The sequence below is a fragment of the Phaenicophaeus curvirostris genome, chromosome 9, assembly GCF_032191515.1.
Source record: "Phaenicophaeus curvirostris isolate KB17595 chromosome 9, BPBGC_Pcur_1.0, whole genome shotgun sequence".
Classification (NCBI taxonomy): Eukaryota; Metazoa; Chordata; class Aves; order Cuculiformes; family Cuculidae; genus Phaenicophaeus; species Phaenicophaeus curvirostris.
Genome location: NC_091400.1, coordinates 14,206,978 through 14,694,779, shown reverse-complemented (window position 1 = coordinate 14,694,779; position 487,802 = coordinate 14,206,978). Strand labels below are relative to the sequence as shown.

General features: G+C 37.8%; 7 protein-coding genes and 1 long non-coding RNA gene across 22 annotated transcripts; 3 read left to right on the top strand and 5 right to left on the bottom strand.

Annotated features, from left to right (window-relative positions):
* Positions 1–4,641: 4,641 nt before the first annotated feature.
* CPEB3 (cytoplasmic polyadenylation element binding protein 3) lies at positions 4,642–82,448 on the top strand. 6 transcript variants are annotated; one of them, XM_069863858.1, is made up of 11 exons: positions 4,642–4,760; positions 7,168–8,066; positions 29,554–29,713; positions 41,573–41,629; positions 49,375–49,398; positions 54,174–54,341; positions 56,165–56,254; positions 72,084–72,202; positions 73,503–73,617; positions 76,451–76,632; positions 79,567–82,448. In XM_069863858.1, exons 2-11 carry the CDS (start codon positions 7,179–7,181, stop codon positions 79,792–79,794), a joined length of 2,031 nt encoding a protein of 676 aa, XP_069719959.1. In that variant the 5' UTR covers positions 4,642–4,760; positions 7,168–7,178; the 3' UTR covers positions 79,795–82,448. The 6 variants fall into 6 exon arrangements, with proteins under 6 accessions (XP_069719959.1, XP_069719957.1, XP_069719961.1 ...); XM_069863856.1 differs by lacking the exon at positions 4,642–4,760 and adding an exon at positions 6,736–6,817; XM_069863860.1 differs by lacking the exon at positions 4,642–4,760 and adding an exon at positions 6,799–6,932 and having other exon boundaries at positions 29,554–29,644.
* Positions 54,092–55,783, bottom strand: LOC138724107 (uncharacterized). Its single transcript, XR_011337978.1, has 2 exons — positions 55,592–55,783; positions 54,092–54,344 (listed from the first exon to the last, which is right to left on the bottom strand). It is a non-coding gene; the product is annotated as an uncharacterized lncRNA (long non-coding RNA).
* A 24,184-nt stretch (positions 82,449–106,632) lies between the features above and the next one.
* BTAF1 (B-TFIID TATA-box binding protein associated factor 1) lies at positions 106,633–150,435 on the bottom strand. Its single transcript, XM_069864310.1, has 38 exons — positions 150,181–150,435; positions 140,447–140,570; positions 139,302–139,416; positions 136,103–136,249; positions 133,424–133,587; positions 132,997–133,133; positions 132,262–132,373; positions 130,923–130,991; positions 128,061–128,150; positions 126,571–126,666; positions 126,151–126,327; positions 125,452–125,592; positions 125,186–125,310; positions 124,137–124,257; positions 123,959–124,063; positions 123,597–123,746; positions 122,856–122,998; positions 122,523–122,697; positions 121,853–122,056; positions 120,177–120,603; positions 118,993–119,183; positions 118,037–118,190; positions 117,837–117,946; positions 115,822–116,023; positions 115,461–115,609; positions 114,001–114,153; positions 113,412–113,533; positions 113,080–113,247; positions 112,819–112,896; positions 112,609–112,738; positions 112,095–112,236; positions 111,797–111,927; positions 111,242–111,367; positions 110,316–110,468; positions 109,534–109,745; positions 109,220–109,379; positions 108,455–108,625; positions 106,633–108,219 (listed from the first exon to the last, which is right to left on the bottom strand). Exons 1-38 carry the CDS (start codon positions 150,192–150,194, stop codon positions 108,073–108,075), a joined length of 5,535 nt encoding a protein of 1,844 aa, XP_069720411.1. The 5' UTR covers positions 150,195–150,435; the 3' UTR covers positions 106,633–108,072.
* Positions 150,436–158,540: 8,105 nt separating this feature from the next.
* On the bottom strand, positions 158,541–181,939 carry LOC138724101 (uncharacterized). Of its 3 annotated transcripts, XM_069863863.1 has the most exons (12): positions 181,866–181,939; positions 181,039–181,116; positions 174,069–174,144; positions 170,424–170,555; positions 169,447–169,570; positions 167,006–167,066; positions 166,856–166,902; positions 166,317–166,392; positions 165,201–165,302; positions 163,739–164,662; positions 162,789–162,899; positions 158,541–161,725 (listed from the first exon to the last, which is right to left on the bottom strand). In XM_069863863.1, exons 2-12 carry the CDS (start codon positions 181,065–181,067, stop codon positions 161,413–161,415), a joined length of 1,995 nt encoding a protein of 664 aa, XP_069719964.1. In that variant the 5' UTR covers positions 181,068–181,116; positions 181,866–181,939; the 3' UTR covers positions 158,541–161,412. The 3 variants fall into 3 exon arrangements, with proteins under 3 accessions (XP_069719964.1, XP_069719965.1, XP_069719966.1); XM_069863864.1 differs by lacking the exons at positions 181,039–181,116; positions 181,866–181,939 and adding an exon at positions 178,111–178,179; XM_069863865.1 differs by lacking the exons at positions 174,069–174,144; positions 181,039–181,116; positions 181,866–181,939 and adding an exon at positions 171,420–171,660.
* Positions 181,940–198,206: 16,267 nt separating this feature from the next.
* CCNJ (cyclin J) lies at positions 198,207–208,308 on the bottom strand. Its single transcript, XM_069864166.1, has 5 exons — positions 207,906–208,308; positions 205,984–206,194; positions 203,280–203,579; positions 203,032–203,191; positions 198,207–201,369 (listed from the first exon to the last, which is right to left on the bottom strand). The coding sequence occupies exons 1-5, from the start codon at positions 207,972–207,974 to the stop codon at positions 200,955–200,957; spliced, it is 1,155 nt and encodes a 384-aa protein (XP_069720267.1). The 5' UTR covers positions 207,975–208,308; the 3' UTR covers positions 198,207–200,954.
* A 12,329-nt stretch (positions 208,309–220,637) lies between these two features.
* Positions 220,638–251,686, top strand: ZNF518A (zinc finger protein 518A). Of its 4 annotated transcripts, XM_069864164.1 has the most exons (4): positions 220,638–220,754; positions 223,101–223,281; positions 244,080–244,202; positions 246,621–251,686. In XM_069864164.1, exon 4 carries the CDS (start codon positions 246,739–246,741, stop codon positions 251,356–251,358), a length of 4,620 nt encoding a protein of 1,539 aa, XP_069720265.1. In that variant the 5' UTR covers positions 220,638–220,754; positions 223,101–223,281; positions 244,080–244,202; positions 246,621–246,738; the 3' UTR covers positions 251,359–251,686. The 4 variants fall into 4 exon arrangements, with proteins under 4 accessions (XP_069720265.1, XP_069720264.1, XP_069720263.1 ...); XM_069864163.1 differs by lacking the exons at positions 220,638–220,754; positions 223,101–223,281 and adding an exon at positions 242,517–242,630; XM_069864162.1 differs by lacking the exons at positions 220,638–220,754; positions 223,101–223,281 and adding an exon at positions 242,517–242,647.
* Positions 251,687–256,135: 4,449 nt separating this feature from the next.
* On the bottom strand, positions 256,136–355,423 carry BLNK (B cell linker). Its single transcript, XM_069863874.1, has 26 exons — positions 355,323–355,423; position 354,372; positions 346,217–346,279; positions 321,289–321,335; positions 285,980–286,045; positions 280,251–280,307; positions 278,191–278,240; positions 277,216–277,256; positions 276,207–276,363; positions 274,834–275,003; positions 274,277–274,358; positions 273,676–273,756; positions 272,219–272,244; positions 271,652–271,680; positions 271,251–271,346; positions 270,420–270,462; positions 268,086–268,113; positions 267,717–267,789; positions 267,106–267,136; positions 266,050–266,092; positions 265,191–265,269; positions 264,719–264,750; positions 262,482–262,558; positions 259,314–259,397; positions 258,210–258,365; positions 256,136–256,936 (listed from the first exon to the last, which is right to left on the bottom strand). Exons 1-26 carry the CDS (start codon positions 355,394–355,396, stop codon positions 256,817–256,819), a joined length of 1,806 nt encoding a protein of 601 aa, XP_069719975.1. The 5' UTR covers positions 355,397–355,423; the 3' UTR covers positions 256,136–256,816.
* On the top strand, positions 312,103–466,980 carry DNTT (DNA nucleotidylexotransferase). Of its 5 annotated transcripts, none has more exons than XM_069863868.1 (13): positions 312,103–312,223; positions 370,204–370,396; positions 387,293–387,372; positions 390,844–391,018; positions 397,124–397,249; positions 407,772–407,942; positions 409,114–409,185; positions 412,099–412,222; positions 413,573–413,705; positions 436,291–436,393; positions 443,290–443,553; positions 444,988–445,071; positions 466,803–466,980. In XM_069863868.1, the coding sequence occupies exons 2-13, from the start codon at positions 370,394–370,396 to the stop codon at positions 466,887–466,889; spliced, it is 1,422 nt and encodes a 473-aa protein (XP_069719969.1). In that variant the 5' UTR covers positions 312,103–312,223; positions 370,204–370,393; the 3' UTR covers positions 466,890–466,980. The 5 variants fall into 5 exon arrangements, with proteins under 5 accessions (XP_069719969.1, XP_069719968.1, XP_069719970.1 ...); XM_069863869.1 differs by lacking the exon at positions 312,103–312,223 and adding an exon at positions 361,648–361,699; XM_069863867.1 differs by lacking the exons at positions 370,204–370,396; positions 387,293–387,372.
* Positions 466,981–487,802: the final 20,822 nt, after the last annotated feature.

The window sequence follows — 487,802 nt, the reverse complement described above, 5'->3', positions numbered from 1 at the left end:
TTTGTTATGTGCAACTTCTCTTTGATACCTTGTGTAAATTATAGGTTTGTTAGGCTGCAGTTGCTGTACAAGGAAGCTCTGTCTGTGCTCTCCCCACCCTGAGTAGCTGCATCAACCTATTTCTGGTCTTGGCTGAGACGAGTAGCAATTGCATAGTTATGTACCGAAGTACACGTATATAGAGATCAGGTAAAACAGGAAGGAAACCACTGAATATACTGGATTCTTTGACCATGCTGCCTTAGCGAGGGAAAAATCAGTCTGGTTTTCAGAGTCTCTGTTGAGAGAAAAGTGTCATCAAGATGTATGCAAAATACCTGGACTTGGACCTTTACCATATGTATGGAGTAGGGGGGTGTTTTTTCTTTTCTGATTGCTACAAGTATCATAAACAGGAATGGTAAAGTAATTACAGTGATGTAAATGTTCATTACAGAAGTATGTGTAGAAGCAGGTATGAAGATGGCATCATGCTGACACCCTATCCCAGAAAATTCGTGTTGTATTTATTCTTAGGACAGTGAAAATTGAGTTTGCTTGCACTGTTGAGAAGTCTTGGAGGTACAGTGGCCTGAGTAAACCATATGGGCAGAGCTGCCTGGAAGAGAACCTAATACACGCTGTCCTAATTACAGCTGTTTGTCAAACGTAAGAGCAATATTAGACATCAGAGTTTCTGGTCCCTAACCTTGTTCTGGAATAAACACATTGTCTGTTGCCAAGAGCATTGATCAGCTAGACTAGCCAAATACTTAGGATTAATATATTTAATCTGAAACTTTACAAATGGAGATAGGGAAGCTGCATTTATTCCTAAAGTAATGTGAGTTGTGCAATTTCTGTATTTTTGCTTTGGAGTGGGAAGGATATGCTAGTTGTCTGCCATTTAGGTTAAAGCTATGTGGGAATTAGTTGATAAGTTTTGCTGCAGCTGGTGTGCATGTTTAATTATCTTGCCATATAAATCTGTCATGTATCGAGAAATAATATGTAGACGATATCCAGACATGATGCTTAGCTGTCTAACAAGATACAGTTGGCAACAATAACCTGACGGGAGTCTCCAGACATGGTTGAATACGCCAAAAATATAATGAGCAACCTTGAAGAGATTTATATTCTTTGTTTAAAACTAGTATATATACTGGCTGTTTTTCGTAGGATCTTATGCCTTTTTTAGAAGGGCATCCAATTCAGCACTGAATTGTAAAATAAAAACATTATTATCTTTGCTTCGAAGTCTTTGTCCTTTTTAATATTTTACCAGTGAATGAGTGTTTCTCACAGCTATGAGGACATGATGACTAATAATGGCTGTGAGCAACACTTACCTGAAGAAATGTAACCAGGACTCAGGATCGCTTGGCTACCAGTTGAGGCTGAAGAACAGTCTGTGACAAAGTCAGCCACTTTTCTCTACCACTGGCACAGGAAGGGATGACACGACTGGAGAAAACTTGAATATCGGGTCAAATAGCGAATATTTGGTGGGTTTGGATGTTTTTTTTCCCCCTTGCTTTTTTTCCAAACATGAAATATAAAAAAATAATAGGATACATAATATGATAAGGGGTAATAGTTTTAAACTGAAAGAGGGTAGATTAAGATTGGACATAAGGAAGAATTTTTTTATGATGAGGGTGGTGAAACACTGGAACAGGTTGCCCAGAGAGGTGGTAGATGACCCATCCCTGGAAATATTCAAGGCTAGGTTGGATGGGTCTGTGAGCAACCTGATCCAGTTGAAGATGTCCCTGTTTATTGCAGAGAGGTTGCACTAGATGACCTTTAAAGGTTCCCTCCAACCCAAACTATCCCATACATATCTTAAAGATCCTGAAATTTAAAAACAAATTTGTGCCTTTTTATTGTTCAGGAGTTTGTTGGACAGCTTGGGGGACGTATACTCCATTTGTGTGCTGTTCTCAGAACTGAAGTGTGATCCTAAAATATGTATATATAACTAACTCATTCTAAATTAGAGAAAAAAATCCTTATTCCCTGACAGAGCAAGAGTTGTCATTCCATCCTCATCTCTTCCCCTTAACAAGACCGGATATACAGCTGCTCTATTCAAATGCTTGCTTTATTCTCCTTAACAATCTCCTCCTTCAGTTCACTCTCCCTCATGCCCTTTTTCTCTTAGTTTTCTTTCTGCTTTTTATTCTTTTTGCTTCCTTCTTTGCGATGGCAGTTTCCACTGTAAATCTCAGGTTGCCTCTTGCAGTTTTTTTCATTTTTTAAATTATTGCTTCCCGATCATCACTAAACAGAGTCTTCTTTGTTCCTTTCTTCTGTCTCCATGATGCTCATTGCACTGTCTCCCTCTGTCCTCTCTTACCTTCACCTGGTAGTAGCTGCATTTGAGCACAGAGAGAACTCTCCTGGGAGCAGATTCCCTTTCGCCAATGCAAAATAAGGGAAAATGATTGCTACTAATTGCGATTTGACTGAGCTCAGCGCCACTGATATTAACGGAGGTGCAGCCATTTTGAATTAAATAAAACTGCACATTTGAAGGCAAGTACAGACCTTAATGAAAATCATCAAAAAGAAGAAAAGCTATCCAGAGCTTAAAAATGACCCCTGAATTTAGCTTCAGATTTATGTCAAAAGATCACATTTTAAAATACAAAATTGTTCGATAACAAATCCATACAGTTTATCCTTATTAAAGAAGTTGACAAGTGATTACTGTAAAACTAATACAGAGGTGTATTAAATATTTATCTGACCATTTCAGTGAGGCCTGAAAAAGAGGCCGAATAATGAAAGAGCTGTATTTTAATACAGTTGTTTTGATCTGACAGCATTAGGGGTGTTGGAATTATTCAGTGTGTTCAGCAAAGCTAAGTAACTTGGCAATATGGGAGTATTCTAGTTTGGCAAAACTGCATTTTAACTGCTAAGATAGTAATATTGAAAATCAAACTACAAGATTGATTAGATTTTTTTTAATTTACACGATTCTATCTTTAAAAAGACAAGGAACATAACAAATCTAAACTGAGAAAAATATTTCTACAATAAAACTTGTTTTGTTTGGTAGCATAATACTTCATTTTAACCTTCAAGCTAGGTGGAATATTCACTGGCAAAAAGACTAGCATGGTGTGTTAGTCATAGTAGGCTTGAATTGCTTCATAATGAATTTCATAAAATAAAAATACACTCAGTTCAATGTTAATTGAATTAGCTAGGCTTATGTGGGCCTTTCTTACATTTATTTCTTTGGAATGGGCCCAGGTCAAGTAATTCAGATACCAGATTGAATTAAGCTCTTGTGTTCTGATATAGCTGTTGTTATTATCTTTTAACTTACAGTTAGGAAAGAGTTGGCTGGTAGAAATAAAAAATGTTTTTCTTCTAGTGCCTAGTTGACAAAAAACTGTCTTTATGTTTTCATTTTCTTTCTGGAATGCTTCTCCATTTGTGAATATCATAATGAGCACTTTCCTTATCTTAATAATTGATCTGCAAAGTGAAGCTGTCCCCTGGGAAGTACTGTCAGCAATGGTGTGGCCCCTTCCACACCAATCCTCAAATGATCTGAAAAGCAATAACCCAGAAGCAAATACGAATATAAAGGAAGGGTATAGAAAGACTAGAGCCAGCCCTGTGCTAGCTGGGATGTTGCAACAAATGAAATATTTTCAGCTGCTGTTTTTCAAGGGCATTTTTCCTGCCCTTAATGATTCACAGTAGCACAAACAGGTCAGAGCAAGTGTTGAGAAACTCTTAATTACAGCATTGATTTAAGGCAGGTAGACCATATTGTCCAACATAAACAGACTGTAGAAAGCAGAGACATAAGTATTTTAATAACACACTTTCAACTGCCCTAATTTATCTGTCTCAGCTCTCTTTCACCCATAAAGCTATGCATATTTCATCCTTTGAAAAATCAGCCTGCAATTTTATTAAATGCTGATATTTTCATACTTCTGTTTTTAGCTATGTAATTTCCATGCAAACATTAGTATTTGGACCTAGCTAATTAATAATATGAATAATTACCCAGAATAAATATCCAGAATAATTCATGGACCAGTACAAGAAAACACAAGTGCCAATAAACAATATTCTGAAAACTTTAGCTAGCCTACATTAATCATCACAATATTAATATGAGGGGAACTCCTGTCAGGCTGTATATTGATGTGGAGGTTGGAAATATGCGGATAATGGGTAGAAGAAAGGAAGTAGCTGAAATGTGTAACTGCAGCATACAAAGTAGATTTTCTTCAGTTTAACAACGTGACACAATCTCCTTTGTACTAGTTGAATACTTTGAAGCTGGTATGAGCTTAAAATTAATTTCTTATACTAGAAGTTTGGAAGGAAGTTTGAAAATGCTAGAACTATTTCTTTGTCTGGCAATTGTTCAGAACAGGTAGCTATTTTGACCCAGGCTCGTAAGTTGAACTGCATATTTAATTATTCACTTTCAGCTCAGTCTGACAGATATTTATTTTCCTAGAGCTGGTGATTCAGATCGCAGCAATTTTCTTTGGAAGGCGGGAGGGTGTACTTATTATTTTTCTTTCCGAGCCCTCTTCCTTTGAGGATAGGCAGCAGGGAAATGCCATCCATAGCTCAGACTTCAAACCCCATGATTCCTGGGGAGAGCATGCGCTGAGAGCTCCCAATTGTCAAAGTGCTCTTGCCAGAGTGGTGGACTATTTGTCAAATACCAAACCCGAAAGAAGAAAATAAATATACTGTCATTTTGTTGATCTTTAAATACAGAACATTCAAAGGTAACTGTTCCTTAAAAATTTCTGTGTTGACTGTGTGGCTTACTGCATGCAAATGGTGCTGGTATTGCTGTGGGGATATAGATTTCCTGTACTGGATTGTAAATTTGTACAAATACTTATACCAGCAAACAATCAAGAGCTACTGCATATTAGCCCAACAATAGACACTGGCTGGCCTGTCTTTCAAAGTCATTTATGATCCAGTGTTTTTCCATTCGGGCTGGCTTCATTCATCAAAGGTAGGTCTTGACCTTGACAAGAGGGTTGAATTGTGCAGTGAGTTTTACCTTTAAGAAGCAATATGAAAACAAATGTGGATTACAGTCCTTAGGCTAACGTTCAAAACCAGCTAGCTACATCATATTTGAAGCAACTGCTGTGCTAGTCACTATAGACAATCTAGAAGCTAGCTGGTTTAAACACACTTTATTGACAACAGAATTTTAACATTTCAGCTGCTATGTTTTTCTCTCTAAATATATTTTTATACTGCTAGCTCAGAACCAGGAGAGGGATACATATAATCATTTTCTCTCTCTGATGTGGGATAATCAGTAATTTTATCTAGCCCTAGGAATAATATTATTTTGATAGAAATGAAGCTAATGGAACACTACAGAGAGTTTGGTATATTATGTTTTACTGCAGTACTGCTTTAAACTGCCTCACAAGGTATTCTGCACCCCCACCAGCAGCAGCAGAGCGGCCTGTTAGAGCTGCAATAGTTTACTCCATTTTTACATAGTCTGTTCATGACCCCTTGCTGTTCGATTTACATATTAAACAGGTAAATAATAGGGAGCATGAACAGTAACTTACCGGGTAAGAGAAAACTGTCCTGATGTTCATTTTAACTAAGAAGTGTGTGTATGGCTCAGAAGAGATTTAAAAGAAAAAAACAAAGAAAAAAAATGTTAAAGGCATACATGAACCATCTAAAAATTCTTGATGTCTTTTAATGTTACATGAAAACAACAATCCTAAAAAATGGAATCCTAGGGAAGTACATGTCATACGATTAACTCAATAGAAGTGCAATTAGGTATTCAGTGATGGTAATCTTTGACATCGTTAATTAAGTGATTTTTGGCTCATTTAATATAGTTTTGAGATTTAGAACAATCTTTTTAATTGACTAAAAGTGTGCAATATGTGTAGGTTCCTGTTCTAGTTTCATGCAATTGCTCTTCATCGATGACTGTATAAGCAGTGGTCATAATTGTCTTGCAAAATAATAATCAAATCATAACATGTCCTGTTTTATATGAAGCATTTCTTGTAGGTATGACTCAACTATTTTACATATGTTTACTTTTTAAAGCGTCAACTTATGCATTGATTTAGCAAACAATTTGCATCACTAGTCTTAGTCTTATACACATAAGATGACTTTTAGTGTGGCATGTCTATATTTTAGATATTTCAATTCTCCTCATTTTTGTTTTTCATTGTGAAAGCATCAGAAGCATCATAGTGTAATAATACCTCCCAGATCTTCTAATTTTGACCTTATTTTTTTTTCCCGATGAATGAATGACTGATTATTTCGTATATATAGAAATACAGTGAGTAGAAATACCCTCAAGCAAAGGACTGCCTTGATGCAAAATAGCATTTTACGCGGAAAGATCGGAAGGTTACTGAAGGTAAATGTAACGCGCAACGGTTGCTTTGTGTGCGTGCCTGTCTGTCTGTCTGTCCCTCGTCCCGTCCTTGCCATCCTTTCTGGTGCCCTGAGCAAAGCAGAAAAAGGCTAGAAAAGGATCTTGCAGCTCCGAGCCGCTCCCGTGTCGGTGCGAGGCTCCCTGTGTGCTCTCTCTGTGATACATGGAAATAATTGAAAGCTTGTTTGTTAATTAAGGAAAATCAGTACCCGGCTCCTTTAAAGGTCCCCTAATAGAAAAAGGGGGTGGAGAAGAGCGAAGCCCGATGTCTTTTTAACCTTGCTGAAGGACGCGGCAGTATTTATTGACGTATGCAAATAACCAGGGGGAGGAGGTGGAGGAGGAGGAGGGTGCTTGGAAAAACAGGAACCAGAATCAGTTTCTCATTGCAGGGTGAGAGCTCTGAGTTCCGGTGTAAGAGAAAAGAGACGTGGCGAAATTGCTGTGTATCTCTGCCCTATAAGCACATCTCTCATTTAGACTGAAGGGAAACAAGGCATCAAAAAGGGTGAAGCATCTTAAAAAATATTTTAAAGGCAACCTAGCACGATCAAAGGTTGCATGTTCCTAAATGGGGTGGGGGGTGGGGAGGAGGATTACGGGTTTGCCTTGCCAATTGCTCCAGCGTAGCACCAGCAATAGGACGAGATTTTTGGCCGGCAAACGATTAGAAGAGCCTGCTTTGTGGTATGAATGACAGTGTTAATAATCTGTCTTTGTGGTTCTTTCCCCTACCGTTCCAGCTGCGCAAACCATGCAGGATGATTTACTGATGGACAAAAGCAAAGCCCAGCCCCAGCAGCAGCAGCGGCAGCAGCAAGATCCAAACTCAGCAGAAGCCCCCTCTACACCCATCTCGTCGGAGACGCCCAAACCAGAAGACAACGGTTCAGTGACTAGTATCGGCACATCGGCTCCTTCCCAAAATAGCAAGGAGAAAATGCAGATGGAGTCTCCCATTTTGCCTGGCTTGAGCTTTCACCAGCCTCAACAAGAACCTGCAGCCGGCACCTCCTTGTCTCCCTCCTTCGGCAGCACCTGGTCTACAGGGACTACAAACACGGTGGATGATAGCTTTTTCCAAGGAATTACTCCGGTCAATGGGACAATGCTTTTCCAGAATTTTCCACACCATGTCAACCCTGTATTTGGTGGCACTTTCTCTCCTCAAATTGGCCTAGCTCAGACTCAACACCACCAACAGCAGCAGCAGCAGCAAGCTCAGCAGCAGCAGCAGCGGAGGTCACCTGTGAGCCCTAATCAGGCCCCCTTTGCCCAGAGAAATGCTGCTTATAGCCATCAGCCCATCATGACCAGCAAACCATCTTCGTCCTCTGCCTCCTCTTCTTCCTCCTCCAGCTGGAATAACCATCAAAACGCGGCTTGGAGTACACCTTCCAACCCTTGGGGTGGGCTGCAGGCTGGTAGGGACCCTCGAAGGGCAGTTGGAGTGGGGGTCGGCGTGGGAGTGGGGGTCGGTGTACCCTCCCCCCTTAATCCCATTTCACCCCTTAAAAAACCGTTCTCCAGCAATGTAATTGCCCCTCCGAAGTTCCCACGAGCGGCACCCTTAACCCCCAAATCCTGGATGGAAGACAATGCATTCAGGACGGACAATGGCAACAATCTGTTGCCTTTTCAGGTAAATGTCTACGTGCACCTTCTCCCTGGTGACAGCTATCACAAACTTGTATTTCTTGCAAGGGTGTATTTCACGTTACTGTTGTATCCAAGAGGCATCTCCATAGTTCTCATTTGCATCGAATCGTCGCCTTATATGAAAGAAATGGGGTTGATCCTAGGGAGTGCATACACAAAGATTCAAAATTCTGGCTTAAGGTTTATAGTCTTACTTTTCTTGTAACTTATTCTTAAATATAACAAGGCTTTTTGATTATTTTTCTTTTTTTTTCTTTCTTTTTTTTTTCACATCTGAAAGGTAATAGCCTTCCTTCATGAAAAACGGGTTTGGCAAGCTGTGCTCTGTTGGTGCTGTGTGTGATCACTTTTTTTCGTATTCTCCATATGTGAGAAGCAGGAGACATTTAAATTGCTGGCTTCAGTTTTCTAACTGGCATGTTAATTTTAATCGAAGATGCTTCTTGATCTAAAATCTGGTTAATTATTTTATCACAATTGAAGTAACTAATTGGCCTTATGTCATGGTGGGATTTAAGAGGGAGTCTGCTCGCATAAGATGTATTTATGAAAAGCTGTATATGTCTGATATATAAACCCTGCTGTGATTCACAGTGGACGCCTAGAATACATCTAGAAGCAGCATGGGTGTGTATGGAAAGAGTGGCGTATCTGGCCTTTCCAGCAAGGAAAAGCCTAATAAAATTGATATGATTTAGAAATGGCAGGGAGGTATTGTATGAAATAAACCATTTTATGCTGTTCAAAATATTTGCAGAGAAAAGAGACAATAGGACACGACCTTCAGAGCCATATTGCAATGGAGTCTATTTACTAGCTACATAGCTCTGAAATATTTAAAGCTGCAGTGCCCTTTGCTTTTTTTTTTTGTCTATGATGACAAAGCAGATCGATTGCAGCTGAAACTGGGCCACATAGAAGATTTGCAATTTTAATGCAGAATGGAACCTGTCATGGTGTGAAATCCATTTTAAGTTAAAGAAGCAGAGCGTACACTTGCAGTTTTATTGATACAAGGTGAAATGAATGTCAAATTTCTTATAGGTTAGCTTTTTTGGTCTCAGACAAATTGAAATTTTCTGTTTTGAAATGCAGTTAAATCGTTCATATATGCTTTCTCTTTAGGTCTTCTCAACAGCATGAGCTCTCAAATGTTTTCAGATTACCAGTATGGTAAGAATATAATCTAGATTGACAGTAATACAAAAAAGTAAAAAGTAAAAAAATAAATAAAAATCACCCCCCCATTACTTTAAGACGTGGTTCAAGTAAAACATATGCGTTCCTGTGCACTTTCCAGTCCCATTCAAAGAGGGCACCTTATAGTCAGCCCTGACATTTCATTTTGCTGCTTCATTCTGTTTAAAGGGAGAGTTGCTAATTTTTATTGGCTACCCTAAACGAAGGTAGAGTGGGTGAACTGCTGGTCAATATCTCTGTAGCACTCAAGCCTGAAGGAAGGTTATACTTCACACACAATATGCCTGGTGAAACTACTGTGTTGCACGAAGCGCAGCAACAAAAAAAAAATAATGAATATAGCTCCTAGTACTTTCTTAGGAATAGGGAATGTGTTTCAATTTCCAATTATTTTTTTTTTAATTGTCCACATGTAAGACACTACAAAATCTGTTGGATTTGAATTATTAGGGTAAACAACAGTAAATGGTCTTATTTCTGTGGTTTGGTCAGTGAGATACCTCTTTAATGAATCCACAGTGTTATTATTGTGGCTGTAAATTGTCATAAATTAAACTAACAGGTACTTAGTCATTACTGGGAAAAAATAGATAAATATTTTTAAAAAATAGCTCATTTGATTTTAAAATTAAAGTTGTGCTATTTGGAAACTGATTTTCTTCTCTGTAACTTTAACCTGATATTTTCCTATGCAGCTGTAAGCAAGTACTTAGAATACTCTCAGCACCTGTTAGAATAACAGTCTGATTTCAGAGACTCAGAAATTTTGTGTATTTTTTCCAGTTAGGCTCCTTTTAATACAAACCACTCAATTTTGCTTACAAGACTTTCATCTGAGTTAATGTTGATCTCTCCCGTATTTAACAAATTGCCAAACAAGTCTTGAAACCATCCTATCAATAGGAGTTAACTGTTTAGTTGCATTGATATAAGTGGAATTAAAATTCATATAAAAATGAAATATTTGCTGCTTGGGTTCTGGTTGGCTTTTTTGAATTTTTTTTTTTCCCCTTCCTCCTTCTCCCTGCCCCACTCCCTGCCCTCAGAAATTGGGCAATATGTTGACACAGTAAGTTCTGCTGGTCAGCACTATCAAGTAATTCTGGGAGGTTTATCCATGTACATTTGCCAGCCTTCATATGCAACTGTTCGACCTGCTTCAGAAATACCTTTCAGTAAGCTTGGTAGCAACATGTTAATGCACACTACCAAGTTTTGCGCTAACCTGTTCTTTTCTGTTATGCTGAGGTTTTAAGAGCTCTTCAAATTTGTGGTTTATATTTCATTAATTCCTTAAGATAGAAATTTCAAGATGTTCTAAGTAAAACAAAAAATATTAATGTGTTCACCAGTTGAATTAACATCAATTATACCTATTTTTTAATTTGGGTCTTTGCAGTGATCAAAAATTTTAAGCATATAACTTCTACAATTGAGGTTTGTATTCAGAGGCTGAAGACAGCTGATACTCAACTACTGATATATCTAGTTCTAGGAAAAAAATGCTGAATTTGAAAGCATTTTTTTTAAGAACCAGTATATAAAGCAATATGCTAGACATCTTCATCCCTGAATTTGAGTAATACTTAAGTGCACCTCATGTCACAACCAGTTGTCATCTGTCCCAAGGACTTGTGCTGCAGAATGTATCAGAACATTTAAAATATAAATGGTTAGTGATTTTGTTGGCGTCTGCCTTGTGATTTGTGTTGAAAGGCAACTAAAAGTGCTTTGGAGGAGGCTTTATGTACTTCCCGAGGCAAAGTGATTGCAAGATGTCAGAAAAAAAACCCATTGAAGATAGGAAGCTGATAGTTAGAAGGGAAAAGAAAAAGAAGCAATTGGTCTGGAATGATATGTGTGGCAAATATGATTTGGAGATAAGGTCATAGATGTGGAACAAGGCCAGAAATGAAATAAAGAAATGTGGCCAGATTGCTATTCTGAATTTTTGTCGGCATCTGAGTGGTCCAGGCAAAGGTGTGATTGTCATCTGACAGGCAGTAGTGTGGTGCCACTAGATGATCCTTATTTCTGGCTCTTGAGGCTGGCATTAACCGATTGTCCCTGGGACGTGGGCAATGGTTCAGTTCCTTTTTACAACCGTGGTGGGCCTCGAAAAGAGCCATTGTTGTCTTGTTCTTCTGAGCTGCTCCCAGAATTCTCTTTTCCTTCCTCTCTCAGGTAAATAGTGTGTTGCTTTTGGCCATATGAAGGTATTGGGACACAGCTTGTGAGGTTAGGAGGATTGATAGTGCCTGAAATAGACCCTTGGAAGCATGGATAAGAAATTCTCTTTACAGTAGAGAAGACAGAAAAGGAAACGAGTGTGCTAGTTAAGGAAATTTATCTTATGGATTTTTAATAATAACAATGTTACAACAATTTCCTAGAAATTGTTCAAGTTTTGCTGTTTTCTGAGTAATGTACGTTAGAAACAATAAATCACAATTCCAAGTTTTAGATTTAAAAAATGCATGGCAATGTAGTGCTCTGAAGATTCTGGCATTTATCAAGTCGTTCTTGGCAGCTTTACTGATAAATACTTCTCTAGCAGAAATTAATAAGGTGATATTTATTGCGGATAAAGATGATTTTATAATGCTATCTTTTGCAGAGAGGCTGAGAGAGGTTTTTTTGGGGAATGTGTTTGCTTTTTGTTTTTTTCCTAATTGATTTCAATAGGAATTTGTCTGGACTCAGATAAAATTATAAGCTAAATTTTGAAATTACAGAATCACAGAATAACCAGGCTGGAAGAGACCCACCGGATCACCGAGTCCAAAAAATTAGATAGAACTTTAGTATTTCATACTTAAACAAAATACAAATAGAAACATGCAGTGAGTTTGTGTATAAATAGAAATATATATGTTTGTATGAATATACAGATATGCTAATTAGTAATACATTAGCAGGCACAAGTACTTTGTCATGTGTTGTACTGAACACAGTGTAGCTGTTTGTTCAGTAAAATGAAGGACGAGGGAATGGCCACTGCATAATGTTTGTAATTCCAGTGTGACTTTGGGTTGATGGTTAATAGACAGCTTCTTAAGAAGCTGCTTTCTTAAAACACTTGAAGTTCTTCAGGCCTGTCACATCAGCCCAAACTTAGCTTTTTCCATGCAGTATGTATTGATATTCAAAATAAATTGTGTGCATACGTACACATGCATATAAATTTACATGCATATGCAGTAAACTAATACAGAGTAATATTTGCCTTCAAGTCCTAGGGAAAATACTATTAAATTCACTGTTAAGTTCAATTTTTATAATGTTTGTGTTAACTTCTTCACAGGCAATGAACTGGCTGTAGCTTTTTTGTCATAGTTGTGTTTAATAACACTACAATAGTAGTAGTAGTAATAGTTTAATAACTACTACCTGAAATGCATATTAGGATATCTCATATGTATATATGTTTGTGTCTGTATTAAAAATGATGACTGAATTAAAATTAGTTCCAAGTATTGCAACATTCACTAGTGTAACAAGCACAGAATTATATTTATGAGTAAATGAGTTTTACTGGCCAATACACTCTGGCAACTGTAATTTAAAAATCTTTGTTTAAATCTAGGTAACTTGTTTTGGCAACCAGAAATATTTGTATGCAATAAGTCTATTTGAAGATTAATTTTTAAAATGTGATATCTATTCTAAATTTGACATTCTGGGCTCTTGACAATATAGTAGGTAACCATACTTAGTAGCATTATTGGTATCTTGAAAACTATTTCTTAACACATAGGAAAAAGAAAAACATCTAACCTTAATTTTTCTTACGTGATGACAGACAAGTACTGGCAGCCTGTAACTTCATAAACAACAGAGTTAAAAAAAAAAAAAAAAAGGACCTAGTTCTTATGAAAGCAACTTAGTCCACTTCACTTCATACCCCGCACCCTGTTGTTACTATTAATGAACACGATATGTAGCTGGAATCTGAATATTAAAACATAAGGGCAATTCATGGTATCTCTAGTGCTCCACTGTGGCAGGTGCAAACAATACATGACATTCCAGCTGCAGTAGCTGTCAAGTATTTTGCAATTTTTGTGAGATTTTAAGTTTGAGTTCTACATGTTGATATTTTCAGACTAATAAAAATGCAATAACAGTGCAGAAGAAAAAGGTGATGACTGTTTCATACTTAAAGTATAGTGATTTGAGCGCTAGTTACTTGTTGATTGTTGTTTTAGTTTTAAGTAACCAGTTGAATCATAGATAAGCCCTCAAAGTTAGCGAAGGTAGAGCAAAGGTGTCATTTCAGTGTGTAGTTGATATTCTGAGCAACTCCATATATAGGCAGGACATACTTAAAAAAAAATTAAGGTATTAATATAGAACAACAAATCAATAACTTTTCCTAAAGATTTGATAAACTATTTATCTGCCTTTCCTTTGGGAGGTAAGATAGAAGAGAAGGTGAAGGGCATGGCAGTTTATTTTACTATTTCCCTTCTTGGATCATCCCCAGTTCTTTTTTTTTTTTTTTTTTACTGGAGGCTGCTCTCTGTTCCAGGTGATTTTTGTGAAGAAAATATGAGTTTACTAAGTGGATGATTATGAAGGTTTCCATTTCTTAGCAGTTGATGAAATAGCTCTCCTTTCTTTAAGGTTACTGATGAATGATTCCTGACTGAAACATACCAAAGGGGAGGTAAAACATAGCACTGCTTGGTTTGAAGTTATACAGTGATCTTTAACTGTACATATCTGAATTTTGCTTGGAGTGGGTAGACTATTGTGCTTTCAAAAAATTTTAAATTAGGCTGAAGAGAAAAACATCATACCAAGGCTATCCAGTGCTGACCTTTGAGAGAGGCTCTACAGCTCTCTGGCATCTGTTTGTTTTCTGCCATCTGTTTGTTTTTCTTTTTCCTACTGATCACTTGATTGTGTTACAAGTTTGAAAAATAAATAAATAAATGAAAGATGCTAGTTTTAAAAATATAATCAAAACTTTATTTCAAATTGTGGCAAAAACTCCCACAGGAAATAAAGGCCTTTACAAACTTCACTGTTTTTCCCCAAATAAGCACACTGCTTTGACTTTACTTTTGCTTTTATCATAGTAACATGTAAATTGTCGTTTAAGGAAAAGGATCTATTCAAGACCTTTAGCATAATGTCAGTTAGCAGACTTTAGATAGAAGTGTCTCTTTTCTCTTTCTTTTTGCTATTTCTTCCCACTCTGTCTTCTGAACTCCTAGAAATCAATAGGGAAAGCTTTTACTGTATAATCATTGGCTGCAATTAAATGCTGAAAATGGAGCCCTGTATTATTTAGGAGTGAAAGGCGACTTTTTGCTCATATCCCATGTCTTCAAAAGGATACTGTTTTTATTGACAGAAGATATCAAAAGCTAGGGAAGGAAATACTGTATGATCATTACATGGGAGAAACAATAGAAATAGGTGAAAGTTAGTGCCTTCTTTCAGAGGTAGGTAATCAGACTGTTGTGGCTTTGTAGTTTATTGCAAGCCCGGTTAAGTGCTTAGTTTTGCAAGATACTGCCTGAAGTAGTTCTTACTGTTTCTCGTCTGAACCTACTTGTTCAATAGGGTCGGGTAGAAATAAAACTTCAGATAGGGCAGGAAATGGAGATTTCTAATTCCTGTTTACTCAGCATGAGGTCAGCCGAATTTCCCTTTGGACTGTTTCTGGTGGTATGTGGGCTAACAAGCTTCCTCCTATAGGAAGACTCCCTAAAAGTCTGTGTGTGTTTAGAGATTTTCTTTTTCTCTCTAGTCAGCAAAAAGTGTAAGTGGAATGTGTAGTATGAAAGAAATAAACCATGCGTACTTTGAAGCTTTAGGCAGATTTTCCATTCCTAGTAGTATTAGCATTTTGCGTACAAATATATGCAAAACATAGATGTATAAAAATTTATAATCTGTATCTGGGTATGTATAAGCAGGTTCATTTTCTCCAGAAAACGGTTGTAATTAATTTTCAGTAACACCTCCTTTGGAACTACATTGACAAAGTATAGGTTTTGCTGTTATTGAGATAATTTGCCTCTTTTTCAAACTTAAGCTAAACCTGTTTTTTTTTTATTCGGCTACTTTGCAAGTTGAAATGTTATAGTTTTCCATTTTCTTTTTCTGACAAGTGTGTCAGAGCAATGTTTAGACTTTTCAGGTTTTAGGCTATTGTGACATTTTATACTCTCTAATTAAATTACTATGTTTTGTTTCATTATTTCTTCTTTATTTAATTTTCCCACTTCGTTTAGTGGGAATTTACAAATAGTGCAAAGGCATTGCTTTTGAGCAGTTACTAGAATATTATACATACCGATAATAAGCAGCTGCCTCAAGATAGATGAGTGTACTGGTTTTGTATATAGAAATGGATCTTCATTCTAATATTTTTACTGTGGTAAATTTTGGAGTTTTTAAAAGGCAAATTATGAAATGCCACAAGTCCTTTGCTTGTGCATCTTAAAACTTGGTCAAGATTTCCATAAGCTTCAATTATATGTTTCTCTCTTCCTATAAGTTCCCAGTAGCATTTGTAAAACACAGCTGCTGTGCATACTTAATAACATGAGAGGTTTTAAGTAGATTTAAATAAATTCAGGGACAATGGAGTTTTCATGAATACTGGCCAGAAGTTATAAATTGAGAAATTTTAACCAAGTGATTACTTAGAAGATGCTGAACAGATTTTCTTTCCCCGCCCTCACACTCATCTTCCAGAATGTGTGTCTTAGGATGGATTTGCATACAGATTGACAGAAAAACACTTCTGACATAAAATAAGAAAGCTTTATCTTTAACATGTTTTTTTATATATATAATTTTCTTTTATGTTGTAATTGTGTGTGGATGTTCCAGTGGAATCAGTCTTTCCTACATGGAAGAATGCTTGTAAAGGCGCTCATCTTAAAAAGATTCATCCTATAAAGTTATTTTTGGCAACTCTGCAGGTAACTTAAAGCTGACCTTTTAATGGGAAATGTCAGGCAGCTTTAGGAACTGATGCTATATACAATGTATTATGTTTCTGAATTAATATGTTCTATATATAAAAATGGCTTTTGAAAACAAAGAAAATCACCCACTGAAGCTTTCTGGTATTTTTTTTTTCTCAAGTGGTAGAGTAAGCTTTATTTCCTAAAGGAAGTCTTTCAATTATGGCTTCTTATGAAAGTTGTTAAAAATAAAACATAACTTTAAAACATTTGCATAGTAAAATATTCTTTTGATTTAAATGAAAATTCATAATTCCTCGTTGGAAGTTACTGCTTCACTCTGCTTGAAGCAGTGGAAATGTTTTAGTTTCTTACTGCTGGTTTTTAGTTATCAGCAAGGGAAAAAAATAAAAGGAAGGAATTGGTGTATTGTCTTGAATGATTATGTAATTCCTACCTGACAAGAATTAAAAAGGCCAACCCAGTGATTTTGACTGGATTTTGAAAGATCAAGTTTTAATCATCTCTATACCATCAGTACTACTGCATTATCACTATTGCCTAGTTTATTTAAAATGTTTGAGTAGATTAGATAAACTAAACTTAGCAACAGGAAATAGAACCACCAAACTCATATTTTTCTTCAGGTTTTTGTTATTTTTTCAAATTTAGGCTTTTTTCAGTTATTCTGTAATTTTCCAAGTTTTTAGTGGTTATGCTTAGTCTTTTATATGGTCATAATGGAGGGGGAAAAAGCAAATTTTATGTATCTATGTGTATTTTCTAAATGCTTGCTACAGTGTGTGTGTTGAAATGTGAACTGCAGGGTTTTCACTTTTTACAAGGCCTTAACATCCTAAAAAGTCTCTTGGATGTTTCTTCAATCTTAAACTTACTGTGCTATCTCTTCCACTAATCTCAGATTTCTTCTGCCTCTATCCTTATTAAAAAAACCCAAAATTATATTTCAAATCAAAACCGAATTAACATTTTTTTTTTTCTTTCCAAGTTTTACTTTCATGGTAAAATCAGCAATCATGACAGTTTACTAAAACTTTGACAGGCATCTGTCTGTGAAATGCAATTTCATTTTAGTTACATGCCATACAATGTTTGTAACAAACAATTCTTACCCTGAAAGAATTTAGACTGTTAAACAAAAAAAGGCATGGCATAGGTTAATAGCTTTGGAGCTTGTGCCAGGTATTGTTGGACCATCTCCTCAGCTTAGCCATGCTCAGTCTTAGCCTTTATACATTTATTTTTACTTTCACCTGGGATGATTTTCTTTTACAGAATTTTAGACGTTTTTTTTTAGGACCTATTAGTACAACTGCTTTTTCTGATGCAATTTAAAATAGTATTTTTTAAAGTATTTGTTTAACTTGACTTACAGAGTTGCTTGATAGAGTTGTATCTGCTTGGTTTATCACCTAGAAAGTAAAAGACACAAATCTAAACTTCTTTTTATGGTCTATCATGCTTTATGCGTCCAGAAATAAGGTGGAGAATGAGCAGCATGTGATAGAAAATCATGAAATGTTATATGACCTTATGGGGTCAACAGATCATACTTCAGAAACTTTAAGTCTAATATACAAAACTCCCAGGTTCCTTGTGGTCTTGCAGGGAAATGTTTTCCAGGGTGCTATTTGGCGATTTTTTAGGGAGATCCTTTAATGTAGTATTCTACTTTATGAAGGAGATTTGTTAAAAGCAATTATGAATGCTTTCAGCTTCATTAATATAGCTAGTGGTTGGTGTTATTGCCATTCACTACGTGACCTTTACAGTAACTGTACATTTGTGAAGGGTTAATAGATTATTAATGTATTAGCTGATTGTTAAGTTCCAGCATATTAACAGATGGCTAGTAACCAAATCTAATGCTATCTATTTGTGTGCTTAGTAACCATTAAGATGTATAATAACCAAGTCTGTCAAATGTTTATAACATACTTCATGGTTTTGTAATTTTCTTTAAACTAGTTATAAAGATACCTTTTAAATTATGGCTACCATAACAGTCAGACCTAATACTTCATCTTGTTAAATAATTCTCTTATTTAGTCTTTCTAGGGTCATATTGTTTCTTCCTGCATAATTTAAAAAAAAAAAAAAAAAAGAGAAAAAAAAAGTTGAAAACGGTGAAACATCTTAGAGTGGCCGAAAGAGCTTTTCTTAAATGTCACAAAGCCCGAAGCAGCAGCTGACTGTGCAGTAAGAAGACTAAGGCAGAGCAAGAGGGAGGAGGATGCAGTAGTCAGGAATAAGGAAAAGCAGAATTTTAATAATAAAAAATGGAAGTGAAGTTGTGGTATTTTCATGTATTGTAATCCAAGATAACAATATACCTGTTCATTTTCGGTGGATGATTTCTGCAAATAAAATCTTGCAGACATTAGGCTGGATTCAGGATTGTAGTGCTAAGGGTCTTCCGCTTGGTGGCTGCTGCTACAGTTGGCTGCTAATAAATGAAGCTGCACTTGTGACTTCTGAATAATAAAACCAACCATAATTGTCAGCAGTTATAATTAACGTTTTGATACAAGCTTCTTCAGACAGTCTTGCCTCCCTTGTCTAAACAGGAACACACTCTGCTGATGTGGTTTTGCAGAGTAGAAATAGTAGATTAGTTATATAACAATATTTTCTTGTTTGGCTAGGGAGAAGTAACCATGCCCCATTTAGAACTACTTGAAAATGGATTACAGTAGATGTTGCCATTTGTTTGGAAGGCTTCACTTTCTAGAGAAAATGTAAAGTTTTCTTGCTATTTCCTTTACATAGTAGCTTGTTTGAATATAGATTTGAACTGGTCAGTGTTTCAAAATGTAGCTCGGTCCTTGGCTACTTTGGGTGTGTCGGAAGGAGAATAAATTAAAAGGAAAAAATACAATGGAAATTGTTTTTTAAATGAATGTGGATAGATGCAAAAGGCAACCCTACTAGAAATATAAATTTTCATACAGTCTGCAGGTTTTTTTTCTTTTCTACACTTAACATTTATACTAATGCTTATAATTGGCCAGAAGTTAACTAATAAACTCATGTCTTTATCCTTTCTTTACCCTTCTTTCTGGTTGATGGAGTCCTAGTTGATAATGAATATTGATTCCTTGAGGTCATGACCTTGTAGTTACTGCTATTAAATATCATCCTGCTTTGCTGCAGTTCTTCAAATTAATTCTTCTTGTATGATGAGCTGATCTCTCTGTATTGATGACATCTTGTAAATATTAGTACATTCCTACTTTGAAAAACAATATTATTGATAAAATTGATCTCAAGATTTGTCTTTAAGAAGCTCCATTAGTCACCTTTATTTAGCAGATTTCTCTGTCACTATCGTGTCTTTCCCATTTTGTCATTTTCTTTCTTACCTCAGTTGCCCTTATTCCCATTTTTATCCCACTTATGTAGTTACTTTGCTTGTAGCGCTATAGGAAATGCTACACTGACATCCTTGTTAGATCAGTCATATCATTTTCTGATATGAACCAGAAATCATACTTTACAGGATGTGTGGCACCATTAACTCATGATACTGCCTTGTATCTGCTTTTTATTTCTTAAAGAGAAGACATCCTTGAATTTCAGCCATAAAAACTACAGTTTCTATAGTTTCATGTCCTGCTTCAGTTATTGCAGTTCGTGTTATTATTTTGCTGGTCAGATATGCACAGTGCTCACATTCTTACTTGGACTGCCTTTAGTTTTTCCACTAACTGGGACTTGCTGACTGATTACAGTGTTTACATGCAACTGATGTCTGTTATTGAATTGGGTAGCTGACATTGCTTTGCCTCTTACTGTTTTCCCATCTTCAGCATTTGCCCTCGTTTATCTATTTTCTCCTCTGTATGTGAAGACTGATTATGAAGGCTATCTCATTTTCTCCTGACTTGTGATATGTTTTTGTTTAATTCTATCATCAGTCGTGATAGACTTTTTCCTGGACTTTTGTTGTCCAAAGTGTTTGTGTTGAACTTGCTATGGTTTCACTGGGCGTACCTGAGTGGCTGAACATCCTGGTTCTTTCCTTATGGCAGTATTTCTTAAGGTGCTTGTCAAAGTTTGTTTACTTGTACAAAAAAGAAAAATTATCTTGCAAATCAGGTAGGCTTTTATCTCCATACATTTTTTTCTGTGTAGGGCAATCTTTACTGAATTTGTTGTGTGCTATATCAGTTTAACTCTTATAATGTAGAAGGAAAGCATTCTTCTTGCTCTTATGCGTATTCTTTCTAATTTCTGTGAGGGGTTTATATAAAAATTCCCTTTTGGTTAACTGCGTGTTCATACAAATACTTGTATGTCTTGTATGTTATTTCAGAATTATTTTAAATCCTTCTGTTCAGATATGCACTAGTAATTTGGATGCATAACCCCTAACTGACAACACAAAAATTCTTGTGGCCTCTTCAAAGAGGAAGAAATACCTATTCCAGTTCTTTTCATAGTTCTAACATAAGCATTTAGGTACCTTGTGCGTGACACAGTTGTTCTTTTCATCATATCCTGTATGTCTTTAAGTCCTTTTGGTAAGAAAAGATGGAAGTATGTATAGTGTAATTCAGTTGTTATTTTAATATATTAATATTGAATTTGTTATTAAACTGATTTTTTTCATCTACGGGATGATTCAGCACTTAAAACTGGAAACATTTCTTCTTTGTTTACGAAATGTGATCTGAAATCAAGTTGCACATAATTGATTTGAAGAACTGCTTTTATTAAAACATGATTTTGAGATGGTAATTTTTTTCCTCCACTTCTGCCCTTCCTTCCCTTAAGTGGAGCTTAATGCTATGAGTGATCTTTATATCTCTGCTCTCTGCTGTTTTGCACCTGTTGCAAATGTGTAGCCTTTGGTAACTTTGAAGTTGATCAAATAGTTCACATTAGGAAAAGGATTGCCTCGTATCCCAGTGGCTATACAGGAGTCCTCAACTCATGAGTGGCTGCACAGCTTGAGAGATCCCGTAGTCCTCTCTCTGTTATGAGAAGGTGGCTGTGAAAGCTTGGGATTCTATGATACTTTGTCCTCCATAAAATCCCAGAATGGAGAACATTTGCAAACTAACTATTCTCAATCCCCATTAGGAAGAAGGTGGCAGAGTAGAGTTTTGTGTGCACCTCTTTAAAGAAGGTTTAAATTCTTTTTTTTGTCAATTTGACAAATTGCCATGCATGTTAGTTGTGCTGTAGTATTATAAAGTTAAGGTTTGGGCAACTTACACAAGCAATTTTACTAGTTAAAAGTATATGGCAGCTAATAGTTAATAATTTTCTTTAAATCCTGTTGGATGCAAGGTGACATCACATGGGAAAGATTACCTCCTTGTCTTCTCTGGGAGATGTTTTCCTTGAGAGTATTTATTGCCTGGTTTATACCTGTGGGTAAATATTAGTGAATAACTCCATTCCCCTCCTTTACTGAATGACTGTTCCCAATATATTTAACATCTTCTTGGTTTCCCTTTAGAAGAAAAGGGCTATATTGACATTGAAATGACAAAATTACTGTCCTCTCTAAGGGCAGTTCTTGAAACCAATAGGTGAAGATATTTTTCTGTAAAGGCGAGTGAAATGTCTTACCCCTTACCATACACAAAAGCGCTATTCCTGTTTCAGAGAAACCCTTGATATTCCTTAGTGGTGGCTATAGAAAATGAGGCTACTGAACAATGGTATTCTGACATCTGCTAGAAAAGAATACAAGTAGTAACTGTCAATCTCCTGTTTTGTCTCGTTATCCTGTATTATCATGAGAGAGGCTGCTTCTATTGCTAATCTTTCTGATTTCTGAATCTTTTCCTGATAGAGTACATTATGTGGTCCAGACAGCAAAATGTGATCATTCAAATCCTTTCACGCTGTAGCATCCTCAATACTCCCTTCTCTTCTGTTTGCAGTCTTTGTAGCACTTTCGTCTTGCGATTTGAGGTTTGCACTCAAGTTGTGCTGTTTTAGCTGGCAAGCTGTACTTAGCTCAGTGTTAGTTTTCCTTGGTCTGGAACACAGGCATCATTCTGTTGAATAGAGTGGTAGAGCCCCAAAAGGTAACTTATCAGTGTTGAGCTCTTGCAGAGCAAGCCAATGAACCAGTTAAATGATGTCATTTTAATAGCTCAAGGGTATAATGAATGGCCTTGTAAATTCTACTGCTGACATCTCTCTTTTTTTTTTTCCACTTGCTTGTTTTTGTGAATTGATGATCATCTTGAGTGTAACTACTTTAGTCCTATTTTTTACAAGTGTTAGAACCATGTGTTACTGGAATCAGTAATTATAATGAAAAGTGGGTACATCAGCTTTTTAAGATGCATTCAGCAGCAGCACTGATGAGCAGATTTTTATCTAAAGCATCATGTTGAACAAAATATGACTAAACATAAATCCTGTCAGTGAGTGCTCAGTTAGTTGGAATGTCTGCAAATCATTCCCTACAGTAGTGTAATGGCTGTAAGAAAAATAGCTGTAGTTTGTAGTTTCTTTTGATTTTTTTTTAAGTTGTTGTGGGGTCTTTGTTTGGTTTTTTTAAACACATTGTCTAATTGTTTTGATGGCAAAAGGAAGTTGTTTGAAATATTAATTGTATTACATTTCTCTTTGTTGGTAATAAACAGCATTCGCTATTGGAGCATTAGTTTAGGTGATTTCAGCATTTGACAAAGGGCTTTACTGTCTTTGAATATGAGGTGGGGAAATAACACTTGTGAATTGTGTCAATAGGACACTTGGCATATTATAGAAGGCTGTGTTGGAAGACTAGTTAAGGGTACTTCAAAGAACACAATAAGTAGGCTATTAATTTTCTGATGAAAGAAATGAACAACATAATGTAGGACAATATATATATGTATTTATTTATTTTTATATGTATAGTTTGTATCCAGTAGAGCCTTACTGTGTTTGTTTTCCTGCAACTCCAAAACGTGAATAGGTTAAACCAAGGAAACACTTGCACTAAGTCTGTGCTGTAGCTACCACGTCTGTTCAGGAAAAGGCAGGGTAAATTCTATTATTTTCTTCCTTGCAGTTTGCAAGCAAATATTGAATATTCAGTAACTTGTCGGGATATTCTATTTAAGTGATTATGATGCCAATTCTTATGGCTATAATGCCCGGACATTTTTTGATATATTTTGCGCATTTATTAAGTGTGTGCAAGGAGGGAATCTCATCTTAACTGCGAAGTAAAATGACCTTTAAACCAAATAATATAATAGAATTACAAATACTAGTATATATGTAGTGCCTGTTGTATCTTTTCATATTTCTGTGCTTTTTGGTTCATTTGGAACTAAAAATAGCAAAAGATTTTAGTTTTCTTTTAACATTCTAAAACTTAGAATTTACAAGGGGGTCAAGTTTGAATACAATCTTTACCTTAAGTAGGTTGTTTTCAAGGCTTTTGGATTCAATCTGAGTTCTTGCATGTTAGCTATAAAACTTTATATAACACAGCCATGATGATTAAATGTCACAAACCAGAGTTCTGAAGTGTTGTTATTCAAATTATATGGAAAAGTTTCCATAATCTATATAAAATTAGATTATTTTTTAATATTTATATTAAACGTCCTTATTTTTCTTAGGAGCTTTTTGAACAAGCCTTAAAAAAATTCACATTTTGCCCAGTGAACCTCTGAACATCTTTAAAGGTGACATGTGCTGCAGTTGGTAGTGACAAGAGACAAATGTGTGAAAAATCAAGGTGTTTTGTCTGTGGGTGTTCCAAGAGCAATAATAACATAAGAAAACATTCCCCTTTTTGTTCCGATAGAAGAATGTAATAAATCCAGTTTAGTTTGATACTATCTAAAATTAACGGGAAAGATTAAAAAAGATTGTAAAATAAAATTCTATGAAGACTTAGCACTGGTAGCTCTGCTGTAATGTTCTTATAATGGGCATAGACAGATTTCCATATTTTTCCCTCCTAACTACATTTTATGCCTTTTTATTTGTTTTGTTTCATTTTGTGTTTTTATGAAATCCAGTATAAGGAAAAAGATTACTGAGGTTTCTGGTTATTCTAGTTCTGCATGCATTTGTGTTGTAAGTCACATTGTTACTGGCAGCATTCCAGTACCAAGCTGCAAAGGAAGTAACACTCGCTATTTACAGTTGTTTGATTCTTTTGCTAAGTGATCATTTTCCTTCATCATGTGACTGTGTTCCTCAGATTTCCTCTCTTTTGAAAGATTTTTTTTTTTTTAACTTTACTGAGAACGCAAGCAGGATTGCATCACAGTGAAGCTGCTAGGAGCTAAAGACAGCTCAGTGAATACCCAGAGCTTGCTGTGTGTGATCATTCATGTGCACCATCATGACAGATTGAGCATGTCCCAAGCTAAACTGCTGTAATACTATTTTTGCAGTTGCTTGTCTTGCTGCTTTGGATTAGGATACTGGAGGAAGACAAACTTGTTTTCCTTGCGTTCTTAGTAATAACCCCTGCTGCAGGTGCTAGAACAGAGTGAATGAGCTCAGTTTAAAGGAGTGCTAGCATTTTACCCTGTATTAATTGAAAGCTCTGCTTCCATTGACTTCAGCTTTAGCTGGCAATTCCTAACAGTCCTGTGCAGCCAAATCCAGGCTTATGTTGGGCACAGAAGAATGGAACGCAGCAGAGACCACAGTGACAAAGTTTGCATTGGTAGATAAGTTGATGAAGCCAGAAGGTAGATAAGTTGATGAAGCCATTCCTCAGGATCTCAACTCCTCCTTCTGATCGAAGTACTACATGTCATGTCTGAGAAAGTAAAAAGTGCTGGGACTTTTGTGAGCCTAACTGGAATTTTGGTATTCTCCTGGAAACAGTTAATAGTTCAGTGAGCAGAGCCTGTCTTGTTGCTCTGCAGAGTTGGGCTGCGTGGTGCCATTTACTGGTGCAGGAAGCTAAAAAAATCTAGGGCAGCATGAAAATGTAGAATGCAGATAAATTACTGACACTGGCATGTTGTTCAGAATGTAGGAAGCTTGGAAGCTTAATAGGAAGTCAGTTAGCAGGTGGACTGAAATATATAGACACAGGTGTGGGTACCTGGGGTTTTGTTGCCTGTGTAGTACAGATAATAGGCAGGTCAGATTTATCTGTCAGCTCAGTGTGTATTTTATGCTGCAGATGCAGATGACCATGCTAATGAGGATTCAACACATATATAAATATATGGTTAAGGATTTTGAATACGGACAATAGCTAGGCTTGGGCATCGTGTTAGGTTCCTGATAGGCTTTCTTAGGGTAAAACTTCTCACTTTGTGACTGTAGTTTAATCAATTAATAGTCAAATGTCTCTGCTGCCATAATCCTCTACAGATGCGGAAGATAAAGGTGCAGCTTTAGTTTCTGGAGCAAGGTGCATGTTCTCTATTTCTCTGCCATAAGATATGTTGATAATGTCCTTTTCAGTTCACTAATTCCAGTTACTTCGGGCTATGCATTCAAGCTGGAAGAGGTGGTGAGGAAGCCAGGCTGTATTAAGGTCCACTTATCATCTGTTGTGCCCCAGCTATAGGTCTGGTCTTGGCTTTGTCACTCATAATGTAGTCATATATTCTTTTCTCATTCTTTCTTTCCTTCTTACTATTGAAGATGTGGTTTGTGTATCTATTGGGAGGGAGCTGAAGGAGTGCTAAGTATGCCTTGCCCTTACATGCCCATGTTCTGAGTGTGAAGGGGGCAGGACAAAGCACACCACATTACAGGCCATGACAAAGGGAAAAATTCTTTTGATTCCAAATTATGCACATACATGTCAATTACTTCAAGTACTGCTAAGTAATCTTTGTTTTATAATTAAGATAACCCTTAACTTTAAGAATGTCTTTTTCCCTCCTGGAGCTGGCTGACATGCTGATTACACCTCAGCCATCTCCTGGAATAAGCAACACAGGTATCAGTCCTAGAGATAAACAGGCCTCTTCAAAGCACTGTTTTGATTAATTCCTGGAGCTGGTTCATTATGCATATTGGATGGAGACAGGAGATCTCTGAAAAATTATTATGGTTCTGTAATTAAAGACTCACGTAATACATATGCATAAAAGTGAAAAACACAGGTAAAAATGCAAATTCTTGCATTTTAAAATTTTATTTTAGTGCCTTCACTCTGCAGGTTTGGTTTTTTTTTTTGCAAACTTACTGTTTGGTGGGTTGTTTTTTTAAAATTAACAGACATGTTATAGGGTCAGTATTCTATGACATTTTTGATCAGCCTTACGAGTAAGATGCTTAAAGGTATAAAGTTAAGACCCAACTTCAACTGGAGGTCCATCTCACTTTGTGATCCTTCAGATACCTGATCCTATGTATGCTTTTGTAATTTTTCACTATCCTTAACGTATACATTTTAAGGAAGTCTGTATTGTGGATGAATACGTAGATAATAGCCGAAGGCTGGGATTTAAAGTGTTGGGACTTTAAGAATTGTTATTACTAAGCTGTTTTTCTTTCTTTTAAGACTAGAGCATTTTAAGAACTGAAATATGCTGCCACATACACTAGAAGCTATCAAGGAGGGAGCTGCTCTCTGTGCACAGCAGAAGTACAATGCAACATGCGCAACCTGGACTTAATCTTTTGCTAAGTTAATGATTGCTGTGTAGCCAAAGGCAGTGTCTTGTAGCTGGAGGTTTTTCTTTTATCCATAATGTAGTTTATCTAAGTAGGTCTTAGGATACTTGTTGTCTCTAAAAGATCCTAGCAGAATTTCCAGACGTGCTGGATTTTCAAACTATTTCTCTAAGTTTTTTTTATTCTACTTTATCATTCTGTAGTTTATATTTTGATTTCCATTCATGGTTATAGTCCCAGAACTTCCTCGCAAAGTTCTCATGTACTACTAAGGACCTCTGTGAGTCCCTTCTGTTGTTACATTGTTTGGCAGTAGATTGGTAGTCTGTGGAAACACAATGCAAAAAGCAAATCCAGGAGACGGAATAGTATCAGCTCACAAAACCAGGAGAATCTGTTCATGCTGAGAAATAAGGAAACATCATCCTGTGCGTGTATGTGCAGAAGCACCAGCCTTCTTGGAAAAACTTGCTGTATTTAGGAAGCAACCTTCAAATCTGCTGAGTACAAATGAGTTACTACTGAAAATGAAAGCTACTAAAAAAAATGGTAGTAGCCTTTTTATTTAGCATCTAAAATGTTAGACATGACTTGTTTGTTTTATCACACACACTACTAAGTCTCCAGTCATCATGCATTGTACTTAATGCACATGCCGCAATGTATTCATAAAAATCTGTTGTGTCCAGATTTCCTTTACTTGATTTAGCTTGCTCAAGTACTATTGTGAGAAGTGTTATAAATACCTAGGTAAAGGATTTTGATTAAAGTGATCTTTGTGTGTCCAGTGTAGGTCTATTTTAATAATAAAACTATGTTGCAATTTTGTACTTTCCTTAAAAGGTTACGAAGATCCTACATTCTAGCAAAACTGCCTGGTATGGTCTTGCCTTTGATGCAATGATTTTTTTTCTCCCCTTTTTTTTCACGTGTGACCATGTGCACAACTCCTTGGGAAGCTCTACAGGAAACCAAGATCTGCCAGGGATTTGCTGCAATAGTAGCATTCTTAAAATATAACATGCATATGTTAATAAATGACAATTAAATTCAAATTGTAGGATGTATTCTCTTCTGAACTCACTCCTTCCAGCCTCTAAGACTGTAATCTCAGGAATGGTTAAAGCTGGAATAAACTATCATTGTGGCAAAAGCAGCAGTCCTGCCCTTCTGCATTCCTGCCAGCCTTAGTTTTGCCAGCTCAGCTCTACTGTAGCTATATAGCAAACCAGATCAGAGCACTGATCTGACTGAAAAATACTTCCCCACCCCTATTCAGGATATAAGCTGTATGTTTGCTTTCATGTTTTTCCTTAAAAAACGTGCTGTTGTTCAGTACTGTAACACCTGATCTCCTTACATAATCACAGTAAGGATATTTAAAAGATACTTAAAAGAAACAGAAAGCCAAGACTAAAATTATTTCTTTCAGAGAATAATATAGATACTACGTAATCAAATTACTAATACATCACAAGAATGGGTATGATTTTTTTACGTCCAAGATACTTTCTTTCTTTTCTATCTAGCCTTGCACTTCTTTTAATAAAGCTATTAAGAAATAAACCAAATTTTTCTCTCCTACTACGTATTACTAAGTGGTGGGTTGCTTTTGCTGAAATCAAGTTTTCACTTACGAAAACAAAAAAGTCCTCAGGCTTTGGGCATTTTTTTTGTTGTTGTTGGTTTGTTTCTTTGTCTTTTTGTTTGTTTTGGTTTTGGTTGGTTTTTTTTTTTCTTTCTTCAAGATCTCTTTTAGATTTCCTGGGAATACATTTTATTTGATATTCCACAGGTATTGGTCCACTGGTATAAGTGAATGAATACTCTTTCAAATACAGCATACAAGTGTTGGTGTTCTAAGCAACTGTAGAAGACATAAAAGAAAAAAAAACGGTCACCAATGAAACAAGGGGATCAGTCTGTTGTGCTGTCCTGTTGCATACTATAGTATTGATACATGGGCATGGGTAGACTGTTCCTGGGGTTTGAAACTGGTTATTGTAATAAGCTTGCTAAAGGTTGTTCATGTTGTGCTTGTATCTTTCGGGTTGTTTTGTTTTGTTCTTTTTCCCTATTACTTATTTAAAAAAACAGAAGCTGAACTACAGTGAATTAAAAATGGGAGATCCAAACAATACAAACAACCCTTGCTCAGGTTTTTGAGTGCCCTGCTCTGAAAGTGTTGCACATCCTATCTTGTGGTTTGTTTTGTCTTACATGTATTGTGCTTTCCTTAAACCTGTGAGATTCATTTTATACATTTGAGGATTTACTTGGTACTTTCTGGAACAAATGTGCCTGCTGGCATTTTGACTATTTCTTGCTTCTGGTCTTATGTTGAGCGAGCACCATGACAGAAGGCAGATGATGAAGCTGTAAACCAGAAATCTTTGAACTCTGAAAAAAAATCACTTCTCTGTGTAAACATTAATATTGCTCTATTTCGATGTTCTTATTTAAATGACGATTTTTAGAATTAACTATTGCTTGTATATATATATTTTTACAAGTATCAAAAAGCCTCTCTGCATAGCTATGCTGGTGAAAGCAGCAGTTGAAAAATGAAGGGTATTATTTTAACAAGCATAGGCTTATATTTATCTTTTTTCTCATAAAAAGTTCTATCAAGAAGAAATGTAGAATTAGATGCTGGAATTTTATAAAATAAGAAATGAGCCTGTGTTAGAAAATTATCTTTTCTGTAACGATCTTTTTTGTGTTTTGTTTTTGTTTTTTTTTTTTTTCTTCTAGGATCGGAATAGGCCCTATGACACTTTTAACTTGCACTCTTTGGAAAATTCCTTAATGGATATGATAAGGACTGATCATGAGCCTCTGAAAGGTAAACACTACCCTCCCAGTGGCCCACCAATGAGTTTCGCTGATATAATGTGGAGGAATCATTTTACAGGTTAGGAATATTCATATGTCCATGCTTGCTTGGTGTTTAAACAAAAATCAGCTTTTCAGAATTGCTATAAACTTTTTGCTAATGAATGAGTTGTCAGTTCTGTAAAACTCCTGTTTTCCCATCTTAAGATGATCATCTCAACTGTAGGAAAATAAGATGAAATGTGAATACATTTATTATACGTGAACAATCATAATATTACGTAACTGGCATTTCTGAAGCTTTTGTGAATCAGCAGATTGCACAGTTGGGTCTCCTGCTGCAGTCACTCAGTTCAGAAAATATGTAGTGCAACTGAGGTCCAATTGTTATGTTCAACATCTTATTCAGAGTTAATACTACTCTTATTTTTGGATCATCAGCTAGTATACAGAACTTACTCTCTACAGTTGCTTCAGATTTCTTCTAAAAAAATGTATCCTAATGTGGATTTTTGAATTGTTAGGAGGAGACAAAAGCTATTGGATGTTAAGTACTCAGAAAATTTTGATTATTTATGCTAATAAACTGTGCTTGCTCTACCAGGTGTAGCATTGGACATGAAGCCATTTATAATACTTAGCTAATACTCAATAGTGAAAAGTTGTGGCAGCATTTCAATGAATAAATATCCCTGATTGACCTGCACACTACTCTATCTTAATCTTTCATAGGTTAAGATTAAAAATAGATACACATTCTTGCTCAGTCACATCCTTGCTGACTCTGAAGACTGAAGCTGGCAGTAAGCCGATAGAAAGGCAGTATTGAGCTAAAAGTATTCCCAACCTCTAAGAAGCCAGGACACTGAAACTGATAGAGAAAAAATTTAGTTGTTTCTGTAACTTACTATACTAATGCATATACATACACTTTTCAGATGTCATTTCTGCTTCTTTTGCCCCCTCTCCATTTATGTGTTAACACGTGGACAAATATTTTTTCTTGTGCCTTTTTAGTTGTGTTTCCAGGTACACAGTTTTTTTTACGGTTATACCAAACTGGTTCTGTACTCTGAACTCTTTTAATGTGTGCTTTCCACTATTATCTTGAAATTTGTAGTGCTAGGACCTTCATGTGTCTTTAACCATTATTCAGCTATCTAAACTGGCAAGAAATACTGTCTCCTATCTATTCTGATCATCATCCTTCAAAATAAGTGTTAACCTGAAACTTAGGAAAGACAAGCTGAATAAAATTGAGATTTTTGCTGCATATACATTTCATGTGGTTGGTATTAAAGAAAATGTCTAAATTACTACAAAGTAGATGTAAGTATTTATTGTATAATATTTAATTAAATGTATTATCATCCAGATCAAACTCCATATTTTTAAAATCAGTATTTATTTCAAAATACAAATTGAGATTAATCTTTTAAAGGCTGAATTTACCTGTGAACCTGAGCATGGACAAAAATGAGAAAGATTAGATTAGAAATTCTATTACATCAATTATCACAGAAGTGCAATTTTGTTTATCCTTTTATTATTGTGTCTTTATAACCATTTTAAAGTGTTTTTTTCATCAATATTTTAGCAAATGGGATAATAATGGGTACATTGTGTTGTTGGGTTTTTCTTTCAAGAGTAGTTTCCAATACTCGGCTGAGCTTGCCTATGGAAGGGTTGCAAGTGGTGTATTCCACAGCTGCATCTGAGTGTCATAATGCTATTTAATGTTGGTGTTTTGCATGAGATAGAAATGAAATTCTTGGTTTCCTTAAGCATTTTCATGCTTTTCAAGAAAAGTGTCCTTTCCAAAATAAGCTTAATATTTTTATCTTTGCTAGGTTATTGACTTATGTAGGAGACTGACTAGTTTAAATAGACATTGTTTACATCTGCTCAAAAAGTAAAACCAAAGGGTTGTGTGTTAATTACAAAGTTTGAGTTGATCTTTTCCGTTTGCCAATGGGACTGTTAGCTTTACTTTTTTCTCTAACAAACGCTTCTGTCACTTACTAGATGTGCTCTTTCAGTCTTGTTTTCTCACAATGCTGCCTCACCTGTTCTGGCTTTCCTGCTTCATTACTTAGCTCTCCTCCAGCTTCCAGTCCAGTGACTGTTGAAGTCTTATTTCCTATTAGTTATCTCTCTCTGTCTCTGCCTAGCTGCTTTTTTCCTCACTGATATAGTTAATTCCCTGTCTTGCTTTCTTTTCCTCCTCCCTCTGACTACAGGGCTTACTTTGCTAACATCCAGCCTTGGCTTGACCTATCTCCTGTTTTCACACTATGCAGCATGACTGGCAATATTCGTAGGAGTGGCTGTTTGAGGACATGTTCATTCTCTCTTCCAAGAAGTGATGTCTTCCTCTGTGTTACACAGAACTATGTTACTATTTTAACTGAATCCTTTTCATAAAAACCTAGAAATTATTTCTGCAAATATCAATCCACTTCTTAAATCACATTCCTATTGCATTTTTTATCATTCCCTTTTCTGTGAAAATTGGTCTCAACTCTTCCCTTGCACCTCCAACTGTCTCTTCTTCCTCTACAAAAGATGCAGAAGGTTTTCAACTGCTGTCCTTCCCTGCACCTTGCTTAGATGTCACTTAATTTGTTTTCTAAACTCAGTTGTTCTTTTCTTACTTATCCCATTCTCTTCCTGCTCTGCCTGTTACAGTAGCAGCATGTTTAATCACCTTGAGGAAGTGATTGACTCTGCTTGTTTTTATTTGTTTCTTAACTCGTCACATTTTAATTTATTTTCACCTTGAAGATTTTTGAGTACACTGGTAAGGTACTTCAGCTTGAGTTTTCAGCTCCTTATAGAACATTCCTGTGTGAATGCTCCTTGTACAAAGTTTAAACTGCTGTTTATGGAATGTTATTAACTTAGCCAAATCTCAGAGCTACTTCCTCTTCATTTTACCTCCTCTGTCTTTCTTAGTAAACTGGGTGTGTTTTTTCCCTTTAAATCTTCCCTTATTTTGGCAACTGTGGCTGTCCTCTCTTAGGTTTTGTGCAGCTTTTTCTTGTGTAGGTAGAAAGTACAACCGCCACAAAAATCATGGTTTAAAAGCCAAGTGGACAATGAAAAATAATGACATGGCTTTCAAAGTACTTTTTTAAATCATTCACCTTTTGGTAAACAAGCCTTGTTTTTTTCAAATAATTTTAGGCAACAGTGTTTAAATCAATTGGCCTTATTTGCTCTCTGAATTTTTAAACAGAAGGGATGAAAAGATGAGTGCCAAAAGCCTCTAATTTTGAAAACGCAGAGATTTAATTCTAGAAAAGCTGTATGTGTCTTGCAGCATCCAATGCATGTTACAAAGCCAGTGTAGCTATTTCAGGATCATTTAATCCTGCTGCTGGCTACAGTCTTCAGCAAAGGCATATTTTTAGGAGTACTGTCTGTATGTGTATTCATTAATGAAATATTGCAAGTGGTTTATCTGAAGCTTGGAACTTAGCCTGGAATATAGCCCCTCTTGGCATGTGTGCCCCCTCACATCCAAGCAGATGTTTGACATGAAAAATAATGATCTTGGATATAGAACAAGGGCTTTAGGTTAGAATGTGGGCAGGAAGGTTAATCATAAAAGATTCTGATGTGAAGACCAAGTTGAAATGATTCTAGGATATTTTCTTCTTATTTTGGTGTACAAGTTCTTCATGCTCTGCATTGTTCAGTTGAGGTTGTGGAGGAGGTCAGGCATAAGAAATGAAAAGCCTATCTCTTGTTTGTAGTTGTTGAAGCTCTGTACCTGAATCCGAGGTATGATCAGACTTTGTCCTGCAGATCATGGACATTGAGTTTATTTCAAGATAACCAAAATAGGCCACTTTTTTTTTTTTTTTTTAAAGCATGATCCACTTAGTCTTGAGGGGGCATGTGATTAAATGACTTCTTTGGGGAGGTGGTGCTTTCAAGTGTAGAACAGGAGAAAGGCTGAAGGACTGTTACTGCAGCAGAAACTAACTGATCATCAGTCTTGCAATATTGAATCTAGGAGAGCTAGGGTCACTTAGTTCTTTTTCAGTGCTTCTTGCTGTAAAAGATTTAATACCTCTCTCTGAGGTATCTGGAGTTAGATAAATCACCAGCTTATCCATCTACATTGCATTTTATGTTGAGCCCAGTCTTGGGAGAAGGTGTTAGGTGTCGGCTCTAATTCTGTATTTGTGTAAAACAAGATTTCTTTTTATCAGTTTTTTGTACCAGATAGGGGTACCTTGCTGTAGGCTCCTGTCTTTCTGTCCTCATGGTCTGGGAATGGTGTAACTTTACAAAGCGTTTGCCATTTTCATGATTTGAGATTTAGAGGATGTAAACTCATTAAAAAGGAAGTCTGACTTTCTTTTCTCCCACAGCAGTTGGACAGACTTCCTTACCTGCTTTCTCTGCCACCAAGACCAGCTTCAATGTTTTTCTTCTCTTTCAGTCAATACTCATAAATCCTTTTCTCCTTTCAGAAAGGAGGAAAAAGAGGGAAAAAGTACAGTAAAGGAATTGTTTAGCCTCTTTGAGTTCAAAACAAATTACTGTATATGGCCAAGGGTATCAAATTGTTCCCTGTGCCAGTCATAACCAGGCCTACATGACAGCAGTGTGCAGTATTTTCTAAGACATTTTTCCTGAACTGTCTCACTTACTTTCCGAGTTCTCAATAAAATGTATTATATGCTACAAAAACACGGGGCAGAGCTTTGCTTTAGTGAGGAAAGGATATATTTGCAATATTTTGTAACCTGTAGGTATTTATGTACTGCTTCTACCTAATGCTGTTGGGTAGAACAGAATTATCAGAATAGCTATGAGAAGTTGCTGCTTATTAGTGACTAAAACATTTTTTTTTCTACATCAAAGTGTCCCCTGTCCATAGTGTAATACGTCACTGTTGCAACATCTTTATCTGTGTCAAACTATTGCATTGCAACACAGAGTCATTCTGATCTATAAAAAATATTTTGATCAGTAGTAACTAGCAGCAGCTTTTGTTCTATTTTTAAATAATTAAATAAAATATTTCAGGTGTCTTAGATTACATGCTATGCACATGTGCTACTGAGGTCATCAAACTGAATCAAAATATAAAATGGAAAGAAATCATGTCCCCTCAAAATACGGTTACAGTAGTTAACTGTAATATTTGGGATTTATTCTAAATCAGAATGGAAACACACTTTGTAATGTGCAAATCCCCAACCAACAGGAATTCTGAGCTTTCCATGAAGTATTAATGTGACACATCTTCAAGTGTGTGTATTTGGAGACAGCATAAGTATAAGGAGAATTTTAAGAGCAGTGTTTATTAAAACTAATTTTAATGGATGTCATATTGTAGGATACATAAAATATATGCTGATTGTATTATAAAATTTCAGTAGAATGTATGTTTTCCCTGACTATCTTAGCAGAGATTGTTTGAGATTGTGGCTACAAACGTACAACAGTTTAGAGGAAGAAAGAGCATCAGTGGGGAAACTTTATCTTGATTTTCAATACGTGATATGAGTGACACCCAAATATTTACACTACAAAAAATGAAGTTACTGGGATTATTACTTATAAGATTCTGTGAAGACTGTGTCAGGTCATATGAGAACTAAGTAAAATTTAAGATTTCCTTTTTATATTTAACTTAACTATGTTGTTTATGAGGTCTGACAGCAGCGTTTGAAAATTATATGCAAGTTAGACAATCCACATAGAATGGGCCTTTACTTTTCCATCTTGATCTTCAGTTAACTTCAATGCACGCCACCAGATTTTGTTCAGCTCCAATTGTTAACAGGCTTTTTGTAAGCAAGGCAGTAAGTTTGCCACATGACCTGAGAAAAGTGAAGGTGAATGGATGATATTTGTGTTTGCAGTCAGCAGCTGAACACAAAGGTCATGCAAATAGAACAAACGTTCTCATCTTAGTCCTAGAAATGGTGCCACCCAGTTAGAACTTCTTGCATCACTTTTGCTAGAAAAAAAGTGCACGGTAACAGTTTTTCTCAAAATCTCGGTGCCCATCAGATTCCTTTCCATAAATGCACATGAAAAACAGAGTGAACAGATGTGTTTGCATGTCTGTTGGTGTGTGAAATTAGGCCACTCACTCTAATCCTTTTAAAGGTAGCATACTCTGTTTCCTTTCCATTTGAAACTCTGCTTATGTAAGAAAATCCTCCCCCCCAGCTTTTTTTCCAGTGCTTTCTTCAGTAATCTTGTATTATGATCATACTTCCTAATTTGCTGCTGGCATCCAGCATGTCCTTGTCTTTGACCTGCTGAATCTATTTTGAGTAGGATTCATGGGGTTTTTTTTTTGTTTGCTCTGTTTAGTTTAAGGACTGCTGATAAAGATATCAAATTTTCCTCCTTTTTTCCACTTTTTCATTGTATTATTGAAGACTGGCTTCACAGAGGCCTTAAGCTCTTTCTCTTTTATTTTTTCCCCCCCCTTCACTTCTCTGGTTTTTTTTAAGGGTTTTGCATACTATAGTGTAGATTTCTAATGGAAATGTCTGTTTTCCTATTAGTTTATTTTACTCCCTTCCTCCCCCACAACTTGCTAATAAGAACACTAGTATTGCTTGTTTGAGTACAGTTCTAGAACTGCATTTAGAAAGGGCATATGTATGCATTTACTTGTCTACCCCTTATAAGAAAAGCCATATTTCTTACGTTCATCAGGTCTTGCTTTTAAAATACTAGTATTTTGAAAGTGTAACTAGTTTCAAGCTAAAAATGCTTCACTACTTAAATATATGCAAGACCTTTGTATTTTTCTGGAGCAATGCAATTTACTAATGAAGAGTGCATTTTGTTGATATGTATATGCTGTTATATTTTAAAGGTTGCTTTCTCTACTGATGGCATATATTTGTTTAGTCAGTGATAGGAAAAACTTAGCTTCTGCAAGCTCTATTACTGATTCATATCTGATAATTATACATTTCTTTTCACATTGCCGCAATAAGTATTTGCACAGTAAAAATGTGTATGTGTAAACACAGTAATAATTCTTCTTATTTCCTTTCTGGCAAACAATGGTATTTTTGTTCTGCTGAATATGTTAATGTGTAAAAGATGCATAAATTGAAAGTAGGTGTTTAAATTATGGGTGTGAACAAATGTCAGAGAGACTTAAAAAAAGGGCTAGGGGGGTGGAGAAAAGAAAGAAAGAACCCAACAAGCTTCTTCATGGAGTTACCTTTTATTTTTATTGTTTTTATGCACCTGCTTACACAGTTCTTGCTTTTAAAATTGTTTTGGGCACATATATTGAGTGAGGACGCATCAGTTTCAGGTGTCTGGGTTTGGGGCAAGAGGAGAGAATGGCCTGGGGTCTACTCAGGTAAAGATGATTAAAATACTTAAATAGACACACAGATGCTTCATGCTTTTTGGCCATTTGTGGGTCATGGCACAAAGACTCATAGCTGTCCTGGGGCATGAGTGTGTGGGTGTGGATGTTAGATTGTGCTGTAATCGAGACCCTCAAATACACTTTTCACTTGGGTGAAAATAATCTTATTACAGACATTTGAGGGAACTCTGGTCTTGCTTTGATTTTTGCACTTTTCTGTATCTAAACTTTGCTCTATGCCACTTGCTACCTGTCCATCCAAATAACTATTGTTGTTTTGTAATGTGTTTTGTTGGCACAAACTTTGAAATCATTTGATGGAAGAGATAAGAATGTTAAAGGAGTAATTTATTGCTAAGGAAGTATAGCAGACTTAGTCCTGTTGCCTGTATCATTTGACCTTGCCACTGAAGTCCTCATCCTAATTTGTAATTAGTACCAACAATGAACTATGTGAGAGGAAGCTCTCATTCCCATTAAGTACAGGACAGGTTAAAATCAGGCTGGCTTATGCTGAATACTAGTTGCTGAATTGGTATAGGTGCTTGATCTTGGTGAAAGCCATGAGGTGTAACAGTGCAAGAGGTTTTACTCAGTATATAACCAATCATCGCTGTTCTTGCAGTGTTGATTGTAACATGGCATTGATGAGGACAGGTAACTAATCTTAAACATCCTTCATTGAGTGAGTGTTGATGTCCAGGTGCTGATTAGGATTTCACAACTTAGGAAAATTATAGAGCACTTAAGAAGAGAAAATGAATTAAAAGAGAAAATAAATTCAGAAATCTTTCAAAGCAAAACCAGTAGTTGCAGCTCTGGAACTGTTTAATCACTGATGTTTGTTTCAGAGGTGGGAAAATAATGATGATATAGAAATATGAAATAGAAGATTGGTTTTACTCTTTGTTGTAAACAGATTGTCCTCATAAGCTTGAATACCTGTTAGAAATAGTGGATTTTAAAGTTGAAATTAAGACCACCACTATGGGCAAGCCTGGCACTAGACTGTCAAAAAAACTATAGTGTGGTAAAACTGTGCTTGATACCCAGTTTTATTTCTGAAACAGTGTTTTGGGGTTTTTTTTCAAAACTGTTCATGTAACTTGAAATTATCTAGATAAATTTAAGAAGTCAGATTGTCTGTTTGTGAAAGATTTAATAAAGGCTCATGTGTCGGAAGGATGCACTTCCTTAAGTTATTGGAAAGATTTCAGAATTGTTTCAAAATCTTGACTCTTTTCTAAGAATGAAGTGAAGTTAAATTACAATTGAATCTTCTTGTTTCCAATGTAATACAGAATCTGAGTTCACATATTTGAGATGTGCGCTAAGAAGGCATTGGGCTCTCTGCCATGACATGCATGGTATTGAACAGAGTACTTTAGGCAGTCCAGCCAGAAAAGCCTCTCCAAATGCTGTTAGGAGTGAATTTAAGGAATCTAATGACATAAGATATGCAAAAGAACGGCTTGATCTGTACAAGAATCATTAAACCCTCAAGTATACTCTGAAATATTTAGAGAGCTGTAAGTATACAACTGGATTATTTATTTTTTTTTTAAATTTGGAATGGAGAAGAGTTATATGAAACAGTGATTATTTTTGCAGCCTAACTGCAGTAACATAAAGTGTGTGTTATAAAAGCATGTAATTAAAAATATACACAGTAGATAGTTATGAAACCAAGACAGACAAACTGAAAATGGCAGATGTACACTGAATACAAATACTGCAGATGTTTTTACTGGAAAGATTCCTATTTATGGCTTCAGCGAACTGCTGCAGTCCATAACTTCTGTGCTTGAACTTCTCTGCGTTTCTGCATATTGCGCTTAATAATCTCAAAAAGCAGAAAACTTATAACAGGTTCTGTTTTGAAACTGTAATTAGACATGTGCCCTTATATAGACTTCATAAAGGACCAGGTAGCATACATGTGCTTTTCTTAAAATTGATTGTTTTCTGATAGTCACTTCTCTGTTTAACACAAAATATGTCCTTGAAGGTGCATTTTTCTTATTTATGTGTCACAGTTTAATATTGCATCTTTAAATATATATATATTTTATGCTCTCTTCTTGTTCCTTAGGTAATTATGCAGTTTTGCAATCTGCACATGACCTCTTCCCCCCTCCCCCCCTGTTGAATAGTTTGCTTCAAATAACAAGATAATAAAATATAGTAGCGAATATGAAAGGCTGTAGAATTATTGGTAACTAATTGTTTTGATTGGTGCATTACCAGTCTGCTTTAAATGCTTTTAATACAGGTGTGTTTTGAAAGTATTCCATTAATCTGTTTTTACAGAGTTGCACTAGGGGTCCTCTGGAGATGCCCAGTGTTACCCCACGTTGTTGCGTAGCTCAGTGTGAGAACATGTCCTTCTGTTTGTGCTGCTCTCTATATGCTGCTCCTCTCAAAAGATAGCTGACAAGAACTGTTTAAAAATAGCACGCCAAGGGCAGGTGACAAAATGTCATGCAAGCAGCACCTGGTCCAGTGACAGCTTGAAGGGAGGGAAAGAAAAACCCCAGATGTCACAGATACAGTCTATTTCTGAAGCTGGTCAAACAGCGTAATTTCAGCTTCAGCAGTGGAAAAGAGAAGGCCCCATCCAAGCACTGCGCATTCAGATTTTACTCTTTCTTTTTTACAGTAGTTCCCTTTTTTCTATTAAAAGTATTAGTTTACAAGTATAGACTATTAAATACATCTTTTCTCTTTGCAAGTAACACTTGTGACCTCACACTCATTAATATGCCATTAAGGAAAAGGGAATTAATGCCTATCTGCTCCAGATTTCTGAGAATTTTCACACAAGCTTATACTAACTGAAATAATAGTAACTTAATGTTTCTGCAGTGCCAGATTTATGTGAAAATATGTATAGGAGAAATGTCTGTAATTAGGAAATCTGAAGTAGTTAATGAAGATCTTTCTAAAAAGCTTTGCTGAAAGAGTTGGAGAGTAAAAATGGGAATTTTATTTACCTTCCTCCTGCCCCTGCTTCTTCCTGGACGTGCTGTTTGCATTATAATTTTATTGTGGTAGCACTTTTTTTTTTTTAAAAAAAAAGAATGGGAAAACTATAATATGAAGAAAACATATATTTGTTTTTCTTGACCTGCTTGTGACAGTTTCAGAGGTGTATTGAAACTTCATGTTGCATCTGTTCAGAAAGAATATTAATTACAGCACAGCAGTCTGTGACTGGGAATAGAAGGCTCTAACTTATTGGTAGGAACAAAAAATAATGGAGGAGAATGGCTTTGTTTCTGCTTCGTCAAAGCTTATTTGTTAAAACTTGGTTTTGCTAAAGTACAGGAACTTAATGCTTATACTGGTTCTTCAGAGTAGTGACTAGGTCTTGAGCTCCCACACTGGAGCCCAATGTAGGGAAGAAATGTAGATTGCCTGCTTCCTTTATCTCCTGGCCTTAACCATCCATCTAGCACCTAGGGATACAGAGAGCATAGGAAATAGATTACAACGCTCAAGTTCCTTACGTTACTTAATTGAAATAACATTTTATGTGGCTTTAAGGATCACTTAGAGCCTTTTCCACACAGGGACTGACATCCAATCATAGTGTTCAGATTGTTTCCACGGTTTAATAAAGAATGCCCTGTTACAAAGTTTCTTCAGGGTAAAAGTTTAATGCTTCAGCTCAGTTAAATAGTATCTAAAAGTGATCTGGACAGTAGTGGTGTTTGGCTTATTTTGTGCTTTGAGGGTAAAAGTAGATTTCAGTGGACTGTCTCCTTTGAAACAAAATAACTGAGTTTTCTTGCTCCACCCACCCTTTCAGTTCGTGAAGTCATTGGAAATCGTGTAAAGCCAACATTTCAATTGTTAAATCTCACCTGAGAAAAAGGGTACCAATTTGCACCTCTCTAGCTTCCTGGAAAAATACCGTAACAGATTTCATTTGTATTTTATGATGTACCCTCTGTGTATGATGGTCTTATACTATGGGTCAAGAATAAATACTTTTCAAAGTGCATATGAATGTACTCCATGAGAACAATGCTCCCTCCAACCTATTATGTCAAATAGTAAACCACAGCAGATTCTTGGGCAAGAACACAAAAAAAAGCAGGATAAGCATTCTGTCTCCAACAACCTGTTAATTCAAGAGCTTATGATGTCACAGGTAGTATGGAAAACAATGACTTATTTGTACTGATTAAGTGGAGTTTTTGTAATGCTGTGCTCATTTGAAGCTACTGTAAATGGCATAACTGCAGCAAGGTTGACCTTTGAGGCCTTATTTTCAAAGGGTAAATGTAATACTTTACTAGTACAAAGCAAAGGGCTGCATTAAAACCAATTATTTCATTGTTTATTCTGTGATTTTCAGTATTTTAAGTATGTAACACTAAAAGCACTACGTCATTAAAGGTTGTAAATGTGTATTCTTGGGAAGTTATCCTCAGTAGAGGAAGTAGATGGAAGATTCACAGCTACCTTGACTGTTCATCCCCTTTAGCATTTTTTTATGTTAATGAATTTAATTCAGTTTTGAAATAAAAGCAGTAAAAATAGCTTTTATTTACATTGCAGGGCGTATGGGAATAAACTTCCACCATCCAGGAACAGACAACATTATGGCTCTAAATAGTAAGTAGTTAATACCTTGTGACTAATATTGTCATGCTGAATGTTATTTCTTACATTTACTGTGTATAGAGCTGTACAGTGAAATATAAATATGTCTAATAATATTTGCATAGAAGTTTGTGCACTATCTTAAAATGTTTTTCATAAATCAATTATCTCTGATTTTATTGGTAGAATTGGTGATTCTTTCTGTTAGCTTTAAAATAGATTTATGTTCCACCCAGAGCTTCATAATGCCTGCTATATCTAATATTGCAAAACAGTTTCTATTGTTCCTCCTTTTCTAGGTGTGTATAATCTGTACCTTTAATTTCCAATGTCTCTTCAGTTATATTTCTTCTTTTTGGGATGATTTATTGCAGGTTTTGCATACGATTACACTGACTGATAGAGTTTACTTTATTTCCCTAAAACTTTATGTAGACAGGATTGAAGTTTTGACATCTAAATGGTGAGGAAAAAGTATGAGGCTGAACTTCACTGAACTATTACTGCTTTTTGTTCATGTTGCGAGAAAAAAAAAATCCAGTCATGAATATGTGCGTTCTAAAAACCTGCCAAAATGCACCTGGAAGCTCTGGAGAAAGCTTCATGTCACTGAGTGGGGGTGGAATGGGGTATGAGGCACCACCAGCGTGATGTAGAACTGAACCATCCAAATCAAAGCGTAGTTTTTGTCCATCAAATCCTAAGGAAAACTAATTGTTTTGAAATGTCTGTTTTGACTTAAAATGTTATATTGGAGATACTAGCATTAATTTACTAACTTCTCTAAAATTTTTTGCCTTTGTGCTGTCTATGTAAATTATATTGTGTACAGTTGAAAAGTGCAGGGGTTTTGCGAGTTACAAACAGAATTTAAAAAACATAAATGTGAAGAACTGAAAATCTGTACTAGACAAGATGTGAGGGTTTTAACATTTCCCTTTATATGCTGGCTTTTGGAACCTACAAGACTGCTTGTGCTCTTTTTCTCAGTTTTACATTGGTAATGACGAGGTGATATCTTGCAGTTTCTGTTGTCGTAGCATACACGCCCCATTTTCTTATGGGCATGTGAAATTGTCATGTAATTGACTGGGAGAAATGCTCAATTTAATTAATGATTTTAATAAGAGGAAGATGTTCATGTGGGTGTGCATTGTGTAAGTAGTTCAACGCAGTGCTGTCTGCTGGTGTTTGACATTAAGGAGGAATTTCTTCACCATGAGAATGGTGAGACATCGGCACAGGTTGCCCAGGGAAGTTGTGGCTGCCCCATCCCTGAAGGTGTTCAAGGCCTGTTTGGATGGGACCTTGGGCAGCCTTATTTATTGGGATGTGTCCCTGCCCTTGGCAGGGGAATTGGAACAGGATGATCTTCTAACCCAAACTATTGGAGCAACTCACTTTTATCCTAAGTGGATGAATATATTCTATTTCTGCAACTGCTAGATAAAATAAAAAAAATGCCTTTTTAATGAAAATAATATTTAAGAAAATATTTCTTCCTTCCTGCCTAATTTGTTTGAAAATTTTGCAGCAGCTATATAATCTAATTGTTTTTAAAAGATAATGATCCTTTGCAGCTATAGTCCTGGTGAATGGCTAAAAGGTTAGTATAACTAACTGAGCACCTAAACAAAATATATTCATTCCAATGTTTAAAATATGGGTTTATTGAAATATTAACTCTTTAAATAAACCTGTAATCATAAATATGCGATTTATGCAAAATAACAGTGATTGTTCTTTTGAATGAAATTCAGCACAAATCAAGTCTGGATAAATTCCCATGCGTTTTTCCTCTCCTGCGTCTCTTCTCACTCCCGTTCTTTACTAGGCAAGGGCACATCATTTTTGGGCATCAGTAAGTCCAAGAAGCTAGTTATTAACACTGTGAAACCTGTTGGGTTTTGCTTTTACATGTTTGAAGATTTGAGGCTAAAAGCAAGCATTCATTTACATAAGCTTAAAAATTGCTTTCTATTACTTAAGTTCTCTTTTGTATGCAGCTAAACCTGAGAAATTTAGAACTAAGTATACTCCTATGTGATTCATTACCTTTGCCATGGGAAAATATACTAAAGAAAGTTAGTCCAAGAAGAAACATTCTTTCCTGTGCTGGAGTGGTTGTGGCTTGGGTTTAAAATAATAAAATTTATAAAATAAAGATTCCTCAAAGAGGTTGTATCCCAGTAATCTTTTGAACAATTTGGAGAATTTGCCCAACTTCTTTAAATCATAAGACTTGTAATATCTATATATAATTCCTCTGAAACTAAACACTGTCTTCTCAACCTGTGAATACAGCCTTCACGTTCTATTTATAGTTGCTGCTGCCTAAGCATTTTTCCCTTTCCCTGTGAAGACACAGTAATAAGCCTTGAGATTTATTACTCAAAGCTAAATTTCTCACTAACAGGAGTCTTTTGAAGCTGAAAGTCAACGTAGGCTCATGCCAACAGCAACGCAAGACTTCACGTGTTGCAGGGAGAGGGGAAGGTTTCTTGGGGGTATTTGTCTATTTAGCTCCTTCTCATCCTTTATGACAACACTTTCCACTGTATTTCAGCTCGTTTTCTTATTTATTGATTGCAGCCTTTTGAAACAAAGCATTCTCCTGACTGACTGTCTTGAGCAACTGTCCGTAAATGTTGAAGGGGATTGTTCAGTCTGTGGGGAGGTGTTACATGCATAGTTGGCAGGGCCTGGTGCAGAACATAATAGAACCATTTTGTTCATCATTGTGCAAAGCTATAAGTCGCCATCATCTCAAAGCATTGATTCCTGAAATAATAGAATTAGTGAGATGGAAGAGAATACTTCTAAATCCATAATTATTATTAGCCTTTTCTTGTTATTACTGGCGTTAGTACATACACAAACTACGGTTGCACGTGTGTATAAGCATGGTTGTATTGCAGAAGTGCTCAAAGTTCTCTATCAGAATTAGGCTTCTATTGAAATATTCTATTAAAATATTCAGAGATCTGAGCATTATCCATCCTCAAGAGCATTTAAACAAAAGGAAGATGGCAATATTTAGATTTGAAACTAATTTGAAACTAAACTAAATTTGAAACTAAACTCACTTTGTGCAAAGACCAAAAGCTATAGCTTTTGTCTGTACTAGCTCTAACTGAAATTTCTTTAGTTGAAACTGTGTTTTTAACCAAGTAATGACATCTACTAAACTTTTAGTAATATCATTCATACAGAACAGCATTACAATTTTTATAAGCTTTCATATATAGCACCTTATTAAATACAATTGATACTGCAGTTTCTGGGGAAATGTGGGGGAAATTGAATTATCAATTTTATTCATGTAAATTAATATATTAGCTTAAATAAAAACCATTAACTGATGATCCTTTCTAGATGTTTGCCATACTTATTAAAAGTTAATTTTGCAGTACTAAGCAAACCCCCAAAATAAATTCATTTGCCTTGCCAAAATTAACTCAACGGTGTCCTGTCTCCTACTTTTGCTACTATTCACTCCCATGTGCAGTCATACGTTTCTGCAGCTGTTGCTTCTGTTTGGGGGACACTGGATGTTCTCTTGAGTCAATATGTGCTATTTTTCAGTTAGCTATATAAACAGGGCTGAATGATCAGTGTGAATGCGCAGTCACCTATGTGCTAGCTAGTGAGCTATCTTTAATGCTGCTTCTGAACTCCAAAAAGCCAACAATAAACTTCTGGGAGAGAGAAGTATAGCAGATGAAAAAGGGAGACAGAGAATAAATGTGTGAACTTTCTAAGAAAACACTGACCTGTACTGCTGGAATCCTCGATGACCTTCTGTAAAATGAATTTAGACTAAAGGCAGTCAAACAAACAAATGAAAAAAAACCAAACCCTTTGTGAAATGCTGGAATTTTGTTTTTCCTAAAGCTCCTCTGTACAGCGACTTTGCAGTGCTGTTGAACTTTAACTGTTCCATCTGCTTCCAATGTTCATTCTTGTCTCATATGAAAATGCGTCATCTGTGAGGTCTGGTACTGTTTGTTCTCCATCTGACTATCTTTTCTTTTCATGAGTGTTATTTAGTTCTGTTTGTTCTGAATAGAACAATTTTAAAAATAGGTTAAAGCAAGGGTTTGGAGCACCTTTTTACATGTTTATGTAGAGATTTAGTTTTTGTTTCATTAATATAGATAATTATGTGAGGGAGTTGTCATGCCGTGACAGAAAATTTAATTGCAGCAAAACACTTGCATTTTTAATTTTCATGCTTCTTTGGGTTTTAAAACTGCCTTACCTCTTAAAGAGCTGTTGTGCTGGGCTCTTCCTATATTTTGATGTACTGTTTTCAAACACATAGTATATTTAGGTATAACCAGGTTGCTGAAATAGCATTTTATATTTAAATTTTTTTGCTAATGCTGTTTGTACACCTTGAAATGAAGCACTCCGAATAGACATTTTACTGAACTATTTTTGTCTTCCAAAATTTTGGGTTGGCAGTTTAATGGCTAATAAAAATTTGCTTTTTGTAGTGATAATATTCTGGGGAAAATGTGCACCTAAATTTTGAAAGATGTCAGTCTCTCCTAATAGTTTGGTACCTGCCTATAGGAATTTGCTGAGTCAGGTTACTAAGATGTTACTAGCTTATTAACATATAAGGTGTAGTATGAGGGGAAAAAGACACTGAGAGCTATTAAGGTTTGGAAAACTAGACCTGGGTTAATTGTAAAGAGAGTAGAGTTTATTTAACTGGAGAGAAGAAAATGAATGTTGTGAAGTGTGACATAGCAAAGGCAGCAGGATTGTAAGAGTCTCAGAGTGTGTGAACTGTCACTTTATATATAACCTTGTTAAGTTTTTCAGAACCAGCTGTACAGACAGTTAGTTACTGGTGCTGCCTTGGGGGCTGTTCACTGGGCTAGCTGATCGCTCCCAAGTCCCTTCTATACCTGTTTAATTAAAAAAAGAGGAGGGAGGGAAGTTGGGGCAACAATAAAACAAGCATTTTCTTCTTTCTTCTCTTCAGTTTTTTTATATTAGTGTCCACATGTTCTGAGATATGGTTTGGCTGTTACTGAACGCCCTCTTATCAGTGATTGCTAAAGTCTTTTTGTAGCAGAGGAAATACTTTTAAAAAATTTTCTTCCTTTCAATCCAACTGTTTGGGTTCTTACTACCTTCTTGTTTGTCTGAAATTTTTTTCCCCACCACTCTTCCTGCCTCATAACCTTAACAATGTGCTTTCCTTTCACCTATGTGATCCTCCTGATTGTGTGTGAGTGCCATCTGTTTCTGTGGAATTTTAAGAACAAGGTTAGCAAGGCTATTCCCCAAGCATTATTTATGATGCTAGAAGAGATGAGATGGAAGTCCAGAATTGGGTTTGGTAGATTAGAAGCAATATGAAGGAAGTTCCTATCAGCCTGTTAGAAATGTGAGGTTTTATCATTAGTCTATTTTTTTAAACTAAACAAAGAGATGTTTGGCTGCTCAATATGACTAAGGAAGGACAGTCTAAGCAGTTTAAACAATAGTTTTGAGTATCATGCAGTTTACATGTGTTCGATCAAGTGTTTGAAGTTCAGTGTGTTGGCCTTAACTGCATCAGCTTGCATGTAGATTCTGTTTTTCCAGTGATGGGATTTGGTTGTATATGTATGTCAGCATATGTTACTGGGGAGATGGTTGTAATGCTTGCATTGCTAGCATTAGATAACAGCGAACCAGAAGAGACTGCTCAGGCCAAATTATCTAAGCACCCATTTGCACATCCAGCCCAAATCTTGGTGGAAATTTAGAACCACCTTTTGAAACACTCTTAGATTTATCCCAGTCCCAAATCATTTGGATTACATGTTTTCTTTCAAAGATCCCTTTAAGAAGACTGGAGGATAGAAGTTGTTCTTTGTGAACAGATTTTCTAGCCATAGAAAAAGGGAAAGAAAGAGTATTATTTTTTTAAACAAGCTGTTCTGTTGCATAGCTCATCATGAAAAATATCCCCTCAAATCTCAAATGCTGAAACATGCTGAAGTAAAAATGCTATTCCTGAAAAAAATGGGGCAAGTGTTCTGCAAATAACAGATTCATGTATAGAAAACTTTCTTTGGAAGCAAATAGATGTCTGTGCACATAAATCCCAGTGCAAACATACTATGGCAAGGAATCTAGATGTTAATATAGTGAACCATGTTTAATTTGTTATTTTCCCAATGTATTTCTTATTTTTCTCCATGCTTTGATTTGCACAACACACTGAGTTTTATCATGTCATGCTGAGTTATCACCTCCCTTCTTATCTAGATAAAATCCAGAAATTGTCCTTCAAGAAATAGTGTTTTATATGCAGTTAATTCATGCCGGTTCAAGCATTGGCATTGTCTTTGTATGCAAACAGTTCTTGTCAACCTTAGCACCTATTTTAGTTAGTAAAAATGCTGATTGTAATCTAAACTATATTTATGTGCATATATTTTTATTTTATTCTGATAGCTACTAGTTAAGTTATTCAAACTACTTCTGCTTCAGCTACTGTCTTTCATATACCTCCAACTGCATAAAAATCCACTTTTTAAATAGAACATACCTTACCTAGGGCTTACTCAGTGACAATTTTTTTCCATGTTTTAACAGTATATTAGATATCCTTGATCATTCAGACTGAGTAGCATGGACTGATAGTGTGATTAGAGAAAGCTTTCACTTCTAGTTATAATATGGAAAGAGTGTAGATCTAGTTCTTTTAAGTTAATGTTTCATGGATTTACCAATTTAAACTGTTTCATCCATATACAATGTGCAGGTCCAATGCTGTACTATAATAAAGCAATAAAAAAATGAGAAAACAAATGTGACACAGATCAGATGCCAGCAATTTGTAAGTCACAATCATATTTGGCATATAAGATCTCATGACTTAGGCATTTTAGTTCATCTAAAAAAAAAATTAAGGGTAAAGTAAAGATTATTTTCATGGTCTAACAAAATTTAGTAACATTATAAGTGTGTTTTCAGCTTCTTAATTTTATAGAATTCTTCCAGTTAGGAGCATTGTACAGATATCTTTTGTGACAGATTCAAATCCCTGTGTGGACAGTGTAAAGTCCTTGTGAAGGCAGTGTTTTCCAAATTATTTTCTGGTAGTCTAAAATGCTACTTTTGGCATTTCCCATAATATCACGAAATATGCTTCTGCACTTGTATGACATTGTGGATTTTGCCATTGATGCATGTCTTGTTGAAATGCTGTATTAATTCTGGGGGTTACAAAGACATTTTGTCAGACTGGTTTTATTCATATGAACATACAGGCTATTGAATTCATATTGCTTTGGTAGAATTTTAGTATTTACAGATGGTTAATTATTTAAATTGAAGCATAATTGGAAAATGTTTTCCATAACTAATTAATAAAATGTAAAATTAATTCTTTTAATTAGGATTACTGTTGATTATGTTTATTGCTTCTTAAAACCATCATCCAAAAATATTATTTTATAGTACTGTAAGTCTGATATGTCTGATTTTTTAAATACCTTTGCTATGTTGGAAATTTGCACAGTAGGTATGCTCCTTTTTTTTTCCTTTTTTCCTCCCTGGCTGTTTCATCTTCAAACTTTTTCTCTTGTCTTGGGTTGTTTGAATTTCATCTTGCACTTTTTGAATGTCTTTTCCTTCTTTATGGTGGGAGGGGAAAAAGAGGAGAGGTAGAAGCTAAATTTTCTTTGCTTTTGGAGCTAAATCTAATGACTCCTGTACCGACAATTTTCTTCTGTGTTTACATGCAGCCAGGAGCTATGGGCGGAGAAGAGGTAAAAGTATTTACTACATGTTTTGTTTGCTGAATAGTGGGAGAAATAAATATTTTAGTTCTCTTATGATAAGATGATGTTACCAACTTCAATATTGTTTGGTTGATCAATTGCTTCATATAAATCAGTCTCATGTTCTTCATTTGCAAAACATCTCCCGTTTAATAGCAGCTTAAAGTAATTTTGAGCTGATAACTTCAAGTGTGTTGCTATTACTGGTGAGCTGGAGGATGACTGAATGTGAAGACTCTTTCATAACACATTTATAACTTCAAATGTGTAGTGTTCAAAAAAATGACTTTTCAGGTGGCTTTTTTTGTAGATGTGCAATCACAGAATCACTAGGTTGGAAAAGACCCACAGGATCATTGAGTCCAACCAATATTGTTGTGCATTAGGCATTTAAAAAATACTTTTTTCTTAGCTGAAATGCCTTTCATTGAATATATTATACTTGAGGATTATGAGCACATTTTAGCTTTATTTCATCATAGGCAACCCTTAAATAAAAGCAGACCAAAACCATATTACAAATGTACACTGATGCATATAAGTTTATTCTGAAAGATTAGTGAGCATGGATGATAGTTAAGCTTGCTGACTAACAGGAAAGTTACTAATATAGCTTACATTTATGTACTGTGCTGTAGCTTACATAGACTGTTTTTTATTGAGAAAACAATAGTGAAGATTGCTTATTTTAACACTTAGAGTTGGGCAGTGCTATCTGCTTGGGGTATTTTGGCATTAAGCTTCATTTTTATCTTCTTTTTCATGTATGTTCTGTGACAGCTATGCATGTGACATTGCTTCTTTTTCAACATGTAGAACTTGCATCGAGTTTGTGAAGAAGCTTGGAGACAAACCTAACCAAACAGGCAGAGCTGATAGTGTATAAGTAACTTGTAGTTTGCCCATATGTTTGTATTGAGGTACTAGGCTGTACTGGCTGTAACTAACACAGTTTATAATACAGAATTTAAGCTGATTTTTTTTCAAAGCCAAGTGGTTTTAGTTTCTATTTGATAGCTAAAATAAAAAGAAAATATTTAAGTTTCCTCGCAAACTTACCTTCTTCATATTCTTCCCCACTTCCAGAGAACAGGCTGTTGAACAGAGCACGGATCTTGAAAGCATCCTAATACTTGTACTTTTTCAGTGCTCTCATGGTACTAAAGCAAACTGAAAAGTATGGAAAATATGTAATATCAGATATTCTCTGTATGTGTGAAGACTGTTTAATCTCATTTTAAGATTGTGGCAAGTGTTTTCGTGTTGGTCAAGTGGCACCTCCACCGAAGTGAGGGAGGTGGGAATCAATTGGACACTATTAACTTCTTGCAACTCATGTTTACTTGAGGAAGGGAAATATAGTAATGTGGCAGTAGGTGTGATGAATATGGCGCAGGCTGTTTGGTACAAATTGTAGTGAGGATAAAACAGGGCAAACAAGTTCTGAATGTGCTGGACTTAAAGAATTTTTTTTTTTCTTTTTACTTTACCAAAAAAACATGTTTCCCTACGTAATAATTGTTTCCCATGTGAAATTCAGGCTTTTCTGTAGTAACAAGTAGACTTATATGTGTGTGTGCATGTGTGTCTTGTCATTAATGTTAGGGGGTTTGTGATGTGCTTTATTCATACAATATTAAAGCCTGTGGTATTCTTGCTTTTTCATTACTTTGAATTTTCTAATATTGCTTTGAGCTTTCTTAACCTTAAGAAACATGAAATTTTGCAGTAGTCTGTTAATAAAACAAGGTGTTGTTTATCAAATGTTCTCATATATCCCTCTCTATTATTGTTTTTACCATTTGCATTGTGGTAGTACGTAGAGTACCCAGCAGCGAATCTGTGCAGGGACTTATTTCATGTTTATTATAGTTGGATATTTTAATTAGTGCTTGATTCTGTCACTGTGACTAAGCATCTTCAGTGACAAGAGGTTTTGTCAGAAATTCCTTGGGGCTCTCTACTTGATCCACTGTTTAATTTGAAGTGAGCATTTCTTTGTAGGTATCGTACTTACAGCTGTTGAGTCATGGTCTTTTAGGGACCTTGTTTTTAACTTTTACAACCAGTTTTTCAAGTGCAGATGTAAGCACAGCTATGGGGAATTTGCCCCAAATCTGTTCTGCTACACTACCAACTCAGAGATGCCAGGGAGGGGCATAGGGTATAAAAATAGGGCATTTAGTGATGCTTTCCCATAATACTCTCTTTCCCATAATAATACTCTCTTTCCCATAATAATACTCTCTTTCCCATAATAATACTCTCTTTCCCATAATAATACTCTCTTTCCCATAATAATACTCTCTTTCCCATAATAATACTCTCTTTCCCATAATACTCTCTGTGAGATTTGCCTCTGGGGGTTTTTTGAGGTGATGTCTCAATATTTATTGCTTCAGAATGGGTTTTTCTCCTGCTTTTGCTCATTGCCTTTTCTGAACCTACAGAAACATTCCAGCATCCTAAAAAGCCTGTGGTAAGGGGGTTCTACAGTTTGACTTGCTTTCAACTTTGCTATGTGCTGATTGTATTTTGTGCACCTCAGTTTCCCCTTACTGGAAGAGACAGTGAACCATTGCTCCCTATGCCCTTGTCTATATGCTTTCCATTGTTTTAAATGCATACTTCATACATTTAACTCTAAACCACAAAGTTTTAGGTCATCTTTTGCATTTAATTAAGGCGAGTCCAATGCTTGCAGACTATCAAGCATCTGGTGCAAGATGTTCTGTCTTGCTTTTTAAGCTGCTGTGCATTTTTCTTATGTCCTTCAGCAGTCAGCACTTCTTCAGTCTCTTCTGTAGATCTGTATTTTGGTTGAACGCCTTGTTCTAGTATATATTAATTTGATATGTCAACTTCTACTGATGGCTTATGTTTGGTTTTTGGTTTGTATTTCATGGTAAGGTGGGTTGGAGGGGTGGAAATTAAAAGATTATTTAGCTTCTTTGTAATGTCAGTCTCTTAAGAATACTTTCAAATTTTCTAGTTTTCAAGGGGGTTCCTGATTTGATATTTTTATGTAATTTTAGCCTTCATATTTATTATTTCTTTCATGCATGTGTTCTTTTATGCTGAAATGTGTATGCTTATATATGTGCTGTTTGACCATTAGTGGAGTATTCATCAGTAGTCTATCTTGGTTTATGCTCTAAATCCACCGCTTCTGACAGCCAGTTATACTAGACTTTGAAGAGTAGCATCTCTAAATCCTCCGATTATGGCATTTACCATGTTTTTTATATTGGTGCCTAAAAGCACAATAGGATTTTTGTATCTGCGATCTCAGTCATTGTTGTGCATTCAATAGATTCTTTCTAATCAAGACTTCTTCAGTGTCTATTTTCATGAAAATCAGGCCTGTTATGTATAAGTCCAAACATCATCTCTGTTTGTTTGTTATCTTGTTTACCATATACAGGATTGCTGCTTCTTTTTGTCATCTGTCTTTTTTACCACTACTGTCTTTTACTATTACTGATATTTGCAACCTATAAATTTTCTGACTAGTGTCTTTTTGCATGTCTTGATTTTTCTCCTCCTCCTTGTTTTTATTTCCTGTACTTTACTGGGCTGTTAATACCAATAAGTACTAATTCTTCCTTAGGTCTTGCTGGAAGTCAGATTCATGTGATCAATTACCTTTTCAATTTAATTATGTGCCTTGCTATTTATATTTGTAATTAACCCTCTATAAACTGTTTGAATCAATTAATTATAATTCCATCCCTGGGAGCAATTCTCCATGATATGTGGGAACGATGAGCCTTTTCTGTTGAGATGGGGTTCCCATTTATACATCTCTCTACATTGCAGGGTTTATTTTTCAGCTCAGGTACAGGGAATTATTACATTCTAAATTGGCATGTTCTACACTGTGGCTTATGTACAAACTTTGAATATTTCTTCACTTCTTGTTTAAGAAATCTGTCTTAAGATAATATGTGTATATTTTTGGTAGGAAGGGCAACAAGTTAATTGCATCAGGTGATCACAAATTCTTTACCTTTCATTGACAAACTGAGTAGCAGCCGTTTATGTTGCTTGTTATTAATTCATTACTGAAAGGCTGCTTTGACTCTGAGTTAGCAGACTCCTAGGTAACAACTTTTTTTCTTTGAGTGCAAATTTTTTCTGGTTTATTTAATAAGTTTTTAAAGATTTTTTTTTTTTCTTGTCAGCTGAGATTCTTGCTTTGCCTACATGTTTAAAATCCACAAAGCTTTTCTGTGTTTATTTTGCCGTTTGCCCCCTGTATTCAGACAGGGGCTCAGCTCACTAGAGGAGGAAATGATGTAGCCCTTGTGGTTAGGACCCTGTAAAGCTCTCTGAAGACTGTCCTGCTCTGCGGTGCAATGACGTGAGGGATCTGTTCTTTAAGATCATTCCTTCAAGATCCATTATGGAAGATTTAAATCTCTAAGAATGTTTGACATGTAAATCTTACAAAGGTTCTTTCTGTAGCTATGACACACAATTTCATCTGGTAACTTGTTTTTTGTTGCTAGGCATTTACATGTGTTTGTTTTAAAGCTAGGGTAGGTTTATTGCCTTGACATATTATTGTCATAATATGTTCTTGGAAAAATAGAAGCAATACTAATGAACATCCTTTGGATAACTGGGCCACTTAGCCAGGCCCTTTAATGCAAATTCTGTTAAAGCAAAACAGTAAAAGGAAAAGATAGTGCTTTTTTTATTGAAATATATAATCCTCCAGGAAATAGCGTTAACTATAGATACTACAAAATCTGTTACAGGTCGGTCTTCACTTTTTCCTTTTGAAGATGGCTTCCTAGATGACAGTCATGGAGATCAATCTTTATCATCGGGTCTCAGCTCTCCGACACGCTGTCAGAATGGTGAAAGAGTGGAACGCTATTCTAGAAAGGTGTTTGTTGGAGGTCTTCCTCCTGACATTGATGAAGGTACTGTGAATAAGATACATTGGTGTGATGTGGGAATTGGTTTTCATATAATCACTTTAAAAAGATCAAATATTCATAAAACCAAATGTATTTTACCAGGTATGTTGCTTGCAGTGTATGTGGCATTATTTAAAACAAACACACACCACCATTCCCTGAACACAGGTGAATTCACTTGACATTCTTTTCTACAGTCGATCAGAAGAGATGGAGACAGAAATGCCTGCGTAACAGGTCTTCTCATGTGCAATAGTAGCCTGTGTTCCCATGTATGTCAAGTGGCAAAGCTGAAAAAGGGAATTTAGTGGGTACCATCACTCCTCCGTAGTCTTTTCCTGTTCTTTTTAGAAGATGTGGTTGACTTTAAGGACATTGTTAATACAGTCCTTACCAAAACAAATCAGAGTTTAATTAATCAATTCTTATATCCAGCATATGTACAGTGTTCAGTTGACAAATGTAGGGCAATTAATACAGTTAAAAATAATAACCAGCTTAGTAGGTACGGTCAGGTTTTTTTCAATCAGTATCTGCTTTACTTGTGTGCCCCCACACACCAACTCCCAAACCAAAATCATGACAGGGTTTGATGTATTAGTAATATTATAGCTAGAATCCACCATTATCTAGCTTCAGTTGGCATACATAGGGAATTTGAGGATGCCTTATAGTGAAAAGAGAGCTATCTTTGAATTCGATCTACTAAGCTTGAATGCTAAGCCACATGCAATTTTAATAAAGAAATAGCATGAGTTGCAAACCTGCGGTTTACAAACAGCTCAAGTGCAATTCCCAAGTTACTTCATAGTTGCAGGACTGGTGATACAAGGACCTCTGGGTAAGTTCAGTCCCCAGGTGTAAGAAGATGCAGGACAACAGGTCGCTGATAATCAATATATATGCCCAACCTATCCTGCAAGGAATTCACATGGCCACTTGGGAGCTGTTACCCTCTTCCAGAGGTTTACTCCAGTAGCACCATTTTTCTTCAGCTCGTAATTTATGCGATATGTATTTTGTGGCTCTAGTTGCTTGAAAAATCTGACATGCAACTCTTAGAGTCAGATAAAGTGGACACATCTCAAACAGCAATAAAAAAGGTGGAAAACATCTGCCTTTGTTTTCAAACATTTCTTCTGATGGATTGTTGTTCTGATCATTCTAGCATCACATTAGACACATTTTTAAATTAATTCTTTCTTTAAAGTACATAAATAAAAAAGAAAAAAAGAATTAAAAAATAACAATACCTTTTTTTTTTCTGAAGCATTTGCACATAAAACAAAGTTGTCCTGTAGTATAGTCTGAGATGTGTGTTCCACAGTGTTCCTAAATTGGAAAAAAAAAAAAAAAGGCAAAGAAATAACTTGGTAATTCAATGCAGATTTCCAGAGGGGACTGAGGAAGGTGAAATCCCCACAGTCGCATGACCTGATGCAGCCTGCTTTCTAAGGCATGCTACAAGGGGTGGCTGTGCTGACATATAGCTCCTCCATCAGTCCCATGTGGCTGCATCTGACCCTGCTTTGTGTCTATAATTAGAAATAGACTACAGCTGAAGCATATTCACTTCTGATGGATCATGTTCGCATTTAATCCTGCAGCAAACTTGCATTAGTGGAATGTGAAATTACTTTAAGCAACCATGTACAGCATAGAGGTAAAAGAATATTTAGGTACCCTCTATGCACATTATTACAGTTTTCACTGTTCTTAATAGGTGTAGAATATAATCTGTTTTGATTTTTTTAAAAGTAAGAATTTTTACCTTGCCACCATCAGTCTTCAGATTCTCTCTAAGGTCCCTCATTTGTTTTTTGTAGATGAGATCACTGCCAGCTTTCGTAGGTTTGGACCTCTTGTGGTGGACTGGCCTCACAAAGCTGAAAGCAAGTCATATTTTCCACCTAAAGGTAATCAGTTTAAAATACGTTTATGAAGGCTGTTCTGGTAAAAAGAAGCTACGTCTGCAATGTGGCAATCCGTTACAAAGAAAAGATTTGACTCTTCATGATGAATTTTCTCTCTTTCAACATGCATATTCTTAATAGTTGTCATGATGTGAAAAACACAATTCAATGACTGAAAGGTGGTCCTGTGTGTATACTTCTTCAGTGAGCCTGGAGTCCTTTAATCCTGCCTTAATTTATGCAAGGTTTTAGAAGGCAAGTTGTGGAAATTTCCTAGTGCCGATTCTTTTGTGGTTTGCATATTGTAGAAAGTATAGGAGTAATGGCTGGAAGTCATGATGAATGCAGTATTTTGTAGAAAAGCACGAGTCCTCTTTGTGTGCGTTCTCATCCAAGAAGCTGCAACGATGCTCTGAACCACAAGGTCTGCATCAAGGCTGCCCAAGTACTGAACCACAGTAATGAGCTCTGCTAAGAGAGGGCAGACTGGCATCATGAGCTGCTGTCAGAGTTTCTAGATTGGAACTGGTTTGCTTCAGGTTGCGTGCAGATGAGGGAATTTTACATCTGTCAACAAACACTATGCAGACCTGTTTTGGTTGAGAAAGAACAGTTTATGGGAAACCTGTTTGGGAGGATTACTTGGCCAAATCTAATTGCTCTTATTTTATCCTAGTCTTTCCTATGATTTTTATAATACCACAGACACCATATTCTCAGTCAGTTGTGCCTCTTGCATGTAGTTTGGGAGTTCACTCATGATCTGAAACAGTAGCATGAAATTATACACAGAATTTCTGTTCTGCATGTTAAGATTTTATGTTCTCACTGAACCTGAAAGCTCTTAATTGCTCATTAAGGCCACTGTTTATTTTGGCAGGACAATGGGCTGTTCAGTCAGTGAACTAGCTAATCCTAGAGTATTTTCATAGGATCATAGAATAGTTTGGGTTGGAAGGGACCTTAAAGATCATCCAGTTCCAACCCCCCTGCCGTGGGCAGGGACACGTCCCACTAGATCAGGCTGCCCAAGGCCTCATCCTACCTGGCCTTGAACAACTCCAGGGAAGTGGCAGCCACAGCTTCCCTGGGCAACCTGTGCCAGGGCCTCACCACTCTCATAGTGAAGAAATTCTTCCTTAGGTCTAGTCTCAATCTGCCCCTCTCCAGTTTATACCCATATTTTGGTAGATATATTTTAACTGTAACAGGGCCACACAAAAAAAGGCAACTTAATTTAACTGGAAGTTTAAGTGCTGGAGGCTGGGTAACTCTGTGACAAATACTTGCCCTATAAATGGTATCTGAGGCACTTAAAAACAGAACAAAACCCCATACACACTCCCTCTTTCCTATTCCATTCTCACAACTCAGCTTTACTGTCACTAACTACTTATGCAAAATTTGTTCTTGAATTTAAAAATTGAAAAAAAAAACCCAAACGAGCAACAAAACACCAAAAGCCTTAAACACTCCCCCCAGGTATTTCTAAAGACAGTTGGTAAAATATATGATTTTCCCTTTCATTTTTAAAGGTCTTTAGGGTCTTTGTGGCTAGCGAGTTATGACTGTACCTTCACCTACAAGTTAAAAAAGTTATGGTAAAACCACCTTCACCTTCTCCCTAATATCTCCTAGTACTCTCCATTTTTTCTTTTTTAATTTTTTTCTTATTAAAACAATAAGTAACTACTAATGGTAGGTCAACATGGGCCTTCTGATTATGATTTTGTTCTGTATCTGACAGTGGACTAGTTATGCCTCGCCAAACTTGTAAAAATATTTTTGAGTAAGTTCTACTTTAGCAGAAGACAAGGGAATGCAGCCTCACTTCTATTTTTGTCTTAATTCTAATATAGGAAACAGCTTTCAAAGCCCCTGCCAGTTGCTCTAAATGTCTGTCTGAAAGTGCTAACCAACAGTCAATCCCAACTGTTCCAGATTTATTTATAACTGACTTCTTAGTTATCAATTAGGGGTGCAGCATCACACATCCTGCATTCCTGTCTTTGAGATTCACTTACATTCATGTTAAGCTCTGTAGGTCAAATGTGTATGATTTACTGTGATCCTATATAGACAGCATCTGCATAAAAGACAGAATGTTATTACCAGGAAGCAAAGTGTAAAGTTTGAGTGTGTGTTATAATTTTTTTCACAGTTTTTTGGTCTATTTTATAAAGAGTATTTGTTTTCCTCAGTTATTATGGAATGATTGACAGAATTATGACAATAAAATGCCTCCACTGCTTTTTCATTACAAGTTCTTTTAGAACTAAAGTTGTACTTTTAAAAAACACTTATTTTAAGCTGTTTTGACTCATTACCCAGCATTTTAAAAAAAAGATATTATAATATTTAAAAATGAAAAGGGATATTTGAAATTATGCTTGGTGCAAAATTCAGTGATATGACTTCAGCTGTCAAGCGTTCATGAATTCAAATGTTTTCTCCCTTCCTTTTTCTGGATATCTTCTCTTCCATGTTGCATTGCTAGTCTGTAAATTCTCAGACTTTTTTTTATATGATTCTTTCAAATGGAAAACAAAAAAAAAAAAGAAAATTATAGAGGAGAGAATGAGATGGTGTTTGTGTGCTAGCAATCTCAAAGGAAAACAAGAATAATGGATTGTTGGAATGCAGTGGGGGTGATGTGGAGGCTAATTCTTGTTTGCATGTTAATAAAGCCTGACCTCCAAAGCTTCACCCACCTACTTGAATGTGCCCTGCTGGAAGTAAAATTGAACCTTGCTCTTTCTGAAAATATGCTATCATCTCCAGTCAGTCTTTAGTGTTCTTTTGATGGACAGCCTTTTGTATTACTCTTTTGTGTCTGTAGGGTCAGAGCAGTGGGCAGCACCTGGACTTATAACAGAGTTCATTTTTTTGTTTGTTTTTTGTTTGCTTTGATAAGCATTCGTTTAGAGGTTTGGAGCAGACAACATCAGTAGTTGATGCCATGGGTCAGCATTGTCTGCTGAGTTTTACAATGGGCGGTTTTACACCATGGTTTTCTGTCTTGTTACCTCCAGATGATGACATCCCTCACAGTCGTGAGTGTATTAATACAGACTTCCAGTATCTACTTATTGGCATAATTTATTGAATTTGTGGAATGTCTACTATGTTGGTGCAGTATATAAATTCCCTATAGTCACACTATATTAGGAACACTTGGTAATCATAGTGCTAGGAACAAAAGGTTACAGGAACTGTTAGCCATGACTAATCTGATCAAGCATGAAATCTGAAAGATTAAAATAAAACATTGCTTAAGGTCTAGTGACCTCCCTCACCACTGCCACCCGTACTCCCCACCCCCCGATGGCTTTATCTGGTTAGTTTAGTGAGCAGTTCAGGCTATAGATGTCTAGTTAGTTCTAGCAAGTCTTATTAGTTAATTCATGTTAGTATGGTTGGTTAGCTTAAGTGCAGTGGCATAAAAGCTGTTTTCAGCACTTAGCTGGAGTCCAGAAATGTTCCTGCAGCACTGAGCTTGAACAAAGAAGCGTTTCCTGGATTTGGCATCCTGAGCAGGATCATGTCACCTGTGGTCCACTTAGGCACGTTATCTCAGATTTAGTGCTGGACCCAGTGGATATAAATGGTTTTGTGGGAAATAGGCTGAACTGCAGTCTTCAGCATGGTGAGTTACATAAGGCTGATTTCAGTGCAGTGCCTGCATTGTGATTTTGGACCTTCAGGGATCACAGACCAACATGGATGTGTCTGCACAATGTTCCCTGAGCACACCTGTACTATCTACATTGTCCGGGTTTTCCTGTTTTCCCAGAGGTTTCTGTTACCCTTTGCATCTTGCCTGATGTTACAGAAAACACTGTCAGTGTGTGTTTATGAAAGCAATCTGATTTGGTCAATGGTTGAGTTTTGGTTAGTATAATAACAAAACCAAATTAATCTAATAGAGCAAACAGCTCTTATAGGATGCACTGGTTGCCACTGAGTTCAATATTCAGGTTGCTGAGAGGAGAGGGACTGGTGGCACTAAGCTGTTTTGTCACTGGAAGTATTATGCACTTGGGCAAGAGAAGCTGATAACAGCTGACAATGCATATTAAGAGGTTCCTGTTGCTAGTTCTGAGCATTGACTTAACATTTCTCTTGACGCCTCCTGTGTATTGTAAAGCTTAGCACCATGTTTTTATGTTGGTGTCATCCATGAGGCGATTTTAATGCTTTGCTTCTGACTAAGGCCACTTCATTCCTATTGCCTGAAAAATCTTTGGATTACTTCCTTTGGCATCTGTTTGGATATGTTAGTAACGGAACTAGCAAAATTATAAATGCCATGTGTTGGTCTTGGGTAAGCAGATGCTTAGTTTGTAATGTGTTTACTTGGCTTTCACTACAGGATTTGGAGAATTAAATATGGTTTGTGGCTAAGTATTTTTTTGGGTACCTATGAGATGCTGAGAAGTAATGAAATATATGTTAAATGTTATCAAATGTAGTTACGCTTTGCCATGGCACAGTGTATTTATTTCTGAGAAAATCCAGATAATTCATATTTCATTAAATAGAAATTTATGGTTTTTTTACTTATTTGCTGGTCTGCTGAGTTAGGCAATGCTTATGCTAACTACAGTAATTTTTTTCCCAATTTGTTTTTTTTGTTAAACAGATGGTGCTAACTCTTTTGAAAACATTCTTTAAGGGTTTTTTTTAACAGATTGCTAGCTTTAAAACAACTTTTTAAGAAGTCTACTGACTTTGCTTTGTGATAACTATGGTTTTTTTCTAGCAGTCATTAAAAACTGCACAACATTTAAAAAAGACAGGAACTATGCTAAGTAATTCCTCTGTTCCTTTCCATTTAGGAGGACTGATGTTTGGATAAAGACAGGAGTAAGAAATGAAGCGTGGTAGAGCTTGGAGATAGGATGGGTTTGGAATGGGAGGAATGCTTTGGCTTTACAGTTGATTTACATGTGTAGTGCAGCAATCTGATCCTCATGTGTTTTCCCCTGTTCTTCAATTAGTTCATTTGTTTCTTTATAAAAATAAGCACAGTTCTTCCTACTGCTCCGCAGGGGACACGAAAGGTTAACAAGATCTAAAGAAGAAAATAGTGTATGCAAAGTTGCACAAAGTAACACTATGAAGTGATTCTCATGCTTTTATTTAAAACAACTCGTGACAGACAGACTGTAGGAGCCTTCCTGATGATATCTAAGGTATCATTAGGTGGGAATGCTATTGTTGATAGTCTTCTGACTGATCTTGATTTTATGGATGAGGACCATTTGCATGATTAATTCCATTGCCACTGCGGTAGCAATGGTAGCTTCTACCAGAAGAGCAAGAATGAATGATTGCAAGGAAGAAGTATGGAAGGCAGAATTGTGATTTCACCAGCCATATTCACAAGAAGGTATCTGGTTTGTCTGAACAGAGCAATCTGTTGTGCTGTAACTAATTGCTTTGATTTAACTGATGCAATACCATATCACCAAAGTCCAGCATAAAATGCCTAGCCACCTTGAGGTTTGTATTCTAAAACCTCAAGTCAGAGGGCATAGTATTTGCTAGAATGGAAACTGACATTCCTTATCAAGAAATACATCGTATGGCAAAGAGAGATGCATCAGTCTTTACCATTGACATCTGAGGTCATGTATTTAATTTGTAGTCCCTGTGTCATTCTACAGCAGGGCAGCATAATCTCAGGTCAATGCAATTCACTCAGTGTGATGGCAAAATGCAGTACATACCCAACTACAGAAGAGCACATTAGTAACTTAAGGTAGGTTTTGTACAGAATTTTCTTGTAGTTTTTTGATGACTTTGGTTTAAAACTCCCTTTCTGGAGATCTGCACGTTATTTCCTGTCTTGTTCTAAATGAGGATTCTTGGTGGTCTACTGATAATTTTGATTTTAAACTGTCTGTCTTTGAGGCTACTGTGCCAGTTATCAAAGAGCATACAAGGAGCTTGCTTCATAAAACGGAATCTCTGTCCATAAAACTATGCCATTTGTAATTTATTTATCTAGGGGTAAAAAAGTATCTGATGAGGCAAAATATAAAAATGTTTTTTGAACAATCAAGCCTAGGCAGAACAAATCTGATTTTGAAGTAGCGTTGCAGGATTATTCTCTCCCAGCTTTCATGTTGCTTTCAACAAAAGCTATTTACTTTCAGAATTGCTAGGTGGCTATAAATTTTTTTAAATCCCTGATGAAACTGCATTTTTCTGGCAGGCATTTGTTGACCCTTCTTCAGTCTGCAACAGAAAAATGACCAGGTCTCTTCAGAAGGGGCTCAGCATCCATAGTCTCTACTGGGCTTGGTAGTAAAGGTGTTTCCATCAATCTCGTTTGTTAATTATGACTGCAGTAACCGATTAAGTAAATAAAGCTATTTATTATGTGGAGAATATAATGACTGCAGCCAAATATTCCTAATGAAATTCAGGTTTTCCTAATGAAAACCTTGTTTTGAGAGCCAATATACTGTGCAATTTTAGAAAGGACGGGTGGTGTAGAGCTCAGGAATGAAATTTGGGGTTCTGGGTTCTACTATGAAGTCATAAAGCAGAGTAAATCCAACTCCAGCAGCTGCTAGCTTCCTCGTTAGTAAAACCCAAATGTTGTTATGAGAGAAAAATATTTTTTAAAAATCAGTTTCTCTCTGCCTACTTCCTTCTCTTCTTTATTCTCCTTATGTAGTGTCAGAGAGCTTTTTCCAATCAAGACATGACAATTTGATGTAACTCCCTTAATTACTGGATCGGCTCCTTTTCAGGACTGTTCTTGAGCTGCGGGGGCAGCATTGGAGGAGTGGGGAGATACTGGGCTGCAATTACTGATAATGGCACTCAATTATTATTCTCAGTTATTATTCTGCAAGGACTGATCTTGGAACACCATATGATTGATAACACTCTAAGAAGTCTCTTTAATGTAATGGGAATGTATAAAATTATTTGATATCTGCTTATAACACAAAAGAAGGCTGTTGTCCAAATTTAGATCTCTGTACTGTCAATAAATTTATCCCTCCTTTATGTTTGGGTAGGGTTTTGAGAGAGGGAAGTTTGTTCTGCAGCTATGAGTAATAAAATTTTGGAAAAACCTTCCATTATTAAGGAAAGATTTTCAAGGTGCTTATTTTCTTGCAGTCAATCAAGTTAAGGAGCTTCAGCAACCACAACCTGAAAACATTCCATGTGTGAGTGAACATTCAAACCAGTTATTAACCAGCAATGCCCCACAGCAGCAATTGAGCAACTGGCTACTTGATAAGAAGAGCCAAAGCCTAGTAATGAAGCTCTGCATTATGTCTTAAGAAATTTCTTAAAACTTAAGTTCCTCTCCAGGTACAGCTCACTCATTGTGAATTGCAGGTTATCTGTTTGCTCACAGGAGAATTAGTCATACAAAATCAGGAGATAATGCAGCTGGCTTGGTCTATGTAAATGACATGGGGTTATCTTCTCTTTTTGATTGAAGTTCTTTATTTTGAATGAAGCTGTTGACGACCGTCTGAAATGTTTTGTGTACCACAGCTCTGATAACTGCTGTTTCCTTTCTTCTTTAAAAATAAATTTTAAGATAGTGTTTAAAATGAAAACCACTTATATTGCAATGCCCAACATAAAATTTTATTTATTAAAAATATCTGACCAGATAAAAAGTAGCCTAGATCTTTGGACCTTTGCTTTCTTCCCCTGAAAATCTTCGTGTTTATTTTACCTCATGCTGACATTATGCATAAAATAGAAGCTGAAATCAAGCAGACAATTTATATTTATCTAGGAGTATTCTATGTTAATGTTGCTTGGAGTAGAATTGGAAGTTGGCTTATTTGCAAAGAGGAGTTGCAGGTTTTGTTCGAACTTGGAAACTGATCTCTCTTCAGCCATCTGTTCAGAGTAAAAGCAGCAGCAGCAGCAGACCTGATCCCCTCCGGACGATGACAATGACCTGCTCTGCCCAGAGCAATCAACATTTCATATTGCCCTTGAAAACCAAAATTGAAAAATTTGAAAAACCTGAGTTTACTTGCTTTTTTCATATTTATGAATATAAAGGAATGTTTTTTCATGCTGCTAACCTAGTAAACTTCACAAAGATAGCTCTTGCCTCATCAAAAATTTAGTCTTTGTCTTATGATTAATTCATGGGACTATTCTTATAACTACAATAAACTGAATTGCATGTTATAGCCCTTCTTTTATGTTTTTATACCCTTTAATTCTGATTTATAACTGCCATAGATCATGTTGCAGTCTGCAGTTTTAAAATGGCTGTGACCTTTGAAAGAGGAGACAACCCTTTAAATTTGCTGTTGCGATGTTTTACACTAGTGTAGAAGTAAAATGCCAGATAAAAAGAGAGGCTTGTAGAATTAGCTTTTAGCTTAAAAAAAAAAAAAAGCCTGTCACAGTACAGGTGGGTAGGAATATTTTTTTACTACAGGATAAACTGAGATGGTGTATGTATAATGGAGTGGGTTTTTTTCCCCCACAAGTGGTGAAAGTAGCTATGACTAGGAAATCCTTTTCTTAACACACTTTGGAATTGAAATGACTTTATAAATCCTTAGCTGTATATATTCACCATAGCACTATTGAGATGTTGTCTTTTCTATTCAGCACTGAAGTGCAGAGGAACCATTGGGGCACCCATATCCCAAAAATAGTGCATGTCCTCATGGAGCAAGTAGACATGGTTTGGGGTTTTTTTCCTTTTGAATTGAAGATGTGAGGGGAAAAAACTCTGCATAATATTTATGACAGCATAGGAAAATTCTAATTTTTCTGTTATTTGTGATATGATAAGATCATTAGTAGGAACGGTTAAATGTTAGTTTCAGTTATTTTGGAAATTATTTCTATTATTTTCTCAGAGATGTGGACTGTTTAATGGTAAAATTGGAATTACAAAGACATGCCATTTATTTTGCCAAAGCTGCTGATACAGAACCTCAATTTTCATTCAACCCTTCCATATGATCTGCTTACTTGCTGACTTCTCTTGATATGTATCCTCCCTTCCATTTAACTGTGCACATTTATTTGATTGCTATTTAGATTCGGGATCCAATTATTTTTCAATGGAACTGAGGATATGGAATACATACCTTTAATTGAAAACAAACAAAACCTACCCCAAAACTTGTCTGTAGTGTGGTCTATGGAGAATTTCTTACATATAAGATTACTCAGTACTCATGAAAAACGTGTAAAAATGAATATGAATGTTACTGTAAATTTCTTATACACCTTTTGTGTTTTACAGAAAGGAACCAGTAATGGGGTCATACACTGCCTGCCATTTAAAATTAGACTGACTAAAAGAAATTTGTCTTTGCAGCCCTGACTAATATATAATTTCTCTCTTCTGCAGTAGCTAAGTGAGATTACAGCCCTTTCTGTTTTAAGGTTTCTTAAGTATTTAAAGTCTTTGATGTTCTGGGTTTTTTTTTAAATGCAGTCGTGTCACTGCAATATTAAAAGAAAGTCTGCATTTTTTAACCCTTCAGATTTTTATTTTTCAAAATTGACTTTCATTTTTAATAGTTGTTTCATCTTTGCATTTAGACATGTGTTTATTCATGTTCAAAGCATCTTTTAATAAGATTACTAAGGGTGACTTTGAGCAATGACCCTTTGTCATCACATGAACTGATTTAGAAAATCAGTTCACACTGTTTCTAAATGTTCTTTTGCTGTGGGCTTTGAAAAGAAATTTATTCTAAAAGTTCTCAAAAATACAACCATAATTCAATTCAGAACTATTTTTAAAAATCCAGAAAAAAAAGAAAGTGCTATTTATATTCCATGAAAACATTAAGTCTATTTAAATCTCCTTTTTTGAGGTAGCCATCTCAACCGTCTAAAAATAAACCCAAAGGAATGAGATGAGAACATTAATTTTCTTTGCAAGTTCAACTCCATCTTTTTTTTTTTTTTACATGATAGTATGAGGTAGATATACATATTGAAATACGTTTATAAGAGATCTTAGGTGGATGGTAGATTTTATTGTAACCTTGGAGCCTATAAAAAAACATCAGAGAAGACAGTCTAAACTTTAAAAAGATAGAATGGAAGAAAATGTGCTTCAAAGGTACTTTAATGTTTTTCAATTGTAAGTAGTCTTTCCATTTTATATATGAATTTAATGCTTGTCACTGCTCAAAGTCTGTTCTTACTTGGTATGTGGTGTGTAAAGAGAAGTGAAAGTCCTGCTTACGTCAATATCAGCGTTATAAAATTGCAAACACATGCCCCTGAGAATATGATTTCTATGTCTGATTTTTAAGTGGGCTGATTTTTGGAAAGCATGGATTTGAGGTCAATTACTGAGGCAATCAATAGATGATATGCAGACCTCCGACAGTGATATTCAAATATTCTTTGACTTTATATAATTCTTCATTACAGTTTTTTTATTTATTTGAAAAGTAGCTGTGATTCAAAGATCCAGAAATAGGTTAATCTTTCCCTCTTAGTTATATAACATTTGAATGCCAAAATGCTGGCTTTGTACCAGAAGATGCAGCTTGTGGGTTTTTATTTCAACAGCAATTTATATGTTGCTGTTCTCAAATGCAAGAACTTAAAGAACTTATTAATTACCTTTAGTATCCACAAGTTGAGCATAACACGGTAAACTTCAGTTAATTTAAACAGATGGAACTAATTCATAATTAACTGAAATTTCAAAGAAAATCTGTGAGTGAATTCAATCCACTCTGGACTCCATTAAAGGAGAGATCCGTGCAGCTACTCCATTAGCACCTTTCTGAAATATTCCTCATCACTAAGTAACTAGAGACTGTTCAGTTAACCTTAGCACTCATAATGTTAGTAATTAATTGCTTAAAGGAGCGTAACAAGTGTAGCATACCAAACCTTTTTCTGCCTTCTCCTTTTGGGCTACGAAACACAATCAATGATTTCATTTCATTCCACCAAACTTTGTGCCTAAGGGTGGAGCTGTACAAAAAAGGGGTTACTAGGTTTAGAAGAATAAAATAAAGCCCTTTTTTTTTAAAAAAAATCTTTTGTTCAGGGATGCTTTCAAATGCAGTCTGTCTCTTGCTGGAGGGCCATGAAAGGCATGAAGTAGCATCATCTTCTACTCTGAGAAATATTTTGGTCTAGGTGTCAAGATGGTCTTCTCTGATAAACTCTACCAGCTATGGCTTGGCTAGGTGTTTGCAAGGCCAATGTGTGTTTATTTTCTTCCTTGCCTGATGCACTTTTTATACCTTCTGCCTTAATAAATGTTTGAGTAGTTGTTTTCATTTGAATTACGTTGAGGAAGAATGGGCAGAATATGTGCATGATGCACTTCTGGATAAGACTTAAATGTGTTTGCCTGTGACCTGTGCCAACATGCTGGCTTTTAACATGAAAGAACGAATATCAAGATTCTGCTAAGAAAGGCAGAATAAGTACCTTAAGCTTTCCATCTATCATTTTGTTTTGAAGAGATCACTGAAGCCTTATTACAAAATGTGCTTTCAGTAATACAGGAAGATTCCCATCATTAGAGAAGGTTTGCCTTTGTTGATATTAATTGAAATAATTTGTTTGTTCTCAGCAAGGTTAAGTGAAATTAGACCAACTGGACTAAATTATCCTTTCGCAGAGAAATTGTGTCACTGTTTAGCTGTCAGAACGGGATGTGAACAAAGGAGCTTCATTCTTGTACTGCTTTCCATAAAATAACAAATCCTTGAGGTCAAGGCTGAGGAGCTCCTAGGCTGTGCTTCAGAATCTAGGCACATTAATCTTCTCATCTTCCTTCTGCTGTACACCCCTCTGAAAGTTGTAGTGGCTTTTCTTACAAAAAAATACAGTGTTGCCCTTTTCCAGTGAATTACAAAGGGCAATTTTTATTGTCAGGCTACAGTGGTGTGTTATACCAACATCTGAGAAGGAGCTGGATTGTTTCTGCTCTGCCAAGAAGCCACATATCTGTGTATATAGAATATTCAGCTGTTGTCACGTACCTTCCTGTTTTCTGGGGCTTCGAATGTCTCATTTGTTTTATTTTGTGGAATCTGAGTCAGGAGCAGTCCTTCGAGCCCTCAAACCTTTAGAAACATCAAAAGGATTACTTCTGAAGTTTGTCTGCAGCAAACTGCGACAGTGTGCTGCCAAATTCTGCTGATGAGGATTAAAGTTTTGAAATTCACCAAATTTCTTACTTCTTGGGAAAAAAGCATATGCTCTAAGTCATATGATACCTGTGATGCACAGAGAGGAGAATGTGCTGAAGCACATGATGCTGAACAATTTGAAGCCACTTTCAGCACCTGCCAAATAATGCAAGTTATTTGGATTAATGCATTTTTGTTTTGGAGACCAATCATATTAATTCTACCTCACCTAGTGTGAACAGGAATTAAGTGTCTTTTAAACCTAGATGCCCCTGTAACTGACCATTGTGAATGTCAACTGGCCATGCAATAAAGCATTTATGAGATTAGGCTCATCTCATTGTCTGTAGTAGAAATTGAAATAGAAATGCACAGTAGAACAGGATGTAATGCCTAAAGTAGATGTTTTTGAGAATCTCGTCAGGAAGGAATATTCTTAGAGTTATAATGCTATAATGTTACAGAGTTGTAATGTTACAGCCAAATTTAGCACTTAAATTCAGCCAACAGCAAAAGAAAATTAATTACTGTTAGTTTACAGATTGGCATTCTGTTTTTATTTTAAATTGTGGCTAAAGATATTAAAAATGGTGGTTTGTGTCTGTGCAAAAATGTCATTTCATTATTAAAATGCATGTAGAGTGAGATAATTATTTATGCAATGTCAGTTTCGGAATTTGCATTTTCTGATTTTATATTTTATACTGGAATCTGAGCTCACAATGCATCTCCTGCTATGGAGTTCCAATCAAATGAAATGTATTTGCTTGTATGAGCAAGCAAATGCAGCTCTAAAGAGTGGTATGGTGAGCAAGGGACTAAGTCTTCAGTAAATGCAACATCTAGCACTTCCCACTGCTCAGGGGAACGAGCTGCACCTTTCTGATTATAAGGTTTTTGCATCCCTATGGCTTCTAGGAAATGAGTAATAATACCTTTAACTCTAGCAGGTATCTTTATTGTCCATACCAGCCTCTACATGATCCTTGTATTATATGAACTTCCTTATCTTTTATTTCAGTGTAATCTTTGTTTATATTGAAAAGCTGAAGTCCTTGAATAATTGGAATAGATGCACAATCACAGTGTTTAAAATAATGCTGAATATCACGTTATGCTAGTCCAGCCTGCTTGCTTTTCTAGATTAACATTAGTCTGCTACTTGTACCTGCTTACCTGTCTTTCTTCAGAGGGCTCATAGAGACTCCATAGCGGGCAGGAGAATATGTTAACAGTCACAGAGGTCTAGAGGAGTGAGGAGGTGTTAACTTAAACTTCATGGTAGGCACTAGCCCTAGGTTAGAAAACTGAATTCTTACTAACTTCGACTGCTCTTGTAATGCAGCAGCCAGAGAAAATTAATGAGTATCCATTTGGTTAATTTTAACTGGTTTGTGAAATTATGATCACACTGTTACCATACCCCCGGATGGCTGGCAATTCCACCTACCACAGGTGCAACCTCTTACTATGACCCAGAAAAACCTGATAAAACTTCACAGAAGAAAAAAGAGTTCCAAGCTGTGGCCACGATTTTTGCTAAGTTATTAAGCCACAATAAATGTTTACCAATTTTCATTTTGACTTTATACTAAAGAAATTTCCAGTATTTCACTGCTTTAAGATTATAAACATCTGAAATAGACAAAATTATTTTTTTTTAGAGTTGGAATCTTATGATCTGGTCAGAAGATAAATCCTAAATGTTTAAATCTATTTAAATATGTTGTAAACCATTTGTTTAAAGTATGCATAAATGTATGTGGATTCTTATCTCTATTTTATAGTACTGGAGTGATCTGCACTGCATCTTCTGTGAATTTGTCTCAAGGCATTTACATAAATTTAAGGCAAGGATTGGGCTGAGCCATAAAATATGATCAGTTGGTTTTGGAGGTGTAGTTGCCATGGCAGTCTTCTCCCAGTATCTAGTTTTCTGACTGGGGCATTTTATAATGCTGCAAGAACTACTAAAGATACTTTAACTTGTATAAAGTTTTTGTTCTGATACTTTAGTATAGTCAGAAGGGATGGTGTGAAGTGAAGATGTAATAAGTGCATGGATGGAAAATAAAATGACGCAAAAATTGATAATGATTACAAGCTAATTATTTTCGAACTCAGTAAATGTAATTAGTTTTGTAAAGTCTAAAACTATGGTGTTGAAGTGTGTTTGTCTTTAGAGGAGTGTTTTAAGAGCATTACATCTGCTAGAGAGGAAACCAATGTTTTTACTCAAGAAGTATTTAACTTTTTATTGGGACTAGTACCTTTAATCTGCTTCAACTCTATGTATGCAAGTTCCTTGTTTGCTAGCAAGAGTGATCGTAGAATCATAGAATAACCAGGTTGGAAGAGACCCACCGGATCATCAAGTCCAACCATTCCTATCAAACACTAAACCATGCCCCTTAGCACCTCGTCCACCCATGCCTTAAACACCTCCAGGGAAGGTGAATCAACCACCTCCCTGGGCAGCCTGTTCCAGTGCCCAGTGACCCTTTCTGTGAAGAATTTTTTCCTAATGTCCAGCCTAAATCTCCCCTGGCAGAGCTTGAGGCCATTCCCTCTTGTCCTGTCCCCTGTCACTTGGGAGAAGAGGCCAGCACCCTCCTCTCTACAACGTCCTTTCAGGTAGTTGTAGAGAGCAATGAGGTCTCCCCTCAGCCTCCTCTTCTCCAGGCTAAACAACCCCAGCTCTCTCAGCCGCTCCTCATAAGACCTGCTCTCCAGCCCCCTCACCAGCTTTGTTGCTCTTCTCTGGACTCACTCCAGAGCCTCAACATCCTTCTTGTGGTGAGAGGCCCAGAACTGAACACAGGATTCGAGGAGCGGTCTCATCAGTGCCGAGTACAGAGGGAGAATAACTTCCCTGGACCTGCTGGTCACACCATTTCTGATACAAGCCAAGATGCCATTGGCCTTCTTGGCCACCTGGGCACACTGCTGGCTCTTGTTCAGTCGGCTGTCAGCCAACACCCCCAGGTCCCTCTCCTCCAGGCAGCTTTCTAGCCAGACTTCTCCTAGTCTGTAGCACTGCATAGGGTTGTTGTGCCCCAGGTGCAGGACCCGGCATTTGGCCTTGTTAAACCTCATGCCATTGGACTCAGCCCAGTAGTCCAGCCTGTTCAGATCCCTTTGCAGAGCCTCCCTACCCTCCAGCAGATCAACACTTCCACCCAGCTTAGTGTCGTCTGCAAACTTGCTAAGGGTGCACTCAATGCCTTCATCCGGGTCATTGATAAAGACATTGAACAGGGCTGGACCTAGCACTGAGCCCTGGGGAACCCCACTCAATAGTTTGATGATCAAACTATTTTGTTTTCTTGGGCAAGTCAGTCTTTCTAGGCGGGTTCTGGCCTATAACTATGTTGGTAACAAGCTTAGCTCAGATTTGGTTGTTGGATAATAAGAATGCTTTATTCACCAGCCTATGTTCTCACTGCTCAAAATCATTAATTAATCAAATAAACACACTCCTATGTAGCAAACACTCTTGTCTCCATTCTGAAATCAATAGTGTATGAGGGTACAATCTATTTGGTGAACTTAAAGTATGAAAACAAACTAACAGCCTTAATAGTTATTTGTAATTTATATATCTCATTCACTTCTTGGGTTTGTTTTCTGTATTACAAAAATGCTTTATAAATTAATTTGTTCTTTTTCTTTCTTGTGCATTTATCCTTTCCAAGGTTATGCCTTTCTGCTATTCCAGGAAGAAAGCTCTGTACAAGCTCTGATAGATGCCTGTCTGGAAGAAGATGGGAAACTTTACTTGTGTGTGTCAAGTCCCACAATCAAAGATAAACCAGTAAGTATCTTATGCCATAACATTCATGCTGGTTTCTAACCCATTTGATATTACTTTTTTCAGTTAATAAATAGATAAACACACACTTAGTTAATTGAGTTGTCTATTTCCTGTTGCTGTCCTTGCCGTTACGTTGAATTGGCTTTCTGTATCAGTGTAACATGATTTTAGTATTTGCTTCTTTCTGATAGATGCCATGTTCAATTAACTTTTATATATAGTACTTCTGATGTCTCACAGGAATATGCATCCTTTTATAATGTTAGCTGTAAAACAATTGACTTATAATTTTCCCCTCAATATTATTCTAAGAAGAGAAAGCCTTATTCAGTGAAGAAACTTAACCCCTCCCAAATTAAAATATAGATGTCATCAAATATCCCCTGTACTTCATTAGGTTTCTTGATTTTTTTTTTTCTGCATTCAATAGCTAATACATTTTAAGTTAGGTCTCATTTACCTTATATGAACTGCACGTTAAAAACAAATAATGCAGGTGGCTATAGCATAATAGGAGATACAGGGCAACTTATTTCTATTGTTCACATCTTTAATACTCTGTAATACTAGTCTTCTTGTGGCTACGGATACGTATGGATTAGATGGAAACTACAGACAAATCTGATCAGCTAAAAATGAGCTGCCTACTAAAAGGCTTGCACAGAGTGCACAGAGAAATGAACAACCCAGTATTACAGTACAGTGAGTGTCCATATGTGATTTTTAGGATTAAAAAAAGGACATATGAGCAACTTCATCCAAATAATTTCTGAGCAGGTTTTTTTGTGTGTAATCTAATGATTTTCTATCAGCTCTGTTGCCTGCTGCTTAACAGAAGTGAGCATTCTCATATTATAAAAACTCCTTTTGTATCCAAGCACAGAAATTCATTTTATACCCATTGTACCAGCGCTTTAAAATTTGTGCATCACTATGCTATTTCAGGAAAGACAGAAGCCCAAGCTGCAACTGTAATTGCATATAGATGGTAAAATACTCTGAAAGTCCTTTCACAGATTTCTTATTGTAATGGCACTTAGGGGCAGGGAATTAATTGGGTAAGAGTTTGCTATGATGAAATTTAACTCAAGCCTGGCCTCTAGAGGTGGTAAATGAATTGTCCACCTTCTTTCAAACACTTAGATAAGCTATGTTCTCAAATTGTTTTGGTGCTTATACCTCTGATTTACAGTTTTTGCTAAGTTAAAATTATATTTTTAATTATAGAAATATTTTGAAGTTATTTTGTAGTTTTAGTTGAGTGTTCAAGTCCTTCTACTAAAAACAATCCTTAATACAGGTGCAAATTCGACCTTGGAACCTAAGTGACAGTGACTTTGTGATGGATGGGTCTCAGCCTTTGGATCCAAGAAAAACGATCTTTGTTGGAGGAGTTCCACGGCCGCTCAGAGCTGGTGAGTAGAAGAAGGAGCATGTAGAGTCATTCCAGGTGAAGCAGAGAAGATGAGAAAAGATATAGAGTATATGTAAAAGAGCAGAAAATATACCTCGTCTCTTCCCAAGGTTGTAGTTCTCTTTCTAAATCAGTGAGTGTCTGTGAACATTTTTTTATCTTTTAAATAGTTTGCTATTTAGGATTTTCAATAGAAAGTTTTCTCCAAGTTTGCATAATATTATAGAACTTGGCTGGTAATTTTTAATGTATATCATCTTAATCCTAGCCCTGATATGCTTGCTGAGGTGCAGACTATTTCCCCTTTCCCTTGACTAGATGACAGACTCCTCCCAGCCCCTTTCCAAACCAATTCCAACTGCAGCTTTATGATTTCTCTTTACATTTTTCTCAACCCTAACCTTAATTTTCCCATGGAGCTATAGACAAGGCCTCTCAACCATTGTCCAGAAGAAAAATTTCTTCCGTCTCAGGGCTCTTGGTAGCACCACTCTGTACTGAACACTACTTTCCAGATCCATTCCTAATGTAACTCTGTTTCTCAATCTTTTTTTCCATCTTTATCTCTTTTTCTTCACTTTTATTTGCAGAGCCATAGAAAAGAATCCTTAGTTTTTGGCTGGAGGAAACATTTATTTCAGCCCAGATTTCCTGGCAGCCCGTACTTTGATTTGAAGGCCCCTTTTCTGCACCGTTCCCAACTGTAGCTCGACACTCTTATCTTTCTTTCTAACTCTTATGTTTTGGGGAAGCCAATGACAAAGTCAGAAAGCCATTAGCAAGTTGAAACATGCTTTCTGGCAGACCTCATGTCCATTTAGTAGTCCCTCCCCATCCTCACTCCAAATCAGCTGCATGATTTCTCATTTTAATCCTTTCTAATCTAATCCTGGTTTTCCAGGGTGGTAGGAGCCAAGGTCCCTCAGTCACTGAACTGGAAGAAAGACTTGTGTATTGGTTTTCCTGGTAACCTCTGCTTTCCCTTGGCAACCACTTTCCAGCCAACTAGAACTTCAGCTACTCACTTTGTCTTTCTTGTAATCCTAATTGGTTTAGGAAGCTGTACACTAGGTCCATCAGCCATTGCTGACAGTAGGATTTCTCCCAGCCCAGATTTCTTGGCAGCCTTCATTTTTCTCGCCATCTTAAAATAAGATGTAATTGTGAGACAGTAATTATGTAGATAGTAACAATTAAACATTACCCCATTTCTGATTATACCCTTTATAAAACTGTATGGCATTTGGCATGATTACATTTGAAATGCATTACATTTGAAAACTGGTGCCTTTAAATAGTTAACTTCTCCAAAGCCAACAAATAATTTCCGGTTTTTCTTGTTTGCAGATTTAAAGATCTAATACAAAAGTTTTTCCTAAGATGTCTGAACACTGCATGATTTCCTTGCCCTAGAATTCTATCTACTTTTTGTCTGTTGGCAAGAGTAACTTACTAGGACTACTATTGTAAATGTTTTCAAGCATTCCTGATATTTATCCCATACTGTCATTTGCTGAGATCATTACCTAAATGATGATTCCAAATCAGTAGAAAGCAGAAGAATCTGCTAGTCACTACTTGATGCTGATAGTTCTCCCTTGCTGTTCGGAGCAAAATTATTATCTGGTTTGTAGAATGAGTCAGATATTTGTTTGCTCATTGCAAATGGACAGCTTAGCATATGATCTTCCCTTAACGTGACACCTGCGTTTATACGAAGATACATACAAATTTAAAAATTGTTTCTATTCTATACATAATTAACTAGTGAGAACTTTGTGAGAACTACAAAGTTTTAAATATTTAGTATATCTTTTACATTGTATCTTGGATGCTAAATTTTAACTTGCTACCAAAAGTGTTTTCATACATTAATGTAAAAAAGTGTTGATTTAGCAGGGCCTGTACAGGACCCAGAGTCTTAGTGAGGGCCTGCCCTTCATCCATCTGACAAAGTTGTTTGCCTATCTCCTTTTCAGAGAACTTGGTTTGGTGACCATACATCTTCGCACAGTTTACGTTCCTTTTCTCCACTTCATTCAGCCTTTTCTCCACTTCTTCCTGTTTTTTCCCTTAACTTTCCTCCTGTGTGTTTTCTCAGCCATGCAGTCAGCCTGTCTTATTTTATAAATGATATTCATAACTTCTTTAGGGTTATTCTTAGTGTCAGCAAAAGCAACAAACCATTTTAAAAGATCCACAATCAATTTAATGTTCTATGAAAATACTAAGTTGCACCCACAATGCTTTAAGTTGATTTAAGTGAGATAACTTCTGATGTTTCACAAAATTTTGTTTCAAATGTAAAACACTTCCCTCATGTCTTTTCAGCCTTAGTACTTAGGGCAAAATATCAAATTCTAAATACAGGAAACTCTTTAAGTGATCTTATATGTAAACTAGTGTTAACAAGCCTGGCTGGAGGTGGGGGAGATCCTGAGTACCTAATTCCAAATAGAATCATAGAATAACCAGGTTGGAAGAGACCCACCGGATCATCGAGTCCAACCATTCCAATACCACAGTTTTAGTTTTCAATATGATAAATATTAAAGCATTTGATCTGAGACCTACTTTAACAATGCAACTGCATTTTTGCACAGTTCAGTCAAACTAGGCTTCTTTTTACAGATTCTAGTTTTTGCCTTTTATGTTTTACTGTAATTTGTGTAGGCTTGTTTCAGTCTGTTAAAACTAACATTTGGGTTTGCTGTTTTAGAATTTGGAAGTCAAGTACACTAAGGCAAATAGCACTTTTTTTTTAATGCAACAAACCAAACATAACACTACTATTTATGTTAAAACAGTTATATTTAACAATTGACTTCTTGCAGTTGAATTGGCAATGATTATGGACCGTTTATATGGAGGTGTCTGCTATGCTGGCATTGATACAGACCCAGAGTTGAAGTATCCAAAAGGTGCTGGCAGAGTGGCTTTCTCCAATCAGCAGAGCTATATTGCTGCTATCAGTGCTCGCTTTGTCCAGCTCCAACATAATGACATTGATAAACGGGTGAGTAAAATAGCATGGAGCAGAGTGGTTGTTACTCACAAAACCATACAGAAATGAAAAACATCTTTATATTTATATTGGGTTGGAGAACCCTGTAACCTCTGTTCTTCAGATGATATTTGTTAATTATTTAAAAGCTTGTTTAAGCAGCTAAAGCGGAGTGAAAAATACATCTTAAACAACTGTTTAACAATAAACCCAGAAAACAGTTGGTTGTAAGCTCACTTGCTTTTAATGTTGTTTTGAATTCTGAAGGTCTAACACTGTTGTATTTCTCAGCTTCTTTCTTCTCCTTTAGATGTTTGTTTATTGTGCATCAACAGCTTTGAGTTAGGGGCTACTTATATAGCTTCTGGCATTTCTGCTACTATTAGGCAACATTTTCTGTTGGCAATGTACATCTAAACTTGTGGTTCCTAGAACACAGGTTTATCATTACAGGTGATGCTGACCTCAAAAGTCTTGAGAATTATTTAACCAGAACCAGTTGCCGATAGATGCTTGATAGCCAAAAGGGAGGAAAATGAGATGATTTTGTTCAGTCCATATGAAATCCTGGTTTCTAAAGGGCTGTTCAGGGATAGAGGGAATTTAATGTATTTACTGAAATCTGAGTTGAAAATGTTACTTAATTTCCATGATATTTATTTACCTTTAGACCTTCTGTCTTCACCTCTTGAATACATGTGCAAATAACACCGATGTTCTTGGGGACTTGGCATTTAGTATTATTCAAAATAGCATACAGCGTGCACTGCTGCTTTATATTTTTACAATAGGGATAGGTTGTTTTCTACTTAATCTAATATAAATTGCTTCATAAGAAGTCAACGTGATGGGTGTCTATTGTATGCATTATACATATAACAACACACAGCTGCAAAGCCCAAGCTATTCTAATTTTCTCTTTAAAATAGAAACTGAGCTTTTTGTTGAATTAGATGAGATCATGGAGTTATAAGTCCTCAAACTATTTTTCTATGGTGCTGCAAAACTTCATGATTTTAACTAAGACAAGGCTATTCCTAAATATTTCTCTTTTTTCCTGAAAAACTTTACAGAGAGGCTAAGAAGATTAATTCTGGAGTCTTAATCACAATGTTGAACCTTGAGGTTTTTATATCAGCCATGCTTAAAAACTTGCAGTTTGTTTTCTCTAAGCTTTAGCAAAGAGCCACAAATTATGCTAGCTGGTAGCTTTTTCCATCAATCAATGCTTTTCCCAGGTGGTTGATGTATAATTTAAGTTTACCTAATTATATTTTATCAGTTTTTAAAATAGGTTTATGTGTGAGTTTGAAGAAGCATGAAGTCTCTTAATCAGTCCTGAAGTATACATTTTTAAACCTTATAAATTGAGCTCCCTGAGTTGTACAGCACACATTTTTCAAATTATTTCACTAGTAGCCAAAACAAAAAAAGGAGTGAGAGAAAGAGAGAGAGAATCTATTTCAGACCTGCACAATTCATGCCTTGGAAATGTGAGTAGGTAGGGATCTAGAGATGTGCTGGACACTGGACCTGCTTTCTTCCAGTTTCATTTGAGATAGCTCTGTTTTATTTTACATGATGCTTCTAATTTTAGTGGTAGGGCATCTGGTATGCAAAATGGCAGTTATTCAGACTTGTTCCATGCAATACTAGTAGCACAGGGTAATTTAAAAATAAATAAATTGGCAGTTGTAGGTGTTCCATAGGCGAGAAATACAATTCGCTATATAAGCTTTACTTTGATTGAGTAACATTTGTTGAAATGTGATCAGGATAAGCTGAAGTAAAAATTCAGCATAAAGCTTTTTTGTTTAATATGTTTCTTATTTTACAACTTAATGTATCTTTCTGTGTTTCATTAATACTGTATGTATTTAAGCGTAGTTACAGGAGTCAAGTTTTCCTTGCAATATACGAAATTCCAGATTAGTACTTGTGCAGTTACAGCAAAATTATTTATACTAAAAGAACATATAATTCCATATTTTTCTGTTTATTTTAATGTACTTAAACCACTTCATAAATCACAGAGTCATAAGAATTACACATGTATAAACTAATGATTTCCCCAGAATGAATAAACACTCAATTTAAAAGCGTGGGCTTGATTCTTGGGAACGGGCACACCGGAGAGAACTTGCACATTGTCAACTTCTGTAAGAATATTTTTGCAAGTGCCTAGTCATGCATTGAAATACTGCTGTGTTTGGCCCAAGTGCTTTAAAACCAAAAAGAATTCCAGTCCTAAGATGTTTATAACTGAGTGTAGGACAAAAGTCAGCAGCAATCCAGCCTATTTGTAATTGATGGCAAGGCCACAGCTGGAACAACTATGAAATCTTATTACATTTCTAGAGGTAAAAATCTTTAGGTAGTGATTTTTGCACACATAAGGCGAAGTATTTAAAACAAATGCATTTAGTTTTGTTAAATGAAAATAAGATTCAAATTAATTAGTCTGGTCCTGCATTTTGGGTTCTCAACAAAGAAACAAAGATAACTCTCTGGAAAAAAAAAAACTGTGGAACTCATCAGGCCTCTGAAGTTTAGAAATATAAGGGTTTTTTCTCTATTAGTTTTCTTCCTAAATGCTACTTTCTCACGCCCTGCCCCCATAACTGTGTTCACATCCCTTGAGGCTTTTTAGATGACAGCAAAATCCTTGGAGATGCTGTCTTTAGTGTAATTCCATCTTAGTACTTTCACTTACCTAACTTTTCCAAGAAATGTTGAAGAGTTACCAAAGCATGCTCTTTTTCCTTGAGATTTTTGTGACACATGAAGTGGTTGATATGAAAACTTAACTGCCGGCCTCTTCGGGTTAATCCAACATCAGCTGAAATGCTTCAAGACAGTCAAAAGGATTATGATATTGTTCCTTCTGTTTATGCTTGGCAAAACTATGTGATCATCTTACAGTTATTTTTCTTCTTCCTGGTGCAGGTGGAAGTGAAGCCATATGTGCTGGATGATCAGATGTGTGATGAATGCCAGGGCACTCGCTGTGGTGGAAAATTTGCTCCATTTTTCTGTGCCAATGTTACCTGTTTGCAGTATTACTGTGAATACTGCTGGGCAAGCATACACTCTCGTGCTGGGCGAGAGTTCCACAAACCACTGGTAAAGGAGGGAGGTGATCGGCCCCGCCACGTCCCGTTCCGCTGGAGCTGAACCCCAGGCCTCACCCAGCAACAAGTACTGGAGTAGATAAAATCGAGTGAAAAGAGAGCGCTGCCTCAGGGCTTAGTGTTCTGGAAATCTGTGCATTCGTCCTCGACTTTAATGAAGATATGGGTCTTTTTATTACTATTATTATTATTTACAGTCACATTACTGAACTCAGTGTCCAGTATAATACAAACCGGCAGAGTGTAACTGTACTGATTTTGCACTTTGATTCACACAAACATCTGCTTGATACCTTAATTTCCTACACAAGACTTGTCACTAGTGACATTATGTAGACTGCCATTCTCATCAGCCTTCCCTGGGTTGATGTGTATGTGATGAAGATTTTTTTTATTATAATTATTTTTATTTTTAAACTGGAGCATGCACTTATTTTCAGAAATTTAGACTTGCCCCTAGCAGATGACTTACCAAAGGTAATATTCACAAGTAGGTGGCAGATGTAGCAAAAACTTAAACAAATATTCAGCAATCATTAGTTTGGGTCATTTAGAGCAGTAATATCCCTTAAAGAAAATAAGCCTTTAGTTGCTCTCCATTTTGACTTGTAAGGATGATACCTCATAAGCTGGATCAGACTTTTTTCTTTTGTTTTGCTGAGGGTTTTTTTTGTTTGTTTTTGGTTTTGGTTTGTGGTTTTTTTTGTTAGGTCTTTTAGTGTTATGTAAATGTATGCTGCAATAGCTTTTGCTGCTATTAAAATGGTATTACTAATACCATAATACTCTATTCAGGCTAGGGTATCAATTAAAAAATGAATATGTGATTAAAATAGTGATGGCTGCTGAAAGGAGATCAGTATAGCATACAAAAAAGCTTCCAAGGAAGGTCAATATTTTTTGACTGCATGTTTACTTAATCAGGTTGCTGCATGCAATAAATTTTATATATGTCTAATATAAAACCTGCCCACAATGCACAAATTATGAATCTACGTAGGCTACAAAATACTCAGTAACAAAAAAAAATTGATTACTGACTGGAGGAAGGCATGCCTCAGTAAATGTAATGCTTCTGAAATTAGGATCAGCCCATTACAGAATGACTTATATTACCACAAATATAAAAACTAGCTGTAGGATATTCTTAAAACAAATTTGTGGATGGTAGATGAAGTACTTTGCGGTGCTCTGTTATATATCGTGCAATTTATTTTATATAGTAAAGTGATTATGTCTAGTACTGTGATCAAACTTAACTGTTAAAGCCTCTGTATCCAACATTAACACATTTTTGACAGTTCCTAACAGGTACAAAACCAGAAATGAGCTCTTAGTTACAATCTCTCTCCTAACACTTGCATCATTTACGTAGCTGCAGACCTTGTCCAGAAAACCAAAGAGCTCATGCTAGCGTACGTACACTACCAATTAGATAGTCTGTCAAACTAATAAACTAGGCACATTTAAGAAAGCTAGGGAAAAAAAGTGGTGCTAAAGAAATGTCTGCATATAAAAGTTACATGCGATGTTTGCTCTGTGGATGTGGCGTTATCTCTCTAATCCCTGGATGTATCCTGTGAAGCTTGAATACAGTTAAGACCTGCTAACACAGTGGACATTTTTTTAGCATGAACTATGGGGCTGCAGATAGCGTATAAATATAAACACACTTGGTATACTAATGATTGTGAGAATGTGTACACTATTTGTTTTCTTTTTCCTCCTTTGTTTTTGCAGTTCTGGGGACAATCTGACTGGATATGACACCGCATAGTAGATTTCAATGTTCTGGGTTTTGTTTGTTGTGATGTCCTTGTTTGTGTCTAATTTAGTAAGCTGTTTTTCCCAATGTTCAGTTGTGAGTATTGGCTTTGAAAGGATTTTTTTTCTGTTTTTGGAAAAAAAAAAGAAAAAAATAGTTTTTTACTGGTTTAAAATGCTTATTATAATTATCCCTTTTGAAGTTACTTCTGGGCGTTTTTGTGATATTGCTTTTCCCAGCCCAGGTGTCTTTTTTTGTTTTTTTTTTTCATCTGTACAAGACATTTTGTTATGCACTACTTTTTCTATCTAGACAGTTTTCAACAGTTGGCTGATGATTTTTTTTTAAAGAAAAAGGCATGCTTTCTGACTGACATGATCTTTTGCAATACCTCAATTTTGAAATATAGGAAAGAAAATGATATTTTCTAAGTAAGTTTATTCAGAAAAAATATATATTAATTTAATTCTGCAAGAAAAATGATTTAAGAGATGGGTAACTTTATTTTTTTCATGCTTATTTGAGTTTTTTTGAAAATGAAGAAGTTAGAGCTTTATAACTGTAATATTGAAAATCATAGCTAACCTACAGAAATCTACCTAATTACGTGAAAGAAGTAAACCTTTTTGAAGAAATACCCCTCTTTCATGTAGAAAAATACCCCCAGAAAGAAAGAGAGAGAGAGAGAGAAGCTGGAAAATGTACAATACAGCATAATGTTGGATTAAATCTAAAACAAAATCATCGTAAAGAACAGGTGTTAACACAAACTCCATTTGGTGCTGAAAGTTGTGAATAGAAGGTGAAAAAATATTTTCCCTTAATTTGTATATTTATAATCAAGTGTGATTATGCACGACTGACCAGAATTGTGAGAGTTCTTCTGTTTGTATTTTTTTAAAGAGAACTTTTTTTAGTTTATTAAATTATGACATGCTCCCTTTTGTTTTGTAAATGAATGTGCCCCTGAGTTGTTAATATGTTATATTAAAAGAGGGTCCTTCAAAAAAAGCTATTTTTTAAAATATGGAGTTCTGAACTGCAACTTGACTAAGAAGCCCCTGGGTACAACAGGTCCTATTGTGGCCTTTTCTGATGTGAGACTTGAACTAGTCGATTTTTTTGAAGGCTAACCTAACCTCGACTATTTGTTGTTATGTGCAATACTGTTTGTACTGTTTGTATAAAAAAAAGAAAAATGAAAAGAAAAAAGGCATAAATCTTTATTGCAGATTTATTTTCATTGCAGACTTTAGACATTGTGATTCACTAAAATCATTTTTCTACTGTCAAATATGTACCTTTTCTTCATGCTGGTATTTTTTCAATAGTAATGTAGCCTTTGTACTGAGACAAATTTTCATTGTTATTTTTAGAAAGATTTTTTGCTAAGAAAAAAATTAAACATATTTACATATTTTTCATTTTTATTTCGTATTTTCTTTAAGGAGTGCTTTCTCAACCATTAATATAGTTGTTTCTGGGAGAGACTTTCATATCTGGTCAATGTCATTAATATTATTTTGTATTTTTACTTGGAATAAATTAATTTTATGATGCTAATTCTTTAAAAGTTTATTTTTTTCATTTTCAGTTATTTTTGAAGCTAAAAATCTTTGTAATATTGTTACTAAAGTGTCTAGTTTTTTGAAATGCAAAGCTTTATGTATTAACTTGCTGATGTGGTTTACAATAGTGTGGCAATGATGAAAATGGTTGGTTATGTAAAGTGATTGGAAAATTGTAACAAAGAATTGGGCAATAAAATGACAGAATGAAGCAGAAAAAATGTGATATTTTGAAAAGCCTTTTCCTTTATCAAAATGATTTAGGGAGATAATAGGGATGTCACAGTACCAGTTCGCTGTCTAGATTTATACACCACCAGTGTTGATGAAATACTATTGCCATTATAAGGAACTAAATCTACTGAAACAATGGGTTTTTGACCCTGCCCATTCAGCATAATGCTCCATTACTTTTCTCATCATGAACTCGACAAACTCTTTTTGATAGTCTTAGATTGAACCTCCTAAAATATATATTCGTCATTGTATTTTGCCACCATGTTATTTATTTAATTAAATTGACCCTTTCCTGCACAACTTACTTCCTGCATACGTTTATCAGTGGCAGCATGGATCAGACTGCAGGTACCCACATCATTTTCTAACCACATTACCACACAGTGTCGGTAGCTGCCTAGTTAATGCAAAATAATGTCCGTCCGTTTCCTGGTAGCAATGCAGTAACCCATATTGCCACCGTGTCTGAACATCCATTCAGCTTCTTTGTCTTTCTCCATTCTTCTCTGCCTTTCTTGTATCTTTGTCCTTTTTTTTTCTTTTCTATTGGCAATACCAAGTGCCAGCATCAAAACACCTTTCGCTTCACCTCCATTTACATCGCCTTGTTTCCCTATGCAGCCAGAAGAAACCCCTTCCTGAAGCCAGTGACTCTGTTCCGGCATCTAAAACGATCCAGACTAAAACTGGTGTTGCGTAAACAGGGCATACAATGACTTTCTCTAGACAAACGAATTACTTCAACAAGTTATCGATGACTTTTAGACTAGAAAGTTAGAGTGGCTCATCTGTAACTTGCGGAAAGAAATGTGTCCAGAGTTAGTCTATTGTGTATCCTCTGTGTGTTCAGTTCTGTAAGTAATGTATAGACTAGATCAAATAGTGAAGTAAAATTTAGACTCAAATTAGGTACTACTGGTTGGAATGTATGCAAATTGCAAACCAAGGAGATTAAGGAATGAAGAGGGAATAAAAGAATTCCTGCTAAGTGGTACAAAGTTTATGCTTATATTTCTGCCTACATGCTTGTATTTTATAGCCTGCTAGCAAGGCATGGGCTAAAACAAATTGTATTGCAAATATGCAGTTAGCAAATAACTTTGCTGATTTCACTATCTGTTAGAGTAGTTAAAAAAAAAAGAAAAAAAAGAAAAAAAAAAAAGGCGCTTAACTGGGAAAAGCTCCCATGTTAATATTTCAGTATTGTGACATCTCTACTTGCAAGGTATGAGTGAAAGATTAGTCACAGATTTATAGAAATGTCTCTTTTGTTTAATCTGGCTTGTATGTAGTTGCTTTTATGCTAGTTTGTATGATGTCAGCTAAACCCTTTTTCTTTTCCTTCCTTCCTTTCTTTTTTTTTAAAAAAAAAAAACAGACCAACTTCGTAATCTCTGCTGCTATAGTGTTCTATCATACCACAGAGTATTTTATATTCATGTTAGTGACTACTCTATACCCCAAATGGGTAGCTGATCAGAAATCACATTGGTCACATAATTCTGACACACTCAAATTTACATGAGAAAAAGTTTAGCAGTAAGTAGAAAACCAGGGTGCTAATAAGAGATAATTTTGGCTTTTTTTTCCTGGATGCAATTCTGTTGGGGTATAAAGTATTAGATATTTGTAATTTTACTGTCAAAATAATGGACATAACTTTTAGAGTATTCACAGCTAAGATCTCTGTACTTGTTTTTCAACTAATTTTAAATGTACTGTATCTTTTGTTACATGTTCTCTTAGATTGTTTTTGCTAGTAATTCTAACAAGGCTTCTTCCTTTTTGGCTTGGACTAATGCTTGTATGGAACTGCAGTACTGTGACTAAACATGGAGCTCAATGCTGCTATTGCTTACAACTGCTTAAACTTTGTAGTTTGGACTTTATTTTTTTTCTGTAATAACTTATTAAATATAGTTGTATGAAGTACTGATATTTGTCATCCTTTGCACATGCTAAGGAAATCCTGGGATATACATTATGGGAACGTAAGCTAGCTACAAGCCCCCCAAATCTTGTGTTGGAAAACTGCTTACACTAGGTAAGGTTAAGCAAATACAACACCTTACTTGCATGCACACAAACTATCTTTTCTAGTTATTTTATAATACAGGTATACAGTCCACTTATGTTTTCTGTCTAAAATGGGAAAGCTGCTCTTGAGAAGGCATTTATAATGCTAACTGGAAGGTAAATACAAAAATATATACTATGGGAATATTTCTGAGACTGTACTTTTCCCCACCAAATGCGATATCAAGTGCTTAAAAAAAAAAGGAACTGTTGATTTACTTTCTCTGAATGTAACAAAAATTGCTGCCTAACTTACATTGCACGTTTTTGTTACCCATTTAATAATGACTGCAGGTTAGAGATTAGACTGATGGTTGAAAAAGGAAAAAGCACCACAACACTAGTTTCTAATGTTTTTTATTTTAAGGATAGGAGGTGGTTAAAGCTCAGTGATATGACTGTTTGGAACTCCACAGAATACTTGTTGAAGAATTTTGATTTCTGCTGTGTCAGGGCAGGTGAAGACCACAAGAGCAGCGCATGTTCTGTGTCACTGCTTCCTTTCAGTATCCACATAAACGCAGCTCAACAGCCTGGCTGGAACTATCAGCACTCGAAATTACAGGCTGACTTCAGTATGTTCTACTTATACAGGAACTGCCTAGTTTGACACTAGACATTAAATGCCCTTTGGAAACTACAGGAAAAGCTGAGGAGCTGTGCTGACTCAGCGCTGTGCATGTTCCTTTAGTGTGCAGAGTGCTGTGGTTCGGGTTATGCTATTTTATCCTAACATTACCATGTACAATAGCTCATGCATATGTAAGGAAAAAGCTCAAATGCCAGAAAACAAAAAAGAGCACTCAAGTGTAGACCTGTTTTCAAACTGGTAGTAAATAATCATAACTCATGAGAATGGTCTGGTGACTGTTCTTTCAGGAGATGTGGTTTTACAAGACAGTGACCTGCAATAGGAATTCTAGTAGTAAATAAATGTTTCAGAACTTGTGGGATTCTGGTTACTTCAGAGTTACCTTTCAGAAAGGAGTTCTTATAAACACCTTTCAGTGAATGAGTGTTAAACTGCTTATTAAAGCCTCTCTCAGAGTCCATCTGGACAAAATCAATCTGAGTTTACCTCCATCCTCTTTAAAGTGAACAGTTGTGGGAGGAAGCGCAGCCTCTTTGGAACTTTTAATCCCCTGTCCTTCTGTTACTGCATTACTGCTAAAGTAAACCATGCTGCTTGTAAGGTACTGATACCGGTTATTTTCCTTCTCCAGCATTTAACTCAGCCATTGCTTGCATTAAAAAAAAGTTGCACTAATTTAATTTAAACAAATGTACTTAAGTAACTACAAAAGGCAGCATGGCCTCTTTTGCTTCGTGTTTGTATGTGTTACTTTTGCTAGGCTTAAACTGGATTAAAATAGCTACCTATATGACTGTTAAAGCTTGTGTTTTAAACTTATTTAGGCACGCTTTTAAGCTAGATATTGTTGCGCTCAAGGCATCAAAGCAACATCACCCCTCATGCAGACCTGCCAGAGCTCACATCTTGAAAGCCCAAACCTACTTTCTTCAGGTTTACCAAAACCTAAACAGCGTAAGCATGGGCAGGAGAACTGCTGGATCAGACAGAGAATGGTGTTTAAAACAAACAAGATATTTAACCTGTTTTCATAAAAATGTTGCTACATTACAAATGTAGCTACTTACAAAACCCATACACCACACAGTCTTATTCTGAATGCAGGATCAAGCTGCATACATCAGGCACGCACAAACTGTGCCTATTCAAATGAATTCTCTCTCCCCAGTGGTAAGCAAGGCTTTGCAAAGTTTATCTTGGGGTAACAACCTGTACCTACAGCAGTTTGAGAAGGAAACATGACAAAAGCCCAGAAATGTCCTCCTTTTCCTGTTTTGGAAGGAGAAATAAAATATCAGCAATTATAAAGTCCTATGGCAGGCCCTTGGAATTATTTAGGACAAAGCTCATGCTGCCCTACTTCCAGCACAGCCGTGTTCCAGAATGGCCATGCCAACCTGACAAGCACCATCGGCCCTTGGGGCTAAATGAGTAAAACAAGGTAACCATTCTCTACTTTTAGGTACCCGAATGACACTCATGTGCTGCTGCCTCCTAAAATGCCCTTCAATCTGCTGTCTAGCGTTGCTTGTGCCCATGTTTTCTGAACAGGGATATGTAAAGCTGCTTGTGTCTCAACACTTCTGAAGTGTTCTGTAACCAAAGATCTACTGAGATTATCAAGGTGTTTTGATGTAATTTATTACCTGCAGGCCTAAACACAGAAAGTACTTGCAAACGTATTTAAAGGACTAGGTTTCACGTAAGGGAGAGCAGAGGTGTGTTTCTCCTTATCTATCCAATAGCCTGAGCGACTAAAACACTTCGGATTTTAGAAATTTTTTCTTTTCCAAATTTCCTGCATTACAGAGCGAGAACTAAACCTTTTTGCTCATGGCTGTAGCAACTACTCTAACTATTTTGTGACACATACTTTGGTTGCTACCAAGTGAAGAAATCCATTCTCTGGAACAGCATAAGCATAACCCCTGAGGTAAATAAAAAAAATGATAAAAATGGTTGTTCAGAAAATGACATGTAACAAGATACTGACCTCTGATATACCTTCTTGACTTCCTTGTCAGCTTCAACATGTGCTACAGACCCATTGGAATAAAAGTTTGAATACAATATGAAAATAATTCTGAAAAACACTGCCAAAAACATGGCAAAGATGCAACTCGTGATCTCACATTTCCTCCAAGATCCTCGCCTTTCAAAGTTACAAAAAAGGCTTCTAATCTCATTGTCACATCACAGAATGCGGTTTGAGTCAAATAAAAACCACATGAAAGTCTAAGAGAAGGGCAAAATCTTATTCATACTGTAATGAATCGCTCCATCTGTGCCTTGTGCACATTGTTGCAGTCCTTCTGGTGTAAGAACAAACCTTAGTGTTATCTGTGAACTTGCTGAGGGTGCACTCGATCTCACTGTCTATGTCATCAATGAAAGTATTAAACAGCACTGGTCCCAGTACAGACCCCTGAGGGACACCTCTTGTCGCAAATCTCCATCTGGACACTGAGCTATTGACCACTACCCTCTGAGTGTGACCATTCAACCAATTTCTTACCCACCAAACAGTCCATTCTCAAAACAACTATGTGAAATTACTTGCTAATCAATATGGTATGCAATATCAAAGTCCAAAAGAATGCATAAAAGGTAAGGGATAGAATATTGTTGCCACTAATTTGAGGTGAGAATTCTATATTACAGGCTTCAGAGGGACACTGCTTCACCCAAAAATGTTTCAACTTTCACCCAGTTCTTACTGGCTCCAGCTTTACACAAAACATTAATGTTACTCTGGTTACTTACTTATGTTACAGTCTGTCTAAACATCTCTAGCTTAGGAAATGCCTAATCATTGCTTTCTACCCACTGACAAACTTACTTGATTGCACCTAACGACCTGTAAGTGAACACTAGTAAAAGTGATGTGGGGAGGAATGGGGAAAGGTTAAGCAGTTCATTTCATCCACTTTTTATCTAGAAAACTTCAGTCAGTGACAGAAATAAGTAGGAGTATTTGATACCCATTATAACATAAACTCAGAAATAGGGCAGAAACCAGAACAAAGAGCTCAATCCTGCCAAGCGGGTGTCCAAACTATTCAATTAGTAAGTAATCCATTTACTCTCACCTTAGCCAAGAAAACCTTGATTTGTTTTACGTAAAGCGTAACAAGAGGAAACAAAACCCTTCCTCCAGCTTCAGGCAGCATAATGCAAGCTAACTCTACTGTCCACATGTGCTCTACAGGTGCCTAACTCAAGGACATGGATGATGCTCTGGCCACCACAAACTAAACAACTAAAAAAATCAAACTCAGAGCTAAAATGTTCTAGCACTTTAGAGTTTAGAGGCAGAAGCAGAGAACTACCAGTACTTTATGACCATGTAATGAAAGCACTACCCCCACAGCACGTGGGTTATAAATATGACAAACTGTAAGCGCCTCCTTCCAATTAAAAGAAAGTAAACGTTCACAGTTGTGATTCTGGGACACATTTTCCCCAATGATCAGCCAGAAATTTGGTAACATTTTGTTCTGGAAAAATCCCTGAGGTACCAGGAAATTTCACTGCTAAAATTCCTTCGGCCACACTACTTCAATGACTGCTCTGAAAAGAAGGTTAATAAAGACTGTGTAGCCAGAAGGCCAAAAAAATACCCAGGGCTTACTGAGTCTGCAAATCTGCACACCATTATGCAACTCAATAACTCTTGTATCTAACTCACTGCTGTGAAACGGCTGTTGATAGCTAATCCTCAGTAAAGCTAGGTGTCATATGAAACAAAGGAAAAGGAAAACTAATGTAAAAATACATGGAATCCTCTGCATTTGTCAGACTATCCACGTAGAATATACATTAAAAAACCCTGAAATTCACATCCATCCTGTGAGTGTGGGCTCCACTGTACACAGTATATATAGAGCAAGTGTAGATAGTAAAAGGAAAAGCGGCGAAGTATCTGAGACATAATAAAGGACTGTTCATAGAAACCGTAGTTCAGTGTACCTGTGACAGAGCAACCACAGTCCTGAAGACGCCTGCCACTGCTCAAAAGTAGGACAGTGACTTCTGTTTTGAAAAGGATTTTAAGGAACATCATATCTGTCTCGCTCTTGATTTCTTGTTTCTGAATAACATATGAGGACAAGCGGGCAACAGTGGCCTTTCCATTGAGGAGCGACACCAAACACAGGGCAACACAATGTGACATGCTCCTTTTGCTTTTTTAAGTACTCTTCAAACTCATGCTCTCCTAACCTAATTTAAGTAGAATTTAGAACTATATTTATAGCAGCTTTTGAGCTCTGGAAACTGCCTTCACTTGCAGTAATGACATTCTCTAGTAATTAAATTGTTTATTATAAGCTGCGGTGTTGCCTCTGAGAAAAGCAGTTTGGGCTAATCCTGTCTGCTTTAATCCTAATTATTATGGATCAAACTCTTCACTTGTGTTTCTGTCAAGTGTGAAGAGTTCACAGGGATTGGTTGTGTCAGTTCTTTTCACCGGGGAATTAAGCTGCATTCAAAATGCTGCAGGAGCTAATGCAGAGTCAGCAAGAGGCAGTGTCTTTCTATCAGAGTCCTTTTAAATTATGCTCTGAAGGAGGGATGTAACAGAAATCCAGCCCTGAACTCTTTGTATTAAATATTCAAACTGAATCCTTGCCCAATTCCTGTGCCAGTTCCAAATACAGATTAGAAATTTGGGGCTTGTGGGTGGGAATGTTGTCCTCCATTTTGTGATCCTTGCAGAAACTGGGCTGTGAGAACAACCTGTTGGCCCCAGGAAAGGGAGTCACTCTGCTCGAGAGTCGCTCAGCTGCAACATTCGAGTCCTGAAAACTTTGCCCTCTCATCTTCCTAAAGCTCAGGCTGTACAGCTGAGCTGGGGCCCATGTGACCGTGGGTCTGTCAGGCTCCTGCTAAAACGAGTTCTCTCTGGCTGTCTCCAGCACACATACTGTTCCCACAGACCGAGCCTGTCATCACCAGCTGTACCACCTGCTTGCACTCCTGGGGCCCTTCTGCATCTCCTCCTATTACCAAGCCAATTACTTGTTATAGCCTCATCCTGGCAGTGGGACAAGGCAATCAGGGAAGACGCGACTTCTCTCTGGATCTGAAGAACATGATATCCCTTCTGAGGCAGCAGAAGGTGACTGATACCACCTCTCTGTCATTTCCACCTCTCCTCATGAGCACAGTCCCAGCCATGCTCTAGACCTTTACACACAACTCTCCTCAGATCATCCTCACTCTCGAGGATGAACAGAAGCCTTATTTCAGGACTGCGCAGCTAAGGAAAGAGCAATATCAGGCTGTGCTGTCTGATGCAGCCCACAGAGCTTCACACTCCCATTTTCTCTATAGAAGCCATGAAAACCTGTCATAAGCTGCACCCCACTTCTTGTTGCTTTGCTTGTTAATATTTGGGCTGCACCTAGTAACAGCTGTGTATTTTCTGACAGAACTCCCCCAGCAACTTGTGGCTTTTCCCACTGCCTGGAGGAGGAGCTGAAGATGTGAAGGTCAGCTAGGATGTAGCAGGGAGGGTGGTCCCCAAGACTACAAGATACTTATCTAGATAGACCATCTCTGACGTGAAGTTGCCTTCTGAAGGCAACTGAACACTGGAAGGCCCAGGCAGTACTTCAAGTGCTTAGGAGGTGCCTCTCCTGATCAGCCAATGACCCCTGTAATTCCACGTCCCATCTCAGAGAGCTGCCAGTCTGAAATGCTTAAGCAGGAGGCAAAAAGAATTCTTATTTCGGCAACTGTGGAACTTGCCCCATAGGAGAATTTTGCTGGAATACATCACAAGTCCCAGGAAATGAGGAAGGATTTGATGCATATGTACAGCAGTGACGTGTATGGTTTGGAAAACCTAAGACAGAACAAGACTCACATAAAAAAAGGCACGTGCCTCAAAGGTATAGGCAATGCCAGTTCTGAAAACAAGAAAGAGCTAAATACATATTTAATGAAATAGCAAGTAAGTTTACTTGATACGCTTGGGTGGTAAACAGCAACAGTACAGCCTCACAGGAAAAACAAGTCTATTTCTTGCTTCACCATACTCCCATTTTGACTAGGGCCAGGCTGGATAATTCAAGTAGTTCAAAGGGTTCACAGGAAAAAAATCCCAATCCCAGTGCAAAAGCAATTCCTTTTCTAACATACCTCTTCATTCCTTATCTGTATTGCCATACATACTTCTTAACTTTGTGGAATAAATACCCAACTTCATAAAAGCTTGTGTAAAATGTTTGCTAATTAGCTGGATTGCATTTTCATGCAATCTAGCTAATGAATATCAGCTTTAGCAATGCACTTTGCATAGCTTCTCAAAGTTAACCATAGGGTGTTTATTCCCTTCAAGTTATCTGTCCAGTCTATAAATGATAGATCCTCACAGAATGGTAGCTAAAGAAGACTTGCTGTCTGTGCTGACAGAGCAAAGCAGGCTACCACTTTTGTACCACAACAGAGTAAAGCAGAAATGCTGTTAAATTTGGAGGAAGACTCCTGGGAGCCAAGATCTGAACAGCTATAGGAGCCAGAAATTCCCTAGTTAGCAAAGCACTTAAACACAAGCCAGACTGACTGGAATTACTTGTGTGCTTAAAATTGCATATGCACTGAAGTAATTGCCAAAATGGGGCCAGTGGCTATGTCTGAAATGCTGAGCCAAAGTATTCCCTACCCCAGCACTTACCAATGTTTCTGCTGTTGAATCTGCATAAAGACCGATGTCATTAATACATAACTGAAGCCCTTGACTGAAAGACCATGAAGGACCAAGTGTTAAACATTAAACTAGACATTTGTTGACCTGGGCATAGATCATATGGCTATATTGGTAGCACATCGAAGCCAAATGTAACCTGTAAAGAAAGGAATTAGGCAGAAATCCTGTCAGATTTTCTGCATAGCTGTGTCCATGCTTTCAAAACACAATCTAATGACACCCAGCTCAAGCAGATGCCATATCCAGCTCCTGAATGAGGACAGAAATCTCAGACTGAAGGGAATTCCTCCAGTTTGCTGTCTGTTAAGCCTTTCACCTGCATTTGCTCCTGGCTGATGTAGTGACACTCCATCAAAATGGTTTCTAAGAATATCACATACATCACTTAGAGTGCCACATAATTCAGGGCTAAGCAACACAGCACAGGGAATTAACCCTTTATTTCCATTTGTAGCTCTTGGAAGAATGAGACATTAATTCAGCTACTCATTTCAGAGAAAAAAATCTAGTATCTGCCCTGTTTAAAATCAGGTGGGTAGGTGAAAATTCAGGGTTGGCAGATGAAGCAGACGATAGATTGCAGGCAGAGAGACTGCACATGGGAGTCAGGATGTTCTCTGGCATGATCCTATTTATGAACAGCCAACATGAATTGTTCCTTCTGTCAGCGGAGGAGAAATAAGTGAAACACAGAGACAGTGTCTGAAGTCACACCTGCAAATGCCTTTGAAGGTGAAATTGTTGATGTGGAAAATCTTTCACACTTCCTTAATCATATTTCACTGTAGGGCCAGACTGAAAAACTAAAATAGGATGTAATTAAGAATTAAAGTCCAAAACTGTTCCTTAAAACCCCTACTCAGCTGCTTCATAACCTTGAAGCTGTCTGAACTCTGTCTGCCCAAAGCTGCCTTTGTTCAGACCCAGAATTGCTGGCAAAGAAGAACAGGTCAGTCAGTACCTACCTGAACAGAACCAAAACCCAAAGAGCAAGTGCTCTTACAGACCTCCATTGTCCACTTTCATTCCATACCACCAAACCAGAAGCTGTACCTTCCATCTTTTCTCACAATTCATCAGAAGAGTTTTAGTTATATTGACATATTAAGGAAGAAAGAAATAAAAATTGCTGACTGCAAGGGACACAGGTGTAAATTCCAAGTGACATTCCCACATGCTAAAGAAGGGCAAGATCCCAGATGTGCTGCTGTCCATACCATTTCCTGTCAGCTAACTCCAGAAAAGTGTCGTTGCCAAGTATGAAAGCATCTAACTGCCCCTGACACTCTGCAGGTTCAGAATTCTCCTGCTAGCTAACATATCTAACAGCCTATACAGATGCACTTAACTTCCTGGGCTTATAAGATATTGCCCTCATCTATATACAATGTTCTATGTCTCAAATAATTACAGTTACTAGGAATGCATGTTAACATACTAGAAGGTGAATCAGAACAATCCACTGTGACAAAAACAATAACCTGTCTAAACCTGGGCCACTCCCATGACAGCAATATATTCTCTGATTACAGAGGACATTTTGGCAGCCACAAATCTTGTGAGTGAAAACACACACACCACAACACTTATGTTGCACCTGTGGAATAATTAGTGACATTACTTGCATTAAAAGCTCCTTGTACACCATAAGTAGGGTGCAACAAACTGTATATACTCTACCTGTGCTTAAATATGCCCTTCTGTGATTACATTGGCCACTTTTAATTAAAACTATTTTGTGTGACTTCCTTTAGCTTTAAAACCAAAGAAATTAGAAGCCAGAGTAATTTCAGCAGTGACTATCTTTGCAGTTGCTCTTTATTACAACCTGGCACCAAATCAGTGAGAAGGAATTTCTAACTACACCTTCGAGATCAGGGCTGACTTATGTCAATGCATATTCACTTGTTGTGTCTTCTGCTGCTGGTCATGGTTAAGAGGTTTCCACTCCCTTGATACTCAACCCTACATCTGTATAAGTGTTCCACCCAACATACAGGTATCAATAAGGCTAGTCTGATTTTCAGTCAAATGCAATCTAACCAATCACAATCCATCTCCTTCAATCTGCCACAACTGCACAAGAGTTTTGAACATTTATAACGTTTGCAAAAATTCCCAGCCTCCTCCTTTCCAAGAAAATATTAATCAGTAGACAGCTAAGAGTGGTAAAAGTTCCTCCTTCTCAGACCAGTTCATAATTTCCCATTCAAAGCCCATGCTGTCAATTGTCTTTGAAATTATTTCAGTTTCATCAGCGTCTAAAAGCCTCAAAGTAAAGCAGCGCTTTATTGGGCCTGGCATTACATAAAGCACAGACAGATTCTGTCATGAAGTTCTTTGAGTCTAAGTAGGCAAAAACACACAGAGCACATAAAAGGAACAGAAGGACTGAAAATAAGTGACTTGTCTGAGATCATACAGCAAGCAAGTCAGGAATGCATTGGTCTCACTTGTAATAATCAATAAACTCAGACCTTTTTTCAAAAGAAAAAAGTAATCAGTGTGATGATCTATTTCTGTCTCCATTGTAGAAAACACTTATTGGTGCCTATTAATGTTGATAGTTGACAACTACAAGGATTTCAAAAGCTTTAATTGCTGGTTCTTTCCTGCTGCATAAAGACTCAGGGTTGAAAGTCTGATCCTGTTTGTAGGAACTGGGTTGGGTAGAGAGGTTATGCTTGTTTCACATTTAACTGGCTCCCTACTCTCAGCACTAGATTTTATTAGGTCAGTGCTTCAAAGATGTGCCTATGATGTCCAATAGACTATGGCAGCTATGGCAGCATTCAAACAAACCTTGTACTCACAAGAGCACAATACAGAGGCTTCTTCTCAGAAATATCCCATTACATACAACCTCATTTTCAACTGAGACTGAATTAGTCAGAACCTTTTCAATGTACTTATGTTAGCCCTACAAACCCCTCTGGATTGCAAATCATTGTGGCAGAAGTGGGAAGAAAAGGCTTGCTCAGACATTAGGAACAATTCAGGCATCCAAGCTCACAACAGTTATGACTCAGTCTGGCTTGATTTCTAGTGAGCAGATTAAAATGCATGGTTAGTACCAAATAAAGCATGAAGAATAGTATCACCTTTGTCTGCCCCTCACACTGTTCTGCTTATAGAGCTGTAGAAGACCATCCCCCCTACTGGTGATACCAGTACCCGTACCTTCAGAAAGACGGTACCTTCAGCTTCCTGCTTACAGCGATTTTATGATGGGTCAGGGCTGGATTCAGAGATGCAGAAGACTGTTGAGGTAGCTCTCAGCTTCGTTTTATCTTCCCAAGTTCTAGGATGAATATAGTGAGATCATTCCTATTCTTCAAGTTGCTCTGATCCAATCACTGTATTTTAAAAATGATAACAAAGCAGCATTTTTATTAGTGCATTTAATAGAGTCATAGAATAGTTTGGGCTGGAAGGCACCTTAAAGATCATCCAGTTCCAAACCCTTGCCATGGACAGGGACACGCCATTGACTGCCCATTGACACGCCATTGACTGCTACATTGACTGCCCAAGGGCCCATTCAACCTGGCCTCGAACACCTCCAGGGATGAGGCACCTATAACATCTAAAGTTAAATTCTAAAGGATGTAACTCTGCCCGCTGCATTAACTTTTTTGTTTTGCTTTATTCTTAGAAGAGCTAATGGGGCTGATTTCCTCACTGCAGGCCAAATTGCTGTGAGAGTGTTGTCTTTTCTTTGGCCCACTGGGCAGGATGCTGTCATCTTTTTGAAGCAATAAAGATATTCTTCATTTACACTGAAAAGACACTTAATAGAAAATTATATGGTGTGATATCATTTGGGATAAACAAACTCCTGTCTGTCAGGTTTTTTTCTCTATCCACTAGACAATGAGGCAGAGATTTTCCAAGTAACTGTAGGTAAGTAGCAGCTACATTATCAGGACTTTCTTTGCATTTTAGCCAAAGGAAGTTTTGCTTAACATTAATAAATTGAATGGTTTGTGATGCAGAGACAGCATGAAATGCCAGACTACAGTGAGCAGCTTGACACCCTTGGACATGCACACTCTCGGCTCTTCAAGATGCTTCAGTTTGTTTTGCTTTGTGGCACATCCACAGCCTAGGGGGTTGCACGTCTCCACAATAACACTGCTGAACAAGCACTCTGGACAGTAACAAGAGAAACAGAAGGACCTGTGCTGCCATTTGCCCCTGGTGCTCCAGCTCTGCTCAAAAAGGGACACGAGCTGTTATCAGGTATTTGTGCCCTCTTATGCAATCAGGAAGAGGAGCACTTATTTCTGAATCCAGCCTTGGTTTAAGTGAGACAAAAATACCACATTACTCAGAAAGGAAAAGTTACAGGCATAGGAGAAATGACCTTTCTGCTTTCCCATTTCTGAAACACGTCATTTGCTTTTGAAACTTTAAATGCTGATGAGGAATTTTGTTCCCCAAATTTTTTGAGCAACATTCCTTCCTGCACTTCGCATGCTCTATCAAATTTACCTACAAACTTTATTACAATCTCTACAATCTGCATCACTAGACACTTCCTAAAATATAATTTATAGTGTGTGAAACAGTTGCTGTATGTTTGCAGAGTACTGGCAGATTACATGATCTCCAACACTTTTTTCAACTCAGTAACTAACATAAATATATGAAAGTGCCTTCTTTCTTGATATCACATTTCTGAGCAACCAATGGCGATTCCACAAGAATTTTTGTCAGTCATCCATAGGAAGCAATGAGGTAGGACTCAGCTTTACCAGCTCCCAAATATTTAGGGGAATGTTTCTTACTCCATTACCCCCAAGTAAAGGTCTCTGCTAGACTCAACAAGATTTTTTACACAAGATCCTTGAATTTCCAGCTATAATTCTAGCCCTCATATGGCCAGATGGAAGTCTGAAAACACGATGCTGAAGTCTGAAAACACGATGCCTAAGATTTTTGTTATTTTGTGAACTGCTTTAGTTTAAAACTGACAGCTGATCCTAATGGAAGTATGGGCTGGGGTATGTGGGAAAAGTAAAAAAACCTTTGTCTCTGCTGTAAAAACTCTTGCATTCCTGCTACAAAACATTATTCTAGTGGCTTTCTTAAGGTATTGTGTATTTTTAGTCATAGACAGATCTTGATGCTTTTCAGCTGCTTTGAATTTCTCTGAGTGTTGATATACAAAAAGTCATGATATATAAAGCAACTATGCGTCTGAAATCTTTCAGTATGCAAGAGATCTAATTCTGTTATTGTGTCCTCAGCTTTAAATACTCTTAATTAGCAGCTGCATCCAATCTTTTAATGTCTGTAACATTCTGAAGCCACATGCTGTTCAGATTGCCCTTCCGATTTTAATCTGAGTTAAATTAGGGTTTAACTTATACTCATCTCCCAAGTTCTTCAGCTGTGACTAATCCTTACAGCTCAGTGATTTTGCTGGTGTTTGTTACTTGTGCCATGCTGCTAAATTGCTCCTACCTGTCCTAACAAGCTCTCTGAGTGGGCCAACTGACAACTGTGAAAAAACAAAATGAAAACGAAAACAGCAACAAACTCTCCTAAACTTAATTGAGTGGTGTGAGAAACAGGTTACCTCATCAGCTTTTGTAATTTTCAGGGATTAATTAAAGGATAATGTTTGCTGCAGATGTGTTTATGAGGCAATAAATAGCTTTTGTGGCTGATTAAATGCTAAAACAAAGCTGATAAAGTCCTCTAATATTTTCAAAAGCCATTTGGTGCCTTGAATACATCCCTGCCATGGATGCAAGTCTTGCTGCAAGACGGATCATCAGCAGATTAATGAAACAGAGAGTTCTCCTTGCCTCTAAAGACCTTGAGTAGATCTACAGATAAATTCATAAGGCATGCAATTCAGCCCCAAATCCAGGTTAGTCCTTCCTCATCAAGAAACAGACAAAATGCAGATGAAGATGGTGACTGTGCTGCTCTACAAACACTTCAGCAGTCCGCAAGCCACCTCCTCAGGCCAAGCACCATCATTTTCCCTGCAAGCCTGCAAAACCCTATAACACCCGTGAGCAAACCCATATAAACTGCTACGTAGAATACGTACTAGTGTCTGTACTAGTATCAAATTGAATCTTGGGAACTGGTGAACGATTAGGTCCTCTCCTTCTGTGATATTTGAAGAACAGAACAAAAGCAAAAGGCATTAAGACTGCAGAGAACCTGCATCTGCCAGAACTTCAGGAGCCAAAAAAGATGGGAGGTCAAGATAACCCTGATTTTGAACCTTATATGGAAACTTCAAAGGAGGCCAGATGCCAATGAAATAGGGCAGGGGTCTGCTTTGCAAACTCAATAAAGGACTGTGGGGAGAATGCACAAAGGGGGAGGACACCTATTATGATTAGCATTGTGAGATGGGATTAATATGCATGATTTTTACAAGAAATGTAATAGATACGTACAAGTTCGGTGTATAAATAACTGCTACTCATAACCATCAATATACATGCCATGTGGATCAATCCTCCATGTATCTGATACCAAATTATAAGGATGCCTGTGCCTTAAGACCTCCAATAGGTGTTAAGAAGTTTCTTTCCTGATTTTGGTGACACCTACTCCCCACCATCTTTAGCAGCAGCTGGGCAGTGTTGCTGCTGCTGGGGGAGAGGACTGCTCCCCAACCCATCTCAGCCCTGGCTATGAGGGAGGTATTCGGGGGGAGCCCAATGGCAAACCTAGGGGTGGGATGCAACAGAGGAGGGGAGGGTGTTTTGAGGCCAGCTTGCACTGAGCAACGGCAGCTGTCGGTACCTCAGAGTGAGGTGGGGAGCTGCTAGGGGGGGCTGCACTGTCCCTGGGCTTTCCCTGAAAAACATTGTGTTACGTGGAGCAGCGTTGCAGGCTTCTGGAAAGGTTGACGGGTGAGGCAGGGCAGGCTCTGCGTGCTTCCCTGTGGAAACTACCATCCAGGCTGCCTCTGGCGCTACTGCCACCCCACTTCCTGTGTCCCCAGTGCGTGCTGTGGGACAAGCTGGAGGAGGGACGGTTTTCTGTTATTATTATTATCATAATTGTATTATCATCATTGCAATTTTGATTTGAGTGTGAAGGATGGTGAATATACGAAGGCAGCCCCAGCTGCTGCATCCCCACAGCCAGGGCTGGGCCTTCGAGTCCACAGGTGAGAGTTGTGTAATATTTCTGCTCAAGGAGGAAGAGACCAGAGCAGCACGCTGGGCTCCCAGGGGTGAGGAATTCAAACCTCTTCCACAGCCCTACTGTGGTGGCTCTAGGACCAGTGACCACAACTGTATTTGAAGGGAAGAATACTGCACAGTGGGAACCAGACTGAGACAAGGACAATGGGCTGATGGCAAGTGCATCTCATGTCCCTCCCTCCTCCTTCACTTACCCAGGCCCACACAGCCCATGTAAACTGTCATGGCATGGAGTTTTGTTGGGTTTTTTTTCACTCTTCTAGCTTTGTTTGCTGCCTTACTCTTCATCTGATATATAATAGGCACAGCCAAAGAATGCTGTAACTTGTAACTGTGAGAACACACAGTTCTGAATTTTATAAACAATAATTAATGACTGCTGACTGCATCAGCCGTGATAAGCCTGAAATGCTGATCACATCTTTCAGCTCTTACCAGGGCAGCAAAGCAGAAGTATCAACTTTGAATTCTGCCAGATTGTTCTTTCCAGCTTGCAAATGAACTGATTATTTAACTGATATGATGTCTAAGTGGGTGAGCATTAAATTAATTGTAAACAAAGACAAGTACTGGTGCGCCAGCACTGACTGTTATTTTGGTTGGTGCGCATGATGCTTTTCCCTGCATTCTCTTGAAAACACATTCTCCTGAATATGAGTACTGGCAGTATTTTGACTTTATGCACAGATACAAACTTTGCCTATGTAGTCATCCAAAGCTTCCCAAAGGACAGAAAATAGCACCTTGGTACTTTTCATTTGGTTGACAAGATTATTGTGTTTTGTGAGTGATGATACTTGCAAGATAGAGGTGCCAAGGGTGAACAGTTGCAAACATCCCAGAACTATTTTATAAGTTTGACTGAGATGTGGGCAGCGTGGAGAAATAGATCAAAACACAGAGCAGCTTTTTCCTAAAGCCATGCTTGTTTTGCTAGCACAAATTCAAAAGTCAAATGTGCTCCTAGGTGAAGTAGCTCTGATTCAGAAGAGAAGCAGGAATCTGAGTGCATTGCTTTCTGTGGGTTGATGACTTTTTCATGTCTTCCTTCTCTGGCTGTGGGAGAGATCACATACAATTCAACCAACTTCCTTCAAGCTGTGTTTACTGACTTGCAGAAGCAGCTAGAGCTGAACATCTGCATTAGGTCTCCCCCTGGGTTATCCTTACAGATTTCTACTTGAAGGCTTTAGTTCTAGGATGCTAAGCTGTGATTGATAATTAAAATGCTGTAAGTGCTGCATGAGTCATGTGAAACAGGGTCAGCATACATAAACATGTATCTGGAGGGAACAATATTTATTCAAAGAGAAATAACACAGAGACAGTAGTAAAAAGCATACCACAGTTAACCACTCAATTCACTTGCTGCAGTACACTGGTAAGTATTCCTGTTCTCTTAATGGGGTATCTAAGCAGCCAGCCTGCATAAACTGTGACATGTAATTACTCTGACACATGGGAAATCTCTGGCAGGCACAGATTTGGCACAGACAGCGCAGCATCACCCTGCAAAGGCCCCTGGAACCGGAGGGTATTGGAGACACGGCCAGGATGTTCCAATAGCTCAGCTATTTCTGAGCCTCTGACTGCAGACCAGTTCAACTTGCTGCGTTCCTGGAACAGCCCTTTGGCTGGAGGCAACATATTACTGTTCCTTCCTCTCCATTTCTGCATTTCACCATTCCCTGTTTTTCCAGCAGTTTTCATACCTGAGTCTGGGTTTGAAGTTGCAGCTCTCTGGATCAAATTCCTTCCCCCACCTAAAATGAGAAATTGAGCATTAAATGTTTCCTTCAATATGTGGAATTTTCCACTTACAACTTGTCAGATTCTAGTCTGAATTTCACTTTAAAAGAAAATACTGCAGGTCATTATCTGTAAGATCATATGTTTGTTGATTACTTGCTAAATTAACAACAGACACTGAACATCGAGTTAGCATGATGTTAGCTCTACACTGAACATCGAGTTAGCATGATGTTAGCTCTACACATGATGTAGAGCTAAGAGAATAGCACAAGTCTTGAGTGTGTGACTTTTTCAAGGCTTGGGGGAAGGGGGAGAGAAGGTAAAGGAAAGATAACCTAACAAAGTTCCTCCATGTTTGAGTTCCCTAGTGTTATCTGGTGTTAAATATTTTGTTTCTTCAGCTATCCTTCTCTTCCAGTTAAAGTATTCAAGATATGGCACAGTTTAGCGTTAGAATTTGTATAGTCTTTCACATATTTATACTAAAATGGTGCCAGCGTTTTAGTCAATGTAAATGCAGTCTTAGGCCTGTTTGTGCAAGCAGTGGGTGTGTTAATTTTTTCACGGAATCTCATGTTGTTAATCTGCACAGAAACTTCAGATTCTGAGAACCAGCCTCTTGTCCCATTCAGCTGTACATTCCCTGAGTTTATTGAGCAATCAGAGTAGATATGGAGGTTCAGATTAGATATCAGAAAGAAATTTTTCACAGAAAGGGTCATCAGGCACTGGCAGAGGCTGCCCAGGCAGGTGGTAGAGTCACTGCCATCCCTGGAGGTGCTTAAAAGACAGGTAAACAAGGTGCTCAGGGATATGTTTTAGGGGCAGATAGAAAGGGTTGGACTTGATGATCCAAGAGGTCTTTTCTAACCTCGTGAGCCTAGGATCAGTCGTGCACAAGTCTTGAGAATTACAGTAGTGTGTGTGAGGAATGGCACATTTGAAGTGATGATGGTTGAGGGTGTCACCCCACACAGCTGGCAGGGCAGTATTAGCACTCAGATAGGCACTTGGAGTCACTGAAGTGGATGGGCTCTAGTTGATTAAAGAAAAATCTATCAGAAGCTATAGAAATTACTATCCTTGTCATAGCGTACCTTAAATATTTGCACTGAAAGCTCCAACAGTTGTATTTCAAATGCGCCTTTTTTTGTTAGTTGTCTTTGTTTTTCTTGGAAGTGACTGTACTTTTCAAACCTGAACTTAGTGGCTGGTACACTTGTTGGGTAATAAGGATATAAGCATCATTCCTGACTTTATGAAGGGCTGCGCAAGTAGCCTCATTGTGTGATTGATGGGTATTCTCACATGGGCATAGTGAAAGCACCCTCTGGGCTATTACAACATCTGTGCCTGGAAAGATGTCCCCAAGATTTTAACTTAACGTGGCTCCATTGTGCAAGTGCTTTATGACCACACGCAGTCCCTCCTTACTCTTGTTTGTTTAATAAGATCAGTATTTTGTTTTCTTAGTTTGTGCAGTACAATCTCAAGCCTTTACCACATCTTTTACTGCTTAGAATTCAAAACTTCCTCTGAAAATGCCTACCGCCAGCTACTGCCTGCTTCTGGTATATAGTATCTATCTCAGTTTTATAAATCCCTTGTGAGATGAGGAGGTGCTATTTCTCCTCCAAGCCTTGGCTCTCCTCAGTGAAAGTAGTAAAAAGACAAATCTATTATACTTGAGCTCTTGACATCAAGCACCCAAGCCCTATTTTTATACTGACTGCTCTGAGAATCAATAAATCATTGTTCTGAGACTTCAGCTTCAAAGTGATGAGCCTCCTGGCCTTAACTCCTTCCAACCAGCAGTAACAGAGACCTTAATTTCACTGCAACCTGCATTTCATGAGACTTTCTTGAAAAGTCATTTAAATTGAAAAAGAAAGTACTAAATCTATTTAAAATATTTTTTCATAGCTCTACTGATTATTGAAGCAAAACATTTTTAAGTGTTTTGAAAGATTGATGTTCATGTGTTCTGGTTTGTGTAGATGCAATGCTGGTCAGGTACAACTTAAATGGAGACATAAAGTTGCAAGTTCAGATGCATGTGCCTACAAGAAGTTCATAAAAAAGGCTTAACTTCAGCAAAGGACAGTTCTCTGCAATAAGAGATGGAAACATGCATTTGTGGAATTCATTACAGATTATCAGGTCCAAGTTTTTGGCATGAAACAATTTGTAGAACATTTGCACTGTAGAAATACCCTTGTTCAGAGTGTGAAAAAGGTAAATACAGCTCAATTTCCTCTTTGCATGCGGTTACAGTGACTGAACAGTTATAAATATCTAAACATGAACAACAATTAAAGCAACATTACAATGGTGGAGTACTGAAATATTTCACTTTCCTGAGCTATTCTTAAGATTTTGATTGCTTTAGGTACATGCAGTTGTTAATGTCAAGGCACTAAGAGGGCAATAAAGCTCTAAGTAACAGCTATATTCTGGACAATAGAGTAATAAAGAGAGGAAGAGCGCTACAGAACCGGAGATCCTTCCATACTTCAAAAGGCTACTGAAGGAAGGTCTTTGAAAATCAAAACCAAACCAGAACATAGTTCAACATCATATATTTAGCTGTTGGCCAAAAAAAAAATTTTAGCATCCCTCTACTGGAAAGGGTGGTTTTCTCAGACACCTTGTTGAGCAGAATCCCCCATTTCAGCCAAAGTTTGACTCTGATTTTGGCTGCCAGAGGCGCAACTAAAGCTTCATTCCTGAATAAACAGTGTAACTCAATGTATACCACCAAAACTGCTGTGGAAAAGAATAATTAGGAACTAGTGAAATCATTAAAAAGAATGGAGCCAACCAATGCAGTTTCTGACACAAATTCAAAGTTCATGTCTTTTACTGGGACACTGAAAGAATTCAGATAAATAATCATCTCTCTAAGAATTCTTATACAGAGAGAGCTGCCCTTCACATAACTCACTTAACCTTGATGTAAAAGGATATAAAGCACGTCCCTGCTTGGTCTGAAGAAAAAAACTGCAGCTTCCAAGGTTTGGTTGACAAAGCAATTTGCCACTAGTCAGTAATTGCTGTGGTCCTTAAGATTTCACACTTGCCCTACAACACTGCTTTATTTAATGCTGCATGCCTGCCTATATTTAGCACGTTATTTACCATTCGTAAGCAAGTTAACTAAATGCTATGTATGTGTTTTCATCCTAGAAATTTTCCACAACTCCTAACATGGCTTACATTGCCCTACTTCTCAGAATAAGACTTAATCAGAAAGATGTGATGATTGCTTTGTTATCCTTTAGAACCACAAAAGTGTAGTAAAATTTGTGTTACCACTAATAGCAAGTGTAAGCATTTGTCTTTAAATATGGTAATTTTAAAGTAAAATGCAAGCTTTCTAGAAATAATAGGCATCTAGTAAAACAAACAAACAAAAGACTGAATTTGAAGTAATTTCAGTTTACCTAAATGAGTACACATACCTTGGGTCTTCAGTGTAATTCTGATTTCAGCAGGCTTAAAAAAAAAAACCAAAACCCAAAAACCTCAAAAACATTAGGCAGCAGGATTAAAAACACCCACAACAGTCATAACTATTCGCAGAAAAAAAACCAGCTTCCTGCTTAAATGGATGCCAAAGATGTGGCGCATTGAGAAAAACATAAGAACTCACTCTGACAAGACTAACATGTTTCAGAAGGCATGTTTATGGAGGCTCGGTGCAGGCTTGCAGGAGATTTTTTTTCCATTTAGTTTCAAGCAGAATTTCAAACAGTCTTAGGATTCAGTTGAAAAGCACCATTACACATTGTAGTGTCAAAACAGTTCTTCCAGCCCAGAATGTGGTCACCAGTAAAAGGTAGTTAATTTCCATAAACCAGAAAGCTTTGAATCTGGGACTAACATTTGGAGGTCTTGCTTTGGTTACTATTGGTGTTCTTTTGATGCCATTAAATAATGTAAATAGCCCAATAATTCAGTGCAAACTACATACTATGCACCAAGCCTTGGCTATTCATGATTCCACTCACTGGTCATGGGTTTTGGGACATGCAGTGACTGAACTTGCAGTCAATTCAAGGTTGAGGCTTTGTCTTCATTAGCAAATAATACACTGCAGTAGGGGCAGAGCTGTAGAGAAAAGGGTTGATGCTGAGAACCTGACATCCATGCACTACCTTTGAAGTTTTTATTTCAGCCTAGTTCTGGTCCAGCTGAACACCAATTAAACAAGTCAAGGGCAGTTAGAGGCATTCCAAGAGCACATTTCTTCCTTAAGTTCTCCTGTAACTGAATGCAGTTTGTTTATTGAGAACATGGTAAAATGGTCTGTTAGCTTGGAAAGCGCAAAATGTTGTAAGTTAAATATTAAGGTAACTAAAAATGTTTTTAATAAACTTAATGCAGTGTTCCTGCTGGCTTCCATTCAAAAGTATTAACTTAGAGAACACTTAGAATCAGTCAGTACATGTAATAATCCTGAAACAACTACTGTAGGTTCTGCTCCCCCCAGTTTCCCAGGTGCAGGAGTGCTTTTGATGTCATATCCAAGAGAGCCATCACAGAGTATTCTGGTTGCATAGCAACCTCAATGTGATAAATAACTGGTTTAAAGCAGTCCATTGCAGTGTATTTCTTTTCCAACAGGAGCTGAACAGTTTCCTGCACTGCAACTAATAAAACTCAAAGAAAAACATACACAGTGTTTTAAGACTAAATATCTTGTTATTTCTGGGCACTATCACCAAATCACTGCACCAATGTATCTTAATGTACCTAGTATTCCAGCATTACAATTTCTCCACAAACACAACACCAAGCCCCATCTTGTCTCTCCCCCACACCTGGATTATTAAAAGCATAACAGAACAGTTCTGCATATGAAGGTAGAAATAATCTAACATATATATAGCAATCCAGCTGTAATTTCCAAAAGCATTAGTTTCTCACCTAATTAGCTACAGTGAGTCTTCTCTACAGAAAGACCTAAACAGACATATACAACATACAAGTTAGATATTCCCAGTTTTGTTTATTTTCATGGAATGCTAATTTAGTTACAATATGGCAGTTCATAACTACTGAAATGTGACATTAGTTAATTTCCAATGCTGCAGAACAGTCTTGATTTATATATATTGTTTTAAAACAATCTTATTTTACATGGCTGAGGTCTCTGGTGGTTTTTAAGCTCCAACGCTTATGCACACAGCAAGCTACAAACCTTAGGTTTTATATTTATACATATATTCTATGTATTCAGACAACTGCTGTAAGTTATCTATAATTTAATATTTATAAAAAGTGCACATACTGGTGCATATGCACATCTAGAAACACACCTCTACTACTGCCTCCCTTCTTATAAAAAGCTGTATAACATACAGCCATATTATTCTTGTTCATTGCTATTGAAGTCCTTTACTATCTTCATTACACAATTTCAACTATTCAATTCCCTCAAACTGAATGTAGGTACTTCTACGTATATTTCCTCCTAAAGAAAAAAACTCCTCCCTATTCCTTTAAGAAGGTTTAAATCATGCATCAGTTAGTAAACAGTTACTTTAGCATGGATTTTAGAATCCTAGACAGTGTAAAATCTACTTTTGGAAAATGTCTGTGTATTTTATTTCTTCTTTTAGTTACAAAAAATATATAGGATTGAAACATACTGAATACATGCATCTCTCAAAGTGGCTATATTCTAGCCTTATAGATAAATTAAAAAAGTACACCCCTGCTAACAGGATGCAAACATGGCCTCAAATAGGCCATTACCTGTATTTAATATAGCTCATTACATTAAAAATTTCAAGTCAGCTGTTCTCTTAAGATGGTGTCAAAAGACTGAAGAGTATATCATATTTATATTCAATTTACAAAGATGGGTGCACACACCTAGTGCCTTATAATTATTCAATACTTTCAAGGCTTTTAGGCTTTGCCTCTGGTGACAGAAGTCCTGAACTGATCTGAAAATTTAAGTTGAAAATTATATTTAATACAACATAAAAGCAAGTTGTGTTTAAAAGAAAGATGTACACTGAACAACCTGAAGTACTCAAACAACCATACAAAACTATTATGGATACAGAAAGAAATAATGGTGGACTTAACTTCAAACAGAAGTAACACTTGCTAACATATGTAAAAACTTGCTTTGTTTTATTATTCTACCAAGCAAGAATTCGCAGCCATCCAGAACAAGTAAAATTCAAACCACCTCACAATGTTTACATTTAAAGTTCTTTTACACAGTGCAAACGTTTAAGACAGAATAACTTCCCCAGTGAAACAGATGGCACTACTCGGTGCCAATCGCTTGAAGATTCTTCTTTCAATAAGTCTATTTACACATTAAGCTAAAGGTTCACTATATATGCTTTGAAGTTTGCTGAATATCAGCAGAAAAATAAGTGAACTAGCAGCAGCTGAATTATGAATACATGACAGTTACTTTAATGAATGCATAAAGTTTTCAAGATTGTATTCAGTGTCATACTGTTCTTGATCCCATAGTTCTCCAAGGTTTTCGAGTACTGATTTCATTGATGCTTTCCCAGAAGAGGAAGAGGTATCGGCTTTTTCAGTTTTTCCATCCTTCACAAAAGAAATAAAAAATAAACATACAGACTAATGTTCTCCAGAATATACTGAATTCTTTTGAGTCTGATGATTGTTTCGGGGAAATATCACTTCCTCCAGTTTTTCAGAGCTGTCTACTAGTCATCATTTCAACTTCAAGTGTTGGTCTCATTACATTCTACATTTCAAAGAAAAGTTTTTCCCTAAGCTTACTCTATTTTTGGTAAGTATTCGTAAAAATGGTTTTTACCTTGTCAAGAGTGAACAGATCAAGAAGTTGTTCTGTTCCCATGCTCTGCAGGCTTGTGTTTTCTTGGCTAATCACTGTATTTGCAATATTCATTTTGAACTTTTGAAGACCCATGATCTTCTCCTCCAGAGTTCCCCTGGTTATCAGGCGATATACATTAACAACACGTTTCTGAAAGAAAAAAGAACACTTAGCTAAAAAATATCTTAAGAATTTGAGAAAGGATAACCTTTTAACAGTCATCACAAACAGTATGAAAGCTGTTTGGCTTGGAGGTACCATCCAGTTATTGTACTCAGTAAGTCAGACTGACATCAGGTGAAAAGAATGCAACTATACCAGCAAATAAGAGGCAATTGCATCCGTTATCAGGAAGTCAAGAATTCACCACTTTTTATGGCTCTAAAGAGACTAAGAGCAATCACTCTCTCCCTGTCCAGGCATCAAAGGGCAACCCTGTGGGGCTTTCCCTTCAGTTCCTTGACTCAGGAGCATCTATTTCTCCACTGAAGGGTGATTCTTCCCTGGCATCTCCTCAGCAGCTCAGGAAGTACAGAAGAGAAGGTATACCCAGACGGGGATAAGATACACAAGTACATACTACATCATCTACTTTTTGCAAGAAAACAGTATGAATGGAAGCTCAGTGGAAAACCCCAGAAATCCCTTTTACTATATGCTACATCCTTATCCACACTTGAAGTATGAGGAGTTCAGCAAGGGGAAAAAAAAAACCCAAACAACTTATGGGAAACTATTTTTCACCTGTCCAATACGATGTGCCCGATCCATGGCTTGCAGATCTCTCATTGGATTCCAGTCATGTTCAACAAATACTACTGTATCAGCACCTGTTAAGTTAAGTCCCAACCCACCAACATGAGTGGTGAGCAAAAGAACATCTATAGATGGGTCGTTATTGAACCTGCATTCAAAAAAGTTAAGCACAGTAAGTTTCATTTAAACAATGACTTTATGAACCTCAACTGCTTTGAGGCAGACAAAAGAACGATTTTGTACCATAAAAATAACAGTTCATTACAGTTATCCTCATATTACTAATGAAGGGATATGCTTACCGTGAAACAATGGAATGCCTCTGGCCAGCAGGTATGCTACCATCTAGTCGTAAGTAAGTAACTGAAGGTAACTGAGGTCTCAGAAGATCATGCTCCACGATATCCAGCATGCTTTTAAGTTGACAGAAGATAAGTACTCTGTGCTGGGCTACTACAGCTTCTGTACCGCTTTCTGAAGAGCCACCATTCCCCAAACCACAATCTAGCAGCAGCTTAAAGTAAAAGAACATTAAAGCGTAACACCAAAATGGCAGTAGGTCTCATGAATATTAACAATGATGTACTAGCATAAGTAGAAATAAGAGAAACTATAGACTACAGAAGGTAGTCTGTAAATGACAGTCACTGAAGTAATAACACAAAGTTTGGCTTCACTGTTAAACTATGAAAAATTTAGAGACAGAATAGTAACAGTCTTTGTTTTGCTTTACTTACAAAATTTAAATTATGCAATACAATGTAGCTTTATAAAGATAAGTTTCCCATTTAATAAATAGGAAAAAAGGTCTTCTGTAACATGAGGGATAGCAGAAAGAATAAAAGTATGGCAGCAAAAACTATGTAATCATCATCATCTTGAAGCAAGCTTGTGCTTCTCCCTCTCCCCCTTGAATTAACAGCAGAAATGGGGCATACGACTAAACCCCTCCATACTCCATTTCATTTGCTACTTAACTACTGTTTTACAATCAGTTTTAACCTTCATGAAATTTATAAAACAAAACCTTCTAAACATCAGTAGAGACACTAAGAAAATTAGCACAACGCGTGAGTCTACTTACTTGTTTCAAAGCAGACAGCTTGGGTGCATGCTGGATATCTCGAAGAGACGAATTATGAGCTGCTAGCTGCTCTGTAATTCTTTTATATTCTGGATGTTGAGCTGTTAACACTAATGCTGGATGGTTGCACAGTTTCCGTAAGTATTGCAATGCCTTTATTTAGGAAATGAAGTTCAAACAACTGGTTAGCAACAACGTAGGTACAGAAAAGGATAAAAAAGCCTGAAAAATATAGGGGCCACTCCGCCACACTCAACAGCTTTGATTTCAGCACATATTCTCATTCAAATAAAGTTTTACATTATATTAATAAAATCTCTATTTCAAACAGTATCCAGTAACTGTCAGGAGCATGATCTTGGTTCCTGTTGCAGGAACAGTGTAAAGACTACCATTTCCCACATCTTCCCGTGAGTGTGGGATGCAGCAGATGCACAGCAGAGCTTCGCTGAGCCTTTGAAAATTATTGTTTCCAATTAGCCAAAACAATCTGCAGTTCTGCAAGACCGTGAAGATTCATAAATTCAGATCTAACCTTAAGGAAACTTTTTGTTCATGTTTTATAATCTTGATTTTGTAGAACTGATGAGATTAAAATTAGTTCCTTGTTGTTTTGAAGTTCTGCACATTCAGTAATCTGTTTTTAATTGAGAACAACACCCACAAAATAACTGAACATGAGTTGAGCGGAACACACTTAAGTTTAAGATTGTTCGATATGACTTAAGAGAAAAACATAATTTAAGCATAATAGCTATAACATCACATTCTAGGCAATCTGATCCAAAAATCTGAATTTCTTATTTGTATCCCATGACCACAAATGTGTAAGTTAACTATTTTTATTTTAATTTTATTAAACCCAGAAATACAGTTACCAGAAATAAAACGGAATAGGTGGTAAAAATTACTGAAGAACTCTCTACCTGAAACACATGACCTGTAGCTTTAAGTTTTGGTTTTTCAGTTTCTTCGTTCAGTGAAATTGAAGAAACTGTTTCATCGATATCACATTTGGCACGAGACTTGGCAAAATCTTCATAAAGCTGAACCTGTAGATCAGGCCCCAGACAAAAGAATGAGTACGTTTTCCTGACAGAAAATGAATAGTCATTTCTAGAATTTAATTCTGAATTAAAGTTTTAAATTATCATAAATCAAGAAAGCTATTTTATATGTAGCATAAGTTCAGCATTAACAGTGGTATATCTTGCAATTCATTTTCTTTCATTTTGGAAACTATTATTTAAACAGTGTGCAGAAGCCTAGATGTTGATCTTGTAGAATGATGCCAGAAATTATGCCAAAGAAACACTCTAATGCAACTGGATGAAAGTTAGTTTTTAAACATGTACTAGAAAAACTTTAATCCATCCAGAGAATCCTGACATCAGACTGATCCAGGAATACAGAAGTGGTTCCTTTGTGGTCTTAACTGTCCTGAAATAAAATCTAAGCTTCCAGACACTTTCAAAGCATACCTGTAGAGGACTGAGAACACAGTAATAATCTTGAATAATTTTGGGCGGAAGATCTTGCAGTACATCCTCTTTCATTCTCCTTAGCAGGAATGGCAGAACTTGGCGGTGTAGTGCTTCCATTGCAAGAACCCCTAAGTAAAGGGCACCAACACAGTATTTCAGAAAGGAAAAAAAGTAATTTTCAAAAACATTGTCCTTCATCAATCTTTTACATTGGAACTCATAGCACTCTTTCCATTAAAAATTCTCATTTAAAGGAAGGGAAGGAGAAATTCAAGATTTAATGTTTGATCCTTACCAGCCTCTTGTTCTCGACTGGAGCTTCGGGCATCTCTGCTTGCCAGTATTGGTTTGCCATAACGAGCTGCAAATTGGCGTTCAGTACCCAAAAACCCCGGCATAAGGAAGTCAAACAACGACCACAACTCCAAGACATTGTTCTGAACATAAAAGAAACACCTGTTACATTATTTTCAAAATAATTAATTGTTACAAGTTATCAGAAACATTTTCATACTTATTTTATACTGCCTATAAAACACTACAAACACAACACTTTAGGCTTTTAAGCTCCTGGAACTTTGTGGCTTATTCATCAACTGAAGTTACAAGACCACCTGTACATGCACTTGTAACATAAGTGCGTCAAACACAGTAGGAAGTGTTAAGTCACACCCTGAGTTTTTGGCCAACAAAGCCCAGGAGATAGTTTCTTTATCCTAGATACTCCACAAACAAGTCCTTAGAATAAAGTCCACAATCTGGAGGTCTCAGAGTCAAGTTTCTTGCCAATTTCAAAGAAAAGCAGTTACCTGGATAGGTGTCCCAGAAAGAATTATCCTGTAATTGGCAGTCAGCTGTTTTACTGCTTTTGACAGCTTTGTCTTTCCATTTTTTATTACATGGCCTTCATCAAGAATGCAGTAATTAAACTTAATATTTCTAGAAAGAAAGACGACAGATTTAAGTAGCATTTAAAACCCCAAGCTATTGAAAACTCCAAAAACCAAGCCAATTCTTACCTGAAGAAGTCAATGTCATTTCTCACAACATCATATGAAGCCACTATAAGATTGTGTCTTTTCACCTGGTGTTGTAATCTTAAAAAAAAAAAAAAGAGATCATAACTTAAGCATCCCTTACATATGCTATTATTTCAGCATTTAATGATGCCATCACAAGTTTTACCATGCCCACAAACTACGCCTCTGTAGCAGTAGTAAAGTGAAACAAAATTCAGCATGATTTTAGTCTACCCAAGTCATAAATGCAAAATCTATTACCTTGCTCTCTCAGTAGGAGGTCCCGTATAGTGCAAAGGATTAAGATATTCTTTTGAGCAAAATTTGCCCACTTCATCCACCCAGTGTCCTGTGAGCGTAGGTGGGCACACCACCAAGGAGGGAAGAGGAACACTGTCCACCAGTTTTGTTCTTGCATATTCCTGAGCCCTTTAAGAATATCAGAACAAGTTAAAAAAAACCCCATTTTTCACAGAACAGTTGAGATTGGAAGGGACCCCTATTCAAGCAGGGGCACCTACAGCCAGTTGCCTACCACAGTTAAACCCTATTATTAAAGTCATTAAGATAGAATGTTATTTGTTTAAGCTCACCTGTGGCAATGATCACCTGCAAGAATGCAAATGGATTGTAAGGTTTTCCCTAAGCCCATGTCATCACAAAGAATTCCATGAAGTTTGTATTTATTGAGAAATGCCAGCCAGTTCACTCCATCCTGAAATCAGAAAATAAAAAGACTGCTTCAGAAGTAAAAAACAGATTTTGACTAGTTAAGCTTTACCTCAAACATCTCTTATATTCTATCATCCATCAGTGCCCAACCACGAGCTTATTTACCATCATAAATGTATCCTCCCTACAGCCTATTTGCTCAAAGCAGAAGGGAATAAAGGGAGAAACAGAAGCAGCCAAACAGTGCAACGAGGCCTGGCCTTGCAGTGGTGAGCTGCTACTGTCAGCGAAAAAAGACAGAATCCAGAAGGGAAAAAAATATCATGAACAGAAAAACAGTGTAAGTGGCATGCATTACTTAATTCCTTCTTCTTTGCCCTAGAGTCCAAGATGAACACTGCACAGCTAAAACTAAACCAAAAACCAGAAACCCAGTACCCAACCAACTCCTACCTTTCTGTAGGACCTTATCAGACTAGAACTTATTGCTATAAAAATAGAAGCTGTTACCTGCTGGTATTTTCTGAGTTCTGCTTTAATTGGTACTGGAATTTTATAGTTTTCCAGTTTTTTTCCATCCAATAATTGTTCCAGAAAGTGACGTTCTTTAGCTTTCATTCGGATTAATTCTTCAGACATGTTTGGTGGATCCGGTATACCAGCCTGTGATAATATTTTTGAAGCAGTATTGTAAGAGATACAGGACTTAATTCTCACACAGACAATAAGAAACAAAACCCTATTCCAGCTTAGACATTTTAAACAGGTGGCAAAGACCTGCAATCTCCTCAATTGTATAAATCCAAATTCAGTAATATGCAAGGAATCAAACAAGTATCAACTCTGGTATTTTTAAGTTCACATACTTAATATAATTCAATACCTGATGCTGAACTCCCTTGACTGGAAAAGGAAGTCTTAAGGGAGCTCTTGAGTAAGTGCAGAAAAGAACATAGACTCATCATGCCTAAGTATGCAACTAATAAAACAAGTATTCCACGTTTTTGAGATGATCACTAAATTCTGTTAAAATTACTTAAAAAATCTAAGCTACACACACTCCAGAAGATTGTATTCAGATGTCTATGAAAGGCACTGGTGTGAATGACATTGGAATGAACAGCGGCATGCCAGAAATTAATTTCTAGATTGCTCGCTTGAAACGCTTTCAGCGTTTCAGTGTAAGCATTCAGAAAGCGCTCCAGTTGAGGCAGATTGATAGTTATCAGATTCAAAGGCTCTATTACGCTAAATTAAAAATTAAGATACTAAACACATTAAGCTGACTTTTCTTCTCATTAGAACATGCAAATGAATTCTGAACTGTCTATTACCATCTGCTGGTGAAAATAAGTTACTCAAAAGCCTTACAGTCCTCCAAGTGCAGTATTAGAAATTATCTGAGGTATGCAAGTTGTAGGAGGAGTGAAAAGCAAATCTGTACCGATTAAACACTACTTGATCATAATTATAATCTTTTGCCCAAAGCTAGAGGGTATTTTTTTTATTTTAAGAGGTAGGAATAAGTAAGTGCACTTATTGTCACACTATTTCTATTACTGCTATTTCATTTTTTTTCTTTTAGATCAGTATTTTTTTTAATTTATCTCTCTTGACCACATATACATCATCACACTTGGCTATGGAGAACACACATGTAACTTGCAAGACTTTTGAGCCAAAACTAGCAAAAGCAGCATTACATGCATAATTAATGAATATACACTTTAACTTCATGCACACAGTTGAAACGAGTTTAAGAGAAACTTAACTTTAATTTACAAAATTACTAACAGAGGGTCCCATTGTACATTATAAAGCACACATTGTCAAGTATCTGTTATGGACACAACATCTATAAAACAATTTAGTTATTCAGCATTTAACATGCCAGAAGCTTGACTCTGCGGCTCATGAGAAAACAAATAGGACAGTTTATATATATTCATATATGTACAACTTGAGCTTACCTCAAGAGGCATGAGTCTAATTAGCGTTGCAAAGCACTGAGTAGCCATGAAACGTACACTGTCTGTCTGATCACTCATTCTGCCCAGAACAGGAACCACCAGAAGAACAATGTATGGAACAATACCAACATCCAGCTGCTCCATTACGCCTGGATCAGTTATTAAGGAAACAGCTTTTAACAGTTCATAAATTGATGTCAGACAATCCTACCTGGCAGATTTCACACTTTGTGTGACAAGAAGAAAACACCTTAATTTATTTCATTCCTCCTCTCACTTTTTTCAGGCAACAGTTTTTGTTGCTTCAAATTATGCAGCTGCAAAGAGGTTTCTGCATTTTTGAATACTCAAGAAAGGATACATGCAAGAGCTTCAATTGCACCTTCTTGTTTGGTGTTGTCATCTATTGCTCCCAACCAGGGTAGAACTTTCTCTAGAAAGACATTCATTGTTTCCATGGTAGCTATTTTGCTCATAACACCTACACAACGAGCAGCCATGTGTCTCACTGCAGTACTGGGATGTTGAAGGCACATATAAAGATGAAGCAAATGCTGTATTAACTGAATAACGGGAGTGGAAAAAAAATGGTTAATACAGATTATAAACAAATTACTGAATTATTATGAAGTACATAATCTTTAAAAGTCAATATTCTCCCAAAGAATCCTTGAAATGACTTCTTATGAAATCTAACTGTTCAGAACAAAAAAACATGTTTCGGAAGCAAAACTCAATTGAACTTTGAACAAGTATGACTCCCTAATACAGTTAAAATCAAGAGCAACAAAACGTTTAGGGTTTTAGTCAAAAAGCAAACTGAAGAAGCTCTTGATAATTAAGGAAGTGTTTCACATTGGAGAAAATACAGTACTAAGTACTCAGAACTTTTTATAAAAAAAATCATTATTGGTTAAATACAGACACTTAGATTAAAACATTCCTTCTGGCTAGTAAATTCGTCCTACGCACATCCCATACTTGTTTGGGCAGAAGAATTAACCATGTTGGGAGTCTTATTAACTATGTGACAAGGAAGACACACAGAAGAAAATTCACTTCTTAATGGGATACATCTGTACACGCGTGCCTTTCATCAACACAGATACATTTTTTATGTTAGATAACTTAGTCAGTTTTTTCCTAGTGTGGAAGTTTCTAAGTATTAGTTACAATGAACCAATTCCACTCTCCGACACACTGCAATGTAGGTTTTCGGTTGTGGTTTTATTTTTCTTTTTGATACTAGTATACAGTATCAGCACCCCCAAAACTAATCTACACATTAACTACAAACCACATGTGTATTTATAAAATGTATGAATATATACGTGTGTAACAAAAATCGTTCCCTGTCATATGCTAAATTCATTCCAAATCACTTCAGTATTTTATTAAAATAGATAAGAAACAACTCCATATGTTCCATATGAATTTTCTCCACCTGCTCAGAATTCCACAGCCATTCCTCAGGCTCATCCTTTCCCACCATATCCTTTTGAGACAGTTCTGGCCTACTTATTCCTCAGACCGGAACCTTTTTTCTATTTTTATCATCCTGTTGCCTTTCTCCATGCCTCTTCCACTGCCACAAAAATTATTCTGAAGTACAGTACTGCAGATAGGATAGTTCTGTGAAAGTATCAGCTGAATGTAAGATACTGGTTTAAAAGAAACAATGAAAAGTTAAGAAACAGAACAAGAAAGTTGCCGTTATGTCTGTACCTAGCCTAACTCCAGGATATGTTTCCTATGTAGAATAGTCACGACAAAGCCTGGAACTGTCCATAACATGTTAGTACACTGAGTGGTGAGCAAAAAGAAAAAACCTAATCAAATCCAGTCTACTTGGGGATAACTGAGGTCTTCCATAGTTTTCGCATTCCCTGCATCAGGAGCCTGTCTGCTCTTGAGGTTTAGGAGATGCGGAGTTAGAATAAAGCCGAACTGAGATGTTGATTTCAATGTAACAACAGCACAAACATTATCGTAACTCAAACTTCAAACACAACCTTGTTAGGGCAATTTAATCTAGAAAAGGGTAGGCCAGATCTAAATTGTAGTAAGGTGTTTGTTTTTGTGGTTTATTCTACAACCTGCATAAACAAATATAGAATTTAACGTCCTTGAGGACACAGGAAAAAAAATTTTGAGGCATAACAGTTTAACTGCTGAAAGTAGAAGGCTATATCTTCAGTTTATCAAGACTAGGATACAGGACATGGAGAGCAGGCAGGCTAACAAGTGCAATAAAACCACCATTTGAGCAAAATTAGAAAAACACTTAAAAAGAACCCTTGCAAAACAAAGATTTAAAACAGTGGCAACGAACAGACTTAATTGCTTCATACAAAAGCTGCTTTGGGATATGATTACCAGAGGATGTAGTTGAGCATCCATCGAAGCTGCTGTTGTTTCAAAAACCTGTAAAGAATTTACTAGCTCCTGGGCAGAAGCATCTCCTCTTTCCAGTAAGGACTTTCGGTCTGTTAAAAACAGAAAAGGTATTCAGTTTAAGCCTGACGTATTGCACCCAATCTATCAACCCCCTCAGCTTAAATTGGAGGTGTAATTACCAAAATTATTTGTGTGAATGTTGTTCCTTAATGATCCAACCATAGCATCCCACAGATGTGGCAACCCTGTTGCCATTTCAGCACCAAAATGTTTAGCTATGGTAGATAAGGCAAATTCTGCTCCTCTTCTCTGCACAACATAAGGTTTCTGAGCCTAGAATTAAGCAATTTAACAAAGCGGTGAGGACATACACAGTGAAGAATAACCACAGTTTTCAAGGATTCAATTCTGTTTGTGTTTACAGCTACCTACAACAAATTTGCTGGACAATTCTTTCATTAAGGTAAAAGCATGAATTTTTAATAGTATATTATTTAAATACTATAGATTTGGAGATATGGGCAATATAAGACACCTAAACCAGCAGTACACTATCAAACCTTCCTAAAAGGAATACTTGACTCGTTATTAAGCCTTCTTGCCCATCCTCTCCTGAAAGAGGAATTGGTAACAATCACTTGAATAATCAAGAACAAAATCAACACTACTTTGGAATCACAGTTCTGTGAGGACCTTACTAAGGCATGCTGAAGTTCAACAACAGAATAGTAACAAAGAAAATTCAGCATATCAAGTATGGAAATCACACATCCTAAAGCCAGGCATGTTTCAAATAGTGGTTTTAATGCTTTAGAACTTTCACTGTGCATCAAGATGAGCAACTGTTTAACAGGACAGCCACAGCACAGTCTATAAATCCATGCACATGGACTTCCACATCAAGATATTCACATCCTGTACTAAATGTAAGGTATTTCAGGAGAATTAGTTTTCTTAATGACACACTGAAGAGTTAAAACATCATCATCAACATATGCTGTTTGCATCACAAAATTTTGCATCAACTGAATTCTCTCATGAAAAGATCCTGGACATTCTTATTATAACACTATCAATTCCAGTGAATTCAAACTAACAGATGTGCAAGTTGCAAACCCAAGTTTTTGACATTTACCTCATCAAGTTCTGTAGGAATGCTTCCACTACTGCCAGTGGGGAGATCTGCAATTGGGGCTTTTGGAGCTTTCGGAGTAGGACCTCGCCGACTTGTGATGGCAAATGCAGCTTTCTGATGTCTGTACAGTGTAATTATTCCCCTGTGCTTAGTAACTGTATGATGCATCCCATCTTTATCAGAGTTGGGGCCTAAAGGAGAAGGCAGAAAACAACCAACAATTTAATCTGTAGTTTAAAACTACAGGTCATTTGCAAATTTCAGTGTCCTTTAAAAAAAATGTCATGGTCCTCAGGGATGGAAAATTTAAGCACAGTTACTCTGTCAAGCAGATTACAGACTTGAAGAGAAAATATAAGTGTGCAAACTTATAAAGTGTGCCATATATGTACTTCTTCAGCAAGAAACAAAAGTAACAAAACTTCAGTCAAATACAAAAAGTTGTGCACAATTGATTTTTACATATAAAACAATACATCATGTTCTAAAATCTAAAGTTATGCTCTGTGTCTTTAGTAAAAGTTCAAGACCTCTACCATGACACAATACCATATGCCATCAGTACCTTTACATCAGTTTATGTTTCTATTTATGCTTATCAGCTTCATTTTTAGTCAGACATGAATGTGTTTCTACAGAGACAAAAGGAGGTCACATTCATTAAAAAACCAAAGGTTTTTGAAGGTCAAACCCTAAAGCAGGTTAGAATCTTAGAGTATTAAGATTAATTCGTGTTGTTCATTCATCCCATATATTTTTATCAAGGGACAGTTAAAGAAAATCCATGATCACAGTATGCACAGCATTCTTTGGTCATTTCAAACATTGTCCTCAACCTCTATTATCTAATTATTAGCCTACAGATCACAATACAACTCAGATTTTTTTTTATACCAGACTATTCTAAATTCCATACAGATTCAATCAAAAGCTTCATAACACATGAGTGAAATGTGATCATAAATATGCAATAACTGAACAACAGTGAATAAGAACTGGAACAATGGTTTTCTATACCTAAAGACCTGAAAACTACAAACATTTGTATACTTTGTCATTTATGATACCTAAATGAAGTACTTACTACTAAATGAACACTCAATTGCTGGCATTTAAAAAAAACAACACTGAAAGACTCGCTCAAATATTCATTTTAAGAATCCTGGCAGTCCCAGATATCATACCTTTTGAGTTTTCATGGCCACCCTGAGGCTGTGCAGGACATGCTGCTAGCGGGGTAAGATGTGGATCCACACAGAGGGAGTTGCAGAGATTTTTTATAATCTTTGAATTGGGACAAGGAGACCTTGTTGTGCACTGCTGAAGTAACTTTGCTATACATGAAGCCACATAGTTTTGTACAAGTGTATTCTCCTCTTTTTTGATAGCTTCCATTAGAGGTTTTATAACAGGATTTAGTTTTTCTGGAAGTTGCTGCAAGTTCACAACTGCACATGCAGCAAATGTGTGGACACGCAGATGCAACACTTGCCATTCTTGATTCGTTTCTGTTACAGTCATTTGGACTTGCTGTCGTTTACTGTCCAACTGCTGTAGAACTTTAGAATTCAAAGTAAAGGATGATGTCACTTCATTGAAAACAGAAGTAACCTAATAAAAGAAAGAGTTAATCTGTTTTATTTACTGTATAATGGGATATCCTCTGGAAATCACAGTTCTCATGGCAGAACACATATCACTTCACCTGGAAATAACATCTCCATTTTTTCAGCAAATAGCAAGAAATTCTCTAAAACGTAGTTTCTGGAATCTTGAACTGCAGCTCAAGGGGAAAATCAGGCATACAATGAACATTTCAAATCTAGTATTAGTTTACATACTCCTCCAATTGTAGATATACCTGCTAGATATATCCAGATATTCTGGTAATATTTATTAAGCACATGATGAATAAGCAAAGGAGAATATCCTATGAATACAAGGGGTCAGAAAAGATATGCAAAGTCCAGTGCATGATGGAGTTGTTTATAAGCTGGTTTTCTTTTGCAGAAAGAGGCTGGGATAAAAATCTAAGGAAAAAGTTTGCACAACACAGTAGCTGCAGGGCTTGTTGTATCCTTTCCCACTCAAACTGGCTCACTAGCATTGCTTTCACCTGTTTCCTGGGAAAGACTACAAGTTACATGGCATCATGGAAATGCTGAAGTTACTCAACTGAGAGACTAGTTAGGCTCCTAAGTAAAGGAAAGATGAGAGTATTAGTCTGAGGGGATTTTTTTTTTTTTTGCCTTCTACTTACAAATGTTCAGGTCAAGTCTTCCATCTATCAGATTTGTACTGTTTCATTCTCACGTTCAAGAGTGTACCTGCCCTGATAAGCAAGACTAACAAGCTGGCAACAGAGAAGGCGGCTGAAGTGCTCATCTTTTTTGCCTCAAGAGCTATCTTTTATTAGCACACTTAAATCTCAAAATATCAATGTTTAAAAAAACCAACTGAACAAGCAGGAAAAAAAACGACTTCAAAGCACTTCTTGGGGGAAGTCAGTGGGAATAAGGTCTAGAATTCACACAATTTAGTAGTCTTTTGACAATAGGTTTGTGGGAGCTCCAGTCTGCTTTTTGTTCTTCTTACATTTCAACACTAAGAAAATTTCAACAGTGAAACATAAATCTGTCTCTTTTTCCCCTCCTGTTAAGTATCTACCTTGCATTTTAGTCAATTTCTGGCACAGTCTGTAAACACTGCAGTGGAAGGGGTACCTGTTCCATACCTCATGTCAAAAGATGTGTAAAGTAACCACATTATTTCTGAAAGTTACCATCTGTATAATAATTATGCTGACGATATATTTCAAGACAAGAACAGATTTGACGGAAGAGCAGGCACTTCTACTTACCAGTTCATTAGCTTGATCTATTGTAAATACACTGCAGTTTACTCTGTTTCCAATATCAATGTTTGCATCAGCTAACAGTGAGATGAGTTGTTTACATTCATTCTGCATCCGTGTAAAAGGAACAGCAATTTCATCGTAATAGAGGTGTTCCGAAAGGACCCCAAGTAAACGAGGTTGCACACAAAGAGCAACAGCTGTACACTCCTATAACAGCAAAAGATGCAATTTGTATTTCCCAGAAATCAGTTTCTTTTGTTCACTTTTAGGCACTAAAAGCACAAACTCCAAAAATCCAGTCTCCAGAAGTACCATTAACATTTGTAACCCAGAATATTAACGATTAACAAAACCTTCAGTCTGCCACTAGAACAGAAGTGACGGTGAATATAAGGAAGACAGTCACATTAAAAGGAAACACTGGTCCTGATAACACACACCTTGAGAATAGAGTTATTTGTAGAAATTGAACATATTTACGGATTCATAGTTCTGACAGCTGGCATTTAGCTATTAAGTAACGTATTCCCCTTACCTTTCCCATTTTAGTATTTATACATACAAATAGCATTTTAGCTTATTAACCAAAATTTTACCTAAAGCTAAGTGGCAGATGATAAGCTGTGGATTAAGGTAGTAAGCCAAACTTATTTTTGCTGCAGGAACATCCTACCTTTTGCAAGGCTGCCCACTCACAAATCACTAACGCAACACTAATCCTCTGCAAGGCAGATTTAGAATTCAAGTGGAAGAGCAGTAGCTGAGCCAATGATTCAGCTGGCTTTATTTCTTGAGTAACAGTATTTACACCTGGGTCACAAATACAGCAACAAAGTGCTCCCAGCAACCTGACAAAAGGAGAAAGAACAGTCACTTAAAATTACTCTGCAATTAATGATTCAAACTGAACATGCCAAAAGAGTCCACATAATTAGATTTGCAAAAACACTATCGAGAAAAGATAAATAGCTTTTGATTATTTTTTTCAGATTTCCAGTAAACTGACTTTGCTGCCATCATCCGAGCTCGCATGACAACATAATCCCTGGTTGCTGGATCTTCTGCAATGCTCTCTGCCCCAGCAATATATTCCTGAATTGCTTCCTTATTCTGGATTTGACCTTGACGCTGTTTAGCACCTGCCTTTTCCTGTGGAAAAAAAGATGGGAGAGGTCAAAAGTAAGTATCTGTAATAGAAAAGATGAATTCTTACTCCATACACTTCTAGCAATCATCATACCATGCACCAGTTGAGCTAAGCCTCAACATTTCTTCGATAACCAACTTCCTAAAGTAGTTAATCAGTGCAAATCACCTCTCCACTAGTAGTATCTTAGGGTTCTATTAAGCATATAATATGGTTCCTTCACTAATACTCAACACATAGCTGATAAACTGAGTCCACATAGAGGAAAACAGAAAACCTCTTTCAGCATGTTTTCAGAAAAACACAATGCTTTTGCACTTAAGTCAGCCTTGCAAACAGATGGTTTTCGAACCACAAAGATAAAGAATCCGTGAAGTATTCATAGGGAGCATGCTACATGACAGAACTTTGAATTCCTGTGGATAACCTGACAAGAACTATTCTGCTCTACAGAACTGAGGTTAAGATAGGTTACATTCAGAGTTGTAGAAAGGCACCACCACACCACTCCCCTCCAACACCTTTAAAACATGTCTTTATGTACAGCTAATCAATTTCCTGCTTTCCCCAAAACAGTTAGTGAGCTCACATTTCACTTACTTTTGACCTGGTTTTTACTTCGAGCAACATATTTAAGTCAATGGGCAAATGAGATGGCTGCATCATTAAGCAGAGCCAGGCTCCCATCCATGGACAAGCAGCTGCAACCACATACTGTACAGATGCCTTGCTTAGGAGTTCCAGCCACACCTTGAGAAAGAACCATAGTGTAAATCATAAAAGTTTGTATGTGCTGATAAACTGTAGGAACCATCCTATTGTCTTTCACTCTATAGCAAAGTATCACAGACTGTGTTCACGTCAACTATTTTGTAGTTAGCCTATCTGCACAAAAGTGCAGATAATAAGAAAGAGCAGGACACACAAACACTAAATATCTAGGTTGTAAGTCATGCAAATACCTTGTGAATAAGATCCAGAATTTCTTGGTTGCTTTCTAAGATACAAAATTGAAATATGTGCCTCAACATGTCTTGCAGAATTGGAGACAGCCACGTTGACGAGCTCTGAAATAAGGACATCACATGATCAAGTAGATTCCACTACCTATCTTAGTAGAACACTAACTCCAATTCTTACCTGGTCTTGGGTAGACAGCAGTGTGAATAATGTTTCCAACGCTGCTTTTCGCACAGAAGATATAGTGTGATGCAGGAACGGCCACACACGTGGGACCAAAACTGTGAGTGACTGCTGAATACTTTTACATGAAGGGGAGACAGAGGCAGTGACAGGGGAAAGAAAAAACAAATACACACAGAGCTAAGTTAATTTTGTTCATCATCAGTTAAAGTTCTATCCAAAAGAAAGCAAAAAAATAAAATACTATTGCACATGCTTGGCAATTTTTAGTGAAGATCATATTACTACTGCTCAAACATTAAGGTAGTTTGAGTCAGTATCTTTTTTCAGGAAAATACTGTTTTTCCTTACTGCTATAAAGACCTAGTTGATTCAAGCACACATTTTTACCATGTTGTTTCCCAGATTATACTTCAGGCTTTGTTTGGATTTGGGCAAAACCCAACTTCAGCAGTGACAGTCACACAGGATGAGAAAGATGAGATGTGGGAACGATCTGCCTGAAGTGCAGATACTGTGAGTTCACCATGTTTATTATGAAAATTATTAACATCCTGACATGGAATTCCTCTAATTTTGCAGAGAGAAACTTAGCATTATCTTCAACCAGTCACAGAATTACTTATACTTCAAACTTGTAGCTTTCTCTAGAACAGTTCCAATACAAAAGTTATACAGGTACATGCATATGTTTTACTGTAAAAAGTTTGCTCTCTTTGGAGTTTGTCAAAGAGCAGGCATCAAGAAGTTTGTGGGCAGGACCACCATATGAATGGAACCAATATGCTTTATTAAAATACCTGAGATAAATGGGGAAGGGGGGGAAGTCACATATAAACAATGTCTAGCACCTTTTAATTCATTACTAAGGTAATGAAAATAGGAGCACTGTTCTAACCTTCACTTTAAGAAAAAGTAAAATTAAAATACTGCTTTAAATCAAGCATCTCCTTGGCATGATTCAAGAGCAGTTTTGGTTGCTTCAGTTTAAAAAAAAATGAGCAGTCAAACCTGCAATACTACAGCAATACTAATTTAAAAGTTACCTGCATTTGCGGACCTGAGGATAAGTCAGAAGCGAAGAGAGAAGGATCATGATGCTGTTTGTGGAAGCTGTCAAGTCATCCAACTCCAGAAGCGCATCCCACAAAGTATTGAGAATAAAAGGCACCTACACAAATAAGCAGAACAGGTTATTAAAAAAAAAAAAAAACAAAAACGGAAAATCCAAGTGCTGCCTTTAAGTATCATTTTCTTCACTCAGACCAAAAGTGAACTTTTCAATCAGAAATGAGGAAAACAATTTGTTTACCTTCTGAGACTGAAGTTGGACCAGGCTTTCCACTACTGGTACTAAAGATGCTGCAGCAACAGCTCTGACATCATCATCCAGATCTTGGAGACCTTCAATTATTGCAGGTAACACTTTCGGCAATAAAGTGTTGATCATGTCCTGCCGAAAAGATCAAAAGCATTTTTTAAGTTTAAAAATCACATAAGAGCATGTCTTAATTGTTTTGGGCATTAAGTGCATGAATAAATCCATTTATTATTATATAACAGAAGCTACAGGTCCAAGACTATAATCTAAATATTTTAAGTTACTACTCACGAAGTAAAACCTAGATTATAAATTTGAACGAACTGTAACTCAGCTCAGTTTTGATGAAAACAAAGCAACGTTTGCAGAATAATACCACACATAGATTAAACCTCTTGCAGTACTCTGCTCTGTTAACCTAACACACAAAAGTATTATCAAAACCAAGCAACCCTCTACTTATGTTTTGTGCAAGTAACTTATCAACTTACAATAGTACAACTTTGCTATGTACTGGCAGACTTCTGCAGTCTGGATGTAAAAATGCAGTCACGCATCTCCTAACTCACATGAGACTGCAGTGCAAGTAAGCTTGTTTTATGGTACCTATCCTACTGCTCAGCCACATCCTCAACTTTAAGCAGAGCTTTTTGTTCCAAAGGTCTCTGTAATTTCTACCAGGGTTATTACCTGACGCACTGCCAAAGCGTACTTTATTCCCAGGAGACCACCATGTCTTACTTCCCACTGTTCCTGCGTGAGCAGCTTCAGGAGAACATCCACAGTTTTATGAACTCCAGTCTCATTCATGTGTTTCAATACTACACCCAAAGTCTGAGCACAAGTCTCACGTACTGGTGCTACCACCTAGTATGAAATAAATGATAAAACAGATATTTCAGTATGAAATGTCTTGGAAAGAAACCAGTGAGTCAGATGACCGAAACTGCTGTGCAAACAATACGAAATTTATGTATCAGTGACTTCGCAACAACCATCTCTGAGCAGTTACAACAGGAACATGCAGTATCACTGTACAAAACAGTGATCCACTGCATCATTCTCCTGCAGAAGCCTACGATCCACCTGTCCCCTCAGAGAGAAACTTACCTCATCTGAAACAAAGTCTCCAAATCTGTCCAACGCAAACACACAAAGAAGTCTAATAACCAAGTCTTCCAGCCACTCCTGATGCTGCTGAATCATCTGTAAAGAGAAAAATTGAACACTTAGACTATATTTATTCATAAAGTTATTTCTGATACCTTCACTTTAGCTAATATTTATAAGAGATGACAACATACACTCAAATTGACTGAATATAGTCATCCTGCACAGACAGTCAAGGCAAAAAGTCAGCACTAGTTCAGTTCACATGGCTTATTACAACCACCGTAATTAGAGAGTACCTCGTAAAGTATACATATAATTTTATCCCCACACAGCACACAAGGATAAGGTCACTCAGATAAACCATCCTGACTAACGTCAACACATTCTAGGCAAGTCAATGCTTGAAGAATATTTACAAATAAGCAAACTATGAAACACTACTTCATTGTGGGAGAGCCAGTGAAAAGAACAAGATTTAGACCACGCTTGACTTGAACCTCTGGCCCCTGCTAATTAAAGTCCCAATAGCTCTGTAACTCTGAATTTCAGAGCAAAAGTTCCATAAAAGCAGCACCTCAGGCATCACCTTTCTCATTTCCATGGTTCAGATACTAAATCACTACCTTCCTTGACAACTGCTCATATTACAGATTACATGTTCCCATACATATAAAAAAATTATGGCCTGCATACAGCCTGCACAGCAACCTTTCAAGCTAGCCTAGAGTATACATACCCTTTCCATGAACAGTTAAGAAACTGTTTAAAGTATCTTATCCCTCCAGCATGTGTTACTATTACCCTGCAGCCTCCATTGAAGAAATACTCAGGAAAGCAAGGACAGATAGCAACTTGTGCTTTCCCTATTTAAAATCAAGCTGAAGAAGTAGCTTGATTTACATTTCACAAGTGTATCTCCTCATTCTTCAATACTCTCTACACCACAAGCTCTCCCAGTTACCTTTACAGCAAGGAAGTCAGTATGAATCTGGATGGGATCCACTACTAGTAAAGAAGCTATTACTTGTGAGAATATTTTAGAAGTGTTTTTCTTTTAAATAGATCTTTCAAATACTACTTCTCATAATAACAAAGCAAGCAGATCAACAGAATAACATTACTATTTAAGTGATTAGAATTAAATGATCTGAGACACTTGAATTACATAACCAACTTGTCAATTTTGTTTCTGTGTACCCTCACCACAGCCTGAGAAGTAGTATTTTCTAGTATGGAAGCCAGTGTTTAATAGCTTTACACATCACCTACATATTAACGGCTGCTTATACAGTAGTATTGGTTTTTTTATAAAACCTTTTAAAAAGAACATCAACATTTCATCAGTATATACAGTGACTTCATCCAGATTATTCTGAGCAGGCAAATCTCATGGTTTATACTCCCCCAGACCAACCACCACCTACAAAGCTTCTGTTTTCTGAACTTCATTAAAGTAACATGTTAAGTCTCCATGACTGGTAACTTACCTCTTCCAAAGAGCTATCTCCCATTTTACCACCACTTTTACCATGAGCTTTAAGTATCTCTCTCAGTCCAGTACCCGCACCATGTCGCACCTAGAAGTGAAATAAAAAGTCAATTTGAAAACACTTAGGAATAGAAGATTAAAAACTACACTGGGTAACTGAAACAATTCTTCTTTACTCTCAACAGAGATGTTTCAAGTGCTGCACAGTTAGTGGTAGACTTGTGGAGAAAGGGTAGTATTTTATTAGATCAGATGAAATACTTAAAATACTAACCTGTCACAAGACAAGCTGTTTTTTCCTAAGTATTTGCCAGCTACAGACAGGAGTAATTAAGAATTGCTTCTATTCTCTAACACATTGGATATTGTTATTATATTTGCAGTAATGTGGCCAAAGACAGTTTTCATTTAGTTTTACCTCACTGTGTTCTAAGGACAGTAGTTTTGAGAGAAAGAGGAAGAAATTGCTGGTTTTAGTAAATTTATAAGCTAAAGAAAAGCAATATTTTTATATTTCTTAGAACCTTCTATTCCCTTTTACATTATAAATATGTTTCTTCAGCAGACTTTGGATCCACACTGAATACTCTGCGGTCTGCAAACGAAATTTATGTGAACAGTACTCTGCATAGCTTACAAACCTGATTTGCTTGGCTAAATATTTAAACTAAGTACATAACAAGTGATATGGGAAAGCAAGTTATAGTCACTTAAATGTTCCCACCATACAGCTCAACACACTAGGAAGAGTTCTGGAAATCACAGACCACCAGTGGAGACAGCCTAGTCTTAAAATCCTACTTGTTCATCATACACCAATAATTTAGAATCATAGAATCAAAGAATAACCAGGTTGGAAGAGACCCACTGGATCATCGAGTACAACCATTCCTATCAAACAATAAACCACGCCCCTTAGCACCTCGTCCACCCGTGCCTTAAACACCTCCAGGGAAGGTGAATCAACCACCTCCCTGGGCAGCCTGTTCCAGTGCCCAACGACCCTTTCTGTGAAAATTTTTTTCCTAATGTCCAGCCTAAACCTCCCCTGGCGGAGCTTGAGGCCATTCCCTCTTGTCCTGTCCCCTGTCACTTGGGAGAAGAGGCCAGCACCCTCCTCTCTGCAACCTCCTTTCAGGTAGTTATAGAGAGCCATGAGGTCTCCCCTCAGCCTCCTCTTCTCCAGGCTAAACAGCCTCAGCTCTCTCAGCCGTTCCTCATAAGGCCTGTTCTCCAGCCCCCTCACCAGCTTGGTTGCTCTTCTCTGGACTCGCTCCAGAGCCTCAACATCCTTCTTGTGTTGAGGGCCCCAGAACTGAACACAGGATTCGAGGAGCGGTCTCACCAGTGCCGAGTACAGAGGGAGAATAACCTCCCTGGACCTGCTGGTCACACCGTTTCTGATACAAGCCAAGATGCCATTGACCTTCTTGGCCACCTGGGCACACTGCTGGCTCATATTCAGTCGGATGTCAACCAATTTGATCCAATATTGCTTATGAGCTAGGTTTTACCAGAGAAGAGGAAGACTGTGCTGGTTAGCTTCTCAGCCTCAGCAAACAGCAAGACAGACAAGTGTATAAAGGAAGTGCCAGTTGTAAGATTGAACTGGCCTGACTTCAGCTGCCTATAAGATAAGCAAGAAATCTGAACTAGTCATCCAGGCTGTCTCTAGATACTACAAGAAGATGCCAGAGTGTCATTTTAAGCATTTTTGAAGTAGTTTAACTTGGTTTTCATCCAGAACACACCATAATAATGATTCTATAGTGGTCTACTTCCTTAATTAATATGTGTGCACCCTATATCAAACGTACTAAGAAAGCTATGAGAATGTCTGCAGTCCAGAGAACACATGGACTTCAGCTTCAGCTGGAAACACTCCGCCTTCAAGTAAGGTGAGGGTTATTAGCTCAGATGCAGCGATGTGCCACAAATACAATTATCCTTTTTCAAGGCCCAAAATAACTGTGGTGACAGCATACGTTCTATCTCTGCATTTCCAAGACTGAAGTCTGTATGGGCATAGAGGACTTGCTATCACTGAAACTCTGCTACAAATACATCCAAGTATGTTATAGTTGGCATTAACAATCTATTTTTTCAAAAGATCAACTTTTTAATTAAAAACTGAAGTTAGTTGACAACAGTTATTTCCATCTTCTGCTCAAGGAATAGAGAACATTGGCAGCTACTTCATATTTTTGCTTGGAACTGTACCAAAGTTTGGGGAAAATAGTATAGGATTGAATAACAGGGTGAACAGACCACGTTTTGAAACCTGAAAGTAAGTTTTCTAGGCAACCAAATATACAGGTTTTGTAGCTGGTATTTACTATCATCCTAAAAACAAAATTAAAAGTTCCTTTTTATAAATTAAGAGAACAACTGATAATAGGTAGTCTACTCCCCTTTTATCAATGGGGGAATTTTCCTTCCCTTTTTACTAGTTTAGCATTAGAAAAAACATGCCACTGTTGTCAGCAATAGACTCTTCCAAAAGTGTTTAAAATCTTGACTGTTTAAACTACTTAATATTTTTGAACATAGATTCATGTGCTTTTATTTTGCTTTAATTTCAATACTTCCAGAATTCTCACTTATTATCACTGTTTTCCTTATCTTTCCCACTCTCCAGCTGAATATACATTACACATCTGTTTTCATTTTCCCTTTTAGTAAGTCTTAAAAAACCACTTCAATTCTCCAAAAGCACATATGTCATAACTACATAATTTGTATTTACAAGTAACACATTTTGATATCTATCAAAACGCTCTTAAGTTCTACGCATGCAGTTTTTGTTTCTATTGAAGCCTTTAAAAAAATCTAGTTATACCTTAGATACCACACGTCTTACCTCCCAAGAAGGGTTAAAGAGATCATTGCACACCTCCTCACAAAAGCTTTCCAGAGGCCATTCATTTGTCTAAATTAAAAAAATTACATATATATTATTAAGTATAAGATTTAAAGAGAAAGGGATAATGCAAATGTTTCTTACATCGTAAGCCACTTAACACATGGAGATAACAGACTATCAGAAGTTTAAACACTTCTTTGCTACTGGACAGAGCTGTAGAAAACAACCAACCATTTTCCGCACTTCAGAAACTTTGCTGATTGGCAGTGGATCTTTTAAAAAGCTCATGAAGTATGTCTGTTAGTAGCGTAACCTCTTTATGCTCTGGAATCCAGCCTCCTTTTAGGAACCACATTAAGGCAGAAAATTAAGTTTCTTATCCTCCTCAGTGATTCTCTAAATTTATGAACGTCATATTTAAAGAACAGAATAGGCAAGACTGTTTGAAATTACGCTATATAATCAAACTGGGTCAATTAATCTAGCAATAAACACCACCCCATTTCAAAACACATTCCACATTTTTGACAGCCAGAAGTGTATCCATTATCCCCAAGTATCCTAGAAGGAAACGGACATGGCTGTGGAAAAGAAATTATGATACTAACATTAGTAAGTTCATACTATCAGAACACTTGAAAGGCAAGCAACCAGTAGCTATTCAAGCCTGCAGTTACTGTTAATATCTCAAATTTTCTAATAATCATTTCACAAATAAGAATTTAATCACCAAGCTATGTCTGGAAAAAATTATTTTTGTAGAATACAGATTAAAGATAAAGCATCTTCAAATAGACTCCTATGCACAATTTGTATTCTGGTATAGTATTTCTTACAAATTTTCAGATTTTCAGACTATTGAAACAAATGCCAAGTTTTTCCAAGACTAAGGTAACTTTTTAAATCTTAAACTACTAAAGAAAGGCTTAATTTAGAATTAGGCTCTAATTAAATTAAGGCAAAGATTAAATAAAGTGTACATGAACATGTAGTTCAAATTATTTATGGCTCAGTGTAATCCTATCATCTAAGTGTTTAGCACAGTTTTACAGTTTAATACTCAGGTCTGACACCTATAATCCACCTACTCAGGTTCACTTGGATCACAAACTGCTACCAATGGATTAAATTTATTTTCTTTCTCAATGCTGTACAGAGTTTGAAGCTCATTTGCATCATCACATATACAAGTAAGCTGGCAATGGCATTCTTTATTCCATTTCTCTTGATGCCAGAATGACTGAAGAATTTGGAAGCATAAAGGAGTTTTGCTTTACATTACTCTGCTAAAAAACTGAATAACCGTTCTTGCCGAGAGCAAAACGCCACACCATACCTCTTCTGGAGCATTTTCTACCAATGTTTTTGAGTCTGTGGCAGGCTGGTTGATGACAACACTTGCAACTTTTCTTCTCTTTTCTTCTGGTTCCCCATCAGTGCTATCATTACTGAGAATTAACAAGAATAAATTTATGAACTGAAAGTATGCTTATGGGGAAGTAATTACTCCTAAAACTGAAGTCTTCAGAGACAGTGAAGTGTGGCAAGAATACAAAACCGATTTAACACTGAAATAGACAAAATAGGCAATAAGTTTACATGTAAAAATTTTCAGCGAGAAACAGCAGAATACTGTTCTAAATGAGCAAACTTCAGCCTTTTCCAAGAAATACAAAAATCCTTAAATATAATCAAGGAAAGATAATATTGTTTACTGCTTGTTATAAACACAGTAGGTACAATAATAAGTCACTACAAACTAAAGTGAGGAACACAGCATGCTTTAGCAAGTTATTTCTTCTTAAATCCCCTATTTTCATGCCCTATTCTGAAGCCATATATAACAGGGGCAAACGACAAATTTGAACTATAGCATCCCCTTACTTCAATATTCCTCTGAAGATACATCCTTAACAAATCCCTACTGAGAATAAGCATGGAACAAGTGTTTTACCACCAGCACACTCAGCACATAGAACAAAGACATAGACTGAAGGAAGTTTTTCAACAGATAAATCAAATCACAATCTTGGCTTAACTGAAATAAAAGCAAACCAGTTTACTATTATACCTCTTCTCATTAGCTTCCACTGCATCTCTGGATCTTTGCTTTGCAAATAGCTTAGCCATTCTTTTGGCTTTATTCTTTTGTCTACTGCTCATACCAGCTCGAAATTCTGAGTCAATTAACTCCGCAGCCTGAAGAGTCTGAAAGAAGTAATTCATTGTCAATTCTTCTCACAATGGAAGTCCTGAAAAATCCTCAAATCCACATTGCTTTCAGTTTCCCCAACCCTCCATCATTACAAGTTCAGAGCAGCAGTTTGACGTCTAACAATACTAACAGGCAACTATGTGGCACAGAATTCAGGAAGCTTAAGCCACCATATTGGACATTGACCATCATACTCAAAACAAAAACCATAACCACAGAACAACAAGTAGAGAAAACCCACTGTATTACTGCTTGCAGTAAAACAGCCCGAGGTTTTACCTACAGGTTGTTTGTTTACTAGTGAAACTGAAGAAGGAGAATAGTCCAGATCTTCATCATTGAAGAGATCTTCAGTATTCATCCCAATTGCAGCACCCATGTCTAAGCCAAGTTTCTTTTGTAACAGCTTCCTCTGCCGTGCTATCCTCTCTTTATGATCAATTTCACCTAAAATTTTTTTTTAAAAAAAAAGATACATCACATTTCCAACCAGACATACTATTGAGGATCTGGTCAACAAAATAACATGAAAAAGCCAAAAGTTAAAGATTTATATTGTATTTGGTTAAAACATCAATAAATTCTTTTAAACCAAGTCACACCTTTTCTGCTGCTGAAGCTACACTAGTACTTAAACAGCAATCAATTTTAAAGCAGAAAATAGTTCTCCTGAAATTCATTAAATTATACTTGGTCTACAGAAGTTTAAAAAAAGTTACCCTCAATTTTTAGGAAAGTGCACTTTGAAAGGAGTAAATAAACACACTAAAAAAATAATCCAGCAACCGATTCAAGAACCAGCACTTTTCATGGAGCCCATGCATCCTTGTGGGATCTGTTGTTTTTGGCAGTTTTGTATTCTGGGTTTTTTTCCCCATTCTGTTTCTTTTCCTCCTAAACTTCATTTTCTGTCAGGAAACAGAGCTAAGAAATAACAACCACCAATAAAACCACTCTAATGATATTTGATCCTATATCCTGTATTAAGCTATGTTGAATCTGAACCCATTTTCTTCAGAAACATTCTTCCTTGTAAAATGCACTAGATCCAGGTGTCTCCTTTCCCTCTGCCCAAATACACTCCTGATGGCAATGTAAACTGAAACCTAAGTATGATTTTCCAAGGGTGCCTAAGCCTGTTAATCTTATCCTCAAGCTTCATGTGTCAGACAAAGCACATCTAGAAGTTCACAGAAAGCTGTTATCAAGAATGCTGTGAAGCTTCAACACTAATTACTGAACACTCAAACTTCGGAATTGCTCACACTCACATAAAAAATAGAGTATTTTAAGTGTCCAAGTAGAGTAAACCTGCCAAGTAAATAAAAACTTGGAGATTGTATGGCCCTCAGACTTTGCTTTCTTTTTACACATGCAGCATGGAAACCAGTTCGGAGAAGTTTTGTTTTTTTTTTTGTCAATGACCTGCACATAAACTTGTAGGTAGGTGATGAATATTAGCAACATTTTGTGGTATACACCAGGTTAAGCAGTAGTTAATTGCGTTTATACCAATCAGTACCTTTTTCCCCCCCAAACGGCATTTGACTAACAAGTAGAGAAATACTAACAACCTCCATTTTCTAGAAAATACTTTTCCTTTCACAAGTTCATCTTAGGAACAGGTATCAAAGACTGCTAATTCCAAAGAGTATTTAGCTTGCTGTACATACACTCACACTGGCTACTTAGTTGAAAAGGAAAGCTGCTCCCAAATGCCAAAGAGAAAGCAGACTTTGTACATTTTCCCCACCAGTTACAAAAGGAACAACTAAAGATATTTTTAGTTTAATTTTTCTTACTTTCTGATATTATATTTTCTATTTATTTTCGTTCATGAAATTTACATGCAATCATACAACACTAGGATAAATATCAGACTTCTATGAAATAGTGTCCTACAGTGTCCTACCACGATGAGAGTGGTGAGGCGCTGGCACAGGTTGCCCAAGGAAGTTGTGGATGCTCCCCTGCAGGTATTCAAGGCCAGGTCAGATGGGTCCTTGAGCAGCCTGATCTGGTGGGAGGTATCCTTGCTCATGGTAGGGGGACTGGATTTAGATCTTTAAGGTCCTTTCCAACCCAAACAATTCTATGCTTCTATGATTCTATCTGATTTCTGTACAGATAAGGTTTGTTTAGAAGACATGAAACTTGTACATCCTAGCACATAACATGGCAAGCAGTAAAACAGCAGGAAGGTTTAACAGACAGGATACTGCTTAAGTGGCAGGAGCCATTGGTTCTGTTCCTTGCTAAGCTGCTCATGTTCTGTGGACAGGGAACATTTGAATCAGGGCTATACAGTTAGGACAGATTCTTTGCTATAGCATAATTTCATTTGGTGCAGCAACTGGAAGACAGACTGGAATTAGAACAGGCAAGAATAGTTAACAGCAAAAAAAAATAGAATAAAGTAATTCAATGCCACTACACTGATATAAAGTAATACTCAGCTAAAAACTTACAGAAAGATATCTGACAAGTGACTTGTAACAAAAGATATTACATAGGCACTGATATTTGACCTTCCAACTTTGACAGTTTTATCATAGTATTTTTCACACAATCTTTTTATATTTAAACCTTCAAGCTTTCAAATAAGCCACATCCTCCTACCGCATTTGGGAACATTTTAATGAAGAAGTAGTGACACTTCCTGCACCTTTTTAAAAAATAAAGTCTACAGAAGCCTTTAATATTGCTTCTTCTGCTCCCTCCTTGAGGTTATCACTCATCTTTCCCCCGTACACACACTAATTCTGGTAATAGAAAGAAAACAAAAAATATGCCCTCCTAAAAATACTATTTAATCTGAGAAAGATAAGACAAACCAATTATGCTGGGCAATATTTTCTTTTGTTATTTCCTAGCATTCTGAGAAATCATGGATGACTGGTCTCAATACAACAAGCTTTCAAGTCAGTAAGTTCTCTTGCCTGCAAGTAAAATAAAGATATACCTGATTTATCATCTTGGACTTCAAATTCAGCACCAGCAGATCCAAGAAGAGATGCACCATGTTTTAACAATCGACATATATCAAATCTGTCAAAACGCAACCGATCTGTTGAAGGTGAATCTTCCATAGGACTTTCTGAGCCTGGTTCTAGATAGGACATTGAAAATAATTTTAAGGACAACATGATGAATTTTTTGTTCAAAGTTCTGGCAAAAGATTAAGCAGGAGGAAGAAATAAATTGTTTCTTATCAGGCATACACCTTCTTGATTCACAAAGGGTAAAGGTACCATTTTGCAAAGACAGATTGAAAAAGCTCACTTACACGCTTAATTGTATAGAAAATTTTAACGTTTTTCCCCTGATAAATTTTACTTTTTAAAATCTTGGGACACTGACATTCCACTAGGTCTCTCCGTGCACACAGAGCCAACTTGCCGTTTCACCTGCATATGGCTCACAAACAGCTAACACTATATCCACAGCCAAGCATCCCAGCTAGGGAAGCTGGAGAGTAGTCTTAAGCATGTGAAAAAGTCAGCTACCAAAGGCTGCTGAAGACCATTTATGAACTCTTGTCAATACAGTTGCAGGTACAGTACAGAACAGATTTGTTCCTCACAAGGTGTCTCAATTCCTGGTTATGAATTCACTTCCAATGTATTCCCTCCTCTCAACATTCAGATTAGCATGTTCTGTGACTACTAGTCATGTGCTGTTTCATACCCAAAAAGACTTGACATTGCAATATTATCCAGCACTTGCATCCTGAATTACCATCAGTAGTATAAATACAACTGTTACCTACAAGAAATACAGCACTTAGTTCGGTGTGTTTCATCCCCCTCACACACTTATTTATGAAAGCTTCTTCACTTACAATGACTGAAGTCTAAGTGCATATAGAATACTGCACAAAACCACCACCTGTGTTTCTTCAGACCTGAAGAACTGGTTAACTTTTCGTTACACAGATACAAAAAAGTGATTTATAGCAAGCCTAAGAACATAAATGCGACCAATCAGACCACTACAAACACAGAACTGTTTGGGCTGGAAAGTACCTTAAAGATCATCTATTTCTAACCCTCCTGCCATGTGCAGGGATACCTTCCACTGGATCAGAGTGCTCAAAGCCTCATCCAACCTGGCCTTGAACATCTCCAGAGACAGGTCATCCATGACTTCTCTGGGCAACCTGTTCTAGTACCTCCCCATCCTCAAAGCAAAACATTTCTTCCCCCTATCTAAGGTAAATCTCATCTTCTTCAGCTTAAAACCATTACTCTCATCCTATCACTGTACTCTGACAGAAACAGCTGCTCCCTCAGCTTTCCTGTAGGCCTCCCCTAAGTACTAGAAGGGTGCTATAAGGTCTCCACAGAGCCTTCTCCTCTCAAGGCTGAACAAGCCTGTGAACACGTGTTTGACTACTACATCAAACAATTTTACTGAAATAAGACCCACAGCTACACAGCCAGTTAGCATTGTTAAATGGTACTGTTTTCTCAAACATACTTAATTGCCTTTTCCATTTCGTATCTGATAAGCAGGTACACAAGAACTAGACAATGCATGTAACCCATCATTTGAAACAGCTGCCATACTTGAAAGAATGTTAGGTTGCCCTAATTCCCATGTACAAAAGGAATGCTGTTTAAAATTCTTGGAACTAGACTAGTGAAAATAACTTCTATCCTTGGTAAAACAGTCTATAAATCAATTTCAGTGTATGGACAAATGTGAAAGAGTCAGAATGGCTCCTGAAAAATTGACCCGATTATCAATGCCTTTAAACAGCTCCACCAAATGGATAGAGGGGATACAGTGGACATAATATATTCAAAAAGTTTTGGCAAGATTTCACGTTAACAAATTGAAGGAACTAAGCTACCACATTTTACAGACTGAAAGCTAGTTAAAGACAGAGAAAAGCTAGCTTCGGAGTCCTTCAGGAATCAGTATTGCAACCAATTCTCAGCCTTCATGAACGGGAAAGAGATTTCACTACACTCTCTTCACCAAGCATGTAGGAGACTAAGCTCTTCTGCACAACCAAAAGCCACAATGGCACTAAGGAATTCAAGGACAACTCTCAGACTAATGGGCAAAAAGGCAGACAACATGCAGAATGAATAACTTAAAATATGCCAACACAATACTGAAATTTAGAGCTGGCAGTTAACATTCAATAAAGATCTTGAGTGCATTTCTCAGTTTCCTGTATTCATCAGCTTATTCAGCAGTGACAGCCAAAACAGCTGTACTGTAGAAGTACTGGGCATTATCAGGACACTGAAAACATGAAGTGCATAATTTTACCACTATGTATGAGTACTCTAGAGATGTAGGTACACTGTGCAGTTCTCTGCATCACAAGGAGAACATGAGTAAGAAAAAGCAGAGGACAGCGTTATCTAAAAAAAAGAAAGCAGCTGTCCTCCAAAGGAAGACTGAAGAGACCAGAACTCTTCGATCTGGGAAGAAGAAAGTTTTTGGAGGAAAGAGAGTATGATGGTTTACAAAAATCATAAAGGCAGTAGATAAGTCAAATGCAGAACTTGTTTGTCAAGTTCAATAGCAACCAGGAGGCACTGAATGAAGCAAATGAGATCACTACAAAACAGATAGCGGTTTTGTTGTTGTTTTGGTTTTTTGTTTGTTTGGGGTTTTTTGAATAGTTAGTGAATTTCTGGAACCTGTACCACATTAGCCTGTAAACAGAGTGCCAACAGGTTCAGACAAAAATCACTGACAATCAGTCCATAACCTGACAATAAAAGCAACTCTAAAATCCCTAACATGACAATTTTGGATGCAAAATGAGTACAAATAGAAAGACTTCAGCAAGCTGCCATTTCACCTCCCACAGAAAGGCGATTTGAGCAAAGGAACAGAGAACTGTCTGCAAAACACTGTGACAAAGTTCATTGGTAATGCTTTTCTTCCATTTTACTAGCTATTATTCCTTCTATTCATAAAAGTAAAGCCTTACGAGGGTACAGACCACAAGCAAAGGAATATTAGAAACAAAGGTCACACAAATCATTGTAATTTCAAATGAACATCTAAAGCCAGATGTTTACTACAGTTCATGCAAATAAAAAAAACGCTTATAAAAACCAGAATGACACAGTTGCCATGAAAAGTCTCATGTAGCAATCAGTTTGCACCAGAAAATGAGTTCATTTAAGCAGCACCTTGTTTTGATCTTGGAGTTGGATTCCACTCAGGTACATTCTTCACTATTGCTTCGACAGCCTGGCCAGCCGCAATACGAGTATCCCAATTAGTGCTTCGTAAATATACCAACACCTTTAAGGAGAAACAAATAAATAAATTTTTGCTTAAAATGTACTATCCTAAAATCCATCAGCTACTGTGCTCTATTAAAACACATAATGCTATGGATTAAGGCAACACTGAAACAATAAAAACAGACAAGAAAAGAAACCAAAGAAATATTAGCAGCCTTCTCTATGTTGCTGACTGCTTAGTAGAACTCTTGCCATAGGCAGACATTAAGAATTTAAGATCTATTTAGCCCCATCAGTGAAACAACTGATTTCCTCCAGGTACTAAACAAGGCTTGAGACTGTTTGATTTTCTTTGTTTTCTGAAAGGAAGTGTTCAGAAGAGATTAATAGACCTTAAAACTCCCTTTAAGTCATTTAACCCAAGAAGGAAGACAACATGCGTCACCTGAAGCAACATCTGCTCTTCTAAACTGATTTACCACTATGTCTCAAATCTGGAAAAGCTATTGCTTTTTCTAAAAGTGGTTTGATAGTCATGATTACTTGGCCATTCAATGCCACCAATTGCAGTGAGGACACCTGTTCAATACAAGTAGAATTGAGGTCACTCTGCCATCTCCAGCTGTCAGATATAGACTATTTTTGGTATTTTTACTGCACTTGGCCAGATTGAAGTCTGAAACTAATGGAAATCTCTTTCCATTTTCCAGCCTTTTTAAAGGCATGCAGTCTTCTATATTCTTAAAGCTGAATCAGAACAGTAACAATCTTTAAAGGCAGAGGCAGAATTTTTATAAGTAAGAATCTCAGTATAGAAGAAAATTTGAACTTACAGCAAACATTGAATATCTATATTGAATGCAAAGTGAAACTAGACTTGCGTAACCATTTCAGAGGCTGACCGAACAGCAGGCTGAACAGAAGTAGACTCCTAATTTTCTCCAGCTTCCCAGTTGCAGAGAACACAAGACTACTATACCTTTACTACTTGTTCCCACAGACAACAGAACCCACACCCCTTTAAGCAAGCTTTAGTCTCACCATTAAAATACTGAAGGCAAGCTCAAAAAAAACCCCAAGATGCTTACTTTAGATAAGAGATTATTCAGTTCATGAGGATGCAGTTTCACTACTTCTCCAAGTTGCTGTGCAGCTGCTTTTCTTGTTACTGGTGTTGTACCGGTGTCCAGTAAAATAAAGAGACGATCAAGCCTAAACACAATTGACAAAAAACCAGAAGTGTTATATTATTCTTAGTTCAGCAGCCCACTTCTATTAATATTTTCCTGCATTTTTCAGTTTATCTAAGGCAAACAGAAAAAATGCTCACCTGAACACTATCATTTAACAGGATGACAAAACATACTTTTTTCTAATAATAAGCACAGTTGTTCTAAAACCATATTTAATTTGGTTAAAATTAACAGTAAAATTGTTAGAAACATTTTAGAAATCTGCAGTTACAAGAAACAGCTGTTCCCTTTGTTCTGTGACAGAAGTTTTTCAATACTGAAAAATACTGTTAAGTTTTAAAAAATCTTCATCAAATTCTCTCTGATGGAGAAAGCTTGACTTCTTGTATTCTGCATTACCATTTATTTTGAAGACGTGGCCTATCATCTATAATAGCAAACTGCTTTTCCAGAATACGACAAATTTTCACTTTTCATCTATTTCCCCCTAACTATCTGGAAAACATAAGACCAAACCTGTTGCTATATTTACAGTTTTGAAATAATGTTTTGAAATAATCCTATGAAATACAGGAATTTAACCAGCAGATCTGTTTTCACATAACTCTGTATTTAGTGAAAGAGACCATGACCATCTATTTTCAGAAGAGCCAGGTTATTTCTTTAGAATTACCAAATGATAAAGTCATTGTATTAAAAAAGCAGGCAAAAATGGAGACTAACAAGATAACCAAATTAATGATGGAAGTTACAAATGTTCATCATTCCCTTCACTGTAAGTGGGATAGTTAGAACTCTTTACAGTGTGTCTAGTTTATCCATTAGTTATTGGGCAGCATGAATGAGAGTCTAGAATCTGCCTACACAGCACAATCAGAACTGCCCCTCCTAGCCTTAATCATAAAAAAATCCTACAAAAATTGCAATATGAAGCTGGAATTCAAACAGCAGTGAAGGTCACCTAGATCAGCCTAATGAAATAATGATACGTATACCCTGAACGGCTCCCCTTTTCATAAACACATACCCTAGGCTTGAGCAAATAAGAGAAAAGAAAAAATGGGTTTCGCCTGTTAGTCTGTTGCTACTAGTAACATTTCACCAAAATTGCCTTTAACATTAGTTCCAATCATAAAAAAAACCAACAGAAACCAAGAAAAACCCTCTTTCCAACATCAGTAGATTTTGCATTTTCTTTCACAAACTTATTCGCAAAAGTAAATGTGGTTTACTTTCTAATGTGTCACAACACATTAGAAATCTACAAAGCCAAGACAGTAATGCCACAGAAATAGTCCAAAAATCCAAACACTCTCACAATCTAACACTATAGATCCAGATTTATATCATATATTTTTATTATTATATATCCAGATTAATATCCTTATATAAAAAAACTAATTGAAAGCATTTCCAATCATTCTACTATTTCAGACACACTTCTGATATTTGCCAGCATTGAAATAATACTGCTGCTACTAAAACAAGTGAGCTCATTTCAATTTCTGTAGATAAAACTGGAGTTTCAATCGCTAAGATTTACTAGTTAGTAAATTGTTTAAAAGTTACATAAAAACTAAAACCTAAATATATCTAAACTAGGAGTTGTATGATTAGACAGTCAATGAGGAAGGCAAAAGCTTTATAGATCAAACTATTTCAAATCACTGATAGTGGACTAGTCAGGGAGAACATACCTGATACTTTTACCAGCACTTTTACATTAGTACATTTGACAGTAATAACCCAATTTGATTTGCAGCACTATTATTCAGTACAAAATATGCTAGCTTGCAGAGCAACCACAGCTTGCTCCAACTTGCTTGTTCTCTCATTCTTAGACTCACCCCTTACATTTTTCATTTCTCCACAAAACCTGTGTTCCAAACTCAATAAGTTTGCCCATTTACCACCACCCACTCCTATAACTATCAAAGTATCTTTTTTTCCATCTCCAAAGTTAAGCTAAATGTGCAACTTAGACCACTTCCTCAGCTATAACTCTTCATGTGTCAAAACAGGAGGAAACCACTATGACAGCCTACCCCGGGGTTTCATTCCAATCTTTGTTACAACACTAGATCTGCCCTCTTAAATCCCACAACCTGTTAAAGCTGCATTACCTGCAAAATACACTTGTTTGGTGGATAGCTGCAGTATGCTTAGTTTGTAATTTATGATTTTAAATTGAAATATCCTTAACTTAGACCCAAATGCAAAATGAAACTAAAAAAACTTCTTACGTCTCACATCTCCGTAGAAAGGTTTTAGCGTTCAAACCCAGCAGAAAGAATGGAAATGGGATCAGCAAATACAGCTAGCAATATGTGACTAACAGTACTCCTCATCGCACCAACCACTCTTCCTTTCATACCCCAGACTTCAGTGATTTACAATTCCCAAACAATTAATATCTTGGAGGTATTAAGTTCTGGTGTTGCTACAGAAGAGCACAGTACAGCCTGAACTCTCCTGCTCTAGTTGGAAGGGTAGCACTGAGAAAGTTGCCACTGATCAGCAGTGCTAGGGTTTTTTAAATTATAAGTTTCCATTCCAAGTTTCATTAAGAATTAAAAAAAACCCTAAAAATTCTAAAATTAATTACGAGGACCTGCAGTTTGGAAAGAAGTTTAAGTTCTGACAAGGTTTTCATTCTCAGACAAAAAAACTGAAGTCTCTAAAACAGTTCTTACAAGGCAAAGAGACCTATAAGCTTTCTAGTGGCATGTGGCTCTTCTCTCATACTAGAGAACGCTACAAGCAAAGCACTGCGCGGCTCACGCCATTCACAAATGAAATAAGTCCAAATCAGTGTGATAAAGTGAAATGCTCTACAACACATATAAAGTTCTTCATTATTTCATGAAAGAGTTCAACACAGGCTGTCAAAAAAGTTTTTAAGCATATGGAAGACAAGCAAACAAGAGATAGATGTAGTACTTACAGGAAAAAAAAGAATTAAAAAGAAAACCAAAAAGATTTATGGATTGTTATGAAAAATCTAAATACCAATGAAAGCTAAAAATGAAATCTCCCTCTAAAACTACTTCTCCTGCACATTAACCACTGTAATCAGAGCTTAAATACACAAAGTCCTCCACTTATAACTCCTAAGCAATGGTTTAGACAACTTTGACCATCACCTTCCAATCCTAAGTCAACTACATCCCATTGATAGGGCAGCAACCGTACTCCACTTCTCTGTGAGCTCAACTTGTTCAAAGGTAGACACCTTTTTCCTCTCACCTGAGAAATGCTAGGTTTTCTAATCACTGCTTAAATGTATTGGCAAGACAGAACTTGAAGCAGCAATTCAAAGTTATTACAAACAGCATTACACTCCAAGTATTTTTCCTTCTAAGAAATACCACATGAGCTTTTACACTGACACAGAGCTCATTAGAAATGTTTATGACAAAAAAAAAAAAATCAATTCAAGTGCTTAAGAACAGGGATCTAGTAACATCTGAGACACCTCAAAATAAGACATACACATGGGGTCAGCAGACATAATGCAGGAAATCTTTGTTTTTAAACATGCTAGAAGTATTTAAAATACGGATAGATGTGGCACCTAGGGACACAGTCTAGCGGTGGACTTGGTAGTGTTTGGTTTAGGGTTGGACTCTGCCTTAAAGATCTAATTCAGCCTATACAATTCTGTGATTCTATCATCCTGAATTAGCAAGGACACATTATACCATCTAAACTACCACCAGAGACCTTGATCAGGCAAATGATCTACTACTCAAACAATTTTGTCTAACAATCCTAAAAAAGAAATAATCCTTAGGGAAAGATTGCAGGCAAGAATAATTCTAAACAATAAACAATTGCTATTCTGATTAAAAGCAATACAAATGAAAAGTTGGCTGTCATAAGAGGGAACATCATCCCCCTAACCAACACTTAACACAGAATGATTGAGCATACAGGCTTAGTTCAGTTAACTAAAGCGGGTCTTGTGAATAAAAGTACATAAAAACTACTATTAACCCCACTCACTAAACACAGCAAGCCTTTTGCCCTTACAGTGCATTATTGCTAAGACTACAAACAAAAAAATTACTAAGGACAAACATGAGATCAAATATTTTCAGAAGAGCCACCACTGCTTACTCAGTGGCACTCTTGGCAGCATGGTGACTGTGTTCTAGTCACTGCTTTCAGTTTGCACATTCAGCATTAAGCTCAGATAGACATGACTGTACTTGGGCACAGTAGGCAAAGTTTGCAACAGATCACCCTTTCTGTTCTTCATGCTAATCTTCAGCAGTTCCTTGCTACCTAGAGGTATGTCTCCAAACAGAGAGCTAATCTCCTTTGGAAGGAACAGTTATAATATTAAAAGCAAACTTGACAGCACTCCTGTGGAAACTGGAGGATGTTGATTTGAAAGCCTTTCAGCTACACACGTATTAGAAAGCTAACAGCAGGATAGTTACTGAGCAAGTCAAGATACAGAGGTTATCAACAGCATGTCCAAAACTTTGCCAAAAGACTACCTTGTATAAACTACCCAAAATCTGAATGGATTTGGTCCCCACAGGACTTCAGATGGGGAAACTTTCAGCTTGTTGATTTCAATTAGATGAGGCTTGAAAGGAACAGTGAACCCATCACTGTTATCAATGAAGGGATCCATTTGGACTCTACATCTCTGTGGTCACTACTATGTTCAACTGGCCAAGGAGCAGTGGCTGACAGTAAAGGCCAGCTGATGCAGAACAGCTGCTAACTATCCTAGTATATCCTCCAACCCATGACAATTATGCGCCTGCACAAGACACCCTTAGCAGCACAGTCACTGGAACATTAAGGTCAAACTCAGCCTAGAGCTCTTCAGAAAACTGCTAGCTGGCACCCATCACAAGACAACGGAACACTCTCAGGGCTTGACAGTAAAAATCATATTTCTACACCTTACAGCTCCCTCCCAGGCACTACTTCTTAGTACAGAAATAGCCTAGAAGGCATCCCTACATTAAAAATTAGGCTTGACGCTGTGAAATTCAACTTAAGTTCTAATGTGGAGATGCCCTAGCTTTTCTTGTTGCCCTGACAACCTTTGGTGGAGTTTCATCATTTGGTCAAGTCCCAGCTTAGTCAGCTTTGCAGCTCAAAAAACTCAAGCCCCTACTTAAGCACACTGTTAAGTGATCAAGTAATGAACTTTCTAATATACAGTCAGCAAGCAAGATTAAAAACACACTGAATAGAAGTCAGAACAAATAAAATGTGATTATATATAAAGAACAGAAAGTGATTTTTCCTTCTCCTAGGTGGGAGATTTTGGAGTAAATGGTTATGAAGGTGGTGCTGTGGACAACAGAAACCTTGTTTCCTACAGAACAGTGAAAGAAACAACTGGAATGAAACAAGTGTTCCGTGACATCCGTCACAGTATTATATACTTCATATGGAAGCCAACTGAACATTAAAACTAGTACAGTTAACTTAATATGAAATGTTTATTTCATAATATATGATCCATAGCATTAGGCTGTACAAGTTTTGTTTGTAAATGGTTACATGTGTAGCTATATCCAACAATACAGCACAAAAATGTATGATCAATTACATTACGAAAACTGTAAGAAAGAACAGGAAAGTAAAAAAGCTGTAAAGACATAGTAATATAAGAAGTACATCAACAAGTTACATAGGCAATGCCCTGGCGAAAATTCAAATTCTAGCTGCTGGAGCAGGTCAGAATTCTTATAAGAGTGCAATCCTGACTTTTAACTTTCATTCATAGGTGCTGGAGAAATTTTGCAGCTCTATCTCATTTGGCAGTAGTGCGCAAGGAACTTCTGCCTCTCCCCTCCACATCACTGTGTTGGCACTCCCTCCCACAAACAGCAACAGGAAAGGCAGTCCACTGTTCTGGTCTTTTAGTTAATAACCTCCATCTACAAGAGAAGGAATGATGGTGCCAGTGTACACCTTTAAGTAGGAGTGACAACATACTTCTTGTTCAGCTTAACTCGATTTTCACAGAAGAGGTGCCACAACAAAATAGCTTCCAAACAAGCAAGCGGCTGAGCTCTCTTTATAAAGTCTGTGATAACCTCAAAACAACATTTCTAAAAGGTATATAAGGCCCATAAAAGAGTTCCGGTGGATAATTCCGGTATCTTGTAAGAACTACAACCTGCCAGGGATGCAATATTAAACTTGAAATATTACATAAGCAAGGATGACAGCCAGTGCAGCCATTTGTTCTTGGGAAGACTTAGTCCTACACTTCAAAAGCCAGGAGCAACCAACATATTAGATCCACTTGTCTTCCAGGAGATTTACTGTCATAGCCTTCCAAAATTACCATTTATTTTAAAATAAAAACTAGGTCTCTAATTTACATATTACCAGTTAGACAAAAATCCAAATAATTGAAACACTGAAGGCTCCAAAAACTAGTATTAAACTTACATGGAACAAATTAAGGATGGTTCACAAAAGCAGCAAGTTATGACCCTCCCCCATACTTGTTTAAGGAAGTGCCTGGAAAATACCCTGAAGAGGTTGTCTTTAAGGTATCTCAGGGTGAACCTAAAGCTATACCTACTAAAATAAAATTGTTTATTCTTAATGCATCTTACTAGCTTCGTGAATGTAATCGTGTTTATTCTCCTTTGTATTGTGAGGGCCCTCAAAAATAGGGGAAAATCCATTATTCCAATACCAAGGCTGTTAATGAAACCTGACGTGCCTTTGAACACATTAAAAAAAAAGTTTTATTAGAGACTGAAAGAGACTATCAACATTATTATCTACTGAAACTCAATCACCTTCAGTCACCCATTTATGAGCACTGTCATTTCCCATAAACTGGCAGCATTGCTATTCTACCTGAAGTATCTTAAAAGAGCGCTGGTGAGCCACTGTATTTATTCACTCGGATCGTATACTTTGTAGGAAGGATGCTGAAGGAAAACTTTTCACTTCCTTCTTCTCAGTTCCACTACCAAGAAATTAGTTTATTAACCATGCAGGCAAAAAAGTATGCACACATACTTTTAAGACTGGAGACAGGAGATAAAGCCTACCAAATTAGCTTGCACATTCACAGAAAGAACATCAAACTTCCCACGCCTCTATACATTCTTCTGGAGGATTTTGTTCACTAGCCTTTTCAGCGTGAAACTATCAAAGATGCACATATTCTGCAACATCTTTTGGTATGAGGGATCTAATCTTTACAGAAGAGTTATATAGAAGCAGGTCTTCAGTCCACCTAACAGCAGAATCCAGTACAACAAGCATGTATACATACAATATAAAATAAAATATTGGAATCTTTTGTCAACAAATTAAAATTAAGTGGCAATTGTTTAAGATGGCATTACAAAGAGCAAAGCTGCAAATTCTCAGTTTAGTTTTGAGATATTTCAAAGCATTTCCTATATTTGTTTTAATCTTCTTGAACAGAAGAGGATTTTGAGAAAGGTTTTCAACCAGCCAAACAGCAGAAATTAAACTTTACTGGGAAAACAACCACTAGATAATTTACTGGTTTGAGCATGTAAAAATACCCCTGTCCCCACCTCCAAAAGTAGTTATTTTACTCGCTATGCATCCAATATAGAACCAACCCTAATGAAGTTTTTTTTGTTCAATGTTTGGTATGCAAAGGCTATGGTGCTTGGAGAAAGATGAACTTGAATCAACTTCTCCCTCACTTTCCACACTTCTATAGTCAGAATCATTCAACAATGAAATATTGTGTTGGTCCTTCAAAAATATAAAATGCTGCTGTAACTACCTAAAAGAAAAGTGCAGATCTCTACAATTAAATGGACACACTAAGTGCAACAACCACAGCCTTTACAGAAGCATAGTTATGTGGTACACAAGTGTACAAAACAATTACTTATAAACTGTCTGAAAGGAAAGTACCTTAGAAATTAAATGTACTTAAGTAACAGGTGAAGAAAGTTTTTATTTATAAAAGCAACGTTGCTGTTATCTCATCTCTGTTCCTATGGTCCAGCATCCAAAAGGTTCATTTGTCAAGAGCTTATGTGTAGCTTCAAAGGGGTATGGACAGGTTTTGCTATTGTTTTGCTATTTCTGTTAAACATCTGTGAGGCCAAATTTACACAGTATCACTTCTTACAATTATAGAAGCATTGGAGCTTGCCAGGAATAACCAAGACCTTAGAGCACTGTAAAATATGCAATTCTTTTACTTAACTTGCATGTGGAATTGAAGCAATTCTATACATACCAACTCACAAGTACAACAGCAGGTTTATTAGTTCTCTACCTTGTGTTCAATTTGCGTAACATTTTGATCTTAAAAGGCCACTCTGAAGGAGTTTGTCACACCTGACATTAACACGCCAACTTCTAGCAGTCCAGGCTGAAGCTCAGAATAACCCATATCTAAACCAAAAGTTTTTCCTGTCAGTTAGCAGACCAAACAGGTGTTAACTAAAGCCTTGCATAGAGCACTACTGCTTTTCACTGATGTCATGTGATTTTACAGAAGTACAGAAACACTGGTGACAGAATTTGAAACCTATCTTCAGGGAAGACACTACCTCAGCATACAGCTGGAAAGCTTTACCTTGATATTCCATTTAGCCTCCACATCACATGTACATTAGTACAGTTATTTAAGCAGACTGTCCTAGACCTAATGTAATTAGAATACTACTCTATGTTACACGATGGCTTACAGTAGTTATTTTAGTGTAAACAGGAGCCTTTTTACAGCAATTCTTACCACTTCCAGAATCTTACAGACCGCTATGGAAAGAAAACTCTAATGTAAAACAAGCTGGTAGAAAAAAAGAGCAGAATAAGATAAAGGGATACTTTGTAGAAACTACAAAGCTCAAACTAAGACACCTGCTACTTTAAGTCTTAAAACGTATGTACTGCTGCTGTAAGTTTAGGTGAACAGTGGATTTCCATTACAAATTCTTTAAGCAGAATTGTGAACTTACTTATATACAGCTTCAGAAACAGCATTTACTTCTGTTATAGCACTTCAGAAGTGCAGAGATACTACCAATACATGACTTGAGGCTAAGCTATCACAAGGTTAATTTGGATTTATCGTTTCTTTTCAACTATCCTGTGGGGAAGCTTATATGCCCATTTCACACACACACACAAAAAAAGATGGCAGGAACTTGTGCTCAGCATTTCTTTGTATTACAGCTCCATTAAGACATACTGTTTCTGAAAGCACTTCAAATGCTGGCACACCCCAGTACACGTGTGTGTGAGCAGATAACTACCCCACGTCTTGAAGCAGAGCCAGAGCACACTGATCACTTTTCCCCACACAAGCTTGTCCTATTTCGGTTACTTCACAGCTAAGGGCCCCGAAAGGCAAAAGGGTTCCATGCCAGCTCTCGAGACTCGGTACCGTTCCCCCCCGTTCCCTAGCAGTTCACCCCGAGGAAGGGCCGGCCAACAAAACGAAGGAGTGGAATTCAGGAGGAAGCCCGAGAGGCCCCGGCAGAGCCTCACGGCCCCAGGCCCCGCCGGGCCCGGCGAGGCCTCCGCGGGCTCCCGACGCGAGAGGCCGCCCTCGGCCCCGCACGCAGCCGGGTGGAGACCCGCGGACCCCGGCCCACGCCGCCCTCGCCCCCCCATTCCCGGCTCCCACCGACCTGGAGACGGCCATGGCCGCGCTGGCGGGGGCACCCCCGGGAGGGCGGGCGCGGGGGCCTGGCTCGGGTCGGGGCCCGCGGGGAGCGGCGGAGCGCGGCGGTGCCCAGCGAGGGTCGAGGTCTCGCTCCCCCCGCGGGGGCGGCGGCGGCACGGCCGGGAGCGGGGCGCGGCGCTCGGAGCACGAGTTAAAGCCTCTATTCCCCCATGGCCGGGACTAAGCCAAATGCCTGGTTTTATACGAGCAGCCATCTTGTATTTATTCCCTTCCTCCATGATAGCCGCTTCCTGATTGGCGAGCGCGCCCAGCCGCGGCCAATGGCGACAGCGCTTCTAGGAGCGAGGAGGGCGGCGCGCACGGCGTCCGGGCTGAGCGGGGCCGGCCGCGGCGCCCGCCGAGCCACTGGCGGGGGGGCGCGGGCCTCGGGCGGGGCGAACCATCTGCGGGGGGGGGGGTAAGCCAAGGGAGAGCGCCGCAGCCCCTCGAGCCGAGGGGAGCGGAGAGGCGGCGGAACGCCAAGTAGTCGCGGCTCCCGTCCGGTCCACCGGGTGTTGGAGCTTTTCCCCCGGAGCGCGGCGGGAGAGGGCGGCCGGGAAGCCCGCGTGCTCGCGCCGACACCCCCCCGCCCGCAGAGGTGCGCTGCTCCTCGGGTTACGCGAGGCGCGGCCTCTCGGCCCGCAGAGGCGGCGGCTCCCGGCATGCACCGCGCGGGGATCCAGCCGCTCCTGGCCTGCGCGTCGGGTGCCTCGGGTGCTTGCGAGGGTTTATTGATTGCCCCTCCCCCCCAGTCACGGTGGCTTCGTTAGCGGCCTCGGTGCTGTCCCCGTTCCGGTGTCTCCCTCCTGCCTGCAGCAGCGGCACCCTCCCCCCGAGCCGCTGGCGGCGTGCGGAGCGGGACGGGCTTAAAGGCGCCCCGATCCCCGCGCGGCCGGCCGGGGGTCCCGTAGCTCTCGGAAGAGAAGGCCGAGCTGAGACATCAGCCTCAGACCAACCGTATGCTGGTTGATGAAAAGCCGGCAGTGTGCGCTCACAGCCCAGGAGGCCAACAGATTCCTGGGCTGCTGCAAGAAAAGGGTGGCCAGCAGGTCGAGGGAGGTGGTTGTGCCCCTCTATTCCTCTCTTGTGAGCCTCATTTGGAATACTGTGTCCAGTTGTGGAATCCTCAACATCAGAAGGAAGTGGAGCTGTTGGAATGGGTCCAGAGAAGGGCTACAAAGATGATCCAAGAGCTGGAGCACCTCCCATATGAGGACAGGCCAAGAGAGTTGGGGTTGATCAGGTTGGAGAAGACTGAGCAGACCTTATAGCAACCTTCCAGTACCTGAAGGGGCTACCAGAAATCTGTGGAGGGACTGTTTACAAATGCATGTAGTGATAGGACTAGGAACAATGGCCATAAACTGGAAAGGCACAGATTTAGACTGGACATAAAGAAGAATTTCTTCACTATGGGAGTGGTGAGGCAGTGGTACAGGTTGCCCAGGGAACCTGTGGCTGCCCTGTTTCTGGAGGTGTTCAGGGCCCGGTCAGATGGGGTCTTGGGCAGCCTGGTCTAGGGGGAGGTGTCCCTGCCCATGGCAGCGGAGTTGAAACTAGACGATCTTTAAGGTCCCTTCCAACCCAAACTATTCTATGATTCTATGTGAATTAATGATCCTGGACAGGGATGGAGATCTAGCTGATGGGTGTAACCTTTCTGTGATAAGTTGAAAACAATAATACTTTTCTGTAAGTGGTGCATAAACTTGCATAAATACATGAATTTGCATAATACTGCATTATAGTTTCCCTCTAAAGCCCATTGTGTTGCTGTTTGGTACCAAACCTTTCTACTTTCTCCTGGATGGTCTGCCTGTCCCTGGAGTACTTCACTCTTCATGTGTGGGTCTGCTCATTCATTCAGTAGCATATATCTATTCTAAATAAACGTACTCATGACATCTGCATGTTTGCTGTCAGTTTACAGTTTTGTAGACAAGACACTGCTACCTCAATCTATTCCATATATTCTATATGTATGTGGGTCCAGCCTATATTTGAGTCCTCTGGAAAGGTTTGGCCCAGCTTGCTCTTTCCTGCTTGTTCTTTCTGCTGTCTTTTGGTGGAAGCTCTGTGGTGACAAGGGGCTGAGGTTAAAGCAGCAACTTCAAGAACAGCAAACACCAGCAATATGAGTTTCTCCAAGGCCTCTATATTGCGCAATGTGGCACAGACTTAATTTTCAGGGGTAGACACACTTTTTGTCACAGTGCTACACTCAATGATCCAGACAATACTTTTTCCCTGTCACGGCTCTGATGTAGAAACTACTTTTGGATAGCTCCACATGCATCCAGTTACAGAATACACCAAAAACAGTGGTTTGGTTTTATTTATTTTTTTTTGTTGGAGGCCTAGAGCCTCTTACTGAAGTACCCCAAAACTACACACATCTTCCTTTCTGCCATCATACACCATCATGTGCTGCAGGTGCATTTGCCTGCATCCCTGACCCATGATCCAAGGCATATGTCTGCTCCTGTCCCATGTGTCCACGTGTTTTCACATGATGTGGTGCCTGCTAGTCAGTCACATGATGGGGAGGAACAGCAGTGAGTTGGGGAAGGGAGCAGGCTGATGGTGGATATATTTTTCTTGTGTGTAAGATGCTGTTGACAGGGAGGTACTGCAAACGTCCTTGATAATACCTCTGCATTTGTGTAGCCAGGAACCAGCAACCATCCTTTCCTGCTGGGGGTGTTACTGAAATGACCCTCAGGTGCTGTTTCCAATTCTAAAAGTCCGTTTCTTCTTAAGTTCTTCAAAAACGTTTTGAGCATTGTTTTAATTGCAGTCAAGGCAAAGTGCTGATCAAGCATGCAATAAAACTTGTTTTGAACAACTCCATGGTGGTTTTCCTACTCGATAAAAATCAGTGCAGGAAAAATGATGGTGGGTCTTAACACACTGAGTACTTGCTGAAATGATGAGAAACTGCAGTCCAAGCAAAACAATCTCCAAAGATAGAAAGAATGACCTGTCATTTACCTAATAGTAGGGATTCTGGACTGAAACACAATTAATACAAGTTTAATACTGTATATTTTAATATTTTGATGTCATTTTAGATAAAGCACATTTTACTTAACTGGTCACCTTTATTGTCTGCTCAGTCTTTTTCCTACACCCTGTGAAAACCTGTTCTTCTTTGTCCATGCATCTGTTCACCTGCTCTGTAAGTCATACCAATCCTTTTTGCACATGTGTTTTCTTTTGACCCATTTTTCAAGGAGCAGCCACACATTGTGTCCTGTTTCTTTTCACATGTGTAAAAGAATCCTTCCCCCCCACCCAAATCTGCTCTATGACAGTATACTCTCTCAAACCTGTTCCTAAATTAGGTAAAACACAATCATTTCCAGTCAGTTGGTATGTGATGATCATTACTTCCTGCATTGATCTCACTTATTTTTATTTTCCTCTTCCTGCCTGCAGTGTTCACCTGTGAACTCCTACTGCTTAGTCTGCAGATTCATAGTGGCTGCAGCTTTCTTGTTATGTATGCCTGTAGAGCCTAGGGAGAAATGGTGCAGTCTGCAAGAGCTACAGCTGTGCAAATAGTAAATGGCAGATGCACAGTTTTCCTGGCAGAATCCCTCCTGATTAGACCTGACATACCATATCTTCTACATGTTCTAGTCTTCTAGTTTTATTTTTCCAGTTAGTTTTTCGTGCCCTGAAGGTTTGTAGATTTGCATTGCTTATGATAACACCAACTTCTCTGTAACTGCAGGTATAACATTTGATGCCTCCTAGTCTAGTAAAAAAAATTTTTTTTCTAATAGTTTGCATGTACTTTAGTGGCTGTATTATTTGATATCTAAATCCCCCTGGAAACCTTGTCTGAAGAGAAGGTGCTTTTAGAAGCTCATCCTTACTTGCAGTTTGTTCAGATACCTCTGCTGGTATCTTAATCACTACCATTATTTTGAATATCTGGGGAAAAATTTCTCTGAGATAAGTTTATGTATTATGTATTAAATTGTGCTGGTTCTTTGCAATGTATGTTTCGTAATGATATTTTCTGTTTTGAGGTCTGCTAACTAACCAGTTATTTTGTAGGCTGTTTCAAATATACTTTAAAATTCTTATTCATTTTTATACATTTAACTGTTTCTTCTTCAAGTGTTATTTAATCTTCCTAGTTTTTATTTTACATTTCATCTCTGTTGCTTAGGCCCCTTTTTTACTAGTGACACCAAAATAAGAATTCTGATTGCTGAAGGATATTTTTTTCTTGAATAATCTCGTTTCTCGCTAATTAATACTTTTTATTGCACTTCTGCTTATTTTTTACTTACAAGTGTATTTATTTTTTATCATCTAAGATTCACTAGTTTCCATGCCAACTCTCATGCTTTTAATGGTCTCATTTTTACTCCAAGGCAATTTTTGACTAGCTGCATAACCTTCTTGAAAGCCTCCTTAAAAAGTGGCAACTTGCACATGGTCCTCCTTTTAAGTTCTTCACCATAAGAAATGCAGACTGGAGGCTGGATGATGACTGGTGGCTCTTGTAGTATAAAAACACCTCAGAGATACCTGTGGAATGCCTTATTCTGAGAGACAAATCAGGGCAAAGGCAGTACCACCCAAGATACAATTAGCAACATTTGAGAAAAAAAGGTTGATAGGCTCCAATTTCTCAACATCAAACAGGATTGTAATAACAATCACCAATTAATAAAAATCACCAATATCTAAAAGCTTCTGAATGTCACCAGATCTGTATAATTATCTTATCATATGTCATCACCCCGATCATATTTAACATTGTACAATTTTCCTGAATGAGAGGCTCCTGATACAACAGAGAGAGAAAACTTGTGATCCTCTTTGTTTGGATGCACTTTATGTATATAACTGTAAGTTCCTTAGTTTTGTCTAGCTGTTATCCTTGCTTCTGGTTTAAATAAATAGTTCATAGTTTGGGTCATTTATTGTTTCTGTGGCATGTTTTTTAGGAAAGGATATAATCTATCATTTACTTAGAGTTGCTCTCTTTTTCCAAAATAAGTTTTCTGCTTACATTTAAACCCTCCCTCATTTTTCTACTCTCTGTAGCCTGTTATTAGTAACTACATCACTTCCCATGTCAATAAAGTGACTAAAGTGTAGGTATGTTCATTAAATCTAGCTTATGAATTCTTATGAAGTATTAGGAGATTAACAATAGTAACTCCTATGGACAACTGTATCTTTATACCTAGTCTCTCATTGACGTTTAGTAGAGCAGACACCTCCATTTATATACAGAAATTTATATATATGTTTCTAATGCACATATAAATACATTTGTATATAGATATACATACGTGTATATATATACATTAATTAAATATTTTATATCCAGAAAGGAGACTGAAGGGGAGAAACTCTCCTGCTAAGTATCTAAGTGGGCTTTTGAGGATCAACATAACAGGCAAAGGTGAGCCACAGTTAGAGATGACAAGAAATGGAAATAATGAGGTCAAACTCTTCCTGTAAATCTGCAAGTCTTTTTTGCATAGACCTGTAGAAAAACGCAACATGGAAACAACCTGTGTGTCTGTAAAATATTTTCCTTTATTTCAGTAGTCAGATTGTTCTTTTTTTCATGAACTGAGGCATGAGGGACATTAGCCTATGCAGTTAAAAAAACCCAGTGAGTATAATTCCAGTGTGCACAAACTGAATACAAAGACCATAAATAGAAAAGCACCTCTGTCATCAGGGACATAAGGATTCAGAAACAAACTATAATGCTGAATTAACAGGGCCAGAGGTTTCACATCTAGTCCAGCTCTTTCCAAAAGCTGTTGTTTTTCAAAGATAGAAAAGAAAGCTAATCTGTGGCATCGTCACAAGTTCTGCTGCACTTAATGAGTTCAAATTAGATTTAAAAATGAGTTGGGTGAACATATCCTTTGCTTACTATAAATTTGTTGTAATTGGTATATTAAGTGGTAGAATGCAATTTATGTTTTTCTTTTAATTTGTGAACACTAATTATCAGAGTATATTTTAGGCCTACTAAAGATTTCTGTTGTGTAACTTTTGAAATCAAAATTTACTGTTTATCACGTACCAGAATTGTGATTAAATAGCTCCAACCTGATATAGATACCAGGATATGGTGGTCTCATTTTTCAGCTGGGGTGTGCAGACAAAAATGAATCAGCTGTAACATTCACTTTGCAATGCCAGTTTATACTTTCTTTCTTCTATTTACTATGTGAATTCCTCAACATCTGAATACACCCCAAAGATGCACTGAGATGTGATTAACTGATATCAACAATAGCTTGTACTCTCTGATCTTCTCCTTAAGGAGTTAATTTTGCTGTACAGACCTTTTTTTCGTAGTATAACTTGAAAAGTAAAAACTTATCCCTGTTTATGTTAGAAGAGGTCTTTTGGAGAACTGCATGAGGATTGTCCTCAACTGCACCAACTTTTAAGTTTCTCTGTTTGGGGGCTCTCTCATCTTGCTTTGGGGAACATTCAGTCCTGAACGTTCCTAATAAAGGAAGAAAATGCCTCCTACTTTCAGTATGACTCTGCGCTGACTTGCTTATATTATTTCTTCTAGAGGCAGTTACTTCAGATTTGTTTGTTACACTTCAATTCGTAACTGCAACTTTTGTATGATAGATACAGTAATGGCAACTTATAGAGTGTTCTGATACTGCCCTGAAAGCGTGCAATAAGACAGATATGTATTTGTAATATACAAATTCGATTTGATTCTCAGATTCCTCAAATGATGGTATTCCTCACATCCAGTAAAAACCTAGCTTGTTTTCAATGTGTAAAACAGATTTGTGGAGTAGTTTCTAAGCTGATTGTTTGATGTTCATATTGTATTCTGGATGGAATATCTTCAGCATAGACTAGACTAGATTTAAAGCTGAAAGGGAAACCTTAATTAGTTTTAAGCTCCCACATGACTTTATTGCAGGATTAGAGGCCTGATTGCTCCTGTATTTTTTGATAACTATTATTTACATCAGCATGGCACTCACACAGAACCACAGGCACGGCTTAGAAGACCCAGATAAGAAGTTGCCAGAAATTCCTCCTGCACTATGTGCCCTCTTTTTTTTATACCCCATAATCTCTCACCAGCTTTTTATACATACATGTCTTGCACGTTTCTTCCCTTGTGCTGATAACTCTCTCTCCCTGACATTTTTATTTTCCCTCCTCTCATAATTTTTCTCTTTTCTAATATTTTTTTCCTCTCCCCTTTATCCCCACCCCTTCATTATCTTCTCACCTCAGAAGAAAGGAGAACCAGGTTACCTCCTCACCTGGTTTCTTTTTATAATCTGTTTTTTTCTGACTCCCCACAAGAAGAAAGGGATCTGCGGGTTTGGCAGTTGCTATCCATTGGAACCAGTAAGGCACAGTCTATTGACAACTGGAGCAAATAAGAGTCAGCCTGGAGAAGAAGCAAAGGCTACTGGTTGATAACAGCATGGAAACTGTTGCTTTTTGTTTGCATACACATTTTAAATAAACTGCTGTTCACAGGGATTCATATCCACTTCCTGAACATCATACAAAAGACACATTCCTTCTTTCTCCAGCACTGAGTAGAATTGAAAACACAAATGATCTTTGGGTATCTGCCTTTCTGGATGCCTCATGTGAAGCATCTTAAGAAGGAACTGATCTTCAGAAGGTAGCACTCAGGACACTTAAACACTGGTCCTGGTGCACTCGTCATAGCAATGCACCCCAGATTTGAATTGTAATACATCACTAATCACTTCTGCACAAGAAAAAACTCTGCAGCTTGCTAGCAGTTACTGTAGATGGAAATAAACAGGAAAGGATTGTGATTGTACTTAGGGCCCCTTGTAAATGTAATTTTTATGAGTGCCACTGTAATACAATATTCAGTTAAAAACCAAGAAGCATTTAATTTAATTCACTTGCATTCTCCTCCATGTGAATCAATTAGTGATTGACTACTACAGATGCAAATATGCAGTGATGACTCAGCTGTGGAATTTGAGATAGATGTCAGTAACAGTTTGTAATGTATCATGTGGGCTTAGCTCTGCCTAATTCCATTAGGAACAACAGAGAAGAAAGAATTTAGGATAAGGCTAAAAAAAATTATATACAAACCTCATTTTTCACAGAATCACAGAATCACAGAATCACAGAATAACCAGGTTGGAAGAGACCCACCGGATCACCGAGTCCAACCGTTCCTACCAAACACTAAACCATATCCCTCAGCACCTCGTCCACCCGTGCCTTAAACACCTCCAGGGAAGGTGACTCAACCACCTCCCTGGGCAGCCTGTTCCAGTGCCCAATGACCCTTTCTGTAAAGAATTTTTTCCTAACGTCTAGCCTAAACCTCCCCTGTCGGAGCTTGAGGCCATTCCCTCTTGTCCTGTCCCCTGTCACAAATTTTTGGCTATTTTCATACAGTCATTTCAAAGCCATTCGTGGAAACATCATCGCTATTAATTTTGCTTGAAAAGAAGGATCCAACAGTTACAAAAGTGATGTTTATTTTGTCCAATAGCAGGAATTAATCCATTTGACTGTATCTAAACCCTCAAAGGTCCTGCTGGAACTGTCTGAGGACCGGTAGCAGCTACTGCTGCTCCTAACTCCTGATGCCACTTTTCTCTTTCAGCTGAGCTCTCCAGTGCAGTAGCTTTCCAGAGTTCCAAGCCACCCTAGCATCCCCACTCTGAAGTAACAAAGGATTGGTTGTAGGCTCACTTCAATCCTAAAAAACATAATTCAAACCCCAAAGCAAAAATATGAGAGGAGTGTTTGCTCTTTATTCACTTTATGAATACTGCATACATAGTACAAAAACCCTCCCAAATGCTTGTAATACCAGTCCTTACTTCTCAGCTCCCTGTTGGAGAATACCAGGGTGGGACATGACATTTTTTGTTGTGTTTTTAAAGAATCTGGCTCAAGAGTAGCCTATGTTGCAGATCCTCCTCATCTCCAAATAAAGGAACTGAGAAATTTTCGCAGCTTATCCCCAATCTAAAAAAAGACAAAAAAAAAAAAAAAAGGAAAGGAACAAATGCCTTTTCTGAATATTTAGAGCTCCACAACCAGTTTATATCTAGAGAACTTCATTCCTGAGACCACATGAATGAGTGTGGGAATGTAAGGGCAGATTACAAAGAGGATTGTAAATGCACCCAAGTGACTTGCAGCTGGGGTGTAGAAAAAATATATATGGTAGTAATCCTTGTTTAAGTCTTACGTGCTTGACAAGTAGAACCTCTGTATTTGGATAACATAGGCCTGTGATAAACCTGGAGGCGCCCTCAAGAACATGCTCAAGATTCTTGCCCTGCTGTGAGAAGATCAAAGCACAGTGGAAAACTACACCTGTGTGAATCCTTGCTATACAGACAAGCCCAGCAGGTTCGGCAATACTCTCTCACAAGGACCAAGCACTGTGGTGACTGTGCTCCTGTTTGCGTGCCTCTGCCCAGGTGCTACTTTGGAGATATCCTGGTTTGCAAGGTAATAGAAATTAATTTATTCTTTGCATTTCATCTGTGGGTTTGTAGTTCTTTCTGCATCCTGCCTGTGCTGGCTGACACAGCAAGGCTCCTAATCAGACACTGAATGGGAAATACAATTCACTAGCTGCTATGAAAACGAGAAAACTATTTACTTTGTACAATGAATAAAGCCAAAGTTGTTCCACTAGTTGGAAAGACAATGCAGTTAGAATTTAAATCCACAGAATCCTTGGATTTTGGGAACTTTTTGCATGCGTTACAAAACAACAGGAGTTGCCAGATGTTTCAGTTACCAAATCTAGTCCTTATTTAGTAGCTATAGAATCATGAATTCAGAAATCTCTCTTATGCTGTTAGTTAAAAGGCAAAAAAGATTTGTGGGTTCTGGCTTTGCACACCAGGGTGGTTTTTTTTTCAGTTTTCTAGTGTAGACTTAGAACCTCTTTCTTGCTTTATGCTTTACAGCTATACTGCTTTTGAGGCGGTTTCTTAGCTGCATGACTTAAGTATCTAGCAATCATTTTAATTGTTTATTTTAATATCATGGTCTAGCTTTATCCTTATTCACTGTGATGCCTTTAAAAACATTAATTTATGAACATATTAATAATGAAAAATGAATATTTTTTAATTTACCCAAATATTGCAATAATACTGTTTTCCACCCTATGAATTAAGATTTGTTTACCCACAGTAGAAGCTGTTGGTGCTACTGTGCAGCTGCTAGAACAAATTTCATTACTCTTCAATGCGCTGCCTTCTTGAGATCCACTGAATCGGGAGTTCAGAGGAGACCGTCCAACACACAACTCTTACAAGTAACTTACACGAGGAAGTCATTCTATTCTAATTATATTACTCTCCTTTGCTGTAAAAAGAAACTAGCATAAAATAGAAGTGGAGAATAACACAGATATGACCGACAAACAGGGAGGTGTAACTACGCAGGCACTGGTAATCTCGGCCAATTGGGACAGGCAAGCCAATAATATGTGACCTACCTCATTACCTGCACTGGGCTATTCCAAAAAAAAGATAGCCTATGGGATCAGGAAAAAATATACAATCAGAATGGGATATTCAGATTACTGAAAAGCAAGATTGACATTTAGAGTATCCAAACTCCATTTGCTTCCACTTTTTTAGCAATTTGGGAAAAATTCTGCTATGAAAAGAGTGCAAATAGGTCAGTTCAGTCAATGATATGGAAAATCTGGAACTAAACTTCAATGCTGTGGAGATTGTTAGCAATAATTCCAACTACTATTTTAAATTAAATAATGATGTGGACATAACTTTGCTTCATTCATTTCACAGTATTTTTTCTATAATTTTAATGCTAGTCTACCTGATAGTGCAGTATTTTATTATGTCTTCTGCATCCAGAAATAACATACATTTTAAAGAAATCTAAAATAAAAGAGACAACTACAGTCACTTGGAAAGTTGTTTTAAGGTATGGGGTTCCAATTTCACTGAAACGAAGGACTACTTTAATTCAATGTGTACTGAGACCTTGTCTCCAACTACACTTAACAAATACACCCTAACATCAGCAGAAGCTAATCTTAGAATAGTTCTCTACTACTGAAATTTGCATTTTCCTAATTTGTTAAGAAATAGTATTGGTCCACATACAAATTAAAATGGGTAAAAGTAAGTCTAATCTGAGCAAACATTGTCCTTTTTATTCAGTTCCAGTTGTAGCGCTCTCTTGGCAGCGAATCATAATGTGTCCTCTCTTCCTTTTCAGGTCTGTAATCTAATGGCAGGCCATAATTGTAGTCAACTGTTACAACTGGTAATCTTTTGCTTTGTTCCATCTCTCTGGTAGTTTCACCTTGAAAAGGTTTTCTTTCATAGTCTACTGAACTATCTTCTTGGTGTACAGATGAAGATGGATGCATTGTTCGTGAAGAATATGGTGCAAATCTGTGTTTTCCTCTATTAAATTCACCTGAAGGATGTATTCTCCTATTCCCTTCAGGACTATTTGGTCGATTACTGTAAGAAGAACAAATATGAACAGTGAAATCCTTAGAAAGCAAACGACTGATTCATTATTGGTGGCAACGTTTTTTCCAATACTAGTTGTTACAATTACAGATCTTTATAGTAAGTAGTTCTTCTAGAAGATATTTTGTTTCAAGTGCTGTTTCTAATTAAAATTCCCTCCTTACTGAGTGTTTCTTTACCTATGGGGCCAGTTTTGTTCCAAAGCCCATGTTTTAATTTTGGTGAATACTATGTAATAGTATATCTCCAGTACATAGTCTCAATAGGCACTAATATACTTTGGATTTGTATCTCCAAATATGTTAATTATTTATTCTTCTATAACAGAAGAATCACTCTCCTACAAAATACATATGGAAAGATCTAAAAATGCATATACAGTACATATACTTTTTGCTTCAGATTCTCCACACTCAAGTACCTTTTATTACAAAGTTGTGTATAAACACAATTCAGAACAATCTTTGTAATTTTAAAATCTTCTCCCTCACTGAACCATAGATTAATTTAGACTGGAAAGGATCTCTACAGGTACCGAGGGCCACCCGTTCAAAGTAGATCTGATTAGATAAGTCTGTGTAGGGGCCATGTCCAGCTAAGTTCTGAGTACCTCCAAGGATGGGGATTTTAGAGCTGCTCTGGGCAACCTGTTTCAGTGTCTGACCATCCGTCACAATAAAACTCATTAGCTTGTTGTAGACAGCAGCTAAGAGTTCAATACAGCTTCTGCATTCTGCTTTTTTGCTTATTGACAATAGCTTTTAGTATTTTTGTAGCACATCAGCTTGAACTGTGCTTGTCAAATGTCAATGACTTATGTTAGGGATTCTGAAACCATTTCATAGTCACACTGAAATTCAATAAAGATGGACCACTAATTAGTCACATTATTTGCTCACTGCTCACATTCAATGGTTTAAACTGTATTTAAGCAAAAGTACGAGTATTAATTTTTACACTGTGCAGTTAATTTGTATTTTTTAGCTGGGAAACTGGGGGAATAACAGCATAAAGGTAAATCAGAAAACAGTACGTGAAATCTGATATTTACCTATAACTTCTGTTAAAGTCATCATTACTAGACCCATAATCTCTGTGAAGTGAAGGAGATGAGGAGAAATGAGGTTCTGGTGCATTTTCAAGGGAAGAAAGAGATTGACTTCTGCAAATAACCAAAAGAACTGCATGGTAAGAAGAGTACAAATGGTTGTAACCTTTTCAATAATATGTATTTATCAAATAAGATAAAATATTTTTACTTTTAATTAAAATTTACTTTAAAATTTAATAAAAATTATATTATTGTAATAGTTTAACACCTCAAGACAGTATGCTTCATTGTAATGATAGACTACCCTCTGTTTCACCTGTACAATAGAAGAGATTAAATCGAACTTCACTAGTCCAAGGAACATCTGAAACATGGTCTGAAATATTAAAAGTATTTTTACATATGTCAGAATCCAATAAGTTTACTAATAAGCAATATATGTATTTTGGAGGATATGATGCAAGTCCAGAAGCAAAGACATTCATAACAAATAATGAACTCATGAAGTAAACAAATGCAAGTCAAACTTCCTTTGTAGCCTTACTGTTTATATCTGCTTAGCTAAGCACATAAATAAAATTTCATATCCTGTTCTGTGTTGAGGATTGCTTTTTAGATGTAATTTTCTATACATAACAAAGTAGGACAAAGAGCTTTGTTTCATGCTGACTCTGAAAAGGTAAAGAAAACACATAAGCTTAAATTTAAAGAAGCACAACCTTATAATTTAGGAAACACTGGCTTCCAAAGCTGCATCACTCCAGGCTTACATCAAACCCTTCTGTAAGTATAAACAGAATTAATTAACTGACCACTTATATGATTTTTAAGGGGATGATTAATTGATTTCAGATTATTTTAAAAATAAATTAATTTGAAGTATAATTTAAAAGTGTTGAGGCTTGCAGTTTTACTCTCTAATACTGGTCTTAGAGCTCAAGGATGTTTACCTGTCTGAACACCATTCACGCGGCAAGTCATTGTGACCTGGATGATCACGAAAAGGTCTTGACCTTTGTCCATGACCTTTACTAACATAATCAAAATCTTTTAACTGAGTCTCTTCCTGTAAGACATCATAAGGCTGATGGTCATGAAAAGGTCTGTGTCTTTGTCCAGGACCTTTATTATCATAATCTTGTAGTTGAACCTCTGTTTTTAATTCATTGCATGGCTGGTGATCATTGAAAGGTCTCAACCTCTGCCCACAGCCCCTATTAACAAATTCAAAATCTCCCATTTGCATCTGTGGCTGTAAGTCATCATGTGACTGATAGTCATGGAAAGATCTCAGTCTTTGGCCAGGACCTTTGCTGACACAATTTAACTCTTTCAGCTGCATCTGAGCCTGAAATTCATCACGAGATTGGTGGTCATGAAATGGTCTTCGTCTCTGGCCATGGCCTCTGCTACCAAAGTCAAAATCCTTTGACTGCCTGTCTTCCTGCAAATCACTGTGGGATGGATGGTCAGGAAAAGATCTCTGCCTTTGTCCATGGCCTCTGTTAAATTCAGCGTCCCTCGATTGTCCCCATGCCTGTAAATTATCATGAAACTGGTGTCCATGAAAAGGCCTCAACCTTTGTCCAGGTCCCTCGCTACTGAATTCTAGGTCCTTCGGGGGCAGGTCTTCTTGATAATCATCATAAAACTGGTGATCAGGAAAGGGTCTTTGCCTCTGTGCCTGTCCTCTATTGTAGTCCCAATTTCTTGTCTGCATTGGTGCTCTTAAATCATCTTGAGTCTGATGGTCATGAAATGGTCTTCGTCTCTGTCCAAGTCCCTTATTTATGAAATCAAAATCTCTTAATTGTATCTGTTCTTGCACATCATTGTGAGAATGGTCATCATAAATTCTTAATCTTTTCCCAGACCTGTAAAGAAGTTTGTCTTAAATATAACATCATACTTATAAGTGCTACAAGTCATTAATTAAAACAAATTTTTTAACTAGGAATTGATATGAAAGACATTGCAAGTAAAATATATAGGTATCAAAGATACTTAGAATCCAGACTGGAAGATTACAAAACTTGCAGTGTCATCGTAGAAACTGTGACAAACATTCAACTGTGATCCTATAGTGCTTCTTAGACAGCCAAACCCAGTTATTCCAAGTTAATTGAAAATAAGTGCGGAGTGCTGTAGAATAATAAAGAAGTACAGGCAAAGTAAAGCTCTGATTTTTCCTAAGTGAACTAATTACTTATGGATTTCTAATGGTACACATTCCCTTTCTTTCCTTTATCTTTTCACTGTTTTATCAAATTCTGTAAATATTTTGCCTGAGCAGACTATATTCATAACATCTCTTTTAAATTAGAGTATCTATAGAATTTTTTCTCAATAAGAAACCACTGTCTTTCCCAGTGTGGTTTTTTTGGCTTTTAAATCCATGTTTCAGCCTATTACCCCTGCAAATCTTCATTTGGGAACCGCTCTACAGATCCTTCCATTGTATGTGGCGGAGGAATGATGTCTTCATCTGAATCCCAAACATCCATTCCAAGGTTACTAAGAAGAATAAAAACCTCTCATTAGCTTCCTTTTTTAAAACACACTATTCATACAGAGAAAAATAGAAACCAAACATATAAAATTCTTTAGTTTAAAATGACAGAATGTTTTGTATATCAAGTTAACTTTACAGACATTCGTAACTTATCAAATTTTAATCCTGTAAATTTATTTTGGGAAGGGCTGCAGGAAAAGCAAAGAGAATACCTAAACTTCCTAAGCTTGGAACAACATCCTAAAGGATATGAGACAAGCACCGTACCTATTCAAAACTCTGACACGACTAACTTAATCATGCACAGACTATAAAACAATGATAGAAGTAAACCAAATAGAATTCAATTAAACTAAAAAGATTCAAATCAGTCAGGTGTTATTTTAAAATGAATTTACTGCTCTAGGATATCATTGGCACAAATAACTTAGGAAGATGTAATAGTAAGCTATTTTTAGGTGAGTATAATAAGCATAAAATTCATACACAATAGGGATACAACTCATGTGAACAGAGAAGCTGAGAACAACTTTCCACTTCAAACAGTTTTACCCATACATTTTTATTCCTAAAACTGGTGCACTTTTTTTTTCCCAAATATCTGGTTCTACCATGCCAACAATAGCAGCCAGATCACAGGACTATAAAGAAATCTTTGAAGTAGCTCCTTTCAGCTTACAATGAGAGAATAAAAAAATCAATACACTTGCACAGTATGATGACGCCCTACCAATATTCAACAGTAGTTGTCAGAACAATAAAATCTTTTGTATAATATAAAGTCAGAAGGTGAACAAAGGAAGTACACCACATCACGTTATTCATATTGCAAGTCTTACAATGTGTACGTAGTTGCATATTAAAGGCTTAAGATGGGATTGGCTTATGGTTAATTTTGATTAAATTGGCTTAAGATTAATTTTGGCTTATAACTGGAAGTGAACTTTTCAAAATGCCAATATCAGTTTCAAAATACTGTAAAAATCTTAACCATACAACTAAAATCTTTTGTTTACCTTCTCATTGGTTGTGTTCTGAGATCTGAGAGATACACAAGACCATCCATGCGATGACCTCTAGCATCACCAAAAGCTAAAGGAAAAAAAGGAAAAAAAGATACAAGTCTAATGAAATGTGCTGAAACTGAGCCACAAAAATGTGAAAGGTCAAGTTTCTGTTCACCATTGGTTTCTGAATTTCAAACAATTCTAACTTGATATTTAATACTTCAGTAAGCTGGCATCATTGCAGCATTTTTTTTTTTTAGAACAACTGAAACTAGCAGCTCAGGTAGCAACTCAGGACTGAAAAATCTTCAAAGCAAAACAGAAAAAAATTATTTTAAGCAGCTGAAACATACTCCTACTATGCTGCCAATTTGCTAATGCTCAAGCCTTGCCTGGAACAGAATCAACAGCCAGAAAAATCTTCTACGGAAGCCAGCACATGAAATAACTCTAAGGATACTAAAATAGATTTGTAGTATTTATGACTACAGTTGTAGTGATTGTGAACTACAACCTGATATGTGCCTTAGTTCAAACTGTATAAATACCGTGGATCGCTGCCTCTGGATCCCAGCCTTCAACATCTATGAGGTATCTGAAGAAAAATACGATTGTATTATCATCTCAAAGAGATTATAGATTAAAATAAGAACACTATCTTTCGTGAACAATGATGTCTGTTTTTATACAACCCTTACCTACATATAAGGTAGCCAGTTCTATTAATTCCATTAGTACAGTGAACGCCAATGAGTTTCTCTATCAAAAAGGAAAGCACAGTCTTTAATAGTTCAGGAAGTGAAATTACTAAAAAATTAGTGCAAGCAAAAAAAAAAAGCTGTATTTTTCTATCAAAGTAATGATAAAAGTAATGATAAATAATGCTTGTTATTTACAAGAATATACTGTCCAGTATTTACACATCCAGATTTTGTCCTCTTCATGCTGGATATCTAGCAGCAGTTAGCTCACTACTTCCAAACCTGTGAAGACTGAGATTAACTCTGCAGAATGTAGGAAAAAAGAAAGAGGAGTAATGACAGCTAAAGTGGCTGGACTCAGCCAGAACTACAATAACAGAAGAAAAAGAATAAAATAGGATTTTGCAAGCAAATCTAAACAAGGCAAAAGTAAAATTGAGCAACTTGGTTTACAGATTCTTGTAAAACTTACAAAAATGAGGAAATACACATAATGCCCCTAGTATCTAGGATTATGAAATATATTACTAGAAGAATTCATTTAACTGGACTAAAAATGTGGATCATTACGGGGATGAACCATAGAGATGAGATTAAAAGAAGCACTCTAGTAGGAACTGGTAATCTCTAAAGAAATATTTTTTCAGAACAGTTATACTAAGCAGCTAAAAGCTAAAAAGCAGAATAACTTACTATTATTATGGTGTTTCAAATGAGGTATTTCTAATAGAATTGGGGAAACACTAACACGGGCATGCTTGGCACTGATAAAACCTTATCCAGACTATCCCATGCAATCTAATTACCCATATTTCATGAAAAAAATGAAATAAGTATAGGAAGGGCTACTATGATGGTCACAAAAAATGGTACATGAGAAGGGAACTAGGAAGCTTGTCTTATTTAGTCTGTAAAACCAAATCCGAGATTCTGAATAGAATAAAGGGGATGGAGAACAACAATACTTAAGGACAAAGCTGGCATAAGGAGAAATGTGTATTAACTGGTTTTAGGCTAGATTTTAGAAGAAAAACTTTAATCATCACAAGAACAAATCTGTGATGGAGACAAAGTGCTGACAGATGGACTCTGAAATGGGACTTCAATAATTTTTGAATGGGATAAAATATAGATGTTTGCCACAGAACAGGACAGTCACATTGCCATGTAAGTTTATTATAAGTTTGTGTCCTAACAATTCAGACACTAAAAACTTTAACTTCTCAAAAATCATATTTAAAAAGAATCCTGAGAAATTTTAGAGGCAACCTAAAACAGAAGGCAAGTTACTATGAGTAAGTCAATGAAAATACGAAAGTTCTCCCAGCTCCCAAGTTACATAAACCCTGCCAAAATGGCCTTGCCAGCTGGAAACACAGGTCTTCATCTAGTAACAAAGTAGGAATTTATCCTCTCAATTCTGAAAATCAGAAGTAATTAGATTCAAATACAAACTATTCTTTGTCACAAGAAAAATCAATAGATCAAAACCAAAAGAAAAATAATAATTTCCAACTCATTTCCGTGAGCCAAAAAACAGCAAAGGAAGAACTTACACAGCAACTTCATGAGCAAGGACAAAAGTTTTTTCTTATACATTAATTTTTCCCAGTACCTCTAATTCAGGTTCTTACACATGAGATTTATGTCAGGATTCTTTCACAAAAGTGAACTTACAGGCAAACCACAATTATCCTCTGCAGTGAAACCTGTACGCGCTTGAACAGTTAATATCCCTACTTTCTCACAGAGAATGCTTAAGTAACCACAGCAAACAGCACAAAAAAGCTTGAAATAATGGTCCTCTGATATTGGACAAACAGTTAAAAATTGCCTACAATGAATCACTAGCGAAAAAAAGCAAGAAGGCAAAAGTTGCAAACAGGCTATGGCAAAATACGTACAAATTTATTTCTGCAAAAAGTGCCTTATATCATCTCAGCAAGAACTGTAGTATTGCATAAACACTAAAACAGTTGCAGATCCCCACTGTTAGGATAGCGGGGCAATAATAGACTCATAAATCAAAAAAACTGCTACATCGGACTAAATGGACAAGTTGCTCACACGTATCAGTGCCTAGTGCCATCAGAGAAACGCTGTGCTATTTAGAGCATCCATAAAGGGCTGGCAGCTACAACATTACGCTGATGGTAGACAGATGAAAGCCTTGTTGATTTGACACATAATGCAAATATAAATATACTACCATTACGAAGGACATTAAAATCACTAGTAATTGTTGAAAAAGACATGTTTTAGAAGCAAAAAGAGAAACATCATGGTTCACATAAATCTTATTATGATAATAAAGTGGAAAGGGCTATGTAAAGTCTGAGATCCTGGGTGACTTAAGTATCTGTTGAAATTAATAAATGATACAATTATCACTGAAGTATAATTTGTGGTCTTTGACGGCATAAGATGCCAATAATTACCATTTCCTGCATTTTCCCACAAGAATTTTCTGACCCATTTTTTGAACTGTAGGATAGTAGCATTATCAGGGACTTCAAGTCCAACAGTATAAAGTTTCTTGTACTGCACGCTTTTAGGTAAATCCTAGCAACAAGAAGAAAAAAAAAGAAATGTAAAAGGTCTTGCATTCATAAAAAATCTTAGGCAGTATCTACAATAATGCAAATGAAACACAGTAGCTTAAATGTTGACTAGAAAATTAAACCAATCTTGACATAGTTCTATAGAGACATACTCTCAGAAACTACCATTTATATTTCCACTTTAAAGACCCGATCTCAAACAAAGAACAGTTTCTACACAAGACTTGTTCATCCCTGGTAATAAGGCAGCATATCAACTAAAGAGAGCAGGTTCTTGTAATTCCATTTTAACTCATTTTACAATCATCAGCAATATTTGTCCCTCCCACACACAATTATAGATATACACTTATATATTCACTCCTTTAATGCTTACAGCCTACGTATGTTCAAAGAGTAACATTCAGTTATAACACTTCTATTTCTTCTCTTTTTCAATAGGAGCCTGATTACTTACAATTGTTTGGACCACACAGGTAGAAAATTTGAAATTAATAAAGTAATTTAAAAATGTGCACTTGATTACACTGAAGATCAATTAAAAAAAAGACTCTATGAATAAACAAGAATGTCTTCAAGGCTCAGACTGTAAGTCGTCTGCAACTTTTCTGCAGTGCCTGGCACCAAAGTCTTTATCCATTACTCTGAGTTACCATAAGACAAATAAGCCACAAATGCAAATAGCTGGGAGAAGGAGTTATTTCCTCTATGATAAAGCATTTAGTTCCTATTGGAGACACAAAATAAGTCTAGATGGCTCACTAGTCTATACCAATTCAAGGTAAACAAACATGTAAATACTTTAAAACAAAGGTTGCAGTAACTATTTTTTTCTGTTACTTTGCTTACGTTACCTTAACTTCATAGTATCGTGTGGTATATGTTAAGTCAATAACTAATCCAAGCTCCACATTTTGGGCCTTCATTGCAGCAATCAAGTCTTTCGGTGTAAATTTCTGTGTTGGGGTAAGCCTCTGGTTAATTGCCTACAATAAAAATGGAAAAAATTTCCCTTTTAAGTTCTAATAACCAGACATTTGTAATATTCAGCTGTTTTAATTAGGACTAGGAAACATCATTCAAAAGGGCTGTTCACAGTATCTGGATTATATCCATGTATTATGCAGATAAATAATGAAAAGGAAACAAATAAAGATAGCAGGAATTTGTGTATTCCTATTCAGAGGAACAATCAAGGAAACGTGAGATCTTCCACTCGTATGATGTTAACAAACATTATTAAAATAAGCACTAATTTGATAGATACAATAATCCTGCAAAACGCAGCAATCTGTTCCCCAAAACATACTTTATCTTGCACAATAACACAAAAATAACAGTATAATAAACATAAAACATTAGAAGTTGTCATACAAGAGTTCATTTATTCTAAAGATTTTGAATTTCTCCCCACAAATTATTTGCAGACATTTTTATCCCTGCTTCATCACTTGGCAAAATGTACTTGCATGTCATTTAGCACTGGGAAATATTAAATAAGACTAAAACATGGTGACTAAGAAAGCTGCATGTTGGTGGGTAATGAATAATTAGTTTAATTGGACAGAAACAGTGGGAAAAATGTTTACTCACCCTATTGTAGCTGTGTTTTTTGAAATGTGCTCTTCATTCAAGATATGAAAACGCCTCATACACACAATACTGCATTTTCTTTGAACAGGGTGCTTGCTCATTGTGACATCCTTTTGACAAAAGCTCAGCCACAACTAAACAGTGGCAAGGACGCAGCAGCCTCAACCACCTCTCAATTGATTAATAAGAAATTCAAGCAGATTGGACTCAGAAGTAGTGGAAACGAAGGCAGCTACAGACCACATAGAGCCACAGACCTCTTAGAGCCACAGATGGTATAGAGCAACTAACCATTCCTTCTTTGACTGTACCGATTATAATCTAAGATGCTAGCAAGCACTTATCTTGAGTTTGGAAACAGAGACAGGAAACCAAATTAAAGAATAAAGAGCAGAATAGTCCTGTCAAAGTTCGCATGTGATTAGGAAGCTTGAGCTAAAATGAGTACGGTAGATAGCATATAGAAGCACTCAGTCCTATGCATATCATGTACTGGTGGTGCACTGCCTAAAAAACAGTGAAAGTAGAGGTTGAAATGAAACAAACATATTCAGCAGTGACTTCTACTGAAATATGAAGCTGAATTTATTAACTTTGAGGTGACAATTCTGAATGTGCAAACGTTCTCCTGTAGAGCATTGGAGATTTTTTTTCTTTTACTATGTGAAGTCACAAACTGAGGTGGAACACAGTTTACAAAACCAAACATACTAAACATACTTCTGAATAGAGCAGTTAAATGTGTTACAAAAGACTATTTGGAATTTTCTGAAAAACTCCGGTGGAGTATTCAGTTTAGGTGTTTAATTGGGCTTTGAGAATGTGAAAAATTTGTATCTATTCAAACCTTCTAGCATGGGAATTTGCCCAGTCCTTACTATGCCACAATGTTACTGTTTGCATATAGTTATTATCTGAAAGGAAGGACAGAAAATCCTTCCAAGTAAACCCATAACCTTATAGCCTTTACTACCAGCTTCAAGTCTTGAAATACTGAAAATATGTTTTTTCCTTTTGAGTGAAATCACCAATCATCAGTTTCCTAATAGGTAGTCAAGAGGGAAACTGCTGCATACTTAAGAGGCCTGTTTCACCAGTTTAATAACAGGATTTCTGACAGACATTGACCAATCAGTTCTTCAGCTTTTCCAGATGGGCTTACTGACCTCCACGGTCATTGCAAAGACATCACAGTTTAGCCAGTCATGCATTTTATGTGTATTCTGCCACAAAGTCCACGAGGTTCAAGCACAGTCTCCGGCTGATTTGTCATATCTGTATCTTACATAGTTGAGACTGAACAAACCAATAGGACAGAAATGTTACAGGTTTTGCTGTCTTGGGTACCAGACTTTAGATCTGGCCAAGTTCAAAAACAGCTTCAAAAAACAGGGATCCATGCCCCAGTGAGATCCGCACGCCTAGAAGGTAGCAACATGCTGAAGCAGAGTGCCTGCCTGTGATACATTGCTATAAACGTTCTTTGAGCATGCCTGCAATTTTTATGATCTCTCGTGGAATTCCTTACAGACCATCACAGGAGCTACAGGGAAAGGGTGCATTTAACAATGAAATACCTTCCTCCGAAACCTTGACCGGCACGGACGAGGAACTGGAAATACACGCATTGAAAAATTCCTACAATAGTGCATCTATGCAAAAAAATTGGTGTTGGATCAAGTGGAATTACAGGAGCTGATGCAAAAAATCCTCTCTCAAATACCTCAATGACAAAGAAGTAATTATAAATATACTGAATTTTATATTCACTGCTAGATGTGACCACTGTCTCAGTCTTTGGTAGAAAGGCACATGGCTACTGTATTCTCCATCAGTATGAAGAACATGACCAATGTCAAGCATGAGATCCGTGGTGTCAAAGGAACCAAACCATCACACTAAAGATGTAAAAGCAGCTGCAGGAAGCAAACCCTGCAAGCAATGCACTTCAGTCATTGCTGATAAAAGCGAACTGAATGGTGACAAAAAACATAATGGGCACCAATATACCAGAAGAATCAATATTTCTTAATATTAATACTAGAGTGCGATCTGTAGACAACACTTTAGACAGAATATTTACTCTTAACTGAAGAGTTATGTCTAGCCACTGAACTTTAAAAGAGCTCAGAAACTTTTAATTCCTGTGTATCTGGAGCAAGAACTTGTAAGAGTTAATTTCCACAGCACTTGTGTTAATTCATACAGAAGGGCAAATTTGTCCTGTTTGCCCTAACTTGCCCAAATTTTCCCTATACCCCAATCCAATGAAGAACTGAACAGTCTAAAAAAGATGACTTCCACATTTTTATTGTCAGACAGAATTAAAAGATCTGACTCAGTGTATTTAATAGATTAGGAAGGCACTCCATGTTAGTAAGGATCTTAGGGAAGTACTAACACATTAATAAATCTATGAAGACTTCTTTTTTAAATTCCTCCAGATCACAGAGCTTTTTGCATATGAAATAGGTAATCTGAATCTATAATTTTAAAAGAACTGCAATGTCTGGTATCCTTTAATGAGTGCTCAATTTCTGTAAAATTATATTTTGGCTTACATTCCTCAGATTGTTATTCACATCACAACCCGTTCCATATGATTTTCTTACAACAGTCATGAAAAGATTTTAAATAAGATAATGAATTTAGGCCACTTAACAGTGATCAAATTAACCGTACTGACTGATAAGAGATAAAAAGTGTAACACCAAATAAAAATTCTATGAGAAATAATATAGCATATTATGTAAAAAAGCTACTAGTAGATGACTGGAATGGTTAAATCTGAGTAAACTTTTTTTTCCATAAAACTTTCCTGAAGTTTGCATGAATATCCATGCTATTCTTCATTACTTTTGCACTGTATCTTACAGAGTCAATTTGTAGTTACTTTTTATACATACCCCTTTTAAAGGTACTTTGAATGCAATAAATCTAGTTCCTGGTATAGGCTGTCCAACCGGTGTCAAACTCCGCCATCTGTAATGAAACAAAATATTTATTTTTAAATATTTTCAAATGACATGATTCAAGAGAAGGCATCTGCAGATTCAGGTGAAACTTTTTTTTTTTTTTTTAAGATTTTCTCGTAGGATTAAATCTTTGGTAAAACAGAGAAGATAAAAATTATACTCCTTTAAAGTTATAAGTTCTTTCTAAAATTCTCCAAGCAGAAAGGTATTAGTTATCCTTTTTTTCTTTTCTGTGATGGGCCGTACCATTTACTAGCACATTATATTAAGATCTAGATTTCCAAATAGCAGGATCCAATGGTTCTAAATTTCCTTAGCCACAAAATCAAGCGATCATAACTGATAGACGCGAGCTTGACACAATGACCAACTAAATCCTGATATGTAAAAAAAACCTTTTTAAAATTCCATTTTCCATTAGTAACCTGCCTGTTTCACCAAGAAACTAAGATCTTTTCAAAATAACTATAAACATTTGTTATTACATATTTGAATAAAGCGAATAGATTAGCATTATTTGTGGATAAAAGAAACAGGGAGTCGCCTAAACACTGCTTGAAGAATATCAAAAGAATATTGCTACTGAACAGGGCAGAAGCTTATTTAGCACACTACACAGCTTAAAGATACTTCTACTGTTTGCAAGTCTAAATTCAGAAGTCATTATAAAACACATATTTATTCTCTGTAGAGCACTACCACAAAGAAAATACTCCTTAGAGATAACATGCACTATTGTTCTCATTATACAGTAGAATTACTTTGCCAAATCTGCAATTATTCCATGAAGTGTTTTCAAGGTATTGTCATGACATCTGAAAACAAATCTTTTTCCTTCCTCCTCCCTCAACTTCCAAAAAATTGCTCCCCTAAAAATGGTAGGACAGTGCAAACAAAACATGAAATGCAAAGTTTACTTTCATTAAAAAAACAACAAAGCTTCTAGATTTTGCAAATGTGTTTACTTTGTAATATGCTTATTTTCAAAGAACATTCTTGACTGCATTTTCTCTTGGTACTTTGAAAAATATAGAAAATATTCCATCACACCAAAACTTTGCAAAAAGTCACCTACTAATGCTAAGATTTATTACATCACCCAAAACACTAGTAATTCCAAACCCACAAAGAACTGGTGTTCTTTTCATAGAAGAATTTAGGACTTCAATTTCTTCTCCTCGCATGAGGACAGACTATGTCTATGACCTCAGAAGATTCAGCTGGATGACATAAAATCAACACGGCCTTTTGCATTTTCAGCTTGTACCTCAACTATTAAAACAGAAAACATTTTCATAAGAGCCTTTAACACTGGTGCCCATTCACTTATTGAATCTTCTGAATTAACATTTAAATATCTCCTTTTAAAAAAGAGCATCCAATAGCTTCTATATTACTTTCCAATTTTCACAAACCCACATAATTTATGAATTAAACTGAATACTCTATTTTGAAATATTCTAACGACTAAGTACTTTGCTTTGTTCACGGTTCCCAACTTTGTACCTCATAATTGCAGTGAGGGAATAAAACCAGTCTCCTACATCATGCATTTCCTTATTTTAGGATAGTTGGATACAGGGGCAAAAAAAGCACATTCTCAATCAGTGGACTTTGAAAAGTATCAGTCAAAAAATTACACATTGTGTATTATGGAAGAGATGTGTTGAGAAGTCTTCCCAAGCGAATTTTCAAAAGCTTGTAAATTTGGAAGCCTGGCAGCTGCACACTAGCTGTAAAATACGACAACAAAAACCAGAGACTATGTTTCATTTATCCTAGTTTAATAGGTGAATTTTATATAGATATGTGTGTGTCAATTACGATCATAAACAGTGTAAGTGCATGTAAAATATTTTATTACTCAAGCTAACAAAACCCATAACAATGAAATATCTTAGTTGCAAGAAGCAGTTAAAAAAACCAAAACCAACAAAATCGACAGAAAACCTGTGAAAACCACCCTGTGCATATTTTAATTTTATCTCATTCACTTCAACTTAGAAAGGTACTAAATGCTCTGAACCACATTTAGACATGTACTTAATCTGAACTACTGTTAAAATTAATGACAAAGTCAGGTTTAATACTAGCTCCTGTGTCTTGCTGATTTTAATAACTCTTGAAATTACGTCTTTATTTAAAACAAGGAAATACTCTTCCTGCTTTTGTTCCTAAACTTCCAAATAGAATTAGAAAATGGGCTGTACCTCAAGATATAGAACCTAGTGCAGCAAATGCTTTTATAGTAATAAAACAAACAAGAATGCAGTATTTTTTCTTCAACCTAGTTCAATTACTTGCTGGTGTTATGTCTACTAATAAAATGTTCAAAATGCTTTATGAAAGTAGGATTTAATCTGATAGCCAGACATATTCAACATACAAATATTTAGACACATTCTGAAGGAAGGCAGAAAAAAATCCCAACCACAAAAGACCAATTACATTCTGTAGTAAGAAAACTTAAAAGATGCCATAAACCAGAAATTGAGATATTTTTAAACCTGCTTTCTCTTGGAAAACTACGAGTGGAAATCTACTATGATTCCTATAAATACAAGCAATTATCAGCCGATAAGAAATGATACAAAAAAGGCTTAAGAAAAAAAAAAAAATCTTACTTTCTATAATTAGCAGCATAACAAAGAATTCGTGAAAATTCTGAACATTTTTTCAGAGTAAGGGATTAACAGTACAATGCACCAGGATTACACAGATTATTGTCACACTGTAATAATCTTAGGGGTTTATTCTCCTGTTTTTAAAGCTATTTAAATCCTCCCATTAAAAAAAGCTGCAAAATCAGCAAGAAACTCAAAAGCTGCTGACAGCTCTATGGTAGAACATGAGCAGAAGGCACCCTTCATCAGAAAAGATAAAGGGTACGTGTCCCATGTTATCTTTAAATTTATGTTTAAAAAGGAAATTTCAGCATATTGCTTGGAGAACTAAAAATTATCTCAAATTAAGAACAGCAGATTGAAATTAAGTACTTCAAAGAAAGTAGCAGTTTAATAAAAAGTGACATATCACACGTGATATATTTTCAATCACAGCTTTATTTTTCTAAGTTTTCAAACAGGCAAACAATCAGCGCACTACACGCAGATCAAGACCTGAATAAATAACTGAATAAATGAACTAATTATTTTACTATTTACCTTTCACAGTTCCCATTTCTCTATCATGTTTTGTCTCTATTACTCCCAAACAACCACCACCAATTAAAATACAGGCAATATCTGAAGCTATGCTTGACATTTCAAGGGTTTCTACAATTCTGGAGCCTCTCATGAACATCTATGACTATGAAGTAGTTATAAGTTTAGAACAAGCACAGCAAATTGAATGCCAAAACATTAAAAAATGATAATTTTCTAACTGTAGAGAAACTCAAGTCTGAAATGCTGTCAGTGGTAGCAAGATCATATAGAAAGTACTACTTGGAACCTCCTCTCCTTTTTGTCTATTGGTATTCCATGATATACACAAAGCTTTATTTTCCAAGTGGTTTCCATACCTCTATGGACACCAGATTCAATACTATTCTGTTGAAGAAAAGATAGGCCTACAAAGACCACAGCACGCTATCACGGCAAAACACATACTGAACAGGTCCAAAGCAGAAGAGAGGGAATATAGCTCTCAATCATCTGTAACTACACAAATTCTCACTTTGCTTTTCTTCAACCTTTGCAATTGGGATACAAATAACACAAATAAGACATAACTTGTAAAAAAATAGTTTGGATGTAAAGCATGGGAGAAAGTTTCATTATCATGCCAATAAGTAATCGCATATCTTTGTACTTGTGTATTTTAACACAAGATATGGGCCTTCAAGCTTTATAGCAAACCTATCATTACTCAGGTATTATAAGATGTGATTTCTCTCCATCCTACATTTTTAAATGCAAACACTCTATGCCTGATGGTATGAAGTACTTTCACTTTACAACTAAACTTTCACCTTATGGTTACCTTTTTCTCTCATCCATCCTTGAACATGCACAATCAGTTATGCCATAGACTTTAAGATTCCTGTCTACATGAAAACGTTGATGCTTTTAAGTCCACACAGAAATAATTCAGTTAAATAACTATGTTTATGGTACATAGGCCGAAATAGGTCGGGTTTGCCCATACCCCATCCTGGTATTTTTTCATACCGCTCAAGAGAAATATGCAAGAGGACATTTCTGAAGATGCTTTTAAGAACTGAACTTGAGTTTGTGAAATTATACTCACAACAAGATTTTGGATGCTGATACACAAATGTATAAATCTGTAAAAACAACACAGTACTTTATGACTGTTAAGTAACTTGAACTCCTTTTACTGGCCGGTTCTTCACTAAAATATTACAGTACGCAGCTACTGGAGGACAATAGCATTTCAGACACTGAAGAATCAGAACTTGTATATGGTGGAAGCTGCAGCACAAGGGGTCACTTGAATCCCTCTTAGAGTGATGTCTCACTTTATTACAAAATTACTTCTCTACCACTTCTTTCTAGAATTGAGACTGCAATGGGCACTGTACACCTTAGCTCTGCTCCAAGATATCACTGGGAAAAGGGAGAAATGCTTTTTGCTATGAAGGAATACAGCAAGTCCTGTTTCCAGCCCACCTCCTCCTCTCACTGCTAGAATAAAGACTGTGCAAATAGCATCAGATCAAACATTCAGAGCTAGGGCTTAGCGACAGGGGCACAAGAACAAGAATAGGCCAAGAAGAACAAGGTACAAGACCAGCAGTGCAGATCCAGTGGTGACACTGGCGATCAGTACCACTTTAACAAAACTTAAGGTGCCAAGTATACTCAAATTGCTGATATCTGGCATGGCTGTGCAGTGCTACAACACAACCCTTACATAAAGGCAACTTTAATTATACTGCAGAGACACTATTGTAAAGTGACAGTAAGTAGCTGACCAGTTAAAAATCACTATTTCTTGTTTAGTTGTGCTATTCCTAGCTACTTATAATTGAAATCTCAAATTTATTGTTTTGCTTTAATTAGCATAATGATATTTGGATTAAAACTACTAAGAATTGTATAAAGGATTTCAGGTAGTAACAGAATCTTAAAAAATGTCTGTATGTAGGGTGACTTTCTTATCTACTACATGCAGTATCATTTAAACCAAAACAGTTACTATTAGATTTATTGCTATTACAATACTGTGATATGATTCAGGTTGTACTTCCATAGTATGCTACCATCTGGACCGGTCCTTATGCTACAGCATACCACAATCTCACTTCTGCCAAGACTGTTTCTGGGGCCAGTAAAGTACACATGCAGGATCACCTACTCCAAAATTAGATCTCCTTAAGTCCTCTTCAAGGGTTCATTGCTTTTTTTTTCCCTCCTGGTGTGGTAAACTAACTCACATGCACATAGTAATTCACAACATGCTGTACTAGCACAGAGACGACATCAATATACTGCTGCATGAGATTGGGAAATTTACAATTCCTTAAACTCTCTTACTGCCAAAACCCCAATACTGTGAATGTCTAGCCCGCTTTGTTAATAGTATAAAAAGGTATGTATATAGAGAAACACTTCAGTATCATGAAGTTTGTCAGATGGTAACACTAACTTTCTAACCAATTACTCCACCATAGATGTTTCTCTCCTTAAAAGATACACAGGTACCAGCTTCCAATCACAGAAGCCAAAAGTCTAGTCCACTGCTTCTTCTGTGGTTCAGAGAAGAAATGTGTGTAGCCTGAAAGCTGCACCAGTTCAAATACAGAAGGGAAAAAAAAAGAAGGGAGAAATGAACACCCAATTCTCAAAGTTTTACCAATAATTTCCAGGTGTGGGTAAAGCAAGGAGGACAGCAATTCTTTCAGGCTTTCTACTTTACTGCTTACACTGACTTAAGCTCAACTTTTAACTGAAATTTGATAGAACCTTTCACAGCAAGACATACTTAAATAGGTTTTTTAAAATTTTATTCTACCTTTAATCCCCAAGTTTGTCAGCTATGAGAAAAGCTTCAGTTTCTTGAAGTTATTTTGTTAAACTTTGTTCGTCTTTTGCTTCTATTTACTGCTTTTAAGCCAATGTATTTTGCAGGAAAACATGCTATTTTTATTGCTCCTCCTAAGAATGTTTTTAATAAACTTATTTAACACTACCCCTGAAACCACGATGCCAACGTTTCCTCAAATAATGTATAGATTGCAAATTATTATCACATTACAGCATGCCTTTATATCTCAGCACACCCTCCTGAGAAATTTGTACCAATACCAGCAGTAATACACATGGGCTAAACCTTCAGGCTCGGATTTTTATTTTTTTTTTATTCAGTAGAGCTGGATAATAAAACTATATCTGTCTTACATGTGATCATTCTGGGCTTTCCATGTGCATTCCCAATCAAGTCATCAGAAAGCATTTGGGCTCTTTTTATTATTATTTTTGCTGATAAAACCATTTTTGTTGCGTTCTTGTTAAAAACAGAAATGCAGGATGTTTCTGGATCTGAAGCCACAAAAATATTCCTTGATCACTCTCATGCAACCACCTGCTCCCACCTTATCAGCTCTTCTCCCACTCCTGGTAGGAAACATCTGAGTAGTCAGAACAGACTACTCTCCCATTCGCCCAGTAAGTCTGCACCTCGGGGTAAGAAGGGTACGAAGAAGGGAGTGTGTTTGGTTGATGAAGGAGAAGTGTTCACAGACAGGCTGGAGCTTTATACTCACCTGGGGGATGAAGGGTTGAGTTGTTCCTGTTTTGGAGAAGATACCTACCTTACCTGGCTGTAGGTGGTGCAGGTGCTTGCAGAAAGAAAGTGCTGGGGCAGTCAGCGCCCCTTTCTCTGCGGGCAGGACTTTGCCTGCTCCTGCCTCTTGCTTGGAGTGAGGGATACTTACCCGTCGGGGATAGTATTCTTCTTTACCATGCTGAGAAGCAGGAGCAGGCAGAGCAGGAGACCCCGGTGAAAACGGGCACTGCAGCAAAGGAGAGAGAACCGCGCAGTTAACACGGTGCTAACCTCTTTCTCCATCAGTGGGTCTTTCACGGGGCTGACTCTCAAGAAAAATAAACTAAGCAGTTAGCTGGGGCTCGAGGCCATCCTGAGCAAGTTCTCCAGCTTGCAAGCTAGCCTATTTTCACCACTGCTGCAGTACAAGAGGGAAAGACAACTCACCTCTCCTCTCCAAAAGATCAAAAGAAAAAGAGAGGAGAAGCAGGAGGTTTCTCTCTAGCTCTAGCAGCAGGGATGAAGACCTTCCCGTACCTCGGAGCAGCCTGTCCTGCCCTCGCGCTCCCGCAGCCACAACCCTCGTCTCAACGAGCAGGAGCCGCGGGCAGCTGCAAGAGGCGAAGCCGGCACCTCAGCGAGGGCAGGGCTGTCCCCCGCCCCTCTCGCTACCCGAGGCAGGTGCGGCCCCGCGGGACGTTGGTCGCCGCCACGGCCCGTGCGCACCAAAGGCGGGGAGAGGACGAGGGGCGCTCGCCCATCGCCGCCGCGGTGCTGGAGGCTACCAGGCTCCTTCCTCAAGGCTGGGAGCCGCGGGCAGGACCGGCCGAGCCAGGGCGGGGAGGAACAGAGAGCGGGGCAGGGTGGGAGGTGGCAGCCCGGCTGCGGGGGTTGGGAGGGAGGGGGGCGGTCGGTCAGCTTTGGGAGCAGGGGATGGGCTGCAGCAGGGGAGGCGCCGGCGAGGCGGGGAGCACCGGGGCTGCGGGCGGCCCGTACCCTGACACGATTTCCCTTGCAGAGGAAGGTTGGTGCGAGACAGAACGTTCACGAACGGCGCTCAACTGCGCCTGCGCTGCGGCCGCCGGAACAGTACGGGAATGGGGGGGAGGATTTCACCTCCTACTCGGGAGCCCCGAGTGCGCCTGCGCAATGGGGGGGGGGGGCGCGCTGGGGGCGCGGCGGGAGCGCGGGATTGGAGGTGGAGCTGAGCAGTGAGGGGGTGAGGGCTGTAAGGGTTCTGCCCTTGGCCCTGCCTCTTCCACGGCGCTTCCTCGATAACTGAATTAACGCACAAGTGCTATGAAGCGGTAATGGCGTTCTGGTGTTTCTCGTTTACTAATTTTTTTTTTGTGTGTTTTAAAACGAAGCTGCGAAAGTTAGATTTCGGAGTTTAAGTCCTTTGCTACGTAATTAATAAGCCCGCGTATTAATTACAGTACTGCAGTGTAGTCTGAAATTACTGTGCTGGTATTAAAGAAACGGAACAACTATATTTCTGTTTTAACATTTCTAAGATGAGTTTCACAGAATTCGTCAGTCGTGAGTGTATTTGGGTTTGTTTTTAAGTTAATATACTAGAGAAAAAAATCCCAACTATAACTCCTGAATGCGCTGGACTCCTGAACAGGGCAAGAGGGAATGGCCTCAAGCTCCGCCAGGGGAGGTTTAGGCTGGACATTGGGAAAGCATTTTTCACGGAAAGGGTTACTGGGCACTGACGGAGGCTGCCCAGGGAGGTGGTTGAGTCACCTTCCCTGGAGGTGTTTAAGGGATGGGTGGACAAGGTGCTGAGGGCCATGGTTTTGATAGGTGTTTGATAGGAATGGTGGGACTCGATGATCCGGTGGGTCTTTTCCAACCTGGTGATTCTGTGGTTCTATACACTTTAGTCTCTTATTGCTTCTTTCACTTTTTTATTGCACATTTTAAAGCAGTGTTTGTATAACTTTTTTACTCTGCTCAATGAAATGTACTCTGAAGCAATGTTGCTTTTTCCCTATATGTGTTTAAACTTCTTTATTTTTCTAATGCAGACACTTAAAATTAATGGATCCTGATCAGAAACAAAATCAGAAGTCATCAAAATAAATAAGGGAGACAACTTTAAAAACACCAGATTGCTTAGTTTTGTTTACACTACTGCAAAGAAAGAACTAGAAAATACATTGCAAATGCGTGTGTTCCATAAGTGATGTTTTGCCAGAAATCTTCACTTTTGTCCTTTTGTCCACAACTATGTAAGACACGTTTCATGTCTGATTTCACTATATCAGTGGAATGAGAGCAGAAAGTGTAATTTATGCTTTAGACCTGAGAGTTCAGGGTAGAAGGAGATTAGTACTCTTTTTGATACACATAGGAATTGAAATAGCTTTAAAACAGAAAGCGTCCTCATCCACCCACCCCCCACAGCATCCCCCAAAACTTAGTTTGAAGCCGAGAGATTGTGGCATGGTTCCGTGTAGAAAGGCCAGTCTTACCGGAATGCATTTCACATGTGCAGGAAACGATTTTTCAGTCCCTGATCACACCTTGAGTGATGTGTGATCAGCTTAAGCAAGCACCTATGCATGCAGTTAAGTTCTCTTTGAGAGCCGTCATGTTCATTCTCGTTGCTGAAATGCTGTCTGAACATGCCTGTGCAGTTTATTCTGAGAAAATGGAGATGGCTATTCCATGGTATTTCATCACTTGGCTTTCTGCACTACTATTTTGTGAAGTTGTAGCAGTTGGCTCGCAAGCAACCTGAGGCATTCAGTATAGGGTGGAGTGGGCCATAGAGTGCTTTCTCTGCTTTTAGAGAAAGGTACACTGTAGGAAAAATGGATTAAATTGCTTCTTTGAAGACATTTGTGTTGTCACTGTACTACCAAAAAAAAAAAAAAAAGTACTGAAAATGTTATTGAGTTTATATCTGCTAAGAGTAAAGTAGTGTTTTTTAGGAAATTTAATTGGCATTGTATATTTTAACTAGTTGGGTAGTTGTTGGGTTTTGTAAGGTGTTTGTTTCTTAGTGATAACTGATAATTTGCATGGTTACCACAACATTACTGTGGAAAAGTTTGTTGTTGTGAAATCTATAATCAATAGGAGTACAAGAAGTTTTCTTAGTAAGTTTTCTGGTTTTGAGTATAAAACTTATTTACAGTCACAGAATACAAAATGCAGGTTATATCTTGGGTTTTCTTTGGGTTTGTGAGTGAGTGTTGTGAAAGCTACCTATATTTTAGCCATCAAGTACAACATAGCTATCAGCATTCTATAGCAGTATTTTCAAGGTTTATGTGAGGACGGTGCTGTGCTGTCTTTATCATTTCCAGAAATGGTGGAAAATAAATCCTGTGTCTTCGAGAAAGAAAATATGTAACCTGTAGTTGTAAAATAATTTAATCTGAAGGAAAGACAAAGACCACAGTGTAATTCACCATTGTTTAGGAGAACCTTGTAGAATTATCAGGTGCTGTATTTAAGAGAGAGCGATGAATTATTGAAATTCTCATAACACTATCTTTGAAGAATAGCTGAATTTGACTTCTTCACACTTAGGCAGAAAATAGTCTTCCTGAAACCTAACACTACAAATAACACAGATCTATAGTAAAAGTTCTAATATAAGCAAGCATCCTGCATCTTTCTGGAGATAGAGAATCCACTTCCTTGTCTTAGTTTATACTCATATTTAATCATGCATTCAGTTTCTTGACTCTTATTTCTTTTTGTGTACAAGAGCAGTCATTGTGGACATGGTAAGTTCTTCTTTCAGTATGTTTAAGAAGACTGAAGTTGATTTGAGTAGTACATAGTAATTTATTACGTTTCTTAAATCCCTCACTTTCCCAGCCTTCTGGTAATTATTTTGCAGCTCTTTACGGTATTGTTTCTTGTTTTCCTCTATCATGTTTTAAAATATGGACCCGTATGTTGCATTAGTATTGGCTAGGTCAGTACTAGGTAGATTTGCAATTCCTCTGTACTCTATAATGAAAAAATCATAGCTGCTATTTTTGTTTTACATTTACATGGAATTCTATCTACAGTTTGATTTTTATTTTAACTTCTAGTTAATTTTTACAGTGACTGCTTTTTCAGGATACCTTTTGCAGGTGTGATGTACTTTCTTCCATAGTGCAGTTTTGTTATTAAAAAGTATCTTGTGTGAGTGTATGTGGCTTGAGGAATATGCACTGCTATAGTTCTGTGAGAATTTACCATTCTTTCATCGGTTCTGTTCTACAACCTGTACAGTTTTATTTGAGATGTCATTTTTTCTTGGGCTGTGCAGTAAGCCTTTTCATCTGTAGGTCACAAGGAGCTTTCTAGGTTCAAATCAAGTTGTCCTTATCACTCAACCCTATTTTTCTGTACTTTGAAATTATAGTGCATTCCCAAAGCTTGTGCTTTTATTTGTTGTCACTTGACTGTGGTGTCAGATACAATAGCAGCGTGGATTAAACAGAGGATCTCCTTCACAGCTGGAGGCAATGCCAAATTCTTTTCTAACTAGATGTTTCAAAATAGACCATCTCCTTAGTCAAGGATGTGCAAATCATGCAGATTTAAAAAGCAGCTAATAATCCTTGCTTAAGCTGATTTATTTTTGTGTTTAATGTCTTTAGAATTTCATTGGGTGGTGCTGTTTAGTTTGCTTAATTATTCCCATGTACTACACACGTTCCCACACACTATGCCGAGTTGTTGTCAGTGGATGACAGCCAGAACGCTTGTACTTGGAAGCATGTTCTGCAAATTTAAACCACGATTTACAGTGAAACAGCTGTTGTACTGTTGGTCCTCATTATTTGTTTGTTAATATGTTTTGACATCTTTTGACATCTGATGCTGTGTCATTTAACATGGATTATGGAACATATACATTAAATGTTTTACGCAAATATTTTGAGTTTGTTCTTCTCTGCTCTATCGTATCTTATTCCTTCAAAGACTTTCTTCTCTCTTGTCCTAGATTAACTGCTTTCATACAGCAGTTTTGAGATATCCCGTTTATGAAACGTAAAAATATGCTTTCCATATACAGTTTCTGATGCTTTTCATATTGGTTTATTCCTCTTGGCTTTCAATACAGACTGATAATTCATACCTGTTCATTTTTGTGTATTTATTCTATTGTACCTTCACTTTTTTGGTCTCCTGTATAGTTACTAAATGTCAGATAGGCACTTAAAGAATACAAAATTCTGTTAATGGCAAAGCTGGTATAGATCTGTAATAGCTTTTTTTTCCTTTTTCTAATTTAAGTAGTGTGGATTTGCATGCATCAGTGTAGCTGATAAGAGTGAAGTCCCTTTTGAAAAGGCAAAACTTGCATCCAGTGATTTGGCTTGGATTTTTTCAAAGAAATGCTTGTGCATTTCTGAGGGATGTTTGCATGCAGTTGAATTACATTGTTAGATTGAAGGAAGATTATGTACTCACAGCTGAGCTGTACTGTAAATCAAATATCTTGAAAAGGTTACAGCTCTCTGAACGATATATGTATTATCTTGGTAATGGTACAGTGTGATAATACCTAATATTCCTGATGAATTTAATGTCAAATACTGGTTTGCACGTGATAGGTTTGTACAGAATTTTACTGGTTATTAGTCTCTTTTCCTGTATTGTGAATGAAGAAGCCTACATTTTAGTCTGATTTTTTTTTTAAGAATATAATAATAAATCAGAAACAATGCTGAATCAACCCCCCTATATTTTAATTTCATTGTATGGAGTGCTAATCTTGATTCTTGCAGTCTCTGACAGAGTTTTGAGCTGTAAACGGCAGAGGGAGCAAATGCCGTGGGCAGCACTCACTGAAAATGCCTTCAGTCATCAAGAATCAGGCTGAGAGTTTGCCCAAGACTCATCCAAACTCCGGATTTTTGTGTCAGAAAAGAATCCATTTGGAAGTTAGCAATAAATGTTAAATCTCAAAGAGCAGACACGTTAAGCATTTTAGTTTATTAATATTTCTATCCACTAATAAAAACATGACAGCTGTTAGTCAAACAGCTAACGTAGGACAAATACTATATGGGATTTTCCTTTTATTTAAAACATTGGTTTTGATAGTTTATTGAAGGTATTGAATGTGTTGGTCGATGACAAATAGAAGAACTTGTAAATTAGAACCTACAGGAAGGTAGTAAAATGAAAATGCTTATTTACATATTTCCTGCTACTACGCAGCAAAACTTGACCAGTCAGATAGAAATCTAATAATTTAGTATTTATACATGCTTACAGGGAATAGTCCTATTGAACTTAGTGGCAATTCCCATGGCTTAAAGTAGAGGTTTGAGAGTTTAATTTCTTCATGTTCACTCATCATCAGCAGTACTAGTACACGGTGCCTGAGGCCTTACTGCTGAGGAGGGATGCCTCCAAACCTCTTAAGTACTTTGACTCCCTTAAGTGAGGAACACATGCTGCTGTCTTCCCCATCCCCATCAGGTCAGCCTTAACTTTGCACCTACTTGAACAGTGTCAGGACAGTGGCTGGAAAACAGAGGGTGGGCACAAGGTCTGTTACCATGCACAGAAGGAAGCTGCCAAGAAGCATGATGAACATGCTGGTTTTAGGCTATGATTTACGTAGTCCTGTGAGGAGCAGAGAGTTAGGCTTGATGATCCTTATTACTTCCTTCCAGCTTGAGATGATCTATGAACAGAAGTGGCCCATGTGGAGATGCTTAGTCTTTTGATTAAGTTTGTGTCTTCATACAAGGATTATTATGAGGTGCACAGTCATATCCTTTGCAGAATAGAATTCTATGAAAGTTATCTGCCTGAGCATTCACTAGGTGACTGTCCTTTCAGAGATCATGATGAAGCCCAAGTTAGTAGGGCCACACTTCTGTAAGTATCCAATGGAATTACATTAACTTAGTTTGCCTGTATTCCTACAAATCACTATGCAGTTGCCTGTCTTCTAGAAAGATGGGCACAGAACAGAACTGGTACACTGTAATGCTGGAAATTGCTGGTTCTGAGAACTGACAACTCTTCTGAGAAAAAACTAAGATTTGGGAGCAGTTGTGATCAGAGAAGGATTTACTGAGGAGGCTGAAGTGGCTGCAACTTCCCCTTCCCATGTTTAGGATTGCTTGTTGAAGCAGATGTTCCTGGTCATATGATGGGGGAACAGTCATGCAGCTCTTCTGTAGTTGCTTTATTTAAGTGGAGCAGGAAGAGAAACCCAGGAAAAGAAAGACTGTTTTAAATTAAAAGACAGCAATGATGTAAGAACAAATGTCTGTGAATATGTTTAAGTTCACAGAACACAACTCATGAGCTTTAAATCTTGTCAGACCAAAGTTTCAGAGCAATTTGATGAAAGAGTTTATATGACACGTTTGCTTATGATAATAAGGCATTAGACTTAACGACCTAGGGATCTTCTCTAGCATGTTTTTATTCAAGCTTTCATCTATGAGAATTTGCTTCAAGGTTTTTGTAACAGATTTCAGCCCAAGTCATTTCCCTTGGCTGATAGAGTTCTGTAGTGGTTTGTGGTTGTTAAGACTCTGCTTTTTCTCCTAGGGTTTTTAGAGACCTGCAAGGATTGTGGAGATTGCTATTTTTTTTCTTAAAGTTTTAAAGAAAATTATTTGAAGTGAAAGTGGTGAAATGCTTGGTAGTAGAAGTGCCCAAGTCCACAACTGTGCTGTTTCTGTAGTGAGTTTTATTACAGCTGTAGTAGGGGATAGCTTAAAAGAAGCAGATGAAGTCTGGATTGGGTTCTGAACACCACTCACTTTATCCTGAAAGGAGACACCAAGGGATACGTCTTTTTCCTACAGAAAACATCCTCTCTGAACTCTGTCTGACAGGCTGCCAATACTGACCTCTACCTGTTCTTGTTAAGTGTTTCTGAATTGTAAGTTATCAGCCATTCAAATGTTAAAATGTGGGTGAGGTGCTACACCTGTGAGGTAGCAAAGTATAAACTTTAAACTTTGTTTGAAAGCCATATACTTGCTGTAGTCAGTTAAAATGAAGTGGAAACTTTGCTTCATTTGGCAGGGGGGAGAGGGTGACCTTTCAAATATATTTAAAAAATATACACACAAACAACACTTTATAAAATGGCTTTTTCTTTTCTGTCAACAAATTTTGACTTAGATGTACCTTTCTTTCTAGATGAAAAAGAGAAACTACATCCTTTGATGTCAGGCACACTCATGTGTGCTTTATCCTGGGCAGCTGATGAAGGAAGGTGCTTTCCTGTAGCACCTGTTTCTCACCTGATCAGTTCTGCTTGATGCAGGTGGTAGTGAATTGTATATTTTTAAGGTTTATCAGGATTCTCATCTGTTAAGAATTCACATTCAGAACTGTGAGAAATTTTTGTATGAAGGCTTAGGATTTCTTAGCACTTCCTAGTTAAAATTTTTTAATAGCTGTAATATTAAATTGAATAATCTGATTAATCTGTTAGAATTGGAAATATGTTCTAAAAATTATATACATTATAAGCAATTTCTGATACAATGAATATTTTTTCCTTTAAATGTTCTGCAATTAATGATTTTATGTGCCAAAAAAAATAAATTCAGAAATGGCTACTGGAATTTGATGGCTCAGTAACACAGAAACTTATTGAATGGACCAAAGAAGTTGAGTTTTATCCAAAGTACCCTGAGTATTTATGTATGATGGAATCAATTATGGTATTGTTTAGCAGATTTTGATAGCACATGTTAGGAGACAGCATACTTGCAGATAGTATTCATATTTTTCATACACATTCTTTGGCTTCAAGATTACAAATAACAGAATAACAGGGACTGAGTTAAGGGTAATTATGTTGTAAAAGAATTTCATAGATAAGAGCAAAGCAAGGGAATAAACTTGAGTATTTATCGTAGTTATTTAAAACTGCAGGACAGAGCTGGTGCCTGAGATTAGGTCTTTTACCATGAGAAAGCTGTATCTTTTGCTGCAGTTACAGAAAGGTCACTTCTGTGACTGGGATAAAGATCCTGTCCTTTCCAGATGTACAGATGTCTTGCACATGATTAGTAACTCTGGGATGTCATGGGCACATGGGATTTATTGTATGTATGCAGATTAACTCTAGAGAGTACAGGCTATAATTCTGATGTGAGGGCGTTGCATTGGATTAACACTGCATATCCTGTATGGTTCATCTAGTTGTGCTCTGTACATCTCAGGCATCTAGTAACTCTTAACAGGGACAGCAGCTATCTCATAACCCAGTGAAAAGAGAAAAGTTAAGTGATTACTTCGCAAGAAACATCTTTAATTTACAGTACTACTCACTAGAAAAGGCAGTTGTTTGTGTCTTGGATGATATTTATGATGCAGAAAAAAAAAATTATGTACATTTTAAAGTAAAACTATAACAAAGGAAGTAGAACAAGCATTAATGTATCCTTTTATTTTTAAAAATTCACTCCAGTAAAAAATATGGGTTTCTTTACAAACAAAACCCACTATAGATTGGCCTGACAAGTAATTCCTGCTTAGATAAGCCACAAACTACTATATGTTTATGCTGTTGGTGCTAGTCAGAAATGTTATCCGAAATCTTGAGGAAATTTGTGTAAATGCTGTAAAGGCTAATTAAAAAAAAAAGTTATTCTGAAATTGCAACAGTTTGTAAATTCCTCCAGCCTTGTTTTTGCATTCCCTCACAGTATGCAACATCCAAGGAACAAACCATTCCAAACTGTTTTGTTTTGAACAAGTGCAAGAAGAATTTAACTTTGTTGCTGAGGAAGAGACTAAAAAGTGTAAATGCTTCCAGCTCTCACAATTTACAGCTTTAGGTAGTTAAACTACTATTTTGAACAAGTACCTCTGTAGGGTTATACCATGTAGTAGGTCAGGAATTTAGTATTTCAGATAAAGTCTTTATTTTAACTTGTGTGTGACAAATTGTATTCATTTTAATCTCTACCTTTTTAAAAATATTTTCTGAATTCAGCTTTCCTATTTCTTTATATGTTCATGTAGCAGAGAATTTGGTCCATTATTAGCTTTCAGCACATTTGGATTAATTGCAATTAGAAGCATATTAGAAATATTTGTTAACAGTAAGTTTTTGTGATCCACATCCAATAAGAAGTGTATTATAGCCTGCAAAATTTTGTACTTACAGGTATTAGTCTAGGTATTATGGTACTTTGAACAAAACAAACTGGTTTTCCCTCAAATATCCTTAAAGAGAAGCTCTGGGGAAAAATGTAGTTGAAAATTAACATTTTTATTAGATACTGCATCTAGTATGCTGATTTTTGTAGGCTGGAAGACTTCTCACACAGTCTTTATGGGTTGTGGATGGGATTGGATATCCCATGACACATTGTGAGCTCCCATACTTGAGCTGCCACAATTTATCAATGAGATGAAGTTCCGAGACAGAGAGAGTCAGGAAAGGCAATGGCATTCACTAAAGAAGTACAGACATTGTTCCATTTAAATGTTTCTGGTTTTAGAAAAAATCTGGGTTCTCTAAAATGTTCAAACTTTCCAGCTACAATTAGAAATTTCCCAAGAAACGTGACATTCTGTGAAATAGTTCTGCTGTTGAAATTCTGTGTTTACTTTCTTCAAGAAGCCAACTGATAGGAACTTCTGTCTTTTGTTAAAAATCTTGTAGGTCCTCTTTCAGTTAGTCATTTTAAGAATTGGATATCAGGATCAATAACATCTGTCACACCCCTAGAATTGTCCTAAGAATTGGTTATTCACAACGTTTTATTTCTACCATGTACATCCAGTTTAAATTTATCAAGATTCAGTTTCCTGGAATTGTTTTTCAGTATGTTGATACATTATGACCCCATACTAGATACAGTCGTCTTGTGCAGTCACTGATAGGCTATTGGTAACGCTCTGCATTTATAGTTTTATTGACTTGCGTGAGTCTGTCTCTAGAATGGAAGTTTTCATGTACATTTTTCTTGAAACTCTTTCTGAAGCTTTCCCAGTCATTAAATTCATAAATTAGGGAATTTTTGTAAAATAAATGTTTTCATACCACTCTGTCCTTATGCCAAGATTAGCAACGAAATTCTTTGTTCTTTAACTCTTTCATGCAGAGAATGGATGTATTCTGGGAGTCATTAGCTTTGGAGGTCCATTTTTTTAAGATTCTGGCCAGTGTTTACATTTTTCTTTATTGTTGCCAGAAAAAAAAATGTGTGGATTGTTAGGGCAAACTGTGAACTTAAAGGGAAATAAAGCCTGGGATAATAAGTGGTATAAACAACTGACACAAATATTGATTAATAATTGGTACAGGCTGCCCAGGGAAGTGGTGGAGTCAACATCCCTGGAGGTGTTAAAAATCATGTAGATGTTGTATTTTGGGACATGATTTAATAGGCATGATGGTGTTGGATTGGATGATCTTAGAGGCCTTTTCCATCCTTGATGACTCTATGATTCTAGGGAAAAAGAAATTACATAAAATACATTGAGTATATGAAGTATCTGCTATCTCAGTTCTCAAAACATTGAATATCATGGTGACTTTTTGAAAAAAAAAAAACATTTCCCGAGTAACTACTTCCAGTTATTATCATTATAGACATTATAAAATTATTTTAGACCTTTCTTGTAAGCCTGTGGATCAACACATGCTGTGCTATCAGGGATAGTTGTGCACAGGGCTATTCATTGGATGCTTACTTGAAGAGCTGTAGATTTTTGAAATTCTTGTAATTTCAAAGAAATGTATAACTACATGTGCAGGTGTCAGAAGAAGCAGCAGCTATCTGGGTTGCCCACTCGTCTGCTGAATATCTTATGAGTAAACTGCCAGGTAAAAGAGGGAGCTGAAAGGCATGAGTAGGTGGCAGGAAAAAACTAACATCATACGAAGAAAAGCATTGTTTTACCTGTGTAACCAGAACCTGACATCTCCTGTGCCTTTATAATATTTGAAAGTTTTGATCTTTCTCTTCTTTGAGCTCTAGACCCCTTGTTAAGACTTCTGTCTTGATGTTTTCTGTCTTGACAACAACTATTTTCTATATTGCTATACTACTGTTCTCCATTTAGTTCAAAATATGCTACCAGAGGGAACTTTTCAGATGCTTTGGTGCAAAGCAGGCAGCTGCTCTTCCTGTGATGTTCAGGGAAGACAGACAGCTGGTGAGATGAGAAAGTGTTCACAATGTCGGGAACCCTTCCTCTGATACTGGAGCTCCTCTAGGATACTGCAACTATAATTTGGAATAGTTATGTTGCTGTTACGTGTGGTTTTTTTGATAGAGATCTTTTTTTGTATTAGTTTGAAAAGATGAACTCTGAGCTTAGGACTCTTGACTCTTTGGCCTGCACAGCACCATCCTGCACCCAGCCATGCTTATCAGTTCAAAGCACAGTGTTGTATGGAAATTGATGTATCTGACTTCCATGGGCTTTGGAAATGATACAACTGCATTAACACTGTGCTGCATCTTGACCTAAGAAACCCATCAAGGTCCAAGCTAGCATATGAGGAACCAGTTCTGGCATCTACGTCTGCAACACCCTTAGTTGTTACTTGTTTAATCTGCCAAAGAACAGTTTTAGCTTTGTGTTCTCAATTATGTCATCTTTGCATTTTGATAGTATGTCTCATAAGTGTTGCAATAGCCAGGCATATACAAAAGAACTGCCTTGGATCAGTTACTGTTCTGTTCTTGGCTCCTTGAGAATATAAAATTAAATAGAATATAGTCCTATAGTATTCACAAAACTCCTTAGAAATTTTGTCTTTTATAAAAGCAAGGTAATAAGATTTCAGAGTGATGATATTCTACAGTGCCCAGTAGTACATAATGTAACAAGAAGTGTTTTGAGTATTATTGTTTGTGAGTATTCCTTGTATCTCTGTGCATCTTGGAGCTGATGTGAAGACAACCCTCTGCTTACTACCTTGAGTCCAAAATAGGCTTTTCACAAAACCTTTTAAAGAAGCACTTCTCTTGTCCGATTTGTGACCACAGTGAAAGCTGGAGGTGTGTTTCCCTTATGATGAGGAAAGCATGGAGGCCTGAAGGAGGAACTGAAGTGAAGTTTGTCTGAGCAACACAAAGAGTTCAGAGAAGAACAGAAAGTTCAGTCACAATATTTAGATTATTCTTGTCAAGCTTCTGCATTCAGCCATAGCTGATGCCTATCATGAGAACATATACAGCAGAAAGTTTGGAGAAAAGAATGAATTAAGGGGTGTTACAGCTGTGTAAGTGATATTTTTTTAATGAACTATTTTACAGATTCCTTTTATTTAAATTACCTTTGTCAACTTGAATAGGATCATGGAAAGCGACTTGTAGAATGCTGGAGGTCTTAATATCAATTTCATTCTACAAGTTCCTTAGATTTTAATATTTAAGAGCATCATTCCAAGATTTCTCTATTACTTCTCTGAGACTAGAAGACTAGCAAAGACTGTTTCCCAAGAGAATTTGTCACAGGATGCGCCCTCCTGGGTTGAGTCCAATACTGGTCTACTTGTCAAGTATTGTTCTTTTCTGGAACTTAGTGAATAGAATCCTTTGAGGAATATATAAAAAAAAATGTCATTTCCTTTTATTTCATATGATACAATATGAATCAGATGTAATACTTCAAATGCCATCTCTTATACTCTATTCAAATGATTTTATGTAATACAGACCTGTGAGCAAAAATATGTGATTGTAGTGCACTTCATATGATTATACCGTAAGTTTTACTTGGATACACTTTGAATAAGACATTTATTTCCTACAGAAGTGTGTGATGGACAGAATTTTCAAGTTAATACAATTTTTAACTATCGTTTCAACAGTAAAGCCACCTAAAGTGGCTATCATCCACCAAAAGTAGTTCAAAATAATTTGAGTATCAGTTTAGTAGGTATGCTTATTCATTAAAAATTGCAAAATAGGATAGATTAATGCCTTGGAGCACACAATATTATTTACCTACATGATTTTCCTATGTAGACAGGCTTTGAAGTTACAAATCAAAGTAATTTGTATGTTCTAGTTTATAGGACACTGAAAAGAAACAGCTCTTCAAAGGGCATGCATTTTTAAAAGAAATGTAAAGCACAGTTTCCAAACAGAAGAAATAATAACTTGTGGTTTTAACAATGAAGGAAGGTGAGTTTTAGTAATGAAGTGTATTAATGGTGCTGAATCTGTTCATAGAAACTGTATGCACCATAATTATTTGCTTTACAGAGAGGAAAAAAGTAAAATCTTTAATTGCTAGCTAAATACAGCCTATATGGTTTGCTATGACAGTGCAGCTGGTGTATGGAAACAACCATGTCATAATACAGTTACAGTTTTCAAGCTGAATTATGCAAACTGTGGCAACTTTTTCCTCAAAGAGCTTTAGAGGAAGTGTGTGAGGCAGAGGAAGAAAGGGATGCTCTTAAAAGCACACAAAATGCTTTTATATCCAGGGGAGAAACCAATATTACAGTAGGGACAGAATTCCTGGTGAACAGTTTATTCCTTTTATTTTTGTGTATAGTATCACATCAGCTTGGCTGTGGGAATCAAGAACAACATGCAGTACTCTCATGTAAATATTTTCTGTATTTTTCATTATTCAACAAATATTTGCACCTTTTTACTTCAATGTCTAAGAAAAGTACACAGCATATGAAGTGCTTAGCAGAATGAAATACACACCATTATACCACAACAATTTATTGAAAAGTAACTGCTTTACAGTATCAAATCTATGAAAGTCCTCTGCTTTCTGCATTTAGTCAGAGCTGCTAAGTGGAAAGCGCAAGACATCCTGTCATAGGCACTTATTGACTAATTTGTATTAAGAGGTATTTATTCTTTACCTCCATTAGTATTTGGGTTAAATCCTGAATGATTTCATTAGCTGCGTAAATGCTTAATCTCTTGAAAATCCTGCTAAGCTCTTGCCCTCATGGAAAGCTGTGATAATTCGTTGTAGTTAATTTTGTATTTAATTCATTGCCTTTCACTTCCACTAATGTTCCTTGGTTTTCTTTTTTCTAATAATGGAGAGATGAATAAGAAAACCAATTTTACCCTGTCTGTCTTACTATTTTGCACACCTCTGCCGTTTTCTCTTACTAGATTCTTCTTTAAGCAATACCATTTTTTTCAGTCTGTCAGTGCCATCAGTGCAATTGTATGTGAGGTGAAATTAAACAGAATACTTTTAGATGTTGATGATTTTAATCCTGCTTTTTTTCAACATACAGTAGTATTCGTGAGATAGCTGTAACTTGTGCTGTAATTATTCTTTTGACATATGAAAGACTACTTCATTCAGAGTTGTGGAGGGTCTCTTCCAACCTGGTGATTCTATGATTCCTCAAATGAAAGTGAACAATTTGTAAAAGGTTGCGGAAGACAGTGCTGCTTATCCATGTTTTATAGTGTAAGTATGTAAGAAAGCTAAATAGATTCTTTACTTTCTTTTTCCACTGGATGTGTTCATCATTGCTGATACCTGTTTTGTGTTGCTATGTTGGAAAAAATGGCATTTGTACTAACGCTGGAAAAAAATCTTTTGGAACCTCTTAATAGGGCTGTATTGCAAGTGGATTGTTATGTGCAGTTCAATACATTCTTATCCCTTCCAGAGTGTTGACTGCTTTGTCAGTGAGGGAGAATGCAAGAATAGAGTTAAATCAGCAGGGAGATAGAATGCTTTCCTTTTAAATATAAACCAATGCATGAACTGACATAAATATAAATAGGAATATATAAACAGGGTATGGCTTGTGGAAACAAACAAAACAGGCAGCATTCTTGAAGAGAAAGTGGCGATGGAAGTGCTTCTAAGCTACTTCTGTGTTCTCAGAATCTTGATTGAGGAAGTGGAAAATATTCTTGATGTAGCTTAGCCTTTGTGGTCCCTCCTAGGTATAGTGCTGCATGCTTGCTGCCTTTTTACCAACTAGTTCTCCTAAGGCTTTGGAGACTTTACAAGAGGTTCTCAAAACAGACTTGCAGCCTTCTCTGTGGTGAGAGAGGATCCCCTTAGAGCACATAATCTGAACCCAGGATTAGAATCCTGGCGGGGATTTTTCCACTAGTAGGGAACTTGTTTCCTGGCAGGTTCCTGTTTTCACATCTGTAATTCAACAGTCTTTTGGATGCATGGCTACACACCCACTCCATCTGTCAAAAAAGATAGTCTTGGTATTCCTACTCTCTGCTAGAAGGTTATGAAATATCCAAGTCCTTGGAGATTGTCCTTACTGTGCCACAGCGAGTGCGTACGAAGATAAGTTACAAGCACCGAGATCTAATGCAAGGCCAGAAGTGTAGAACCACTCTCAAATTACAGGCACTTTCCCTGGAAACTCAGTCTGCGGCATTTCTGAAGAACTTCTCCATCTCTGAAGGTCTGCAGCAATGCCATCTGCAGTGCCCTTCCTCCCCCTGCAAAATCAGTGCATCTGAACATACGGCACACTTAACAAAATATTACTGTTGTTGCTGTTTTAAAAACAAACAAAACAACTAGAAAACTCTTCTCTAAGAAACATAATTGACAAATGGTTGGAATGCAAATGTGCATATTGGTGACCTCTGTAGAAAAAGATAGTGCAGAACACTCTTTGGCACAATCTTTCACAACACGTGCTGTTAATAGACAGATTCACAACTTGCCCTTCTGCTGTGGAGTCCCACTAGAAGTCTGTATGTCAAACTGAAAGGTGGGCAAGTCTTAAAAGTACCCAGGCTGATGGGCTCCAGTATTGGAACATCCATACTGTAACTGTGCCAGTGTGTCAATACAGAGAATAATGCTCAGTTATTTCTACTCAATTGTCTGTTTTAATTTTCTGAAAATAAGTAATGCTTTACATATCTGTCTTTGTTTTCTTAAATATGACAGAGCTTTCATAACTATTGTAAATAAAAATAACTGCTTGTAGCTCTTGACAAAAAGCTGTTCTAGTATTAAAAGTATAAGATTGCCAGTATCACTTTTTTGAAAAAAGAAAAACAACAAAAAAACCCACAACAAAATGAATTCAACCCCCTTCCCTTGAACTACTATACTTCTTTTGTTCTTGTTTTCTTTGTTATAGCTGTGCATACATTGTTGAACTATACAATGTTTAAGCATATGCTGTGGGTGCAATTGGCTTTAAAGCCCCCTTCCTGCATGATTTCCTTCCCTTTTTTTTTTTTCTTTTTTTTATTGTAAAGTCAGAGTGTTCCCAAAGCTTGTTAAGAGTGTCACAGAAAGGGTAGGGAGAAAGAAGAAAGTCTTTACATCTTCAGCCCACACACAGGATGATGTAAGACAGATTAGGGTCATTTTACATATTAAAAAAAACCAACCCAACACACACAGAGAAGCATAACACACACTGGAGCATTCTTACTCAAAACTAGTTTTATTTTTAAAAATAAGTTGAATGCATAGCACTCACAAAGATTCCATTGTTTTGGACTTTTTGCATTTAGGAACACCATTCTTATTTATGCCATAAAACCCACCTTTTGGTTCTAATACTAAGAACAGCATATTTTTAATGTACACCAGTAAAGCCCTTTTAAATAATATATTGAAACTGTTCAGTGTACATTTTCTCTGTAGTGGTTGTGCAGCTGTAGTGTGAAAAAACTCAGACTAATTAATAAATTAAAAACAAACAGCATGTAGTAGAACTTTTTACAGTTGAACTAATGTCTTAAAATAGTCAAATAAAAAATACCCTATTAAATGTAAATTTGCAGTATTAACTAACTGAGTAAGCCCCCCGCGCATTATAATTCCAGTGTTAAGTATTAGTTAAATTTTATATATCAAATGCCTATGGGATAAATTCACTAATACCCCCCAAAAAAGAGGAGCCTATACTGCTGTGTCACAAATAAAGATGACAAGTAAGCTGATTTAAAGATTTTACAGAAAAAAAATTGCTACAGGCATCTGCTGTTATTTCAAGTCATGGTCTATTACAAGACTGTACATTCATAGCATCAGAGGTAGTTAGAGCACTGAGGACTTGGATAGAGCATTGCAACAAAATGAAACTGGCAGAAAGAAGTCCATTTCCCTCTTAAATGGGTAACAATGCTAAATAAAAAGCATGGCATCTTAGGAGGTGGAAAGTCTCTACTTAATGCTACCCTCAGACATGGCAAAATAGTCATCAAGTGATGGAAAGGTGGGAAAAAACCCCAAACCAACTTGCAGTTTCATTAAAGAACTGATCATACTGTGCCTATTTCAAAGTTGATTCTCTAGCATAAAGCAGAGAAGGTCATCTCTTTCGTTCACACTTTTATCCCCTTGCACATATATGCTACAAAAGCCCATAACAGAAATTGGGATTTAGGCAAAAAAAAACCAAACGACCAAACAAGAGAATCAGGATTTCTTCTCCTCAACAGTAAATAGGTTTTTGTAGCATAATCTCATTCAGCCCCAGAAAAAATGAACACAGCTGTCCTCCCTCCATTCTGAATGTTATGGTAAGGCCCCTCTCTCCTGTGATAAAGCCTTTATGTTGATATTGATAATGTATGTTAATTTGCCCCTAGTTTCAAAACAGTCACAGTAAGATTCACAATACTTCTGTGTCATTAGATGGTACACAATTTAAGTGCTGCCGTCAAGACCGGAGAAAAAGGTGGTAAAAGAACAAACAAAACAGAAAAAAAGCGCCTTAGGCTGATGTACTATAAAGATATTTTACAGTACTAAGAAACCTGTCATCCATACACCTTCCTCCCATGCTCTGTCACAGGAGAAAGTCAGGTATCTGCTTTTTTTAAAAAAAATAAATCCTCCATTAATAGCTCTACCACCATTTTCATCCAAGAGTGGGATGAGTGAAGCTTTCCACCCTCAGACTATCCACTCCACAGGAGATAGTGTAATTTCATAAAGTTATTAGCACCTTAATTGTGATAAAGCAGTTCACTCTGCAATATAATTTTGATCCACCCGTTTAGAAGAGTAAATCTCTGTATTTTCTTCTGGAACTCCCAAATAGTAGAAGAAGTTGCGCCACTGTTACCTGAGAATTTCCCTCCACTGTAAGTCTGACAGAACTGGATTTCTACAAGCATTTAACTGTTCTTTTTTTGCATAAGCAATACTGTCAGTCCAACTGGAGGATGCCTTCTGTTGGTTAATAATACATGTGTGTTTGTGTGTGTGTACACAGAGGAATCTCAGCCACTGTAGTAGTTTTGGTACAGTACAAGTTCAGCTGAAACTCTCTTTTCTTCAATTACTCAATACCACGCTGCTGAGCGGTTCACATCTAGATTCTGCGAACACTAACATATCCCTTTGGTACTCTGCGTATAGATGCCCTGAAGAAAAGCCATTCCACTTGCTATAGTTTCTTCTCTCTCTGCCTTCTTCTCTCGAGTTATACCCAATTAAGCATACAAACCAGCAGCAGAGAGTAATGAGTAGAAAATTCCCTGAGTTAGTATGAATGAGTTACTTTAACCATAAAAAGGATAGGGAGGAGAAAAGAACTAAAAATATAGTGTCTATTCTGTGAGGTACAAAACTTAAAAACTAGCCAAAATACCAGTTAACTCAAATGCCTTAGTCTAAAGCAAATATGCAACACAAGTGCCAAAAAAGGGGCAAGAGCATGGAGTCAGCCAGATGAGACTTGTTTCTTCCTGTGGCCCCAGTGTCTGGAGAAACCTGACATTTAATGGATTCTTAAGTTCCAGTAAGTTTAAAGTAAGTGTTAATACTGCATGGTGGTATCACATAAATGTCTTCAAAATAATACTGCATATCTCCTTCATTAAAAGGTAAGTTTGTAAGTTAGTCCACAGCTATTTTTCTTTTGACTAGTATTTCAAAGAGGTGTGTTGGAAGCAGAGCATTCTGAGTACCAGAGTAAGCACTTACTACTCCCAGGTATGCACATTCTTTTTAGAGGGTGTTCTGTGTGCTTATTTTTTGCAGTCTGCATTTGAGCTATGGGACTCGTTGCCAATCCAGTTGCTTTTTTTTTTCTGGAAAGGCACTTTTTATTGAATTTGTTGCCCTCAAAATTACTTGAGGTTTAACACAACCTAAACCAATTCCCCTCAACAGAACTTACCACCCCGAACAAACAAGCACAAAACAATTTTGTATTTATCACCTCTCAAAGCAGGGAGTAATACAGGAATATCGTCCATTCACTTGGTAACTCCGGTTGTAGGAGACACTTAGACATGGCTTCACTTCTAGTGGAACAGCTAGTGACATCGCAGCACCAGTCTGTACATGGCCTCGACCCTGAACACTAGACTGTAAGGCAGCAGGACAAGTCTGAAGTGGGAAAGATGCCGTTTGATTGGAGGATAATATCTGTTGACAGTTTTGCTGGTGTGACACCTGATGGTGATACTGTAATGAAGATTGATGAGTTTGGAGATACCGTGGCATGTGCTGTTGAGCATTATTAGCCTGTTGAGAAGTTGGAGCTGAGGCCTGGAATACAGTATGTTGGGCAGATTGAGCACGTTGTCCTTTTTGCTTGTTTGCTTCCTTCACATCATTATCATGTGCACTAAAATTGATAAGACAGTTCATGAAAATAGACATTAAAATAATTTAACCTCTTTGGGTTAACTTTTAAGAGCACTCCAACAAATGGTGCAATTATCTGAAAGCTTTCAAAGCTATTTTTTTTTTTAAATCATTTTAGTCTACTCTTTAAAATAATTTAAGTTTTTAAAATTTTTTTCTTGAGGATACATTTCTTTTCAGTATTTCACTTCATAGCAACACAAAATGCAGATAAAAGCCAAGTACAATACAAATAATATAGCAGTATCTAAAATTACCAGCATAATAATGTCTGCTAGCGTACTGCACTAAAGTGCCAGATGACCAGAACCCAAAATTAAAACTTACTTGCTGCTCCTACCTCATTTAAATTGGGTAATAGAGAATAGGGATTTTAAAGACATGACATCAGAGGGATTTTAAAGATCTACATTACAATACTAAAAGAACATATGTATATTTATATTGGACCCTGCTTTGAACAGTGGAAATGCATTTTTTTTTTCTTCGCCTCACCTTTTTTCTCTCCTACCCAGTACTTAAGTTAGACAGTTTAGCTCCCCTGAATTCCCTTTGATTTACACCCAATCTCAAACATATTTAGACATACTCTTTTTCTTGCTTTTATGCTGAGGTCAAGCAGGTGCCACCTACACATTTCAGTCAGGCCTAAATCTCAAAAATCATCCAAGTTTTGTGGTACTGCCTATGCAGAGCAGATCTCTTGAAGACAGTGAGCGTTCAATACCTCGCTGTTTTTTCATAAGGGGTTGCTATCTTTTTACGGTCCACTGCAAAGATGACTGAAAGGTTTTGCCCACACCCCCCTGCTACCCCAGCGGTTCCAGAGCAATACTGAAAACACTCCTGCAACAGCACTTGCATGCCTTACGTACTATCCCTTCCATTTCACATATTAGTGAAGCCAAAACAGACTGTCAGAGGTGATAACACCACAATTATAAGATACGATGCTCCCAGATACAGCTGTTCCTGTACTTCTATGGACCACAACTATATTTAGCTCAAGGCAAAAGCAAACTCCTGCAGGAGTAAAGCAGTTACATGGGCATAGGTTTTGACATAAAGGTTTAGAATAGAAGAACTGATCATATAAAAACTCCTCGCAGTAAGGTTCACTTGGCATTTGCTGGCATTTTTATCTCATGTTAGCTGCATCTCTCCACTGTAGAGCAAACATCAATACAGCAAAACTGGTTACAACCTTCTCAGTGTTTCCTCCCCCAAAGATAGCCACTCAAGCAGTCTGCATGTTTGAGCCATAATCTGGAGCATCCCTTGAACTTCAACAGCATAGAGTCTTCAGAGTAAGTAGAAGCCCCTGTGCCTTTGGTACTCCTTGCAATCTCTTTTTCCTCTCTGAGCACAGTACAGAGATTGGAAACAAGCTATTTAACAGGCTCTCAAAGCATGCCAAAAAGATGTTCAGTGAAAATGCAAGGCTGAGGTTTGCTTGTTGAAAGAACAGGGAAGAGGTTTGATCTGACAAGGTTTTCTCTTTTGGAAAGAATAAAATAGTTACCTAAGTATTGTTAGAATAGAAAAATTGAAATTAAAGAAATTTACTTGCAGCGCTAACAGTAATTAAGCACACCAACAAATGCAAAAATGAGCTTAAAAAAAGTTGCTGTTGTTAACTTACATTAATAGTCGTTCAATACATGGCATTAGGAAATCCCAGGAGTATGCAGTAAGATGATGCAGTCGGGTAGGCCATGTTGGCGAGAGACGCAAGATAATCCTTGAAGAAGCCACGCATGCAGTAGCGACTAAAGAAGGGGCATAATTTAAGAATGCATGATCTAGAAAGGAGTAGGAAAAAGATTCGTTTAAGTTGGAGATTTTCTGTCAAGACAACAAAGGCATCTTTACCTGAAATAAGTAACTCACCTTGCAGCGATACTTCCAGAAAGTAATCAGCATATTTTGCCATATATAACTTAGTCTTCTCTAGGCAAACCATTGGCCAACCATCATGAAGATCAGTCTCATGGACAGCAATAGAAAGATAATAGTCGATGAAATGAGCAGCAGTTGGGAGGCACAAATTCCACTGAAATGTTTCTAGCAATAACAACTCCATATGAAGCAAATTCTGTTTTGTTAGTACCAAATTCATGTTAGTCATACAACCCAAGCTGTTCAACTGTTCAAGTTTGGGAACACTGTCTTCCTTTTCTTCAAATTTACCTTCAGGTGAACACAAAGAAGAGGGGAGGAAAAAAAAGGTTCAGCATGAGTGAACTATAAAAGAGATAGATATCTACTGTCTGCACTGGTCATATTTCAATTCTACTGTGTCAAACAAGCTTCAGACTTTCCTGCAGATGCAGAGCTCAAACTGAAGATGTCATCAGATGCAAAAAGGGGTATGTGCCATAATGGGTTAAATTTCACCAGGTAACGTCAAACACCATGTACAAAACAGTTCCACGTTTCCTGTTGGTTTTCCTGCCCTGGCACACAAAAGCCAGTTGCCAAGAGCAGAAGCTCTTTAGGACATCACAGGCACTGCATATGCAAGTTTTTGACACAAAAATATTGTGTAAGGTGTCCCCATCATCAATGAAATACTACTGTGATGTGAGTTGCAATACACAACACCACAGCATTTGGCTTTAATCACCCTCCTATCCCCGTGCACCCGTTTTGTTTCTAAAACTCTATTAGAGTATAGCTAGAGCTCTAGCTAATGTGCCTGCTTTTAATGCCTGTTATGGTAGGTAGTTTTTAGATTTTATAGCTGATAAGCTGCTCCAGTGTTTTAAACAAGTGGAGTTCAGCAACGTGCACCTGAAAACCCACACTGCCATAGATACTGTTTCAACTTTAACACTACTAGTTGCTTCAGCGTTCCTTGGACTTCAGCTTGTCAGGCCTGTATGTTTTTAGCCTAAAGCAAAATTGTGTACACAGAAAACCCATTAAAAAGTGAAATGTCTCACATTTCCACATGGTTTGCCACATGGTTGTGCTGTTTCAATTTCATTGCAAATTCTGTCCATCTTACACTCGCTATTCAGTATGACACGGTATGTTGTTAATGCACATTTTTAGAGAGTTTTGCAGGACTGAACGTACTGAATGTTTGCTTTTTTCAACAGTGGAGGTACTTACACTCGACTTAATCCAACATCAGTCCCAGTCTGTTAAGTTTTTGTTTCCTGTACTCAGGAAATTACAGGAGTAAAAGTTTCAGTAGTTGCAATCATTTCTCGTATTGCTTTTGTAAACTTATCAGGTATATCAGTGTGACTAGTCCAACTTATTGCACCACAGATTAAACTGCTTGTTTAAGCCACATAGGGCAAAAGTTTAAAATAGCATTATGGTTTGTGCTTTCTGAACCAATCTATGCACTGCCACTCAGAAGAGCAACTACTCCAGGCTTTTGGAGCTCTACTTACAGCTTGTTATGAAAGATGGCAGAGGTTTTTTTTTTAAAATTATAATTTTCTTCAGAAGATGAATTTCATCTGAAAATCTGGCATTAGTTCAAAGCCAATCCTTTTTCCTAAATGGATTACACTCGTTTCTGAGACAAGGTTTTCATACTCAGCACCTCATCTCTTGCCTAGTGATGATTGCTGACTGGTGGCATACAGTCCAAGTTTATCCGCAGAAGAATTTGAAATAACCTTTTTCTTGTTTAACTGTTCTGCTGAATAGCTGTATTGGTGGAGTTAGGGGATGCAATGAAAGGAAGCAGTATATAAAACATAGCTAACACCTCAGTACTCTGTTTTCTAGGGAAGAGGGCCTAGAGCCACAACACTATGCACCCTGAGAAAGCAAAAATAGATTCAGAGAAACAGATCAGCAGAAACTGAACCAACAGTTAGTTCTGCTGCCAGGACCCATTACTCTGAATCTACTGGTTTAAGAACAAGTGCCAGCAGGTACCCCAGTAAGCTACACCCACATCTAAAAGGGGACATCACAAATGTCAGAAGATAGATACACATTACAAGACTCTAGACAAGGTCAATGTAAGCAGCACTGATCATAAAGAATGCCTGTAATTAATTCTGTCTTCAGATTACTGTCATTCACTGATGTATTTCACCAGTATTACATTTTGTACGTGACCATAGAGGAGGTATGCTAGCCTTAGCCTGTTTAAAGAACACTGCATTTTCTGAAATCTTAAGTACTCAGAACCACAGAGCACCATCGGCCAGGTGCAGTACAGTCTACATATGGTTTAATTAATTTCTTCCTTTATCACAGATATGCAAATTTCTCATTTCCAGCACTGGATCTACCAACTTTGAGATGTCCTTAGAAAGGCAGTCTTTCTATTCCTACAATACAGCTCTGAAAGTTCACCTTAAAACCATTTGTTTCCAAGCTTAAACACTGCTTTTTAATTGCAGTTTCTTTTTCCTTTCCTCAGTCTCATCAGGTACCAACAGAAGTCAAAATGAGAGGTTAAAGAAAGGCTCTACAAGTTGGGCCAAACTGATAGACCCTAATCTGCCTGTCTATTATAACCACTTTGTTTTCCCCATCTGCTGTATCCCATCAAGACATGCCTTGTGCTTGGCAGCAGAACCTAGATTGCTTTAGTTAAAGTTTGGTGCCACATACTTACTTGCTAAAAGTAAACAGGAAAGAGCAACCACATGCAGCTGCTGTATAGATATGTCATAACGATCCATAAAGAGGTCCAACAGATACACAGCTAGATGTCGTGCAGCAGGACAGAGTCTGAATCGATTGCTCACAATGGCAATTAAATCTGCAAAATATCTTCTCAGATGTAACTGGGGAGATTGGCCTTTGTAGGAGGGCAGCTTCAGCTCCTAGATGGACAGCAGCATGCAATTTTAATAAAACCATCATTCAATTTGAATTAGCATCAGATTATATAGCTGATATCCTCAAATTTATCACAGAATTTTCAAAGTATTTATACCCACCATTTCAGCATCAGAAGAAAATCTATTCATTGTATTACATAAGAAGTAAGAAATAACTTGGTTCTGCACAACATTAGTATAAAAATCATCCAATTGGGCAATCACCTGGAGTGACTTCACCTTTTACCATTTCTCTTCCATTTCCTCTAATGCAAAGGCTGTACCTCCCAGCAGGGAAACTGCAAGGGTATGCAAGTGCTCCTCAGCTGCTTCAATGCAAAGTCCAATAGCTTAACTCAACACTCTCCTGCTGCAGCTCAAGTCTGAGCAACCAAACTTTGTACTGAAGTGTTTGCATGTTCCAGTGCTACTAGATCTCCTGCAGGTGCCTCCAGGAGAAGGGCACTAACAGCTAGCTGAAAGTAGAAACATTAGGGAGAGGAATGGGGTGTGCACGCGTCAACATTTGCTGCGTGCACATGTTTAAATCCTGACTTAATCTGATCTGATTGATGTTGCACTGACACCGATTACAGTGTGCGCTCAGGCATTCAGTTAAGCATACATAAACCTCACGTGGTCTGAAATTCAGGGGGGAACCCCATAAAACAAAAGCCCTACCAGCACCATAGATGAGAAAAATCTGTAACACAATCTATTTTGAATACAAAGTTCGGCATGGTCAAAAGAGCATTCCCCAGTCTCCTGCCTCGTAGGTAGCATCTCCTCTCGTACACAGCAGCAGTGCTGTCTTCTGTTATCATGAATAAATTTATGACTTAGAATAAATTTATGAATGAATAAATTTATGAGTTATTTATTGTGCAGCCCAGATTGAGTAGGATTTTGAGTACAATTAAATTCCCTGGAGGACAGGCTGATGACATCAAGACGGAATAAAGTCACCCAAAATTTTCAAAGTTCGAAAGTCAATTAAAAGTTCTGAAGCACGTCAGTAAAGTGAAAAAAAAACCAAACAAAACAAACCAACACTCCCTCCTCACCTACTAAGCTTTAAAATTCACCTTTCAGGAGACTAACTTGGGTTGAACAATTGTAACTTTGGTACCAAACAGATGATCCTACCCTTCTCTTGGGTATCTTCCCCCCACCCCGTTCCTGCAAATAAAACCCCCAAACTTCTAGCAGTCACACCTTCAGGACAACTAATCATAGAATAGTTTGGGTTGGAAGGGACCTTAAAGATCACCTAGTTCCACCCCCTCTGCCATGGGCAGGAACATCCCACTGGATCAGGCTGCCCAAGGCCCCATCCAACCTGGCCCTGAACACCTCCAGGGATGGGGCAGCTACATCTTCCCTGGGCAACCTGGACCAGTAGCTCACCACTCTCACAGTGAAGAAATTCCTCCTTAGGTCTAGTCTAAATCTACCCCTCTCCAGTTTATACCCATTGCTTCTAGAAACCCACTCATCAAGCACCATCAGGAAGCAAAAGCTCATTTTTAGTAGGTTCAGTCACTGCCAACCGGTTTTCGGCTCTGGGCACCAGGCACTTCCCTGGGGAAGCAGCCGCTCCGAGCCACCTGCGCTCGGTCCCCGCTCGCCCCGGGCCCCTACGTCTCTCTGCGACGCGGCCGAGCGGCCGCCGCGGAGCTCGGGACCATTCCCCCCTCCCCCGACACAGGGCTACCTTGTACCGCAGCGCCTGGTGGATGTCGGCCGCCAGCTGCCCCGTCCACCACTGCGGCTCCAGCTCCATAGGCGCGGCGCGGGGCCCGGACACAGCGGAGGAAGCGGCGCCGGCTGAGGGGTGGGACGGCCAGCGCCGCCCTCGCCCCCTCCTCGCTCGATTAAACGCTCTCAGCTGCCGCCCGCGCCGCGGGGCCGCCCCAGCGCCCCGGCCCAGCTGGCCGCCATGCGGGGCACAAGTGGGGCTCGTTAAAGCGGGGGACGCGGCGGAGCCGGCGAGCGCGCGCGCCCCGACGAAAGGGCGGGCGCCGCGTCCCCCGAACGAAGCCGCCGCTCCCCCTACGCACCGGCGCGGCCGCCCCAGGGCTCCCCCGCCATCACGCGGCAGCGCCGCCCGCTCCGCTCATTGTTAAAGCGCCGAGCGGGCCTGCTGTGTACAAAGCCGGGCAGCGCCCGCCCGCCGGCCAATCCGCGGCCGCCTGACAGCGCGGCAGCCGCCCGCCGGCCAATCCGCGGCCGCCTGACAGCGCGGCCGCCGCCCGCCGGCCAATCCGCGGCCGCCTGACAGCGCGGCCGCCGCCCGCCGGCCAATCCGCGGCCGCCTGACAGCGCGGCCGCCGCCCGCCGGCCAATCCGCGGCCGCCTGACAGCGCGGCCGCCGCCCGCCGGCCAATCCGCGGCCGCCTGACAGCGCGGCCGCCGCCCGCCGGCCAATCCGCGGCCGCCTGACAGCGCGGCCGCCGCCCGCCGGCCAATCCGCGGCCGCCTGACAGCGCGGCCGCCGCCCGCCGGCCAATCCGCGGCCGCCTGACAGCGCGGCCGCCGCCCGCCGGCCAATCCGCGGCCGCCTGACAGCGCGGCCGCCGCCCGCCGGCCAATCCGCGGCCGCCTGACAGCGCGGCCGCCGCCCGCCGGCCAATCCGCGGCCGCCTGACAGCGCGGCCGCCTGACAGCGCGGCCGCCTGACAGCGCGGCCCCCGCCCGCCGGCCAATCCGCGGCCGTCTGACAGCGCGGCCCCCGCCCGCCGGCCAATCCGCGGCCGCCTGACAGCGCGGCCCCCGCCCGCCGGCCAATCCGCGGCCGCCTGACAGCGCGGCCCCCGCCCGCCGGCCAATCCGCGGCCGCCTGACAGCGCGGCCCCTGCCCGCCGGCCCATTGCTCGCTGCCTTACAGCGCTGCCCTCCCCGTCGGCCGATCCAGCGCCGCCTTACAGCTCGACCCGCCCGACGGGCACCAATCAAGAGCGCGGCGCTCACGGGGCGCGCGCGGTAAAGGCTTGGCCTCGCGCAGCTGCCGTAGCAGTCCCTTAAAATTCCGCGGAAGGGGGGATAGGGCTGCTTTAGAGGCGCTGTCGCTGTGGGGAGGGGCTCTTTGCCTCAGGCCCCACAGGGATCCTGCACCCTTGAGGGGCGGCCTGTGGGGCTTTTAGTGCATCGCGGCCCGAGCTCTGACAGAGTTTTGCCCTCCGCCCTGTTCTCTTCCCCTTTTTAGTTGCGCTGTGAAGCTTTTAGCGCGTTGTGGCGGGTGTCCTGCAGCTCTTTCGCATTTCAGGTGCGGTTTCCTTTCAGCGGGAGAGCCTGCGCACCTATTGAGTTACAGAAGCCACGAGCCATGAGGTTTGTTTTGTGGTGAGCTCTTGTTCACTACTGGTGCACACGTCCTCCTGAACAGCCTTTGCTGCCCACCTGAGGGAAGAGGCCTCTGTCTCCTAACAGAGGAGCACTTCACGAGGTTCAGCTCGTGCCCCTGGTGTCACAGTGGGTGTTGTGCACCTCTTGAGTTCAGAAAGCCCTCTTGGGGATGCTTTTCACTTGGTAACCTGCTGTTATAGAGGTATTACAAATAATACTTGCTGCTTTGTAGTGGTTTATGTTGTTGAGCTCCTAAATACCTGAACAACTTGGTAACTGAGGATGTAAAACAGTACAACATACAACAAGCAATGCAAAGTGGTGAGGAACAAATACTTGGGATGCAGTTTCTGTTGGGGGAATATCTCGATTTTTCATTTTTATCCATGCTCAGACTTTTTTTTTTTTTAATTAAGAAAAATGGAAAGTCTTGACATAGCTAGTTTATTGACTTTGTAGCCAGGACTGTAAAAGCCTGTTTACATATGCATGTCTAACTTAAACGGGTGGTATTATGGACTGCAGTGGCCTGCTTCATCTGAGGAGGTGTACTCCTAGGTGGAAGTCCGTGTTTGTGAGGATGCATTTCTCATGCCATTTCCGTTAATGACAGATTTAATTATATAATGTTACATATTTTTTCTAAAGAGAAAAGTAGAGAAATGCTAGTATTTTTGTGCATGAATACATAATTGAGCAAATTCTTCAGCTGTTTAGATTAGCTATCTGAGATCTGTGGACTATTGACAAAGCAGCATTTTGCTGTTCTGATGACTTTTTATCTCAGTTCTGTGCATTGTTTTGAAGGCATGCTCAAGCTAATTTTGCTTTTAAAATTGTTTGTTCTTAAAGAAAAGTAATACCAAATTTTATACTTCAAAGGCAAGATAAATCTCGAGCAGGTTCTTAATAGAGACATAGTCTTCACCACACCTTTATGGCCTTCAAAAATGTGTTGCCTGCTTGAAGACAGGAAAGCAAATAAACATCAACGTGTTAAAAAGCTGTTACAATGGGCCCAAACAGAGAAGTGAGTTCTACTCTTGTGTGTTGGGAGAAATTACTGTTAGCACTGCTGTCTCCCCACAGGGCTTTTTAACCATGTGGATTAGTCTGTTGCTGAAGTGTTAAGTGTTAGAAGGGTGGGAGTAAAGTAGATACTTGCTGTGTATCAGATACTCAGATGTGCTTGCCTGACTTGGATAAGAAGTGTGGTCCTGATAAAGCCAAGTACTGACAGCTATTTGTATAAAATACTTGAGGAAAACAACAGTGCTGTGGTTACTTGCCATACCACAAAGACGACTGAGCTGTTGGAACTACTTATTTCAGCTCCTTGTAACGCTTCTTCACTGCCTTTTTCCAAGTTGCCGTGCACTCCACAGCCTATCTTGAATTGCTGATCTTGTCAATAGTTACAGCTGTGTCTGCTTTTTATGCAATTAAAAGATGGGTTTGGAAAGAGCCTCATCATCTGCCCAAGGCTAGGATTGCTTCTGGCATTTGTTTTTCTGATCTTGGAAACATCCAGAAAATCATTCCATTTAAAAAGTCAAAGCATTTCTGTACAACCACGTTGTTATCTGCAGGAAGCATACATTTCTGTTTGCACTGTTAATCCCAACTGGAAGAACTGACAGTCTTAGAACCTCCAAACTCGAGTGGATTGCTTTCGGAGTCTAGGGCTTCCAAGATCAGAGTTTAAGGGTTGGGTTTAGTTTAGTGCAATTGTAATGAGACTTGTAATGATCTTATAATACCCAGTAGTATTTTTTTTTAACTGGTGCAGATTTTATCTGCTTTCAGTGGTCAAGGCTGTGTACAGTGCTTTATTTCCACCTTCATCCCCTGTGTGTAAGTTAGGACAGAATCAACACTTCCTCACTCAATCCTTAGAATAAACAGAGGATTTTAAAGGTTACTTCCAGTGGCAGTAAAGTTTTAATTATCAAGAAACTGGCAGTGTGAAGTTTTTCCATTTGTGTGTAGTATATGGAACCTGATAAAACAGAAAATGGAACCAAATGTTATGAAACTATTTTGAAATGGATATCCTCTTTCTGTTACTGGCTGTGTATCACATAAGCAAATACTTATGTCTTGAGGGGGAAATAAGACTGGGTGTGAGAGCTGGTGTCTGTGCTTTGAAAAGATGCCAGAAGTACTGTTATTCTTGGAATTCCCTAAGAAAAATTGTGACCTGCACTCTATGCAAAACAGGCTAGAAGGTAACCTGTGAGATCTGAACTAAAGTGCTTGTAACGTTTTTGTGGAATCTTCTAAAAAGGGTGCTGCTGAAGTCTTAAAATTTACGGACGTGTAACTCGCAGGTTACAGTCTTAATGCAGTTTCAGACTTTGTGGGTGAGCTGACTTCCCTTTGTAGTTACTGAGAGGTTAGATCTGCATCTGAGGAGTTGATGCATGTATTTATGTGTTTAAGCTGCTTTTTCCTCACTAAGTGTGTTGGGTTTTTTTGGGTTTTCTTGTGGTTCTTCTTGGCCTGTGAAAAAGAAACTTGGCTTTTGAAGAACAATGAAGAACTTGCAGGTAATTGCCAATTGCGTCAAGTACTCTGATCTTGAGAACCACCATCTCTCTAGATTAGAAACCTTTTCCTGCTCTTATACTGTTTCTGAGACATTGTTTTAGTGCTAATGGTGCATTGACCACAGAGTACAAAGTTTCTGAAGACTAACACATTGTTTAACTTCTGTGCCTATTGTCATAAGATGAATCTTTGAAGTTTGATTTTGTCTTGACTGGCAGAATTAGATGAGTCAGTCACTTCAACTACTTAAGCAGAGTCCAAGACAAACTGAATTCTGGGGTGACAGAGGTGAAACAAATATTTAAATAACAGCTAAATCACTATGTTAATTGTTGTTTTGTTTATTTGCTCTTGCTTTTGTTTTGATGCTCCTTGGTCATTCTCATCTGAATAAAGAGATAGTAATTCCATAAAAGGCATTTTTGAAGGGCTGCATTTTTTTTGAGTTGTAACATGAGAAGCTCAGTTTCGTTAAACTGAGCATTATTTAAAAGCGAAATAATTCAAACTTAGTTCCCATGTTTCTTAAGGCTGAGCAAGTTAGCTCTGCTTTTGTCACTGTATTTGTTGATCTTATTTTCAAACAGAGGCTGCATCTGATGACATTTGTAGCAGTAATATTTCAAAGGCATTTAATTAAAGAGAATGAATCACTCTAAAGACAGGACTGTAACTGCTCACAGAGCCCTTTTGCACCATGGTGATAGTTGAAATGTCAGTAAAAAGAGTTGTAACACTTAAGAAGCGAGGGCGGTCTCCAGCTGAGAGTACTTCAGGTTGTATTTGTAAATGCCTGTGTTGAATGTACTCTGTGGGTAAGATTTTCAGTCTAGGGATTTGGATTCCCCGAATAGCTACTGAAATGTGATTATTAGATTTGATCTTAGCTGGTAAATGTCCTTTGGAATTGTTGACCGTAGTTATTAATACAGCTGTTAAGAGAGAAAGCATCTGAGACTGCTTCGCCCTGAATGATATGTGCTTTTCACAAAGCATTTTACCAAACAATTTGGCTTTAAGTGTTTTACTATCCTGTGGGAAGCTTTAAAAAAATGTGCACCCACTAATGTTTTATTTGGCATGAGAATAAATGTATAAGTTTTTGATATGTGTTTGAATGAAGAAACATTTATGTAAGTGGAAGAGTGTTGATGGATATAGCTTGTACTGCGGGGTTTTTCTTTTCTGTAAGTCACACTCAGTTTAGGAAATAATTTTGTCAGTAACTAAAAGGATGGGAGGAATTTTGCATCTAAAGCATATGCACTTCCTGCTCGGAAGTCTTCAGCTCATTTAACTGGAATTTAGGCAAGGTTACTTGTTGTGCAGTTAGCTTAGGGATGGAGTGGTTAATGATATGTTGTTGTTCCTGTCAAACATGTTTTGATTTTAGAATCTGATCCACAGAATCTAAGAAGGGCAAAGTGGCCTCTTCCTTTTCCTTTCAAACCAAAGGTCCAACAAAGAAGTTTGGGGGTTTTGTATATATTACTATTCAGGGCTGCCAAATTAAGAGCCAGCTCAGACAAAGTACTACAAAGTTAATGCTTTACCTGGTGGTGGTTGCTGTGGAGGAGAGCTGCATGCAGACGTGGGCTCACATCTGCAGGAGGGCTTGGTCTTTGTGGTGCTTCTTGTTGAAGTACCTGACTAGTAGGTTTCAGACTTGTAGTCAGGCACAAGTGGAAAACTTTGCGCTACTAGTTTCTTGTTAATGAAAACCCAACTGCTACTCTTGAAAGGAATTATTAATATCTTCTGTTTGTTCTGTACTGATTTACGTGCACAGGGATAAAGCAGGGAGGTGTACTTCCTTTTAGGTAAGGAAGGACTGCTGTTAGGTCTTTCTGGAGCTGTCTCTTCTCTGTGCTGTAGAAGACCAGATCACTCAGCCTCTCTTGAAAGGGCTGGTGCTCCAGTCCTCAAGCATCTAGGTGGCCATCTGATAAGTTTGCTTCAGCTCATCAATGTCTTTGTTGTGCTGGGGGGAGGAGGAGGTCCCAAATCTGGATGCAGTATTCTAGATGTGGTGCAGGGAGTGTTAAGTAGAGGGTGATAATCACTTCTTTTGATTATTTTGCAATGGTCCTGTTAATGCAGGCCAGACGCTGTTAGCCTTCTTCAGTGCCAGGGCATACTGTTGGCTCAGGTTCACCTTGCTACTGTGGGAGTCTTCAGCTTCCCTGTAGTGCTGGCTGGTCTGTGTTGTGCTCTCTTCCAGGAGGTTTGCCAGGGTCACAGCATGTTTTACTCTGTCCACAAGACAAAAAAACCCAAATGAAGAATGATAAATTGGACAGAGTTGGGGCCGGGGTAAATCCTGCCTAAATCCCACAGGGTTTATGTGTGTTTGAAGCACTTTGTTCCTTGATCCATTACTTGGAAGTGCTGTGTCTTATTCCGTTTGGTTGATAGTAATAAGCTTGTGGTTTGGGGCTGTGCTGTGTAGGAATAGTGTATCCTAATTTGATCACATCACAGTGAGATCTAGGATCTGGTTCTGCAACGGTATCTGAGATGGATGTGGCCAAATCTGCATTTGATAGTCAGAGCCCAGGGGCTCCAAATATAATCCTTGTGTCTCACTATGCTGAAAGTTTTTGAGATTTTTATGTTCGGGATACATTTTACTGCCAGGCACGTGGTCACATGTTAAAAGAGCTGATTAGCTCTATCATATTTGGTTAATGTGTGGAAGTACCTTTCTCAAGTTTCATGGACAAATAGACTCTTCACTTTTGCTTCCTAGTATCTTCTTATGCTATTCAGTACATAATTATCTAGTCACTACATATCTGAGACACGTTTCAACAGTCAGTACTCTTTATTTTCAGTCATTGCATTGTGACTCATTACACCCACTGCATTATTGAAAATGCAGAAACATACCTCCATTTGGATGCTGTTAAAAGCCCTGTATGGCTGTTTTAAAAAGTGTGTTAAATGAACAATCGAGTTGAAAGGAATAGAAGGGTAAAATGAACCCAGACTGTTTTGTTTCACAGCTCGTTGCCAGTGGTACTCCCATCTATAACTTTAGTTTTAGGTTTGATGAATACATGTGTTGACTTGTACAAAAGCTGTGTCCTGACAGGTAGTTAACACCTCGTGGGAGAAAGAATTCAGAAAGAAATCAGCATTTACTGCTCCTCTAACAATAAGGAATTAAACAATATTAAGATATTCTGCCCTAGGAAGAAAAGGGCCATCTCAGCCACCCTGTGTAAGAGGAACTCATGAGACATTGCTCATTTTGCACCTTAACCTACATCAGACTTGGAGGAAAAGTGCTGTCAAGAGTCACTGTGCGTTTGTGCCTGGGTTCTATTTAGTGGCTTTGCACATTGCATTGCTGTGACTGTGTGCAGTTTCTGATAAAGTCATATGTTTGTTTTCCTGTCCCATTTGGGGTTACTTTAAGGACAGTGTGTAAGAACCACCTCTATTGCACTACATATGAAAAAAAATTATATAACTCTCAGTCTGAAATTAGAGATATCAATATGGTAAATAAATGGTATCTGTGAAACACTCATACATTACCATATTTTAAATTTGTACAAAATTCTCTTTGGCAAGAAAAACTAGCACTTCATGTTTCTCCTCTTACTAATGGCCTCAGTCTTAAGAAATGCCAGCTTGTGTTTTTCCTTTGAGTAGTGGTCCAACAATTTCAAAACAGATGGCAAAAATAAATCTTTGTGTTTGAGTCATTGCTTTGCTTAGTATGTGACTGTGATTAGAGTAGGTATTGCTTGTATGAAAGAATTTGATTGATACTGCTGGGTGTTTGTTTTGTGGAAGTTTGTTATATTTTGTAATTTATTCTTTCCTTGAAAATACTTGTGGAATTCTTTTGAGATTACCATCTGCAGTTTGTAACTGTTTACCAACTGCAGTTTGTAACACAGTAGTGTTACTTAGCTATAAAAGTCAAGAAGTATAATTATTAGTTCCTGGTTGGTTTTTGTAAATAGTCTTCAGAATTAAATTTGACTCAGTTCTGATCCTCTTTTAAAAGTTTTATGAACATAAACAGTCCCATTTAAAGATACCCTGTTTTGTGCATCAGTGTGTTTACATGCTCAAGACTGTCTTTTTGTGTCTATGTGGTGCTGTAGAAGAGCAAGAGCTCTGGACTGTGGAAGGTGAATGGAAATGCATCTCGTAATGTTGGGGTAGGAGATTGATCAGGGGAGGGGTCATATGGTAGGATGGAGCTGGAGAAGGGCAGAAGTGGGTGGTTAATAGGAGTCACCATGAACTATTAAATCCTCAGAGACTGGTGTTCAGAGCAGTGCTCAAACACTGATATGCATGATTGGAGTCATCATGGAAAGGTTGACTTTTCAAACAATATCAGATGTTGATTGCTAAATCAACATGTATGTTAGATTGCAGAGGCTAAATATGGAAAAAAGCCTGTCAGATTAGACTGACTTTTCCAATGATTACGTTTTACTGCCTGAACATGCTTATTAAAGATTTCAGATAAGCATTTCTATAGTAATGATCTAAAAGTGAAATGAAAAAAAAAACCCACCACATTTTACTTAGATTTAAATTATTAATTTTGTTATGTTAATTTTTAATTTTGTTATGAAAATCAGAGGTATAACGCTGCAGAGACAGAGCCACTGATGCTGGAACCAATTTGGGTTATGGTTTAATGAAAAATTAAGTTCAACTTTGGGACTCCTCCTAGTGGTTTAAAAATGCATTGCTGCACAACCCAAAGCTTTGATCTGGCATCAAGTTTCTCTGATAGTTAGGCTTTGTTTAAAATGTTTAATTGGGCTATGCTTCTGCTAGTTAGATAAACTATTGTCTCTTAGTGCTACCTTTACTTTATATAAGAACAGAAATAATTTATTCTCTGACAGCCACTGTAAAGCTTATGTAAAATTATAAAGCGAGTATAAACTCTGTTATTTATACTCTCGCTATTTTAATCACATCATATGTGATTGTTTAGATCCTGATATAGATCAAATTTCTACTGCTGGCTCATCCAACAGCACATAGATCTGGTATTATTGCCTATGGAAGCCTGGGTTTACCTATGGATAAGAACATTAATCCTCTAGGTTTCTGAATTTCACTTCCTTGTTCTATGAAGAAGTTAGCTGTGGCCCTAGTAACTACTAACAGTCACACTGTGTGATCACTGGATGCAAGTAATCCTGCAAATCTAACTCATCTAAATACTTCCACTGAAATCAAATGAGTTATGTGAGATAAGGTGGCAGGCTTTGTCTTAAGGAGTATATAAGATGGAGCAACTGTTAATGTAGTTACTGGAACCAAAAGGACAATGAAGGCTTTGTTTATTTATTTATTTTTTTAATATCAATGGAAGAGACTGAAAGCTAAAAATATTTTAAAAAGATAGAATGATGTCCTCCTTGCTCAGCTTTGTTGAACTATAATACAAATCGACTGAATTTAGAGAAAAAAACAGTAGGAGTCATAAAAGAATCTACTGGTTTTGCTACTGAGTTCAGATTAGGTCATATTGAATATAATTTTATGGCCTTTCTCTAGTGGTTTGTGAGTACTTTCCAGTGCCAAAATATACATTTTTGGCTGATTAATGGTCTGCAGTTAGATGAAGGCAAGCAGTGAAATATTCTGAGGTTGCAAAACACACAGTGAATTGACAGAGCTCTCCAGCACAGCTACAACATCCTCCTAATGACAGGAAAAACATTATTTCAGTGTCCCCATCCCACTTGACTGGGATTTTGCATTTTTCATGAAGCTACTTCAGTCATGATGTAAAATTTAATAATAGCAATGTACATTTAACTACTTAAGAAAGACTTCGGCAGAGAAAATGAGGGAACAAGCCAGCAACATATGATCAGAGAAATCTCCATGGATCTCTAATAGCCCATGGGTCATGGAGTGAGGAAAGTGGATGCATGGATGCAGGGAAAGTTACATACAGTGCATACATCTGTTTCCAGCTATTTTCAAATGTGGATTATTTGCAACATAAATCTGTATAAATGTATTGAGATTAATTTTATAGTGTCATGCAATCACCGTTGTGTTATTTAAGCGTGCCATAAGGAGCAACGAAATGAGCTCAGCAGTACTGCAGAAGAGAACATGCCATTCGTCCTGCCTTCCAATTTTTAGCTTCTTCCTGAAATAGAGGAATAAATGGCATAATTCCAACCAGGATTGTTTTGTGAACACCTAGACTACTTACTTAAATAAGAGCCTGATATGGGGAGAAAATCTCAGTTTGGGGAATGCAATGTAATGTGGGCTATTTTTCAAGTAATTTAGAAAGAGTTCTCAGGAGTAAGGTTCCAGGGTAATTACTCATGCCTGTCAGGGGCCCGCCCTGGGAGCATTGCCTAACTTTGACCTGCTTCCAATCGTCTGGGAAACAGCCAGATTGCTCAGTGGAAATAATAAAACGTTCAAAGGCTGTATTTGCATAATTGAAACATGTCATAAGCATGTAATTACTGAAGTTTAATTGAGGGCTCCCAATAATACAGATTTTTTAAACTGATGCTTGTTACTGCAACAACTTAGTTCTGCTCCCACTGAAGTTAGTTCAAGTTTTGATACTGAGAAATTATAGTTCTTGATTTGTCAAATTCTCTACAGTCTTTACTGAATATTTTATTATTTTCAGTGTTGTATGCACCAGAAACAGTTCCATACCATTCCTCTTCCCAGCTGTAGGAATAGTCATAATTTGAGTGAGTAGCTTTCTGCCTCACAGAACCTGTTTTACCTGGAATATAAATATAATTGAGAAAAACTAATCCCTTCAGAAGCTAAAGACTGAATGGTTATGAATACATGCTATTTTGAGGGCCTAGAAACTATATTAATTGCTTGAGCTGTCTCTGAGCCTCCCCTACCTGACAGGAATAGGAGCTGTCTTTGGAAGCTCAAAGGATGCTACTTTGCCTAAGTGTGGCTTTAGTGCCTCTTACATACTCAGTATGTTCCCAAACACCATCACACTAACTGCCTGCAGGCTTTTTACATTATGAAGCAAGTGTGTTTATGAGAACGTCATATTCCTGGCTACTTTGAGGACCAGCATTTAGGAAGAGCATAGATACAGCCTGCTGTGAGAACTGTTGTGATTTCTACTTGCGAGACCCTAGCTGACAATGATGGAGGCATTGGGCTGAAATTTGCTGAATTTGCCATGACCCTTTTCCTGATAATGAAATGTATCTGTTTACAGAGCTGTCAAATATAGAGCTGCCACTTGCCTTCTAATTCTCCAACACTAAGCTGCATGGAAGTGTCGATCTGCTGGAGGGTAGGGAGTCTCTTCAAAGGGATCTGGACAGGCTGGACTGCTGGGCTGAGACCAATGGCATGAGGTTTAACAAGGGTAAATGCTGGGTCCTTCACTTGGGGCACAACAACCCTATACAGCTACAGACTAGGAGAAGAGTGGCTAGAAAGCTGCCTGGAGGAGAGGGACCTGGGGGTGCTAGTTGACAGCCGACTGAACATGAGCCAGCAATGTGCCCAGGTGGCCAAGAAGGCCAATGGCATGAGTTGTCATGATTATTGTGAATTCTTGTTTGTTTGGGATTCTTCAAAGCAAATTTAAGGAAGGCAAGAATGTTCATTCATTGCTATTATTCCAATATCCAGTAGCCATAATACCCAGAGCAGTTTTCATCTCCAAGTGTTTTAATAACATCTTTTTTCCTCATTGACAAGTCATCATCTTGAACTCCTAGATAAATTAAACCAAGGCAGAAAGTAGAGGCAGCTGCCTGAGATCAGGGAAAATGGGTACCACAATCCCTGTTAGCAAATTTCAATTCTTTTTTTGTTTGTTTTTTATTTTTCTGGAAATGGTGTGTGACTCAGGTACTCACTAAGCTAAAAATTTCTGACTCTTGGTCTCGGTGGTTTGGCCTCTCTGCAGATAATTGAGTGGGCTGGGTGAAGATCACTGAATCATGTCTAGTCTGGCAGGAATGACTGTAAGAACTGCCAGCATGTAAGTGTAGAGGTCATAGGATGCTCTGGAGACTGACATATTCGTGACATCAAAGCTTTTAATGGTCGCTGGTCAGGGATACTCCTTTGGCATTTGGTGAGCCCGTTATTAGACCCAAGGCCATAGGGCTGGAACTGAAAACTTGTATCTGCACTCCAGGCAAAGTGCAGGAAGCCACCACACTAAACCAGGGAAGGTTGGCAGGCTAGATAAAGAGGCTTTTATCTAACACTTGAGATGTTGCACAAATATTTGATTTTACTAGCTCATGAATCGTGTCTTGGCTTGAGAAGGCTGGTATCACTGTAAACCTCTGTTTGCTTCAGAACACTTACCTGGAAGGTCTCCCATGACGACTAGATTGATTGGGACCTTAGTGAAGGCCCGTGGTGAGAAACTAGTGCTGATGCTAATGACTCAGGTTTGGAGTGATGCAACCTGTGACTAAGTGGCTGCACTCCCAGAGAGACTGCCACAACCTCAGCAAGCACAGTGCAAGGCACTGCTCTCAGGCTTGCGTCAGCTCTGGCTTCCAAGTTTGTACGTGCACATTTTTTTCTGTATTCTTCAGCAAGGATCCATCTCAGTTCCCCTGAAATGCGATGGCAAAATCCTTTGCAACTCCCCTGGGTGCCCTGCTGAATTGAACCACACAGTTCATCTGCAACAGTAAGTGACAAGCTGGTGCCTTAGAGCTCCATTGACTGTGCATGTCTGTAGAGCAGAAGGCATATGTATTTGTGTGTGCATATGTGTGTGAAATTGGATATGCATACTGTGGAACACTGCCAATCAGCAGCAGAGCAATCAGACAAAGAGCTTTTGTTGCTATCTCTTCTCTTGAGGAGCTTGTTGTGATCAATATAGAATGTGAGAAAGAAGCAGAAGATCCAATGTTCCTTTTACATTTATATATATGTATATGTTTTTTTCATTAGTAACAGTTGGATATCTTTCCTGAGTGTAGTTAAACTTAAGTGGGATGATATTAAAGTCAATAAACATAGGTAACATCATTTTGTTTACTTACATAGCAGTCCTCATTTAAGCATTTCTAGTTTTCCCTTCAGTGCCTGAAAAGGAAGACATGAATGCTAGGGGACAGCAGGATGAATGTATGAAAAAGGAAAAAGAAACCCTTCAAGTCTAAGCATTCTTACTTAGTATATTGAAGTGTTCAGCCCTGGGATTTAAGGAGCTGGAAACAAGGGAGAGCTGAGCACAGCACCAGGGCCCGTGCTCAGCTGATGAGTTTAAGTTGGTGCAACTCGCTGTGTGCTGCAGCCCGTGATTAGTAGTAGGTGAGTCTCAACCCGAAACTTGCTTGGATACACGCCAGCATCTCGGGATTTCACTCCTATCCTGGTTTGCCAAGTCGACAGGGGTGTCTCAGAATATTTAGAAACAGCACCGCTTTTTTACCTCTAGAGGGACCACCATGATCAGAGATGAAGCCTGCCGCACGTCGGCGAACAGCTCGGCGCTCTCTTTTCTCTTCCTTATCCGCTCTGCCCGAAGACAGACCGCTCCAGGCTTTGTCCGATCAATAATGATGAGACAGTGAAAGGAGAGCAACCGTGGGAAGCGACATTTAGACAGGAATTAAATTGGCAGTGTGCTGCCTGCGAGCGCTGTGTTCAGTGCGGTGAGAAATCCCTCCCCGTACAACTCGACTGTCTGCTGCACAGTCCCCTCTTTTTCCTCCCGAGAGGACAGTGTAGGCACAGGAATGTACTCATTAGGGCTACTACTCTCTATAATTTGTAGCTGCAGTTCAAATCCCCTTGAACCACTGTCCTTCTCCAGTCTGACCTCTTCCATCACAATCAGGGCATAATAAGCTTTCAGAAATTTGTGATTTACCTGATGTCTGGACATCCCTTTATAATTCTTGGCTCTGTGTCTCTGAACACACTCTGTGTCTCTGTGTCAGTTATGCTGTGAAATTTCTGCTATGACCAGTTAGGGTTCACCTAAAATGAGAAATCACTCATTCACTTCTTCATCAAAGTGAATGTGGTCTCCTTGTTTGTGTATCTCCAAACTAATCTGAACTTGCTCTTCAGCATGACTACGCTCTTTCAAACAAAATTCTGCATAGTTTCTTCCTGCTTGTTGCCATATGTGTCTCCATGATCCCTCTAATTTATTTACTTCTGTTAAGTACTTACAGTGAAATGCTTTGACTACATTTTCAGCTTTTTGATCTTAAACCTCCATAAATGGGGGAAAAAACTTTTAAATATGCAAATAGAGATATATAGAAAACATACATAAGAAAACACTATAGCTAGTTAAATTGAATTTTATGTCTGTGATAAGCAAAGTCTTTCCTTTTCGGCTCAGAGCTCCAGGTCATGGCTGCATGACCACACAAGGTATGTTTTTCTTACATTTCTCTGTCCTGACTGTTAACATAGCTGTGTTTTACCTAAGATGACTTAGTGTTGCTGTTACTGGCATTCAGAGAGATGAAACTTATGTTTTCTCTTCATACATAAAGCCTGGACTAGCTATCTTTCTTCAGCAGTACACTGAATATGTATCTGTGAGCCCTCATGATAGTCTGTTGACTCTGTAATGGACTGGAAAAGAGTGTGGGACACTGGAAAAATGCAAAAAAAAGCTATTACAGTTCTTCTGCAGCAAACTCTTGAAAGAACTAAAGAAAAATGGCCTTGTTATTAAGGTGCTAGACAGATAGGTTGGTGATTTGGATTTATGCATTAGCTTTGCAAGATATCACTTATCTGACCATCATTTAATCTCTCTGAGGCTTTCTTTACCATTACTGCAATGAAAATAATCATAATTATTTTCTGCTGTCTATGTAGGCTTTCAGGGTGCTGATTGTCTAATGCTTTGTAGAGCTCTAAGCCCCACTAAACCTTGAGCTGGTGTGATACTGTAGGCATTGCTGCACTTACTGGTCAGCTTTATGTGCTTCTGCTATGCTGCCAGAGAGAACAAAAAGCCAGGTGGGAAGGTGACTTTCTGGCATGTTTTTATTCCCAGCTCCCCTCGCTGGATATCTGAGTTTGTGGACCAACAGCCTGATGTAGCAAGCCAGCACCTGCCTGCAGGGAACTGAATACTGCTTGGTGCCTGCAGAATGGATGACCAGAAACAAACCAATTGCAAAACATGCCAGACCCATATTAACTTCAGGAGGCTTCCCAGCTATAGATTTTGGTGTGTAAGTAATAAAGACCAGCAGGTGCTCCAACACCTGTGGGACTTGGTAGTGAAGCTCATGTGCTTTCACTGGCTTGGCTTACAGCCCTGGGAAAACCATCTCTTGGAGATATTCTAGGAGAATTGTCTGTGTCTCCCTTGGGCTTGATTGGACAATTCTCAGCTGTTCTCCAGTGGGAAGAGGAGACTGGTGAGTTACATATAGTAAGGGGAAGGCTGTGGTTGCAGGAGAGAGTTGGCATCACCACCAGTTTGCCTACTTTGAGATTTCTATTTGAGCAATAAACTGAACCCTTAAAGACAGAATTGCATCCAGATTGGCCACAGTGGCAGTCCTTTTTGAGCAGAGAACCAGGCAAGCAGTTTACAGGTGCTGAAGACCTATTTCAGAGCACTAACAATAGTGTTCAGGAACACCTGGCTAACAGTTCATTCCTCCTTTCTCCAATCACCTCATTTAATGGCCATCTTATTTTCCTATAGGCTTCAGATAATAACAAGGCAGATTGATCTTCTTTGCTCCTTCTGCATATTGGAGTTCTTTTAGCTACCACGATCATGAAGCGCCTTGTTTTATTTAAGGCAGAAGCTGGAGATTAAAAGTCTTGCTCAATGATTCTTTGGTGATGGTGGGAGGATTTCACACGATCCTCCGAGAAGAACAGGAGGCTTTAATCTGCAAACAACATCCCATCAAGAACTGAAATATTACACATAGATCTCTCTGCGTTTATTATAATTCACTATGTTGAATTAAGTGAATTCATGCTACAGTGAAATAAAGACAGAGAGAATTGAAGAACTTTGTCTGCTTTAGAAGTACAGAATGGTTGTTTTTTTTGCAACAATAAGTCAGTTTCGACCGATAGGGACTATTTAGCACAATTTCCTCTGTGTTCAGTAAACAGGAAGAAATAGGCAGCTGAGGTATCTTTCTGGTAGTGAACTCAAGATTATAGGATCAAATACAGAGACCTCATGGAGGCAAGTACAACGCTTCCTTGTACTTTAGGAGTCTTGGTGTTGAAGCATATTTAAAGTTCTATTTGTTGACCATTTTGTAGGATGCTCGTTTTTATCGCTTATCACAAAAGGGTATTAATGTTTCATAGTTATTTCTTCCAGTGATTGGCTCTCATCTTCTTCAGTACTGGCTGCTGCTTTCAATTCATAGTTCCAATGCAAGGTATGCTTTGTGCCAAAATATTTTCTATGAGTCTCTGTTCCAAGCCCTACACACAGCAATAAAGTGGTCTGCCGTCAGTTAATCTTTAGTATCTCTGCTGAATGTGAATCTACCCAGGGTAAAATCTTGTTTGTCCCCTGCCAGTTTGGAGGGAACCTCCTCTTTCCCATTCCTCATCTTGGCTCGCTCAGACTGACATACACTTTATAAAAGATCTGCGGAACATTCCTCTCTCCTGGCAACATGTTTTGGAGCACTAACAAAGAGCAGGAGGTTTCACAAAATAATCAGTCCTATTTCATCTCTCTCCAAAACTGTTCATTTGGACTGTAGTATTGAATGACATGAAATAGTCTAGCAAGGCAACTTAAATAAAAAGAATTGCACTTAAAGACATGGGCTCTTGTGTCATGGCACAGGTCTGTTCTTGACCCTCTTGGTGTCTGTGCATTACACATAGGGCAGAGAACTGCTGAACTCCTGGTATTTTCTGGTTGGTGTAGCTGCCTGGCCAGCCAGCTGAGACTAGTAAGCAAGTTTCAAGCTGGCCAAAGTTTTTTTTATTTTCCTATTATAATAGAAAATTTTCCATGCAACATAGGCTGATTACTGGCCACCCTGCTGGTCTGCCTTGCTCTTTCCAACAGTGTGAGATTTGATGCAGCTTTTCTACATGGCTGGGTGGTTGCAATTGCTTTCCAGCTAGCAAAATTGTCATGGAGTGTCCAGAAAACCCGTGAAATTGGTTAATTTCTTCTGTGAAGTATTCAGTTCTCACTTTAATTTCTTCAGATTATAATGCCCAACAGACTTATTTTTGCAAGCATCTAAGTCTGTCCCCCAGCTAATTTAAAACAACAGCTCAAGGGTTTCTTTCTTGAAAACTGCCTCATCCCTTCCCCGCACTACCTTTTCATCTTCCTACAGCTCACTTACAGTTAAGCTATTGCAGGTTGTCACTCTTAAAGGAAGATAGCATTGATGAAGCTTGTAGGGGCTTTTTTTGGGGTCCCATTCTGGTCTTGCATCCTGTAGATACAGTGTAATCAAACAGCAGGAAGCAGTTTCACAGCAACCATGCTCTTTTTCTGTTTCTTGTGTGAAGATTATGGAAAAACAAAGTAGCAGAAAAGTTGCAGAGACAGCCCTCTCTAATGGTTTTGCTGTTCTCTTGGAATCCTCCTTGAGTACTTATGTTTTTATCCCTCAATCATATCCTGCTATATAAACCAGTCTTTCACCTCTTCCAACTTTATCAGACCTTTGGGCAACCCCACAGACAAAGTTACTGTCCCAGTATTCCCTGTGACCTCTTCTGGGGCCAGTGGTTTTCCATTGTTTCAACTATTTTTAAACAAAGGGGCATTGCCCTGATTTAGCTGAGAGCACTGTGGGTATGAAAACCAGCAGCTTCAGAAAGGTGTTGTGACCACATTGTTGGCAACACATCAAAATAGAATGGGATTTAGGGATGCCAAAATGACCTGTTTTACTGCCCAGCATGGTTGGAGTCTTCATTATCATGCACAGAATTTGTTACCTGCATTGCTGAACTTGTAACTCATGCAAGCTTTTACTTGTGTGAGTCACCTTCTACACTCTTGGAGGCTTCTACAGATTCATGTACTAAATCACTTCTGTGCTCACAAGATGAGATTTCTTATTGCTGCTGCAAATTAAAACCAACAATTTTATTTGCTTTTAGTGTTATAGTCCTGTAATCATTCAGGCAGCATGCCCAGCCTTTACTACTATCTATCTATCTGTCTGTCTATCTATCTATCTATCTATCTATCTATCTATCTATCTATCTATCTATCTTCCTTGTTACAGAATATTCCATAGTGGTCAACTTTCCTGCAGGGGTTTCTGAACTCTGAAGTGCCAAAATCATTGGTTCTAAAAACTACCTACTTTATATTGAACTTGCATCTTTAATGCTTCTGCTGATCTGCTGTGGATACACAGATCTCTTTAGAGGGATCAGGGAATACTTAACATATGCATTTGGTATGGTGGTTGTTTTTTTAAATATAGAGCACAAATACAAATGTACTTGAAAACCTGGTTCCCCCATCCAAGGTAAAAAAACCCTGTTACTGCTGTGGAGAAGTCCCTCCATGTTACATGGGATGAGGTCTCCTATAATTTTTTATTCTTCTAGGGAAGCTGACTTTAGCTTCTCAGATAAGGAATGTGATGAAGCTTCTATCCACAGTTGTGTTGCAGCTACCTTTATAACCTTCTAAAAGGATCTTTACTCCCTCTGGAACTGGAAGTAGCCTCAATATAGTTGCCTCACATGTCATGTCACCATCTTCAGGATCCTTTTTCTTTCTCTGCAGAGACGTTGCTTCCTTGGCTTCTGCTCAAAGAAATGTCCATGAGAGACGTTTAGAGTTTATCTGAATGTTGCAAGTCTGAAATACTTGTTATAGTACATTTAATTTTCCATTTGTTTGTCATTGATTTAAATTAGATAGTTACAAAATGCCTTAAATCTGTACAAGCCAACTTTTCAAGGGAAAGGAAAAGGAACTCTACAGCCTAAATTTTCTCCTTTCTCTTATACAACGTTAACAAAGTCAATGCAAATATATTTTCCACAGAGGAAGCTACGTTTACTTGAGGTTTCCTGCTGACCGCATTTTCATGTTGTTCCTAGTGCTCTGTGCCTGTTTTCCATCTGCTGCTTGCAGACTCCCCGCTTTAATTAAGTTCCCAGGTCAGCTTTTATTTTTTCTCTTTTTTTTGACCCCCAATTTTTAAAACAATTATACTGAAAGCAGTGGTCAAAACTTGAAAGGGAAATCATGTGTTGGAGTAAAAATGGAAGAAGTGAGCTATAGTCTGGCTGAGACACTCCAGGGGCTTAGGTGTCTGGATGACAAAGTAACTAGGATAAGGAGAGAATGTTAGTTGCAATTAAAAAGTCTGAGTTTGAGGTTAGATTTAATATCAGGGGGCAACATCCGATTTCCATAGTAAGTCCTACAGGCAGCTGAGATCACATCTCTAAGGAGTAGCATATGGGTTCCTTTTCCCCAATTACATCAGAGTAAGTGGGGCTAGGTGGAAATGACACCAGGCCAATATGTTAACTTTGACCTGTCCAAAAGTTACACTTCAGAAACATAAATTCATATTTTACCTAGTGAGTTTTCTTGTTCTTTCATAAAACAGCACAGCTCCTGTGAAAACATCTGAGAATTTTCATCGTTTAGAGTTGCTAGGTAGTATTTCCAGTGCTGGAGATACAGAGTAGAAGCAACATGGCCAAAAATGTGGATCTGGAGAAGGAAAGTCACAATTCGAGTGTCTTCTTGTCTTCCATCTTTCTCACAGTATTAGCATAGACAAGTCATATACACATATGACATAAGCATAGACACAGCCTTTACTCGCTTACATCATCTCCATCAAAAGTATGCAGGCAGATGGACAGTGGTTTACACTAAATGATTGGGTGCACTGGGAATGTAAAGGGAATCAGCTGAAAAACGCCCTGGGAGTGTGTCACCCAGAGGGATGTTACAAGATTTTGTGGTCAATGTAGACCTGCCTGTGGAAGAGGCAATGGAGAGGGACAAGCTCCAGCGTTGCCAGCCAGCAAGAGGAGAAGCAGTGTATTCCACTTCACTGCAATGTCTCTGTATTATGTGGTGAGGGAGATCATAGAATCATAGAATAACCAGGTTGGAAGAGACCCACTGGATCATCCAGTCCAACCGTTCCTATCAAACACTAAACCATTCCGCTTAGCACCTCGTCCACCCGTGCCTTAAACACCTCCAGGGAAGGTGAATCAACCACCTCCCTGGGCAGCCTGTTCCAGTGCCCAGTGACCCTTTCTGTGAAAAATTTTTTCCTAATGTCCAGCCTAAACCTCCCCTGGCAGAGCTTGAGGCCATTCCCTCTTGTCCTGTCCCCTGTCACTTGGGAGAAGAGGCCAGCACCCTCCTCTCTACAACCACCTTTCAGGTAGTTGTAGAAAACCATGAGGTCTCCCCTCAGCCTCCTCTTCTCCAGGCTAAACAACTCCAGCTCTCTCAGCTGCTCCTCATAAGACCTGCACTCCAGCCCCCTCACCAGCTTGGTTGCTCTTCTCTGGACTCGCTCCAGAGCCTCAACATCCTTCTTGTGGTGAGGGGCCCAGAACTGAACACAGGATTCGAGGAGTGGTCTCACCAATGCCGAGTACAAAGGGAGAATAACCTCCCTGGACCTGCTGGTCACGCCATTTCTGATACAGGCCAAGATGCCATTGGCCTTCTTGGCCAACTGGGCATGCTGCTGGCTCTTATTCAGTCGGCTGTCAATCAACAACCCCCAGGTCCCTCTCCTCCAGGCAGTTTTCTAGACAGACTTCTCCTAGTCTGTAGCACTGCATAGGGTTGTTGTGCCCCAAGTGCAGGACCCGGCATTTGGCCTTGTTAAACCTCATGCCATTGGTCTCAGCCCAGCGGTCCAGCCTGTCCAGATCCCTTTGCAGAGCCTCCCTACCCTCCAGCAGATCAACACTTCCACCCAGCTTAGTGTCGTCCGCAAACTTGCTAAGGGTGCACTCAATGCCTTCATCCAGGTCATTGATAAAGACATTGAACAGGGCTGGACCTAGCACTGAGCCCTGGGGAACCCCACTTGTCACCGGCCTCCAGCTGGATTTCACACCATTTACCACCACTCTCTGGACCCGGCCATCCAACCAGTTTTCCACCCAGGAGAGCGTGCACCTGTCCAGGCCAGAGGCTGACAGTTTCTCAAGCAGAGTGCTGTGAGAAACTGTGTCAAAGGCTTTACTGAAGTCCAGGAAGACCACATCCACAGCCTTTCCCTCATCCAGCAGCCGAGTCACTTTGTCATAGAAGGCGATCAGATTAGTTTGGCAAGACCTGCCTTTTGTGAACCCATGTTGACTGGGCCTGATCACCTGGTTCTCTTGCATGTGCTTCATGATAGCACTCAAGATCACCTGCTGCATGACTTTCCCTGGCACTGAGGTCAGACTGACAGGCCTGTAGTTCCCTGGGTCCTCCCTGCGACCCTTCTTGTAGATGGGCACATCAGCCAGCCTCCAGTCTAGTGGGACTTCCCCAGTCTTCCAGGACTGTTGTAAGATGATGGAAAGCAGTTTGGCCAGCACATCCGCCAGCTCCTTCAATACCCTTGGATGAATCCGATCCAGCCCCATAGACTTGTGGGTGTCTAGTCGGGCTAGCAAGGCTCTGACCACCTCCTCTTGGATCACGGGAGCCTCATTTTGCTCCTTTAGCTCCTGGGTTTGTACACAGACGGAATGACTTTCTTTACAATTAAAGACTGAGGCAAAGAAGGCATTAAGTACCTCAGCCTTTTCCTCATCCCCTGTCACTGTTGTTCCTTCTGCGTCCAATAGGGACTGTATGGTCTCCCTAGTCCTCCTTTTATTATTTATATATTTATAGAAGGATTTTTTGTTATCTTTCACAGACTTGGCCAATCTGATTCCTAGCTGAGCCTTAGCCCTTCTGATTTTTTCTCTACACAGTCTCACTTCCCTCCTGTAGTCCACCCAAGAGGCCTGTCCCCTCTTCCAGAGCCCATAAACATTTCTCTTCTTCTTGATATCACTCAAGATCTCTCTGTTCAACCAAGCTGGCTTTCTCCCCTGCTGGCTTTTTTTCCAGAACATGGGGATGGCTTTCTCCTGAGCTGCTAGGATTTCCTTTTTGAAGAGCTCCCAGCCCTCATGGGCTCCCTTGGCCTTAAGTACTGTCTCCCATGAGACTTCACCAACCAGCCTTCTGAAGAGATCAAAGTCTGCCCTCTGGAAATTTAATGCTACCGTCCTACTAACAACCCTCTTCACTTCACCTAGAAGAGAAAACCCTATCATCTCATGATCACTTAGTCCTAGGTGTCCACCTACTGCCACATCCCCCACAAGGCCTTCTGTGTTCACAAACAGCAGGTCCAGGAGGGCACCTTCCCTTGTTGGTTCATTCACCAGCTGTGCAAGGAAGCTGTCTTCCACACACTCCAAGAACCTCCTAGACTGCTTCCTTTCTGCTGTATTGTACTTCCAGCAGATATCAGGAAGATTGAAATCTCCCACAAGAACGAGAGGCATCCATCTAGAGATTAACCCCAGCTGTTTATAGAAGAGCTCATCAGCTGCTTCTCCTTGGCTGGGTGGTCTGTAACAGACTCCCATCACAAAATCTACCTTCTGGTGGGCTCCTCTGATTTTAACCCACAGGCACTCAATCTCCTCATCACCACAATCCATCTCAACGGAGTCCAAGTCCTCCCTTACAAAGAAGGCTACCCCACCTCCTCTCCTGCCCTTCCTATCCCGCCTGAAGAGTTTGTATCCCTTCATCAGTTTATCTATGATGATGTTATGAGAAACTGTTGAAAGCCTTTAGTAAAGTCAAAATAAACAACATCCATGTCATCATAGAAGGACATCAGTTGTTCAGCCATGATTTCTGCTGACTGTTCTCAATTACCCTCTTGTCCATCTTTTTGTTTCAAATGTTTTTTTCAGGGTTATTTGCTCCATCACCTTCCCAGGGACTGTGATAAGGCTGATGTGCCTGCAGTTCTAGATTCTCTGTCTTGGCCTTCCTGAAGATGAGTGACAGGAAACCCCTAGTTCCTGTGACTTTTCAAAGATTTTTGAAAGTAGCCTTACAATGGCTTTAACCAGCTCCCTCAGCACTCAAAAGATGCATCTCATGGACTGTATGCCCAGTTTGTTTAAATGTTCTCTAATTTGATCTTCATTTCAGACTTTTTTTTGGCAACACATTCAGCCAAAGACTGGAGTCTTCACATCAAAAGTATTTTGTCACATTGTAGACAACTGATAGAGGATGGCTTGCACCAAGTGATACTATCAGTATGTGACATGTGCATTACAGCATTCTTAATCCACTAAAGATGGTACGCAGCCTATTTTCCTTTATCTAACTAGTAGTTAACCATGTAGTTAAGAAATAGTTGTTTACATTCACTCTATAGTTAATGGAGAAAGATGGACATCTCTATTTGACTCATCCCACTTATTTTGGATTAATTCTACCCTTGGTATCCTAGGGAATGACCATTTAGTATCTTTTCATTCCCTAATCGTATGCCATGTCCAATTGCATACCATTCTATCCAGTTAAAACTTCAAGCACAAAATGCTCTTCAGTTTTAATGAAAACAAGTTTTTAACATACATCTATAACATTTCTAGCTGTACTGTCAAAGGCTAGAATTCTTTGCTTTGATCAGGGACATGGATTAGGAAAAAGGCACAAGGTGGAAAAATGTGAATGTGAAAGGTGGAATAAAAGCTATGACATCTTAATAGACAGCAGCTGCTTATTTTCTGACACAGACAATACAGAGCCTGCAAAACATCAGAATTCGCTGTGAACTAGCTCATAACAATGGGACACTGAAAAGCAGGGCCACCAAGAAGATGGCCTAAAGTTTGGTTTATCTGCTTGGATATATTTTTCTGGGACTTTCACAACACTGCAGAAATGTGAGCTTTCCCCCCTGTTCCTGCAGAGATCCTTTGTAGCTGTTCCCCAGGTCTCTCAGGAAGCAGTGGGATTTTTCCAGCATATTTTCCATCTAATAAGATGCAGTGTTGGGTGCCAGACCTTGAGATGGTGTATGCTTTCCTGCAGAGATCCCTGCAAAATTTGCCAGTAGAACCACTAACCTGCATAGTCCTGGCATAGAGCAAAAACTGATAAGGCATCAGCTGCACCAAGGTCAGAAAAAAATCCTACCAGACAGTGGGTCACAATAAAAGCAACGTAATGGACATTTTTACTAAGCCTGCACATGATACCTTCTCTGTAATTTAATCATTCTTAAATAGTGCATTAGATTATACTGTACTACATTAGCTATCATTCTTAAGGAGAACTATTTTCTCTTGTAGGGAATACAGAGTATTTCATATGATAATACGATGCTCTTCTATTATCTGTGTTTTCAAATTACTTCCATAGTGATGTTTTATGTGTTTCATGTTCTTTTATTGATACTTGCATGAAAACACGTCTGAACTATGTATAATGGCAGTCATATGTGAGTATGCCTTTTTTTCTCATAGTGTTCCCTTCAGTGAACCACAAAGTCTGAGGATTATGAGGGTTTGTATAATTTTATTGCCAAAGTGACTAAAGGCTGAGACTTTTTTCACTGTTCTTTATGGTTTTTTTTTTTTGATAAATAATATGATAAATGTTGACAGAAGAAAATTTAGATTTCAGGGAAATCTCCTGATTGCATGAAAAGACTTTAGGATGTACTTGACATAAGGAATTTCTTTGATGATGTAAAGTTATGGCATAGATTAATTGGCAGCTGTGTTTCGGGTGAACGTGGCCAGAATGATACTTCACCTTAGGAATTACCAGCTCTTGGACTGGCCTTTTCCAGTTTTGTATAACTGATACCACATTAAAGTACTGCAGGTAGTTCATCATGGATGCAGCTAAGAGTCCAGCCTTATAAATCTAAGCTTTCTAATCAGATAATCTGATAAATGTCCTTGTTGGAAGTGCACAAGAATGCTGGGTGGAAGGGAACAGCTGGAATCCTTTTTAAGTCTAATTGCCTCAAATGCACTATTATTTTCATTTATGATATAGTCAACAGTTGGACAGTGTGTGGTGCGTAGGCCACCTTTTAACATCAGTTTAGCCCTGCCAGGAAAGGGAAGGAGAGTCATTAATCCTCCACGGTAGTTTTGGACACAGCACCCCACAATCATAATGCAAGCTTGCTCACCATTATTCTAACATTACTAACTGGGAGGGGTTCAGCAGACATGTCTGGTATTCTCTGACGTCCACCTGGTATCCAATTTCCAGCAGAGTTTGATGAGAAACATGAAGTTCAAGCAACTTCCCCAAGGTTACACCATAAGTGGCTCAGCTGGGATTAGGACCCAGATTGTCCTTGTTCCTAATCTTTTGCGTTATTAATCACTGTAGTGTCTTTTTACAAATACTTAACGAGCTCGAATTTGTAGATTTAGAAACAAAATGTTACAGCCAAACTCACTTAATTGGGCAGAACAGATTTCATGAGAAGGCAGACAATGAAACAGCATTAACAAAGCTAATTTGTAACTGAAATGGAAAATAATCAAGACTGGATTTTGCTTGTGGGAACTATTATTTTAATGGTGATGTTGCACTTCTTGATATCTTATCTGCACATCCAGGCACTCTCTCTTATCAACTGTCAATACATATGCTATTGAGGAAAATGATATTTCCTGAACTTTTTTGATTCTGGATTTACCTTTATTACAACTCAAAGTAATTGTCTGACCAGCAATTTAGTAACAAGGTGGCTGTCCCATGCTTTATTTGTCCTTTTGTAAAACTCTGTGTGATGCGAATACTGTAGCATTTGTGACTATAAAATTGTTATAATGTAGTTATTTCACTTATCTCTTGTGTGGGGTGGAGTACTCTGCCTTTCAGAGGAAACTCAGCAACAGAGTTTTTAGTTAGCACGAGGAATGCCTGTGATTTTCCATATCTCTTAACTGAAAGCCCCGGTCAGTATTATGGAGCATGGAACAGTTTATAGTGCCAGCTGGTTTTAATTAAAGGCTTAGTTTCCCCAATGCAAAGGCAGTTCATTACAAACCAACAAACATGTTCACACCAGTATTCTGCTCTGTTTCTGTAAACAGGAATGGGTACAATGCGCATGTCTGGAGAACTGCTTGGAAAGCCTTGTGGGTCACAGAACTAAAATAATAGCTAACACATCTCACATGGATTAAGGAGCCAGGAAAACAAAAACGTCTTTATTTAGCCTGTTGTTACACCATGTCAACACACTGTAACTGATCTGCTGCCATTATGTGGTGAAACCCAAAGCCATGGGGCACAATTAAAAGGCAAACTGGCACCTGGTGTCTCCAATACACCTTTTGAAATAGCTAGAAAGAGACTATGAGTCCTATCAAGGGATTGAGGATGGTATATGAAGGGTTTTCCATGGTAGGTTTGTACTTCAAAGTTAGCCCAGTACTATATGGCCTGGACTCCTATATAAAGGGAGTTTGATCTCTATATCCAGTCTTTAAAAGTTACCACTAGGTGTTAATCATCTCAGCCAAAGTGCCAAAGATGAATGACTGTGAGAGTGGGACTCAATTGCAGTGTGATTACAGATAATTAAATGTCATTACATAGTTGTGGGGCTACACAGAGAAACTTCTGTTGTGCTACGACCTTTGCCAGACCTGAACTGCAGCAGAGGATTCACTACCTAAAGACTCAAAATGCAAGATGACTCAACATTTAAGAATTGTTTAATATATTAAACCAACAGATTATTAAATTTTAGTTTAAAAATAATGCTTTAAAATCCATTTGAAATCTCAAAAAGAGCCAATGAAACAGATTAAGACTGAACAAAATAGTGGGATGTCTGTCAATGTCTAACTTGATATCGTGATGAGATGTTGGATCAGATGGAGACTTTTTCAGAGCAGTTTCTAGAAGACCCAGACAAAGTTCAGCATGTGGTGATATAGCAAATGTACAAAAAAGTACAAAGGCTTGAGCAAAATAAAGTAATTTACTTTCCCATTAGATTCAATGTTGGTAGGGATTCATTAAGAGAGGTTTATCAGCAGTGACGTGAATGGAAGTTATCATTCTTTAAGCAGCAGGGTGGAAACAAGTTGTGTCCAATTTTGCACAGAGATATTTCCACAGTTTCCACAGAACACATCAGCAAGCAAACACTCACACCTGAATGTTGTTTATTTCTCCCATTAGATTTTGGTTTGAAGTGTATGTATGTATCTAAGGTTAAAATGTAGGAAGTTATGTTGATAATCATGAGAAAAAACGTTTTATATCAGAAGTGTCACCCAGTTCTTGAAAAAGAAACTCAGTTTCCTAGTAGATAGCAAAGAAGGTACAAAGGTGCTGATCTGTAAAATATGGACAAAGAAATATTTTAAGCTAATATAATAGCAATCATTGCAGAGCAATTTCATCTTATAAAGAACTAATTCTTTTAGGACCTTTATGAGTGTACACCTCCACTCCAACTGATGGATAAACTCAGGCAGAGAGGTTAAGTGACCTGACCTGAAGTGTCCAAGTGTGGACATGTGCGCCCAAGCTGTAAAAACATATGAGAGGGCTCTACTGACAGACACTCACAACTACTGGAAATGCAAAAAGGGACAGAAGTTATGGTGTTATCAAATACATAATACCATGTCTTATGTTATGACACAGAACAGCTTGGTGATTTTAAATATTTCAGTTTGTGTACACGTACCTTCCAAAAAAGGAAATTAGCACCCGCCTTGTTAAAGAAAGCAAGATTAGTACTCAGGATGTATTTTGTAATGTTGCATCAGAAAGAGAGTACGTGCAATGGTGTGTGGTTTCTAGCTCGTTTTCTACCAAGAGTAAAATCTTCCCCATTTTGAGAAAGGCTTGAGGATTGTCTTATCTTCTCAGCATCCCTGTGCATGAACAGATCATTGCAATTTGCTTTGCTTCAAACTTACTTGGGTTTGCTACTCCCTCTCATCTCACCTGGGGACCTGTGTTCCAGCTCACATGTGGTTTGACTGAAAAAAGAGTGTTGGGGTCCTTCATTAGTATCTGCTGCTGAGGAAGATGCTGTGTCACCCAACACATACTGCTAGCTCAGCTATTGCTGAAAGCTGCAAAGATGCTTCCCACAGTCAGTTCAGGCTTCTCTCTCTTAGTCATCTGGCCATAACTAGTTTTCAAAAGGATAATGGCCTCACCTCTGAGCTAGTTGATTAGTGCAACCTGTCTTGACATACGGGAAATGGGACAGGATACTCTGGATGCGTTAATGTCTTTTAGTTGTAATTACGCTCTAGATTCTTGCTCTTGAGTGTTGGTTCTTGTCTAAAATCCCAGTCCAATTTTCTTTTTTCTAGACCTTGTCCTAGTTCCTCTTCCTACTGAATGCTAGTTCCTAATCCTGACCTTAATCTCTTCAGCCTTGGTTCCTAGCTCTTGCCTCTTTCTTTTCTAGCCCTACTTTCTTTTTTAAGTTAGCTTGCCAGACCTTGTTTTAGCTATGACTACTCCCCATCCTGAAGACACCTGCATACACTGAGACTAAAACTACAGTGAGCTGAATGTTATCATCTTCACTTAATATGCAAACTTTAGCTTTCATGAGACTGAGACATACTCAAAGGACAGTGGCTTTGGTATTGTATAATCAAGAAATAGATATACAGAAATTCTTCTTCTGGTACCAAGGCAAGCTACTCATGAAGGTGAATCTCATCTTTCAGCAGATTATTATAAACTGAATTACATGTGGTAGAGCCATAAATACAGCAATAAACATTCTGAAATTTTTGTTTACACATTTCTAAGAATACTTCTTCCATATGTTGTCTGGGAACACTCCCCCGTGCCCTAATAATGAGAATAAAGTCATCTCTTTCTCACTTCACATAATGGGAAGGCAGAGAGATGCTTTCTCCACATGTTTCCAAAGAAGACTCAGTAACTTGCTAAGAATGTCTCCTCATTCGTTCTACAAACTCTTAGTAAGCAATTGACCAGAAATTGTATTTGAAAAAAGCTGTGTTCAGAGTAAGTATTTGTAGGATATCCAGTTATAAACAGGGCCTCTTAACTGGATGTGTCCATCTGGTGGGGGTACTAAAATAATTAACACAGGGAACTGATATACAGAGTCTATTTTGCAGAGCATCATCTGGTCAAAAGCAGATTCCAAGGGAGATGTAGAAGGGGAGGCCAAATGCTGCTCTCTTCCCAGACTGCTCTCCCAGAGCATAGCAATCTGAGGCTCAGGGTCATCCTGATTCAGAGGCTGTATCTTTCATTTTAATAACTTGGAGTTATTTTTGTTTGGTGGTTGGTTTTGTTTGTTTTTTTCCTTCCATGAATTTGTCTCATAGCTTGTCAAACTCATGTGAATTCTTGGTACCCTTAATTTCTTGTGAAAGTATGTTCCTTAACTTAACTCTTAATTGCATATAGCACCCCACTTATTTGTTTTGCACTGGCTTCTTGATAAATTAATTTTGCCTTCTAATTCCCTTACTAGAAGAAATGGTGAGCAGTCATCGTTTGCTCACCTCCTTCATATCACTGCAATCACATTAGCTCTTAAGTCATTCCTCCTCATGGATGAGAAGTTGGAGTTTTTTCATTCTTCTACTAAAGTGATTCCATGCATTTCAGTGCCTTCTTTGTAACTCTTCTGGGTTTGCGATATCCAGATTGAGAAACAGAAGCCAGAACTGCATACAGTGTGGAAGATATATCCATAGCCAAGATTCATGTAACAGTACGGTGATGTTTACTGTTTTGTTCTCTACTCATTTTCAGGAGCAGAGAACAAAACTATTTACAGACACTACTACTTTTTTTACAGACTTTTCTTATCAATGACCATCACATCGCACAGATACTTTTTTGTGGGAGGTATTAGTCATTCTGGAGTTCATAATTTTCTATACAAAATTACTATTGCTTTTTCTAACATATATTACTTGATACTGTAATGAATTTCGTCTTCCTGTTTATTGCCTGGTTCTTCAGCACCGTGAACACTGTTGGCAACTCTTTGCAGAAAACTGTGAATTTAATTATTTGTCATCATCACTTTGTCATGGTGCTATTTCACCCTTCCTCTCCATGAGCAGTGCAGGCCTTAACGGAGAATTTTGTGGGGCCTTCTGGCAACTTCCAAGAAAATCAATTTTAAATTCCAAAATACTATACAATAAATCCATATGTTCATGTTTTCTGTGCTCTCTTTAGAGTTTCTTTCAATTTGCTCTATATGGACGTAAGACTTATTAACCCAAAGCTCTTCAGTTCACCTCATAAATCCTGTAAAACAATTGGTCCCACATGCCATCTTCTATTCTTTTGGCACCACTTAGCTGTGTTGGAAGAGTTACACCTCACATATATTTGGGCAGCCATTTCATTGTTTACTCCACCGGAACTCCTGGATCTGGTCTTACTGACTTTGCTACCGTTAATTTTGTTGTTCTATGACCTTTTCTATTGACATTTTGAGACAATTGAAGTCCTTCACACATATTCCATAAAGAAGAGTTTTAATGTAGAAACCTCCACAAATCTGTTCTTACAGATGCAAATAATTCATTTCGATTTTCTCCTGAGGTTTGATTTTCTGAGTGCTCATTTTGTACCTTGCTCATCTATTGGCTGCACAGATTTTCTGGAAGGGTTCCTGTTTCTTATATTTTTCTTATGACGTGGGCTAAATCATGCCTGCCTTACAGCACATAAAATTCTGAATCACTTTGTGCCTTTTACTAACAGCAAGTAAAACTTAATCTCATGCATTTGGCTGTTACAGCATTTATTTATTTTATTTATTAAATATATACTTTATAAAAAGTAATTAATTGATATTTCTTTACTGTCTTGTCTGTAATGAGATTGTAAACCATATTCTTATGGCTCTTGGCAGCTACAGCTACTACTGTTCTGTGCCAGAACAGCTCAAAAGATTATCTGTCTTTCCAGAAGACACCACATTCTGACTATGTTCATGAAAACTATACTGAAAAATGTCTGTCTTTGTGGTACAACTGGGTAGGCAATATTGCAGACAGCAAAGGCTGGAAATCCATGGACAAAGGAACCATGGACTAAACACACTTAGATGAAGGAAAATTATGATGAGGAATTGGCAGTTGTTGCTCAGCATTGTTGGCCAACTGCTTAAAAGGACAGTTTTTGAACTAAAAGCAAAAAAAGAAGTGAGATACCTCTGCTATTTCTTTGAAGAATATCTGGTTCATATGAGTTAGAGAAGATCTATTCTAACACCAACAAAAAGCCCAAGTCAAGTAATCTTACTGTTAGATAGTTGGTTCAAATTCTGGTAAAGGCCAGTGAATAGATAATGTAATCTTACAGATAAACAACACAGTGTAAATGGAAGGTTCCAAGGAAATACATCTATTCAGTTCCAAACTGGTTCAGTCATTAGTGCTGCTAACTTGAATTTCTTGTATTATTCTTTATAGTAAATGTATTCTTGCATAGAAGCTTTTCGGTAGGATCTTTTGAGTTCATTCTTCAAATCTATTATTTCCATACCAATCTACTTACAAAAAGCTCCAAACTGTGCTTGGCACTAAAATAAATAATAGATTGTCCAGGCAGAGTTATTTTTTTTCATAAAGTACGGTGAACTTGAAACAATTCTTGTAGGAATGAACTGCCCTATGCCTGTAAGAGTTCCATATGTTTTTCTCTAAGATAAAGTATCAGTTCGCCGTGAAAATCAGAAAACTGCCTTTCTACAAGGAAATTATTTCTGATAGAGATTATTGGCTTCAATGATCAAATATTTTGCAACGTACGGCTGCCTATAGATAACTGCCAATGAAGTAAAATAAAGATCTTTATTTTTAGAATCTGTTTGATTGTTTTTTAATAGTAAATGACCTGGTTTTGCTTCATTGGTTAAAAGAGTAGGAAAGCATAATGGCAAGACTATTAATGCTGACACCTAATAATATCATTGTTAATATCAGAGCATTACTACATTATCATTATGGGTCTACCTGCACATCTACAGTGACACTGTGATAGTGAAAGTAGTCATTAATTTTAGCTTTCCTTGAAGGTTTCACGGTGTCAATCAGTCTTAGAGCTATCTAAACCATAACTGTTAAAATTGTGGGAATAAAAGTTCAAATGACAACAACTACAGCACTGCCAAACCTGCCAGCATCTGCATATTCAGAAAATATATTTGCTTTCCAGTTCTGTGCACTCACTTCTGAAACTCTGGAGAAGACTCTGGTCTCACCTGGATTTCCTTGATGGTTTTCAGTTTAGTTTCTACTCTGAGTGTGGTAAGACAGCAGCTGTTGCATTTATTGGTCATGTCTTCAGTGGTGAGCGCATGTCATAGTTTATAAGGGGTTCCGAGTACTTCTGCAAAATGGAAAGGTCGTAGACTATTACTTAGAAATTTGGGGAAGGATTTTTGTGGATGCTGACTCTTATGACTAAAGAGCTCTTTGGTGCGTTTGCCCATTGTTGTAATTTTTCATTGGATTGCCACTTTCCTTTTTTCTATGTATTTGTATACAAAACTTAATCCCAATATAAATTTATTTTTAGAAGCATGTGGTTTGATTCCTCATGTACTGCAAAGAATATCAATGTATATGATAAATTACATGGTAGCCTTTCTTATTTCTTTCTGTTCTTGGTGTTAACTCACAGGCTTTCTTCTCTACTTGACATCCACACGTGTTATAAATTTAAATTATGAAGCTACAGCAAGAATACTTGTTTCTATCTTTATATGCCTATTTGTTGGGATGAACAGTTGAGAATATGATGTAGATTTTAATTTCAGATGAGGAATACCACTATTCTAACACAAATTTGATACTGTAGCTGCTTGTTAAACTGATGATTTTCATGGTAATTCTTTTTCATTATCTTTTCTGGCTTTATGGCTGCAGTCAGAACTATGTTGTTTCTCATTTTTTCCTTCAGTTGTAGTTAGTTTCCGGATCCTCCAAAAAACTATGAGCACCTCCATTTTTGACAATTTCGTGTAATGAATTAAGAGGGCAGAAGAATTTGAAGATTTGCATGCAAATCACCAGTATATTCCTCTGCTTGCTTTTGGCACAGATTATTTCATTTGCGTATAGTAGAACCATCGATGGAAATAACTCTATTCCTGAAGATATTCTTTAGGGCCAAAACCCCCACCCCAAAATAGCTTCTATTCATTTCCTCTTACAATCCAGGAAATAAGTGATGTTAGTCAGAGTGAGGACTTAAAAATAAGTTCACATTAAATGGATCTTTATTACATGCGCACACAGACACACTCAAAGACAGCAACCTTCCCCTTTTTACGCATGATTACATTTGAGAACAAAAGTGTATTTCTTAGATGTTGTTGCAACTACTATGATGTGGCAATGCTTCTGGATAAAAATTTAGTTTAATTGCTCAGTCAAATTGCTCATGAGTTAGTTAAAGCTTTTTCCTTTGGGTACCTAAACCTTTCTGCTCTTTGCTTTAGATTTTTGAATGCTACTTCATAAATGGAGAAAGGCTTTCCTTTTCAATGACCTCTCCACTCACAATTTGTCTTTCTAATCAATTTCTGCTGTGGTTGCCCATTTTTTGGCCCTGGTCTGAATTTCCTGTTTCACACATGCCTTCAAGTGCACTGGTGGCCTTGTTTCTGGTGATCTCCCACACGCATTAAAATTTAGCACAGATGTTTAATGCATGCTACTACTAACAAAAGCAGTTTATCCTTCTTCTAAGCAGCAACGATGTTGTGCAAACATTTATTTTGTAGTGATTTCCAGCTTGGTCTTTGTGTTATTTTGAGCCCATGAAAACATACCAACTTATCACGTTCTGAATGCCTTCACTGCTGCCGTCTCCTGTAGATACCAGAGTTTTGTTTAGAGTGGACCACAAGCAGCCTCTGCGAGGACTGCTCTTTCTGGGTTTTTTTTACATGGGTCATCAGCCCTCCCTGCCCAGTGCCACTAATGGCCGCTGGACTGCACGCACTCTTGAGTGGAGGCAAGTGCAACAGTACTGAAAGTTAATAACCGGCTGTGGCGTGTAGCCAAGGCCCAGCAGGGACATGTGGCCAGGCTGTCCCTACGGCTGTGCCATGTAGCCGAGGCCCTGTGGGACCACACGGCCGTGCTGTCCCTATGGCCACGGCGTCCCTATGTCCGTGCTGTGTGGCCGAGGCCCAGCGGGGCCATGTGGACAGGCTGCCCCCTATGGCCGTTGCCGTGTGCCCCATTCCCAGCGGGGCCTCCACGGCTGCTCGAGGGAAGAGAGTAGGGGAGGGCCTAGCCTTGTGTTCCCCTACCGCCCCCACCACGCTCTGCCACATCTAAGGCAGCAGCGGTGGCGGTGAAGGAGGAGGAGTAAGGCAGCGGGACCGCGGCCACCACGCCCCGCGCAGCCCCGCCCAACCCTGAGCCTCGTCGGCCGCCATCCGCCCGCCCAGGTGGACGTGTATCCCTCCGCCGCGGCCGCCCCGAGCGCCGGGCTCGCCGACCCGTAGTGCCCGGATGGAAACCGTTATGGCCGCCGACAGCGACGCGCCGGGTATGGGGACGGGCGAGGTAACTCCGCGAGGGGATCCGGACGCGGAGGAGGCGGCGGGGGAAGCGGTCCGGAGGCGGCTTGGAGCGGGCGGGAGGAGCGAGCGGCGGCGGGGCTGAGCCGTTAAATAGTCCCGCGCCCACTTCGGCTGCGGGGCGGGCGGTGGAAGGACGGCGTCCTGCCGTGGATGGCGGAGGCGCTGTATCGCTTCGCCGCGCTGAGGCGGGAGGGGGCGCCCCGCTCGTCCCCGCCCCGCGCCGCGCTGGGGGAGCCCGTGGGGCGCCGGTGTCCCCCGCTCCCTCCCAGGTGCCTCCTGGCGGGGCGGGAGCGGCAGGTGGGGGTGGAATTCGCTGTCCTTTCACGCGTTCCTCCTGGACTCGCGGCTTTTGCCGTGTGGGACGGGGCTGTCCGAACCCCCGTGCCCGGTGGCTCCCGGAGATCGAGTTCTTCTGCCCGTTCCCTCACGTGTCCCGGTCTCTGCCGAGGTGAAGGCATCTGCGGACACACATGGGATGGCACCGAGCACGGGAAATCATTTAGGGCACTGTCTTACTTGTTCTTTTGTTATCTTGAAGTAAAATTTACATGGGTATCTACAGTTTTCACAGAAAGCTTCAAAATATTACCTTGCCTGCAAAGATACATTTTTAATTTCTGTTTTTTATCCCCCATTTGTTTGTTTTAAATGGAAAAATCTGTAAAAGGTGCCTAGCTTAGGAGTGCCTTACTCCTAGCTGTCAGTTCTCATGAGGATAAAGAATATAGGTAAAACTTTTTCTTCTCTGTGTACTTTATTAAAATAATGGTGTATTGGAGCATTTTTTCGAGAAGAGAATTGAGGCTTGGAGCCTCAGGTGGTTACTTGTTCTTGTGCTTAGTGTTAGTTATCTTTTGAGAGTTAAATTTGGCACATGCTTATATACATATCCAGGTTTTGTATGCATGTATCTCCTGTATAAACTGCTTATTTAACTATTGCAAATGTAATATTCCACTCCCCCAGCTTTTGTACAACTTTCTAGAAAATTATAACTAGATGTTTGCTATGGAATTTATTACAATTTTTACTTGATCAAGGTAAGTTTCTTCAGAGTCCATGTTAAAATTCAGTGTGTTGAGGTACCAGTTACATGCTTTCTGTCTTTTTTTTTTTCATTTATCGTATGTTCGTGCTTACTACTTGCAAATGCCTGAGAGGTATTGACAAAGCTAAGGTTAAAGTAGGCTGTGTTTGGTAGCAATTTTTAAACCTGCTTATTTATTTAGAATTTGTGTTGTATTTGATAGTGTTCTTTGGGAGAGAGCACAGTAGGTATTTGCAGTTGGCTTTCTGTCTTCAGTGATTTAAAAACACAAATAATGTACAATTGTGAAGGATTTATGCTTTTTGGCTTATTCTTTCAGTTATGCTTATATTTACACTTCCTAAAATATCTTTCTTTTGGTTTCCAGACTTTTTTCGGTGTTCCTCCTGACTGTGGCCTTTTCTGAGTTTTACAGATTTACCTCTTCTGTGCGTGTGGAAAAATGTTAAAAAGGCTGTTGAAGAACTGAAGTAAAGTCTTTTCTTAATGTGTAAGTCTTGACTACTTCTTTGATAATGTACACTTAAAGATCCCTTGAATTTATTTTACTAGTTGGTTGTTTATAGTAAATATTTTTATCATGCTGCAGGTTTTTGTTGATAGTTGCATGCTACCCAATAATAACATAGCTAAACTGTCATTTGTGTGGTTAATTAGTTGAGAGATCTCAAATCACGTTTGAATATACTCAGCTGAGACTCTTTGCAAACATGTTTTATCCAGTTAATGAAATGTTGCCTAATTGAAGACCATGTTTGCCCCATGTTAAAAACCTGAGGTTTGTTCTCTGCAAGATACTGCATCTACTTCTCACTGTAGTGTTAGTTGCATACATATTTCAGATTTCAGTATTTGACAGTGTAACATTTTAATCTGATTGATAGGCAGCTGCCGTCAGCATCGTGCAACCAGTAACCTCTGTTGCATCTTTCTTTAGTAAACAAACCCAAGTAATTTTTACTTAGTTATTTTTTATGTGGGAGTTCAGTTTTGTACTATTTAGAAAGAGATTTACCATTGACAAGAGAAAGCATTAGAATACAGTACTCATTTGATGGAAATGGAACATAGTGTAGAGGAGCTGTTCTTTTCTGAAAGCTCAAAGTAGAGCAGTATCCCATGTATTAATCTCCTCTGTGGAAGATGGGAAATGTATTCTTGAGGTTAAAAAAGGAGGAAAAAAAAAAAAAAAGAAAAATTCCTGTACCTGAAGTGTTTTAGTTTGGGAAGACTCCCTAGCAGGCAGAGTGTGCTTATGTCTGTGGGTTGCTTTTTTTTGGTTTTTGAATGTCAGATTGTACAGTTGAAATCTTGCAGATCTCATAGCGGATGAACGCAATTAATTGAATTTATTTGATATTGGAGTTTGTACAAAATGGAAAAGTTTTTGCTTGTTATTTCAAGAATGTTGCAGAAATGCTAATATTTTTTCCAAAGGAGTGCAATAAAGCATATGCTTAAAAAAAAATAAATCCCTCAAGTGTTTTGCTTTTCTTGCAATGTGATACTTGAACATGGCCTTGAAAATTTTTCAGTCTCCATTTCCTTTGTCAGGTATTTACATATTTAATGCTAGATACTTCCTTCTCACAGGACTGTGGCAAAACATTTGGAAGACCTTAATGGTGATGCTTATGATGGCCTGGAGCTCCAGAAGCAGCTCTTGCACTTCATCACAATGAGCGAGAGCATGCGATCATTCTTTCAGTGTGAATGTGAATAAATGGGATGATCTAATGAGTTCCAAGTCTCTACTGCTTCAGGGTGGGCAGGGGAACAGTGCAGAGGAGCTGCTGATCAGATTTCAGCCACACTTAACTAACTTGCTACTGAAGAAGAAAGTGATGCTGTGACTTCTGCTGTGGAAAAAGTTCTTAGCAAAAATTTTTATATACCAGTGAAGAAACAGTTCTTGTTCCTTTTCAGTTTCACTTTTCAAAATCCAAATTATTTCCACTGCTATTCCATTTTCTGCTTATTTTATGTTGACGTGTGGGAGTGTTGTTTAAGCATAGGTTTGAGCTCTATAAACTGGCAGTGTAGCCTCTTATGTAAACACTGACACTAAGTTTGTAGCGAGACTTTGGTGCTGACCATACTTATTTGAGCCTCTTAATCCATGTTGTCAGTCATGCTCCTGTTCTGAAAAGATTAACTTATACCGAGGAGTATATGGTGAGAAACCCAAGTTAACTACTTCAGACTTGCATGATACTAAAAGTAGGCATGAGAAAAATCATTATGGAGGAGTGTGGTGGGTTTCTTGGTGTTTATAAAGGTAAAGTCTCTGTTCAGTAAAGTAGGTCTTGTGCCAGATTTTGATTTTCTTTTTAAGCACAATAGTTATCTACTAGTTGAGTAACAGATTTGAGTAATAAAATACCAATGCCTGCTGAATTTGACTTGGTTTTGGTACTTCAGGTATGTTAAGTTAGTGATCCATCTGGTAGAGAAGGTACTGTGTTCATATTTGCTTGAAATCCTGAATCAGTAATAAATACTAGCTTCATTTAAAAAAAAACCCCAAAAAGCAGCTCATGGAATTTCTCATGCTTACAGGCTGTCCTGTTTGAACAAAACCAAAATTTGATGGCATGAAATGGCAATGTTTTTGTCTTTCAGTACATGTTGTCCTTTAAAGCTTCTGTTTCAAGATTTATGTCTGTACTGTGGGGAAAAATACCCAAACAACAAATCAACAAAGAAGAAAAGCTCCCACCCAAACACAAACAAACAAAAAAAGGTTACAGTGTAACACTTCATTTTTGTTATTCTTTTTTCTTTCAAATGCCATTATAAAAATCACCAACTTCTGAGGTTGGCATGTGTCTATTAATGAATTGTAACGAGTATGCTAATTGTGTTAGTTTTAAGTGTAATATTTGCTTTGTTTGTTTTCTGATTTCAGGAGAATAAAATGGGGAAGTTCTAGAACCTTGAGAATAACTTGGCGCAGCAGTCATTTTAGCTGCAGGAACTAAGACTAGTCTCAAGAATTCTTTTAAAGAAAAGGAAAACGTAAAATCATGCCATCTGAAAAGGAACATTTTTTTCCTGATAAAAAGCAAATTGATTTGTTGAAACACAATGCTCCAAAGAATTTTTCTACAGATGCTGCTTTGGAAAAAGCGCTGGTGAATGATCCTTTAAGTGTGATGACTCGACCAGCAATTTTGGGTGTTGATACCACGTATGAACTAAAAAATGTGAAAATTGATTTGCCCAGGGTGAACATTCCAAATGAAGTATTAATGGAACATGAAATTGATAGATTTAGAAAACTCTTTCAGTGTAAACAGCGAACTGCAAGGAAGTCCTTAAGTCTAGAGAAAATAAATGGAAGCAATCCCAGTTGTTCAGAGGGAACTCCCTTGCAAAGTAAACCAGAAGTGCAATTTGAAGAAGGGTTCAGAACTACAGCAAAGATACTGAATTTCACTTGTACGAAGTGCAAGGATAACATTAGATACAGCCCGAATGATCTACAGAAACATTTTCAGTTGTTACACTGTGGTGAGTTGCCTTTCTATCCTTGTGAGATGTGTAGCTTCTCGGCTAATGATTTTCAGTCATTTAAACAGCATAGACGCACCCATCGTAGCACTTTAGTAAAATGTGAGCTCTGTAATGATGAGCATGTGTACACTTTGTTGGATTTGACAAAACACTTCACATCAAAGCATTGTGTAAATGGTCACTTTCAATGTGAAAAGTGTGGGTTTTCTACCCAGGATGTGGGCACATTTGTTCAGCACATTCACAGACATAATGAGATTCAATATAAATGTGGAAAATGCCACCACGTAAGCTTTACAAAAGAGGAATTCCAGAAGCATAATCTTCTTCATACCGGTGTGTTCCTTTTTGGTTGTCAATATTGCAGTTACAGCACACCACGGAAAGACTATCTTTTAAAACACATCATAGCTTTGCATAGAGACCATTTATATGCGAAAGAAAAACTGGAGAAGGATAAATGTGATAAAAGAATAATGAAAGCACCAGCAGGACTGAAGCTTGTGTTAAGAAGGTATAAAATGGGAACATCGAAAAAAGCACTCTGGAGACGGAAAAAGATAAGCAATGGAAGTGACAAAACTGGACAAAAAAATGTACAAGTGCTGAGAAGTGTGAATAAAATTCAAGCAAAAGCCCAGGAGCTGAACCAGGGTTTGAGAGATATGGAAGCAAATGAAGAGAAAGATCAAATTATGTATACCGAAAAACATAATTTCACAGGTGGAGTGCTCTCTACTGCACAATACAGTAAAGCAGATGATGGAATGAATTACGGCCTGGGATTGTTGAAAAATGCTGTTCATGGGCCAACGGTATTGATGGTCAAAAACAATAAAATATCTGTTCCAGCAAATTACAGTGCTAAATTTATGGGGTTTAAAACAGTAGATGGAAAACAGCATATTGTTATAAAATTATTACCTACAAGTAAGCAAAATGCGCATTTGTTGGGTCGGAAAACTGATCCTATTAAAGATGGCTCTGCAACTCCTCTGCTACAGACTGCTGATCCCTGTGGCTTGTCTTCAGGTGCTTTGCCACAGGTAACTGATCAGTCAACCTTGAAGAACAATTCTGTTCACCCATTAACATCCCCTTCATTTTCTTGTTCTGCTCCACATTCAGGAAAAACAAAAGTGGGAATACAAAGTAACTCCTTATTGTATGGTAGGAGTGTTTCTCAAACCGTAGCATCTTCTCATGTAGCTGTAGGAAAAAGCCTAAATTATTTTCCAACAAAGTTGGACTCAGGTGTATCTCCGTGTGATGAAGTGGCAAAACTTGGAATTCGAAATTGGGGAAACTATAGTCCTCCAAGTCATCCTCGCGTATTACCACCTGCTATTGCAAATAAGCTTCACTATGACCCTATGAAAATGCCGTTCTTTCCTGAGCTGAAAATACAGAATGGTGGCCTGAATAATAGTAATGGAACTAATAATCTCTATTACTCAACTTCAGTGGATTCTTCTAATGAAGGGTTGCTGTCTTTTCACAACTATTCCAAAATGGGCACTTCCGATAATCCATGTAGCATTTGGATGTCAACAGATGACAGATACAAAGAATTTATATCTAGCAAAACAGTTTATTTTCAGAACAGCAGAAGTCAATCTGCATCTTCATGTTCAGAATCAGTGAAAGGTTTAAAACCAGAGGAAGTTGTATCAGCCCGATCAAATACTAATAAAACTTATGGACACGTAAACACTAAGACTAACTCTGTGTCTTCTAAAAGCCAGTCTAAATGTGTTGACAGTGAGTGTTTTATGGAGGTCCAGCAGAATGGCCAGCAATATTTGGACGCTGACAATCATGAAGGCTTTGAGAACGTACCTGAGGAATTCCAAGAAAATGCCTCTGATTGTGTTAACTCAGTTTTAATGCCTAAAATCACATCTGTTTTCTCATTGCAAAGTGAACAGGCAGCTAATTATTTATCGCCTGAAATAAACCAGATACTGCAAGATGTTTTAAAAGTGAAAGCAACTGCTCGACAAGAATTGCACAGCAAGTCAAATAACTGCATAAAACCTTCCGATGAGCTTTCTGGTCATCAAACAGGGAATACAGCCTTTGTGCATTTGAAAGGCTCAGCAACTTCACGTGGTTTTCAGAGGCCTTCTAATGTAGGCTTTAATTTATGTAAGAGAGAGTTGAACACAAGATGTAGCACAAATGAAGGTACACATTGTGGGAGAGAAAGACAGACATGCAGAGCATCATTCGATTCACAGGGAAGGGATAAATTATCCAGAACTCCAGGTGCTGGTACATTGCTAAAAACTCATTCTGATGAAATCCTAACACAGCAGTTGGTAAAAGATAGAATAGCGTCTACAACCCAGAACCCTAACAGCTTTTTACCAGTTCTTCAGGAACAGAGGAAACCTTTTTTAGTTCAGTCCCCTCCGTCAGGATTTTTTGTCCCTTTACATCTTGCTAACCAGCCCAGGCTAAAGGTGGTTTCAGGAAGGTCTCTTCCGTCAACCAGTGCGTCAGATGGGCATGTGACAAAAGGGGTACCTGCATCTTATGTCTTAAACAAAGGACCTGGAATGGTTTTAACTTTTAGCAAGGCAGTTGGAACGGTTGCAAATATCCCTGGCAATAGTTCTCAGATTTTAGGGGAAGTTGCATCTAGAGAAAATGGTAAAATAACCATACCGGCTTCAAAAATGGAGGGGAAAAATGACAGTTTCAGAAGTGTAACAAGTTCCTGTAATAGGAGAGCAGGTAGTACAGCAAATGAGTCATTGAATAGCGTGCCATTCAAAGGGCCTTTTGTAATTACAAACTCACCAGGGTCATCTGTGAAAGGGATTTCTTATTTGAAGGAGTTATCAGAGCATCCAGATGCTGTCTTTGGTTCCTTGGAGTCAGTAAACCAACAGGAAATTAAACAGAAACAACATGTTTATGCACTTTTGCCTGATGGACAGCAGGCAGTTTTTCTGAAATGTATGACGCCGAACAAGCCCGTAATTCATAAATGTAGTGCTTTTCAGGATAATACTCATTCTCAAGATTGTCAACCAAAGAAAACTGGAGCCATGCAACAAAAGCTTTTGCTGAAAATTAAGACTTCTACTTCAGACACACTGACTGATACCACTCAGTCAGTAAGCAACTTGCTGCCCCCACTACAGTTGGATCACTTGCAGTCCCTTACTCCTGCACTAGCACAGAAACAAACTAACCTTACTTCTCATGATGCCTTAATCTTACCAGGTAGGTCAATGCCAGCAAATGCCACTTTGGCAAGCTCTAATGCAGCATGTTGTGTGCCGCCTGTAGAACCTGTTTATTCTATTAAGTCTGCAGGGACGTGGTTGCAGAAAGGGTCTGTTGAGAGTACACAAGTAGTTGCTAACAACAGGAACTACTTTAGTAGTCGCAAGTCCACATGGGGCACCCGAAACAGGACTGCAAAAGTAAAACCTCGTTTAAAAGAAGCTGGATCTAGAAGTTCAGAAACTGTGAGTGCACAGAGAAACAATTTCAAACGGAAAAGTAAGGATAATTGCCCAGAGCCTCCAAGAAAGAAAGTGATGTTGCACAGAAGGTGTAAGGAGAAGAATCAAACTGAAGTTGTTAGTGAAGCAGGTGGCCCTTACAAACCAAGGGCATCAAAAGAAACTGTGAGGACTTTGAAATTACTTCCTTTCAATTCTAAACAGCTTGTAAAATGCCCTCGGAGAAATCAACCGGTTGTTGTGCTCAACCATCCTGATGCGGATGTTCCAGAAGTTGTAAATGTAATGAAAACGATTGCCAAGTTTAAGGGTCACGTTCTTAAGGTTTCATTGTCAAAAAGAACTATTGAAGCACTTCTGCAGCCCACCTTCTGCAATCCCATGGGCATAACTACTGATGATCTTTCTCGGAAGAGGCACAGGACAATAAAACCTATTAGCCCTGTCAAAGAAAGATTTGTCTTAAAATTGACACTGAAAAAGACTAGCAAAAACAATTACCAGATTGTGAAAACTACCTCTGATGATACCTTTAAAGCTAAGTTTAGCTGCTGGTTTTGTGGTAGAATATTTGACAATCAGGATAGTTGGGTAGGACATGGACAGAGGCATCTGATGGAGGCTACTCGAGATTGGAATTCATTAATGTAATGATCACCAATGAAGAAAATAAAAAATAAATATCATGCATTACAGTTTTTAAAAAGAGAATCAGTTGAATTAGGAGACAAGTTATTTTGTTTTTATTTCAGTATTGTAACTGAAGTTTAAAAATTATGCAAAGTGCTTGTGTTTTAAAAGGAAATCTGTTGCCATTGAGCTTTGAGATAGATCAAGGAACTTTGTGGTTTAGATAACTTGTAACTAACTGCAAATACAATTCCATAAAAAATATATATTATTTTTTATTACTGCTATCTTGTTCTATATTTTGATTCTGTGAAATGAGTCTTCAGGGCTTTTGTTCTGTACATATTTTTATACTTTTCAGTTATTTGTTATAATTCTTGCACAGAAGCTCCCCCCCCACTCCAATTTTCAGTTCTGTGCATGCACTACTAAAAACAATTTAAAATTTTTTTTCAACTGCATGCAGCTGTTGTCCTGGGATTTTTGTTATTTTCACTTGTCAGCTCTTGATTTTGTTTTTCAGGGATTGAACACTACTGTTAGCAAGTGCCTAAAAGATGTGAAACAGTTTACATTATGTCAACTGTGTAACCATAGGTCCAAATGAGGGCCGTTTCCCCAATAATTTCATTTAAACAAAGCCATATGTGAATGCTTTAAGCTATATTGCTATGCACATGACACTTGTACTATTTCTCTGCAGTTTGTCTACTTTCTTAGTGAAGTATTTTTCATATAAATTAATAAAACACGTTAACAATTCTGTTAATATGGCAAGCCTGAGAATGGAATCAGTTGAAAATATGCAGTATATATATTCATGACATATATGGTGTTTAAGAATGGTGAACATTCCTAATCTGTATTGCCTCTGTCACTATTAAATTTGCTATAACTTGTTTCTACAGAATATGACTTTGATCATTTATAGAAAAAAATTCTATTTTGTTTTATACTCCAGGAACCATATAGGATGCCAGGATATGGTGAAATGCAAAGCACCATTTCAGGCCTATAACTGTGCTATAGTTTTATTCCAGGTGGATGTAATTTGTCCCCATAATGACTAAATAGTATTTTCTACCATTGCATATTCAGATTAACTGCCTTTTAAGGTACCAGGGGTTTGGCAAAATCAAGGCTTGAGTTATTCCTCCCTCATTTTGCTGGCCAGTAGGGTAATATTCCTAGGAGCCTACTTGTTCCTACTTACAGTTTTAGGGATAATGATGAAGGAAGAATATGCTTCACATTTCTTAATGTTTATGTGACGGTATATAGACAAAAGACCTCATCTTATCCATAGTGACTGAGAGTAAACAAATGAAGGTCCTTATTAACCACAGTAAATATTATGTTTAGAGGCTTTGTCTTCCAGTTTCTTAATGAACCTGGAGGCCAGATCCAGTCTTCAGTCAGAGTGCCCATATCACATGATTTCACATCTAAGATGTCATCTTCCAGTGCTTGGGCAAAAGGTATTCAAGTACTGGAAGATGATATCTTAGGTGTGTAAGCAAGCTTCCCAAATTTTTGATGGAAAAACCAGTAAAAATTGAATACTTAATTGAATACTTAGACTTAAAGAGGACTGGGGCATTTAAATCTGTGCTGGTTTTTGATTGTACAGAAGCCCAGCTCTAGTTCTCTTTGACTGTTTCCAAAAAGTAAAACTGAAGATTGACTTGCTACTATTGAAACAATTGGAAGTCTTTCATGAATGTCACAGGGATGCCACCAGTAACAGAATTCAACTTATGTTTTAAAAAGTATTATAATGAAAATTATTTAAAACCCAATTGCTTCAGTAGCTGGTTGTGGTTGTTGTTTTTTTTTTTTTAATTGGAAGGAAGATGCACACAAGCTTTATAGCTGGTGGGTTAGTTATATGTGAGAGTCAACCGAAGTGTGTAAGACAAGGCACCATAGTTTGGGTGAAGTAGCATACAGTTGGTATATATTCTGTATCAAAATAGGATCATTTTGTGCTGCATAATGGGCTTGAGCTCTAACATCAGTTTGGCTAGGAGCTTTGAGGATGACTAGTGCAGAGGTAGAGAAGTGTGTTGGAAAGAAACAGCATTAGGAAAGGACAAAAATGTGTTAAGCTTTTTTGACTGGAAGGTTCTATTGGTTGCCTCAGCTTACTCTCTTATAAACCCTGAAATCAAACCCCTGCATTCTGGACATTGGCAGAAATATCTGTGACATTTGTTGCTAAAACCTACTCAGTGCAAATTCACTAAGGATGACCAATTTTGGTAACACTTACGTAGCATTGAGGTGGAAGTTCTGCTGTAGAGTTTGGGGTTTATATTGATAAATATATCGGTGAATCATGAGAGTGACAACTGTCATTGGATTTTTTTTCCCCTCCAGCTTGTTTTCCTAGGCTTTGAGTAACCTTAAACAATACTGTGAAAAAGAACATTGTAAACTAGGAAATGTTGAAACAAGGTTGCTTTATAGAGTCTTAATTCATTGTCATGTATCCCTTCATCCATGGCCATCCATCTCATTCAGTTCAGAGAATCGTTGCTTCCTCTTGAGAAGTGGTGTAATATTTTGTTACCCCACCCCTAATTATCTCCTTGTATTATTTAGTGCACATTGCTCAAGTACTGTTCTGAATATGTAGTTCTTCTTTTCTTGTGAGCTTTTCCATAATTGTTTGAAAGCCTAAGAGTTTGGCATTTCTGCAGTTCGGATTTCAAAGAATCTCAAGTGAGGCTTCAGTGACATGAAGATCATAATTAATGATCATCAGGAGAAAGTTTGGCCTAAGCAATCTGACCAGCATCGCATTGGATGGTGCAGTAGGATGTGTGGGGACAATATACAGTTCTTCAATGAAATGTTCAACTGTTTTGAGAATATGAGGTTACCTTTTACTGGCTGACTCCTGCAATGTTTGTCTGTGCATTTGCAGCATCTTTAGTCAATGGGAAAAATCAATTTAGTCAATTAAAAATCCTGATGCTATTGATTCAGCAGCCAATACAGAATCTAGGAAATGGGAATTTACTATACCTGAAACTTGCTCAAACTTTTCTCCAGCCAACTTTTCTCTGTGTTTCAAAATATGTCTACACCACACTCTGCCCAAGCTATAGGGGATCCAGCTTGGGTATGGAAAGCAGAGCAACTAGTCTGCTTCCTTTCTTCCTGTATCAAACTGTCAGCATAATAAAATAGGTCATAAAATACTGGTGGGTTTAGGGTCCACGTCCCTCCAGCCCCGAGCCTTATTTTGTGCCTAGGATGTCATCATTGCGGGGTGAATGGATTATTTTGTGGAACATGATGCTGCCTCTCACATCCCTGCCTCATTTTGTTGTTCAAACTGTAGAGGACCTCTGTAATGATGTAGGACAAAGTTAAAAAGACAGGGTTGAGTATGAAAGTAGTTTAATGCTCATCTGTGTAAAGCATATTTGTTAGTTGTAGATCTGCTACAAAGTTCCATGTAGTGCTGAGCACTTGGAGCTTAGGGGGAGGAGCAAAGCAGCAGCGCTTTGAGTATGGAAAGGCTAGATAGTAATAATTACCTTAAAAATCTGATACTTAGTCTCTCCTGGAAGTTTATAGGTACACTTAAGTTTCACTTTTTCATGTCTTTTTTTTCCCCCCAGTTCTATGATGGTGATACTATGTATTTAACTCAGAAAGCAATGTTTGAGATAGTTTAAAACCATAGTTTAAATTTGTGCAGTATATGAGAGAATAAGGCAAAGACTCTGCATGACTGCCAAGAAAACTAATTATCAAGTGGCTGCTTTTCCATAGAGTATTTTCCACTGTGAATATTGCTTGAAATAGTGACCTTCCGAAGTGAGGCTTTGTATAACTAGATAATATCAGTACACATACAGGAGAAGTAAATTAAGCTCACAGAGACTATTAACTTTCGTTAATTTTGAGACCTTGACTTGGCAATCTTAATGTTTTGAACATTAAACTAGAACTAAGTGCACTATACTAATTAATAGCAGCTGAACAATATACTAAACAGCATTTATGTTGTACTGCAAACTGTTAAGACTCAGGCTTGTGTGAAGTCTATATACATCGTTTTTTGCATGCCAGCGTTACATTTGCTTCACATCTTAGATAAGTAGTATCTGTTGCAGAGGGAAGAAACAGTAGTTGCAGTAAGGTAGGTAGCCATGTGCTTCACTGTGTTAGTAAGCAGTCCTTTATAGAATAGGTGCATTACTCCTAGAAGTAATTGATCAGAACCACAAGGAAGCAGCTGCAGAATACAGCTACAACATAGCTTGGAGTGACTGACCGAGGCTTGCAAGTCTTGGCTTAGTCTTGCCTTAAATGCCTTGCAGCTAATCCTAGAGAACACTGTCTAATCTGGAACAAAAGGAACAAAACAGATGTGGATAAAGGGTCAGTTTTGAAACATGTTTAAGGTGGATAAGTTTTCAGGTCCAGCAAAATCAAATGCATCTAGAACTGATTAACAACTTCCTAATAGTTTTTCATTGGTGCAATTTATACATGCATCAATTTTCACCACTTCAACTTTTGGGAAAATTACTTTGTTCACAACAATACAGTAAGTAAAGATGGAGATGGAATAGGCTTGTAAAAAGGTTTTTTTTGTGCATGTCTGTAAACTAATTCTGCAAGAATGGGGTAGGTGGGTGGTTTAGCAATAAAACAACTGGCAATTTAAAGACAAAAGATTTGAGAGCTATTAAGCCAAATTTAGAAGCTAAAGTTTTAAGAAGTGATAATTATAACAGGACTTGTGAAGGAGTACATACAAGTATATGCATTATAACATCAATGATGCTTTCTTGCTGGAAGGATGCTAAGAAAGGTTGACTTTACAATATTTAATTTTTAATTTTATTTGCACATTGGAAAGTACAAACAAAAATATTAATGAAACAGAGTAAAGCTTAGGAAAAGGACAATACATGTCCATTAATCTAAAATATTCAGTCAGCTTTATTGCCACTAATCACATGAAGTACACAGTCCTATTTTCAGTTTGTACACAGCAGTACATAAGGTCAAGTTGTTCTAGCTTCTCAGGCAGTGCATTTTACAAAGAATTTGCTGAAAGCAATGGTCTGTGGTAAATGTAACAAACAAGAGTAGAGCATTGTGGGTATTCTCATTTTTAAAGTGAAAATATCCTACAGGAAATCTATCTTTAAATAGCAGTCAAAGGGCTGGGCTGTAGTATGCAGTTGTTCTTCATGTGACTGAATACCCGTGTGGTGTCACAGATGGGAAACACAGATGAGAGTCTATCTGCTTTGGCTTCTTGGGTTAAATAAGAGTGCTTTTCTGATAAAGGGATGTGGGGTTGAACTTCATGAACTGCATCTCTTACTACTCAGTAGATGCTCTTAAAGAGTGTTTTCCGTCATTTTCTTCTTTTAATACCCAATCCATGTGCTTTTGAATGTTGAAAGAAACGATTAAAGAAAGTCTTCATTTCAGCAGTTCAGTTTGATTAAGAAACTCTAACAATGTGTTTCAGTTTTGTAGAGTCTTTTGTGTTGTTTTGGCTGTCAATTAGAACCAGGGAGGTGCGCTGATGATTCTCTACTATTTCAGCAACAGTGTCGAAGCGCTAGATAGAGGAAACAAAAACTGCATTAGCACTGGCTTTTTTTTAATACCATAATACTGACAGTAATCACTGCATTGTCTTTCTCTTTGCTTCTCTCACCACTGAAGAAAGTGGAGCTATGACTATAAGTGAGATGCTCTGCCTTTTTGCAAGAGTGCCAATTCTGCTTTCAGCCCTGATTCTAGTCATAAACAGATTAAATTTGGATAATGAAAGATACTGTGGCCACTAGCTGTCTCATCTCATACTCCTTTCTATTTGATTGCCACCTGCACAAGCTGAGCCACAGAGACTGTTATATGGCATATTAAACTTACACGGCTTTCAGTTTACCTTAATATGTATTAGTGCAGACTGGCAGTTTGGAAGCTGCTTCATCTGCGGTTCATCCACCTCAGTGAGAGGGAAGGCAATCTCCAGGACTAAACCGGTACAGCCAGCCATCACTGTCACTATAAATTAATATCCAGAATCTGCTACGTCTGTGCTTTTCTTTTTGGTCTTTGGCTAAATAGAAATTTGGGACTGTCTTTCTCCTGAGGTAATTTTTAACTCTTTGTTGAAGGCCAGATGAGGCCTAAGCTATTATATATTCTGTAACCTCAAAACCATTGCCTAGGAGGAACATAATTAGGCTAAGGCAAACCTACATTCATATCCCTGAAAAGTCTACTCTATGCAGTGATAACAGTTTTTATTGGTATTTGGGTTCCAAGTTTCTGAATTGCTGTCAGAGTAGTTATCATCTGTGTAGTATAATAGCCAACCAGTGAATTTTGTATGCTAGAACTAGAGTTTAATATTTTCTTTGTGTGAAAACAGGGTTAAAAGTACTGTCATTCTCATTTTTGATAGTGTTTGGGGTTGGTTTTGTTTGTTTTATTGGGTTTTTTTGGGGGTGTGTGTGGTTTGTTTTGGTTGGTTTTTTGTTTGTTTTGAGCATGGCTGTTGTTCTTTTATGGTTTTCCAGCAAACTTAGCTAGAATAGAGGATTATAAACAGCTGGAGAACTTATTGAGCAGCTGCAGCTCTGATTCTGGTGACTTTTTAAGAAAGCTTTGTGAGTATGTTTCAAACTTGATCTGTGATTTTAAGTACAGTATGGAGGAGTTGATATTACACTGTTTTCTCTAGCTTGATAGATCAGTCATTATATAGGGTATGCATTTTTTTTGATACATGAAGAATCCTTTTGATCATAGTGCAATATATTGCAAACCTTGCTTAAAGGTATACAATTGAAAACTGATAGCAACCCTCCCCATCATCTTACCTCTTCACCACTTTTTTCTCTGCCCAGTGCATACTGTCTTGTTGATTCAATAAATCGTATAGGAATGTTGTATACTCTTCTGTTGTAAAACACAACCAGTGTGTATGGTTGCCGTGAATCCTGTCCAGAACTTTTTCTTATTAGAAAAGATCCATCCTAAAGAAAGAGAACTAGTAAGTGTATTCAGCTTATTTTTCCCCAATAACTTTGGGTTTATCTTAATATTTTCATCTATATTAGCATTAAACCCTTTTCTCCCACTAGAAAACCCACAGAGCAGGAAATGGGAAATATACATGTGTTCCTGCTGCCTAACAGTATCTTACAAAGGTGCTATTTAACAGTCACCTTTGCTGCTGCCTGCTCTCTCTCAGCCAGAGAAAGATGAAGTAAACACAGAGTAGCAGCTATCTGTTGGGGTCCATAGATCCTCAGGAAATGAAGTTGCTATCTGTGGTGGTAGTAGGTAGGCAAGAAAGCAGTGGGAGGTGGGGATACTGTTTCTCTGGAGCTGTAAAAAGCACTCTGATAAGATAAGCGCCTACAGCTACTGGCATTGTATCCCAGCACTCACTAGCTAGTAGTAGCCACACTGGTGATAACCCCGTGCTCTGTCCCTTTATCCTGCTTCGGGGAATTAGGCAGCACTGTAGGTGTACCTAATGCTGAGGATGCAACTCTACATGTTACTGTTCCCTTCTGTGACACTAACTTTTGTACACAGAATAGTTGAGAGAACTCAAATTCTCAAAATACCTAAAGGCATAGTGCTGCTATTTCAAAATGGATAGCAGCATCAGCCTCTTTCTTGGACAGTGGTGGAGATCATTTAAAAGTCATGGGGCTTTGCCTTCCATTTTAGCTTGTGAGCTCTTTAGCACGTAACAACCTCTCTGCAGTGCACCAGTCCCAGTTACACTAATGCAACTTTGCTTTGGGATTGAAACCATAGTTACATAGTTTCACCACCAATTTCATGTTTGACAGTATTTGCATGGCACAGTATTCTGACCTGTTCAGAAAAGAATGATGTTCTTATTGTATTTCTGGTTATCTTTGGATTTTTTTTTTTTATAAAATCAACATTCTTCAAAAGTGACCTACCTTGTTTGATCGGTACAATGCATCTTCTGCTGTTTTCCTATCACAGGTAGCAGCATACCATGCTTTACTATGAACACCAGCATCCTAGAAAGAGAGAAACAGTGTTTCACCTGTAAAATAATAATAACAATAATAATAAAGAATATGGCCTGTAGGAGAGTTACTATAAATAATAACAGCTGTGAGGAACTCAAATGCAGAACACTAGAAAATACAGAATGTGGAAAATTCCTTGTCCAGAGCTTGCTGTTTTTGTTGGATAAAGAACTACTAGTGTGTCAAAACAGTTGTAATAGATGTCTGATAGAAGGCTGATATGTGACAGAAGAGAGACAGATATCCAGAGGAAAGCAATAAGGTTCAACTAGAGGATAGTTTGGTATTTTTAAAGCAGGAAGATATTCTAGTAGAATTTAAAGAGGATATCCAGGAAATGTTAAGGAATAAATTGACCATCAACAATTTAAATGCTGCTCAGCTGTGGTCTAGCCAATGAAATGTTGAGATTTGGTAGGCATCTAAGTTTTGTAAATGAAGTTTCCCATATACTTAATGCTATTTGGGAACATGATCACAATTGCCTCCATCTGACTAATACAGAGGTTGGATAAGTGCATCTTTTCCCCTTTTTGTTGTTATTGAATAAGGACAAATGGATGGAGCCCTACAAAGCAGAGGAATAATTAATGGCTTCCTCTACTAATACAACAGTTTGGCTCCAGTGAAGTTCTTCAGCACCTGAGACACGAGATATGGATTCAGTTCCGGTTCTTTTTTTTTGACTGAGTCTGAATATATCCCTATATTTAACACAGTGTTCTTATTTAAAGGCATAAACCCATGTTTACTATGGAGAAAGATTACATCTGTGACAGAGTACAAGTGCAGTTTATATTTTATAATGTATCTCTTGGGTGCCTCATTTCTGTGTCTTATCCCCTGTGAACACCTCACCAAGATCATCCTTCTCTCCACCTTAAAGACAGATGAATTCTGTTTTAGGAAAAAGCTCTCATAGCAAGGGAAACGCAAAGACAAATAAAAATTAGAGGAGGTGATGGCAGTTGTGAGTGAGTAGTACAAGATTATAATTTGAAGAAGTAGAAAATTGGGTAGTAAAATGCAGGGTTGAGTGTACATTTGGGAACAGAAGTGGGGGAAAGGTATGGGGGATTTTAGAGAATTATGAAAAGAAATAATACCATTTTTTTACCATTTTACCATAATACCATTTGTTTACCATTTTTATTTTTGTCTGTTTTTGTGTTTGACTGCCAGGTTGGTTTTCTGTCAGTTTAATGAGTTGGCTCAGCCTGCTGCAGGATCAAAGGAACACCAGAGAAGGCTGTGGCTGGGAGGGGAGTTAACAGTGAAGAAAAAGCAGAGCCTCCATTTTGGGGGCGCTGCACTAAATTCTTACACTGGCACGTAACTTTATCTCCAAAGTTCTTCCACGTATTTCTCCAGTCACACTCTTCATTGTAAAAAAATAGGATAGGAGGAATTGCAAGTATGCAAGGTACTCAGCCACTCAGAGAATGAGTCCAGTAAGATGAATTTCGTTCAACAGAACAAGGTATCAACTTACCCCAGACCTTTCTTCTAATACTGTCTATGGCCTATAGTCTGGAGACAGAGAGCTGCTGCCAAAATTTGGGTGGGAGCCAAATATATGATGAAACTTAGAGGCATGAATCATGACTGCAAGCACCTGTACTCTGCAGGATTCTAAAGCATGATGTCACTGTACTTAATTGGTGGGAAAACAACCCTAATTAATAGTTTATATATATATATATTTTAAAAAATGGTTGTTTTTATTAAGCTCTACTTTAGCCCACATCTTTTACATAAAAGCTGCAAATGTAATTGTTACAAGCTGTTTATTTAGTGTCTGCTGGATTGTTTATTTGAAAGCAATTTTTATAATAAATATCCAGTATGACATACTGTTAAAATTTTTCCAGAACTTTAAGTCCTTGGTGTTCTTCACTGTTGTACTATGTTTGTCACATCAGGCTTTAGAACATTTAATATTGTTGGCTCTGCATAATAAGCCTTTGTTTTGCACTCAACAGAACTGCTTTTTTTTACCTTGTTTGTGACTACTAGGCTAATAAGAATGGCCTCCTGCAATTTTTCATCTCCCTTCATCCAAAATAAGAATAAGGTTTATAGTATTGAAATGAAAATAACTCTTTGCTTAGATTATTCAAAGCTTATTGCTGGGATGGATCAAGAACTGGTTGTAAAACTGAAAGCTCTAACAGTAATGAAAAGAGTTCCACTTAAAGAGATGGAAAGGAATGGGATGTGAGAGAGACTAAGGCACATAGAGGAAGGCATCACAGCATCCTCTGAGAGGGGCAGCAGTGATTTTCCTCTTGGTAAAACTTTGCTGACACCCCAAACCACAATGAACCGGGCAGTGCTCCTAGAAGTGATTCTGCCCTCTGTGATTCTATCCTGCTCTGTTGGGCCAGTCACAGGGCATACCTGTCTCCTCCTACTAATTTCTGGGATTTCTTAGAGCATCAATTTATTGCAAGCTAATGCTAATAGCCGCAGATAGCTTCACTGTATCTGCTTTGTGCATACCTTATTTTTTTTCAGAACACAGTACGTATGGCTATAAGTTAGAAAAAAAGTAGGCAATTAAAAACTCTTTATAGCCATCTCTATCAAAGTCTAGACTTAAATACATCACCACAGATTTAGAAGCACAGAATCATGGAAAAGTTAGGGTTGGAAGGGACCTTAAAGATCATCTAGTTCCAATGCCCCCGCCACGGGCAGTGACAACCCACTAGATCAGGTCACCCAAGGCCCCATCCAACCTGGCCTTGAACACCTCCAGGGATGTGGCAGCCACAACTTCCCTTCGCAACCTGTTCCAGTGCCTCACTACTCTTATGGTGAAGAAGTTCTTCCTAATGCCTAATCTAATTTCCTACAGTTTGTTAAAGCTCTCTTAGGCCACATGTTCTAAGCATTTTTTTGTATGAAAGGTAACATTCAGATTATCAGAAAATCTTCACCGCAAAAGGGTACATGGATGCCCTCCACAAAGGGATATGATTTTTATTTAGAAAGGAGGTATAGGCAGAAATACTACTCTAACCTGTGGATAAGAGGATTTCTGTAATGTGAATTTAGATAATGTTATACCTGGTCTGCAGAATTTGAAGCAGATGAAATGCTGCTGTGAGAAGTACCCAGAGAATGGCTTGCAGCTTCTGGCTTTTCTAGAAAACAGAAAGAGCAACACATAAATTTTCAAAGTATCTTTGTAATGCTGTAGGAAAATGATGTGTTACAAAGACTTTGAAGATCTGGATGTTTAGTATCACTTAGTAAAGTTATCTACAATAGCTACTACAAGTGCCTGCTCAAAAGAAGAGCCTTGCTTATAAAGAGACGAACAGTTTGGCTAACAGCTTGGTTAATAACCAGAGCCAGACTTAAAAATGCAAGACCCCCCCCCCTTGCTCCACACCACCTGTGTGAATCAGTAAGAAAATGCAGGAACACAATGCAAAAAGTACTCTCAGTCCAGTGTGAGTACTAGTCATGTAGGTGAAGGATTCAGAAAAACCAAGTGTAGCTCACAGACAATTTCTCACAAATTTAGTCCCAATTGAAACATTTGTATATATGTGCAAGAAGTCTAAGCAGCCAAAAAGAGAAGCAGAACCAGTAGATTATGAAGCTTAATTATAATTGTCATAACAAAGTATGGTAGAAAATAGCTATTAGTGCTAAGATACAGATGTCAAGGACTGTAAGAAATAGGTCAACTATTTCCCTTCTAGCATTGTATAGTAATACTATGACAGAAATATGGGAAATAAGCATAGATAATTTTTTTTTGGTAAAAGAATTGTTGTCAAAGATAGAATAGGTGTCTGGTATAGGTAGTGGTGATCAGAGCTGGGTACAGATCAATGTAATTGTAATAGAGAAGAAGACTGTAGAAAGTTGAGTCGTATTTAGTCTTTTATTCGTGGGACACTATTTACTTTTGGGTTTACTTATTGGGAGAAAAAATATGCTACTATAAAAATACTTATTCCTGGACATGATACTTTACAGACTGCTTTGTGAAGTCTTCACTAATAGAATTCTGATTTAGATTTTGGTTTCAGAAAGTGATAAGAATGTTGCAAAGAAGGTCATACAATGACTCGGAATTAAAGATTCGGTTGACCTGGAGAACTTAGAGACACCTGCCTGAAGTAGGTTTACTGCTTCTTTTGTAGTGAAGATGTGACTATCTGTAAGCTGCAGTCCAAGTACAGCAGAGACATTGTAAGGAACAGTTCCAGCTCACAATGAATGAATGATCACCTGAAGAAGGCTATTCAATATAAAGAGTTTTGATTTTTCTGTCAAATTTTGACTGACCAGCTGCAAAAGCTACAGCTGAAAAGTACGTTGTGTGAATTAAGAATTGCCAGAAATCGGTGTGAATTAGACTTTACAAAAAGGAAACTGAAATAAGTAATAAGATTTCTTAGCTGTGTAAAAAGGAAAGAGAAATGAGTTAAGAATTTTATTGATTTTAAAGATAATCTAGGTAACTAAACCAATAGTAATTGTAGTTCTGGTACAGAAAGAAATGGAAATTTCCACAGCCAAATTGGAAAACAAAACTCAAATAGCTTAGTACAACTGAACTGGTGGATCCAGATAATCTTTATGCCAGAAATTTTAAAACTGGGACATGAAATTACAGGGCCGGCAACAATTATTTTAAGTAAATTTCAAGTCAGGGTGGTACTGTACAATTTAAACAATACCAAACACAATTGCTACACTTAAAGTGGAAAAAAAAGAGACCTGAGCAACTACAGCCTTTTTGTCTGACTCAACAGAACACAAGAATTTGAAGGAAAGACCATAAAAATCTGGTGGTAAAGGTATAAACAAGAGAAAATCTTAAATTTACCCAAGTAGATAAAATGTTACAGTGCTCTCATAAAATAACAGTTCTACAAAGAGGAACTATGGTACTGTACTTATGCTGGACTTCAGTAGAGCAATTGACACTGTGCCATACAGGGAATTAACACATTTTATCAAAAAGATAACACTAGGCTTGTATGATGACAAGGAAGAGATGGCAAGTTATGCTGAAGGGAATTAGTGATGGGACCAACTGTATCTGTGGTTAAGTTATGGGACCAATTCCCACCCATTTATACAATAACCCTAATATACTCCCTTAATTTTACTAGCTGAACTAAGGTCCTTCATACTTAGTCTTCTCTTTGTAGGCATTACAGAGACAAATGTGAATTCCAAACTAATGGATATGCACGGCATCGTGAAATAATCTTAATTCAAAGATTAATTTGAAATTACAAGTTAATCATGTTTTAATTCAAAATGTGAATTATACTTACTTGGGAGAATTGAGGACTTCTGGAGCAAAGGCCTGAAATAAATATCAAGAAATTACAGAAGGGTCTGAGGAGATCTACTTGGTTCTGAAAACATTAAAATCGTGCATTTGAAGCATGCAATGGTAGAATGTGTTCCATCTCACCCATCTGTCCACTGAGAAATAAGGGCCAGATATGGAAAAAAAATAGAAAAAAAGTATTCCCCACCACTACTGACTTAAGCATCTGGTTTCAATCTCCATCACCTAATTATATCTTCCCAAACTTTTTGGTGGTGGTTACTGTACTTGGATGCATTTGCCATGTGTTATTTTTTGCTACTGAGAGGCTTCAAGAAATATGACTTGCAAAAAGCAACAGAAGTCTGCAGAGAAAACAGTGCTCCTCTTTGAACTTTTCACAGCTGTGTTCAGGCCAAGCAGTAGGAGCTGGTGCACTGAAGTATTCAAAAGAATATGAAAAGTGATTTTACTTTTGGGCACCACTTGGAAGGGGTGGAAGCAGAAGCTCTTGGTTGGAAGCTCGTCGTCGTTCTGCTGCTGTAGGTTTTTCTGTAGTTTGGGAAAACAAATTGTAGTCAAGATTTCTTCAGAAATATATTGTCACAGATATGTGAGTCGCAGTAGTTGAAGGAGAGTTTTTTTAACTATTATAATTTTGTTTTTTTTCCTTACATGGCTGTTTACCATCCTGCTGCTTTCTTTATTGACTAGTGGTATACCACCACATCTTTAGGCAAACAGCTGCTCTGTGAATGCCTGCAGGAGCTCAGCAGGAGACTCCTGAGAGGTGAGCTGTGGGACCCAGAGCAAGCTGCTGGTGCAGGCTGCCTACAAGAGCTCAGCCAGAGGAGGTGTGGCTGGCTGGCTGCATCTTACCCTTCTCTTAGCCAGCAGCTCCTGCTGAGTTTTAACTTGGAAGAGCTGCTGCCTTGCACAGAGGCAACAGACATTCTCTGCCTGTGCGAGGGACTGGCTCATGCCAGGAGCTGGCTCTGTGTGAAGTGGTTCTTGCCGAGTTTGGAATCATGCACTTGCACTTTGCCTCCCTTCCTCCCTCTCCACTTTGAGGACTAAATGGCACATTGCTGGTCTGTTATGTTGTACATTACCCTGCCAGTAACCTCAATAGTTTTACTGTGACTGCTTTTAGAGAACAATGATATTGGTGCAACTAAGGCTGGCTAGGTCCAGTTCAAAACTGTTAAACCAAACCTCTCTCAAAAACCTAGAATAAATTGAATGCGGTGTTGTTAGTTTCTCTGTTTTTAATAAAAAGAAAATTTAATTCTGATAAATGTAAAATTTTTCACAGTAGGGGAGATAATTTACCTTCATTTGCAGTTAAGGTCTCTCTGGAAGGTAAACATGGTTTCTGCAATAAAACAGAAGGAAACAAATACTAAGTGGTATGTCACTTGTAAGCATGTGTTGTACCTTATATTTTTTTTATGAACTAGTTTACATTTGGAATTGACAGCATCCTGGAGGGATAAAGAAGTAGGAATGTGGCCATTCTGTAAAGAACCTCTAGTTGTATCACCTTGAAGACTGTGATTTTGCAAAGCAGATTTGGAAAGAATCCCAGTTTGTATATTTAAATAGATGGACAAAAGTGAAATTTAGAGATGCATGCTTTTTTTAAGTTTATTGTGTAAAAAATTATTCATTCTTATCTCAAGTCTAAAGACAAAGACCCTACGCCAAATACTTGCAAACCAAAATTTGAGTATTTTCATCTTCATCAAGATATACTCACAGATGTCTGAACACTTTTTTCACTAGAAGTTAAACTGTCAGTTTGACTCATTGTAAAAACTCCCCCAACCTTTCAGTTTCTTTTTTTCCCCCTCCATTTTGAAACAACAAAAACCAACTCTCAGTTTAAAAACATTTTTCAACTTAATTACTTTGAAAATTTCCACCATTTCTCTCACTTTCTTCAACAAGAAGTTTTGGGGTTTTTTTCTAATCATGAAATACTTACTGAAAAACCTCTGACAAATTCTGGTGAAATCCTGCATCTTTGAGCTATCACTCTTACAATAAATTCGTGTTTCCCACATGCAGCTCTACCCTTTTCAGGGAATACTTCTGAATGGCCTGTGTTCCCATTTATTTCTCACCTCCTTCAGTTCTTGCAATGTGTTTATTTTTACATCCTAGAGTACTGAATCCAAATATCCCTTTAATTAAAATATTTTTTCTACTTGAGCTTTCTCACTGTTGTTAGTTCATGTAACTGCACCCAAGTATTTCCTTTCTTCATAACTGTTTCTCCTATTCTTTTTATGCATTTATGTTGTACACAAACTCATGATAAGTTCTCACAATAAATTAAAAACCACCTGTAAAATTGTTTCATTATGCAATTACAAGGCAACTTACTGGTGAATTTACTGCATTAGAAATTTTCTTTCTGTAAATTAGAGGAAAAAGAAAAGGAGTATGGTTACTTAGCAGATATATTAATTCATTTAGCTACTAACTATCAGGTTCATAGACTCTCAAGATATTTCTGGACAAGATGGGATGCTTCTCCTTATTAGACAGCTGTAGCAGAATAAGGGTATTGGATGTAGTGTGGGTACTCAGGAAAGGTACTTAGAATATGCAAAGAAGCTACACTCAGTCCAATGCTTAAGATGACAACTTGTGTGGGGCATATTTTTATTGAAAACCACAACCTGAAAACCACATGCATGTATAGCCATGCATGTGTTATTGCTGCAGTATGTGACTAAGTTAAGCATGCCATCTAGCACCTGCCATCAGTGGCTGGCACTGAAGAGCACTGGCGCTGGTATTTAAGCAGTATTCCTCCAGAAATAACAGAAGAATACCTTACCTTTATCTAGTCAAGATATCTTTCATGAACAGCAATCAAAATTGCTTCTGAATTCTGATTGCCATAGGCAAAGGTAGGAGTTAGCTCCTACTACACCTAGTAATTAACCCCTTCCCAATCACAGAAGTAGTTTTATTATTTTTTTACTCACAGGCCTCTTGGTAAAGGAGACGGAGCTGCTCCAGTTGGAAAGCTGGATTCCTGTGCGTTATTGAAGCTATGATCTAGAGATGCAAATGACATATTTAGTATGCAATAGTAGCTGTATCTGAACAGATGGTTTTCCTCACTGCCATTTCAGTGTTAATGTAACAAAAGTAAAAAATATCCATTGGTTTAATTTTTGTCTTCACATGTTTTCACTCCAATTATACTAAGAAAATAGTTCAGTACCATTTCTTGCTTATTGCAGATAAAATTTACACTGACACATTCCACCATATGCTGTATTAAGGTCACCAGTGACATACTGACAACAAATTCCACTCATATTGCCATGTTTTTAGTACAGAGCGCTTACTTTCATTATTACTCTTCGCTTCGTGGTCCTGTAATTGAAAAATATATTAGATTATTAGATTTTATGAGAAGCAATTAAAAAAGGAATTATTATTAATTAAGAAGTACATAAATAATCTGATCATGTTAATATATAGCAATCTTTAAGGCAACATTTGAACAAAATGCTTATAGTAACCAGGATACTTTTTATCAGCTTTCATGCAGCATTAGAAAAAATTTAGTAAACATAAATCTAATTTTGAACATTCTAACAACTTTGGGATTGCTTGTAGTATTGGAAAATTGGCCCTGAATTTTGCAGCAAGACCTTTTAGTTCATGTTTCATTTCTGAGCTAGAAAGCAGAAATTTTGCAGCAGATTTAAATATATTAAAACCACATTTTCCACTGAAGGAGGATACTGAGTATATAGTCTTTCCCAGGTTCTTTTGGAGATGCTTTCTTTTGCCTCCTTATTCTTGTCTTTTAGTGAATCAGACTTCAATATGATAATTACCTTTCAAAGGGGCAACAGCAATTTGTCAGTTTCCTTCCACTGGGTTAATTAGTTTTTACTAATGTTTTACAAACGCATCCATTTTGTGGTTGAAGAGGTACATCATCCAACAGCTGAGGGAGTTAAACATTAATTTTCTCCTAATCAGCCCAGGCCTCTGAGAGGAAGAAGGGTTACAGTTCTGTTGACATGATCACATGCTTGAGCACAGACTGAATGGGAGCAGTTAGCAGATGTTTTGGTTATTGTTTTGCTTTGTCTGTGTGCATAGCCAGGGATGGAAAGGCACAGCACATCATGCTCATTCCCATGTTTTTCTTTAAAATTGGAAGGGCCAGCCACTTACACAACAACCAACGACCCCAAAATTTGGATTACACTGGGTAATTCTTTCCTAGACTGACTCTTGTGCCAAACCAGGTAACTGCAAATACCCAGGAGCTGCACACATCCCTTGTACAGATGAGTATTTGTTTGGGAGCTCCATCTAGGTGCTACAAAAGTCTGTGTGCGGCCCCAGCAAAACAACAGTCTTTTGCGATTCTCTGCAAAGCTAGGATTATGCTCATCTTAGAGGTAAGCTCTGAGAATTAATTAATGGAGAGGTTTTCAGGTGCCATGTGGCACTCAAATATGTTCTGAAGCAGAAATATTCTTGTTAGTGCTGATCAGAGTGGAATATCTATCCAACATTGTCCCTTCAGAAGGATTTCTTTTTCTAATCTTATACTGGTAAGTTGATCTAAAAAAATCCTGGACTTGGCACCACTCAGGAATTGTTCATCATCTTATCAGGACACATATCTAAGGAATAACATTGTGATGAGGTGGAAGAGAAGCTAAAATGCTGCTGCTGTTGTACGTAGAGGTGTGCAACACTTACCCCTAGACCCTACACTGCTTCCCACAATACTTTGTATCTCTAGAAGTTTAAGATTATAAGATCTTCTTATACCACCTGCATTATGTTACCGTAGCATCTAATGCTATAGCATGACCTCAAACTCCTGATTTTAAGTGTCTTAATTTCTTTATGTAGTTTCTGGTAGCCTGATAATTTCTTAAGGAGAATTCAGTGCACCGGGCTGGGACATAGCTTTTGGCAGACACTGATGTAGTTACTGTCACCTTGTTTCTTGGTGGTTTGCTTCTCATGTGCACCCTCTCTTGTGCTAGCACAACTGTTACTACAGCTATGGTGCAGAACAATGTATGGAACTAATCTGGCTGAAAAAGAACCTTTTAGGCATTTGCTTTTTCCCCATTTGCTGCAGTTAAACAAGTTTGCAAGTAGCTTGCTTCAGAAAACCTTTGTTCCAGCACAGTGGAAAGGACAGACTGGGAACAAGAACAGAAGAGAAATGACAAACACAACCTTAGGAAGCCAGAGCTTGTAATTACTTCTCCATGGACTGCATTTTCTCATAATACTGATTACTCAGACTACTCAGGTTCAGTTTTCAGAAGGTATTAATCGTTCCTCGTGAAAGAAACGAGGCTCAATGAATGTGCTTCAGATTGAGCAAAATTGCCCATCACCACTGAAGGAAATGTTCCTGGAGTATTTTCTTAGCACAAGAAATTATTTTTGTGGACTGAGACCTATAACTAGCCCTTAAAACATCTGAAGTTTTAGTTGGATCAATACACATGTCCAGTGTACCTCTTTTGTCCAAAAGATTAATAGCCACAATTACAATCTTAGATCAACAGTCATCTGTTTCTGTTATTTAATCCAGATAATAAAAGGCATCAGAGTTTCTAGCTGTATATATAGAAAACACAGAACAGCCTAAGCTTAACTTATTCTTTTATAGTTGCACATCAATTACTCACTGCTTTTGGATGAAGACGATTTCTGGGAAGAGGCAAAATATTTCTGGAAAATATACATAAGTTAAGATGAGTAGGATTTATTTATTTAATTGCTTGGCTCACGTACACATTTCAAGATCTAGAGAGGAGGAGGTCTGCATTTAATTGAGAGGAGGAATAAATGCATTTAATTGCAGCTAGGCACTGCTGCTGTGGTTCTGGCGATGCTATGCTCTTAGTGCGGAACAATTCTAGAAGAACTTCTGTCCCGGACCTCGAGTCCTCTGCAATTGAGCACAGAACCTCACCAAACACTGACACAGAGTGTTGTGGATGACACCTGCTCTTCCTGAGGCACATGGACCATTTTGTAGAGCAATGTCCTAGAGATGAGACAGTGGTTACAAAGCAGCTTCCTGCAGTTCTGGGGACACAGGAGTGAATGGGCTGCATACTCAGATTTCCTTTGCCTCTTTTCCTGCAGACACTTGGAACATAAATCATGGTTTTCATCTTCTTTAAAAGCAATCCTGTACACCATCCTCTGCAAAAATATCTCACTTGCAAGGGAGCAGAGGTAGGTAACAGGACTTTTAATTGGCTTCTTGAGATGTTTTACCCCCTTCACTGGATCCCTACAGGGATACTCAAGAACATAGCACCCATTTGGAAAAATGGCTTGAACACAAAATTCTGCAGGGAAATGAGAACTTTCAGTTCTTACATTTTCCCACAGTCCCTAGCTATTTGTGTGTCCTAACAATTGCTTATTGTCTGTGGGCTACACTATATAGAGAAGAGAATTTTTCTTTCATTACTGCTTGCTACTGGTAGAAGCTGCTGTTGACTTACCTGGACTTATCCAGCTTAGATGAGTCTCTAGTTATGCTGTGCATGTGGGAGTGCTCCATGTTCTGAGCGGGCATGGACAGAAGTGGCTTAGTGAATCTAGAAATAAAACAGAAAGGAAAATTCTATTTAACAACAGTGAAAGGCAACTTCTGTTTCTCCCCCTCTGCCACCTCGAAAGTCCAGAAAGTACCCTTTAAGAGGTATTTCTTTTTAACATGTGTTATGTTTAGGTTATTGAAACTATCACAGAATCAGATGCCAAATTATGTGTAGATAATCTAAAGAGAGAATTTCTGTATGTAGATCTTCTAGAAAGAGAACTATTAAACAAAATATCTAGATGAGAAGCAATATTTTCTGACAAGTTTTAAATAATACACCTACCCATAGCAATGGCTTACCTCGTTACTGGTGGTGGCGATGTTTTTTCCTGTAAGAAAAAGGGCACTGAATTATTTGGTCATGTTTTGAGTTAATACATTTATACGATCCCATTTATGTTATCACAGTGATATCTTATTTTTTATATAGATTTCTAGTAGAGCCTCGCAGTAATCCATATTACGTTGGGAGAGGCAAGAAGTGACCATAAGTAAATCTGCGAAGCCCTGAGTACACTGCTTTGGCTGTATGTCATGTCAGTACCAGCAAGTGGCAAGAAAATTACTTTGTCAGAACTGTCACTGCTACTTTGCTGCAGTTCTGCTTCTAGAAAGCATTCCCTTAGGCTGCTGTGTTCCAGACTGGATCACTATTATACAAGACCAGGAAACTTCAGCCCCTTCCTGTTTTTTTTCTGTTCTCCAGACCTTCTGAATTGGTTTGCCAGCTTTTCTGTGAAAGAAGTGTCAGAAAGCTTTAAATACAGACAGATATATTCCAATTTTCCCCCACTGGTCATGATTTTTTACAATCACATTTCTTCCCTGACTTGCATTGCCCTCAGGCAAACTATAGAAAGGTCTTACCTCTTCTTCAGGAACCTCATAGACTTCTGTAGGACAGGGAGGAAAAACCACATTCTTTGGTTAGCAAAAATGTACTACATGTTTCCAGAAAAACTGATCAGAATTTGCATCAATTGTACTTCTGCCTCTGGAAAAATAACTGAGAAGTTGCCGAGAACTTGATTCTGCCTCCAAAACCCTGGCACAGCTACACCCCTGGTTTGCTAGTGAGAACATCAGGAAAGGTCCCAGGAAGTCTGATAAACAGTCTCTGCATTAACGAACATTCCCTTACCACGCAAGCTTGCTCGTTTGTTTTATTTTTTCTTTCTCTTTTCCCTCCAAAGCAGGATAAGTGCTTGTGTTGAACGAAGCTGGGATGGTTTGGCAAAGTGTGTTATCACACTTGTGTTAGCATTTAGCCTTTCCTGGACTTTCAGGGAGAAAGAGAACAGTTAAATCATAAATACAAGCTGGCTCATTTGTGTGGCCAACTTCAGTCCCTGAGTTCTGTCCATAGGTGTATTTTAATTAATAGATACTAAAACCCAGCACCACTGGCATTCTTATCTAGGCCCAGTTTCTTCAATTAAAATAGAATTATATTTCAACAATTTGTTTTTAATCAGATTTCATCACTTTTATTGCACTGAAAAATGCCCACATTCCCACCAGGGGGAGATGTTCTATTTTTTTCGTAACAGCTGTCAGGAGCTGGTTGTTGCTTGACACTGATTTGCAGAAAGGCTGAGATTGAAAAGGGCATTTTAAAATGTTTGGTAAGTAACTCACAAAATCTTAAGTCATTCAGAAAAAACGCTTATGTAGTTTATGACTTGAAAACACATTGCTCATGAATATGCAAAAACACTTAAAGAACTGTATGATCAGTCTGTAAAGGTTACATTCCACGCAATTAATAACACGATGAGGATGCAAAACAACTTGGAGTTATACTTCCTTAACCTTTCTAAGCTATGCTATCCTGCATTTACAAAACCAAATATGATTATGTGCTTCTGCTATTGTTTCTTTTCCCAAATACATCCCCTTTTACAGAACTTAAACAGGAACACCTTTATCACAGGTGAACACAAAACATCAACTTATATAGAATTTCTTCAAGGTTGAACCTTTTAAAGTACTGAGTCTTAATTCCTATAGTGAAATGGGATTACTAATGTACTAAGTTGTATAATTGTTTTTGTTGTATTGATCCATTTGCTTTCCCCTGCTAAAGCAAAAGACTAAAAATAATTTGATTTGGGGCAAAAGACTTGTTCTAGTTTTATTCATGCTTAAAACGGATTTACTAGCTAGGCAAAATAACGGCTATAACACAGAAAAACCTAAAGGGGAACATATTTTTGTTTTACTCAAGTATGTTGTATGGTTTGTGTTGTGAACATATCAAGTGTAATTTAATATTCCTCAGTCTTGGATTATTTTATTTTAACAGGGATGTAAAACCTACATACCTTGCATATCAGAAATAAGAGAAGGCTTTGGAGAAGTAGGAGGGGCTGGCTTTGTTGTCTTCATAAATCTGCTCACAGGAGCTAAAAAACATTTTATTCATGTACATATATACTTATGCATGTGTGTATACACACCCATTTCTATACATACACATATGTATTAAAAACTAAGAGTAACATTTATACAATAACAGTAAATATTTTATTGGTCCAAGTGACATCTTTCCTGTGCGATATTGAAGAAATCAACTGAGGCAGAAAGCAGCCCTCATTGTAAAAGGGAAACATTATTCAGTGCTTGTGTCTTGCTGAATAGGTTTGTTACTGTAAGCAACGTCAGAGAGCAGAACTACATACTCTACCCTGTTAACTTTATACCTTTCAACTGTAATAATTTTGGCTTCCAATACAGTTAAAAAAATGTTTTTCTTGGCCTTGTTATGGGCCAAAGGAGCCAAGTGCCTTTTTTCCCAGGCTGCATTCTCTTTAACAGCAGCACCTCCACTCTTTGAAGCCTAGCAATAAATGTTCATTTGATCAATTTGTTCCACTGCTGTTCCTAACAAGACAATAATTACTAGCTTAAATGACTAAAACTCACATCTTGTAGGTAGTGATATGCTGCTTTCTGTGGGTTCAATATAGTTATCGTCATCATTGTCCACTGGCACAATGTAATTATCCTACGAGAAATGCAGAAGAAAAATCAACCAGTTAAACCGCCATCATAACCAGGCATAAAACTCAACAGTTTGTTGTTAACAGCTTATCAATAGTTGCTGTTTCACAGTGACTGTTATTTCAGACATTTATCATACTCTACACATCCAAGACTGAAAACCTTTTACCAAATTACTCCTATTCTGGACTGGTGGATAAAAGCCCTCCCTTCCCTTTGAGGCTGATCGCTCCTCAATGCCTGCAGTTTGTTATAGATGAGCAGAAACTATTCTGTGTTCTAAAGAGCCTCCTTGGCAGATATCCACTAGGAATCAGCATGGTATTCACAAGTCACTGCTTGTGATGTACAAAGTGATTGGTACCATAGAGGCTAAGAAAGAGATCAGACCGTGGTATTGCTGTGTAGTCTATCTTACGACTGGTGTGGGGGTCATCAGTTCTTTAAACTGTCAAAACAAGTACATCTATAGACATTACCTCATCATCACTACATTCCTTCGGCTTCAGTGGTAATTTTGGTTTTGCAGCAGGAGATGGCAAAGGCAGGGATGGCACAGCTGGTTTCTTTGGTCTGGACATGGCTGGACTGGGCATACTCAGGAGATGTTTGTTGATAGCAGGAAGCTGATGGTGACTGGTGCGATTGTCTTTTAATATGGAAGAAAAAGAACAATTTTAGTAAAAGTTACACATTAGCCTCTGGACAGTCTTCTACCTGTGCAAACAAGTCTTCACTGTGGCTGCAGCCCAGGTCAAAAGATCGACCTGGACATATTCTGGTCCTGGTACAGAGAATTATGTACAAACTGATCCTATTTCATAACTCGGGGTCACAACCTAGTCCTCAGTATCAGGCTGCAAGAGAGGACTTAGATGCCAACTGTTGTATGAACAACTGTTAAACTCCTTGGGGAAAAGATGGTGGCTGGGTGGTATAGTCCATTAGTTACTATGTCCAGTGACAATATGAGCTTTGGCAATAGAAAGTGAGAAAGAACACATCTGACACTTGAGAAGAACAACTGTTACAGTGCAAAGGATGGGACTAAAACACAAATTATGCCAAGTTCTTTAGGATGTAATTTTAAAAATACCTCCCCTTTTCAAAGAACACATAGGCAATGTGCTGATAAAATTTTATGAGAACATATGTGGCATTTTAGCACTTTGATTATTCTCTAACAGTCTTGTATCATACCAAAATGAAAGCAGGCAGCAAGCCAATATTTCTTTTCCCCATGGCCCAAATCTTCATCTAACTGAAGCTGACTTTCATTCACTCCAGTGCTATCTGCCCATGGTTTAAAAATATGAAAACGGGAAGAAAACAGGCATTTATGCTGGACTGATGTAAATTAAGTCTTGATCTTGTCCTGTTTTTCAAAATATTTAATCTTCTCAGGACCAATCCTAAAGGACAATACGGACTGAATATTTTGTCTGCTTTGCACCTTGTTTTACTGCTTATGGAATAACGTTTTGAGACAGAGAAAAGATTAAGAAGCAGCCTGTCTAGTCATACGTGCTTAATCTTCAATACAAATTCCTGCATTAAATTATACAGATGAATCTGGAGCCAAGTTAGTGAACTCCCAATACCTTTGCTTGAATTTTGTAGTTAGCAGATGTCTATCAAAGTCTCTAGGACACATCATAATAAAATTCTAAACATTGCTAGCAGCAATACTAACCTTAGTATTGTTTTACCCCTGAAAGCTGAAGACTTGATTGTCAGAATTAAAAGCAAACACGTGGGTGAAGCACAACTTAGCCCATTTGAGGCAATCTCTCATTTGGTACTGACAAATAAACATTTATCAAGCTGACATAGCCAACCGGCCCATAACTACCTGCGTATTCACCCCTAGAAACAGGGAATGCAGAAGCAATCTTCTTTTTCTCCTGTTCACTTGGAGGCGGCTCATAGCTGTCATCAGGATTCTCTTCACTAGGGACCACATACATCTCCGAGTCAGAGTGGCCATCTGGATTTTCATAATCGCTGTCCTAGAAAGAAATTCCCATTTGTCATCTCATAGCAGTGTATGTCAAATATCCTTTCAGGAGTACAATTAATTAAATTAAAAGAACACATTCTTGAAAGGACACATTAGTGCACCTTTTGGTGCTCCCTCTCTAACAAATAAGCATTCCTGCTTGCCTCTCCTTCTGCCCCTCCTAGGAGCTTCCAGCTCCCTGTCTCCTTGCTATCTTCAATAAGTCTTTTCACACCAAGAGTTCAGTCTACAAATTATAGACCAATAGTTGTTTCTCTTCACAGGACAGTTCCTTCTTAGTTCCAAGCGTGACTCCCGATGTGTCCTGTCAGTTCCTCTCCATTTCCTACTGAAAGAGGACTCAGGAGCTAACTCCAGAAGGAAACTAGTCACTTTAGGCTGATGGTTGTACACTATGGCAATTATATGGCTGCTGACCATGACTTGCTTCATTCTAACGTTCTCTAAAATCTTATCAGAAATTTTTCATTTTTAGGAAGAAGTGGCTTTCCTCTTCACACACCTTCCACCCTCCCTCCCTCAAATGATCTTACTGGTTTCTGAAATTACAGTTTGAGAAATCCTTCAAAGCAATGTCACATGCTTACTCATCCAAAAGGTTTAGCATCCATGGCTATCACTGACAGTGCTTCTGAGCTTATTTCTAAGCTGAATGTAAACCATCACATAGCTAAAAATCAGTGGCTCCTTGTAAATAATGCTGATATAACAAATAATACTACTGAAATGTTATCTTAAGTTCAACCGCAAGTAGACAATTCATGAATAAAATTTTATTATTATTGCTTGTGCTGAACTTGTTGCTACAGTAACCACCTACTACCCCAAAATATGTACTTACAAAATCATCTGACCATTGCTCCTCTTCATTGTCTGCATGTTCTAAACCAAACAGAGTTATTTAAGAAGACAGAATAGTGAACATAAACATTTTTCTTAAGTGTGGATTCCGTTAAAAAACAAGTGGTTAAAACTTCCTAAACAGTTCAGACAAACATATGGCTTGGACCGAATAGTAAATGCTTGCTTGTTTTTGATAAGTTGTTTCAGAGCTGTTGGAAAAAAGTTAAAAACTGACAAACTGCAGATGGCTTCACCAGCAGAGCATGCACTTTACCCACGTGGCCTGCTAACATTTAAGTAGGAATTAGAATTTCTACATAATGGATTTATCGCTGACTTCTGGGCTTTACACTTTGTTTTTTCGTTAAAGCTCCAAGACAGCATGCTAATTACAAGAGTTTACTGTAAACAGGGAAAAATTATCATCCAACTTCCAAACTCTGTCCTCTTTGCTTCAGTTGTCCTACTATTGTCTCTGTAACAGGACAGCTGTTAACTTGTAAAAAGAGGCATGGACTAGTTGGTGGGCAGTGCTGTATGATAATATAGCTCTACCATCTAAGATATTATAATTCATTACATCATCATCACATTAACGATATTAACATCCTGAATCTGTGAGGATCCATTTGTTCATTTATTTCCCTATTTACTTTCACTTCACTTCACAATTTCTGGCAGAAAGGACTGGACATGAATTCTCCATTTTCAGAGCAGCCTATATGCAGAACCCTGGTAAATACAGATTTTGAAGGAGTAGCTTCTTGCTACTCTTTCTTCATACTAGGACAACTTGTCATATTTTCCTTTCCTCAGTTCAGAGATCTGAACTACATTCAGAGTTCTGGATAACGGTATATTTTTCTCTCATTAAAAACAAATCACAAGGGAAGTGTAGCTGAAATACCATTAGGCGTATAAGTATCAAATATACACAGAGACACAGTTTAAATTCACATTAGTACAGCCTTACCTGAAGCATAATCCCTTTGTGGTAGACTTGGCGGAGTTTTTTTTTTTAGCCTGTAAACAGTAATTATTACATTTATGATCTAATACAGAAAGGAACATTAGCAAGACACATAAAAAAGATGATAACAAAAGATACCTGCAGCTGGAGAAATAGATTACCATCACAGATGCTTAGCAAATAGCTGCAGTAGAATGCTTTGAAAAACTAGAAACAGATAACAAATTAGAATCTAATCTGAGTTTGGTTTTTTTTTTCTTTTTGCTAAGAACATATTTTGAAAGAACAGCTTCCTTGCCGCTTCATTTCCAATGCAGAAACAGATAACATAGGGGTCTGAGATAAATGCGTATCTATCTGAAGATTAAAAACTGTTCAGGCTAACAGAGACTTTTCTAAGTCTATGGCATAAGAAAGTCATGCAGTACTCTCCAGTTGTATTTTTATAACTATCATTTTGTATGCACTTCACTTTCTTATTAATGTTCAAATGCATATTAGGTCTTTCAGGGCCAGATTCCGCCTCCAGTTGCTATTATTTCTGCGGTGTCACGCCCCTTTTTTGGTAAATAACGTTATAATGGCACTTATGATACCAAGTGAATCAGAAGATAATTTGTAGAAACACTGAGAGGATCTTTGTGGTTATACATATACATATATATATGTTTGCTAAATATATACTTACACACACAAACAGGAGTGTATATATATGCAATATACGTGTATAGACGTTCATGTAGGGACTCCTGTCCTTACATATATATGTGTATAAATATGCATACTCATTTTCCCTAAACTGCAGCTGTCCAGAGAAGACTCTGAATTACAGTCAGTCAATTTATCAATTATTTCACTACTCTGTAAAAAAAATTGAAGAATTTGGGTTTAAAGTCAAATCAAATGGTACGTGTATGACGTCAGAGGCCAGACAGATGGATCTGAAGAGCAAAACCACCTTTGCTTCTTGTAGCCATACAAAATATTAACACGGTTTACATTAAAATGACTTCTCAAAGTGACTTTTGAACATCGACAGCTTCCCTGTAGCACTGATGGGACCTCACCATTGACCTGAACCTCTGTCCACTGAATTGATGGCTTTATTCATTCTTAATCAGATCCTAACAAATTAAATTGCAAAAATAAGCAAATTGTTTAAAAAATTGTCCACAAAGAATTTAAAATATTTTCTTGGGACCTCTGAGCAATAATGATGTCTAAAAATTCTGCTTTACTACAAGAATTTGATGCAGTATTTAGGTCCTGAGCATGCTGCTTAGGTGTGACTATTCAGGCACCAATGTAACTCAGGGTGGTGGCATGCTAGCACTAACACATTAATTTATAAACTTTTCCCATGTATTTTTAGAAATGCTTTGGATTCTTTAGTGTTGAATTAATAAAATTCTGTTGTTTAGATAGTCACAGAAAAAAATGCACAGGCATGAATCAATGAATAAATGGTGCAGGCATTGCTAAAGCTCAACCCTCCCCCAAACAACAAAAAACCAAATAAAAACCAATCTAGGCATATTATTTTTGAAGTGTTTACCCACTTTCTTCATTATTAACAACACTAATGACAGATAACTTCCCCCTTCAAGTCTTTAACTTCCTGCAGCCAATATAACTTAGTGTACAAACAGTAAATTAAGAAGCATTCTCAACAGTCCTGCTGTTGCCCTCTGTCCAGGTTAGCACAGGCAAGTTAGAAAAGAAAACCCAGGGCCACTGCCAGGGCAGATGTCATGTCTTAGGGAGATTATACCAAAATTATTAATGTACTTTGCAACACATCTTCTGTGACTTCTTCAGAGACAGAGGAGACTTGGAAAATAGTGGAACTGAGGCAATAGTAAGAGGCTGTCTGGGTCATGGAGTAAATACATTTCCAAGCTGCTAAGCAAAAGACTTCAACACTTGGTCCCAGGCCCTGTAAATCCTGGCAGTGGCCCCAACAGAAAATGTAAATATGTTATAATGAAAGCATACAAAGCACAGAACAGAAGTCTGTGTCTAAGCAACCTATAATGCCATTGTGCAGCTCTGAAATAGCATACCTATCCCAAGTATCTTTGCCAGTTTTGCAAATTAAGGCCACTTGTTCATTTTGGAACCTGAATATCAACAGAAGAAAAGAAATAATGTTTCTGTCACAAGGCTGAAACGGTTCACAGCCATATCTACGTTTGCTAAAATTTCTCCAAATACGTTAATTACTCTAAAATTCAAATCCACTTAAAAAGTAATTATCATGGTACTGGTATGACTTACTGAGTGCCAGAACTGAAATGATGCAATAGGAGCTTCACTTAGGGAGAGCCAAAACTCTACCTGTCTGCAAACCACAATGCCAAGCTCAAAAGACATAATCCCTATGCCAAGGAGCATTTACCTAGCTATTTGAGATTCCGATGTAATTATCCACCTAGAAGCTTGCAGAGTGACAGCTGACTCAGTCCTGTTTCCCTGAAGTTAACGAGAAAGGACTGAAAGAGTCACACACCATCCAACCGAGCATGTATATATCAGCGGAAGACAAAATGATTTCCTGACATATCTTTTAAGAGAATTATACAAAGTCATAGCAAATGCAATTTCCATGTACAATATTCTAGTGCTACTCTGTTCTGGACATAAGTTACAAGCAGTGAAGCACAAATAATGCAAGTTTCCATTTACTTTAATGAGACTAGTATGTTTCCAAAATTTAACAGAAAAGTTGTTTTCTGTAGATTTTGAAATATGTCTGAGAAATTTCAGTTCTAAAAGACCCAATAAAATCCAAGTACATTTTTGAGAATATGTTTACAGGTTTTAAAAGCAACATTACACATCCTACTATACACATTTTGGCTTCAACAAATAATCAGCATTTGAGAATTTTCATGTAATGAGGTCAAGATGCTGCTCACACAAGAACAGAACACAATGTACAGAAATTCACAATAACTTTTAGGAGAATAAAGCTATTACATTTCATAAAACGATATAGTCAGAGATTTCCCTTCTATAGCATTCTGAGGTTGATCCAACAAAGCATTTAGGCATCTGCTTAACTTCTCACTTAAGGAGTCCTGCAGGAATTGCAAATGTTAATCATGTGCTTCAAGTTATGGCACGTTTGTGTTTTCCTGCACTAAATGGAGAACTTTTAAATAAATTACAGCAGAGGTCTGGGTTTTCTAGCAGCACTTGTTTTTACAGACTACACCCAGAGAAAAAACTAAACACCTACTTAGCAGTAGCCTTTTATAAGTAGCACTTAATTCTCTTACAGATGCATTTCCTGTCTGGTGTTTCTGTTCACTCTCCCAGCACTTAAGATATGCTTAAGAAACCTTTGTTTTCAACAGTCTTTCACTTCTTCTGTTGTTAATTCTGTACAAAGTTGGCTCCCTTCTCATGAACCATATTAACTTAACAAGTTTTATAAAAATTACGCATTAGTCCTAAGTGCACTAGATCATCACACTTCTGATTAATCGAACTCTGCAAAAAAAACCACCCCATTTTCAGAGTTCCAAACAGTTGCAATCCATCTGACAGATAAACCTTTTCTGAGCAGTATTCTTATGACCAAGAGGAACGGTTTGTTACTGCTTTGGAAGTACCTGGTGACTGCACAAAAAAAAAATTTTGAAACTTCTTCGTTTTAAAGTGTTATTACTCCTCTTTTGCGCATTTACTTTACAATGTGCTGTGGCAGTGAAACGGCCACATTGTTATGATTTATTAATCTTCACTTTGATGAAATACTGTTTTATTAATAAAAATCCTGGCATCCAAAACATTCTATTCAGTCACATATTGAAATTTGTTACTTCAGAATACAATTAAAATTAAGTCTTATCCTTTTCCCTAGTTTTTTTTCCTAAGCGTGGTTCAGCTTGATGTTAGTACTTTCCTCTCACTGTTTAATTCACAAAATACCACTTCTCCCTCTGCTGAGGGTTTTATCATGGATATCTTCTAGTTGCAGCTATGCATCCTGAAGACACATTTAGTGACACAAATAATTTTCACTGCCTGAAGTTACCACCTAAGTTATAAATGGTGTCAGGAAGACGGACCAGGCAAATCTGAAGTAAAAACTTACCAACTAAAAAGCTGGGTAGAGCAGATGGGATGAAGATGAATTTTCTTTCCATTTTTCAGATCCCAGGGCAAATACAAGTTAAAGATATGCACACTTTGACTGTATGCAGTCAGACAAATAAATACAAATGCACGATTTCTGATGTCTTTGCAAAGGCACTTTTGATAGGATGTGACATTGCAACGAGGAGAGTATTCAACATGTTATTTCAGGATGTACCAGAACTTTATAATGAAATCCTGACTTTGCTGAATATGCAGTATGACTTTTAGCATTGATTTCAATGGAGCTAATATTCCACTGAATACAGCCTAGAGGCCTAAAGCTTATGATTTAGAAACAAAAGCTCTGCCTTTATTACAGTGTCTTTCAACCATCTGGAAACCATCTGGCAGAGTGAAACCTACGATTTCTTTCTGGCTTCCCTGTTCTGTTTTATAGCCTGTGAATATGAAGAAAATGCCCCCAGCTCTTATTGTTTATACAACCTTGGCTTCACCAATTGCATCTACACCCGAGTACGTGAGCCTTTTTGGCATCACGATCTGCAAGCAACTGAGACTCCAGTATTGTAAACTGTTTTGCATGTGATTAAGGGCAAGGAGGTGAATGGTAGCTTACAGTGACAGTTCTAACTGTCAGAACATTTTGAGTCAGGATAGGGAATAGACAACAGGAACTTTTAAGCAACTAAGAAGATTTGTAGTTTTCTTCACTGCTCTTCAGACTGCTTTCTGCAGACCTTTAAGACACACATGGAAGGTAGACATATTCCTACCCACCTGCACACCACAGAAGAACTAGACTGGAGAACAAGACACTTGATGCAAGACCTTCTCTAACTTGTTTGCATAGTCAAGAGCCAATCCAGATTTTAGAAGTTTCTTAAATACTGGTAATAAGTCAAATGTATTTCATAAGTATTTGACCATTCTTTCGTTTTCAGTAGCAGAAGCTTACTACACATGTGACCACTTTAAGGCTTGGCATAAACAAGTACACTATTTGACATCTCAAAAATTATTTCTACTTATCATAGGTTTGAATTCAAGCTAAATCAATGGGTTTTTTTTCCAGCATAGAGACATATTCCTCATCTGTGCTACCTAAAGCCAATTTTTAGCTCAGTTTTTCCTGCTTCAGTCATGTCTAGATCTTTGACTTTTAATAAAATAATCCTATAACTGAAACAGAGGAAGTGATCAACTGGAGAACAGCATTTTTTAGAAAAAGCATCTACTAAAAATGGAACAAAAAGCCCCCAAAGGACACATTCAGATGAATACAGCCAGCTCTAATTTTGCAAAGCATGCCATCTCTTGTACAAATCTTATCAATGTTGTCAACTCATGCTTTTATTGCAAGTCTTATGTGCTGGGTTCAAGATCTGTGTTCTTAAGTGATGTGCAAATGTGAGATTTTTCTTTTTTCTTCAATTTTTTTTTAAAAAGTAAGAGTGGGTTTCTGATATTCGTAACTGCAGAAGAGATTAATATGATTCAGATGAACCACAGAGGTATTGGAAAGATTATCATATGTATTTTTTTTTACATCTCAATTTGTATTCTTATAGCTAGGTGAGGTGAAATGTGAGTTTTGTGCTGCAGTCATAGATGAAAAGAGTTTTTACGAGCCTGCTTTTTTTGTGGATTTTTTTTTTAATCTTGACAGAATCAAAGTATTGCAGTGTCATAGCAGCAATCTCATATCTGACATTTAATGAGGACACCTCTGGCCTTCCCAGCTTCAGCTACTTTAGTTATTGTTATTTTTTCCCTTGTCTGTCCCCTTACTCTCAGGGAAGGACACACAGTAAGAGCAACACTGATTAACAGCAGAATTCAAGTCTATGCAATTATAGGAGACAATTTGCTGCCTCAAATCATAAATCTGAAATGTTTCTATTGTTTCTGCAATCTGTTTTCCTCTCCAAGGCATTGAAACGGGACACACTACAACATTATTAACATTAAATACACTTAAACTACTACTGTGAAGTAGGAAGCCACCTTTTATTAAAAAGCAACAACAAAAACAGCCAGTCACTCTCACTCTTCTCCCCTCCAAATACCCACTCATAGCTTTTACAGTCTAGAAGTTCTTCCCTGTGAGCAGGTCCCAGGTGAAAGAGATTTTGCACACAGATGTCTGAATGCAGCAGTCTAGTTACATATGCACTGTGTGACTAAAACCATGCTCAGATTAAATTATAGATCCAAGTAGTAGAAAGGCATTTTAAGGGAAAATTTTCTTTTGTGTTTGTGTGGAAATAACATATGCACATACCACACGACTGTGATTTACTGCACATTGCTGCAGTGTGAGAGTGAAAGAGGATGAGGAAAGGAAAAAAGTGATCTTGAGAATCTATCCAGTACATCAGGTGTTACCATCAGAGTCTGCTCAGGGTTTGCGGGCAGAAACACAGCTGCCATAGAGGCCCCAAAGGAGGGCTTGCAACTTAAGGTTATTCCACCTGCCCAGGGAATGGGAGAGCCAGGTGGGCACTGCTGTTCCTAGAAGTGTATCCCCCTTCTCTGCCAGGGATGGTGGCTGCTCCACAAACATCAGCCTTGCTTGGGCTGGCAGCAGGGGCAATAGCTGCGCCAGCCCAGCTTTCCAGAGCTCTTGTATAGCCAATGCAGGCAGAACCCTACTCCTGCTCCCACTCCACTGATTGCTTTGTACATACCTACAGTTAGCTCTTGTTAAAACCACACCTTTTCTTTTCCTTGGAACTGAACCATCACGGTCACTCTTTAAGAACAATTTTAAGCAATGTTTGTGTGCCTTATGTACCACAGCTTATTTCTAGAATTTAACATGGTTGCCCTAGAAACACTGCAGATATTGTGCACTAATTAACTTTTAAAAGTACTTAGTACTTCTGTTGTCAATGACCCATGTAAAGAAAGACATCTGAATGAGAAAATCACATCCAAATGGAAGTTCAATGCATATGAGCTATTGCATTACAAAAAAGTGCTAAATAGCTAATTGGTTTAAATAGATGTTTGACTGGAAACAGTGAATAGTGTATTCATTTGACAAGGATGTAGAATTACTGGAATTTCTTTCTATGCATAAATACACATGAATATTTTATGACACTCATCCATGCAACACTAATATGCATGCTGTTTAGCTCTTCTTACTGGAATAAGGATATTAGGTAATGCTAGGTTTTGTTTTATGGGACTGAAACACAGGAGGACTTCAGCATTTTTATGGGAATGATGTCTGACCAGTTGGTTCAAGCTGGAGCTCAAATTAACACTTAATTGCAGCAGGTAGCCTAAACAGTGGCCTAAGGAGAAAGGCACAACCCCAAACAACATCTGATGATCATTCCCAAAGAATATGCAAGAAAAAATGCCTTTAACCCAAATACTGTTTTTCTGGACTATAAACACAAGCCTCAGTGGAGGCCAGTTCTACATCTCCATCATGATAGGAAAGGTTGGACTCGATGATCCTGGGGGTCTTTTCCAACCTAGTGATTCTGTGATCTCTTGTGATACTCTTAATACTGATAACAATTCTGCACGCTGCAGTCTAGACTGAAGCTCTTTACATACGCTGAAGCACGTTCCTCTAGAATAGCATGTTCCCATCACTAAAGTACTGTACACTGTGCTAGCAATCTGAACTTCCCAAAATTGATAAACCAGGATTGGCATTCAAACTTACTTTTTGAACTTGTTTATTATCCCACTTTCATTTTTCTTGATGTCATGCACCATCTTTTGAAGCTTTCTGTAAGATATTAAACAAAACCAGCATTAAAATTGTGGTTGAACACCCATTTATACAAATTAAGAAAATTACAGGAAATGCATTTCCAGTAATATTTCACACATCAAAAATCTTTAACGTATTTTCATTAAGAGCTCAGTTGCCAAATCATTTGTGTTTGAAGTTTCCCTCCCTTTTTAAAAGACCTCTTTGACTTTGTGTTATCCTTCTCCTAAATACACTTAATTGCAGGTCAAACAATCGAGTTAAGGGTAAGTGCATCAGAAAAGAAGGTCATTGCCTAAATTAATAGTTTAGAATATTGCAATGTTAGCATTTTGTTCAGCACTGACTTTACAACACTTCACAGCTACAACAGGAACGCCCTCTGATATCTGACCTTACATAAGTCATTTTTTCACTGGACAGTTTACCTCATTCCTGTAGTGTTTGAAGTTCTAACAGTAGGGCGAAAATGATACATTCCTGGGCTCAGACTGTCTGAGAAACCATCAGAGCGTCTGTGACTCAGCTGTAAAACCTCATGATCTCAGGACTCCAGTTACATGGATTGATATCTGCAGTCATAGACTGCTGTAATTCATCAGCTGCACTGACTTCATTAAAACTGTACTTTCATTTTTCACTCATAGAATCATAGAATCACCAGGTTGGAAGAGACCCACCGGATCATCGAGTCCAACCATTCCTATCAAACAATAAACCATGCCCCTCAGCACCTCGTCCACCCGTGCCTTAAACACCTCCAGGGAAGGTGAATCAACCACCTCCCTGGGCAGCCTGTTCCACTGCCCAATGACCCTTTCTGTCAAAAATTTTTTCCTAATGTCCAGCCTAAACCTCCCCTGGTGGAGCTTGAGGCCATTCCCTCTTGTCCTGTCCCCTGTCACTTGGGAGAAGAGGCCAGCACCCTCCTCTCTACAACGTCCTTTCAGATAGCTGTAGAGAGCAATGAGGTCTCCCCTCAGCCTCCTCTTCTCCAGGCCAAACAACCCCAGCTCTCTCAGCTGCTCCTCGTAAGGCCTGCTCTCCAGCCCCCTCACCAGCTTTGTTGCTCTTCTCTGGACTCACTCCAGAGCCTCAACATCCTTCTTGTGGTGAGGGGCCCAGAACTGAACACAGGATTCGAGGAGCGGTCTCACCAGTGCCAAGTACAGAGGGAGAATAACCTCCTTGGACCTGCTGGTCATGCCGTTTCTGATACAAGCCAAGATGCCACTGGCCTTCTTGGCCACCTGGGCACACTGCTGGCTCATATTCAGTCAGCTGTCAACCAACACCCCAGGTCCCTCTCCTCCAGGCAGCTTTCTAGACAGACTTCTCCTAGTCTGTAGCACTGCATAGGGTTGTTGTGCCCCAAGTGCAGGACCTGCCATTTGGCCTTGTTAAACCTCATGCCATTGGACTCAGCCCAGTAGTCCAGCCTGTTCAGATCCCTTTGCAGAGCCTCCTTACCCTCCAGCAGATCAACACTTCCACCCAGCTTAGTGTCATCTGCAAACTTGCTAAGGGTTCGCTCAATGCCTTCATCTAGGTCATTGATAAAGATATTGAACAGGGCTGGACCCAGCACTGAGCCCTGGGGAATCCCACTTGTCACTGGCCTCCAGCTGGGTTTCACACCATTTCCCACCACTCTCTGGACCCGGCCATCCAACCAGTTTTCCACCCAGGAGAGTGTGCGCCTGTCCAGGCCAGAGGCTGACAGTTTCTCAAGCAGAATGCTGTGAGAAACTGTGTCAAAGGCTTTACTGAAGTCCAGGAAGACCACATCCACAGCCTTTCCCTCATCCAGCAGCCAAGTCACTTTGTCATAGAAGGCAATCAGGTTAGTTTGGCAAGACCTGCCTTTTGTGAACCCATGTTGACTGGGCCTGATGACATTCTCTTGCATGTGCTTCATGATAGCACTCAAGATCACCTGCTCCATGACTCTCCCTGGCACTGAGATCAGACTGACAGGCCTGTAGTTCCCTGGATCCTCCCTGCGACCCTTCTTGTAGATGGGCACAACATCAGCCAGCCTCCAGTCCAGTGGAACTTCCCCAGTCTTCCAGGACTGCTGGAAGATGATGGAAAGGGTTTTGGCCAGCACATCTGCCTGCTCCTTCAATACCCTTGGGTGAATCCCTTCTGGCCCCATAGACTTCTATAGAAGTTTCTAGTATGAGTAGACTTCCAACAGGTTTCACTACAAAATCAGTATTCTGTGTAAAGTTATGTCTGTGTTTTTAACACTGACTTAATTTTAGCAATATGGAGTTTTTAAATGAGAAGCAAGGATGAGACTCCAAATGATAGCTGCTGAGTGTGCCCAGCAGTGTGCCCAGGTGGCCAAGAAGGCCAATGGCATCTTGGTCTGTATCAGAAATGGCGTGACCAGCAGGTCCAGGGTGGTTATTCTCCCTCTGTACTTGGCACTGGTGAGACTGCTCCTCGAATACTGTGTTCAGTTCTGGGCCCCTCACCACAAGAAGGATGTTGAGGCTCTAGAGCGAGTCCAGAGAAGAGCAACCAAGCTGGTGAAGGGGCTGGAGAACAGGCCTTATGAGGAACTGCTGAGAGAGCTGGGGTTGTTTAGCCTGGAGAAGAGGAGGCTGAGGGGTGACCTCATTGCTCTCTACAACTACCTGAAAGGAGGTTGTAGAGAGCAGGGTGCTGGCCTCTTCTCCCAAGTGACAGGGGACAGGACAAGAGGGAATGGCCTCAAGCTCCGCCAGAAGAGGTTTAGGCTGGACATTAGGAAAAAATTTTTGACAGAAAGGGTCATTGGGCACTGGAACAGGCTGCCCAGGGAGGTGGTTAAGTCACCTTCCCTGGAGGTGTTTAAGGCACGGGTGGACGAGGTGCTAAGCGGAATGGTTTCGTGTTTGATAGGAATGGTTGGACTCGATGATCCGGTGGGTCTCTTCCAACCTGGTGATTCTATGATTCTATATTTTTAGTATCTTCACATAGTGTAAGTTTTTCCTGCTAACCTAAACTAAGTACTCTTTAGTAGACCTGAGCTGAAGATTGTATCAAACCAAAAAAGGAATGTAATGACATTTTTCAAAAAAGGCTTAGATTTTTTTTTTGCCTTCAATTCTTCATTGTAAATTGTCTATGTCATTCCACATTATATTCTTGCCTATCTCATCTCTGATGTACAACCTGGCTAGCAAAAAAACTGTTGGAAGCTTTGCTTACAAAGAGAACTACAAACATCAAAGTATCCTCTTTTTTTAAAGCTTTCTTTAAACTTGAAACCTTATTATTCAGAAGGTTGAATAATGCACAGATCTTCACCACTAGTAATTACAGCTGTCTCTGAAAAATTAAAGTTTCTCAAAGGAAATTGGAATTAGATGAGAATTACCTAAACAAAATCAAAAATAACTGCACTAACATTATTTGATTATTTGTCTGCCGTCCATTGTTCAGGCGGAGCAGCCATGTGACCACTCAAAGCATCAGGTAGCGGCCAAGTATTCGCCTTAGCCTGAAAGGGACCCTCCTACCCCTGCCACTGATTTTGGAGTAATCATACCAGTTAGTGCCAGTTAATCCCACTTCATGAGATTTGCTTAAAAGGAACAGTTAAACAACTGAGTACTTCTAAAATTTAGTTTAATAATGTTTATTAACAGAACAGATAATCTGATCCTTTCATTATGTCAGTTGGAATTGAGTGATATACCACAGTTTCAGCAGCCCTGTGATACACCAACATGTATTATCCTGCTCTGACAGATTAGGTCATGGGTTTGATACTTAAAGATTATTCCTAGAGCCTAAATATTTGCGAAATTTTACTTAAAAAGCAACTCAATGCATTCTTTTTAGGTTCTCAACTCAGCAAAAAGAAAATGAGGAGAATAACTGACAATTCACAAGCACATCTTTAACTTCTGCTCAAAACTCACATTATTAATTTACAGCAGAAGGACATAGTGCTTCTGATATAAAAAAATTAATTACTTATAGGTGTGAGAAACAGATGCACAGCGAAATATTTCAAGATTTCCTGCTACAATGCACTACATCTTTAACAAAACCTTGGATTATACATTGAATCTGCATATCTGGAGTGAAGACCTTAGAGGAACAACTGCTTTTCTGTGGGTTCCCTTCTGCCCCCCACCTGATATATTCAGCTTCTGGTTATGCTTATACATCACAAATAGCCATCTTCTGCAGTTTACCGTTTCCTTCTTGTGCCCCAGCTGGCACCTGGTAGTAGCTATAAATGAAAAGTAATGAGGAATGAAAAGAATGAGAAGAGATACAAATGGACCAGTTCAGTTTGGGGATTATGGTTGTTTGCAAGTGCTTGTGTCCTTTTCAAAAAGGCTCATCAGCCCTTAATTACAAATGCATATAAGCATCAATTATTTTTCTTCCTGTATTTATCATTTGTTAGAGATAGGACCCAAACAAAAAAAAAATAATCTAACTGTAGATGTAGATCTGAATAATGATTACTGCTCATGTGATATTAACATATCTTTATGATAGCAAAATTATGGCTTTATTTCTCATTTTTAACATGTCTGATTTTATTTCATATTGTCACTTTGGCCTCTGAAAAAAAATCCACACAAACAAGTAAAACCCACCCCAAAATTTTAACTATGACTACCCACAACAGTTTGCTTTTCATTTGATCATATTTAGGTGAATTGATTAGATAAGTGTTCCATGTGTGTTCAATAAAGCCATATCTTAAAAAAAGTACTTTAATACATGTTTCCATTTAATAAAAAGATGCATTTAAATTAGAAATAATTGCATGTGCTGCTACTCATGCTATCAGTTATTTTTCCCATGTAGAAGGGTTGAAAGACAAACATTCCAATTTTGCATAATTAAATTCCACAAAAATCCCTGGCTCTCTAATCCCTTACTTTTTCAGAAGCCATTTCATTTTTCAATTGCAAATTGTGATAAATTAGGGAGTATCTAATATGTATTTGCGCAACTTTTTCAATTTTTACAGTTATGTAGCTCTTGCAGGAGCTGGTAGAATACTTAGTTAGTTGCCTCCTGACAACTTAACTTGTATCTGGCCTGTGAATGCAAGCAGAAAACCAGTGCAATGTATAGTGATAAGTGTCGGAAGTCATCAAGCATGAATGATCTCCAGTTCAAGTGAAATCCCCTTTTACCCATGAAGTTGAGCAAGCTGCAAAAACCAGTCTGTCCAGTTAGCTAGAGGCTGAGACTTCTTGAGGTTTCAGCTGACGTAATAGGCTAAACCCAACAAGTTTGACAAAGAACTGCTTGTCTACCGTGATTTTAGAAAGACAGTAGAAAAAAATGAGAGACAGATAGCAAAACCTATAAGCAACAGGATTCTCCAAAACCTTAGGCGTATCACCCAGGCCCAAAGTCCATTCCAAAGTGATGAAGAAAGTAAAGCACAGGAAGGCATTTATATCGTTAACATTTTGCCTGGATCTGCTCTCACTTTTCCTTTACTTAAGGCAATGCTCCAAGTAAAATTCTTCCCACAATGAACCTCTTACCAGAGAAGCAGCCCTGAGAGTACCTAGGAAATGGAGACTCCCATGACCCACTGTAGAAAGCCCTTGCATCAGGTACGTAACTACAGCCTTCTTTCTTCACAACACATCTGAGTCAGGATCTCATTACCAACTATTGTTTATTCTCTAGTCCTTCTCTTGTGATGAACAGATACTAGAAACATTCAAGGACCTCAATCAATTGATACCGTAAATGAAAATAATCAGTAATGCAAGTTTTGCCTTGCAATACATGTAATTAAAGATAATTCAACAGTCAAACTTAAGAATTGTTTCTCAAATACAAGTACCAGCTTTTCATTTAACTTGGTTAAGAGCTTTTTATGTGAAATTAGGCTTGCAGATAAAAGTACAGTCTGTGTCACTGTTAATTTTTGAAAACACCTTTCAGCAATTTTGAGATACACTTTAACTGTAACAGATACAGACTAGATGGGACCTTTTCATCAGGAACTTGCTGCACACAGATTTTTCAGACTTCTGCAAGTGAAAAGTTTAGAAGTTTTGGATCTAGGTGCTTCTAAAAAGTTTTAGGTTTCTAAGAAATACATTCTATATGTAGAAGAGAATTAAAAAGACAAAAAAAAAGACTATTCAATGAATCCTAAACGAAAACATATTCTAGTCATGTGTTGTCGTTTTTCATATCTTATCAGTTTTGACCTCCAGCAATTCAGGATTATCAGATGCACTGAAAAAGAGGTCACTAGCTGTGATACACACAAAGGAAGGCAGAAAGGTTTACCCCTGCAAATACAATCTACCCCCAAAGAAGGATTCACTATGTCACAAAATACTTAGGTGTGCTCAAGGGCTGGCAGAGTTATCTTGAGATAAATGCAAAAGGAACAAACCCACCCTCTCTTTGATCTGGTCACAGCTCAGCATATGAGGAATGTATGTCAAGTGAAGGGTGATGGGTGGCCTGGCCCATGACACAGCCCCACTCTCATGTATCAGCTGGAAGCTTCTGGCTCTTTCACACACAAGCTATCCCACAAAGGCTTTCCAAAGTTTAAAAGAGAAAAATACAAATAAGACGAAGAAGAATAAAACATGTAACAAGCTTTCATCTCAGATGTACCTGTATCTTCTCCTTCTCAGATGCAAGATGAAGTACAGGATCCCCAGACTTTAGAAAGAGAAGTCTGTCCTAATTTCAGACCTGTGTAATAAGCATTTTTCCCACCATTCAGACTATTTTTTGAGAAATTGTATTTCAGTATTATAAATGTGGGAAGACATTTGCAAATACATATTCTGTAGCAATGTATATTATTTAAGCAGTCAGCATGAATAGCTCCTCAGTGTTCATGGCCTCCCCCTGCTCCTGTGAACAGAGAGATCTCCCCTGTGCTCACACAGCACAATTCACCTACTTGTCCACAGCAAGTTCAGTATTTTGGACCGTAAGTACGCATGGAAATTGTCAGTATTTTAGCTGTACAGCTGCCTATACCACATGTAGCTGCCTCTTGAAAAAATCCCTATCCGTACTCACAGACTTATTTTTTATTTTTTAAATTGCAGAATGTTGAACAGGATACATTCAGACAGGTCTGCAAGGGAAGCTTTGTAATACTGAATATGTAAATATTGCTTAAGTGACCTGCATATTGCTTCTTCTCCTAATGTCAGTTAAATCTTCCAGTAATAAAGTTGAATTTGTTTCAAAATAGTAACAACAACTTCAAAGAATCATCACACTGTAAATCAGTCAGTTCACACTTGAGTATCAGTTTTTACACCATTTTGGGTACACCTGTTTCTGACTGCAGGGCATCCTGTAGTTCTGTGTACAGAAAGTCCCATTTTCTGAAGATCATTACTACCTCCATTCACTTAAAGTGAGACCGTGGGTAAATGTTGCCCGCATCTTTGTCTTGAGAAAGGCAGCATAACAGATCACAAAGGTATTTGTTCTTTGGGCAAAGTCAAATGCTTAGCATTGGAAATGTAGACTATACTAAGCAGAAATTTAGACCTAAAAGAAAAGTATCACCTCTGTTATTTAAAAAAAAAAAAAAATTAAACCAAGAAACTAAATTGTGCCTCTCACAGCACAATTATTCCACCATCTTCCATCCAGATGGTCTTTGTGTTTTTATTAGTGTTTAGTTTTATAAACAGGTGTGCAGGTGACCAAATTAACAAAGAAAGTTATTGTTTCTGGACAAAAAGGAAGACGCCTGCTTGGTGGGGGGGCAGGGAACTTGCTCCCCTAGATGGGTAGCTGTAGAGGTATCATTTGAGATTTTGAAAAGCTTTAAGTTCCTATCTAGGACTATCTTCTCAAACTTAACGAACAAGAAAATTACCACCTTAAAATAGGCTTCCATTAACACAGTACTCTTGATATAGCCTTTGTGGAAGAACATAAATGTTAGTGAGTTGGGTGAGTGACTTCGCAAGATCAAATTTTATATTACTTGATAGTTTTGTTTTTTATGATTTGATTTAGATGTAACAACTCCCTGCCCATCCATCTCCCTTCTACTTGCACTGCAGAAAGCAAAACAAAATTCCCAAATACAGAAATCACTTAATTCCCCTCATTAAGCCACTTTCAGGTGCTTCAGATTCTGCTCCCCCCACCAAATCATATGCATCCCACAACAGCAAGAGTTGAGTTCCCTTGCAAAGAAATGCAAAGCTGATATCAGCTGGCTGGATCGGAGCTAGTGCTGGCTGTGTGTATGACGCATAAAGACATAGCTGAATTCTTGAGGTCCAATCAGATAAACTGCTCCAGTTGCTGCTGGTCTAGAATATGAGGTTACTGCACCTTCCAATGCCTTTCATGACGGGAGAGGAAGTTTGGAGCTGGTAACCTGTGACACCAAACCATCAGTTCAAGGCATTAAGACTTTGATCTTTATCTGTAAAGCTTTCTCAAAGCTGTGAAGAAAAGTTGAAAGAGGCTTGCTTGCGGGGGAGAAGTCAATTACAGACGCCTATCTGAGAGGAAGCAGGAACATTGAATTGTCTTCTGCTGTGTTCATGAGATGCACAAGAGGAAATGACTATGAATACTTCAGTTTTGTCAAGAGTATTGATTTTTAAGTCTGAATTACATCCTATTCTGCTCACTTTTCAATCATCCACTGTTTTGCCTAAAGGCAAACCCAGCAGGTGTTTACATGGTACACACAGAATCACAGAAAGGCTAAATATTGATAATACTTTTCATCTTCATATGCCCTTTACATAACCTTCACAAAGAAGCTGTCAATCTCTTTTACTAGTAAGTACTAATACAGACTGAGTATATGAAAGTATGTAGCATATAAAGGCATAATGTCTTTGACACAAATCAGTCCTAACATGAAATTAAATAGAGTAACTACTTTGAGATGACTAGGAATGCTGCACATTGGAAAAACGTATACAGATTTATTGGTGGGGCTGAGACAACTAAAGCCCCAATCAACGACACCAACTGCTTGGCGCAACTCCTTTGTCCTTTTAGACGTGAGTATGTACAGACACTACAATAGATTTCATGTGTTTAAACTGTACAGTATTTTTTTGCAATTACTCTTTTCTATTTAGCAGAGAAAAGTAGTAGACTTGGTTCCTATTCTTGTTCTTTACTGCTTTTGGGGACTTCACAGTTGTGTTTTGAATATCAGAAAGCAGTGATGGCCAGGCACTTTTTAGTATAGTTTTTAAATTATAGATATTTAATAAAAGCTGAAGGCATTTCAGGTTTGGACACCTCTTCCCTCTTATCCAGGTTTCTCTCCCCTTTATCCCAACTGGAATGTAGGGATACTGTAAGTAGTAGAATAATTATGATATGCTAAGGGAGTATTGCACATCACTGCTTGACACAAAGTTAAAACGTTTTCTGTTCTGTAATTGATCAGCTCTGTTCAGAGTCTTTTTGGTTAACTGACCCCTTTTATACACCAGCTGTATGGATATGAGCTGATGAATTAAAAAAACACCAACAAAAAAACCAACCCACGCAGAAGCTACATTCACAAAGCCTACTCTATTTTTCTGAAGGGTTTGCAAGCTGCAGAGGAAAACTAAACGCATTAGGTTATTCTAAAATACAGTTCCAGTTAAAACTAACTGAGCTCTGTAGCTCCCTGAAGGTGAGCCTGGTAGGTTAGAAGTGCAAGTAGAGAAATTTAAAAGAGAAAAGTGGTTTTTATATTTCACCAAAAAGAGGAAGCACAAAGTCATTGCAGGGAAATGAATAACAACAGGACTTGGTATGGATCCAGAAAATTACCACCTGTCAGTGATAACATTACTTTTAGTCACAATTCTACGAGCATTTTTTGAAAGGTGAGATAACATTTCTGTCATTCCTGCAGGCATGTAGATTGAAAGCATACTACAGTCACATGAAGGACATGACAGTGAATGAAAAACTAAGAAAACTGAGTGAATTGAACACAGAAAGATGAGGACTTAATTTTGATTTGGTGTTCCAGAGTGTTTTTCCATCTGTTTTTCCTCCTCTTTTGTGTCTCCCAGAAATTTCAGATCTGACATTTTAGTTCTGGCTACCTATTGAAGGACATTAAAAAAATCTATGTCTAACTATCTAATGGACTTGATAAAGATTTAGCCAGATGTTTAAGCACACGTCTAACTTCAAGTACCTTAAAGTTAGGTAAGCATTTAAACAGTGTTAAGGTCTTGCTAACATGGGCACATGAGCACTGACACAAGAGGAATAAATCTACTACATATTGGAATGCAGCCTTCCTCACTCTGTGCCATTTAAGATTTCTACTAAAATACATTCCTAATGTAGTGATTTTAATCCAGTAAGTTCATAAACTGTGAAAGAATAAAAAAAAAAAGTGTGCTTTTTCATTGGGCTGGAAAAATTTATTGACTCAAAAGTTTTAGGGCTAGGTACTGTGTCAACTAGAGAAAAGGGAGGTGTGTCTAAACAGCCTCTTAGCTCCAATACTTAAACCCAAACTGGATTTATATGCATAATGGTCTTCACTTGCTTTAGCAAATAGTGGTTTGACAGCCAAATAAAACAGAGCAGAATTTCTAGGTATGGCATTAAGCTTTAAACACTTCCATTAGCCAACTCCTAACAATAAGGTAACCCCAAATATTTTAATGCTGCCCAGTATTTGCAAGTCGCTAAGACTGGTTCCAAGACAGTAGCTTGTATATAGGTTCTAGATACACTGAGCAGATGTAAGAAGTTTAGAATCACTAATTTTAGAGTTTTTATAAATTTGCATTGCTTTCTGTAGAGCCAGAATTTCTCTTAAAGTACTGCATTATTGGTTCTGTCCATTTGTATTCAGCTTGAATAAGAGTAAAGGGAAAACAAACATTACTGGACTTGCAGCATGTTTTTTAAACTGCCCTTTACAGCCCAGTACTTGCTTTAGCATTGTCTGACAAGATTTTTTTCCTCTCCCAGGCAGTTTCTCTACAGGAATGCTGGAGTTGGAAGGAGATGGGAATGCTCTATTGTTTCTCTCTAAAGCACAGCTTTTTTTTTGTTTTTTTCACAGAAGGGAGGAGCCATTGGCAGGGATCTAATAGAGGCTACTCGTGGATCTACTGGTCTTCTTTATTTCGTACTGAAGTCTATCCATTTTTGTTAGAACTTTGTAGAAATATTCCGATCCCTATGGTACTTTATGCAGCCCACATGGGCTACCACTGAAAGGGGAAATTCTACTCATCTCTGCCCTCAGTGCTTACATAGCTATGATGAATCACGAAACTTCCAGCTGGGAAACTAACTTCTCTCTTCTTTTGCCAGTTTAGATACCAGCAGGATCAGATTTAGCTTCATCACACAGCAATGGGAACCTCAGTGCCAGCGTAAGAACAGAGACAAATGATAGGGTGAGCAGGGAGATCAAGAGGGTGAAAGAACAGTACCTACTCTTTTGGCAGCAGGTCAAGCTTATGCTAAATTAAACTGGTCACATATTTACGGCTTCTCTAGCATTTAGCTGCATCTGTACTTCTTGCAGAGAGGCTTATAGTGTCTATATTTCAAGACATGAAGAAATCATTTAGTCTTATAGTATAGCCACTTGTATTAATAGGCTACTTCACCTATTTGCCCTTGCATTAAGCTTGAAAAGATGAGCATATGCTTTTCAAGCTTAATGCAAGGGCATATGCTTATCTTTCCCATATTATTGCCTCAAGATGCATATTTTTCAGTTTCTGTTCTGCAGATAACTGAAATCTTATTTTTTCCTCTACGTTTGGACACCGAAACACTGCCTGCAATGTTGATCTTGCTCGTCTTTTAAACACAAAGCAGAAACAATGGAATTCTTAGGTATATAAAAATGTTCCAGATGTATCTCGTACAGCCTATTACAACCCTGAAGATGGTTATTTAGGATTTCTTATCAGGTTAAATGGTTTTCCAAAACTAAATTCACCAAAGGAGAACTAAAACTTCATTCCATTACTCTTGATTAACTTTTTCAACTGTTGACTTACAAGAGCTTTGTGTCTAAAGACTATCAGACGGTAGAGTAATTTTGCAAGGTGTTAAAGGAAGCCACTAAAACACTACTTATTTTCAAATAAAGATGTATTTATAACAATTTCTACCAATGTGGGAACTCTTCCCCACCCCTTGATAATCTACTGTTGTCTTACAACTCCGTTATAGATGACACAAGCCATAAAAATGTGCAAGGCTTTTTGCAACATTTTATGGTTGTTATATTTGCCTTTCAAAAGAAACGCATCTATCACATTACAATGTAGAGTGTAGTGTGTAGGTCTTGAATGATTTTGTAAAACACAAAACTGCTTTGTTCTAGGATCGACATATCACTGGGTACCTGCAATGTCATATTATGATTTAATATCTAGCACTTTGCACAGCTGTATGGGCCATAGTATTAAACTAAATGTGAAAAATATGCTGTAATGTTTTTGGTTTTTTCCATGGCCAAGAAAATAAATTTTGGAGTTGTTTGTTTGGCTATTGGTCATTTATTATTTGACTTTAAAAAAAACCAGCAACTCTTTAGATCCAATCTTTATTACTAACTTTTGCTGAATAACCGACAGTCATAGGCCTAAGACAATGTCATTTTTGACTGTTGTAGCTGTCAAACACTCCTGCTGTGGACGTGTGTTTTGGAACAACTACAACATCACTAGAAGACCTAATTTTATTTGGAAGAGTGTACACACGAAGCAGTGGTGGAATAAGCTATGCCAGTGACAGAACAATTTTGCCAGCATAAGTATAATGAAACTCTAGGTAGTCTATAAGCGTAACAGGTCTTGTGAATAGACTCTACTCTTAGACTTCTCCCTACATACAGAGATTAAACTGGGGCTTTTTACCTTAGCTTCAATATTGCACTGTGTCACTTCATCCACATTGCCATATTTTAATTTAAAACAAAGGTAAATCACAATCACACACACTTTTATAATGAAATGCTTGTGTGAAGAGAAGGAAAGGAAGAAGGACAAATATAGATAGGGTGGAGGCTATACTATGCTGAAGCAAGGTCAGATGGAGAAGCAACAGGAGGACTTGACTGGAGAAGTCACATTAGGGAGAAAGAAGGGATTTTCACAGTGGTATTTGAGGAAGCTTGCATTTCATGTCTCATTTCATTCCAAAGTCCAGAGGTGAGAGAGATTCATCAGCTATTTAAGCTGACAGAGAGCTAGAGAAAACAGACTATACAATTTTATCATTTAGTCACTACCCCACACCTTGTATGGCAAACTGGACCTAACAGTCCTACAGAAAGAACTTTGCTTGTGAACTACTTTGGCCCCATGCCTGTGAAATTCAACTTTAAAGACCATGTACAGTCAGAACCGTGATTTCATGTGATCTAACATTCAGCCTATGTTTTGTTGGGTGAAAATGTTGGTGCACCACAAAAGCTGCCACTGTGGCAAAGTGTTACTGCATGGTGGGAAGCTGTCAGGAGAAACTGAAGGCAGAGGCAGATGGCTGCTGGAAAAGGCAATGGGTGGGTGGTGTCCCACAAGACCCTCATGGCCATTCTGTCCTTAGGGCCTGAGGATGGATGCTTTTGCTAAAAAGAGGAGAACAGAGCAGGCAGAAGAGGAGAAGCAGCGGGGGCATGGCTTGTGATGAAGAGATGATATTGAACAACTAGAAGGGGCCAGTCTAGGAAAACGTCAACGTGGAACAGTTCTTCTGATTTAGGCCCTTAAACTGCTCAGTGGTGTACAAGTAACTGGGCATTTGCATAGCCTTTCATCCAAAGGCTACGTAACTAAAAGGAGGAACAGGAGATAAATTTGGATGTGGACTCTGGTGCCCAGTTCTGTCATGCAGAGCATTCTCCAGCTCACTTGCTAACTCCATTTTCTTTCCTACTTGAAAAAACAGATTAAATTTCTGTTTGCTACTATTCATCATTAACAGGAATTAGGAGAACTAATTATTTTCTCAAAACTAATGTCTGGATATCAGTTTACAGTTAAATATAATTTAACTCCCAAGTGAATGAATTTTCTACCTTATGCTTTCAAGAGGAAATGGTACCAGAAAATTTTCTGTTAAATAAAAGATCTAGTAGTTACAGTCAAGCTATTGCTATCAGTACAAAGTTAATGAACCACATATACCTTCAGATTTGATAAGCAACTAATAGACATTCAGGCATTAAGGAAATGCATCTTGATTTTGATAGAATTCAGACTTAAATTCTATTTAGCAAGAGATGGTAAACCAAAACATTGCCCAACCTGCTTTTATTCACGTGCATTTGATTTGGGAGTTGTGGTTGAAGATAGTGATTTTAGTGATATGTGCAGGGTGGGGCAGGGTGGAGGCAGGGAAGAACTGCTACACACTAATAAAGTCATCTGATGTGAACATTAAATTATGCTCTTATAAAGGTCTGTTTGCAATCTGGAAGTTGATGGCTGCATGACCTTAGGCAAGTGAAAGCATGTGGTACACTTCTCTTTCTTGCCATGGTTTGCCCATCACTGCAGTGGTGATGGTAATGATGCCTTTGAAAAGACTTGGTGATACACAGCTAAAGACAGCTATGAGCAGAGGGTCACTATTCAGGTTTGTGGTCATAAAAAAAAAATGCAGTAAGTCTGAAGAGATCCTGTAACAGAATCACACATAGCAGCTAGATATTCTTTAAAGACTGGGAAGCATAGTCTCATAGTCTAACCACAAAAGACTCTGCAAGTTTAATGCTCTATCTTTTGAGTTGCTAATTTCCAGTTACCTTTGCTGCCTACCATCCCTGATTATGAGTGCATTTATTTATACATACATTTGCAGCATAATTTTTTTTTCTGCAAGTTCTGGCTGAAATCAATGCACACTAGAACCTACCATGGCAGTATGGCTGCTGCTTATGTATTCACTCCACTCTTCAGAAAAACATTCAAAATACCAAGTTATTTGTTTCTATCATAAATTAATTTATCTTGTAATAACAAAGCTTTGGAATTATTTTTTGCTGACTTTAGGAAAGCAATCAGAACATAGAACATACTCTGAAGGAATGCTTGCATAATAACATGCATGTCTTATAACAAACACTATAAAAATAATACTGGAATTCCATGAAGTTCCAGCATTCCTGTCCAACTGATATTCAAGTTGAGTAATTTAACTGCAGCGCCCACACCATAACATGGCAGTTAAAGAGGCACATAACACTTACATTTCTTATTGTTTCAAACAAAAAAAAAGAAAAAAAAAACTAAACAAAAAACCCCAAACAAATGGAATATGCTAAGAATTCAGACCTGACATAAGACTTTCTAATGCAACAAAAAGCTACGTCTGGTAGGCTCACATATACACATGGAGAATAGATGAACTTAGCAAAACCACATAATATCTAGTTTTTCAGGTCGAAAACAGTTAAAAAAAATCATAAGCTCTACTCTCAGAGACTGACTTAAAAGCAATGCTACTTGAATTTTTGCGGCTACAAAGCAGAAATTTCAAGAAAGCAGTCTTTAGAAATAAGCGACCTATAATTACAGCAACTGAAATTATGTTTGCTAGGAATATTTGTCCACATGGCATCTGGGTTAAGGTAGGTTTTTAATGCAATCATTTCATTCATGTAACACTCAGTACAAACCCTGAACCATCTGTGTCTTCCATGCAGACAGGATGCTATACTAAGAAGTCAACTGCACTGTCAACAAGTCACATAGTGCAAGGGGGCATTAAGCTATTTCAGAGAAGAAAGAAATGGTTGCCGCCATGTTATGCTGAACCTTTCCTGTATTTATACATCTCTGCTAAACTTATTCTACAAATATGTATTAGGGGGAAGCTCTGTTATGAGTTAGTAGAATTCTCACACTAGTAAGACCATGTAGCCAAGTACCCAGGTTTCTTTCTCAGGAGGTATTTCCTATGCTCCACTCAAAGCACGTATGCACTTTCACTGTGTATAGTGACAATACTCACATGGTTGAGAAATGTGTGCTCCCATATTCCTTGCACAACTAGAGTGAATTGGCCATGAGAAGGAGAGAAAAAGTGGCTTTTTATACTCCAAGATAATACAGGAAATCAGAGCTACCTCCTCTTCTTCCTTGCTTTACAACATATTAAAACTTCAGACAAGAATGTGAGCCCGTGTAAAGATGCAGCAGGGGTGCCTTTCCGGTTTAGGGCAACAAGTTGTGGATCATTATAACGTGGACCCCCTCTGTATACTTGACAGTAATCCTGCTTTAATTGTTTGCCACTGTGCAGAAGATGCATCCCAGATAAATTTTATCAAACATGGAGTTTATTTCTTTGTGTACCAGTAACCATCTTGATGACATCAAGCTTTCAACCATATCACTTAACTTGCTATCTTGAGATAGATAGTTCAGACCAACACTAAACTCCGACACCATTTAGGCCATTTTAGACTATTTAAGGTGATAAATTGCAGACATTGAGGAAATTAATTGTCTTGTTTTCCTCGTCCATCGAGGCTTACACAGACTTCTTGTCTGGGCTGTAGGGTGCAGTCTGCTAGGCTTTTATAAGGTGTGCCTAGCTGAAGAATATAAGGGTCACTGCAGCTTTTCAAGTATACCCCATCCCCTCTAGTACTTCATCAGTGTGGAAAGAATAGATATCAAGAAATGCCTTTGCATCAAAATTAGCTTTACAAGGAATTATTCCGATTTTCCTGAAGGTTTCTGGGAAAAAGTAGTCTTGAGAATGGTTTATAAATTAATATAGAGTGCTTAAGTATGATTTTTTTAGGAAAAGTATTTTTTCAGGCAAAAAAAAGTTTCTATGCTACTTTACTCTGAAACAGGACTTCTCTTAACTATTCAGAAAAAAGAAGTCACAATGAAAGAGCCTCGAGTTGCCAACTCCACCATCGCACCACTCGAGCCACTAAAAATACCTCACCAATGGTCAGCTGCAGCAGCCCTCCAATTTTTCCTCTCCAAGCCTGTATTTAACACAGTCCTTCACTTAGGAACACTTCCCGTTTCCCCGTTCCCTCCGCTCCCCCGGTTCTTTCGAAGATTAGCAAGTCCCTGCCCATGGCAGGCAGGGTGCAACTAGATCATCTTTAAGGTCCCTTCCGACCTAAACTATCCTACGATTCTACGAGCTTAACTGCAGAGACCATCTTCATAAGAGACCGATTAAACCACGCAGCGGTTAATTCAACTTCTCCAATTTGCATAAGACTCATACATCCCAGCGAGTTAAAGACAACTTTCTTACAGTAGATACTTAAAAAAAAAAGCCCAAACCACAACATTCTTCTCCTCGCAGACGACTCAAACGCGCGTTTTGCTTTGAAACCCATGCCCGTGCCCGTGCCCGAGCCCCAGCCCCGCATCCCCCCGCGCTGCCCCGGCCACCGCGTTTCGCTCTCCAACTCCTGCCTACTTCCTCGTGGCCGAGGCTCCCGGGGCCCCGCAGGCGGGACCGGCCCTACCTGAGCTTCTCCCCGGCCGGCACGGTCAGCTTGTTCAGCTTCTCCATTCCCCGCCAGGACGCGGCAATCCCGACCCGCACCTGCCGCCGCCGTGACCCGCAGCGTGGGGGAAGCTTCTCCGCCAATAAAGCCTCCGCGGGGCCAAATCGCAGCCGTCGAAGCCTCCCTCCTTCTCTCCCTCCTACCGGCAGGGGAGGGACCCGCCGCCCCGCCCCGCCCGGAGCGCACAGGTGATGGCGGCACCGGGAGCCGAGGTGGAGCTTTCGGGAATGGAAAGGCAACGCTTCGCTCACCCGCTCCTCCCTCCAGCCCTCTCGGAGCGCCCTAGGGAAGCTCTGGCTTGGCTAAGGAGGAAGGGAGCCGGTAGTTCGCGCCCCCGGCCGCGCAGAGGGCTGGGTTTAGAGCGGGTTCCTACGCCCGCGGCTGCGATGCAGGTGCCTGGTTCTACAGACTAGGAGAAGTCTGTCTAGAAAGCTGCCTGGAGGAGAGGGACCTGGGGGTGTTGGTTGGCAGCTGACTGAACATGAGCCAGCAGTGTGCCCAGGTGGCCAAGAAGGCCAATGGCATCTTGCTTGTATCAGAAATGGCGTGACCAGCAGGTCCAAGGAGGTTATTCTCCCTCTGTACTTGGCACTGGTGAGACCGCTCCTCGAATCCTGTGTTCAGTTCTGGGCCCCTCACCACAAGAAGGATGTTGAGGCTCTGGAGCAAGGCCTGAGAAGAGCAACGAAGCTGGTGAAGGGGCTGGAGAACAGGCCTTATGAGGAACTGCTGAGAGAGCTGGGGTTGTTTAGCCTGGAGAAGAGGAGGCTGAGGGGAGACCTCATTGCTCTCTACAACTACCTGAAAGGAGGTTGTAGAGAGGAGGGTGCTGACCTCTTCTCCCAAGTGACAGGGGACAGGACAAGAGGGAATGGCCTCAAGCTCTGCCAGGGGAGGTTTAGGCTGGACATTAGGAAAAAATTTTTGACAGAAAGGGTCATTGGGCAGTGGAACAGGCTGCCCAGGGAGGTGGTTGATTCACCTTCCCTGGAGGTGTTTAAGGCACGGTGAATGAGGTGCTGAGGGACATGGTTTCGTGTTTGATAGGAATGGTTGGACTCGATGATCCAGTGGGTCTCTTCCAACCTGGCTAGTCTATGATTTTATGATTCTATGAAAAAGATTATTGGAGAGAATAACAGTAATGCTTAGAAAAAGGTAGTGACTTTCAAATAAGAGATACAACACAGTCAATAGCTCTTCCTTATGGAGAAATATTACAGGAAGTGAGGGCTGAACATTGTGAGTGGAGTAGTCATGTTGAAATTATGAAGCATCAAATGTAACATAAATGGAACAAGGAGCCTAAAAAAAAAAAAGGTGGAACTTTAATCACTGTGGGATAAGTGAAGGTCAGCATTAGAAACAGGTTAAGCAGTCTTATGGCACAAACTACCATCAATAGCTCTTCCATCACCTTGGGAAGTGGTTGATTCACCTTCCCTGGAGGTGTTTAAGGCACGGGTGGATGAGGTCCTGAGGGACATGGTTTAGTGATTGATGGGAATGGTTGGACTCGATGATCCAGTGGGTCCTTTCCAACCTAGTGATTCTATGATTCTATGATTCCCTTCTCCTCTCTGCTTCCTGGAGCAGGTGTGCCAGGACTTTCCCCTTCCCACAGGTTCACCAGCAAAGCTAGAGAAAATCATCTTGTTATCCCTATCCTATTGAATATCCCTGTCAGGGAAAGAAAAGTATTTCCTCGTCCTATTTCTCAGACTAAGGCAGGAGGAAACACAGATCCTTCCAGGGACATGGCTGTTACCACCAAAATCTAGGCAGCTGAACTGTGTTTAATGGCTCTGATAGCTCTTGACCTGGGATTTTTTTTTACTCAGTCTTGGGCCCAACCTTTTTTCCTCTTAAAATATGAACTTTATATACAGCTGATTGTTTCTGCAGAGCAACGTAAGCAGGTATTCATTTTCAGCCTTTAGAGAATCATAGAGTTATTAAGCTTGGAAAAGACCTCTAAGATCAAGTGCAACTGTCAGAACACCACCACTGTACCTACTAAATCATATCCCAGAGTACCACGTCTAAACATTTTTTGAACATCTCCTGAAACACTCTTGCTGCTCTCTTTCGCTGTCTTTGGCCTGTCTGCAGCTCAGTTTATCAGCTGAGGCTCCTCTAGACAGGAAACCTGCTTATTTGTCATTTGGTTTGTTGTTTTTGTTTTTTAAAAGTACATCTGCACAATGTTAATATATTAGCCATTGTTTGGTTTTACCTGCCTGGAAGTCAGTACAGGGAAAGGAGGTAAATGCTTGTCCTCACAGCCCAGGCCCTTTGCATGCTTATACTTGGCATAGCTTCCTTCCCTTTATATCCACTCCTATCAAGATGCACTGGCACTGGGAATTTTTCTGGGCGGAAGGAGTCCAGATGCAGAGGTTGCTCCTACCAGGAGATGTAGCCTAAGCTGTCTCTCTTTGCTCATGCAGCCCCTTCCCCCCCAAAAAAAAGCACATACAAATCTCAGTATCCCACAGTTATTGTAAACTCAAGGCATCTGAGAGATTGGTTTTTCCTGGCCACCTACGTGCTGATCCTGGGAAGCCAACGGAGAGTCAAGAGCAGGCGAAGCCCTGAAATTAAAGAAGGAAGATGCCCTTCCCCAAATGTCAAACGAAGCCTTTCTAGTTAAAATGGAATTCCTCTGCTTCCCCATTTAAAATGCATTTGTGCACCAAAAATATCTGGATGTAAACAGTGTAGCCTCAACAGAAAATTACTATAGCCTGTTTCGCTCTTGTCTGCCTCCAAATCAGCCTCTCAGCAAATCTGCCTCTCCAAATCAGCCTCAACACCATCTCCCCTGGTGTTGAGAAAGCTTGGTTGGGTACAAGAAGAAAGGACAATCGGTAGAGAAAAATAAAGAACATGACCAAGCCCCACCAAACAGCCCTAGACCTCTTCCTTTTGCCCACCCTGTGGTTTCAGAGTCCAAAGTTTTGGCCCATACTGGGACTGATCCTGTCTGTAATCGAGGGAGTGTTTGTATATTCCATAAGGAGAGGAGCAAACTGCAGTTTGCAGCTGCTGAGGAGGGCCTGGCAGACCTGTACCAGAGGCAGACCAGTTGAGTGGCAGTGGTTCCTCCGTCCTTCCAGTGTTATTCATCACCCCAAAATGGTGTTTCTGGGGGCCCAGGAAGCACCCTGCCTCTCCCTTCAGGAGCTCCAGGAGGGCCTGGGGGTGGTGGCAAGTATGAGCCACGTGGCAAACATAATGACATGCTATTTTTGTAGTTGTAACCCCAGCAACTGTCTGACTTAATTTGCTCATTTGGAGAATGCCAAAGAGGAACTGGGATTTGTTTTGCCATGTGGGTGGCATATTGACTTTAGTGATAGTTAATGCAAAACTCTCTTTCCCAGCCACAAGTTCTTGGCAGAGGAGAATAGGTTTCAAGGGATGCCTGTGCCACCTTTATGCTCTCTGGAAAATCTGGGGCCAGCATGGATGGTGTGGGATGCATGGTCACTGTCTGACAAGTGCTGCTGCCTGCTGTGAGATGGCCTAGCAGTCAGGACCAGTCTGAGGGACAAGTCTCAGAGCTGTGGAGCATAATGGTGCCTGGGAGAATATATTTTGATGTTCTGGATAAGACTTTTTGCAGAGGTTCCCACAGTACTGGTGTTCTGGAGCGCCATCATTCAAGCCCTTTACCTAAATGGTATTTCTTACCTAATGTTTTAAGAACCTGCATTCACACGGGCTCTGCCATGTGAATTTATTTTCACATATATGGATACAAAAGATACAGGATAAATTCCTGGCACCATTACTTAACACAAGTAATGGAGGATTTGCCAGTAAATTCCCTTGGCAGACAGGTTCATAGAATACGTATGATTTTGTTTTCTATTTTTGATGCTCAAAACACCATTAAAATTTTGGAAAACATCTCCTAAATTCTTGGACAGATTTGCTAAATGCCAGTGACCATTGCAACATAATTTTGTCATCACTGCAAGTGTCGTGGCTTAGTCTGGGTTTGTCCCTCTCATCTTCCCCCAGTATGACTCATTATACTCATGAACAAAAAAGTTTTTGAAAGCAAGTTATTTATCTTGTGTGTTCAGAAACTAAAATTATTTTTCACTCCCTTTTCTATTTTCTGCTGTTTATTTCCCACCAGGTCATTCCTTGTACATGCTGCCTCACTCTGGCAGCTTGTTCTGGTTTCTGTTTAAAACCTGTAAGGTCATCAAGGCATGGTCAAAACCAGACTTGATGGAACAGACTGTCTGAGACTGTGAATATCCTACCCTCATTTGGTCAAAATTTGCTGTGAATTGCCAGATATTTCCAATTTACTCAGGGCTCCAATTTTCTATACCTTATCGTTTATGGGTTGACTTTCTTCTCTGATATAAAACTCATGTAGCACAGAAACAAGGGATCAGAATTGTCTGAAGCAATTTAGTCCTTGGTAAGTGGTGTTCTGATCGAACAAGCATCTTCGTGCAAGTTGTTGTAGAGAAAGCTTTAGGCAAAATCTAGAGTTTGACTGCTATCACTGACAAGACTGATAGTTTTTTCTTGGCTGATGGTTTCTTTCTGACTCCTTTGATGACTTCTTTTTCTGAGTTTCACTGAAATGAATGCTCCCTAGTTGAATATCTTCCAGTACAAGGTTTGTATGATGATTTTGGGATTGTCACAGTTTCCTGCTGAAGTTACTAATATCGCTAATATTCATATTAAAATGTTAAATATGTTATAAAATATCAGCTTTACTTATCTTCAAATTCATAAGCTTGGATGCCAGCACCTTTTTATGGAGACCATTCATGCTGCTATTGTCTTAATGTATACTACAGATTATGACTATGTTTAGTCTAGGGAACTTAGGGGACTGTTTGAGTTCCTCATCTGGGTTGGCAGCCAAAGCCACATCCTGACCGCCTAACTGGGTGAGGCTCAGTGATGCAACAGCAACTACCCATAACCTCCTCTGCATGACAAGAAACCTTGGGAATGTGTCCCATGCAGGAGCTGTGGCACACAGGAGATGGGCAACCAAGCTGCAGGAGCGAGGATGAGAAGTCCAAGCTAGTGTATAAGTAGAGCCTTGGCTCTACGATGCCATTTCTGAACTTCTAGGATTTCACATAGCTGAGATAAAAAGTAGAGAATTGTAAACTGTATCATGTAGCATAAAAAATTAGTGAATAAAAAAAAAGTAGATTAGTTTAAAATGTCAATTTACAGTAAATATTTTTAATGTTTACTTTTATTTCTAATGCTTTGAGGAGACAGTGCTGCATCAAAGGATCTCAACGACCTATGCATGACTGTTTCAAGAGGAAGCTACTTTTTACAGATTACGTTAATGCTCATAGATACAGTCTAGTGCCTTCAATGTATATAAAACAGCTGAGGAACCTGATCTGTAGTAAGCAATTGGTTTGATAACCAAGTTTCAATTTTATTCATAATATGACCATATAGGACTTACTTTTTCTCTGTCATGCTAGAAAATCTGTATCTTCGCCCCTTGTTAATTAGTAAAATTTTGTCTCCAACATTAATAGAGCAGATCATGCCAAATTTTTTCTTAGAAGTACTGAGAAGTCAAGGATGCAACTCTTTATAGGAAAGAGTTTTTCAAATGGATTTCATGTGCAACGTGTCTTGCCATGTAGCTAGTGTATTTGCTCTTTTTGACTTTCCTACTGCTGGGCAATGTGGGGAACCACAAGATGTTGTGCTCTTTAAGAGACACCTTTGTGAGTGTTTGTTTGGCATTTCCTTCAGGAAGTCCCGACAAAAGAGCAACAATGTAAGGCCTGCTGAGAAATGTGTAAAATGTTTGAAGATTCACTTCAAAATATCTGTCTGATATTACTGTCTTGAGGTCATAGTATTTCACCTAGCACAGAGGTACTTCTCTCTGCTTATATCTACATGCTGTCTGGAATCTCTCTCAGACTCTGATAATTGCTTCAAAGAGAGTATTTGTTCATATGTAAAGGTCTCTATTTAAAATTTGAGTCTACTTCTTGAGCTCTGACTGCTGCTTCTACTGGGATAGCACTAACGGTGAGATCTCCAACAATGGAAAGAGTGTAATGTGAATGTAACTGTAGCCAATCAGCAGCAGGGATTTGGCTTGATCAGTCTGTGTTGACGTGAATGTGACTAAATGATTGCTACAGTTCTGCTTTTCAGGGCTGTGGAAGTTTAGTGAAAATAGTCAAAATTGATACCACCTACATCTGAATTGGAAAACAGCCCAAATTCATACCACCTGAATGTGAACTGGAATACCTGTAGACAGGTTGGAGGCTTGAATTTTTGCTAAAGCACTCCTGTTTTTAAGTGTTTTGTATGTATTGGATCTCTTCTGCTTCTAGAATATCCATAGAAGATGTGCTGTGGGAATGTAGAGTGGAGGGGAAATGGAGAGTTAGCACTAGACTGTCACATGCCTGGGAGGGTTTTGTGCTCGATCATACGGGTCTGAATGCAAATCTGTGGAACTTGGTACGAGGCCAAAAGAACACTCAAACTCTATTGTTTAAAACTATACCAATTTAGACATAATTTTGTTTCCCCTCAATTTCTATTTCAGTTGATAGACTGTCTACTTAACTTACCGTTCAGTGTCCCATAGCTGGTATTTGGAAACCGTGAGTTTATGGTACAAGGAGCGATTGAGAGAGCTGGGGTTGTTTAGCCTGGAGAAGAGGAGGCTGAGGGGAGACCTCATTGCTCTCTACAACTACCTGAAGGGAGGTTGTGGAGAGGAGGGAGCTGGCCTCTTCTCCCAAGTGACAGGGGACAGGACAAGAGGGAATGGCCTCAAGCTCCGCCAGGGGAGGTTCAGGCTTGACATAAGGAAAAAATTCTTCACTGAAAGGGTCATTAGGCAATGGAATGGTCTGCCCAGGGAGGTGGTTGACTCGCCTTCCCTGGAGGTCTTTAAGGTGCGAGTGGATGAGGTACTGAGGGGCATGGTTTAGAGATTGGTGGGAATGGTTGGACTTGATGATCCAGTGGGTCTCTTCCAACCTGGTGATTCTATGACTTTTCATGACATTCTCTGTATTTACTACTTAATGATTGCTATAAATAGATGAAATGCTGCTGCTTCATGTTTAAAATGCTACATCTCTGTTTTTCTCCAAGCATTGCTCTCAGACTTTCATTACCTAGCCTGTTTGAATCAATTTTTGATATTTCCAGGATGCGTATAAGCTGTTTTAAACTAGAAAATACAACTCATACAGCAGAAGTGACATGTGGGCATTTAGTTGTGTCTTAGAACATGAAAGGAAGGTAATGTTCTATCCCAAGTATTTTTAAATAATAGTAATTTTCAGAAGTTCTAGTCTCCTCACTGTGGGTCAAATGGATCAGTGCCAAGTTTTAGTTTTGGAAGACTCCTAGCAACTTCCCTAGAAATCTTGACACTTGAACCTGCTATCACTTTGGATAATAAATGACATAGCCAAAGTTGCTCATATAGTAGTAGTTCGGGATGTATTTGAAAATGCAACTCTAAATTTAGTTGAAAGGGATTTGGGTTGACCTTTAGGCTGACTGGATGAAACAGGTTGTGTGCATAGGCATGTATTGCAGGGTAGGCAAAGATGTGAAACCAGTAAATTTAGTAGGATTTTCTCATAAAGGGATGTATGAACAAACTAATTTTAGCACCTGTAGAGAAAATGTGTTGTATTTCTCTGGGGACAAACTGACTGTGTAAAAAGCTGCACTTCTGCTTTTCAGTTTTACTGTCATCTGTCCCACATACACACAGAAACACAAGATTTTCTCTTGCAGACAGACTAATTACTTAATGTTAAATTGAAAGCATTTGGGGTCAGATTGCACTGAGAACCTTGACCTGTGCTGGAGTGAACCAACAACCACAGTGACTCTGAAGAATAATGCCACTGCTTGGTTTGCAAACCGTATCCCCTTCCAGTAGTCAAGAGTGACTGCAACAGAGATAGTTATCACTGGCAAGCTTTAGTCTAGCTTTTATCCTAACAACAGAAAGGAGGGCATAGGGGCATGGGCTTCTTTGCAGGCTGGTAAGCCACTCTTGTTTCAGACTTTTCTCTGAGGTTTGTGTACCCTGCTCTCCTGTCCTTCCTCCTCATCTCTTGCTACATCTGGATTAAATCTTGGATAAGTTTGGTTCCCTGTCTGTCCTCCTGTCTGAGGTGTGGACTTACCCTAGAGGGTATCGAAGAGGCCATAGTGGGAGCTCTTAGCAGAATGGGTTATTTGGCTCTAGTTCCGAGAATGAGACTTGCATGGGCCAGAGGAAGATAGGCAAGGAGAAGGGTTTTGTGTCATTCCTTTCTGTGAATGCTTACCCAACACCAGTCAGAATTCAAACATAGATAGTGAATGGTCTAAATACATTGTGTCCCTGCTGACAAAATCACTGTGTATACTCACAGACAAAAGCTTGTGCAAAGTTTTCAAAATTCAAAATGAAAGGTATGTCTTAAAATGAAGTTATTTTTGGACAGCACTGATACTGTTTACATATTATCGTGATGTCTTCAGTACCTCGAATGCTGATAACCCATGCCACTGTGTTTCAAAGTGTTCTTGGTGCATTGGTTGTGAATGGACAACACCTCAAATCTGATACAGAAAGTGGGACTTTCCCAGAAATTGGTGTTCCATCCTGTGGACTCTGCAGGACCTGTACATGATAGGTATATACGTATATTCATATTTTTGTTTTGACTTAGACTGATTCTGGACCATGTACACCCTTAATCTTGAAGAATTTAATTCCATTATTCATTGTGGTTGAGAGAGGATATGATACTATATTCATCTTGACTATATTAGAGAAGTGTTGCTAGAAAGACATAAACTGTAAAGGCTCTGGGCTGTGGTCTGAAATTAGCTACTTTTTTATTTTTCAGTATTTTATTAGAGGCCCCTTTTTTAAAAAAAAGCTGGAAACCAATGAAGTATCAATGCAATGGAGATATATCATACATGCTTTGTACTACTTCTGGTTAAAACCTGAAATTGTTGAAATTTTGGGTTTATTTTTTATATTTTCAATAAATCTATGGAAAGCAATTATCTAGCAGAAAATACTTGGAAGACTATACATATGAATCATACTTCTGCTTCTTGATAGACAAAATAATGACAGGAAATATTTGAGATTGGATTTTTTTTCAGAGTATACTTTACATTTTATTCTGGGCCGTAGGTGTCCAAACCCCATCTAGTTATGAATAATTTCTTAAACGTTACTTGTACCAGTAATATAAAAGGAATATAGCTGACATTTCAAGCAATACAAACAGTCCTTTTACTTCTGTGATCTTGAACTGTGATATCTAGTCATTAAAGCAACAATATGGATATGCCTTATATTCCCAAATATTCATTCAAAATGGTATTGCTTGAGCCAGAAGAATGTGATAAGGAAGATATATACTGATAAAGGTAATTAATTATATCAGCCAGATTAGGGATTTAGCAAAGGGTCTGATTACTATTACTTTTATTAAATATGTGGTAAGGCAAATTAATTGAAATAGTAAGATATTTTTAGGTTACTGTCGGTATTCAGAGAGCTTTGTAAAATAATAAAAAGCCATGAAACTGGGCAGTGAGGAACTAAATAGGAGAAATGACAGAGCTGTGGTAGCAGGTGTCTGGGGAAACTGAAGTGCCCAGAATTGTGAAAAAGAAACTGAGACTTAATGTTCCGTCAAGGATATAATTGGAGAGTACCTAAAATGTGCAGTGGCAGTGGGTGAAACAGAATGGAAAGCAGGAGAACTGGTACAACAACTGTAAAATACTTAAAATGTCCTTTTCCCCGCTCAGAACTCTTGACTATTAGGAACAGAAAGAGATTGTCAGACTTTGAAAAACATGGCTTGTGGAATAATAAAATAAAGTATGTTTTAAAACGTATCAGGCAATACTGTTCCATTACAATTTTTAACAGCCATTTCAGCTGAGACCAAGACAGCTTTGGGCAGGGAGACTGAGCTATCTCCCTATTCAGGAGAATATCCTTTCATCCCTCTGGCAGGTTGATAAAATAACCTGTGAGAGGTAGTCTGAGTAATCCTGAACTGTAACATATTGCAGGGAAGCTGTATATACTAGCATGACAAGAGACTGGCCACAGTCTGGTCTGAAAACACCTTGTCTCTTCAAGAAATCAGAGCATGTCTGAATTTTACTTCTAAGAATTGTAAACAAACATGGAAATTGTAAAGTCAAAGAGTTTTAATGTTGTGTGGTGGAGTATGGTGCCAGAGCTGCTGATGATTAAGCAGTCACTAGAACAAGGCCTAAGGCAGCTGCACCTTGAGACAAGGTGTTTCAGATCATGTGCAGCATCCAGTGGTGCAGCCTTCCTTCTTCTGGCAGCTGAGTAGATTCTGTGCTTGATGCCAGGTCCTCAGTCCCTATGCTGCACCCACTTGCAAGTGTACAGACGGTTTGACGCACTGAAAATTAGAGAAAGCTAGCGTGGAGGTTTACTGTGACTCAATTTCACAAATATGTGCAGTTATGGTTACAGACAATCTATCGAGAGAGGCTCTTTGGTGCTCTGAATCACGTGTTGATGAATGTTAATGCCACCTGTCATGTAAATATATACAAGTACCGTCATGGCACTGTCTGGTGTTACTGAGGTAGTTCTGCATTCCTCACATTGGTGTTGCTCTTGGAAAGGGAGTTTATGAGAAAGATGCTAGTAAAGAGGTATTCTTTTGCATGCTCAATGAAATTTCTGCATTTTTGGGGGTAAATCTTTAAAATATACATTTTTGGCAAATTTATTAATTCTATGCGTTAACACCTGTAGCTGTGCAGGCTGTTGGGTTTCAGGTCTTGAATTCTGTAACACAAAGAGCTGCTGTGGCATTCCTACCAACGGCACTTCATCTTTTGCCAGGCCAGCTGTGCTGAGCAAGCTCTCCTGAAGCTGTTTCAAGTGACTGGTTTTTATAGCACCAACTGTCTGGCTTGCAGCTGCAACAAGCTCTCCTGCTGCAGTCCCTTAGCTTCTCCTTGCAGCTCATCTTGTAACTTCTCTACGCTGCTTGAGTAGAAGACCCCATTTTTAAGCACTGCAGTTTTCATAGCTTAGTATCTTGTCTCAACCATTTAGCTGTTCTCCTCTCATTTCTGAATTCAAGAATGTGTGAATGAAAGGGTTTAACACTTCCCTTCATTATCTTAATGAAATGCTGCATGGACCACCTGCCATCACAGAACAAACACATGAACTAATGAATGAAGCTCTGCATGCTTATACAAAAGAAAAAGAGGTTACATTTTCACTTGTTTTCACAGAGGTTAGTCTAAAGTGAGAAGCATGAAATGTCTCTGTTGCAGAGAGCATAAATATGTATTGATAATATGCTGTAAATTAAATATTGTATTTCTTTCAAAAACTGAGAGATCTCTAGTTTGGAGACTTGGAGCAAAATGAGCCAACACATCCGTTCTGTTTTCTGCCTAGTGTGTACTTGAGCTGGGCCACAGGTGGAATTCTGCTAAAATGAGATTATAAATTAATAGTCCTTCACACTTCATTGCTTGAATGAGACAGAAGTTATTTTCTTCTGAGTTTGGAGTCCCAGGTGCAGCACCTTCTGACTAACAAATATGGTTTTCTAAAAGGGAAGAAAGACCAGTGAACTGAAACTACAACAACCTCTTCTCTGTGGTCTGAGTAGAGCCATGTAATAGAGAAAAGGAAAGCATGTCAACTGACAGGGTGGAGGAAAAAGATCCTGTCCAGATGTATGATGATGGTGAAGTACAGGTTTGTGATTTGAGCAACAGCTTCCATTTTTGGTTCTGCTTCTGACTTTGTGTATAAACATAAGCAGGTCATTTGGATGTGTGTCTTAAAAAGGTGACTTGTTTCTCTAATTTTTTTTGGTACTTGAGTTGCTCTGTGACTGTTACCCTAATGATAATTAGGCTGGTCTAGAGCACTAACAAATATAAATGCTTTTACTGTCACTAAAACTTAGTGAGGTTAAGTTGACAGTGACAGATCTGGCTCTCCTTACAGCTGGACCAGCATATGCTTTTTTCTGAGGGTGATCCACTCTTGCTCTTCAAAGATGGTTAATAGACATCTAGTATTCTTATGCACTAGTCTTACACACTGTTATCAAAAAGACTCTGTGATTTATCTTGCTTTATGTCCCTAAAAGTGAGCATAGTGTTTCCAATATTAAAGAAACACTTCCATAATTATACCGTTAACGTCCCCCAAATGGCATTCCATAGATGGCCAGCCATGGAAAGATACCATGAAAGTAGACTGGGCAAACTTGGCTAATTCTAAAATTTTCTAATTTAGAAGTTGCCCTGAACAGGCTTCAGAGCAGAGAGTAATTGAGAATCATGGGACTGATGAAGAGGAGGAGACTCCGGAGACAATTTTAGGCTTCTACTGATTTATATATTATTTATACATAAATAAGTAAGCTAAGATGGCAACCTCTGCAACTGTCTCTGTGTTTTCTTATCTGAGATAGGGAGGATAAAGCGTCCCATGGTAGATACTCAGAAAAGTTGAAACTCGTTTCCATCACAGATATCAAGAGCATTCGGAAGAAAAATTGGGATTTCCTCTGACATCTTCATTTCTTATCAGTTCTTTGGTGACCTCCAGACAATGTCAACTGGTATTTCAACTGTTTGATAATGGGATTATTTTCAGTCAAGAAGGATGGGGAAAAGGACAGAGGCATTCCTCATTATTGCAATAGTGCTAATTCAGTCTAACCATGGTATTTGCAGAAAGATATATATATGTTGTATATTCTTTCTACCCAGCCCAGGGACAGGAATAGAATCCACAGAACCACAAAAACTAAAACATTGCCAAATTAGTTTCCACTTTAACACAGATGCAATACTGCAGCATGGTAACATGTGAATTGCCACCATTGCTATTTGGAAGGCAGTAAGATCCCAGCAGTCATCCAATCATCTGGATATTGGGACTTGATCAGAAAATACAAACTTGTGTATATTTTGTGTATTTTTGTATATTTGCAACTTTTGAGAGAAAGGTATTGCTACTGTTTGCAGTATCTGTTTCAAAGATTGAAGGCTGTTTTATTTACAATATTTAGGATTTCATTAATGCTAAGAAAAAAGCCCAGCTATAGATTCATAGTCTTGGAATGTGTCTGTGTTCACCTGACTAGGCAGTTCTTTTGACATGGAGCTGAGATGAGGAAGGTGCTGTGATTAAACTGTGGTCTGAGGTTCAAATCCATGCAGTGGTGGTGCCACTAGGCTTTTAACACTGCGATCTTTCCATTCTTTCCAAGCTTTGGCAAAACACTTCAAAAATTATTTCAGAATACTGGTTTTGCCTGTGTTTAGATCCAAGAGAGCATGGTGAACAGTCTAGTTACAAGAACATAAGTGAACTAGAAGGACTTGAAACACAATATGACCCTGAGATATGAGGATGCCTTTCCTCCTTCTCAAGAAACTTGTGTCATTACAAAAGTCTTGATTGCTCATGGCAGGATGGAACAGAAACTGCTGTAATGCAAGTGTCTGTTGCCCCCTTTCTGCTGCAGGAGTGTAATATTCTCTGCTGCTATAAAGGGAGGCAAGACGGTGCTGCTTTGCTGAGCTAGAATTTCCTAGATCCTCTGTGAAAAGGAGAATATCTAGAATTGATTCTTATCAGCAGGCAATGGCTGCCTCTGTAAATATTTAATGCCTGAGTAGACATTTTTTTCATAGCCTTTCTGTGCTAAAAATGAGTAAATAATATATATAAATGTGATTTAAAGTAAAATTCAGATGCATTTTTTTTCTTTGGTGTGTATATAGCTACCAAGGAACTGTTCTATGTTACCCTGCATCAAAAACTAAGGAAATCAAGGAACTAAGCTTATATGTTTAGACATAAAACATTTCAGCTTGAGTCAGAACTGATATTTAAATGGTACGGCATAGTTAAAAAGCCATTATGGTATATCCCAGGAGAGAGGAAATCCTTTCCTACTTACTAAGTGTTGGGGTAGAATTCCTCTACCACCTTTGCTTTTTCAGCTTGGAGCTTTCTCTGGAGTGGGGAAAGCCCAAATGCAGATTGCCACAAGATTTCCATACTGCTGCATAAAGAGACAGCAAAAGCTCTTTGTCTTTATTATTTCTTAAGGAAACAGTCTAATTATCGTAGAAATCTCATTGATTTTATCAGTATTTTTATCAAGATTTGTCTTTGGCTAAGCAAAATAATACGCAGAAATAAAAATATAGGAGCAAAAAATCAAAATATTTTATGGTGAAACTGAAAGAATCACTTTGCACACCCTACATTTATTAACTAAGAATAAATTTAATAATAATGCCTATGTAATCCCCACTTCCAAACAGGATTAGAAAATTCTCTCTGTGTGAAATTTGAATGTCATTGTAGCCTGTTAAAAGTCTATTGATTTTTTCTAGTCTTCTCTTTTATTTTATTCTTAATTTTAACTGTTGTCTTAATTGTTTATACCTTCTATTTTCCTGTGTTTTTAATGAGAAGTAAAAATGTAATGGAAGAAAATGTACTATGCAAGTGTTTGGGATACAGATTCTCACTCGAAACATGAACAATGAATTAAAATGTACTGAAATGTCTGACTGGGTTTTGAGAAAAGATATGTGTAAATCTCTGTCACGAGTAGTCTAGAACTGATTTTGCCTGTGGAGGCCTGTTTGCCCTTTGAATCCTGGCTCTCTTTTGCTGCCTACAAGTCCAGGGTGGCCCCTGGCAGTGCAGAGGTCTGTCTGCAGCTGCAGCAATGGCATATTTGCCACTGCTTGGCCAATAATCTCCACAATATTCAGAGGTCCGCAGTGCAAGTAACTCCTGTGGCCCAGTGGCATAACAGCTGGTGAGTGGGACTTCAGGAAGCAAGCGATGGCTTTCACCTGCAGTGCAGCTGTACAGTTTTCCTTACTATTTTAACTAAAGACATCACAATTCCTGATGCTTTTCCATTATAGCACTCCTGTGAGATAGGTAAATACCATTATTTCAACACTGCAGATGTAAAAGGAAACATGGAGTGCTAAAATAATTTAGCAAAGTTTAGTTAGGCAAAGCAAGCACTCAAATCCACCTTTATGAAATCCAGATGTAGTGATTATTGGACACCATCACTCCAAAAGATTTTGCGTTATGAACTCTCTCCTTTTAGCTACAAAAAGGATAAGAGTGAATCCAGGCCTTTGCACTTGGTGTATGGAGAACTTGTGGATTTAAACGTTGACAGCTGTGAAAAAGCTGGAAAGTGGATTTTCCACATGAGGTTGTTTGCCTTCCTTAATGAAGAAGTAAAAGAAAAAATGTAGGTGGAGGGAGGAGGATGAGAAAGGAGTTAATGTGTAATGTTTTTTGTGGCTGCAGTTTGAAATATACATATGCAAGCATTTCAAGCAGAGCATCTCACCATTATGAAGGTACTTTCCTGATATGTAAATCTCTTACAGTTGAGAGTTTATTCATATGTCTCAGCAAAAGACATCTCCTCCACTTGGAAGGGAAGATGTGCTAATTTCAGTCTGGAGTTATTAAAAATTATGACCAAATGAAAAATAGATGTTAGGAACTTATCTAGAAATCAACCTTAATTACAGAACAATTACTTGATTAATGAATAGCAAATATTTCTACATATACTATAAATTCTGGTAAAATAAACTAGTAACATTTTTTCACAGCAGTGAAAATTGATAGATTTTTATTTCAAGAAAATGAGATCAGATGTGGCCTACACCATACTTAAACAAAGCTTGTAATTATATGTTCCTTGTCACAGTTCACTTACTATCCAGGATCTCCTATAGCTGCTTGTTGCTGTATAAAAATTGTAAGCTCAAGACTTGACATTTCGTACCTGATTTTCTGGTGAAGGTTTCTCATTTACTCAGTAATCCAACACAGCCACTTCTGGATTTTCACATGTTAGACAACACCGATTTTATGATGAAAGATTACAGGCCTGATTTTGGAAAACAGTCCCCAGACCTCATGAGTTAAGAGCAAAATTTATTTTGAGTTTAGTTTGGGATGAATTTCTAATCACATTAGGTGCAAAGAAGGCCTTTTAATTTCACGGTTGCTGGGAAAGGGAAACTTGGGTAAGCTGAAACCCTTGTGAAACAACTTCTGCATCAACATCTGATACTGCAAGTCTTGGACTATCTACTCTGAGGTGATTGTGCTGCAACTGCAATTCTTCCTCGAGATGTGTGTCATTGAGTTATAGTGAATATAGTTATATACCAATCTCATTTGCACTGTGTGTTGAAATAAGTGCATGACTTTAGTCAGTGGGATGGATGTTTGATGGGAAATATCTGGAAAGTGCTAAACTATTGCCATTCCTGAGAGAGAACTTGTTCAGTGTTTTGGGTGACGGCAGGTTTTCAGGGTGAGAATGCATCAACTAAATCCGCAAAACACAACGTTGACTTTGCAGGAAGAAGGGATTTAAGAGAAGCTTGGATTTCAACATGATGTCAGAACTTGTTGAAAACATATACCTTGTTTGTTGCACAACCCTGGCAGCCAGCTCCAGAGAGGGTATTGACAGTACCTTGCTGTCCCATGTTTGAAAGCAGTACCTCTCTTCTGTTATTGCTTCGGGAAGCAAGGAAGGAAAACTTTAATTATTGCATTTCAGGGATAGGGTAGAAAACTAGTAGAGACCGCACCTTGGTAATTTTAATACTATATTTGCTAGCTGCTCAGAAGCAATCTAGGTAGACCTGTGGCTTTAAGTGTTGATGGGAACTAGTTTAGAACTAGTAAACAAAGGTCTCATCCTTCATTGACTTAATATTCACCCTCTCTACAATTTCCCCCAAAATGATGTCCCATTAGACTTAATTGCTTTGCAAGAATGTCCTTTGTTGTTTTCCTTACTCAGATAGTTAATTATTAAAACAAGCCCAGAAGAATATTAACTTATGCTCTCATGAAATTCCTATCAACAGGGTAAAAATGCCTCCAAGTTCCTCCAGTTTCTTATCAATAGAGTGGGATTAAAAAAACAGTTCTGTTTTCATAAATGGATATAATGTTTTCCCATCTAGGGAAAAAAATGCTACATCGAATAATAACAAACATTAGATGAAGAACAACTCCGTATTAGACTGAACTCTTCTTGGTTTCATTGGCTTGTAGAGAAAACTTATTTCTGAGCAATAATAAAAGAGAAACAATATACTTGAACATTAAAGGATATCCTTCTAAATGATCTTGATTTGTCAGAAATTACATGAAGGCATTTCCTAACTCCTTCTCCTTCCTCTATTTGCTTATTCAATATTCTATTTAAATTACTTTCAACATAGGACTTTATTAATCTGATCACTTAAATCTAAGGAACAGATGAAGAAATTCTGAAAATTTGGCCTCATACACCACACAAGTAAAGAGCCTTTGTATTCTGTAAGAAGCTGAATTTGTGCTTTTCCTAATATTAGGCTTGTCCCTGTCTATTCTGAGGAATTACATCACCCAGCAGCTGGTGCAAAAGAGACTTTGTCAGCAGATCTGAACCACAGTTCTTGTAAACCATCCCGGCTCCTAATCATGAGGAAGTTCCACTCCATCAATTGATGCCCTTCACATAAGCAGGAGGTTTCATTTCTAGTTTTTCCTTATTTATTAACAGAGAAACTGTCAGAGTACAACAGAGTATTAGTTATTTAATGGGAAAGTAGAAAATAATGAGAAACTTACGGCTGGTGCATTATTTTGAATTGGCTCAGTTCATAATCTGATATATTCTGAAAAGAGAGAAAAAAGATTTTGCATTTTAAATAAAGATTAATTTAATCAAGAACAATCCATTAAGTGAATTGTGTGACATTTTAGTCACACATTTTCCTTAATGAATGAAGCAAAGACCTAAAAAATAGTTTTTATTTTTGTAGCTACATGGTTGGCGCATCTTGGTTAATACTTAACTTTTTATCGCTGGCCTGTTGTAACATTTCTGGAAAGCTGGTAGCACACACTGCATTGTTAAACTGGAATTTAACCAGGTATGTGGCAGATTAAATTATGCTGGTTAATGAATCATTCAAAAAGTGATAAGGAAGCCATTTCAAATGGCTTGCTTCGCCACAGAATTTCTTTGGATTTTTTTTTCACTGAAATCAGGAGGTTAGTAGAACAATGGCCAAGTAGAATATTATTTTAACAGCGTTTGGGAGACTGTTAACTCCCAGCTCAGTCTGTTCTTGTGCTAGACTTGTGCACAAGTCCCCAACCCATGAAAAACTGGGGATGAAAAAGAATTTTGCATCTGCCACCTTGCATATACAGTGCCCATTCTAGTGCTGCATGAGCTAATGTGGGTACTGGAAACAGGTTCACAAAACCATTTCAATAGTTTGTATAGCTCCATATACCTTTAATCTCAACGTGTCAGAGTCCCTGCACTGCAATGAAGCAGCAGAAGTACTTCTGTGTTCAAGTTAGGGCGCACCTTGAGTTTTAAGATAGCCCAAATTAAACCTTTTTTTTAATCTATAGATTTTCTTTTAGTGCAGAATTTCTTGTAAAATCTCTGAATTATACCCAGACCAAGTGTGTGATTGCATATTTTCAGTACAGAAACCTGCTAATGCTTGATTTCAACAGGGGATAGGTCAGGCTGAAAACACGACCATTTAATAGATGTAATTCTAACCCTCCTTCTACTTTTATTTGTGTCAGAAAGAGGAAATTATTTGCTTGTTTCTTGAGACTTCCTAGGCACACCTATAAGGGATGCGAAACCTTGAAAATGAGTACTTTCAGCAATTTTAGTGATACTGAGTTCATAGTAATACGATGGATGTTTGCTCAGCTCTGCTCTCTGTTTTTCTGAATAACACCCCACCCATTACTCCCATTCTAGTAAGATCTTGGAGAAAACATATTTCCTCTGCCTGTATTTAAATTCAAGGGAATATCTGCATTTCTTCAAGTTCTTGGGTATATTTGTTGTGAAGAGCCCCCTACATTTAATAGTTCAGCATGTAACTATACCATAACAAAGAGCAGCTGTATACGAGATCTAGAGACTAACCCTATAGCTCAGGAACCAAGAGTGGGAAGGGAGAGACAAAGAGGCAGTTGTAGAACATATTCTGACCTGTCACAGTGAGACAAGGTTCAGATCAATTGCTTCACTCAGTATGAGTGGACACATGTTCAAATATAGATGTTTTCTTACCCTTGGACAGAAAATATCAGTGTGTGCCAGCCCACAAGGCTTTGTGAAGCAGCTTTTAGCTAACAACATCACTGTGCTTGGGCACTCCCTTTACCAGACCGGCCTTTCTCTTCCCAAAGATCAAGACGATGCTCAAAGGAGCAGTAGGAGTTTTGTCAGTAGATGTGAAAGCAGAAATGACGGGGCTCCTCAACAGCTGATCTGTGGAATTGGTTTGAGCCTTGGCAGCATTGGATGCAGCTGTGTGTCAACTCAGAAGGTGAAGCTATTTTGAAGGTGATCATAGCTGATTTTCTTGAGCTGTTAAATAAAAAGAGTTGCAGGCACAGTCTCTTTACTTTTGTGTCAGATCTGTATCTACATGTAGTGGATATGGTAGTCAGCAGATCTAGACGTCACCAACTACTTGAGGGAATTTAAAACTATAGGGAGCTGTCTGATTGCCATACAAGCCCGTCTGGGCTCCTCAGACAGTGCCAGCTGTAATGATGACTCACTAAATTGCCTCTGCAGATCAATGACCAGCAATATTAGGGCTGTTTCTTCCCTTTCCACCCTTTCTCCTTGCACTTTCTAAATAAGAGGAGGAAGCAGCTATGTTTTGTCATTGTAAGGAATTGATTTTTGGTGCCACCTTTTTCTTTGCAAAATAGGGTATTTGAACCTTTACTTATGTGCATTAAGATTGCTGAGGTATAATTCCTGTAATTCTTTCTGCCCTTCTAAGCTGCTGTTTGCTGGAAAATGCTGCTTAAGCAGTAAGGGCTGCAATTGAGCTTACTAGATGAGGAAGCTATGAATCTAAGCATTTCCCATACTCGTGAATGTTTTATAGAGAGTGTTTTATTTTAAATATTTTTTTTTTTTCCTGAGACAATCTTCAATAAGGGGATTAAACTACAAGACTCCCTGAAGTTTGAGGAGATTGGCATCAATGGGTCTGGCTGAAAGGTAACTTTTCTTATTTTGTATGCTTATTTTTTTACAAGAAGTTGCACCACTGATTGCAACTAAAAGCTGCATTTTAACAACAAAATCCTGGTCCTAGGAAAGAGTACAAAGGTATCTTGCAAACTCTAATTCTTCCATGTTTTAGTTATCCCATGCTCCTATTGTTGCTTATGTTATACATTATCAGTGATTCACGTTGGAATGAACGCGCTATTTTGCAAATGAATGTGTTTGATGAAGAAGTTAATGTAGTTTCTTTATTGGAGGAATTTGTGTTACCAAGTATACAGTGAGGAACTAAAGGAACAGAGTGGGAGTTATTGTGGGTTTTTGTATTTACAGTTTCATATTAGAGGGCAATTTAGAAAGCATAGAGGAATTACGTTCTCTTGCAACCTGCTATTGATTTCCTCTCTTCTACTGGCTGCTTCATTTACCTGACATCAACTTTCTCAGCTCACTTACATAGTTCAGTAGCTAAGGGTAACCAAAACTCTTAGCTTGCAAATCGAGTCAGCCAGCTTTGTTCTGCAGATAGTATCATGGAAGAAGAGAAATGCTCTAGTGGTGCTTATGTTTGAGGTGTGCCTCTTGCTTCTTTACTTGCAAAGGCATGTCTCGGATCTGAACCTATGTTGCTGTAGCTGTTTGCTAGCATAGGTTCTGAAAAAGGTGAAGCCTCGTATCAAAAGGAAACGGAAGTTCAATTTCTGTACAATCTTGAACTGTAGTCCTGTAAGTAGGTTTTATGCATTTTTGTCTGGAAAAGTTTAGATGGACTTATGCACCTGGGCTGTGCAGTGCACACATAGTGAACTGGCATGTCTGAGGTTCTCCAGTTCTGTGCACGTGATTTGCAAATGGCCAGCACGTATGTGTTGCTTACATGCCTTGGCTGGGTGGGACTTGCGACATTTTGCAGACTTGGGGACATGCAGAGGATGACTGGTAGGTGGATAAGGGGGAAGTCGGCATGCAAACGGAGTCCTAGCTTGAGGAGACTGAGTAAGTGCGGTAGGAAGGTAAAGGGTGTGGGCCTCTTACATGGAATAGAATGATCTAACATAATATGTGGCATGTATGGCACCTCCCCAGGTTTAGCATTTCTCTAAGGAAGGCTTATAAGTCACAAATGCAGCTGTCAGAGGTCATGAGAGCAGACATATTTTGGCCTCCAGGTTTGCTTTGGAGATCTTTTTTTCACGCTTTCACAGCTCCTAGCTGGGGTTATACTAAGGGATATTTTAATTGAGTTATTGCCTCAAAATTTTTTTTAATGTCTTTGAAGAAAAGTTACCTACATAGATGATTGTGTGATACAGTTTTTGCAATTACATTTTTAAGTTCATATAAGCACATCTCTTTCTCCTTCTTTACTTCTCAACCCCTCCTGGGAGCTTAGCACCTGCATGAGATGGTTATAGCTGCAGGTGCCAATAATAATTGAACAATCCAGGAGAGCCCTGCAGGATCAGTAGAAGTCTGAAAAGGTCAAATTTTCACGTGAATGAGGATGAGGGGATCCTTTTGACTTTATGATAAACAAGCATACTGTGTTACTAGGTAAGCTGTCAATATCTGACCAGTAAAGCTGCATGTAAAGAGACAGTCTTGTCGTTACCTTACAGTAATGTTGAGTTGAACTACATACTGTGACATTGCCAGTATAGACCAGTTAGGAGAGGCTTGCTGAGAAATGAGTAAATGAGTTTGTTCTTTTTTTTTTTAAATTATTTTCTTCCCCTTTGTATATATGTATCTCTTTTTATATATATTGGAATGTGATAGGGTATAATGAATTTGACTTCCTCAACACCCTTTTCAACTTTTTTGGGAAGTAAAGCACCCAGATTTATTTTATATTGTTATGGTGAAATAAATGTATAATATATTATAAAAGCTGTACATTCAGTATGATCAACTTTATTTTAAGACTTATTTATATTATATATTACCTGTTTGGTAAAGACAAAAAGACCTGAAAGAAGCCAAGGCTAGAAGGCCAATGGCATCTTGGCTTGTATCAGAAACGGTGTGACCAGCAGGTCCAGCGAGGTTATTCTCCCTTTGGACTCGGCCCTGGTGAGACCGCTCGTTGAATCCTGTGTTCAGTTCTGGGCCCCTCACCACAAGAAGGATGTTGAGGCTCTGAAGCGAGTCCAGAGAAGAGCAACAAAACTGGTGAAGGGGCTGGAGAACAGGCCTTATGAGGAGCGGCTGAGAGAGCTGGGGTTGTTCAGCCAGGAGAAGAGGAGGCTGAGGGGAGACCTCATTGCTCTCTATAACTACCTGAAAGGTAGTTGTAGAGAGGAGGATGCTGGCCTCTTCTCCCAGGTGACAGGGGACAGGACAAGAGGGAATGGCCTCAAGCTCCGCCAGGGGAGGTTCAGGCTGAACATTAGGAAAAAAATTTTCACAGAAAGGGTCATTGGGCACTGGAACAGACTGCCCAGGGAGGTGGTTGATTCACCTTCCCTGGAGGTGTTTAAAAGACCAGGGCAGGGGGGGATGAGGTGCTGAGGGACATGGTTTAGTGTTTGATAGGAATGGTTGGACTGGATGATCCTGTGGGTCTTTTCCAACCTGGTGATTCTATGATTCTATGAATCCACAGCTACATTTTTCCCTTCTGGGAGACAGAAATCTGGAGTGAAAATAAAAATGATCTAAATTCAAGTAGTTGATATGAGTGAAAATCTGTAAAATCATGGAGTTGTAATAATTCATGTTAATCGTATTTCCTATTAACTGGCATAATAGAGTATCCGTGATTGGAAAACGAAAATCTGGCATTTCTTAGTAAAACTGTCCTTATGGAATAAGAATAAGATCTCTTTGCTGTCCTCTAGAAATACAGCCTGAGCTGTGATGTCTGGCAAAAAACTATCACAGTGTCTCAACCTGAGTAAATAATGTAATAAATACGCAGTGGAATTTTTTTAGTTTTTTTTTTTTCTTAGATAAATAAGAGCTGTGCCTGACAGTGGGTAAAAAAAAGCAGTAGAGAAGGTAAATAAAATCCCTAAAATTAAAGATCAGTCAGAAAGAATGGCATAATAAAGAAATGTTTCTATTGTGAATGGAGAATTTCTATTTTTAAGGTATTTGTACATTTTAAAGTGTATAAAGCTGACATCTAGTGGTAGCAAGAGCACTTTGTATGTAAAGTGGCTTTATAGTGAGACCAGTTTTCATAGCAGATTAATGGGTTGTAACTACATTACATACTGAAATTGCAATTCCCTGTACTTTAGCCTAATTCAAGTCCTATTTCTTTGCATAAAAAATTAATCTTTCAAGTTAAATCTTGTTCCTTTAAGTAAGGTCTTGCTGATGTAGTGCAAGGTCATGGTGTGTGTCCATCTTGATGAATGCATGGTCTCCTACTAGAGAAGTGTCATCCTGATGAACAGTTTCATTAGAGAGGAAAAGGTGCAAAGGATGTTAGCATTAAAATACTTCCATCCAAAAAAGTGAGGATAAGGGTTAAAGAATCTCAGCAGGGTCACTGAGGAAATTGTTTTAGCAGCTACCAATTTTAGACCTGTTATGAATAAACAGAAATCAGGCTTCCGAGCTGTGATGCATGACTAAGATGTGGTATTACTCAAAGTGTAAGCTTTGCTGGAAGAGGAAGCAGGGCTTTATGACCAAGACTCATCTTGCATGAACTCAAGCAAGATGTGTGGAGTCTGAATCAACAGAGCATATAGGGAAGCGTTTAAATCTTTCTTCTTGAAGACGAGAGTATGTTCATTTGCTGGGGTCTGTGCTTAAGTGTTTTTTTTGAGTCATAGTTGCTATCCTCATTTGTTATTCATATCTTAATTCAAATAACATTAAAAAAAACCTTACTTTTCTATTTTCTTGCACATTTTGTCTATCTTATTCAGATTTAAGTGTCTTTGAAGCAAAAAACCCCTTGCTAAAACCTTTTTATAAGGGGTGGGGGGGAAAAGGAAAGTTATGCAAAAGTGAAATATTAATTATTTTTTAAATGTCTTAGGGGTGCCATATTGGTAGTCAAAGGGTGCAGTTTAGGATGAATGTAACAAAGTAATAGCAGAGTTCAAACCTATCTTCCAGATAATAAAATGAAAGAGACCAGCATCAGAAGGCTGGATGGAGACAGGCATGAATCTGAAGAAATAAGGAAAGGAAAAGTGCTTCAGTGAAAGTGTAATTAGGAGTGGCTAAAAATAGTACTAAAATCATAGCTTGTTTTTTTCAGGATTGGCAGTTCATGGCAAGAATTGTTAAAGTACATTGGTGATTTGTTTGACTATAAGTGTTTATTTTACAGTCTTCTCAGTTCATAATTATTTCAAATATTTCAAAGGTAAAAAATGCTGGTAGCATAATTCTAGTGAAACATAGATCCATTTTCGTTTCGAGGCTGAGGTGAATCCAGCTATACTGCCTCTATCATTCCATATCTGTTACTTTTGAAACACAGCGAATCATATTTGTTGAACACAAATGTTGACATTCTGTAATGAAACTAAAGTCACAGTTGTAGAAGTGGTATAACAAACAGCTGCTGTTAGTTCAGATAGGTGAGCCTGTATATTATAGAGCTGCTCTGTAAGGAAAAGATTAGTTGTTAATGGTCATGCCAGCCAGAGCTGGGCAATGCAGTCTTATCTGTCCTGAGCTGGTAATCCAGCACAGGTGCTTAACAGTTCTGATATACTTTTGACCTTTCAGGTCTGAGTGTGGGAGAGGTGGCAATGACATGAGGCCAACTGCTATATGCAGAGTCCCTCTAGCTTTGTCTGCACTAGGGCTTCTCTTTGCTGCTTAGGCACCGATGCATTTCTAAAGCAGCGAAATCATTAGGATAAGTCATGCTAGGAGCACCAGAATTGTTAGTATTCATGATATTGCTAAGATTTCACAGCAGCCATCTCTGCATTTGACTTACATAAGACCTTGCATAGTACAAATGAAGCTGAGCTGTTATCAGTATTGGTAGCAAGGGAATGTATTCGGGAAGTGCTTGGTGTTAATGTGACTGTGGAGATAGGTTACTTGGTCCATTGTGAATTTGTGAGCCATCAGAAAGTGCTGCTAGTATTTTGTCCTCAGGCATGGTTTTAGCTGAACAAAACTGTTCTTCTAATGTGATGTTACTGAAAGTTCTCTTCAACATGTTGTGGGAGTTTGAGGTCTAGGTATCTATCATGCTGGAGGAACAGTAGAGTATTTTACATTTTTTTTAGAAGAGTCAGAATTGCTTTAGCACCACTGATGAAAACCTGTTTGTATTATTGCTGCTCTATCATTTCAAGTAAAACCCAAAGTTTTTTTCATTAATAATTGCATTAGATTGAATATATTTTGAACTATTTTATGGTCTTGCCAGTACTCCAAGGAGTCTGCACTGCATACCCTGCCATGTTTACTTAACTGTTGAGATGTTGCAACCTTTTTTTTTTTTTGAGAAAAAGATATTTTCCTGCAATGGTAGCTCAGCGAATTGCTGTGGTTTACATTATTTTGAGGAAACTGCCTTTTGCAATAACTGAAGTGCACTTGTCTAAGGTTAACCATTTTTGCTTTGAAAGAGGTCCAATGAAAGACTCAACTGGTTGATCCTTAGCTCTCATATAAGTTATGAGTGGGTTTGCCTATGATTTATTAGTTTATGACCTAGGGTTTCCAGCTCATTCTATACCCCAGGAGCTGCTTGCTCACACTTGGCTATCCAAGTCTTTTTTTGGACCAGTCGTGTTCAATCTTACGTGCTGAATGAATCATCCTCTCCCTGAAAGCTGGCTGCAGAAATAGCCTTTGTCTAAGACATTTATGTTGATTTGCAACATAAATCTGTCTTTTTAGTACATGTGATGGGAAAGTTTATATTACTTTTCCTAGAACATGGGTGTCCCCATTAGTCTCAGGCTGACCTGATGAAGATACGGGAAGTTTCCAAGGTTCTTTCAGAAATTATACTATCTTCCTTACTGACAGTATAATGCTGTGTGGGCTGAGCTCCATATTTGCATGTCATTATTGAAAGGACACTAACTGGAACACAGAAAATAAAAACCACTTCCCTTATCTTTATTGTAATGTACTGCTATATGCTTAAGCAAATTAAAATGGGTTTTGCAGTTTGAAAAAGGAAGCAAATCGCCACATACATAAATAACTGTGGCCACTAGAAATTTAGCCTTGGCAAAAACCAGAGGCTGCCACTGATGTGGTCTGCAAGATGAGGAAGTCTAATTTGGTTTTTTTTTTCATTTTTTATTTTTCTGTGAGAAAGAGAATCCACTAGAGCCAGCTGGAAGTCTTCTAGCAGAAACATTACTCTCTCAAAATACTTGATTGTTTTGCAGGACTATTTTCACTTCATCAATGATTAATAAATATTATATATACTATAATTATATATATATAAAATTATATATATTATAATTATATATATAATTATATATTATATATATAAATATTTATAAAAATATTTGGAGTTGAATGAATTTATTTTGGTGTATTTAATATAAATCAAAAGTCTCAAATGAAGCACTTCAGTGCTACTGCTTTAGTGGTTCCGAAACATTTTATTTTTATAGGAAGCTTGCAATTATTCATTCTAATTCAGAACAAAGGGAAATATTGAAATGTTGCAAGTTCCATTTTTGGCTATATCTAAGAACTAATGGCCTGGAAAATATTTCCAGTCTGTAGTCACGATACCAATGACTCAAGATCTCAAAGAAACACAACATGCTGCAGAAATGTCCTAACATGGGGTCCTGCTGAAAGCAGAACTGTTGCTTTAGGAACTGACCTTTCCCCAGGATTTAGCCCAAGGTGGGACTGCACTAGGCAACTGACAAATTTTGGACACACTTTAAAAGGGACATTTAACAGGATTTACACTGTCAGCTGCTTTTAATAATCTTGGCCTTTGACAGGGCTGTTCCACATCTGAGCTACTTCCTCCTACCTGCATTCACTTTCCAATAACTGCAAGCAGGTGACTTGAGTCAAGTGGTACCCTTTTGCATCCAGCTTATTAAAACACTGTTGGGAAAACAAGTACAATAAAATATGTTTCTATAAATATATCAATAGCAGAAGGAGGGCTAAGGAGAATCCCTAGCCTTTATTGGTTGTGGGGGACATCAAGAGCAGTTGCTACCTGGGTACCCAGCACAGAGCTGGAAGCCAGGGATTGGAAGCAGAATGGAAACCTATAATCCAAGAGGAGATGATTAATAACCTGCTACTCTACCTAGACATGCACAAGTCTAAGGGACTGGACAAGATCCACCCAAGAGTACTGAAGGAACTGGTGGAAGGGCTTATCAAGCCCCTTTCAATCATTTATCAGCGGCCCTAGCTAAAAGGGGAGATTCCAGTTGACTGGGTATTAGCAAACATGATGACCATCCACAAAAAGGGCTGGAAGGAGGCTCTGGGGAACTACAGGCCTTCAGCCTGACTTTGATGCCAGGGGAGGTTTCGGAGCAAGTCATCTTGAGTGCCATCATATTGCATATACAGGATAACCAGGTGATCAGCTCCAGTTAGCATGGGTTTATGAAGGACAGGTTCTACCTGACTAATCTGATCTCCTTCTATGACAAGGTGACCCATTTAATGGATGAGGAAATGCCTGTGGATTTTGTCTACCTAGACTTTAGTAAAGCCATTGACACAATTTCCCACAGAATTCTCCTGAAAAAAATGGCTACTCATGGCTTGGATGGGTGTACTCTTCACTGGCTAAAAGAAATGGCTGGATGACTGGGCCCAAAGAGCTGTGGTGAGTGGAGTTAAATCTGGTTGGTGGCTGGTCACAAGTAGTGTTCCCCAGGGCTCAGTGTTTGGTCTGATTTTGTTTAATATCTTTATCAATGATCTAGACAAGGGGATCGAGTGTGCCCTCAGTAACTTTGCAGACGATACCAAGCTGGGTGAGAGTGCTGATCTCTTTGGCACAAGGAAGGCTCTACAGAGGCATCTGGACAGGCTGGATCTATGGACTGAGGCCAGCTGCATGGGATTCAACAAGGCCAAGTGCTGAGTCCTGCACTTGGGCTGCAAGCCCATGCAGTGCTATAGGCTTGGGGACATATGGCTGGAGAGCTGTCTGGTGGAAAGTGACCTGTGGTAGTGGGTTGACAGCTGACTGAACATGAGCCAGCAGTGTTCCCAGGTGTTCAGAAAGGCCAGTAGCATCCTGTCATGTATCACAAATGGTGTGGCAGCAGGACTAGGGAAGTGATTGTCCTCCAGTTCTTGGCACTAGTGAGGCTGCACCTGGAATACTGTGTTCAGTTTTGGGCCCCTCACTACAAGACAGACATGGAGTTGCTGGAGTGCCTGCTATGAAGGGCAATGAAGCTGGTGAAGGGTTTTATGAAGAGTGGCTGAGGGAACTTGGGTTGTTTAGTCTGGAGAAGAGGAGGCTGAGGGGAGACTTTGTTGTTCTTTACAACTACCTGAAAGGAGGTTGTAGTGAAGTGGGTGTTGATCTCTCCTCCCAGGTAACAAGTGATAGGATAAGAGGAATTGGCTTCAAGTTGCACCAGGAAGGTTTAGGCTAGATATTAGGATATATTACTTTCCTGAAAGGGTTGTCAAACATGGGAAAAAGCTGCCCACGGAAGTGATTGAGTCACCATCTCTGGAGGTATTTAAAAGGTGTGGTGCTTAGGGACATGGTTTAGTGGTGACCTTGGCAGTGTTAGGTTTCTGGTCAGACTCCATGTTCTTAAAGGTCTTTTCTAATGTAAACAATTCTATGATGCTGTGAAACTGTTCCTTCAAGTTATCTAGTTTGCTTAGTGAAGAAATGGAGGGAAGTAGGAGCTAAAATAGTTGTGCTGGTGGCATTTTCGGTGTCTGAATATTGACATAGTAGGAACAGTACTGTCTTGGAATGACAGCAGAGGCGGTCTTGGTGGAAGATGCTCTGTGCACTGCATTGAAAAACAAAATTCCCTTTATTTTCTGGGTATTAAGAGCTTCCATCCTGCTCTTGTGAGGGAGGCTGAAAACGACAACAGGAAATAGCACAGCAGGAATTAATTCTTGGGTCACTGATAGGTAAGAGTGGCAAAGACCCTTGTTACTTGGGGAAATCAAGTCATAATCCTATCGAAATGCTGCTACATGGGACAAATAATTCAACAGATTAACTCTGCAGGTGTCTCAGCGTGTTGGGAGCGATGGGATTAATATTGGAAAATCCCAGAAAGTGGGGGATTTTGGGCCTTAAGCTCTCCTCTGTTGGCCAAGGGCCTGGGAACTGTGCAGAAGTGCTCCCTGCTGACGCTGTCTGCAAAAGCAGCTACCTTCTGCTTTCCTGCATCTGGACAAAACCAATAATTATAGCAAGAAGTGCTGGGAAAGAGCTGAGCCTGAAAATCCTGTACAGAAGGGGTGTGAGAATCGTCTCGCCTCTCAGAGCAAAGACTATGGCAGAAGCAGTCAGCAATCTTAAAACTGCAACAGCAGTCTTAAAAGCAAAACCTGTATGTGAGAGTATTCTTGAAAGATTAAGAAAGATCATATGCATAATTTTAAACACGTTACGTTTCGTCAAAGGAAGTAGAAGTAGCTACTCTTAATGACAAGAATAAATGCCCTTACTGAATCAGAAACCAAATGTGACTTTGTACGTGCCTGGCAGCTCCAAAAACACTGATGACTAGCCACCTTCTCTTTAGAAATAAATCACATCATAAGCTCCTTCACAGCATGGTAAGTGTGGATGAGCACTTCTAATATGGGGTGGAACGCATGTATAGCACAGAGCCATACACCTCTCCTGCTCCACGATGCTGTGCAGAGTGCTAGGCAGCCCTGGCTGGTGAGAACCAGCTCTTGAAGGGGAAAAGCCAGAGATGACTGGCATAATTTTAACCAGTTCTTATTAGTGAGGCGAAGACCTTTAGCCAAGTATTTCCCAAGAAAACGTCTACAAAGAAGCTAATGACATTTGATTTAAACAGCTCCTTGTTTTTTCCCAGTTTGGCAATTTGAAAGACAGCCTGTAAATATAACACTTCCTCCCTCTGCTATCTTTCTGGGATGCCATAAGTTTTGTTAGCGTACTTAAATGGTTTAATTAAAATCTTTTCTAGTTCAATGCAATAAGCAATGTCTCCTGTCAGTGCAACGTGCCTGGTACTAATGATGTTTCCAGATGATAAATTGTTGTGGGGATAGCTACAAAGCTAGAGAGTAACTTAATTTGATGGCTTTGATTTTGTTATACTTCAGTTGTCATGAGCTGAACAGATAATGCTAGTTAGAAAGAAGCAAAGGAAAAGGTGCTTTGTATGTTTCTTATCTCCTCTGTTCTTGTATGGAAATTGAACAGTGTAATGACCCATTTATCAGTGACGTATATCTATGACATGTTTATCTATTAGTTTCATTTCAGTAGGAAAAAGAGCTCATGCGTTGGATATGGACTCAATATATTAGGTTAAACCAAGTTCCCAGTGTTTGTGTGTGTACTTCTCTGCAGAATATCAGTGTATAACAGTATGTAATATCTGTGTCTTTTCTACCTCTGTATTGCTGCTTGTTCTTTACACAAAACTGTTAATGTGGATTTCATGCTGGATCTGAGTACTTATTCAAAGTCCTGGGGCACCCAGTGTGTACCTCATCCCCTGCCCTGTCAGCACTATGCATCTCTAAAAATATGAATATCGATCTTCTCTTTCTTCGACACTTGGTGTTAGCCAAACATGTTCATATCTACATCTGAAGTTTTCAATGTTTTAAGTATTCAGGCTATATAATCCTGCTCTTAGCATGTTCTACATTGATTTTATAGTTTTAGGTAGTGTTTGGAAATGGACTTGAAACAGACTTTTTGCTGTTTCTTGAAGTGACCCTAGTTATTTGTGAATGAGGCAATTAAAAAGTGGATTATAGAATTGATGCCAACTGTCATTGAAATTACTGTTCCACTATATATAAGCACATGTGAATCTCTTTTAGAAAAAAAAATGTTTCTACCAATTTTTTTAGATTTAAATTACAGTAGTTAGTAACTGCAGTTATTGTGCAAGAAATAATAGGATATGTATTTAAAATGTCTAAAAATAAATTTCTTTGTTTCAAGATTTTATAAGTAATTGACACAACATGCTGTTGAGAAACAAGATTAAATGCTTAGAAGAAATCCCAGGTTTCCACTAAAATACAGTTTCTTTTCCTGACAGTTCATGAAACTAACATTTGAATTTCAGTCTGGTACCATCTGACCATTTTGGAGCAGTGTATCTTTAAATCTATTAGCAAGCTTGTGCAGAGTTTAGAGTGGGAGGGGAAAGGAAGTTTTCTTTGAGAGAAGCTGAGCTACTGAAAGTTTTGGAATGTTAGACAAACCAGCTGAGATAGATTAATGGGCAAAGAGCAAGAGAAGAGGTCAAAACTGTACATGCAAATGTCCTTTCACATCTAGTAATTTCTGAAGATTCACATGGCTTCTAAAATAAGCTCATTCCAGGGATACAATATGCACATTTGCAATATTAGTCTGTCATCTGGTATCTGAAAGCCAGTGATATTTATGCTAGGACAAGAGAGACTAATAAGTTTATTTTAGATGAGTCTCCTAGCCCTAGTTGCCATGTGTGGGAGTACATTGCAGACAAGAGTGACTGCTGGTTGACTTTCTTTCCCTTTTTCACCCCCAACCATTGACTAATACTGAAATTTATCTTACAGTGAATATTTCTAGTTTTAGTTGCATGCCATTTAAAATACTTAAATCTAGGTTTTAAACTAATCTATAGTTCAGAGTGACTGGCATGTACTATAGTCTACATGCAGAAGCAAACTAGTCAAGAGGCAGTAGTAGAAAATGATCATATATAACAGCCATCCTTATGACTGGGCCCATACAATTGTAAAATGGGGAAAAAAAAACACAAAAAGAGAAAGCCACTTTAACTTTTATATGGGTTGATTAAATGTAAAATGTTGCCAATTTTTCCCTACATACTAGAAGTTAGTCCACCACTGTGTTAAAAGGTTTGAAATGAGTCCCTTACCAATGTGAATGCAGTCCTTCAAGTCACCACAGGCAGAATTAAATAACACTATTGGATAAAACCAGTGAATTTTGATTACCTAAATTTCCTTCATGTTTTACTAAATACTGTAAGTATTTCTCAGCATGGCTTTCCCAATTCACTTTAGTGACTAAAGGTGCTAGCAATGAGCATACAACTTCAGTTATGGAATCCAACTACTTGTAGCTATTTCTGGTGGAATTAAAATGCAAAAACTCCTCAATAAATAAAGATGAACACAGAATGGATATTGTTGCTAAATCTATATTTTATGTTAGCGTATTTTCCTCAGTATTGGAGGGGAGAGAAGAAAAGACTTGACACTTCAGACACACTTAGATAAACAAAATCCATTTAGAAATTTCTCCTTATGAATTAATAATATAATATAGCCCATAATAATAGGCACCTCCTGCATAAACCTAGAAAAGTATTGCATTTCCACTCCAGAAAACCTAAACAAAGTAAGTAAATTTTCTTTTCCTTTAGTACTCTCTAACTGTACTGTTTTTTTATATGTGATTGTAATTACACAGCCAGATAATAAACCTGCATAGTATGACCAGATGCATTCTGAGGTACTTAAAAAGTACCACTTGTTTTTCCTTATTTTCTTGTATTGCAACCCCTGCCAAGTTAAAGACCTTGGTGTTTCCCATTCTCATGTGTTTGTAAAATGAACGCTGCTTCCTGTTATTATCTGTATGTAAGAGTGAATCTGCAGCTTATTCAGGTATGTATGTGAATGCGCACATGTTCAGATGATGGATCTTGGGATGGTTGTTGACCTTGTGACTGAAGGCTGTGCTTATGTGGAGTGTCTGTAGATCTGGGTACCATTTAGCATGACAAAAGTGACTCTATTTGGCTTTAGCTAATGAAAATTCATATCCAAGATTTCATGAATAAGGGTTACTTCAAACTGAAGCTCAACAAAGGCAAAATCATATTAAAGAATTTCTTGGCCATGGGACTGTTTTTCATGTTATGTTGTAGAAATCCAGCTATTGTCTGCAAATGTCAGATTATACTCATTTTATCTATGCTGCCCAAATGGATGTTTCTCCCATTTGGAACCAATATGGTGGTTTGTGTTATGACAAAAAACACAGGAAAGCATAAAAAAAAAAAATCTCCTATGGCTTGATTGTTGAGTTCCTCTGTTTCTCATGTTCCTGAATTTATTCATGAGCACAGTCACAAAAATCCTTCAAAATTCAACAGAAACTGTAGTGCTATGCTGTAAAATTCAAGAATACTTAATTGGATGGGGAAAGGAAGAAACAATAATACCATAAATAATGCATGGTACAGTTCTAAAAAAGACTGAAATTTGTTGGTAGAGGACTTCCTGTTGGAAAATTCTGTATGATATGACCAAATATAACCCAGGCTTTGGATATGATGCCCTCATTCTTCTAGACTTTATTTTTCTTCATAGTGCCTCTCTAAAATGCAGTGCTGCGTTTGTACAGATGCAGATAGTGTGAACCACCTGAATCAAAAGCATTCAGGTAAGAGGTTGAGTGTGTGCTTTCTTTTTTTTTGTTGGATTTTTTTGGTTTTTGTTTTTTTTGTTCCAGTGACGAGCCTCCTTCACTTGCAACACATTGCTGGCACATATAGACATTTCTCTAATTTGTTTTTTATACACCTCCAGGACCCAGGCAATCCCATGCACAAATTAATTGTTGTATTTTCCCCCCTCACGGGAAACTAGGAATTCAGGGCAAATGTAAATATTTAACTTGGGTAGTTCTGAGTGAGTGAAATAGATTTCAGCTATAAATATAAAAGGTATGTTTTTAATCTAACATCTCTGTTTTTTTTTAACAAAACTGTAACTGTATAGTTATTTGTTTCTACATTAACCTACATTCAAATGGTTAAGGACTCTGCCTATTCATATTATTCTGATCATGTGTTATTTTAGCATATTGGGACTTCTAAGTATAATGCAAAATCAAGTTTTAACTATCAATGTCATACCATGACAAATCAGCCCTGGGAAACTGTAAGGTTTTAATACTTCAGTCTTATGCTTTTCAAGGACTATGTTGCAATAAGCACAGACAAAATCACCTTTTAGAAATGTAGATTGTGTTTGAACAGCAAGGGGCAAAATAGTCAAACTGTTAAATGAAAAAGCCTGGCTACACAAGAACAGTGGAGAAAATAAGAAAAGCATAGTAACAGTATTAAAGCATTCTATAGCAGGTCTGAAGAATATTAATTAACAATTTAAGGTATCTTTCACAGGAATTTTATGCCTACTTGTTTACTAATAGAAACTCAAATCCTGCGAGTAATAGTACCTACAGGAAATCAAGTGCCCTGTAAGTAGAAACTGTGCTTCTGCATTTGACACACTAATGTGAATTTTGGGTAGATTTTACCCTTCAGTATTCCACAAGCCTAAAACACATGAAATGATTTCAATTCTTCTAAGCACTAGTTTTGCGGGACCCTTGGGATTTCTAATTTTTTTCCAGTATGTCTTTTTTTCTGAACATCGGTGTGTGATGTGGGTTTCCAGCAATGAAACCCAAACTTCAAGACAGATTTATTTTATTTGTTTTTTTAAAAATTATTTCTAGCCACCTTTCATTTCTGCAGTCAGGACTCCAATTAGTTTGCTTTAATTTATCAGGAACAGAAACTCAACATGTATGTCCTTGGAAATTTATCTCATTTTGGCTCTGGCATCACCCACTGGCCCACGTAGCATGTTTACATTTGGAACATTTCTGGGTTCCCTTTTCTTTGAAACAGAAACTTATACTAAAAGCAGCTATATTATTTAATACAATCCTGTACTTGCTTAGAAAATTGATGAATTCTTCCCTTCCTGAGCACAGTGGAAATAAACAACTTAAGACTTCAAACTCTCCCTGGCCTGTTCACAAGGAGCCCTTTCTCCCTGCTATACTGTCTGGTTCTCATAGAATTTCCTTGTTTTTGGAGGAACTGTATGTATTCACCTCTCAAACCCAATAGTCCTACAGGTTGTCCCCTTCTTAAAAATCAAATGTTATAAAGCAGTTTTTCTAAGCTTGCTTGTGCTTTCTCATGAGAATAACATTCAGCTGGTTTTAGTCTTTGCTGCAGAAAGTATTTTCCCAGGGACCTTCAGAAATCTATTCCAGGCTAAGAGCATTATGTTCCCCCTCATCAACAAGATAGTTAAGGTAGTTCAAGTGCATTATCCTTGGGAACTCCCAGTTTAATTAGATTGAGATTGTGCCTACTTTGAATTTATTGTCTAATTCTTTTCATTCTCATGATGTTAAGGAATGACAGAGTTATAAATTTAGTCTGGTCAGTGATGTCTAGATGTGTAGAACCTGTTATCCTCACTGCTATGTTTCTGTTACATGATTCCTAGATTTTCAGCATTTCTTTGTAAGACTAAATTTTCTCATAAATTAAAAATTCTAATAGTAAAAAAGATTCCTGGGAAAGAAACTGGACCCCCAAATGAACATAAATTCTTCGTTATTTATCCTGCATTTTATGAAATATGTATGCGAGATGTTATGTAGATACGAGACTAGCAAAATCAAACGTGCTTAGGCTCTCCCTTCTTGTGGATACACTATTACCTTCTGAGTAATTTTCAGTTTTGCTTTCATGTCTCTTGTACCTGCAATTTTTGATATAACATACCCTTTCACAGAACTAGCATAGGCTTTGGTATCAATAAAATGGCTTGTGCACAACTGTTGTGGGTGTACAGTTGGAGCAAGAGAGATTTATTGTTTTCAGTTCTTTAATATCTTTCAGTCATTTTAGGAAACAATATTTACAGAAGGAAATGCTACTTGCAAATTGTTTAGTGTTCCCACCAATTAGTTCAGGTCTTCCTCATTCTTCTGAGAAAATGGGTTTTAATTTTTAAAAGCCAAGTATTTCTGCAAAGCTTACATTCCTGAGCTTTATTTTATTCCACTCATTCCAGAAAGGTAGGATACTCATCTTATAAATAGAGCCTTGTCTAAATCTGTTTCTCTAGGAAATTCACGCTGATTGTTCTAGTTTAGTTGTCTGTTAATAGTAAAGCATGAATTATAACTTGCTCAAGTGCTTCTATGAGCCACAGTGGGCTAATGCTTTCCAACTGCTAAGTATCTTGAGTGACATTCAGACTAACATAGACAAAAGTGCCTATAATCGTTTAGTTGGTCGCTTGGCATTGCAAGAGCTGCAGCTGTCAGTATGCAATGACAAATTTGATTCATGTTTTGTACATATATGTATAAGTACTTTTTAATAAGAAAAGTACATATTGGGGAAAAAAGAAAACCTTCTGTCTTCTCTGCTTGAGAGGGTTTGCTGACTTCCTGTGGGACTTGTTCACTGAAACTTGTAATAACTTCATGAAATAATCTTTGTGTAACTTAAAACATGCCTCTGTCTACTGATGATTTTTGTCTTTTTTTCCCCTCTAATATCAGTGTTGTAAAGCAATGAAAAAAAAAACTTGGCATTTTATTATCAGCTAATATGAAAGCAGAATGACTAAATCATGATGTTGTAGGGATTCTAGATAATTTCTCAAATGTTTAACAGCTGGAGTTTTACAACAGGAGAATGATTATGGTTTCCAGCTAGATTTTAAAAATGACTAATGATTTTAGGCATTAGTGTTTTAAAGTTCCAACTTGCATACATTGTAAAAGCTCTTGATTTTCATAAAGGAAGGAGTATAAAAGCACCCAAAATGAAGATTCTTCAAATTGCAAGTTGTCTCTAAAGACAATTTACTAAAATGATCTCATAGGGAGTGCTTTTATATACTGAGGATGTTTGAATAAGACAGAGACAGGGGGAAGTTCAATTTTGGAAAGCCTGAGACTATATGGACTTAATCTGTTTTTCAGCTCTGAGCTTACAAAGTCAATGTTGGAAACTGACACAATGGCTTAAAAATTTCCAGGACCTCTTAAATTCTTTTCATGTCCCTTGAATTTGAAAGGGCCACAAAACTTGAAGGATATTTTTAATAACATTTAAAATTATCAGTAAACTTCAAGAACAAAGAATTCTGCATCAAAAGATATTCCTTTAATCCATATTTAATGTAATTATGAATAATTTGACACTTAAAATGTGATTGGATTGTAGTGTTCCAGAGCTTAAAGACTGGAAAGCAGAAAAGTACTTCCCATCATTTGCAGCTACTGCATAAACCAAACAAATTTAAGTTCAAATCCTTTCTGGCAGCAGCATCTGGAATACGAATAGAAATGTTGTTCTGTCATAGAAAAAATTAAGGGGCCACTCCTGCAATAGATAGTTTTGCTCTGGCTCAAACTTTCTTACTACAGGATTAGTTCGCTAGATCATGGCATTAGACAGTTTTATTAAAGTGCTTTTCAGATATTTGAAAGTACTTAGCAGGAAAAAAAAATCGGAATGATTGGATACATATTCAGTTTCTAAGCTACTGTTCATGGGAATCTAGTGATAATTACATTTGTGTCTCAATCTAGTATTTTCTTTCGAGTGTTTTCTTTACTAGTGTCAATATATTTTGAAATTAATATGTTGATAGCTCAAATAACTTGTTCTTGTGTGTCAGATGATAATGCATAACTTTACAGTGCCCTAGATTTCAGAAATTATATCTATATTTGGTAACTTATCTTCATATTGATCCTCTGTTTTCTTTTTAAGAATAAGGACAAATATGCAATTTTTGCTTTTACTTTACAGATGCATTATGCCTTATTGAATATACATGAATATGTAATGCCCTTGCACCTTACTGCTTAATTGAAGATGATTGATAAGCAGCAGATATGCTAAGCTCTGAAGTATTTCCCTTTTAGCCCTTGTCTAATAAGGTCACTCTTTGATTCTAGTTACTTTGTTTAACAACATTTGCCTCCTTTCTATCATACATTTTTATCATTTTCCTCTTTGCTTACCAAAGGCAGAACAAAAATGCCTGTGTCGCTTCTACTCACATAAAACACTTGAGTACCCCTAAATGTTAGTATTGAGGTTTAGTGAGACTGTAAAAAAGCTTTTTATTTATATGGCTTTCTGCGATACGTGGTATACCATGAAACCCTGGCTGTGGAATTGTGGCATTTAGCTGCCAACAGCCAGCCCAAGGTCTTGACTCAACTGTAGTTGCAACTTGCATCCTGTTTCTTAGGATCTCACCCATATACAAGCTTTCTATGTCTGCTTGTTACCTGAGGAAAAAGCTGCAACAGTATTTTTCCCAGAGGAAGTAGGTTATGAAGAAATACTTGGCGTACTTATTTCTGTTAATTTTTGAAGTTCTGTTGTTTAATTTTCTTAGCCCTGTTGTTTCTGTAGGACCTAGAAAACAATTAAGCTTATAAGCCCAAGGAATTGATGGTCCAAATTTTAGTTGTAAAACTGAGTACCTGGGGTGCATGTCAGATCTAATTGAATGAAACCTGATGCTGGTTAGCTCTTTCTTAATGGATACCCAGGCAGCCAAACCCAATTTTAATCTGTTTTTCCACCTATTCCCCTATTCCATGCTGCTAAATACCTCTCGGTATTGGGAAACAATCTCTTAACAGAAACAGAGGAAGTGATTTAGGTCTTGTGGGACTGCAGCATTCATGTAGCAACAAAGGAGTTCTAGGTGTGCTGTGTTCGGTCGTTATGGTCACTAGAGAAAGCAGATGTGGTTCCTGTCCTTTCTTGTTTGCTGTTTCTGCATTGCAGGGGTGGGAAGGAGCACCCAAATGAGACATTGGTTGCTTTTTCTCAGAAGCAATGCTGACATAAATGGATGTCAAAGTACAGCCTTAGCAAGTTGAAGCTGGTAAGATCTAGCAGCGTTTTGCACTGGCAGGGAGGTACAAATCTCCCACGGGAAGACACAAGTTACATTCTCTAAATATTAGTCAAAACCCCCCCAGTAGTGTATTGGTTAGGGAAATGGGACTAGTTTTCTCCAAGGCACTCGTAATCCAACCATGGGATTCAAAACATTTTGAAATAGCAACAAAGAGAAATACTAATACATGAAAGTTGTTTGGAATCAATATCTGACCATTTTGCTATGTTTGAGATTTCTTTTACTAAAAATTTTATATGCAAATCCAATACGAAAATCTGCCTCTTTTCAGTTCTGAAGTTCAAGTCAAAATTCACTGCTTTTTATACCTCTTTCAATCTGCCGCTGGGAACTCGAAACAGAATTTAAAAAAACATCAAGCAAGCAACCTACTCTTAGAGGGAACTGAAAAGCAGAATGCGGTGTAGCAAGTTCAGACATTAAAAAGCTGCAGCGCAGCTGTGGTGAAATGCTGATATGTACATTAAGACTAGATTAATGTCATTCAGGTGTGCCCTGCATATTGAATAACTATCACAAGTAGAGTACTATTAATAAAAAATGAAATTGCACAGTATACTTCAGACCTAATATACCACCTTTTTGCATTCTTAGATCCCATGGAAGTGTAAAAGAAGAGCTATCTCTTCTCAATTTTTATAAAATGCCTGTGATTTTTTTTTTCTGTAAAAGATAAGTTTGATACTAGTTATATTTACAAAACAGAATATAATATTATTACAAAGGTGATTCTCTTTTAAGCACTCAAAGACAAGAAATATTCAAAGAATCGACCATATAAATGTTGCTTACTCTATTTCTATTCTCAGTTAAAATTGATTTAAGATGTTGTGGCCAACTTAGACATATTATGTGGCTCCAGTGCCTGCATGAATCAACTCTGAACATTTTAAACTTCAAAAAGACTCTAGTATTGATAAATCTCTTTCAAATATAATGTATTTTTATTTAACTTGAAGGATGTGGTGTGCAGGAAGGCCTGAAGTTTTGTGTTAGCTATGTGGCAAGCTTTAGGATAATTATCTGCAGCATTTCTCCTGCTTTTGACAACATTCTTTCTTCAGAAAAATTGAAAAGATGAGTGTCCTTGCTGAAACCACACAGGAAACATGGGCACACCAGGTGTGTTGGTGATTTTTATCCCGTAATAAATGTGCAGCACACATTGCTTTCCAGTAAATATAACTTCCAGTGAGGCTCACTGGCAGGCCAGCAAGCTGCCTGTCCCAGAGGAGCATCGCCTCTCTGGATTTTTGTCCTATCTCATTAATACAACAAACCTGTGCTGCACAGGCCTAAGGTTTCTGTGCCGTGGTAGGAGGCAGAGGTTTGAGGCAGGCTGGAGGAGATTTTTGGTGAGACAGACAGATGTGCATTTAAGTATCTGTCTAATATTGGGTAGACAGATGGCAACGCTGCACGTAATGTTGCAAGATATCTATATATGTGCATAGTGTCTCCATGCACTCTTCTCTAGTGGTAAACTTGTGTTTGCTTTTTATGAATTATTAATATGTGAAGGAAAACCTGCCTCTCCTATCTAGCAGATGTCATCAGGCTTGCTCAAATGTTTTCTGTTTTCTTTCTTTTGTCCATTGCTGTCTAGACTGCCATATTTTCTCTAGTGAGTTTTAGTTCAATGTCCAAAGATGATATTGAATTTGTGACTTTGCAGAGTGTAGAAAAGTAAGTCATATATCCATTAACTGATGATAAAGTGAAGAGCAAGACCCAAGTTTCTTGCCAAAGGTAATAAACAGACATGGTAAGAGAATCAGGATTTTTGAATTTTGGATTTCCAGACACCTCCCCACAAACCAGTAGATCCAGTTAAGGGATCACGCTTTAAGTGATTCAGGATTTCTGAGTGGAAGTGTGTACACTAGCCATCTGGTTACTCCACCATATATTGGTAAAGTGGGTCTACTTAGGTTGTGCTTTCTAAATTGGGCACAGAAGGAGCTTTTCATTCCTGGAATAGTATAGATTTCTTGTATACTAGGCTAGGAACTTGGAATAAAAAAGTAGGCTTTTAATTTAATTACTTACAAGTGAATATACCTATTAGTTTGTACAGCATCTTGTAGTTACTCAAATATTGCTATCAATGATGGCAAAATATAGATTCTTGAATCATAATTTTTTTAGTATTGTCATAACTAATTCTGTTTCAAGCATATCTTATTACAGATTTGTCTTGTTGACAATGCTACTGAACAATTCAAGAACACGTGAAAGCTGTAGGAAGGTTACAACTGGTGTGTGAGACTTGTCTCATTTTCTCTACAATCAAAAATGGATGTTGCTCATTGTATCACGCATACTGACATGTTTTCTGCAGTGCAAGATGATCTTTAAAGATGTGTTAGTGAGAACAGATAGTTTGGAGAACACACTAGTAAATGCTTTCATTTTTAGTCATATTGCTTTTAAAAAAAATTATATCTCAGACCATCACTAGAGACCATCCATTGTTCCTCCTGCTTTTTTCACTTGTATTTTTTATTAGGTTACCACTAATATCTGACAAGATTTCTCCTGTCTTTTTCCACTGCTGCTGTACAGTTTTACTTTGAGCAGGCACGAGAAGCCAACACATTCTCCCTTAGCTTTAACTTCCCTCTCTCTCATCCAGTAATGAAGATTACAGCACATTTAGAAATTCAAATTATAATATGAGAATGGGACAGGAATCAGTCTCTGTTTGACAGCTTTGTTTGCCCCACTAAACTATCATGAATTGTTAGTAAAACTTAATTTTATTCTGTGGCCACGCAGTTTTAAACAATGTGAAGCTACATACGCCTGAGTATCTGTGGTCTTAATGAATCACTTTGTTGACCCCTGCAGAATGTTTTATGTAAGAGTTTGGTTATTTGATTGCAACTAATTAGAAGAAAGGACTAGAATAAATTCTTGAACTGGGGCAAATCCTCTACCGTTAATTCCATTTGTGTAGCTATTGAAGTAAAAGACCTTTGAGATCTCTTTCAAAACTAAAGTAATTTTTATAATTTATTAATGCACTGCAGAGGAATTGTTTGTTTGGCACTTCATTGCTCAATAGAGCTGTTTCCTGGATGTGTATGGAGTTGTATTTGCTTTTTATGTGACCCAAGGGCTCCAGTCCTACCAAGGAAGTTAGTGGAATTTTTTGGTAATTTTTCATCTGTAAACTTCTATTGTAAAAGTAACATAGAATTCTGTACTAGTAGATAAGCTTAATCATTCAGGTTTTACAAAGAAGCTTTTACATAAACAATGACTTTACAACAGACATATTTTTTTAAAAAAACCCCAAATCCCTCTAAGTCATATTTCCTGAGAGGTTCCCTGCTACAGTTTTATGCTAATGACTGATTCAACATATCTACACTTTCTCTGGAGGGGAAGAAGAGCTGGCTGGTATTTATGTTTTGTAGGGGTGTTCCTTGAATCTGGAACATAAGTCAACCCACTAAAATGGGAAATCAGAGCGATTGATGAAGTGTATGTAAAGAAGGAATATATCAGATTATTTCCTGGCACCGTAAGGAATACAAAACATAAGCTGAAATATGCTTCAATGGTACTTTTTATGAAATATTTGCTTACCAAGAAATGAGATCCATTCATGACCAGTTCTTCTACAATGACAGCAGATTCAGGCATTCCAAACTAAGGTGAGAAAAAAAAAGTAGAATTATTACAATAGTATGGAACCTGACATTTATAAAGAAACTAATTAATATTTCCATGGTCAAATGCTTGGGGTTGTGGAAATCTTTATAGTATTTAGCGTGGTTAATTAGAAACCCTGGCTAGACAGGAGCGAGCCTGGACGTGGGGCACTGGTGATTTGGAGAGGGTGTGCTGGTAAGGACCACCAGTAGATCACCACACAGAAAGTGGGGATGAACACACCTGGGGGTGGTAAGGGAGATACAGGCACTCTGGAGCTAGCTACTCCAGTTACCAAGCAATTGGGAATGAACTCTGTTCTCTCTAAGAGGGCTGAAGGCTCGGTAGCTCAGCTGAAGTGCATTTACACCAATGCATGCAGCATGGGGAATAAGAAGGAAGAGCTAGAAGCTGTTGTAGGGCAGGGGAGGCTATGATGTAGTTGTCATCACAGAAACGTGGTGGGATGACTCGTATAACTGGAGTGCAGCTATGGTGGGGTACAAACTCTTCAGGCAGGATAGGAAGGGTAGGAGAGGAGGCGCAGCAGCCCTCTTTGGTGTCCAAGTCCTCCCTTACATTGAGATGGATTGTGGTGATGAGGAGGTTGAGTGCGTGTGGGTTAAAATCAGAGGAGCCCATAAGAAGGTAGATTTTGTGATGGGAGTCTGTTACAGACCACCCAGCTAAGGAGAAGCAGCTGATGAGCTCTTCTATAAACAGCTGGGGTTAATTTCTAATTTTGTTCTTGTGGGAGATTTCAATCTTCCTGATATCTGCTGGAAGTACAATACAGCAGAAAGGAAGCAGTCTAGGAGGTTCCTGGAGTGTGTGGAAGACAGCTTCCTTGCACAGCTGGTGAATGAACCAACAAGGGAAGGTGCCCTCCTGGACCTGCTGTTTGTGAACAGAGAAGGCCTTGTGGGGGATGTGGCAGTAGGTGGGCACCTAGGCCAAAGTGATCATGAGATGATAGGGTTTTCTGTTCTAGGTGAAGAGGGTGGTTAGTAGGACAGTAGCATTAAATTTCCAGAGGGCAGACTTTGAACTCTTCAGAAGGCTGGTTGGCAAAGTCTCATGGGAGACAGTACTTAAGGCCAAGGGAGCCCATGAGGGCTGGGAGCTCTTCAAAAAGGAAATCCTAGCAGCTCAGGAGAAAGCCATCCCCATGTTCTGGAAAAAAAGCTAGCAGGGGAGAAAGCCAGCTTGGTTGAACAGAGAGATCTTGAGTGATATCAAGAAGAAGAGAAATGTTTATGGGCTCTGGAAGAGGGGACAGGCCTCTTGGGTGGACTACAGGAGGGAAGTGAGATTGTGTAGAGAAAAAATCAGAAGGGCTAAGGCTCAACTAGAAATCAGATTGGCCAAGTCTGTGAAAGATAACAAAAAATCCTTCTATAAATGTATAAATAATAAAAGGAGGACTAGGGAGACCATACAGTCCCTATTGGACGCAGAAGGAACAACAGTGACAGGGGATGAGGAAAAGGCTGAGGTACTTAATGCCTTCTTTGCCTCAGTCTTTAATTGTAAAGAAAGTCGTTCCGTCTGTGTACAAGCCCAGGAGCTAGAGGAGCAAAATGAGGCTCCTGTGATCCAAGAGGAGGTGGTCAGAGCCTTGCTAGCCCGACTAGACACCCACAAGTCTATGCGGCCGGACGGGATTCATCCAAGGGTATTGAAGGAGCTGGCGGATGTGCTGGCCAAACTGCTTTCCATCAGTCCTGGAAGACTGGGGAAGTCCCACTGGACTGGAGGCTGGCTGATGTGCCCATCTACAAGAAGGGTCGCAGGGAGGACCCAGGGAACTACAGGCCTGTCAGTCTGACCTCAGTGCCAGGGAAAGTCATGGAGCAGGTGATCTTGAGTGCTATCATGAAGCACATGCAAGAGAATGTCATCAGGCCCAGTCAACATGGGTTCACAAAAGGCAGGTCTTGCCAAACTAACCTGATTGCCTTCTATGACAAAGTGACTTGGCTGCTGGATGAGGGAAAGGCTGTGGATGTGGTCTTCCTGGACTTCAGTAAAGCCTTTGACACAGTTTCTCACAGCATTCTGCTTGAGAAACTGTCAGCCTCTGGCCTGGACAGGCGCACGCTCTCCTGGGTGGAAAACTGGTTGGATGGCCAGGCCCAGAGAGTGGTAGTAAATGAAGTTTACTCCAGCTGGAGGCCAGTGACAAGTGGGGTTCCCCAGGGCTCAGTGCTGGGTCCAGCCCTGTTCAATGTCTTTATCAATGACCTGGATGAAGGCATTGAGTGCACCCTTAGCAAGTTTGCGGACGACACTAAGCTGGGTGGAAGTGTTTATCTGCTGGAGGGTAGGGAGGCTCTGCAAAGGGATCTGAACAGGCTGGACTACTGGGCAGAGTCCAATGGCATGAGGTTTAACAAGGCCAAATGCTGGGTCCTGCACTTGGGACACAACAACCCTGTGCAGTGCTACAGACTAGGAGAAGTCTGTCTAGAAAGCTGCCTGGAGGAGAGGGACCTGGGGGTGTTGGTTGACAGCTGACTGAACATGAGCCAGCAGTGTGCCCAGGTGGCCAAGAAGGCCAATCGCATCTTGGCCTGTATCAGAAACGGCGTGACCAGCAGGCCCAGGGAGGTTATTCTCCCTCTGTACTTGGCCCTGGTGAGACCGCTCCTCGAATCCTGTGTTCAGTTCTGGGCCCCTCACCACAAGAAGGATGTTGAGGCTCTGGAGCGAGTCCAGAGAAGAGCAACAAAGCTGGTGAGGGGGCTGGAGAACAGGCCTTATGAGGAACTGCTGAGAGAGCTGGGGTTGTTTAGCCTGGAGAAGAGGAGGCTGAGGGGAGACCTCATTGCTCTCTACAACTACCTGAAAGGAGGTTGTAGAGAGGAGGGAGCTGGCCTCTTCCCCCAAGTGACAGGGGACAGGACAAGAGGGAATGGCCTCAAGCTCCGCCAGGGGAGGTTTAGGCTGGACATTAGGAAAAAATTGTTCACAGAAAGGGTCATTGGGCAGTGGAACAGGCTGCCCAGGGAGGTGGTTGATTCACCTTCCCTGGAGGTGTTTAAGGCACGGTGAATGAGGTGCTGAGGGACATGGTTTCGTGTTTGATAGGAATGGTTGGACTCGATGATCCAGTGGGTCTCTTCCAACCTGGCTAGTCTATGATTTTATGATTCTATGAAAAAGATTATTGGAGAGAATAACAGTAATGCTTAGAAAAAGGTAGTGACTTTCAAATAAGAGATACAACACAGTCAATAGCTCTTCCTTATGGAGAAATATTACAGGAAGTGAGGGCTGAACATTGTGAGTGGAGTAGTCATGTTGAAATTATGAAGCATCAAATGTAACATAAATGGAACAAGGAGCCTAAAAAAAAAAAAGGTGGAACTTTAATCACTGTGGGATAAGTGAAGGTCAGCATTAGAAACAGGTTAAGCAGTCTTATGGCACAAACTACCATCAATAGCTCTTCCATCACCTTGGGAAGTGGTTCTGTCACTGACTGCCAGCAAAGGCTATAGAAGATAAAGCTCTGTTGTCGTGCCTGTTTATCAACCTGTTGTATGCACTCATTGTCTGGTTTCAGCACCAGGTAATCAGGATGAGTGTCTTGCAGTTCCCATGATAGATGGGCACTGCTGGAAAGAATTCAGGTTCAGGAACAGGATTTCTCATCTATAACATAGTTGTGGTAGTGCTGTTTTTTAGGAAAGGTGGTGTTGATTATAAATTAAAATGAAAGAGGAATGTCCATAAGTGATCTCTTTATAACATAATCCAAATAGTAATCTGGGGAAAAAAATGTGGGAGTTTATTAAAAAAAAACCAGTAAGGAATGGAGCAAGGCTGAAGATGTCCCGAAAGTTTCATGGGTGCTTTAGCCTGTCTTTTCAAAGAAATTGCACTGTTATACTTGGAAAGTGTGTGCGGGGGGGATTCTGGAAGTCATATGGCTTAGTTTTAAGGTAGTCCTCTGAGGAGCATGGAGTTGCACTTGAAGAGTCTTATGTCTTTGTTCCAATGTGTGATATTCTTTTCTTTGAGAATGTACCACTCTTGAAATGAGTATTATTATTATTTTTATATTTAGTGTAAATGAGTTTTAGTATTTGTAATGCTTAGCTGTAATATTCTGTGGCAGTAATGACCAACTCGGACATTAATGGAAGAATAGTAGTGAAAATAAATTATTCTCAAAGAAATGTTTATGTGTGGATTTTCTAATGTAATTCTTCTTCTATAGTACTTAAAACTGATTGCAGTACTTTAACAAACATTGAAAGTGATTTTATCTACTTTTTCGATATGGAAGTTTTATACTTGGACATATATTCAGTCATTTTATTTTGCCTATGAGCCAATATTTCTGTGTTTTAGTTTAAAAATTGTTCTTTTATACTGTGGTTGGGAGAATGCTGCTTGTTTGCCCTCAAAGGAGAGGGTTGCTGTAGGTGTTGGACTGAAGATTGTTTGTGGGATGTGTTAATTTGTCATCAGTTGCACAGATGTTGCTGGAGAGGCAAAGAATCAAGGTAATGCATAGATTTTGCTCTTGGCTTTTGTCTGTTTCTAGTTATTTGCTCTGTCTGCAGTTACTGGCTCTGATGAGCTACTGCTGTGTTTTGCCTTATGCTATTAATCAAGCATGTAACTTTTGTGTAAGGGAAAAAATCTGATCTTTTTATATCGTTCGCCTGTCAGACAAGCAGATGTCTCAGTACTAGTGTTTGGTGATGATCACTGAACCTTTCATTTTCTTACTAATACAGCATGAAGATCAGTACTAAGGAGAGGGATTAGGCTTCTTGGCAAATGGAGACCAAGCAGATAAACGCGGAACGCATCACGGAATATCTCAGTGTTGTCACGATTAGACTGTAGATGCAAGATAATGGGAAAGTGAGTACATGCACATGACTAGCAGGATTCCATTATTATCTTTGCTTATTTAAAATGAAAAAAGCAAAATCAATAGGGTTAATTATTTTTTAGTAGCGAAGTTATTGATTTTATGCAACATGCTTTTTGTGGTGCTGAAAACACTTAGCAGAATGGCTAGTTAATTTCTGTACTTATCATAGAATTATAGAATAGTTTGGGTTGGAAGGGACCTTTAAGATCATCTAGTTTCAATCCCCCTGCAATAGGCAGGGACACCTCCCACTAGATCAGGCTGCCCAAGGCCCCATGCAACTCGGCCTTGAACACTTCCAGGGATGGGGCATCCATGAGTTTCCTGGGCAATCTCTCTTAGTGGCTTACGACCCTCATCATGAAGAAATTTCTTCTTGTGTCTAGTCTAAATCTGCACCTCTCCAATTTATAGCCATTCACCCTAGTCCTATCACTATGTGCCATTTGAAACGTCCCTCTTGTAGGCCCCCTTCAGGTACTGGAACGTTGCTGTAAGGTCTCCTCAGAACCTTCTCTTCTCCAGGCTGAACAACCTCAACTCTCCCAGCCTGTTCTCATAGAGGAGGTGCTCCAGCCCTCTGGTCATCCTTGCAGCCCTCCTCTGAATATATTCCAACTGCTCCATATCCTTTTTATCCTTTTGAGGATTCCAGAACTGGACACAGTACTCCAGATGATTCTGCGCCTCTATTCCTCTCTTATGAGACCTCACCTCCATTGACCTGCTGGCCATGCTTCTTTTAGTGCGGCATAGGATTCCATTGGCCTTCTGGGCTGTGAGCATACATTGCCAGCTCATGTCAAGCTTCTCATCAACCAGCACCCTGAACTCCTTCTCTGCTCTCAATCACATCATCCCCCAGCCTGTATTAAAACAACAGATCACCCCTACCCAGGTATAGGACCTTGCACTTGGCCTTGTTGAACCTTACAAGGTTCACATGGACCCACTTCTCCAACTTGTCCAGGTCCCTCTGGAAGATATCCCATCCTTCTCGTGTGGTGACTGCACCACCCAGCTTGGTGTCATCTACAGATTTGCTGAGGGTGCACTTAATCTCATTGTCTATATAACAGATGAAGATATTAAACAGCACTGGTCCTGGTACAGACCTCTGAGGGTCACCACTTGTCACGGATCTCCATCTGGACTTCAAGTCATTGACCACTACTCTCTGAATACAACCATCCAACCAATTTCTTATCCACCCAACAGTCCACCCATCAAGTCCATACCTGTTCAATTTAGAGAGAAGGGTGTTGTGGGTAGCCATGTCAAAGGCTTTGCAGAAATCTAGATAGATCCCATCTGTTGGTTTTCCTGTGTCCACTGCTGTGGTTACCCCATCATAGAAAGCCACTAGGTTGGTCATACAGGAGTCGCCCCTGGTGAAGCCATCCTGGCTGTCACTAGTCTCACGACACACAAAAATCTGTTTTGGAAACATCATTAAGTCTGCAAAGTTAAGTAAATGCTAGAATTGCTCTGTATATACATACATACATATGCCTTGTATATAGGTATTATGGCATCAGCCTCAGTATACCTCCTCTGGAGGATCCAGACACAGTTCCACAGCACATAAAAGCTGATGTGAATTTCCTGAATATATCACATGATATTCAGTGCTCACCGCTTTTCTATCTTGTGTGCCTGTACCACACAGTATTCAAAACCTCTCTGAACCCAGAATGTTTTTTATTTTGCTCTTCTACAGCACTCTTTATATTGCTGAGGGCTTCAGAAACATTAATGAACTGCATTTTCTAAGACCACCCTGTGAGATGAAAACCTTATTAGTAAGGGGGTTGAGTTGCACCGGTAATAAAACTCACACAGGTTCCAGTGGGTTTGGATGCTTAACAAGGGTTATTCAGGATCTGTGCGATATACATGCATGTCTGCATATTCATTATTTCTGAGTGGAGCTGCCACACTGTGGTTGCAACTCACCTTTTGCTACTTCTGCAAATCAGAGCCTGGAATTTCAAGTCAAACACTCGGGAAATGTCATGTTTTCTCTGGGTAACTTGAATGGCTTCAGGTAAAAATGCTGAGCTGGGGCAGTGACATAATCTGATATTTCAAGGCAGAATTGAGTTGACATTACCAGGAATTCATTCTGTCTCTTTCAGCAAGCCCTGGCCTTGTGTACCTGACAGTTCTCTAACAACCCAGAGTAGTACACAAAAAATAAAAGTTTTGGTTTTTGGGGTTTTTTTTTGGTGGTTTTGCTTGTTTGGTTGTGTGGGGTTTTTTGTGTTGGAGGAGGCAGATTTTTATGAATGGAAAAGGTAGCATACAAATAAACAATTACAGACTATCATAACGTGTATGTGAAAGGGGGCACAATCATTTTACAGAGGTAATTCCGTTTCTGGCACTTACAACACTCAGTGCTTTCTGCAATCTTAGCAGCACTAGTTTAGGGTTTATGTAAGTGTATGCCCAGTCTCTGAGGGGGAGTTCAGAACTGCCCCCTAGCGTGTTAGCTGGCTGTGGGAAGGACAGCGGTACCAGGGCCTCAGGCTCTGGGATCAGGAGGTGAACAGCTCTAGATGTGGTGGCTGCAGGCAAATGGCTGCTACTACCCAGCACACATCTTTGATATGCAGAATGATTAAGTGCTTAATGCTGGTTATACTGTAGTAATTATAACATTTGGCTGCTTTAATCAGTGATGTGAGTGTAAGCATAGGCATTAATAGCTTTTTATGGAGTTGGGAGATACTCTCTTACCAAGTATGGAGCCAGTAGTTCTGGTGTGCCTGCTGAAATGCATCTAGAGGTCTATGAGTTGTTGAACAATTAATATTAATTTTGTCTCGTTTTCTGCTGTAAAAGTTCAGGATACTTTAAAATAATTATATCTTCTATTAATTAGTCTGATTTACTTTAAGCTGGAACACTCTAATTAATACTCTGAGTAGCTTCTCACAGTAATGAGTTTGCAGTTTAACCAATACGTTCCCATTATAGTATACATTAATTCCATGGAACAGGTTAGGTTTGTCAATGAGAGGATAATGGTCCACCTGCAATACATCTGCATTGTGAAACTGTTGGTTTTTTTTTTTTTAGATTATACATGCATGAACTATTTACGCATAAAGCAAAATGGAAGCATAATAAGTGAATGTTTTAAACTTTGGCCTATTTTTTATGTAGCTACAAGTGGATACTTCATAACACTCTTATTTTCTTTGAAAAAAGGTTGTATGCTCCTTCAATAGAAAAGGATGGGAAACCTTAATGACAATAAATTCTCACTGATGGTCTAAAGGAGGTACTGGAAAAGATTTGTGCTTCTACAGTTAGAAGTAGGATGTACATGAGATAGGAAAAATCCCACACATAAAGTTATAATGAAACTTACATTACAAAAACCAAAAGGAATGTAAAGTGAGACTATATATCAAAATGCAGTAAATGGACTTATTTGCAGGTAGACTTTAAAACTTGAGCCATAGTATTTGGTAAATTACAAGGCCAAATCTGATGTAATAAAAACCAAACCATTATGTCCTGGTTCTATATCTTGGAGGAGGTTATTCAAGTAATGAAAGGAAGCTTGGAATATTTTATACAATTCAAGTTACTTTATATATACTAGAAAAGACATTGCAGACCTAGGAAAGGTGCAGGCAGACAAAGGAATGATTAGAAAAAAGCTCAAGTACTTTAAGCAATATCTAGAAACTACTGTGGGTATATATGCATTGAGAAGAAAAGATGAGCAGTAGATTCTTATTGACATACTGTAAATCTTTAAGCAATATTCCAATATAAAGTATAGACTCACTTTCCATGAAATGGTTATTTCTTCCCAGCAGGAAATAAATTGGGGCATGAAATACCTTTCTTATTATAAGATATGTCCATGTAAGCAAACATTTTCATATGATTTGCCATGTAGGAGATAGCAGCTTCTACCATGAATTAAATTTCTATAAAAATTAAGAAAGCACCAAGAAACTCACATAATATTAACAAGCTTTTGGGGATGACAATTGCTGACTAATCTATTTTCAGTACTTTTGAATATCTGTGCCTGATTTAGGATAAGATATCTATTTTTCAAAGATAAATCCAGTAAGACTTTCTGCTAGCTGAATGTAGACCCAACTGTCTAGAGTGTTACACTGTCTTGGGAGATCTGCAACTTGAAAAGCTGTCCAGTTCTCAAATTCTTCTTGAGATGGTTGTTTTGTGGCCATGTTGCTACCCAGTGAGGAAGACTCGATCTGTATAAAGAACACAGAACTGTTGCTTCACTGGTTTTTACTAAGCTGCTGTAGAAATCCTAGGAGGAAGTTCTGTTTGCTCACTTACAGTGAATGCCTATAACGGGTGATTTAGGAAGTACTAATGTTCTTTTATGAGTGACTGTTTCCAGTATAAGAAAACTGAAAGTAGTTATGTCAACATATGCAAATATCTATCAAGACTGAAATCGGTTACATAAATCCTGCTGAAAATTAGTATATGAAATATTTCTGAGTTATCAGCATCTTAGAGGTTTAAATATGGAAATTATTTTTCATATCTATTACAAAAACAATTAGTGATAGGTGTCTCTTGCCTATCTTGGATTCCTTGATCTAGGTGCTTGGATCTGTCTTCAGGTTCTATTTGACTTGCTTGTGGGTTTTGACATATTGTGCTGTGGTTTCAGATAGAAAAAAAAAATAGAGCTCAGTTGCAGAATGTTTACTTCCATACTGTCATGTCATATAATCTCATTCTTTGTCAAGTCTGAGCATTGTACTCTTGCACCTGAATAAATAGTGCAGTTACTCTAAGATGATGTATGATCTAAAGTTTTGGTGTTTTGGTTTTATTTGGTTATCCCCTCCCCTGTCATTATAAGTACTACTAAATAACAAATTGTTAATAAATTCCTTCCAGTGCTGCATTATCTTTTCAGAAAGCTCGGGCCCAGATGGAGTTGAGAGGGAGCAGAGATGAGGAGGCTTAGGATGGGCACTTCTATCTCTTCCCACCTCTGTTGTTGTCCAGCCATCTTCTGAGCTATGTCCCTGCCCCACTCACAGTCCATCTCTGGCTCATCACCTCTAACATGGAATACACTTCCAGTTTGAGAGGAGCATCATACATCATTCTTAAACTGGAGAAGAGAGCAGGGTGCATATTTGAAAATGGAGCAAGGGGGAAAATCCGGAGAGTCATTGCTTTGTAGAACGGGCAATAAAATTGCAAAGATGCAGCTGCTGAAACAAACACAGATTATTTTACTTAGCAGTTGTGAGTCATCACAACAGGAGAAATATGAAAGCTTCCATAAAAGGCTGGAGACCAAGGAATGTTATATTCTGCTTTCCAATTACTCTTCCTGTTTTACTTCCCAGTGCAAAATGGATTTGGGGCACATGTTCAAAGATTAAAATGGATTTCAGCTGAATTGAAATGTCTCATCTGCTATCCTCCTTCAAATTTTCTTATGTGTAACTTTGCTTTTTGATTGACTAACAGGTCAGTTTTTGCCACTGCATACTCTTAATTCTTTATTGTCTTGTGGCTTTGCAGACCATTGAATCTGGCAAAACTCAGCTCCCGGAATTTCAGAAACACAGAACTGAGATAGAAACCTTTGCAATTTAAACTTTTCCTCCTTAGAATAATCTCCAAGTGACTGGCTGTGCATCCTAAATGAAAAGTTATGTTGAATATACTTTTTTGGCTGTCAGTTGTTCCAAGGGGGCAACTTCTCCCTGGGTGCCAAGAGGGACTGATACTCTCTTCCACTGTTTGCAGGAATGGGAGAGAGGTGCATATATTCCTTAAGAAATTTTGTTTGCTTAGTTTAAGTTTAGGAGTAGTTGCGTCAGTAATAGGGCCTTTGTGTGGGGTTGAGGTGGGAAGAAGCTGGGTGGGAGGTGCGAGTTAAAGGTTTAATGGTTGCTTAGGGGAAATAGCAAAAAAATCAGATGGCATCAGGTGTGAAATATGAACAGCAATGGTGTTAATTTTGCAGTACTGGCTGAATTTGGTTACTGTGTAGGTGTAAGCAGCTCTAGTTCAGAACATCTCAAAGACAGATTAAAAATCATGGGTTTAGGATTTTGCAATTCAATGCATGCTGGCAGTGTGCTCCTCTTTTGACCGTGGACAAGTAGGCCGCCACCGTTTTCAGAAATACTGGCAAGCAAAGCGTTGCTCTAATGCTGCCTGCTGACCTCTGCTCTTATGTTCCTACACATGTGGTATGAACTGGAGGTCTGCCCTTCCACCTTGCCCACTTTGCTGTGCCCAGGACTCCCTCTTCTCCTATCTGACTTCACTCTGATTGCCCTCCCCCAATGCTAACTTTTCGCTAAATCTCCTATCATTGCCTGTGTTGACATTGCCTTAATTTGTAATCTGGGTTTTCAGGCGAGTATTCTCAAGTCCAATGTTTATATAGTTTGCCTCTCTTCATTGAATGAGACTGATATCTATTTGGGAAGGTCATATTCAGGTGGTTGAATCATAGTGACTGTAGCTCGCAAGAAATATTTTTGCCACTTGTACTTTTGTCAGGTTAAAAATGATAACAGTGGACATGGGAAAAGCAGTGGATGTGATCTATCTGGACTTCTGTAAAGCCTTTGACAGGGCCACCCACAACATCTTTCTTTCTAAATTGGATTTGATGGGTGGACTGTTGGGTGGATAAGAAATTGGTTGGATAGTCATATTCAGAGAGTAGTGGTCGATGACTTGAAGTCCAGATGGAGATCCGTGACAAGTGGTGTCCCTCAGAGGTCCGTACCAGTGCTGTTTAACATCTTCATCAGTTATACGGACAGTGAGATTAAGTGCACCCTCAGCAAATTCGCAGTTGACACCAAGCTGGGTGGTACAGTTGCTGCATCAGAAGGATGGGATATCATCCAGAAGGATCTGGACAAGCTTATTGAATCATGAGCTTCAGCAAGGCCCTACACTTGGGTAGGGGAAATCTGCTGTTTCAGTACAGGCTGGGGGATGATGTGGTTGTGAGCCATCCTGAGGAGGACGACTTTGGGGTGCTGGCTGATGAGAAGCTTGACGCAAGCTTGGCACACAAGGCCAACAGTATCCCCTGAACTGCATCAAATGAAGCATTGTCAGCAGGTCAATGGAGGAGCTTCTGCTCCTCTATTCTGCTCTTGTGAGACCCCACCTGGAGTATTGTGCCAGATCTAGAATTTCCAACATAAGAAGGATATTGAACTGTTGGAATAGGTCAAGAGAAGGGCCACAAAGAGGATCAGGGGGCTGGAGTACCTTTGCTATCAGTACAAACTCAAAGGGTTTTGGTTGTCCAGTACCTTAAGGCAGCTTACAGGAAGCTGGGGAGGCACTTGTTACAAGGGCATGGAGGGATAGGATAAGGGGCAATGGCTTTAAGTTGCAAGAGGGACGACGGGTTAGGCATTAGGAAGGAATTCTTCATGATGAGGGTAGTGATACACTGAAACAGGTTGCCCAGGGAAGTTGAGTGCCCTGTCCCTGAAGTGTTGGATGGTGCCTTGAGTGACCTGGTCTAGTGGGAGGTGTCTCTCCGCCACAGGGAGGGTTGAACTAGGTTATGTTTAAGATCCCTTCCAACCTGAACCATTCTATGATTCTAAGAACTGGATTCCTGCAGCTGATCTCTTGATGCCAATATTGATGTTGGGTTGATCAGTGCTGCAGTTGTGTTTTCTTGTTTGTTCAGCAAAAATGGAGAATACTATCCTGCACTTCTACTTGCTTTCCACTACTCTCAAGGGGATTATTTCAAGAAATGTTGGCTAGGATTACCCTGTGGGTTGTGGTGGGGGTATCATTGAGCAGAATACTAAGGCACAGATGCTAGGTGCCTACACATTACTTTCAAGCAGGTTGTAGGGACTTGAATGAGAACAAGCGCTAGCCTGTCATGGTCACTTACTACTGAATAATCACTGAAGCTTCTTGATCTGACATGGACACTGGCAGACTTAATGTCTTTGGGTACATGTGCGTAGTTTTATCTGTTATTTTAAACTTGTATCTAACTAGAGACAAACACTTTTTATCCAAAGTGCTTACAATTTTGCTCCTCAAAAAAAAGGCAGAATTCTGATTCTGTATATTAAGAAATTTCTTTTTTTTGGACCCCTAGGAAAACATGACATCTAATACTTGAGAAATACAAAATTTCAAGAGAATCTTAGTTAATACATGCATTTTATACACCAGGTAATTTGACCTCAAAACAGAAAGTAATTTCAATACATAACTTGTACATAAAGCAGAGTTAACACATCATTACAGTACGTATTTGAGGTGGTTGAGTCACCTTCCCTGGAGGTGTTTAAGGTACGGGTGGACGAGGTGCTAAGGGGCATGGTTTAGTGTTTGATAGGAATGGTTGGACTTGATGATCTGGTGGGTCTCTTCCAACCTGGTTATTCTATGGTTCTTTTCTTTTCCTACAGTCTGGAATGTGCAAGCCAGATAGGAGGCATGTTTTATAGGCTACAGCTCCTTGGAGTTTTATAAAGTAAGCTATCATTTTGTGATTTCATAGAAATCAATAATAAACAATATAAGAATGGATTCTTAGATCATGCTACTGGCATTTCTTACTAAATACAGCTATATATTTTCATGAACATAAGCACTAAATGTGTTAAATTATTTCAAAACTTTCAAAGTCAAGTTCTGCTTTACAAAAACTACAGCAGCTGTATGCATCTAATTTTACTGGATATAACACTAGAATATTGCTCCTGGGAAAATGTATTTAGGCAAAATAATTCAATGAATTATTACTGTATATAAAATATAAAAATAACTAGCAGAACATGACTTACCGTATACTCTCTTTTCTTTGCTCAGGCACACATGTTAGAGTTGATTCCAGAGAAGTTAAAGTAGCAGTTTCTCATGCTTGCTCTTCCTCCTTAAACTGTCCCATATGTATTTTGTTGTTGTTAGTGTGATTGACAGGCTTGGCATCTGTGGTGGTTGGGAGAAAAAACTTTCTTAAAGTAAAAAGCTGGAATAATGTCATAATGTAAGTTCACAGAGAACACCAGAAAATGAAAGCTTACTTACGTCTATCTGTGTAGGAGTTTGATAAAACTTTGCTAATTGTTTTTGCCTTATTTTTGTTTATCAGGAAATAAAAATAACAGAGTCAGGGGACATTATAGGGTCTTGAAGTGACCTCAGGAGATCTGCGTATGGCTTTCACAGAGAGGCAGGATCAAATACAACTAGAACAAATTGACTCAGTCTCAAAAATAGATTTTGTAACCCCATTTTCTTACTGTGAGTTCTCGGGGTAGCATCAGGTTCACCATGTCCTTGGGTGGCACAGCAGAAGGAAGAACTCTAATAATTGTATGCTGGGGGGGTACAAGTGAAAGTGCACATTGGTAAGGATAATTGCTGTCTAAGCACCAGATGGTTTGGACCTGGACCTTCTCTCCCTCTCCTGCGGAAGCAAACCCTGTTTCTCTAACATTTCTTCATAAGTATGATTGTCTTGTTTAGTCTTTTTATTCTCAGCACTCTCTTCAATTTGGCTCCGTCTTACTTGAAAAACAAGGTGGCCAAACTGGTCCCAGCATGCTGTTATTTATCCTGTGATAACTGCTTCTGTCTCAGCAATATCCAGATATGCTTTAGATGTGTGCTGGTTATTCAACATCCATGTCGTTAATAAAATACTGAATGCAGTTAAGGCTGTAACAAATTCCTATGGGACTCTGGTAGAAATACCCACTGAGTTTCCAAGTGATTCACAGATATCTTCTTGAAGTGAGTCAGATGAGCACTTACAATATATGGTAATTTCATCAGATTTCTCTAGTTTGCATGTGATGTTTTTTGTATGTAACTACACCATAGCCTTAGTGATAAAATGTACTTTGGACCCCTTATCTACTTAGTAGCTATCATCAAGGAAGGAAATGAGACTGTTTTGACACAGTTTTTCTGGCAAGTCAGTTTTTACTGTGATATTAAAAAAACGATTTATAAGTATATTGAGACCCAATATTTTCTTTGGTATATTTCTCATAATTAAAGTTGGGCTGACTGTTCTGTAGTTCTCTATTCTTCCTCACTCATGTTTAAGGATGCATGTTTGCCCTACTTTGGCTACTGTCATTTTACTGACCCACATTATTTTCTGAATTCTTAGCATTCAAGAGTTCAAGGAAAAGCTTTGGCTAGTTCTTTACATAATCTTTATTGAGAATTTGATTATACCATTCTTTAAATTTCTAATCCATCTTAATATCAGTAAGAAATATTCTGATCCTGCTATGGCTGTTATCAAAATTAAGCATCTGGTCACAATCTTTTCTGTGATGACTAATTAAACATTTCCATTTTCTCTCGTATTTGTTATTTATTCTCTTTTTTTCCACTGAAGTGTGGACTTGTAATTCCCTCTGTTTTTCTCTTAATAATATTTCAGGAACCACAGTGACCTGACTGGACTTTGGATGAATCTGTGGGTGAGGGAAGTGTCACAAGCTTTTCCAGCAATGCAACATGTAAGTACTAAGAGAAGGAGTTTCTTACAAAAATGTTTCTCCAGAAAGCAATTGTGACCTTAGGACTGCTTAGCTTAATTGCATTCTGTCATGTGCCTTTATCTTTAAATTGCTTTTTAGTTTTCAGCATTTGTTGTTTGGAAGTTCTTGATGAAATTCTAAAACTCATGCAACAAGAAACTATTAAAAATTATTTTTTTTCTACAGCAATGCTGTATTGCCTACAACTGACACATATTCTTATAGTAATAAAACTGTAATGTTAGGTTGCCCCATTACAAAAGTTATTATGAACTTATCTCAGAACATGGCAGACTGAACAACAACTTTCCTGTTTTTCCAAGAGAATTGGGGCTTAGAAGCTATAACTAGTTCCATATGATAACACATGCTCTTTCAGTGGCAACATGTACTATTGCTTTTTGAGTTATAGTTGAATATTTTTTTCCTACTATGCCTGCCAATTATATGAGGCATGAAAATGGAGTTCAAGGGTCTTGGGTTCCCTTTGGGACCGACATGGTTTATTTTTTATGATTTAGATAAGTCTTGGAGTTTTTCAGAGGCCAAAGGGAACTCTGCCTGAATACTTTGTGGATCTTTGCAAATCTCCTTAATTTCTGCCCTGATCTTTCCCCCAATCCTTATTCCTGTGATAGGGGTTAGTTCTGTAGCTTACCATAGCAAACCTTAATATATCAATGATAGCTCAAATCTTAAGAAAGCTTTCAGTTATAAAATGAGCATGTGAGTTTTGTAGATGTGTATTCTTCTGGTTTTGGTGTTTGTTTTTTTTTTCCCCCTTCCAATTCTACTAACTGCATGATGTATTCATTATTTTTATGATTTTTTTTTAAAACTTGTTATATGGAGCAATAATCTGTAGAACTTCTTTGAGCAATAATCTTAGCAGTCAACGTGAGTTATTGGAGGATCCTGGCATCTAGGTTATGTTACTGAAAAATAATTAACTCTTCACGGTAAGGAATGAATACCCTTTATGTGAATTATTTAATTGAAGTCTCTCTCTGTCTGTAACCTTAAACAGTAACTGTAAAATGCATTTCCTTCTCATGATCTCAAAAGACCCAGAGCCAAGGAAGCCTTAAATGGAAGAGAACAGAAAACATGAAAAACCAAGCCCCAGACCAGAAAAACTTGCAAGAAATATTAACACCGGTGTTGTATCAAGGAGACTGTATCTGCACAGTGATTTGAAACCTGTCACCTCTAAATCCCTTTCACTATACACAATTTACTGCATAAATATGACCTCTTTCTTTATTTCACTTGTTCTCCAACCCATTCCTGCAGCTGAATTTTAATTATAGCTAAACGCTAAGGTTTTTTGTTTGCTTGTTTTGTCACAGAGGCTGGATACATGGCATAAAACCCATTGTCTTAAGGACAGTTGCTCTTTGTGTTATCATTCTGCCTTTTAAAATCTTTTTATATGCCTTTTGAAAGTTTGATCTTCTCTCTGAATATAGCAACAGATGCAGGCATTATTCCAAAGAGGCTTTCCCCACACCTAACCATGCATTAAAAATTTACTTATTCTCACGTGTATTTCTTTGTAAACTGAATTTTGCACTTGGTTTTCTTTACATTTTAAAACCCCGTGTTTTTAACCAGTACAATAATATATAACAGTAATAAAACCCCAAACAGCTACAGAAATGAGATTGTTCATCAGAAATTCTCTTTGATTTTTTTGAAGTCTGGAATTGATGCTGTAATGCTTGATTGTGATATCCTTTGTGAGTACTTGCAGTTTAACCGGGCCACTTTTTTTTGATTTTTATTCTTTTGAACACCTTGGCAGAAGTTGCTGTCTCTTCCTCTATATTCATATGCTGGATTGTGTGGTTTGCACTTAACATTTTGTTTTTTCTTTATAGAAACTATCCTTTGAAATTAATCTGTGTATTGACTATTCTGATAAAAATATAGGAAAATGTGTATTAACAGAATTATGTCTGGCAGCACTTACATGCATTAAAATCTAATGAGTAAATTTCAAATCAGAATGCCAGTATTATTTCTGTGTATTTTCTTATAATTTACATAAAATTCCTAGGTGGCTTGAATTTGAAAAGCTGTGACTGATGCTTATTTTAAATATTTTGTATATGTTCTTTTGATGGATTTTCTTAGCGTAATGAATTCTTAGTTAAACACTATTGATTTCTTTGAGGCTTGTACATTGATACGTGTAGAAAGTCTTGTACCATGCACTTGACTTTTGATATGAGATAAATGGCAAAATGTTAAATTAGTATTTCAGCTCCCAGTGGGCATACTAATGCATCATTTCATGGTATTTTACAGTGGGAGATCTCAACAAAAGGTTGACTCTGTCGGTGTTGGAGACTGCTGTGAAGATAGTATTGAGAACCAGTGTGATGGGGGTTTTCTGCTGCATCTGTTCCTTCCCATGTCCAGAGTTCTGTCATTGCAGTTAACTTGACCAACTCCAGCTAACTGTAGTTAGAGACAATTCCAGATGATGTTTCTAAGAAATCTGCCTCAGTATGGCTTCCAAAAGAGGGCTTAGTTTAAAAAAAAATGCACAGAGATGTGCATTTAATTCAAATATTATGGCTGCCACTCATTTCTTGGAGGTACAGACAGAGGTATGTCTCCATTCCCCACTTGTCCCTCACTTCCACTGTACTCCTTACAGTGCTTGTAAACTTTGGAACAGCCTTTGATATTTCAGTACATCTAGCTGCCAAGCAGCAGCTATTTTGATTTCCACAGCGAACTAGTATCATTCCAATTTACTGAATTGATAGAGGCTTGAACCAGAAAAAAAAAAATCAGTGTCTACAGTTCTTGGAGTTATAATTGAAGTATTTGTCGTTAGGATGCATTGTTAACAAGGAATGTAAAAGTACATAATGGAAAACTGAATTGCCTCTGTTTTGGAGAGGTATTTCTTCCTACAGGTTCAAAGTAAGGATGGCATTTCTCCCATGGTCTTCCTAAGCTGGGAAACTTGGAAAGAAGCATTGAAACAATAGCAAAGCATCAGTGTACTGCTGTTATAGTATCAGTATTATAGTGTATGTAGTATATAGTGTAAATATAGTGTATGTATGCTATATAGTATAGTAGTATAGCATAGTATTATAGTACAGCATTATGATGTAGTATTTCTGTGCTACTGACATGCAGAAATCTTCCAAAAATATGTACCAGGTACATTGCTAAATTTCATAGCTTTAGTTCTATTTACCTACAACAATTGTGATAAATCTGGATAGGGAAAATAACTGGTGGGGGAACAGGATGCTGCAAATTCTAGGACTTTTCTGTAGGACAGCAGAAGGTCTGAGGGAAACTGCAGTCAATTGCTGTATGGGCAGGTCTGAGAACAGGTACAGAGTTGTTTGGACAGGGTACTTATTTCTTATTGTCATCTAGAGAGGAAGTGTGTTGTAGTTTCACCTTGAGCTGGCAGCTAAACAGTACACAGTCACTCTTTCGCTACTCTCCACCCTGCAGGATGGAGATGAGACTTGGAAAAAAAGGAAGGTTCATGGGCTGAGGTAAATACAGGTTTAATAGAACAATAAAAAAATATAATAATAATAACAATATGTATAAAAGAATATATTAAAATACAACTGCTCACCACTTGATGATTAGCCCACTTGATGATCAGTAATTTCAGTGAACACAGCAACAAGCAGAACAGAGAATGTGGAATCTGCATCATGTATCTACCCACTAGCTAAATTCCCATTTTTATACTAGGCATGATGACATGGTATGGAATACTCCATTGGCAAGTTTGGGTTAACTGTCCTAGCTCTACACCTGTAAACTAGCAAAACATGGGGAAGTGAATATCCCTTGATTTTGTAGCAACAACTAAAACTATTAATGCATTATCAGCATACTTCTCATACTGAATCTAAAACCAGCAGCTGCTGAGAAGAAAACTAACTTTATCCCAACCAAGTATAGACATTAGCTGGCAAAAACTAAAAAAAAAAAAATATAGAAGGAAACAGTGATAATTTTGGGGAGCCCAGAGAGTTTAGGGAAGCATGTTGTTTGCTTTTGTGGATGAGAAAAATTGAGTGGATTGGAGCAGAACACACATGTTTAATCTGGCCAACATCCAGGTGTTGTTTGGATCAAAAATCAGTAGAGCTCCTCCTTACTTCCAGCAAACACAGCACTGAAAAATAAGTTGGAAAAATGAATTTGAGACTGTTAAATGAAGACAGAAGAAAGGCAGAAATTCTAAAGGGGAAGGGGGCGCCTCAGATACTGCATAGAGAAACTGAAGAGATTGACAAAGAGAGTGAGTGTAGAAGTGAAAAGGTACAAGAAAATGAGAAAGGAGGTGAGAAGGAGACAAGCTATATAAATAAAGAATGTTTGGCAAGGTTTTTGGACTCATAAATAGAGCTTTTACATGTCTTGTGTCCTCAGCTTGCTGACATAGATAAAATTTTACGAGCAGAGTTTATTTGACGGTCAGCAGAGAAGGAATATGATAAAATCTCAATATATAAGAAAGACCTTAACAGCTGAGAGATCTATAGGTTTGAGTGTTTTTTTGATTCAGACTGCAGTATTTGGGGAAATCTCAAAGAGATATTTCAATACATATTATGTTTTTGTTCATTATTTAGGTAATTATGTCAAAATTTCATAACCTTTCGTTTGAGCTATTTTTTTTATTTGCTTTTGCTTATTTAGGTGATGGCAATGCTGTTGAACCTCTCTATAAGCACAGTACTAAGTGAAACTAGATCTAAGTAATATGATCTTAAGATAACAAGAAAGGTATGGAAGGAATGTTCAGTGACAGTTTCTAGGGAATATACTAGGGAGTGCTAGGCTCAATATCCATGCATGTTGCAACTTAACAGAGAAAACTGCAGTAACAGCTCCTCTTGTATGTTGTAAACATTCCTCTGATAAGCTTTTTTAAGAATCTAGATATGAGGAGTTCTGTATGCATCCATCCACTGGTGGTATAAATATTGTATTTTTGACCTTCAGATTTTCCCTCTTGATATCTGGTTAAGTGATATATTTGCCAGTCTGACACTGCTGACATTCTGTCTGCCTGGTCTAACGTTATTATATCATGTTTCCTTGTGATCCCATTGGCATAGGAATGATATATCTCAAAGGATGAACATACTTTGAAGAAACATGGGAAATAAATACGCTGGCTAAACTTCATATACAAGACTTTTGTTAAAAAATGCCTTCTTCAGTGTCTTGTATAATTGACTTATATAATTTAGATGTATTTAAGAACACTACTGTTTTATCTGATAATGTAAAGGAGGATGAGCTCCTATTCAGGCAGACACTGGTTACCTCAATTATGGCTTTAGTCAGATTTTCCCTTGTTTTTGATTTCCCATGCACTATTATTGGGCTTTGCAAGATAATATACTGAACAGTAGTGGAAATAGAATCTTCCTGTTTTCCTTCAGTGGTTAATGCTTGACTTCACTAGAAATTCTCTTCTCTATAACTAGTGAAAGTTCACTTCTAGAAAAGTAAACCGTAATACGCATGAGTTGAGAAGGAATAAATACGTAAAAATTTTGTGCTCTAGTATAATTTTTCCTCTGCTTGTTTTATATTTTTAAGCATACCACAAAAGCAACCCTACCTTACAATTCCATGCTTGTTTTCAAAAGTTGATTTGGATATATGATGTAAATGAGACTTTGATAATGTTACCTACATTCCTGATAAATTGAAGTCTATTTTGATTCAAGTATTTTATGAAAAGTCAGTTGGAGTTGTTCATGCACAACCTTCATGTCCCCATTCCTTTGTTATTAAAAAGAAAAGAAATGAGAACTTAAGCAAAAAAAAAAAAGGCCAAAATAAATGTCAGGCTGATAAAAACCTTACCACTGACCTTCAGAACAGTGAGATTTGACTATGATATGATTACTCTCTGAGGTCAGAAGTTTCAAATCAAACAAGCAGTGATGACTTTAGTCCTCTGCAGCCTACAAATTCTGCGTAACATCCCGTGCCTCGTTTGCCATGTTGTTTCCACTTTGCATAGAATGATCTATTATTTCTGTTTGCAATTTTCCATCTCACCGTTATTGGCAGACTACAGCAGGTAACTGAACTCTCTGACAATTCTTACCTCTTTGTCAACTATTCCCCAGTTCATAACCAAAGCACTTAATGTGCTGTATATGTGACTGGCATATGTAACTGCAAGAGCTATGAGAGTATACAGTGGCCCTGATTTACCTGTATCAGCAAAATGAAAAGGAATGGCTCATAGCTTAAAACTGATTACAGCTTATTTGGTCTCATTGTGAAGTTGCTGTTAACTGTCATACATCCCTACCCTTTCCTGTTGACTTAGGTGGCTGGCCTTAGTTTAGTTTGATTTACAGGCATGGAAATTATTTTATCATTGAGAGTTAAGTCTATCGCAGCACGGGCTGGAGGCACTCTGATCCAGTGTCCCTATCTCATCACAGAGATGATGCCATTGATGCTGCTTACCCTGCCAGCCTAGCTTTTGGATTTCTACTGCCAGTTGGCAGACTGCTTACATTAGCTTCTAGAGTCATTTATTTGTTTCTGGTTTTAAAGCTCTTTAACTTGTGAAGACCAATAGCTACAAAATTGCTTTGAGATTACATCTGGAAAGCCACACTCATTAACTCGTTACTTTCCTTACTAGGGGTCTTACTGATTTTTTTTCCCCATAATTTTATCTAGCAAGGCTTGATAAATAAATGCAGGTTCAAGCAATGCAAAATCAAGATATTGCAAGACCTAAGTGCTGAAAACTAGTTTGCATAGACAGGGAGTCAATAGAGGTTCTGCTTAGGATGGACTGAACTCAGGAAGTTTATGATACTATAAATACTATTTTTTTTTTCATTTTTCTTCTTATTCTCACAAGAGATGAATTTCGGTCAGCTCTCCTACCTCTTGCTGTCTCACTCGCAGCATGTGAAACTCTGTGAGTCAACGTTCTCTGTAAGAGCAGAACAGCAGGAGAGCAAGTCCTGGACAAATTAAATATTTTTGTGGAGGTGTTCTTAGATTAGTCTCCAGTAAGTTATTACCTCTATGCCAGCAAATTTGAGAGCCCAGATACTTGCTTGTTAAGAGGCTCTTTGAAACAAATGTAGGCTGAAATGCATTGCTCCTGCACAAGTGTGGTTATGAATCTCTGAGAGGGTAAGAAGCATCCTGGGAGGCATGTGGTGGCCAATTTTTGCTGGCTGTCAGAAAGACTGGCTTCCAGCCAGCTGCTGATTGAAAGCTGACTAAAAAAAAAAAAAAAGAGATCCCTCTGTTTGGTGTGAGGCAATATATTTACATGGACTGTCTTTCTGCTTCCCCTTTTTTCTGGGTCTCTTTCAACTGGTCTGCCTCCAGATTGCAAATTGCCTCTGGGAGCAAGGAGTTGTTCTCCTCCTCAAAGATTAGAAGCATCTCAACAATTAGGTGATGGAAAAGCCATTTTTTATATTTCCACAATGTGTCTGAAACACAGAGCCTTTGTATTTACGGCATTTAATCCTCTAACACAAGCATCCTTGCCTATACTACTTTATAACTAGTAAGAAAATACTTTTACAATATTATTAACTCAAGTTTTAGTGACTGATAGAAGCATTTCCATGCAATTGCGTAAAGAATTCCAGAGCATCCATCCTACAAAAGTAGACTCTGTCCAAATACAATCAATCTCAGAGAGAGCAAAATTGGAATGTAGCATTTCATGTAAAATTTCTCAGTGATATCTGTTAGCTTCATAACAGTAGAAGAATTTAGGAGAAAATTTGACAGGAATAACTCTCCTGTCTTTAGAAGCTAGCCACTTTCTTTAAGACCTAGTTGTAAAATTTTTACTTAATAGAAGAATTTGGTTTGTAGGTATCGTTTTGTTTGGAAACTTGGAAAGCAGAATCAAGTTCCAAATCAATTCACTTCTTGAATGGAGCTAACCCCGCACTGTTCAATTCTTGTGCATCCTTTAATGTGCTTGTAGGAAATGGATCTTCAGATTTTCTCTTATGGTCCCAGAAGAGATTAATATAGTACTGGAAATTATTTATCAAATGTTTTATGGGTATGTCAGTGTTGATGCTTAATTTTTGATGAGGACATCTCAGTATGTGTTTGCCCAGTTTCCCAATGGATTGTATCCATTGGGCTGTTTGCACACTGGGTGGTCTAATAAAAGTTCTAAATATTTTTTTTCCATTCACTCTCACAAAATGCACTGCAGAATGTTGTTAATCTGATTATTTTATTTAGAGATATAAACTGCAAATCCATCTCAGAAAAACCCACTCATTTTTATAAATGGAGTAAGCAAAGATAAAAGCGCTAGCAGAAAGGGTGCCTTTCAGCAAATTACTTTTATCAAAATGACCCTAGAACTATTCGGTTAAAATTCAGGGAGAACAACTTGAATCAAATGAAGTGCTATCTATTTCCAGAGAGGATCTTAATCCTTAACACTACAGGATCTTCTGGGAGAAGTTAGCGCTTGCCTTTCTTTGAAGTTACCTACTGAATTCTGAAGACTTTGCAAGAGAGCAGAGCACTTTGCTGGACTGACAGCACAAAGGTGGTGGAATCATATCGCCGTTAATGAGAGTTTTTCAGCACATTTTGACAAGATGAGCTGGAGCTAAAAAGAAGCAAAGGGGATTGATGGTAACTATGCATTTCACCATTTCAATAACATTTCAGATAGGGGTATGAACACTATTTTTTTTCCCCCATCTCCTGCCTGAAACATGATGAGGACATAGTAGAACAAGGAATGTATACTAGCGCAAATTGCACTGAGGAATAAGATGTTACAGTTGGTTATAGTGGGTGAAATACCCTGTATGTTTTCTTTCAGAACTAGGGTGAAAATGGGAATGGCAGAAGACTTTTTGAATAGTGAAAAGCATTTTATAGTGAACAGCTTTTAGTTAGCTGATCTCATATAATGTGTAGCTAGTAACACTGTCTTCTAAAAAAATTGCATAATGAAGTTGAATATTCTGCGCATTATGAAGTGAGTATTTTGAAATCTACTGATTAGAAGAAAGAGTAGTAAACTCAGAAGTGGAAATTATTCTCATCAAATATACTCTTTTCATGCAGCAGAGTGAAAGTGGCAGTGGCCACGTACACACACGGAACAGTTTTTTCTACTTCAGGAAAATGTATTGACTACCTTTTAAATGATACTATATTTTGCCATGCTATGTTGGTTTCTTACAGGATTAACATGCAAATTCAAATAACACAGTAGCAAATATTTTGCCAACAATGCATAAGATGTATTTACAGTCCAGAGTAAATCCCAATAAGAGAAAGACATTAGTCAGCCAACCCCGATTTAAACAATTATTTTCCTATAGATTTGTTCAATATATTTATTCTGAAAATTAATGGTGGCGATAAAAAACACTTTTCAAAGCAAAACAGTGAACAGTTATCTGCAGTTGCAGACAATCTGCAGTTGCAAGTATCAATCATCACAGATTTATTCAATGAAACAGTTTCTAAGACGAGCTGCAATGCTATAGGCCTAGATTAACTCTGATATTATAAACATATGGTGCATATATGAGATGCTAACATTTAATCAAGAGAAACGGACTATTATAATGCCGATTTGTAACAGACCATAAGAGGGAGTACTTAACAACTACATTGAATCGTTGGAGCTCAGAAACAGAGAGAAAGCTTGAGCTTTAATGCAAGGCAGCTGAATGTAGGTAATCTCTTCAACTCTTTCTGGCAATGAAAATCAATTTCCTAAAAGAAGACTTAGTCAGGTCTTAGGCTCAAAATAAAGATGTCACTCTATGTATATATAAAATCAAATAGTAAATGCCTTACTGAACCAGAACCATTGTAATTAATTTTATAAAATGGAGTGGGTTTTTTGGTTACTTGGAAAGGAGTGTGACAGTTTCTTCCTTTATTTGTCTAAATGTTTAGTTTAGTAAGTGTAAAGTTGGGAATATTTACACATACGAAATTACCGTTTCATTTTCTTTCTCATATTTATGCAACAAACAAAATTTCTAACAGTAATTTTACCATAGATAGTTCATGCATTTTTATGTTGATGTTGTTTACTAAGAGATCTTCTATTGTTACTGCTGTAACTGAGATAGGAATCTAGCTCACAGGATAGATTCACACAGGAGGCATTGCATCTGTCAGATAGCTGGCAGCTCATTGGCTTGTTTTGAGATCTGTGGATAAAAAACCAATGCAGATTAATGACAAGATATAGGATTGTACTTTTATTTTAACTGACACTTGGTATTAAAGGAACTTAACATAATAGTTGACTGTTAGTTTATCCTGGCAAATTCTGTGTGGAAGACATTAGTAGAGTAATACTACACTTTAAAAGGGAAATGTTTTTTCTTGTCAGTGAGTTTGTTTAGGGGAAACAGGGAGTGTGTTCTCAGTCCAGGGTGGTAGTTCAAACTCCTTTTGCAGGTGAACTATTTCAGTATTTGACATTTCTTCCCTTTCCCACCACAACCAGTGATCACAAAAATGTAGGAACTTAGCTGAGCGGTTCTTAGCACAGAATTGTCCTCAGGTAGGAACATCATCCCTTTGTATTGAAGTAATTGATCCAAATCATTCACTGAACAATACTTCCTCCATTTCTATTTGCTGTTCAGATATTTGTTGGGTAAAATATTTTTAGATCCAGTCCTGGAATCTGATTTTAAAAAAAAAGTCTTTTGCTTGATTAATTTCTATCTTATGTTTTGCAACCTTCAATTACAAAGTATGAATTAGTTCCAGAAAAAAATTAATTCCAGAAATAAATTAGTTCCATTTACATCTAGAACAAATCCCATGAATAAAGAAATTAAACAAATAGGGATAGTACCTTTCTGCAGTGAACATAAGAGTCATATGAGTAATAAGACTGGAACTTAATTGTCATGCCTTGAAAAACACAGAACTTGTACAGCCATTTTGTAGGCTATTATGGTGTAATATTCTTGCCTGGTTAGTACAATAACAGATAGCTAGATAGAAAGCAAATGTGCCCCAGATTAATGCACCCCTTCAATCTCTGAATCCCACAGGAAAAAGTGGCTGTCCTGAATCTCTGGTGATTAGGACTGTTGTGTCCAATAAAGTACTACCATCTGAATCATAAATGTTTTCAACATTGAGCATATGACCTATGATATACAGACAAAATATTTTTGATGTTCATTGAAGTGACATGTGTGTATGCATTTGTACACACCAGTATGCAGGTACAAAGCACTTTTTTTTTTTTTTTCATCAGTTGCAGAGTAGTGGTAACCGCTCTTCAGCTCTTACTGAGCTCTTGCTTACTCATTTAGACTTCTGAAAATCTTAAATGAAATCCTTACTGAAACATGATTTTTTTGCCATTCGTTTGAGTTACAGTTTTACTAGCTGAAGCAGAAATAATCCAGAGGATGGCCTTAAACAAGGAAAGAAAATGGAAACTACTAAGTGTGGAAATCACAGTACTCGTCTTAGACATTTTCATGAAGGCTTCAAACAAAAATTTATAAGTGCATAGGTATTAAGATTTTAAGTGGCTAACTGTCATATAGGGTGTGACCTTTTGGGTAACAAATTATGATTTATGTAAGAAAATTCTTTCTGTATATCCTATGACTGACTCATCTAAAGTATGTATTTCATACAATATCCAGCTTTGATTAAAAATTTGCAGTGTTTGAAAATTTGCCATAATTCAGCTGCATGGAAATTGATGAAGGTAAATGGGTCATATCTGCCATGTATTTCTGGTGAGAGCTTGAATTTAAATCATAGAATCATAGAATTGTTTGGTTGGAAGTTACTTTTGACCAACCATACCTGTCCACTACTAAACTATGTTCTTGAGCACCTCGTCCACCTGTCTTTTAAATAACTCCAGAGATGGTGACTCAATCACTTTCCTGGGCAGCCTGTTCCAGTACCTGATAACCCTTTCAGTGAAGAATTTTTTTCCTGATATCTTATCTCTACCTCCCCTTAAGGCCCTTTCCTCTTGTCCTACTACTTCTTACACTGGAGAAGAGACCAACATTCATCGTGCTACAACCTCCTTTCAGGTGGTTGTAGACAATGATAATGTCTCCCCTCAGTCTCCTCTTCTTAAGGCTGAACAACCCCAGTTCCCTCAGCTGCTCCTCATAGGGCTTGTTCTCCAACCCCTTCACTAGCTTCGTTACTCTTCTCTGGATATGCTCCAGTGCCTTTATGTCCTTATAAGTGAAGGGCTCAGAACGGAATACAGTATTTGAGGTGTGTCCTCACCAGTGCTGAGTACAGGAGAAGGATGACTTCCCTGGTTCTGCTGGCCATACTGTTTCTGATACAGGCCAGGATGGCATTGACCTTCTTGGCTAGCTGGGCACACTGCTAGCTCATGTTCAGCCACTGTCAACTAACAACCTTAAGCTCTTCTCGACCAGGCAGCTTTCCAGCCACTCTTCCTCAAGCCTGTTGAATTGCACTAGGTTATTGTGTCCCAAGTGCAGGACCTGGCACTTGGCCTTGTTGAACGTCATATTGTTGGTCACAACCCATTGATCCAGCCAGTCCAGATCCCTCTGTAGAGCCTCTCTACCCTCAAGAAGATAAACTCTTACCCCCAGCTTAGTGTTGGCCACAGACTTACTAAGGGTACGTTCAATCCCTTCATCCAGATTATTGGTAAAGATATTGAACAGAATAGGACCTAACACTGAGCCCTGGGGAACACCACATGTGACTGGCCTCCAGCTGAATTTAACTTCATTAACCACCTTTCTTTTGGTCCAGCCATCCAGACAGCTTTTTACCCAGTAGGGGCTATGCCTGTCCAGGCCTTTGGTAGCCAGTTTCTCAAGCAGAATACTGTGAGAAACAGTGCCTAAGTCCTTCATCCGCTAAGGGAAATAACCTTGTCATAGCAAGAGATGAGGTTAGTTTGGCAGGTTCTACCTTTCATGAACCTGTGTGTTTATGTGATTGTCCTGTGTGTGCTGTGTGACAGCCCTCAAGATGATCTACTCTATGACCTCCCCTGGCACTGAGATCAGACTGACAGGACTGAAGTTAATTTTTCAAGATAGCTACACCTAGATATATTTGGTGTAATATGTAAGTATATCCCATTATGCCTAGTATTGATACACCAAAACATGACTATTAAAAAAATCGAGATAATAATTAAAGAAATGGTTGCAGCTTCTTTAAACAGTAACATATGTTTAACACCCCCACCCCCCTGATAATCACACCTCACCTCACTGTTCAGTGCTGTTATGAAAATCTAAGAAAAGCCAGAGATCTAACATATAATGTATGGAACTGGCTGTAGTGAGGTTCATGCTGCACCTACCCATTTAGGAATCAGTGTCTACAAAACTTAGATGTGTCTATCATCATTGCATCTAATGTTTTTCCAACAGTGCTGTAATTCTGCTAAATTCAGCAGCATTACCTCCAAGATGTTTAATTAAGACAGGGACTTCTACGTTGACTTGTCTTTTAATCAACTTTTTGAGAATAGAGTAATTTCTTTTTAGTGGATTCTGACTACGTAATGCCAGATTCTGCTGAGCAGAGAAACCAGAGCTTTGTTACAGAAAAATCTGGAAAAGATTTTTATTTTTTTGTTTTACTTTTCATTTTAAAATGATATTATAAAATATAAATAACCCTAAATTCAAAAATAAGTATTTAGGAAAGTAAATATTGTGAAATTGCTTTATGTTGCCTGTCTTCACAACGAATGAAATGTATTGTTCAGTCTAAATTGAGTATGGATATTTTTGGATAATTGATACAAGGAGTTTCATTTTTGGTTGAATGAACACTTTCAGTCACAAAGAAACATTTTGGTTCTGTTTAATGGAAAATATTCTGCCTTTTCTAATCAAATATTTCTTTCAGCAAATGAATGGAAGGCACTTTCTTTACCTGCTTGCATTCAGTATAAAGCACTTAACAACATGGATGCACTAATTTGTCCAAGAACTATATTTAATTTGGGACCTGATAGTGTCACTTTACAGGATGAAGAAAAGGTTTATTTAGATTAAATAGCAAAGAGGTGCAAAAGCTGAGCTGAATGTTCTGCAGAGGGAAAATATTGCTTGTGTGGCCACAAAGCCAGGTGGCTTCTCCAGAGTCGAGTCTGACTCCAGTCTGTCAGACACTGTTAGACCAAACACAGCTGTTGCCTCCCCACACCTAACACACTTGTACAAACAGGAAAGTTTCTTTATTTGCACAGGAATTAATTGGCCATAAACCCATTTGGCAATGTGGAGAAATAATCCTGGTAATCCTTACCCCTGCTACCCTAAAATTGTCTGCATGCCCAGAACTGCTACCTCAATAGTCCTTTTAGACATAGGCCACGGGATCCTATTGAATTCAACTCATAACTGTACTGAACTCTGAACCCCAAAGATCTAACCTGTCCATTAATATTGAAAAAATATTTCTATTAGACAAAATCCAAACACGTGTTTCAGACTTGCATCAGTGCTGAATCAATTTTCTCATGTCCAGACTTAGTCTAAAATACAGCCAAGTGAGGTCTGTTTTCTCATAACCTTAAAATTATCCCAACCTGGTGGTTGTTGCGTTAACCATAATAAATGGAAGCTAATGGCCTGGGCTGAATCTAGTCCAGTGGCCCCTTTGATAATGATACTTCAGGATATATTATCTGACATTGTTGACCTGCATCCTAGCTCTTACCCCAAATTTAGGCTTTCTTACCTACCTTAAGTCCAAGGTTATTCTCACTGCCCTTGTATAGCTATCTTAAACATCTCTTCTGGGTGAGTACAAACCAAACTTAAACCCTAATATATATTTCAGAACTTATCTCAACCCCTTTTTATTTCTTTTCCTGTCTTTCCGCTGTAGACATAATCTTTATCCAAAGCATCATCCTGTTCTCTTCATATGCAAAAGTGGTATTTATTACCCAAAATATTACAGGCCATGGGGTGAAATAATTTTAAGAGCCCTGTATTTGGTCTATGTACAGTCTTAACCTTCCTGTAGAAGTTTTTGCCCTTGATTTCAGGTTGATGCTGCTTTGGTCTTTCCCCTATATTTAGAATAGGAACACAAACGGTTCCTCAGTACAGGATTTGTGTATAGGAGAGCTGAGGTTTAAATTTCAGGCACACAGTTAGGACAGTATCTCAAAAGATTGTGGGGCCAGATTCTTATATCTGTGGGTAACAGGATTGCTGCTTAATAATTTGCAACTTAGGCTTTCTTAAAAACATAAGGCTTAAGGCTGCTGTACTAGAAAACTGTTATATTTTCTTATAGATGAAAAAGATGGAAAAGTTATGACCTAAATGGAACATGAATGACTTTGGAGTTTCTAGTCACTTGTTAAAATGAAAAACCTGAAGAGTGCCGAGTATGCCACTTAAATTTATCTGTGTGCCTAGTTTAAAATATGTGGATTAAGAAGTGTTTCAGCCACTTTTCAGGCACAATGAGCGTGAATTAGTGTGAAAAGTGATATATAACTGATCAGGTGTATTCAGTTTATTTGTAGTACTGAAGCAATCTTAACAAGGTTGAGGTTTTTAATGTATCCATTTAAATGGATACCTGTGCAATGTGGTTTCTTTGGAAGCAAGCAACAGGGCAGACCTTCAGTCATTGCTGTAACAAGAAAATACTCTCAAATTTAACAAGCAAAAAAAAAACCTGAGCAGTCACTTGTTTAATGTGTTGCCAAAATCTTATTTCCTCTGGAGAGGACTGAGGAGGCTGTATAGCCTTTTCTAAAAAGCAAGTCATAAAGCCACTAGCTATATCATCTTATTAATTAAGTGACTTCTCAGCTGAGTCTTCAAACCTCAGATTGCTTAGGCTTTGCCAGAGTAAGGGTTTTTAAATTTTTCTTTGTGGTTTACAGAGTGAGGTGCAGCAGTCAACTTTGTTTGGCTTAGACATTTTATAGAGTGGCCGAGTTATAAATTTTCATGTCAGATGTCCAGTACTGGGTTGTGAGTGACAAGGTGATAACAAATTGTAATTCTGTTATAGGTACTAGATATCTAAAGTAGTTTAGTTTTATGAGTTTTAAGCTCCATTATTTTTCTAACAATTTTTTACACAATGGACATGCTAAATTGCTGTGCCAAGCAATGTAAAATAGCCTTGAGAACGTTATGAATCCAAAAGTATAGTAGGACTGAATATAACTGAAGTAGTAGTCAGTTACTTTTTCTTTCTCATTCAGTCCTTTAAAAAAAAAAGCTATCCTCAATTTCTGGCCCTCACATGCACCCTTGTACATTGTACTGCCATCTGTTTACACAGGTATTTGTGCTCTAACATTCTTGTGGGTAGTGCAGCTGTGGAGGTTGCTTAAGGTGATCACCTGGTGGTTTGCTGGGGAGCAGCAAGGAGTGCACACCACAGCTTCGTATGTCACCACAAAGGCTGGTTGGTTTTGTGTTTTGTTGTCTGTTGGCTTTGACCAGTGAGTAGCAAAGAGAATATGTGTGTGTGTGTATATATGTATATATATAGTTGTTAAAATTAAAGAGTGCTTGCCCCAACATTTACTAAATCTAGCTGTTAGAACTGTAACTTCAATACATTGGCAAAATAATTTTATATGGAACTGAACAGATAAGAAATTATGTGTGCATATGCATATTGTATATATGTACATACATAATTCATAATTATATGCAAATGCTCTAAAGGTATTTTTTATACCTTTCAAATTTTATTTGATGATGTCTACCAAAGCATAGCTGTTTAGAGTATTTGTTTAAGGCCTTTATCATATACCCTTGATATTTGCTTACCTCCTTGCCATCATCAAATCCTTCCTCCTCAGAAATCATTCTTCTGGACAAAGCCATATTTTTCCACTCAAGGCAGCAAAGTGAAGAATATTTCCTCTAATATTCTCTCCTTCAAATGTGAAATTTTTTTATTCCCTCTCAGAAAAGTCTGCTCTTACCATTTGATTTATGTAGTTCCTTTAGCCTCCCTTTATCTATATTCATCAAGAAATATTTATGTTTGGTTTCCTTTCACAGTGCTGTATGTAACCAGAGCAGTAAGGGCTGTTGCAAAGTTGGTCTGAAACTTTTCTTCCAGCCCTCTAAACTGAGCCTAATCATCTGCAGTCATCCCCCAACTTGATTTTTCAACACCTGTACAATGTGTGTAAAAGGATCAATTCATTTAAACTCATGTTATGTATATACTAGTGAAATAAGTAACCAGAAAGCCATTCAGTCTGCATGAAGTGAAAGATATACACCACACAGAGTGACTTGTGATAGAGAACTTTCTGGATTTACTGATTTATGAAAATATACATAAATTTTCCCTTTGTAGGGTATGCAATATGACATGTTTTGTACCTTGTTAGATGCCTATGCAAGATAATGGACTGACTGATCAAACTGTTTGTAGATACAAAATCATACGGTTAACAAAATATAATTTTATGAATGTTAAATGACACTTTTATATACAGCTTATAATTTATCATATCTGTGTATATAGTTTCTACATTGTCTTCCATTTTGCTTACATAAACAAAATACTTTTTCTTATTTGTAACATAAGAGATATCTTGGACTTCTTTCCCAAACATTTAAAAGCATGACTACATCTTACTTCATTATTTTAATCTTAGTAGCTCACTACTATTGCAGTACTTTTCTCTCTAGACTGTTTCTTCTTGGTATGATTTTGATCTGCCCTCACTTGCAGCTGTTAGAGCCGCAGTCTGTGTACGTCATACCCATGGCTTCCTCCTCCTTTGAAGGTTATTGTGCTGTTGCTGTCCATGTTATGTTGAGAAATTCAGGTGTTCTGTGCTATAAGTCTGCAAAGAAGAGACTGGTGGATAAGTCTATGCCAGAGAAATGGCAGTATTTCCCTTAATTCCTCATGTAAGTACCTCAGTGGTCTAGCCAAAGTACCGAAATCTACAGGAGATTTTGACCAAACCCTCCTATTTGATTAATTTGCTCTGAGCAGTGAAAACTGGGTGATAGATTGGTATCCCTTCTATGAATCAAGTTTGTAGATGAGCAGCCTGGAGTAGTTATATGATAACTTCTGCATCTACTGGTACCTACTCTCCATAACCATTAGCACAATCTCAGGATTCAGGGCTTTCTCTCCTCCCATGTGGCTTGATTTAATGTATTTGTAATTGCACATATTTCAACACAATTAAACAAAACAGAGGCTAAATTTGTCCATCTATCATGCTTGTATTCATGATGTTTTGAATGCGCCTTGTAAACCCCATAATGATATGCCAACAGCAAAATAAAACTATGATATTGAATAGTGTCTTTAATAAAATTATGAATTGAGAAGAGACTGAATTAAAATGTCTTTAAATTATAAGCAGCATGTATTTTTACTAAAATATTGAGTAAATTGCTGTAACAGAACAGCTTTCACAAATAGATTTACCTGCTTTATATTCTTCTTGCTGTTATGCTTCATAATACATGGTAATTATTAGTTTAGCATAGGAATATAAAACCAGAAGAATTTAGGAAACCGTTGTTGAAGCTTTTTGACAGAAAGTTCTTTGGTACTGTGAGGTTTTCTGATTTGTAACTTTACTGAATTACCAGCTCCATTCATAGTCATGTGATAGTTCATGGAGTCTGACTTTTCAAATAGCAGAAAAGTTGCTTTCATTTCTTAAAACTGAATCTTCTCTACAGAAATAAACACAGGAAAGAGGAGCAAAGCTCATAATTATAAGTACTTCCATTAGGTGGAATTATACTGTCTCTTTGAATAGTATAAAAATGTGTCAAATCTTGTCATGGAATTTTCTACTAAGGAAGTGTGCATCATAAAATAACGGCACAGATTTACATCTGTGATTTAAGGAGTAAGAAATATGGCTCTAAAGGCTGTCTTCTCAAAAAGGCTGTCTTCTACAGAGGGCATGGCTTTCTTATCAAGATTGATCAACATAGGTTCACTTCTATGTATGAAATGCTACACTGGGGCAGGGTTTGTAGGGGCTATTACCACTTTGAATGGGTTTAGTAATATTGATTTTTCTGCAAGGTTAAATGAGACACCAAATGTTGAGATAGCCTGAAAGAGGAACTGCCAGTGGCCTTAAGAATCCAATTTTTATGATTTCATTGTAATGAAAGGCAGAGCCATCAAATCCATCATGCAAAATAAAAAATATTTAAGTGTTTTGTTATACTCTAGGCAGCTGCGAAATTATAGGTGAAGACAGTACGAAATGGAAAGAATGTTTTGTTTTAATCCAAAACCACTATGTCAAGTGGTTTTGGATTAAATAAGAGGCCAACGTGATAAAGCGAACTTTTCCCTGCTATGAATTAATCACCCAACTAGGTCACTTCTGCTGTAATTAGTCCTGCATTAGTGGAACTCAGTACCTCAATAAATCAAAAAGGTGAAGATTTGGCCCTATTCCACCCTGCTCTCTAATTTTCTTCAGCTCAAATTTCTAGAATAAAAAAGGCTTCTAACTGATTTTTCCTTCACCTGCAAAATTCATTACATGTCACTCAGATGAACATCTGTTTTGTTTTCTCTCTGGAGATAACACAGAGATAGTGTAATAATCGGCAGCAATTCTTTCATCTTGTCTGATGCTGGCTCTGACTTGTTCCTACAGCTTATTTCAGTGCAGTGTGCTGAAAGAGGTCTGTGAGGACTCTGCTGTTTGCCATGGCCTGCTGCTTTTGCTCAATAGCCAGAAACTGAGATAAACTTTCTTATCTTGGTGTGATTTGCATAAACTTTTGAGAGGACAAGGGGGCATACTGCATAATGTTATTCATAAGTTTTTCTTCCCTCTGCAACAACATTATCCATGGTACTTTCTCTGATTTACTCCTCTCTCTTATATTACCTGGTCTGATTATCCCCTCAGCTTCATGATGTGGGAATTGCAAGCCAAAGAAGCTTTCCTGTACTACTGAAAATTGAATGTATAATTGAAAGCTTTATGTGAAAAATAACAATGGCCTTTTCCTGTTTTTCATTATTTTTGGCTTAAGTACATCTATCTTTATTAAATGCATTATGCTTTATTTTCTGTACCTGTTGAAGACACATATCTCTCATATGGTGGTGTTTGTTTATTCTGTAAGGTAAATAGATCTAGAACTGCAACTGCAGTGTTACTGCAAGATGCATCAATTGTACCATCTAGTAACTATCACAACAACTAATTAAAAAGATACATGATCAATTTAGCTGTTAGAGTAGCATTGTCTTACTAGAGAATCAGGAGAGGAGATAAGGATTCTTTACAAGAGAATGAAGGTGGCAGGATAAGTATTTTTGTATAACTGTGTATTCATTTTTAGCATTACCTTTTTGTAGAATAAGTTTCTGAAATATCTGTAGGAATATTATTTTGGTCATCACTGAAAGAAACAATCCTTTCAGCTGCCTGAATATAGACCAAACAACACCATTTGTGTTGCTCCTCATCTCTGAAAGGTTGTTTGGCATTTAATTAGTGGAAATGTCCTTAAAACTGGCAATGAGGTGACTGTGAGAGTCTAAGTAAGTGGTACTCAATATCTAGAGACCTTTACCCTTGTAAACTGTATTTGGAACAGATGTATAACTGTCAAAGAACCTGCCTGACCATGTGTATTGATGGGATCGTGCAGATATGTCTCTGCTTGTTGCTGAGAGGTTCCCAAGGCTCTAATGAGACTACATTGTATAGGAAACCATTGATGCAGTAGCACAAAAAAAAAAAAATCAAAGAATAGTCCAATAACTGTCACAACAAGGAGCAGCAGCTGCCATTAGCAGAGTAACTAAAGAGAACAATTGTAAGCCTTGTTACTGAACAGAGAGGCTGAAGGAACAGTGAAAATAATAGTTTCCAGGGAATATAGGCATACTGATAGCTCCTGCCAGGATTTGTCACCAATTACTTTTTCCCATGCTGTAAGGGAGGGGACACGATTGCTCTATTTAATTATTCAGCACTGTGATATCACTTTTCCCTAGTTTCTAGAAAAAGCTTAGAAGAACAAATCCTTTCCATAGTAGCTGTGTATACAATCAGTTAAAGAAGCCGTTAGCTTTTGTGTTTAATCTACATGGGTAGGTTTTGAGAGATGTTGCTGAATACATTTTTCTTATTCAGTTTTTCATCTCCCATTTGAGGGTGATGGGAGAAAAGGATAATAAGCAGCTATTCTGACCACATATATCATAAATGTTGTACATTTAATGACAGTAGCTACAAGATTTTGTCCCCTCTAAGCCTGCTTTATCTTACAAGCTAAATTCCATGATACAGTCAAGGAAAAATATTCAGAGCATACAAACAATTCATCAGTTTTTCAAAATTCTTGGTCATTTGGGTATTTTATGGAGTTTATCATCTTTGATATGAATAACTCAAGCGTGCGTACTTCAAAATTGATTTTTAAATGTAACTGAACATCTTCAGAATATAGTTTTTAGCATTTCCTTATCTTTGATAATATTACATTAATTCAAAACACTGGAGTCAAATGCAATAGCATGATGTTCTGTTTATTTTGTAAACTACCCAGATGGCTTTACCATGCCCATTTTGTAAGAATTTATATATTAATATATGGGGTAAAAATAGGGACTAAAGGAAAAGAGTTATGCAACATGTGTCCAAACAAGGTTTGCTGGTGCAGATAGCAATGTCCAGGAGTTCCAGGTACTGATCCGTTTTTGTCTGACGGAAATGATGGAAAAGTTTTAGTTAAGCTTGTCGCTTACCTACTTAAAAAGAATGAAAACTTTCCATGTAATGTGGAATTAAGGAGTAAAACTTGAGGCCTTCGTGAATCCAAATAGCTCCCTGGTGTCAAGTAAAGGAGGAGGTTGAGGTAAAGCAAATAAATAAAAGATGAATAACCAAGCCTGTACTTATTCATAAGAGATAAAACTTCACAAAAAAAATTTCTTAATTATTTTATGTTTTGATATACATAGATCCTTCAAGTTTCTGTGTTGGGTAAGTGTAAATGGTACCAATATAGATACGTTCTATGTAATAACTCTTTTAAAAATATAATTGGCTTACACAGAGCTTTTACTAAATCCAGGAAAAATGCCTGTCGTATTATTTTTAGGTAGTAAGAGAACAGGTATCAACAGCAAAGGCAGTGCTTAGCAGCCAAGAAGGCCAGAATTTAAACAATAGGAAAGTCATGTCAATGTCTGAACAGAAACAAATATCAGAAGGATTTTAAAGTTTCTAAGAAATTGTTAATTGGAAAATACTGAATTACCAAAGAATTTAAAATGAAAAAGCTAAGAAAAAATAATCCCCATGAAACACTGATACATTGTTAAGCCTGTGTGAAATCAAAAAAAGTGTCCAAATGAACATATCTTTAGTTTTTATTGATGGTGCTTGAGGGATGCTTTCTCTGAAGGCTGGCATACTGCAGCTGTGTATTGAAAGCACCTTTCATCACTCTTCATTCTTCAGAGGAAAGCTATATAAAATGGGCAAGTAGCATTTTATAAAACATTTAGAATGCAGTTCACATGAAAGCAGGGAACTAAAAGGCTGTCTGTCAATGATCAAGAAGGTGCAGTGAAAGGACATGTAGAATACTGAAATTCAGAAAAGCTGAACTGTGTTTTCTGGGAACTGTGTGCTCCTGCACTTTCCCTCCTGAGGAAACTCCCTCTGAGGCCAAATCAGTACTATGGGCTTCAGGCTGAGGTCTGTACTAGACTCTGCTTGAAACGCTGTTGTAGGCAGACTTCACTAGTGATGAAAGACATTTACTTAAATACCCATCACCATTTGCGTACATTTTGTTCTTAATCTGTGTCTTTGGTAATGCATAGAACTGATTCATGGCTAGAACTTCAGAACTAGGAAATCTGTGCTAGGCTTCCCTGCAGGGATTTGAACTACTCTGAACTCCAGGAGGCTGTATTGAGATGAAAAAATTTCTGCAAGTTTCTGTGGTTTTAGGCCACTCATCATATGTGGTGGAGAGTAAGGTCATAACTCAGATAATGGGATACTTTTTCGTTGTGATAAATAAAAGCATGCTTTTCTCTGCTATATTTGCTCTCCCTCTAACGCATATTCTACTTGCTGTGTTACTGTCAAAAATATTATAATTTAATGTCATAGGAGAGTAGGTTATTCACTCACCTGGGATATGGAAATCCTGTTCATTTTAGAAGGTATGTTTAATAAATTTGCATCCTTGGCAGAGACCTTTTCATGATATTATACCATGTTTATTAGACAGATAAAATCTCTTTGCATTAGTTTCAAAGCCAGAAATTCATTCCAAAGGAGCCGAGTGCCTGGGTTACTTAGATATTTTGAAAATCCCAGTAGGTCTCTGTTTGCAGCTTTTTGGCTCCTAAATACCCTCGGAAATCTGGCTCAAGAGTTATTACAGTAACATGAAGGAATAATAACTTATGTTTTTCATGCCAGAAGGATTTCACTGGCACTGAGAATCTTGATGCTACACTGGGGGAAATTATATTTACATGTTTGAGAGCACTGAATTAATTATAACATAAAATAAGACTTTGTTTAACATATGTAAAGATTCTGTTCTCAAATATACTATTCCTTGTAGGGCTTGAGATAAAGTAAAGCATTTTACCAAGTCTGGGAAGGCTCTAAACAGGGAGATGGCCAGTGTTCAATGGTTGATTAGTCGTCTGGAAAACAGACACGGAGCAACCAAAACAGATTGCTCAGCCTTAATGCCATACCAATCACTTTTTTTTTTTCTTCCCTGCTGCTATTCTTTTGCTTAAGCCTCTTAAAGTCTGCTTGTCCATTTTGGAGTTCCTATAAAAATATTTAATATAATTTCAAAATAACCTTGAAATTATTTATTTTGACAATTTTAATGTTATGAATCAGAAAGAGGAATAGATATTTTGGCTTCTGGGTTATCCTTAGGCAAGGGAAGAAGTAAATAGAGTCTAGTCTATGTACTGAACTACATATATATTTTCTTCATGGCCTCAGGAAGTCCCCAGAGCTGAAAGCTCTATATTAATTTTTGATGGCTATTTTCTATTCTGATGAAAACAGTTTTTTTATGTCTGTGATAATATAGTTGAAGCAGCAAGAGCCATAGGGCTGGGAAAATGCTGGTAATTTAATTTTAAACTTATGGCTATAATTGTAGGAAACAGTTTCTGACTCATTTTCCATAAATCAGGTTGTATATCCATCCGTGATAAAATGACTGAAAGTAGAATTGATAGATCTGAGTTAGGCAGGATTTTTCCACCTTGCTTCATCCCCTGAACATGAGCAATAAGAATTGCTAGGTATAACATTTCTGACACCCTCTGAAGGACTGACAAAATCCGAATTCTCTGCTACACTAAAAATAAAAATCCAGCTTGATGTGAAAATGCAGATACTTGCCACTGAAGTAGATGTCTGTTGAGATAGATACACATGCTCTAAACCTGGTTGTTTACACTCACTTTCCTGTGTCAGAAATTCAGGGTGGTACCTAACTGGATCCAATACAAATATCTGCAACAAATTTTAGTGTGGTTCCCTGATGACTAATGCTCCATCTTATAGACAAGGATGTTATGTAGCCTCTATAATCTCCTCTGTAGCTGTTTTGAAGGCCTCCGGGTGCTTACAAGAAGGAAGGCAGTTACCTTTTGCCTACTGTACCTGCTGCAGGTAGCAGAACATTCTGTGGTAAATAGTAGAAAGTGATGTTAACAATGGGCACCAAAGGATATTTAAACACATCTTTAATGCTTTCTTTTTGTCTTTCGTTGCCTTAGTATCAAAACTGCAAAGGATATCTTTTACCGTCAATTTAAGTTTGAAAAGTTGAACTTCTTTTGCTCTCTTAATAAAAACACTCTTCTTTGTTAATCAAATTAATTACACAGAAGTAGCAAGTGTACAGGCTATTCTGCAACATATTTATGTATTGTTATTTGGTTGTTTTCTAAGGTGTAATTTGTAATTAAAAATAGGAATAAACAATACGTTTTTTTAATAAATTGAAAATTACAGTTCCCTGCAGTTTGGAAAAGCGAGATTTGGAAAAGATTTGAAAGTAGAAATTGATGGAATGGGGCCATTAAAACAGCGGAAGACCTGCTTCTGGTTGATATTTTGAGATAATTTTACTCTAATCAATATTATTTGGAAAAAGTCTTTATAGGTAATGGCTGTTTTAAGGAATGAAAGCATGTATGCATCTGTCTGGAGTAATTCTGTACAAGAAGCACCAGGTGGTAGAAAGCAAGTGATGTTTCTGCTGGTGTAGCACCTGTTTTTGATTTCAGAGGGAAAACAGAAGAAAATTACTTCAATGGGTGGTGACATTAAATACAGCTGCTGCCTGGCAGAAAGTATTTTATCTCCCCTTTACCCAAGAGAAAATACTTCTGCCTTGCATCATGGATAGAATGAAAGCTCCAGCTGCATCCTACCAGAGGAAAAGACAGAAAGGGATGAATTCCCAAAGTCTTTCCTGTAGTTACGAAGTAAAGTTCAATAAGTTAGTCATTTTTATTATGCAGAGGAAGATGGGCATGACCAGAAGGACGTTTTTGATGGAGTTGGCAAGAAGAAAAGGTTTCAGAGTAGAAAGTGAGCTAAGGTAGGAAAATATTTACATCTGTAGACATAACGACAAGTAATGCTGCTTGAAACGTTCTAATTTAGTAAATACAATCATACAAGTGACCATGGCTGAAGATTTTGCCTATCTATTTAGTGGATATACTTAGCTCTTCCCACTGTGAACATGCTTCAGGATTTCTGCGGGTGTCATTCATTTCTATTACCTTCTGAACAGAGAGCAGACAGAACTCAAATAATAGCAAAATTTCCTATCTCTTACCTCTAAAATCTGTGTTTCTAATTTATCTGAAATCTGCCAATTTTCATGTGTCTCCTTTTTTTCAGTGTGCTTCTTCTTGTATTGAAAATAAAAAACATACTCTATGAATTTGCAAATATTTTTCACGAGATATGTTTCTATGCATTCATATAGTCTCAGTGGAATCAATGAATTGTGTCTTCAGCTGATCTAAATCAGCCATTGTTTATTTCCCCCTTGAGGTCAGCTTGAGATTAATCTAAATTTAATGGCCAATTTCTGAAATGAAAAAAAGTTAATATATAGGAATGGAAAATGTGATGGGTTGAGGGGAGCATTTCTCTAGAACATCTTTGGTACTCTAATGTTTAATTTTCCTGTGAGTGTGCCTGTTACACTGATGGGAGTTTCAAAGTTACTGGCTTACACTTTGGTACAATCTGGGAGAGTACTGGAGAAAAAAACTAGGAATGAAATATCACAGATGTGACATTTCAGGGTGAAAATATACTCCAGCCGCAGATTTATCTGATGGTGTTTCAATAAGCCTTCCTCCAAACAGTGCCTTTCATGAGCAATAGTTATATCATTATGCAGTTTTCCAAAAGTTGCATCATTATGTATGTTCTCTGAAAAGCTGGAAGAAAACCAAGAATTGATCATTTCTTTGTATCTGTATGCAGATAGTATACAATTGGGTCCTCCCTATAAAAGCTCCTTTCCACAGATTTTTCAATCCCATCAACTCTGAAAGCCCGAGGAAGAAGGGCAGATGAAATAATTTGTAAAGCATGATTCAAGCAGGTATTGAACAGAAGTAGGCAATTAGCAACTGATACAAAACTAATTGAATTCTTGGGGAAAAAAAATGAACTGGGCTGTTCTGAATCCTACATCAACAGTCTGTTGAGGACTGAGTAGAAGCTTTATCTGGGCTGCTTTGACACACAGGTGTATATATTGCCAGTATTTCCAACTTCTATAAGTTGTATGCAAAGCAGGTGATACGTTTAATTCCAGTTTAGCTGCTAATGGATAGAATAGAACTGTTTAACTGTTGATTTTTGGGTTTGAAAATGCCAGAATGAATGCTAAATTTGTGACGTTCTGTGCCAAGAAAAAAGCACAGCTGCAGAGGTACCAGAGGAAACTGGTGCACAGCAGCTAAACTGCTGCTGTGAGCATAGCGATGGCAAAGTTTCTAGATCTGCAGCTTGCTTCAAATACATTGCATATGAATATTTCATATAAAGTGAAATAAACCACAGGAAACAGAAGTTCTGTGTCTCTGGTTTTTGTTTGGTTTTTGTTTTTTTTTTCTCAAGTGAAGATGTGACAGTTTAATTAAAGTACAACATAGCATGCTTAAATAGTAAGAAAACCAATAGTACCTCATAGTGGTTCAACTAGCCTAGATTTGTAATATTTTAGATTAAAATAAATTGGGAATTTTTTTTTTAATAGACTTGACTCTACAAGTTGCACAATATGGACAGACAATTGTGCTATGTCATGAGTTTCATATTTATGAAGTAGAGTACATTCAATACACTTCTCATATTTCCAAAATACAGTACATTTTAATTTATTGCAGAGTTATGTGATAGCCTGTTTTGCTGGGATGACTTCAGTATTTGTCATTGCAATTAAATAAAATCAGTGATTATTTGTACAAATGGGGGTCACAGGGACAGGCCAAGGCGTATTGTTGGTCTCCTAGAAAGCAGTTTGCTTTGAAATGGTTTTGAATGGTTTAGTGTTTGATGGGAATAGTTGGACTCGATGATCCGGTGGGTCTCTTCCAACCTGGTTATTCTATGATTCTATGAAAGTTTGTGCAGTCTGCCTTCAACAGTTAGCACACGTCATTTTTAAAGTCCATACCAACCAACTACATCTATCAGTGGTACCTGGTTGGACCAGTTGATGCCTTAACTTCTCAAGGTGTTATAGAAAGGCTGTAAAGCAATATGTCAGGTCCATTTTAAATTTACTGTATATGCATAAGGGCTGTCACCAACATTGGGTAGCAGGAGGTTACAGAGGCTTACAAATGGAGGCGGCTGCCATCAGGATGATTTATGTTCCAATTCTAGGCTTATTTCTATAAGAACTAAGTCAAATAATGACACTACCTGTCTGTGCCTTTCCTTCAAGAAATTTAGGAATCTGGTGACTGATATCAATTAATGTTGGCATATACTTCAGAGATACTGAGTTCCTACATTTTTCATGAAAATAAAGTTTCCTCCTTTATGTGCTGTTGTCTTTTGTGTGTGACAGCACCCTTGTGGAGTATGTGAGGAGGGGGAACACTAGGAATTGCTCAAAATTTCCTACCGTTTTAGTAGATTTCTAAACTTTCTGAGGAGAATCAGCAGGCCAGGTAGAAATTTACAGGTCATCCTAAATATGTATGTAATTTTTCTCTTGAAATCTAACCTTGCCCCTGTCCATTATTTTCCTATAGAAGGTGCAGAACTGTGGGTTTTTAATCATGAAGTACTGTGGGATTCTTTCCAATGTTATTTTAGTACACCAACCCTAACGTAGTGTAATAACCTTTGTGCTACCACATTTTTTAAGTGAAGTACACCGTATAACCTATTGGCCAATAACTCAATCTGTAAATTTTATGTTACAAAATTGATATCTTAGTTTAGTTAAGAGGCTGGCCTCTTAGTAGCAAGGAAGTGGTCTTTGAATGGAGTGCATAATTAGTAAATCTTAAGTCATGAACATTTGAGAATGCCATATGAAAAAAGCTTAATATAAATACAGAAAAAGTTAAATTTTTAAAAAGATATTACTAGTTGCAAAGGTTTAAAGAATAATTGTTAACAGACTTTTTAATAGTGTAAAGCATTCATTCATCGATCAGGAATGTTGAGAAGGTGTCATAAAGCAGGCTTTTCATTATGGTACTGCTTGTGCAAGCCAAATATCTTCAGAGCTGCAAAAAAAAGTGTGTAATAGGTTAGTGTCTTACGGAAGGAAAATGATACTGAAAGGGAGAAAATACTGCACTTACAGGAGCCGTCAGGCTAAAGTCTTTCCTCAAAGCAGATTCAGTGACTGGAAGAGATAGACTGTGATATGAAAATGCAACTGCTTCCCACAAACTAACGTACAATAAATACTACAATTTTTAGGAAGTGCATGGTAAGTAAAAATGGAAATAGTGACTCTGTCTTTGTACAGTTGGGTTCAGGATAAAAATAAAACCCCTATTTGTGTACTTCTTGTCAGTGAGTCTGTCACTCATATTGTGGCTGAGAACAACTCTTACCCGGAGGTGCTGGACTGGCTGAGAGGACAGTCTGTTGGTGACATCTCCAGGTTTGAATTGCTGGATATCTCCTGGTTCACTGCCTGCATGGAAGCAGGAAGACCAGTTGATGCAGAAACGAAGTATCGTCTCATGGTAAGAAAGGTCCTTTAGTGCAAATCCAATAACAATCAAAACAAATGACTGTGATTTTTTTTTTCCCTAAGAACATGGATACACTTGTTGTGATATAACTTCTGAATTTAAAAACTATTTTCCCCTGAAATTTACATGAGTAACTGAGACAGTTTTAACAGATTAAAAAGACCTTCCATACTTTCTATGTAAGTGTTTGGTAATGCTAGGTCACTAAAAGATAACATAGATCTTTCATGTAAAAAAGGCATGCTATTAAAAGGGAAATAACCATCAATGAAGCGCTTGCTGTTATTGTGGTACTTGTGGTATTTCCACAAAGACTTCAACTTTATGGTAAATGTCTCATTGAGACCAGTGTGTTTTAATGGACTCCTGATGGAATACTTTGCCTCTTCAAAACAATACAAAAATATTAAAACCTCTGCTGTTTGCATTTGATCATCTAACTGCTGGGTCCTTGAAGAACCTGTGAAATAAAGGCTGCTTCAGTCTGTGAACGTGCATTTACAAACTTGGCGCCATCGAGTAAAACTGTGCTAAGAAAAAAAAGATTTAATTATGTTGGATTATCTCTTAGTGGGAGCTGTAAGTCAGAGGATATTGTGAATGGCAGACTGATTTGGTGAATGGTATTTGGTGAATGATGACTTGTTTTCCTCTGATCTATACCTGTCAAGATAACGTGTTAATTTCTTAAATGGGAGCCTAGTGTGAAAGGGTAGTATTCAATAACCCCAGTACAGGCTGGAAACGGTGAGGGTGTGGTGAGGATGCCTGGGCATGCTGTGCTCTGTGTGATAACAGTGTGTGCTGCTGGGCCATGAAATAGACCCTGCATTGTGGCCTGATGAATCTATTCCCTTGTTCTACATACCCTCCAGTCTCACAGTGATGGATATAACATGCACTGGTGAAGAAATTAATTCGTACATCAAGAGAATTACAAGTCTGATCTAAAGCTCTCTCAAATGATGAATTCCTGCTGATTTCTGAGGGTCTGGATTAGGCTCTGTGTGACCCGTGACCTCAACGCAAAATGGAAAATGTGTAAACACTGGGAACATGGCAGGATCCACAGTGCATACCTTCCTGTGAGACAGAGGATGCCTGAATATTTAATAGCAGTAATGTTTGCTGCTTCTTCATCCTCGTATTTAGATTATGAAGGAAGATTCATAAATACCACCTTTCTCCAAGAAAAACTGCAGCTCTAGATTTTTTTTTTCAGTCATCTTCCATTGCCAGAAACTATTTTCCAAGATTTTAGATGCAAGAATTACTGTTTAATAACACTCAGGGAGGAGGGGGAAGTGGGTACAGCAGATGGAGCTGTCACTCTCAGACTCAACATAATTCCATGACAGAATATGAATTTATATTTGCAATTCCTCCAATGAAGTACTTGTGCAGCATATTTATGTTATTTTCAGTGAAACTGCTAGGGGGAGAATAGACCAAAGAAATTAGTGCAAACCAGAAAAAACCTGGAAACATTGTAACTGCTGCATTATTTAATCTCACAGGCAAATAAGCCATAAATACTGGGAATGCAAAAAAGTTCTCTAAACAATAAATAAATAAAAAATGTGAACAGAACACTGTGAATTTTGCTGAGTTTCATGCCAGGATTAGATGTAAACCAAATTAACTTTTATGTATATTCCTAATTTCAGTAGTGCGTTAAACCATACAGATTTAGATATCTCAGAAAATATCTTTTCATAGATTTTTTTTTCCTTTGCAAAGCAAGAAATGCCTTGTCTTTCTCAAAAACATCACCAATGATACTGAAACTTACCTTCTTTTTTTTCCTCTAATCAAAAAGCAGACTACTGCAAGAGGAATTGCCTTAGTTTTCTTTATATTTTATAGAAAGACCTGCTCTGAAAAAGGTAGCAGCACTGTCAAGAGATCATTATTATACTTTGAGATTGGCTCTGCAAGTAAGAGCTTCTGATTTTATTGCAACATAAAGATTTCATGCTAATAAATGTAGAGTGCAATAAGCAGGCCAGTGAAAGATATACTGTTAACTTTAAAGGCTTTAATTACATAGCGGCTCTAAAATAATAAACAATTTTGTAAAGCAGACAAGGAAGGAAGTAAAAGGATTCTAGAAGTTCAGCAAATCTAAAAATAATTTTATTGTTGCGGTGTCACTGTGATTTCTTTTTTCTGCCTTGAGAAATGAGGAAGTTTGAAGTAGAGCTTAATTTTCTTTTTAACTACCAGACTGAAATCGTACATAATGTAATTTAATTGGAATTTCACTGAAGACAAATTTGGTCCATTATATCAGTGTTGTAAAATGCTAAATGAAAGTGAGTTAACGAACCTTGAACTCAGTCTACATCATGAAGATGATGAGGTAAAAGGAATGGATTGCAGTGGGGCAGTGAGTGAAGTCTCATCTGCATGTAGGTTAGTGGTTAATATCAATAGCAGTAAGATTCCATCTTTCATATCTTACAGTGCCCTGTTTGGAAGGTTGTTATTCAGGACATTTGTTTTAAAATATTACTAAAATGAAATGTCTTTCTCCATGCAAAACAAGGGGAATAAAGTCAGAGTTACAGACCAATAGCTAACATATTAATTAGGGTTGTCACTGAAGTACACCTTTCTGTGGTTGCAAAAGGTCTGAGGGATGCTCTGATGTTAGTGATTTATAGTGTGTGAAAGGTTGGGTAACCAGATCTAAGCTGGCATGAATTCCTACTGATTAATTCTGTAACAGTTGATTTTTATAGTTAATAGGCATAATTTAATTTCATAGGCTATGGAAGTATGGTAGACAAACACACACTTTAAAGGAAATAACAATATTTTTCTGGCAAAGAAATGCCTTTGTCCAGAAACACCTTCCCCACCACAAGCAGATGGATATTCTGGTCAGAATGTGGACATTAATACATATACAAGGGCATGCCCATATGCTAGAAAGTTCTTGGGTAATGGAAATGAAAGAGGCAGTGAGGTTTCAGAGGTGTAAAAAGAAAGGAAGAAAATAAGTGAGTTGATATCCTCAGCAGCTTTAGGAACTGTTCCGTGACTGCCCCTCTACTGCCTCTTCCTCAGACAGAAGCTAAAATTTGTTAGTTATATTTTTGGAAAGGGAAAAAGATTTATTTCCTTGAACAAAGGATTTCCCTCCAAATTAAGAAAAGGAAGTAGCATGTTTTCAGATCCACTGCCATATTATGTGTCAGGCAACTCATATTTAATGTTTTCTGGCCTATCTCACACTGTTGCCTCATGAAGGAGGGAGTCTTTATCTAATGGAAGAGAACCTTCATACTGACAGTCAGAATTTCCCAGAAAATAAAATGAAATTTATGAAGAAGAAGGCATCCAGTTTATAAAATGCTGGATATCAGCAGACTGTATTATTTGATCAATGCTGTCTGGACTTTACAGAGCTGCTGCCTGTTGACTAATGTGGCCTGACAGTCTCTTGTATCTGCTCACCTTTTTCACTGCTGCTTCATTTTTATTCTTTGTTATTTCCCTATATGCTTATACTTCTTTGTGCATTAAAAAAATAGTTTGACAAAGAGCAAAGTAGTCCTCTATGTGATTAATTTTGCAACCAAGCCTCTGCTGTACAAACTGATGGTAGTAACACAGGCTGATTTTCCTGCTTATGCCACGTGGAAAATGTCAATGTGAAGGAGTGGCAGTGATATTCAATGTTACTCCAGCCTGTATGTGGGGTACAAACTCTGACTAGCTCTAGCAATCAAGTAGCTTACACATCTGAGTATTTTTCAGTGATTGCCCTGTGCAGTGTACCATAAGTTCATTTTAATATAGTGGAGTTATTTGCAAAACTAGGAATTTTAATGCTTACATTTTTCTCATACCCGTAGTTGTTTCTTCCTAATACTATAAATGATTTTGTGGTAATGTGAGTTTCCAGGATTGCTTGTTCTACACTGTAATTGCTACTGGATGAAACTTTAGGTTTCTCCCATAATCCGTACAAATGGTTTTATCCCATCTGGTCTTCCCACCAAAAAGCAATATCAATCCTGTTCTTATGTGTGGGTGGTGATAGATCATCTCTGTAGTTCTCATGCAGGCATCATAATATTCCATAAAAATCAGGCTATAGTAATTATCGTTCGCTAGACATTTTCGCTACTGATTTCTAGCCAAAGTTTCTTCTGTTATATATAATCAAGTCCTCGTAATTAAAAGCATAACTATTACTGATTAAGAAAAATGCTTAAATATCTCTGCTAAGGCAGGAAAGGACATTTATATGTCAGTCTATCAATGTATTGAACACATAAAATTTCTGTGTTAATTTGCTCTCATCCTTAATGCCAGGTAATACTACATGTGGCTCTTGTTCTTTGTGTGTCTATATCCTAATGAAGATAATAGCTTATTATATGTTCCATTCAGTAATGTTCTGTTTGTTCACAGTCTTTGCAGCTGGCACTATCATTTCAAGCAGTATATTAGTGGTAATCAATCATAGTTTATATGATTTAAAATCAGTTTTAAAGTATAATTCATAAATGTGTGTGAAAGTGGATGAGTTGTGCTGTTGATCCTGCTGAATCCCATTTTGGTTATTCCCAAGAGTGGTCTTGCATGTAAAATAGCTTCCTTCCTTTCACTGTATACTATGAAAACTGCCATATAATTCACCACTCTTTCAGCTGTGCAAGCAAATGCCTTTGCAGTGTGTGCGTAAATACTGTTATTTAACTACTCTGTATCAAATACAAAGGCAATTTAGCATGAAATTATATGAGGGTGTGTGTTTGTGAAGGCACATACACATATTTATAGGTTTGCCTAGCACAGATGCTAGCTTTATGTCTGCATGTCTTTGGACACATGGAAGAAAGGGCTCATCATTCCATTACTGGGATGAAAGTTTCCTCCATGTATCTTTGTTGAACCTTTTTCCCTGTGGCGTTTGGCTAGCACACTGCAATATGGTTTTTTGACAGACCTGCCAAATGTTTTCAGAAAAAATGACAAATAGCAAAAAAGTACAGGAAAATGTTGAGAATATTTTCAGTGTTTCCAAATATTTTGGATTTGGGCACTTCTAGTGGAAGCAAAGGAATTGAAGTTCTGGGTACATAAAATAGCAGAAAAGCTTGTGCTAATTTTTTCCAGTTGCTCAGTGTTCAGGACTCTCGCATGTTGAGAACTCATGCTCAGGATTCTCTTTTCTAGTGGGGACACGACTCTGTATCTTGCCTTTCAGGAGAAGGGATGGGTTGCCCACAGACATTTTTGTTGATTCTGTCAGTTTTGCATGGTGCAGAACTGGGCAAAAAGTGAATAAGCGTGGAGGTAGCCTGATGTTTGGGAAACTCCCATTTGAGATTTGGCACCTGTCTCCTTTTCCTTGCTCCAGTGAGCACCTAAAAATGGTGTCTGAATTGGATTATGTATGGAAGGGGTTTAGTGAGAAATTGCGTCATAAGGTGAACACTGGCTGTTGGATAAAAAGATGGAAATTACTCTTTTGTGGCTATTTGTAAACGTTTCCTTTGCTTTATCATGACCCCAAATCGGAACATTTGGTGTAATGAATTAAATAGAAAGCAAAAAAAACTTCTTCATTTTACCTGGAAGAGGAGGGGAAAATTTATTTTAAAGCCATACGTTTTTCTTCCACCATTGAACTTATCTACAGATCAAAAATGTCAGTTATTTGAGAACTTCTATTTGTTTTTTTTTCCCCCCTGAATCATGAAGTGTTTTCTTTCAAGCATATTGACTCTTAAAGCTTTGTAGTTTTTCAATCTTACTGCAATAATAAGAGGAGTAGTAGAAGAAACTCGCCATGTAGGGAGATATATTCTTTTAAAATGACAGTGCCATTGAAAATCCCCTGCAAAAACTTCCTGAAGGCAATGAAAAATTCCAGTAATCACCAGGTAAACTGGTATTGTCAATGCAGCCAATGTGAAATTAAATGCTTTTTCTAAGACGGTGGTAGGAGCATTATTCTCTTACCTCTCTTTAAAGGTACATATTTTAGGCTGATGAAATGTATTTTTATTATTTCAAGCTATTTTACAGGTCACCAACCCTTCTTTCTTTCTTTCCTTTTTTTTTTCTTCTTGTTAGGAAAAAGATCGCGCTCCTCCTTTGAATACACCTGAATCAGAAGTGCCATTATTTAATGCAAGCAAAGTATCTCAGTATTCTTGTCAAAGGAAGACAACTTTAAATAACTACAACAAGAAATTCACGGTAATACTTTTTCTATCCATGAAATAAAACCTAACATAAGTAAAATAATTAATACAGTAGTTGCATCAATATTTTCTGTAGCACCCTTATCAAATTCATGAGTTAAATAGGCAGCACAATTATAACAATTTAAAAAAGTTATAAATCTGCCATACTTAAAATTGAGTGCAAGCTTAATTACATCTTTCAAGTGTTGCTGATAGCTTAACACAGTGGGTCTTTAAATATATTAATAGCTTGTAAGCATGTGAATTTTTAAAACAAATGATAGAATAACATTCTGAAAATGTCTTTTAGCCTTTCATCACAGTCTTATTTGACAAGTTGGAAGTCATGATAAGAAAAAGTTTGGTTTGAGTCTGTCCAAACTGTCCATGGTTGCTGTGCTGCTTTCTGTTTTGCTTAGGTGTTCAGTTCTTCAAAGTGTGGTTGTAACTAAGCAATTATGAAAATGAGAAGCTTACAAAAGATTGTGGAATCAATGTAACTACTTTAATATGACCCCAAACCCCCCTTAAATTGTCTACTTAAATAGAACTCCTAGAGACACTCATATTTCTTATTTAATCCTCATAACAGTACACAGTACAGCGAGTATGAAGAGCCCGAGTCATCAGTTCTAAATGCCCCTTTACTGGGGAATGACTCCTCTTGGCTGGTTGTGGATACAGTGACAACTGTTCAATAGGAAACACTTGATGCAGAGCTCTAATGTAGTGTAGTTTGAGTATATCTGACATAGTTATATTCATATGTTTCAACTATAACATGAAACACCTCCTTGTCTACCTAAAATTTTATTATTTATTTTGTTATAATTTTTATGCTCATTCTCTGTGTGTGTACCTATAAATGCACATAAATCTTCCAAATAAATATTATATGTGAGATCCATATTAAAAAAGAATAACAGATACCAGTAATTTGAGAATAATTAAAAACCCCCAAACATTTACAAGATAAATACTAAAGCCTCTGGGAATTCAGAACTAAAGATAAACCTAAAAGCAACTCCAAAATGTTTTGATCTGGGAATGCACAGTTAAAAATTAAACAAACTAAATTTTTCCTTGTAGTGATGCTTTGAAATAATAAACAATTATCCTAGTTATATAATAGTGCTTATGGTACTCAAGTAGGTTAAAACATTTGCTTATTTAAAAGATTTTTTTGAGCAACCTGATGGGAATTGAGTTTCATCTTTGCTTTGAGCCTGAGGCTGGACTAGAGATCTCTTGAGGTCTCTCTCAGCCCCAGTGATTCCAACATTCCTGAAACTACTTTTTTTGAAATGGGTACCATGCCCTACCTCCTGGTAGAAAAACAAAGCTGTGAATGTTACCATTTAACCTCCTGAAAGCAGTCATTCTTTTTCACTGTTTACAAATATCAAAAACACTCTGCTGTTAGGGAAGATATCAGACCAAACACAGTGTGACCCAAAGATTCTGTAAAACACCTTCCTTCTTGGAGAAATAGAAAGTACATGCCTTAGTTCAATGATTTCTGAAAACAGTGGAGTGTGGGAGTCTGTCTCTTTGTTGAATTTTCCGTAGCAGGACATTTTGTCAGTCATTCTCAAGATAAATTTAAAAGTAATTGTGATGGATTATGACAAAGTAGAATGGCTAACCCTAGCAGGCACGAAGTTGTTGTTGATTTTCAATTATCATTAATACTTTAATCGCAGAAATGTCTAGAATAAGGTAGTTCCCTTTTTAATGATACCTTTAAAATTGTTTTAATTTTGAAATATTGATTATCTTTATTTGTAAATGCACACAGTATTTTTCCATTTTCAGAGTCTGAGTGCTATAAATCTACTGAATATATAGTTCATTTTCTAGCTGCTGAATTCCTGAATTTAATCCAAGATTCAGTTCAAATGAAAACTATGACAGCAGCAGCATATTCATTGAGTGATTTCTGTTATACCTGTTTCACAGAGAGACAGTCTCTAAATTATTTTGAGGTTTCTCATTGCAGCAGTCTTAATGTCAGAGTACAACTTGTATTTGATAAATTAATTTACGTGACATATTAGAAGTAGGGCAGTTTAATGACTGAAGCACTGAGACTCCCTTTTGTTATCTTATATATCAAACATTTCTGAGTCTGCGTAGAAATTAGGTTTCGTAGTGACAAAGGTGGCAGTTTTTCATCCTCATACTTTGAGAGTAACTGTTCTGAGTTCGTGTTATATTTCATTTATGGATATGGTACTGAACAAGTTGATAATGCATATAAGTCTGTCTAGCAACTGCATCTTGACAGCTGTAATGTGTGGTGGGTTGACCTTGGCCTGATGCCTGGTGCCCACCAAGACACTTAATCACTCCCCTCTTCAGCAGGACCAAAATATGATGGAAAACCACCTTGTGGGTCAAGACTAAAGGCAATCTAATAAAAGCAAAAGCAAATGCCACATGTGGAAGCAAAGGAAAACAAAATATTTATTCTCTACTTCCTGTCAGCTGATGATGTCCAGCTACTTCCCGGGAAGCAGGCCAGTGCAAAGAACATCAGCATGAGGGCTGCTATGGGGAAAATTAACTCCATCTCAGCCAGACACAAAACATGGTGTAACTCCTTAGGGCTGATGCTCTTCCTCTCACAATGTAAGTCTGCAGAGACAACTGAAGGCTTGGGTGTTTATGCACTGCAAGAGCTGGTCTGTTCCCTAGTGGCCAGCCAGTTAGTCTGCTGAATGCCACAGGAGTCTGATTTTCAGTTTTCATGTTGTTTTGTCAGTTTTGTATTATACCTGTAATTCACGTGATCGGATATAAGTGTTGCAACAGATTTTTTAGTGCGAGCACTTAGCAGATGCACTGAAGCATTGGTGTAATTCACTTGGGCATGCTGTGGGCAGCCAACCATTAAATGACAGATTTTCGTTAGCTCAGTGCTGTATATCCTGAAAATTAGGTCCAAACCATCTTGAATTGTGTGTTGATGATAGTATTTCGTTATAACAACTTTATTGTGTATGCTGAGGTTGTGGTGGTTTAGTACACTAGATGCAGTTTCTGTGTTCAACTGTCCCATGTTTCCTGTCCATTGTTATATCCGGCAAATAACTTACAGAAGGGTGTGCCAAACCAGTTTTACATCACAGAATAATCTACACAAGGGTTGGCAAAGATGGTGCAGATGTGAAGGTTTCATGACTATGTTAAATATGAGGCAAATCCTACAGGTGAGCTTAAGCTGTGCAGATGAGTAAAGTTGTAAAACAAAAGGGCAGATTGCTTCACCAGAAGCTGTATCTTAGCATGTTTCCTTTATGCTTGTCTTTAACATTAATGTTATTACAGAATATAATATTGCAATGTTCTCTGGTTGATTTGTAAATAGCTAGCCATCCTCCTCCTCTCCCATTGGAGATATACACAGGGGAGCTACATTGTGTTTTCATGTGGTAAAATAAATGGACTCATTCTACTGTGCCCGAGAAGGGTTGTTGGATTTGAATATTAAACCACACTGCAATAAAATTCAGAAAGACATTATTCTGTAAGGAAAATACAATTTAATTCTTACAGAAGAAACTAATTAAGTCAGAGGCAATTGGTTCTGTGATTCTGAGGCTTATTGCTAATGCTACTGAATGTTACTCTGCTTTGGCAGTTACTCATAGTAATGAGAAAGTGGATGTTTAGCATGGAAAGATGGCTGGTTTCCTTTCTAATCTGTCAGAGGAAAAGAACCGACTTCCTTTTATTTTTTTCCTCTTCTTTTTTACCTACAGAAACACGTATCAGTTATGCTGGTGTCTCAATCTCCTTGAATCCTGTGTTCAGTTCTGGGCCCCTCACCACAAGAAGGATGTTGAGGCTCTGGAACGAGTCCAGAGAAGAGCAACAAAGCTGGTGAGGGGGCTGGAGAGCAGGTCTTACAAGGAGCGGCTGAGAGAGTTGGGGTTGTTCGGTCTGGAGAAGAGGAGGCTGAGGGGAGACCTCATTGCTCTCTACAGATACCTGAAAGGAGGTTGTAGAGAGGAGGGTGCTGGCCTCTTCTCCCAAGTGACAGGGGACAGGACAAGAGGGAATGGCCTCAAGTTCCACCAGGGGAGGTTTAGGCTGGACATTAGGAAAAAATTCTTCACAGAAAGGGTCATTGGGCACTGGAACAGGCTGCCCAGGGAGGTGGTTGAGTCACCTTCCCTGGAGGTGTTTAAGGCACAGGTGGACAAGGTGCCAAGGGGAATGGTTTCGTGTTTGATAGGAATGGTTGGACTCAATGATCTGTTGGGTCTCTTCCAACCTGGTTATTCTATGATTCTATGATTATTATTCCATTTTAAAACAGACCTTGGGAGAACATCAGCTTTAATTTTATAATGAACTTGGGAGTTCTGTAGGTAGAAAACCACTAACTGAATGCACACCTTTAATGACATGAGTTTTCTTATTGATATAGCTTACTTCAGTAAAAATTCTCTAGATGCTACATCAAAATTGAAATTTTTTAAATGCATGTTAATTGTATACCTGTCCAAAATGAACCAGTGTTTTGGTCTAAGGAAGAAATATATCTTCCTGTTTTTAGTGGAAGTGGGAGGGTGTTCCCTAAAATACAGCCAGAATATAAATGAACCTGTACTTTTTGGCAACTCCAATTTATATGTATACATCAAGTCTATGCTGCTTTCTTTGATTGTATTAATATGTGTAATATATGTTTAACACCTTATGTTTCTTATTACACTGCATGTTTTTATCTAGGTCAATGTTATGTGATTGACACTACCTGCGTTTTTGTCCTTTGTCAGTATACCTTTTCTCACAATTGGCTTGTTTGCATTCATATTACATGGAAACATGTGGAATCTTCTCAAGTGTGCCACTCTTGTTTGTCGTAAGAAATTAACCTAGAGCTATCAGATACTCATTTCTTACAATTGTGTGTATACAAGGACTCTGAGACTTTGCACAGTCTACTATTGCTATTATTCTTTCTCTCAGCTCCTTTGTTTCTCTAGCTAATGTAAGATGATGTGATCCCATCTTTGGACGTGGACAAGCATTGGGCGTTTTAGTTCAGATACTAACAATAAAATGAAAAAAATCAGGTTGAACAAAACTGGATCATTTTATTTATTTGGAAATCACTTTAGCCAATACTGCAAGTTGACTCGAATTGATCTGAAAATGTTTATTTTCTCTCTCTGTGTATAAAAAATGTATTCGTATGCCCTATGTCTCTTCCTATTGATGCATGAGATTAGGATTTACACTGGGAAAAGGGAGCAGAAAATTATTTGAATGGGTTGTTGTTCTAAATCTCTTTAAAATCACTTTGGTCGGTTTTGAATGGACACCAAACAGTGGCAACAGCAATGTGATGAGAACTGGGACCCTCCCTTTGGATTTATGTCTAACTAAATAAACTTCAAGTAGAAAACAGTGATTGAAAGGAAATGCGGTTTAACTCAAATTGCTTTTCTGAGCATAATAATCCTTCAACCAGGCATCACAGAGAATTTTTTTGTTTAGCACACTTTGCCATTTAGTGGATTATGTTCACCTGTACAATTTTTTCATTTGTGCTGCAGTGGCTTTTGCAGGCTCAATTAAGATAGGGCCTTTTTTATAAGAGATGCTGTACAAATACATTGTAAAAGACAATTCAAACCCTGGAGAGTTCATAGCCCTAATAGACAACAAATGAAAGATAGCAAAGGAAACAATGGCAGGGAGGTCTGAAGCAGCCTTCCAAGGTCACACAGCAACAGAGCAGTAGACGTAGGCATGGGAATAAGACGAGCTCCCTGTCCATGAAGCTGAAATGCTTTCTTTACAAACCAGATTAGATATAAAATATTTTCTTGGTAGTATAATATTGGTGATGTCCTTGCAGGATCTCAAATGGAGGTTATTAAAGACTATTTTGCAGGTAGCAATGGAACTGGTCTGATAATCTTGTTGAAACAAGGGTAGTATGAGGTGTAGCTTGAGACCATGAGATGCTTTTTCTTTTCTGAATGTGTGCATTCTTGTACTCTCATAACTCACATTGAAAGTTATTGGGTTAGCTGTTCAGCAGGACAGACTTGCATATCATTATTAATTTTTATTTTTTCCCCTGAAACTCATTGCCATGTATTAGGTGAGAATCTTTCTCTTCATGTGGATGTTAGCATTGTGATTTTTAGTATTTATAATATAATATTTTACTGTGCATTTTTATATGTGCAAGATGCTTACTGGCAACTTTGCTTTGTTAATTATATTTTATGTCATGAGGTCTTAAATAGCAGATACTAAATGAACTTCAAAATTTCTGTCAGTACATCCATCTTCTTCCGTATTTTTAACATAATTCAACAAAATTTTTGTGTAGCTTTGTATCTGACCTGCTGGGATCCATAATTTCATTCCATCCCCAGATTTTTCTGTAGCCTAAGTATCATTAACATAATTTTCCAAAATTCAAGACGTTTGAAAATGTCTTGAAAATTTGCAATAACTGCAAAACTGAGATGTAGCCCAGTTATCTTTCACATTTAATTAGAGCTGCCCCTACAGAATACCCTGGCGATTATGAAATCCCACATTTTGGACATTTCTAGAAAATTAGCATCCTGTTAAATTTTTACCTTTTGGATCGGTAATCTGAGTACTGAACTGATTGATAAAAAGATGGTGAAGTGCTTCATGTAAGAAATGCAAATATTTAGAATGAACGAGGAGTAGGCAACTTGCCTTTTTGAATCATCATAAGTAGATTTCACCAGAGACATAATAGATTGCAAAAGGTTTTTTTCAGCTAATATAGGAGTTCATATACTTCTCCCTCTGGAATGTAATTCAGTATGGGTTATACTACTCAACAGACAGTTTCTTCACTTGGAGATCAATTGCTTTCTTTTCTTAAAGCAGAAAGATTTTATCAAAAAGAGTGTCAAAAGCAATTTTATGTAAAAAGACAGATCTGTAATTAAGTGCAGCATTTGCAAGCAATGTTTTGTACAGGGAATAATGAATATTCAATACCATTTAATTGTTTATTTAAAACAGCATAATGAGCTTTGCAAAGGCAGGAAAACACTGAAAAATGCAAACTAGAATCATAACAATGCTTTGATTATATTTTCTCATTGACTGTCAACACCTTAGCAGTAAAATGCTACATGTGGTTGTCTTTTTCAATAGCAGTGGTGACACAGCTTTTCTGAAAACTGCCCTCCTGCCAGCAGGAAGGGGCTGATACCTCTCTAAAGCAGCAGTGGTGCTGGTATATGAAGGCACATTTATCACGATGGCTGATTATTCAGTGTAGAATACATCTATTTAAATGTGCATGTGAGAGGCCGCCTGTTGGGAGTGAGAAAAAAACATACCTAGACTTTTTGAGCCTCCTAATCAAGAAGATGATTTTGCCACTCTCTGTCATTACTAGGTACTGCTGAGCAGGTGATTAGGAGGAGCGGTTTCTGCCTATGTTTAGTCTGTATAGACTATTTTAACAAGGTAGCAATTATATCTTTTTGGCTCTGTCCACTGATTAATCCTGCTATTGTTAACTGGCATAGAAAATATCTTGCCAGGCACTCCTTTCATGAGTATTCACGTGCACAGAGTGTAAAGATAGGAAAAAGAAAGAAAAAGTAATCATAATTTTGTGAGTGGAACTGTAAACCATGCTTAAAGCAAGAATTAGCTTTTTCTACTACATAATAGAAAAGAATATTTGTAGCTGGTAAACAATAAAAAAAAAAGACTTGGGAGAACATCTAAAAACCCATGACAGAGGAAACATCCGACTCATCACCCCGCTTGTAAAATATATTTCCCCATTTGCTTTGCAGTACTGTGTATGCTGTTTTTCCTTCCATATGAAAACTGGCATGAATTGTTGTTACTTGTAACCTTGAACTGGTATTATGCCGTTTTTCTGCATTAATTGTCTTTCTGAATAGGAAATATAACGTGCATCTGCCTTTAACCAGGTGTGTAATTAAATACAACATAATCTATCAAGCAAATAAATATCTTAACTGTGAAAAAAAAAAGAATAACAGTTGAATAAATCCAATAATTAGCCACTGCAAGAGCTTTAAAGAGAGCAGTAAATAAGCTAAGGTTTAGTGTACTATTTTTGTAATGGAATGCTTTTCTGGTCTGTTTGGTTTTTTTTCCTCAAAGGAATGTTCCCCTTCCCCCCTCAGCCCTCCCTGACCTTTGATCCCTTATACACAAGGGCTGGTCAAATGTAAATAGAGGTAGAAAGTTCCAGGTCAAGAATCTTACTAAACAGCTGTCTATCTCAAGAGGTCTTTCATGAAATATTATGAAAAAATTGCACAGCGGTCCCTAATCAGGGTAATCAGGGTAGTCGATAAATAAATATGCAGGCAAGGGGAAAATTCTTACAGTGAAATGGATAAGCAGTGACTGAGACTTAGAAAGATCAAGGAGTGAAGTTATACTGGTAATACACAGAACAAAGCAAATTATCTTTAGCAAGCCCTAATTAATTATGTTTTATGCATTTTAACATGGTAGTGCAGAGGGAAAAGAAGAAGGAAAGTGAAGTGGTTTTGTTCAGCTAAGTGTACATATTTCTTCTAAAGAAATACTGTCAAACCAATTAAAATTCATATTTTTTATTTGTTAAGCAGAAAGTTTTGCAAATCCTAGCATCAGCAAGCAGAACATTTTCTTGAAGGTTTTGATTAAACCCTTCATTTTGCTTCAATGAGATGCTAGGGTTTATAATCTGAACAACACAATGGTGGTCTGTTTTTCTAGAACTAACCAAACAATGAAGCATCACATGTAAATAAATCTACAGTTAGTGTGAAATGCACATTCAATTTTAAGAAGTTGTTCTATTTTAATGATCTACATAAATGTAGCTCAAGTAAAAATCTTTGTTGTTGTTTAAATGAGACTTTATTGTTTCAGTGCAGGGTGACAAGATGCTGTTCTCTGTTCCACAGATGTAATAAAGGGATGACTTCACTGGATTTGCTGTGATGCCAGTTAGTTGGAACTAACTCCAGTTCACCTGGAGACACTACACATGTAGCATTTAGGATAAGCAAGGCCTGCTGGTTTTCACTTGGCACATTAATGCTAAGATAAAAACCAAACCAAAATCTAAAATTACTTTTCTTTAAACTATATAGTGATACATTTACTTACAAATTATATGAAAGCTGCATCTAAATACTAACAATGATCCCATAATCACTAAGGGCAGGAACACGCTCTTATTTATATTCCTTCCTACTATCCACTGCAGTCATTGTTCTAGGAAGCCGTTTGCTGCTGATAGCTGTATCACAAGTTGTTACTCTTCCTTATTCCAAACCCATTTCTGAACAGACACTTGGACTACAGTTCAGTGAAGTGATAATTCCAGGCAGATGTACACTGACAGCCACCTTTTTTTGTTATTTTGTAATGCCTCTTGGGTCAATGTAGAAACAGGAGTAAGCTGGGAAACAGGAATGGTGTGCAGCAACTAATATAGAGGGGCATATGGCCATTTCAAGCCTGGGATCAAGCTGTTCTTTAGAGACTGTCTGAAGAATAAGAAAAGGGATCTCTGGCAGGAGTGCAGGACACAATGCAGTATGGAAGCTTCACAAAGCTGCCTTGTTTCTGGTGTGTACCTAGCCTGCTCTGTGCCATTAGAATGGTGTACAAGAGCATCCCTAACCTTGAGGTGTGGGATGCATTTTACAGAAACACTTTGAACCTGAAAGTCTTTTCTGGAAATGACACACTCTTAAACATCTCTGAAGACACCACTTAATTTTTCAACTTGAAAATTTTTGAAGTTGTGTGCAAGATTTTGTTAAAAACTCAGATTCCCAGCTGCTGATGAGCTGCAGGCATATGCAAGTTCTTACTTTAAGTTATTCACAAACTTTCTGTGCAACATTTCTCTCCCAAAACATAGTATTTACAATGGGAAACACTTCACTGCTATGCAATCTGTTCCCTGTATTTAATTCCTAAAAATTGCTGCTATTAAGATATATATTGCTGCTATTAATATATATATTCTGGGAGACAGGGAGACTCCCAAGGTGCATAAATTACATGTGGATAGTTTTGGGTTTCTTTTTAAAATGTACTTGTAATCTCCAGGCAGTTTTGAGTGCATTAAACCAAGCCATAAATAGCTGAAGGGCCGTGAAGGAAATGTTTTCCAAAAACTTGTAAAAATGCTACAGATTATGACGTTATTTCACATTGATTTATTATATCTGCACAGAATATGAGACGTCTGTCTCTCAGAAGATTTTAATGTTTCGCTTTATTACAGATCAGAATATTTTCTCAGAATTGCCTCTAAAATGCAACTTTCGTGATAGCTGGAATATTTAAAGTGGCTAGAAAATTATGCTGAATTTTTCTTTTAATGAACTCTATCTTTGAACTCTAGTATAAAGAAATCATTTTTGAATTAGCATACAAAGTAACCTTTTTAAGGCATATACTGAATAGTTCAACCTTTTACTAAACTCTAACTTTTCTACACCTCTTCCATCCCCACTCCCCAGGATGCCTTGGAAATAATGGCTGAAAATTATGAGTTCAAAGAAAATGAAATATTCTGCCTGGAATTTCTGAGAACAGCTTCTGTGCTGAAATTTCTTCCATTTCCCGTAACCAGAATGAAAGACATACAAGGGTTACCCTGCATGGGAGACCGAGTCAGAGATGTGATCGAGGTGAAGTACCTCTGCATTATCTGCCATTTGATTCTTTTGCACATCTACTTTTTGAGGTCACAGAGTGCAGCTTTGGTATTTGTATGTTTTTACGCAACCTTCTGTATTTCCTGTAATAACATTTTATTATCCTTGTTATTAAGAATGCAATGATTTCTGGAAACCTTTTGTAGTAACATAAGGTTCTGTCGTGGAACCCCTGCCCTTAGGAATAAAGGTAATTAATTCATAAATACAAATTAATAAATAATGCAGTATCATCTTTGTATGTAATTTTTAAAGTCTTACTCTGTTTTGGATGTGACAGGTTAATAGTTTCATTCATGTGACCTCTGCCCTTGGCAACATCACTTTGCTCACCTAAATACTATTTTTGCAAACCTGATAAATATTTTAGCACTTTAATGTTAAATCCTATGTTGCTATGAGTTATAGCAGAGCCTTTTATCTAGGTGATGGATGAACTTTACAGTCTTACTGGAGCTTTGAGCTCCCCTGCATTTTCCTTTAAATCTTAGCCTTTTCAGGACCCCACAACTCAGGTGCTGTTATTCCAGCAGGGGGATCAGGGGATCTCAGCTATTTGGAGAGGTCATTCCTGAGTGTTGTGATTCTCTCTGGCTCCTTGTTCGCCTCACCCCATCAGTTAAGAATGTAGTGTCTCAAGTGTTCTTTGTATCTACTGCCTGCTGACTGAGAATTCAGTTATGATTCCACAGAAAATACGATGATTTGGGGGATTTTATTGGTAGGAGGTTTTTTTTGTTTGTTAGTTTTAATCAGAAAGACTGAAGGAACTATACGCTCAAGGAAAAAATATATCTGTCCTTACAATGCTCTTACTTTTAAGAGAAGTAAACTCAACAAAACAATGAAATCTAATTTTCAGGACAACTCATCGATAGCTCATGTAAATAACAGCTTTCTGACTGTGAATTTATGAGCAAATAAGTACTGTGAAATATATTCCATGGTCCTAGTTTCTACTTCATCGTTCAGTAATTTTCTGTCTCAAAAAGGGTTGCAGAATTTTGTCCTAGTGGAATAAAACAGTATGCTTGATAAGGATGCTCTTCATGTTTTTACAGATTGACATGACTTTCTTTTAGATTATTTTATAAATCTAACCATAATCTTGATTTTTTTTTAACTAATGCTTTCCTTTTTATAGGAGGTTATTGAAGAAGGAGAGAGTTCTAGAGCTGAAGAAGTGTTAAATGATGAACGATACAAATCATTTAAGGTAAATCTTTTGAGGTTTGTTGCTGTGGTTTAAAATTGCTTCTATTTTATTCTGTTTAGTTGAGCTTAGGCATAACCATTAATTTTATTATAAAAGAACATCCAATATCAAGTATAAAGAAAGTAAGGTCTTGCATAAAAGGAAAAGGAAAGAGAGAAACTGTAGTAGAATAAGGAATAAAGGTAAAATCAGTTACCTTTCTAGTTAATGTAAGGCATACATAGTTAAGCTTGAACTGAGTCTTTTCCCTGCAAAGTAATGTAATGCATACTCTTTGCTGTAAGTTTAACCCATTGTTTGGTATATTTTTCCCCTCAGTTGATTATCTTTATAACACTACACGATCCTAATCTGATATTAGGAAAATACCAGGTGAAGAAGATGACTCATCTATGTCAATTCTCTTTTTGTGTGAGGCAGAAGGAAGAGGACTTGAGATATTTATTTGTTAGGCAGATTGTAGGTTGAGAGTCATGGTAGAACTTCTTTCTAGTTATGGGGAATCTAAAAAACATACATACTGCAATTTCCATTTGTTAAGTTGTGAGTGAATTCTCCATTGGAAATATATACACCAGAAAAATATTTTTTTCAATTTTGTCTGCAATTTTAGTCTCTAGAAATAATCTGTTCGCGCTTTCAGAAAAATTTAATTCAGAGAGTAAAAGGAATGGCATTATTTAATTCTCTCTGGCGTTATTCGCTTTTACTTCAGCTATTGAAAGGCTCTTCTGTTCTCTCTGAGATATAATACAATTATGAAAGGTTGTTCAGTTATAGTTATTGATGTCATCTGCAGCAATACTCAGAAAAGACATATAGATTCACATGTGTAGCAGGATTCAAGAAACAGACTTGCTTATTAATGGTAATAAAGATTGAGGATCAGTCATTAAATCTTATGCTTCAGAGTTTAAGAAAATTTCTGGGAGATTAGGCTAAAATCTATCAGGGGACAGATTATCTCAAATATCCTTTATGTGTTGTTTCACATACCAAATTGCAACAAATTTACGTAGTTCTTTTGTTAGCTGAGTACTATCTCAATGTTTTCGCTAAATTTGCTGTAACAAATTTTTTCCAAGCAATTTTTTGTGTGTTTGTAATATAGCCAAGTAGAATCCCATAATATTAGTGAATTCCTAAATTTCACTGTTTAGCGTGTTTCTGGTAACTGCTGCAAAACACTCATCATGACTGAAAAGATCACTCCTGGTCCCAGGACCACAGTTATCGAACAACTGAAATAAATATACAGTCTATGTTTTAGATGTAGGGTACATGAATTACATGGTAAATTTGCCTGCTTATAGAAGTGGTTGCTGCACACAAATTCATATAATTCATTTTCACCAGCTAAAAAAGAGCAGTACTTGCATACACAATTTGAAGAAATGGGTTACCTGCTACTCACACTGTACTCTTGGCAGTGTCTGTAAATTAACATCTATAAATACACTGAATAATAATGGATCTTAGTATAGGAAGGAAAAAAATATGGCTTTTCTTTCCTAAAATTTTGAACAGTGGCATAGAATCAATTTTCTTTAGTTCTTTATCCCAATATTAATTAAGTCTTTTGGAATCATTCTAAACTCGGTAATAGAACCTTTTGAAAATCTTTTAGTACTAGCAAAAAGCATTAAAAGATATCAATCTTTTATATTTAAAAAATCACATGCTTTCACAAACACTCATGATTCAGACAAAGAAGAGGTAATTTCCTCCATTATATGCAAAATGTAGGGCAATTCCTATTTAATGTTATCCATAATTTTCATTGTTCTCTTTATCTTAATTATTTCCAAGGAATTAATCTCATTAATAAAACACAAAATAAAGCTACTATGGTTGGAATTCAGAGGTTGTAGATTCAATGGAAAACAGCAGTTATTCTTGTCTTACACAGCTACTCATTGAATTCTATAAAAGTACAAAGAAACTATTGAGAGCTTCAGTATTGACAAACTGAACATGAAGAACGTGCTCTAGGGCAAACATGAAAGTTTTCCCTTATGCTTTCATATCACTGTTCATCTGAGATATTGATCCACTGAATAATGCTTACAACTGTGACATTTTTGCTTTACATCCTTTCTTGGGGAATAAGTTATTGTACAAAATTACTTTGGAATAAATGGAAAATAACCATACTAAAACATCTGAGACTGGTAGATTTAGTTTTTTTTTCTCCAGTGGGCAAAATAAGAAAACCTGTACTCCAAATAAGAAAGTGTAGCTTGGCTCACATGAGGACTGAAGAATTCTATGACTGTTTATAACATGCAAGAAAACAAAAATTACTATTTGTACTTGAAATTGAATCCCATTTTGGAAAACAGTGTTTGGCATGACCTCCAAATGTATGTGTTTTACAGAATGCAATATAGGAATAGATTAGTTGTCTTTTAGTACTTACTGTTTGTTTCCATGCACCATTGAGACCCATTGCCTTCAGTGCAGAATTTCAAGAGACAGAGGGTTCCCACTGACTCCATCTCTCAAGAGGGCTGCAGCACTGGATTGTGGCTGCCCCATTCCTGGAAGTGCTCAAGACCAGGTTGGATGGGGCCTTGAGCAGCCTGATCTAGTGGGAGGTGTCCCTGCCCATGGCAGGGGGTTGGACCTGGATGATCTTTAAGGTCCCTTCCAACCTAAACCATCCTATGGTAATTATTTAGATTTCATTTTAATAAGAACTGCTCATGTCTAAAACTAATTGTCTATTCAACAGAACTATGCAAAGGAAGGAAGCTGAATCTGTATGTTTGCATGACGCTATTTTTTATCTTCAGTGTAGGATAAACTTTGCCCAATATTTTCCCAGTGAACCCTTGTCATTATCTACTTATAGTTAGTTTACTGCTTCTTTAGAAAACAACACTGAAATATGTATTCTTCTACTGACTTTAGCAATTTACTTCAGTCTTTGGAGTGGGAGTGAAGACATCTGAGAAATGGTACAGAATGGGTTTACGAACTGTGGAAGAGGTAAAAGCTGACAAGACCCTGAAGCTATCAAAAATGCAGAAAGCAGGTGAGGTGGAAGTCTCAAAAACTTATAAGAACTTGATAACAGAATCAGAAGTGGAGGTAAAGTTCATTTATACATTCTTTTTTTTTTTTTTCTGCACTGTCCTGTGACTATTAAACTATTAGGTTAAGATATATTTGGACTAACAGAGCTTCTAATTATAGATGATGTTATTAGAAACATATGAACATGCATGTATTTTTAAATGCTGATGCAGATAGCCAGTAAAATCTGCTCTTATACACAAAGCTATTAATGTGTTGTTATCGCAAAGGTCATGGCAAAATTAAATTAGGAAAGCTTAGAACTACTTTTCAGAGGGGATCTATCTGCTTCAAGGCAGCCCTACTTTAGTGATAAATCGAGATTTGTAATAAAATATTTGTAAAATTGTTTCCATAATACTAGCACGTCATAACTTTAAAGAGTTAGTCATGATCAAATGAATAATGTTGCTTCCACACAGATTTTTCTGTCTGTACATGTGTCTGTGCCATTTTCCTAAATAAAGGAATACATATAAACAAAGGAACCAGTTGCGTTAGAAGGAGGTTATAGAACATGACATTGAAATAATAAAACTTTATTTTTGCATTAAATTCCCATGTTATGCATCACCCCAGAATCCCTTGGATCAGGTTGCCCACCTTCATGCTCCTTTGTCCTTTTTTCTTTTACATGTCATATCAAAATGTGAAGCAAGTGGCAGGACTGGACTTCTTTTGATACACACTCTGTCATCAGACATAAAGATAGCTGGGATATTTCAAATACCTCTGAGCCCTGCACTTGCATAGACCACCATGATTTTGGGAAATGCGCCTTTTAAAGTAGCATGTCCAGAAATGCCATTGATGGGACCTGGTAGGAAAGACAGAGTAATTTATAAATATTGAAGTTCTCAGCAAGTGGAGCAATTATCCTGGCTGCTATGTTGTTGTAAGTTGTAACTGTTATTGCAATAGTAGCTGCTGTTACAGTTGATGATAAATTATAATGACAAAAATCTATATAAACTATAAGGACAAAGATGAGAGAAGAGGCTGTCTCGTGGCTCTAATCACCAACACCCAGGGCAGGAGACTGACTTCAGGAATGGTGGGAAGGAAGAAAAAGACTCCTGAAAAGGCTGGATCAAAATATATTTCTTCCCACAACGTGTCCTGAAACAAGCCCATAGCTTCAGGTTCAAGATTAAGGACTTAATTCTTGCTGTTGGATAGGGTTCCTTTGCCCATGGTATGATGTGTGGTTTAACTTCTTATTAAGAGATGGCTTTTTCACACAAGGCTTACTATGTAGAGTTTGATAATCCCACAGAGTGATCAACACTTTTTTTCCTTTGATTTCCAGGGTTTCTCTACTATGAGGACCTTGTTAGCTGTGTATCTAAAGCAGAAGCTGATGCAGTAAGCTTGATTGTCAAGAATACTGTCTGCACGTTTCTACCGGATGCTTTAGTTACCATAACTGGTGGCTTCAGGAGGTGAGTGAAAACAAATGAAGTCACTTGGCTGTTTTACTCCAGTACACAAAAAAATGGTGTTTGTATCTTGGAAAAATCAAAGAAGCTTAGAGGAAAAGTATCAGAATTTTTTTTCAATGATTTTTTTTTCCATTTTCCTTTCCTTATCTTTTTAAATGGGGGAGAAATCCTGACATTCCCAGGTTCCTGTGTTTTATTACTGTACAAGGTTGGTTTGTCAGAACAAATTATGTCTAAGACTATCTTGCTGGAAAACGAAGTTTAGATCATATACTGTACTTGAGTGTATTTTTTCCTCTTTTAGTGGATCTGAATTCCCAAGGCTGACACTAGATTTTTTAGTCTGGAGAAAAGGAGATTGAGGAGAGACCTTATTGCTATTTACAACAACTTGAAAGGAGGTGGTAGTGAAGAGGGTGTTGGTCTCTTCTCAGAATCACAGAATCACAGAATCACCAGGTTGGAAGAGACCCACTGGATCATCGAGTCCAACCGTTCCCATCAAACACTAAAACATATCCCTCAGCACCTCATCCACCCGTGCCTTAAACACCTCCAGGGAAGGTGACTCAACCACCTCCCTGGGCAGCCTGTTCCAGTGCCCAATGACCCTTTCTGTAAAGAATTTTTTCCTAATGTCTAGCCTAAACCTCCCCTGGCGGAGCTTGAGGCCATTCCCTCTTGTCCTGTCCCCTGTCACTTGGGAGAAGAGGTCGGCACCCTCCTCTCTACAACGTCCTTTCAGGTAGTTGTAGAGAGCAATGAGGTCTCCCCTCAGCCTCCTCTTCTCCAGACCGAACAACCCCAACTCTCTCAGCCGCTCCTCATAAGGCCTTTTCTCCAGCCCTTTCACCAGCTTTGTTGCTCTTCTCTGGACTCACTCCAGAGCCTCAACATCCTTCTTGTGGTGAGGGGCCCAGAGCTGAACACAGTATTCGAGGAGCGGTCTCACCAGGGCCGAGTACAGAGGGAGGATAACCTCCCTGGACCTGCTGGTCACGCCATTTCTGATACAAGCCAAGATGCCATTGGCCTTCTTGGCCACCTGGGCACACTGCTGGCTCATATTCAGTCGGTTGTCAACCAACACACCCAGGTCCCTCTCCTCCAGGCAGCTTTCTAGACAGACTTCTCCTAGTCTGTAGCACTGCATAGGGTTGTTGTGCCCCAAGTGCAGGACCCGGCCTTTGGCCTTGTTAAACCTCATGCCATTGGACTCTGCCCAGCGGTCCAGCCTGTTCAGATCCCTTTGCATCCCTTTCTCACAAGTAACAAGTGACAGGACAAGAGGAAATGGCCTCAAGTTGCATTGGTGAAGTTTAGACTGGGTATTAGGAAATATTACTTCCCCAAAACAATTGTCAAGCACTAGAACAGTCTGCCCAAAGAACTGGTGGCATCACCATTCCTGAAGGGGTTTAAAAGATGTGTGGATGTGGTGTTTAGGGACATGGTTTAGTGGTGGACTTGGTAGTGCTGGGTTAAGGGTTGGACTTGATGAATTTAAAGATCTTTTCCAAACTAAATTTTTCTGTGATTCTATATTCTTTGTGTTTTGGTTAGTATAGCTTCATATGAGAGTTTAGGAGAAGTTTTTCTTTTATTTACTCCTTTTTCTTGTGCTTATCTGGGTCATCTTGAAACAGAAATTACAACACCGAAATGCATGGAAGAGGAAAGTAGAAAATTGTAGTTATGAAATAAATAAATCACACCCACACAGTGTGGGATGCATTTCATTGTCTATCTATGAGGCCTAACAGTGCAATTGTAGAGAAACAAGTATTGAAGATGCTGATAAAGTAACATATAAAGCATACCATGGACAATGTTATCAGAAAGACTGATTTTACCATGCAGTCTATTAGAATCAGAAATTGACATGGCATTATTTTCAGTACTCAGCCCCTCTTATTTTGAATTGCTAAGATTTAAGACTGTTTTCTTCTTAAATTTAATGAGGCGAATTCTGAGGTGGGGAATAACGCTTACATTACAGGTTACAAAAGCCACTGAGGGTGAAGTTGATCTTCCAGTACTCAGTTAATAAGAGGTCCTGGCATGGAAGGAAAAAACACTATTTTAGTGTGTGACATCACTGATTAGTACTGTGTTTGGCCCAGGTATCTGCAAGGTGGGAGTGTAGTTTAGGCTCTGTTACCACTTTTAAATGAGTGTTGTACTGAGGACCTGATAATTTTTTCCTCATTTTTTAAAAATTTAATTTTATACTATGAAGGGATTTAGGGTGTTTTCGGTAGTAATAGCACTATCTCCTCTTGCATATACTAGTTTCTTTTAGATATGTGTTAAATCTATTTATTAATAATATTAGCAGTGATCCAGTATTGCTAGTAATGATGAGCAGACAGGGAATTCACACTGGTTTTCATGGCAGTGAATACTCCAGTTTTGCCCTTTTCCTCCCATACCTCCATGTTAGGACATGGCTTCACAGTGACTTCGGCAAAAAGTTGTCGTGGGCTGAGTCGTTATCACCACATTCTGCAGTATCCTGGATATTTACTAACTTGATTTAGCTGCTGATACATGGTTTTGACACAAGAGGTGGTCTAGATTGAGGGCTTCGTAAAAGTAAAAAAATGCTTGGAAGAAGCATTATATTCTTTGTGTGTTTTATGGCTTCAGTCTCTGTAGTGGTTATTTATATCTCAGTACAAAACCAAAAAACAAACAAACAAAAACAGCACCAAAAACCAACTAAACAGATTTGTCTGTAGAAATTCAGAAAAGGACCTGGAATAATAATTAAATAAAATAAGAGGAAAAAAAAAATGTTCATTAACTGCAGTTCCAATATGGCTGTATTTTAGTGTTGCTCTGTGCTTTGTCCATGTCATTCACAAATTATTTACAAATTAGGTTTCACACTCAAATAATTGTGTTACACCTGCAGTGGCAGGATTGTATGGCTATGATATGAACACATAGTACCTATTGGTGACATAGTAACTTTTATTTTAGAAATTACGTAGGCATCCTATTGGTCTTGTGATTTCAGTTCTGACTTTCTCAGCTGAGATTTACTTAGACGTACTTTTGTTAGCTTCTGTCTTTGTCTTAAGATAAAGTAGACCAAGAACTGACTTTGTTTTAGATAAGGCTTCATATTGTAGTTCTTGAGAAGGTGTCCGAGTGTCTCGGGCAATGCATCAAGCAGAATAACTAGTGCCTATCCTGTCTTATTTGTTGGAGTAGGAAGCCAATCTTCAGGAGAGTTTTTCTCAGACTCTTATTATCGATTTCTGTTCTAACATGAGCCTAGTCGTAGATCACTATCTCCTTGCTTGAATTTTATATTATCTTTTAGAAACCAGGATTTGAGGCTCTGTAACATTTGGAGATAAAGATTGCTAATAGAAAAGCAATAAAGAGAGCAAAGGACAGGATCAGTGTGTTTGTCAGGCAGCAATACTGCCAAGCTTTAGTATATTACAATGTAGAAGTTCCCTGTGTGCAGTGACATTTCCTTCAAGGCAAAGGAATGCATAAAGGAATGACAAGGAACAGGACTCTGCTCTTTTCTCTAATACATCAAGAAAGTAATTTAAGATATTTCTCCTTTCCAACTCAGAGGTAAAGTAAAATGAAATAGCTAGGACAAAGAAACGTATCAAGACATTGTATTACAGGGTCACAAACTGATGAATAACTAAAGTTATTGTGGCACATTCATAATAGAACTGAGACTTCTATAAGGCAACTGGAATCGCAATTATCTGACTGTATGGACACATGCTTATAAATGAGAGAATATGAGGTAGCATGTATGCAGAATAATTCACTTTCCAAACTCTTGGTACATACTCAAGACTTTGGGGTTTATTTAACTGAGCTAGTTACATTGCAAATGATCGAATTTCTTGATAAATCCTTATAAAAGGTAGAAGTATTCTTAAGCAGGCTGTACAGGTTCTACAATGAGGTGAGAACACCTGACGTGAATCTAAATCTTTTTTAGGTTCTGAGAAGCAAATGTGCTTGAAGTCCTATTATGCAATTTTTATACTTTTTTCCTCAGATCTGGGATTAAAATAGTGCCAGATTTCAAATTAACATAATAAATTTAGCAGAAGTTGTTTTCATTAAGATTTTAGACAAACTCCTAACAGGGGTTCCTTATTCTACTCACACCTTGTCACTACTGTGTATCTTTACATTTACATGATTCTTAGATACAGTTATTTCTATTGAGTTTTTTACTCCAAAATACGGACTATAATAGGGGAAGACATAAGCTGTACCCAGCTGCTTAAGTACAAATACTGTGATTTCTGCTCACTTTCTTCCACTGCTGTTATAAGTAAAATTTTTATCTGTTCTTTTTTTTCATTTTGTCGGGGAGAAATCTGCTATAAAGAAGCTGTGAGGCAAGCTGCTCACTGAACATTTGAGCTGGTACAGTTGTTCGCGCAAACTCTAATTTAAGCAGATCCTAGAAGAATCTAGCAGTCCTTCCAGGAACAGACTGAACAGACTGGATATTACTTATGAGCACAGCTTTACCTCTGATAAACTATAGTCCGCTTTGGATGAGGCTTTTAACCCAGAGTTGTTCTAATCTAATCTATTTGGTCTTAAAGCTTAGCAAAACAGCTTCACGTTACTGAACTCCATGAGTTTAGGAGTGTTTCACTTTGAGGTACTGGAATTGTCCAAATAAAAATATTCTGTGGCAGGCATTAGAGGTACAACAGCTGGGGAAGAACAGAGATCATCACTAGTTTCTCCTTCCAATTTTTCATAACCCATTAAAAAATAAGTTGAGAAAGGAGAAAATTTTTATCCAAATTAATGGCTAGCCAAGTCTATTTAGAAGATAATCTATTGGAGTAATATTCAGACACTTCACTTTGTCATTAGAGGTTTGATTATTTTTCCACTCATTTAATCTGTTATTAGCCATGATGAATCATGAAGTAGAAGCTGATGAATAAAGTATCTGGAAATTGCAGACAAGAACAACTTTGTTAGAACCCATGGAACAGTTGAGTACTCAGCACAGTGCATCCTTCCAAAACCTTTCAAAAACTGTCTTGTTGATCCAAGATTTTTTACATGCTGTAGTCTACTCAAACCTTTACCACTTTCACAGGTTTATCAGCTCGTAGGAAGGATATTGTTTAGTTATAATACTTCTCTCTAAAGTTACTTCAAGTGCAGAGTGGTGGTGGCAATACCCCTGATATCTGTTAACCCAGAGATTTTGCCCTGTATTTGTAGAGTCAGAAACTTCCTGGCTTAGCCTTGCTGTTTCCATAACCTGCACCTCGTGGAATTAATTTTTAACAATCTTTATATTTAGCATTTTCCTTTCCTATCATCACTGATGTTAATTACTGGTAAGTAAGGTAGGGCAATGCAAGCAATGTGCATGCGGCAAGATATGAAATGCCAGATTTTATTATTTTAGGAATATTACAAGAAAGCGTTTTACAAATATCACAAAGAATATTACAAATCCTAGCACTTAACTTCTAACGGAATTAGAAAAAAATAAGAATCAAAACCCATACTAGGGGCAGTGTATTTCACTGTCAGGCAGTCAATCTGAAATTTTACTCATTTACTGATACACAATTGGATTTGTTACCATTTTAATTCTAGACAAAGTTTCTATATGAAACTGGCTGAAATCTTCAAAATTACTGCATGATGACTGCTTTGTTCTCCATACTTCATTTGTTTGTATACAGTCTATGGAATTTTGGCAGTAGCATTTCCAAATTACAAATGAAAACAAACATGTAGTGGTAAACCAAGGTATCAGAAGCACACTACTAGCAGTAAGATAAGATGTTGTCTTAAAAATAAATTATTTCTTTACAGCTCATGTAAAATGTTTTGTTCATTTGATGTCCGAATCTGATATTCAATGTTAAAATGAAAACCAAAGTGTGCAATTAATAGAAAAATGTAAGAATTTATAGTAAAGATGCAACTATTTCTAGTGTAATGACAAGACTAAAATCCACAGCACCAAATGGCTTTGACCACAAATTGTGAGTAGGTTGCCTTTTCCTGTAAGAGGTTATTTTAAAATAGCTTATGAGAGAAAGTTTCCAGTTGAGCTCCGGCTGATAACTGCATAGATCTACTTGGCCGTTATCAGAGGCAGAGATGCCCCGTCATAGAGAGTCCTGCTGGTAGATGTGGTAAGACACAAAAGTTTAAAAGCAGCAACAATAGAAGTGATTCAGAGCAAGAGAGAAACTTGCTGTGAGCAGAAAATTTATATATGCATGTGCATGTGTTCAGTAATAACGCACATTTATACAAAGACTCTCAACTAATCATGGAACTCAAAGAATTTTTCTCCGTTTGTGTTATTTTTTTCTGATTTGCCTTTTAAGGTCACTTTCAATCACTTTTGGTATACAAGGGTCAGACATTTGAGAATTCTGGGTTTCTGAATTGCATGGAAGTATTTTTAGAATGCTTGCTGCTGCATAAGACCAAAATGTTAATGGATTTACTAAGTCAAATTAAATTTTAATGGACGTGTTTTAATTTTTCTTTTAGCCTGTTCACATCCTTTAAGTAGCATTAAATGTGATTCAGTTGTCTTCTAATATCCAGCTGACCTGAATAGCCTTTTCAATTAGCCTTTTAGATGAAGCAGATCTGATACATTTTAAATAAATAAAGATATCTTTTTATTGGTTAAATGCTGGTATTCACAGCTCATTTAATCCATTTATTGAGATGCAATGTCAGAAGAATAACAGTTTCTTTGTGCAATGTTGGTGGATAATGTGTAGAGATAAGACAAAAAATGCAGTATCTTTGTTTTGTAAGTGAATGGGATTTAAGAAACGGGAAATAAAAAAGATGTGTTTAAGATCTTAAGAAAGCAGTATGACTGGGAAATAAAGAAAAATATTTTCCAAGAAGTTACACATTGAAAACAGTTTAGGAAACGGTGAGAAAAATAGTGAGCTAACAATGCAGATTCCTCTCATAAATTTATTCTGACTTCTTTCAGTAGATAGAAGGCCAATATTTATCTGTCCATTCTGTATTAATGTCATATGTTTTAATTTCATCTTTCCATGGATTATTTTAATGCTTACAATGTAATATGCCTATTATTTATACAAAAAGTAATAGAAATTATTTGAAACCTGCCGCAGTTCATTCAAAAGCATCTTTGATGTTTCCATAATTCTGTTTGATGTTTGTTCTTATTTTTGGATGACAGTTACTCAAAATCTTCACTATATAACAGGGACACCCTACTGTGATAAAATCTTTGCTGGGTATGGGGGCTGGCATAGGCAAAGAGGATTCTGGGTTTATTTCTCAGCATGGGATACAGCAAAAGCAATCTGGGGCATCTGTTATGTAAAAGGGCTGGGTTGAGGATGATATGGAGTGCAGATGTGCATCATTTCCAGTTGCTTTCATTATCGAAGCACAAGAGAATGGTAGTGTCCTTTGCTAGAGAAAACTTCAGCACTGACTTTGGTTTGACTGGTTTAGTTGCTTCTGTGAGTGTCAGTTTATAAACTTGTCCACAAGCAACTTGCTTTCTCCTGATGTAAAGTCGTACCTCTGAAACAAGTACCGCAATGGCTGGCTCATTAGACTCACCTAAGTGGAAAGCAGCAGTGACAGCTGTCAGTACAAATAACAGTACTCCCAACTCCAGCAGTTTGTACAGTGACATTCTTTAAAGTAATAAATATAACATTAGAATTCGAAAATGCTAAAACATACTTTGCATTATTTACACAATTTTCTAGACGAGTTTGCCAAAGTGAATGTTTTGAAAAGTTATATAAGGGGTTTATAATGCAAGTATTTATAGTCCTAATATAGCAGTGAAATACTTAATAACTTATATTCTACTGACTATTCCCATGTTAAAATGGTTAGGTATAAAAAGTGTTGTGATTTTAATATGCTAGGTTAACTGAAAATTATTCATTTAGGATTTTAGAATAATTAACATATGCAGTACAGGTGACTGCATTATGAAATTGAAACATGTAAATTTTTAAGTTCTAGTGTAACTTATATTGAAAGCACTTCTCTCTTTTTTTGTTGGAAGGGGAAATGCTCTACCTTTCCTTGAACACAATTCTCCCAAATACATGATTCTTGTAATTTACAAATACGTTATTTTCAGCGAGCATAAAAACATATGAATAAGATCACAACAAAAGATCTTATACACAGGTCACAGGCATTGGTGCTGATACAGTTTGACTAGAACACCATTTTATCAAAAAAAAAATCAAGTCCAATGGCCTCAGGCGTTATTATAACATACAATCTGGAGCTGGGCAGTGGGGCATGTTGCATGGTACAGAGCATGTACTAAAACTGATTTACCGGTGTAATTTTATAAGCTGGAAAATCTGCTTCCTACACTAAAGGTGAACTCTTGCTCTCTGAATGTTTTTGTAATTTGGGATTAATATAGTATGTCATGAGGGAATAAAAGCTGTTCTGATTAAAAGGATGCTGTACCAAATAATTGCTACCTAACATTAATGTGTACAAAGATATGTTCACAGACTAAAGGAGCTTAATTTTAAACATCCGGAGAGAGAATAACAAGTAATTCTTTACAAGAAAATCTCAGGCAAGATCAATGATAACCTTAGAACGATTCTGTAGCAGAGGTGTGTTGTATGTGCTGCAGTTAATTTGAAGTGCATAAAATAGGGCTCATGCAGTTTGCAGACTCATTCTTTTTCATGCTACTGTTATTGGATATATTATAATAGGAATAGTATACAGGGATAATATAAACAGCTAATTTTCAGTAAGTGTTGAATTCCATCACGTGCTTCCCTGTGTCTAAATTCTTTCAAGATTTGGTTAACTATCTTTGCAATTTATTTTAGTGGCTTTTCCTTAATGTTTGGTAGTTGGTTTTGTTTTTTCTTTAATACAGATATATAGGCAAATTTGTGTGTTAATATTTGGGAATAAATTTGATGAAGGGAGATGTAGACAACATGAGTATTACAAGCTAAAACACATCAATGGTGTTATAGAACACTTCTATATCCAGAAACTAATATAGTGAATGAAGTAGATCTTTGGATAGGACTTTGATAGGAATGGTTGGACTCGATGATCTGGTGGGTCTCTTCCAATCTGGTTATTCTATGATTCTATACATTTACATTTAGGGTTAGTTGGAGAATATCTGCCAAATGTTTATAAGTACTGTTTGTTTTCTGTGAAAATTTTCAACTCTTCAGTGAAGAACTGGACAGAAATGCAGTTCTGTTGCGTGGTAGGGACTATAATTCAACTGATTTATAATTCTTTAGTGAAATGAGGTTTTTGGTAAGAATTTCTCTTCCATGATGAACCTCAGTTATAGGATCTATATACTGTATTTTGTCATTTCACCTAAAGACAGGTAATGTGCGTCGTGAAAGAGGTAGTCAGAGGCACAAACCTCTGTGAAGTGTTACAGTGCCTTTTAAAGATCACTGAAATATTTTGATTCAGGTTTTGTCCAAAAAATTGAAATAATAACTTGAATTAAAAATTCTTATTTATATTTAAATATCCAAACAAAACCTTTTGATTTTTCATTTTCCTGACCAACTCTTTTAAATCCTTGTTGTAAATAATAGACAAAGTGATTGGAGCACTGATTGATTTCTGAAATGCTCAGCCAGTGAAGTTAAATGAAGAGATTTTAATAGTCAGGCCAGGAAACATGTTGAGGTAGGATATTTAAAATATACAACTTGAAAGGTATTTGATGTAAGTGGATGAGCACTAGGATTTTTACAGGCTGTCTCACAAATAAATAGCTATAGAGCAAAATAAAGTCACTATAGTACATAAAACTCTTAAGTACAAATCTTCTAAAAGTTATAGAGCAGTAGGAGGACTATTAAGACAGTGGGATATATTCAGAGAAAGATGAAGTAGCAAGGTAAAGAGACAGGAGATTTCAGATAAGTTGGAAAGATAAAAGAGAAAGATAAAGAAGAGGAGGTAAAATCAAAGGTATACGTGGCCTTGATGAGATAAGAGTGCGTAGTTCGTTAGACAGTTCTGTTCCTTAGATTTTATCTATAAAATAGCTCCATTGGGGTTCACCTGCAAAAAAGAGGATGCCTACAAGAATTCAAGCAACTCAAGGTGGGAATGAAGGGAGACAGATGGTAACACTGTCTTTGTAACACTGAGACACCTGCAGAAGAAAGTGGCATTATCTAAAGGAAAATCAAATCAAAACTCTACAGAAAGGCAAATTGAAACAAAACTCTCCCAGCAGTAGTCAGCTGTAAGGTGGCATTAATGGGTCAAGGATAGAGCCTGATTATGATTAAGAGATTTAATTAATGTGTTAAGAAAGAATAGTGCTAATGATGCCTGGCCAGCTTTCAGTCAGGCACATGTGGGTGCATCAGAAAACAAGAGTCTATTTCATGTTTTGTTTTGGATAGTGGTACATAAGCATCTCTTTACCTGTGAGTTCCGATGCATGTCCCTAAGCAATTCAGGACAGAAGTAAAAAGAACTCATTACATTTTGTCTTGCTTGCAGTACTTCTTGAATGTGTGTTGCCTCCTTTGAGCTTTCTGATCCCTCAAGTGTTTTCAAGTATATCTCTTACTATTCACATTTAGCAAAATAACTTTGTCCGTATGTTTTGCTCATAAGTGTTTCAGGGCATCTACACCACAGATGAAGTTGTTCTGAAGATTTTTCCCTCTATTAGTGAGTAGTTACTAAGAGGAACAATATTTTCCCATGGTTCACTGTTTGCAAAAGAGGTTTTGCAGGCTCACATGCTAGAAAGTTCAGGGTTTGCAGGATCAAATGTTGTTTATGAAGTCAAGGTATTAAAAATGAGTTCTAATTATGATATGTAGTATACTGCATCACTTTTACTGTGGTTTTATTCCTTGAAAGCTGGCTTGAAAACAGGATATTTATAGTAGAGTTTACTCTTTGCTGATTTGCTCTTTAGCATAAGTCAAAGTTTATTATAGGCTAGTTAGTAGCTTTAAAGACAGTTGACAGCACAAGAAGAGAATCATGAGAAATTCTGCAAGCATTGGTGACCCTGTATTATGCTTAGAGCAACCAGAGGGTACATTTTGCAGATCTCTGAGCAAGAGTAGCCATAACATTGTAATGAAGTGTGACATAATCGTGCTAGCAGTGTGGGGATGTGATAATGAGGAGATAACTGCTGGCTAAGTTTGGTTGGGTTTTTTTTGTGTTGGGATGTAACCAGACGGGAAATATAAGTCAGATAACAAGGAAAAGACTAAAAAGATTAGAAATAAATCATGCAGTAAATGCTTGAATTACAAGATATAGCCAGAAATGGTTCTTTTAGTAGCTTTCAGTTTGGGAATGGTGGGATTTATTATGGATTGTTGCTATGCTGTGGGAAAGCTGGATGGAAATGTTTCAGGCAATCTTTTTGAAGATTGGAATCAGCATTAAATAGAGAGTTGCAAAACCTTCTAAGATAGACTCAGTTATAATCATCAGCTATGGTAGCTGACTATTAGGGGCTGTCTTGGAGAACAAGAACAGCAAAAAAACCCCAAAACAGAGATGCAACACTCAAAAGTTACATTCTCAGAGTATTGCCATGTCATGGTTTGGGAATTAAGTAAGTTGCTTAATAATCAGTTTTCAATTTAGGATTAAATCAACCAAATCATCTTTGTGAGCTCCTTAGATCGATGGAGGATCATGTCTTGAAGAAGAGCGAGGAATTTTTGTAAAGGAGTGTAACAGGATTTCACTATGGATTTTCTTCAGGTAGAAGGTAGATTTAGTGAAAGATTTGTCTGCACTTTAAAAAACTTTTCTGGTATGCTTATACTTCTAGAATACATTGGCAGCCTTTCTCTGTGGAGATGCAGTGTTTCTTGGCCAGTATATTTTAAATGATTTTGAATTTAATTTTATGTTTGAAAACTGTGGCATAATTGTTGCATCCCATAATTGTCACATAGAACATGTTCATTTTAATAGTAAATAATATTTTCTCTGTAAAAGCCTAGTATTCTAAACATAGCCCATAAGTTAAGAGTAAAGTCCTCTTCCCTTAGACAAAATTAGTAGATTATACAATCCAAATTAATCTCAAAAGATGGCAATCTAATTTTCTGTAGATTATGCTTCTGTAAAAATCCCAACTACCTTTCTTACAATACGGATATGCAAGTTCAGTTAAAGAAAATCCATGTGTCAGCTCAGTTCTGGAAAGACTTAACAGTTCATTCTAAAACTTCAAGTGAGTGAATGTCATTACAGCTAAACATATTGTACACATGCTTGAAGTTTAAACGGCAACCACACAGCTGTTTAATTTGAAATTAGTGGCTATTATATTCCATTATATGGAATAGATTAATAAAATATCTTAAAGTAATCACACCTGAAGTAGAATTGTACACATTGCCAGAATGTTCAGCTTCGTAAATCAGTCTTTCATGTCTTTGTGACTAACCCGAATGCATGAACTGCACTCCTCAGCTGTCACACCACCAGTTCAGACAGAAGTCTTAATCCTGTTTTATGTTAGAATCTGGGGAGGTGTCATTTTTCGGGTTGCCTTTTTTTTTTTTTTTATCGCCAGTGGATGCAAGCAATGTATTTCTCAGTTCAAGGAATTTTAATAGAAAACCTGTCATGTTTATATAACTTCCAGTACAGCTGAGCAGGAAGCGAATAGAAACCTTTATTTTTACGGTAGGTTGATTCTACAGATTGTCCCATCACTACCAAGTAAGTGAAACTCATACTGAACATTTGATATCATTCAGACATTCTGAAAATGCATGTTTCTTTCCTTGCATGAACAATAGTATCGTCTTTTAAATTGTTTAAAGTGAATGTTTTGATTTTTGAAAATGCCAAAGTAGCCATGTAGTAAAAAGAATGTTTTGATGGAAATTTCTGTGGCAAAGGTATATGACAAAGAAATAATCCTTTTGAAGGTCTCAAGAGAATTAGCCAGAACAAATTAGAATGTGAGAACCTTATGAGGTTTAACAAGGCCAAGTGCAAGGTCCTGTGCCCGGGTCAGGTCAACCTCCGATTTCAGTACACGATGGGAATGAAATGATTGAGAACTGCTCTACAGAGAAGGTCTTGGGGGTGCTGGTCAATGAGAAGCTCAACATGAGCCAGCTATGTGCGCCCGCAGCCCAGAAGGCCAACAGTATCCCCTGAGCTGCATCCAAAGAATCATGGCCAGCAGGTTGAGGGAGGTGATTCTGCCCCTCTGTTCCTCTCTTGTAAGACCTCGTCTGGAGTACTCTGTCCAGTTCTGGAGTCCTCAACATAAGAAGGATATGGAGCTGTTGGAACGGGTCCAGACGAGGCTACAAAGGTGATCAGAGGGCTGGAGCACCTCCCATACAAGGGCAGGCTGAGAGGAGGTGGGCTTGTTCAGCCTGGAGAAGAGAAGGCTCTGAGGAGATCTTACAGTGACCTTCCAGTAACTGAAAGGAGCCTACAAGGAAGTTGGAGAGGAACTGTTCATAAAGGCCTGTGGTGAGAGGACAAGAGGGAACAGGTATAAACTGGAGAGGGGCAAATTTAGGCTTGATATAAGGAAGAATTTCTTCACCATGAAAGTGGTGACACTGACACAGGTTGCCCAGGGAAGTTGTGGATGCCCCATCCCTGGAGATGTTCAAGGCTAGGCTGGATGGGGCCTTGGGCAGCCTGATCTAGTGGGATGTCCCTTCCCATGGCGGGGGGGGTGGAACTAGACGATCTTTAAGGTCCCTCCCAACCCTAACTATTCTATGATTTTATGAATACACATTTTCAACCCACCACAAGAAAGCTTCAATATAGCAAAAACTCTTGCTTAAAGATATTTGTCGATTTTGTTACAGTGTCAGTAATACTTTTTTCTGTCTTCTTTCAAAATAAAATATTGTATCTTAAATATTAACTTATATATATTAATGAGATTCTAAGTAAGTAGGACAGAAATATAATTCTCTCTTGGACAATAAAAATCTAAACTAGTAAATGGAAACTGCCTTAGTTGCAAAATAATTTTTTCTAGTTAAAAAAAAGTAACTATGATTAGTAGTTTCACAAAAGCATTTTTTAAATATCCTGCTTTCATAATTAATAATTCAGACTGTTGTCTACTTATTTCAGTAAATAATTTGAACGCAGCTGACCTTTCTGTTTTTTCTGCTGCGTTATTAATGATGTTGAAGAGATCACGAGGTTATTGTTCTGGCAATATGTAACTTGCTTAGCTGAGGTTCTGGGTTGCAAATAATGCTGTTTGAAATGTGGTACCTAAGTAAATTATGTACTAGATAGACGGAAGCAAAGAAATGGGAAGCTTTGTGGTTTACAAATCCAGAATGTCAATGTATTTCAACCATTCTGTTCCACCATTAGGCATTAAGGGTACACGTATAATCTACAGCCACCTCTTGATTGCTCCATCTACATATCTTATGATTACAAAATTCCTCCAGCAGAACACCAGTAGATGGTGGACATAGCACCCGAATCAGAGCAATGATTAATCCAGATCTAGAAGGTTACAGCTCTTTCCCAGTTTGTAGCCTGTCCAGAAAACCACTTATCACCAACTACCTACTCTTTGTTAAACAGAAGTCCCTCAAAACCTTAACCTTCTCCTTCCATAATCTCATGTTGATTTATTGTTTGTTAAATGAAGAGGTAATTTTCTTTACCTTTTTTTCTTTGTTAGGTTGTTTCACCCTCCCCCCATCCCCAAAGTTCATTGTACTCTCTGAGAGTTCACTGAAATATATGGCGGTTTTGAGTGTGCTGATCTCTTTGTTGTATTCTTCACAAGCAGAGGTAGTTGAAATTCCTTGTCCCTCAGTCTGCATAATTCTGAAGCCTTTATTAAGCCTTTGAACCAGCCCAAAAGGGCCTAGCTATTTCAGGATGTCCAAACAGGTCTAATCTGCAGTGCTTACTCTTATAAATAATATAAATGTACTTTCTCTCCAGTCAAGTGTGTATCTTTAGTACTTAATACATATTGGAATATGTTCTTTATTTTGCCTGCAGATTTCAGAATAATTTAAATTCTACAATTTCTGATAATCAAAGATTCTGTATCACTGTCATACAGACTGTTTCTTAAGAGTGAGAAAGCTTGCTCCATGTTATCATAAAATATGCTGACAGTCAAGTTTACACATGCAAAACTAGATAAATGTTTTCAGACTAAAGCAGCATCTGCATACTTTTACATTCCAGATAAATATATAAGATCCCAAATCCGCATCAATAGTCGTTGGACTGTATATCTTTTCCAAACAGTGTTGAAGAGGTTTTGCTTTGCCATTGATAGGCACCCAGCAAAATTTATGTATGTATGTGATGTCATTTGAAATGCTTGATTGGAATGGAATATAATTTAAAGGATTTGCCGAGACAGCGAAAGCAAAACTTCAGCAATGTATTTTGTGACTTTAAATATAACTGTGACAGATCGGTATGGTACATTTCATAAGCTTTAAAAGCTTGAAATTATATGGACAGCTTCCAGGTACACTTGCATTATTTACATAAAATTGAGACAGCACTCTCAGTGACTCAAAGCTTAAACATAGTTTTGTTTTGGTTGATAGAACAGTGAATTTACTTCAAACATAGAATTCAGAGAGAATCCAGACAAAAGACCTTAGTAGCAAAATGTTGTCTTGTGTGCATTTCAAAATGGGATAAATATTCAACATCAGGGTATAATTGGTGACAGCCACATTCAGGCATTTATGTCATAGAAAGCTGGAAGACAATAATGCCATCTAGGCAGCACAACTATCATAATACGTAGAGACATCCATACTTTCTAATTAAGGAGTAGGTGAGGGAAAGGATGCCATCCAGAGGGATCATAACAGATTTGAGAGGTGAGCCTGTGCTAACCTCATGAAGTTCAACAAAGCCAAGTGCAAGGTCCTGCAGCTGGGTAGGGGCAATCCCAAGCACAATTACAGGCTGGATGGAGAATGGATTGAGAGTAGTCCTGAAGAGAAGGATTTGGGGGTGCTCAACATGTGTGCTTGCAGCCTGGAAAGCCAACTGTATCCTGGGAAGAAGTGTAACCAGCAGGGAAAGGGAGGTGATTTTGCCCCTCTACTCCACTCTTGTGAGACCTCGACTGAAGTACTGCATTCAGTTCTGGAGTCCTGAGCACGGGGAGGACACGGATCTGTTCGAGTCCAGAGGAAGGCCATGAAGATGATCAGAGGACTGGAGCCTGTCCCCTCTGAGGACAGGCTGAGAGAGTTGGGATTGTTCAGCCTAGAGAAGAGAAGGCTTTGAGGAGACCTTATAGAAGCCTTCCGGTACTTCAAGGGGACCTATAGAAAATCTGGGGAGGGACTCTTTATCAAGGAGTGTAGTGTTAGGATGAAGGGTACTGATTTTAAGTTGAAAGAGTGGAGGTTTAGTTTAGATATAAGGAAGAAATGTGAGTGTGGTGAGGCTCTGGAACAGCTTGCCCGAAGAAGTCGTGGATGTCCCCTCCCTGGAGGTGTTCAAGACCAGGCTGGATGAGGCTATGAGCAACCTGATCCAATGGACAATGTCCCTGCCCATGGCAGAGAGGTTGGAGCTGGGTGATCTTTAAGGTCCCTTCCAACGCAAACCATTCTGCGATTCCATGACTTCATTCTTACATGGCCCTTGTCCTAATTTGCTACAACAGTATTTTTTTTCACCCAAAAATTGCCTCAAAATGAGTCAGAGTATCTCTCAAAACTGCATGGTATCTTTTCAGTTAAATATATCATTAATTCAGTGTTAGCTTTAATTGTCTGCTGGAGGCAGAATTTATTTCAGTTATTTAATTTGATTATTTCTATTTTAGGCATTAATCAGCATCTTATTAAACTATCTCACAGGTTTTAATTGTGCCCCAAAATAACCCTGTGATGTACTGTCAGGAAAGAATTAATCCTCAAGGGGCAGGAATTCTAGAAATTTCTTTGATACAGAATACAAAATTTCTGTCAGTTTGAGTTTAGATTTCTGGAAATATCTAACTCTTATTTTTTTTATCAACTTGTACAAAGCAAGTCCAGTAGGGTGACTGAAATGTTGAGCACTAAAATCAGAGTCTCAGAGCAACAAAGCTGGTGAAGGGGCTGGAGATGTTCTCCTCTTATGAGGAGCGGCTGAGAGAGCTGGGGTTGTTTAGCCTGGAGAAGAGGAGACTGAGGGGAGACCTCATTGCTCTCTACAACTACCTGAAAGGACGTTGTAGAGAGGAGGGTGCTGGCCTCTTCTTCCAAGTGACAGGGGACAGGACAAGAGGGAATGGCCTCAAGCTCCGCCAGGGGAGGTTTAGGCTAGACATTAGGAAAAAATTCTTTACAGAAAGGGTCATTGGGCACTGGAACAGGCTGCCCAGGGAGGTGGTTGAGTCACCTTCCCTGGAGGTGTTTAAGGCACGGGTGGATGAGGTGCTGAGGGATATGGTTTAGTGTTTGATGGGAACGGTTGGACTCGATGATCCAGTGGGTCTCTTCCAACCTGGTTATTCTGTGATTCTGTGATTCTGTGAAAATATTTACGCAAGTACTTTCCCAAAGTGATGCTTCTCATCTCAACAGGTATTTTATAGTACATTACCATCTATATGGCATTAAAAAGAAAAGAAAATGAGTATTGACAGTGGCTGGAAACAGCTAGTGCCAAACTGTCTTCATAAGCAGCTGGGATCTAATTCAAACGATAAACCAGGAGACCAGAAATTACCCCAAGAAGGCAGAAATTCCCATACCCATATTTGTCTTCCACAGAGCCCTGATGAGATTGTGCTTTATTGTTTTCCTCATTACTTCAGGCATATTACTTGATTTTTGAAAAGCAGAGACTGACTCTGTGCATGGACTGAGTTGGGATTCATTCACTCAGCATGAAATAACAAATGACACCTGCCATAGGTATTTGATGTGGTAGATAAGGAGAGGATCCTTCTCAGTTTTTAATTTTTTTGATAACCATGGGCAAAATTATGATCTAGGATTTGTAATTATCTATTGCATAAAATAATCTGATAATCTATACAGCACTCCTCCTGTTTACCACTCCAGCCCTTCAATGGAAGTTTTTAGTTCTGGAATCAAAGCAATCTGTGATTCAAAACCTACAACCTTCAGGAAGTTTAGAATGTCTTTGTGTGATAAATGGTATAGATGAGCCTTCTGACTATCTTTGATGAACTGTAAAATGATATCATGCCTTTGGCATCCTCATCAATCTTATGCCTTTGCCCTGTTTAAGGCAGAGGTATAAAGATCATGCACCTGGAGAGCAAGTGAGGCTGCTGGTAGAATTTGACATATTTGAGTGTCCCCAGTTTATTCTGGCTGAATGTTCCCTCTTCCACTCTCCCTCCACTGACAAAGTAGTCATTGCACAGCGTGAGTCAGGCTTGTGAATGGTTGCTTTTTGCATTCTGCCGTCTCTGTTTTCTATGTGTCAGTGTTTCTGGATTGTTAACTTTGGCTGAGCTGCTTTTGCAGTTCAGTGAGCGTTTATTTTCTTGCTACCTACTCTATATGTATGTGAACCACTGTTGCATTAACACTGTTGAATCTAAATGTTGTTTTGAAAATGTGGACCTGACTTGAATATTAAGGAAAACTGCTAAGCTAAAGCTGACAGTGATTTGAAGTCAGGTTTGTGGTGTACAGGGTTTAGCCAGTCGTTTATGATAACAGTGAACTGGTATAGTATTATGCTTCTACGCAGGCTGTTAATACTCTTTGCGGTATTGATCAGAATATGTAATTGGAGTTTCTGAGGAAATAACTTCAAACAAATGTTACAGTATTTTATTGTAATTTGGAGGACACCCTCCTCCCCTGTCACAAATAGGACAACTTTCTAACTATTTGTTTTAGCTATTACCCAATTGTTGTTGCAAACAAAATGAGGATGTTGCAAACACTGTTATTTCTTCCATTCAACAAAATTCCTCAGCACAGAATAACTGCAGAAAACCTTGCACAGACGTAGTTCTGTTCATTTTCTTGGAAAGTGTCGTCTTCTTTCCTGTCAGTGTACTAATTATTTACCTAGCAAAGGTCAACATCCTTTTGATTCAATAAAGCAACTTGGTTCAGATTTCAGACCTGAAAAAAGATCAGAAGAAAGTGTGCTGAAATAATGATTTCTGATTAAACTCTGAAATCAGTAAATTCACTCAGGCAAAATATTCTGAGAATTTTGTTTATTGGTCTGCTTTGCATTTATATTTTATTAAACTGCTAGTAATTTATAACTGAACATAGAACATTATGGAAAAAGGTTTTGAAAATCTGTAGTATCACAGGCAAGAATTATTCTTGGCTGAATGAAATGTGTGATGACTTTGCTATCAATAGAATTTTTCTGCTCTGGCTGTCAAACAGCCCACACTTTCACCTTCTATTTAATATTTGTATCATTGTTACACTCCAGTACTTCCAGCTTAAAGATTTTTGGTTTTCTCTTGTAATGGGGTTTATACAAGGAAAATATGTAGTTCTTTACAGTTTCAGTAACAGTAACTCAGAATTACTTTAATATCTGGCTGTAAGAAATTGTCCATCTCTTCTTCAAGGTCTCAGCAAAGACTGCTTAATAAGCAAATCCACAAGCATGCACACTACCTGGGATTTGGAACAAAAATTTCTGTTCCTCTTCTAAGAAGGCATATGCTGGTGGGAGATGGGCAGTAGAGGTACCTTACTCAGGACAGCAAATATCAGAGAGAGAATTACCACATCACTTCTATTTGTTCAAACTCAACATAAGTCAAATAATAGTTCTACATTGCCAATACAGTGGGAGTTAAATCGGAAACAGTGTAGAGGATCCCTACCTAGAGTAAAAGCATGGCATGCGTATCAGAGTAGTCAGAAAGAAATCTTTGAACTATAAGTGCACGTTTGATTGTAGCTGTAATTATGTGTTTGACTATGCATGCACACTGAGGCTACTAGTGTTTTACCTCAGGAACATGCATTTTACAGTACTTATAAATTATCTGTTTATTATATGTAAAAGGAACGATCCTGCTACTTAAAATAACAACAGCAAAAGGAGAATTCCAACAATGTTAAAGATAATTAATTGACTATGAAGAAACATTTACCAGCTTTATACAAGTTTAGTCAGCCAATAATTGAACACACAGATACGTAAGTATATATAAATATATGTGACAAACCCTACTGTGCTGTAATCAATGGCCACATTCCCTTCAGCTTTAATGGAACAACAGTCTGAATCTATGTGCACCTTACTGCATATTTTTGCACGATCTACAAGCCATGAACAATAAATACTTTTAATTTACTAGGTTGCTTTTCTAATTTAAGGAAGGTAGTACATTTTTCTAGGATTAAATACATTACTTGGTAGAGTACTAGTGGAAATTAGACGAAATATTCCAGTAACAGCCTGACAAACTCAGTCAGAAATTAATTCAATGCAAATTAGTTCAAGGAGAAGCTGAAATGTAACTCTGACAATAACAAGAATTTTATGTTGTGTGCCTTGGTATCAGATTTAAATACTCTAACTTTGCCAATAAAAAGGATTTCAATAAATGCTCTCTGTCTTGGGAAATAGGTGGTCAGTGAGACACCTTAGATCTCTTGGGATTTTACGGTTGGACTGGTACAGGACTTCGCAGATGTAGTGAAACTGAAATATTCATATGTGGATTACCAGAGGAAGAATCAGGAATTAACTCCCAATTCCATCAGCTTCCAATTTCTTCCTCTGATGTTTTAAAATAATTATAGGCAAGTTTTCTTAAGCCACTTTCTGCATCTTGTAGGATTGTAATAGTAAATTTCCTTTGAAAAACTATTTTGAGACATGTAAATAAAAGGTTCTGTGTAAGAGCATTAGATTATGATGGCAATTCGAGAGATAATGAATGTCAACCTATAAAATAACTCAGAAAGTGTTACATTGAATACCAAATGGGTTTTCTGTGTTTGTGTTTAGTTTCTAAGCTTAGACTGATGCTTTGTTTAAACCTTCTTTTGAAATAACTTCCACCTGTTTAAGCAGCTTTGACTTTGCTGCAGACATGGCACAATAGTTGCATTATAGTGAATTAAACTGCTTGTCAAATGTAAAACCTAGATTTTCCTTTCCTTATTTCTTGCTGCTAGTGCTGTTCGACTATCCATCAGTTAGATGATTTTCTGTCACAGAAATGGCAGTTGACATGTCTGCCAGTCCATCCTGTTCCTACAAGTTTCCAAGTTTAAGAAATCAGATTCAGTTCTAGGTACTATTTTAAGAGAATGAACTATTTCATTAAATATGAAAAAGCAAAACTTTTGGGATGTACAGGTCCAATTTTCACTGCTTGTATAACAGTTCACAAGTTCTCTGAACTCTGGACACAGTGGTGACCTGAACTATAACGTCATGTACCCTTGTAAACATCAGCAAATCAGACTTTTCTATGAACACAGGAAAGGGATCTGGAGGTGTGTAACAATTCAGTGTCACTACTCCAGATTACAAGTTTACTTCACCTTCTGCATAATGCATCCAGTTGCAGAAATGTCTCCTCTGCTCCTTTGTCCTTAGGCTGGCCTGATTACAGCCAATGAATAGACGTGTATGTAGTCCTTGTTGCAGTATTTAGACCAAAATGAAAACCTTGTATTAGTTCTGCAATAGTCAAATGAATTACACTATAAGATAAATTCTCAGATGTTCTCAAACAGTTTTTAGTTCTGAAGGGAAACATTCCAAAGGCATGCTTTTACCTGTTTTCCCATGATAGTTACATCTTAATCTGACTTATGGTTAACATATTTGGTAAGTAGATGAAAGGCAAGCTGGATGCTTAAACTTAAATGCAGAAAACAAGAGGTTATGACATCATTTTTCAATAAGAGTATTTATAATTAAACTTCGTGCATATGGATTTAATTGTGAAATCCTTTGTGGGTGTAATAAAGAAGCTCCAGTCACATTAAAGCTGAACTGTTCTCAAAAAAAAAATCAAGCTCAACCTCTGCAAAAAGCATTGTTATATTTTAAAAGAAAAGAAATGTGAAATACTCAGAGATTTTGTCTGCCATGAAAAGAAACAATAAAATTATTCATAATCACAGTTTTTTTGACTAAAGAGTCCATCAAAAGCTACAGAAAAATAGTTAAGCCTACAGTAGTCAGACTGGGAAGTTTATGTGCTATTACAGCACTGGATTCCTAATATGTACTATGGTATTTTGATTGTTTGTTTTTTTTACCCAAAGATGAATGAAATGTTCTTTTCTGGGACTTAAGGGGAAGACAGAGAGAGATTTAACACCACCAAATGGAGCTGCAGTATCTGGTTAAACAACAGAGCAAACACATCAAAAAGCTTAAATTATTGTCTAACAAAGAACATTGACAGAGCCAATAAAAGAAATAGATTCCATTTTGATCAAGTTTCAAGAAACATTGCTCTCTCTTTCTGCCGCAAACACTTTTTACAATATAACAAAAATATTCTCTTTGAAAGCAGTGTGAAATTCAACAGGAACTTAACTCTGTTATTCTTCTTGTTATTTATTGCTTCTAGGGGTAAGAAGATTGGACATGATATAGATTTTTTGATCACCAATCCAGGACCAGGAGAAGATGATGAACTTCTGCACAAAGTTGTTGACTTATGGAAAAAGCAGGTATGAAGTAAATAACATCTGGCAAAAAAAAGGATGCATTCTAGTAGAACTGAATTAATCCTCCAAAGTGCTTAAAGAATGTTGACTCCTTTTTATAGATGACTTCAGTGTTTTGAAATTGAATATTTCTCTGTCTGGTTATTAATCATTGCAATCTAAGTGCATCCTCCCGGTCTGAATGCTAAAGTTGAAGGTTATATCAGAAGTGCTCTGCGCACATTCTTTTATATCTTACTAAACAATATACAGCTAGTTAGAGGTAAGAAATCAAGCTAGGTGGAGTTTTGAGTGATACAGTAAAACTGTTCTTATACTTTGAAACAGAACTGTATTTCTTTAATTTCTCCTTGAGATGGGAGTAGTTTCTCCCAAAGGGAGAACTGCTTCAGGGAGCTCCAGCTGTTAGCATAGTAGATTTGGGTGACTTCATGGCGTGAGGTGAGCAAGTCTGAAATCTTAGGTACCAAAGCCCTGGAATTCTGGCTTACTTTTAGCCCATAGATTAGCATTTTTCCTGGCAACCACTGGAATATTGTAAAAATTGACAGTCTCCCATGATGTCTGGGTTTGGAAGCATGCACACATTTCACAAAGGAATTGTTCATCAAAGTTTGGTTTTGGTCTTTAAGTTGAAAGAGTCTGAATTATAGCAGCTGCAGGTAACCCAAAATATTCCTGGATCAGAAATATGGTATGTTTGTAATAGTAAGCTTTTGTTTCTTTTTCTGCATTACTAGCCAGCTAAGATATTTTTTCAACATCTACTACCTGTGCAGTTCACATTAATTGAGTACATTTAAACAAGTAAAAGGCTAACACTGTCTGAGTTGAATCACCAAATGCCCCACTACTAAGTCAAGTCAGCTTTCAGTGCAGATAGCCTGCAGGGAATGCTTTGGAATTGATTCTTGAACTATATACTTTTATTAACGTATAATGGTTTAACACGTGGATGACATTAAAAACATCCAACCAGACAGAAGTTTATATGACTACATAAAGTTATCTGTTTCAAGGTGGCCAAAACCTCTCAACTGTCTTTAATGGAAAGGCTTAAAACTTGTTTTTCCTCATAAAATACCACCTCATCTGAATTCCTTTTCCCTTCAGGTGACCTTTGGTCTTTGAAATATTAACAGATTATTATTAATTTCTTAGGTTTCTGTGACTTTCATTATAATTCTGTATGGAGATTGCCTGTATTGATGTAGACTGCTAGCAGGTATAATTTATCATACTCCAATGAAAAGAAATGAAGCTGTGGCAATTAATGAGTGCTGAGGAGCTACTTTATTTTTATCTTTTTATTATTTATGTAAGTTTTTTTTCTCAGTCATTCTACTCCCTTTATTCTGAGAAAAGTTGTGTTTTTTCTTAGAAGCTATTCTTTTACCTTCTTAAACAGACTTGCACCTCTAGGAAGCCATGTGTGGGTCCTTCAAAAATCCTATTTATTATCACAGAGCAGAAAGGAGAAGTGACAACAGGCTGAAGCTTGAGTCTGCCCCGAGTTCAGCCTTTCATTCCTTCTCCCATTCCTTCACACACAACTTACATTAATGAGAACAATGGCTGTGATCTGAGAAGTCTGGCAACTGCTGAAGCTTTTCAGGTCACTCTGATCTGCTCTCATTAAATGGAGTTGAAAGGAAAGAAATAAAAAATAAATTGTTCTTGCTGATTTTTTTTTAAGGATAAAATATGGGAGAAGTGAGTGCAAGGGAGAGTATGGGAGATGAAAGGTGGCCAACGGTTTAATGAAAAGATTAGAACTAGAATCCGAGCATGAAGAACATGTTAGAATGGGAGATGCACAATGGCCATAGAAACCAAACCCAAACATGCTGGGGATTGTTTAAAACTATGGTCAAATATTTTCTGTATTCTGTTTGTCCTCAAGAATTTTATGGCTTATAATACTAGCCATACTGCCTCTCTGTGGCAGTTGCAATGTACAGGCTCTTACTGGCACTACAAAAGAATAAGCTGCCAGCAACATCAAAATTCAAAAAAGAAAGAGAGGAATTATACTCCTCTTGCCTTTTTATTACATTGGATTTCTAAGGAGAGAGAGGAACACAAAAAAACCCCAGACCTAAAGCATTTTTACACTTTTTGACACGACACCTGTCATGTGCTTCACAGCTTTCTGTAATACTTCTGTGTTACTGCTTCAAAGCTGAAATTCATCAAAGAACATCACTGAGGTCATGATGGTGACTTCCTTTTGGGAGCTCTTAGGGAAGAATTCTGCAATGTTTAACTTCTAAACTATGAACCTCAGCCTTATTTAAATAGTTTAAAAGGGCCTTTTCCTTAAGTTTAATATAACAAGATCCTTCTGTTGAAAGCTGCTGAAAACTAAGTGGTTAAATCAACACCAGCATGCACTTTGATGCAGCATTGCCAGGGATAAATGGTCTGAGGAACACAGAACACAAAGTCACCATTAAGCTTCAAAGTGGCAAAACAGAAAACCTGCAATGCAGTACACAGGTTATGGTTTTCATGATTCCAAAAATCTTCATAAGGAAAGGAATTAATTACTTCTTTGGGTCAAATCTTGGAGTCCATGGGAAAACAGGCTGAGCACCTGTGTCGATGCAGCTTCATTTACAGACTCTGTAAAGACATATTCTCTTTTTGCTGAAAACCTATGTAACTATATATAGCTCTGTTCCAGTTGTTATATATGTCCTTTCAACAAAGGAAGAGATACTGTTACTAAGACATTCCTGTGCTCTTCTTTTTTTCTCTTTATATTAATGCAAGTATAATATTGCATTTTTCTTTTGGCTTTTTAGAAAAATGAGGAAAGTAGATGCCTGCCTGTGCTGACTTTTTTTTAGTATATAGGTGGTCGGATTTAGACTCTATTATTCATCCTTGCTGAAGTGAACAAGACGGGAAGAGGAAGGCTTGTTCTTCCATTAGGGCAGATGGTGAAGAGCAAGTAACTGGTCTTCCTTTTTCATTGCTGGGAAGCTTTTATAAATTGCATTCAGAGAACAGCAGCACATTTGTTATTGAGCAACAGCTGGATTTTAGCAGCTACAAAGCCTGTTTCTAAGACAAGATACAGACACGGTTAAGAGGCTGGAACAAAGACCTCATCTTTTTCAGATGAATGCTCTGCCTATAAGGATGCAGAGCTCCGTCATGAACACATATTGTCTCACCTTTTGACTCAATGCCTTATGATTTTTTTGTTGCATTCTGGCTCAGCTTCAGCAGGAACTGAGGACACTTTTACCTAAAAAAGCATTTACAGGCAAAAATCCAAATATGGGGTATTGGTGACTGTGTGCGACTGTCCTGAGATTTCACTGAGACAAAATACTCTAGTTTCTCATCTGCTTGCCCATGAAGAGAGAAACCACTGCATGCTGTGATATCTTGCTGGATTTCTCAAGTGCTCAGAAACAAACATTCTACTAAAACTTTCCAGCTACTGTAGGAATTCCATTTCTTTTGTAATCCAGATAGAGATGGGCTTTAATTTCTAATTTCTTGCACCAAAACTGAAATTTGAACTTCATGTGAATAAAGAGGACACAAATACTGATACAGACTATGGCATGTGTAAAACTGGTGATCTGAGCATTTTGTCTACAAAAAACATACAGGACTGGAAATGTATGTACTTGGAACTATAACACTTTAGCAAAACTTCACCTAGTTAGGATTCTGCCTGGGGAAATAAATTATTTAGATTTGTTCTGGGATAAGGTATGTAATGCCTCAAATATGAAAGAGCAAGAAGGGCAATGAAGCAAGAGATGAGAAAGCCCTGATGAAGTAGCTAGAAGATTTTTATAGAGGAATGGAAGAATGTCAGTGCTTAATAAAAACTTGAACTAATCAATTAATGGTCAATGATCAATGAGTTAAATTTTTAGCATGAAACGCAAGACTATTAACCTGAAGGCGGGCACAGTTCAGCAAAAAGATTGAGATAATAAGCAGTTATACATTAATGTTCAACAGCTGTTTTGAGTCTATATTTGGAAATAGCAAGCATCAGTGCCTTGTGACTTTGGAGTAAAATTAAGAAATAATATCTGTTTTAAAAATGGATGTGAGAAAGCACCTGCTAAAATTAAGCATTTTGAAATTGGCAGACTTAGAAACTGGTAATCCAAGAGAATGAGCTAGATAAGGAGTTTTCACATATTAGTTGATAATAAATTTTCAAAATCGGGAAAAATTCCAAAGAAGAGAAAGAATGTCAATGCAAGTCAAATAGTTCTTATTAAAAAGGTTGGCCTAGAGACCCCTAAAGGACTCTGTGACTGATTCCCAGTAAGATAATGGGATCATTAATTTGGAACTATCATCAACAAAATCTGGAGACTGAAAGCACAATAATATCTATCAGTGCCTCTTCATGGAAGTCTTAATATTGTAAGTGTTCTTTTGTTTCAGTTTGGCTTTTGGGTTTTTTTTTTGTTGGAATTACATGTCTGAGTGATAAGTAATTTTATTGCTGTAAAGTGTTCTTTCAGGTATCTAACATATTATCATATAAAGTTACCACAGTTGCACTAAGTAAAAAGAAAAAAAATAAAAATCAAACCCTGGCATTTAATATGGACATATTCTCCAAAAATCAGTTTATGAACCTGTGTTCATAAGGGTTGTGACCTGGAGAACATTGTAGTTAAACATCAATAGACAGCAAGTAAAACCCTTTCTATACAGTCTCAGTTCAATATTACATTTAAACCTATCCAAACCACACAACTAATAGGATTCTTTACCATATATTAAGGGTTATGTTAACTAAAATCAGGAGGCATTCTTGACCATGCTTTTTTATGGTGAAACTAGTATCAGAATTCCTAGTCCAGAGGAAGGAGAATATGTAAACATTTAAGGGCCTTTGAAGGACAGATAAGAAATGTATCCAAGGAACTTAAGGAATCCTGATGTTGGAAATGTTAAGAAACTGAGTCTATTCATCTCATCAGCGAGAAATCTGAGAGGTGGGTTTAATCAATGTGTAGGTTTAAATAAATGTAAAAAGAGGTATGAAAAGACATGACAGTTGTAGGTTTGTTGATCTCGAAGATCAAAACCAATTAGATGATCTAGTCAGAATGTGAAGTTATTAAGTTCAGTGTAGTAGTTTTTGTTCTAGGTGTAATATTTAAACACCTGATAGACTACTGAGGATGTGGTTTATGCACTATTGTTACTAACCTTTATAAAAAGGTTACATTTCTTTTGCAAAAGCAAATCATAGAATTATAGAATCATAGAATGGTTTGAGTTGAAAGGAACCTTAAAGATCATCTAATTCCACCTCCCTGCCATGGGCAGGGACACCTCCCACGAGATCAGGCTTCTCGAGGCCCTAACCAACCTGGCCTTGAACGCCTCCAGGGATAGGGCAGCCACAGCTTCCCTGGGCAACCTGTGCCAGTGCCTCCCCCCCTCATTGTGAAGAAATTCCTCCTTAGGTCTAGTCTAATCTGCCCCTCTCCAGTTCACAGCCATTCACCCCAGTCCTATCTCTAAATGCCTTTATAAAAAGTCCCTACTCAGCTTTCTGATACAGAAGGCTCTACTTTCAGTGAAATCAGGAGCTCAGAGGAGGCAATCACAGCGTTCTCCTATATTTTATGAATCCATAAAAGCTAAATTAAGGCTGAGAGTACCAGGACTTAGGCACACATCTAAGTGTTTTCATCATGTGGAAACATTGTCAGAAAGCGGAATCTTTTTACCAGCTAAGCCCTCCTGCTGGAACACTGAGCATTGTTGTATTATTATGTGTATTAATCTCCATTTCTATTGTGAAGACTCACGGATGATTGAAGAAAGTGGTGTGATAGACAATATCTGCTTTACTTCTTTGTTATTGTGTATTTGATGTTTTGTATTCTTTAAAAAGGATGTGCTGGGCAGCAGAGAGAGTCTCTTTCCTGTCTTGTCCCAACTGCTGTGCTTTGGGTGATGAAAGGTTTTCTGGCTGGTGGGAGATTACACTTTACCTGAGGGCAGCTGAACATGCTGAGCTTTAAGAAGCTTTGGGAGTGCAGAGTAAGTCTGAGATGTCCAGGAAATCAGTAGCCTTGGAAGGTGCCTAGAAATGCAAAGAATAGGCACAAAGACATGCCAAAGAATTGACAGAAAGATGCTTTTCCTAATGGCCTAGAATGGATAGTGCAGAGCTTACTGCAATCCCAGGAGCCATCAAAAGACTGCTTGGTACAGAGCAATGCTGGAAGAAAGCCCTACCCCTGTGCTGGATTAGAAGGAGTTATGTTACAATGCTCTATTACTTCTATTTTTTTCACTCTGAATGTTCTTTATTCTAAAAAGAAAATCTGGTCCATGTTTTAGCAAAATCTGTCTCTTGAAGATCAACAAATTCTTGTGCACTACTTCAAACAAAAGGCATGTGCAGGGCCCATCCATCTCTCTGGAGACTCCACACCTTGTCACAAGGAGATCTTGCACAACAGACACAATCCAAATGCTCTGTTGGGAATCTGTCAGCAAGACCGTGCTTTGGACTATTCTGTTTTTCTAGATGTCTGCCAAGTGGGAAAGCATCAGTCCCTACTCAGAAATTTCTATTGATGTAACTACAAAAGGCTTATGAAAAACGAATGAAGGGAAGAATTGCAAATACTGTCTCCTTAGTACAGGGCAGGACATCACCACTCTCAGATGACCACTCACCACTGCAGGCTTCAGTCAAAGAACCTGCTGATATTTTTCCAAATCTACAGCTGTTTCGTTTTTCTACTTAGCCAGATTTGGCCCAGCACAGTTGTGCGTTTACTGTAACTGCATTTTACATTAACTTTTAAGACAACTGTTTAGAAACTCTGGAATTTCATTAAAACCAGTCTAGCAATTCAATGTGAACAATGTCTTCTCTTTAGGACTTACTGCTATATTGTGATATCATTGAATCAACATTTGTAAAGGAACAGCTACCAAGCAGAAAAGTTGATGCCATGGATAATTTTCAGAAGTGTTTTGCAATTTTAAAATTGTATCAGCCAAAAGTAGACAAGAGCAGTTACAACACGTCAGAAAAAATTGATATGGCAGAAGTCAAAGACTGGAAGGCAATCCGTGTGGATCTTGTCATAACCCCCTTTGAGCAATATGCATATGCTCTGTTAGGCTGGACAGGCTCGCGGGTAAGTAACCACAACAGTCTAGATTTTCTTAGAATTGCTAACCTATTTTTGCTGTTGTAGGACTATGCAAAGTTCATGGATTTTTAAAAAATGTCGCTTCTCGCCGCATGTCACATTTCATGCTCTCATCAACCCATGATCATAGGTTGGAGCTGTTGAACTCATTACTGACATTTATGGATGTCTCTAGAGGAGTTAGCATCTGTTTTCCTTGAAGCTTAGTGTTTAGGTTCACAGACTGAAAAGCTAGATGTTCAGTCTTTTTACATCATACGAGTGTTAACAAGCAATGTAAATTGTTACTGAGTGTGGAGATGATTTGGAAAGTGTCACAGAATTTTACAGGAAATTAAACATTTGAGTAAGAGAGGCTCTGCATTGGAACTTAATTTTTGGTAGGAAATTGAAAATGATTTGACATCTTTCTTTTTGGATTAGATAAAAAGTTTTGTTTCAGTTGTATTTTGAATGTTTCAAATCATAAACAATTGGGAAATTTTAAAATTTACACATTGGTTTTGAATTAGAATAAAATGTTTCGAATGATACTTTAATAAGCTAAGAAATCTTGAAATTATAGCTGCTTTCACAATAGACACTGTAGTCAGTGGTTATAATATAAAATAATAAATTATTTACAACATAAAATATTCTGTCTAAATGCAAACTCAAGACTCAAATTATGAATCTCTCTCCAGGCAGAATTATTTTTTAATCCATTCTACATGCTTGCCTTCTGATGTTCATTTTCTTAGGGAGTGATTACATGGTATAGCAGAGAACTCCTGAGCCTGCACTGAAGGGTCTTTTTAATGTGCTAGAAGCAGTAAAGTCGCATTGCAACTCTTTTCTACTCAGGTTAATTGGAAGCAAGATGGTTTAGACCAGGCAAAATGTTGCAATTCAGGTGTTGTCCTGCTGAGCTGATGAGTTACTTCAGTCACTTCTTTTTTGAGATGATAAAAGGTATTTATTCAGACCTTGGATTAAGCTTTGCAGACTTTGGGGTCCTTATCGTGAAAGTGTTTGGCTACTTAAAAGCCTTTCTCTCAACTCTGTAGGTGGGTGCCTACACTAAAAATGCACTTTGTGAGGCTTTTTGGTTGAGTAGACAATGACTCCATCTTTCTGTGCCCCACTCAGCTCCTGCTTCCCATTGAGCTAATTCACCTGCACACTTTTGGGACCCATAATAGGCCATACAAAAGCTTACTTTCCTGTACAGTGCCTCTCTATTCTCAGACTAACCAACTGAAATGGTGGACCATTGCCCATCAAAACATTCTCTCTTAAATAATCCATCATTTCAGCCTTTTGTATTTTGATAAAGGTAATTTTAACATGGTCATTTATTAATTTGGTGTTGGAGCTCTTACAGAAACAGTAATAATTTTGATTTCTCAAAATTGCTCATATTTGTTATATCTTTTATAGCAATTTGGACGTGATTTGCGGAGATATGCTACTCATGAACGGAAGATGATATTGGATAACCATGCCTTATATGACAGGAGAAAGGTACTGTTTATTCTCAGGAAGAAAGTTATCCTGGTTTTATTTCTGAACATGCATTTTCAGTTTATTTTTTTAATATTCAAGTATAGAGAATATTTTAGCTCAATTCTCTCTCTATTATGTGGTAAAACAGTCCCACATTCACAAGATTTAGTTTCACAGAGCCTGATTAAATCTTACCTAGCAAATCCAGAAATCCTTTTTGGCGTTGCTAAGGTAGTTCAGGAAATGTAGCAAGAAACATTCATTAGACAATGGTGTTTGAAAGGAATTTTGCAACCTTCACAAAACTGAGAACAACTTCTCTGCAGTATTTAAGGAAAGTATTTTGCTGTCCCATTTCAGAATGTAAGGTCATTTCTGTGTCACAGGCACAATTTCAACAGGGGTTGTGCTGATATTTCAAAGGAAGAAGGGAAGTTGAAGATGGCCTGAGGAAGTTTTTGTAGGGTATGGTAGTAAGTGTAGATCAGGGATTGTCCAACTTTTAGAACCTTGCCTTCAGAAGTCTCTGTGGAGTTCTGTTTAGTCAGGTTTGCTAATCTTGGTAGTAATTGGTAGTATTTCTGGTCTAAATGGTCTTGGCTACAGTTGTACTGATCTTTGCATTTATCTGGCTTCATGTCTGTATTTGTATTAGGCCATTTTAATAATAAGCAAAAATCAATATTGAAGATGTTTATTGATGTCATTGTAGGGGAAGCCAAAAGTAACATGCCAAGATTTTACATTAATCTTTCCTATATGTTCCTTATAATGGAGACTGCTTTTAGCATCTCTACTTAAATGCAGCATCGTCTCATTGTTTGTGAGACATAGCAGTGATCTAAGCCCTGGCTCCATTTTAGCTGTCTCCAAATGTGCCTGTCAGGCTCAGATGCTGCAGTACTCTCAGGTCACATAGAAACTTGGGGAAATGATCAGACTAATGATCCATTTAGTCAAATATCCTGTCTCCAACAACTGTAAGTACTAGCTGGTTCAGAAGAAAATATAACATTGCATAATAGATAAACATGCAAACAAACGTCTAAGGGGGAAGTTGCTTAATGAACTCAGAGATGATGTCAATGTCTTTTCTGCTTATTTTTTATATTTCCAGAGCATTCAAAATATAACGTTTTTGTCTCAACATAATATAGCAAATGTTAGTATCTGTATGTCAATATGTGCTCTGTTAGATAGTTTTTTAGGTGTAACTGGTATCTGCACTAGGGAAATAGAAAGAATTGAAGAAATGCCAGCTTTATATTTTTTTGTGCAGCAAAATTTGCCTGCTTGGTAAACAAATAAATATCATTATACCTGCTTCTTTTATCCAGAACTCTGAAGAATTCAGTGATGCCAAAGTATTATTATTTTTTTTTATTGTGTTTAGGCTTTATATCTGACATAACATTCAAATCCTTCTGGAAAAGAAAATGTGAGTTTCCACACAAATTTCACTAGACTAGCCAGGATGTTTCACAGATAAATGATGAAGTTATCTTCACAATGCCCACTGGGAAGAGACATGCTCTTGTCTTCCCAAATTTTCAAGTAAAGAGCTGAGGCAGAGAAAGATTTAAGGCCCTAAAAAAATGTTGCATGTGGCCTGACATTGCTCTTGTTAAGTATCTGCCTCAGGACTTTGAAAAATACATAGAATTGTGTATATCCATGACATGTTTCCTAAAGGCGTCAGCTGTAGCTGAATTTCTGCGCCTTCTACGTGTCAACTTACATTTCCTCACTGCACTACCCAAAACCAAAAAAGAATTAATAGGAGGACTGAGAAGCAAGATTTCAAAATTTTTCCATCTTACTTATGATGCAGGAGTTCTATGACAAGAGCACAGAAAAAAAAATCCAAGCTTCCAGGGCAAATTCAAACAGTTTTAACCATAAAGTCCTTAGTCTAGGACTTCCATGTATCAAATAAATGACACAAATGGATGGATCAAATGTCCCTTTCTGCTGGGGACTCCACTTTCAAATGTTTCTCCCCTCCATAATAATATCTTCAGTCTCCCTTTTCTCATTTAAGCCAGGTTACTTCAAAAATTTATTTTCTGCTGCAAAACACAGGTATAGTACAGATTTCAAAACAAGAAGTCATGACAATCTGCGGATACAGCAGAATACTGTTCTTGTTCCTGCTGCATTCTCAGAAATAGGGAAATTACATTAGCTGAATTTTTCCACAAAGAAAGAAAGGGAGATATATAATATACAAAATTTCAGACCAGGCAGCACTAAAGTTATAATCTACTTAAAATAGGGTCTTTTTTTCATAGTGTTGTTCTAACAATATCCTCTGCCCCCCACTAAGTATACAACTGTTTGCAGTCTAATGTGTTAAATTCAAATTTTTTTTTCTTATTTTTAACTTTGTGATTTTGCACGGAGATATTCACATAAAGGACATTTTGAGCATAAAGCCTTCCCCACGGCCACCCATTGTGTAATAAAGTCAAGAATGTGCAAAATAAAGCAATGATGTCTGTAACTGTGAAGCTTGAGATGATGACCCACAGTGGGAGAGGGGAATTTTGCATTAAGTTGTGTGACCACCAAGGTTTATTAATTTTTAGGGTCACCAAGTTGGTAAAATCAGTGATGAAAAGAATTACTAACTTTAGTGGCAGCAAACATATATCCAAATTATGAAATGTTTGGGATTTTTCTTAATTAAAAAAAATTATGAAGATGAGAGAATCTTCCTTACTGTAATTGTAGTGCTTCTATTTACAAAACATTTGATGGAGGAGAAGCAGTAAAAAGACGGATCTTCTACCTGTATTGTCTCTTAAATTTAGATTAGAACATGAACATATGTATTTCATAGGGACATTTTTCTTAGTGATAGGAAATCTTCCTTTCTCAAAGGAAAGCTTTCTCAAAGCTAAAAGCAATCAGGAAACATCTCTTGTGCAAGATGTTCAAGATCCTTCAACACAATTTTAATTAAGGTTAATTAGGCAATATAGGTTAAAACTGAATCACATCTTTCCATGTTCCTCTCCTTGTTTACTGAAGAGAGATTACCTAATGACATTGGTTCCATCCAGGCAAACTTTCATGCAGGGCTCTATAGCAGTCATAGGGGTATAATTCAACAGCTGGGCCAAATATTTTCTGCTGTATTCTACTTATTGTATTACTCTGTGTACGCACAGAGCAAAAGGGATAGAAAAGACAAGGACAGTCATACTAATTCTGGATCCTGATGAAGACATAATCCGTTCTTTGAAAACACTTGCCTGTCATTATTTAAAATTTTGTAAGCTGGCATAAGATGTTCATATAATATGCTATGGCAAATAGATTATTTTTCTTTAAAATGGAATGTAACAGTGCCTGTAAGAGATTATTTCATTATAAAAAACAACTGTTTCTTGGTTTGTGCTTCATTCTGTTATATAATTTGTTATACTTTATTCTTCTATATTAATATTTACCATCCCTTTGGCAGTGGAACTTCCACCGTGGCCAAGTGCCTGAAATGTAATGTATGTCAGACAATCCCAGATTCCAGCATTCAAAATGTTGCATCAGGAGAGAATCCTGATTACTTTAATGTATTTTCAAAGGGATTCTGACAGGAATAGGGAGTATTAACACAGCAGTTAGGAATCAATTACATAGCTTTGCAGAGGGGAACAAAAGGAACGCATATTTCCTCCAGGGACTCGTTACAAAGTTACACTGTGAAATTATTCCTCAGCCTTGATTGTTTTGTTTCTTTTTTCTAGTGTGAATCTTTTTCATATGTTTGTTGGTTTTGGAAGACAGTATGCAACTACCAAACTAATGATTTTTTCAGTTCTGTAATTAAAAAATCATTTTGTAGATTGTCCTTTGGTAGAAAAAACGTGACAACAAAAATTTAAAATTTACTACCCATTACCTGTCACCCTATTTTTGATTAAAAAATGACTAGATTTCAAACCTCTGCCTCTTAGACCTGTATTCTAAAGCTATTGAAATGAGCACATGTATATACCAACTTGAAGTATGATGTTCCTGTTATTCCCATTAGCTAGAAATCAAACCTTACAATGATTCCCACACTTATGGAATACAGGAGTTTGTTGATCAACTATCAGGAAAAAAGAGAAAATAAGTATTCCCAGTGTTTTATAATATTATTATTGCTGTTGCATTGGCTACAAATGGCATGACACATTTATGAACTGGGCTAATAGAAGTCTTACTGTAAAACTTCCCTGAATCATGAATGAACAATAGGCTTTCTACATAAAGTAGCATTGCTTTTACAAACAAAGAATTTAATTTTTCTGTGTAAACCAGAAGCCATCTGAAGCATAGGCTCTTCCTCAAAAAATTAAGATCTGTAAGCTGAAAACCATGGTACCACTGATTGTTTTTACACCCCTGCATGTTGGATTGGGGGTCATTTATTCCTTAACCCAATATAACAAATTTTTGGTTACAACATGCATTGTGTAGAGACTTAAACAAGAGCTAATAGGACCTATGTTGTGTACTTATATGACGTGGTCATCAGTTCACTGTCTGAACTGCAGGTTTTATGTACTCGTGTATATATAAGTATTTATGTATACACATAAAGATATGGTTTGCCACATAGTGAGATTAGAAAGGCATTTTCTTCACAACAGTTAGACGTTTGTGATGTACTGGAGAAATCATTAGCAAGTTTCGACAACATCATGACAGCTTTTTAACTTGGTGAAATGGAGAGAAATCTAGTGGATCTAACTAAAGATGATACAACCCTGTTTTATTTTTAAACACTTGTCTTTAAGCAGAACAAGTATCATCTGCTTGCATGAGAATGCAATAAATGCATTATTTATTATCATTTTAATGTTTTGTTATCTTAGAAGTGATTTTTAACATGGCTGGCAAATACACAGGGTTTCTATTCTTAAAACAGTAGCTGTCCTTTAAGTATGAGTGCCTCTCCCCTTTTACAGTGCCAGCAACTTGGAATAAGATTCAGGAACCACCTAGGTTGTTGATTGCTCCTTTACCAAATTCTGGTGCTGTTAGCTAGGGGAGAGAATCCTTGTCATGCAGAAGGGCACTGTGGGGAATGTCTGAAGCTGGACTCTCTGGTAGTGGATTTTTGTACTCTTCATCAAGAAGGTGGATAAGACTTAATGTCTGGAATGACTGTTCTCCCATGAAATGACTCTAGGACTCAGGTGTATACTTTCCTTCAGTAAGAATATTATGTAAGAAGAAACTTCCTTGTTCTCCACAATATGAAGTGCTGTGGTCTGGTCAGCTTATAAACTTAGCATCATCTTTAATTTTGAAGTTTGCTCCACCATAAATCTAACATTTTATTATCTGTCTGTATTCTCCACACCTTTACGTTGTCTCTATGCTTAATCTCATCCAAGTCTCCTTTCCTCCCAGTTTGACATTTATGAATTCAGTTTTCTAGACTCATATTTTTGTAGATTCCAATATTGCTACCTACTTTCTCACAGGTACTATTAATACCACTTTGAAATCCAGGGAATGACTGTAAGAAAGGTGGCTATAGGTTAATGGTGTAAAATGTCAATTTGAGAAATTACTTTCCTTACCCCAGTATTGAGAGGATCCAGTAGGCCCTTGTGAGTTACTTAGAGAGCTGCTGTAACTTTGGAAGACATAAACTGTGTCTTTCTGCTAAAATTAAAATGAACCCATTTTAAATACAGCCTAAATTCCAGACTGTAATAAATAAATTGAAATTCAAGTTCCCAAAATATCCTCATCAAGAAAATCTGTGATTTTTTTATCTAAGCTGGTTTTGTTTTAACTTCTGTTATTCTGACATTTGCTGTGGCTGTTAGTTCAGCATTGTTGCAAAACCTTTTTGTTGCTTCTTACTCTTAAAATTCCGCAGGAACATAAATGTGTTGGATTCTTCTTTTTTTCTGACTCTGTGTCTCTGGATATTATCTGAGGTTGCAGCTTGCCAGTCATAAATGCCAGACTTTTGTCATGCTGTTCTTTCTCAAGGTTCATCCATTTGAAGGTCCAATCCAGATACCCAATCTCTGTTATAAACAGTTGTAGATTTTTTGCAGTCTGGCTGAATGAAGCTCTCTCTGTTCTCTCTGGTTCTCTATGGGTAGTCACTAGATACAAAAGGTCTTTTTTCACCTTCCAAAAAACCTAAACCACGTGATTGTTGTGACACTGTGTCTGCCATTGGCATCTGATGTTTGGCTGATGATTGTGAAGACAGTTGTACCACAAACTTCCATTCCCATTGAGGGAACCCAGCCTAGATAACTGTTAGCATTTAAAGGAAGGATTGTATGAGCAGGCTGAAAATAATGTGATATTTCTGTAAGTTTGATTCTTCAGGGTTGTGCACCATCCAAGCCCTGAACTTGCAGATGTCTTAAGTGCACAGCCAAATCACCCTGAAATACGTGTGTAAAATTTTGCACATACTGCTGGTATTTTGGCCCAACAGAGAAAACAATCAAGAACAGCTTTTAAATATGTGTGGATGGCATGCTTATGCAGTCTGGAAATAACATTTGGGGATGACCTATTCTATTCGTGCCTGTTCTTACTCTAGAGAAGGTCTGTTCTTGTCTAGTATATATGTCTTTTCTTGTATAGTTTTGTAATAGGGCATTGTGTCAGGCTGGTAGACTGATGAGATTACATTCAGCCAAAGGATCATGTACCTGTTCAGAGGTGTGATGTCAGAGGGTGTATTCAAGCAATTTTCAGGTTTTCATGTTCTCTGAATATTTTGTCGTTTAATCTTGATTTGGCTTGCAAAACAGCAACATGAGAAGGTGGGAAAAAAATTGGAATCAAGTGACAGTTGTGTGAACTGAAGAGATCACGTAGTTTATTCTAATAAGACCTGAGGAAAGACAATGGTCCAGAGGTTTGACTAATAGCTTTGCAGCTGGGTCCTGAATGTAGCCAAATTTTCTGTGTAGTTTTAAACAAGTCATCTAACCTTCCCACAATCAGGGGAATTATGTAAAGTAAGGTTAGGTAGTTAACCACTGTGGCAAAAAAAATAGTTCAGATTAATGAAGGATTTTGATCACTCAGAGTTTTGCCTTTCCCTATAACTAGGAGAAAGAACAAATGTTTAATGAAGAATTTTGATAATTCAAAAATTGGCTTATTGCCTGAATCAGAAGGAGAGTCGAAATGTTGACACCTTCTGCAAAAGGAGATGCATTTTGAATTTCAGCTTTGGAAACAATCCACAGATCCAACTGTTCCAAACCTTCAAAGCTCAGACAGCTCTTGGGGCTGCAAGCTCAGAGGCACTCAGCTTGGCTGACTGCTCCAGGCTCATGGAACCAATAAGCTCTGAGGACCCTGGCTCTGATGTAATTAAAATGACTTATTTGAATTCAGGCTCCCAGTAGCCTGTCAAGCAAGTTTTTGAGAAGATGGGCGAGGTGGCAGAAGCACAAATAGGTTTCGATTTTAAGAAGTGTCTGTTAAACTAGATTCTATTTGCTTTTCTTTTTTTCAGGGCAATATTTTGATAATTACATAATTTTTATGAAACACAGGTTTAAGTGAGTAGGAAAATTCCTACAGAACAAAATTAATTAGTGTTTTGCTGAATAGATTGGTTCACAAAACAATGGGATATTATGTTTATGTTACTATACATCTGTTAAGTAGAAATATTGTTCCTTAGAACTGCCTTTTCTCTGGGAATCATCGGAAGGTGTAGTCCAGTGATTGTCAGCCAGTAGCATCCATATATAGTTCTTCTCTGTAGAGCTTGGTGTGAGGATTCCCCAAACTTAAGTACAGAAGATGCTTCTGAAAGATCTACTTTGCTGTGGAAAGCCCAGCCCTATCACTCATACAGTGGGTAAAACAGTTTCTAAAATGCAGCGTTCATCAAACTTTTTTGCTGTTACTTCCTAACTAAACTCACTTATCTGAATTAGTTTAAAACTAGTACCTTTATCAAATACTTCAGAACCCATACTGTCAGAAAACAAACTGGTTTTTGGTTGTTTCTACATTTTGGTAAATATTTGGAAACTTCCTTGTAGCTACAGTAAAGAAGGATGTTTAAAACTTCCCTACTGTACTTCACAGATTCAGCTATGGTGGGATCCCTATTGCTCTTACCTTTCCTTCAAGGTATATTCACTGTTCTTGTTGCAGTTTGCTGTTTTTAACTGTACTCAGAACCAAAGAGCCTGGTAGAAGTCTGCTGTGTTTATTATCTGAGCTGTAATAATTTCCCATTTCATAGAAGACTGCATAAAATAAGAACTAGTTTCATCTACTCCATGCCAGAAGTTCTGATTTATGTATTTCCTCATATCATTGTCTTTTGAGTACACAAGCAAGCATGTGGGACTAAGGCTGAATGAGAGGTGGGATGGGCTAAATGCACTAAGCTGCCGCAGGTCCTTTTAATTCCTGTTTTGTCGCAGGAGGTTTCTAGGGATTGCACGTGGAACAGCTTCATGGCTGGGTCCTGGTTGTGTAGAAAGTATCTCTTTTCACACCACTACCCAGCGGAGAATTTCAAGCTGGTTGTGGGATCTGAGGGTTAGATTTGTCTTGTAGATTTAGATTTTGATCTTATATAAAACTTTATGTTCTCATGAAAATATTCCAGAAAATAACTTTTAAGTCCAATTATTACTTTATGTAGGTCAAAGCAGCAAAATGAAACAATGTAAATAATTATCACTGCTTTTTTTGTAAAAGAGAAGCTGGGGTTCCTAGGGTGTAACAGATTGATTAAATTATTAGCGTAGGAATGTTCTTGCATTAACATTGTAGGTTGTTGGTGTTTTGTAAGAGGAGGGCACAAACTCAATGTTATTTTGAAGAGTTATTGGAGCAGAAAGCTGTTATTAGTTTTATGTCCAATGAAAATTTAGGACTGGAAATAGCTGCCTTAATATTTTCTATTGTTAAAGAAATATTGGAAAAAATATGACATTTTATGCAGGAAACTGTTTAAGATTGATGACGAATTTGCATTTAAAAAACATTGTGTGAATTTGAATGGCATTAGAAGTTATTTAGTTGTTGAATAGCAAGAAAGGCAGGTTATATAACTACTCTGAATAGTAAATTCAGAAGATGCTCTGCATACTTTATAATGGGACCCAGATTTGTGAAACATTAAGTGCTGTACAATGACAATGAAAATAGTAAAACGTTCCAAATTTTTTGAAAGAACAGTTAGTTTTTATTGGGAAACCAGTATAAGCATGAAAGGAAAATTTATCCTGGGATTTCTCCACAATGTGAAGATCACTCTTCCGTGGTCTTTAATCACTTGCCTGCAAAAAGCATTTCTATTTAGGAAAACCATAACTGGCTCTGCAGGCAGGGTTTACCCTGTTTGTCACTGCATGCATGTGTAAAGCCAAATGAAGGTGTGATTGCAGCCCAGGTAAATAACTATTGTATCACTGTAAAGCTTTGACGGGTTGGCTCAAGAGTGTAAGTTTGCTGAATTCTGCTGCTACCGTCTTTTGCTCAAGTAGTTGCTTCACATATAACCACAATGTTTGCAGCAGGCAGCCTATCCAGCCATGCTTGGCAACATGCTTGAACTTTTAGCCTCTCCCAGGATATTCAGAATTTTCTCTGGCTGAGACTAAGCCTGTGTGGCTGGCACGCTTCTTAGCTGTAACTTTTATTTTGGAGTAAGTCTTACCTGACAGTGACCGCACTGGTTAGCAAAGTTATGTTTGTGTGGTGGTTTGTCTTAAGGAATGGAACCAGCTCTGAGGAAGCCAGACTGATGGCAGAAGTCTGGGCATCTCCTGCACTTCCTATAACTTTGTGAACAGGTCTCCTAATTAAAAAACCAGCTTTATTTTCCAATCATTGATTCTTTTCTGTCACTAATCAATACATTATTTCCCAAAAACATATGTCACTGGGAAGAATATCTGGGTATGATTCTTTTACCTCATTTTATTACATGAAGGTGTGTAATATTAATGCATTTAACTATGTATTCAAATTTATTGTCTCAAAATCAGTTTTCTTGTGTCATCTCAGAAGGTCTGCTCCACACTAACTTTCACTGAAAAAAAGATGCCTGCAGAAGTTTACTTGCACAGTTAAAGAGACATTTTTAATGATTCTTTAAAAACTGGATGTTATGGGCTTATTTTGGCAGATGCTGCTTTAAAACTATGAAGTTATAACAGCAAGCCAGTCAGCCTTGATATCATCTTGATGAATTAAACATGCTGCAGCTGCAGAGTTTGCTTTAGATGTTTGCAATAATGACTAGATTAAAGCTAAAGTAAACATAAAGATCCTAAGTTTATAATATTGATTTCCAATGTGATCAGTTGCTCACAGAATCGTTACTAAAATTAAACACTGAGTCACTGTAAACAGATGCATATACTTTCATTTAAATTCCAATTCTTCTTACTCTCTCAGGAAAGCAGAAATTGCATATGTGATTTGGGGGATTTGTTCCTTTTGCACCTGGCTTATTTTTTAAAATTAAGAATTAAAGTAGTCTGGATTTCTTACCTCTTCGTAAATTAAAAAAATGATTATGCATTTTTTTTCCAAAGTGTGCTTTTTCCCCACTGTTTTCTCAGCAGTTTAAATGTTTCACAGATAACATATGATAGGTTTTTTTTAACAAAATCTGCATATAATTAATTTATATGTTTAGTTAAATTTAATACCTTTTTAATAGCAAGCTGTACATCTAACACAAAGATAAATGTACCTAATTGTTCTTTCCTTTGCTCAGTGTGTTTTCTGAACAGTTCAGTGAAACCTGCACTGCTAATGAAGAGAGCTCTCAGAATGCATAAATAGTTTCGGATCCAAAATATTTTGACTATACTTTTTATTCATTTTGATTTCTAGGGCAGTACAGAGTCAACCATTTTCAAGTGTTTAAATTCAATTATTCAATCAATATGCTTGGGTAAGTTATTGGATGTGGGGCAGGTAACATAATCTGAGATTTTCTGGTAAAAGAAAAAAAAAATATTGAGAAGAATCATAGAGTCATAGAATCACAGAATTGTAGAATCATAGAATGGTTTGAGTTGGAAGGGACCTGTAAAGGTCATGTAGCCCACCCCCCTTGCTGTGAGCAGGGATGTCTTCAAATAGATGAGGTTGCTCAGAGCCTCATCCAGCCTGACCTTGAATATTTCCAGGGATGAGGCATCTACCTCTTCTCTGGGCAACCTGTTCCAGCCTTTTGCCACCCTCACTGCAAAAATTTTCTTTCTGACATCTGGGCTAATTTTACTCTGTTTTAGTTTAAAATCATTACCCCTTGTCCTATCGCAACAGACCCTGCTAAAAAGCCTGTCCCTGTCTTTCTTATAAGTCCCCTTTAAGTGTTCAAAGGCCACAATAAGGTCTTCCTGGAGCCTTGTCTTCCCTGGGCTGAACAACACCAACTCTTTCAGCATTCCTCACAGGAGGGATATTCCATCCCTCAGGTTATTTTTGCGACCTCCTCTGGATGTACTCCAACAGGTCCATGTCTTTCCTGTGCTAAAGACTCTGGAGCTGGACCCGGTACTGCAGGTGAGGTCTCACCAGACTAGAGTAAAGGGGAAGAATCACCTCCTGGCCATGCTTCTTTTGATGAAGCCTAGGATATGGTTGGCCTTCTGAGCTATGAGCACATATTGTTGACTCCTGTCCAGTTTTCCATCCACCAGCACCCCAAGTCCTTCTCCACAGAGCTGCTAACAAGCCATACACCCTCCAGCCTGTATTGATATCTGGAGTTGCCTTGACATATGTGCAAGACCCTGCACTTGGCCTTGTTGAACCCTCATGAGGTTCATATGGGCCTACTTCTCCAGCCTGTGCAGGTCCCTCTGGATGGCGTTCTGTCCCTCAGGCATGTCAGCACATCACTCAGCCAGGCGTGTCAGTTGCACCACTCTGCTTGATGTCATCTGCAAACTTGCTGAGGGTGTACTCAGTCTCACTCTCTTTGATGTGTTTCATAAAATCCAGAATTCTTCATTTTTCTTGTTTCATTCATTCATGTGAACCTTTATAGAGAAAATTACAACAAACCAACTTAACAGTATTTGACAAGCTAAAGCTACTGTACAGACAAGCATAGACTTAAAACAAAACAGAAATATAGCTAAAATGGAAAAAGAAGTAATCCCTGCTAATCTTTTTAGTGATTTGTGATAGGACACATTATCAGAGAACTACAGGGGCAATGTGATTTTGTTCTGGTTTTGTTTACAAGAATGTGCTATTTAACATTTTTGTCTGGGTTCTCAGATAGAAAGTTAAAAGCTTCTCTTCATTTTGTGTGCCTGAAACTGAAAACATATTCTAGTAGACTGGATGGTAATGTATTGTACTCTTTATTTATTCTGGAATGTTTTTAATTATTAAAGTGGCAATGGGAGATTGGATTCATAACTATGTAGTGTTTACAATAAAGTAACTACATATCTGTCATTTTAACTAGAGAATAGTTCTATTTCATGCACCGCATGGTGTTGTTTATAAACTAAATTTTAGCAAAGACAAAAGTGCTCATTCAGTTAAGTCAACAGATTATATTAATGTGTTTTAATGTTTTAAAGTGTCAGCTCTTCAGTGCTGGTCTTTTTCTTTCTGCTTCATCAAAGCTACTTGGAGTCAATGCTTTCCATGTAGAAAGCCTGAAGACATTTTGCTACTTCATGCTATGAAATAGTTAATAGGTAGCTGCCTAGGATATAGTAACATTAGGCTGATTATCCTATTTTACTCAGTGAATCTACTTCCTATTTTTTAGAAGTTTAATAAGAATAAACCTATAACGACAGTTAGAGAACAGTTGTAAGAGAAATATTCAAGTATGATATTTCTGATCAAAAGCACAGGATGTGTCCAGTGGTAAAATGAAATGAGAATTTACGATTCTGGCTTCTATTACCTTCAAAAATTATTCATGCCCAGAATTATTAGAATAAAATCCACTGCATGATTTTGCATCAGTACCATTACACGTGACTTTTTTCCTGAGGGTATTGAGTCAATGGGTAATGCCTGTAATACTGCATTTTCAATCATAGTTTGTTATAATGTCATTTCAAAGAGTAATTTTTTTTCTCTCTGATTTATTTAACATCTTATTTGTAGCTGGATTGGGAACAAGTTAGTTTTTATTTTAAAGCAGTCAGGGTGATATGATTACTATAGAAAATGCCAGTTAAACAGGAAAAGTACATTTGGAGATAATATAATGTCAAAAACACTTCAGGTTATTAACCATGATGATACCATCAAAGGGGAAATGCATGGTGTCTGCACAGTGCTGTGGAATATTGTTATTAAACTTGATTAAACACTTTACATTTCTAGCACAATTAGTACTTCAGTATTTAATTTCCTAGAATCATCATGAAATTGTTTGTATTGTCGATAGTCTCATTCACAGACATAGCATAAATATTTAGCAAAATATCTAATTACCAGCAAAGCAAAAATCACCAGCAGTGTCTTAAAAAGAAAAATTTCTCCCAAAAAAAAAAGAAGAAAAAGAACAAGACATGACTGGTAAAAACAGGAAGGAAAAACACCTGAAAGTTGTTAGTTCTATTGCTTATGAAAGTACTAGAAGGTAGATGCTCAGATATTATAACGATCTACAAAATGTAAAAAATATGTGCTGACCATAACAAATATTACTCAGAGTAAAATACACTAGCAGGTAATTATCACACAGTTCCTAAGGGCTTGATCCTGTCACATTTTTTCAAAAGGCAGTGTCTTATTGTCTCACTGACTAGTGATGTATGCTGACCCTCTCAGGCTCGCTAGCTGTTATGAATATCAAGACCACAGAGAAGTTTCATTTTTTAATGCATTGCTTTCTGACAGCATTCATACTGCACAAGATAATCATTGAATACAAATATTTGAAACCTCTTATATAATAACAGGATTATACGCATTTTTGTCTGGAAATTGCTTTACCTAGATTTTTTTTCTCATTACTTCCTCTATTCCCTCTCTTCCCTCTCCATAAAATCATTTAGCTCACTGTGAAAGTTACTGATTACAGTGATTCTTGTTAGCACTTTGTTTATCTTGTTAAGTCAGGTAATTATTTTGGAGAAGTAGCCAACATTTTATAGATTGATGTTACATTGTATTCCCAAACTTTCACTATAGATTGAAGGCACCGTACCTCATATCCTTCCGTGTACTGCAGAAATTTATGGATCTTCTGTAACACTTTCTCTACAGTTGCTTTACAGAGTTCTTGGTCTGACAGTGGTATAAAATTGCAAAGCTATTTGTTACACTGAAGCTCAGAGGAGATTTATGTTTTCAACCAAAGATGTACAACATAATTTCTTGTAAAGTTAACAGTAGCATAGAAGACTAAAGTAAAATAGCTGGCTTCTTGAACAGGGTTTTCAAAGTATGTTTTAATCTTGGTCATTACAAGTCAGTAAAGGCGGAGCAGAGTTAGTTGCAATCATGAAGGTAAGCTCTGTGGCAGAACATGACAGAGGGAAATCCTGGTGCAGGGTCTGCATCCTTTTATCGATAGCCATAAATGCATGGATTGAGGTGCACATCCAGCTGTTGAAAGAAAATAGAATCATAGTCCCTATGGATATAATCAAATTCTGCTGCTGAATTCAATAATTTTTAAGTGTTGATGGCAGCACTGGGGACCTCTTAGCTATTTTAGTTAAAAACTCTCTGTACTACCACATGTATTCCTTTTTGACATATAAAATAAAATCACAGCCCTCTGCTGTAGTTAGGTGCTCAATGATGCTCAATGACTCAAATTCTACATGGTAAAGGGCAGAATATAGCACGGAGCTAGATATTCAAGGAAGATTTTAAATAAATGTTTGAGAGAGGATTGCTTTTGCTTACATCTCTTGTATTATTATCAATCATACTAATCAATGTATACTAAATTCAAATATAGACAAAAGCATGTCGTAATAGCCACAGCAAAATGTTTTTCTTTGAAATCTATTCCTTTCTACCACTGTAGGTAGTATTCATACATTTTCTCATAGGTTTCTTCAAGCCTTGTGGCTTTAACCTTTCAGAGATACTAGCTGGCCCAGTCAACACACAAGATCAGTCTACAAGAAATTACTCCAGAAAGTGATTTCTTTTTATAATGGAGAAGGTGGGGATATCTTTGTGCAAGTAAACAAGTTTTGAAAAGAAAGGGATTGAGACACTTAAAGTTTGAAATACCCTTCCTCACCCTCCCTTGCAGCTGCTATTTTTGCTAAGTCACTTTGCAGGAATTGCCTGCATCTTCCTCTCAGAAACCCATTTGTTCAGAAATCCATAAAGATAAAACAAAGACAGGTTAATGTTTTTTATTCAACCTGCTGCAGGGCTTTATTAAGACCTGAAGAAGTTTATCTAGAGTATTACTTTTCCGCCAGCTTCTCTTTCCATTACTTTTTTTCTAGGCACCCTTTCATTTTTGCTTTTTGCCTATAAATTTGTGTGGTTCTGTAAATTTTAGTTGGAGTAAAGCATTCTGAGTAATTTTATTAGAGATTTTAGCCTGAGTTAACATCTACTTGAAGAAAACAATTCAGGAGGAGTGTCTGAACTAAAATTCTGCTAAACATTTCTTTTCACTGTTTTCTGAAGTTTTACCTTCCTGACTTGCTGTATGTGTTGTACACATTTTCTGTATAAGTGCTGAACTGCAGAAGCTCATCAGCATGTTCAGTATTGTAAGTAGTGTTAGCAGAAGATGAGGTCATGTCAAATCATTCAGTAACACTTCCCTCCGTCCTGTTTTTTGTTTTTTGCTAGTCTGTTACTAACATCCTCTCTTTTGTCCTTCTCTCCGCCTTTATATTTTACTTATTTTTAGAAACTGTGACTAGCATCTCCATATTACGGTTCCAGCATAAACCTAATTGAAGTTGATGGGGAATCAAGAATATGATCTACTCAAAATGATTATTTTGGGACTTGCAATAACTTAATTGTCAATAAATAGAATGTCCAACTAGTTGTGTCATGGAGTGAGTTTCGGTAATTTTTCATCAATCAGTCTGTATAATCTGATTACCTTTTTTTCTGAACGACCTTCCTGAGAGAAGTGCCTAGCTGAAATAGAACATATGTTCTCTCTGTTTGTCTTGTCTTCCTTTGGACTTTCAGGATGCAGTTTCTTTGATGGTGGGCCTTGTACTTGTCACATCCAAGAATTCCTAGGCATCTGCATTCAGTGCATTCAGTGGTTGGCTTTGGATCTCGACTTTTTGTTTCCTTACCAGAGGTTGACTTTTCTGTGACTTCAGTGTTTTCAAGATTTTTTTTTTTTTGGTTGTGAGTTAGTGGTGATATTCAGGCTAGTGAGGCAGAGCAGGCTTCCAGGTGAAAAACAGCAGTGACTTTCCATGTTTTCATAAGGCTTGTTTGCTAAGGTTCACCAGAAATCCATGCAGCTCACTGTAGTTAAATGAAAAATCCTATAACTTTGGACGGTCTTTAATTTTGCACCGAGAACTTACTTTTCTCCTCTAACTGAACTTGTCCTGGCAGTCACAGGAACTAACATTTAATTCTCAGAAACAGGAAGCAAGTGGAATTACGTTGATATAAATCACTAGATGTGGGTCTAAGGACTTTTAACTTCCCATTGATAAAATCCACGTGGCAGAATTGTCTCTTTGTTCCTTCTTTTTTTCTTAACTTTCAGGCAGATAGAATTTCTATTTTTACAGAATTATAAACCTTTTTTCATTGCAATGCTGATAATATAATAAATGGAAGTGTGACTATTCCAATCTTTCAAATACCTGTTTATTTCTTTTCTCCTCAGTCTTTTCCAAGTTAGAAGAAGCTGCTTGAGGCTATTGTCACACATGGCATTTAATAATCATATATCAAGAAACAATTTTATGAATGCTATAACCTTTTTACAAAAAGAATCACCACTGATTGTTTTAGCATTTATAGACATTCACCTATAAAAGTGACAGTTGTTTGCATCTATATTTGTTATTTCTAACATTTTCACAGATGAGAAATAATTTAATACTATACCCATATATTGTCAGAATCTTGCTCTGAATTCAATAAAATATGAACATAGAGTACAGAAGATAGCTGCAGTCAATCTAAGAATTGCAGAAACTGCTACAAAAAAGCACTTCAATGTATTGTTTTGTGGACAAGATTGTGCTGACTTTTTTAATCCAATGATCAGACTCCCTCATTAGCTGAATATCTTCAACATGGTATGCAGGAGTTTAGGTCAAAGTCATCTTAAAATCATGTCATAAAATAATGAAATATAAATAAATATAAAAATAATGAAATACATTTAAGGTCTACATTGTAAAAGGCCGATTTATTTACTTCCTAAAAGTTTCTGCAGTACTAGTGTGATCTGCATCCAGTTGAGTTGTTCTGGGAAAAATGGCTCAGTAGCAGAGAATGGATAGGGTAGCGCTCAGGTCAGGTAAACACATGTCAACAATCCCACTGCTAATCATGGGGAAATTACTTGCTACTTGATGCATTACTTACGTTTCAACCTTCACAGTTCTTTCTTTAAGCTCATTTTAATAATTTAGTTAATAGCTATTCATATATTTTTAGAGGGTATGAATGTTATTTGAGCAAATGGAATCAGAGAAGAAGGGAGCGCTAGCAGTTTAGTAGCTTTATACCTCTAATCTAAGAAACCATCTTAGCATTTTCTGTAAATTGTAGCTCATTGGCGTTATGGTACCCTGCTTCACCAAGTGCAGTGGCCTTCCATATCTACAGAAGTGCTTTCAGATGCTGGAAGCTGTTGCAAGTAATGCTGAGTACATCATCTCTGCATTGGTCCCAATTATCTTTAATTAAAAACCTGTAATTGACTTGACATAAGTGATGATGTGTGACAATTTCACTAAAGTGACAAATATATATGGAAGATAAATTTAAGGTGCATTATGGTTATCTTTAACTGTGGTTGATTAAACATTAAGGTGTTGTTACCGTCATTCATCTACAATTGACTTTGCTCACAAAACTTATTTTTAGAATGGACTCTGTCCTTTTCTTTTCTGTTGTTCGTTTATCATTGTCATGCTTATAGCCAATGTAATAATTCCAGGCATGTAAACTGATGAGGCTTTGGAGTGCTTCCTATTTATAATTCAGTGTACTGGAAATACTACAAAGTTAGAGATAATCGTATTTCTATTATATCTTCATTTTTATGAGTTAAAAAAGGAAAGTAAATATTAAAGTAATTAAACCATATAAAAATTAGTGCGAGAACACCAAAGTTAAATAAGAAAATACCTAAGTAAGGGTTTTACATTTTAAAGCATTCAATGTCATTGAGGTACAAAGAGAAGGTTAGAATATATGTATGTGTTAGTGACATTCCCACATACTTGTCTAGAAGCAAAGTTGTATCAAACAGTTTTGTAATTTGCTAAGGAGATACTATTGGCAATATTCTATCCTCCAGCCCCCACACAGAGCACCCTCTGCCCAATTTATTTGATGAAACAGCGTGCCGGAAGGAGTCCAGATAGACCTTAATGATTATAGCCCTTGACGGTCTTTTGCTGAAGGAAGGAGGGTGCCTCCTTCACAGCGTTATAGCTTTCCGAAAGATAATGAAATCCTTTGGTGTATGAGTGCATTCTCCCTGAATAACAGTTGTAGAGGAAAGTCAGCACTATGAAAACAGTAGGAAAAATGGGATATGGAAGGAAATTCTTTGGTGTTTGAAAGGGCTTGATTTTGCTATGACTAAATGCTCAAATAGTGTATAAAATAGAGTTGGACCAGAACGTTATAGTTAATTCCAGATTCTCAGCTATTGCCAAGCATGATGGGGTTTAAAGAAATAAATAAATCAAGTTTCCACATTGTCTCATCTTCAGACTGTTGGTTGGCACATGTACATATGTTATACATTGAAACCTGGAGAACTTTGCTCTCCTGCAGGTTCTACTAGTACAAAACCATTAAATCCCATTTCATCAATTATACTGTCTACATGGTTTACTGGCTTTTGTTTTGAGGTACTCATGTTCAAACTAACTTCCTAAGTTCATCTTAAGATGTGGAAAATACTAATGAAATGCCATGGTGACAGGCTGAGAGTTACTTATAGTATTAATTATAATAGATTACTCAATTTTGTATTTTGCAGCACACTAGCAGGATATCGGTCTACTTGGAATGTGATTAAATGTGTGCCTTTCAGGAAGGCTGAGTTAATGTTGGAAAGCATGGGTAGACTGTTTCAGGAACTTTGTGTACACAAAGCTTACAGAGCAGCTGTGGGGAAAGCAACAGCTTCTGTGTCTCCTTTTGTTCAATGTAGTGTCATGGCAGTATTTTTCCTTCCTGTCCAAGCAGTGGAAAGGAAGATGGATGGCCAGAATAGAGCTAGGCTGGGTGGATGTCTAAGCAGCATAATTTCATTTCTACGGTCTGAAGAATTTATCTAGTCTTACTGAAAGTACGGGTTGCTTAATATATAAACATTGCATGTCAAGTGGCCCAAGTTTCATATAATAATAAGATCCATTGTGTTATGAAAATCAGGAATTTGTGCAGAGTAATTTCTACTATTCTCTGACTTCTTGGCATCTTTTCTTCTGTGTCTTTACCAGGTAAATTGCTAACCATATTTTAAGATTTCCTGTCTTGATGCATAGGGTCAACCTACTTACGTTGAGCTGCTCAAGAAGTAAGTTAGAGACACACATGAAGATACTCCAGAAATGGAAGAGAAAAAGGGGTCTGATGTATTTTCCAGTACATCAAACTTTTTCTGATCATATAAATGACGTGTGTACAAAATCAGTAAAATCAGTATTTGCCTCCAAAATAAACATGTGCAGTTGACCACTGCTGATTTATATACCTTGAACTAGAATTCTACTTCATTAAGTAATGGTTTTGTTTTTCTGGCTTCATCATACTAAAATGTGAGATGAAACCAAGTGACAAAACATCTGTTTGAAATTTTGCCGTTAGGACATCATCAAGTAGTTCTTGCTCTGTGCCTTCGCTCTCTGCTTCTGTTTCATCAGAAGTATTATTGATCATTAATGCCAAAATGAGAAATAAGAGGTAGCTAGCAGCTCACATAAGAAAACATTTAAATGACAGCTGTTCTACACTAGGTGTAGTTAATGGTCATGGTTGCTGTAGTTAATGGTCATGTTCGTAACCACAAATGCAATATTTACATCCATTGAAATAACAGATTTGAATAAATGGGATAAAAATAGAGTGATACCAGCTGTTCCAGAGCATTGTTTTTTGTAAGCTTGATTGATGTTGATTAAGCATGTCTTGGATCTGCTGAATATTAGTAAGAAGCTGAAAAAAAAATCACAAGTATGCAAGCCGATCATTACTTCTCTTGAGCAAAAAGAAAAGAAAAAAGGAAGAAAGAACAGTAGTGAATGCAATAATCATATTTTCATCACCGTATAAGCTCTGCATAGATTGACAAACAAACAAAATAATAGGTTATGATTAACATTAATGACACTTAAATTGCTATAGCTGTTGGCAGATATCAGCTAGAGATTCATTTAGAAACATGGTTTGCAGCTACTGAGAATGGTATTCAGCATCAGATTCTTTGTATTAGAAATTTTCGTTGCCAAGTGAATGAAATGAGTTTTGTTTGCAGAAAAACATAGAGTGACAGAACAAAAGAAATAAAATGCAATTTGGGGTCCTAGAGATATGAGGAGCTTCTGTTAAAGAGTATCTATAACATCTGTCAAAAAATGTAAGATTGTTTTACTTTTTTTGCAGTAATGTACATGTATGGGTTGCTCTCTCTTGTTCTTACTAGTAAGAGAAAGCAAAAGAAAAAAAAAAGCCTTAAAATCCCATCCTCCCAGGACCAGCTCTAGGAAAAAGTTGTCTCCAGTATTGTTATCCAATGAGCAGTTTTCAATGCCTTCTCTCCTTTACTTTTATTCTGTGGAATGACTTGTTTTCTAATGTTTTTTCTAGTCCTCTCTATATGAAAAAGGATCACTTTTGCCTGGTCAATTTTTTTCATTTTTTCCTTTTATTCTAGAATCTGACATTTGTACTTCCTAGAAAAAAAGGAACATTATTTTTCTATGCTTTATACACAGTCTTTGCTATTTCACATGCAACTTTTTTTGTGGAGGATAAAATACCTCAGAAAAGAGGAGACTTTTCTTATACTACAGATGTCAAAGCAAAAAGTCATACCATGTTTGTCCTGATTTGATTTTAAGTAAATAAATAAATAAAATCCCTGAAGCAATGGGAAAAATTATTCCCTCAAATTTCTAATATAGTGTGTTTAAATACGAGAAGTGTCTCATAGAAACTTGGCTATACGTAACTAGTGTAACCATCAAATCAGCTTGAATGCATTTCTAGAGAACACTATTACTTTAATTTAAAAAGCACTGATGGTTTTCTTAAGAAAGTCAAGCTATTGACCCTCATGGAAGGAAAATGAATGTTTTTAGTTTAGTCTTAATACTTGTGCACAGAGACTTGAAAAAGTAAATAAAAGCAAAGAGTTGTAAACCAGTCATTAGAACTGACAGCCTCAAGCAGCTTTAGAATTATATTTTAACTTACTTTAACTTGCAAGGTCAGCACACAGATGAAGACAGTGTATTCTGTAGAGGATGCAATGGGTAGAACTGTCAAAAATTAACTGCTTTTAAACAGCAAGAAACATTAAGTGAAATTTCCTTCTAACATCCTTATTGATTTCCTTTTTTTAAATTCTTCCACAGAGGATCTTTCTCAAAGCTGGAAGTGAGGAAGAAATCTTTGCACATCTTGGCTTGGATTATGTTGAACCATGGGAAAGGAATGCTTAAAACAATTTGCCACTGTATATTCATCAGTTGGTCAGCTGGTAGCAACAGTATTTCTGCCTATCCTGCAGTCTGATTTATACGTACATATATATACATAAAAATATGCCTCTCTATGTCAACTAAAAAAATTTAAAAGCATATTACTTAGAATCTACTATATATGCTGACATTCCTAAGAAACAAGAGTTTAAGTTCTTCCAAATCCTTTCCAGCATTTTCTGTTTTGTTCTTTGAAGTTTCGACATAGGAATGACAAGATAGAGCTTGCTTTGTGGGGAAAACTTGAAACTAGTGAGATTTTTGCTTGTGATAGGAACGTAACATTCCTGTGAATAACACTTGCTAGTTAAAATACTGTCAGCTGTTGCAGTACCTAAGCAATATAAAATGTTTGAGTTGAGTCAAAAAGTTACTGAAATTCATGTTTACCTTTAACAGAATTTCTTAAGTATTTTGCTGAGTCTACATATAAAATTTCTGCAGTATATAAGGCTTAATGACCCAAGCAGTGGTTAGTGTGGCAGTTTCACCAAGTAGAAGCTTCAGCTGTAATATTTTTATAGGTGGCGCACCACTCTACAAAAATCATAAACAAGTTGAGGGTTCAGTAAGAGCTAAAAGTGTTTCACAGGAAGAGGTTTTGGAAAGTACAAGTGGAATGACTCAGTAGCATTCTTCAACTGTGAGGAAAAAATACTATAAATTTGGAGTACTGATTTGGACTACTGATTTGGACTAAAGAAGATTCAAATGGTGATATGATGGTCCTCAGTAAGGAATTTGAATTATAACCTGCATGAAAACAACTGCTTTGACTCTCAGGCGGATGCTGCTGTGGGGTGAGAGATTTTAATAGTCTATACTCAATTTAGACAGCTGGAAATGTATTTCTTAGTAGATATATATGCTTTGGAATGGAAGTTTGCCCAAGCTGTTTGGCTTTTGGCTGCTCTGGAATGGTATTCTCTCTTTTTTTTGTTAGATATTAATCTTAGATGTGAAAGACTTTCTAAGACAAGCAATCCTATGAGATATTTTGTTTTCAGAAAATTTCCAGGTAGCTCTTCTGAGTGTAATGATTCTGAAGAATGTGTAATGCATTTATCCTTTAATGAACAAAGGCATTTAGTGCTTTAGTATATAAAGTTACTTACTGACCTTTCATTTGTCATTTGTAGAATAAAGGTGAAAAAGAACACCAAGACTGGCCACACAATTTTCTTCCTTAAAAGCCTGTTAAGGCTGGTATCACATCTTGGCATGACAGGGCTTTGCACAACAATTATTACTGACAGTAATGGCTTCCCACATTCTAATGATGGCAATATTCCATGGCAACGTAGACTTGAAATTTCTACACACACATAAAATATGCCAAGATTTAAAAATGTAGCGCTTAACTACAGGATGAATGACCTAAAGAACAAGTGCTAAAGCCGTTGCTGGTAGGAGAAAATTAAATAGGAACTTCTGAGAAGCTGCTTCTCCAAAGGATGATTTTGTTAGAACAGTACAGAGGATAGTACAAGTATTAACAAGATTTCCAATGTATAGTTTTATATGCAACCATCCCTTTCTGGCTAGTAAAATAGATAGTAGCTGTATTTTTGTGAGATGTATTGATTCATATTGTGGTTAGACTCAATACTATAAAAAAACTTTGAAACTATCAGTTCACATTAAATTATATTTATTTGTTTCCAATATCTTTTAGGGTACAGTATGCACATCCCACTTTCTATCTCCTCTACTGTATTAATGAAAAATACTCATATCCAGTTTTATGAATTTATTTGCCAGGGTAAAACGTTAGAGAGTCCAGCCTAAAAAGGACTATAGGAAAATTGATCCTTTTTGTGAACAATGGATCAGATTTGGCAACAAGGACCTTATTGAATAAACACATCCATGTGGGCCACAGGTAGTGAAGAGATTTCTTAAGCTTTAGCAAACAACCTGAAATAAAAGCTAAACAGGAATTAGCTTTATCAGACTTACTGCAAGAAATACATGCTATGCTATGAATCCATTCTATAATTTGCTTAATCTTAAGATATAAGCAATTTAAATTCTGTGATTTAAACCTTATTTGATACCATTAGTAGCAATGTAGGCAAGACATTTTTGTAGAGATAAAGTTACATGACAACTTTGATACTGAGCAAAAATATGCTGGTTTTGTTTGCTTGTTCCATTCAACCGAGGAATGGACTTTTAAAGAGGACGGCATCGCAAACTGTTCTAAAACCTCTGTCAGAGAAGTACAGGAATGTGATAACAGCATAGAGTTTTATTCTTGCCTGTGCCACTAAAACTGTACTTTTAAGTGCAGTTTTGCTAGCTGAGCTGAAATTACAACACTGCTTTTCTAAACTGCTTTAACTAGAAAGCACTGGCATTGCTTCTTGCTTTATTGTGCTGATGTATGAAGCACTTTCTCTGTGTTTTGTGTCAGGATGCTGACACTTAAGTAGCAATGACGTTTTTTCCATCCTAATGGAAGAGAACAAAAGCTACAGAACCTTATCTAAATATACTTACTACTCGGCCAATATTTATCAGAAATTATAAATTCCAGTTGTGCTGTTTCTGTATACTTCAAGCCATGGAGGAAATACGAAACGTTCTGATTTCCACATAAAGAAAGGTTTGAAATTTGCAACTCCCATCTTGCCTGCCTGTGCGTCACTTATAATTATGCCACCTGTGGAGGAGATGATACCAGACATCGGTTCTGTCAGCTGATTCAGTACTGTAAGAAAAAAGAATATCACTATTCTTTTCTTTCCCTCTTGTTTATTGAACTTTTTTTTTAATACATGAATGAAAAAAGCATTACTCACTGGATCAAGTATTATAAAAAAATTGCAGAATTGTTTAATGAGGAGTTAGATTAAATAGGTCAGATTACATCACCAGGATGGTTTGACTATAGAGCTTCTCTTATGAACACACCCACTGAAGAAGCTGGTAGCCCAGTCACTCCCATAGCTACTGTATCATCCCTGACAGCATTAGCCAAACTCATTGTGTATGCAAAGGCAGAGCCAGAAATGTGTAAACTCAGTTTTAGTAAACAAACTGTGAAAAGTAACATGATGTTTCTTGTGTCAATTAAGTCTAGTCCCACAATTCTGGACAGTCTCAGCCCTGTAATGAGTTCAGTTGTTCTTGATGGTGGTAGCCAATTAAGATTATAACTAGAAAAGACAGAAGCCATACAGAAGAAGAGGAAAGGAGTAGATTAAAGGAAAGAAAACCTTTATCAGCTGAGCATATCTGGATCCATGAGAATATTAGAACTCCCTGCAGTGAACTGTGGGAGTCCATAGTAATGATGTTTCTGAACTCTTGAAGGACAGGTGAGGCCTGAGGGCCTGGTAAAGGGCAAACACTTGTAAGAAGAAGAGACCGATGTCTATAATCGTAGGCAGGGAAGAGACAAGTTCAGATAATATCTCCTAAATTACTAGAATTATTAATAAATTTTATTTTTAAAGCACCTAGAGGAAAACAAAGTGTTAAGTTGTTGGTAACTTGTTAATCAGAAACAAATCATATTAAACTAATTCAGTTGCAAAGTCCCTGGAGGCTGATTTTGAAAATGTCCATCCCTCCTCCTCTGCTTCTATGTCAAGGCAATTTGGCAAGTAGTGAGAGGAGAAGGATTTGTTTTTATAAGCATCTACAAACTGACACTATAAAAAAATTAATCTCAGGGAAAAACAGCTAAAAGTTAAAGAGTCGCTTGTAGTAAGTGGTGGTTTGTCAAGTACCCCAGATAATGTTTTCCAGTGACAACCATGATATAACATACATTGTATAGGCAATGTAATGTAGTCATTAAATACTAAGAAATAAAACAAATCCAAACACACAATCATACAGATTCTTTGCAACAAGTCTCTTAAGACAAAAGCAATTAAACATATTTAGACTGATGGGTAATAATATAGTTAACGTCATCAGTGAATCTAAGTGATATCATATACTAAAGGACAAACTTATTGTGTCTACATAACTCTACAAAACTGCAGATTTCGGCAATGTAAATATTCATACAGCTGGCAGTAGAAACTTGAAGGTACATAGACCCTCTGGAAATTACTGGAAATCTGAGAACTGCTGCTATTTTACATAAATAGAACTTAAGAAACAAAACAAAACCCACAGCCCAAATACCTGCATAGTTTATAATCCATAAATTAAATATGTTTTCTACAGCTTATGGCCAGAATTGTTTGGATTTCTCAGGTGAGGCTATCTTATGCCTTAGCGTGAAAATTATTCTCTTGTTCAACAACTATTTCTTGCTCAAATAGAGTTTCCTTCAGCAACTGCAGTTAAAAGAATCAACTCCTGGATCTGAAAGGGTAATTGAAGAAGTCACATAAACAAAGACAGGGACCTCTAAAAATCTTCCATAGAGGTTAAGCTACTGCTGACATTACTGTCGATCTAACTGGGAGACAATGCTGGAGGCTTTGACTTTAAGGGCCCAATAGGGGCCACATCCATAAAAATGTCATATGTATTGCTATACGCCAGTCAGAGCTTCAGAGCTTTCCACTTCTAAATCCAGCTAATTAGCTAATCTCTGTCTGTATATACATCAAGCCTCCTGTTTGTTTTTTTTAGTAATGTTTCATTTTACAAAGATGGCCACGTTATATTTGCCCTTGCTATGTAGATACACTAAGTGGCTTTTATTTTAATCAGGATGCATCAAATGTAACATGTTTTAGCTGGATGCTCCATGCGAAAAAAGATCAGTTTACAGTCATGGCTAGTTGTCTGCCTTTGGGATCTAATTTACTTAGGATTAATTGTCTTGTGCCTGTTTACAGCTTCTTTTGCATTATTTGTGGTGTTATACATGAGGTCTGGATTGATCTAATTCTGGATTGAGTCTGGATTTATTTGTAATGAAAAATTTTCATCTTTGACTATGAAAATGAATTGCCCTATAACTCTGCCTTTATTCTACTGTGCATGTGTGGCCTCACACCTTGCTCAGGTGTCTACATGGATCATTTATTCCACATTTCCATTTTAGCTCCACTTTCCTGTGTTCAGCGTTACAGTGATTTGTAGCTAGATTGTGATTCTGTGGAAACCAAAATAAACACCAGCTGACGTGTTGAACTTTAAAAACACAAACCTCGCATATTGTTTCTTTCATTTTGAATGGTCATTTCTTTGTTTGAAGGTTGTGTGAAAATGTACTTTGCCCCAGCTTGGCCAAAGGTGCTTTGCTGAAGACAAATATTCTCTGCTGTGGTATCACCTCGTGCAGTGGGAAATCATGAATAGGGAAGCCTTTGCCATACATGCTGTTCAAAATCCTTCAGAATACTTAATTTTAAAATATATATAATTACTTCCTTAATAAGTGTGTCTTCTACACAACCCATAAAATCTCACGCTATTTTTCACCTAATACCTCCATACAAACAGTATTCTCAAATACAAGTTGCATTGCAGGCACTACTGAGCTACATATCCCAGAATACCAAGTGCGTTGTTACATCACTTGGTTGATCAGGATCAATCAAACCTGCAGCTGTTGACTGAGAAATCACAAGCTGAGTAAGTATGACGACTCCCAGTTTGCTGTGTTTTACTAAGTAAACATACTTACTTGAAAAACAAACTACTATTTTGTTGTTGTTGCAGCATTTGGTTCTAGTTCCTTTGTGACTGCGCAGCAAAAAATACTGCCACATGATATTTTGTCTTTTGTGTTGCATTCTCTGCAAAATTAACATGCTAATTCAAAGCGATTTTTGGAAGTGAGGAAGCTTCTCAATTCCTTTGCCATCATTTTTAAGTTAAAAGGAAAAAAACATTTATGTGAAATCAACTCAGAAGCATTTTAATTAAATAAAGACATCTTTTCTAGCAGGAGTAACATTATTTCATGTATTTGTATATAGACACACACACTACATATAAATGAGACTAAATTTTTCTGTTTGCTTCACTGTCTTTTTCTCTTCGTGAAGTATTCATTAAGGTACAATAGAAAATAGCACGAGAAGTCTCCATTTTTGAAGAATAGATGATTTCTCTGTGAGGGAAAAGGTAGATTGTATTCCAGAAGTTGGTTGTTGCAACACTGAAGGGAAAAAAAGAGCAAATAATAAAAACCTTATCCTGGCACTTTGGAGATAAGATAGTAATATTTGTATTTTCTAACCACCAAAAGAGAGATGATTGGAATTATTTGCACATCTGGGTAGAGAGGTTGAGGAACTTATATAGCTTCAAAAGTGGAGCTTGACAAGGTTATGTAATTGTGTGGCTGGGTAGGAGTGTTTATGCAGATGGAAACTATTGATGATAATACAAATCTGAAAGTGTTCAGTTTCTGGTAGCCTAAGGATGGGTTGAAAGACCATATGGTCCTGTAGCTTTCATGACTATACTCTATGAATCTCACACTTCAATATGCAATGGCTCGGAAGTTTTGCTTTTGCACACTTATGAAACACAGATCAAAGAGACAATGTTCAGCAGGCTAGGTAGAATCTACTGCTTCCAGTGATCATGATATCCTTGTGTTCCTGTTTAAGCTGTATCACGATATATGAGTTGGTTTTCCAGGTTTTAAACTAAACTATGGTATCAGATATATAACTGTGCCTTTTGGCCTTTTGCACTGTGCTTTTAAGTATGCTAAATGCTGATAGAAAGTAACTTTTGAGTTGGTGGTATGTGAGTGGGAAGTGGTTGTTCTGGAAACCCTTCCAGACTAGTTGCAGGGCTCTTGACAAATGATGGATGATATAATATGACTCTTTCATGATACCAACACTAAAAAAAAAGCCAAATACTGCAAATACCAATAACTGTTTGGATAAAATAGTAGAATTACAGAGGGAATACAAATATTTCTCTCCCATTCTGCCTCACCCCTTGCCCTCAATTTGATCTGACGTCATTAGGGGAAGAGGACACGTATCTCAGGAAATCTACTGTCAGCTACAGAACAAGTGCTCTCCTCCTACTACTTATAGATGGGATTTACAATGCCTTTCTTTATCTACTTGCCTGAAGAACCTAGAGTTTCCCTTTGACCAGAAAATGGAATATTGAACCTCTTTAAGAAAATTTCTCTCATATTCAAATAAATGAGGCTATGCGTGTATAGAGGGAAAAATTTTCAAAAGCACCCAAGTAAGAGAGAAAGTGTGGATGAGTGGGCCACTCCACTGTGAATTTTAGAGACAGATGGCTGCTAAGACAATCTGCTCTAAATGATAAATGACTATACATTAAAGCCTACAAACCACAAATAAACACAGAAAGTGCCTCCAAGAAACATTTGAACTGAAGTTCAACGATCATACAAAATTACTAGCAAATCAAGAATTACAAGCTGTTAAAAAGAAAAAAGCCTGAATATAGAATAAACATTCATTTAATGTAAGGGAGGGATAGAGACGTATGAAGGCTAATCAGAGCTGTCAGCAATGAACTTAATATTACAATTATTCTAGTCCCTGAGAAATCAAAAGAACTTTAACGAGATGTGTTAAACCCTGTGGGGGATGAGTGAGGGGAGGGATCCCTTGCCCAATAACATGGGTATAGACTAATTCCTGCAAAACCAAACTTGATGCATAAGGTAGGACAAAATAGCCACAGGCAAATGGGCAAGAATAATTAAAATGAGTGATGATGAACTACTATGAGTCACAAATTTTAAGTTAAATTTGTAATATTTATAAAACAGTCATGGAAGCCCACCTGAGAGCTGAAGTAAATTACATTAAATTAATAGAGTTCAAGAAAAACAAATGATATAATACCTCATAGTGTGATAAATGTCTATCTCCATGGGCTAATTGTGACAAATCACTATTATAAGTAATTATTTTTTACTGGTGGGAAAGGGGAGCAGTCTCTTCAAAAGTATCCAGCTTCCCGATTCTAATATCTCAGCAATTCCTTATAAAAGAAGAAAATAGCATCAACAGTTATACTTATTGCAACAGGAAAACTTAATTGGGAAGTGTTTTTTTAAAGAATGCAATTATGTTAAAAAGACACATGAATTTTGAATGAAAATAGCTGAGAAATTTTCTATACGCGAGGTTGAACACATGAAAAGGAATACCATCACAGCATTGGCAAGAGCTAGGAATGGGTGAAAATTTTGAGGTCTAGGGAGATCTTGATTGAAATAACAAGAAAATTGTAAATTTACTTCGGAAGGCACTGGATGTATATCAATAAAGAAATGTGTTCAATAGTTTGTCTGCTAGGTCATGTTAAATGTGATTCAGAGTGGATGATGAATGAAATTATATCATTTTAAGTTATCCACCCATGATATCTAACTTTTTTCCTCCAATTTTTTTCTCTTTTTCCCTCCAAATTTTGCTTGCATAGACTGCTCATTTTCCCTTTTTACTTCTTCATAAAGATTACACAAACAGCCAGATAGTGTTAAGTACGAGTTGAATTTCTCCGTAAATAGTTTATCTGAAAGGAGACAAAGAAGATATAACATACTCTCAAATTATTATGCTGATATGTCAGCCATAGGATGCCACCCAGTTCTCTAATGGAACTGACGTTTAAGCCTAAAATTCTTAGCCTTCCATGTGTGTGGTTTATATTCTTGCCACTGTATGGATTTCCTACTGCAAAATGCAGAAGTCATGTTTATAGTTTTTGGTCTGTCATACAAAGCTGATCAAGAACATATTGTTATGAATTGCAGTGCCACATCAGACCAGTGTTTAACTTGCAATTATTTCGCTTTATTTATGCCTGTGAAGACTTAATGAAGTAAGTTACTCAAGTTTTCTTTCTGAGAATATATTACTCAAAATTAGCTCATAACTTAGAAAATTAGGAATTCTTGCAAGTAATTCCATCTTTGAAGTTGAATATTTAACAACCACAAACAGAGTTCATATGCACAGATTAAACAAAGATAATAATAAAGTGTTATCTCTCTTGCTCCTTACTTTTCTTTTCTTGGGGATTTTTTGATTAACTTTACCTTCCTCTAGAACTGAGAAAAAAAAATGGCTCCCTGATTGTATTCTCAAGCTAATTGATTTTTAAAAAGGTACTATGGCTATTAAAAATATCTTCTCAAAACACTAAATGCAGTTTATGGAATTCATTAGCATTCATAACTGATAATGCAAATGTGAATTACGTCATGGTACACTCGATATACCATCTGTTCCAGAAAGAAATACATCTGTTGGTAAATGCAAACTGTGGAGCTTATGTGGTATGCAATATGTTCAGATACTGTATGGGATAAATAAATTGGACATTGACAATCTATTGTGTTAGAAGCATTCAGCTACTTTCTTATTTTAAAAAGAGGAGGAGCTCAGCTGCAAGTATTTTTGAGACATAGAAGGAAATTATTGTGCCATGCCCCATCCAGATGGCTTTTGCTGAAGCCAGTCACTAACAGGACGCTGCAAACATAATCTACAGTTATGAGATGATTTAATGTAGCATGGACATAGATGAATGTGCTCCTCTTCCATAGAGGTTTCTGTGTCTGAATTTTTGTGATGGAGATTACACTACAATTTGTAATATTTTTTGAATTAGCTGTATTTTCTGGTTTATAGGATGAAAGTTATGATTATGAAACTTATATTCACATGTATGACTGATAAAGAAGACTATTGCATCTTTAATAATTATAAATAGCATCAACACATGTATATAACTGCATTTTTTTAATGTACTCCGCTGATATAAAAAGGGGAAATGGGCAGTAGTTTTAGAATTCTGAGGGTTAAGCTAGCTCTTCTAGAATAGAATATAATCTTAAAAAATCTAACCCTTGTAGTATCTAGTGCTTTTTCCCCCTCATTTAGAGTCTTCTATTTTCAGATTCATTTGTTCAATTGATTTAAAATGCTTAGACAATGAAATTATTTTTTTTTACAACTGAGCGGGACAACTCAGGCAGAGGTGAAAACCACTGTTCTGGAACCATATGCTATTATAGAAAAGGTAGCACCAACAGTACTTCATAAATTTCCTTGACAACTCTCCATCCATTCTTTGTCATCTCATAGAAAGAGTTTTTAACATATTTAACAAACTTTTAAGTACGCAGAAATGCGTATTTGAACATATATCTAAAAAGGCAGAAAACTTATAAAAATGTCAGGATTTTTGTTTCAGTTTAAACTTCCCCCCCAAGCAGCGTTGTAAGAAGGAATTTGTCAAAATTTGTTGCTAAGTAAGTCAAACTAATGTTTGTGCTAATGATGATTTGCAGGTTCTGCTTGTTTAAGCATCTTAAACTACTGATGTTTATTTGAAAGGGAATAAAAGCCTTTTTCTGGTATGCATAACACTGGCATTACTTTTTTATAGAGCAATCCAAAAGACTGGGAACCCTTGCTCAAGAAGAGGGTTTCTGTAATTCTTCTCTGCAAGAACCCTTGTGACGTTTTCATAGTCTGTCTCCACATTGCTTTTGAACAGCTCTTAAGCTTTTTACTCCAAGTTGTCCTTGCATGTCATTGTTTCTTTTCTTCAGTTTTCCAGTATGTCCACGTTCATTTTCAGGCCACAGAAAGTGATGGAAGAATGCTGCAGACAAAATACATTTAAACTCTTTGTTTGGATCAGACTCATCAGTCAACTGTCCTGTATGATACTGTTAATATCCGTGGTACTCTGGACTCCATGAATCTGAGAGAGCTTTTTATCCTTAAGAATGTCAGCTGGGGTGAGTCTTACTTTGTATCAGTGTCAGCACATTTAGTCACCTGCAACATAACTGACTAACCAATACATGATGGAAAATCTTTGCAAAAACAAACACTAAAAATGAGTAGAAGTAGCAGTTCTTTTAAATTGTATTTTAAATTGTTTCCAAATATTGCTGCATTGAAAGAAGCAGATGCTGTGGATTGATATTCAAAGTACTAAGAAAGATGAATGCCTGGACTAAACTTTTTGCTACATATAGTTTCCCCAGCTGTACTACCAGTGCTGTAGCTAGAATATCTAATTTTAACCCATTATCTGTAACGGAAGTGAGCCACATATTTTCTTGACTTGAAGAGTTTTTCTTCTGTCAGTCTTTCCTGGGACTTGTGGTTTATTCTGTACTCCATTTTAACATATTGCAAATATGTTTTTCAAGTGTCAAGTGCATGAACAGAGATAAACATAAATGGTCTAGAAAATTCCAGAGAAGACGCAGGCAACAGGACTTTTTACAGGCTCAAGTTTATATATCAAAAAAAAAAATGATTTGGAAATATGGACAAGTTCACAGCTGCCTTGCTGTAAGAAATAAAAGAATAGCCCAAGATATCAATATCCAGATAATAAAAGAATGGTTTTTCTTTCTTTGTTGAAATAAAGATAAGTTAATAGAATGAACATAAGCCTTAACTATCAATCACGAGGCTAGCAGGTCTCTTCTCTTTTTCAGATTTGTACTCAAGGTTGTGTATAAGAATGGCTATTTACTTAAGAGGAACATAGCAGCTAAACAACCTTTGCTACTTTTCTGTTTGGAAAATGTTACAATAAAGTAGCAGAGATCAGACAAATGATGCACAAACAACAAAAATGCCCAAGGGATAGAAGGTGTTGAAGGATGGTACAGGTGAGTATCAGCATCCATGCAGGGACATACAAACATTGCCAAAGAATTTGGCCTCTAATTGCCAGTACATAGACCAGGAACAGTGCTGGGCCAAGAATGGACTGCTCTGAGGGACATAAGGCCTGAGAATATGCTCCATCGGAAATTGAAAATCCCACAGCAGGCCAAGGTCAGAAACTTTCCACTAGTCTGCAAATTACAGCTGGACGAGAACAATATACACACTGTAGGAAAAATACAGTACTTGAAATCTTCACATTAGAGTCCTATGGAGTGATGACTTGAAGAACACAAATAATTGCATAAAAAATGAAAGTATTTTTAATATTTTTGCTCAGTCATATAATTCCAGTATAATTCATAGCATATTTAAAGAAATTAATGGCCTTTAGATGCAAAAGGCAACCGATTGAAAGCTTACACCATATAGATTTCTTTGTTTATTGATTGTCCTAACAGCAAATCAAAGCAAAATGGCAGTCAAAAACATTTGACAAAAATTTAGAAAATATATTATATTAAATAAATGTAATAAATTATTTCTGCAAGTACTTCAGCTTAAAGAAACAAAACCAAAACTAGCTATGCAATCTGTGTTTTTTAATAATACTTTATGTAATTTTTGCTCTGTGAATCTGGGGACCTTCTTAAACTGGTGTTTACACATGGCAGGAAACATGGAAGTAGGCGTTGAACAGTAGGTGTTGGTGACTGCCATGGAGATGCAAAATACCACTCAATCATTGTTAATCTGTAGAATATGCCAGAAATCTTGTTTGTCAGTCTTTAAAAAGGAGGAAAGCCTGAGAAAACAGATATGGGAGTGAAATCCAAGAAGAAAAGGGGATGTGGGGAGTGAGGCAGTAACAGAATTCACAGGAAGATGCTTTCTCCTGGGGGAGAGTGGAGGTGCTGGCAGTTGACAGATCACAATAAAGGGCTGTCTTATATGCCTCACAACACTGGAGAAAGGACATAGAAAAGCTAGAGGAATAAAAGTTTTAAAGATAGTGCTTTAGCAAATAAGGCCTAAAGAGATGAAGTTGCTATAATCTAAATACAACAAAAACTACTATGTAAATGAAACACTTATAAGAAATCAAAGGAATGGCTGTTATTCTCCAGCTGTCAGTTCACTGAGCAGTCTTTTTTGCAGGGCTGCGACAGGACAGTGGGGATGTTCTCTTCCAGTATAGGATGAGATAGAAGTATAGTGCAGATGGTCCTGTCTCCTTCCATGTGATCACAAAAATCCTTCTCTCTTCTCAGTCTGTTTTAAGATAACAATGTCACATTGCAAAGCCAAAGTAGATCTAAGGCTTGTAAGAACCCTTCATTGCAAATGTGAGATTTAGGATTAAAATGGGATCAAAGAAATTAATAAGCATTATGTAATTTACCACTAGTTATGGAGGAGGCTTTTCTGTGGCTTTCGTGTTAGTTATTCTGCACTTGAAAATGCTGCATTATTTATTGTATGCATAAAACTTGATTCTGTAAGGTCTGTGAAGAGCTTTTTTATTAAAAAGAAGTGGCAGCACCAACAGCAAACACTGAAGTCATGAGTGCTACTACCTCCCTTAATTTGTATCAAGAGTATATTTTAAATTTACATTTTTTTCAGAGGATCCTGGTTCTAATAGACAGTTGGATATTTAAAATGTGAAAGATGACAGGTTGATTAGTTTTTGTTTGTACAGCTTTTAAAGCTAAGAATGTAACATAAATAATACAGTACATTATTTGCAATGGGTGAAGAAACAGAACAGCAGTTACCTTAGAACATCAGTTCCTCTTTACCAAGATGTTTTGGAGAAACTGTGCTACTGTGTTGAGAATATTACATACATATTCAAACCGTGCATTTATTATACTCAGTAGTTAAATTCTAATTAATATGAGCTATTTACCATTCTATTTGTCATGGGAGATACCATGGTTTCGGGCTTTAACAGTTAACTGGATTGTATTTCTAATAAAGAGAGATCTTGTAATACGGTAAACTATCATTTTCAGCTGGTGTTCACAATATATGGTTTTAGCCCTGCTATAACTTACATGTGTGCTCATTTCCTCTCTGTTTATGTTTGGCTTCTTTCTACTGATCTATCAATTATAGAAATTTTCAGTTCACTCTCATTTCATTTTTTTTAAATGTTGTCATTTTCAATGAAGGAATGAAGTATAGAGGCAATATGAATTACAATGTGTAATACAGAACATCTGTTTGTTTTCTTTATTGCTAAAACTCGGTGGCAGCCAACTTATGGATTAGATGCTGGTTACAGTATATATATCCATATATATATATATGGATTAGATGCTTCTTATACCCCACAGTATCTCAGAAATCTGCAAACTATTTTCTAGTTCCTTATGCACTGACGGTCCTAGGTATACATGTACTAGACCCTGTTCACTAGGGAGGTTGTATAAGAGGTACAGGAAAAGTTACAGGTTGAAAGGATCTTCATCTATTATAGTCTAGAAAACTTCTGGGGTACTAAGGTACAACCACTACACTGTAGTTTCAATGAAATTAATAATTAGTAAAACTAGTTATTTATTGGTCTTTTCATAGACTGTGCTTAGATAGATTGAGGACCATTTAAAGGAATGTGTCATCTGTATAGTTCTAAAAATAATAAAGTGACAGAATCAGCATCTGCTGTTTTTCAGTTGAAGTTTGTTGTTTGTTTGCTACAGTACAAAAAAGAGCAAAAAGCAAATCACTGCCAACTGTGTAATTATATGCGATGATGTATATTTTAAATGTTTAAATAATTGTTAAAATAACCTTCCTAGTTTTCTACAATAAGTAGTGCAAATTGTCAAGTATTATGATTCCAAATGTACTGCTTTCTCTGTTCTATAATCAATGAAAGATTTAATGGCCTTTATCTTAAAAAGTGATTCACCTAAGTGTATTGTGTTTTCTTGGTTTTGTTAGGCATCAGTTGGATGCTTTTCAAAGCATTTGAAAGGCAACATATCATTTTTTTGCAGATGTGTGACCAGGATTTAAGTAAGCATGATTTTTTAATATATATATATATACATTGCTTGATAGCTAATAATTCTTCCTGAAAATCAATGACTTACATACCCTTATCCCCTGCCACCTATCTCTTGGACCAACACATTGATCAGGTAGTTAGCATCTGCAGTGGTGGCTGAACTTTCCAAGGATGTTGTTGCATCTTTGCCAAGGTCACATACCACCATGCTGACCTACAAGCAAGCCAATGACTGAATCAACATTTACTACTTTTTTTCTGCTCCAAGACATGATGTCTGTCCACCACTGTTGCACTGATATGGGAATGTAAAAGCTGTCCAGAGACCGCGGCTCCCCCATCCTGCTGCTAGACTGTGTCAAACTGAGAGGGGTTGTGAATATGAGAAGGGTTGTAGTAATATGGTCTGGCCCTTAGTTATTGTAGTCCCTAATGAGCTGCCTTTTGTGGTACTTTCCTTCTGCTCCATTTTGATTAATGCCCATAGGTGAGCATGGAACATGACTAAACCATTAATATTAGGACATCATTTTTTTTTCTCTGAGAGCAGCACTGACTTCTCAGGGATGATCCTCTTGATTATTCACAGCGATGATTTCTTAGGGTACACTTAAATGAGAGATGACAATGTACCTTAGAACCACCCCCCAGTCTTACACTTTATGTTCATATTACATTAAAATAAACTCTGGTAGAGTAAATCCCTGGAGAGCAATGTTTTTACAGTCTCGTTACTACCTAGTGTATTAGACCATGGCAAAAACATAGCTTAATTAAAAATATATCCTGTTACAGTGAATGATCACTTGGCAGCAATGGTTATTTTAAAACTTTATCTAAGGCCTTTAAACTAAGCTTTCACCATCTGTTCTACTTTCTAATTATACATGCAAAAAGAAGATAATTCACAAGTGTATCATAAAAGTGGATAATGTAATTGATTAAATGATATTGCTATGTGCATGTGTTTAGTTATTCAATGCCTCTGTTTTGCTTTTTAGCTCATAAATCACTCTGAGTACATTGTACAGTGACTTTTTCTTGGCAACAGATAAGAGACGTACTCTTATATTTTGAGAGGAGGCATTGAACTGATGGTAATGATGGATGGAAGGAGAATACCAGAGAGGTACAAATACTGTCAAACATCAACTATGCATGCTTCAGTTCTTTGAAAGTGTTGGACCAACTTGCAGTACTTCACATACGAGGACCTACTTACTGTCTTACATTAAATAAAGAGCAAGGAAGAATTGCTTGTTTAAAGGACATCTGACAGTCAGCATATAAACTTTTGCATGACATTAAAATATCTGTGCACTTTTATGAATGGAAATCTTGGAGCTTTGTTTTGCTATGTCATCCAGGTGCTTATTTTACTTTCAAAAGTACTAAAATGAATTCAATTTCTATTACATGTTAAGATTAAATTCATCTAGGGACTTAGGGAAGGAAAATAGCCTCTATGTTAAAACAGCTAGAAAAAAAGGAAAAGCCACAATAAGTGGAAAGAAAAATTACTTATCATTTGTTACCACAAACAGGAAAGTAACTGAATTCACAGATTTCAAGTAACATTTAAATCTGAAGAACAGTGTAGCCTTTGCAATACTTACTTTCCTTAAAACTAGGAGATTTTAGTGAATCCACAGAAAACTCTGGTTAGGAACAGATACTCCAGCCTAAGGTCTGCTTTGATGAGATCTTGGTCAGGCAAGATGAAGTAGGAATTTGAAGTGATTCTACAAAGCTCTAGTTAAATTGTAGTCTCCCTGTAGATTAATCTGTTTGAAGATCTACTTAGTACTAGCTGTACTTCCATTTCATTTTTAGTGTTTCTCCAGTAACTTTTCTACAGTAATATGTACATTGCGGTACGTGTCCTAAGTGTGTACATAAAACACATTGCACAAGCACACATTTGTCTGACTGGATTAAAGAAAATACTTATTATGAAATGTTTTAAAAGGTGCCTGAAATTAAGCAGAAGGAAACTTCATTCTTATATTTTTAGCATTTTACCCATTTAGCAGTCTATCCATTTATGCCGTAGTTTTTGTGATTCCCAATGGGTTTTAGCTGACTTCCTCCCAAACAGCTCTTCTCTGTTACATTTGTCCCCTGATTAAAGTAGACAAGGAGGGAGACTTCTCTGTGGCATTAATGTATATTTAATCTAGATCATTACTTTTGTAGTTTGGCCTCAGTCTTCTTCCAAGGACTTTAGTACACACCCCAGTGATGTCCCATCATGTCTTCTGCTCTTTCTCTAATATCTCCTTCCCTCATTCTGACAGGTAATTTAGAAGGCCTGCCACTCATCTTCCTTGCATTTGATTCCCCTGGGTGTGAATGGATTGAAAGGTGGAATGCCGTGAAACAAACCAATCTGTAGCATGTTTGAGTATTTTAATAAATATTTTAAAATATTTGTATTGACTCCACAAGGATTTCCTAAGTATTAGCTATGCAGTCCACACAGGACACTACCGTGATTTTGCCAAAAAACAACAACATATTTTTATTTCCTAACTTTATATATATATATAAAAAAAAAATATAAAAATAAATAATAATTTCCTCTTTTATGCTTTAAGTTTATGCTTAACATGTATTTGCTTGTCTATTAGGTTTGCATGGCAAGGTTTTTGTAAGTGGGTGAGGAGCTACAGGGGAAATTGCTAGAAGATTCCCCCATGTCCAATAAAGCCACTGCCAGCCAGCTCCAAGGTGAGTGAGGTGGACTCACCATGATGGTGGCACTGCCTCTGGGATAACATATTTAAGAGGGGAAAAACAAACCTTGCACAACAGAAACTGCAGCTGGAGAGAGAAGTGCAAACATGTAAGAGAATCCACCCTGCAGGCACCCAGGTCAGTGAAGAAGGAGGGGGAGGAGGTGCTCCAGGTACCAGAACAGAGATTTCTCTGCATGGTGAGGCAGGCAGTCCCCCTGCAGCCCATGGAGATAGAGTGGAGCAAAAATCCACCTGCAGTCCATGGAGGACACCACACCAGAGCACATGGAAGCCGGAAGGAGGCTGTGACCCCATGGGAAGCCGGTGTAGAAGCAGGTCCTGCCAGGAGAAGGACACACACTGTAGCAGTCTTTTCCTGAAGGACTGCTGTCCCTGGGAAGGACCCAAGCTCAAGCAGTTTGTGAAAAACTGCAGCTTGTGGGAAGGACTCATGTCGGAGAAGTTCATGGAGAGCTGTCTCCCATGGGAGGGACTCCACACCGGAGCAGGGGAAGAGTGTGAGTCCTCCCTTTGAGGAGAAAGGAGTAACAGAGACAACATGTGAAGCAAGTAGAGAAGATTGTGAGTGAAGTTGAGCCCGGGAAGAAGGAAGAGATGGGGAGAAAGTGTTTTAAGATTTAGTTTTTATTTTCTCATTACCCTACTCTGATTTGATGGTAATAAATTAAACTTATTTCCCCAAGCTGAGTCTGCTTTGCCTGTGCCAGCAATTGCTGAGCAATTTCCCTGTCCTTATCTTGACCCTTAAGCCTTTCATTATATTTTCTCTCACCTGTCCAGCTGAGGAGAGGAGCGATAGAACAGCTTTGATGGGCACCTGGCATGCAGCCAGAGTCAATCCACCACAGCTTGGAGGCAAAAGAAATGTATGATGGTGTGCTAAAAAGCAAACCTACTAAATCCCTAGAGGAGTCTGTAAGACAGCCATAATCTGCAATGATATATTGCTTGGAAGAGCAGACAAAACAGGCATGTGTCTAACTCAGCACCTGCAGAAGACAATAAACTCCATCAATTAGGCAGTGATACTTTACCTTAAAATATACAGGCATGTGCAAAGTCTCATTTACTTCACAGGTCTGAGTCAGAACACATGCAAGGGGATGAGAGGTCCAAGTACAGATTGTAAACAGTAGGATTAGAGCTAAAGCCACCTGAATCAGTGGGGATTCTTATGCTGTCTTACAGGGGACTGTGAATTGGTCCCTGAATTATTTATTCTGAACTCTGAACAGATATTCCTTAATCTATCCAACCTGTTGTTCATGAACATAGGTTTTGCAACTAGTCAGTCCTCTGCTATGAGTATACTGGCACTGTCAAAATTGGCTTCACAGAATTAGCTACCTTCTGAAACAATAAAAATATCTAATTATATCAAGTTCAGAGCAGGTTGGTATTTTGGAGGTTCATTAAACTAACTCAAGTAGATGAACCAATTACTCTTGTTTCTAAAATGTTCATACTCTTCTAGAAGTCAACAGCAAAAGAGCACTTTTATAGAAAAAAAAAGAAGTTATACCATTCCAGATGTAAATACCTCCAGTCTCCTGCTGTGCAGCCTATATACACAAGACTTAATTTTATCATTTTTTTTCCTGTGTTCCAAACCATCATACTCCTTTCACTTACTCTATATCCTCCTGTGCTGCTATGTTTCTCTCAATTTTTTTAAAGATTTATTGCACATAGGATTTTCCTTCCTTTATATTGTCTTTTTGTTGATTTGTTTTTTCAAACTTTAGTGGAATGTAATTCTTATGCTACAATCAGAGTTTAAATTTCAAAAGCAAAATTTTCTCTTAAGTTTGAAAATGGGAAAGGATAAAAGGAATCCTTATTATACCCAATCTTTTAAAACCCCAGAAGAGCCAGTAAAGAAATCTCCAAAGGTTCAGTAGTTTTAAAAAGAGAGTCTTTCTCTGAAGCAATAATTTAATATGGCAGATCTTTTGAGTTTTTCTGTAACTAGGGAACAGTCTTTTTTAACTTTCCAGTAAGAAACAATGACAGCGATCCTGACTCAGCGTGACAATGCTTATAGTAGATGTTACTTATATCATAATATAAATTATTTTGAGATATGATGTCAGTTGCAGAAAGAGTCTAAGAGGCTCTCTGATCAGTGATGAGAAATTGTTCATTAGGTAATTGTAGCTCATATGGCGATCTACAGAGCAAAGCAGTTTTGGCCAGCTGCCCGAATTCACTTCATCACATGCTTAAGTTTAATTAGACTTTGTAGACTGATGGATTATAAAGCCAAAAGGGCCCACTGGGATCATCCACAGTAACCTCCTTTGCAGCACAGGCTGGAGACGTTTGCTCAACAAATCCTCGTTCAAAGAACAAAAGTCTCTACCGTCAGGTATCCCCTTTTGTTGTAAAAAGTCTTGTGGTGAGTTGTGACCCTTGGTACCATTGACCTAGTGTTTCCTAAGTACCTTTGTTCAGATATCTCCCTTACCTGATGTTTTACACCAGTTAAAACCAACTGCTGAGCTCATTCTGCTGCTCTCAGCTGCCTGCCCACTGGGCATCTCGTTGGGTTCCTACTGGTGAGCCTTGGCAGTTTGTGGGCTGCTTCCAGGCCCAGCTGGCTGGCTCTGCTGGCCACAGGTGGGGTGAAGCCTACCATGACCTCCTGTGTTTTGTTTTCACCACAAAGAAATGGCTCTTTGTGCCTCACAATCTGCTGCAACATCTACATGCCAGGATGGGAGCAGCCTATGCAGAACATTCTTTTCTTTTTTTTCCTTCATCCTCAGAAAAAAAATCAAACTTTCTGCCCTGCAGTGCAGGGCCAGGGCTGGCACCTTCATAACATTTAGTGGTGTGGCCCCATGGGGATGGTGCCACAGGTGTCCCAAAATTCCTCTCCGAGCCTGGCCTGGCTCTTTCTGGGGACCAGTTGCTCTCTCGGTCCTTCCAGTAAAATGTGCCCATGTGTGAGATCCGAATGCCTCCACACGACATCAAAACAAGATCTCCCCACATCATGGTCTGGATGGAACTCAAGAAAGTGGTGGGCCACCAGAGCTAGATTTTAAGACTTCTGAGTTGCCTTTAATTAGTCAGCAACTTACAAAATTATCTCCCCAAGTGAGGAATGCAAGTCTACTTTGTAAGCGTGATTGTCACTTAAATTCAAGTAAGTACATACGGCATGCAAGAGTAGAAAGGGATTCAATATAATAGACTGACTGGTGATAGTCTCAATTTCCACAGGTACAAAAAGGAAACATCAAATAACTGGTAAAAAATGGGTAGGTTTCAATGGCAACCAGTGCAGGTTTTTGGAAATCTAATGGTGTACACTTCAGGTGGTGTATTAAACACACTGAGATCTTCCTTTCTGGCTCACCAACCTTAATATTGAGATTGTGTTCTTCATGCCTTGATCCTGCCTTTGGAACTATGCATGCTCGTAATTAATTCTAAAGGGTATTTCATTTTAGGCAGAAGGATTATGTGAAAACTGAATGAACCAATCTGTAAAGGGAACAAAGAAAAAAAG

Coding starts and splice junctions, on each gene's coding strand:
- CPEB3 (XM_069863856.1), top strand. CDS start 6,736: ATGCAAATAACCAGGGGGAGGAGGTGGAGGAGGAGGAGGGTGCTTGGA. Junction 8,067..29,553: donor ACAATCTGTTGCCTTTTCAG/GTAAATGTCTAC, acceptor TTTTTCTTCTAG/GATCGGAATAGGCCCTATGA. Junction 72,203..73,502: donor CCACAATCAAAGATAAACCA/GTAAGTATCTTA, acceptor TCCTTAATACAG/GTGCAAATTCGACCTTGGAA.
- BTAF1 (XM_069864310.1), bottom strand. Junction 132,374..132,996: donor GTGGAAGCTAATGAGAAGAG/GTATAATAGTAA, acceptor GTTAATTCTCAG/TAATGATAGCACTGATGGGG. Junction 124,258..125,185: donor CCTCAGGTCCGCAAATGCAG/GTAACTTTTAAA, acceptor TTCATGTAAAAG/TATTCAGCAGTCACTCACAG.
- LOC138724101 (XM_069863863.1), bottom strand. CDS start 181,067: ATGGTAAAGAAGAATACTATCCCCGACGG. Junction 165,303..166,316: donor AGAACACAACCAATGAGAAG/GTAAACAAAAGA, acceptor TATTCTTCTTAG/TAACCTTGGAATGGATGTTT. Junction 162,900..163,738: donor CGTGAATGGTGTTCAGACAG/GTAAACATCCTT, acceptor GGTTATTTGCAG/AAGTCAATCTCTTTCTTCCC.
- CCNJ (XM_069864166.1), bottom strand. CDS start 207,974: ATGGAGCTGGAGCCGCAGTGGTGGACGGGGCAGCTGGCGGCCGACATC. Junction 206,195..207,905: donor ACCAGGCGCTGCGGTACAAG/GTAGCCCTGTGT, acceptor CTGTCCATCTAG/GAGCTGAAGCTGCCCTCCTA. Junction 203,192..203,279: donor TCTGGAAGTATCGCTGCAAG/GTGAGTTACTTA, acceptor ACTCCTTTCTAG/ATCATGCATTCTTAAATTAT.
- ZNF518A (XM_069864164.1), top strand. CDS start 246,739: ATGCCATCTGAAAAGGAACATTTTTTTCCTGATAAAAAGCAAATTGAT.
- BLNK (XM_069863874.1), bottom strand. CDS start 355,396: ATGGCCACAAAACAACCATCTCAAGAAGAATTTGAGAACTGGACAGCT. Junction 271,681..272,218: donor ATGAGGTTCCTGAAGAAGAG/GTAAGACCTTTC, acceptor TTTTTCTTACAG/GAAAAAACATCGCCACCACC. Junction 258,366..259,313: donor CATTGTACCGATCAAACAAG/GTAGGTCACTTT, acceptor CTCTTTCTTTAG/GATGGATCTTTTCTAATAAG.
- DNTT (XM_069863866.1), top strand. CDS start 387,170: ATGGATAGAATGAAAGCTCCAGCTGCATCCTACCAGAGGAAAAGACAG. Junction 391,019..397,123: donor AAACGAAGTATCGTCTCATG/GTAAGAAAGGTC, acceptor TCTTCTTGTTAG/GAAAAAGATCGCGCTCCTCC. Junction 445,072..466,802: donor CCTTATATGACAGGAGAAAG/GTACTGTTTATT, acceptor ATTCTTCCACAG/AGGATCTTTCTCAAAGCTGG.